Raw genomic sequence first — 576,716 nt, forward strand, 5'->3', positions numbered from 1 at the left:
GTCAGAGCCGATGTTATCACTGATTAAAAATGGGCTTTTCTTTTCCCATAACTAGCTATGGTTTTTTGAAATTTTGAGTAAGGTGCATTTTCAAATGCTTCAACTCTATTTTAGGCCTTAAGGGTTTAGGGTTTTTTGATTTTAAATCACCTGATGTCTGTTTAAAACCCTCTGGTTTATATTATTTTGTTACTTTATCCACTTAAGTAATGGGTCATGGGATTGTAGGAAGTGTCCCCCCTTGTCGTTTGCCTAGGCGGTCATGTTAATTAATCACAAAAAAATTGATGTCTTATGTATATTCCTCCTAAAGTTGTCGGGCCCAGTAAGTAGTGTGCATCTCGCGGATGGATCTACGGCTTTCGCTATTTCGCTAGGTGAAGTTGCACGTAGTTTAAAACCAACAAAGTTGCGAAAATGACATGGCATGCCAACTAGGTGGTCTAGCTCGTCGATGAGGGCGAGTAAAATGGCGGCACATAGTATAAGCTACAATAGTCAGCAAGTCGGTATTAAAGGTTAAAAGGCGGGTCCCAGAGGTGAGTCATGTCGCGGGTTAGGAGATGACATGGCAAATACAGGTGTCAAGAATTAATTGGAGCCCAGTGCTTTCTCTCGGCAAATAAAAAAGTGACATGTCAGCTCTGAAGATGACTGTACCCTAGGTGTTCAAAGTGAGTCAGAGGGCCCACCCCTCCTGAAGCCTATTCAGATGCTTAAAAGCCGTTCAACTAAAAAATGATCTGACGGCCCACGCTATTTCACAAGGGTAAGGTGCTCGTGCTTTATACCCTGCGAAATAGTGAAAGTGAACGAGAACCGTCCATGTGTCGTGATGGATGGCAACGTGTCCAGGGACACGTGGTCTTAGAAGAAAGCTTTGGGCCCGCCAAGGTGGAACCGGCGATATAAGAGAAAGACACGCAGCTAGCATTGAGTCGAATGTGAAAGGCATTTCAAGGCTAGTGGTTGAGTACCACGTGGTAGCACATAGCCAATAGAGAAGAGGGACCCAGCATGGAGCCAAAGCTGTTAGTTAGTATAACGGTTGATCAAGTTTATTTTGATCGGACGGTCGACGCTATTTCATAGGACCAAGCTGCCCGATAGTTATGCTTCGCGAAGTTGTGAAAGAGTGAAAACAAAGACTTGTAGGAACGTTGTGACCTGTTGGAGCGAAAAATACAAATTCTCCTATGAATTCAATTTTGAAGGGACGGCCGAAGCATGCGAAATCAATGTTGTAGTTAAGACCTTGGGTACAATATATGATTTCCCATCAACTAGATGAAGATATCTTTTAAAGAATTTTTGTAGAGGAGTGGATGCAGAGCTATCTTCTTTAGGTACAGAGCAAGTCAGTTCAGTTGTAGAGCAAATTCCTTCAAGTTAAGAATAGATTTTCTCATACTCTTGTGTAGCAATTTCTATGTGGTGTGTTTCAGATAAGATATTGATTCGTCATAGAAGTATTTAGAAGCGTATTCATTTTTTACATTTTTTTAAATGGCTCCTAAAAAAAAAATTTCTGGAAAAGTCAATTATTCAAAATGAAGTGTCTGTGATAATTTCCTTGAACAGTTGACGTTGTAAACTAATCAGGCATCGAAGGCAAAAGAATTAGTGCCTAGAGCTCCCCATTTAAAGATAGGAGAAGGACTGTATGACAAGGGTAACTGGTTGAGAGACCCACATGTTGGATTGTCTGGGTTGGGGTTATTTAAGATCAGATTTGGAATGAGAAATTCTCCAGCCCCGCAAAACAGTATTTGGCAATTAGATGTTGGGAAATTGGTAGTCCCAGGGGTATTTATGGACATAGATTTGTTGACCCAAATTGTACTCAACTATGATCCAGTCACAAGAAGCATTCGGGCTATAAATGGAAAAACCCTTATTGAGATTAATGCTGAAGAATTCAGAAATGCTTTTAGGATTAATGAGTTTACCAATTTTCTAGAGCCCATAAATTTCAAGTCACTAGCTCAAATTTATAGTGCATAGAGGAATCATCTCAGGAATGGACCACTCAAGGAATTTTTTGTAAAGATAGGTGGGTTGGCAATTGTAGGACCCAACACAAAACAACCTTTTTCATTGAGTATGTTCACCCTTAGGGCTAAGGGAATGTATTGGGCACTTTGCCAAGTTTTGGGAGAAGATGCTGAAGCAAATATGCCCAATCACTACCTATTAATGATTGCTCAAATTTTTAATCCTTCTCTTGCAATTACATTTGATTATGCTTCTTTCATTGCTGACGCTATCCATGGAGGGTTAACAGGAATAAAGAATGGAAAGTTGGATAAGCCTTTCGGATGGTACTCACTCCTGACACATCTATCTCTTTTCAAAGGTGGTGATTACTTCGCCAGTGGATTGGACCTTGTCAAGGAGAAAGAAGGAGAAAAGATGCCACTACAACTATGGAGTACTATGTTGTCATGGGATAGGGAGGATGCCGGTTTCTTAAAGTTTGACAAATACTTTGCATCCAAGATCAGGACTCTCCTCTACTCAGAGAACCCAAGAATCCCCAAGGTTCTTTTGGAATTCATAAGACCAAAAGAATTCACAGAGAACATAAAAATTGTTCACAATTGGGGTGACATTTATTTGTATCCAATTTCGATAGTTTTTAGAGTGTTTGGTTTTAGAGGCACCCCATTCTTGCTACCTTACTAGGTCCCTCTCAAAGTAGCAATTGTAGAGATCCTTAGACAAATTGGTGGTGTACAAGAGGTAGAACTTACAGGCAGGGGTAAAGGGACTATTTTCCCAATAGTTACCATAGCCCACCAATTTGTAATAACAAAAGGGGGTTGGAATTTCTTTGAGGATTTTCTCAAGCCTTATCATTTGTCTACTGCAGTATCTAGGTGTGCTGATCCAGAAGACTTCTTCAACGACATTTTTAGAAAGAGAGCAGCATGCAGAAGTAGGCCCCATCAATTTCAATTTCCTAAAGACCTCATCAGAAGTGAGTTTGATCTAGATGAGCAGGAGCTGAGGAAAGAGAAATGGGTGGCTTAAAGAAAGCCTTGGATTTCGTGCATCAATTTGATGCCAGCTATGACCCATTGTCTAGTTTTTTCCCTCTGGAGGAGAAAATAAAGTTTTTAATTGTTTGCTTTGAGGATGTGATGCAAACCCTAAAGGAGAAGAGGGAAGTTGTATTCAAAAGCAACCTTGAAAAGGTGAGAGTTGTCCTAAGTAGGTCAGCTTCCAGCAAAGCAATCCCTCCTAGTGATTATACACTGCACAAGAAATCTAGTTACAGTGTGCTGATGCCTACAACAAGGGAGCCCTCTACCTCTAAAGGAAAGAGGAGGATACAAGATGTCATTGACATCCAAGAGAGCCCAAATAAGAAAAGGGTAGGGAAAGAAGTACAATCAGATGCACCTTTGTATTCCCCATCCCAATCCCCTATCCACATAGGAAATGAGCAAGCAGCAGCTGAGCAACTCCTATAGTTAGGCAGTCTAGGGGAAATTGCCTACACTTATGATGAAGTGGAAGAAGGAATACTAGAAGAACCCCTTGCTACTAAAATGGACATTACCACCACTGAACTCAAAGACGAGGAGTGCGATCCTGAGATAAAGAAGGCAAGTAATGCCTTCTTGGCTGACAAAATTTTTGTCACATCAAAAGCATTTATGCAATTTATATGGAAACAGAACATAGATAAATACAATGCTAGATGTGAGAAGAGAAAAGGTGAGCAGCCTAATAAAGATCCAACCCTGGTAGAAGAGGAAATAAAGCAAGAGATGATGGAATAATTCAAAACCATCACCTCTAAGCAAGGGAGAGATATGGTGGCACAAGCTAGAGTGCTTATTTTACCCAAGTGGGATATAGCAGATGCCCTGGTACTAGACGTAGTGAGGAAGGAGACCAAACCCATGGAGGGAATTACTTTTAGTAAGGATAATGTTACACTCGTCATGTGGTCTCTCAAGGGAAATGAGAGTAAGAAAAGCAAAGACACCCCAGGGTCAAGTTACCTTGGTGGGATGATGGTGAAGAGAGTGGAGAGTACAGGGGTAGTGGAAGCTGCTAGCACTGTGCTAGAGACTACAAAATTTAGTGTTGCAGTAGCAGAAAAAGAAGCCAAAGAAAAAGAGGTCCTCCAAGTCAAGTTGCAAACAATTTTGAATTCCTATAACAGTGCTAAGGAGGAGGTTAGAGGTAAGGATAGCATCATTGCTAAGTTGCAGAGCCAGTTGACTAGACAATACCATCAAGGTGAGTCTTCAACACTAATGATCTCCTCTTCTCCTGCAAGACCTCCACCCACTAGCCCTATCATTGAGTTTCCACCATCTCCAGCACCCTCCAGCTCTCAAATGGTTGAGATTTCTCCTCAAGAATTAGAAAATTTAAAACAAGCTCATGCCTTATATGCAAAGAAGTATGAGGAGAGAGTAAAGGCTACCATTTCCAGTTTTGCAGATACAATGAATGCCTCATTGCTATATAGTAATGTAGGTAAAATTTCACATATATGGAATGAGCTCAGGGGAGATAAGGCCATTTTGACACCTATTTTTGACAAGTGGAGGCCTAGGGAGCAAGATTTAGAGTTTATATGTGCATCTTATGATGAAGCAGGGACCGATCCTATCATTAAATCCACTTGTGACATCACTGAAGATTTAGTACAATTAGCAGTAGAGGTGGATAATGTTGATAGATAAGTTAATTTGTGCAAGAAGGAATATACTGATCAAGTTTTTGAGTTTCTCCCAGGAGTTTTTGCTAGCCCAGATCAACTGAAGGATAAACAAATGTGGCTTAAGGAGATAGAAGCCAAATTATTAGCAAGAACTAAAGATATTATTGATCTAGATGATGCTTCTTTCTTTGTTATAACAATACAGGAGATAGAGAAAATTAAGGCACATTATGGTTTTCTCAATTCAGAAGTCAACAAATTGAGAAACTCCTAGAAAAGGTTGACCAAGGCTAAAGCTAAGGTGATTAAATTCTCATGGCCTACCGATGATGTGTATGATGAGTGGACCACAAAATAGTTGGAGAGCGCCCCTGAAAAGGTAGAAGAAGTTACAACCGAACAACCTGTTGAAGAAACTTTAGAGGTCGAAAAGAGCTTGTAACTGTTTTTGTGAAAAGCTTGTAACCTCTTTGTTTTGAAAGAAATGATTGTAACAAACTCTCCTCGAGAAGTCCGAAGCTTTGTGCATCCATGTTGTTATAAATGGATACCAGGACTAGAGGAAAGAGGATCGCAAAGAATTGTAAGAAAATGCTACTGAAATTCATAGCTGAGCTTTTCTAAGTATAATGGAGAAAATTCTAAAGTTTTGTAATACTTCTTTGAAGAATAATATCAATATGCAGACCATCGGATTTTGAGTAAACTTTGTGTTGTCTTCGAGTATTCCTGTAATTTGTTTATTGTTTTCATTCTGAATAATCTAGGGTTATTTTATTTGAATGGGGTTGCAAGGCAATTTTCAGTAGATGTGTTCGCTAGCTTTTCTCTTTAGGAGGGAAATTAAAGATGCGGGGATCATTCCTACCAATGAATTCTTTGTAGGGAACGTTGAATCTTTATGATCATGGTTTAATTTGATATGCATAAATTATTATAAGTGCTAGGCACATGTAAGGATTATCAGAAGTCGAGCCAATGGGATGTGTGAAGATATTTTGTTTTGGGGAGTATTGTCTGAATTTTAGATGACTCTATGACCTTGGATATGGCACTGGTATTGATTGAAGTTGTCTATTACATGTTTTGTTGGTCACAATATTGAATATGAGTATAATTTGCATTCTTTTGTTTCAGTTGGTTTCAAGGTGATTAAATCCACTGGTTTTCTAGACTGGTTTGATGTGGGTTTATGTTTGAAAGTGTGAATTTAGTTCACAAAGGTATACCCACCGGGACTCTGAGCAAGTCCGAAGTGTAGAAGGTTTATTTAAACCTTGTCATATGTTGTCTTGGGAATTTCCTTATCTTTGATATCTCTTCTGCACCGAGTTCAATCATATTATATTAAGGATGTTAAAGAGAATCAGATTTTGAAGACAACACCTTCAAGGCATTATAGGAACATGCTAGGCTGATAGAAAGGGTGAAGAAATAGTTGACAAGTTGCAAGATCCTGAATCTACCAAGTTTCCAAAGAATATTAGAAAGTTGTGGTCAAAACAGATGGAGTACAAAGAAGAATTATAAGATGATATGAATTAGTTGGATACAGAAGACACTGGAATCCTCACCTCACTATTGAACAATGATGATGGTATGCCAATGCCCTAGGAAAAATAGAAAGAGTAGTTGTCACAAGAGCATCCATGAGCATTGGAGGAAATTAATGGTGAAGATCATATTATTGACAACATGAAGATCATTTTGAATAGGCTCTATGGAAAAGAATGTGCTATGAGACATTTTTTCTCAAATATCACAACTTATAGAGAACAAGAATATGTAGATCACCTAGGGGCTATCAATTTATTTCTCTTAAATCGTTAGAAGGCTTGTTTTGTTAGCTATATTATGTAACTAACCTATGTTTTATTTATGAAAAGACATGATGTTTCACATATGTTTGATCTCTCCTTATAAAAGGAAGATCATTTATTTTATGAAAGACATGATGAAAATATATACATTTATATCTCTACTAATATACAGATTAGTTTTCTTTCAATTCTTATACTGTGTAAGTAGTATTGTGGATGATTTTCAATTAGATCTTGTTATATTGGTGCTAAGAAATCAAAGGCTTCTTAAATATTTCTACAAATGTGGTCATTTCATTATTTTCAGACGGCTACGTTGTTGTGTGGTGTGAAAAAGATAAGATATACTCTTGGATTAATTATTGTATAAGCCTCTTTCTAGGAAAGATTAAAATTGCATGTATGGTAATTGTCATATTGAAATTGAGTCATTAAGTGTGGAAGAATTAATAGTGGATGGTAATTTTACTATCTAACAAGGAGAATATAAGGAAGGAAGTTCACAAGACTCTAGTCCCAGTTGGCAAAGAAGGCACTAGTCTAAACCATATATCTATAATCTCATAATTTTAATTTTCATTTTCAGTTTCATAAAAATAAGAAGTAAGGATAGAGGTAATAGGTCATATAAAATCTTTAATGCCAATTTGAGATTGACCTTAGGACAATTTTGAAAGTATAATATTCTTAAGTGTCATAAGGTGAAGATACTTGGTAATAAGGTTCACCTACCTAGATTTAGTAGAACCTGAAGTGTAGGGAATTGCAATCATATTGACCAATTCTGTCAATTGGCTAGAGGTGAGTGTTAAATTCAATCATAAGGCTTGGCATACATTTAGAATTTAACAACCTGCAATTTTGAGCTCCAACACCTCACAAGCCAGAGATAAAACCTTTTTGACAATGCCAAAGGCTAGTAAACTTGCTATTGGAACCATTAATTTATCAAGAGGCAAAAAAGATATTATTAGCAAAGATTATTTTCCCAATGGTGAGGAGCACGTAGTTGGCCATATGCTTCTTTTTGGCCATCATGAGTTTTTTTCAAGTTTTGTGCTATTTAAAGTTGTAATAAGGTCTTATGGGCCATTTTATGTCATCTCATATCATTTGTAATCATCTCATATCAATTTTTAAGGCCTTGGTGTCATGGGAGTGATATAGTTGTATTGGGTCCTTATAGGGTCAAAGTTGATCAAACTCACTCAAATGTATCCACATTAGTGGAAATGGTGTAATCAATATTATAGGGTCTATTTTGATGGTTTTTGAAAGTATTTTTGAAGTTTTGAGTCCATATGTTGAGTAGATCAAAAAAATTGTCAAAAGATGACAAAGTTGCTTCGCAACTTTTACATCTTTTTAATGAAAAGTTGTTCCCAACGGTTACCCCTTTCAAAAATAAATTGGGGGAAGTTGGTTTGGGTCCCAAAAAGTACAAATAAAATCATTTTAGTTGAGGTTGGTTTGTTGAGATTGTATGTGGTGATTGGAGGAAGTAATCAATAAAATTTGAAGGTTTTCTCAACAATTTTCTTGAAAATTTGCTGCTATTTTAGTCATAACTTCTCTTTCTGGATAGAAAAAAATGTAAGGCTATAATTTTGGGAAATATCTATGAACTAAATTTCATTCAAGGCCTATTTTGTGAGATTTGGTTGAGTTTTGTGCATTTGGTGGGCATTTTTCCGAAAATTGTTCTAAACCCTTGGTTCAAGGGTTGAACAAGGGTTTTGACGAAATATACACATTCCACCATTGAAAAATACTAAAAATTGGTGGAATGGTAGATAGGTAGGTACTCCAGATAGGTTTTTTCTCATTTTTGCAGGGACCAAGGTTGGATGCATCTTTGGAGCAATGAATACCTAACATCTTCATGTGTTAGGCCAAGTAAGCATGAAAGAGAGGGTTGAAGTAGGTAAGAGACAAATTTGAATATTTGGGCACTTAAAATTTGTGGAATTGATGGTTTGGAGATAGAATACAAGTGTTGGATCCATTTGTTTGTTGTTTGCATAAGTTTTTGGGTTACCTCCTTTGTAAAAGTGACCTAATTAGGCCTATTTGGGACTAGGACCAGTCCATTTTTGAGACATACCTTCCAAGAAACCCTACCCCCTTTTTACATATATTTAATAAAGTCCAAATGGTTATCTGAATCAAGTTTTATTTTTGGGATATCAATTCTTATTTAAAGTTATGGCCAAAATACACATGTTTCTGATATAATTTGGTCTTAGGACAAAATTACCAATCAATAATTGAGCCCTATGTTCCAAAACAACCTATAGTTATTTCAAAATAGCTGTGTAACTCTAAAAAGGTTATCTGGAAAGAATTAAATATTGTCTCTATGAACAGTGGTTTGTGAGTTATTACAAAAAAACTCTCTGAGTAGGGCTAGTAGGGTGTATGAGCCAATACAAGGCAACCCTCATAAGGAAGTGTTTTGGGGTCACACCTTTGCATTTGGGACTTTTTCTTGACATATCTAAGCATTCTAGATTCATTCCCCTTGGTTCCATGGTCATTTGGTGAATTTGTGTCAAGTTTGGTGTTAATTGGCTAAAGGTTGAGATGCCTAGTGAGTGGGCAAATGAGTTGAGTCAAGAGACATGTCCTGGTAACTTGCAACATGTTCTTATTTGTTGATTTAGGACATCCTAAATGTATTTTTTCTCTACATCACCTAGTAAGGAAATCCAAGTGGGTCACCAATTATGCGTAGACTTCTGCAACCTTAGTAGAGCTTCCAAGAAGGACAACTACTCAATACTTTCACTTGATGAAGTATTGCAAATTATAAATGTTTCTCAAATGATGTCCTTCCTTGATGGATATTCAAGCTATAGTTAGATGATCGTTGAACCAAAAGATATATTAAAGACAACCTTTTCAACTAAATGGGGCACTTTTGCATATCAAAGAATGCCTTTTGGATTGATAAATTTTGGAGCCACATTTTAGAGAGCCATGGATATTGCATTTTAAGACTTAGTGACAAACTGCATCATTATCTATATGGATGATCTCATCATGTTTTCAAAGAAGAGAGAAGACTATGTGCCATACCTCATAAAGATATTTCAAAGGTGTAGGAAGTATGGGATTTCACTTAACCCAAAAAAATGTATATTTGGGGTTATAGAAGGAAAAATGCTTGGAAATGTAATATCAAAGAAAGGTATATCTATTCATCCCAACAAAATAGAGGTGATAGCCAAGATAAACATGTTTGCTAGAAATAAGGAATTAAAGTCATTTTTCGGGAAGATCAACTTCGTCAGGAAGTTCATAATAGGATTTGCCAAGATAGTGAGGCCATTAAATGAGATGTTAAAGATGTTGGGAAAATGGTATCTCAACCTTGAATTTACATAAGGTCACTATTTATAGTAAGTTTTCAGTTGGGCACAAAATGGTGCATAATTATCCCTAAAGCCTCTGGTTGGCTAGATAAGCATTCTAGTAAAGTTACGTCGCAAGATCACAACTAGCTTTGAAGATATTAAATTTTCTATTTTTGAGGGGTCCAAAGAAAGGTTTAAATTTAAGTTTGAGGACTTTATGTTGGCAATTGACACTCATTGGAATCATATGTTGTCATTGATGGCAACAAGATTCTATTGAAGGCATACACCGATGGATACCAGGATTGAGTATTCAGGGTCATCACTGACACCGAAACTAACATCCAACACTTCAGTGAAGCTGACATCAGTCTGGATCCGAAAGGTTTTATTTATAAAATCATTTTGTAATTATTGTATAAGGGCCGACATTGAATATCTTTTGTATTGTAAGCTGACATAAGGCATATTGTTTGTAAAGGGTATATAAGCTAGTCTGTCAGGTCATTTTGAGAGAGGACAAGAGATATGACAAGGTAGTAGAACTGTGTGATGCAAAGGATATGTATGTAGGTCATTTGTATGCAAATGAAATATCATGCAATGATCAGTAGATGGTTTGTAAATAATTCTTGGAGGAAAGAAGATATCAGTAGAAGGATTCGGGGTTTATGAACCGGTACATAATAGAGCTTTAACCAGAACTCTTTTTGGCATTATAGATGCATTTTGTGAGTTCATCAGTACTATTTTATCTTAGCAAAAGCTTGTATTCAGTGAGACTCTTTTGTGTTGAGCAGTGTGCTCTAGGGAGTGTGCCTTCTTGCATGTGCAGGCCCCCATGCTATGTAATATCTTTCATATGGCCAGTGAATTGATATTGTGGGTCACAAGTCCCACTATGGTTTTTCCTCTTTAAGGTTTTCCACATATAAATTCAGTGTGTTATGGTGTTCATTCATGTGGCTGGCTTGTTTACTTCATGTTATATGTTTCTTCATTTACCAGTTTATATGTGTATGTTATAATACGGTAAAATCTTATATTACCGGCAAAACATTGATTCACCCCACCCCCTCCTCTTAGTGTTCTTGGATTCCAACAATTAGTATCAGAGCTTGGTACCTTGAAGGAAGTTTAACAACTTGAGGAAGATCCTAAAACCAGAATCATTAAACATGGCTATGGAGAAGCAACTTGAGATGGCACTTGAGGATTATGATGCTAAAAGGATGAAGAACTTAAAACTACAAGATGAATTGAATTCTACTAATGAATTCATTCTTTTTCTGCAAGAAAGGTTATCATCAACTCAAGCTAAGAGAAAGGAACTTTTGCAAAACTAGGATGATGAAGAGAAAAATGCACTTAAGGAACAATGTTAGAAGATGAGTCAAGCAAACATGCTCATGAAGAATGAAATGCAAGACCTAACTATAAGGTTATCAAAAGATATTGAGGATAGAAAGAAGAAGGAAGAAAATCTTGCTATATCTCTGAAGAACAAATTTGATGAATGTGGCAGATTGACTCATGAAAATAATCCGTTGAGAACTAATTTGGTACACTCTCAAAATAATGAACAAGAGTTTGAAAGACAAATAACTACTACAAGTGAGTATAAATAAAAATTCAAGATTAGTGTTGCACAGTTGGATGATTTATTGAAAAGACAAAGGCAAAGTGAAGATTCTACAGGACTTAGATTTATACAAGGTGAAAGCTCTGGTACTGCAAATGAAGATCAGACAACTAGTATGCATAACTCATCAGACCAGAAGAAACCGGTAAGGCAATCTAATGCTTACAAATTCAATGGTAGATGTTTTGTTTGTAATAAATTTGGGCATATGGCTAGACAATGTAGAAATAGAGAAAATAAAAAATACAATTCAGTTCCCGGTCAATGTACAAATTGCAAGAAATATGGTCATAGTTAGAAGATTGTAATGAATGTTAAATATCATGCATGTGGAAAGTTTGGTCATTTGGCTAATCAATGTAGGTCAAGGAATGACATCAGATATGTCAAAGCAATTTAGAAGAACAATGTTACATGTTATGCATGCAACAAAATAGGTCATATTGCTAAGTACTACAAAAGCAAGGCTGCACCGGTTAACAATGATAAAGAAAATGAGAAAGGAAAGAAGAAGGTAGATGAAATACAACAAGATCACACCAAGAGATGGGTTAGAAAATTTCTAGAACCAAGTGGAGATGCAACTACACCAGTAACTATTCCTGTAACTCCACCGGTAGAATAGAGCATTCCTGCACTGGTAGGAAATTCTACTAGTAATTGAGGCATATTCCTTAGGGGTTGGAAAATTCATTGCAAATCTTTCATATTCCCCAGAAGAGATCTGGAAGAGATCTGGAGAGTGGTATTAATCATTGATGGAGGTTTATCCGGCATAAAACTATGAAACTGACATTCGGTAGGGTACATCACTAAGCATTTATGACAGTGATGAATTAGGGTTTACTCGATGATAAAAAGAGAAAATGGACTCATATTCACTCACCCAGTACTTGAGCAAACCAAAGAAAAGTAAAGGCGACTCATAAGTGATCAAGAGTGAGCAAAGGCATTCCAAATAATTTACAGCAGTCATCTAAGAAGTAATCAAAACCCTTCAACCGACGATTATTTTCCAAATATTTCTTTGAAATGGCATCTAGATCATCATCTGCTCCTACTTTCATTGTGAATCCTACTATTATTGAGGTCAAGGATACACTTAGGCCTTTTTTCAAGGAAGTTCCCCAAATTGCTATGACAGAAGATTCTACTGGCATATTTTTTAGGGTTCCCGATGGCGTGGTCTATGTAGAAGATGTTAGGGCCTATATTCATTGTAGATTGGAGGATTTGGGCACTAAGGAAATCAATGGGATGTATCAATTTGTGATACTAGGCAGCTCCAGAACAATCAAACTGGAATATCAAATCATTGAGGATCTAGGGTTAATCAAAATCCTATACATACTGGAATTCAAGGATGAAGTGATCAGATATGTTCTGAGAAGGGTCCATAATGAATTCATCTAGCTAGACCGGCCCAACATGATCACCAAAGAAACTATTCAAGTGGTCACCGGCTTACCCAAAGTTAGATAGGAACCAGGAAAGAAGATCTCCAACACTGTGGTTGAGAAGCTCACCGGTGCAACCCATGATGGAAGATCTATGAGGGTCAACACCATCAAAGACACAGATGTGAAATTACCCAACATGATCATCAGCTACAAGGTAACTTAATAAAGTCAATTGAACTCTATTTGTAGTTCTTGTATCCATGTTTCATAGCAGATGATAAAGAATAATGAAAAATATGACTTGTGTGAATGGTTGAGGAGTGAGTTAATGATTAATCTTGGCAAGATTAAAGGGGTTAAGAAAGGAACTTTTAGGTTTGGCGATCTTATTGTCTGTTTGATGTTGCACTTCATGAATGAGCTATCAGGTTTGGGAAAGAAGCGTTGGGCTCATGACATACTGGTAGGTATGTAGATCAAAGAAGCAATCACCAGTCTTGGTAGTAATAGGGATGAGAAGCTTTGAGGCTACTTCAAAACTTTTCAAGAGAACATGAGATAGAAGGAGAGAATTTCCTAACACATTGTGGAGAAATACTCCACTGATATTTTCTATATGGTAAAAACAAATGAGACACTAATGGAAGCAGTGGAGCCTAGAACTTTATGGGTCACTAAATTAGGTTATGAAGTAGATGATAGAATTTTGGAGTTATATGTTAAAATGTTGATTGATGCTCATTTGGATGATAAGACTGAACACTTTGGCACTGCAGAGGGGAAGGCTCTTGAGGTTAATATTGGTTTCCACAAGAAAAGAATAGAAAAGGTGATAGACAAAATGTTTGCATTTGTTCAGGACGTAATTCATAGGATTGATACAAAACTAGGTTCTGGATCTAAATTGGTAGATCAACCGTTAGCAGCAAGTGCTTCTGAGGTGAAGAGGCCTAAAATTTTCATTTCTTCAATCACTTTTGACTATGATCCAAAGGATAATCAACCTCTTTCATTCAAAAGGGTATAGAGGAAGAAAGTTGACAAGCCTCTGGTAGAGGAGAAGAAGGTAGAACCAAGGAGGAAGCTAGTTAGAAAGGTAACAACTGCACCCACACCTTCGATAAGGAAACCTACTCAGAAGAGGCATCCTGCTCCATCCGCTCCTGCAACCCCCAACAAGAAGAAAAAGAGTGATTAAGCAATTGAATCTAGTAAAATGACGTGTGCAAAGTTAATTGATGAGATAAATAAAGATGGAATTTTGAAAAATGTGTCAAATTTTTATGAAGATTTAGATGATAATGAGAAAAATGAAATAGAAGAAGCAATTTTGTTATATTTAGACATATATAAGAAGGATTTGGTAGATATTTTGAAGGAAATTCCATTATCATTGTATAATAAGTTAGATGCAAGGAGATTAAATGCAATCAGGAGGGACAAAGAAATCAAAGAAGTTGAACTTTTGAATATGTGTGGCTCTATAAATAATGAGGAAATGAAAAGATGTATAGATGTTTCTAATAGAATAGTCTTTAGCAGCAAAACTCGGCAAATAGGCCTAATGATGGGTAGAGTCAATGAGATAGTAAATGAGACCAGAGATGGTTGGACTAATTATTCCAAAAGAATCCTAATTTTCTCACTTCTCAAGAAGAATTTGCTAAGGCAACAGCTCCCACCATTTCGGACAAATCTAAAGGGAAAGGAATTTTGGGAAGTTCAATTAAAATTTTGAGTGAACTGATAGATAAACCCAAAAATGATGAGTGTACAGACTAAACCGACAGAGACTACATTTGTACAGTCTGGGCAAGGAAATATAGGTAATGTTGAAGAGAAACTTATACTCATTGAAAATTTCCTAAAACATTGTACTCACATCTACAGGGTATGTTGTAATATAGAGATTCTTACAGCAAATGTAGATCAGAGGTTAAAGGAACTACATGAAAAGATTGCTAATATTGCTCATTCTTTTGATGGACTAACTTCACTCACAACTTCCATTGATGGACAAATTTTGACCTTGGAGAACCAAGTTTTTGCTTTTGAAAAGGAAAGAGACATGATCATTTGGAGAGCTAGAAGTCTTAGAGGTTTGGTGAGTCCAAGATTGGATTCACTTGGTGTACATAAGAGGGAATGTATGGATATGCTTGCAAAGCCCACACCAAAAGAGGTCACTGAGAAAGAAACACTTACACATTTACTAAGTGGACTTGTATCCATATCTGGAACACTCATTCCAGCTGGGATACATATGTAAAATTGTTAGTAAAAGCTTACCCAGAAATTTTGAGATTGGTCAAGCTCCGGTAAAGTAATCTATAATTATTCTTTCAATTCTTTCACTGATCTTTGGAATTGATACCAAAGGGGGAGTATATTATGTGAAAAATATGTATGTAATCCTAAGGGGAGGATATCAAGTAGAGTGTATTGCTGACAGGGTCAATCAACTCAGGGGGAGCATGTTCATGTTTTAATTGAACCAGCAGGGAATCCATTTTTCACATGAGTGTTGCCATCAATGCCAAAGGGGGAGATTGTTAGAAATTGAAACTCATTGTAATCATATATTGTCATTGATGGAAACAAGATTCTATTGAAGGCATATATTGGCATTTGGAGGCATACACTGGTGGATACTGGCATTAAGTATTTAGGGTCATCACCGGCACCAACACTGGCATCCAACACTTCAGTGAAGCCAACATTAGTCTAGATCCGAAAGGTTTTATTTGTAAAATCATTTTGTAATTATTGTATAAGGGTTGACATTGAATATCTTTTGCATTGTAAGCCGACATAAGGCATATTGTTTATAAAGGGTATATAAGTCAGTCTGTTAGGTCATTTTGAGAGAGGACAAGAGATATGACAAGGTAGTAGAACTATGTGATGTGAAGGATATGTATGTAGGTCATCTGTATGTGAATGAAATATCATGCAATGATCAATAGATGGTTTGTAAATCATTCTTGGAGGAAAGGAGATATTTGTAGAAGGATTCAGGGTTTATAAGCTGGTATAGAACAAAGCTTTAACCGGAACTCTTTTTGGCATTATAAATGCATTTTGTGAGTTCATTAGTACTGTTTTATCTTAGCAGAAGCTTATAGACAATGAGAGTCTTTTGTATTGAGTAGTGTGCTCTAGGCAGTGTGCCTTCTTGCATGTGCAGGCCCCCATGCTATGTAATATCTTTCATATGGCTAGTGAATTGATAATGTGGGTCAAAAATCCCACCATGGTTTTTCCTTTTTGAGGTTTTCCATGTATAAATTGAGTGTGTTATGGTGTTCATTCATGTGGTTGGTTTATTTACTTCATGTTATATGTTTCTTCATTTACCAGTTTATATGTGTATGTTATAATAAGGTAAAATCTTATATTACCGGCAAAACACTAATTCACCCCCCTCTCAATGTTCTTGGATTCCAACTCTTTAGAGGCCCCAAAATGCTCTGAAAAGTGGGTGTAAAAAACATAGCAGTTTATGATGAAATAGAGAACTTTGTTAGCTTTTCGATGCTTCAAACAGTTTGTCAATAGCACACAGAGTTCTCAAGTTATGGCCTCCGGAAGTTTGTACTCCTGAAATAGGAAATATAAAATACATCAGACACATAAATAAGCTATAAAATGGAGGGACACACATCATAGGGCATATAGAAGGGAGATAAGGTTGGCTACACCTTATTGGGTGGTTTTAGCCCATGGTTTTGTAATACCATTTGACTATTTCTTATATTGTATCTCCTACATATGAGGTGTGTGTGATAGAGGTTGTGTGTAGGAGCCCTATGGTTATTGAGTTACCTCTTAATCTGTGATTAGTCATACTCTCATGAAGAGCTTTCTCTGCAAGTATATTGTAATTTGTCTTGATTATTGAATAATATATTGGGTAGCTTTTGGAGTGTGGGGTTTTTCTCCCGAAAGGGTTTTCCCCATGTAAATCACCGTGTTATGCTTTGAATGTTATTATATCTATTTCTATTTTTTGTAACCATTGTGTCGATCTATAAAAGTTTTTGCATTACCCTCCTCTCAAGGTTAGTGTAGGAAGTTATTCTACTACTTGACTTCCTTACAAGTGGTATCAGATCTTTATCACCTTTGGTTTCAGTTGTGGGTTGTTGGGTTTTTTGAACTAATCCAGATTTGAGTGGGAGATTGTGTAGAAGACACTTTTTGATCTTGTTGCAGGAATTTTCAGATGGCAAGTTCGTCAGGGAAAATAGAGGTGGAGGAATTTAATGGAACAAATTTTGAGATGTGGAAACTGAAGATGGAAGATCCTCTAATAGATCAAGATCCATGGGATGTTGTTGATGTGAATGTCCAAAGGTCCTCAGATACTATGGCGGTGACTCAATATGATGTTATGGATAAAAAATCCAAGGGTCTAATCAGACTTTGCTTGGCAGACTCTGTTCTGATCAATGTCCATGCAGAAAACACTACAAAGAATCTATGGACTAAGCTTGGTGAAATGTATCAAGCGAAATCTTTATTAAATCATATTTTCTTGAGGAATAAATTGTATTCCTTGAAGATGGAAGAGGGTGGATGATATATAGACCACCTAAAAGTATTCAATATGTTGGTGGCTCAATTAGTATGTGTGAGTGTTAAGATGAACAAAAAGGAGAAATGTCATATCTTGCTTTGTTCTTTACCTAATTCATGGGATTTTCTTGTTATATTGGTAGTACTTCTGTTGTTTTGAAGTCTAAAGATGTGGTGGGTGCCCTACTTGGTGAAGAGATGTGGAGGAAGGTAACCCTCAGTTCAAAGAAAGCCCTAACTATTCATGGAAACCTAAGGAGAAAGGCAAGAAGAATGAGAAGTGTAATAAGTCCAAATCAAGAGGGAGATCGAAATATCCTAGAAAGTCCAAATTCATTTTCTAGAATTACAGTAAACTAAGTCACATCCATAAGGACTACAAAGAAGAAAAGAAGAAGATTGATTCTGATTCTGAGTTCGAGAAGGAAGATGGTGATGCTTCTATTGCAGCTTTGGCAACTCATGCAGGTAATGATGCTTGGTTAATTGACTCAGGTGCATCTTTTCATATGACTTCTAATAGAGATTGGTTTTCTAAATATGAAGAATTTAATGGAGGTAAGGTGTACTTGGGTGACGATTCACATTTAGACATTGATGGTCAAGGTAAAGTTAGAATCAATTTTTTTGATGGCAGAATAAAAGGATTAATGGTGTGTCGCATATCCTTGTTTTAAAATGAAATCTGTTATCTATGAGAAAATTGATAGATGTGGGTGTGCAAGTATTCTTTTCTAAAGAAGAATGTAAAATGATTAAGGGTGCTATGATAATTGCTAGAGGTAGCAGGTTCAAAACTTTTTATAAGCTAGATGCATACACTATTGAGTGTAATAGAACTTTTGTAAAAAGTAAATCTGTGGAAGATTGGAGGGTTTCACCTTCAGTAGATGGAAATGGATTTTGGGTACCTAAGGGTTCTCTTTCTTCTGAAGCAAAGTTACCTACAGAGAAGACTATGTTATGGCACTAGAGGCTTGGCCACTTTGGAGAAAAGGGTCTAAGGACCTTGAAAAATAAAAACCTTGTTGAAGGTTTGAATGATTGTAATCTTGAATTTGATTTTTGTGAGCATTGCATTTATGGAAAACAAAACCATGTTCATTTTTTCTCGAGTTGTCATAAAAATCATGGTGTTTTAGATCTTATTCATTCTGATGTGTTTGGTCCTATAGATTTTCCTTCGATTGGAAAATCCACATATTATATTTTATTTATTGATGATTTTAGTAGAAGGACATGGGTATATTTTCTAAAGGTAAATCTAAAGTTTTTAGTTGATTTAAAGAATTTAAAGCAATGGTTGAGTTGCAGACTGGAGATAAAATTAAATGTCTGAGGACTGATAATGGCAGTGAATTTTGCTCTAATGATTTTGATAGATTTTGTAAAGACTATGGCATTAACAGATAGAAGACAATTTTGTATTATCCATAGAAGAATGGAGTTGCAGAAAGAATGAATGGGACACTGATGGAGAAGGCTAGAAGTATGCTGAGTGGTGCTAGTCTAGAAAAAAAGTTTTAGGCTAAAGCTATTGACACTTCTTGCTACTTGATTAACAGGTCTCCTACATTAGCCCTTGTTGATTAGATGCCTATGGAAGCATGGTCGGGTTACAAGCCCTCATTAATATATCATAGAGTTTTTGGTTGTAAGGAATATGCACATGTGCCAAATGAGAACTAGACAAAGTTGGAGAACAAGGCTATGAAATGTATCTTCATCGAGTATAGTTATGGTGTGAAAGGATACATGCTTTGGGACCCTGTTGCACAAAAGTTAATTCATAGTAGAAGTGTTACTTTTAGAGAAATTAAGTCTCATTCTATTACATTGCAGCCAAAATAGACTAAAAAGGAAGATGTGATTCAATTTCCTTCTACATCTGAAAGAGTTGAATTGAGACCCTTAGATAGGCAAGAATTTGAGGAGAGATCGTCTAGCTCTGAATCTTTAGAAGAGGAGGAAGAACCACCAACTCAGCTTGTTCGAAGGTCTATAAGACATAACAACCACCTGAAAGGTATTCACCTGATGATTGGAGATGTATTTTTGTTTTGAATACTAATGTGGATGAACCAAAATTTCTAGAAGAGGCATTAGGTATGAATGATGCAAAATCCTAGAAGACTGCTATGGAAGAAGAAATGACAGCTTTGAAAAACAATGATACATGGGATCTTGTACCATTGCTTGAAGGACAAAAGCCTATTGGTTACAAATGGGTGTTCAAGAAAAAGATTGGTTCATATGGAAGCATTAAGATGTATAAACCAAGGTTGGTTGCAAAAGGCTACTCTCAGGTTGAGGGTGTTGATTATGGTGAGATATTTTCTCCTGTTGCCAAAATGACATCCATTAGCTTTTTGCTTTCTAATGTTGTTGCTTATAATTTAGAGGTTGAGAAAATGGATGTGAAAACTTCTTTCCTTCATGGTGATTTGGAGGAGGATATTTATATGACATAGCCAGAGCACTATGTGGTGAAAGGTAAAAGTAATTTGGTCTATAAATTAAAGAAATCCCTATATGGCCTCAAACAGAGTCCTAGGATGTGGTACCAAAAATTTGATATATATATGTTGAGTTTGGGATTTGAGAATTCTAAATCAGATCACTATGTTTATTATAAATCTTATGGTGATAATTTCCTATACATTGCATTATATTTTGATGATATGTTATTCATTGGTAAAGGGAAAGGTATGATTTCAAAACTTAAGTCTCAGCCCATTGCTAAATTTGAAATGAAAGATCTTGGTGCAGCGAAATACATTCTTGGGATGGAAATTTAAATAGATAGAGTAAACCAAAAGCTATGGCTAGGCCAGAGTAAGTATGCGAATTTAGTCTTACAGAGGTTCAACATGCAATATTGTAGACCATTGTGTGTTCCTTTTATAGTTGGAACAAAATTATCTATTGCAAATTGTCCTACATCCCCATTGGAGATGGAAGACATGAGTAGAGTGCCTCACCAAAGTGTAGTTGGAAGTTTGATGTATTCTATGCTCTATACAAGACCATACATTTCCCAAGCAGTGGGAGTTCTATCCAAATATATGTCTACTCCTGGTAGAGTTCATTGGGATGCAGTCAAAAGGGTATTTAGATATTTGGAGGGTACCTCAGAGTATTCTTTGTGTTATCATGGTAATTTAGTTGGAGATGTGATTTCCCTTGATATTCATGGTTATGTGGATTCAGACTCATCAGGTGATATTGATAGCAGAAGATCCACTAGTGCTTATGTGTTTACTTTATTTGGTGGTGCAATTAATTGGATGAGTAAGTGATAGGTTGTGGTTGTTTTGTCCACTACTAAAGAAGAGTATATGGAAGCTACTAATTCTTGTAAAGAGGTCATTTGTCTTAAGAGATTGTGTTCAGACATTGGAATAAAACAAGGAGTTGTGATACTCAGAGTGGGATTAGCCTAGCTAAGAACCTGACATTTCATGCCCAGACCAAGTACATTGATGTTTAGTACCATTTTGTCAAAGATGTGGTCGAAGATGATAGGGTGAAGCTGGTTAAGGTAGAAAATTTGATGAATGTTGTAGATTCTTTAACTAAGATTGTGAGCACAAAGAAGTTTAGATGGTTTTCAAAGTCTATGCGCCTCATGGCCCCTAGCAATTGATTTATTGTGTTGATACTCCCTTTTCTCTTGCAAGGTGTTCGACAAGTGGGAGATTTGTTGGGAAAATGGTGTCTCAACCTTGCATTTATATAAGTTTATTATTTATAGTAAGTTTTCATTTGGGCATGAAATGGTGTGAAATTCTCCCTGAAGCTTTTGGTTGGCTAGATAAGCATTCTGGTAAAGTTACGTCGCAAGATCGCAACTCATTTTGAAGATATTATTTTTTTTCATTTTAGAGAGGTCCAATGAAAGGTTTAAATTTTTGTTTGAGGACTTTATATTCCTCTAAATTCCTTGAAAATAAACAACATAGAATTTTACAAGGCAATATAAAACTTTGCGAGCTTTTCGGGGCTTCAAACAGTTCGTCAATAGGACACACGGTTCTCAAGTTATGGCCTTTGAAAGTTTGTACTCCTGAAATAGGAAATATTAAATACATCAGACACATAAATGAGTTGTAAAAGAGAGGGACACACGTCATAGGGCATCTAGAAGTGAGATGAGGTAGGCTACATATTATTGGGTGGTTTTAGCCCATGGTTTTTTAATATCGTTTGATAGTTTCTTGTATTGTATCTCCTATAAATGAGGTGTGTATGATACAGGTTGTGTGTAAGAGTCTTGTGGCTATTGAGTAACATCTAAATATCTGATTAGTGGTACTCCTATGAAGATCTTGCTCTACAAGTATATTGTAATCTTTCTTGATTGCTGAATAATATATTGGGTGGCTTTTGGAGTGTGTGGTTTTTCTCCCAAAAGGGTTTTCCCCATGAAAATAATTGTATTATGGTTTGAATGTTATTAAATCTATTTCTATTTTATGTGACTGTTGTGTCAATTTGTAAAAGTTTTTGCATTACCATCCTTTCAAGGTTAGTGTAGGAAGTTATTTCGCTACTTGACTTCCTTACAAATGAAAGATGTGAAAATGTAATGGACTCCACTAACCAAGAGAGCATTCAAAGAGATTAAATAAGAAATTTCTAACACACCTATCCTTATGATTCCAAACTATAAAATGCCATTTTACCTATACTCAATTACATCATAACACACCTGCATGACCATCCTTACATAGAAGATAGAAGAAAAGGATGAGAACCCAATTGCATTCATGATTTAACCACTCAAAGATGTTGAATTGAGATACCCAAATATGGAGAAACAAGCATATGTGATAGTAAAAGAAATTAGGAAATTCGACCACTACATTCTAAGAAGCAAGGTACATGCCATTATCCTAGACATAGAAGTGAAAACATTATTGATGTAGAACAAGCTTAGTGAAAGAAGAGGAAAGTGGGTTGCCAGTATCCAAGAATACAATATAGAAATACAACCTATGAAGTTAGTGCAATAACAAGCACTCACATAGACAATCACAATAGATGGACTAGGATTGGTACAACAAGTATATCAGCTTCAAGATATCACCCTAGATGAGTGGTACAAAGATATTGTATGTTAATCATTAAATTAGAGGTGTCCCTCACATTTGAACCCAATATAATTAAGGGAATTATGAATGAAGATTCAAAGATATATGTTACAAGGATCAGTGTGTTACAAGAAAAACCACGAAGGAGTTTACTTACAATGTGTTGGAAATAATGAAATGAAAGAGATTATGGAACATTTCCATAACAAATTTGGAACTGCAAACGGAGGTGCCTTAGCCATGGCTCACCACATCCTAAGAGTGGATTACTACTGGCCCATTTTGTTCAAAGATGTGCATCAACATGTGAGAACATTCCATATCTTCCAAGTAGTCTTTGTTTGAGAGAAGAATCCTGCCATGCCACTGTAGCTCATCATCGAAGTAAAACCTTTTGCTCAATGGGGTCTGGATTTTATTGGTATGATCAATCCCCTATCCTCAACACAACACGTACATTCTAACCATGACTAATTATTGCACTCGATGGTCAGAAGTTAAAGCCTTGAAGTCTTGCACTACTAAGGTTGTAATCAACTTTCTTGAAGAACATATTGCTACTAGATCCGGTTGCCCTCATGCATTTGTTTATGATAATGGTCTCGCCTTTGCATCACTTAGATTTTCCAATTGGACATTTGAACATGGAATAACCCTAAAATTATCAACTAATTATTATCCCCAGGGAAATGGCTTAGCAGAGTTAATGAATAAGAATCTCGTAAGTGCAATCAAGAAACTACTAGACAAGAGTCCTAAGGACTGGCACACACAACTCAAATATACCTTTTAGGCTGATAGAATGAGAATCAAGAGTTCTTTGGGAACTGCTCCCTACTACCTTGGGTATGGAAAAGGATCCCCACTTTAGAATTTATGCAAGAGTACCTAGAAGGTGAAGATTGAGTTTAAACAAGGTTAGCACAACTGCTAAAACTTGAAGAAAAGAGAGATGAAGCATTAGACAAATTTGTGAAACAACAAGGAGTAGTGAAATGTTGGTTTGATAGACAAGAAAGAATCAAGGCTTTGAGGATTCTTCACTTGAATCTTTATTGGGACAAAGCCCATGAGAAAAGAGGAGAACATGATAAGTTTGAAAAACTATGGAAAGGTCCATACCAAATTTCCAAAATCATGGGAGATAATTCTTTAAAATTGAAGACATTGATTGGAGAGGAAATTTGGTTGCCCGTCAACGAGCAGTTCCTCAAGCATTGCTTCCAACCCCAGGTTAGCTCTAGTACCTTACATTGTACATATTTAGATTAGGTGTACCTTTCAATTTGGTCTTATAATAGGTGTGTTGGTCTTAGAGTATATTTCCTTCTTTTGCTTTGCTTTAGTTTTCTTTGTTTGAGCTAGGTTTTAATTTGCCTTGAGTCTTTTCACTCATGTCTCCCATGTGGCTCAGGTTGTTAGTTTACTTTCTTTAGTTTAATTTTTCTTTGTTTAAGTTTAGTTTTTCTTTGTTTTAGTTTAGTTTTATTTTTCTTTAATTTAGTTTTGATGGATCTCCATTCATGAGAAGGGTTATTATATCAAGGCACACCCTAATATTCCACTACTATGACTAATTTATTTCTTGAATAATTAACAAAAGAATTCCTTAGAATATGAGGTGATCATTTTCAAGCATTATAATTTATTTAGGATGAATAGTCAACTTGAATAAAATCACTTAATGTATTTTGATGCTGACATATTTTTTATTACTATATCTTTAGACACACTAATGAAGTCCAAGTCATTGTGACTAGTGAAAAATCTAAAGTCTTATTTCAGCACCACTGTAATTCTCAAATCCTAGTGAGCTTAATTGATTACAAGCCAAAGTGTGGAAATGAAAAAGAAATAAGTATCACGAGAAAATAAAATGCAAAAGAAAAGAGAAAACCAAAGAAAAGGAAAATGGATGAGATGAAATATCAAAGCATTTGGCTTTGGGAATATGCGAGTAATGCTATCAAGGCTATAGATACCTAACTATCAATGGAGCAATATTTGTGAGATTACAGTCATAACCTCATCAGGGCTATAGATGCTCGCTATCAGAGAGGTTGCATCCAAGATGCTTTTGGAGTTAAGACAAACCATGTAGCCATTCACAATAGAGCCCAAGAGTTATGATCATCCTGTGAGAAGCAATGAACACAATTACACACACATGGGTAATCAAAGATTAAATGACTCAGTATAATTTGAGACTTTCCTCTTCTTCGTGTACACTTTCTAGCCTTTTGATTCACTAGAGAAATTTGTCTAAAGATTCTAGGTTCAAATTGAGTCTTATTCTTGAAATGTTTAGGAACATTTTCTTGGTGGAGTCACCAGATGTTGTGACCATTTCACACATCACCTCATCACAAATGGGTACCCCCTCTTTTGCTTTTGGTTTTAGGTTTCAGATAGGTTTGGAAGCAATCAAATCCTTTAGATGAGATGAGGTTGAGTTGATTTTCTCATAAATGCCTTGGCTATGAATGATTTGATGATCATTTCATTTAATCATCACCATTAGATATGGAGACAATGAATGCAAGTATGAGGATCAATCATGGGAATCAAGATAATATATGCAAGATGAAGGATTAAACCACATGATAAAGGCTTTGAAAATAATGAGGGACTCTTTTAATTAGCAAGGTGAGTTCTACTATTTATGAAATTAAGAAAGCTTGAGTCATTGTCAGTGACCCCCCAAAACCTTGCCTTGCCTTAGCTCACAATTAGTTTCCCCTCAAAAGTCCCACCTCATTTAGTCAGTGGGGTAGAAAAAGTCCAACCTCTTTCAGTTAGTGAGGGATGAAAATTTTGACCACTTTAAGTTAGTGCCCTCTCAAAACCATAATGTCCTTAGATGGTTGTCAATGCTTGGTAAAATCTCCACCCAAGGATAGAGGAGGGTGTATAATTCAATGATCATGTTAAAGGTGAAGGAAAGATTAATTAAATGTGTCAAGTATGATGTGTTGCCATTTTTTACTCAAAAACCAACAATTTTCTTATTATTAAGTAAATTTTAAGTGATATTTAAAATATTGTATAAATGGCCTTGTATTTCTTAATTCCAAGTTGTAGTCATTAAATAAGGATTTTTGTTTGAAAATCCTCCATGAATTCAAAAAAAAAGAGTCATGTGCTTAATATCCAAGGGACCAAGTTTTAAAAAAATGAGAAAATGTTGTAAAGGGTATTATCCATGTTGGAATAAGTCAAAAGGGGTTCCCTTGATATTTGGGAGGGAAAGTTAAAAGTTATAAGAGTGGCATGAAGATTTTTTAGGAGTCTGTGTCCTTTTCCACATAGAACTCTTTTCATCCTCCACGTAGAACTCAATGAATTTAAGGTTTTTGTTGAAGAAAGATTTGAGTTACTTCATGAAGAAAGCCACATTTTTCCTACAAGTTTCTTCTTGTAGAGAAGATCCAGAAAAGGCAGTCAAAACCTCTTTATACCTCTCAAGAACACCTCATGCAAAGATATTTTTCAGTCATCTTCAGTTTTCTAGGAGTTGGTGAGATATGCTTCAAATCAGAAAAGGGTACATGGAGTAATCTTGTAGAGACTATAGAGAAATCTCAAAGCTCCATCATACAACTAGACAACCCTCAAGAAAGGGTTCATTTATAGTCAAATCCATGAGAGGTAGGTTTTTGAAACCCTTTTTACTAAGAGTTGAGAGATTTATTATCCTCCACTAAGCATTCTTAAATGACAATATTGTTCAAAGTAATGGTCCACTCTCACTAAGGATTCTCCCTTAGGGTTTTCTCTAAGTTAAAGGCTCACATAAAGAGAGTATTGTGTTATAGTTCTATTATGTGTCATTATCATATCAGTGTATTCGTTCCTAGGAAGGTAATTATCTTTGACATAAGAAACAGTGCATTAGTCATGTAAGGCATGCAATAGATAAGGCTTTCACAATTGTATTGATGCATAGAATGCACAAAGACAACCACAAGATATCTTCATGAAAGATAACGCATCCCTTAGGCTCCATAAATTGATCTTTATCAAGTATAGGGTTTTGAACATCAATCTTTTGAACCTTGAAAAGCAATCATGAGAACACTAAAGATCAAAATACAAAGAATCCCTTAGTAGTAAATACAATGACTTGATGGTAGAAATATCTACCAAAAGAGAGGAAAACAATGAACCAATTCAAAAAGGATCAAACCAATACAACCATCCAAGTCACTGTTCTTAGACAAAGATTGCACAACAGTTTTTCTTTTTTATTTGTACATGGCTACATTCTAAATGACATAGGCCTGCAACAAAGGTGAATCTCTAGATAGAGATCACATAAGTAAAGAACAATGAATTAACAGTTATAAGATATGTATGAGACACAATTCTATAGTCATAAGAACAATGTGAGATGATAATACAAGATCCAAACACAGTCACAAGGTAATGAGTAGTCCAATCATGAACACATATCACAGACACAGTCTAGTAAGAGACAACACAAATAGTAGTGATCTTCAAAACCATGACATAGTTCAAAGGGATGACAAAGTATGGGTGTAAAATAAAGGCCTATAAATGGGTATAACTAAGAGATAGGTTCCATATTCATCAAACCCTAGGTTCATGAATGAATATTATGATTTTGTCTCAGCTATAAGACAAGATTTTTTAACAATGAGATGATTGTGGGCTGGGTTCATGATAGTTATATTATTTAATACTGTAGCATAGGAAATCAGAAATCATCACAAGCAAATATAAAAACTAATCATTAGCTCAATCACAAAAGCAAAAATGCAATGATCTATCCTAAACACACTCAATAAAGACATGAAAATGAAACATTCAAAATATAAAGATTATGCAAACCATATGCAGATCTGAATGCTTTCCTCATGCGGCTCCATTGTTCTTCTTTCTTCTCCAAATAGTTTTGTTGTGGATCTCACCTACTAGTGCATGATCATGATTGAAATCAAGTAAATAAGATTATTGCTCAAGAGTACTCGAAGCATGATTGATTAGAAATTTGATAATTTGATTATTCTCATTATTGGGGATTTGATTGAAGAAATTCATCCAATTTATAGACAAATTGGAGAGATGAACAAATTAGCATGATAGTGATTCGAATGGAAATTCAAATCAAGAATAGCAAATTTATGACATGTGTATGACAAATTGCTATGCAAGGATTTATGACAATTTATGACAAGAATTTGAAATAGAAATAGACATTTAGGAATTTAGGAGAATTTAGAAAATTAGGTTAGAAATGATGACTTGGAAATTAGGAAATTGATGAAAAATAGGTAAATTAATGAATAATTTCTCATTCATTAACTAATTTACAAAAATAGGAGGCATTAATTAGCCAATTAAATAAACATTTAATTGTGATGAGAAGACTTAGGATAAATAAATAATTTATTAATCCTAAAGGAGGAAATGACAAACAAGGTTAAATGATTAAATCACAAAACCCTAGAAGATGAATTAGCAATGCGAGAATGACAATTAGGTCTTGATTGAAGATAATTGATTCGATTTGATTCTAATTTAACAAAGGACCAATGTGATAAATGATTTGATAAATGCGCCAATTGACGAGGAACAATGACAAATTGATCCAAATTGACATAATGACGATCATCGATGATAAATTATGACAAATTATGACAAATTGACAAGAGGACAAGGATCGATGACAAAATAGATTGCAAGACGACAAGATTGAAAATGACCACGATCGATGACAAATCGATCGCAAAATGACAAGATCGAACATGACAACGACCGATGACAAATCGATCGCAAAATGACAAGATTGAAAATGATAAGGATTGATGACAAAATGATCGCCAGATGATAAGATTGATAAGAGGACAAAACCCTAATTAGGATTGACGATGTCCAAAATGATGACAAATGAGCACGCACATTGATGCGACTGGATAAAATCGATCAAAATCATGACTGGAGATTGTTGTCGACAAGACCAAATTTGAGAGCGAGACGAATGAAGAATGTAGAAGAATGACTCGATGCTCGCAAATGATAAAGACCAAGTGTGAATCATAGGAGAAATGTTAATGCGACTCAAAAACCCTAAAATAAGGCAATGTGCAAATGTTAAAGTATGACTCTGCAAGCGTTGACCATTTTTAGGTGTCTACATTTTGCCCCTCTTTGAGACAATGCAATTTTAAGCGTTGTTTCAAAGAACAATACTAAAAATGCCCCAGACAATAATAATGACATATGCATGCCCCCTCGAGGAATTGGCCAGAAACATGTAGAAAAGAGGCCAATTGCTTGATAAAAATGATAGGATCGAACGGACTGACAATCGGAGATCGGATGCAAGAAGGATAAGCAATTGATGGTGCAAAAGACCATGACTAGCATGAGATGGAGAGGGTGCACATCCATCTATGCATTGACAAAGATCTATAAATGAGACCAAGAGAGTGAAAATTGCTCATTTGCACTAGCCCAAGAAGAGGATTTGTTGCTCTGGACAAGGACACTTGCAGATAGATGGCAAACATTCCAAGGGTAGATCACCTTGGAGAATGTGTATGCACATTCAGATGACTAGACGATGCAGGAGCATCGGTATGTATCTCAAAAACCCATATTTTCAATTTTATGAATTTTGATTACTTGCGGGACATTGTGGGGCCCACAGGGGATGCAGAAAGGGACTCCTGCACTTGTGTAGGGCGAATCCTGTGCTTGTGTAGGGTCTTCTATGCTTGTGTAGGGAGACACAGGCATAGGTTACATGACACAGGCACAGGTTCCTTGACACAGGCGCAATTGTGCATTTGTGACTCAATTGTGATTCAAAATTGCATGCAAATGATCCGAAAAGGGGGTATAAGGGTAGGATAGGTCAAAATAGATAAAGAACACCCTGATTTGGCCATGAAAATGAGGAAATGCAACCTGTAGGAGCAAACCCTAAAACTGACAAAATATGCCCCAATTGTGATGCAGAGTCGACAGTATCCACTGATCACGTGGGAGAACTGACCTGACTGCTTCATGCTACGACATAGACTCAGGAGCATAGATAGAGACACATTAGTAGGACTTGGGATATACTATGTCACATTCATGCCCGAGATTAGGGCAAACATAGGACTACTTACCGCATTGGCAGAGCGATGGCATTCAGAGACCTCCTCATTCCATCTGGCGACTGGAGAGGCGACTGTGACACTGGAGGATGTATGGCGTATCCTCCGCATTCTGATTCATGGAGAGATGGTAGAGTATGACCTAGTGATAGGGAGAGATGCGTTGTGCAGATTGTTTGAGTGTGACGCAGATGATCTGGATATTGTCGAGAGGGAGATTGGCTGGGAGACCATGGCATCAGACTATGATCGACGATATGTGGTGATAGCAGTGGTGATAGCATGCCTACTAGCAGGAGACAGACAAGGACATGGATTCCCTATTGAATGGGGAAGAGTGCTAGAGCAGATGGCGACAGAGGGGATAGTGTACACATGGGGACCATGTGTACTAGCTATGCTATATTTTCAGTTGCATCAGATAGCATATCAGGGAGTTCAGACTTTGAGCTGTGGAGTCACATTGCTACAGGTATGGGCATTTGAGCACATAGCCATATGTCAACCAATTATAGAGAGATAGGTAGTACCACATCGACCATATGTGTATTGCTATGGGGGAGCACTGAGACAGGGTCCTTTTGGATACATATTGTACTGGTGACATGAGCTAGACAGACTGAGAGAGTTCATATGGAGGCCATATCGTGATTGCCCTGGATGGTCAGATGATAGTGATGAGCTACCATATTGTAGATAGGAGAGTTACTTGATTGGGTGACAAGTTAATTGCCAGAGAGTGATTGAGATGTACCTACCAGAGAGAGTTAGACGACAGTTTGGAGAGAGGCAGGATGTACCTAGGAGGACTGCACACTTTGCCCGATCTCACAGAGAGATGAGTCAGTGGGGGAGTATGATTCAACCAACAACAAATACAGTGGGATTGGAGATCAGATGTGGCAGACGCCAAGATGACAGAGGAGTATGAGAGATGGTTTGCACGACGATGGCCAGTGCCATTGACAGATCCGGATATTCCAGTACCTAGCTGACAGGAGGACTTCCCACTCGTTGGAGAGGAGGAGAGAGATGATGAGGATGAGGAGGATGAGGGTGTTGATGAGGATGATGAGGATGACAAGGATGGAGATGAGGATGGGGATGATGAGGATGAGCCAGATTTAGGTGAGCAGGAGGCATTGCAGGATATACCCATAGAGCCAGAGACAGCTAGCATAGAGGAGATGGAGATATGCAGGGCTACCATAGCGAGTCAACATGATCATATTTTGACATTAGAGAGAGAGAATGAGCAGTTCAGAGTAGAGATAGCCAAGCTTACAGCATCTCGAGATACAACAATAGCTCAGGCACAGCGAGAAGAACAGAGAGTCACTGAGTATATTGGGTCGATTCGAGATGCCAATGCATGGGAGATGGCACAGATGCTGGTAGAGACCGGAGAGGAGATACACCATTGGAGGACACTATATGAGAGTGCAATTCCACTAGAGCAGAGAGAAACATCATATCGGGCACAATCGAGGACAAAGAGCAGAGCACACTCTCAGAGGTCATTGAGCAGCATGGGGGTGAGTGGACCTATGAGACCACCACAGCCAAGACCAGGAGGGACATCATCCGTGAGACATGGCAGGGATGAGGAGGACAGAGGGAGCACCCAGTGACAGAGGCACATGCTCCATATGACGGACAGTGGACATTTATGTAGTTTGACATTTTGTAGTTAGCCTACAGGCCATACTTAGGACAGACAGTCCAATTTTGTACTCTGATATGATATGCATCGATGTGATGGGATGCAATGTGTTATGACTTATGGTTGTTTTCCATGTATGGATGGCTTATGCATTGTTTATGGACCATTGTGGAACATGTATGGATATATTTTTTTATGTGTTTTTGATGCATTTATAATATGAAATGGATAAAATGTTTGATACGATGTTTGATGTAATGCAAATGTACTAACCGAATGGATGCAGGATGCAATATGTATGTTTGAAGATCAGAGCACTAGACCGAATTGACTATCCAAACTGACGGAAGAAATGTTAGTAAGAAGAAATGAGACAGAGGACAATGAGAGACAAAGAAAAACTTGCTTTCAGTAATGCACTTTGTAGGTGAGAACCTTTATTTTATGTAGCAAAACGGATGCATAGCATCATGGCATTGAAGGCCAGAGCTGAAATGCAACCCTTTTTTGCAAAAGACAGACACATCACAGACAAACAACAATCACAACCAAAAAGAAAAGGATCATGATCCATCCTGGTCACTCTAAATCACTCAGTGACATCATCGAGCAACATAGGAACATGATCGAAGCCAAAGATAAATCAGTAAAAAGATAAGATGCACAAATTCCAACAAATCAAACAAACATCTTGATCTTCATTGTCAAAAGTTGAAAGTGTTGATAGGACAATCATGCTGTCTGGTTTCAGGGAATGAGGTACCCCATCTAAGATAGGACACAGTCTGGTTTCGAGTATACCACACCCTGTATAAGACCCATGATAGTAGAGACAAGGACAAATGATTTTAAGGTTGATTGATATGACAATTTTGATCAGGTTGAATGTCTGGTTTGAGTGAAAAAATTCATCTGTTAATGCGTGATTTCATTAAAGCACAGTGTTGGATTGCGAGTTGTTGGATGTATACTCAGGGATCTGTCTATGCACAAATGGGTTATTTATTGCAAAGTGCGTGTTTTTGGATTTTAATGTTTTTGAAAAAAATTTGTTCATTTTTTCAGGACTTTATTTGACTTTTTAGGGATTTTTTCAAGACATTTTTTAAATGTTTTTTATGATTTTTTTCAAGACATTTTTAAATGTTTTTGAGATTTTTTTCAGGACATTTTTTCTATTTTTTTGAATTTTTTTCAGGACATTTTTCAATTTTTATGATCTTTTTTTCAGGACATTTTTAAATTTTTATGATCTTTTTTCTCAGGACATTTTTAAATTTTTATGATCTTTTTTTAGGACATTTTTAAATTTTTATGATGTTTTTTCAGGACATTTTTAAATGCAAAAGTTCCAGTGATCGATCATAACAAGGGGAACACACCCAATGGGCATCTGAAAGACATACATAGACCGGGACCAAAACATATGTACAAGAAACCGGGGTATGCAAGACAATGATGTTGACCAATAACAGGCCTGGAATAGAACATTGGGTCAAGACAAAGATAGACGTGAGAAACCGGCCGAGAGAAAGCATAGCTTAGAGGTCATGACAGATGACGGAGCAATGATCTCATTTTACACATGGCGTCTGTTTGCCAGGTTTTCACCAAGGTACTTGCCCAAAGTGCCTGTTTGCCAGGTTTTCACTAGAGGGCGAATCATTTTTCTTTACTTTTTTTGCTCTTTTTCTCTTTTTTTTTTTTGTATTTTTTCTTTTTTCAATTTTTTTGTATTATTTTTTTTTTTCAATTTTTTTTTGTGTATTTTTTTAGGATCATACTTGAAGAAAATGCTGATAGAAAATTATGCCCAGTACTTGCGAAGATGCATGTTGTTGACAGGATCAGACAAAGGTTCACCTTCTGGAGTGGCAAGCTGATATGCCCCCGAGCCATATGCTGCAGTTACTATGAAAGGCCCAACCCAATTAGGTTCAAACTTGCCTTTAATGATGTCAGTAGACTGTGCATTCTTAGGGTTTGCCTTTAAAACTAGATCTCCCACTTCGAAGTGTCACCCTTTGACCTTCTTATTATAAGAGCGACGGAGACGGTTTTGATATGCTTGCAAATGTGTCAAAGCTGTTTGACACTTTTCATCTAACATCTCAAGCTGATGCAACTGAGAGACTCTGTGTGTCTCATCATCAATTAGATGTTGCAAGGAAACACACAAGGAAGGAATCTCCACCTCCAAAGGTAAAATAGCTTCCACACCATACACCAAGGAATAAGGTGTTGCGCCAGTAGGTGTGTGGATAGAAGTGTGATAGGCCCATAGTGTTGGATTCAACTGTACATGCCAATCTCGACCAGCGTCATTGACAACCTTCTTTAGGATCTTGATAATGGTTTTATTTGATGCTTTGGCTTGACCATTCCCCTGTGGATAGTATGGACTGGAGAAACGGTGTTGGATATGAAACTTTTCACAGAGTTCTTTAACATCTTTATTCTTGAAGGGACGACCATTATCTGTGACTATGGCAAGGGGAACCCCATACCAGCATATGATATAATTCAGCAAGAATTTTGAAATTTGGACACCAGTGATATAGGTCATGGGGATAGCCTCGATCCATTTTGTAAAATACTTTGTGGCTGTAATGATGAACTTGTGTCCATTTGCAGATGTCGGGTGAATCTTGCCAATAAGATCCAATCCCCATTGAGAAAAGGGCCACGAAGATATGATAGAATGAAGCTCTTGAGATGGTGCATGAATATAGTTTCCATGAATTTGGCATTTGTAGCACTTCTTAACAAAATCATGAACATCTTTTTCCAGAGTGGGCTAGTAATACCCAGCACGAATCAACTTTTTGGCTAAGCTTAGATGATTGAAATGGCCCCCACATATACCATCGTGAACCTTGTGTAAAGCCATTTGTGCTTCATCAGAATCCAAACACCTGAGGAGGGTATGGTCAAAGGAACGTCGGTAAAGGGTGTCAGCGATGATGACATATTTGGCTGTCTGTCGGATGAAGGCTTGGTGTTGGTTAGCGGAAAGGTTGGGTGGTACGGTTTGGGATTTCAAAAATTGATATACGTCATTGTACCATGGGGAGTTGAGACCAACAAGAACACACATCACATCCGCTGTCGGAATGTCAAAAGAAGGAACCAGCAATTGTTCGACTAAAAATTCACATTTGTCCATATTGTGGGGCATATTCAACATGGAAGCAATCATAGCCATCGCATCTGCCAACTTGTTTTGCATTCTTGGAACTTGACTGAAATGGATAGCCGTGAATTTGGTCCTAAAGAAATCTACCATATGCTTATAGGGAATAAGCTTTTCATCTTTTGTTTCATAGTCATCATTCACTTGTCGGATGACTAATTGAGAATCTCCATAGACTTGCAAATACGTGATGTTCCAGTGGACTACTACTTAGAGTCCTGTAACCAATGCTTCATACTCTACAATGTTATTGGTACAATGAAAATTTATTCTATAGGACTTTGGAATAGCATCACCTTGAGGGGTGACAAAAAGGATATCGGCTCTGGACCCGAACTTGGTATGGGATCCATCAAAGTATAACTTCCATTCATTAGAGGATGTGAGAGCAAAGACTGATTCATCTGGAAAATCGGTCAACATGGGATGATCATCAGAAATAGGAGCCTCTGCAAGTTGATCTGCTATGACTTGTCCTTTTATCGCCTTTCGCTCCATATACTCAATGTCAAATTCACTGAGAATCATGACCCACTTTGCTATGCGACTCGTCAAAGCTGCTCGGCTAAGCAAGTATTTTAAGGGATCAATTTTTGCAACCAACAATTTCTGGTGGCTTAACATATAATGTCAGAGCTTCTGCGTTGCAAATACCACTGCTAAGCATGCCCTTTCAATAGTTGAATAATTTAGCTCATAACCGACCAGTGTCTGGCTGATATAATAAATAGTTCTCTCTTTGCCACTCTCGTCCTGTTGGGCCAAGAGAACTCCTAATGCCGTTTCAGTTGCAGAAATATATAGTATGAATGGCTTTCCTTCTATTGGAGGCATTAGAATAGGCAGCGACAACAAATAGTCTTTGAGAGCTTGAAAGGTTGATTGACATTGCTCGGTCCATTTGAAAGCAACACCTTTGTGCAGTAGATGTTGGAATGGATGACATTTATTGGCCAACTGAGCTATGAAGCGATGGATTGACTGGAGCTTTCCTTGCAGACTTCTTAATTGTCGGAGGTTTGAAGGTGGAGGCATATCCATTATTACTTTAACCTTGGCAGGGTCAACCTCAATGCCTCAGTGAGAAACAATGTACCCTAGTAATTTGCCAGCTGTGACACCAAAGACAGACTTCTTTGGATTGAGCCTGAGTTTGTAGGTCTCCATTCGGTCAAAGATTGGACCCAAGATGGCTAGATGACTATCTCTTGTGATAGATTTGCATAACAAGTCATCAACATAGTCCTCCATCAAAGTATGCATGAAATCATGAAAAATTGTCGTCATTGCTCTTTGATATGTTGCGCTGGCATTTTTAAGACCGAAGGGCATCACATTCCAACAATAGGTACCCCACACACAGGTGAATATTGTCTTATGTTGATCTTCAGGAGCAATGCGAATTTGGCTATAGCCGGAGAAACCATCCATCAATGAGAGCATCTCATATCCAGCAGTCATGTCCACTATGATGTCTATGTTTGGCAATGGAAAATCATCTTTAGGGCATGCTTTATTGAGATCCCTAAAATCTGTGTAGATTCTGATGCCCCCAGTTACTTTGCTAACTGGTACTAAATTTGAAATCCAGTCTGCATAATCAATGGGTCTGATGAAGCCCACATCTAATAATTTTTTTAGTTCCACTTTGACCAAAAGAGCCACCTGGGGATGCATCTTTCTAAGTTTCTGTTTGACAAGCTTGGCATCTGCTTTTAGTGGAAAATGATGAAGAACTAATTCTGGATCGAGGCCAGGCATATCTGCATAGGACCATGCAAAGCTGATCTTCTTCTCAAGAAAGAAATTGACAAAATCTACCTTTTCCTGTTGTGATAGAGAAGCAGCAAAATGAATGACCTTAGGGTTGTCAGGTGTACCCAAATTTATTTCCTCAATCATTTCCACAAGCAATGTTGATTTGTTCTGACTTGACAGGGGTATGTCCACTCTTCCACCTTTGGGTGCCTCAGAGAGATTTGCACCCGCAGGTACGTCTTTTATTTTTACTTTTGTATGATCAGAGAGTGCCTTACGGTTTTCACTCAAAGATCTATTCTTTTGATTTTTTACTTTTTCTTTTCTTTTTTCATTTTGATGACTGGAAGAGGGAGTTGACTCCCCAAAATATGCTATGGAATCCAGGTCAATAGCAAATCCTGCCTTATGATCACCTTGTGGTATGCCTTCCCGTAGTCCAAGGAATTCTACAATTGCTTCATCATTTTGAAAATAGTCCAATGTGAGTGGTTCTTGTTGGTCGTGTTGGATAAGCTGGGGGTAGATGAGGGGCATGTCATCATCGATTGTAAGGAGAGAGAGGGCTGATATGGTAAAGATGTGAACATCTGTGGTGTCACTATTCAAACTGCTTGTATCGGATTCAAAGCTTGGATCCCAGAATGACTCTATCCAAGCATGGGGACATGTTTTAGGAAGAGGAGTTATTTCATGTTTGTCTTCCATAGGCAAATTATCAGGGTCAATGAAAATATTGTCGAGGGCATAGGAGCTAGAAGAAAAGGAACTCCACTCCCATTCATTGGAATCAGTTTCAGGTCGGGTATCCTCAGGTGTTATTTCAACGTCAGAATCACGCCCTTTTTTACACATGGGCACTTTGGTAGATGTGGATCCAATTCACAATGGTACAAAACCTAACCCTAAAGTTGGAGGTCACCTCTTGGGTATAACAGGTTCTAGCCTTCCATTGTTGTTTAGGCCTAGGCCACTGCAGCCATCATATCCTTTCTTTTGCAGCATAGTAAATCCTTTGCCATACCGTTCCACTAGCAACCTGACAAGTGGGGTCTCAGTTGGATCTTTGTAAAGCCAATCTATGACATCATCGTCTATAGTTTCTTTGTCAAGTTCACCCCATCTTGTAAATGTAGTGGGAGGCTGATATTGAATAATGACCTTAGGTTCCTTTTGCAATAAATGCGGTTTTCCATATGATTTTGGAGATATTGGTAAATTCCCGATGAGGAATGTTTGATCCATTGAATATTCTCCACACCCTTGGTCCTGTATCTTCAATTTTCCTTTAACAGCATCTAACAATTCATTAGGATCCACATAGCCATGTGACTTGGCCTCTCTATTAACTGGGACTTGCTGATGAGGGGTATCCTTTAGAGTAGCACAAAATTGAAATGGATTAGGATCTCCCAGAATTGTTATCTCAGTTCCATTGTAAGGATATTTTAAACATTGATGATAGGTGGATGGAACTGCTTTCATTGCATGGATCCATGGATGGCCAAGGATCATATTATAAGGGAGATCAAGGTCTAGGACCTGCAGGAAAGTGTTTTCTATCACTGGACTGACTTTGATAGGCAATGTAATTATCCCTCTGGATGGGCGCTCAGCATCATCATATGCTTTGATTGTTATTCTTTTGGAAGCATCAATGTCATTTTCTGTATATCCGAGGCCAATGACCACTCTCAAGGTACAAATATTAAGACCTGCTCCGCCATCTATCAAGACTTGTCAGATTTTGCAATTATGGACAAAGACTTCAAGGTGCAAAGGATCATTATGAGGGAGCTTATCAGATGAGATATCATTATCGGAGAATGCGACATTTTGGGAAATAGCTAGATGTCCAATCCAGGCTTGAAACTGGTCAACATCAATATCTGTTGGGACAGTGGACTCAATTAAAGCTTTATCCAGGACTGCATGATGCATGGGAGACATTTTCAACAACTCAAGGATTGATATTTGTGCAGGTGTCTTTCCTAGATGATCCAAAAGATTATACTGACTTGCAGGAGTTGGTTTGGGAGGATCTGTAGGAGCTCCTTTCAAGACTATTTTGGATCGACGAGTGGTGACAGCGCAAGAAGGATCTTGTTCCTTTATTCTCAGGGTGGAAACATACTCATTTGATGCACGAAAATAATTAATGACATTGTTATAACCGGTATTTACATAATTGGCTGTTTGGGCAGAGTTGGAAGAAGACACTTTACCCTTGTAATGATCAAGCAAAGGAGTTTTGAAAATGGTATGATCAGTGTTAGAGGTCGCATGGGGTGGATCTACCTCAATTACTCCTTTCTCTAACAAGTCTTGGATCATATGTTTCAATTGAAAACATGATGCAGTTTTATGTCCTTTGGACCAATGATACTCACAGTACGCATTATCATTCCACCAATGCGGTTTTACCACTGGTTCTGCCTTGATATCTGGTAGCTTAATAAATTTTGCTTGTATCAATTGTCTCATTACTGATTCAATAGGCTCTCCCAATGGCATAAATTGTCGAGGAGGCCCATCCCATGATCGGAAGGGTTGTTGGTTTTGTTGTTGGCCTTGTTGTTGATTATATTGTTGAGTATGCTATTGTTGAGCATGTTGTTGGTATTGCAGCTGTTGAGTAACATTGCTCATTGGTGCTTGATTTTGTTCCATAGTTGACATATTAGGAACACTCAATTTCTTGATTGTGAATGGGGGTTGACTTGCATTCACCGCTCTTGCATCAACAACTCCATCATTAGTGACATTCTTGTTCTTATACCAAAATCTGTTTCTGTCCCCTGAATACTTTGTGTTGTCACTATCTTTATTGATCTTGATAATTCCTTTAGCTACAAGAGCCATTTCAATGCTCATTCCTTTCTTAATGAGTTTCTCAATAGTACTGGGACTTTTCAATTTTAACTCATACATCATTTCTGGGACTAAATTTTGGATAAACAGATTCACTTGTTGTTCTTCAGGTATATCGAGAGAAGAACGACTATACAAGCATCGCCATCGTTGCAAGAAAGTCACTAATGATTCACCTTGCTTTTGCTTGGTGTTGCATAAATCTAACATGGTCACGTCACTGTCGATGTTGAACGCAAAATGAGATAAAAACTTTTGAGCCAATTCTGACCAAGTCTTTATATTTCCTGGCAGATGTGGATACCAATCCATGGCTTATCCCATGAGACTTCGTGCAAATAATCGCATTAAATATGTCTCCTCATAGCTCACTTCCATACATGCCACGAAAAATGCTCGAATATGATCTTTTGGATTGTCATTCCCTTTATATTTCTCAAAATTAGGTGCCTCAAAATGCTTAGGGAATGGAGGCATGTATACACTCTTGTCAAATGGATTAGGACATAAATCTTGATCTGTATACAACTTCTTTGTTCCTTTAGTTTCTAATGCGTCAACTTTTCATTGTAACTTCTCAAGTTGTTGCACAATTGTATCAGATTTTAGAGGTCCATCATTAATCCCAGTGGGTATTCTTTGTTGATACATCGTATTTCCAATCGGTTGTTGATATTCTGAAATGGCCATTTTTGGTGTCTTTGGCATATAAAGTTCTTGGTACATCTCTTGTTGTTGTGGTTGTGCTATGCCTTGATATCGACCTTGTTGTTGTGCTTCTTGTAGCCTGGGTTGATATTGCAATTGAGTATGTGGTTGATATTGCACAGGCGCCAATTGCGGTTGTGAAGTAGGATAGCTTGTTTGCCTTGGCACATATTGAGGCACATGTTGTTGATGCTGACAAATCAGAATTTGTTGACTTTGTGCCAGTTGTTGTCGCGGTGTGTATCCCATCATTTGTAAAAAACTTTGTTTAGGTGGTTTTCGTTGCTTCTCCTTAAGATGGGGTGTGGCACTTGCATTAACTTGTTGTGTTGTTTGTCCAATCCATTGTGATGGTTGCAAGTTTGCATTAACTTGTAATGGTGCCAAAGGCGCTGCAATTTGTTGTCGAATGCGAAATTGTTGTTGTTGCACATTGCTAGTTTGCACATTCGATTGTACCTTTTGTGTATTACTCAATTGTTGCAACAATTATTGTTGGTGCAAACCACTATCCGTAGCTCTTTGTGTCACCATTATCGAAGGATTTGTCGCAATAGTGTTTGGCAAAGATATTGAACTTAATGGGACATAAGAACTTTGTTGCATCATGGAATTATTTTGGACATTGGTGATATTAGGCATTCCAGTTGTGAAGCTTTCCTTCATCTTAGATTTTGATCCAACTTTATGCATGTAAGGAACCACTTCTTGTTGAGGGACAGTTGTGAATACTTGCGTGTTCTTCATTTGATCTTGTGCTACAGGTGTTGTGTTGAATAATGGATTATTTATTGTCTCAAATGGTGACTTTTGAGGAATAGTCACTATCACTGCCTTTGAAGCACATTTTCTCATCAACGTAGGTTGGGTTGCTTGTTGTGCATTCTCTTCATTTGGATGCAGAGAGAAACTTAACAACTCACCACCTTTTTGTTCTTGCACATTGATTTGCTCACTTGAAGAGGTCACATTACTCATCATGTTAAGATACTTTTGTGGAAACATCTTAAAGACCTTGTTCAAGAACTTACCCATCTTTTTTGTTATCTTTGGATCTTGAAGGAACATGTCAACATCATCAGAAGCGTTGGAATCTGATGAAGAATCTGGTTGGACATTTGGGTTCGTTTCTTGTTGAATGCCTTGATCGGAACCAAATCCTTGTGAAAGAGTTTGTTCTTCATATAATGTTTGAGTTTGAATGTCATGTTGGAGGTGTGGTTGATTCCAATTGAAAGGTGCACTTCCTCTTGGAGTTGGTGGAACACTCCCATGTCCTAGTTTCATAGGTACAAACACTGGTTCATATAATGGAGGTGGTCCAAGTTGAACCATTCCATATGGTGGTAGAGATGTGTTTGATGAACCTTCAATTTGCACTGTTTGACTAGTTTGAAACTGCGAATTTGCTATGTTGTCCATGGGTTGATACGTTGGTTCGCCCATCTTTTTAGATTTTGATCTTGTCTCAACAGGCATGTCACTTATGCAAATGCAATATTTTTGGAATTTTTCAAGGACAATATATGATATGCAACTAAATGCAAACTTAAATAAATGAAAATGTAATCTATGTTTTTGGTTGTTTTTGAAGATTTTGACAAACTTATGAATGCAAATCTAAGAGAGGGACCCTTGGGAAATTGGAATGATGTCTAGACCTCAAAGGACAAAAGGACTTAAGTGACAAAGGACAAGATGACAATGTCTCCCCTATATGCTTGGATACTAAGCTAGGTTTGATGAAATGACATGGATGACAAAAGGACAAAGGGTTTGATAAGGTCTAGACCTCCTAACAATGACTTAGGGTTTATCAAAGATTTGGATTACTCAAGTATGGCAAAACCTAGTTTTGACACTATATGCAAAAGGATATTAATATGCAAATGACCCTAATATGATATGATAATGACCTAAGCTTAATGAAGAAACCTAGGGTATGCAAATGTGACCTAATGTTATGAGGACAAGGATGTAAATGCAAATGTATGACAGTGTCAACCTAAGACAAAACCTAAGGTTGAATTATGAAATGGTATTACTCTAATGCAAGAGGACACATGCAAATGGATGACCCTTATTGATATGCAAAGGAGTATGACTTAGGTGAAACCTAACCTTGGTAATTGACAATGAACTTTGCAAAATGCAACCTAGGATGAACCTAAATCTAAGTGACATGAATGTTGAGACAAGATTTTGAAAAATGTTTGACAACCATGTTTGAAGATGCTTTTAACTTTGTTGGATGAAATGCTCTTATGTTTAACCTTGTTTTGAATCAATTTGTCTTGCTTTTAAAATGAGATACAATTCAACTTTTGACAAGTAAAGAAGACAAGATATTGCAACTTAGACTCAAGACAATCATGCTCATTCCCACATTTCTTATGGTAGGAAAGGACATTAGGTACTTGAGAGGTAGACTCATTATGGGATTCAAGGAGAATACATAGATGCTTGACCCCACGGGCTCCCCTCCACGGCAATCACTTCTCAGGGCAGCCAAGCATCAGTCCCCATGGAAATCTCCCCATGGCGAATTTAGTATCTCTTCCAAGTATCCGAACTTGTCCTTCTCAAGCAACTAGAAGGGTTTTTGGCCTCTAAATACAAGGTGTTTAGTAAGGATTTTTGTTAAGCGTTACTCCTTGATGTCATGCAAGCATGATTGAGACATTAAGCCCATCAAGATACCAAACAAATGTAGTCGCGCAAGCACAATTTAGACCATGAGGCCCTACTTAGATGTTGATATGAGAAAGAGTTCAAGGGTCATCACTTCCCAAGTAACTGCAATTCCCACGTAACCCTTCCTTCAAAGCTTTCGCCCATCAGGTATTTATTTATAGTGAGTTAGAATGCCAAGGTATTCTAGCCATACTCACTTTGGGTCATTCCCTTCTCACGATTATCACTTGCTTGCAAAAGCAAATGGTCGGGAAGACAGGCCCTCTAAAGGTGACACACAATCAAAACAACAAGCATGGTATCGAAGATCTGGATTTTTGATCACCCTAAGAAGGATGAGAGCATACTCTCCTACTCCAATGTAGCACCCAACAATCAAAGAAAAAACATATTCATTCCAACCTATTTAGAAATCACTAGGTGCCTAAAACATTAATGACAAACACCAAGTTTAGTTGTTTCTCCAAGGCAACCTACAAAAACCCAAGTTAGAAGTTTGAAGTGTTTATTCTTTGACTAACGATTCTGCATAAAACATGTTAGTAATTTCATTTGTTGTTTTTACCATGCGTATGCCAAGATGCTACATAGATAATTAGTACCAAAAACCAAAAAGCAGAAAACAGAATGCAAAAACAAGACAATTTTCAAGTAAAACACTGCATTTTTACCTCTGTTCTGGACTTTACACAGGTGCAGAACTCAGGAAATGGGTGCAGAATGCATGACATAGGCACAGGTTATCTTCAACATAGGTGCAAGCTACTTGACATAGGCGCAGGTTGTCTCACACAGGCGCAGAAGTCCCCAGAAAACCCTGCAATACCCTGTTTTTGGGTTTTTGACCTGCAAATCAACTCAAAAACACTCAAAAACATAGTTAAGGGGTTAGATGGTTAGTGTTCACATCGGGTTCACCAATTAATGTAGCATAGGAAATCAAAAATCATCACAAGCAAATATAAAAACTAATCATTAGCTCAATCACGAAAGCTCAAATGCAATGATCTATCCTAAACACACTTAATAAAGACATGAAAATGAAACATTCAAAATATAAAGATTATGCAAACCTTATGCAGATCTGAATGCTTCCCTCATGTGACTCCATTCTTCTTCTTTCTTCTACAAATAGTTTTGTTGTGGATCTCACCTACTAGTGCATGATCATGATTGAAAGCAAGTAAATAAGATTATTGCTCAAGAGTACTCGAAGCGTGGTTGATTAGAAATTCGATAATCTAATTATTCTCATTATTAGGGATTTGATTGAAGAAATTCATCCAATTTATAGACAAATTGGAGAGATGAACAAATTAGCATGATAGTGATTCGAATGGAAATTCAAATCAAGAATAGCAAAATTATGACATGTGTATGACAAATTGCTATGCAAGGATTTATGACAATTTATAACAATTTATGACAAATTGCTATGCAAAGATTTATGACAAGAATTTGAAATAGAAATAGACATTTAGGAATTTAGGAGAATTTAGAAAATTAGGTTAGAAATGATGACTTGGAAATTAGGAAATTGATGAAAAATAGGTAAATTAATTAATAATTTCTCATTCATTAATTAATTTACAAAAATAGGAGGAATTAATTAGCCAATTAAATAAACATTTAATTGTGATGAGAAGACTTAGGATAAATAAATAATTTATTAATCCTAAAGGAGGAAATGACAAACAAGGTTAAATGATTAAATCACAAAACCCTAGAAGATGAATTAGCAATGTGAGAATGACAATTAGGTCTTGATTGAAGATAATTGATTCGATTTGATTCTGATTTAACAAAGGACCAATGTGATAAATGATTTGATAAATGCGCCAATTGACGAGGAACAATGACAAATTGATCCAAATTGACATAATGACGACGATCGATGATAAATTATGACAAATTGACAAGAGGACAAGGATCGATGACAAAATAGATTGCAAGATGACAAGATTGAAAATGACCACGATCGATGACAAATTGATCACAAAATGACAAGATCGAACATGACAACGACTGATGACAAATCGATCACAAAATGACAAGATTGAAAATGATAAGGATTGATGACAAAATTATTGCCAGATGATAAGATTGATAAGAGGACAAAACCCTAATTAGGATTGACGATGTCCAAAATGATGACAAATGAGGACGCACATTGATGCGACTAGATAAAATTGATCAAAATCATGACTGGAGATTGTTGTCGACAAGACCAAATTTGAGAGCGAGACGAATGAAGAATGTAGAAGAATGAATCGATGCTCGCAAATGATAAAGACCAAGTGCGAATCATAGGAGAAATGTTAATGCGACGTAAAAACCCTAAAATAAGGCAATGTGCAAATGTTAAAGTATGACTCCGCAAGCGTTGATCATTTTTAGGTGTCTACAAATACAATCAAGAGCCATATCACTATTAGAAAAAAAAATGTATCCAAGGAAAGACAAACATGTCAATACCAAAGGGTAGTGTGGTCAAAGATATTAGAGAAAAGTCATGATAGTCAAAGGGCATGTCACAGTGCAACCACTCATAGTCATGAGCAGTGGTGTAGGGCCAAGGTGCCATGGATATTATGTAGTCTAGAAGACAATTGAGAACAAAATAAATAGTGTATCTAATGAATATGAGGGGCAGTCAACATAGTGAGCATTACTAGTACCAAAGTCACCAAGCAATGAATTTGCAGTCATAGGCATGACAACTATCACATTATGAGCAATCTAAAGAGGTGAAAGACTCAAAACACAATCATAAAGCTTTGAGATTGTGATTCTCAAGAGAATAACACCTCTAGGGGGCCATTAGCATAATAGTAGCAGTTACTATGAATATGAAAAATACAACCATCAAAGAGAAAGGCATTATGAGTAAGGATGTAGCCAAAGAGTAGAGGTGCAAACAAGGTATAGATATTCATGCTCCAATGACACTTCAATGTCATAAAGTCCAAATCACTATCCCAAAAAGGTATGACATTCACTTAGAAGACAAATAGCATGTTTGAAGGTGGTAAAAAAATCAATGAGCAAATAAAGATGACAATGATTTTGGCCAAAAAGATCAGTCTAAGCACAAGATAGAGGTTTGAGACCAATTCATGGTTGTTGTCTAGATCAGAGAAAAAATCTTGTAATATGAAGTCACGCTATGAGGGTTATTTGTTGCAGTCAAAGATAGTAAGGATACAAAGAGATAGATAACCTTCAACATCAAGATCAAAAAAATGGCATCATTTCAAACTAGAGGTTGATAATTCAAGAAGATGGTGAAATGATAGCGATAGTGGTAAAGATGAATGTTATGAAGAGGTAGATAATAGATTTAAGTCAAAAAAGAAGTGAATTTTTACTATGTATATGAAGAATGATTGTGAATAAAGGGAGTTTCCATAACTTCTACTTTCCCCAAATTTGAGACAAGAGAAGAAATCATTCAAGGGGCACACATTGAAGACCTAAAGTCATGTAGTAGCCCAATCATCCTAATATCAAAAGAGCAGGGTACAGTGATACCCATGGGATTTTCAATCAACACATCATTCCAAATAGTTAAATGCATCACAAGGATATTAATCTTGAAAAATGGTAGAATACAGAGCATGATAGGAAAATTATCTTTTGAAAGCTTCCAGTGAACTCAGTTTTTGAAAGTATCAATCTGTATGAGTCATCATTCAAGGACAACTCAAAACAAGTCAAGAGCAATTGAGACCTAAAAGAAGGAATCTTTTTGAGACAAATATTGTAGTTGGACTTAACTTAGAAATCCCACATGGGTCAGGAATTATTCAAGAGGGATTTTGAAGCAGTTGACTACATCATATCTTTAGTTCAAGCCATATTTTTATGGTGTTTTCAAGTCTGATCGCCTAGCAAAGTTTGATCTCAAATTCACAATTAGCTAAGCCTAATTTGTTGGAGAACCTAGAGATTTCACATCAACACACTCTCCAGTTTACTGAGTTAGTCACTTTCATTTAAGGAGAGGTGAATAGACATCAAGTTCAAAGAGAGCCAAAATTTAAAAATTTAAAAACCAGGAGTTTCTTCTCAATAAAAGTCAAACTTCTTCTTCTTTCTTCTCTAGCTCCGAGTCTTCTCTTTGTTGTAGAAACAAGACATATGCTCTATAACTAATTTCTTATGAGAATTTTTAGTTTATTTGTAAACCATTTTGTAGTCTTGTAATGCCAATGACTCCTATTTTTCAATAAAGAAGTTCAGCTCTTTCTCAAATATCTTGTTGTTTTCAATATTGTGTTTGAATAACTTGATAAAGATATTATGATTTTTCTTTAAAATCCTTCATTTTTATCTCATTCCTTCAATGTTGAGTTCAAAAAGTAACATGTTATAGTACAAGTCAATGAATGTGTTGTCATTCTTGATGTATGAAATTGTGAAAGTAGCATTGTTTTCCTTTATACAAACATTAAAAAACTTAAACCTTTCATATGAAACATTTTTGCAAGAATGTGTAGTTGAGTTGTTAGCTAATATAGCTTCATAGTTGAGTATTTTTGTGAGTTCAATAGTAGATCAAGTCTTTTAGCCATTTGTGTATCACCTTCTAGTTCATTGTTTTAGTTTGCAAGCTTCATTCTATCCCTTTTCTAAATCAAAATAATTTTTTTTAGGAGATCTAAAGGGGAGCCAACCCATAATCTATAGGTTCATCTTCACCATGAGCAGCCCATAGGCTCGATGATGTTCCCATGTTTCATGGGATTACTAAGCATCATGCTTAGTACTCAGGTGCAAATCCTTGTGACACCATGATGAAGGATCAAGACAAATTATTGAAGAATTTTGAAGGCATTGTTGATGCCACACCCAAGTTTGATCTTTCTCTTACATTTTCAATGCCTCTCAAGAAGTTTGATCCTTCACAATGAATGCCCCTTAGAAAGTTCAATATTTTTCTTGCATTTTCAATGATCATCAAAAAGCCTGACCACTTTTGGTCGATGCCCATGCAAAAACCCAAAATTCTTGTGCTCGTCAAAATTCATGATGAAGGAGATGTATTTGAGCGCTTATGATTAAGGAAGGGGCTCACCACCTAGGAAATTAAATTTTTGATTCAAATTTGAATTAAGACACAAGTTAACCTTATGCATTGGAAACATGATTTGTAAAGTATTAAATGAAAATGCACAAGTCGGCCTTGGATTGAATAGATGCATCCCTACCAATCTCTATAAAGATAGGTTGATCATTTCATTTGATCAACACATGATTTTCAAAGTGAATTAACTTCTATGAGCAGTGATTTTGATCAAGAGACAATGATCCAATTCAAGGTTAAGAAAACTCACCATTTGTCAAGCAAATTCATCCTTGCAAATAACAATCTTATTACCATTCAAGAATAAGGCAAATTAAAATTTAGGCCTGAAGACTAGACATTTCCAATCCACCATTCAAGAGAGGTGAATTCACCTTCTAGGGTTAGAAAATTCATTGTTGCAAACCAGTGATCCTACATTGTCGAAGGAAGTGATCACCATCAATAATCAGCAAAGCCAAGGTTCAACATAGTATTTACCAGCATTAATCACATAGATAGTACATTAAGACAAGGGAAATTTTGCCAAATTGAAGGCTAACTTGAAGATACCACTCTGTATAAGACATTTGTAGGTCTAAATCATATTATTTTGATCATTTTTGTTGAAATTGGACCTTAGAATAATGATACTACAACTTTAGCTTTATGGTTTTTAAAGAGGTTCCAATCATAGGATTCTCATTGCATCATGTTTTGATCATCTAGCACACTTTAATACAAAATTCACTATAATTAGATGATTATTTTTATATTTTGGACAAGTATAGGGTTTATATTCACACCTAGGGTTTTAGTAATTCGTCCATATTTTAATGATTCTATAAGTTTTTAAGGAGGAATTACAAACATAGATGCATTTTTAGATGTTGAAAATATTAAGGTTATATAAAAACCCTAACTTAGATGCCTCTTTTAGGTAGAACATGGTAGCTCTGAAGATGAGTAATCTAAAGGAAAACCCTTATCAAGGAAGACTCAAGAGGATTCATGCATGAATCAAAGATAACATCATTTTGAAGCAATATACAAGACACCAATCTCGGACAAATTAACATGAAGAAGTTCCAAGGACCCTTATACACAAGTAGGCCATCTGGATTCTCAAAGAAGATGATTGAGAGTGGGATAGTAAATGCAGTAGGTTTCCTTCTAGCCATTGAATACAATGAACTGATAGTTGAATATGCTAAACACTATGATACCTGTATGCGGGAAAAGTGGGCGAATAAAACTTAATATATGAAAATATGTTAGAATACTAGTCCACACACACACACAGGACTTCTTGATGCAAGCTATGGAGTAACGTAGTGTTACTCAGCTTCCCAAGGAGGGTCCCATGGTTCTCTATCTCACAATGTCCCTCAAACCAATGTTTTGCTCTCAGATCACTGAGCAAAATGGTTTAGAGATGGCAAATATGAGAACGAGAGATGCTTTGATAGATTTTAGTATGAAATGGAGATTAAGCTATGTATGATTCTAAAATGCAATAAACTAAATGATAAGATGACAAGATTAGTATGAATACTATCCTAGCATACTATATTTAGTCTATAATTGAACTAAAATGATAAAGAAAGTAATCTAAGCATGCATATTAGTCTAATTTATGATCTAAAAGAGGCTAAATGATGAGCATATATGGAATGAAAGCTTGAATATATTTGAGCATAAGTGTGATGCTTCAAATTTGAAAGATGATTGTTAAGAATGGAGGAATGAGAGCTCTATTTATAGCAAAAACAGGGCAATGGATGGTCAGGATTGAAAGGTTTAATCAAGGGCCAGGTTTGAAAGTTGGGGATCCATGTGCACAATTTGTACCAATGAAATGGTGACAAGTGTCAACATAGTATTGGGTTGAGAGAAGAGGTTGGAGGCATTAAAGGCTTGAGAAGACCTCATGGTTATCTAAAGGCTAAGGGTCAATTCTAAGTTAGTATTACCCACTGGATTAAGAGTTAATCCAAGGATAAACCTTTGTGTAAATGATTAAGAGATAATCATGGTCAAAGCATTAATGGCCTGATGAGACCCTTGGGTTGGATAGAGGTTGAGTCAAAACAAATGTTTTAACCATGTGGGAGGGTTTGAATTAACCATTAATGGTTATTGGAGACTTTGGGGATTAAGTGGTTGAAGGTTGGAAGCCTTCAATGGTTTTCAAAGACTTTAAGGGTTTTGGTGGTTGAAGGTTGAAAACCTTTAATGGTTATCAAAGACTTTAAGGTTTTTGAGAAGTGACTTCCCTTTGCTTAGGGATGTGACAAAGTTTAGGGGAGGGTTAGGTTAATTAGAAGCATTTAGAAGATTCTAGAAGGGATTAGGAAGGGGTTTGGGATTTTGCAAGTGGATGGAGGGATAATAGGATTTAATTGAATTAAATAATTTCATTCAATTTGGTTGAAGTTTGGGAAATTAAATAAATTAGATTTATTCAATTTGGGATAACTATTTAATTAAATTTGAATTTAATTAAAAGTGGATAGGGGGATTTAATTGAATAAAATGATTTATTCATTAAATGGATATAGTGAATTTTATTTAAATAAATTGAGTAATTTATTTAATAAAATAGAAGAATGTGGATAATTTAATTAAATTGGATTTAATTAAATAGAGAAATGAACATAAAATATTCATTTAGGAATATGGTCATTTTTATATGTCTACCCATCTAAGACAACCATTAGTGAATCCTTCCACATTGAGGATCACAAGGGAAATTCCTATAAAAGAAAAGGAGCGCAAGAAATCTATGATGATGATCCTGATAGATACCTAATAATAATTAACAAGTACTGGGTATTGAAGAGCATACCCAACATATTAAAGGTACCTAGTAGGTTGCACAAAATTGATTTTAAGGAAAAATTTGGTGATTTGTTCACTCTACTCAATGAAGTTATAGGAAGTCTTCAAGAATTTCAATTTGATAATTTGATGTTCTATTTCATGGAAACATTATCAACTAGAAGAGAAAAGATCAACTGGGCAAGAATGATAAGCAACAACCTTGACATATGATTGAAAAGGTTTCAAGGCACCAAATTTTTTTGCATGGGTTCATACCTCATGTATTCACTAGCCAGAGCTCATGAATATGCATGATTAATGTATAGAGGTCTAGTTGGAATGGGAGCTAGATAAATGAGAGCATGTGAATCCTAAACCCATCTATATTATCCTAGAAAATCACATTACAGGACGGTGAACGATTCTTTCACCATGCACTTGACAATAAAATTTCAAGGTAGCATCCATCAAAGACTGTCACCATAAGAGAAAGAGTTAGTAAAGAAATTTGGTGCTTGGTATATCCAATTTCCCATGTTAACCTATATAAGAGTTCAAGGATTCTTTTGTCCACCAGACACGCTACCATGCTACTCTACTGACAAAATGGTACTACTTGAGGTAGTGAGACAATTGACCACATATGATAAAGTGAAAAAGAATAGACATATGGTAGGGATTTATTTTCACATCTCAGTTGGGAAGTCAATGGAAGTGTGTATGTCCCTATAGGTAGCTGAGAAATCAGAAGAAGAATAGAGATCCTACTTTATCATCCCATACTTCTCCAGAGAAAATTTTAATCCTTATAGAAACATGAGAAGACACATCAACACATGGGTGAACCCACAATAGTGGGTTACCCTTTTTTGGATGAAAGCATTTGACTCTTTTGTCCAAATCTTATTTTCACCCACATTCTATCGAAAGTCCCTTTTGATTGAATGTCAAAAGTGTTTCATTCGAAATTATTTAAAACAATACTTTCGAACAAAAGTGATATTCAATCGAAAGCAGTTTTTGTTTTTTAAAATTAATATTAAACTGGGTTTGATCGAACCTAGTTTTGATCGAAACCCATTTTTTAGGTTTTTTTAAAATAAAATTTAGTAACTATCTAAAATGATAGTTATCATTTTCGACAATGACCTAGGCCCATGGAGAGAAAGAGGATCATGACAAACCTCCAAACCAGAGCTATCTAAGTTGGTTTTTTATCACATTTTATGTAAATTTTTGTTTCTCTATCACATTTTAATGTAAATTTTAGGTGTATATACATGTATATATATGTATATATGGGTATATATGTATATATACATGTATATATATATGTGTGTGTGTGTGTGTATAGATATATGTATATATACATATACATATACATATATGTATATATACATGTATATATATATATATATATATTGTTAGGATAACTAGTGGACAACTGAGAGAGGGGGGTGAATCAGTTCTCAGTAGATTATATGAATCAAACCACTTTATAACCTTTAACTGGAGCACATAAATATTGAATACCAGAATAGGAGAAACAGATATTGGTAAGCAATAAAACTTAATAATGAAACAGAGAATTAATACAATGCAACCATACCACATAACACCATGATTTGTACATGGAAAACCTAGTAAAGGGAAAATCCACGCTGGGAAGCCTACCCATAGTCAAATGATACTTCTATAGAAATTATGTGATACAATGAGGGACCTGCACATGCAGGAAGGCACACTACCTAGAGCATACTCCTCATTACAAAGGAGTCTCACTGACTATACACAGGTTATAACCACCTCAAGATAATTGGAAAACAATCCAGAAGAATGAATTGTTAGAGATAGCATCTACCATGCTTGATTACAGTCCCAGTTAAGCTCAATACCAAAGGCCTTTGACCTCTTACTTAAACCCAATTTGATCACCTATGATCAACCAAGTCTCCTTCGCAAATGATATTTCATTCCACGACCATGACATATATTTCATTCCCATACCCTTTATCTAAAACGAGATCTTACATCAATTTATACAAACCCTAAGGCCTAACCCAATTAGGTCGGCCACCTAAAGGATATTATAATAAGATCCTTACATACATCCATATTACAATGATATGGCATGTCGTCTTTAGACCAAAACAACATTAACCAATCCATAAATCATCCCGGTAACGTGTAGAGAACATGTTAACATGATACTAGTCCTTAACCTAGATAGGTACTGGACCTAAACTGGGTCCACCATGCCAAAGTGATGTCTCCAAACAGTCGAGCCATGATCAAGGATCACCTTCTGCATCTTGAATTCCATCTAGAAGCCACACTAATACCACTTGTGAATATTGTCGAAGATTCTCAGTAAAAGCTCTATCGGTAAAACCTTAAACCCTTACTGGTAAAACAAGATCTTCTACTAATAACCAAAACCTATTTGCTAGTAACCAACCATAACAACTAGTGTTGAAATCAATGACAAAACATCAATGCAACACATAATCAATTCCTCCATATTGCCAGTAATCTCCCCCTTTGGCATTGATGGCAACACTAGATGTGAAAAAGGAAACATCTAAGTGCCAAGAAATGCCAAACATTTCTCATAGAAGATATAACAATGAAAAACTAAAAAAATCCCAACAATTCCCCCTGAGGAGTGCAGTCCAATCTGAAACTGATCTGAATTTTTCTCCCATAAACATTATTTTTCACATATAACTCTCCCCCTTTGACATCAATGCCAAAGTTATGATATAGATATCAAAATTCTATGAATCTCAAAGTTGACTACTCCCCCTGAGTAGTAGCACCACTGCATCAACCCGAAGCAAATGATAAAGTTGATGATGCATACCAAACTGATGGTCTACTCCATCAATTAAGTTTCTGTCAAATGGGTAGATACCCCTATCCTATCTCTCAAATACTCAAATGATTCCTTAGACAACAGCTTAGTCAATATATCTGCAATCTATTCTTTAGTGTTCTTATAAACCAATTTGACTTCCTTTTCTTCCACCTTGTCCTTCAAAAAGTTATATTTTATTGAAATGTGCTTACTCTTAGAGTGAATTACCAAATTCTTAGACATGTCAATAGCTGTAGAGATATCACAATAGATAAGTACCAGTTCACTACAATTTACCTTGATATCCTTCAACATTTGCTTCATCCATAAGAATTGAGTGCAATTAGTTGCTACTGCACCATATTCAACTTCTGCAATAGATAAATAAATGCATGACTATTTTTTGCTGATCCATGAAACCAATTTCTTTCCAAGAAAGAAAGCTCCATGAGAAGTGCTCTTCTTGTCATTAGTATCTCTTTCCCAATCTGAATTTGTATATGCACATAAAGTGAAGTTATCATCTCTAGAATACCATAAGCCATATTTTGTTCCTTGCAAATATCGAAATATCTTCTTTACTACACATTCATGATTTTCTTTAGGATTACTTTGATATCTTGTAACAATACTTACTGCATTCATAATATCTGGTCTAGTCTAAGTTAGATATAACAAACCACCAATCATAGACTTATACCTTGTCGAATCTACCGGTGCAGATTCTTTGATAGATAATTTTTCACTTGTCACCATAGGAGTACTTACCGGTTTTGACTTATCCATACCAAACTTCTTCAACAATTCCCTTAGATACTTGGTTTGATAGATAAAGATTCCTTTGTCGGTTTGAGTGATTTGCAAACCTAAGAAAAATCTCATCTCACCAATCATGGACATTTCAAATTCATTCTTCATATTATTGTTGGCATATGCACACTCCAATGAGACATTGTATGTGATTGAAGGTTTTGTCATTGATGGCAACCTTGCAATCCTATGGCACCGATAAGACATTATACCAGCAAAGCATTACACCGGCAAGATAGTGCACCGGTATCAGCAGATCACACTCAACACCGGCACTCAGGATATTGGCACCGGCACAAAAGAAAAGAAGTATATCGGCACAGAGGCCGATAGGATTTTTGTTATACAATATTTTGTTTATTATTGTAAGCCGACTTGGAAAATTGTAAAATGACTCTTATATATAAAGGAGATCATTGTAGACATTTGAATAAGTGTAGTAGAAGTATTAAGGAAAATATTAGGCAGACCTAATGTGCGAAATATAGGTCAAAGGGTATATGTAAAGAACAGAGCAGGAACCGGTACTGAATCTAGCATTGAAGATGCTATTGTAAAGCAGTACAAGTTATTGGATTAGTATAATCCTTATTTGTAAGTCAGTGTGACTTCCCATTGAGCAGTGAGCTCTAGACAGTTGGCCTTCCTGCATGTGCAGGCCCCTATTGGAAGTAATATTCTCTTATTGGCTAGTGAGTGAATATTGTGGGTCACAAATCCCATCGAGGTTTTTCCCACAGTGGGTTTCCTCATTAACATCTTGTGTTATGGTGTACTTTTCATGTGGATGTTCTTGATTCTGTTTATTGCATTATTTCTTGCATACCGGTACACTATTATATTATGTTCTACATGTTTTAAGTTAAGAAATTCCAATTACCAGCTAGATACTAATTCACCCCCCCCCCCTCTCAGTATCTGTGGGATCCTTAACAATTGGTATCAGAGCCTGGTCCTCTATTTTCAGAAGCCTAACAGCTTGAGGAAGATCTTGACACTGGTAAAGATGGAAAATCTGATGAAGCAACTTGAAGGAGCTCTTACAGACTATGATGCAGAGAAATTGAAAAATATCAAATTAGAAGATGATTTAAGGGCAACTCAGGATATCATTTAGGCACTTCAAGAAAATTTTACTGTTGCAAGAAATAAGAGAAGAGAACTTTGTGAAAAATTGTAGAATGAGAATGATGAAAAAGAATCACTTAATGATATGATAAGCAAGTTGAAACAAGAGATCATGACAACAAAAAATGAAATGCAAGATATGGCTATGAGATTTTGTAAAGAGATTGAGGATAGGAAGAAGAATGAAGAAGAATTGACCAAAAGACTAAGTGATGTAGCAAATGAGAACACAAGACTTAGCTATGAAAATGACATGTTGAAGACAGATCTGATGCATACTCAGAATGACTCAAATGAACTGATGAGACAAAAAGAAATCTTGGAAAGAGAACTAGAAACTGCAAATCAACACAAAGAAAAATTCAAGAAAAGCTCAAAGGAACTTGGCACCTTGCTGAAGAATCAGAAACCTAAAGGTGACACTTCTGGAATTGGCTTTGAAGTTGGTGAAAGCTCTGGTACTGCAAATACTCAGGATCACAGCAAACCGGTAACACAACCTAATGCTTATAAATTCAATGGAAAATGCTTTAACTATAATAAGTATGGTCATAGAGAAAATGAATGTAGATCTAGAAATTATCATAATATCAACACACCCACCGATCAATGTTCTAAATGCAACAAATTTGGTCACAACTCTGAAAACTACAGAATGAATGTGAGATGTTATGTTTGTGGAAGATTTGGACATTTATCAAATCAATACAAAACACAAACCGGCATAGGTTGTGGGAAAGCTATTCAGAAAAATAATGTAACTTGTTATGTATGTAACAAGATTGGGCATATTGCTAAATTTTGTAGAAGTAAAGGAACACCGGTAGACAACAAAAGTGCTAGCTTGAAAGGTAAAGAAAAAGTTGAAGAGGTTAAGCAAGAATTCTCAAAACAATGGATTAGAAAAGCAGATCTAAATATTGGGAATACTCCTCCACTGGTAGAACAAACCAATGCTTCACCGGCAGGACAAAGTGATGCTTCACCAGAAGGATAGAGCAGTGCTCCACCGGCAGGAAGTTCTTCATCTCATTGAAGAAAATTTCCTTGAGGGTTTGGCAATCTATTGATACATGTGCTAATTATTCCCTCGGTTAGAGATAAGAAGTTGGAAATTACTTATTACCAGCAAACAATGTTAAGTAAATACTTAACCGACATCCAATTAATGTGGTAGATGGCGAAAAGACATTATAAAAGTAAGGTTTTGGCTCCATTTCATTTCACCATGATTTCAAATTTTTAGAGAGCATGAAGATTCTGAGCTAAGGCATTTCAAGCAAGCACACTCCAAGCAATCATCCATCCATGGTAGTAAAAGGTATTTAATCATGGCATCGACCTCTGCAATTGAATACATAGAAAACCCTACTGTTGTTGAAGTAATAAAAAGACCTAGTCCCATATTTCAGTTAGTTCCTAAGATAGAAAAGAAGGATGATACCTTAGGTGCTTTTTCTCAAATTCCTAAGGGAGTTGTATATGCTGAAGACCCCAGAATGTACATCCACTACAACATTGAAGAGTTAGGAGATGAGGAAATTAAAACCATGTATAAACCATCATATGTGATAATACTGACAATGTTAAAGATGAACACAAAATCATTGAAACCCTAGGATTTAAGAGATTCTTAGCATTCCTGAATTTCCAAAGGATGTGATTAGGATAGTTTTAAGCAGGGTACATGAGAATTTTTCTGATTAGATGCAATCCATAAGATCACCAAGTTGTGAAAGTTGTCATAGGGTTATCGACCACCGGTAAGAGACTAGATAAAACCAAGAAGGTTTCCAGTGACCTAGTTATAGACCTAACTGGTGCAACATTTGACAAAAGGTCTCTAAGGGTTAATGATGTAAAAGATATCAATGTGAGATTCATCAGTATGATATTAGGGTATAAAAAAACTCATGCTAATAGACTAAGTTTAGTTTCAAGTTTATGCATTAAGAGTGCTTATGATATGGTAACAGATAATGCAAAATTGACATATGTGAATGGCTAAAGGATGAATTAATTGACAATCTTGGAAAGATCAAGAAGGACAAAAAAGGAACTTTCAAATTTGGAAATTTGTTGGTATGCCTAATGCTACACATAACAAAATAGGTTCCCGGTATAGGTTACAAAGAACTTGGATATGACATACCGGTAGGAAAACAATTGACTGAACTATTCAATAACATGGGTGAGAACAAGGAAAACAATATTCATGACTTTTTCCAAGCATTAAAGACCAAAATGAAGAAAAGAGTAAGGTTATCTTAGAAAATAGTAGACAAAGATACAACTGATAAGTCAGATATGGCTAATGAGCCTCCGGTAGCAAGGGAAACAGAGAAACCGGTAGAAGATAAAGAGAAAAAGGCAGAGACTGAGTCACAGACTAAGGCAATACAACATACAGAGAAACCAACAGAGCTAAAGGCTCCATAACAACATCAATCGGAATAGGTACATAAGGAAACAGTACCACCGGTAACTAGTGAAGTAGGAAAACTAGTGCTTAAAGAAATGCAGACACAAACTAACCTACCAGAGGTTAATACAAGCTTGGTTACTTCCACCGGTACTCAGATTGTTGGATTATCATTAGCATACAAATCAACAAATGTGACTGAGGTATTACTTGATTCTATCAAGAAAATAACTGACTGCAGGTCACAAGCTTACAAAGCAATTGATGATTCCATACCAATTTTGAAGGTAATAGCTCCCAACTATAATATACATAATAAAGATTCTTTAGGACAATTGGATACATTGTGTAAATATATCTCAAAAAACATTGAGAAAATAAAGGAAGAGTCAGTGAAGGATAAGGTAGAAATTGAAAAACAGAAATTCTTTGATGAGGAAATAAAGAAGTGTAATAGAGATTTTGACACACTTCTATCAAAACTATGTAATTTGTTGAAAGAATACAAAAATCTATATAAAGATACCTGTTAAACAAACCTTTTGACTATAGATATTGACAAGAAAATGAGCAAGGCACAGGATGAGATAAACAAACTTGCAGATAGCTTTGTCAACTCACCTAATACACTATCAGTTTTTGAAGAGAAGATAGAAAATTTTGAGGAAGAACTACTCAAATTGGAAAGAGAGAAAGAAAGAATAATAAATAAGGCAAAACATTTGAGATCTAAACTAAGTCCAAGATTGGACTATTTAGCATCTTTGTGGAAGGAAATTTCTGAGGCATTAATACAGGGAAGCAAAACACCAGCAGAGCATTTGTAGCATCTCACCAGTACAATGAAGAGAACTGAGACAGCAATAAAGGATAGTAAGAAGTTTATGGAAAGTATAAACATGATTTTGGGAGATCTTTTTCAGATTATAACTACCCATCAACAAGGTTGAGTTTATGGATAGTTGAAACTACAAACTCTACTAACATCTTGACAACCTTTGTCATTGATGCCAAAGGGGGAGTAGTGGGATGAGAAAATTCAAAACATAGGAATCATATGCTCAGGGGGAGCTCTCACATTTCTAGTAAACATTTTTGGTAACATTTTTTGGCTAAACATTTTTGGATACTTTTTGAAATTTCTCATGAGTGTTGCCATCAATGCCAAAGGGGGAGATTGTTGGCATATGCACACTCCAATGAGACATTGTATGTGATTGAAGGTTTTTTCATTGATGGAAACCTTGCAATCCTAAGGCACCAGCAAGACATTATATTGGCAAAGCATTAAATCAACAAGATAGTGCACCGGCATTAGTAGATCACACTCAACACTGACACTTAGGATACCAGCACCGGCACAGAAGAAAAGAAGTATACTAGCACAGAGGCCAACAGGATTTTTGTTATACAATATTTTGTTTATTATTGTAAGCCGACTTGGCAAATTATAAAATGACTCTTATATATAAAGGAGATCATTGTAGACATTTGAATAAGTGTAGTAGAAGTATTAAGGAAAATATTAGGCAAACCTAATGTGTGAAATATAGGTCAAAGTGTATATGTAAAGAATAGAGCAGGAACCGGTACTAAATCTAGCATTGAAGATGCTATTGTAAAGTAGTACAAGTTATTGGATTAGTATAATCCTTATTTGTAAGTCAGTGTGACTTCCCATTGAGCAGTGAGCTCTAGGTAGTTGGCCTTCCTGCATGTGCAAGCCCCTATTGTAAGTAATATTCTCTTATTGGCCAATGAGTCAATATTGTGGGTCACAAATCCCACCGAGGTTTTTCCCACACTAAGTTTCCTCGTTAACATCTTGTGTTATGGTGTACTTTTCATGTGGATGTTCTTGATTCTATTTATTGCATTATTTCTTGCATATCGGTACACTGTTATATTATGTTCTGCATGTTTTAAGTTAAGAAATTTCAATTACCGATTCACCCCCCCCCCCCTCTTAGTATCTGTGGGACCCCTAACAATTATTAGAGAATTCCATGCATAATTTATCTTCACCTCCAAAAATGATATCATCAACAAATACTTCAATAATCAGAATATCATCATCAATGATCTTATAATATAAATTACTATCAGCACTACCTTAGATAAAACCAAGCTTCAAAAGATATTTATCCAACCTTTCATACCAAGCTCTAGGAGCTTGTTTCAATCCATATAATGCTTTCCTTAACCCACAAACCATAACTTTATCATATGTCAGTGAAAATCCATTAGGCTGCTCAATGTATACCTCTTCCTCAAGTTCACCATTCAAGAATCCACATTTAACATCCATTTGATAGACATTATAGTTCTTGTATGCTGCATAGGCAAGAAATAGTAAAACAACTACAATTCTAGCTGCAGGTGCAAATGTCTCACCATAATCAATTCCTTCCATTTGAGAATATCCTTTACAAACCAATCTAGCCTTGTTTCTTACAACTTGACCATCCTCATTTAGTTTATTTCTAAAAACCCATTTAGTTCCAATAATATTCTTATTTTTTAGGTCGGGGAACTAAAGTCCAAGTCTCATTCTTCTCTATCTAATCTAATTCATCTTCCATAGCCTTTAACCAATGTTTATCTTTACAGGCTCTAATAACAAATGTTGGTTCAATTTGAGAATTAATACATACCTCTTCATTTGCTAGTCTTCTTCATGTCATAACTCCCTTGTTCCTATCTCCAATGATTTTATCTTCAGAATGATTTAACCTTACATACCTTGGTGTCTTTTGAATTTCAGGATCACTATTCTGATCATCAGTCAGAGTTGAATTTTTTGATTGGACCGGTGTAACTGTCTCAGTGTCTTGTACTAGTTGAGGCATTGTCAATTTAGTTATGATCATTTCCACTATCGGTTCCCTGGCATATGATATAGATTGATTTATGTATTGCTCATCTACTTTCACATTAGCGCTCTCCACAAATTTCTGCAATCTTTTGTTATAACATCTATATGTTTTTCTCTAAATTGAGTATCCAATAAATATCCCTTCATCACATCTAGGATCAAACTTCCCAATTGAATCATCCCTTTTGATATAACATTTACTTTCAAAAATTATGAAATATTTAACAATAGGTGTATGTCCAAACCTTAATTCATAAGGGGTCTTACCGGTTTCACCTTTGATGTGAAATCTGTTGAATGTGTAGACTGTTGTACTCACTACTTCTCTCCAGTAGATGTGAGGCAATTTGGCTTCCATCATCATGGTTCTTGTTGCATCCAAAATGGTTCTATTCTTCCTTTCCACTACTCCATTCTATTGAGGAGTCCGGGGTGCAGATAAATGTCTCCTAATTCCATTTGTCTCACAATAATTGTTAAATTCATGAGAAGTGAACTCACCACCTTGATCTAATCTCAAGCATTTAATTTTCAATCCAATTTTTATTTCCACCTTTGCTTTAAAGATCTTGAATTTCTCAAAAGCTTCATTCTTCTCCCTTAGAAAAGTCACCCACATCATTCTAGAATAGTCATCAATTATCAACATGAAATACCTATCACCTTGAAAGCTTCTAGTCCTTGCTGGACCACATAAGTTAGTATGAATCAAATCAAGCACATCATTAGATTTATCATGTATGCTTTTAAAAGAAGTTCTAACTTGCTTTCCCAATTGACATTCCTTACGTACCTTATTATAAGGCTTTATAATCTTAGGTATATCTCTAACTGCCTTTGTTGAACTGATCTTAATAATACAATAAAAATTAACATGACACAACCTCTTATGCCATAACCAACTCTCATCAATACGAGCAAACAAACATGTCTTATTACCAGTGTTCAAGTGAAAGATATTACCTCCAGTCTGAATACCGGTTGCAATCTCCAAACCAGTTTTGTTAATGATTTTGCATTTTCTATCTTTAAACTGAAGTTGGAATCCCTTGTCCACCAATTGACCAACACTTAAAAGATTATTCTTTAAACCTTCTACATAATAGGCATTATTAGTATTATGCTTGTCATCCAGAGAAATAGTACCTCTACCTTTGATCATACATGCTTTTTCATCCCCAAATATAACTTGACTGCCATTGTATTCTTGCAGGGACAAAAAATTTCTTTTATCTCCAGTCATATGATGTGAGAATCCACTATCAATTACCCATTCATTATTGTCTTTAACTTTTTCTACCAAGGCCTTTTCTTCATTCTTGATAGCCGATTCCGGTTCATCTTCCTTTAATGCATAGAACACCCATTCCTTTCCATTTCCTGATCCACTAGCAGAGTCTGTTATCGGTTCATCCTCAGAGCCATCACTTACTCCTTCCTCATCCGCTATGCAGTATTGTTTTCTTTTCTTGAATCTATATCAGTTTTGATTAGGCTTAAATGATTTCTTAGCTCTTTCTTCAAATCTTGCATTCCTTCAAGATATCTAGATGCAAAAATGACCATTCTTATTACATGCAAAACATTTAAAAGGTGTTTTTCCTTCATACTTACTTCATGTCAGTCCTTTAGGTACTCTTCTAGAAAATAAGGCTTCAAGTTGCTCAAATTATTCATCCTCTTTCCTCATATCTTCCAATTCTTTTGCATATAGGGATTTCCAATCACTTTTGTTGGTGGATGATGATGCATGAAAAGAAGGTTCAGACTTTGCAACTCCAAAGGGTCCAAATTCTTCAAGCTCAAAAGAAGATAATTTCTCAATCAGAATGTCTTTGTTAACTGAAGTGTTTGCCATTATTCTCAATTCATTAATTGCAGTAGCCTTCATCTTGTAAGTCGGTGGAAGGGCTCCCAAGACTTTGGAAACTATTTCATCTTCAATTAGACATCCTCCACAACATTGAATTCCCATGACAATCTCATTTACTCTTTCCATAAATGTATCAATTCTTTCATTATCTTCCATCTTCAAGTTCTCATATCTTACCCGGTAACCATCAAATTTAGAAATTTTGATAGTAGGATCACCTTCATTTAGAGTTTGCAATTTGTCCCACATAACCTTTGTAGATGATTTATCAGTCAATCCCATGATTTGTTGATCAGTAAGTGCACACAAGAGGGTTTCTCTAGCTCTACAATCATTTTTAATATTCTTGTCCAAGACTGCAAGAGCAAGATTTCCAAATGCTGGATCATAAGGTGTATATCCTTTCTCAGTGGTCTCCCAAATATCCTTTCCAAGACATCTAAGATGAGTCTCCATTCAGATTTTCCATATCCCATAATTTCTTCCATCAAGCTTAGGGATTTATCTTCTGAAAATAGTTGCCGGTGGATTTGAAGTATTAGTTGCCATAGGATCTACCTCAAACGGTTAAGCTTCTGTGAAAGAGGACCAAATCTCTGATACCAATTATTAGGATAACCGGTGGACAATTGAGAGGGGGGGTAAATCATTTTTCAACTGATTATATGAATCAAACCACTTTATAACCTTTAACCGGAGCACATAAACATTGAATACCAAAATAAAAGAAATAGATACCAGTAAGAAATAAAACTTAAGAATGAAATGAAGAATTAACACAATGCAACCATACCACATAACACCATGATTTGAACATGGAAAACCCAGTAAAGGGAAAAATGGTGGTGGGAAGCCTACCCACAGTCAGATGATACTTCTGTAGAAAGTATGTGATACAATGAGGGGCCTGCACATGCACGAAGGCACTCTACCTAGAGCATACTACTCATTACAAAGGAGTCTCACTGACTATAAAGAGGTTATAACCACCTCAAGATAATTGGACAACAATCCAGAAGAATGAACTGCCATAGATGACATCTATCATGCCTGATTACAGTCTCGGTTAAGCTCAATACCAGAGGCCTTTGACCTCTTACTTAAACCCAATTCGATCACCTATGATCAACCAAGTCTCCTTCACATATGATATTTCATTCCACAACCATGACATATATTTCATTCCCATACTTTTTATCTACAGTGAGATCTTACATCAATTTATACAAACCCTAAGGCCTAAACCAATTAGGTCGGCCACCAAAAAGATATTACAATAAGATCATTACATACATCCATATTACAATGATATGCCATGTCATCTTTAGACCAAAACAACATTAACCTATCCATAAATCATCTCGGTAATGTGTAGAGAACATGTTAACATGATACCGATCCATAACCTAGATAGGTATCGTACCTATACTGGGTCCACCATGCCAAAGTGATGTCTCCAATCAGTCGAGCCATGATCAAGGATCACCTTCTGCATCCTGAATTCCATATAAAAGTCGTACTAACACCACTTGTGCATCATGTCAAAGATTCTCAGTAAAAGCTCTGTTGGTAAAACCTTAAATCCTTACCGGTAGCACAAGATCTTCTACCGATAACCAAAACTTGTCTGTTGGTAACCAACCATAATAGCTAGTGTTGACATCAATGAAAAAACATCAATGCAACACATAATCAATTCCTCCATATTGCCAACATATATACATCTATATATACACACATATATATATATATACATACATATATGTATATATATATGTACATATACATGTAGAATTAGAAAATGTATATATACATATATATGTGTGTATGTGTAAATGCACACATGTATATATATGTTAAAGTTTTATATATAGAGAGAGAGTTAGAAATTGTACACATGTATGTATGTGTTAATGTTTTATGTTTCTTTAGATTTAGTTTAAAGAGATTAAATCAATGTTTTATGTTTAATTAATTTTTTTTTTTAAATTTAGTTATTTTAAAGAGAATAAGTCATATATACCCCACCCCAACTCAGCACCCATTTTGGGAAAGCTGAGGTGATACTAATCCTTGGGATGGGACAAACAACCCACTTGCCAAGTTTATTAGGTAAGTACAAGGCCTCAAAGTCAAACCTAGAACCAATGGGAAGCAAACCCACGGCCCAAGCCAGCTACGCTACGTCATCGAGCTTAGAGTCTCTTAAATTTAAATTTATATTATATATATATATATATATGTAAGAGACATTAACTCTTTAAATTAAGTAAAATCTTCAATCAGTTACAAGTGAATAGTATTTCATAAGGCTAATTTAGAGTTGTTCCACCTCAAATCCTCTAAGAAACTAATAAAAAATAATTACCTTTTAAATCAATAACCAAATTTAAAGTTGTAGATCTCTCTCTCTCTCTCTCTCTCTCTCTCTCTCTATCTCTCTCTCTCTCTCTCTATGATTCAAATTTATGAAATTGATGCATACATAATACTCATGTGTGTTTTTGCATGATTGATGCATGTTTAAGATTGATGTGCATGAACATTTACATACTGATGCATTTATGCTATGTTCTCATGTGCACGGTGTATTCAATTTTTTTAGATCTACTACTAGATATGAATTGATTGCAACGTTTATGATCCTGTGAAAGATAATTTTATATTTTACTTGAGATCTCTAGAAATTTTTAAGAGTACATTTAGAATTTTATTAATTTTAATTTTAGTACATACATTTAAATGGTATCTAATTAATTTGAATGTATCCAGTAATTGTCTTTGAATTTTAAATTTAAATAAAGTGCAATCTAAGGCTTGACATTAAATTATCCTTCAAGTTTACCTATCCATATTATCTAGACATCATGGTAAATGAGGCAATCCCCCCACAAAAACTATTTTCATGAACAAACATTGAGATAGAGAAATTGAGAGCCTCGATAAATAGTAGTAGTAACACAAGTATTTATAAGAACACTTGTTGTAGTATTCATGACAACCTTGTGAAAATTAGGGATGACATCCAGGGTACTAATGCCTATTCTGTAGATGCTATACATGCTATTCTTACCAGGAAGCGCCAAGAGGTTTCTAAGGGTTTATCCCTTTCTAAGGTTCAGAGTTTAGTGTCCAAGGAAACTCTTAAATTGCATTATTTTCCATCATACTTGGGAAGAAATGTGGTGATGGGATATCAGATCACTAAATAAAAGGATGTTGTAATGGTTTCTTTGATATACTCATGCTTCCTTGCTACACATTGTCATTATCCAAATAATGACCAAATTCCACTCTATTTTGCACTATAGTTGTATGTTCAAGTTCATTTGTGAAAGGGCATCAACTTGTTAGCAAGAGACATTGTTCTAGTGATTTTAGATGCATGAATATTACTTAGGGGTTGTCATTGATGGCAACTCAACCTAGTGATCCTATCCGGTATCTATAGAATTGACTTACCGAAAGTCATTTTGTTCATAAGGCATAAGTCTATAAGGTGGAATACATTTATTGGTAGAGCATGAGATCATGGTGCACAACCTAATTTTGGTGAAGTATTTTTAGTTAAGGTGATTAGGGCAGCTAGTTTGAAGATCAAGATAGATTACTTCGTGATCCTAACATTCGGTGTTCAATTATGTGCAAATTTGGGGCTCCGGTATCCAATGATTCTGGAAGAATAGAGTTATTATGTGGACAGTTGGGTAACTTGTGTTGCAAAACTGTAGGGATGTTTTTGGTGATTAGTATTGTGCTTGAGGAGTTTGTGCCATTGTGTATGAAGCTTGTGATCACATGTTTTAGGTCTGGAATATGAATTTGTGGTGGATTGAGCCGACATTAGACTACATGTTTCATGTTTTGTAGTTTTTGGAAGCCGACTTGATAGAGATCTATTTTGGTGGTGCGGATATATAAGATGGACTTGGGTGATCATTTTGGTACGATTGAGCGCAGTTTCACGTGCGCATCTTGAGTTTTGTTGATCTGGTATTTGGCAGCAGAGAAGATCTTCAGATCAGTGGGAGTGATCATTTTGAGCTTAACTGAAACTGATTTATGACATTGGTAGATGCTATATTCTAGTTCAAACTTTGTAAGTGCCTCTATATCTCAATTTTAGGACAGTGATTCCTTCGGGGTTGCAACCCTATTTTGTAATTGAGCAGTGAGCTCTAGGAAGTGTGTCTTAATGCAAGTGCATTCCCCTTTTGTAATATTGTTCTACTACTAGACATAGTTTAATAATATTGTGGGTTCAAATCCCACCGTGGTTTTTCCCTTTCCAAGTTTCCATGTAAAAATTCTAGTGTTATGGTTGTGTGGTTTTTTTCTATGAGCTTTTGTATTACACTTTCTATTCTTTGCATCTGGTGGTTCAAGAATCAATTTAATAATCTAATAAATTAAAGAAAATTAATTCACCCCCCCTTTTAGTGTTCATTGATTCCAACAATTGGTATCAAAGCTTAGTTCCTCCGAACAAGCCTAACAACTTGAGGAAGATCCAGGAGATTGAATCAATGAACTCTGATTTGCAAAAACAACTTACTGTGTCACTTGAAGATCTTGATGCAGCGATGAAGGAAAATAGTAACCTGAAAAGAAATTTGAATGCAACTGAAGACTTCATTGAGAAATTGAAAGATCAATTGAACACTTCTAGAGAAAAGATAAAAGAGATGATGGATAAGTTGCAGGAGAAAGAAGAACAAAGTGTTGACATTCAAGCTCTACAAGACAAGACTGATAAATGTGAAAAGTTGGCTAGCGAGAATGCAGTTTTGAAGAATGAGATACAATCTATTGTAATGAAGCCAACTAAGGAGATTTAAGACCAAAAGAACAATGAGGAAACCCTAACTAAGTCACTAAAGGATAGATCTTATGAGTGTTGCAGATTGACATATGACAATGATTAGTTGAAGCTTGAGTTGCTGAAAACAAAGAATGATGGGAAATAACCTGAAAGGAAGATCATAATTATGAGAGATGAGATGACTACTTCTAATAAGTACAAAGAGAAATTCAAAGCTAGTTCAGCCCGATTGGATGAGATGCTGGAAAGTCAGAGACGTGGGGAAGATACGCGAGGACTTGGATTTGAGAAAGGAGAATCCTTTGGCTTTGGTCAAAGAAATCATAAGAAGGATAAGAAACCTTTGGTAAGACAGCCTAATGCTTATAAATTCAATGGTAAATGTCATGTTTGTGGTAAATTTGGTCATATGGCAAGTTAATGCAGAAGTAAGATGAATAATGGTTGTACCTTTATCGGTCAATGTTTCATATGCAATAATTTTGGTTGTAAGTCAAACATGTAGAGAACTACGATGAATAATTTTCAGAGAAAGAGATGCTATGCTTGTGGGATGTTTGGACATATATCTAACCAATGTAGGATGAGACCAAATCAGATGAACTTCAAGCCTATGCAAAGGAATGTTGTTTGTCATGCATGCAACAAACCTTGTCATATTGCAAGATATTGCAGAAGCAAGAATGCTTTGATGAACAAGAACAAATCAGATGAAAAAGGAAAAGTGAAAGTGGAAGAGATAAGAGATAAACATAAGAAGATGTGGGTGAAAAAGGAAGATTCAAATGTGCAAAATGGCTCCACACCTGAAATCGGTGATGAAACCTCATCTGATAACTAGGGCATTTTTGCCTTGTGAGCAAATTATCATGTGGATCTTTAGAACCCCCTTGCAAAGATTTGTAACCAGTCAAGGATGGTTGTAGGTGATGGAGATTAACTGTGCAATTGTTATCTGGAAGATTTCATGGTAGTTTGGTAATCCGGTGAATGAATTTATGAAAAAAAGTGTATCCAAAAGTCATTAGGGTTGTGCATTTATTTCAACTTGAAATTAGGTTTTCAGTTGATAAAAAGGCATTTCAATAACTCATTTTTCACAATGTGAATGAGAGAGAAGAGTAGAGAAACAGAGTGAAAGAGTTTTAGCAGCAAAATCTGAGCTTGTAGCAGTCAATCAACGATTTCTTTCACCCAGTGGAGAATCAAAAGGTATTTTCTATTTGTGAAGCTATTTTCTCATATCCTTATTTTGAAATGGCATCTACATTTTCATCTAGTATTACAACTCCTTTGGTGGTTGATATTACTCAAAGGGCAAGGCCCATATTCAAAAGGCATCCATTCAAATCCACTAAAAATAATCTGGAAGGTACATTTTCTTCTGTTCCATACGACATACTTCACAATGAAGATATTAAGGCATACATCCATTGCAACATGGAGGATATTGGGAATATAGATATGCTCTCACTTTACACCAAGCACATGATGGATGGTATGGGGAATTTGAAGCTAGAATTCAAGTCACTACACAACAAGGGTTTCATTCCATTCATTCACTTCCCTATGTTTGACGAACCTGAATGGATCTGATACATTCTAATCTAAATCCATGATGAATTCATGTTGTTGGACCAACCTTATAAGATTACTAAGCAAGCTATTGAAGTGGTTACATGTTTACATACAACTAGTGAGGTCCCTATATTGAGGAAATTTTAGAATACAATGGCAAAAAAGGTTACCGGATCTCAGTTTGATAGCTAGCTGATGACAATCAATGACATCATAGAGCACAATATTAGATTTGCCTCGATGGTGATTGGATACAAGATATATCAATCGAGCAGGCAAAATTATGTGTCTGACACGACCATATTTGCAGCCTATGAGATTGTGAAGGAAGGAAAAAGGTATGATCTTTGTTTAGTGCTTCTTAGTGAATTATTAAGCAACCTGAAGAAGATTAAGCAGGAAAAGAAGCATGTATTTAAGTTCAGTTCCTTGATTGTTTGTCTAACTCTATCTTTTCTTAATGAGATCCTTGGTATTGGAAAGATTTAGTGGGGTTATGAAAATCTAGTGGTTGTTCAGATAAAAGAAGGATTGCAGGGTTTAGTTGATACTATTGTATAAAAATCCACTTTGTGGGGATACTTCAAATCCTTTCAAGCATCAATTCATAGTAGGGAAAGGATTCCTAAAGAAATTGTTGAGAAGTATGAGAAAACTATCTATTTTATGGTTGATAAAGATCAATATCACATGGAGGCAGTTGACCCAAGGACTGTCTGGATCATGCCCATGGGGTATGAGGTAGATGCTTCCACACTTGATGTATATGATCAACATCTATTGAGTCAATCGGTAGATAATAAGGAATAAAGGTTTGACACTTGTAAAGAAAAAGACCTTGATTTACACAAGAAGTTTACCGGACCTACTAGGAAAAGGAAAGTAAGGAAAGAGGTAGAGGAATTAGTAGAACAAATGGGCATTACTAAAGAAGCTATGCAGACAACTAGAGAGAAGAATATATTGAAGGAGGAAGACATGGTGAAGCAAAAAGCTAAGCCAATTCCCCCTCCTAATCAAGCTAAGGCTAAGCAAATTAAGTCTGCACCTATCTCCAGTGTGCAGAAGCCCATTCCTGCATCTAAGCCTCAATCATCATCAACCGGTGGAGTTGAAAAGAAGAAGGAGAAGTCGGTGACAAAATATGTTTATGTGTAAGAAGAAATAGAATCCAATGAAGAGGTAAAAGAAGTGAAGAATACTGCAACATATGTTAGGGTAGTCCAAAAGCCCTTATCCGATGAAGTTCCATCTGCAAAGAAAGCTAAAACACAAGGTGAGCCATCCAGCAAAAAAAGAGCAGACAAGACAAAATCAGAAATAGATGAAGCTCTTAAGTTGGGTAAGCTTGAATTTATTTATACTATTGTCCCTCCATTGAAAAAGATAATAGACACAATGGTAAGAGAAGGTAATTTGACAAACCTTTCTGCATATTATGAACATTCTACTAAAAAAATTTAGAGAGCTATTGAGGAAGCAGTTGTACGTTATATGAATTCTTTTAGTAAAGAATTGATTGAGTTGTCATCCTTGATCCCAAAAGAGTTATATAATATCTTCGATGCCCAGAGTCACACAACTAGCTTAGAAGATGAGAGGTTAAAAGAATATACCTTAGTCAAGCTATGTCCTAATATAACAAAAGATGATATTCAAAGAATTTTGGGACTTGCTAAGGAAAACTTCCATAGCAAACACAAAGTAAATAAAATAATTTTTGGAAGAGTTGATGAAGTAGTGAAAGATACAAAGGGTATTCTAAAGAAAATTTTGAAATAAAATAACTATCAGATCAATCTGGAAGAAGATGACTCCTAACCGAAAGAACAATCAAGCAAAGACACTTCTACTTCAATGGTTCAGACAGAAGTTTCTCATGAGAAGCCATCTATACAGATTGATCTGGTAGAAAAGGAAACTACAGAAGAAACCATTGATAATCAAGTAGTTGGGGACTCCAGTGAAGCTATGCAAGATCCTCCAGTTATGGAAGTACACTTAGAAGAACCAGCTAAGGAGATTGCAAATAAGAAGGGAGTATATAAGGAAGTTGGAAAAGAGGTTGATGTAGCAAAGGGTGATACAGATGTTGATGCTAGTGCTGAGAATGATAAACAAGAGGAGAAGGTTGAAGAATCATAAGTGTTTAGGTAAGAGCCACTGTTCCAAACAAAGGGAAGCAAATTGTTGCTGAAAAAGATGACTTTTCTCATGGTCTGATTGATTCAAGCACACTGTCTCCTTGCAAGCACTGAAGTTAGCCACCCTTGCACAAATCAAAGCCAGTGACAACTTACTTAAGTCCACTTCAGAAGTAAAAATATTATATCTCTGGCTACTACATTTTTTTGAGAAAATTTTGCCTAACCTTAAGCGAGATTCCAGTGAAACACCCTCAGGTAAGCTTAATGCTATGTTAAACAAAGTTGAATCAGATTTTGTATCATTGGAGAAATCAGTGGATATAAAAGTTCTGAACAAATTTAATGAGCTAAGACTCCAAATATTTTTGAAAATGATTGAGGCTGATAGGGTAGTTTTGAAATTTGTGGTAAAGAGTGTTGAGGATGATCTAGATGAAGGTGGTAAAATCTTTAAGTCATGTCTCATTTTACCTAAATTTATAGTAGATATTGACAAGAAGATTAAGGAATGTGAAGGGAAGTTGGCCAACATTGCAAATCTTTTGCCCCTCTTTCAGTTTTAGCTAGCCGTTTAGAAGCTCAAATCATGAATCTAACAGACAAACTCAAGAGCTTGATTGTAGAAAAGGCGCGGTTAATAGACGGAGTGGGATAATTAAGGAGTTTAATCACTCCCTGACTGGACACTTTGCTTGGGGCTCAGCAAGATGCAGTAACTAATTTGGGAAAACATGTACCGGAAGATCTTAAGGGTGCAAAAGTTCATGCATACATGTTTAGTGCCTTAATTAATGTTTTGGATTGTTTCTTGAGGGGATAGAATGAGTATCTGAAGTCCTTAAAGGTAACTTATGCAGATATTTTCAAGTGTTTGTAGATCACTGTACATATTCTTTTGTATATATTTTTTGGTGGATTCCTAACTTTTCCATTGATGCCAAAGGGGGAGAGAGAGAGAAGTGAAAAATGGTGCACATTCTTAGGGGGAGTAAGTTGAGTATACATATTTTCAGATTAATTGTATTTTTGGAATTTTGGAAATTTGGAACACTTGTCATTTTTCACAATATTACCATTAATGTCAAAAGGGGAGATTGTTGGAAAGAGAAATTGTTCTGGTGATGTTAGATGCATGAAGATTACTTAGGGGTTGTCATTGATGGAAACTCAGCATAGTGATCCTATCCAGTATCCATAGAATTGATTAATTGGAAGTCATTTGGTTCATAAGGCATAAGTCTAGAAGGTGGAACACAATTACCGCTAGAGCATGAAATAATGGTGCACATCCTGATTTTGGTGAAGTATTTTTAGTTACGGTGATCAAGGTAGCTGGTTTGAGGTTCAAGATTTATTACTTCATGATCCTGACATTTGGTGTTGAATTATGTGCAAGTTTGGGACTCTGGTACCCGGTGATTCCAGAAGAATAGAGTTATTATGTAGACAATTAGGTAACGTGTGTTGCAGAACTATAGGGATGTTTTTGTTGATTGGTGTTGTGTTCGAGGAGTTTGTGTCATTGCGTATGAAGTTTGTGATCACATGTTTTAGGTTCAGAATATGAACTTGTGATGGATTGAGCCAACATGAGACTACATGTTTCATGTTTTGCAGTTTTTGGAATTCGACTTGATAGAGATCTATTTTGGTGGTGTGGATATATAAGATGGAATTGGGTGATCATTTTGGTGCGAATATATGTGTGAAAAATTGTTTTTGGTGCAATTAAGCACAGTTTCACATGCACATCTTGAGTTTTGTTGATCCGGTATTTGGCAGTAGAGCATAACAAAGTAGATCTTCAGATCAGTGGGAGTGGATCATTTTGATCTTAACTGGAACTGATTTATGGCATTGGTAGATGCTATATTCCAATTCAAACTTTATAATTGCCTCTATATCTTAATTGTAGGAAAGTGAGTCCTCTTGGGTTGCAACCCTATTTTATAATTGAGCAGTGAGCTCTAGGTAGTGTGCCAGAATGAAAGTGCATTCCCCTTTTGCCATATTGTTCTAAAACTGGCCATAGTATAATAATATTGTGGGTTCAAATCCCACTATGGTTTTTCCCTTTCTGGATTTCCACATAAAAATTTTGGTGTTATGGTTGTGTGCTTATTTGCTTTGAGTTTTTGCATTATACTTTCTATCCTTTGCATCTAGTGGTTTAAGAATCAATTTAATAATCTAATAAATTGTAGAACACTGATTCACCCCCCCCCCCTTAGTGTTCATTGATTCCAACACAACTACACTGATTCCACCATATCTGGATCAGGGTCATGGTAGGGTTGTTGACAGGGACCCTTATCATTGAGCAGGTCAATAGATTCCATCACATAGGGTCATTGTTGGTTAGAGGGCACCCATTATTGCCCCTTTGTCAGCTCCTAAGGCAAATGAGGTTGTTTGTAGTACCAAACTTCAAGTAGCCATTGATAGAGTTGGTGACATTGTAGTTGCAACCACTTCGATATCCAGTGATTGAGTTAGCCAATATTTTATGAGTCATTGATGTTCTAGACCTTCATGTGCATCACACCTTGGTAGTAGCTCAGATGATCCTTATTGTACAGTAGGAATCCCTTTGCCTACTAACCTGGAGGGTCTTACAGGAGACATGGCACATGTTACTCTGATTAGTTTGGCTAAGGATATTTTGGATACATATGCATTTATTGCATTAGAGCATCATATCCCTATAGTAGAGGTTACAGGTCATGTGGGTTCCATCTTTCATGAGACACATTCAGGGTCTCATCATTCTTATTACCCAAGTGGCCCAAGTAGTAGTGCACATTAGGATCCACCTACAAACCATTCTATTGTTGTAGAGGGAGAGGCACAAGGTACAAATCCCTTGGCGAGTGCAACACATCATACGTTTGATCATGGCCTGGAGGGTGTTGACTTCAAGCATGAAGATGACAAGTTATATGGATTTGTTGACATTTTCAGAGTCATCATCGATGCCATCTTGATTGCACAGTCCCATGCATTCATCATTATTGGGACATGTGTCAGTAGCTCATGATGCAGATGTAGATTTGAGCCTAGATGAAATTGAGCAACATCTTGATATTTAAGTGGACATGATCATGGCTAGAGAGTCTGAGTACTATCATGAACCACCTTCTACACAGGTAAATTTGATTTAACACCATGCTCATGAGCTGCAAATTTCCAATTTATAATTTAAATAAGTTTTAACTAAATTCAAATTCAATCATGTAAATATATATAATTTTTGTAGGTGGAGATGCCTCTTGTTACTCTTGCCGTGAGGTCTAATCGTGTACATCAACGAGACTCAGTTGATGATGCAACCACCAGTGGACATGTGAGTTTTAAATTCATACACATACATACATTCTTTTAAATGATTGGAATTTATATATTTAATGTATAAATTATTTAACATGTGTATGTATATCGCTTTATCTATAGGGATTGGTACATCCTTCAAAACAGGATAGTCAGTTAGAGGATCGCTCCACTAGGAGTCATCATGATGACTAGGGTGCCATACCATCTAGCTAGACACTTGATGATCTATTTTATACATGTTTGACATTTTGTTTGATATCATATATACATACATATGATGATCTAGAATTTATATGATTGACATGTTTTTTGATGTTATATATACATACATTTGATGATCTAATTTATATGTTTGATATGTTGTTTGATGTTAAATACATGCATTGATGATCATGTGTATATTTATACATATATACATGTATGTACATGCATGCATTTACATAGATTATGTTATTATGTTATATGTTATTTTTAAATAGATGAACATATATTAAATTAAATTGCATAATAAAAATGTTATAAAAAATTATTTTTAACAATATCATGCATAAGAATTTAAATCATCCCCTTAAGTCATGTCCTTTACACATCCCCTGAAGACATTTAAAGATCATGTCTATCTAATGACATCCCCAAGTACTTGGTCCATTTAAAAACTATATGAAATTTTCATAAAACTTTAAACAATATCTTGTACATGTGCATAAGAATTTAAATCATCCCCTTAAGCCATGTTCAGATACTTACATCCCCTTAGGGTCCATTTCAAAATAATGTTTTAGTTAAGATATACTTGATTATAATTTTGAAATAGATGAACAACATATTAATTTATTGCATAATGAAAATTTCATAAAACTTCATTTTTAATAATATCATACATAAGAATTTAAATCATCCCCTTAAGACATTTAAAAATCATTTCTAGGTGACAACATCCCCTTACTCAAGGTCCATTTAACAACAATGAAAATTTAATAAACTTTAAACAATATCACATACATGCAACATAAGATTTTAAATCATCCCCTTGATCCATGTCCTAATTACATCCCCTTAAGACATTTATAAATGTCAAATTGTTCAACCTTGACACAAGTTGCAAACATAAACATAATTTCTAGGTCATGCCAAGTGGTTCATCCCTCTTGGATAACATGTAATATTCTCTCATTATCATCAATATCTAGTCTCAACTTTCGAATACCACATCCTACAACTAGATGAAGAGATAGGGTGCTAGTAATTACAAGGTGGATATACTGATAGACCTTGTTGTCAAGTTGATAATCAATAAAGTGAATCCCATGTTTAACTATTTTCATTTGCTTCAAGCATGTTACTTGCACAACAATTGAACCTGCACATAGGAAACAATATTCCAAACCTATTAAATAATTTGTATAATAATTTATTGGCATTGCATGAAGCTTGTATTAATGAAGTATAAGTGTTGCCATTGATGTTAGTTGCAACCGGTAGTGATGTAGTAATGCAACCGGTAGTTGAGCAGTGAAGAAAATTGATATTACTATTGAAGCAGAGAGATTAATTGGTAACCATAACCTATTGACATGCCGAACCCTAACCGATGGAGCTTGGTTAATCAGTTGTGTTGATCTATGATCGAATGGTGATTGAAGATGATTATGCCACGTATGCATGATGCACGTGATAATTTTCAAAGTGGTTTTGGAATGTAGAGATAACTATTTTATCTTGGGAATGAGCAAGTGCATAGCATGAAGTGGAAACTGTGTGATGAGTTACAGGATCCAATGTGCGGTGATCCAGGAGCAGTCAAGGTTGTCTAGAACTATGTGTAGTTGATTTCTATGTAATCAAACAGTCATGTTTGAATCAATTTTTTTGTAATCTCTATGAGATATTAGGTTTTGTGATGTGTTACCGACCTATTGTTTTTCTTATTAGGTTGATGAGTTTTTTGTAATAGTATTGGCAATTTTGGCTAAGTGTGTCAGTATGATTGATTTCCAAACTAGTTTGAGTATCTGCAAAATGTGTGAAGGTAGATAGGAGCATAAAAAGGATATGATCAAGCAGAGTGGTGCTATTACTAGATCAGCAAAGACCTTGTTGTTCTCTAACAATCACAATAGTTAAATCCCTTAACCAAGCAAGCTTTAATAGGCTTGGTGTTTTCTAAATCCTCTAACCAGGTGATCCATTAGCTTGGATTTGAAATCCTCTATCGAGGTTACTCCTAAGAAGGTATTGCCTTTAACAAGGTATTGTAGTCAATCCCTTAACCGGGTGGTCCTTAACCTAATCTCTTCCTAACAGTTGATTTTTGTAAAGCTTCTAACAAGGCTTGCCTCCTAATAGGGAAAAATGTCAGAAGAGTTAAAAATACTTGTGGGTATTCATCCCCACCATGGATTTTCCCATTTGGGTTTCCACGTCAAAAATCATTGTGTCAAGTGGTGAATGATTTTGTGGTTTTGTTTTGATATGGTTAATTTGTTTAATTGGTAAAGCCAATTAGATGTGTTTAGATGACCGTAAGTGATCTAAAATGTGCTATTACTAATGTTAGTGAAGTGGTTTGATGCTTTAGTTAAATAGTATATGAGTTTTAGATGTATTACACTATTATATTGGTATTCTAGTCAACTGGTAAACTTGACAGTGCAGTTGCAGTTTATAGTATAGTGTTTAAATTGGTTAATTCAGTGATTGATTTATGAGTTGGGTTTGAGTTTGGTGAAAGTTTAGTTTGTTTTCTATCTACTAATTCACCCCCCCTCTCAGTAGTTGACCAGATCATTATTGATTCATCATATCATCAATTGGTATCAGAGCATTTCAGGTCCTCTCATATTTAAGCCTAACATCTTGAGGTAAATATCTAGAAGAACATGATGAAGAAAGAAGGTCCAAAGTTCAATAGGGAAAACTAAAAAATCTGGAGTGATAGGATGAAGATCTATATCAAGACCTTAGGATGTCAATATTGGGAACATGTTGTTACTAAATATAGCTTGCCTAGTGGGATTTTGTCAGATAATCAAAAGAAGGAGCAACATGAGAATAACCAAGCATTGGAGGCCATTATCAATTCCTTGTCCAATTCAGAGTATGTTGATGTCCATGGTTTGGAAACTACTTTTGAAGTGTGGAAGAAACTTGAGGATATCTATAGCAGTGATGAGCATGTAAATATTTCCAAAGAGGAGAGTCTGAGAGGTAAATTTGATGACATGTAGATGGCTGAAGGTGAGAATATTCAACAATATGATTAGAGGATCAAGGAGATAGTCGGTGAGATCAAAAGTGTTGGTGGTACAGTTGAGGATACCACAGTGGTTAGCAAGGTGTTGAGAACCCTTCTACCAATCTATGCTATCCAAGTTGTAGCCACTTGGGAACTCAAGTCTATTGATAAAATAAAGGTATCTCTTGACTCCATCATTGGTAAACTAACTACATTTGAATTAAATAGTTATGATGGAACTATTCAAAAATTGGAATCTGTATTTAGAGCTTTAGTTTCTAACCCACCAGTAAGGAAAAGCAGAGAAGCTAGTCATAGTCATGAGTCCAGATCCAACAAAGAAATTGATGATGAAGACAATCTGATTGAGCTTGAAACATTGCTGGCCAAGCGGTTAACTAGAGGTACTGATAAGTACAGAGATAAATTACCTTTGAAGTGTTTTAAATGTAACCAGATTGGACATATTGCAGCTAACTGTCCAAATGGAGACAATGAGGAAAAACGTGAGAAGTATAAGAAGTACAAAGGCAAAGGGAAAAGAGATTGTCTCATTGTAGTTGATGGGGGAATTACAGATGAGGAATCAGAGGAAGATGCAAATGAGGACATTGTCTTTGTTTCCATTAAAGAGGGGACATCAGATCGGAAGGCATTATTATCTCACATAGATAGTTTTGATGATTGGATTATAGAAGTGGTTGTTCACACCACATGACCGGTGACAGGAGTAAGTTTGTTACTTTGAAAGAATTTGATGGAGGTATTGTGAGATTTGGAAATCTCACCCTGCATGGTAAAAGGAAAGGGAACCATCTCTCTTAATGGAAAGAGTAGTGCAGATGATGTCTACTGGGTTGAAGGATTGAAACACAATCTTTTGAGTATTTCTCAACTCAATGATAGAGGTTATCCAATGAAATTCAAGAATGGAATGTGCAAAATCTATGCAAGCAAAGGTGAACTGATTGCAACTAGCAAGCAGACAAAAGGTAACTTGTTTCACCTAAATTCTAAAGTCAACAATTGTTTAATTGCAAATTTAGAAGATAGTTGTCTTTGGCATCGAAGATTTTGTCATGTAAATTTTGATAACATAGTAAAAGAGCAAATATTTCTCAACAAAACATTTGCTAGATTTAGTTCATACATACCTCTGTGGACCAATAAGGACAAGGAGTATTTAAGGTGATCAGTATTTTTTGATCTTCACTAATGATTGCTCAAGAATGATGTGGATCACATTCTTGAAGGACAAAATAGAAGCCTTCAGCAAGTTTAAGGTATTCAAAGCCTTAGCTGAAAAGGAAAGTGGAAAGAAGAAAAAGTGCTTAAGAACTGATCAAGGTGGTGAATTTACTTTAGAGGAACTCACTAGATACTATGAAGACAATGGAATTAAGAGGCATCTTTCTGCACCTAGGACACCATAGTAGAATGGTATTGTAGAGAGGAACAACTGGTCAGTTATTGAAGCTGCAAGAACTATGCTAATACAAGGAGGTGTAGCTAAGACTTTTTGGAGAGAAGCTGTCAGCATAGCTGTCTACACTATGAACCAAATATTGGTTAAAAGAGGTAAGGATAAAACTCCTTATGAATACTAGTATGGTAGATCACCTAATGTTGGTTACTTTAAGATTTTGGTAGTAGATGTTTTATCAAGAGAGGTGACTATGTTGGTAAGTTTGATGCTAAGAGTGATGAAGGCATATTTCTTGGTTACTCCACCAAGAGAAAACCTACAAATGTTACAACAATCGAACAAAGAAGATCATTGAAAGTTTTAATACCCGAGTGGATGAGTGTCCTAAAGATACAAGAGAAACCAGTAAGGAGAAGAAGGAAGATGAACCTTATATTCTAATTTTGGAACCAAAACTGGTGAAGCCAGAATTTGGCAAAATGAATACAACAACACTAGTTCAACCAGAACAGGTAGATTCTACAGAAAATGAAGATAGTGAGGAAGAAGAACCTAAAGATCATAATCATGTTATTCTAAGGTATGTAAGACTCAATCATAATCTTGATCATATTATTGGAGATAAAGATTCTAGTGTGTTAACTAGAAGAAGAATAAGAGAGAATTATTGTATGATCTCCACTATTGATCCTAGAACAGCAAAGGAATATTTTGGAGATGATCACTGGATCAAGGCTATGGAAGAAGAGCTTGACTAGATTGAGAAGAACAATACATGGACCCTAGTACCCAGATTGGTGAACAAAAATGTAATAGGTACTAAATGGGTATTCAGAAATAAACTAAATGAAGATGGAGTAGTGGTCAGAAACAAATCTAGACTGGTATGCAAAGGATATGCACAAGAAGAAGGAGAAGACTATGGTGAGATATTTGCACCAATTGCTAGATTGGAAGGTGTTAGGATTATACTTGTATTTGTAGCATATAGAGGATTCAAAGTATATTAGATGGATGTAAAGTCAACATTTCTAAATGGAATACTGGAAGAGGAAGTCTACATTGAACAACCAGATGGTTATGCTTTGATTGATGCAAAGGATATGGTGTGAAAACTACACAAGGCACTATATGGTTTGAAACAAGCACCTAGGGAATGGTATGAAAGACTACATTCTCACTTAGTGAAGATAGGTTTTCAAAGAACTAATGAAGACAACACAATATATCTCAAGACTGAAGGAGATAAGATAGTGGTTAATGAGGTATTTGTTCATGATATTATTTTTGGAGGAAATGATGATATGTGTGATGACTTTGCAAATGAGATGAAAAGTGAAATTGAGATGTCTCTAGTAGGAGAGATAAAATTCTTTATAGGTTTGCAAATTCAACAGATGAAGTAGGTATCTTTATCACACAATCCAAATATGTGAAAGAAGTATTGAAGACATTTGGAATGGGAGACTATAAACCAACTGGAACACCAATGGTTACAGGCTATAAACATTCTAAGGAGGATGATTCTGCATCAATTGATGAAAAGGAGTACATGCCTATGATAGGGAAACTACATTATGTTGTTCACAATAGACCGGATATTGCTCATGCAGTTGTATTACTTGCCAGATTTCAGAAGAACCCAAAGGAGACACACATGGTAGCAAGTAAAAGGATATTTAGATATTTGAAAGGTACTATTGATTATAGATTATGGTATCCATATGCAGTTAACTTTGATTTGAAAGTCTATACAGATGCAAACTGGGTAGGAAATATTGATGATAGGAAGAGTACAACCGGAGGTGCATTCTTTCTTGGAGGAAGGCTTGTATCTTGGAGTAGCGAGAAGCAAAGCTATATATCATAGTCAACTACTGAAGTTGAATATGTTGCAGTGTATATGAATTGTACCCAGGCAATCTAGATGAGGCACATTCTGGAAGGTTTCAAGTTGAAAATCTCAAAACCGATAAGGATTTTCTGTGATAACACCATTGTAATAAACATTTCAAAGAACCCGATGTTGCATGCTAGAACCAAGCATATAGAGCCAAAATATCATTTCTTGAGAGAGAAAGTTGACAGTAAAGATGTGTTACTAGAGCATGTATCTACTAGGGAACAACTAGCGGATATCTTTACTAAACCTCTGTCTAAGGCTACTTTTGAGTATCTTAGAGGTTAGCTAGGGGTTGTGCCCCTACATGAGGTCAATTAAGAAGATGTGGAAGACATTAGTCCTAGAGATTATTGAAGATCTTGAAGCAGGATTGGTGTAGAGTGGAGCTACTCCATAGGGGGAGCATCTAGTTTTAGATCAGTGAAGCTTGGAGTGGTTTACCAACTGATATTGGTATTCACTTTGGCATTGTTGTCAAAGGGGGAGAAGAACTGTATGATTGATAGGGAGAAGAACTATAGCCAGTTACCAACTAAATACATGATGACTCGGTTGAAGGAGAGTACATGGAAAAATGTAAACTAGGATTCCTATACCTATGTATGTGCATTACTCTCAATCATCACAATCAAAGTGTATAGATATTTGTATTGCCATCAATGCCAAAGGGGGAGATTATATAAAAAAATAGATTTCAAACAATGAACATTAGCTCTCGTGAATGTAAGATACTATATTAAATTAAGTTTCCAAAATAAATTGAAAATAAAGTGCACGGAATCTATGGGAAACAACATTTCATCACTTGTTTCTTGTTTTGTTAACTTCTTCCTCTCCTATGTGAAATGTAATAAATAGTAACTAACACCTTCTACATTTTCAGACTCTGCTATGATTGCAAAAACATGTCCTACAATAAATTTCTTGGTCAATTTACTTTAAAGAGTTTGATATATATATATATATATATATATATAATATAACTATTATATCATGAAATTATACATACCAATTTTGATCAATCCTGAAATATGGTCATAATCCATAGAAATGAATGCAATGTCATTGAAGTTTTCATCCTTATCTCCATCATTTGTATTAGTAACATCTAGTGGCACAAATTTCCATGCATTGACATGTCCATGTTCTTGGTTGTTGCATTCATCAGAGTTTCTGAGAATGCAGTTAAAGAAAAAGCATGAGTAATCCCTGGTGTACAATGACCACATGCGACTATCCATGCTCATGAAAGAATGCAAGGATCTTTTTTTCTTTACCCTCTTGCATCCATGCATTGATTTCTATCCACATATTCAAAACAAAAAATAAATTTAAACATAAATGTTCAATTCAATATTAAATATTTAAATTCTAGAAGAATTTGAAAACTTGAAACAAAATAAAATTTTGAAAGATCGTGCATACCTGATATCTCCCAGAACACTCTGTATGGTATGACTTGATCTGATCCTAATGATGTACTAGCCTCATTTGGTGAAAAGTTTATCTTGCACCATTCAACTACATCGTGTGCATATTTTATACAAAATCCCCAATAATTCATTTGAGACTTTCTTAAAACACATTTGATGCAAGCTCCTGCACCATCATGCTCACCCTTTCCATGTCCACTCTCGAAGAAACTCCAAACATGTGGTATCTTTTAGTTTCAATAATATCTACATAGTGCATAAAATATTCTTGATGATTTGAATTTTTTTTCACATCCATCTGACCAAACAAAATGCTTTTCAATTTTTATGCCCCTATTTTCCAAATATCAAAAAAAATTCTTAAAGAAATGTTCCACAAAATGTGTGTCATGCTCTTTATCATCACTAACATAAAAGTGATATTTTTTCTTATTACCTATTCTTCAAATTTACTTTCAACACCATCCGCATCTAATTGTGTATGTCAATAACACACCTGGACCATAATAGTGATCTTCTCTGAAAAGTAGTATTCTAATTGAATATATTTTTTATGAACAAAAGAGTAATTTTCTGTGAAGTCAAGAACCGATAAAATTGTTCTAGGTGGGAAAGTGTCTCTTAGTATTGGAACTTTTGTCCTTGCAACTTAGCAAAAAAAGCATGACATTTATAGGGTTGAATCAATTTACAAAAATTCTCCATAAAGGTTCCAACAAGTATACCCTCTTCTACATATTCTAACCTTGTGGATTCTTTCCCAAATTTTGTTACAAACTTTATGTACCTGTGTCTCTTACATTTTACCATCCTTGTCATGTCAGTATCTTCATTTATCAAAGGGAATCAAGCCAAATTACCACAAGTTTCATAATTTCCATTTATGCAATCTATTTGACCTGTTGCATTATCATTTGATTTATCACATAAAAATGATGCTATGAACTGACTTGGCCCTTTAGGGGGAGCATTTTGAAAACCATCACTTTATTCTATCATCTTTTAAAATAACTTTATAGTAGATATCAAATTCAATATGATAACGACAACAATAAATTTCAAAATCTTTGTTTATCTTCACATAATATGGCTTTAATCTTTCAAACATTGTTTGTCCAATCTTTATGTTGGGATTTGAATTACAAAATGAAAAAAAAATCATGTTGTGTGGTTTCCAACCAATGTTTTGTATGTAGCACATATTCATTAGGCCCAATCCTATGTTTGATAACATCTCTACTATTTTATGGAAGACGAGTATGAAAATTCCAAAATATAGTGATCAAGTTCCTAACTCTATCTTCAATCCTATCAAAACAAGGAGCTCTGCACGTTATTGTCCAATTGCTTTCCAAAGCACTATCATCCAAATTCATTATCCTTTTTCACATAATGTGATATTGTCTTCCTACTATATCCAATCTCAGATGAAAGAGAGGAGATTTATCTTTTTTGGGACATGTTTTTATTTAAAATAGATGTCAATATCACTCTTCTTGAAATGGCCTTATCCACAGATTTAGACAATTTCCCAATTGAATCCAAACCATCCTTAACATTTTTTGTAGTTTAGAAAATTTCCTCTTTTTAAATGTTGCATCTACACCCAACAATTTTAATGTCTCTTTTAACTCATTATTAAGAAATTGAATTGATAATAGTTGGGCTTTTTCAAGTGTATCAAGATTAACAAACTAGGCAATTATTTTCTATGACTTTTTATTCAATGTCCTCCTATTAGCATGTGTAGGTTGTTCAACATAATATCTCAATTTCTCCACATCCATTTCAATTAAATTATCTAAGTTTATATAATTAATTTTTCTCCTTACACATTGAGTTAGATCCATATTCTCATACATACCGGTAGAAGGAAGCAATATTGACCCTTCTCCAACATCCATCACTTGAACTTGGGTTGCCCCTTCTCCAACATTTGCTTGAGCTTCTTCATGTTGAGCACAAGCTACACACAAAACAAAAATACATTTTAATATAGATAGTATAAATTTAACTACAATGACTAAAGGGGATAGATGGAGAGAGATAGATAGATCTAGAGAGAGAGCTTGAGAAGTAAAGATGCATACTTGCTTGAGCTTGGGCTGACCCTTCTCTAGCTTCTGCAACTTGATCTTCTACTTAAGCTTGTGCTTGTAGAGTGCTATCTACAAACCAAATCAAATTTACAAAAAGAACAATAATCATCACCTAGATTGAAGACTTAGAAAAGGAGAGAGAGAGAGAGAGAGAGAGAGAGCAAACATATTTAATCACTTAAGTAGACTAAAAGGATCTAGTGAGAGAGAGAGGCTAAACATACTTTTAAATCACCTAATAAGACTAAGGGGAGAGAGGGAGAGGTAGAGAGAGAGTCTTAAGGGGATCTATACTAGAAACAAATAAAGAGAGTAGGAGAGTGTGTGTGAGAGAGAGATCCTAAAAATGTTTAATCACATAAGACTTGAATAAAAGGGGAGAGAGAGAGGTCCTAAAATATTTAATAACCTTTAAGAAGACTAAAAGGAGAGAGAGAGAGAGAGAGAGAGAGAGAGAGAGAGAGAGAGATTCTTAAGGGGAGATACTAAAAATACCTATAAAGAGAGTAGGAGAGTAAGAGAGAGAAAGATCCTAAAAATCCTCAATAATCACCTAGATTAAAGACTTAGAAAAGGAGAAAGAGAGAGAGAGAGAGTCTTAATGGGAGAGATTAAAAGTACTCAGGTGATAAAGGGGAGAGAGAGAGAGACTAAACATACTTTTAAATCACCTAATAAGACTAAAGGGAGGGAGAGAGAGAGATAGAGAGAGAGAGATTCTTAAGGGGATATATACTAGAAACAACTAAAAGAGGGTAGGAGAGTAAGAGAGAGAGGGATCCTAAAAATATTTAATCACATGACTTGAATAAAAGGGAGAGAGAGAGAGAGAGAGAGATTCTTAAGGGGGGAGGCTAAAAAGACATATATAGAGCGTAGGAGAGTAAGAGAGAGAAAGATCCTAAAAATCCTTACTAATCGCCTAGATTGAAGACTTAGAAATGGAGAGAGAGAGAGAGAGAGAGAGTCTTAAGCGGAGATATTAAAAGTACTAAGGTGATTAAAGAGAGAGAGAGAGAGAGAGTCTTAAGGGGAGTTATTAAAAGTACTAAGTTGATTAAATAGAGAGAGAGAGAGAGAGAGAGAGAGAGAGAGAGAAAGACTAAACATACTTAATCACCTAAGAAGACTAAAAGTATCTAGAGAGAGAGAGAGAGTAAAAATACTTTTAAATCACCTAAGAAGACTAAAAGTGGGGAGAGAGATAGAGATAGAGAGAGAGAGAGAAAGAGATTCTTAAGGGGATCTATGCTAGAAACAACTATAGAGAGTAGGAGAGTAAGAGAGAGAGAGATCCTAAAAATATTTAATAACCTTTAAGAAGACTAAAAGGGGAGAGAGAGAGTCTTAAGGGGAGAGACTAAAAAGACCTATAAAGAGAGAATGGGAGTAAAAAAAAGAGAAAGATCCTAAAAATCCTTAATAATCACCTAGATTGAAGACTTAGAAAAGGAGAGAGTGAGAGAGACTAAACATATTTAATCACCTAGAAGACTAAAAGGATCTAGAGAGAGATTATTAAGGGGATCTATACTAGAAACAACTTTAAGAAGACTAAAATGAGAGAGAGAGAGAGAGAGATTTAATCACCTAATAAGACTAAAAGGATCTAAAGAGAGAGATGGAGGAGAGAGAGAGTCTTAAGGGGAGTGACTAAAAATAATTGATCACCTTTAATGAGACTAAAAGGAGAGAGAGAGAGAGATTTAATCACCTAAGAAAACTAAAAGGATCTAGAGAGAGAGGGGGGGAGAGAGAGAGAGAGTCTTAAGGGGAGTGACTAAAAATACTTAATCACCTTTAATAAGAGTAAAAGGAGAGAGGGAGATAGAGAGTCCTAAATAGAGTAGGAGAGTAAGAGAGAAAGAGAGAGAGAGAGATACTAAAAATATTTAATAATCACCTAAGAATACTAAAAGAGAGAGACAGAGAGAGAGAGAGAGAGAGGGTATTTTTATTTTTAATCACCTTCTATTTTTATTACATTTTATAATTTCATTAATTTAAGTGGGTTGATGAATTATAAATTGTAAAGATGGATACCTATTTTCTTCCTATGATATCTTACTAATTCTTGTTCACAATGTCTTCATTTTGTTTCAGGTGAATACTTTCATGCGGTCTCATTTACCCTTGTCCTCTTATTTCCCATCTCCTTCCTTTGAAAAAATTCCCTTTGAAAATTCCACACCAACAAGATTCACTTCAAAATGTCTTCTTTGTGAAAAATGTGATTTATCCTTCAAATTTGATATGTAAAAAATTAAAAAAAGCATCAATATTTATATGAAATCGATAGCCAAAAAAAAAAAATTTGGCCGACAGGGATTTCTATCAAACGTCGGTAGTTAAAATAGGCCATATTTGATAGAATATGGTCACTACAACAAAATTTGGGCCAAGGTGTTTCTTCTTTCTACAAATTTCTAACCTTTGAAGCTCAAATTGGGGGCTCAAATGGATCAATATTGACAAACCCAAATGCATGATAGTAGTACTTACAGCGAGCTTTCCAATAATTATTAGTTTAATATATATTGAGTTTATTATGATTTATTTTTAGATTAACTAAACATAAGTTTCACACCAAACATCAACTTGTGTGTTCAATGCTTATGGAAAAATAGTAAACAAGTGAATTGTTTTTCAAAAAATATCTACGTAATAGGTATTGAAGTCCTCTTTCCAACAAAAAAAATCGATACATACACAACAAGTTACGAGCTACCAAATGAACATATGTCAAACTTATAGTTAACTTGACTTCAAAACTTAATTAAATATAAATTACTGAAGACAATGTTATGAAACCAATTTCAAACATTATTTATGGATGTTACAAAACTAAATTCGAAAGAATCAAATTCATATCTATTTTAGAAAAAAAGCCATGCCTTAGCAAATGAGTATCACTCTTTAAAATTGTTGTTTACTGTAAAAACCTAGTTTTTGAGGGAGATAGAAAAATGGATACAAATTGATTCCAAAAAAATTCTGAAAAATATATTTAGAATCTACACACAAAATTCCACAAATCACTAGTTCACATTATCTACAAATTCCTTATGGTTTAGCAGTAATAGGTGTCTAAATGTGAAGTCTTTTCTCAAAATGATTATTTCAATGTCAAAGTTGGCTAAAAAGTGTAACCCACTATTGTGGGATCACCCACATAGAAACAACCGAAACAATACTTGGAAAAGAAATGAAGAGGTAGAAGTGGTTGTTGACAAATTGACAAAAAGTGTAAGGTATGTCTTGTTGGGAAAATGGCATCTCGACCTTGCATTTACATGAGGTTACTATTTATAGTAAGTTTTCATTTGAGTGTGAAATGGTGCATAATTCTCCTCAAAGCTTCGAATTGGCTACATAAGCATGCCGGAAAATTTTCATTGCAAGATCATAACTAGTTTTGAAGATATTAAATTTTCTATTTTTGGACATTATGGTGAAAAGTTTAAATTTAATTTTGAGGATTTTTGACCCTCCAAAATGCCTTGAAAAGTGGGCATAACAAGCATAGTGGGTTACAAAGTGATAGATCACTTCACGATATTTTTGGCACATCAAACGGTTTGTCAATGAACACTTGATTCATAAGTTATGGTCTTTAGGGCATCTAGAATGGAGATAAGGTTGGTTCTACTTTATTGGGTGGTTTTAGCCCATGGTTTTATAATACTGTTTGATGGTTTCTTGTATTGTATCTCCTATATATGAGGTGTGTGAGATAGAGATTGTGTGTAAGAGTCTTATGGCCATTGAGTTACCTCTGAATCTCTGATAAGTGCTACTCTTGTGAAGAGATTGCTCTACAAGTATATTGTAATCTCTTATTGATTGTTGAATAATATATTGAGCGGCTTTTGGAGTGTGGGGTTTTTTCTCCCAAAAAGGTTTTCCGCACGTAAATCACTATGTTGTGGTGTGCATGTTATTATGTCTTTTTTGTGAAGTTTTTGTAAATGTTGTAATGATCTATAATTTTTTTGCATTACCCTCTTCTTAAGGTTAGTGTAGGAAGTTGTTATGCTACTTAACTTCCTTACAAGTGGTATCAGAGCCTAATCACCTTTGGTTTTAGTTGTGGGTTGTTGGGTTTTTTCAAACTAATCTAGATTTGAGTGGGAGCTTGTGTAGAAGATACTTTTGATCTTGTTGCAAGAATTTTTAGATTACAAGTTCATCGGGGAGAATAGAGGTGGAGAAATTATCTGGACATAATTTTGAGATATGGAAGCTGAAGATGGAAGATTTCCTAATAGATTGAGATCTGTGTGATGTTGTTAATGTGAATGTCTCAAGACCCTCAAATCTTATTGCAGCTGCCCAATATGATGTTATGGGCCATAAAACCAAGGGTCTAATCATATTATGCCTAGCAAAATCTGTTCTAATCAATTTCCATGAACATAACACTGCAAAAAAGTTATGGACTAAGCTTGGTGAAATGTATCAAGCAAAATCTTTATTGAATCAGATATTTTTTAGGAAGAAATTGTATTCCTTGAGAATGGAAGAGGGTGGACAGATTACAAACCACTTGGAAGTATTTAATATGTTGGTGGCTCAATTGGTATATGTTGGTGTCAAGATGGATGAGGAGGAGAAATGCTAGATTTTGCTTTGTTCTTTGCCTGATTCGTGGGATTCTCTTGTTATGGCTATCAGTAGCACTTATGTTGTTCTAAAGTCTGAAGATGTGGTGGGTGTCCTATTTGGTGAAGAGATGCAAAGGAAGGTATCCATCAATTCAAAGGAAGCTCTAATTATTCATGGAAGACCTAAAAAAGGCAAGAAGAATGAGAACCACATTAAGTTCAAATCCATAGGGAGATCAAAATCTCCTAGAAAGTCCAAAGTCATTTGCTGAAATTGCGATAATCTAGGTCACATCTATAATGAATGCAAATAAGAAAAGAATAATAAAAAGAAGAAGTTTGAATATGATTTTGAGTCCAAGAAGGAAGATGGTGATGCATTCATTGTAGCTTTGGCTACTCATGCAGGTAATGATGCATGGTTAATTGACTCAGGTGCATCTTCTCATATGACTTCCAATAGAGATTGGTTTTTTGAATATGAATAATTTCATGGAGGTAAGGTGTACTTGGGTGATCATTAACATTTAGATATTGTTGGTCATGGTAAAGTTAAGATTAGGTTTTTTGATGGTAGAATAAAAAGGATTAGCAATGTGTTGCATATCCCTGAAAAAATGAAATATATTATCTATGAGAAAATTAATAGATGTGGGTGTTCAGGTAGTCTTTTTGGATGAAAAATATAAGATGATTAAGAGTGTTATGGTGATTGCTAGAGGTGTCAGGTTTAACACTTTGTATAAGTCATAGGCATACATTGTTGAGTGTAACAGAACTTTTGTAAAAAGTAAATATGTGGATACTTCATCGAAAGATTTGAGGGTTTCACCTTCAACGGATGGACATGGCTTTTGGGTGTTGGCATTATACACTTAGATCAGAATAGTTGACGTTGTCATTGATGGCAACCAATTGGTAACACGGATCACAGGTTACACTGGCAATAGACATCATCTACTGGCATCAATAGGCACAACCAAATTATTCTCACTGGCACCCAGTCTACACCAACAGAAGATCTTACCGACACCCCAGCCAACATGGAAATTATATTGTTTTGTTTTGTAATTATATTGTATAGCCGACATGATGTATTGTAAAGACTCATATATGTATGAGATTTTATAGGTCATTTTGTAATGTGAAAAAGTATGTATGGTATGTAAGTGAAGGAAGGATGTGTAATTAGGTAATGAATATGAGAGCGAATATTTGTATATGCATTTTGATGTAATAATTTTGATGAGCGAATAAGAGCAGAATAGAGCAAAGAAAGGTTTATGGAAGAGGTATTTGATAGAGCTTAAACTGGTACTGAATCCAGCATTGCAGATGCTATTTTGAGAAGTACATTGTCATTGGATTTAATCATCCAATTTTGTAGTCAATGTGACTTCTTTTTGTGATTGAGCAGTGAGCTCTAGGTTGTTAGTCTTCCTGCATGTGCAGGCCCATATTGTATAAGTAATATTTATTCATAATGGCCAGTGAGTAAATATTGTGGGTCACAAATCCCACCGAGGTTTTTCCCCTACCGGGTTTTCTCACCAAAATATTTGTGTTATGGTGTGCATTGATGGTTATACTATTATTTCTCTTAATTTCTTTATTGCTTGTTTACTGGTACATTAATTTGGGTTGTAAATTTGCAAACAAGTTTAAATATTTCATTTACCGGTTAGACATTGACTCACCCCCCCCCCCTCTCAGTGTCTTTGGGACTGATCAAGTATCTAACATTGGGTACCTATGGGTGCTCTTTCTTCTGAAGCAAAGTTACTTGCAGAGAAGGCTATGTTATGGAACCAAAGACTTGGCCACATTAGAGAAAAGGGTCTAAGGGCCTTGAAAAATAAAAACCTTATTGAAGGTTTAAATGATTGTAATCTTGACTTTGATTTCTATGAGCATTGGATTTATAGAAAACAAAACCACGTTCAGTTTTATTCAAGTTCTCATAAATCTTGTGGTGTTTTGGATCTTATTCATTCTAATGTGTTTGGTCTTGTATATGCTTCTTCCATTGGAAGATCCACATATTATGTTTCATTTATTGATGATTTTAGTAGAAGGACATGGGTGTACTTTGTAAAGAGTAAATCTAAAGTTTTTAGTCGTTTTAAATAATTTTAAGCAATGAATTGAGTTGTAGACTGGAAAGAAAATTAAATGTTTGAGGATTGGTAGAGAACTTTTATCTAATGATTTTGATAGATTCTATAAAGACTGTGGCATTAACAGACAAAAGACAACTCTGTATTCTCCATAGCAGAATGGACTTGCAAAAGAATGAACAAGACACTGATGGAGAAGGCTAGGAGTATGTTGAGTGGTGCTAGTCTAGAACAAAATTTTTGTGTTGAAGTTGTTTCCATTGCTTACTACTTGATTAATAGATCTCCTACATCAGCTCTTGTTGATAAAACACATATGGAAGCATGGTCAGTGTTGGCAGCAGGACAACAACAATGCAGGAAAACTGGCAGGGGGGGTGAATCAGTTTTCACCAAACTTAAACAAATTAACCTTAACTTTAGATCTGATCAAGAACAATAAAAACAAAGATAAACACCACATCAACAACACACATAACACATGGGTTTTTGACATGGAAAACCTAGTTAATGAAAAAACCACAGTGGGAACCTACCCACAATATGATGATACTCTGCAGTAGTATGTGTAAATATTACAATGGAGAATGCACATGTATTTAGGCACACTAACTAGAGCTCACTTCTCAAAACAATAAAGGGCTACAATCTTGAGGAAGGCTCACTTCCTTACAAGGATCAGACAACAATCCAAATTACATGAACTAAAATAATAGCATCTCCAAATGCTTGATTACAATTTTGGTTGAGCACACAATCTGCACAACAATACTTCTCTGCTCTTCTTCACTATCGAAGGATAAATTCGCTTGTTCGCATATACAACACTCTCATAGATCATAGATCCAACCATAGACACTTGCAGACACACATCTTACATGATTACAATACTTACTTATACAGATCATCAACCTTAACCTTAAGGTTGGCTCAACACATAAGACCTAATAACAAAATTACATCACACGATACATAAATCCATAACTAGACCAATACAATGTTGGCAAGGACATAGCATGGACCCAAATCAAATCCTCGAACATGCAACACCACCAAATAATTCACCAAGATCATCCACAACATGCTAGACCACCGAATATGTTGCATAACATGAAGAATACCATCAGACCAATAAAATCTTCAATAACATGCACGACAATCAATGCGAACAACCAAAATGCATAGAAGACGATCATAGAATATCAACAAGCAATGTGAATTCCACCGCAATAACCGCAACAACTCAGATAACAAGAATCATCATTATTTCATCACTGGAGTTCAAGAACACCAATTGACAAATTGAAAGATACAATTGGGAAGTTCCAAATCATGAATGTCCAAACACTCTCCTAAATCCACAACTCAAGAAATAATTATTATAGAGCAATATGGATCAAATACCACAACTCTGCAATATAGAACACTAAAAAACCAGCCATCACACCGGATCTCATAACTGACAAATCTCCACATAGCATCATGAAACTCATACTGAATCAACTAGAGATAAGTATCTCAAAACCCATTAATCCACACCAGCACATCTACAACAGATCACCAAAATAATTATTTGCAACAAACCAAATCGTTGCAACACAGGAATATGTTGACATCAATGACAACAACACATTCCAAGAACTCTAATATCCAGTAGGCTAGGTCACAAGTCTTCATTGAGACATCTTAGAGTTCTGGGTTGTGAGGCATATGCACATGTGCTAAAGGAGAAGAGAACAAAGTTGGAGAACAAGGCCATGAAATGTATCTTCATTGGTTACAATTATGATTTAAAAGGATACAAGCTTTGGGACCCTGTTGCACAAAAGGTAATTCATAGTAGAAGTGTTATTTTTAGAGAAATTAAGTCTCCTTCGATTACATTGTAGCTAGAATAGACTAAACATGAAGATGTGATTCAATTTCCTTCTATGCCTGAAAGAGTTGAATCGATACCACTTGATAGGAAAGAAGTTAAGGTGAGTTCATCTACCTTTAAATCTTCAGAAGAGGAGGAAGAACCTCCAACTTATCTTGTTTAAAGGTCCATAAACAAGCATTTGAAAGGTATTCACTTGATGATTGGAAATTTTTTTTTTTCTTTGAATACTAATGTGGATGAGCCTAGATCTGTAGAAGAGGCATTAGGTATGAATGATGCATAATCCTTGAAGATTGCTATGGAAGAAGAAATGGTATCTTTGAAAAAGAATGATACATGGGATATTGTACCATTTCCTAAAGGACGAAAGCATGTTGCTTGTAAATGGGTATTCATAAAAAAGATTGGTTCAGATGGAAGCATTGAGAAGTATAAAGCAAGGTTGGTTGCAAAAGGTTAGTCTCAAGTTGAGGGTGTTGATTATGTTGAGATATTTTCTACGGTTGCAAAAATGAAATCCATTAGATTTTTTCTTTCTATTGTTGCCGCTCATGATTTAGAGGTTGAGAAAATGGATGTGAAAACTACTTTCCTTCATGGTGATTTGGAGGGGGATATTTATATAACACAGCCAACGCACTATGTGGTGAAAGGTAAAAGTAATTTGGTCTGTAAATTGAAGAAATCTTTGTATGGCCTCAAACAGAGTCCTAGGATATGGTACCAGAAATTTGATACATGTGTTGAGTTTGGGATTTGAACCTTCTAAATCATATCACTGTGTTTGTTATAAATCTAATAGTGATAATTTTCTATACATTGCATTATATGTTGATGATATGTTATTCATTGGTAAAGGGAAATGTATGATTTCAGAACTAAAGTCTCAACTTGCTACTAAATTTGAAATGAAAGATCTTGGTGTAGTAAAAAACATTCTTGGGATGGAAATTAGAAGAGATAGAGTGAATGGAAAGCTATAGCTAGGTCAGAGTAAGTATGTAAATTTAGTTTTACAAAGGTTTAGCATGTAGGATTGTAGACCATTGTGTGTTCCCTTTATAGTTGGAATAAAATTATCTATTTCATATTGCCCTACACATCCATCAGAGATGGAAGACATGAAAAAAGTACCTTACCAAAGTGCAGTTGAAAGTTTGATGTATGTTATGCCCTGTACTAAACCAGACATTGCCCAAGTAGTGGGAGTTTTTTTCCAAATATATGTCTAATCCTAGTAGATTTCATTGGGATGTAGTTTAAAGAGTTTTTAGATATTTGAAGGGTACCTCAAAGTATTCTTTGTGTTATCATGGTAATTTGGTTGGAGATGTGATTTCCCTTGATATTCATGGCTATGTGGATTTATATTGGGCAGGTGATATTGATAGCAAAAAATCCACTAGTGCTTATGTGTTTACTTTATTTGGTGTTGCAATTAGTTGGATGAGTAAGTGAAAGGCTATGCTTGTTTTGTCCACTACAGAAGAAGAGTATATGGAAGCTACTCATGTTTGTAAAGAATTCATTCAGCTTAAGAGACTGTGTTCAGATATTGGAATAAAATGTTGGTATTTGATCATTTGAACTATACCAGTAATGTGTGTTTGTTTGATGCAATCGATATATTTCTGTTGTGCATAGAGATTAGATTTATGTATTATGACTATTTTGTATATTTTCATTGATGGAAACTATGTTTCTTTAAGTCATCTAAGTTGTACAGTTTAATCAGCAAGGCTTAACCGGTTAGCAGAGACAGTTTTTATCAAAATTGGTTATTAGGACTTCAACCCATAAAAGACTGACAGTGTTAAATTTTGACAACCGACACATGAAAATCATGAATAATGAGATGATACGGTTTTGCAGCAGCATTGAATACTATCAGATGAAGATATGGTTGTGACTGCATGTGTTGAATTGATTAGGTGAATGATATTTGTTTGACAAAATAGATTAGTTGATGGAGACTTAACCGGTAGTGATGAAAATCACTCAGATCGGTAAAACTACACAGAATTGGATTTGTTATATCGGTGGCCGACATAACTAAAGTGTACAATGCAAGATTCATTGTCTAGATGCATTGAACCTAGGAAAATTTTAACAAGGTTCTAGCTGACCTTATGATGATTTTAAATGTGTGATGAGGTATGAAATGATAGATATATATGAGCTTGATAGTGTGAAAGATGATGAACAAATTTTGTATTTTCTGATAGTGCAATGATCAGAGGAGTTAAGAGATGAAGTCTATGTGATGTTGTAATGTTCTAAAGTGGATCTTGTCAGACACTGAAGGTGTTATACTAAGATCATTTGTACCTATTGTCTCCCTAATAGTTGCAACAAGAAAATCCTCTTACAAGGTCACTCCTAACAGGGTGCAGTCAAATCCTCATAGTTCTGATCATCAAATCCTCTAACAAGGTGACACATTAACTTGTGTTTGTAAATCCTAGTAACTTGGGTAGCTCCTAATAGGGTTGGTCCTCATAGGTCTTTTTGTAAATCTCTTAACCGAGCTTAGACACTTGTAACAGGGTGTGCCCCTAACCGGGTGTTGTAGACCTTAACCTGTCAGATCTCTATACTACACATAGTGGATCTTATGGGTAGTAACTCCCACTGTGGTTTTTCCCATTTGGGTTTTCCATGTATAAACTCTCATGTCATGTGGTTTATGTTTTATGTGGTGATTGCATACTTGGTGTTATTTCTTACATGCCTATTGATTTTTAAGTTGGTGAAATTAATAATCAAATTTTTATTTGTTTTACTATCACTGATTCACCCCCCCTCTCAGTGCCTTATAAGTTCATCATAAAACAAGGTGTAGTGATAGTTTATTGTGATAGTCAAAGGGAGATTTTCCTAGCTAAGAACCTGACATTTCATGCTCGAACCAAGAACATTGATGTTTAGTATCATTCTATCAGAGATATGGTTGAAGATGGCAGGGTGAAGCTAGTTAAGGAGGAGACTTTGATGTATGTTGCAGATTCTTTAACTAAGGTTGTGAGCATAGAGAAGTTTAGATGGTGCTCAAATTTTATGGGCCTCATGGCCCCTAACAATTAATTTATTGTGTTGATACTCCCTTTGCTCTTGCAAGGTGTTTGACAAGTGGGAGAATGTTGGGAAAATGGTGTCTCAACCTTGCGTTTACATAAGGTTACTATTTATAGTAAGTTTTCATTTGAGCACAAAATGGTGTGAAATTATCCACAAAGCTTTGGATTGGCTAGATAAGCATGCCGACAAATTTTCATTGCAAGATCATAACTAGTTTTGAAGATATTAAAGTTTCTATTTTTGGAGGGTGTGATGAAAAGTTTAAATTTAATTTTGATGACTTTAGACCCTTTGAAATTCCCTAAAAAGTGGGTGTAACTAGCGTAGTGGGTTACAAAGTGATAGAGAACTTTGTGATCTTTTTGGTGCATCAAATGGTTTGTCAATTAGACACTCAGATTACAAGTTATGGCCTTTGGAAATTTGGACTCCTGAAATAGAAAATATTAAATGCATCAGACACATAATTGAGCTATAAAAAGGAGGAACACGTGTTGATTATGAGGAACATAATATATTGAGTTGCTTTTGGAGTTTGGTTTTTCCTCCTAAAAGGGTTTTCTCCACATAAATCATTGTGTTGTGGTATGCATGTTATTATGTCTATTTTTGTTAATTTTTTGTAACTATTGTAACGATATGTTAAAGTTTTGCATTACCTTCCTTTCAAGGATAGTGTAGGAAGTTGTTCTGCTACTTAACTTCCTTACATGTCTTCTTTGGATAATTGGATCACTTTCAATGAAGCAGTTAGAGGATATTTAATTATTCATGACAATTGTGAGCAATATCCGAGACTTGAGGCCTGAGTGGGAGAATATTTTGACTTCATCCTTAGTTGAGATAGCCTACATAGAGATTTAATTATAGATCATGCCAAGTGTCCCAATGGATGACCTTGACAACATCATGTCCAGATTAATTGCATTTGCAACAAAAGAAAAGGATAAGGGAAACAAACTTCTACAATAAAATTCGTTATGATCCCATGCGACATCATTTTTCTCATTGGAGGATTTTTCCTTGAAGTTTGTGTCAAATGGATGTCACATTTGTTGGTTAAAAATTTTGTACACCTGGGGGATGTGCAAAATTGTGGTTTCAACCACAGTGTGTGAGTATGATATTCTCCTAATTTAGGGAAGGCTCTTCCTATCTACAAACAAAACTAATCTAATATGGGTGGGACAACAATATTTCTTCTTCTTTCAAGAAAAATTATACTCTTTTCTCTTCACAGAAAAGTAATAACAATTGGAAATAAATAACAACAAATACAAAAATGAGACTTTTTTGTAGGATTTTTGGAACATAAAGGGAAGCGAAGTTTCCATTAAAGCACAAAGACCTTTGTCACTTCCCCGGGATGGGAAAAAAAAATGAAAGAATAGTTTTTAGCACTTCTACTGTCCTATCAACCTTCTTAAAATAATAACAATGTACAACACACAATAGCTCAAAGTCTGTCTATATGATGAACTTCACCTTACATGCACAAGTCTCAAAAATAAAAGCAACACAAAGTCTACAAGTTATCTCCTTACTTGAGATTTCTACACTAGATTCAAACATGATAAACGACTCAAAGTCTGCAAGACCAAGTTTGAAAATCAAACCTATATCTCCAAATGCAATTAGCAACTCAAAGTTTGCAAGATTGAATTTAAATCCCTCTTGAAAAATAGAACAAAAATCACAATCAACTCCAGAAAATTACATCACATAACTTGAATTGGCACAAAGTCTCAACACAACTTTCTTATTTCATTGAAAGCAATTTGATTTACATCTAAGCTCAAAGTCTTTGAGTGCACATACAAACTGGAAGAGTTTTGTTGCATTGCCAAAAGATAAAAATTACAATAGACCCCCTCAAGTATTTATAGGAGAGGAACCTTGAGAAAAAGGTGGGAGTATCCTAACTAACTTGAGAAATTCTCTCAACCACCATGACTTATTCCAACTACAGTCCTATAACTCAACTTGTAGTTGCCTTACATGTAATTACATTTTACAAAAATGCAAGTAAAGTGACACTTGAAACTACAAATTTGATATTACATGTATTTTTTCAAAATGAAATTACAAATGCATAATTAATCTAAGTGTCCAAAGACACGACTCCAACTACATCATCCTTTATTTGTGATGATCTTCATGTGACTTCAAGATGCTAGAACTTGAAGTATTCTAGATTGGTGAAGACATCTTGAAGCGGAATGATAATTTGCATCCTTAATGATCTTTGTGTCCTCGACCAATGAACTTCAACCTTATCTTCTTTCTTGGGGTAGTACTGACTTTTCAAGAGGGAATTTCTTTGCAAGGTTGAAGTAATAAACCTATCTTTGTCTTGAAAGCATTATATGCTCTCAACCATGAATTGTTGTTGTATCTCGTCTTTGTATCATCCTCTAATCTTGGAATCTGCTCGCAAAATAAGGCCCATGCCTTAATTTATTGATTTGGTAGCTCGTGTGTGCAAATAGGACTGACATGGGTAGGGATAAATTGATTAAAAAATGCGCTCACAAGTGAATTTTGGGTTTTAGAAATTGCATTACATGTGTGAAAAAACAAGAGCATTTACTTACAATTGTGGAGAACAAACATGCAGCTTCATATGTGTAACGGGAAAACACAAGTTTGCACTCATAATTGGACCTTTAAGAATCATTTTCAAGCATTTTTAAGTGCATTTTGGACCAATTTCGGGTTATGAAAGGTTGACTGCAAGTGAAGACACAACTACAATCGGGTTTTATAATTTTGATTGCAAGTAGACTTGAAATGGGAAAAATGAATGAAAGTTAAATGAATGGATGAAATGGTGAGAAAGGGATTTTGACATGAAGGAGAAGATGGCAAATTTGGATGACCATGTACATGTACGTGAAGGAATATTTTCAGCTTGACAACTTGGAAAAAGGGAAAAACTTCAACCTGTAATCAGATTTGTAAAACCCAAAATCAAATGAATGAGTCTCATGGCAATTCTTCAACATTTGTAAATTTTGTAAAAAGAAGATTAACTCTTTTTACCAAAGGGGGAAGGCCAACATTACCATAGTTACTTGTAATCAGCTTTTAAAAACCTGACTACAAGTAAATTGGAAAAATGAAAGAGGAGAAAATCTTGCACATTTACAACTTGCATTCAATGAACCTTGCTTGAATAATGACCTAGACCAAAACAAATGAGCTTGAAAGAAAGCGAAATGGTCTTATAAATAGATAAGGAAGCCACCACATTATGATTGCAATCAACAAACAAAATCGGTTTTACCTTTAAAACCTTCCACAAAAAATGGCTATGAAAGAGAAAAAGATTTGACTTCAAACACTTATTAATAGAGGATGTGCAATATGTGTTTTCAATGTGGCAAGAAGGGTGAATCTCATGCTCCAAGACGTGGTAAGAAACAAAAAAAACACCTTCAAAAATGCTTAACGTGTTTCATAAAACCATTTTTGTTGATAAACATGGTAACAAGCAATGATTCTTAACAGCATAGCATGAATGTGGAATGGATTTAGGGGAAGAAAGCCACAAAATATAGATTTGTGGGAGCAAAAATGTAGGTCGGGTTCTTCCTTCCAAACTACAAGCAAATGTGCTCTCCAAAGATGCAATCTAGTTTTTAAAACCCCTTTACAAGTTTTAAATTGCATTACTTTTCCTTCACTTGAGAAATTTTGGGTTTCTAGGGAACAAAAGCACAAAAATAAAGAGCAAAATGACTTGTAATGGGGAAATAAAACCCCCATTATAACTAAAATAAATAAAATCATAAAAACTTGTAATAGGAAATAAAATTCCCATTACAACTAAAGACATAAGATATAAAAGACGTACAAACTTAAAAAGACTTGTAATAGGGAAATAAAATCCCTATTACAACTAAAATCATAAAGTAGGAACTTTAATGAGAACTTACAAGTTCTCATTAAACTTGTATTTTAAATTCGCTTGCAATTTGTCCAAAAAGTTCCTACAAACAACTTAAAAGACAAAAAGGGGAAAGGGGAAATAAAAAGCAAGTTACAAGTTACAAGTCTTTTAAATAGTTCACTTGTAATTTCTAGAAAAAACCCCTACAACACTAAAACATAAAGGAAACTCTAAACTTGCAAAGGAAAGAAAATTTTCCACTTGCAGTATAGAGAATAAAACCCAATTTTGAAGGAAAAACATAGCAAACGAACTCAAAACGTGATGAAATTTGAAACATGGATTGAAGATGAACTAAAGATTAGTCCAATTCAACTAGAAACAAAAAATTTGCCTCATTAAGGGTGCCTTAAGAGTAAAATCTTCAACTTGCAGTGACTGCTCTGAAACCTGAAATTGCACAAAAAGCTAGGAAAAAGAAGACCAAAACTTGGACAATGATGGAAAAGACACCCCCCAATTATTTGAGACTAACAAATGTGAGTTTTGCATCTCATAAAACATGCCTTGGATACAAAAGTGATGCATTTGTAGAAAAAATTTGTAGGGGTTGTCACATTTTTAAAAATCCAAAAATGAGGACAACATTCTCATTGGTTGATATTTAATAATTTGTAATGAGATGGGTTTTTGTTGTAACAAGCCCTAATTAGGGTTAAGGTGGCAATATCTTGGCCCTTTATTCTAATTTAGTCTTGGTCATTCATTGTCTTCAAGAGCACTATATAAGCCCCACTCATTTCATTTGTAAAGGGTTGATTAGAAGAGTTTTGAAGAATTGTTTCTTTGATGCTACCAGAAATAATAAACTCATTGAAGTGTTGGTGAATTATTATGTTTCGGAGCATTCGCTTATTTCTTCATCCTTTAATGAGAGAACTTAATATTCAAAAAAACAAAAAAAATAAGATAGAGTACAATTTTTGCTTAAGTATTTAGATGAATGAAAGACTTGTGTGCATGATTGATAGTGAAGCTCTCATTGTTCATACTACTAATAATTCATCGATGGTGAAGTATCTTGCATAGTCGACTGAACATACTTTAGCCAAATCTTAACTTCAATTACTACATTCGCATTGATATGCTTCATCTTGATGGTATCTATGTTTGTGGTAGTGATTTGAAAATCATTAGATATCCCTAGAAGATCGCATGAGCCTTTTGCAGATGATCATTGCATGTCAAAGAAAAGCTTAGTTGAGCTCACTTGAAGTTGTCCATTGCTCTTGCATTGTTAATGTTAGCAGAGTATTTCTAAACCTTACCTCTTTTTGCATTTTTCTATCAAAAGATAATTAGTAGTAATAGGAAAGAGCTACATTGCAACATCATTCATAAAACAACATTCCTTGTGATTATGAAGTTTCATCTCTTAAACAATTACGTGAGTCCCTTTGAGGAGCAACAAACACATCAAACCATTGAAGCTATGCAACACGTCAAGACCTGACATTGTAAACCTTGGAGTCGTCTCAAGTGATCCTTTTGTGTTTAACATTTGATAAGTCTTTGTTCAATAGATGATACAGTATTCAATACTTTATTTTGTGTTCGATCGTGCATAAAACACACATCAAAAGTCACCAAGAATAGCAACAAGATTAGCTATTATTTGGATTACATTAAACTACAAATTCTCTAACACCAAAAAAGAGGCATCACTTGTTCTAGACAAGTTCAAATATTGTTCCAATTCAATGTATAGTTGTATTTTTCTATTGCATTTTATGTTTGGTAGCCTCGATGGTATTATGAATGGTTGCAATCTATTATAATTGCATATAGTTCGATTATTTTGATAGCTATTTCCTCCCATTTTTCTCTTGGTAGTCTATGAATTGCCCTTCTTTAATGTAATATTTGTTTTATATTTATTCAATACAAAAAAACCTCAAATACTAAAACCCTAAATGCTTTGCAAAATATTTGTGAATCATTATTTAATGACTATAATTTACAATATTTTTTTTAAACCTCACCAACTGTGGAAGACCTTGTCACAACTTAGAATTCCACTTTCAATTTTATTATGAGGAATTAAACTTGGGTTTCCACAATGAAAACCAATTTTTTAACCAATTAAGCTCAACCCCTTGGACACAAAAAAAAATAGTAATAATGAAAAACCAACTATTTAATGAAACAAACAATAGATTATGATGTGTTGTAAACACACACACCCCATTGCAAATGAGGACTTCTTTTTCTTTGCTTAGTTTGAGTTATCTTGGCAGTAGTTTTTGTCTCCTAGCCCTTAGGATGGTTGCAATGTCTTGCTAGTTTGGGAGAAAACATTGATCAAACCCTTGAAATAGGTAGGTCAAATAAAGAGAAAGTATGGTCCAATTAGGAAGTCCAAGTTCAAAATCAATGAAAGATCTTCATGTCTATAAATTTGAATAAGATGATGGAAGAACTAAAAAATGAGGAAATTTTGCTTGACAAGGCATAGGATGTGCACAAAAATTTGTCAAAAATGTTGTCAAGGAAAATATTGAAAATCCAAAACCAACACAAGGAAAATTGCTTGTCAAGGTCGAATTTCCAACCTTGATAGGAAAGGGAAAATAAGGCGAATTTGAATCTCTTACACAAGATAAGGAAAATTCAAAGGTTGAGGTGAGGATTGCAACAAAATTCCAAAAATAAAGAAGGATATTATCTTTGGAATGGAAATGAGATAAGGATTTTATCCCTAGAACAAAGTTGAAATGAAGAATTTATCCTTGAAATAAAGTTGAGAATGAAGAAAATTCCAAAGACGAGTCAAGGATTATTGAGGAAAATCCAAACTTGAAATAAGGATTATAGAAAAATTCCACAATTGGGATATGGAATTATGAAAAAATTCCAAGGCTTGAGAAGGGGAAAATGAAGGAATATTCCAAAGTTTAAGTCACAAAGGCATGGAATTTCATTAAAAAATCCTTGAACACCTCTAAAATTCGCTTGGAATTTGATGAAAAATCCATGGATTAGTAAGATTCTCACCCCATAGTCCTTGTAGTCTCCACCCTTGATTTGACCTATTTTGACTGGAGTTGACTTTTATATTATGCTTGATAGACTTATCTAGACTATATTTGATGATTTGGATGATGTTTACTCATGTGCTTTAGTGACTTATTATTGATGTTTGACACTATTGAACATATGCTATTTTGATTATCTATATGGATGTTGGTACTATCATGATTGATCATGTGATTTGATGATAAATGTATTCAATGGATTTTATATGCTCACTATATGATGGATTATTGATAGATTAGACTTATCATGGTTTTGATGATGATTATGATTACACTAACCCTACTTCATGATTACATATGATGAGATGTTTATGAGATTTTTGTGACTATTGTTTGACTGTCTTCGTGATAGAGACGATTCCACATCACTCATTGTGAGCGGGATGTGTCATCATGATTCTCTATCACTTGCTTGTTCTATATATGTACATGTATATGTGGTATTGTCGTTTTGTGGTTGCAGGATTTTGCAGGTACCAAACATCGACTCCACCTGACTTCACAGGTCTGAGTGTGTCTTTAGTTCCAATGGCTTATGTGGTTCGAAGATGGCATGAGTTCCCCTCACATACTCTAGGTCTAAGTTGTTCACTGTGAGTAGTCAGCGTCTTGGCATAATTCGCCTTGTCAGTTAGTAAGCTTGGTCTTTTGGTATTGTGAGTTCGATTTATGTTGGTTGATTTACCTGATTATGTTAGAGTAATTATGTAGCTCTTGATCTGTAGTTTTATATTTGGCAATATTTATTTTAATGTATTTAATTTATAAGTTTGGAATATTTAATTATTTGATATTTATATTTATTTGATAATTAACATTTATTGATTTTATGATTATTTAATATTTGATAAGCCTTATTGTTGATTAATATTTATTTTATATTTGTGATTTAATCTTTAATGGTATTTGATTATTTAATCATTTATTTGACCTTCTATGGTTTGATATTTATTTGATATCTTATATTTATTTGGTTCTTTAATTTATTTTATTAGCTTTTGGTTTATTCGATTTTAATCCCCATTTGGATTATTTATTTGCAGCTTATGTTTATTTAATAGTTTGACTTTTATTCCTAAGTGGGGTGTATGAACACATTAAATTAAATAAAAATAAAATATTCCCACTTAGCTAGATAAGTATATTTATATTTACTTTACCTACCCTTTACTCTTATTGGTTAATTCAAAATGGATGAATAAATTATATTATATGGTGGGTTGGTAAAATATATTCTAAAATAGAATATTTTGATTGGCCGAGATTGAGGCTAGGGTTTTGGATTATTATTATTCCTTTTTATTTTCATTCCCGTGAGGTTTTTCGGGTTGGGCTATTCTCTAAAAAAATTTCCAGCAAGCATTCTTCCTTGGTTTTGGATTTCTTCACTCTTGGTTTTGGCTGGAGCTTGGTTGGATTTTGGTTTGGCTTTGTGGGAGCTCTTCTTCAGCTTCATTCCATTACTTCAGGTTGCAGGTTGGAGCTTGAGCCTATGTATTTAAATTTTAATGGATTCTCTGTGTATGCATCGTGTCTGCAAGTGTATTGGACTTGGGTTGAAAGAAATATATATTGCATAGTCTATAGTCTTAATATAGTTTTGAAAATAAATATTTGGGGAGAAACTTTATGTTATGTGGGTTTTTGTATAGTTTGTTGGAAATTATATTTTTGGTGTTTCTAAGAATGTGTTCACGGCTCTGTAGATTTTTATTCTCTGTGGATGTTCTTGTGGATTCCATTCAAGTTGTTTAAGGATATTTTTGCAATCCCCTCCTGGAGTGTGATTATTTTGTGAGAGTTTTGTTGGGTTATTTGGAGATTTACCGAGTTTATTTGGATTCTCTTTGTCAGCATTGCCGTGAGAAAAACTTGATATATTTTGATTTATAATTGGTTAGATTTTATTTCATTTATGCCCTTTATTTCCATATTTCTGGGCGACCTTGTTGGTCTTTGTTTCATAAAATTTGGTTAAGTGTAAGATTTTATTTTTCTATCATAAGTTTTCTGAGTATTTCCGTCAAATTTATGCATATGTGTTGTTTTAACATATGCGCGAACCTGTTGAACATATGTGTGAACCTATTGACAAATGTGCTAACCTATTGAACATAAGAGCTAACTTGTTGAACAAAAGAGCTAACCTGTTGAACATAAGAGCTAACTTGTTTAACAAAAGAGCCAACCTGTTGAACAAAAGCGCGAACCTATTGAACATATGCGTGAATCTGTCTGATTTATGTTTTTTTCATAGTTTTGCTTAATTTAATTAATTTTCCTGAATTGATTTTAGCACCAGAGGCTTTATTTGAGGTCTGTTATTATTTTCCAAATTTGGCTTTTATTAGTGTTGATGTATTTTGATGGTTTTATGTATATTTACTTCTCTACGCCATTGTGGATATTTTAGACTCTCTTCCATGTGGATAGGTCATGGATGATTGAGATGATTATTATGTTGTTTTGGACCAGAAAGTGAGTAGGCCTTGTTGTGATGTTGTCTTTTATTTGATGGTAGCATTTGATGGCTTGATATGCCTTTGTTTATTGCTAGCCAAGAGGCTCATTTTGCTATATTGATGTTGTTGTAGCCTTGCATATGTTGTAAGAGAATGCGTGGAATTTTTTGGTTTCTTTAAGTATTATTTTCATGTACTTATGTTGGTAGAGCCTCTTGTGATTTATTGTTGGGCCATGTTAGGAGTGGGCTTCCTTGTGATGACCGGGGTCATGAGAGATAGGCTAGCATGAGGTTCTTTGTAAGGATGCATGAAGTCTAGACCACCAGGGCACATTGGAGATTTCCATGATTTGTAAATAAGTGATAACCTAATAATTGATAGGTTGGGTAGTTGGATTAATTAATAAGATGATAAAATTGATTTGTGCCTCATCACTTAGTCCTAGGGAGGATGTTTTAGGATATGCATGAGAAGGTCGTGAAGATGGTAAGCTAATCTCGCTTAGTCTCTCATAGTTTTAGATGGCTCCACATGTCCATCAGGCTAGTGTATTGTATTATTATGTTTTGAGGATGGCATGTTATGACAATCCACTCCTACATGAGTTTCCCCTTATGATTTATGATTATGCTTATTGGATGCATTTATGTCTTAATGAGTTTTATGCCTCTGGGAGTTCGTTCTTGCTCGAGAGTCCTTGTGTGGTTAGTCTCTTTGGTTAGAGTGTCAGCTTAGGTTTAGAGTGTGTGTTGGGACCTTGTGTCATCTCCTAGCATGAGGGGTGGTTCCTTTGGTTCCACATGGTCGGGTGGCTGGTTCTTTTTAGCCATTGGGATGTTCTCTTGAATTATTCATGTGTGGATGTGGATTCTCCTTCTCGAGGGGATATGGATGTACCTTGTAGCAGAATTATGTAATGAATATGATGGAATGCGTGTATGTAGTACCTGGTATGTGTTGGATGGAATCATGTAAAAGGAAGAGCTATGTTCTTGAAGTATTGTTATGTAAATGTATTCATAAGTAGTTTATGAATGGTAGTTAGGATATTTCATGATTTATAATATGATCTTCTTATAATGGTTGGAAAGGAATTTTATGGTTATTCTTTAGATTGTGATTTAATATGTGAAAGAACCCTGAGAAATGGAATAATCTTAAATGTCAGTATTGAGGATGTTAGATAATATGGATAAGGTTTAGATAATGATGTCTCTATGAGTACACCTTGGAAATTAGGAAAAGTATGCAAAGAATGAAAAAGGATTATGGAACGAAAATATTAGGATTCTTGTGTTATGCATTGGGGTTATTGTCAATGAAATGATCATGTTAGGAAAGTGGTTGTATGTGTAGTTGGATTAAAAAAGGGAACTGTTGCTATTGGATTTGTGCATTTTCTTTTGGTGCTATGTGAAAACTACGATGTTATGAAGGAATTAAAAATGTGAATAGATCATGTTGCTAATAGGTAAATCATAATAGAGGAGACATATATGTCCATGTGGGAATTTTAATGTAAAGGGATTAAAAGGTATTGAGGCTTTAGAATGAAGATAATAGAAAATGGATTGATTTGCATAGTAATGGAATCTATATCATGCCTGATAGATAGTAAATGACTTGTATATGATGTATGCCATGCACTTGTATTGAAAGTAATGGATTTATATTGTTATATGTTTGTAAGTTAAAACAAAGAACTCTATGAATGTAGGAATATGGGGTTGTCTTGCATTTTTAAAGAAGGAATGTAATATGTTAGTAAAATGGTAGAATGGCATGCATATCATGATGGATAGATAATTTGGTAGGTTTCATATCTCATGGTTAGGAAATTGGAAATGATGCATTAATTCCAGATGGAATGTGTTTGTCATGTGAGTAGGATGCCATTATGATAGTTCATTAAGTAATGACGTTGAAGTACCCTAGGGAAAGATTAATGATGTTATGTCATTTCCACTTGTTTTAATTAGTGAAATGCGTAATGATGCATGTTCATAAAGGATAAATGGTAAATGAATGTAGTTAAATAGAGATGTTATGTGTTCCGTTAGTTGTTAAATAAAAAAAAATTATCTCAATTATTGTGTTAGTAGTTTAATTTCTCTAGGGTATTTTGGCGGGCATTATAGTCCTTGTTTAGGTCTCAAATGCACTAGAAAGTCCTTGCTCAATAGGAAATTGTGCCCAGTAGTCCAAGAACACCCTCAAAATGCACCTAGTTGTCCGTGGACAATCCTCAAACCTACTCAAGAATCCAGCACAAGGTATGAAATGCACTCAAGAGTCTTAGAACACATGAAAATCCCACCCAACAATCCACAACTAAGGAAAAATTCTCATGGAATGAATGTAGGTCTAAAAGTAAAATTCGCTGGAAAATGTTGCAAGCAATGTGAAATTTGTTTTGAAAAATGTGGAGTGCTCAACCTAGCTTTAAATGCATTCAAGACAATGTAAAATCCAAGGTGAAGGAGGTCGACTCGAATTTAAAAATATGAAATTTCTTCCCAAAATTCAATTTTAAAAATTGTAAAATCCAAAGCAAGGAAGGTTGACCTGATTGTGGGAGGGTTTGGAGATTGAAAACAAAATAAATTCTGATTTAGGCCGACCTCTTTTGTCAAGAATAAGTAATTGCCTTGAGTTCTTATAAAGCAAGGTTAAAAACAATCACTTTCCACATCAATTCAAAGTTAATTCAAATGCAGAGCAAAACAATTTCTAGTAGAGAGGAAGGTGAATTTAAGCAAAAGTCATGTTTGAAACAAACAAGTGAGTCCAAAGCAGACATAGAAGAAAATAAGGGCAACAAAGATGTGAATTCAAATCAGATCATAAGCAATTTAAGAGAAGAGGATGCAAATTGCAAAAGGATCAATCATAGCAGCAAGGGTGCAAATTTTCCACAAGACGATAAGATTTTCAAAGTAAAACATAAGGATTTCATTTTGAAACAAAGAATCGGGTTGTATAAATTCATATCGGAGTCAAGTTTTCATCAACAAATTGGTCATTTACCCCAAAATTAAATCATTACTTTCAAAATTTTGAAGTTTGAAAGTGACATTTCTAGATCCTTGAAGGTCAAATTAAAAAGTAAAAGGGTGTTGTTTCCAGATTTTACAAGGATGTGAAGGATTTTATTGACTTAGAAACTGAAGATTGCTATGTTTTACAATTTTTTCTTGAGGAATGATTATCATGAAATTCTTTTTAGAGGTTCTTAAAAAAAAAGTTAAAAGTGCAAGTTTTGAATTATCATTTTCTCTTACATTTCACTTAGGGAATTCCAAATTCGATATATGATTTCATTCCTTATTATAATTCAAGGTGTTTTCTATATTTTGCAAGGAAGCATATGGAACAAGAAGGGTATCACAACTTCAACAACACAATTACAATATGAAAGATGCAATAACAACATGAATAGGTCAAGCTCCAAGTAGTGCAAGGAAGGTTTTATTTACATGAAAAATAAAAGACAAGGAAGATAGTCTCAGAAGAGTTAATCAAAGTTAGAAAATCATTAAGTTGAAATATGAAGAATGATAGAGATGATGCAATTTTAAAATATGAACCATCACAATCAATCAAAAGACCAGATAATGTTGAGCATGAAGAGATGTTGCTAAGGAAAATAAAGTTTACAAGATATGCAAATTGATGTGATGCCCACTCATCACCAACCAATCAAATAATGGCAAGTCAACATGTCCCAATCCATTGAACCTAACTCATCAACAAGTGGACATGTGAATGCATTGAATGAAATGTCATCATCTACTTGTAAATTGTGCCATTGAGGTTATGTTAATTTTCATTGGTCATTTTCCTCCAAAAGACGTGTATTTAAGGATTTGTAATTTTCTCATCAGATAGCATTAAATGTATGGAGATGGTATTGAATTAGCTACCTCGCCTTAGGGTTTCATTGAATTATCTTGGCCATTGATTTAGAATCAATCTAGGCCCTTCATTTGTAATTGAGAAGTCTATAAAAGGCTTGGCATTTTCATTTGTAAAGTTAATAGAGAAATAGTTAATGGATTAGTAGGAGAGGAGTAAAATTATTGCCAAGATTGTTGGAATAAATATATAATTTTCATTTGAAGATATGGTGGACCTTTGTGTGTTGTTTCAATATTTTGCATGGTTTCTACTTCTCAATATTTATTTAAAATTTTAGTTGAAGTTCATTGATTGATTTAATGGAGAAATGTGGAAATATTTGATGAATTATTTGGTCCATATATACCATTTGTAGTTTGTTGATTGCAAAGTGCAGTGTATGGAGAGTTTGATTATGGATATTCATTTGGATTGCACCAACATTCGGTATTTGGATGTATGTTTGCAATATGAAAATCTTTCATCACTTTAAGAGATTGCACTCTTTCTATGGCATTGTTTACTCCTAAAACTGATAAATTAAATACAAGAAATAATAATGTACATGACAATGCATACCAGACACAGAAGTAAAATATATCTTTATTTGCACATGCAATTATCATAGAGAAGAAGACCAAAGGTGGTCAACCAAGGATTACAATTGATCCGACTATTTCATACTACCTTCCTTGGCAGTACATAACATATTTACAAGACCCGACAATTGTCGAGAGATACACAACCATCAACCAATCGACACATTAACTACTTGAGAGTGAAAACCTACTTAATGCAATATTTAATACATTGGTAGATAACAACTATTATCAAACATAACAATAGGAATTTTATGTCGACTATATGATCCCCCCCAAAAGAAAGTCATATTCTAGATGACAAGTAAACATCAAGTAATATCTGAGAAGACTAATTATAGATAATGACTTGGATTAGACAACCCCAACTTGTAGTGTACCTATCAAATCAAATGGGAGTCTGGGGGCAATGCCCCTTGTGGGGTTGAGGGACAACTCAAGTGGAATTTCCCTTCATGTGTTTCAATATGTTGAGTGTGCAACTCGTACAAATATGAGTGCAACTTGTATGAACCTATTGCTTCCACATACAACCAAGTCTTCACCACGTATGGATACCCTTGTGCCTCGTACAATTTATCTCCATCCTCGTATAAGTCTCTATGTGCATTGTACGGATCCTTGCGTACTTCCTTCAATTGTCATAGGGCTTTCTCACTTGTGCTTCCTTCATATGGTGTCCACTATCACAACACTACTTTTGTACGACGTACCTAATCTTTGTATGGATCCACTTGTCTGTTGATATAGTGTTTGTAGGACATTGGACCTTTTTCTCTTGAGTCCATACGAGCTCCTCCAACATATAGTCACCTTTCTCACATACAGCCACCCACTCAGCTTGTACAGGTTCCTCCACCCCCTTGTCTCCTCGTATGGCATACATCTCTCATACGGTCTTGACACTTTCTTCTCGTATGATTTCTTAGCCACCCTGTATGACCATTCTCCGTGCAAACACTTTCTCTCTTCAGATAGCTTGTCATGTGCGTACGAACATACCCTCTAGATATCTATGGCATTCAACTTCAACTTGTATGGTTCCTTCAAATTTACTTCCCCCCTTCGTATATTTCTTGTACATAGCTCATGTCCAGTCCTTCTATCAACCTTAAAGGGTTCCCCAATACTATTGTGGCCCACATGAGGGCCCATATATGAATTTTGCACTTCCTTGATTTCGTCGATTTGTAGTATGTTGCACTCGGGGTGGAAGACTTCGTAGTCCTCTATCTGCTAGTGAAATACTCCATTCAGGGAACTCGTCTCATCTTCAAAGCAATATTATACCTCGAGAACCCCTTCATCGTTAGGTTTCAGGCCTTTCCTCCCTTCGTCCACACCTAAATCTCCACCCTCAGACTTTGAGTTGGAGGATGCTAGTTCTTTACTCACCACTTGATTCCTTAGTTCGATGATGTACTTCTCCCATCATGCTCGATCAAGAGTCTATTTTGCTTCCAATTATGATTCGCCTTGGCTGTAATCAGCCATCCTCTCCCAAGGAGTGCATTGTATGCCTTCTACAATGGGATGACTACAAAGTCCAAGAAAAAATGTCATGTCCCAATCATTACTTTTTGTGCCATCAATGTTCCCAATAGCTCAATGTCATGTTGGTCGACACCTACCAAGTGGAAGGTTGATGGCCAAAGTGTCAACTTCCCCACACATTTCCAAGTGTCCTTTGGCAACACATCAACTCCCGAGCCCCCTCCAACAATGGTGTTAACCAACTTTTGGCCCATTATTTCCATCTCAACAACAACCAGCTTCCTCCCGATGCTCACCATTAGCAACATTGGATCACTGGTCTCATTCCCTTTGGGTGGTGGTTTTCTTGTTAGTTCCTCCTCTTATGGCTTACATTGTTTCTAGATGAATATATCATCACTGATTGTGTTGGCAAATTCGATTCTCAATTGCGGCATAGTTTAAAGAGGGTCTACTACCTTGATGGGTATGGTTATCTATAACACTTGTCAAACTATGTTCATATTTGGATTCTTTACATACCTAATTGCTTACTTCTTTGTTTAAGCTCAATATGATGTCATCTATTGCATGAACAACTAATGAAAATGTCTTCAGACCCCACTGTACAGGTTTGAGGTAATTCTTATCACAATCTGAAGAAAATGACAACTAATAACAAACCGTAGTCTCCTCTAATGAAGAGGATAGGTCTAAAAATGGGGTAATGAAACCTTAGATGGATAATTTGTCAAAAAAATGCCAATAATAACCTCCAAACCCTACAAACAACAAACTGATATAAATTTGCAGAAATCTGATACAAAAATCTACCCATAAATGAAATATGTCAATCACAAAAGTCTTCACAAATCAGGTCGGCTTCTCCTCCAAACCCTAGCAAAATGATTATCGATGAAGGATGGGCCTTAATAACCTCCAAATCTAACTAAATATGCCTTCAACTTGCAAATAGCTTCAAACCCTAGCTAACTAGAACATAAATTTATTCCAAAACCTAAAAGTAAGCTCAATGAAAAGCCCTGAAATGGACTCCCTCTCAAGTGGACTTGGGTTTTCATTCAATCCATGAATTTATGAAGGTTTTTGTCCTCATAAATTGATCCAAGAGATAGCTCTCCAAAACAAGTGAAAACAAATAAACTTTAGAATGAATTCCTATTCACTTTTTCCTCCTTTTATAATAGCCTTTTCCCTTTTTGAGAGGAACACTTTATTTTATTTATTTTATTTGTTTTTCTCTTCGAAAGTAACTTTATGTTATAATTTAAAGTTGACATTATAATAAAGTCGCTTTATTATTTTGAACTCCCTTATTGCTCCAAAATTGACCATTTCATTAATATAATGATAATTTGACACACAAGGTCTCTGTTTTATGCACCCAAGATTTAAAACTTTTCATCCCATTTTCAACGAGCTATAACACTGAGGTGCTCATTAAACAATTTTAATTAAAATAGCAACCTTAGTAAATTTAATTAAATTATAGCCAATAGTACACCCAACTTGTGAAAATGGCCGAAAAGCATCGAAATTGAAATCTAATAGCATAGGAGTGATCCTGATGATGAAAGATGATAAACAAGCCTGACTGGGTGGCTTACTAAAAATAGACGCTCTCTCCAAGAATCTTGGAGCCCAAACTGAAAGTAAAAAATAACATGTGAAAGTGTCATTTAACTCCTCTAAACCATCTGAACTCATTGGAAATACCAAAACACCCCTTGCATCATGCTGACACAAACATAAAATGTCAACGACAATTGCACTGCTAGAGAATCCGAAAACAGGGACATTACAGTCCTCTCTGCCCAACATTGTTTGTCTGCAAGCAATGATTCACTATACCTCTAGGATCCCAAATCATTCTCAAGAATACTGCTCTTCCAAAATATTGCACTACTATGATATCAATGCCAATACACCACCAACCGTGAAGCAACACAATAAAATTAATGTGAAACAATGCACCCAATCGATCAATACCTGGATCCAAAATATACAACCTGTTGTATGAGATGAAGTAGTAATCGTTGTTATATCTCAGACCAATAACAAATATGATGGCAACGATGTCATCATACCAAAGCAAAAGTAGAAGACTCATCTCATAAGGGTTACCCATCAAGTAATCATGTTCCCACACACTCCAATGCATACCAAGAGTTGATGTAGATCCAAACAATTCTGAAAAATATAGTGAAAGTCATGTAGGACAACCACTTGTCACTAAAAAACCCATGTCACTTCTCTCAAATGCCAACCATTCAGTAGTTGTACAGTCACAAGAATTAGGTGCCAACATCAAATTTGCAATATAAATGTCATCACCAACACCCAAAGTCAACTCATAAGTGGTTGGTCCACTAATAGTGTCATCCATAGAATCATTATGTCCACCCATAATGTTGTCAACATCAACCAAAATTTCACTAGTTGAAGGTTCTTGCTCAGCATTAACTATGGAGTAGTGTGCATCTCAAATTTGTTGGAGGGGAAACTTAGTTTGTTGGGTTATCAATTTAGCTTTGTTTGCCTTCTCAATCATTACTTGGGACTGGTTTAGTGCTATTGTCTCAAAGTGAACAAATTTAATCCTCTTGGAGGCTACATCAATGTAATAAACCATACCCAACACATGTGTCTTGCAATGCCATGATTTGCAAACTCACCTTTACTATTTTCTTCATGAATAGGGGTTGCAAGTTCATGTTTTTTTCCAGCTGCTGTTATAAAAGTAGATTGTTGGCAAGTAGAAGTTCCCACCATTACCTCATGTTTATCTATCCTCTCATAAATGTCCATCATGCTACATTTCTTGTCACTAGGATCTAGCCTGGATTCAACCTCATCTATTGTCAAAAGATTTTTGTCCCATCTTCTAATCCATACCATCATCTCCATCACTGATAGGTTTACCATTACTAACCAAACCCAAGGCACCATAGTATGCAAAACAAACCAAACATTATCAAAGTACAAGATCTTCTTGGTAAGTGTTGACTCTAAAATTTTCTTTGGGAACAAACAGCCTTATGGGAAATTCAGTGCTGGGGGACCAAATGGGCGAGGAACACTGAATGACCTCCAGGATTGAGAAGCTAGCTCTTCCTTGGGTTTTAAGGAAAGGGAAAGGAAACAAATTTTTTTTAAAGTAACACTAAACTACTGGGGTGATACGCCAGACTATTAAGAGACAATGAACCAACAAAAATTAAGAAACATATAACTTCTAGAAGTCCATTCAACAATCTACAAGTTCGAATCAAGAACATAATCAAAAGCCACAACCAAATTTACTTGAAAAACATATGGAAATATTCATCATGCATTCATCAGATAACAAGTGTAAAAAACATAGTTTAATCAGTGAAGTCTTGGATAGAAATATTCCCAAAGTTATAAGAATTTTCAACAACAATAGCACAGAAAACACCATTAATTGTAGGCCAAAAGAGTCATCATAAAGGCCGCGGGCACAATCTGAATAATCTTCTTCTAGCAAGACCAAAATAGTTTTTTAAGGCTGGAAACAAAAGAAACTTCTACTTAGCAAACTGGATTGTTCTTTTTCCTTTTTTGTTTTGAAACCTGCATTCCTCATTTCTCCTCGCAAGGGAAAAAAAAAACTGCATTTAAAGGGGGCACCGCCTCTAAAAATAGCTTCCCCAAAAATGTCAAAATGGCACAATCCCTTCCGAAAAAAAAACATGGCGTGTCGCTACGGAGGCCGCACCCAACAAAACAAACCCTAAAATTTGACTTTTCACCCGCAACAGTCTGTAGGTTACCATGAACTAAAAAGATTCTGCCAACCGCGAACAGACTACAGAAAAGGGCACACCGCAAGAAACCGCTCGCATAATATGCTAACGAGTGGACCTGCCAAAAAAAAGTCAGCACGCATTGCCATTTGTCACTCCCGCGCTGCTTCAAAAACTAGATGTCAAAGATGAACCGAGGGAGCAACGTCGTGCCACCAAGTGTCCTACGTGCTCTGCCCTACTGGAAAAAAGGCGATAACAACTGGGCCCGTCGAAAACCTAAACCAGGGGAAAATAAAGTGAACATTTCCTAGTGACTAACAGGGGAAATTCTACCTGTGGAATAGAAGAACCCAAAATTACTAGTTTCACAGACCAGACTTCAAGCCACAAGGGGATGGAAAAGATCAAAAGTATGTTGCAAAGGCAGCCACTCATCCTCAGAGAGCGTAAATTGCACTTCTAAATCTTGGAAATATTGATCCAAGCAAATTACTTCATCAAAGGGAAGAGGTACAGGCTCTTTTTGGACCTCGTTGAGGAGAGCGGAGAGCTGGGCTAGAGGATGCAAGAGACATTCCACCTCATTTACCGAAATGGGGCTTCCTAGCCATGATAGGAAAATTCTATCCTGCTGCATGTTTTTGACCTACTACAATACTTGCTCAATCCATAGTACAGAACCATCCATAGGGAAAGGAGAAGGAAGCCTAGAAAAACAAATTTCTTGACACGCCGTTTAATGTCTAATACTGAAAAATTGCAAAGGCACCAGAGCAGCTGACACCTGCATAATTATCCTGTGTCAGTTTATGAAGACATTAGTCTTTTTGATTAATTGTCGGTGATCTGCAATCCCTTTCTCCCTAAGCTCCTCCTCTTGGGCGGAATAAAGCAGCTGAATAAGATTCTAGGCTATTGGGAACTTCAGACCGATGATAAGCACACAATTATTAATAAGGTGCCCAGCCTCGGCACAGAGCGGCTACACGTCACTGAGAAATCTTAGCACTGGCTGCAAGGATGGGCAGTACTATTTTACCTTTAACCAATGGGAAACATATAGCTCTATCAGCATGGTAGAGAAGTCTGGAGAAATCTGTTGTGGGGGTGGGAGACTTAGCAATCGAGATATCTCATTATCTTTTCCAATCGTCCCCTGCTGGAGCTGCTAGTTTTTGCTTTGCTCAATAGCCATTTGATTTTCCAAGGCTAAGATTTTTGCCTCCCCAGTCCTGACGGCCTGTTGCAACTACAATGTATGATTCTGCTCCTGCTGTAGAAGAGCCTCTAATTCTGAAATGGGTTTGCCGGATTGTTTGAGGCTAGTTTCTCTCACCTTCAGTTCGGCCTCAAAATTTGTCTTCTCCTCCAACCGTGATACTTGGGCCTCACTCAGTTGACGGGTGTAACCTTCTTTGAGAAGAATTTCTTCACGCAATTACATCTAAACCTAGGCAATGTCCCTAGAAGCAGCTTCCAATCATTGTATCTCAGAGTCTTTATCTTGCAATTCCTTCAGGGTCATATTTCTTGTCACTTCTTAACCTTTTAGCTGAGAACCTACGCTGTTAAGAGCCGACTGCAACTTTCATTTTTCTGAATTAGCTTGAGTTAGCAGGCTCTGCAGATGATTGATCTTTGATACCTGAGTCTTATCTTCCTTCCTTTGCTGGGAAAGAGAATCACAGAGGCTAACATTTTCTGCTTGGAGTTTTTCTAAATGATGACTCTTCTTGATAAAGTTTGTGGACACTACTTTGGAAGTCTCTTCCATCATTCTGACCTCGTCAGATGTCGTAGCACTTTAGAGACTAATTCCCATTGCCTGTAGTTCATAATCATCAAGCCTCATCTAAGATTTCGGCTTGTCAACCTTGGGGACTAGATTTGCAAAGTAAAGGCAATCCCTTTGCTCGTTGAAATGGGTTTGCAAGCGAGGGTGAGCGCGATGAGCACCTTCCTTCTCTTTCTGCTTATTGGTTTTATTCAAACTGATGGTTCTATCATAAATAACCTACTACTGGAAACTATCCGAATGATCGATGGCTTGACCTGCAAAAGCTGCACGAGGAGGGACAGCGAAAGGGAAATGTGAAAAAGGGGCAGTGAAAGAAGATTGGGCCGGATGAGTCACTACCAGCGAGGAAAATAATAGGACAAAAGGGGAGGCCACTAACGGGAAAGAACTGGCAGATGCCGCGGACATACCCTGGGGGGAAGACTCTTCAAAACCTAGCCTACGCGACACAGGGACTGCTTTTGATGTGGACGACTAAAAAGTTGTAGATATGGGAATCGCGCCTGGGAAAGGAAAAGAAGCCTGCGTGAGCACGTCTTGATGATTAATCGTCATACCCGTTGGGGCCAAAGTAAGAGCAGTAGGGACTGAGGTTTGCATTATGGGTGCGAGGGCAGATGTAAGAACATCCAGAGAATGGGAAGAGGGGAAAAAAGGGCGTACCTAATCAGCAGAAGGACACATCGGTTGAAGATCTATAGATGTTGTCATTGATGTATTAGGTGCAACCCCTTCTGACCCACTGAGATATGGCTTCTTCTTCGGGGGGGGCCTTAGAAGACTGCTTCTCAGATTGCCTCTTACTAGACTGCGAACAAGGTCTACGAGTTGCACTTTCTAAAGAAAGAGGGATCTCAGATTCTGCCTCCTACCCTTTGATATTTATAACCCCAACTTCTTGCTGAGAAGCTATCTCAGGAGATGAGTCTTCGCGTGAGGAACTGTCACCTATCTCATCATCAAATTTATTTACCTTACTCCATTCCTTCTCAAAACGCTCATCCAGGGGTGCATTCCCAAGGCTAGCTCTAAGCTGATTTACTTCTTAACGATAGACCCAAAAATTTTCCCTTTTCTTTCTGGACCAGAATAGGGTTTTCATGGCCTCCAACAACGCCCGAAGAATAGGCTTCGCGGGATTGAACCTTTGTACTAGGGAATAAAATTTTAACCATGGGGGGCGATCCAAAATAGGAAAATTGTCAAGACCCACATATTTGCTTAGGTCATCAACCCGGGGGTTTGTATGTTCTGCCCACGAGTCCCGAGGCTCATGCCTCACAATGTTTTTCCTTTTTCTTAAGCAGTCATCAGGGTCGTAACTCCAAGAGTCATCAATTACCATGAAACCCAGTTGCACCATCTTTGAAGTTAGGGTTTCCTCAGCTACTTTTTTTCTTACTAGGGTAATTGGGCCAATGGCTTTGTTATCCTCTGTAATGGAGGTATCGTGCTTCCCATCGCCTATCACTTGCTTGACTCTTGCCAGCTATCTTGCCATTCCCAAAGCTAGGGTTCGGTCAGTCACGTAAGTGGGTAACCGGAAAGGCTCCTCAGAGAAACCATGCACACGGATGAAAGAGAAATCAGGGCCCACAAACCAATCGTGAGGAGGGCGTTCATTCTGCATCTAGTTCATTTGAATCTGTGAAAAACGGACTAGAGGTTCATTGGGAATCACTCCAAAATCCTTGAGCATGGGAGCCAAGAATGAATCTAAAAACTGGTAGGAATCATAAGAGGCCAGCAACAGAGGTGTCCAACAAGACACCGACATTACATTTCCCGCCTCATCGAAAGTGGCCAAGTGCATGAACTGCACAAAGAAAGCTTCATTTTGATGCAGAAGAAGATGCACCAACGCTGAAGAGAATCTGAAATGTCACAACTATTGAAACTCAAATAACTTCTTAACAATGGCCTTAGCAATAGTCATGGAGAAGTCGAAGTGGAAAGGCTCTCTTTGCTTCCTGCATTTAAAAAGAAATCCCATCATGGAAGCTGTGATATCTCGATCGTTACCATGACCACACATCCATGCCAGGGTAGACGAGATATCTCTAAGGTCATCTTGCTTCAGATCGTTGTAAGCCAAAGGGAACTTTGGAAGCCCCGCTGACAAACTTCAGTTGAGGGCGTTTTGACAGAAAGTTAACGCATCTCTCCTGGTGCTCCAAAATTCTTCCATGGATTTTTCTGAGAAAACCTTAGTATTTTCAAAGATTAGGGAGCATAGAATTTCCCTAATGGCTTCTAGAGATATGATCAATTTTAGGTACGAGTTGTTGATAGAACATGAGGCGGGGTCGAAAACCTCTGCACAAGCGGCCACGAGCTCAGGGCAGTAAGGAACTGCAGGGACCAAAGATTAGGGAGCACCACTCTTCCATAAAAGCACTGCTATAGAATGAGGATCATTTCTGTGATGCAGCATCCTCGAACAAGCGGCCTCTCTAAGGATTTTGGGTTGCTTTCGGACCTCAGGCTCATAGATATTCTCTAAGGAATCCAAAACAACCGACGGTCATTGTTTTCCTTTTGGCCTTCATCTTTGGATACTCCTTCTTTGGTGGAACGGCGTGCGAGGAGTAATATAGTTACTCAAAAACATTAACCCAGAAACCTCTAGGAGCAGCCTTCGTGGACGAAGCCTCATAATCCATCTAGGTAGACAAACTTCCTTTCCTTTTTGCTAGCAAACTAGAGATGAGAGATGGAAACCTACACATCTTCCTCTGGCCTCACTCTTCGGCAACAAAATGAACAGATTGATGACCAAGAGAACCTTTGAACTTTAAATGCATGAGATGCCTTGTTTTTCGTGAAAGCTAAGGGTCAGCTTACATGCGCACCAACTCAAAATGTTGCTACGATCAACCTCCACGAATGAGGGGAGCCGTCATTCCCACTTTCCTAAAAAACTACTTGGTTGATTTGATGTTCCTCGGAAAAAGTTTCTTAGGCAAAAATATTTCTTTGATCGAGAGGATCTGTTAGAAATAATGGCTACATGAGCTGAAACAAGCGAGCAGAGCTTTCATATTTAAAGGCAACATACCTGAAAGTACGTATGGCTCTTTGTTTCCATCCATTCCTCCTTTCGACGTGACTGACGAGACGTCGATATCTTGAAAATAATCCCATTCGCGTGATGGGAATTAATAGGGGTATGACAGAGACATTGGAAATGGGAAATGGGTAAGCTCTAGTTGCTAGTTGGTTAGCTAAAAAGATTTTTGCTATAAATATGTCTTTTCAGACATTCTTTCATCACAATGCGAGCTATAATGGCAAGGCTTTTGAAGAAATGGATACTCCAGTTCAGCTCGTTAGCAGAAAGGTGCAAGTCGCTTTCCTGGGGAACATATCAGACTGGAGGCTACAAAGGATGACGTGAAGGAAAAACCCATTAATAATTGCTGCCATCAAATGGATACTTGGGGAGGATTTCATTGGTAATCCAAACCGATACCAGGTAAATATGGATATTTCCTCGCGCTTCGTGGCTTCTCTGCTAGATTGTGGCTAGTCTGGGTTACTGACAATGCAGCTGACTCAAGCGCTTTTTCCTTTAGACTACCTAGGAGGCCTCGAAGATATAATCGCATATCATGTACCTTTCCTAGGACTCCCTGTGGCGTCCGACTTGGAGCATTTCATCTTACAGAATGAAGAAGTGGAGTGGCATCCACTTATCAATGGCTTGAAAACCATGTCATTGTCTTCCCATAGGTACAGACCGAGCTAGCTACAGAATTTCTCCTACAAGTACATATGATAGTCCCCATTCCGAAAGGCACGGACTGGTATACTGGGTTCCGGGACTACATTTTCCCAAGAGTCATAATGCCAGATCAATGATGGGAATGGGTATGGGATAGACTAGCCTAGTCTATGCTCCTTGATCCTCTCCTTGGATCACTAGGTGTTTCTACCACACCCTAGGGTCTCTAGGACTTCCCTTGCTTGTGGAAACCCTTGACCTTGCCCAATCCACCCACCAACAATCTATGATTTTCCTCCCTAAGTCACATCTACTCTCAAGCATCAAAAACCCTCACATAGGCTAATAAGGGTTTAGCTCCTTCTTCACCTTCTTAGGTCCTAGCAAGGTTAGGACAGGTCTCTTACAAGGTTATCCATCCATTCATGTACCCCCAAGAGGTTTTAAACTTCCAATTCCTTACTGATCTCACTATTTTGTTTTTTTTCCTACAAAATAGGGCTACAAGGAATGTGCCCAATTAGGCCTCCAATCCGAACTTCCAGGGCTCCCTCTTGCAAACGATGCACATACTTGTGAAACTTCCCAAAAGGACTGCTAATCATTTGGAAAGGGCTCAAATATTTTTCTAGTTTTGGGCCTCCAAGTGTCCATACACTGCCCTAGGTGAATTTTGGGGATTTTGAGGGTTTTTACAAGGGTTTTAAGGCCTGCCTGGGTCACAGTGATGGTTTATTGTCTTTACCACCTTATCTGGATTGGTGGAAGTTCCTCCTTCTCACCAATGGTGCTTCACACATCTCTCTACACCTCCTCCAAAGGGTGCCTCCCTCCTTGTCCTACCTTGCTCTCATGGACCTCTACAACTTCAAACCTTCGTAGTCGGGCACAGTCTAGTCTCGCCTAGGAGTGGGTCTTTGAAAGACTTCCCTGCATCTTCAAGGGCCCTGGTTTCTTTGAAGTAATGTACAGGGTTTGTACTCCTATTCCCCATGGTTTCATGGTGATTCCACAATGGGGATAAGAGTTATCATTCCATTTCACAAAACAATCCAAAACTGGACAGTGACAGAGTACTTCAAAAAAATAATTACAAACACACAAAAACCTGCACAAGAACCTACCCTAAGTGCTCAAAATGAAAGTATAAATACAATGTAAGATTCACAACACCATTTAGTTCATAAAACAATCCATTATCAACCTGTTAATGCTTCATTTGTGCCGACTGGCAACAAAAACCCAGTCACAGTCAAGGTCTTTTCTCTTGGTCGTACAATTTGACATCCAACCCATCATTTTAGGGTTTGAAACCATATATAGTATCCTTTCCTCAGTCTGTGTGCCAAAATTAGGGTTTTCCATGCTAAGATAATGTTTTTGACCTATTAAGTGGAAAAATTTGCTTGACAACTTTGAAAAGTTGTCATGCAACTTTTTGCAACTTTTGAGCAACTTTTCCAAAGTTGTTTTTCTTAACTCCTAGGCCTACATTGGGTTATCCTATGGGCACCACCATGCTAAAAGGACCCCAAACTCATCAATGGCACACATAGCCTCTCCTCCACAAGAAATGAGAATCTAGGACCTAAATTAGGACCTAATTAAGACTAATGAGCTCATGGCTCTTATTACATTTACAATGGCTTCTTAAAGAAGCAAAACACCAACAAAAACCATAAGGAGGAAGACCTTAGAAGGGTGCTCCTGAACCATACTCCCCCTCTACACAAAATTTAAGGAACTGAGGGAGAAATGAGAGCCGAGTCAATACCAAGTTTCTTGAACTAGCCCTCTTCAACCCAAGTGGCTTCAGACTCAGGTTGACCTACCCACTTCACCAAGTGTTCCATATAGACCTGGTGTCTAGTAGACTTTTTCACCCTTTACTCCAAGATCTCCTCTACTATGGGCTGCTTCATTTGAGGTAAAGCATTCGCATCTAAATCTTGTAGTATCTTGGCTTGATTTTCAACTTGTCCTGTTATTTCACACTTGTATAGTATTAGGTCAACAACATTGAAGACTAGTGATATAGCCAAATCTGAAGGAAGATCAACCTTATAGGCGTTCTCACCATATTTGGATAGAATTCTACAAGGTCCTACCCTCTTCATTTGCAGTTTAGTAGGCTTGCCACTTTTCATTCTATCTTTGCTCAGATGGACCATCACATAGTCACCCACTTTGAACTGAACCTCTCTCCTTCTTTCATCCACTTTTACTTTCAGCTTTAGAGTAGACTCTAGGATGGCTTTCTTGACCTGTTCTTGGACTTCCTTGATGGTTTGAGTGAAGTCCTCTGCTTGGCCACTCTTCATCTCCATGGAACCAAGTTCCCTAAGTTCACACACTCCCCTTGGATGTCTGCCATAGACAACCTCAAAAGGACTCCTTCCAGTGGTCCTATTTACACTGTCATTATAGGCATACTCTTCTTGTGGAATGACTAGATCCCATGTCTGCCCATACTCCTTGGTTAGACACCTCAACAAGTTGCCTAACACCCTATTAATGACTTCAGTTTGACCATCAGTTTGTGGATGGTAAGCTGAGCTAAATGATAAATTGGTCCCTAATCTTTTCCATAAGGTTTGCCAAAAATGGCACATGAACTTGATGTCCCTATCAGAAACAATACTTAGTGGAAGTCCATGAATCCTTACAATCTCCTTCAAGAAGAGATGTGCAACATAGCTAGCATCATGAGTAGTTTTACATGGAATGAAATGCCTCATCTTAGAAAACCTGTCTACCACCACATAGATGCTATCCATACCTGTCTTTGTCTTGGGGAGTCCTACTACAAAGTCGATTCTCACACACTCCCAAGGCCTATTTGGGACCGGTAATGGTTGATAGAGGCCTGCATTACTTGATCCTCCTTTTGCCCTTTGACACACACCACATTGCTCCACATACTTTCTCACATCTCTTGGCAACTTGGGCCAATAATAGTACCTCTGTACTAGATCCAAAGTTTTGTTGACTCCAAAGTGTCCACTTAGACTACCATTGTGTTTTTCTTAGATGAGGTTTTCTCTCATGGATCCTCTAGGCACACATAACTAATTACCTTTGAACAAGAGACCATTTTGGAGAGTGTAATCTGCATACTCACCATGAAAATGATTCTCAAACTTCTTGCAAACCTTGTAGGTTGATGAGAAGTCTTCAACTACTTCATAGAGGTCCTTGAAACCTTCTATTCCTATGCTCTACAATTGTAACTCTTGAACAGTTAACAACTTCCTGCTTAAAGCATTTGCCACCTTGTTGAGTTGCCCTTTTTTATGCTTGATGGTGAAGGTGAAGGATTGGAGGTATTCCATCCATTTCAAATGTCTATTGCTAAGCTTCTCTTGAGTGTTAATGTAACTCAAAGCTTGGTTATCTGTGAACACCACAAATTCCTTTGGGAGTAGGTAATGCCTCCACTTTTTGAGAGACTGAACTAGTGCATACAACTCTAGGTCATAGGCTGAGTACTTCTTCTTGGCCTCATTAAGCTTCTCACTGAAAAATGCCACAGGCCTTCCTTCTTGACTCAAAACACCGCCTACTGCAATGCCACTTGCATCACATTCCAATGTAAATAGCTTGTCAAAAGTAGGTAAGAGTAGGATGGGTTTTGTGGCTACTTCTTGCTTCAATAATTGGAATGCTTTATCAGCCTATTCAGTCCACTTGAATTTGGTTTTTAGGCCTCCTTTTATGGTGTCAAGTACTGGTGCACATATGCCACTAAAATTCCTCACAAACTTTCTATAGAATTGGGCTAAACCATGGAAACTCCTAACTTCAGTCCCTGTTCTAGGGGCAGGCCAATTCAAGATTGCCTCCACTTTGCTTGGATCCATCTTCAAGGTTCCCTTAGACACCACAAATCCCAAGTAGACCAACTCTTGCTTCAAAAAGTCACACTTCTCTAAGTTGATTGCCAACTTCTCTTCATGCAAGCTCTCTAGGACTAACCTCAAGTGTTCAAGGTGCTCTTCTTTGGTTCTGCTATAGATGAGTATGCCATCTAAGTACACCACCACAAACCTGCCTGTGAAGTCCTTTAACACCTCATTCATCAACCTCATGAAGGTGCTTGGGGCATTAGTAAGTCCAAATGGCATCACAAACCATTCATACAACCCTTTTGTGGTCTTAAAAGCGGTCTTCCACTCATCCCCCTCCTTAATTCTAATCTGATGATAACCACTTTTAAGGTCCAACTTGGTAAAATACATGGCACCTCCTAAACAGTCCATCAGATCCTCTATTCTAGGAATAGGAAATCTATACCTTATGGTGATCCTAATGATTTCCCTTGAATCAGTGCAAAGTCTCCACTTGCCTCCCTTCTTTGATGCTAGCACTATCGGGACTGCACATGGGCTGATGCTCTTCTTGATCGGTCCTTGTTCCAACAACTCTTGCACTTGCCTTGCCACCTCCTTGTTTTGGTCAGGTGTGAGCTTATATGCAGCTTTATTAGGTAGGGATGCACTGGGAACAAAGTCTATTTGATGGCTTATAGACCTTCTTGGTGGAAGTGTTGTAGGTGCTCCATCACTCACTATGTCCTTATACTCTTGTAACATTTGCTTCACCTCCTCGGGTACCTCTGTCTACAACTTGTCTTCCTCCTCCTTTGGCTTCACAAAGATGGCACACCTCATTGTCTCCTCCTCATGTAGCAAGTGTAAGAACTCTTTACCAGTAGTCAATAAGACACTAGGTGTTCTTAAGGTTCCCTCATCATTCTCTGTCAGAGACTGAATCTTAAAGGTTTTGCTATCCTTCTTGAAGGAAATGGAGTTGTCCTCTCCATCATAGATCATCTTCCTATCAAATTGCCAGGGTCTACCTAGCAGTAGGTAACAGGCATCCATGGGTAACACATCACAAAGGATCTTATCCTTCTATCCTCCAATAGAGAACTCTACCCAAGTCTGTTCATTGACAAGCACACTCTTCTCTTGGTTCAACCATGTCACTTTGTAAGGGCTAGTGTGGAGTATCCTTGTGAGTTTCAACTTCTTGGTTGTCTCATCTGATATTATGTTATCAGTTGACCCTGAATAAACTATCACCTTGCAAACTTTACCAAGGATCTTGCATGTCACCCTGAACAATGCTCTCCTATGCTTAGGTTCATCCTTAACCGGCTGTCTTATCAAGACTCTATTGAACATCAGATTTTCTCCAATCTCTGATTCAATATGGTCCACCTCAGGTGTCTTGCTTCTTGATGTGTCTTCATGAGCATAAGCAACCCTCTTTCCACTATTTGATGAGGTAGGCTTGTCAGGACATCTATAGGCCGGGTGTCCCAATTGACCACAGTTGTAGCATTTCATGGTTGCAAAGTAGGAGTTACACCTGTCGGTACCTCTACCCCTACTTGGACCCCCTTGTGCACCTCTTCCTCTAGAATGGCCTCCTCTAAGATTGGTTTCACTGCTATGTTCAGTCAACTTGGATTCTCCTTGGTTCCTTTGCTCATTTGCCCTACTTTGGTAACCACCTTGGTGATTCATTTGATCTTTACCTCTGCCTCTACCCCTATTATTAAAGTCTCCTTTCCTTTTGTTCCTCTCTTCCACCTTAGCAGCAAGCTGATGACATTTTTGGACAGTGGTAGGAGTCCATAGGCTTATTTCCTCTTGAATGTTCCACTTTAGGCCACTTAGATACCTAGCCACCTTGATAGATTCCTCTTCTTGAACTTTTGATCTAAGACAAAGCTTTTGAAACTCCTCTGTGTAGGAGGTCACATCAAGGTCTTTCTGCTTCAATCCCCGTCTCTTCTTATGAAGTTGGACTTCATAATCCTCTGGTAAGTAGGTCTCCTTGATCTTACTCACCATGGCCTTCCAATTTGCAATAGGTAGCTTCCCCATGCTAACTCTCTCTTCTTGCAGATACTTCCACCATGTCAAGGCTGCTCCCCTTAGTCTTGATTTGGCAACCTTAACCTTTTGAGCTTTTGTCACTCCTTCACACTCAAAGTGGTTCTCCATACCCTCAATCCATTCCATGACAGTGTCAATGTCCATCCTTCCACTGAAATGTGGCAATCCTTCAAAAGCTTTGGTATTCAAAGCCTTAATGGCCTTTACAAAAGGTTATTCATTAATCAAGGGGTTTGGTTCAGGTATAATGTCATCTATGTCAATGGTTTTCTTGCCTTTATCCTTGGTGTCCTCACCCCAAGGTCCATGTGTCCTCTGATCCACCACTTCTTGCAGCTTGTCCCTTATCTCACTCATAGCTTCTTCAAGGAGTCTATTCTTCTCCTTTTGCTCTTCTACCCCCCTAGCCAGCTCTGCATTAGTGACCATTATGTTCTCCCCTACTGATTCACCAGAATATAGAAACATGCATGGTTCACCAAATATTTAACTCGCTTTGATACCAATTTGATGGGAATGGGTATGGGATAGACTAGCCTAGTCTATGCTCCTTGATCCTCTCCTCGGATCGCCAGGTGATTCTACCACACCCTAGGGTCTCTAGGACTTCCCTTGCTTGTGGAATCCCTTGACCTTGCCCAATCCACCCACCAACAATCTGTGATTTTCCTCCCTAAGTCACATCTACTCTCAAGCATCAAAAACCCTCACATAGGCTAATAAGGGTTTAGCTCCTTCTTCACCTTCTTAGGTCCTAACAAGGTTAGGACAGGTCTCTGACATAGTTATCCATCTATTCATGTGCCCCCAAGAGGTTTTAAACTTCCAATTCCTTACCAATCTCACTATTTTTTTTTTTCCTACAAAATAGGGCTACAAGGAATGTGCCCAATTAGGCCTCCAATCCGGACTTCTAGGGCTCCCTCTTGCAAACGATGCACATACTTGTGAAACTTCCCAAAAGGAATACTAAACAATTGGCAAGGGCTCAAGTATTTTTTTGGTTTTGGGCCTCCAAGTGTTCGTACACTGCCCTAGGTGAATTTGGGGGTTTTTGAGGGTTTTTACAAGGGTTTTAAGGCCTGCCTGGGTCACAATGATGGTTTATTGTCTTTGCCACCTTATCTAGATTGGTGGAAGCTCCTCCTTCTCACCAATGGTGCTTCACACATCCCTCTACACCTCCTCTAAAGGGTGCCTCCCTCCTTTTCCTACCTTGCTCTCATGGACCTCTGCAACTTCAACCCTTCGTAGTCGGGCACAGTCTAGTCTCGCCTAGGAGTGGGTCTTTGAAAGACTTCCCTGCATCTTCAAGGGCCCTGCTTTCTTTGAAGTAATGTACAGGGTCTGTACTCCTATTCCCCATGGTTTCATGGTGATTCCACAATGGGGATAGGAGTTATCATTCCATTTCACAAAACAGTCCAAAACTGGACAGTGACAGAGTACTTCACAAAAATAATTACAAACACACAAAAACCTGCACAAGAACCTACCCTAAGTGCTCAAAATGAAAGTATAAATACAATGCAAGATTCACAACACCGTTTAGTTCATAAAACAATCCATTATCAACCTGTTAATGCTTCATTTGTGCCGGCTAGCAACAAAAACCCAGTCACAGTCAAGGTCTTTTCTCTTGGTTGTACAATCTGACATCCAACCCATCATTTTAGGGTTTGAAACCATATATAGTATCCTTTCCTTGATCTATGTGCTAAAATTAGGGTTGTCCACGCTAAGATAATGTTTTTGACCTATTAGGTGGAAAAAGTTGCTTGACAACTTTGAAAAGTTGTCATGCAACTTTTTGCAACTTTTGAGCAACTTTTCCAAAGTTGCTTTTCTTAACTCCTAGGCCTACATTGGGTTATCCTATGGGCACCACCATGCTAAAAGGACCCCAAACTCATCAATGGAACACATAACCTCTCCTCCACAAGAAATGAGAACCTAGGACCTAAATTAGGACCTAATTAAGACTAATGAGCTCATGGCTCTTATTAAATTTACAATGGCTTCTTAAAGAAGCAAAACACCAACAAAAACCAAAAGGAGGAAGACCTTAGAAGGGTGCTCCTGCACCAATCAGCCTCCTGACCTGGTCATTATATTCATGCACGAGGAGCCTAAGAGTTCTTCTGATTCGGAATGGCCAGGGGAAGAAGGGGACTCCGACACTGAGGAGGAAGATACTGAAGATAGCCTCTGAAAAGAGTGGCAAAACATGACCTGCGCCTGAAACTGCAAGATGTAAACAAAAGAGAGGCCGAGGGCCCGCACATTTTGTAACAAAATATGAGAAAGACTTAATATAATGATTTTACTTTTCTCTTTATCTGATCTCTCTCTCTCTTGATGCTTGCTGAGCTAGAAATAATTAAAATAAATACACACCACACATATGCACATAGTATACATTATTTACTTGAAAAGGGAAGGGGACCCTTAATAATAAGGCTTGAGATGAAAATTGTTAACTGCGATGGAGAGGGAGTCTCCATTCATATCCTCTAAGTCAAAAGCATTGAAACCCTTAAATCTTATGATGTGGAAAGAACCCTCCCATAGGTAGTCGAACTTGGTGTGCTGACCTGGTTTCACCATCCTCTCGTTGTACTTCAGAACAAGGTCTCTGAGGGCGAAGATCACATCAGAACTCCTTTTACTATCAAACCACCTTTTTACGACTTCTTGTTTTGTCTTGGAGAGCTATGAAGGTGACCTCCCTTGCTTCCTCTAAATCCATAATCTTTGCTAGCCTTACGGCCATTGGACCATTTTTGGCGATATTCATAGACTTTAGCAGTTGCAATGCTAGAATTTCTAGTGACAGAGGAAAAAGTGCATCTTTCCCATATACCAGCTTGTACGGGGAGGTTTTGAGAATCTGTTTGGGTGTTATGCAGTCGGCCCATAATGCGCTCCTTAGGTGATGGTGCCACTCTCTCTTATATTCCGTGCCTATCCTCTTGATAAGTCAAATCAGTTTCTTGTTAGTAGATTCCGCTAGACCATTCCCTTGGGGGTAGTAGTTAGAGGAGGTTTTGAGCTAAATACCTCTGCTAAGAGCGAACTGTGTGATTCGCGAGCCCGTGAAGGCACATGCGTTATCTGATATAACAGTTTTTGGGGGGCCGTGCCGACAAGTTAGTTCTTCTAGGAAAGCCAACACTTCATTTTCAGATGAGTTCCGCAAGGGAATGGCTTCAGACCATCTAGTGAAATAGTCGGTGGCGGTCAGGATCCATTTATGTCTGGCTGAACTTGGAGGATTGATCATCCCGACAAAATCAAGGCCCCATTGAGAAAAGGGCTCTTCCATTGACACAAGCTTGAGTAGCATGGTCGCTTTCTTACCCCTCCCTGTATAATATTGGCATTCTTTACATCCTCTTAATAGAACGTGTACATCTTTGAACATGGATGGCCAAAAGTATCTGGCTTGGGTAATTTGATCACAGTCATGATTGCGGAGAAATGGCCTCCTGAGGGGCCATACTGAAATTCTTGGAGGATTATATCAGCTTGGCTTTGGTCCACACATCGGAGTAGAACTTCATCAAAATTTCTTTTAAAAAGAATTTCATTTATTAGGCGAAAACCGCTATTTTTTGGAGTTGGTAGAATCTCCTCTTAGTCAGGGAAAGATTTTCGGGAAAGGTCCCTGTCCTCATGAAATTTTTTTCTTTTGTCAATCCAATTGTCATTGGGGGTGTCAGGCATAAACATAACCATTTCTTCTGAGATGGCTTCAAAACCACGGGGTTCATTGTCCTGCAATATATACTCACATAGGCCCCTCCTGCGGACCAACTTTGTAGGCTTGATATCAACATCATATTCTAGGATCTTAGTGATCCAATTCGCTCTTTTTCTGTGATGACACCCTCCATGATGTACTCTCTTATTGCGGGATGAGCTACATACACCGTGGTCTTGTTGCAGGCACTGAAATGTCTGAATTTCTTCAATCCTTTTACGACAACTAAGGCTTGCTTTTCCACAAAGTTATAGTGGAGGTCATAATCTTTGAGAGTTTTTGAATGGAAAGCTATAGGGTGCTCTCCTCCCTTTTGGGTGTCCTTTTGAGTTAACACCATGGCAATACTATGTTGACCGGAATAGACATACATATGAAATCCTTTGACATTTCTGGATTAGATAACACTGGAGCGGAATAGATGGCATGCTTTATTTGGTCGAAGGCATTTTTGGCTTCAGCAGTCCATTTAAAATGTATATCTTTCTTAAGCATGAGGGTGATGGATCTTATTATTCCAGAAAAGTCAGAGATGAAATGACTAACAAAATTGACCTTTCCCAGGAATGATTGCACTCCCTTTTTGTTGACCGGAAGGGGGAGCTCTTTAATAGCCTTGACCTGGTCTGGGTCGATAGAGATGCCCTCTTTAGAAACCATATGCCCCAGCAACTTCCCTTGAGGAACCCCAAAGAGATTTTTTGGGGTTCAAGGAGATCCCAAATTCAAGACATTTTTGCAGGACTAACTCAAGATGATCAAAATGATCCTCCCGGTGTTTGGAAAACACGGCCAGGTCATCTAAATATATCAAGATAATCTTATTAATTAGCTCTTTAAAAGCCAAATCCATGGCCCTTTGGAAAGTGGCCCCAACGTTTGACAAGCCGAAAGGCATCTTTTGATATGCAAATGTTCCCCACTTGGTGGTGAAAGTCGTCTTGTGTTGATCCTCTATTTTGACACTTACCTGGTTATATCCTAAGAAACCATCGAGCATAGAGAACATTTCTGACCCAACTACAGTGCTTAATAATTGTTCCATCGACGAAAAGGGATAATGATCCTTAAGCGATGCTTGATTCAGGTCTCGGAAGTCCACACAGAGTCGAATATCTCCATTCTTTTTTCTTACAGGGACCAAATTTGACACCCATGTACTGTGCTTTATAGGGTAAATAATCCTTGATTCGATCAATTTCTTCAACTCCTGAGCCATGAGGGATTTGATCTTGGGATTAACAGGTCTCTTCTTTTGTCGAACTAGCTTAGCTTCATTTGTGAGTTCAATGGTGTGTTGGATTATGCTAGGATCGTAACCTATTAAATCATCATAAGACCAAGCCATGACACCTTCATATTTATCACAGTATCGAGCCAACTTCTCCCCGTCTTCGGAGGAAACACCTTTGCCCACTTTGAGGATCCTTCCGCTTATGACTGACATTTCAGCATAATCTCCTTTGTCTGTTGTGAGCTTCCTCTTATCATTCTTAACATCCTCATGATCAAACAAGTTCTCTAAGGTAATCAAACCATTGGGGAGCTTGTTCGATTTTAACTGAATAATCTGTTTTCCGTAAGCTTCTTTAATCCTAGGTTGCAACTGATCGGCAAACTCTCCCGAGATTTGAATAAACAAAGCAATCTGCTCATCACTTTCAAAAACCTGCCAATATGTATCATTATCAGGAACAACAGGATGGACCACGATACTGACTGTTGGGTGGCCGACTAAGAGGTCTACAGCTGGATCAAAATGAGCTCCCATGGTCGCCATGTGATCTGCTATAGTATTTAATGTCCGAGGAATGCTTGTGATATTGAAAGCATCAAAACTTTCTATTAAATCCTAGACTCTAGAGCGGTAGGATCTCATACGGACATGCTTGGCACTGGATATCCCTCGAACTTGGTGTACTACTAGTTCGAAATCACCAAGGACTTTCAGCTTTTTAATGCCCATTTTTTCTGCCATGTTCAAAACTTGAATTAGCCCTTCGTACTCTGCTTCATTATTCGAACATGCAAACTGCAGTCAAAAAGAGCTTCGGATTTGATCGCCCGCAGGAGTGGTGAGACAAACTCCAGCTCCGGAGCCCATTTTGCATTTGGCGTCGTCGAAGTGTAAAGTCCATAGTGTTGAAGACAACTGATCTTTGGAGAACGGATCCTTGATGACTTTTGGGATTAGCTGATCCTCTTCAAAAATGCAATAAGTTCCTAGGCCGGTGGCATGGTAGTTAGAGAAGGGGTCAGAGTCTATGAACTCATTTAGGAAAGCTTCTTGTTCGAGTGGGATTTCCCTGGTTACTTCTTCATCTTGTAAAATCTCTACCACCTTTCGCTCATCATGGGTTATAGAGGTGTGGGTAGGCTCGAAAATGATCAAGGCTTGGTCAGCTATATGCTCGACGTGAAGGGGTTCTGAAAGGATCTTCATCTTAGCATCGTGTCGGGTACGGAGAATCAAGGACATATATCCTCCTATTTTAGCAGTGAAATCTCGGGACAGACAGAGCCCAAAGACGGGAGGGATATCGATGACCACTACTTCTTGAGATACTGTTATACTTGGACATGCAAATAAAGTCAAAGGGAGGCTTTTGATGAGACCTATCATTTGGACTTTATTCCCATCGAGCTGCATTACCCCTTACTTAAAGGGTCATACTTAATGTTTAATACTTCAACAATTTGCTTGGGCATGACCGTGGTACTAGCATCAGAATCTATCATGGAGTTATGCAAAAGTTTATCCTATAAGGGTAAGGTAAAAAGGATTCGTCTTAAGTTTACCTTCTCCTTGTGTAGTGGAGGGTGAGCCTTCATTCGTCAAAGCAGAAGGGGGACGTGACTTGATAACGGCTGGGTGGCGATCCACTCCATTCGTCTGAAAGAGCAATGGAGCTACCGCGCCTTTATCCTTTTTATCATGGGACAATGCCTCCCTTAGCATGCTTTTCTGTTCTGGGATACTCAGGTCCCAGAGAGAGACATGAGCTGGAGCTTTCTTCAATTGCTCTACTACATCTAGCGTCGGGGGTGTGAAAACCTTCGGCTCTTTCGGTTTGTAAGGGATGAACTCCTTCCTGGGATAGGTGGAACCGATGACTGGTGGTTCCGGGGGCCTATTTACGGGCACTGATCTCATATTGCTGGCGTCTTCCCAGGTCAAATGCCTTTTAGAGCGAAGGTTGTAATCTAAATGCACCATAGGGGCTCCATCTTTTGGATTTCCTCCATCAATAGTTAGTACTGTGTCGTCATCCTCCATCCATGAAAAAAGCGCGTGATCAGGGGCGATTTTCGCTTCTTATTGTAATGACATTCCTTGCATCTGAGCAACAAAAGTCAAATTATCCATGCCCGAGGATGTATACGTGGATTCATCCGGTATTATACCTGAGTTCCTTTGTTCCGCGATCTTTTGCTACAAATTCCACCTTGGGCAATTCCTCGGGGCATGAGCATTGTTGCATGGAAAACACCAAGAATTGGTGTCATCCGCCAAATTATTCTGACCTACAGTCAATTCTCTACCACCGTTTGGGTTGATGGTCTGTAATGGATTAGGGACGGGGACTATTTGGCCATTCGGCGGGAGAGATTTCTCAGCCCAATAATTAGGATGTTGATAGGGAGGTCGGTTTCCTTGGAAGTTTTGCTGAAAAGGAGGCTTGGTAGGAGAGACCTGGGCCCTTTTTAGGTTGACAATTTCATTAGAGAAGGATCTTAAGAGATTTTTCATATCGTTGACCTCAGCAGCCAGAGAGGCGGTTTGGGGAGTAGCTTGAGGAGTGGGGAACGAGTACATAGACTGCGGAGCAGAGGTGCTTGGGGCGGTTTCCTCCGTGACTTGGGTAGATATTTCGGGGAACACTGGCATTGTAGGGCGAGGTGCGAGCTTTCCAGCGTCAATAAGGTTATTTTCAGCCTAAACCGCTAGGTCAAAAGCCTGTTGAAGAGTGTTACCCCCTAAGGATTGAATCATTACTGATATGTTAGAATTGAAAGCTTTTAGATAAAATATGAAATCCATATCTATTGGGGGGCGGGCGGACAACGGTATCCTTTGCCAGGTTCGCTGGAATCTCAAGTTGAAATCAATTAATGCCTATGTAGGAGCCCTTTTGATCGTAATGAGTTGGTGCATTAGGGACGATCTATCAACTTTGTCTGAGAATCTCTGAAAGAAGCGGTCTCCCAACTAATCCCAGTCCCCTTTGAAAGACGCTACGAGCAACCGCAAAGCCACATTCTGCTCGGTGATGCCATGTACAGTATAGACAATAGCCACATCCTACAGATGTTCTCCAGGGGTTTTATGACAATCTCCCGTGAATTTGGGAATGACCTTTATCGCATCTACCGGAATGGCTCCCCAAACTACAGGTGGAACTGGGGGAATAAGGGGGCTACCATTGTCCCATGTCACAAAATTCTAGGGAGGGACTTGCGCCATTACAGCGTGTATGATAGTGGGGAGACCTTGTGGAGGTGAAACTGTGGCGGAATGGATGGTCACCAATGGAGGAAAAAGAAGATGAGGATGTAGGGCCATTTGACTCCTGGTGACGGGCCTATGACTCATAAACTAGCTAGGATGTGGTTTTTTTTTTTTTTTAATATCCGTTCCACCAGGCGTGCCAGAAAAAGAACTATTGACTCTAAATTTTGCTTTGGGAACAAACAGCCTTATGGGAAATTCAGTGTCAGGGGACCAAATTGCGCGGGGAACACTGAATGACCTCCGGGATTGAGAAGCCGACTCTTCCTTGGGTTTTGAGGAAAGGGAAAGGAAACAAATATTTTTTTAAAGTAACACTAAACTACTGGGGCGATACACCGGACTATTAAGAGACAATGAACCAACAAAAATTAAGAAACATATAACTTCTAGAAGTCCATTCAACAATCTACAAGTTCGGATCAAGAACACAATCAAAAGCCACAACCAGATTTACTTGAAAAACATACGGAAATATTCATCACGCATTCATCAGATAACAAGTGTAAAAAACATAGTTTAATTAGTGAAGTCTTGGATAGAAATATTCCCAAAGTTATAAGAATTTTCAACAACAATAGCACAGAAAACACCATTAATAGTAGGCCAAAAGAGTCATCATAAAGGCCACAGGCACAATCTGAATAATCTTCTTCTAGCAAGACCAAAATAGTTTTTTAAGGCTGGAAACAAAAGAAACTCCTACTTAGCAAACTGGATTGTTTTTTTTCCTTTTTTGTTCTGAAACCCGCATTCCTCCTTTCTCCTCGCAAGGGAAAAAAAAAACCGCATTTAAAGGGGGCATCGCCTCTAAAAATAGCTTCCCCAAAAATGCCAAAATGGCACAACCCCTTCCGAACAGAAAACATGGCGTGTCGCCACAGAGGCCGGACCCAACAAAACAAACCCTGAAATTCGACTTTTCACCCGCAACGATTTGTAGGTTACCATGAACTGAAAAGATTCTGCCAACCCCGAACGGACTGCAGAAAAGGGCACGCTACAAGAAACCGCTTGCATACTGCGCTAACGAGTGGGCCCACCAAAAAAAAAGTCAGCATGCATTGCCATTTGTCACCCCCACGCTGCTTCAAAAACTGGATGCCAAAGACGAGCCGAGGGAGCAACGTCGTGCCACCAAGTGTCCTACGCGCTCTGCCCTTCTTGCAAAAAGGCGATAACAATCAGGCCTACCGAAAACCTAAACCGGGGGAAAATAAAGTGAACAGTAAGCAATCTCTTAATCTCCAAAATCAACTATTTAAGACCAAATGCTTCATATGATCTTAAAAATTGTCCCCCCATTGTAGATGATGCATGGCTAGCCAACTTGAAAACAATAACATTTCCTTCCACAAAATTGGATATAACACTTGTGGCTGATCCATCAAATGTGTATCTAATATCCTCATTGTTTTGAGCCTTCAAGGGGCTCTCTAAAAGAGGAAACTCATTAACCTCATGTTGCAAACTAGTTACACATATTGAATTTTTTGAATCATACCTCTTCTCTTGTTCACACACAACAACATGATCTTCTTGTTTGTTTACCTCAAGAAGTTCTTCCTCTGCCTGCTCAACTTGTATGCATTCTTCCCTTGGAAGTAATAAGGATCTAAAGTAGGTTTCCCTCTGGTATCTTGTTTGCTCCATGAGATTGCAAAGATCTTTTACTTCTTGCAAGTGTTTTTTGCTTGGGTAGCAAGTGCCTTAGCCTTCATTGCTCTTTGTCTCCACTCATTGCACATGTCCTATGTCTTTTCCATGTCATCAATGCTAGAATACAAAAAATCAGATCTTATGCAACTTGTATTCACATCAATGGAAGATTTTATGCTGCTATCACCTTTATGTGTTATGGCTGCCATCTCATGATTTAATGAAGGTATACTGTTGTCATAAAAAAAAAATTCAAAAGTAACATCATACTTTCTCATCTTATATTTATGGAGATCATCATGGGCTGTTGTCTCAAGGTAAGTACCATGCTGAAATTCTCTCTCATGAGTCGTAGTAGCTCCAATCACATTGTGGTCTACTATACTAATCACTAGTGTATTGTTACAAATGATGAAATCAATCCTCTCCATTAGGACAACATGGTATCCATCCAAAGAATCCAAAGCATAGGTGGTCTCCTCACTAACCAAAATGATTTGATCCTCCCATGGGATCACTGAGTGAAGTGTCTCAATCATCTTAGGATCAAATGTGTGAAGGATAAGAAACAACATGCTTATGTGTGGAGTCCTCATAGATCTCCATCCTCCCTCCCTTCATGGGTGGAAGGTCATCAACTAAAGGTGTTCCCAATTGAAGAGTATAGGCATCATGGCTACGAATTAACTTCTCTTCCATGGTCCTCAATGCAAATGCGAAAAGGTGATCTCTACCAACACGAAGGTACACATAGTTGTTCTTCCTCTTGATCAAAGCTTCTTGCAACACTTCACGATCCTAGTGCCTACCCTTCCCCCACAAATCTACCACTAACTCATAAATGTGAACAAAATGGGATAAGGCTGCCATGGACATATCCTCCTTCACCTTCAGATGATTCATCCAGGAATGTGAATGATAGGACTTACCTTCCCCATGCAAAATCTCAAAACTAGCATCATGTTAATCCCAAACAACCTTCTCCATGACATCTTCCTCTTTTCAATGCATGCGAGCTAAGTCATAAACATACTCAAACAAAGGATTATCATGATAAGAGTGAAATGACATCATATCAATAGACTTGTGCCTCTCTACAACTGTTGATATAGAATATCAACAAAATGATTTTTTCATCACATACTTATCTTCTCACTCAGTATGACTAGGATCATTATCTCCACAATCTTTATTGGATTCAAACTCACATGAGGACACTATATTGTTGTTCAAACTCGGAAGCTTTCAATGTTGATTATAGCTTTCCAAGGTGCCTTGGTTGTCTTCTCTTGCTTCTTTCTTCATGATGGGGGTCTCCTCAAGAAGTGCTAGTCTAGGAGTAGTGAACTGAATATCATATGTCTCCTTAGCTAGTTTAGGTGATCCAAACTTGCTAGATGCTTCCATCTTTATGGTTTCTCTGTTTTCAGATTCCCACCAACTCCATGGTGTAAGGTTCATGATGAACCACACTGTCAAAGTGGAGTGTCTTCCCATTTGGCAATCTCCTAGTCTCTATGAACAAATCTTCAATGCAATGAATCTCAAACATCCTCATCAAATGCTCTTCTAATGTAAACACGTGTACAAAATTATGGTAGCCAAGATTATTCTAAGTTGTCATACCATGTACAAGGCTGGGAATTATGATCGTACCTTCATGTTTCTTGATGGTTAGGGATCCACAAGTTGTTCCATCAACCAATGGACGTGATGCCAAGGTACATAGAGACTCCTTCTCAAGCGGTTGATCCCTGACAGTGTTGTCTTCATTTTTATACTCAATATGAAAACCATGTGATTCTTTTTCCTTCGAGCTATGGTCTTCACATGATGACTCAATTTTTGTCTTCTTATCCTCACAGGTGGGCTCAAAGACACCTCTTTTCTTTTCTTCCACCATAGGGTTGTCATAGGCTGACTGGTTTTTGTTCTCCTTAGGATGCAAATCAACTAATAATACATCTTCTTGCCTTTCTTCTGCATACCCTGCAAGTGGCTGATCCATTATGGTGTCTTCTTTAACTTCGTGGTCCTTATGAATGTCAATACTTTCATCCATCCTAGGGCTCCCACATAGCTGAATTTTGTCTTTATTGTGAACATGGATAGGTTGAAACAACTCTGCTTTCTTTTCTTGTTCTTGTACGCTTAACTCTTTACCTTTCCCAATGCTTTCTTTACTATCATTTGATATTTTGTCCCTTTTTCATTATTGATATGGACTTGTAAACATCAAGTCATCTTCATCCTCATCCGCTATACCCAAAAACTGTGCGAATGAAAGCATGTCTTGTATCTTTTGAGGAAGAGAGCGATACTTATCATAGTTGGCCATAATTGTTTTATTTGTTGGTGAAGCATGAGGACTCTTACTTGTTCTAGTAGATAGAGATGAACCACTAGCATGCCCATATTTCCTTGACATTGTGTCATTAAATTGCTGCACTTATCAGTTGATCATATGTTGTGTTTGTACAACTTCTTTCCATCCTTGTTTATTTCTAACAAACCATTCCATGATGACCAATTATGTTGTCCACAACCAAAACTCAAACCAAACTGAAATGGAAACAACCAATCTTTACCCAACAGGCTGGCAAGATCATGGCTTTGATACCATTGTAAAGACCCTTACTAATTCTAACCTAAATTTTTAAGTTGTCTGTTTGGCATTTTGTCAAACACTTGGCATGCAAACTTGTTAATGACTGATTTGAGTTATGACTTGCCTTTGTTACTAGATTTTCAATGTCAACACATATAGGAATGCGTAGAAAAGACAAATAATATTTGCGTAAATTAATAACATAGACCAAACAACCAACTTGCATTTTATTTACACTAAACCAAGTCTGGATATAGTTGTTATCAGGTCCGCTTCAAATCATATCAAACCGATATTACATACAAAATATGTCTATAATAAGCACATCAAATTCAAATTTGGATTGTTTACGTACCCGATTGCTTGCTTCCATGTGTAAGCTCAATATGATGCTATATATTGCATGAACAACTAATGAAAATGTTTGCAGAGCCCACTATACAGGTCTAATGTAATTCTGATCACAATCTGAAGAAAATGATAGCCAATAACAAATCCTAGTCTCCTCCAATGAAGATGGCTAGGTCTAGAAATGGGGAAATGAAACCTTAGATGGATAATTTGTCAACAAAATGTCAATAATAACCTCCAAACCCTATAAACAATAGACTGATATAAATTTGCCAAAGTTTGATACAAAAATCTGCCCATAAATGAAAGATGTCAATCACAAAAGTCTACACAAATCAAGCCGGTTTCTCCTCCAAACCCTAGAAAAATGATTATCGATGAAGGATGGGCCTTAATAACCTCCAAATCTGACTAAATATGCCTCCAACCTACAAATAGCTTCTAAACCTAGTTGACTAGAACACAAATTTATTCCAAAACCTGAAAATAAGCTCACTGAAAAACCCTGAAGTGGATTTCCCTCTTAAGTGGACTTGGGTTTTTGTTTTTGTCCAATCCACGAAGTTCTGAAGGTTTTCGTCCTCAAAAATTGATCCAAGTGATGACTCTCAAAATCAAGTGAAAACAAATAAACTCTAGAATGAATTTCAATTCCCTTTTTCCTCCTTTTATAATAGCTTTTTCCTTTTTTGAGAGGAATACTTTATTTTATTTCTTTTATTTCATTTTCCCTTCAAGAGCAACTTTATGTTATAATTTAAAGTTGACATTATAATAAAATCACTTTATTAATTTAAACTCCCCTGTTGCTCCAAATTTGACCTTTTCATTAATATAATGATAATTCGACACACAAGGTCCCTGTGTTATCTACCCAAGAATTAAAACTTTTCATCTCGGTTCCAACGAGCTATAACACTAAGGTGCTTATTAAATAATTTTAATTAAAAAACCCTTAGTAAATTTAATTAAATTATAACCAATAGTACACTCGACTTGCAAAAATGGCTGAAAAGCATCGGAATCAAAATATGACAGCACGAGAGTGATCCTAATGATGAAAGATGATAAACAAGCCCGACTAGGTGACTTACTAAAAATAGACTCTCTCTCCAAGAATCTTGGAGCCAAAATTGGAAGCCGAAAATAACATCTGAAAGTGTCATTTAACTCCTCTAAACCATTCGAGCTCATTGGAAATACCAAAACACCCCTTGGATCATGCTGACACAACCCTAAATGTCAACGACAACTGCACTGCTAAAGAATCCGAAAACGGGGACATTACAATTTTGTTTTGTGTTGGTAAGTAGCACAAAAAACACATCAATAGCTTGCTTCTACTAATCCTAGCTAAAGTTGATGAAAAATTTCAATAGATGGTTTTTGTTCATGAAAAGCTATTAAAATCTACACCAAAACTGCTGAAGATGATTGCAAATGCTGAAAATTGAGTATGAGATGCTAAAACCCTGCTTTTTTCAATCAGATTTGTAACATTGAATGTTATCGAAACTATTGGGTACTTAGAATTTGCTACTATTTTTACCTTTGGACAATTGAAACTAACATAAAAAATACTGCTACAAACCCTTTAATGACTGAAAAATCTGTTGTTAAAGATGCTCCCAAATAAGATTGAATGCTTGAAGAATATAAGAGAATGCTTGGTTCATCCTCTTATGGCATATGTTGATTTTGCAAAGAAAAAATTAGCCCCGTACACCCTTTCTAAGGAAACACACCTCCATTAATGATGAATCTGTTTCTACAAACTGAGAATAACGGAACCAGGTGTGCTTTTCTATTTTCAAGTGATTTTCCTTGTGTTTTAAAACTTTCCTCACCACTTTTAAGGGGTGTGCATTCTTGCAATGGACTGTAGATTTTACAACTTCTCAAACTTTACCCTCGGTATGTTCAAGCACATGCTTCTCCTCTTGATGCACTTTCGTTTTAAACTCAAAACCGATGCCTTTCTATGGATGGTCATGGATTTCTCTATTTTACGTTTAAAAACTTGCAAGTCTTCACAAGGGCACATCCTCCAACATTAAGTGACATTTTTCAATCTTTTATGCACATCTTCACAAAGGTGTGCACCCTATAACTGGGCAACATAGTAGATTTTGGGCTCACAAGAGTAGTTATTCTTTTGTTTTACGTTGTCCTTGATGACAAAAAGGACATAGTCACCATGCATGCATTGTGGACAGGTATATGCAATTAATCTATCCTTGTTTGACATGTTTGCTAGCATTTTTTTATGTGGTTTATATAGTATGTCCCATGAAATATTATTTTATAGAACACATTGTATATAGCACATACAAGTGCTTGTCGGCATAAAAAGTTTTTATTTAATGCGTACATGTTGTGGTGGGGCATAGCGAATAGTGTTTGACGTGGAGTGGCACTTAAGTGACACGTCTTAAACATTGGCGGAATCAAGATTTTTTTTGATGCGGATTTCAAAATGCATTTCAAAATGAGAAGGGTTCGGCATTTTCTTGTAAAGCAAGAGATATTTGTTGTTTTTGTTATGTTGCAAACCCTAACAGGCCGCGGCCATGGGTAAGGAGAAGGCAGTTATAGTGACCTGTTTGAGGTCGTTTCTTGATGTGGGTTTTGCATATGTCAATCTGCAGTCGTAGACAATACAGATGGTGGACTTTGTGGCCGAATATATGGGAATTTCATTCCTATTTTCACAGATTCTTGTCTGCAGAATTAAATGTCATCTTCTCTAAGTATTATCGTTTCATCATTTCAGTTTTTCAATTCAAAACAAAGAAAGTGGTTGTGATAAAGGATTTCCCAAAGGTTCTCTTTCATTTTATTTTTGCATATCTGAAAATCAAAAGCATGGGTTATTCGAATGAACTTCTCTAATAGTTCAAAAGGTATCTTTGATTAATTGTTATCAAGAATAAAATATGTTGCTTTTCAGTTATCAAAATCAGAGGAAATAATTTCATAATCGGTTTTCTTCCTGTTAAAACAGAAAAGAAGTTATTTTCAGGTTTAGTTGATCAAACCCTAGTCAGGGTATGGTAACTCTATTTCGAGGGTTACATATTGAAGTTAACATAACAGACAGATGTGCAATTTTAAATAGAGGAGTATTTTTGTGAGTGTGGAGAACAAGATGTCATCGATCCAAAACAGAACATTGATTTTTGTCAGAGGGTTTTATTAGTTGTAAATTCTTTTGAGATAAGGTGTGTGTTATCTCTATCTGTTGTAAATCAGAGATAGAGTTTACTCTCTCTATGTGATATTGAGATTGAATTGAAGAAGAAATTTGTAATTCTTTGTTTGTTAAAACAGAGATATGAAGGATATGTTGAAATACTCTTTGTAGTTGGAATCGTTATATATGCTGCTTCATTATACTCGTTCCAAGCAGCGTTAATCTTGTGATTGCAATTTTGAAATTACAAGGTTACCATTGACTGTAACTTGAGTAGACACTTGACATTGTAAGAAGCAGAGGGGTTGGTGCTCCTTGAAGTATTAAGACTTCAAAATTAAGTGTAATGAGTTGGTGCTCTATGATTTAATAAAAGGCAATCTTAACGAGAGGGTTTTCCACTCATGAAAATTTGTGTTACATGTTATTCTTTGTCTCATTAGATCGCTCTGATATTCTTTGTCAATCAGCCATATTATTGTTATATTGTTCAAAAAGTTTGTCATGTTGATTGTTGCATTCAAGGTTTAAAGCAGTTCAGATAAGTATTTTTCCATTCTGTTTTCTTTTCAAAAGTGAGTTTCAAAAGTATAAAAGAACTGTTCAATTATGTTCATGTTGAATGGTTAAAATTATATGCTTCTAGTAAAATTAAATCTGGTGTGTAAATTGTTTTTGTATGCTGAGTCAAAATATCCGTTGACTCTGATTCACTCCCTCCCACCCCACTCAGAGTCGGTTCTCTTCCAACAGTAGCATCTAGATGAAAAACTAAGCTGTCCCAAAGGCACCCTACTGCATCAATGCTGGGCGTTTTTTCTCATGATAAGAAACCAATCAACATGATACGGATACCAATCCTAAGAACTAAAATCCCAGAGATGTGGGTTTCTATAATTGAATTCTCTTTCGCTGAATTTGAGTATCTCCCAAAATTGAACCAGTTTTGGGATCTCGATCTTTTTCCATATTAATTTTTCAGAAGACTCATTTTAGATCATAGTTAACTATTTCAACACAGAATGATAGCTTCAACTGTTGGAAGATGACCAAAACAATTGATGAAGGGAAGAATTTTGGCTGTTTTCTTCTTCTCGCTAATATCCATGATCAGTGATTAAAAAATATAAGTTAGCAAGTCATTTAGCAGCAATGAATGCACCCATATAGTCTGCCGTCTGCCAATCTCATCTTTAGCCTTTTTAACTAGATATATTATGATCCTTTTCCAAACAGCAGTTTTGAAAGGTGAAACCAAACTTGCACATCAGTTCTTCAAAACTTAGCAATCTTACAGGAATCATAGGAGAATGAATCTTGAAAAAAAAGAAAATATTAATGCCTTGTCAAGCTTGCATAAGAATGTCGAACTATTGATTGGTTTGCGGATATTATATTTATCAAGCTGCTCCTAAGTTATTAATAATTTTTATTTCAAATTTCTAGCTACTCATTTATGTACATTCTTGGCACCTAACAGCACATGACAGTTTCAAGAAAAGTGGAATTAATTAAGGACTGCATAGTGTAAATTGCTTCAGAAAGAAAGACATTGAACATCTGGAATGAAGGCAATTAGAAAAGATCAGTTCAAGTTGCCATGATATACATTTGTCGACAAAATATACATACATGGTGAATAACGTGGTGAAATATTACTTCTCAGATGGGAACCAGAACTTAAAAGAAATGAACTAAGATCATGCTTTTGTTCTATATATGTTGCATTCATAAGACTTTGTGTTGGAAGCAGTGAAAGGTATCCATCTAAATTTACAGTCCATAAATTGCACTGGAATATTCCTCACATATGCCAATAGAAGAGTTGAAAGAGTTTAAGCTTTAGCTTTTTTATCTCAAAATTGCTAAACCATCTGAAATGAAACAGAGTGAGGCAAGTTTTATCATTCCATTGTCAATTCATTCCACCACTAATAGATTATTTGTCATTGGACCTTCCCCAACACTCTGAAATTCTGGAGAGACTTGCCATTCTCCATCCACTAGAAACTTGATTTCATACCTTTGCATAGAAACATACTTGTTAGTAACTCTAGGAACATAAACAAACTCCAGGTTTCTATTGTGATGATACAAAAAAATTCACTGGCATGTAAAGTATGGATAAACATCAAAGGTTAAAATTGACATACCGGCCAGGACGAAGCTTTAACGTTGTTGAAAATTTTGTAAAGCTTGCACTACTCTCAGGAGACATCTGTTCCCCATATGTCCAGCCATCAAAAGAACCCATAATTTTCACATCCTGACATTTGAGCAACAGAAGATAGTCTACTTAATGCCAGTAACCTTGTTTTAGCACATAACCTCACTCAAACAGTATGGTGAGCAAGGTAAACTATTTCTCGGTTCGCCACATGCCTTGAAAAGATTGAAAAGCACGCTTTTGTTCATTGCATTTGCCAGTCTATTCTCATTGTAAACAGTCCATATAGAAGATGAAAGATTATAAGCAATTAAAAATTAGAACATATATCTAGGGCTAGCATTTGCAGAATGATCAAAGTCTCTAGTAATTAAAATCATCAACTCTACTGGTCAAACATAGAGAAATCAAAGGTATACTGGTGAAGAAATAAATGAGACTTCAATTTAATGAAATTGAAGAAAAAATAATACGAATCTTCCACTAAGATTATTAATTATAGTTGTTGGAAAAAAGACTATCAAGGCATTGAAAAAAAGTCAAGCAATTTCTTGTTTAGGTTCTGTGTACATAGTATAATGCAATGTCCAGAACAAATGTACAAGAGAAAAAAACGATTTCCAGACAGATTACAGCTTCATGCCAAAGGGCAATATCTCAATTCGATCAATTCTATTGAAAACTCCTTTATAAAAGATGTGTAAAAAACAAAATGAAAGCATGGTTGTTCAAGGACATACAAGGAAAGGCCATAACAAATCACAATCACTCTCCAATAGCAGTGTTATCCACAGAATGTAGATTAAGAAAAAGGCGGCCCAAACCATATTGAGCAATTGCTTGTGTAGACACATCAAAATAAGTCAAATATTCACCAAATCTTGGAGCCATAGGAAAAAATACTCTATAGAATCTAGAATGAGCTATGATACATCAAAAAAGTTGTACTCCCATACAAGACAGATATACAATATAACAAGAAATGGTTAATAATTATAGGATTTAGAGAGGCACTTGATGCATGATAAGGTATTAAGAAATACCTATGTCACTTGAAAACAAATCTTAAGGGCAAGGAACATTAAATAACCTACTAAGAATATAAGATTTTCGGAGCTTATGAAATAAGTAAATCATTTGGAAAAATCCATGAAGAAGATTTTGCATCAATGTTTTAGAACACAGTCCGTGATCCATCATCATGATGAGAAAATGATATTTAAGGGTTGTTGATGATAGTTCTGTTATCACAAAAGCTTGCACCCTTCACTAAGCTATTAACTCAACAACCTTGTGACACATGGGATGGTCTCACAGAGTGTGGGCTGCGATGCCTGAGACCAACATCTAAAGAGGGCTGATTCCCTTGGAGCTTCACCTATTCTACTTGATCTGCTGGGAAAAGGGAAAAGGGAAGACGTAAAACCATCCTACTTCTATTGAGGTGATGCCCAAATAAGTTTCAAACTTATAATGTTGTTTTAGACACACAACTAACAAGTGATAAGGCTGCTCTATGCACAACTCAGAAGTTTTTACATGCCATGCATTAGTACTTCATAGGAAGTTCACGATACTCACTATCTCAGAAGGAAAATGTAATATTTATTCACAGCTTTTGACTGTTAATACCATTTACACAGCCTATAACCTGCATAAAACATATATTATCGGCCTAAAGGTGCTGGTAATGAGACAAATTTTAAAGAATTTTCATACAATCACAAGTATGCCAGTCATCTAATAACACACAATAAAACAGCTTCTTTTGAAGGCAAAATAGCCCATCTTTTATCGATTTGAGAAGGTGTACAACAATATACAAGTCCGAAAAATTGAGTTACAATACATAGTAGTCAAGAAAGAACCTATTTCAGGTTACAATGCTCAGCCTAAACAGCAAGAACTAACTAAGAAAAAGTGCTTAAACCTGTGCTTTATAGAGTGCAACAGTCTGTTACATCTTAGTAAAGACAAGTGTCACATTACTTGCTGAGTCAAACTCCTTTGGGCATCCAACTGATTTACTGCTACTTTTGAGGCCCTTCAACTACTCCAAAATGGTGGGAAAACGCATAAAAGTCTCCTACTTGGACCCATATAATTGATGCGACTCCTCAATCAGCTCTTAGATACCTGGTATTGGCTCTAACTTGGTCAAAACTGTCCCTAAATCTGCTCAACAACTTGAAAAGGTCACTCAACTGTCCTATATACTCTCCACATGTTGCATAGCTGGCTTTTACTCCTTCAAAATTGCTGTCCACTTCTTCCCATGGTTATAGAACATGTTCTTTTCATGTCTTTGAAGGTTGAAAAGTCTCTTGGGCAGATGGAAAGTAATCAGGTCAATTAAGGCTTCCAAAACTGCTGCAAACTTTGTCTTCATCGCTTAAAGCTGCCCCTTAGATGCATCCATATCTCTGAGGAATCTTTATACATGTCAAAATGTTAGTTCAAGAGCCATAAACTGCTCTTTTATCATTAAAACTCTTCAACCTCTGTCATTGTTTTGATCTGCCCACAAACTTCTTCATGACTATCTTGCACTTTTAAAATGCCCTTTGCCATTGGGCCATTGTGGTCTTAAAACTTCATACTTCACCTCAAGAAAGCTTGCATGGTATGAATGCATTCAGAACCGTCATAAGCATCTTTGATCTTCTTGCTTCCTGATGACTTCTATCCAGTCGTGGCTTTATGTTTCTAGGTTGCCTGGACTCCTAGTTTCAACCCTATAGAGGATATCCCCTTCAGCTTTCTAGTTCAGGTTCGTTTGCCTGGGCTACCCTTGGAATTTTGGAGTGAAAAGATCCTTATGATTATTGCCAATTCATTTGGGCATTATGGTGCCATAGATAAGAAACTCAATAAATGGCTACTATATGCTAGAATTTGTGTGTTTGTAAAGAAAACCAAGTGCTCCCTACTCAGATTTCCTTATCCTCTAAATAAGGAGTTTGGGTACAACAGATCGATTACGAAGATTCTCCAATCCTCTGCCATTCTTGTGGCAAAGTGGGATGTACTTCTACTACTTGTTGGAGAAGTATGAAAAATCAAAATGTTTGTAAGAAAAAGGAGCCTACCTCCAAGGAGGTTTCTTCTTCTTCTATTGAAAAGGTCCAGAGAGATGAAAATAAAAGAAATATCACTAAAGACTACTCGAAGATGGATGCCTCCCTCAATACTTCAAGGTTTGGGGATGGTTCAGCTAGCGGTCTCAAGCAAAAACGGTTTGAAGATGAAAACAAAAGGAATCCTTATATAGACTGCTCGAAGATGGACATCAAAACTTTAAGGCTTGAAGAAAGAGATGCCAGTTTTATTATGTTCTCCACTTGTCTGAAGAAAAAGGTTTGGAGAAAAGGATCCTAGTATTTTGAGAAATTGCTTTGGAACACTTCTTTAAACCACCCTGACATGGGCTGGTTGTTTGTCTGTGGGTTTTAGTTTATGCTATGTTTTTGCTATCTTGCTGCTGTTTTCTTGGTGTTCCGCTATGCATCATGTTGTATCTTTCTCTTTGTTAAAGGTTCTGGGTCCTTTCAAAACCCTGCTTACCTTAATCAAAAACAAATTAGACCAAAAAAGACTCCAAGAACAATATTTTTGCTACACTTAGCTAAGAAACTCTCCATAGACATGCACAAAACCATTTACTCCCAAAATATACCCCACTCTACCTCCCATGAGCACCTATTTAAAAGAATGATCCCACTTGAGCTCTATGAATTTTGCATGCGGGGTGACTTGACTTTATATAAAGTTCTTTCAACAAACAAGTTTCCACAATAAACATAAACATAGCATGTTTTTGTCAATTTTTAAAAATGATGACAATTAAAAAATCTTGTGACCCAAAGAAAGTATCAATGACAGATGCCAAAGCAGGTTATCTTTCAATATTGTAACACTTACTGCAAATTCAGTTGAAAATAAGCATCACCTTAGAATGGTTTAAGGGACACACAAAAACATAAATTGGTCTTTCAAGAATAAAGAAACTTTAAGGAACCCACAATCCAATAAGAAGCTACATCTACCAAATTTCTCATGTTTATTGCCCAATGGGACAAGGATAGACTATTTATGCCCTAAAGACTAAGGTAGCCATAGGATTCTCCTTGTACCTGGAAAAGTAGGAAAATCTTTGTTGCTAGTGTTATTTATTTTGAGTACATACTGCATCTGACATTAATACAATAGTTGCAATGCACACCTATTGGCACTCAATGATTTTCATTGGTAGCTATGCACATAAGCAGATGGGCATTTCCATGAGAAACAACAAACACATGCTAAGCAATGTCATACTTCCTAGAGAAAAGGGACCAAAATGCAAATCATAGGGCCTCCTATAATGTCCCCTTCTCAGTGATGAGAAGTTTAGTTGGCCATTAGCCTATTCCGGACACCCGTAGGCTAACCGGAAGCAGAAATTACGGTTTCCAACTTTTGTGGAGATCTGCGTGTGCTGTTTGATGTTGGACTAGTTGGAATTCTACAATTTAGACTGTAGATTTCTTTTGGGTTTTCCCAGAACTTCGCAAAGGTGTGACATGCATGATTTTTTTATGTTATAACATATTAACCTTGGAAAAGTTCGACTAGGAGGGGTTGAAGAGGGGACGCCAAGCCTTGAGGGGTCCTGAAATGAAATGCAAATGAAAAAAAGGTAAATTTGGGCGCCATGTGAATTTGAATTTGAGCCTCCAAAATCTATCAATAAGAGTGTTGAGCTCTCATTTGGTTTATGCTTGATGAATGATAATGTTATACTGCCGAAATGGTGCCAGAATTGAGCTTCGAAGTTGAGAGCTTCCTAGCAACCATCAGTTTCGTGCTTGAAAGACAGTACCTAGCTGATTATTTGTGACAATCTTTCATCTAGAGAGATAGATGTAATGTCCCCTTCTCGTTGATGACCTCCCAGTCGTCCATTAGCCTATTCCTGAGACCCGTAGGCTAAGTGGAATGAAGAATGAGGGTCCAGCATTGATGAGGCGAGAACTTACTATTTTTAGTAAGTTAGGGAATGGCTATTTTGGTGATACTGTCCTACTGAGCTCTCCATGCTTTGTCACTGGGCGCGAAGATCATGCTTTTCAGAGCATTAGTTTATGACTTACTATTTTTAGTAAGTGGCAATATGGCATAATTCTATTTCTGGCAATGGACAAGGTCCTGATCCTGCAGCAGTTCAGTAGTCTTCCTGGCTCAGTTTCATCCTGATTTTAACAGTAATCAGTACAAGAGTCATATGTGACACAATTAAATATTATTTCCTTATCCTAAGGTTTAATATTTAATTAATTTAATCAATTACTACTGATTTATTGAATTTGGGATTAATGCCTAATATCTCCTAAGTGCTAGGCGAAATTTATGTCTAAGAAGGTGGCGTCAAAATTATTACGGGAGATATTATTTTATTTTCATCTCTAATGTTTGCCAAGTGAAATATCATGGTCCTTGCTTTTTGGCGTGAGGATTGACTTGTGGGATGGCACCACTCTTGGGGTCCACGTGAGGTGGAATGAAATGCAAATGGAGAAAGTTGAGTTTGAAGCAATTTGCATTTGGATTTGGTGGTGTGAAGTTATAAATAAGAGCCTTGGGCTCCCATTCTGGTTATCTTGAAAATTTGCAATGTTTAGCTACCGGGTTGGCGACAGAACTTTTGAGGCTTCGGAGTGCCTCTCCCTAGTGCTTCCCAGTTTCGTACTTGAAACATAGTACCTAGCTGTGTGCTGTAATCTACTATATTCTCAGAGCATGTCTTAGTCTTTTTTGGTGTTGGAGCGATTTTGGGAACTTGCTGGTTTGCCTGTGGCTGAAGTGCATTTTCGATCACACCTCTCTGCTGAAGCGACTGACCGTTATGGGTATTGGCTCTTTCATCCTTCCCGGTAATGGCGATATACACTATAAGTTTGTGGCATCTATAGTTAAGCTTTGAATTTTCTAGACAAAATCGAAAATCCTAAGCTAGGCGTGGGTTTCTGATTTGCATTGGGATGCGTGCAAAATCAACAAGGGAGTTATGATATCATGTCTTTGGTTGGTTGTCATTGCAATTAGTCTAGTGTGGGTTTGGGACTGATTTTGGGTGATTTGGATGTGTATTGAGAGAGTTGTGAGCTTTTTAGAGTTTTCTTAGGCTACTGGTTTTGCAATTCCAGCCTGCAGATTTGATATTATTAGAAATTCATGTTCTTATTGGGATAATCAGCATTACTCTCTTCTCATATCTTCTATTTTTGTAAGGTTAAGTAGTAGTACTACTAACCAGTTCTATTTTGTAATTCTCATCCCACTGAAAAGTGGAAGAGGCTGACTTGCCGCCTATTATCAAGCAAATTGTAATTTCAGTCCTCCCACTGCATCATAAGTGGTCGAGTGATATCTAAGTGTAATGGTCCTCCCGCTGCATAAGTGGTCGAGTTGAGATTGTTATGTAATTGCACTACTCCCGCTAAAATATTGCGGTTGAGTGATTCATACTTTTGTGTATCTCGCTTGGCTGGTTCATCGCCAAGTTTTCTTGCTTTCCCGCGGAAGGGGTTGGCTTGCCGCCCAAGCATTGCTTTGTTTTCAGTTAATTAAGCTAATGATCCCCTCAACACTATATGCTCTCACCTTCCAACATTGGGCACTTGGTGATCAGATGCACTTGGTGATCAGAAAGTGGAAGGGTTACTTTCCCAGCATGTTTCAGTTTATGGTTTTTAACCTTAACGGGTTATTTTCTTGTTGATGACTATTGTTGGCCTTAAAAGTAAAAAATAAATAACTGGGATATTACAATAGATTTGCTGATCGAAGAGATTGAGAGATTTTCAGTTTTGGTGTGTTGGGTGTGTTTCCAGCTTGCTGTTTTTGGAGTGGCTATAGGTGATTTTCAGTCATATCTTCCTGCTCGAGTGACTATTTGTTCTGGGTAATAGCTCGTTGGAAGCCTCTCTATTGGGGGATTCATCATCTGGAGGCTCGTGTCAAGGGGTTTGGTGTGCATTTTTCTCTTGCTGATCGAACTTCCTTGTGGGCCGTACGTTTCCAGCCAGACCTAGGGCAGCGTGCAATATTTGCAATGGTGATTTGATGAGGTTGTTGAGCTGGGGGTCTGATCGCCTATCCTCTAGCATTCATTTGCCGCCAGTTTGGAGCTGTTTGGTGGAGTTTTGAGTGAGTTGTGTGCATTTCATTGTTGCTGGTTCATTTTTGCTGTTGCTGATAGTTTCATTTCAGTTTTAATTGTGTATTTGGGTTGCAATTTTAGTGTTATCCATTGTAATCTCCAATAGAACTTTTGTTCTATTAGAGTTGATAATTCTCTTGTTCTGACAGTAGTTGCAGACTTGCAGTATTCATTATTGTAAGATTGTTTCAGTAGTACTGATCAATCCCTTTGTTGCAATTTACTTGTATCCCCCACTGCATAAGTGGAAGACGTTGGCCATGCCGCCTATCTTTGTTTGTAATGTTGTCCTCCCGTTGAATAAGCAGTGGAGTTGATAGTAATCTTCATTTCCAGTCCTCCCACTGCATAAGTGGTAGAGTGATTGTTGTTTCAGTTGTTTGGTTTGTTCCTGGCCAGTTTACCACTAGGAATTTTCAGAATTTCCGTCACCTGCTGTATAAGTGGAAGGGGTTGGCTTGCCGCCCAAGTATTGTCATAATTTTCAGTATTTTGCAACTAATGATCCCCTCAACACTATATGCTCTCACTTTTTGCAGTTTTCAAAATTATTGTATTTTTATTGCTAACCCTAACGGGTCCTTGTGTTGTAAACTGCTAAATTTCAAAAAAAATTGTGGGGATATTATAGTGGTATCAAAGTTGGTTGTCCTGCCAGCCTGTGTAGTCAAAGATTCCCATGAGTGACAGAGACATAAGATACTACAACAAAGAGCAGAAAAGACAACAATATCAGATTCCGCCTAGAAGAGACATTTTCAAAGGTTCTGAGAAACAAAGAGATAGCAGTTGATTTAGCTGATTCAGTTGATACCATGGCAGAGAGAACATCAAATTATAAAGGGACCGCAGAGAGAACTGAAAAGAAGTTTGATACCATGTTGGACATGATGTCCCAGTTGTTGGCAAAACTAAATCAGAATGCTGGTGGTATTCCTAATCAAAACACACATGGAAATAATGCCAGCACCTCTAATAACTCTGGAGGAAATGGGAATGGAAGTAACCAGAGTAGTGTTGACGTGTATTTTGTACACTATCAAACACAGAATAAAATACCTAAAGGTACCTTATCCTCTCTTGCGTAAAGCCTCTGATTGCTGAAGATATCGCGAAAAAGGATCAATCAGGATGACTCCAAGGTTCTTCGATGTAGGATCTCTACGTGTGGATAAGCTCTCTGTGGTATGATGTGATTTGCTGGAATCACAAGGGGACTTACACTTGATGCCTGAACTTCTGATTTGCTTTGAATATTGCTGGAACACAGGCTCTCACTAGCTTTGATTTGGGAAAAAAAAAGGGGAAAAAGATGAGGGCAAGGAAAGGATCTAATCCTAACACTAAGAATGTAAGAGCAATGAATGATCTTTGATGGAATTCTAACTAAGTCTTGTTTTGACATCCCAGGACCATCTCCACAAGGTTAGTGCGATCTTCAAAGGAAAGCTTTATGATGTTCAAATCATCATTGCAGGAATAGACACCATCAGGCTGATGCATATCAATGAAGAAGCGATAATTGAAGTTAAGCTTAAGCTGAATGATTCCAGTTGACTACACAAGGCAAGTCTGCAATCAACAAACTGCTAGTAGTATGGATGTACGAATTTCACCATCAATCAAACACATTTCTTCCACTCATCTAATAACATAAAATCAAACATGAGAAGTATAGAGACCATGCAAATTGTTGAATCGACCCATAAATTTCACCATTTCTTCAATGAAGTTTCACAAGTCTTTTACAACAACCTCTTGGCAACAATCTTTGCCTTCTCTCTCTACTCTACTCTAATTGCTATTCTATCAACTGCTAATCACCTTCTAACTACTCTCTATCTATCTTCTAACTGCTTCCAACTATATCTCTTCTCTATCCTTTTACAAAATGAAGAGTCGGGGTTTATATAGTACCCATAATACAATTCGATGGCTGAGATCAATTCGAGATCAATGGCCAAGATTTTACAATGAAAACCCTAATTAGGGTTTGTTACAACCATTACATAACATTTAATGCTCGACCAATGAAATAATTGTATTGCTTGGACACATGTCCTCTATAGAAAAATCGACCAATGGATAGCCAGGGTAGGTACATCGAAGTTTGTGCCACCTTCCATGAGTTAGGTACATTAAATTTGGACATGCTGAGGTGGACCACACTGACTGGAGAAGTGATGACTAGGATGCCACCTCGTCTGACACTTGTAACTTGGTAAATATTCAACTTGATGTTGTTGAGAAGCTAGGTTTAATTAATTCATCTGGAACTATCTGTTTCTTCAACGAACCCTTGTTCTAACTTCTTGTGTCCTTGATGTACAGGATGATTGATGTACCTCGCCCAAGAATGCTGGATTGGAGAAGTCGCCCTTGTTGATGTTTGATCGAAGAAGGTCGTCCTTGTCGATGCTAGGCTGGAGGAGGTCGCCCTTGTCCTTGCTTGATCGTCCTTGATGAGAACCTGCCGACTTGTAGATCCTCCGGGCTTTGGAGTCGCCATCTTGATACCTACACAACATTTCAAAATTAGTAATATATCTTGAAATCTAAAAATTAAACTTTAAAAGGAAGATTCAAGATTTTAATTAGGAAACTTCATGATAAATCTTGAGTTATCATTTCCTAATTAACTATGCAATTTTCAAAACTTGAAGTTCAAAATTCAAAATTTCAACATTGGGACTAGGATGATCTTGCCATACCTCCACTTGAGAATTAATTCTAAAAAAAGATGCAAAAATAAGGTGAATTTGCTAGGCAAAATGTAGATCAAGACTCCCTTTAGCAAAATGCGCCTCCTTTAGTCTTCACAAGCATCAACTCCACCACCTTAAGTCTTCAACACTTAAGGAAAATTTGCTCCAAATAGGCCAGCTTTCGCATTTCTTCTTTGCCCTCCAAATCGCACTTTGAAATAATGAGTGAATGATTTGGATAATGAAAAAACACCCCCCAAATATATAGAGCGCTCACCATTTCATTTCCCATAGGCCGACTTGACAAAATAAGCCAAAAAATAAAATATAAAAAACACTAAGAAGAAGGCCGACTTGATAAATAAAGACAAAATAATGCCTTGTGCGCTCAACTTTTAATTTTTTATTTCACAAAAATTAATTTTAAATGCCTTTATAATAGAAATTCGATTTTTTGAGGCCCAAAATTAATTTATTAAATGCCAATTTAATTAATTTTTTCAAATATTTCGAAGTCGATGATTTTGGCATTTCATGCGATTTGGAGGATATTAACGCCCAAGTAGAAAATAGTGAATGCCAATAACTTTGCTCTGGTCCCTTGGAGAGGGACAGGAGCGCTCTTGCATTTTAAACCTTGTATTCCTTGCTTTTACGTTCAAAACCTCATCCTTGGCATCCAAAATGGCATTGTTATTTGGAACTTTGAGTTTAATTGACTTGATCTTTAGAAGGAGTGTGCCTTAGGACATTTTCGCCCTGGTCCCTTGGTGAGGGACAGGAGCGATTTTCTACTTTTGTCCTTGATCTTTATCTTTTAAATTGCCAATTCATGTTGTGGGGGTAAGCAATGATCCCCATTGTTCATTCTATGCATGCTTAACTCGTTTCCTCAAGGCAAAATAGGCTCTCCCAAGATTTTCGCCCTGGTCCTCCAGTGAAGGATAGGAGCGATTATTGTCTTTTGGGTTGATTCCCTCCTTTGTGGTCCACTCAAGTTATATTCAACGGACAAAACACGCCTCCCTTGACCTCTTCAAATCGTAAAATCACTTTAATCTTGCAAGGATAATGCAAATTTTGAAATTCAAGCTCCGGTCCTTCAGTGAGGGACAGGAGCGAATTTTGTCTTCTAGGCCAAAATGCTTCACTTTTCACCATGAAATGTCTTTGCTAGGGAAGATTTCACCTTACTTCATGCTATGAATAAAAGTTAATGTCCAAAAAAGGTCTAAAATTGTGCATATAAAGAAAAGCGCTCTGGTCCTTCAGTGAGGGATAGGAGCACTTTTGATCTTCTAGGCAAAAACTTCATCATTTCATTGTTTTTAATCAAATCTGGATGTTCTATCACGTTCATTTCGTCCTCCACCATGCCTTTGATGTTCCAATTTGACCAAACAAGGTCAGGAATGACTCAAATAAGCCTTTTCGCCCTGGACCCTTGGTGAGGGACAGGAGCGTTTTGCCTTGGTCCCTTGGAGAGGGACAGGAGCGAAATTCGCTCTAGATCCTCAGTGAAGGACAGGAGCGAAATTTGACTTTTTGAACTCTCTATCAAGATAATTTTTATGGAATATAACATTTAAGTATAAGTGACATTTCCTTCTATCTTTCCTCTTTCTTATACTTAAATGTTATATTCCATAAAAATTATCCTGATAGAGAGTTCAAAAAGTCAAATTTCGCTCCTGTCCTTCACTGAGGATCCAGAGCGAATTTCGCTCCTATCCCTCTCCAAGGGACCAAGGCAAAACGCTCCTGTCCCTCACCAAGGGTCCAGGGCGAAAAGGCTTATTTGAGTCATTCCTGACCTTTCCTTCTATATGGAATATAACTTAAAGTATAAGTGGGAAATGTCACTTATACTTTAAGTTATATTCCATATATACTTTCAGGATGTTTGAGAGTGGTTTCAGACCTCCAGGAGTTATATTGCAAAATCTAGTTTTTTGAGGTTTTTCAGTTTCCAGACTTAGTCAAATTTCAGGATCAGGACATTCCAGATTTAGCCAAATTTTAGGATCAGGACTTTCCTCCAGCAGGACCTGCTATCCTATTGATCTCCCCGACAGCACTCAAAATGCAAAGGCTAACTAACAAAACCCTAAAAGACCAAAAAAACAAACCCTAAAAAGCAAAAAAGCAAGGGTCCCCATTTGCAATGGGGCGATGTGTGAAAACGTCACAACAAGTAGCAACAATGGTGGAACCCTCGTTGGGTCTGTTTCAAGACCTTTGCAACCCATCTTCCTTCCTAAGGAAGCACCGCCACCTGAAGTTGAGGTTCCAATGGCCGATGAGATGAGAGCAATCTACATGGAGTATGCCTCGCTTCCGGCAGAGATTCAGAACATTCTTACCCTTGATCAATACATGAACCAAAAGAAGAGAAGGGATGGGAGATATGACAACCATTATTCTGCTCCGAGAGACTGTCAACAAGCTCTTGGAAAGGTGACTCTAGCTTCATTTTGATGGGAGTAATAAGTGTTTGGCTAGAGCATGGGTTCAGAAGTTGGACAACTATTTGTCCTTGAGGCCAATGCCAGAGGAAGACGCCATCAATTTTGCTACCTTGGACTTGGATGGGGCTGCTCACGAGTGGTGGTATCAAGGTTTGGTTACCCTTGGCCATAGCTCGATTAATACCTATAATGAGTTCACCAACAAGCTCATTGAAGGATTTGATACTCAGGATCCTGAGGTGAAATTTCGAGAGCTTGCACAACTCAAACAACAGGGCTCTTTAGACACTTACATAACAGAGTTTCAAAGCCTTTCAATTATGGTTAGCGGTATTTCTGAGAAGAGGTTAGTGGTCCTATTCATTGAAGGACTTGAAGAACCTTTGAAAGGATGAGTTAAAGCCTTTGATCCGCCCACCTTGGCTAGAGCAATCAGGAAATCTAGGAGCATGGAGTTGGCTGCCCCTAAGTCTAAAGTTTAGTCCAAGCCCTTCCCCTATCGAAAGGACAAGAAGAAATTTTCCACTCAGTCCAAGAAGATTCCTCCTCGGATGGATGATGAGCTCCGCTAAGAGCTCCGAAGGAAGAATTTATGTTACTGATGCAAAGAACCATGGGCCCCGGGTCATAGGTGTCATGGAAAGAGCAATGCACGTCAACTGGAATTCTATTCTGCTGATCGATCAGATTCTGAAATTTCAGAACAGCAGACTGACATGGAGGAGAGTGAGTATGAAGGGGTTCCAGAAGGGCATGAAAGTGATCAAGATAATGGGGGAATAGTTGCCCAACTCTCGAGCTTTCACAAGAATGAGTCATTCAGAGTTCGAGGAGCATTGGGAGAGCATCGACTTGTTGCTCTAATTACATCGGAGCAACTCACAACTTCATTAATGCTAGAATTGTTGCAAAGAGAGGCCTTGTCACTGATGAAGTTGAAGACTTTAAGGTCATGGTGGTTGACGGGTCAACCATTTGTTGCAAACGGATGGTTTCCAATATGTCTATGAGGTTGCATAACTACGAAGTCAAGGATGACTTCTATGTTGTTAACATTGGAGGAACAGATGATGTGGTCCTTGGCATATAGTGGATGCGTTCTCTTGGAGAGATCACTCTAAACTTGCAAACCATGGAGTTAAAATTCATGTCTGAAGGAAAGAGGGTAGTTTTGAGAGGGATTTCAAATGGAGGCCCTCATATTGTGTCACTAAAAAGGATGGAAAAGCTGATTCGCCATGGACAAGTTGAGTGGGCAGCGAAGTGTGTGATTATGCCATCTGACCTTGTTGAAGTGAAGAGACAATATCCTTCAGATATTCAGGAGCTAAGAAAAAAAGAAGCAAAGTTTTTGAGGATTTACCACTTGGGAGACCTCTTGATAGGGGATCTGAACACATCATTGAGTTGGAGGAAGGAGCAAAACCAGTTATTACCACTCCATACCGGTATCCTAAGAAGCAGAAAGATGAGATAGAGAAGGCCGTCAAGGAACTCTTGGACATGGGGTTCATTCGTCCAAGTAAGAGCCCATTTGCTTCAACGATGGTTTTGGTTAGGAAGAAAGATGGGACCATGCGCATGTGTGTAGATTATCGAGCACTAAATCAAAAAACTATCAAGAATCGGTACCCCATTCCTCGGATTGACGAACTCATTGATGAGCTACATGGAGCGGTTTTCTTCTCAAAAATTGATCTTAGATCGGGTTACTATCAGATTTGCATGAGGGAGTCAGATATTGAGAAGACTACATTCAGGTGCCACTTTGGGCATTTTGAATTTCTAGTCATGCCCTTTGGCTTGACTAACACTCCTGCAACACTCTAGTCTTGCATGAATAAGATCTTCTAGAAGCAGCTAAGAAAGTTTGTGCTGATATTTTTTGATGACATCCTCATCTTCAACAAGACTTGGGAAGAGCACTTGCAGCACTCAGATGAAGTGCTCAGTATACTGGAGTTAGAATCCATGTTTGCTAAGGAGTCCAAATGTGAATTTGGAATGAGAGAACTACTTTACCTTGGTCACATCATCAGTGCAGAGGGAGTCAAGGTTGACCCCGAAAAGATCAAGGCTATTGTTGATTGGCCTCCACCTCAAAACTTGACTCATCTGAAGGGGTTCTTGGGTCTATGTGGGTTCTACAGGAGGTTCGTGAAGGGTTACTCACAGCTTGTTGCCCCCCTCACTGACCTCACTAAAAAGGAAGCAATCAGCTGGTCAGAAAAGGCACAAGGAGTGTTTGACAAGTTTAAGGAGATTAAGAGTTCATGCCCTGTTTTGGCTATACCCGAGATCACCAAGCCCTTTGAATTGTAATGTGATGCATCAGGAGTCGGTGCTATTTTGATGCAAGAGAAGCATCCAATAGCGTTTGAGAGCAGGAAGTTACATGGAGCTGAGAAGTCTTACTCTATCTATGACAAGGAAATGCTTGCAATCTGTAATGTCCCCATTTTTGGAGTTGTAATGTCCCTATTTTTTGAGTAAGAATAATTAATTAATTTAATTAGTTGTCCAAATTATTGATATTTCTTATGGATAGCTTAATTAATTATTTTGATTAATAATATTAAGTTAATTATTTTGATTAATAATATTAAGTTAATTATTTATAAAATTATCAAATAAATTAAAATATTAAAAGATGTCTTTATATTTAATTAATTTAATAAAGTGACTTAATATCATAAAGTCACTTAAGTGAAATAATATTATTTCTAGAAGCTTCCGGATGATGGATCGAAAAGTATAAAAGGAGGTTTAGCTCAGCTTCTAATCAACCAGGAATTGATATTTTGTATTGATTGAGTTTTGTAGAGCCAAGGGTTTCTGCATATCTATGTCTTTGGAAACGAAAAACTCCCATTGATAGCATAACTGAGGTGGTGAAAGATCCTCCGAAGGGTTGCATTGTGGTGGAAGATACTCCAGTCTTTCACATAGGGCTTATTGAGCTTTGTTACAGCATCCAAGGAGTTTGGTTTGGTATGGAGCCTTTATTTGTGGGTTGATTGATTTCAGTTTTGGCATCCATTGATTGAGGGTAGAATAGGTGCTCCATTTAGAAAAAATTTGGAGGTGATTTTGTAAAGTTTGGAGGTGGTTCTCAGATTTATACAGGTATGCCATGAAGGTTGATCAGATCACATGAGACTCACATTTATTTTCATTGCATTTGATAGAAGGGACAAATCGTTCTGGGTATTTGACCAATCATTTTCCCCAGACTAGACCATCATTTCCATCATGTTTTTAAGGCTTTCCTAAGTTTGAAGGTGACATGAACAGTGGTTGTGAATAGTGTCGTTGCTACAGTGGTCGTGAGCAATGTTGTCGCTACAGTGGTCATGAACAGTACTGCTACAGTATATGGTAGATTCTGATCAGATTTAAATCTGCTTAGCAATCCCAGGTTCCCTTCATTATATCTTCATGTTATTGCATTGTAATTGTTTTGAGTATAAATCTGAAACACATTTGTATGGGCATTGTAGGCATTGTAATCTGATTTTATATCAGCAAACTACCATTTTTTCAAAAGTCTGAAATATAATTGAATTTTGCATGACAAGTATTTGTAAAAGTACCAGTCTGTTGTAGGTGTTCATTTCTTGCATTGGATTCATGTATATGCATCTGAAAAAACACAAAACTATTGCATGTTCATCCTAGAAGGCTGTCTTAATCGTTTGCAAGCAATTACACCATTGCCCATTGGAGTTAGTAATATTAAAGCACGTCTAAAGTCATATGCTAAGTTAAACTGCATAACACGCAGAATTATACAGCTGTCCAAAACCCCATAACATGCAGGTTATACAGTCTGAAAACTAGAACAGCAGGTTATCAGACAATTGTTTATTAATATTCCCTACACTTTCAGTCATATAACAGAAGGGGATATTACACAATCATGCATCCATTAGCCAAGTTTAGACAATACTTGGTCGAGAGTAAATTTGTTGTTAAAACAAATCATAATCATCTCAAGCATTTCATGCATCAAAAAGATTTGAATGAGAGACAACAGAAGTGGGTGAGTAAGCTGTAGGCTTATGACTTTGGCATCGAGTATGTTAAAGGAAAGAATAACAATGTGGCTGATGCTATTTCTAGAAGACCTCATTTGAGCTCATTGTATGAGCTTATGGCTGATTTGAGGGACTTGTTGCTTGCTGATTATGCTAAAAATCAGTTTGCAACCACCATCATAGAGGGTACTTTTCATGATGAAAAGTACAAATTGGTGGATGGCCTAATATTGTACAAGGGAAGAATTCTTCTAGTCCCTGAATTCAAGTTGAAAGGGAAGATTTTACAAACTTTTCATGACATCCCCCTTGCTGGTCACCAAGGTTTTTTCAAGACATACAAACAAATCCGAGAAAGAGTCTCTTGGAAAGGGTTGAAGAATGATGTCTTGAGGTACATCAAGGTGTGCCGCACCTGTTAGATGAACAAGGATGAGCATACTGCATCCGCTGGTTTGTTGCAACCACTACCTATTCCCAATCACAAATGGGAAAGTATCTCGATGGACTTCGCCACCGAGTTGCCTAGGGCTAATGGCAAGGATTGTATCTATGTGGTGGTGGACAGATTGACTAAATTTGCTTATTTCTTTGCCATTACCAGCTCATTTACAGCAGCTCAGGTTGCTGATGTATTCTTTCATGAGGTGTTTAAACTGCATGGGCTGCCTAAAAACATTGTGACAGGGACAGCAAGTTCTTGAGCACTTTTTGGCAGGATGTCTTCAGGTTGTGCAGCACAGTGCTTACTCCAAGCACGAGTTATCAATCGCAAACTAATGGGCAAACAAAAATTGTGAACAAATGGTTTGAAGGCTATCTCAGAAACTATGCTCACTTTTTGGCAGGATGTCTTCAGGTTGTGCAGCACAGTGCTTACTCCAAGCACGAGTTATCAATCGCAGACTAATGGGCAAACAAAAATTGTGAACAAATGGTTTGAAGGCTATCTCAAAAACTATGTCTCGAAGCAGCAGGAAGCATGGGTGAGATGGCTATATTTGGGAGAATATTGTGACAATTCCTCCTATCATATGTCCATCAGGATGTCCCCTTTCATGTCACTGTATGGTTACGAAGCTCCCAACTTTGCTGATTTGATGTTTGATGATAGCAAAGCCCCTCAAGTGAGGGACATGGTGCAACAGTGTCAGGATATTTTGAAGGCTTTGAAGAACAACCTCTAGATTGCACAGAATCAACAAAAGATGTGCGCTAATCAACGACGTGTAGAGTTCTCATTTGAGGTTGGAGACATGGTCTATCTTAGACTTCAGCCTTTTAGACAGTCCACTCTCAAGAAGAGTGGAGCAGAGAAGCTCAAGCCGCGTTTCTATTGTCCATTCAGAGTCATCAGAAGGGTCAGTGCTATGGCTTATGAGTTGGAGCTACCAGCGAGTAGCAAAGTGCATAATGTCTTCCACGTGTCTCACCTCAAGAAGGCACTTGGGCACAATGTTGTGGCCTCTCAGATTTGCCTCCCTTGGATGAGGAGGGACAGTTGGTGTTAATTCTAGAAGAGATCATTGATTTTAGGGAACGCTCCTTAAGAAGAAGGACAATCAAGGAGTATTTGGTGAAGTGGAAGAACTTACCTGTGGAGGATGCCACTTGGGAGAGTGAGGAGATTCTACAGCATCTTGGCTTGCGATTGCTTGTGGCCAAGCAATCTTGGGAAGACCAGGCTGTAATGTCCCCTTCTTACTGATGAGAAGTTCAGTTGGCCATTAGCCTATTTCGGAGACCCGTAGGCTAACTGGAAGCAAAAATTAGGGTTTCCAACTTTTGTGGAGATGTGTGTGTGTTGTTTGATATTGGACTAGTTGGAATTCTACAATTCAGACTGTAGATTTCTTCTGGGTTTTCTGAGAGCTTCGCAAAGGTGTAACATGCATTCTATTTGGGGAAGTTTTCTGAACTTACTATTTTTAGTAAGTTGATGGCAGTCATCAAGGTTTCTGGGTTTTCTGAGCTCATCTATAGGGTGCGAAGAGCAATTTTTTTGTTGTTTTTAGGACTTACTATTTTTAGTAATTGCTATATCAAGCAGTGCTATTCTTAGCAGTTCAGTGCAGAGCTCCAACCTAGTTCAATTTTGATGGTTTTACTATTAGTACTTCAGTTTCTGGCTCAATTTGGCATTAATCAATTGTTGAATTAAAGGTGATTTATTATATATTATTACCTTAGCCTAAGGTTTTAATATTTAATTTATGTGGAGGAACGACTTAGGAAGGGAAATATATATTTTTTATCCTAAGTCTAATTTTATTTCCCAAGTGAGGTGGCGCCAAGCTGAAAAATATTTCACGCTTTATGATGTTTTTATGTTATAACATATCGACCTTGGAAAAGTTCAACTAGGAGGGGTTGAAGAGGGGATGCCAAGCCTTGAGGGGTCATGAAATGAAATGCAAGTGAAAAAAAGGTCAATTTGGGCACCGTGTGAATTTGAATTTGAGCCTCCAAAATCTATAAATAAGAGTGTTGAGCTCTCATTTGGTTTATGCTTAATGACTGATAATGTTATGCTGCCAGAATGGTGCCAGAATTGAGCTTCAACGTTGAGAGCTTCCTAGCAACTATTAGTTTCATGCTTGAAAGATAGTACCTAGCTGATTATTTGTGACTATCTTTCATCCAAAGAGATAGATTGTGCTGATCGAAGAGATTGAGAGATTTTCAGTTTTGGTGTGTTGGGTGTGTTTCCAGTTTGCTGTTTTTGGAGTGGTTGTAGGTGATTTTCAGTCATATCTTCCTGCTCGAGTGACTGTTTGTTCTGGGTAATAGATTGTTGAAAGCCTCTCTGTTGGTCGATTCATCATCTGGAGGCTCGTGTCAAGTGGTTTGGTGTGCACTTTTCTCTTGCTGATCGAACTTCCCTATTGGCCGTACATTTCCAGCCAACCCTAGGGCAGCGTGCAGCATTTTCAGTGGTGATTTGATGGGGTTGTTGAGCTAGGGGTCTAATCGCCTATCCTCTAGCATTCATTTGCCGCCAGTTTGGAGTTGTTTGGTGGAGTTTTGAGTGAGTTGTGTGAATTTCATTGTTGCTGGTTCGTTTTTGGTGAAGCTGATAGTTTCATTTCATATTTGATTAAGTGTGTATTTGGGTTGCAATTTAGGTGTTATCCATTGTAATCTCGAGTAGAACTTTTCTTCTATTAGAGTTGATAATTCTCTTGTTCTGACAGTAGTTGCAAGATTCATTATTGTAAGATTATTTCAGTAGTACTGATCAATCCCTTTGCTGCAATTTACTTGTATCCCCCACTGCATAAGTGGAAGAGGTTGACCATGCCACCTATCTTTGTTTGTAATATTGTCCTCGTGCTGAATAAGCAGTGAGTTGATAGTAATCTTTATTTCCAGTCCTCTCGCTGCATAAGCGGTAGAGTGATTGTTGTTTCAGTTGTTTGGTTTGTTCTGGTTGGTTTACCGCCAGGAAGTTTCAGAATTTCCATCCCCTGCTGTATAAGCGGAAGGGGCTGGCTTGCTGCCCAAGTATTGTAATAATTTTCCGTATTTTGCAACTAACGATCCCCTCAACATTGTATGCTCTCACCTTCCCAGATTGGGCACTTGGTGATCAGAAAGTGGAAGGGTTGCAATTTTCAGAATTATTGTATTTTTGTTGCTAACCCTAATGGGTCCTTGTGTTGTAAATTGCTAAATTTGAAAAAAAAATTGTGGGGATATTACACCTCCCCCACATTAATTGTTCGGGGATGTAATATCATCCAATAAGTTCTTGAGTTTATTTTGATGTGTAGAGTTAAAAAGGCAAGCTTGTCAATCGAGACATCCCTAAAACACCTTGTTGCCTCCCACCACTACATATAGGTGGGAACTTGTATGAGACACCCCTACAGATGTAGGAGATGTTTCAAGCATATCCCTCTCTGCAAGGGGTGTTAGGGAGATGTCTTGACATTCAAGAGATGGTCGAAGGATACCTAAATGTCCCCTAACTGTCTTGGAGATTTTGGAGAAACTCGATGATGCCCAAAGAAATAAATATATTTTCTAAATTAAAAAAACTAAAGAAATAAGCCTAACCATAAAGTGTAAGCAAAGCCCATCAACACCTTGCACACTTAAAACATATTTTATATGGTATACCCCACCTTCAATTGAAATCACTTGCAAGTTTCAACACTTTGCCATTTGCATTGACCAAGAGCAAGAGGAAAATGATCAGGATGAGGAAAAGGGAGACTTCAACATCTCCAGCAATCAATCATTCATCAAGACTTCCAAGTACAAGGTAAGACTTCACAAGTTCACACTCAAATCATTGTTTGGGAGTAGTTTCACTTTTTTAAATTTACTTTCAGCATTGCAATAAAAATGTCAAATTTTCACTGTTCAATGTTGAAATAAATAGAATCTAAATGTCAAATATTTCATTGGATTGTTGTTTCAATGTTTCTATTTTTTATCAACTTTTAGAGTTTTAAAAGCTTTTATTTTTGTTTTAAGATTCCAAATTTGACATTTATATATGCAAGTTCTTAGTACTAGGATTCATTAGTTATTAAATGCTATTTTATAGCATTTTATTATTTAATTTTGTAACTGTTATTTCTAGGATTTAAAATTATATTTTCTTAAATGTTTATTTGCACAAGGATCAAGTAAACAATAATTGATTTTCAATGTTCATTCAGCTTCTGTGTATCCTTTGCTTCTATACCTTGTGTGATATAAAGTAAGAAAAATAAAATTAAAATGAAATTGAAAATTGAAAATTCTCATCTAGTCAAATTAGAATTGCATCGTGTATCCTCTGCTTTTGCATTTTGTGTGACCTACAGTAAGAAAAACATTAGTGATATCTTTGTTGATGAACTACTTAATTACATTCCAAATTATCATTAATTATTTATTTTTTACTATTGGACTATAATATCTCATTTAATTTTATTAATATCCCAAAGGGAATATTTTATAATATTTGATCAAGTTTAATTTTTCTTCAACAATTTTTTTTCAATTAACTCCACAAACAAACTGAACATTATTAATTGCTATACAATTAAAGAAAGAAAGAAAGAAACCAATTTTAACATCCACGAGGCTAAGGATAGCCTATGGGACAACATGTCCAATCAAAACCGACTTTTGCAAATCAGTTCGTTGCCTTTGTAAGTTGATGATGAGTGCTCCCAGCTTCTCGATATACTCCTCGCTGAATAAATTATACCACGTGCTAGTGGTTAAGATATTGAAAAACTTATCCCTACTATCTTTGAGTGCATCACACTCTAAGATAAAATGTTTTTCAGTTTCCACATTCCTGGAGTTGCAAAAACTGCAAACCCTTTCTTCCCAAGCCTATTTTGGCAATCATGAAATTATGTGTGCAACAATTATGGAAAATATTTCGTTTGAAATTGCTGTCCTCATTTTTGTTTTCAAAAAAGGACCATTACATAAAAAAGTTGTCAAAAAATGAAAATTTTACTCTATGACACGCTTCCCGAGGTAGAATTTCGCCTTACCCTTTGATTGGACTAATCCTCAGTCCATCCACAAACCACGTTTCAAATTTCATCGCATTATGGGTTCGTTTGCTATGTTTTCCCTTCAATTTCAGGTTTTTTCTCCTTGATTGTAGGTGGGAAATTTTCCTTAAGTTGCAAGTTTTATGTTTTCCTTTGTTTTAGTCTTTGTAGGGAAACTTTTAGTTAATTACAAGTGCACTTTATGAAATTAGAACTTGTAACTTACTTTTTAATTCCCCCTTGATGCTTTTTGGCTTTTTAAGTCATAATAGGAACTTTTTGGATAAGTTACAAGTTAATTTTAAATTATAAATTTAAAAGTCACTTGTAATTCTTTTATAAAGTTTTTTTTAAAGTGTTTTTACTTGTAATAGGGATTTTATTTCCCTATTACATATTTTATTTTCTAAGTCACTTGTAAAGGGAATTTTAAATACCCATTACAAGTTCTTTTTTAAAGTTATTTTATTAAAACTTGTTGAGGGGATTTTATTTTCCTCTTACAAGTTATAATAACTTGTATAACTTGTATTTCTCTCTCAAAAACCCGATTTTGCCTTGTGCAATGAAAAGTAACATTTTAAACTTGTAAATGAGTTTTCAAAACCCGATTTGCTCTAGAATGGAGATAAAGTGACATTTTAAACTTGTAATATGAAAAAAGAAACCCGATTTTCACTATTACATGTAAAATGAAACTTGTTGCATCTCTCCAAGAACCCGACCAGCCAAGGAAGGCGAATTTGTTGAGAGCTTCACCTATTTTTGTGGAAATTTTTTAGGAATAAGGCATTTTGAATTCTTATGTTATTTTCATGCATATTGAAACTCTTTCCATGCCATTTGATGGATTCATTTGCTGGTTTGAAGGTGTGTTAACAGCAACACGTGTTTGCCAAAACACCAAGATTTTGTCCTCCAAAATGCCACGAATCTCTTCTCTCCCATATCGTTTTTACTTCTCAACCCTAGGCGTGGAGATTTAGGGGAGATTTGACCAATTCTTGTGCCATTTTGAAAGGTGTTTTTGCTGCTAAAGACATTTTTCAAAAACGTGGCTAGGGTTTTCAAGTTCGATTTGTTGCTTATTTAAAGGTTTTAAGTCTTCATCACAAGGATTATTGCATTTCCTTGGAAGAGCATTTGGATTGAAGCAAGGTATGTTTTCTTTTCTTTTTGTTTTTATTTCTTGTCTTCTTGTTTTATCTTTCTAATTGTAAATATGTGTTTATGTTGGTTTTGCCCTAAAATCGGTTTTGTGAGAAAGATTTTCCCCCTTGGCAAAGCAAAATTTTACATTGCATTGATCTTCCCCATTGTCCCTCTTTACTTGTATTCGAGATTTTAAATCCCGATTACAAGTAGGATGAAAATAATTGATCTTCCCATGTGATTAGAATATTTTAATCATCTTTTGTTGAAATTCCAAGTTTCAAAGATGAAAAATACCCATTCTTTCAAAAATCGGGTTTTTAGAACCGGATTACATGTTGAAAGTTCTTCCCATTTTCTTGAAAATGTTCTTCCCAAAATCCTTCCATTTTTGTTCATACTCATTGCCTTTATCCGTACATACCATTCACACCATTTCCCACATGTCAAAATCTCATTTTTCACTCATTTCTCCATTTTCCGTTTTACAAGTATACTTGCATTCGGGTTTCAAAAATCCGATTGCATGTTTGTTCTTCCCCAGTTGTATACTTGTAAAACTTTCCCCAAGATCCGAAATTGGTCAAAGTCAAGTTTCCAGTATTCCCATTTATTTCCCATCTTTCTCTCACAAAGTTGTGAAATGCAAGGGCTGGAGTTCTTCCCATTTGAAGAAAGAAAAATGTTAGTTGCAGCTGATTATGATGTTGCTTTAACACTTTTAAGTCTTCATCGCAGCATACCAGGTTGTTCTTGAATGTCAGATTTACCATCATCTCCCATTCCAAAGAAGATGAAGTATAAATATGACAAGTACCAAAACAAACTTTCCCCTTAACAAGTTCCCTCTCCTTTGGATCATATCAAGGATACGAAGATAGGGCATGTTGACATGTCAGAATTCATTAAAAGAGTGGAGGATTCGCAAGATAGTAATATGCAGCGGTTGTTGGACAACCACATTCATCATGCATCTTCTTTTCCAAAGGCTGCCCTAAAACTTGAATTTGTTCTCGCTTGCGCTCACCACTTCGACAAGGAGACGAGAACCATTAAAAATGATAATGGTGAGGCAATAATCCGCTTTGATGTGGATAATATTGAGAAAGTCTTCAAAATACCATCAACACCTATGTATATGGAGATTTCAAAGGATAGTGCAGCTAACTACCATGTCAAGAGGGAAAAGGACTGCAACCGCCACATTAGCAAGTGGATTCATGAACCATGAGCCGCTTTCACAGGGTGGGCTAAGTTGTACCGTTGTGACTTCAAGTGGGAAATTGGAGACATCATTACTCTCCTCAGCAGAATGATGGGTCTTGAGTACTCTAATGTTTTTGAGCCCTGGATGTATCAGTTTACCATGTTCATAAGACAGTCTCATCATATATTATGGGGAGAGATTATCAGTGGCGCTTTGTGTGAACAACTTGCAGCAGTCCCTACTACCATGACATTCTACATGAATTCATACTTGGTGTATTTGCATCACTTAGACATTTCCCTGGTCTTTCTACCAAGGGTGATCGCTCGCTTATACCTGTGTGGGAATACTATGATCAACTGCCCTTAAGACCCAGCTAATTACATTTCAGGAGGGTTCAAGATGCATTCTTTGGTTACTTCATGTGCCAGTTTGACAAGACTCCAAAGAACAGAAGAGTGTCAGATGAAGCATGGGAAAGAGTGAATGAGTATGGTTGCCTGTTCCTTCAATTCCCGACTTTCACTTATATAAGAGTCAGATGCTATAGTGGGTAGCCATACAAGCTTCCTAGATACTCGACTGATAAGATTATTCTTATGGAGTTGGGAAGAAAGTTCATGGCTGTACATGCACATCAATCTATCAAACGTAAGGTTGGGATGGGGATTTCTACAACCAACCCATTAAAGATTGGCCGATACTCCCTTATCACATCCACCAAAGCTAAAGCTATGGAGACCGAGCTGCAGAAGATTAAACTCAAAAGGTTTAAGTCGAGGGGCAGATTTCGACTACCGAGGTATGAAAGAAAAGATCAAAAAGTCCTTCATACATGTGCATCGCATTGAGGACATCTGGGTGGATCTCCATACAGAAATGGAGGTTCTCAAGATGGACTACTGCAGGCTCACCCTTGAGCAAGTTATTGATTTGAACCTGGTGGGCATTCCGCAAGGGATGATTGATGATGGGAATGTGCTTGATCCAGAGTATGTCTCACGAAGGGTTGAGGAAGCCCCACTTCCTACAATCCAATGGTCACATAAAGAATGCACTTCCTTTTGAGAGATTCCAGCCTATCCTAGCTAACACCAACACTTGGCTCAAAGGTAATGGTGTTAGACTCATCAAGATTAAGGTTGGAAAAGAAGATGACTCTACGGGGCCTCTTGGACGTAAGTTTGAGATTTAGATTGACAACAAGGAAGGCGCATCATCTTCAGGCACTAGGATCAAATTGCGGGTTAGTCGGGCAATAGTGCTTCCTCCTGAGGAGGCGACAGTTCATGGAAAAGGAAAATCCCAGATTCACATTCATGTGATTGATCCTGATAATTCGGAGGAAGGACAACAATCCAATGATGCTCCTAAGTCACTGGCTTCGGAGTCACCTCATGAGATTCCCTCCTCAGTTTCCATGGAGCTGCCTATATCTCGTCTTGACATAGTAGTGGATGAGTCTCCTCAGAAAGCCGTTCCTATTTCAGCAATTGAGCCACCTCTTGATCATCAACAAGAGAGTTTGCTGGAAATCTTTGAGGATACTCCTGCATGTATTCATTTGTCAGAGATTGATACCTCTACTTCCGCCTTTGAAGAGTTTATGAGACAATCTTCATGCTCTTTGGTTACCGAGCAAACCATGGATGCCATCCAGACAAATACTCCTCCCAGGGTAACCACGGCTGTTCAAACAGAAACTGCTTCTCCTTTGTCTTCGGTAGCTACTACAGGAGAACTAGTCATTTTACCTCCATGGCTTAGTTCTTTCACTCCCAAGAGGAAGAAGCAGGAAATCTCTCCTGATGTTTTTTATTATCAACAACTTAAGCAATCTAGGCCCAAGGTTGCTAAAAAAGCCAAGACAATCTCAAGGGTAACTGTTGACAGCAACAAGATGAAAGTGGCAGAAATTGTTGAGCCTCTTGCAGATAAGCCACGTGAGGAAATACAAACTGCTGATTTCAAGGTTACAAGGATAGAATTGGGTAAACAAACGCATGAAGTGGTCAAGCATGATCCCCAACAGTCTGTAGCTTCACTAGTACAACAGTATGATGAACTTCTGGTGAAGAAAGATAAGCTAGAAGAGGAGAACAGGCAACTTGTTGCAGTTGTTCATAAAATCACAAAACCTGCTGGTGAAGGGAGTAATCCTTCAAGTTCTTCCGGTTCACAAGATTTGATTCGGGGAGTTGAAAGAGTTGCTCAGAAGGTACAAGCGTTGGATTCTTGGGTGGATCAACTTCATGATCTGTGTGCGCAAGTGCTGAAAGACATATTCCAAATGATGACTAAGTTGGAGACTATTGAAGAAAAATTGAATCATACCTCCGAGACTTTCAAATAGAATTTGGAAAGGGTTGAAGGTAGCTTGACAGTTTGACGCAAGATGCCTTGACAACAGTTGAGTGTTCTTTAGGAGCATGCCATTATTCCTTCCAGGATCATGTACCTGGAATTTGAAGAACTTCTAGAGAACAAAGCCCTTATTCTCAAATCCCTCATTGAAGAGATTGATGACGTGATGAGATTGCGAGTTGAAGTATTCCAAGGTGTTGTTTCTCATTGTGAGAAGGCCTCTTACAATATCATGAGTTAGAATGGAGAGTTGATACCAAAAGAAGAAGTGCTCGTAGATCTACAGATGAAGATTCATAATGAGTGGAGTGAACAATTTTCAGCTACCTCAATTCAAGTTTTGATGAAACATCAAATCTTCTTGCACGAAATCCAGTCCACTTTGGAGAAGAACAATTCTATGCTTCTTCAATGCCATGATACCATTGTAAAGACCATGATTGTTGCCAAGAACACCCACGAGCCGAATCCTGTTGAGCTACGAACGATCATCCAGAAGTTCGAAGGATTCATGTCTTCACATGCTGCAACTTAAGTGTTTTTCAACACTTAGTGAATTGTAATCTCTTAGTTGTAGTTTTTCTTTTGACATGTTTACTTGTGAAGACATTTTGTAAATTGCAAGTCAAGTCATTACTTGCACTTTTGTAATTACAAGTAGACGAGTAACAAGTCAATTTAGAATAGGACTTGTAACTTTGAAAAAGTCATAGTTAGCTATTGAATAAGTCTTGGTGGTTGTAATGTCCCCTTCTCCGAAATGATTAGTTATGTTGGCCGTTAGCCTAGTTCGGAGGTCCGTAGGCTAGTCGGGGGCAGAAATAAGGGTTTCCTATTTTCTAGGAGGATTCTTTGGTGTTTTCAAGGGCTATATGTGGGAGTTTGACAGTTTGGATTCTGAATTCCTTCTAGGTTTTCAGAGAGCTTCAGGATGGTTCGACATGCATCTGCATCGGGTGACTTTTACAAGACTTAATATTTTTAGTAAGTGTGACGACTACTCAGAATGTGGTTAAAATCACTTTGGAAACACTTACTATTTTTAGCAGTATGCTATTTTTAGCAGTTCTATTTTTAGCAAGATGTCAACAGGCTTGTTAAGATGGCTATTTCCGGCAGGTCAGTTTGAGCAGTTGGTCTTCCCTCATTTTTTGGTGCTATTCTTGGCAAGGGTTCCTCAGCTTAGTTCAATGACTATTTCTGGCAGGGCAATTCTCTCAGCTTGTTTCCCCATATCCTTGGAGCTTGTTTTGGCAGGTTCAGTTTTTGATGAAAAATGGTGTTTTAAATTAAATTATAACTTAAAGCAAAGGTTGGACGATTTATTTAAAAGGGGTTGCTTAAGTGTAATGTCCCCTTTTAGGATATCTTGGTATATCGGGACAATTACATCAATTCCTCACACTTACACTATCTATTTTTGTGCAATTGAACTATGTAATGAAGGATAAGAACAATATCACCTACTATTTGTGATATATACAATAATATATATGCTGAAAGTGAATTGATTTGATTTGCACTAAGTGTAATGATCTCTTAGGATCTCTAATGTGTCAAGTATGGCAATATGAATATGCAATGAGATGTGATATTGCCTAAAGCAATATGTATTTTGTGTTCTCTAATATGACTCTTCATACATGCAAATATATAACAAGTAATATCGCTTAAAGCAATATAATTGTTGTTTCTGATATGGATATAATCACTTGCAAAAATTATATGATATGTTGTTTCTAATTTTGGCAATGAATACTTGTAACAATGATGGGGTTGCCTCGGATATAAATCTGATTGGTATATGCACCTGATTATGGGCCTTTGGCCTTCCTCACTTCGAGCTCTTCTAAACTGGAATAAGAAATAAGATATAAACGCAATCCATCATGTTCCATTGAAAGAGATCGATAGTCTTCTTATAGCTTGCAAATTGATAGGGTAGGCTAATACTAAGAGATATGTCCCTTCCGTCTTGTGTCGCTTCATAAGGAAAATGCATCCTTTCATTAAACTAATCGATTGTACACTAAAGATTATTTGTTATTTCATAAATCGCAATCTTAGTGATTAGTATAAGTTTCTTTGATTGCTCCTTATTAATCAATTCCTCAAGCTAAGAGGTAGTAAGTTGATGCCATTCTTATCACAATCCTCTATTAAGGCATCCATTCCATTATTCTATATTCACCGAATGGCGACTTCTGGTCGCAATGATCGTAAACATGGATAGTGGCATGCCTTTGTATTTTGATATCGATGTTTAATTTATAACACTTTCTTCAAGTGTTGATATTCCTTTGACAAGGATCGGCCTCCTCAAGGACCACAATTGGCTGTGCACTACAATACTCCTTAATCTGAAATTAGACAAAACAAAAATTATTTATGCCACCTGTATTAATACTCCATGATGCCCATGGAACAAGGAATAGTTTGTTTGATTATATCGCTCTCTTGTTATACCAAATATAATCATTGTTGGTGCTGAAGATGTCAATGACGACAAATATACGTCTTTGAGATCTGCAGATAAATACTTAGCATCAATGACTCGATTGAGACAACAGAGTATCGTTAATAGTCAGAATATCAAGGATATTGGAGATATATATGCCAGGATACATTAACAATAGCTGATATAAAATATTAACATCGAAAGGTTTGAATTATGTTTGTGTCAAGGTAACTTGGTTGGCACGATGTAAAAAAAGATGGGGACATCACAAAGGCACATGTGGCGGTGACTGTTGGAGTCACCATTCCCTGGTCCACCCGTATCTCCTCTCGGGCGCCTTAATCTACACGCACCGTATTTCCTACAATGCGATCGTTGGGTGCAATACACCCTTGTAATATAATCCAGGTTTAGAGTTGATTTATAAGGTATTGATACATTATAAGAAATTCATATTGTATATTAATATTGGTTCTATTCATGGTATCGTATTAATACGATATTATTCCAAATAATAATTATAATGTATTTCGACAATCAATGTTATATTTTATATTTATTAAATAGCACGTTATATGGTAAGTGTAATATATTCGATATATCTATTTTATGTTTTAATGGTAAAATTTCTTTAATAGTTAATATAATATGAATAATTAAAATATGAACGTTACATTAAAATAAAACAATAATAATAAATAATAATCATAACAAATAATAAATATTAATAATCATATATTAAAGGAAAATCGTGAAGTCTCATAAATGAGACGATTTTCCAATATTATTAAATGTTAATTAATAAATGTTTTAATTATCGTCTTTATTTAATCCCATGTCCAAAGAGGGGTTATGACATTAAGTTATATTGATATATAAGTATTTTCTTTAATTATATATTGGGTGATTTATTGTTGAGGAAAAATACTTTATAAAGTGAAATATTAATACGGTAAGATGGATGCCTTATGGAGAAATAAGTTAATTTTATAATATATTTCACTTATCTACCTTGGATGCCACATTATGATTTTATTGTCATTTTTATAAAAAGTATTTGCTCCTATGAAAAGGTCGATTTGGAGAAAGGAGAAATGAAATGTAATTTCAAAATAATGTGAAGTGAATGTGCATTTGGATTTGGCGTTCATTTGGAGGGAATGTGAATTTGAATTTGAGCCCTCAAAATCTATAAATGAGAGTGTTGAGCTTCTCATTTGGTATCTCAGACAATTTACACTGTTATGCTATCGGATTGACTCCAGACAATCTTCGAGGGTGAATAACTCCTAGGGCTCTTGATAGTTTTCGAGTGTGAGACATCACTCCTAGCTGTGATTGGATCTTTTGAATGTGTGGTTCGATTTTAGTGTACATTTTCAGATTTCCAGTGTGGTGTGGATTTCAGTGTTGCTGATTTTTGGTGTGGCTGTAGCACGTTTTAGCTCATAACTCTTAGTTCGTGTGTCAGATCATTTTGGGTAGTGGCTCGTTCTCTTCCTATGCCACAAGCGATCAAGTTTGTAAGTTTGTAGAGCTTAATGTTGAGTACTTATTTTTTTAAATGCAAATCTTAGTTCTTTCCTAGTCGTACTATGCTGGGCTGCCTGGGAATGCGTGCATAAATTCATTTGGGGGTTTTGGGTGCAGTTTGTTGGTTCTAATCTCATCATTTGTCTTGTATCTCTCATTTGCATCCGTTTGGGGGTAATTTTGTTGAGTGTGAATAGAGTTACGAGCATTTTTGTGAGTTTCTAAGCTGCTGGTCTGTGTGTTTCCAGCACATGGGTTGCATATCAAAATTTGAAAAATTGTTAGTTTGGAGTGTTTCCTTGTGTGGAGTTGGTTTTAGAGTGTGTGGGTTCTTTGGAGTGTGTTTAGAGATAAGTTGAGCGTGTGGGGAGTGATTTAGAAGTGTTTGTGAAGATTTTAATGTTGTTGGTCTGTATTTCCAGCCTGTTGTTCATTCATATCAGATTTAGTTTTGGGGGGTTGAAGCTGGTTTTCAGGTGTGTTAGTCTATGGGTGTGGTGTGAAGAGTCTTGGTAATAAGTTGCAGCTGTTAGTTTGGGTTTTGACATTTGAATATCCATGATGAATCATATTGTAATGCTTGTTAGTAGTACTACCAGCAATTTATTTGAACTCTCTTAGTCCCACTGCATAAGTGGAAGAGGTTGGCCTTGCCGCCTAGTTTGGACAATGATTCTAGTAATTTTGTAATCCATGTTTGCATTGTAAAGCTGATTAGTAGTACTAACAGCTATATACTTGGATTGTTGTTATTTGGCCCATTGCATAAGTGGAAGAGGCTGGCTTGCCACCTTCTTATCTATTGTAATTTTGTCCTCCTGCTGAATAAGCAGTTGAGTTGATTGTAATCTCATTTTCAGTCCTCCCGCTAAATAAGCAGTGGAGTTGATTGCTATTTCATTTCTAGTCCTCCCGCTACGTAAGAGGTAGAGTGATTATTCTTCGGTTCTTGCATCATCCTTGGCTGGTTTACCGCCAAGTGATTTTTAATATTCTCCATATCCCGCTAAAAAGTGGAAGGGGTTGGCTTGCCGCCCAAGCATTGTATTATTTCCAGTTATTTGAAGTTAATGATCCCCTCAACACCGTATGCTCTCACCTTCCCATATTGGGCACTTGGTGATCAGAAAGTGGAAGGATTACAATTTCAACATTATTGTATCTTCATTTCCTAACTTTAACAGGTTCTTGTTGTGATTGTAACTGGAAATAAATTGAAAAAAAATTGTGGGGATATTACAGTGGTTGAGAGAATTTCTCAAGTTAGTTAGGATCCTCCCACCTTTTTCTCAAGACTCCTCTCCTATAAATACTTGAGGGGGTCTATTGTAATCTTTATCTTTTGGAAAGTAAGCAAAAAACTCCGCCAAATTTGCAACAAAGAAGTCTTTGAGCTTTTATGTGTAAATTGAAGAATTGAAAGGAATAGAAGAAAATTACTCAAGTGTTGAGACTTTGTGCTATATTCTTGAGTTTATGTTCAACATTATCTTTCTTGCAAGTGTTTCTTAAAGGGCTTAATCAAATTTGATTTGCATACTTTGTGATGTAAGTAGTGGAGATTAATTTAGTTAAAGTAGAAGTTCTATTGAGAAAAGTTGTAAAACTTTGTTCTTACACGTTCTTAAGAGAGATTAGAAGTAGATTTTATAATAAGAAATAGCTGTGAAACTTTGGGCTCACACTAGTTCTTGTTGTCTTGTGTAGAAAGAAATAAGTTATTTCAGACTTTGTGCTGTCATAGTTTGTTCTTGATATCATTAGAATAGAAAAGGATAGATAGGACTTCACATAGTCAAGACTTTGAGCTTGATATTGCTGTCCCATCCTGAAGGAAGTGACATAAGTCTTTGAACTTTCAGGAAACTTCATTTTTTTTCTCTCATTTCATTTTAAAAAGTTGTTATTGTTGTTTTATGTTAAATCGCTATCACTTTTCTGTGAAGAGAAAAGGATATTAGCTTTCTTGAAATAACAAAAAATACTGTTGTTCCATCCTATTTAGCTTTAGTATTAGATAGATAGGGGGAACCTTCCCTTAATTAGGAGAGTTTTACTCACACACTGTGGTTGAAGCCACAATTTTGTATATTTCCCCAAGTGTACAAAATTTTCAACCAACAGAAATAAATAACATGCCAGTATTCAGCCCTGCAAGATGTGACCCGACAGTAAAAGCCTCTTTATTCACAAGAGAGTTTCAACCCCAACAGGTCAGTTTAGGTCCAAATTAGAGTGACCAGATTTAGTAACAAATATAACAAAGAAAACTACAGTACGCCCATTCAAACCAAAGTTGACCCAACTTTCTTCTTCTTTTTGTTTTACACTCACATGTGATCTGTGAGGTGTTACTTACGGCAGATTGTTGACCGTTAAAAGTCTAATCTTTTTCAAATTTCAAATAATATATGGCATTGAATAAATCTTGAAGAATGCACAACTGAGATGGCTTTGGTAGAGAACAACCTGGCACAACCTAAGTAACAAATTAATGATAAATTTCTGTCAGCCCATTCGATACTATGAACAGCACTAAGACAATAGCCTAATTAAATGAATAGCCTTGTCAAGGTTCACCATTATGGTCGGCCACAGGTCCCATGGAAAACAAGGCAACACAATTAAATGTATGTCCTATGATCCCAACTGCCAGCACTATTATTATCAGATATTGACACTGATATTAGCCACACATCAATTTTAGATTGATCAAGAATGAATTCATCCTTTGACAATAAGCCACAAATCACAATATATCACAATTCAGCTTCAAAATGATTTTACCATGAATTTCAATTCCTTGTCAACTTGAAACTCATGCAATCTCAGGATGAAATCACCCTAAGTCTGAATCAAGGATTTTCATCCACTAATCCAATAAAGAAATGGTGAGAGTTTTTGTCCCCACAATTTGCTCCAACTATAAGGGTTTCCATCCTCTTGCTGAATTTGATGAATGTTGAAGAGCTCAACAATTGAGAGAAATTGTTTTTATAATTATTGGATACCTTATTAGGGAAAATTGAGTCTCTTATATAGAGTCTAAAATGTCTTTTGGACTCCCTCCTTGGTGACCCTTAGTATCTCCCCCAAGTGTCCCTTCACTTCCTTGGTGATTGAACTTTCATTTCCCTTATTTTATTAATCACTTTTGGAGAGATAAATATTATTTTCTATTTTCTCCCTTTCCACTTTATTTTAATAATAAGGTTTAATATTAACATAATATCAAGTTGTCATTTTAATAAACTAAGTTTTTTATTAAAGGGTAAAACAAATTTTGAAGGGGCCCGAAACCCTATTACAAAATGCTGCCAAAAGAAAAGACATAGCCAATCGACAAAAATAGACTAAACAGCCCCAACAAAAAAAAAAAAAAGAAGCCCTACTACATCTTCTTCAAGGTTTCTACCGTTTGTAATTCTTTCTTGTAGAGGTTCTTATGTAAATTTGTAAGGCCCAGCAGCTCATTTTCCTCCTCTTCAAATGTTTTCTTGTTGTTGCCTCTAGTCCGAGAACTTAGACCCTTTTGATCACTCCGTATCTCCCGTTTACCCTTATCCTTATTACTCTAATACTCATTCCTTTTCCCAGTGGGGATAAAATCAACAACATGCTCCTCTTTCAGCTCCTTAAGCTTTTTAGTCAAGATCCGAATGCCCTCCACACTGTTTTGAATGGTGCAATGGCTTATTTTCACCACACATTCTAGATTCTGATTAATGTCAAGGAACTTCTCCTCCAAGCCCTTAATCCTTTTTCTCAAAATCATTTTTCATATCCAAAATAGCTTTTGCCATATATTCCATCCTAGAATTAATTTCCCTTTCCTCTAATGTGTGCCTATGGCTATCCTCATTCAAATCTTAAACCATCCACCTTTTCCTGCAAATCACTCAGCTTAACATTGATTTTGTTCATTTCTAGGAAGAATCACTTAGTCAATTTGAATTGACCCATAAGCCCTCCTGTAGACAAGCCCAAAACATCATAAATTTCCTCCATGTTTGCATTGAGATAGGTGAAATCTTTGGACAAACTAGGCATAGAATTGAAACCTTGATCCTCCAAGCCACTGCCGATATTAGGCATAGGGTTCTTACTAGTTTGTTTATCCACAACCTTCTCCATCCCTTTACCTATATATCTTTTTCCATCTCAGTATCAATCTTTACCTTTTGACTCTCCGTACTCGAAGATTTCATTTTATCTCCCTCCTTTTCATCACCGGTCTGAGAGCCCTTGGAACAAAAGATCTACCTTTTGTCTTTCTTCTTGGTGATATTCTTTTGACCAATAATCTTCCGGACAAACTTAAAATATTATTTTTATTATTTCCTCAATTTCTTCAAAAATGGGGGTATGACATGGACCAATCAATTATCAAATAAAACAACTCAAGGTTGAAAGAACACATATGGAAACTCTTGTGCATCTTAGCTTTTGTGCTTCATGCAACCTTAAGTAAGAAAAAAATACGAGAATCCTTGTGTCTTGAGCCCTTGCATTATATATATGCCATAAATTTAAAACATAAATTTCATTTTTTGCAATGTCACTATCAGTTCTCAAAGCATAAGTGACAATAAGGAGGATGGGAATCCAAACATTGCAGAACTAAGAATGCAGATGTGGGGGGAAAGGGAAGAAGGTGGGAAGGAAGTGTAGCTGGAGGGGGAAAAGAAGCAAAGAAGCTAGTTCTACAGCAGTTCTTACCATTTAAGTTACTCTTCCAAGTTGTTGGAAGCTTTTGCCCAAGGGTCCCTTTTAATAATAAGACGCCTTTGCAACAATTTGCTTCCAAGATATAGCCAAACAAATCCAATAGTTTAAGGGCAACTAGGCTTTGGAAATGCAATTTTTGTGGCCTTGAATTCCAAGGCACCATTACTAGATTTAACACACATCTTCACATTCCATGAAAGGGCATTGGGCCATGTAGCAAGTTGTCACTTTAGCAAAAGGTAGAGATATAAAGATTGTTTGGTAGTGAAACATAAAACTACATAGCACAACACAAAGGACTACTAGCTTTTCCCAATAGTGACAAGTTCTTGTCCCAACCTAGTGATAGATATGTTTAATGTATAGATGAGAGATGAGGAAAATGATGCCATTGGCAATGTCTTCTTTGCCAATGGCATTCCATTCCATATTGCCTACTCAAGGTTGTGGCTAAGATTTCAGAGCAAATCCTTTGTATGTGCCAACACGAGAGACAACTAAGGACCAGTATCTTGGATAACAAATATTCCAAGAAAAAAATTCTTATAGGTAAAATAAATGCCACATGGATCACAAGTGGATGGATCACAAGTGGATGCAACCCTTACTTCCTTGAGGTTGTTGATTGTTTGAGGAACAAGGACTCAAGGTTTCAATTTCATGGGCTCAAAGATGGTATTGAGGAGGTTGGCCCTAGGAATGTGGCACAAGTCATGATAGATGTTACTTATGTGTGCACAAAAATGGAGTTGGTTGAAGCAACCTACAAACATATACAGTGGACTCCTTGTGTGCATGCCATGAAGAATGCATTTAATGACATGGAGAAATATAGTGAATCAAATAGGAAGTAATTGATGCAGGAGATGTGTAATATTCCCATTAATTTTTTTTGTATTTTTCAAAGCAATATCACAATTACACCAATCACTCGTTAGGGTTAGAATAAAGAAATCCAAACTACTAGAAAGAACCCTACACTTTTTGATCACCGAGAGCCCAAACTAGGAGGGTGAGAGCATACAATAGCAAGGGATCGTTAGTGATAATCTGTTGAATTACTGAAATACAATAACGAGCAGCAAGCCAGCCCCTTCCACTTTTCAGCGGGATGAAGACCAAGAACTTGGCAGTAAACCAGCCAAGGGAACAAGAGCATAACCATAACCAAATCACTCTACCGTTTATGCAACGAGAGCTTATACAAAAAAACTATCACTCAACCGCATATTTCAGTAGGAGGACAATATCACTCAACCACTTTCTCAGTGGGAGGACAAAACTAAATTAAAAAACAAGAAGGCAGCTAAGCCATCCTCTTCCACTTGTTCAATGGGAAATACCATATAATGCAACTAGAATGATTGATTAGTACTACTGAAACAATCTTACCAAGATAGAGATGCGAGAGAAGATAGAGTTAAGTACATATCTCAAGTATTCAATATCAAGTTCACACAACAAAATCACTACTTGTTCTGAAATCAGAGTCAATAATACGTAGAACCAGCCACACCCAAATCCACTAAAATGCTCATAACTTTCCCAAAACTAAATAAAATCACATCAAACCAAATGCAAATGAATAGCATAACTTAGGCGATCAATTCCATACCTTAAAACAACAACTTAAGAGACACAAGACTGATGCACACAACCCAATGCAAATCTGGAAATGGCGCTATAGCTGAATACTTCAATTTGCAACCATAGATTAGAGAGTTCACCAAATGCGACGCCAATGTAAAAGAATGATTGTCTCTCCAATACGCTTTTAATGAGCCTTCACCCAGAACGATGCACCCAATATGCAAATAGCTACAAACAAAACACACTTCTAGCCAACACAAACCAGCAACTCCAAAAAAACGCAGCAGCACACAACTCTTCAAAAACACACCCAATGCAATCCAAAGGAACACCAAGTAGTTCACAAATTCGAACCACAGCTAGGAGTGATGTCTCACACTCGAAACTGCAAAGAAAGATCTAGGAGGTTTTCACCCTCGAAGAAATCTGGAGTCATTCCGACAGCATAACAATATATTTTCTCTCGATAAATCAAATGAGGAGCCAAACACCTGTATATATAGATTTTCAAGTCTGGAATTCAAATGAAATTGCCTCCAAATTCACCTCTTCCAAATTGCATTTCGTTTCAAGTGGTGGACCCAAGTATGGCGCCCACTTCCTATGTCAAAAATCGCACCTAGGAGAGCACCACGATATTTTGGAATAAAATAAACTTTGATGAATATAAAATAAAGTCTCCTTTCATCTTTTGCGTCCCCCTTCAATCATCAAATAATTCGCCTAGGCAGACTTAGGAAGAAAATCACATTATGCACAATTCCCAATATCATTAATCAGTAATAAAATAATTAAATATTAAACCTTAGGATAAGGAAATAATATTTAATTAATCACTTATGACTCCAATACCGATTATCAACAATATCCAGTATGAGGCTGAGCAATGAGGATCACTGAATTGCGCTGGATCAGGACCATATCCAGGACTGCCAAAAATAGAAACGCCCAAATTGCTACTTACTAAAAATAGTAAGTCATGAAATACTGCTCCGAAAATTGTGATCTTCGCACCCAAAGAAAGAGCTTGGCGATCTTAGTAACGCTGCACCATCCAAACAGCCAAACCCTAACTTACTAAAAATAGTAAGTCCACATTCCACCAAAGAGTCAATTGCATGTTATGCCACACTGGAGTCCATGAAAAACCTAGAAGGGAACCACAAACAGGACTGAAGAATTCCCCTCTGACTACCCCTGACAAGCTCGATCAGAACTCCATAGAAGATGGAAACCCTAATTCTCCTTTCCACATAGCCTACGGGTCTCCGGAATAGGCCAATGGACCACTAAATGCATCATCACAAGGAAGGGGACATTACAAGATGTGTAGATGTTTATCTACAATCACCACACACTGCGTGCATTACTTTGGACATTCTACAAGAAGGAATTGATCAAATCGATTGAGACCAAATATGTATCATATTTCATTCTCTTAGAGAGGAAGCTTGAATTGTAAGAGCCATTACTACCCATGGTCATGACACGAGTGAAATTGTGTTGATTCCAAGTCAAAGCAAAAGAAAAGGGTGAAGGAAGTGTTAAAGAGCAAGTTTCTTGATGTCAAATACATCACCCCCATCATACCTACAATTTTCATAGTGCTCAAATATGGGGACTCTAATGCTTAAAACATTGGGGTGTATGAGCATTGATAGGATGATTGATTGATGATGATCAATTTATAAATGAAAAATCACCCCATGCAGTTCTATGATGATCACATTTAGCTCATCATTAAACAAAGGTGGTAAAAGCTCAACACTTCCTTGAGCATGGTTGCATATGCATTGAAACTGAAGTAGTGAGAGAAAAGGCCACACAAAGTTGTCCATATGGCAAATGTTAAGGTGAAAAGAGGCTTCATGAAGGTAGTTCTAAATATGTACAATGCTAAGGATATCACCTCCACTTGTTCAGGAGTCAACCAAATTTGTCAAGCTTAGGTGTTAACTAAAAACGCGAAAGTTGGATAGGAAGACTATGGCATAAGAGGACCCGATACAATGGTGGACTCTATATGGGCCTCATTCATTGACAATCACACTAGACATTCACCTTTTGTCTCAAGTTCCTAGTTCTTATACTACTAAAAAGAAGAAAAATTGATCTACATACATTTCCATCCACTCTATCAAGAGGGATAGGCTTGCCTCTAGGGAAGCAAAGAATGTTGCAGTTTACATGTAATGAATCGTACGCTTTCTTGTCGTACAACACCACCACCTCCACTGTACGAACAGCTCCACCTCCACCGTACAGGCAATGCTACCTCCACCGTACGGCCAACCCCACCGTACAACCAACACAACCTCTTGTACACCTTCCACCATACGCTCCTTGCCTTCCGTACTGTCAATTGACTCTCCGTGTACGAACTAATAATCACGGCCTCGAAAAGATGGTTCCGTTATATGCAATATGTTGGACAATATAATTAGTTTACACGATTTGGCACAGGAATGAACCCACCAGGCAAGTAGAAATTCAGATTCAATAATGATAACACTTTAGATTACAAAAAATCTCGGACTGAGGGCTGAGCAGAGTAGGGTGAGGAGTTACTCCCACCGAAACTGCGGATGCCAAGTAGGGAGGATCTTCCACCTCCGAAATGGTAGACGACTAAACTCCAACTAGAATTCGCGCATAGAAAAAACATCAAATTCGCATACCTACAACAATGACCAACTCCGCCATATATATGGCTTCGGGGAAACTTCCCGAAGGATTACAAAAAGAGTAGACACGGACAAAATGTTATCGCCAATAGTAAAAAGGGCCCGAGATATAATAAATTTAAGTTTTGGGACCATACACACAATTATTAAATTATTTAATAATATCGAGGACATTACACTCCTCCTTGCAGGAGAATTGCTTGCCCTCAAGCAATTGCAGACTTGGATGCTCCAGAATCTGCTCTCCTTCCCAGGTGGCATCCTTGATCAGCAGATCCTTCCATCATACAAGGAATTCCTTGACCGTGCGCGACCTCAACTTCTTCTCTCTGACGTCGATGATCTCAGCCAGTTCCAGAATTAGCTTCCCTTCTTCGTCAATGGGTGGTAGGTCCTTCGACACTATGACACGCTGCCCGACGGCCTTCTTGAGGCATGACACATGAAAAACATTGTGAATCTGACTCCCCTCAAGAAGTTCCAACTCGTAGGCAACTTCACCCACCCTCTGAACCACTCGGTAGGGTCCATAGAAACGCGGTTTCAACTTCTCCTTACCACATCCTCAGGGAGGATTGTCTATACGGTTGAAGCCGAAGGTATACCAGATCGTCAACCTCAAAACTCCGCTCAACCCGGTGTCGGTCGGCATACATCTTCTGCTGGTTCTGAGCCCTCTACAGGTTATCCTTGAGAGATCTCAGGATGTCCAAACTCTCCTGTAACCAGTCTTTTGGCCCTTGGTGCGCGATTGTCACCCAATTCCAAGTCCATGAAAGACGAAGGTTCATAACCATACAGTGCTTTGAAGGGCGCCATACCTATCGACATGTGGTAGGTGGTGTTGTAACAATGTTCACCCATATGTAACCAACGGACCCATGCCTTCTATTGTGCTGAGACATAGTTACTAAGATTACCCTCCATCCATTTATTCACGATCTTCGTCTGTCCACCCGTCTACGGATGGTAGCTCGTGCTTGATGACAACTCAATTCCTGCCAACCGAAATAACTCCATCCAAAAGGTGCTCAGGAAGCTGCTATCCCTGTCACTCACTATGTTCCGTGGAAGACCATGCAAGCGGAATACCTCCCGAAAGAACAACTCGGCCACTTGAGATGCCTGGTATCCAATGGAGATGGCAAAGAAATGAGCATACTTGGTCAAACGATCTACCACGACATAGATGCAATCCTTTCCTTGCACCTTGGGAAGCCCAGTAATGAAATCCATTGAGATGCTATCCCACTTCTGGTCAGGGATTGGCAACGGCTGAAGCAATCCAGCAGGTAAGGTGTGCTCAGATTTGTTCTGCTGGCAGGTGGAGAATACGTACTGCAGAACGTCACTCTTAAGACCCTTCCAAGAGAACCCTTCCCAGATTTGTCTATAGGTTTTCAGGTATCCTGGGTGTCCGACCAAGGGTGAGTCGTGCATTTCTTTTAGAATTTTTTCCTTCAGCTTGGACTCGAGCACCAAATAAATTTCGTCCTTGTAGTAAATGATGTTGTCAACCACCTTGAATTTGTCATCCTGCACTTGACCATCCATCAGCTCGCACGCGAACGTATTCTTAGAATATTCAACCAACAGATGTTCCTTCCAATCCGTCGAAATTTGCGATAGAGAGCATATGGCAGGCCTTCTTGACAAAGCATCGGCCACCACATTATTCTTGCCCTTCACATACTCAATGTCAAAATCAAATGCCTAGATTTTGCTCACCCACTTTTGTTGTCATTCGTTCAAATCCCTCTGCTCCAAGAAATATCGCAGGCTGTTGTGGTTTGTCCGCGTGACAAACTTTGCCACGACGAGGTACTGCCAAAACTTCGTCAGTGCGTGCATGATGGCGAGCATCTCCTTGTCATAGATGGAGTACAACCACTCTGCTCCCGAGAGCTTCCGGCTCTCGAACGCGATGGGGTGACGATCTTGCATCAACACCACTCCAATGCCTTCACCCGAGGCATCGCACTCCAAGATGAAAGGGCAAGTGAAGTCTAGTAGTGCCAGAACCGGAAATGTACTCATAACTTCTTTCAACTTGTCGAAAGTGCACTGGGCCTGTGCATCCCAGTGGAAGGATCCTCTCTTTGTCAAATTTGTTAGTGGTGCACCAATCTGTGAAAATCCCTTCACGAACCTTCTATAATAACTGCACAATCCAAGAAATCCATGCAACTTCGAGAGAGTCTTGGGAGGCGGCCAGTCCAGAATGGCCTGAATTTTCTCTTGATGTACTTGAACCCCACGGGCATTGATGATGTGTCCCAAGTACAATATCTTCGTCATTCCAAATTCGCATTTGGACCTCTTGGCAAACAATGATTGCGACCCCATCATTCCCAAAACTTCGTCCAAATGCCTTAGATGTTCCTCCCACATTTTGTTGTAGATGAGTATGTCATCAAAGAACACCAACAAGAACTTGCGCAGTTGCTTGTTGAAGATGTGATTCATGCATGACTGGAAAGTGGCCGAAGCATTGGTTAATCCAAACGGCATGACCAAGAACTCATAGTGTCCATAATGGCAACGGAAGGTTGTCTTCTCCACATCTTGCTCCCTCATGCGGATCTGGTGGTAGCCAGAGCGGAGATCAATTTTAGAGAAATAGACTGCGCCATGTAGTTTGCCCAGCAGCTCATCGATCATGGGGATGGGGTATCTATTCTTGATAGTCTTTTCGTTTAATGCACGGTAATCCACACACATCCGGAGGGATCCATCCTTCTTTACTAGCACTACTGACGATGCGAAGGGACTAGAAGTGGGCCCGATCCATCCTTTGTCGAGGAGTTCGTGGATCGTCTTCTCTGTTTCATCCTTAAACTTCTTAGGATGGCGGTAGGGCGTGGTAATGACGGGTTTGGCTCCTTCCTCCAATTCAATGGTGTGCTCAAAGCCACAGAGTGGTGGTATGCCAGGTGGGATGTCAGCGAATACCATGCTATGATTATCCAACACTGATTGAAGCTCCTCATCCCAGTAGTGAGATTGTTGCCCTCTCATAGGTTTTGTCAAGATCAAACAATGTGCTGCCCAAATGACTTCATCATGTCTGAAAAGGGCTTCCATTCGTTTGGTCGAAATCTCCCTCAGGCCGCCATTCGACATTCCTCTAAGAACCACCTTCCTGCCATCCACCTCGAATGAGAACTCCATCTTTTTGAAGCTCTGCATGTACTGGTCGAGGGTCTCCATCCATTGAATGCCCAATATGACATCCGTGTCATCCAGATCTACTACAAAGAAATCGTCTATCACCGTGTAATTTCCCATGGTGATGCTCAGTTGTGGAGCCAAGTGAGTGCATGATAGGAGATTTCCTCCTGCCACCTCGGCATCGAACCCTTCGTGCTCTTTTGCACACAAACCCCTTCGAGTGATGAGTGATAAGTTTATGAAGTTGAGCGAGGCCCCACTGTTGAGCATGACTAGGACTCGTTGCCCTTGAAGCATACCACGTACCCTAAACACACTGCACCTTGGGGTACCAGCCAGTGTGGCAATGACGCCTCCCCTCCGTACTAGTGTGGAAATTCTCTCCGCCTGTCCAGTTTCTTCTATAGACTCTTCCTTTGGTGGCTCACTTTCTTCAGGTTCCTCCTCACCATCGGACATGACCTCAATATAATGACTCTTCCCTTTGCCCAAGCATTGGTGCCCTGGCTCCCACGACTCCTTGCAGGTGAAACAGAGCTTCTTCCTTCTGAGCTCCTATTTTGTGGCCTCATCCAATGACGACTTCTTCGGAAAGGTTTTGATATTCTTCTCCTTCGAGGCGAAGGGTGTTTTGGCATGTGGATTGTTTCTAGAGGAAGAAGATGTCGCCATGTCACACGCCTTCTTAATTGCTTTTGTCAGCGTGTTGGGGTTGAACCCTTTCACCCAACCCTTCAATGGTGCCATCAACCCATCCATGAATAAAACCACCAATCTCCTTTCCGAGATATCTGTCACCAACACGGACAGTCTATGGAATTCTGTAATGTAACTGTCCACTGGTCTTGATTGCTTCAGTTGAGCCAGCTCTTTGAAGTTGAGTTCTGGATCTGTTCCATCAAAATGGTCTATGAGCCTCTTCGTGAATTTGGCATATGAAGTTATCTGATTGTGGCCGAGGGTGATCATTCTGTGATGCCACCATTCGTGAGCGACTCCTTCCAGGTGAAGTGCAGCAAATTTGATAGCTTCATCTTCAGGCATTGGGTTACGTTGGAAATAGGTATCTGCTTTTTGTACCCAAGCTCGTGCCGAAGTTGCTCCAGTCCCATCAAAGGGTGACAAATTAATCTTACCAACCTTTCATTTGATATCATCGTTATAGTAGCCATAGTAGCCACGACTTCTGCCCCTCGAGTATTTCAGCCGCAGCTCGACATAATCCTTGAAGGATATGTCTCGCTCGAGGTTTGCATCCCTCCAATCTTGATTCAACTTTGCTTGCCACTCTTGGAAAGTGGACTCTTGCTCCCCACGTGGTGCTTCAGTTCTCTGGGGGAAAGTTGGCATCAGCGGTCGGAAATTTGAACGTTGTGGGTTTGACCTTCCAATCACTGAATTATTGATCTATCCATTATGATCTCCATTTGTTTTTCCCAAGGCTAATTGACACAACGTATCTTCCATAAGTTTTTGTCTTTGTTCCCCTCTGACCATGGTGTCGTTTAGCTGAGCTTGGCTTCTGGTTAGCTCCCTTAATAGTGCCATGACTTCATTGGCAAGATCCCGTGGTTCCCCCATTCGATCGGCAAAATGGTACCTCCTAGTGTACACCTGCATCCACTACCATACACTTTCTTGTCATACGACAACACCACCTCCACCATACGGACATCTCCACCTCCACCATACGGGCAATGCTACCTCCACCGTACGGCCAATACCCTCCACCATTCGGTCAATACCGTACGACCAACCCCACAATACAGCCAACACAACCTCCCATAAACCCTCCACCGTACAACCACTGTAATGTCCCCGATATTATTAAATAATTTAATAATTGTGTGTATGGCCCCGAAAGTTAAATTTATTATATCTCAGGCCCTTTTTACTTTTGGCGGTAACATTTTGTCTCTGTCGGCTCTTTTTGTAATCCTTTGGGAAGTTTCCCCGAAGCTATATATATGGCCGAGTAAGTCATTGTTGTAGGTATACGAATTTGGTGTTTTCTTTGTGTGTGCGAATTCTAGTTGGAGTTCAGTTGTCTGCCATTTTGGAGGTGGAAGATCCTCCCTACTTGGCATCCACAGTTTCGGTGGGAATAACTCCTCACCCTACTCTGCTCAACCCTCAGTCCGAGAATTTTTGTAATCTAAAGTGTTATCATTATTGAATCTGAATTTCTACTTGCCTGGTGTGTTCATTCCTGTGCCAAATCGTGTTAAACTAATTATATTGTCCAACATATTGCATATAACAGAACCATCTTTCCGAGGCCGTGATTATTGGTCCGTACACAGAGAGTCAATTGACCGTACGGAAGGCAAGGAGCATACGAAGTGTAGGGTCGTACGATGGAGGTGGAGCTGTCCATACGGTGGAGGTGGTGTTGTCGTACGGCAAGAAAGTGTACAGTACATTACATTACACAGTTCCTTTCATCTCATAGTCCCAAACACATTTATGCACAAGGCGAGTAGCAGAACAATGGGATGTAGACTAAGAGGAGCAAATGTGATAAGCACACACAAATAGTGTTGGCTGGCATACATTTTGAGGAGCTTGAACTACATGCATCTAGTAGTTCTAGAGATGAGGAGTTTTCCATGATGGTTGGGGAGAACAATTAGAGTTTTAGACATCTAAGGCATTGGCCAAGTGTACTTCAATGTAATCATCATATCAAAACTTCGAATAAAATAATATAATGCCATTCAACATTTTCAATGCATTGTGTTTAGTAGTTTATGATTTTGTCACGTCTCATCTTTTTGGCTTGATTAATTAATGAAATAAACATGATTTTCATATTACTTAACTATCTCTGAGTAATTGAAAATAGTTAAATATGTTAGATATAGTGGAGTATTTTAAATGAAAATGAAAAGATGAAAATTAAATTATGATATTACTATGTTTATCTTACCATGTACATGCTTCGGCTGTGGTTTTCGAAAGAAGAAACTATTGACATGCAATTGAGTGTGATTGCATGCAGATTAGAGTTGATGGCAACAACATAATTGAGTAGAGGAGTCTATCCATTTGGTAAAGAATAGACAGGATGGATACCTATTGCACACACCACATAGTTTCATGTAGGAATTGCATTTGAACGACATAATTAATACCTGTATGCATTTGTTTTTATATCAGGCACCTATTGACTTTCTTTGGAAATGAGAATCTCTATCCTTGATTTTGTTAAAATGTTTATGCTTCATACTTGCACATGCTTGAAAAATAGATACTTGATATCAATGCATGATGTTTCCATTTTGGATAAGTCAATACACACACACTTATAATATAATGTGTGTGTGTGTGTGTGCGCGCGCGAGAGAGAGAGAGAGAGAGAGAGAGAGAGAGAGAGTGAGAGAGAGAGTATATTGTAACACACATATGAACGTGCATAATGGTATAGGCACATATATATATGTGCCATTATAAGTGCAATGTTAAATATATTTTACCAAGCCTCGACTAAGCTTTGGAGGCTGATTGCTTTGAACAATACTCACTTTATAATTTGAGTAATATGTTTTTATACCAAATGATGTATTCTTCTTTGGCACAGAAATGACATAAGTTTATGAGTGTCATGGAGTGCATATGTTTGTAATGTCCCTACTAGTTAGAGACGACTGTCCTGCAAAACGGATTGTTAGAAATACAACAAATATACATATATAGCTAACCTAATTTGCAATTAAACTTAAATTACTTAATTAATGCTAATCTCAATTCTTATTTAATAAAAAGGTTACAAGTGCAGTACTGGGACATATCCTTAGGCGGCTATGAAACTCGCCTTCTTGGAATCCATCTTGGTTCCAAGCCATCCAGGAAATTGAAGGTTAATTTGATTCTTGTCTTGGATGTAATTTCTTACACCCAAGCCATCCAGGAAATCGAAAGTTAATTCGATTCCTGTCTTGGATGTAATTTCTTACACACAAGCCATACCAAGGAAGACCATCCTATATGATCCATTCCTTGCCTTGGATGATGCATCTCATCATCCAAGTCTACCAGAGGGGACCGGTCAGATCCGTCTCTTCTTGGATGAACTTAGTCAACCAAGCCATATATATGCATATAGATATTCAGTATATACTGCCTACCAGGGATTATCATAATCCCTCCATTACGCTAAGGGAGTTTTCTCCCTATAGCCTCCATCATATAATCACATTTATATTACATTTTATAATTGATTACTACTTTCCATTCACATTTACATATTCCTAACTTAACATGTATTCCATAACGTATATTCAGAAAATGTCCATTATCAAATATTCACATTTATTAACTTATATTCCTAACTATTCATTGATATGTATTCATTAACATATGTCTATACATATTCATTAACATCTGAAAATCATTCATTAACATATGTGTTAAACTATTCATTACTTATATTCATTAACATATGTATTAAAGTATTCATTATTTATATTCATTAACATATGTAATAAAGTATTCATTATTTATATTCATTAACATATGTAATAACATGTTCATTATTTATATTTATTAACATATATAATAAAATATTCATTCATGACTTACCTGTGCGTGACCTACTGTTGTGGCTTTCAGACCTTTCTCTCTAACCATGTAGCAGTCCTCCTTATCCTCTTCGCTAAAACTGAAAGATATTCTAATAAAGATCTCTTTATTCACTCTACACGTACACCACTCTCACACAAAGATCTTCTTTTATTATACACACACTTGGTGTATATCTTTGATCTATCTTCCTTTTCAAACTCTGTACACCGTACACACTTGTAGATAATCTTCTCACAATTTTCAGTCCAATCTGCTGTTCATTTCCATATAAACTCTTCTTGTGGCTGATTTGTATGTGTTCAGTCTGATGCACACCACGAAACAGTATTACCTTCTTTTCTGATTATTCTTCAGCATCTAACATCTCCATCTCACTTCACTCTAATATTTTCTCAATCTGAAATAATTTCCGTATTATTATTCTTCCCTCCCCCTCCACATTCTAGATTTTTCTCACTCTAATATCTTGCATTTAACCTAGAAAGGTATAGCTTTTTACAAATGATATGACTCTTCATTAAACAATTATTTGTTTTAAAGATAAAACATTTCCTTAAGAAATCGCACCACTTCATAATCTAATTGCTCTTAAATTAATTTGTATCTTCTCCTTGACAAATCACTGACTTCGTAATAAGTATAAACATATTGTATAACTTTATCATAATATGTATAAATAGAGTTGCACCTCTTAGTAATACGTATAGAAGATAATTCGCATCTCTTAGTGATACGTATGTGTATATTAGTCATTAGTCACTAATAATATTAAAGTTGACTTGCTGTATAATAGAGGCTTCTTGTATAAACAAAGTCTCTGTATTAGAAATGATTCTCTGTTCTTCAACATAATCAATCTTTTAATAAATCTTTATTTTGACTGCTCCACGCACTTGCTGGTCATGGATTGTCTTGAATACGAATGCTAATAAATGTGTTACAACCTAATTATCAAATGCTACCGCTGATGATCATTGATGTATGAGTTGTTGTAATTACTTTGGCTTTGGACGGTTGTATTACTATTTCTTGACTTCAATATATTGGTCACTTTTCCCTTGTATAATTACTTTTTTTTAATTGCCTATTGTGTCTTTTAGTTATTGTTGTCAATTACAGTGTCATCAAAGACTATGCTCATCATTCCATACTTAATGGTCATTGGCCATCTTTAGACTAGTCTTTAATTGTATTATTATTTATTATTGAATATATAAATTATGTTGATAATATATAATATTCAAGTCATGTTCATAAATAATATTTAATTAATGAATTTTAAATAATCATTCATTGGTAATTATTATATTAATTAATAATAATAATTTCTTCATTTAGGGTCTCTCTCTTTCTCTCCGTATATATATAACGATCCAGGAGGGGACATGACAATGTTATCAGCCCATTATTATATGAAACTACTGTCACATAACAACCAATTATATATAGCATTATTACAGTGAACTAAATGGCTTGAAATATAACCAAAACTTTGGTAAAATTGTAGCATATTTAAGTGATGATAATAATAATGTTCTCCATTCTGGGCAGGGGTCGTAATGCCTTCCTAAAACAGGTGAGTCTGCATTCTATTCTCTGCAAAAACTTATTCTTTTCAAAATAACCAATAGGGAAACAATATCCAACCCATATGTGAGCCATTTGGCATAATAGAATTGCAAATATTCATATCCGGTTATTCTTGGAAGGCATACCTTGCATTTAGAGAAGGGTCTATTCATTTTTCGGAGGCAGTCTGATACTTTCTGAGAAATCAGCATTAAGAAGCTGAATGCAAAAATATTGAATCCGAAAATATTGAATGCAAAAATGCTTAATTTCATGTGGAAGTCGATATCAAGCCTTAAAACAGAACCTTGTATGTTGAGGAAAGCCATTGGTATGGGAGTTAGAGATAGGAATATCATTCCAGAAGCCATAAGGTTTAATACCAGCGTGGAGAAAGATAGCCCAATTCGAGAAAGGCAATATCTGGAGTATTTCAACCTTGTTCCATAATAGCTCTTCACTATCAACTGCCACAATCTTCCAAGTAGGATTTGTATCTTTGTTTATCATTTGAAATGCTAGTTGTGAATTTGTAAGGAACTAGTTTTATGATGATAGTTTCTGAGTTTTTATCTCTGCCTGATAACTACACGTACTATGCAGAAATATATATGCCAACATGCATATGTTTGCATATTTATGCATACATTGTACTGAACAATCTGATTACAAGAATATATATTATCAAAGCAATATCTAGAGAAATTCTAAAACAGTAGATAGACTGAAATGAAGTTCCTTTTTTATTCTTTTAAAACTGAAAGCATAAGGGGTTAGATAGATCAATCTTTAACCAAAACTCCCTTGTAATTCTTGTAAATCTGAAACTATGAATTTTAGGAAAACTGAAACAAAACTCTTTTCTTTCTTTTCCATATAACTGAAATTAGAAAACGCTAGATAGAACAAAACTGAAACCCCTCTTTCATTATCTCTATAAAATTGAAAATTGTGATTTTAAGCTGAATTATTCTCAACTAAAACTTTGCTTTCACCTTCACTGTACCCTGAAAAGGGAAAGAAAACCGTTATTACTGTTTATAAAACTAAAAACCAGAACTGATAGGAACGAAAGATACATAGAAAAAGATAGACAAATTGCAACAAATCTCCTGACTGCAAAATTCAATCTGAATAAACTGTGACTGTAAAACCATGAAATTGCTATTGAAACCACATGTTTTCTAAAGAATGTGTGCACATATATATGTATATATTATATACTACATGTGACATACCTTCTTAAAATAATGCATTATCATTCTTTTTATTAATTGAAAAATCTGCATTGCAAACATTGTCTTGCATATTCCTAACTTGATTTCTATGCATAAATAGCCATGTAGTGAAATATATCATTATCATGCATAATCTTAAACAGTTATGCAGTGGAACATATCATTTTCTTGCATACTCAAACATGATCTCATCCTAGGAAATGATGCATTAGCATGATGAAGGAATGGTTAAATTAGATTCTTTGGCATATGTGTGAGTGTCTGCAAATCATTGTGTTAACTTAAACTATGTTTCTAGGAAAGAGTGCCAAATATGAGTAAACAGAGAATGACGATCCTCTTTCCGGGAAAATCCATTTGTTTTAAAGTGCTTTGCCAAAGCATTGTTCATTGAAATAGATGAATTAGCCTAGCAAACCTTATTAATATGTTTTCTTGCCATATCCTATTATTAGGGCATTGCATCATCATATATTTTAGATATGCATATAGATGTATCAGGTTGCACCAAGGTTTCCATCCTGCCATTGTTTCCAAGTAGCTAGGCTCTTCGTGCAAGGTCAGTGGTTCTTTGTGTCATGAAGAACTCCAAGGAAGCATAATTGCTTTGTGGTTGGGAGGAAAAGCACTTTGGCCATGTTCCCATCCTCAACTTGCAGATGACCGTGGTTGATGGCAACAAGGATGATTGTTTAAACTTATATTTAATTGTAACTTGTAATTCATTTATTGATTTATTGCTACATTACCCAGGGAGGTGTCCCTGGTTTTTTTTTCAGGCGTCCCCGTCTCAGGGACAACCTGAGGACAAGGGACTCCTAGGGGACGTCCCCATAAATTCTGCATATAGTCAGTGATTTTGATAAAGAATTCAATAAGCAATTTGACTTTGACTCTCAATTTAACACAAATTTGCCATAAGAACTCTGTTAGTTCTTATATGTTAAGGTTCTATAATGTATATGTGCATGTTTTATCTACATTTTCATATGAATATTTTATATTTCCCTATATATTTTAAATTTCCCTATTTTTATATAGCCATCCCCAAAATTAGCAAAAAAAATCACCGTCCTAGAAATGCGTACCCCTGTCCCCCGTCGTCCCCGTCCCGGAAACTTGGGGGTAACATAGATTTATTGTACTCATGGCATAAAGGCCATACTTGTAATCATGAACTTCTGATATATATGTGCTTTTATCTAGATTAAGCACTAAAATCATTAATTGTAATATTGCCAATTACTAATTTTTGGAGTTAATGATTTAACTATTGATTTGATGATGTGTCGAATGAGTATTTAATTTAATTTGTGAGTTGTTAAGGATAGGAGAATGTAATATCCCCAACGATTTTTTTTTGAAATTTTAACAATTACAAGCACCACAAGCATCCGTTAGGGTTAGAAAATGAAAACCAAATGCCGTTGAAAGTAACCCTTCCAATTTCTGATCACCGAGAACCCAAACTAGGAGGGTCAGAGCATACAGTGACAGGGGATCATTAGATGCAAATCTGAGATGCTGATTACAATACTGGGCGGCAAGCCAGCCCCTTCCGCTTATACAGCGGGTAATGGAAAATCCTAAAATCACTTGGTCATAAACCAACCAAGGACAATACAAACAACTAAAATGAGCAATCACTCTACCGCTTATGCAGCGGGAGGGCTAAAATGAAGAATACTATCAACTCCACCGCTTATTCAATGGGAGGACATTATTACAAACAAAGATAGGCGGCATGGCCAGCCTCTTCCACTTATGCAGTGGGAAATACAGATAAGTTGCAGCAAGAATGATTGATTAGTACGACTGAAACAATCTTACAAAATAGAGATAAAGGATTAGAGAAGATGTTTAAAGCTGATCCCAAGCAAAATACTTCCAAAATCACACAACATAAAAACACTGTTGCTGTTCTAATTCTGCAAGCTAGAAACACACTGTCCAGCCACTACCAGAAACACCAAAACACTCATAACTTTCTCAATACTATCCGGAATCACACCAAATCAAATGCAAATGACTAATATAACATAGGCTATCAATCCAATACCTCAAACCTGCAACTTGGAAGCCTCAAATGTGATGCACGCATCCCAAGGTAATTCTGAAAATGGCGCTACAGCTGCAGAATTCGATTTGCAACCAAACAACAAAATGACCACCAAAAGCCACGTCAAGATAAAAGAAGGATTGTCTTCCCAATACGCTTCCAAAGAGCTGATACCCAGAACGATGGGCCGCACAGGCAAGGAGATACGATCAAAACTTTGCTTCAGCCACACCAAACCAGCAAAACAGAAAATCCACACCACACTGAGAACTGAAAAACACACTGAAAAACTCACCAACAATCCACCACTCAGCTAGGTACTATGTCTCAAGTATGAAACTGGCTAAACTAGAGAGCCACAACTCCGAAGCTCAAGTTCACTCACCATTCCGGCAGCATAACGATATAATTTCTCCAAGATATCAAAACAAGAGCCCAACACTCTTATTTATAACTTTTTGGAGCCCAAAATTCAAATTCAACTCCCTCCAAATTGCCATGAAATGAAATGAAATGGCATTACACTTGGGCGTCCAAACCAAAATATCTTTAACTTGGTAAAAATCATATTTTTTCCCCTTAGTGGCCGCCCAAATAATCAACCATCAAATGTAATGTAAAGTTGTGATTCTTTTTAATAAAAAATACCTCCATGGGCATCCAAATATTCAACCATAGGCTAAATTCTGCTAAATATTTCCCAAAAGGGACACCAAAATTAAACAATTATTTCAACAATATGTGATGCCAAAAATAAAATATTAACTTAAGTCATTTAAATGATAAATGACTAAGTCCATTAAATTGCACTCTAAACTCAACTCTGCCTACCAAAAATAGAACTGAGTTGCTGAGTCATCCCCAAACCTGCCAAAAATAGCCGATGCTGCCTAGCTCAACTGAAACCCTAAAAAAAACATACTAAAAATAGTAAGTGACTCACAGCTCCATTAGGGCACAAACTGGGACCAACTACTACTTACTAAAAATAGTAAGTCCACTAAAGACTAGTCCAATGAAGTTGCATGTCATACTGTCAAAAAACTCTTGAAAAACCCAAAAAATGTGCTATTCTGATCCTACTTACTAAAAATAGTAAGTATGCAAACCTCAACTGAACGCAATGCATGTATCATCACTACAAAGCTCTCTGAAAAACCCAAAAATACTCCACAATCAGAAGTCCTAAACTCCAACTGCTTCCCACTCAAAATCCTCCTGGAAGATGGAAACCCTAATTCTACCAAAAATAGCCTACAAGCCTCCAGAATAGGGTATTCTCCACCAGGAGTGATCACTGGCTGGAAGGAGACATTACAGAGTCCTTATAGATTTCTATTTCTATTTCTTATACATTTGTTACAACTAGTTTTTTTAATAATATATTACGTTTGCATTGTCGTAACCTTGTCCCTAATTTTGGGTCTATACTCCCCCATCCTAAAAACCTGCCCCCTTGTCCCCTAAGGTCAAAAGAACCTACCTTGATCTTTTCTCACTATTCAAACAAACAAAATAGCAAGAAATTTGGAAAGCATGTGCTATCAAAGAGATTTTGAAAAAGGATGTACGGATGCTTGCACTCTATTGATATTTTAATTTGTTCCTTAAGGACAACATAAAATGGAATAGCGTATAAGGATAACCCTTTATTTAAATTAGAGGGGCAAGCTCCTTTACAAATAAAACTAAAAACCATACAACTCTAACCAATGAAAACAACTTGGTTTTTAGTTCTCGGGTATGATCACAAGGCTTATTAGCACCTACTCGACAAGCATTTTGAGTTTTATCATGAACACTGTTGTCCTCAGTTTTGTTTTTAAAAATGGACCATTACATAAAAAATTTGTCAAAAAATAAAAAATTTACTCTATGGCATGCTTCCCGAGGTAGAATTTCGCCTTATCCCTGGAATGGACTAATCCTCAGTCTATACTCAAACCACGTTTCAAATTTCATCGCATTCTGAATTCGTTTGCTATGTCATTCCTTCAATTTCGGGTTTTTTCTCCCTGACTGTAGGTGGGAAATTTTCCTTAAGTTGCAAGTTTTAATGTTTTCCTTTGTTTTAGTCTTTGTAGGAAAAAATTTCGTTAATTACAAGTGCACTTTATGAAAAATAGAACTTGTAACTTACTTTTTATTTCCCCCTTGATGCTTTTTGACTTTTAAGCCATTGTGGGTACTTTTTAGACATATTACAAGTGAACTTTAAATTATAAAGTTTAAATAAAACTTGTAATTCTTTTTAAAAGTTCCACTTAAATGATTTTAAGTTATGGTAGGGGTTTTTCTCCTCCATTACAAGTTTTATAAAGTCACTTTAAGTTGTAATAGGGATTTTATTTCCCTATTACATGTTTTATTTTTCAATTGTTTTTGTGACTTGTAAAGGGAATTTTATTTTCCCTTTAATAGTCTTTTGTTGAGTTGTTTAAAACTTGTAATGGGAGTTTTATTTCCCTATTACAAGTATTTTAAACTTGTTTGCTCTCACAAACCCGATTTTGCCTTATGCGTGAAAAAGTGACATTTTTAAACTTGCAAATGGGTTTTAGAAATCCGATTTCATGTGTTCTTTGCAATTTTAAACTTGTCATTCTTCCTCAAAAACCCAACCAGCAATATTGGAGGATTTTGTTGAAGATTTCCAACGATTTTTGTGGCGAAATTCAAGGAGGAGGAAGGCGTTTTGATTTCATGCCTATTTTCATGCATTTTGAAACTCCCTCCATGCCACTTGGAAGACATTATCACTGTTTTTATGGCATGTTAACAGCAAAAACGTGTTTGAAAATACCATTATTTGCCTTTGAAATGTGCCACGAATCCTCTTCCTCCTCAGTCGTTTTTGCTTGTTATACCTAGGCGTGGGGTTTGGATGAAGATTTGACCAATTCTCATGCCATTTTGATAGCCGTTTTTTCTGCATATGGCGTTTTCTTAAAAGTGTGGCTAGGGTTTGAATCTTCTTCTTTTGTCTATAAGAGATTCTTTCTCTTCATGATAGTTGTTAGTTTTGTTTTGCTCTTTCCTAAAATCGGTTTTGTGAGAGATTTTTCCCCTTTGTTCCAAGTTTGCAAAGCAATTTGCAAATTGCATTGTCTTTCCCCATTTTCCCTCTTTACTTGCATTCGGGATTTAAAAACCCGATTGCATGTAAGATGAAAATAGTTGATCTTCCCCTTTGGTTGGAAAATCTTAACCATCTTTTGGTGAAACTCCAAGTTTCTAAATTGGAAAATATTCATCCTATCAAAATCAGGTTTTTAGAACCAGATTACATGTTGAAAGTTCTTCCCATTTTCATAAAGATGATCTTTCCAAAATCTTTTCATTTTCACTCATATTCATTTCCATCATCCGTACACACCATTCCCACCATTTCATCCACTCATTTTACACCTTCATTCATTTTTCCCATTTAAAGTCTTCACATGCAATCAGCCATGCAAAACCCGAAATTGGTCCAAAATGCACTCAAAAAACACTTGAAAATGAGTTTTAAAGGTCCAATTACAAGTGCAAACTTGTAGTTACCCATTACACATATGAAGTTGCATGTTTGTTCTCCACAATTACAAATTAATGCTCTTGTTTTCCCCACACATGTAATGCAGCTTCCAGAACCCGAAATTCACCTATGAGCCCATTTTTGCATCAATTTATCCCTTCCCATGTTAGTCTTGTTTGCACAGACGATTTACCAAATCAATGGATTAACGGATGGGCCTTATTTTGCAAGCAGATTTCAAGATTGGAGGATGATACAAAGAAGAGATACAACAACAATTCATGGTTGAGAACATAGAATGCTTTCAAGACAAAGATGGTCATAAGATGAAAAGAGGAAGGCAACCCTTTCCCTCTTGAAAATCCAATACTACCCCAAGCAAGAAGATAAGGTTGAAGTTCGTTGGACAGGGACACAAAGATCATTAAGGATGCAAATTCTCATTCCGGTACAAGGTGTCACTGATCCAGAATACTTCAAGTTTTAGCATCCTGAAGCGACATGAAGATCATCACAGACAAAGGATGGTGTAGTTAGAGTCGTGTCTTTGGACACTTAGATTAGTAATGCATTTGTAATTTTGTTTCGACAAGTTATATGTAAAAAAATAACTTTGTACTTGCAAGTTAACTCATCACTTGCACTTTTATAATTACATGCTAAGTTGCCGGTTCGGATTCTGGTTCAGATTCTGGTTCGAGATTCAGGTTCACAAATTCGTTCATTTTTTGGGGGGGGTGGGTTCGGGTTCACTTTGGGTTCGTCTGTACATAAACATACAAATATATATATATATATATATATATATATATATATGCAATAGCAAATAAATAGCAAAATACACCACCATATATATTAATGTTGTAGACTTTTAGTCCAAATGGCAAATAACATAGCAAAATGCCAAAATACACCACCATATCAATGTTTATGTTCAAAAATAATAATGTCAACATTAACAATCAGCCATCACTGATCAAATATCATCAAAAGTCATCAAACATATCATCATCATCCTCCTATGGCAAATTAGAAGCACAAACAGTGCCACTAGCAGTGGTACTAGCAATCTCAGCCTCGGGAGCAGCCTCATGATCACTAAGTAGCTCATCATCATCATCATCAACTCCAAGTGCATTAAGGCAGGCAATTGAATCATCCAACTCTGCATGCTCTGGTTCAACATCCCAAAGCTTTGCCTCCCCTTGTTTGTAGGTATTGTCTTTGTGTGTTAGGAGCCTCAAGTTTGAATGCACATAGACCAAGTCTTCCGCCTTCTTGGAATGTAGTTTATTGAGTTTTATTGAGTGGATGAAGGAGTATGTGCTCCAATTCCTCTCGGATGATGATGAACTAGCAACCTATCAAGATTTTCAATTTTGAAATCAGAGTTAAGAGTTATCAGTTATGATTCTATGAATTATTGAATACAAATTTTAAGAACGAAGAAATTAGAAATTAGAACCTTAAGAGTTAAGAGAATACTTGTGACAAAGCTTTGATGGCAATGGGTTGTAGCATCTGGTATATTTCTCCATGGTAGTACCACCATTTATGAGCATCAACATTTGCCTTGTCTTCAAGATCCTCAATACCGCAATGATCCGTGCTTGTGAAACTCATGACTTCAGCCCTCACCACAGCCCATAATGAATCTGGAAAGAGTCTACGAAGGGCTGCCTTGTACCCAATAGCAACTTCATGATCTCTATATGGGGCAACTCCAGTGCTACTCTTATTGAGGACCTCCCGACTATAGTATTTGGGGCTCAATGCAAAGGCAAGGAGATGCAAAGGGGTAGTCATTTTGTTCCATCTCTCCACCATGATTTTTTGTATTTCCTTGAAGAATTTTTCTTCAGGATCTTGCTCTTTCTCATTTATGATTGTTTTCATATCCTCAATCATGGAGTCAATGCCATCATATACCTCACCCAAGCAAGGCCTATCCATGTCAGTGTATCGGATCATGCTCAATATGGACTCACTAAATCTCAAGAGGTACTCAGCAAGATCCCACCAAGAGTCATCTAGTATCATTGCCTTAATGGCAGCTCCCCTTGTACCACTAGATTGCCTCCATATGTTCCGATTAGCACTGGTTACCATTCTAGACAATGCCTCTTTAACCTTCACAAGACGTCTCAGAACAATAGTGTTGGAGGCGAAACAGGTCTCGGCAACCTTTTTCAAAATCAAAACCAATAATAAATTATAAATCAAAATTAAAATTAAAAACTTTGAAAGTTTACTAAATAGTAAATACTAAACTAAAGTCTAAAACATATTTAAATTTTAAATAATTTAACTTACCTTCAAGAGCTCCAATCTCGAGAATTGTCTAAATATGGCTTGTGACATATGGTGATTCGTGATGAACATTTGGATCTCTTGGGCATCACCATACATTTTTTTGATCCACTCAATTTTATTGCCAATTTTTTGCAGCATTAGGTTGAGTGAGTGGACAGCACAAGGTGTCCAAAAAATGTGTTTATAACACTCCTCAACCAATAACCCGGCAGCCCTACAATTTTTTGCATTGTTTGTTATCACTTGAACAACATTTTGAGGGCCAACTTGCTCAATGGCTTGGAAAAGAATGTTTGCAATGAATGGACCGTCCTTCACTTGCCCTTCACAATCCACTGCTCTCAAAAACATTGCACCTCTGGTAGACACTACAAGAACATTGACCAAAGGGCGATTTCTTGCATCTTTCCATCCATCTAATACTATGGACACACCTGTTTCAATCCATAAATCCCTAATAGGTTTCAGGGAATTCTCTACATTTTTCACCTCTTTGTCCAATAAAGTGGTGCGCACCTTCTCATAACCTGGGCCCTTGAACCCCCTTGGAGCCTCATTAATTGATCTCACCAATTTTTGCCAATACGATGAGCGAACAACATTAAATGCCAATCCATTTGCATAGATGCATCTACCTATGTCTTCCTTGGCAATGTCTCTAGCCTCATTCTGAAATGACATTTCCAAGGGCCCCTTTGCTCTTTTATTTGTCACCAGTTGTTCACGAAGATTCAAGAATGGATGGCCCTCTACGGATTGTTCATTGGAAGTTGAAGACATAGAGGCCTTTGTTGCTTTTTTACTTCTAGACCTTTCCAAAGTATGAGTAACTGCATTCCCAACTGCTTCATCTGCTTGTCTTTGCTCTTCAATATATTTTAGTACAATAGAGTTTGCAAGCAAGGTTTTAGGTGCAGGCTGGCCTAGAACTTTTGGCTTGCCTGGACAAAACATGATGCCTTTTTGAGGGATAAAGCACAAATGTGCTTTCACTCTACTATAAGAGCTTTTATATTCCTCTTTGCAATGGCTGCAAATACAAAGGAAACCTCCTCCACCTGGTAGTTGTTGAACCATTTCCACATATTTCCATAGTGGAGGGCCTAGCTCTGTTCTGAACCAAGAGTTCCCAGTGCTAGAAGCACTTGCCATTCTATGAATGTTGAATCTATAAACATTAAACAACATACAAAGCCACAAACCAAAATGAAAAAGTAAAATAAAAGTAGAACTAGAGAAATCATTTCATTTTGTAAAACAATGTAAAGAAAAATTTAAAAAACAAACAAAATCAACAAATACCTCCCTCTTTTGGTGAAATCTTCCTCTTCAATGTCTTTGAGAAGTTCTCAACACTTGCAACTACGTAGGAATAACTCACAAACCAGCTCAGAGCATGCAACTAACACCCTTCAACACTCCTTCAGCTATGGCAAGCAAACAAGAAAGTTTAGAAATGGAGCCAACGAGTTTTCTTTTTCATTCACAAATGCACAAATGAGATAGGTTTTACCTATTTGACCTTTTTAGTGGTCTAATTTAGGGTTGGAGGGTCGAATAGACTAAATTAGGCAAACAAAAAAAAAAATTAAAAGTTTTTAAAAATGTCTTTTTCACCCAGATTTTTCCCGGGTTCTACCACTGGCACTGAAATTCATCCAAAATACATCAAAATTTGGCCAGGGTTCCTCTGAGAGAATTTGCTGGGCCAAAATCAAACCCTGACAGAATTTGGGGAGAATTTGTAACAGACCAGTATTTGGTGCAACCCGAACCAGGACCCGTGAGATTTTTTGTAGAATCTGACAACTTAGATTACATGTAAAGCAACTACAAGTTAAGTTCAATTAGGACTGTAGTTGGAATATGTCATAGTTAGTTATTGAATAAGTCTTGGTGGTTGAGAGAATTTCTCAAGTTAGTTAGGATCCTCCCACCTTTTTCTCAAGGCTCCTCTCCTATAAATACTTGAGGGGGTCTATTGTAATTGATATCTTTTGGCAATGCAACAAAATTATGCCAGTTTGTATGTGCACTCTAAGACTTTGAGCTTAGATGTAAATCAGATTGCTTTCAATAGAAGAGGCAAGTTGTGTTGAGACTTTGTGTGAATTCAAGTTGTTATGTGACGACATTTCTAGAGTTGATTGTGAATTTTGTTCTATTGTGAAAGAGGGATTTAAAGCCAATCTTGCAGACTTTGAGCTGCTAATTGTATTTAGAGTTATATGTTTGGTTTTCAGATTTGGTCTTGCAATCTTTGAGTGCTTATCATATCTGAAACTAGTGTGGAAAGCTCAAGTGGGAAGATAGCTTGTAGACTTTGTGTTGCTTCTATTTTTAAGACTTGTGCATGTAAGGTGAAGTGCATCATGTAGTTAGACTTTGAGTTGCTAGATACTGTGCTTGGTTAGCAAAAAATCATCTAAAAAGGTTGATAGAAGAATAGATAGTTGAAGACTTTGAGCTTTCTTTCTATTTTCCCATCTCGGGGAAGTGACGGAGGTCTTTGTGGTTTCATGGAAACTTTGCTTCCCTTTGTGTTCCAAAAATTCTACAAAAAAGTCTCATTTATGTATTTGCTGTTATTTATTTCCAATTGCTATTACTTTTCTGTGAAGAGAAAAGAGTATAGTTTTTCTTTAAAAAAAGAAGAAATATTGTTGTCCCACCCATATTAGATTAACTTAGTTTGTAGATAGGGGGAGCCTTCCCTAAATTAGGAGAGTATCATAGTCACACACTGTGGCTGAAACCACAATTTTGCCCATCCCCCAGGTGTACAAAATTTTCAACCAACAAACACAAAAAATCAATAACTACTAAGTTACTAAGAAATGCTCACACTTTCTAGCTAAATGTAGCAACTAAAAAGGAGTACAACACAAAGCATGAATTTGATTAAACACAAAATTCAGCAAATTGAAGAGGAAATTGTATACAATACTACAACAACTTCAGCAAATCAAATAGAAGAAATTGTATGCAAAGCTACAACAACCACTTCGGGGAAATCTGCAATACAGAGCCTAAAATATTCAATAAAAATGATTTGATTCAACAAATAAATATACATAACATTACACAAAACATATTGAATAATAATTCTAACAGCAGGTGGGTGTAAATTATTATCCATTCCAGTCTTAGCATGTAAAGCACTTACATATAAATGCTTACAATATTCTATGTACTTCAATAATGCAATTCATTCAAGATCAATAAAAAGAAAACTATTTAAGTAACTACACAAAAAATGGTTTTCTTACAACAGAAGTGAGCTCTAAATACAAAACTGTTTTAAATAAATCATCTAAAACAAGGAAAACATCAAATAAGTCTTGGCTAAAAATATCACATCCCAAATAAACCTTCTAGGTCATCTAAGAGTAGCTATCCTCCAATCATAGCATGGTCAAAAACAGCCAATCTGAAAAATCAGTGGATCCTATCAATGACTCTAATGCAACAAAAGTAGTATTGATAGGTCCTCATTAGAAACTTGAAACCATAACAACCACTAGCAACTCACCAAACAATCTTGGTACCTTGAAGTTGACATCTTACTAAAAGTACATAGATAGACTCTCATTGTTTCGGAAATTTGCAAATTCATGTTTTTAAAACATTGGCCTCCTCCAAAGATGACCACTGAAAATCTTTGCCACAAGCACCTAACAAAAACTTAGGTGTCATCAAAATGTAGAATTGGTTTTAAACACTGATTGCCATGAACAAGTCAGCCATTTGATTGTTTTGAAACTCTAGAACTTGAACAACACAAGGTGCCAAAACCCTCACATGGTCCTCTTTGATGAAAATCACAGTCTCAAAACCCTAAATGTTTGGACAAACCAATGCTTAACACCCTCTTAGTGATAAAAATTCTGCATATAAATATGCCGCAGATGTTTGGAAATCTGCTGAAAATGACTGAAATGACTGTCAAATGATGCAAACCTTCTGTTTTACCTGCAGTGATCTCTAAATGGCACCTGAAAGAGGCACAAACTGCTAAAAAAACTCCTTCCTCTGATGCCTTTGCAAACTAAACCTTTTACAATTGACTAAACCCTTTCTCTCATAATGATAACCTTAAATGACAATGTGAGTATGACATAAGATACCATGGTACATTATTGGGTATTCGATGTTATTTTTCATTTGCATTTTGGCATCATTCAAATGAGGTGTGTACTTCCTGCTCTTGAGTTCATTATGTGATTCTAAAACTTTGTTCTTCCTGTTGACACACATGACGGCACTGATTGCCACTTTTATGTTTCAAGCAAAACCAGGGAATTCACTCATGGGCACATGCTTCTACTTGGAGTGACATTTATTTTCATTTTTCAACAAATTTCTTCCCAATATCCCTTATGGTGCACACCTGAGCCTAAAGTGTCCCTTTTTGTGTTTTCACAAAAACTTATGTAAATTGCATTATGGTGCAAATGAACAATTTTGAAAATCCAAAACTTTTGGGCACTTATCCTTATAGTGTGCACTTTGCAGTCTTTTGGCCATTCTCAGCTTTGTTTCAGACTTTTACCATATGCTGTTCTGGCATTCTTCTAACCATTACTTCAACATTTTTCATGTTTTAAACTTTTGCCTTCCTTTCTTCACGCTATTGCACTTCCCTTCTGACTGCTGTGTATCATTCTTCCATTGGATTTGCTGGAAACTGCTAACAATGTTTAGGAATAAAAACCCAAACAAATATTTAACCCTCAAAACAAGAACTTAAGAGTTTGAAAAGCCCACTTAAGGTTTTTTTCCTAACAGACAAGTGACATTATCTTGCTGCCATTTTTTGTCCTATAAATGAGCAACAAATTCTGAAGGTGCTTGAAGATGGAGATGAGCGATGTAAGATGCTGCTGACCCTGTAATGCACACAATGGCACTTACACCTGTTGGAAACCTGCAATAAACCAAATAATGCTCCCAACAATGAACCATGGCTTGCAACCTGCTGAAAGAGAACACTCAGGTCTGAATGGGTATATTGAAAATTCAAAACCCAGCCTAAATTGTCTTATGGCATGCTCCCCAATGTCAAGTGGCATCTTTTATGTTCTTCGATGTTTTTGGGATTAAACCTCTTATGGCATGCTCCATGAGAGCAAATGGACACTTTTTTTGTTTTAAAAATTTTGGCCAAAATGTATTATGGCACATGCTTCTCTACTCTCCTTGGACACTTCTTTGTTATGAAGAAGTTTGAACAAATTGCATAATGGCACATTCCATTGGGTCATTTGGCCATTTTTAATATAAACTCATTATCACCCCTCCTTACCTATGGCACACTGTTTAGCACTAGATGTCCTATTTTTCATGCCTTAGACCATTTTGACTCTTGTTTCATTGTCCAAGCTCAAATCTTTGCATCATCTGATGTGCTGCGAAGCTCCTTTGATCAGCCATGCAAAGACAATGATTAGAACCTGAAAATATGACATTCATGACCGAGATAGGAAAGGATTCGACAATGACTCAACTAGGCAAAAAATGGCTTTCATTTGACTACAAGATTGACACCATATGAAAAATTCCGTATGGGTGCAACACATACATACACACATGTATACAGGCATACATGTGCACATGTTATCTACCTGGCCCAGAAGAAAGAGTCGGTGGATGCAAAAATACAGTGAGTGGAACATTCGCTCTTATCCAAATAAGAAGCATTCATTGATGTACTATTTACAAGTTCCAATTTTCAATATCATCCATCACCTCTACAATCCCACACCAAAGATGAGGAACTTCAAACATTGAATAGCAACCTGATATTTTTTTGCTCAAATAACTTCTCATAAAATTATACAACGAAATTCATTAAGAAATGACCAAATGACTTAAAAATCCATCTCTAGCCTCAGCCATTCCATGCCAAACAATGAATGACCAAATGACTTAAAACACATTGCATCAACATCCTTTACTTGCTTGACTGATTCTCACAAAATTCTACAGCCAAATTTTAACAACAGATCAAGTAAGATTAAACATAATTATCACTCACCTCAGCCATTCCATACCAAACAAGAGGAACTTCACGAAACTGCACAGCATCAACATCCTTTATCTGCTCAAGTAATTTCACCCGCAATTCTACAACCAAATTTAAACAAAAGATAAAGTAACAATGAAAATAACCTGAAGATACATAGAGACTTTAAAGTTATCACTTAGTAAATTTCAAAATATTCCCAATATATCTCAAGTCTACAGGAAAAAATATATTTTTGATTTTACAAATTTATTGATAGAATAGCAAGGCAACCTTCTAGTCTTACTACAAGGTGTGAATGTACATATCGTCCATTAATCTTCCGTGAATCAAATTTGGCACCATTTTTAGCAACTTCTTTGGCAAGGGCCACCAATGCCTAAGAAACAAGGCTTTTATTAAGAATACATTCTCATAATGCTTTAGACAATAATCACATGTATCAAATGAATATGCTTAGCATAATGAAATTGTTAGCAATAACCTTTTAGGAAGATAACTAACTACTCATTATTAAAAATAGTAAGTTTACCAAACTCCACTGATTGCTACACATGTACCATCATTGCAAAGCTTTCCGAAAACCTAGAAGAAATCCAGAATCAGAATTGTAAAACTCCAACATGCAAGCCACCAAAATTGCCAAAACATCCTCCTAGAAAATAGGAAACCCTAATTTTGCCTCTAATTGACCAACGGGTCTCGGGATTGGCCAGCAGTCCCCAAAACAAACTAGAGCGGAAAAGGGGACATTACAAATCCGACCGGTAAATAAAAGTTAGCCGGCCCGTTAGAATTATCGGCACTTAGTATCGATTGAAGAGAAACATCAAATAATATCGATTAAGGGAACTAACCATTCCATTGGTTAGTTATTCACCTAATAATGATTTTAGAAAGCAACTCCGATTAACGAAGCATTAACAATGAATAAGGTTACATTATGATGCAATCAGTAATTATACTCATTATTACAAGCAGTGAATTAGCATGAATGGTGTTAATAACTAGCATTCAAGAAAGGATGCAATTAAGCAATAATCACCAATCACAAAGAGATAAGGTTAAGGAAAGATATGAGCCTTCCTATCCAGAGGATGTGATTCATCCAACAAACTGAACTGATTATGTGCATGAAGAGCCACGATTAAGGGGAAACATATCTCTTAGTCCTTCAAAGGATGCATCCCATCGACCTTGCAAGCAATATAATGGGAATCAATCCCAGTCTCCAATCATATCAGATTTGTATTTATTTCTTCTTTGTATCCATATTGGATAGGCTCTATCAAGCATTTGCCTTTGGCATATCAGGTTGCATACATCAAGATTCATATCAGAAACAGCACCATTATTGTTGCAAGAATAGATATCCAGATCAGAAACAGCAACTCATTGCTATAAGCAATACCCCCTCTTAGTTGCACATTTATATTGCTACATCAGACATAGCAGTATATCCATAATTGCACAATCATATCGACATAACAGACACAGCAAATATTGATATAAGCAATAATTGGAGAGTTATTGCATGAGTTGAAGGATCACTATCAGACATAGCACTATACAGCAACATTGCTATCATCAGGAGCTTCATTGCATAACTCAATTGATATATCAGGAAGAGCAGAGATCTCTATATATCTGCAGATTGGAATCTCTTAATTTTGCATAATTCCTAAAGTCAAATCATATACAACAGTCATTAATATCCAATCCACAGATTATTATTTGCAGATTATACATATTACCAAGATAATCTTAGCATTATCTATATATAGACCTAATCACCTTGCATATATCCAATTGTCATATTAGAGATAGCAGTGATATTGTCATATATATTCTATCAATTATATAACATAAACATTCATAAGTGGTATCATAGATCATCATTTGAGTGTTAAGTGAGGCTTCGAGGAAAGAAGTCTCTTGCAATTGATTTTTGCAAGTTAATTGTCCCAATTTCATAAGTTATCAGAAAAGGGGACATTAAAGGTTAAAAGGCAATAAAGCATGCCTAATTTACAAAAAAATGGAAACTACCAAGAGTACTAAAATGAGCATGACAGCTCAACATAAAGTTTAACTTTCCTATATATCTTGAAGCAAAGAGAACACAAACAGATTTACTAATAAAAATTTTAGGTAGTAGACCATATGCAAAACTCACTAGTTTGAATCACTTTACTCCCCCATAGCCTCCTTATTTCCTTGTATCGTCCTCCAAGCTAAGGGAGAAGCCCATGCACTAGGCTCAAAAAGACTCTTTGGAGAGTGCTAAGTGAGGGTGCTTAGTTCCATTGAATTGTTGGCAATGGCAAGTTTCTAAAAGGTTAGAATGGACTCAATTGCCTCTGTTTATTTTAGGAAATTTCAGTGGCTGAAATTATGACGATCAATACAGTCAACAATCTTTTCATTGCTTTCTTCAGCTGGCAAATACAATTAAAATGTTCATATAACAAGTTGACCATGATATTCGTGAGGCTATCAGAAGCATCTTTATTCTTGGTTTACGAATCTATTAACTTGGTGAGTTGCGGGATTACACCACTAGTGTTGCAAAGCGTAAGATAGAGCTGTTATTTGAAAGGTTCTTTAGGGTTTTGGATATTGCCACTTTGTGGATAGGTTTGATTATTTGCAATAGCAAAAGGAACATTGTTATTTATAGTTAGATGTGGAGAGGAATGATAAATATGGAATATGGAAGTTATGGTACCTTGTGAGCTGATTTCGAATATTGGAAGCAACAAAATGAATTATGGGAAAACTTCTAGATGCGGGGGCTTGGAACAAATCTCTGGGGTTAAGAACTTGCATGGGCTTTGTGCAATCTCCATCATTCCTATAAGCTTGAAAAGCAGAAGAAATACTAGTATGCAGTCCAGAGTAAGCAGTTTTACCTGAAACATGGAATAAAATTGAGTTGTGGTTTCATTGGTGTTGCACCCTTGTCCTTATCAACATTGATGAGCTGATTGTGATTTCAATAGATTTGGGGCTTAGGGAAATCTCTTGGGGCTTGTACTTTTCAGACAAAAGGAGCATTCTTTATTTTATACACAGGAGAATGCAAGCACTTGCATACGATACTAGATATCTCCTTTTATAGCCTTCTAGAGGAGCTTATTGTTGCTTCTCTTCTTTATCTTCTTACGTGTTGTTCCCAAAATAAGGAAATTGAGGTGATAGAACCTCCTCAATTTATTGCTTGGGGCAGACGTTGGGTAAATGTAATGTCCCCTTGCTTGACCCCTCTATATTTTGCCCTAAATTCACAAAACCAAATGAAACAAGCATACAATATAGTTAGGGGTATTCTTTACTTAAAGAGTAAGATGAGCTAAGCCTGTTCTAGAAACCTGCAATCAAGTTAGGTAACATTGCAGACACGGTTCATGAAATGAATCTAATATTAGAACAGGGAAATCATGTATTCATCAATATGTAGCATGTTTGATTTGTATGTGAATCTCAGTCATAGAAGATATGGAATAAGGAGGCATGGTAGGGTGCCTTAAGACAGCCATTCTATCCCTCCATTCTTCCATGGCTGGAGATCTTTGGGTTCAGGAACAGTCCCTCAACGTAATGGTTGGAAGGGAAATTGCAATAAGGTGCCCTTAGCCATTATCTCCCTTTCACAATACAATAGGGTGCCCTAATAGCTGTTCTCCCTACTTGCCACTGTAGCAGGGTACCCTAAGTGTGTTCTCCCTTAACACAGATTCCTTCCTTACACCTTTGTGACAGACTGTTGCAGTGTTGTTGTGTATATTTGAATGCTTATTAATCTATAACAGAGATATACATATAAATTCATGAATAAAACTAAACAATAATCTCTACATTACCACAGTGAGTTGGAATATTACAAATTATAGTTTGATCTGATTATTTGTTAGGTGTTCAGTATTTTGTATTCTCCTCTACTATTCGATGAAGTCTTAATTTCTTATTTAGATTTGTTGTTCGTGGTCAGGGGCATGACAGTATCATATATAAATTGACTAATTCAAGGCTGTTAACCATAAATCAGATTTCTGCTTTTTATATTCTGTTTCCAAATTCCAATTTTAATTTCAGGTGAGATTATTATTTTCTCATTTCATTTGATCCTTCATGGATGATTTTCCAAGTGATATGTCCCCCTCTTTATATCTTCTAGAGAAGGGGGATTACATCTCTTCATGTAAGAGTTGCACCCTTTCAAGGTTAAACCCTGCCCTTAATAAATCTGAGTTGGCCTTATACTAAATTTCCTATGTCGAACCATTGCATTGACTGCCTGTGTGCACCTTGGTTGGCCCCTCCACTCAACGGCTAGCGCTTGGGTTTATTCCTAGTGTCGGCCTCCATATAACCACCATAGCCTGAGTTCAATATTAATAATTTTCTTAATTGGATCGGCCATTGTTAGGAAAGTAACAGGCTAACAGCCAATGTTAGGAAAGTAATAATATTATTTTTTCTTTCACTTGGAATGCCTAGGCTCTGTTTATACATATGGCAGGGGTCCTGACAGTACAGCTTTTGAGTGTAGGATTGTCAGGACAAAACCAGTAAAACTAATTTCACTATCAGCATTATTCTTCAGTGCTAAATTTTCCTTAGTCCTTAATGGCTCAACACACAAATGAAAACACTTATTGACCTTCACCTGAGTCCCTCTCTGCATTGTCACTTGTGTTTGGCCAACGGATGGAACCGTTAAGAGGCTATCCAAAATGAGATAGTACTGGATTTGGGATGTACTCTTGGCATTAAACTCCTCTTAATTTGATCAATGAATGCCTTCACAAGCCATATAGCAATGTGATTGAGGAGGATATGAAGAATATGGAAGCCATTTGGATGCACCAGAAGACCTTTGAACGCCATGTGTAACTTTATATTCTATTCGTCTGATCCATACATGATAGACTTTCTGGGATGACGAGTACGAATTAGGATTTGGAGAAAGACCAAAAAAGGAGCCCCAAAATGGGTGTGGAATGGATGACAATAGGTAGGGAAGTATTAAGTCTATGGTAGAAGACTTATGACGAAAAAGGCAATGGCAATGGTTATAAGGATGGGTAGGATTTTAAAAAGTGAAGTCTTGAGTGGAGATCTATATTTATGTGGAATGAAAGAATGAGAGGGTACAGACTAAGGAGTTGGGGATTCGAGGAAAAGAAAATAAGGGGATGGAGTTAAGTGTAGGGATGGGTAACATTTAAATTACTTTCTTTTTTAAATAAAATTTTATAAAAATATAAAATATTTACAGTCTAGAGTTGCTCAGAGGACAAAATGAGGGAGTTCCAAAGACTTTCAAGGTGTCATGACTAAGGGAACCGCCAACCCCCTCATCTTTGATTATAGAGGTCATTGTCTCCAAGTGTGGACAAAGGGCAGTTTTGCCTTATTGATGAACATACGATGAATATCTAGCAGGAGGCCACACAAATTTGAAATTTTTTATGCTCGTTTAGCGAGGCAGGAGAAAGGCATTATTGTTCAATCAATTTGCAACTAAATGTTAGCAGCAATATTGTAAACAAATAAAACTAGTTAATTAAGTTGTAAGTTGTAATTGTATTGGTTAGTGGTAACCGAGGGGTGGCAGTTGCGATGCGGCGGTTGGCGCTCGCACCCCCTCGGTATCTTTATATACTTCCGAATATAACTTGTCACACACGATTATGAATGGAATAACATCTCTTATATTTGACTTGATATCTATGGCATTATTATTCTGCATTGCGTGCTTTATCTGTGTTCTTTAAGTTATTCACCCGAGAGGGCAAACATTTGGCGTCGTTGCCTAGACATACTCGGGAACGGAAGATGCGAATGGCGCACGGACACAATGGGCCTACCCGTTGGTGAGATAAACCCAGAGGCCGACGACGCGCAAACAGAGCTCTACAACGGAGAAGACACTGCGACCAAGGAATTTTCAATTCTTCTCCAGGTAGCCATCGAGACCTACGTCCGACAAGAGGCCACAGAGGCAGAAATCCCACCAAGTGCCGTGTGGACAGCACTGGAGGTTAGCTCGGCAGTAAATTAGTTGATGAACCACCTTCCTTGGTTGCTTGCACAGGCATCGCTGGCACAACAAGCTCGCCTGGAGGAGATTGCCCAGGAAGAGCGACGCCAACGAATCCTTCAACAGTACGAAGAAAGCAGCCGTCAGGAAGTGGAGCGAGATGGCACGAGGCCAGGAAGGAATTGAACCCTAAATCCCATAGGGACAAAGGAACATTTTATATTTAAATAAAGGTGTCACAAGGTGTCACAATATTGACACGAGTTGTATTGACGAAATGAATTAATAAAGGTGTGTTCTGGTTTATGTGTTGTGAATTATAGAAATGTATGGGAATTAATGCCCAACCTATTAAATAAAGATAGACATAAGAAAGCAGAAACGGACGAGTGGGAGGCCGCGCAGAGGGCCTTGATTCTGGAACAACAAATAGAACGTAGACGGAGGCTGAGGCAACTTGCCGAGGGACGACCAGCCGAAGGGTAGCCTAAAGGGAACCAAGGAGGTGTCACGGAGGGTGCAGAAGCCGAGGGAAATTTCTACGCATCGCCAGAACACCATAGGGTGAGGAGCCACGAAGAGTTTCTGGAGGAGACAAGGTTACGGAGGAATCTAGTCGAAGAGACTCAGGATCAGTTTAGAAACTTATCCCTTACGCCACGAAGTGAGGATCACCAGAGGTAGCTAGGAGTGGGTGCGGGGGAGAACGGAGGGGAGGACAACCATACGGGTGCAGGTGCCACACACAGCAGGCAAAGCACCGTACCTCCAATCACCCACGCAAGACACACCACAGGTGCCGGAGGGAGCGGCGCACAAACGCAGCCACAGCCACCTCAAGGAAGACGACCCCCATCGATGGCGGGCAAACAAGAGTTGTCTAAATTCAATGGAGATGGCAACGATGACCCCGTACGGCACTGTCGTACATGTGAGACAATATGGTCAGCCAACGGGGTAGTTGACAAAGCGGATTGGGTGGTGCAGTTCCCTGCCACCCTGAGAGGAGTAGCCATTGATTGGTACTCTGATGTAGATAAAACAAAGGTGGGAACATGGGATGACCTACAGAAAGCTTTTGAGAAGGAGTTTCGACTCCTTCGAGATGATAATGAGATCGTGGCAGAGATATTAAGCACAAAGCAGGGAAAGCACGAAACAGTGCGAACATACAACCGACAGTTAAAGGAGTAACTGGGGAAGATGGAGAACTAGCCGGCTGACGGACTAAAGAAGAGATGGTTCGTGGAAGGGTTGTGGTCATCCCTGTGGAGGAAGATGAAAATTGTACCACCCACTTCATACGATGACGCATACAACCGCGCGATGGATTTGGAAACTAAAGACAAAACATCGCGGAAGAAAAAGGACAAGTCCTTTGGAGAAGAGGAGTCCTCAGGAGAAAGCAGTAGTGACAAATCATCAAGTAAGAAGGTGCAAGCTCTTCAAAAGGATATGCACCGTATGTTGAAGGAATTTAAGAACATGAAAGGAAGCACGAGCAAAAACAAAGACCTGTGGTGCACTAATTGTAAGGAAGGAGGTCACACAAAGGGCATCTGCCCAAAGAGGGCATTCTGCGAAATTTGCCAGATGTTGGAACACGCCGTCAAAGAATGCCCCTACAACATGAAAACAAAAGGGAACCAGGTATTCTTCGCCCAAGAGCAACCCTCACTGTCAGCAGGCTCCGCCCAACCGCAAGCCAACACCACTGCATCATCCGGTGGTTACAGAGGTAACCGAAGAGGAGGGAGAGGCAACAACAACAACAACAACAATCAGAGCAGAATGCAATATGATGTTAAGGGGCGGCCAATAATCCAATGTCGGGCCTGCAACCAATGGGGGCACTTCGCTCGGGAGTGCCAGAATACTGAAACCCCCCCGAGCCTGTGTAGATGGTGCGGCCCCGGGGATCATGATGACACAAAATGCCCTAAACAGAGGGTCAATCTTCTCAATATTGAGAAGACAGGCGAAGTGTTGGCGATCACTCGCGCGCAGGCGAAGAAGGCAACGTATCCCGACCCCCGCACAGAGAAGGAGAGACTGCGAGAGGCAAAGGCCAACATTGAACGGGAGATGGCGGCAGAGGGACGGAAGAAAACAGAGCCGATGAGTCCCTCAACCCGCCTGAAAGCCGAAAAGAATATTATTGGGCAAGTCTTGCAAATGGAGGTACTGTTGATGTGTATTTTGTACACGACCAAACACAGAATAAAATACCCAGAGGTATCTTATCCTCTCTTGAGTAAAGTCTTCGAATGCTGAAGATATCGCAAAAAAGGATCAATCGGAGTAACTCCAAGGTTCTGTTATGTAGGATCTCTACGTGTGGATAAGCTCTCTGTGGTATGATATGATTTTGTTGGAATCACAAGGGGACTTACACTTGACGACTTAAACGTCTGATTTGCTGGAATCAAAGGTCCTATTAACTAACTGGAAGACAAACAAATGACAAAAGATGGCAGGGTTGAGGAAGTCTACTCTACTACCTAGAATGCGAGAAGATGGATGAACGACTAGGTGGAGTCCTACTGGGCTGGGTCTCACCATCAGGTTGAATAATTCAACACCAACTCAGTGCGATCTTCTAAGGGATGCTTCCAATACGTTCAAATCGTACACCATCTGACAATGATCACCATTCAAGTTAATGCATGAGCAATAGACGTGTAACGACTTGAGATTAAGCTCATTTTATGCCAGTTGACCACGCAGGGCGCACTTACAATCAGTAAGAGGCTAGTGGTATGGATTAGACGGATTCCACCCAGGTGCATTCAACAATTTTCTTCACTCAATCTAATCATCTATCATCAAAAATGAAGATTCAACAAGAGACCATGCACATTGCAAAGAAACAACATATTCCACCATATCTTCAATGAAAAGAAGTCTTTACAATTAAGGCAACAATGTCTTGCCTTCTCTTCTTAATCTACTCTAATTGCTATTCTACTATTCTGGCCTCTATTACTAACTATTAACTATTAGCTTTTACAAAATGAAGAGCCAGGCTTATATAGTGCCCACAATACAATTCAATGGCTTAGATCAATTTGAGATCAATGGCCGAGATTTTACAATGAAAACCCTAATTAGGGTTTGTTACAACAAACTTAATTCTGACCAATGAAATAATTGCATTATTTGGACACATGTCTTCTTTGGAATATTCGACCAATGGAGAACCGGGGTAGGTACATCGAAGTTTGTGTCATCTCCCATGAGTCAGGTACATTGAATCTGGACACGCTGAGGTGGACCAACCCGACTAGAGGAGTGATGACTAGGATGCCACCTTGTCTGACACTTGGTTGATGCTCAATTTGGTGATGCTGAGAAGCTAGCTTTGATTAACTCTTCTGAAACTATTGGCTTCTTCAACAGACCCTTGCTTTAACGTCCTTTGTCTTTGATGTGCAGGATGGATGGTGTACCTTTCCTTCAAATGCTGGTCTGGAAAAGGTCGTCCCTGATGATGCTAGAGAAGGTCGTCCTTGATGATGCTGGACCAGAGAAGGTCATCCTTGTCTTGGCCTGGTCTTCTTTCATCTACCGAAACAAACCAAAAGATGATTATGGACACATGATAAATTCATTTCAACATAGCATTTTCAACTTAAATCATCAACGAAAAGATATCAACATGAAACTTGCCCAAGATTTTCTCCAGGAACAGACCCTATAAGAATTTCGCCCTGGACCCTTTGGAAGGGTCAGGAGCGAAATTCCAACTTTAGCTCAAAATTCACATTTCTAAAGGTCAAACATCTTTCCAAGGCATTCCAAATAGTTTTTCTCACCCTAGTCCAGGCCTGACTTAGCACAAAATTTGGAGAAAAGGATGGTTTTAGTGTTTTTCGCTCTGGACCCTTTGGAAGGGTCAGGAGCGAATTTCTTTGTTTGTAGCTCATTTTTCATCATTCCAACTTCAATCCACCTCACAAGTCTAAGAAATAGTTATCTTCTTTCACCCAATCCAAGTTTGATTTGATTTTGTAAAGCAAAATAAGTAATTGAAGGATTTTCACCCTGGACCCTTTGGAAGGGTCAGGAGCGAATTTCCTCCCTTGGCCTAAAATCATCACTTCTGGAGACAACCATCGACTTAAGGGCAATCACAAGGGCATCTTTTACCTTGGTCTAGGCATAGCTTAGCATAAATTTGAAAGGAATAGGTAGATTTTAGAATTTTCGCTCTGGACCCTTTGGAAGGGTCAGGAGCGAAAATCTTGTTTTAGGGCTAATTTGCCATCCTTTCAACTTCAAATCTCCTCCAAGGCATAGAACATCTTGTCTCACTCCTCTCCAGGGTACAAAAACCAAAATCTTGTCTTGATTTGCAAGGAAAAGGGGGAATCTTAGAAATTTCGCTCTGGACCCTTTGGAAGGGTCAGGAGCGAAATTTTCATTAGGCTTCAAAATTTGCATTCTTGGTGACCAAAATCCACTCCAAAGCAATCCAAATGACCTCTCTCATGCTTGTCCAAGCTTGGCTTTGCTCAAAATTTGGAAGAAAAGATGATTTTAAGGATTTTCGCTCTGGACCCTTTGGAAGGGTCAGGAGCGAAAATCACTTCTAGGCTCAATTCCTTCATCTTTCATGGTTTATAGCAAATCAAAGTCAGTCTTAGGGGCAACTTCATCTTGATTCTACCTTATCCCACACTTGATCTAGCAAAACTTGATAGCCAAAAAATGTTTTGAGAAAATTTGCTTTGGACCCTTTGGAAGGGTCAAGAGCGAAATTTTCATTCTTGACCAAAAATCATTATTTTTTCAGCTTGAAACTTCTTTGCAAGGTAGGATTTCATCTTTCATTGCCCTAGGAACAAGGTTTGATGTCCAAGAAAGGTCAAAAATTGGCTAATAAGGAATTTCGCTCTGGACCCTTTGGAAGGGTCAGGAGCGAAATTTCCTTTCCTGGCTAGAATCCTTCATTTTCATAACTTCCAAACATTCTCAAAGGCTAAATCATGCTCATTCTTCTTCTCATCATGTCTTGGACACCAAAATTTGGCCAAATAAGGCAAGAAATGTCTCTTAGAGAGATTTCGCTCTGGACCCTTTGGAAGGGTCAGGAGCGAAAATCTTGACTTGGGCTACATCCTTCATTTCTCCCTTTTAAAACGACCTCAAGAGGCAAAGACAAGTTATTTTTCGTCCATCCACGTCATAACAAATCAAAAACTTGACCTTTTTCAATGCAAAAATATGAGTTTTTAGGAATTTCGCTCTGGACCCTTTGGAAGGGTCAGGAGCGAAATTTCCCTTTTGGTCCAAAATCCTTCATTTCTCAACGCTTTCAAACACTTCAAAGGCAACAAGAATGTCCATCCTTCCCTCCAAGACACCCTGCAAATCAAAAATTAGTCAAACTTAGGAGGAAATGAGCTTTAAGAAGATTTTTGCTTTGGACCCTTTGGAAGGGTCAGGAGCGAAAATCTCATTCTAGGCTAGATTACTCACTTTTCAAACTTCAAACAACTTCAAGAAGCAAACTTAGATCATTTTCCACCTGAGGAAGAAGGTTTCAAGGTCAAACAAGGTAGCAAATGAAGTTTATGATGAATTTCGCTCTGGACCCTTTGGAAGGGTCAGGAGCGAAATTCTCCTTTAGGCCAAAATCTTATTCTTCAAAATCAATCAAACTCCCTCTCAAGGCAAAAACATACCCATTCATCTCCCATCAAGCCAACGCCTGGCCAAAATAAAGAGGAAAACAAGAGTTATAAAGATTTTCGCTCTGGACCCTTTGGAAGGGTCAGGAGCGAAATTCCTAATCTTGGCCAAGATCCTGACTTCATTTTCACATTTCTTCATTCAAACAAGCGTTTTTTTTCTTCATTCAAGCCTGGGAATGCGTTAGTTCTAGGTTTTGGTCAAAGTAGAATGTCCTATGGAGAATTTCACTCTGGACCCTTCGGAAGGGTTGGGAGTGAAATTCACTTTGGACACTTTGGAAGGGTCAGGAGTGATATTTGACATTTTGGACTCTCCGTCAGGATCATTTTATGGAATATAACATTTAAGTATAGGTGATTCTTATACTTTAAGTTATATTCCATATATACTTTCAGGATGTTTGAGAGTAGTTTCGGACCTCCAGGAGTTATATTGCAAAATCTAGTTTTTGGAGGATTCTTCAATTTTCCAGACTTAGTCAAATTTCAGGATCAGGACATTCCAGACTTAGCCAAATTTCAAGATCAGGACATTCCAAACTTAGCCAAATTTCAGGGCATTTGAAGATCAGGATGACATTTCAGACTTCATCACTCACCAACTCGACCTAGCTCGGACCTTCAAGAATGATATCCACTCACAAAGCAAGACACAATTAGCAACGAGAGAAAAACTAGGCCCTAAGGAAGACTCTCGAAGAAACCCTAATTCTGGGGCCCTGTGGACTCACCCTGGCTCAAGCAAAGCCTGTAATCCAATGATCCCTCGACAGCACTCATCCTGCAAAGGCTAACAGACAAAACCCTAAAAGACCTAGAAAACAAACCCTAGAAAGCAAAAAAAGTAGGGGTCCCCATTTGCAATGGGGCGATGTGTGAATACGTCACAACAGGTACCGATAAAGGTAAAAGACCTTCTAGATTCCATGCCACATTTGAGGACTGCCATCCTCAGCAATGTGCTAAGCACCGCACACGTACCTTCGAGTGCACCACAGGTGGAGGTTCCCGCCAGCCCTTCGACTAACCCGATGTTACTAACCTTGAACAGTGGTAGACACCCAGCTGTGGTAGAAATGGGCATCCTTGGAACCGTTCTAAAGGACACCATTGTGGACGGAGGTACTGGGGTGAATGTACCACCAGAAGAGACATGGAAGAGGCTGGGGAAACCTACCCTATGGCCATCCACATTTAATCTAGTAGGAGCCGACCAAAACGGCATCAAGCCACTCGGCATATTGATGGCCCAGCAAGTGACAATTGACAATTGGTACGCAACCCTTCCTGTTAGATTTTGTAGTTATTCCTTTGAAAAAGAAAGGCTATGACGCCATCTTGGGGAGAGTGTGGTTGATCACCGCGAGGGTAAACCACAACTGGAAGAAAAATACACTTTCCATGGAGAAGGGAGGGCGGAAATATACCACTGACCTACGGACCCAAGATGTCGGCGAAGAGCTCGCCTCTTCCGACTTGGACTCAGGGGACTCTTATAAAGGGGAGGGGGGTCCCGACGAAAGCAAGGGCAAGAACGCGATGGAGCCGAACAGTGAAGGGGTGCTCGAATTGGAGGGATGTTCTGAAGATGAGGTGTGCTCACTCAACGGGCTCTTCCATTGGCAAATGGAGGACTACGAAGTTTTTCACTGCAACATGTTGCAGATAGAGGAGCTCGCCGATCCGGAGGTCTTCCCTCCAGAATACAAAGAATATAAGGAGGGGGAAGCCCGAGTGGACGAGGCACCCGCACATCAGATTGAGAAAGACAAGCCAATTCAATTGAAGAGTCCAAGCTAAAGGCAACAAACCTGGGAAAGGAGGAGGACCCATGGAATATATTAGTCGGGAATGACTAGGATCCCGTGTTGAAGACAGCGGCCTTCAAAATATTCTTGGAGTTTAAAGACGTCTTCGCATGGACGTACAAAGACTTGAAGGGGGTACCTCCCGAACTATGCGTGCACTGCATCTCGTTGGTACCCGGAACCCGCCCTGTACGAAAGAGACCATACAGGATGAACCGCAACTATGCAGCGCGGGTGAACGATGAGATAGAAAAAATGCTGGAGGCCGGTATCATTTTTAAAGTACAGACAAGTGAATGGGTGTCGCCCATAGTCATTTCACTAAAGAAGGAGGCTAACCAAATAAGGATTTGTGTGGACTTTCGGTGTCTCAACGCAGTTACGATTAAAGACCCCTTCCCAATCCCGTTTACGGACAACATACTGGAGGAGGTGGTCGGCCATGAGATGTACTCGTTTTTGGATGGATTCTCCGAATATAACCAGATCTCAATCGCCGAGGAAGATAAACTGAAGACCACCTTTGTGGTCGAAGATGGTGTTTATGCATACAACCGAATGCCATTCGGCCTATGCAATGCACCTGCAACATTCCAGCGAATTATACTACACATATTCGACAAGATGTCGGTAGGGAATTTTAAAGCCTTCCTCGACGACTGGTCCATCTATAGCGGGCAAGATACGCATTTAGTAGCCCTCAGAGAGTGCCTAGAGAGATGTCGAAGGGCAAGGCTGGCCCTTAATCCCAAAAAATGTCGATTTATGGTACCTCAAGGCAAATTGCTTGGGCACATTGTATGCAAAGCAAGTCTGAAGACGGACCCAGACAAAATACGGGTGATCGAGGAGATGGAGCCTCCTACGGATGTCACCGGGGTAAAGTCCTTCTTGGGCCATCTCGGCTATTATAGGAGGTTCATAAAAAACTTTGCACAAATATCCCACCCCTTGGACAAGCTTACTCGCAAGGGTGAGCCGTACACCTGGGGGACCCCGGAGAGTGAAGCATTTGAGGAATTGAAGACGAGGCTGGTAGCTAGTCCCATCCTCGCTTACCCCAACTAGGACAGGGAGTTCCATGTCCATATGGGCACTTCAAACTTTGCGATCGGTGCCACACTGGCCCAAGTGGGAGATCACGAGTTGGATCATCCCGTCTATTTTGCCAGTAGACTGTTATCCAAAGCAGAGAAAAATTACAGCACAACAGAACGGGAGGCACTGGGGATGATCTATGCGGTACAAAAATTCAGACACTATTTGTTGGCGACACCGTTCACATTTTACGTGGACCATCAAGCCCTCATGTACTTGGTCAACAAAACGATAATTCAGGGAAGGATTAGCCGATGGCTGCTCTTGCTGCAAGAGTTTACATTCACCATTATCGTGCGGCCTGGGAAAAGCCATGTCATAGCGGACCAATTATCACGCATAAAGTCAAGAGAACAGCGGAGGGGGTGAACAAAGATTTCCCAGATGCCCACCTATTCCAAATTGCTGCATTACCACCATGGTACATAGCCATCGGGGAGTATCTTTCTACTTCAGTCTTCCCCCCACGCATGCTACCAGGAGAACGAAGGAAACTGGTTCTACGAAGTCGAACATTCCAACTCATCAATGGACTGTTATATAACATGGGACCGGATCAAATGCTCAGGAGATGTGTGATGGAGGAGGAGGTGCCAGGAGTTCTCCGAGAGGCGCACGAAGGGCCGGCAGGGGGCCACATGGGACCGGACACTACTGCACGAAAGATGCTACTCGCGGGCTTGTGGTGGTCCACAGTAATATAATGATGCCCGAGAATGGGTTGTTGGTTGCGACACGTGCCAAAGGGTTAGGAAACCATTGAAGCGGGACTTTATGCCACTCAACCCCTCGCACACGCAGGAATTATTTGAATGATGGGGGTTGGACTTTGTCGGACCACTCAAAGTCAATCGTTCTAGGCGATGCAGATACATCGTGGTAGCCACGGAATATTTGACTAAGTGGGTGGAAGCACGGGCCCTACCCGATAACTCGGCGGTGAGTACAGCCAGATTTATTTATGAGCAAATAATTACTCGTTATGGTATCCCCATGCAGCTAACGAGTGACCGAGGTGGCCATTTTGTCAACCATGTTATTAAGTTGCTCACGACAGAATTTAAGATCTTCCATTCTCTCTTGAGTCCTTACTACCCTCGAGCCAACAGGCAGGCAGAGGCCACGAACAAGATCCTGGTAGGAGTCATTTATAAGTCGTGTGGGGTCAAAGGGGAAGATTGGGAAGAGAAGTTACCCTCCGCGTTGTGGGCTTACCACACGATGTACAAAGTGACCACGGGACAAACGCCCTTCCAACTTATGTATGGGCAGGAGGCTGTGGTGCCAGCGGAATTCATGGTGCCAAGCCTTCGCATTGTAGTAGAGAACAAACTCGGGGATATGGAGAGCCTGAGGGGAGATTGTATGCCTTAAGCAAGTTGGACGAAAAAAGAATGATGGCACACTGGGCCATAGAGGCAGCCCAGCAAAGGCGTAAGGTCTGGCATGACAAGCATCTTCGGTGAATGAGGTTCACTCCGAGGCAGTTAGTGTTGAAATTCAATGGGAGGAACGAAATCAAACCAGGAAAGTTTAAAGTGCGATGGCTAGGGCCCTTCAAGGTACGCGAGGTCAACGCCAACGGGGCGATTAAGTTGTGGACACTCGACGGGAAGGAGATACCTGATGCCGTCAATTGGTCGAAATTAAAACAGTACCACGAAAGATGGGCAACCGACCCCGAACCCTCCAGAAGCAATACCAATAATTTTAAAAAAAAAAAAAAAACACCGTACAGTCAAAAGTTAATAAATTAAAAATTAAAAAAACACCGTACGGTCACACGACAGTGACCATACGGTCAAAAAGTTAAAAATTAAAAAAAAAAATAGTAATTACGATGGCTATGGTGGACCACCGACGAGGGAACCACCGAACGGTGGGACCACTGTGCGGTGGTAACACCGACGGTGGGAGCACCGTGCGGTGGCAACACCGACGGTGGACACCACCGTGTGGTGGAGACCGCCGCGGTATAAAGCCTCGCACAAGCCCGCACCAACATAAGCAACACGCAACCCGACCCAGCCCACACACGCAGCCCGGCCCAACATAGCAGAGAACCACACAAGGGCGTAGAATAGTAACAGGACGACAACGACACAGCATTACCGTACGGCTACAGCACTCTGGGGAAGGAGAAAGAGGCACGTGTTTATTAATTTAACCCTATTCTTTTTTCCAAAAAAGAGGGCACAAACGACAAAGGAAGCATTATTTACTGGATGCTAGTGGGAAAAATTGGCAAAAGCAGTTACGGCAGTTACCTGGTGCAGTGTCGTCAACCTCAAGGAACAAAGGTGTGGTCTGGATTCTGCCTTCGGGTGTAAAGGTAAGAGGCGGCATGGCTGACAGCAGCCAAAAGAAAGGGAAGAAGGTACGCTCCAAAGTGCAGCAGACTCCAGCAAAGAGTGATGTGACCATGGACACAATTACTTTTGAGGTTTGACTGCCACAGATTGCAAGAGATGGTGGAATGAGACCCCGAATGATGACCCTCTGAAGACGCAACTGCGACTTGCACAGGTACAGTGGGCCATCTTGATGCCAATTTTTTGCATTAGGGACTTCGAGGTGGTGTTGCGCACCATGATTGGTACTTACGACTCGCACAGGCAGCAATCAGTGTTTGATTATGACCACCAACAGCTTACAGTATCGTTTGCTTCGACCAAATTTACCAAAGTTTTTGGTATTCCAGGGATGCACGGAAAGAAAGTGGATAAGGCACAGAAAATAGCCCCCGACTTCAAAGATAAACTTCTGAAACTGATGTGTCGCGACGACCTCACACAAGCAGAACTTACTAGCCTTCAGCACGCAAGCAAGAGTCGCGGTCTGAAGAAGTCATTTTTACGAGAAGGAATATGGCGGTGCCTGGTGGATGTCGTGAAGAGCCGGTTGACAAGAGCAAGTCGAGCTTCGGATATTGCCATGGCACAGATGGTGCTCGTGAATGGCACCCATAATGGTATAGTATATGACTGGGCATCTGTATTAGCGGACAGAATGGAGGAATTCATGACTCTCTAGCATAGGACTTTCTACATGCCCTACCACGCTTTTGAGTTCTTTTTGGATGCAGTATGCCTTCGGGGCTCACCGGACCAGGACCAATACTTGGCACCACAAGGTCAGGTACACCCTGGACAGCCCCCCATATTTTATTGGATGCACCTGGACACCATGGCGCCAAGCGGAAATATCCACTCTAGCACGAAACGGAAGAGGAAGGTAGTGATTTCAGCGTCGGCAACAGAGTCTGAGTCTGGCAGTAGTGATCCTAGTGAGGAGGCGGAGGACTCCAGTGATTCTGCCATGGAGACTAGTTTCAGAATGGTAGGTCAGGGTGGGCAACATGAAGAGACTGACATGGGGGCAACATCAACGGCGGCCGCACAGCCTCTGGATGAGCAGACGACTTCCGTAGGTACCATGTTGCCTCCTCCAGGTGCGGTGGTGATGGCAGTACCAATTCCTGGTTTTGGGCAAGGCCAAACACTCGTGATTCTGGCCTCCCCACCTGCGGTCGCGACACTGGTAGAGCCTCTGGTGGTGGAAGAGAGTCATCCCACAACAGTAGTAGAGGTTGGAGGGACAGCAACTGGGGAGATGGTGGTACCATCGGAACTTTCTAGAGGGAGTGATCACCCTTCTCAGCAGGACATGAATGCATGGCTGAGCCGATTCAAGTTGTCACCAATGGCACCTGTTGGAACAGTAGTCCTTTCTCCAAGGCAGGAGCAGAGTCCTCACGAGATTGTGGACCTAGTCGGAGATGGTTTGCCAGAGCCTACGAGGAGTGTACCAAGGGATCACTCACCCATCTGCGAGTTGATGTTGCGCCCTACATAGGAGGAGTTCACCCCGAGTTTCCCTCAGACTTCCCACAAGGCTGTGGAGGAGCAGGATATAGTAGCATCTCCGAGAGGGGATGGCGACAGGGAATTAGAGCAGTTTTTGGCGGATATGGCTGTGGAAGCCAGACGGGTAGTAGCCTCAGTACGGTCTTAGGGTGAGGCCCGGGCAAACGAGGAGTTGGTGCGGCTACTTGAGTTCATGAGAGACAGGTGCAGGACCCACTTTACTCAGTGCTTCGAGTCTGGTGGATGGCCTACCACAGAGACCTTGCAGATGTTGGAGAATTGGGGCCTCTGGGAGTAGGTTGGCGAAACCAATAGAGGGGCATTGTTGAGGCAAATAGATCAGTTGTTCCAAGAAACTTACTACGAGTTGCGGAGGACGCAATATATTGCCGACAGTACAAAGACCCAGCGCAGGGAAGCCGTGTTGGCCCGAGATGAGTTGGTTACTAGACTCCAGCAGACGGAGGAACTCCACCACGAGCAGTTGGCCCAGGCGGCGACCACATGGGATATAGAACGAGCTGCCTTGGAAATAGTGTTAACCGGAGAGAGGACGACTAGGGGTACCTTGGAGGCACGGTTGGAGGAAGTGCAGGAAGACAGGCTATGTTGGAGAACGGACTGAGTAGCGCTTTGGAGCAGGTGGATCAGAAAGATAAGGAAGTTTTGGAGGCCGCATTGATGGTGAAAACAGTGATGGAATGCCAGATGGTGGCGGAGCGGGACCTCAAGTTGCGGATTGACCAGGTCTACGAGTTACGCGCTCGCCTGAGCGCCGCCCCCTCTCCACCAAGGACGCTTCCTCCACCCCCTCCTCAGTCCTGAGTTTTATGTTGTAATCCTTCCATGTTGTTTTGTCGTCCGGAGACGACCATGTTTTTTTGGGGGGGGATGATGTTAGCGGCAATATTGTAAACAAATAAAACTAGTTAATTAAGTTGTAAGTTGTAATTGTCTTGGTTAGTGGTAACCGAGGGGTGGCAGTTGCGGTGCGGCGGTTGGCGCTCGCACCCCCTCGGTATCTTTATATACTTCCGAACGTAACTTGTGACACACGATTATGAATGGAATAACATCTCTTATATTTGACCTAATATCTATGGCATTATTATTCTGCATTACGTGCTTTATCTGTGTACTTTAAGTTATTCACCCGAGAGGGCAAACACTGAATATATAGAGACTTCTGGGGATATGGCTAGCATTGTGATAGTCAAATAGTTTGAGACTTTGCTAATATTTTAAACCACCAACTCCATCTTCCAGTTGTCTTTGTGTCTATGATGGTGTTTCTTTGAGGGGCTTTCACGGAAAGGAATCTCCTTCAATAACCAAATTGCAGAAACCAGAAGTAGTTGTTGTTTGGAGCCCTAACTCAACTGCATAAATTTCTGCTAGATTATGGATAGAGACCCTATATACTTATTGAATGAAAGGAAATGATTTCCATAATTTTCTAGGAAGCTTCCTAATCAAGGATGTCTATGGATGCACCATTAAAATAATACTAAATTGGATGTATTGAGACAGATTAACATAATTAGGTTAGTTGCCAATACTAATCTACCCATGTACTGACTAAGTTGGCTACATAATTGTGCTTATTTTACAAGAGCCCCAAGACTACAAGTGTTGAGAACACGGTTATACTGAGGGGGGGGTTGCTGAATCAGTATAACAAACTTTTATTTTTTCAACTTAATATTATAAGTATATAACTTTATCTCAAAACATATTCATTGCATACTAACTTTCACATGAGATCTAACTATTATGAACACAAATAGAACACAAGATATATATGTGGAAACTCTCAAGGGAGAAAACCACGGCAAAATAGCTTCCTTATATACAAGAAATTCTTTTACAAATTCATAGGTATCAACCCACTAGAGGCAACAACCCCTCATTCTATTTGTGAGACACTTTCCCACTAGAGGCACCAACCCCTCATTCTAATTTCTATCTCAATGTTGCTTCTCCAATGGATGATGGATCCACAATTTAATATACCTTTCTTTCACAAAACTACTATATTATCTTCCACAAATCTGCTATGATCTCTTCTACAAATCTTCTATAGTCTTTTCATAAATCTGCCATAAATTCTTCTTCAAAATCTGCTACGAACTCCTCACACACTCTTCCCATTAAATCTGAAATAATGATCTCTTACTATTCTTCAATAAGTCTGCAATCTATCTTCTTATTAGTGGTTCTTGGTGCATATGTTTTTTTTGTCTATTAAAAATTTAAAACACACTCCTCACTCTCCACTTTACTTCTATTTCCAAACTCTATATATATTTACAAAAAATGTGCATTTCCTTTCTAAAGTCATGCCTTTCCAAAATGAATGTATCCATCCCAGCCGGTCACACTCTTCTAAAACAATTACTTCTTTATAAGTAATCGCACCCCTTTGCTGATCTTCATAACCTTAATTTCTAATTCCAAATCACACCTCTTCATAAGCTCTAATCACTCCAATTTAATTGTTATCTTCCTTAACAAACATTGTACCTTTTGTCCTTAACAATGTAACTCGCACTTGTCTTTGGATTAATTACTGCATCATTCTTTATTGATATTCTATAATGAATCATTGCCTTTTATAGAATATAAAAATCATTTATTTTAATGAGTAGTTGTTATTATTGATCAAATAACTTGTTGTCTAGATGGTTTGCTGACTTTCTTCTATTGCAGTCCCTTTTTGACTTCTTTTTGAACTACAGTGACTTCTTTATTTAGCGACTTCGTTTTTGCTTATTGTTTATACTTAATCGTTGCTTTTAAGATTACTTTGTTGCTTTTTATCATTATCACTTCCTTGTAAATCTCATTGCTCTTTTTGCTCCATAATACACACTAACTTTGGTGTTTATTGTTTCTAACTTAAACACAAAAGTATGGTTGACCAAAGTATAGTCTTGTCTTCTTAAAAATCTTACTCCAATCACTGATCAATTGCTGTCTTGGTAAAGTCGTTGCTGGACTCCATTACTTAATCGCTACTTCAACTTGTTCTTTTTTAATACACGATGTTACCAGCAAATTATGAAGTTCCTGCGAGCATGGTTATGCAACTTGTCGCTCCTTATATTTAAGTCACATTGTTCTTCTATAATTCAAAATCGATGCTCTTTTTTTAATATATTTGTTGCATTCCATAGCATGGGTTTCTGTTATTCCCATCTTTCATATAGACAAATTAATATTCTTTTGGCTGTCATCTTTAAATATTCTTTTAGACTATGAAGTCATTGTCAATGATATCGCCTTATCTACATCGCATTTGTCTTTTATTCTTGCCATCTTGCCAGCATTCGTTGCAGTCCAGATTACATTCGTTGTAAATCTTTTTACATACATTGCAACTCACCATGAAGTCAACTTTGTAGTCGCTATCTTGTGTTAACAGATTTCTTTGATAAATATTAATCGGTGTGTCTTCAAAACATACTTTGTTTTGGTGATCATTATACTCATTGCCTTTGCCAAGTGTTTTGTTTATGATTTCTAAACCATTTGTGCCTTCATACAATCGAATCCTTTGCTAATTCCCACTTTAAAAATCTTTATCGCTTCTTGTATTAATATATTTGTTTGTCTCATCAATGAAGTCAATCACTTCACAAATCAAGTCTGCAATGCTTGTAGTCTTACATAATTTAGTTCCTTTAATAAATTATCACTGAATACATGAGCACAACTTTCTTCAAAGTTGTCCATACATTAAAGACCCCTCTTGACATGGCTTTGACATCAATGACAGTGAATTCTTATCATCTACGTAACCTTGACATCAATGACAACAATTCCAACAACAAGTATATTCCCATTCGAAAATTGAAACCATGATCACATTTTGCATCACCACATAGGACTGATTATAATGTGGGCATTCAACACAATTCAATAACCACCATGGTTCTACTTATTCACACAATTTAAACTTTATATCAACAAACTAACATCACATTCATCCTCCTAATGTGATTCTGTTATCTGTGATTGATAACGCTCTCTCTAATTCTATGATGATGTGATCAATTTTTTAATATTTTACTAAAAATAGATTCAAGAAAGATTTCCAGTACCATTTTTGGCATTGTTGTCGAGTTTAGTGGTTAAACTAAAGATGATGATATCATAGGAAGTCTCTTGAACTCTTATAGAACTCTCAACAATAACAAAGAGTTAGCATGCATGGCCATAAGTAGGTCTACATGGGTTGTTATAAAACAAGAACAGCAGATTTGCATTGTCATGGAAAGAAAAAATTCTGTTGAAGAGGTTGATGGGAATGCTTTAAACCCATTAACTTGTGAGGACTTGGCATTCTCTTCACAACATCAACACATAAGGATAAAATTCAAAGGCATCACAAAAGGTCAGTAATATTCTAAAATAGAGAAATGTAGATGCATACTTAAGTGGATGGCCATGACGGAACTCCTAAACTTAACTCCAATCATCTTTCATGCCTTGTATGCACATTTTGTGGTAACTTTACAATCAAACACATGCATATATAGCTAGCTAAGTGAGGCATCATCTGCATGACTAGATCTCTAGTAAATGGTATGTTCTTGTCCTCATCCTGCCAGCACTCAGCTTTCCTCATGTACTTTAAGTTTAGTTCAACCCTTATGATGATGAGTCTACAAAAATACAATGGTGATGATCCCCTCTCTTTTATTTTCTGCATGTGTGTGCACATATCATTGGTATCTGGTCCTTGCTCTGATTATCGGGCCTTCCACTCTCACCCTGATTCTCAGTGCCATCCTTTTCATTGCTACCATTTTTCTAAACTCTGCAAAAATCAGAAAAAGAAAATTTTACTACCCAGATTTCAGATTTTTTACTTTTGCCGACTCACAGATACCATTTAGATTTTTGGAGATTGAAGGGAACATTTTCCCCACCACAGATTTTCCTAATTGTAAGAATGTTAGGTCTCATCAAATATCAGCATCCTCATTGAACAACGATGCTTTCATTCTGTCCAAAATCCTCTGCCTCTACAAACAGCAGCATTTGGATCAAAGTGATCATTCAACAAATTCAGCAAGAATGAAGCATTTAATGATCACCTTGTTTCAGAGAAACCCCATCAATACACTGACCAACCCTTACCGTGTTCTGCTCCCGCTCAATTACTGGATGTTCCTTGTGACATTTGAGACTTCGGAATGAATATGCTGTTCCACCGATTCCATCAGTTGCAAATCAGAAGATCTAAGTAAAAATTTCAAAAATTTCAGAGTTTTAAATTAGAACATTCTTCAGCATATTCCTTTTTAAATATTTTATCAGCATCCTCATTGAACAATAATGCTTTCATTCTCTCCAAAATCCCTTTGCCTCTACAAAAAGCAACATTTGGATCAAAGTGAGCATTCAACAAATTTGACAAGAATGAAGCATTTAACAATCATCTTGTTTCAGAGAAACCCCATCAATACACTGGCCAACAGTTACTGTCTTATGCTCCTGTTCAATTGATGGATGTACCCTATGACATTTGCAACTTCAGAATGAATTTGTTGTTCCACCAATTCCATCAGTTGAAAATTGGAAGATCTAGGTAAAAATTTAAAAGTTTTAAATTAGAACATTCTTCAGCATATTCTTTTTTAAATATTTTGGGATCACTTTGAATTTAAGAGGAATGCAATTACTTGCAGATGGAAGGAGGACCTTTCTGAAGTGTTACAATATTCAAGACTCTAATTGTTAGTCACTTTCCTTTTATATTTTTAATGTCTTCTCCAAAAACTAAAAAATGTGAAACGTCAGTTTTATAAAAGCAGAAAAATGGATGTCCAAACATCCATAATCTTCATTTTCTATATGCTGGTAACTGATTGGATGTAAAAGGGCTTCCCAACCAATGATATCTGCACACTTATGGTTTTGTTGCTGTCCATAGATCAAAAAGTTTCAGCGCAGGTGTTTTTTCTTAAAATAAGGATGGGCATGTTACAATTTGGTTGCAGATCAATATTATTTAAAGAAGAGCTATCTCCCTGAGGTTTGTCACCTTTACTAGAAGTTACGTTTCCTCGAAATTGAATCTTGATTTTTCCTTTCAAAGGATCAAAACAATATTGTTCCTATCAAAGAGAATCAAGTGAAATTTCCCTGAAATTGAATCTTGATTTTTCCTTTCAAAGTATCAAAAGAATATTGTTCTTAGCAAAGAAAATATAACATTCATTTTTTCTTTCTTTGACTGAAACTATGTTGTGCTTCATTCACCAAATATTACCATACAATTGCATACTATGACAAATATAAAACCATGTATACAGTTTTTAAGACTTTAGACTCTTGGTACTAGAGCAACACCACTCACAAAGAAATCCATCCCAGTTGACCAAAAACCATCACAAGAGTCCTCTCAACTACCTAGGTCAATGACTCCCAAAACACAGGCAAAAGCCTTCCATATCCAAGAGATGAAAAAAAAAAAATGTTTTTAAGACAACTATACTTTACTGGATTCTGAAGTTTTATAAGGTTTTTAAAAAACATATTAAATAATACCTCACAAATATTGAAATTACTTGTTATTCACTTATTTGATTATACATAGCAGCTACAAATTACAAAGTCGAGAAAATCAAAAAGTGTATACTTCTATAGAAATGATGGTCACAAACAAATATTAAAATTTTTATTGAATGCAAATAAAGTATGAATAGAATTATGAAGAGAACCAAATACCTGGAGCTCCAAATCCATAACAGCGAGTTCATTTTTACATTTATTCAAAGCCTTCTCCTTATAATGAATCTACAAACATTGCATGATAAAAAATAAGGAATCAAAACAATTGTTAAAAATACTTTAAATTGCATAGAAGTTTACTCTCAAAAAAATGAACAAATGCTAAAATTTAAATCTACAAAATATCACATCAAAATATATAGGAACAAATGTCACAATACTGTATTATATAAAGGTGTGACAAACCTATTCCTTAAAAGCATAAAATAAATTTCATTTAACGGGGGGATTTGGACAATGAACACCATTAGGATTTCTAGCTTTTATTTTCCTTAATTTTCTTGCTTCTTTCTAGTGGCAGAGTTTGTTTCAATATTCTCCCTTGGAAATCTTTTTCTACTGTTTTCATAATTGAGCAAAGCTAGGGGGGATCCTTCCCTAATGCAAACCACAAATGCGTCAAATAAACAAATGGCTAACACCTGCGCAAAACAAGGTTACCAAGAGATGGGGGTACTTGGGGACTTTGGAGATGGGTACAAGTACTAGTACAACAAATTTTCAAAAAATAGGAGATGGAAGTACTTGGAGACGGCAATTCTTTCTATAAATAATTTCATAATTTTCAAAAAATATCATGACATAGAACTTTGAAAACAACAACAATAGTGAAGTTTAACAAATTCACATTAACTCACACTAAATATTTTAAGATTATATTATTTTCAATTTAAAAAAATATTATAAACTAAATTAAATTCAGTATAATCTTAAACTATAATTAAACTTAATAATACCATCGTAGCTACCGAACTGTTCTATGGTTTTATTTATTATATCTATATACCTCGCAGTCAGACTCCTACTGGTCTTGTAAACTATTCTCCTTGAGAACTTTGACTATGTCGGTTGTTCACCCTATTTCACCTTTGTAAACAATGCCATAGCCTCCTTCTCCTTGTTTTAAATGCTCAAAGAAGTTAGATGTCACGACTTTGACATCGTAAAAGGTGTACTCGCTGAAGTCAAGATCATAAAACGAGAAGAATGAGCTAAGAGTTTCGAGCAGTGGCCTTGTAATGCAAGTGGTCTTGATGAAGTTTAATTTAAGCTTCTTTCTATTGTAGTATGTAGTGATATTGCTCTACCGTCACTATGAGATTTCATTGTGCTGCCCGAAGCTCATGGATGGCTTCATTTCTTTCACATGAGATTTTGTGTAGTTTCTTCGCCACTAAAGATAAACCCTTATGCCCTTACGTCCTGTGTTGAGGGCTCATTTGCAACATCAAAGGGTTGTCAGCAATGTCAAAGGCTCATTTTGCAAGAACTATAATCGCGTTTTTTCTTTTAGCACTGCATTTTTCATGGGCATTTTTTAATCACGTTTAACCCTTTTTTTTTGCTGAAGACGTCATAAATTTCACGGTAGACATTAGAGACTCCAAGAGATGCCAGTCATCTGCATCCTGGACTCACGGACACGTTTAATATCACATTTAAACATCTCTAGAGATGTCTCACATACTGGAAACACGTCCTGGTCTCACGGACACGTCTTGGGATCCGGACACGCTGGTCCAAAGTTATACACAATCTATATTAAATTGAGAAGATTTATACATCATAAGGGCAACTTCAAAATTATATGGAACCCAACCAACCTATGCTACCCAATGAATGGATATTCAGCCTACTTGCAAAGACTCCATGCATTACAATCTATCTACTTTAACATAGGCCCACCTATGCCTACGAACTACTCAGTCCTCACAACTCTACGCTAACTTCAGCAACAGTCTAGTTAAGCCATTAAGACTTCAGCTTTCTTCTTTTGCCCAAACTTCAATAGCCTCTACAAAAGAACTTTTCCACTTATATCCTGAATGGTGATGATTGATCTTCACTAGAGATGTGGGAAATGAATGGTCCTTGTTGCATGAAACATCAGTAACATTTTAACTTCCATCATACAATTCTGCAAGCTCCTTATTGTTTATGCATGCCTCTAAATGCCTCTCAAACACTATTGACCATTCTAGAAAGTATAACATAACCAACAAGGTCTTTGTCGTCATCCATTTGTCAGCTTCTAAATGACTTCTTTACAAATCCACTCTATAAGGCATCAACAAAATCCTACAATACTTCCACAAGATTGCACAATGACACATGGCACTCTAGTGACACATTCTATCCTATACATTTCCACAAAGGTTTGCTCTTTTATTACGAAGGGAAAAGTTTTCTTTAGACTACTTAACCATGCAACACTAACATCTCAACTATGCCTTCATGTTAACAAAATATATTTCTCAAGCTCCCAAACACACACAAACAAAACTACAAACCAAATGAGGCACACACTTCAAAACCTAAAACTAAAGCAAACTCTTTTTAGGTGATGCAAGATTGCTCCACCCCTAGGATATTCCTACATCAAACACCCTAGGCATAGAGTTTGTGAGCAACACTCACAAAAGGGACTCCACAAAAAATTGATTCAACCACCCAAGATGGCTTACTTCCATCAATGATCCATGAATCTTTTTCTCACCCCTACCAATTCCAACAAATGATTCTCTATCCCTCTCCCTTTGATCTTTGTTTGGTAGAAGTAAAGTTAGTTACTAAGTTCCAGCTGTTTAGCAAAAACGGAAGTTCCTTTGTGTTACCAACAATATCATATCATATACACTAAGTCTATCCACAATATAAAGTCGATTGTTCACATTGTAGCCTTGTTTTAATCACATTGTTTAGCATATGAGGTTTCTTTGTTCAAGAGAGGATAGAATACTTAGCATTTTATTCTATGTTCAAGAGTCATAAAAAACACATCAACAAGTATGTCTTTAGTCTTGGTATGGATGCAGTCACATGGACCAGCAAGATGCCGCAAGTGGTAGCTCTTTCCTCGACAAAAGCCGAGTATCGAGGAAATATTAAAGCAACATGTGAGGTAATGTGGCTACGTGGGATTCTTTATCACATGAAAATGTCTCAAGAAAATCCTTCACCCTTGTTCTATGACAATCAAAGGGTGTTGAAACTTGCCACGAATCCAGTCTTCCACAAGCATGTAGAGCTTCATTGTCATTTCATCAGACAGCTTGCTGAAATTGAATCTATAATCTTGCAATATGTTCCAACAGTGGACTAGACTGCAAACATTCTCATCAAGTCTCTGAGCCTAGACAAGTTTGAAAAATTTAGAGGGCAACTTGGTGTAGTTGATTGTAATATTCCCCGTAAAAAAATGATTTTTCCCAATTTACAATTAACACAACACTTGTTAAGGTTAGGAAATGAAAACCAAGTGTTGCTGAAAGTAACCTTTCCAATTTCTGATCACCAAGAGCCCAATCTGGGAGGGTGAGAGCATATAGTGTTGAGGGGATCGTTCGATACCAATAACTGAAAATGATTACAATACTCAGGCGGTAGGCCAGCCCCCTCCGCTTATACAACGGGATATTGAGAACAATGTAATCACTTGGTAGTCAACCAGCCAAGGACAAGCCAAAGAACTGAAGAATGCAATCACTCAACCGCTTATGCAACGGTAGGACTACAAATGGAAATTAATATCAACTCCATCGCTTATTTAGTGAGAGGACAACATTACAATCAACTCAACTGCTTATGCAGCGGGAGGACAGTATTACAATTTTAAGATAGGCGGCTAAGCCAGCCTCTTCCACTTACGCAGTGGGGACAAATAAGTAATCTGAGAAAATAGCTGTTAGTACTACTAACCAGCTTTACAATTCATTACAGAGATTTCAAAATTTAAGAAATATTACTAATCTAAGGTAGGTGGATAAGCCTGCCTCTTCCACTTATACAATGGGACAGCAGAAAGCCAAAATGTTGTTGTTAGTAACTTAGTACTACTAACCAGCATTAAATGAATGTAGAATTTAACAACCAAGTGTTGATTAAGAACTGAAAGCTGCAACAAGACCTCCAAACATCCTCTAACAAACCAATCAACTCACCCTCTCAAAAACACACCCAAAATCCAACTTTCGAAAATCTGATATATAAGACAGCAAGCTGGAAATGCATAACTTGCAATACCAATCCACACCAAAATTCTCCTAACTCACTCAAAACACACTCAAATCACCCCACAACACACCCAAACTAACAATATACATTAAGCAACCAAATACAAACTGGAAGACAGCATCAACATGACCTCAAACCAACAACACGCTTCCCAATGCACCCCCCAAAGAAGTATGTCTAAGCTGGAAAGTACGATTTGCATTATAAAATTGAAGACTCAAAACTAGGGGCTGAAAACTTACAATCTCATCGCCAAAAGCATAGAAACATTTAGAGTCGATGCCCAGAAACAGCAGGAGCCCGCACAGAGACTTAGGAGTGAAAATATGCTTCAGCCATGATGCCATCCAGCAACCAGGAAACACACAAAACAAAAAACCAACTGACGCAAACCATTCTCAGTATGCTCTATCTATTCCTCTAAGTGAGAAATAGTCTCTCCACAGCTAGGTGCTATATCTCCAACACGAAATTGACATAGGCTAGAAAGCTCACAACTTCGAAGAACAAATCTGGCACCATTCAGGCAGCACTTCGTTATACAAATTTTCATGGATCCAAAATGAGAGCCCAAGGCCTGTATTTATAATTTTTTACCAGCCAAATTCAAATTCAAATGCTCTCCAAATGCACCCAAACCAAATGCCATTACATTTCACCTTCATTAGGCGTTGCATTTCATTTTATTTCCTTACACAAGTTCGCCCAACTCACATTCACCATAAATCGCCATTTTTGATAAATATAAGACTCATAAAATAACATTGATGAAATTGTACTTTGGCATCTCAATATTAAGGTGGAATATTTCACCAAATAGACTTAGGATAAAAATTAAATTTTCCCATCTCTAAGTCGTGCAAGATCATAGCAGAGTCACCTTATTAAAATTGCCAATAATGTGTAAAGTGAGCGCTCAACAATGACTTATAAATAATAATATAACTTAGGCAATCTTACTTAGAAAATCGTCCAGCTTGGCTTAAGCTATAATTTAATTAAAAACACCATGGCGACCCCTTGAAGTCAAAACACAAATTACACCTAGGCCATGGAGAATAATAAAGTATTAAAAAATACTTTTGCTTCCAAAAAACTAAATACTGCCAAAATGAGTTGAGGCCAAGGTACTGAACTGCATTGCAGAAAATAGTCATCTGAGTTCGAACACAGGATCCTGCCAAAAATAACACTGCCAAACATAGCCACTGAGCTGAGCTGCAGAACCCCTGCCAAAAATAAGACTGCCAAACATAGCCACCGAGCTAAGCTGCAGAACCCCTGCCAAAAATAGCACTACTAAAAATAGTATTTACTATAAATAGCATACTGCTAAAAATAGTAAGTGCGTCAAAAGTTATTTTCATCACATTTTGAGCAGCAGTCAAGACTTACTAAAAATAAGTCTGGAAATCATCTCCGAAGAATTTGCATGTCAAACCACGTTGGAGCTCTCAAAAAACCCAAAAAAACCCTATAAAGCTAGCAGCCGGCAGCAAGTGGCAATTTACTAAAAATAGTAAATTCAGAAATCTTCTCTGATTGGAATGCATGTTATAGCATCCTGAAGCTCACAAAAAACCCAAAAAGAATCTAGAGAGAAAACTATAGAACCCTTGCAAACACCTCTTCAAAACCTTCCAGAAGATAGAAACCCTAATTTAGTCTCTAGTTAGCCTATGGGTTTCCAAAATAGGCTAAGACTCCATCCATCAGTCTAGAACTGAGATGGGGACATTACAGTCCACCCTCCCCAAAATTGCTTGTTCTCAAGCAATAGCAAGGCTGGATGCTGCAAAATCTACTCATTCTCCCAAGTTGCATCCTCAATTGGTAGGTTTTTCCATTTAATCAAATACTGCTTGAGATTCCTCCTTCTCAATGAGTGTTCCCTGGAATCAATAACGACCTCTGGAATCAACACCAACTACCCCTCCTCATCCAGGGGAGGTAGATCTGATGAAGCTACCGCATTATTTCCAAGTGCCCTCTTGAGGCGTGACACCTGGAAAACATTATGTATCTTGTTGTTTTCAGGTAACTCCAATTGATAAGCCACTTCTCCAACCTTCCTAGTGACTCTGACTGGTCCATAAAAACGGCGCTTGAGCTTCTCTGCTCTACTCTTCTTGAGAGTGGACTACTGGTAAGGATGAAGCCTCAAGTAGACCATATCTCCAACCTCAAAAGAGCACTCTACTTGCTGCCAATCAGCATACATCTGCTGATTCTGTGCATACTGAAGGTTGTCCTTCAAAGATCTCAGAATGTCTTGATTTTGCTGCAACATATCCCTCGTTTGAGGGGCTCTACTATCTCCAAAAGTCAAATCAGCAAAGCTAGGTGCCTCATATCCATACAGGGTTGTGAAAGGCGACATCCTAATCAACATGCGATAGGAAGAGTTGTAACAATACTCTCCCAAATGAAGCCATCTCACCCAAGCCTTCTGCTGCCCTGACACATACTTTCTGAGATAACCTTCTAACCACTTATTCACAACCTTAGTTTGTCCATCAGTCTGAGGGTGATGACTGGTGCTAGGAGTGAGTACTGTGCCACTCAATCCGAAGATCTCCTGCCCAAAGATGCTTAGGAACTTGCTCTTCCTATCACTCACAATGGTCTTTGGCAAACCATGCAATCTAAACACTTCTATGAAGAAGAGATCAACAACCTGAGCCACTGCGAATGAGCTAGTAATGGCAAAGAAGTGTGCAAACTTAGCCAATATGTGCACAACAACATATATGCAATCTTTCTCTTGCATCCTTGGTAGCCCAGTGATGAAAACTATAGAAATGCTTGGCCCTTTCTCATCAGGCATAGGTAAGGGATGCAACAAACCAGCTAGGAAAGTGTGTGCATCTTTGTTCTGTTGGCAGACTGAACACTCTATAATGTTGCGAAGGACCTCATCCTTGAGTCCCTTGCAAGAAAATCTTCCTTGGATCTATCGATATGTCTTGAAATACCCTTGATGACCAGCCAAGTGGATGTCATGAAATGATTGAAGAATCTTCTTCTTGAACTTGGAATCAGGTACTAGGAAGATTCCAATTTCACTTGGAATTAGGTACTAGGAAGATTCTAATTTCTAACTTTATAGTGTATCAAATCATCATCCATCTGATACCTTCCATCATGCAAAGTGCCCTCCACTAGGCTAGTAGCAAACTGATTTTTGGCATACCCTACAATAATCTGTTGTTTCCAATCAGCAGTAATCTCAACCAACGAACTCAAATTCAGCCATCTTGACAAAGCATCAGCCACAATGATGTTCTTCCCCACTCCTTCCACTCTATCATAGAAACTGTCTCTAAGATCAAATCTATTGTCCCAAATGCAAATACAAGCTGAGTGTAAGCAATAACAATAATCTGGTGCCCGGATGTTCAACCAAAACCTAAATTGGTTATCCCAAACGGACATCCAATCTATCTGAAGCCCAAAATTAATCCTTGATTGGACTAAAATTGTTCAAATCTACAACTGAGAAAATCTGATTTTTCTATATATAACCTTTGCATTAAAGAACCACCGCTGCAATACTGAGTAACTTCAGCCAAAATCAATTTTCTTTTCAAACCATGTGCTAGAAGTGACTTCCCAAAAATCACCAACTTGGTGGGAAACCAAGTTTTACTCATAGTCTCTTTCCATTCCATTTGCAAGAACTCAAATGGGCTCATTTGGTCACAGAAATATGAGGTAAAAGCAACATTAAAATCACCTTTCAGATTCACAACACTCCATGGTATACTTCTTCCATCGTCTTTCGTCACCAACAATCCTTGAAAAGGGTTTGGTGCATAGATACCAACCCCAAGAGTGGCTCTGCCATGTTGTTGCTGCACTCCTAACATTCCCATTTGGCCCCCACTGAAAATGCATTCAATGATGCTTGTAGATTCATCACCAATGCAAAACTCCTCGTCAAATTGTAGGCTTCCAAGGTCAACCATCAAATCATGGCAATCCACACCATCATGGTCCTCTGTAGAAAATAAGTCACCAACAAACTTGGATGGCCCAATAGACAACTCAACCTGTTCTACTTCACAATTACATACCACACTTGGATCCCATATCTCAGTCATGTCATCAGGGTTAGGAGCCATCTCATCATCCAAATGAAAGAGTGGATTATCTAAGGTCACATCAACGCTCATCACAAAAAGAGGGTTATCAACAATTTGAAAAGTATTTCCTTTTTCCAACTTAGACAAACTATCCTGCTGTCCTAAATCTGAAAAATTCCAATTTAGGACACTGCTCCAAGTCAAAGACTTTCAGAATTTGTTCAAGCTCATTCTTCAAGCTATGAGTCTCAACACCATTATTCTGAAATGCAATTTATGATTGGTCCTCTAAATCTGCCCTTTGAATGTCATCATCTTGGTATATTTTAAACTCACTTCATAACATGAATCTCCATTCAACCACCTGTTAACCTTTTCCATTTCTAATTTTACCATGTAGGCATCCTTAGATGTATCCATTTCCTCATCATATGAAGTTACATGAACTTCATTGGAGACTTCCCAAAAGCAATATGAATTTCTATCTTTTTCCTCTTGTTTAACATCTTCAATTTTCATCTGCTCTTCCTCTAGAAGCACATGAGTGCATTCAACACTGTCACTAGCTCCATAAGAAACATTAAGAGATTCATCATGCATAGCCTCAATTACTGTTTTTTCATCTTCTTTCGACATTGGTCTCAATGACAAATAATTGTCCACCTTCTGAACCCACGATCTAGCAGAACACTTATCACTCTCATCAAAGTGGGCTAGAGTAACCTTTCCAAGGGCTTGCTAATAATCTCCTGGAGCATAAGGGCGGTTATCATATCTTCCACCTCTCTTCTTCTTTTGGTTCATAAACTGGTCCAAGGTGAGGATATTTCGGATCTCTGCAGGGAGAGAAGCATACTCCATGTAACTATTACTTATTTCTTCCTTTGTTGGTATCTCAATTTCAGCTTCAGGGACTTCCTTGGGTAGGAAGACGGGTTGCAAAGGTCTTGATACTAACCTTCTAGGGTTATCATAACAGCTAGCTTAAGGTCCTTTAGTGGGTTGATTAGGAGTCCCACCATAATTCTGATTAAGTTTGGCCAACAACTATGACATCATATCCATCATCGCATCAAACTCTCTTTCTACCCTGGCATCAGGGGTTTCTTTTTGTTCTACTATTCTCTTTGCCATAGTGTCAACTGCTGATTCTATGTTTTAGTAACGAACTTCTCTATCACCCACGGAGATCTCGGATCAACTAAACACACAGACTGGCAGGAAAACCAGCTTTGATACCATCGTAATATTCCCCTTAAAAAAAATTGATTTTTCCCAAATTACAATTAGCACAACACTTGTTAAGGTTAGGAAAAGAAAACCAAATGCTGCTGAAAGTAATGCTTCCACTTTCTGATCACCGAGAGCCCAATCTGGGAGGGTGACAGCATACATTATTGAGGTGATCATTAGATGCCAATAACTGAAAATGATTACAATACTCGGGCGGCAAGCCAGCCCCTTCCGCTTATACTGTGGGATATTGAGAACAATGCAATCACTTGGCGGTAAACCAGCCAAAGAACTGAAGAATGCAATCACTCAACCACTTGTGCAGCGGGAGGACTAGAAATGGAAATTAATATCAACTCCACCACTTATTCAGTGGGAGGACAACATTACAATCAACTCAACCACTTATGCAGCGGGAGGATAGTATTACAGTTTCAAGATAGGCGGCAAAGCCAGCCTCTTCCACTTACGCAATGGGGACAAGTAAGAAATCTAAGAGGATAGCTGTTAGTACTACTAACCAGCTTTACAATACATTACAGAGATTTCAGAATTTAAGAAATATTGCTAATCTAAGGTAGGCGGCTAAGCCAGCCTCTTCCACTTATGCAGTGGGACAGCAGAAAGCCAAAATGTTGTTGTTAGTACTACTAAACAGCATTACAGTGAATATAGAATTGGACAACCAAGTGATGATTAAGAACTGACAGCTGCAACAAGACCTCCAAACATCCTCCAACAACCCAATCAACTCACCCTCTCAAAAACACACCCAAAATCCAACTTTTGAAAATTTGATATATAAGACAACGGGCTGGAAATGCATAACCAGCAACACCAATCCACACCAAAATGCCCCTAACTCACTCAAAACTCACTCAAATCACCCCACAACACACCCAAACTGACAATATACATTAAGCGACCAAATACAAACTGGAAGACAGCATCAACATGACCTCAAACCAACAACACGCTTCCCAATGCATGCCCCAAAGAAGTACGTCTAAGCTGAAAGGTACGATTTGCATTATAAAATTGAAGCCTCAAAACTAGGGGCTGAAAACTTACAAATCTCATCACCAAAAGCATAGAAACATTTAGAGCCGATACCCAGAAACAACAGGAGCCCGCACAGAGAATTAGGAGTGAAAATATGCTTCAGCCATGATGCCATCCAACAACCAGGAAACACACAAAAACTTACACAAAGCAGAAAACCAACTAATGCAAACCATTCTCAATATGCTCTATCTATTCCTCTAAGTGAGAAATAGTCTCTCCACAGCTAGGTGCTCTATCTTCAGCACGAAACTGACATAGGCTAGGAAGTTCACAATTTCGAAGCACAAATCTGGCACAATATTCCAGCAGCACTTCGTTATACAAATTTTCATGGATCCAAAATGAGAGCCCAAGGCCTGTATTTATAACTTTTTGCTAGCCAAATTCAAATTCAAATGCTCTCCAAATGCGCCCAAACCAAATGCCATTACATTTCACCTTCATTAGGCGTTGCATTTCATTTTATTTCCTTACCAAAGTTCACCCAACTCACATTCACCATAAATTGCCATTTTTAATAAATATAAGACTCGTAAAATAATATAGATGAAATTGTACTTTGGCGTCTCAATATGAAGATAGAATATTTCGCCAAATAGATTTAGGATAAAAATAATATTTCCCTTTTCTAAGTCGTCCAAGATCATAGCAGAGTCACCTTATTAAAATTGCCAATAATGTGTAAAGTGGGCACTCAACAGTGACTTATAAATAATAATATAACTTAGGCAATCTTACTTAGAAAATCGTTCAGCTTGCCTTAAGCTATAATTTAATTAAAAACACCATGGCGACCCCTTGAAGTCACAACACAAATTACGCCTAGGCCATGGAGAATGATAAAGTATTAAAAAATACTTTTCCTTCCAAAAAACTGAATACTGTCAAAATGAGCTGAGGCCAAGGTACTAAGCTGCATTGCAGAAAATAGTCATCTGAGTTCGAACACAGGATCCTGCCAAAAATAACACTGCCAATCATAGCCACTGAGCTAAATTGCAGAACCTCTGCCAAAAATAGCACTGCTAAAAATAGTACTTACTATAAATAGCATACTGCTAAAAATAGTAAGTGTGTCAAAAGTCATTTTCATCACATTCTAATTAGCAGTCATGACTTACTAAAAGTAGTAAGTCCGGAAATCATCTCCGAAGAATTTGCATGTCAAACCACGCTGGAGCTCTCAAAAAACCCAGAAAAACTCTATAAAGCAAATAGCTGTCAACTTGTCGCAATTTACTAAAAATAGTAAATTCAGAAATCTTCTCTAATTAGAATGCATGTTATACCATCCTGAAGCTCGCGAAAAAGCCAGAAAGAATCTAGAGAGCAAACTTTAGAACTCCTACAAACCCCTCTCTAAAAACATTCCTGAAGACAGAAACCCTAATTTAGTCTCTAGTTAGCCTACACGTTTCCAAATAGGCTAAGATTCCATCCATCAGTCTCGAACTGAGAAGGGGGCATTACATTGATAGGATAACCATTAACGGAGGGTATTAAAGTAATTAATGTATTATTTAATGGTCATTTAGTTTTTTATGTTATTTAGTTAGTTTCTAATTCCACTCTTTTGTTCACTAATGTTTCTTTTAGAAACGTCGTTATGTAATTCATTATTTAAGGAGTCTTTCATCTCGTTGTTTAAATCAATTAACAACCATTTCTAGATTGTAAAGCAAATCCCCGCTGAAAAGTGGAAGAGACTGGCTTGCCGCCTATATTTGATCTTTGTAATTCTGTCCTCCTGTTGAATAAGTTGTCGAGTGATATTTTGTTTGTAATGGTCCTCCCGCTGCATAAGCAGTTGAGTTGAGCTTTGTTGTAAGTGTTCAATCCTCCTGCTGAAATATTGCGGTAGATTGATTTGTGCTTAAATGTGTTTTGTTTACTTGGCTGGTTTACCGCCAAGTTTCCTTGTTTTACCCGCTGGAAAGTGGAAGGGGTTGGCTTGCCGTTCATTATTGTAATAAGATTTTCAAAAGTTTGCATCTAATGATCCCCTGCCACCGTATGCTCTCACCCTCCCAGCTTGGGCTCTTGGTGATCAAAAGGTATAGGGTTCCTTTCAGCTGGTTTAGTTTTCTTATTCTAATCCCTAACGGTTGTTGGTGTGATTGTAATCTAGTTAAAAATCAAAAAAAAATTGTTGGGGATATTACAGTGGTATCAGAGCCACTCTTCCTACTAGCCTGTGTGATAAGGGTTCTCCATGAGTGACAGAGATACTAGATACTAAAACAAAGAGCAGAGAAGGCAGCAGTTTCAAATACCGTCAATGCCAATGGAAGAAACCTTTTCAGAGGTTTTGAGAAACAGAGAGAAAGAGGTTGATTTAGCCGATTCAATGGCAGAGAGGACATTAGATCAGAATGTTGCCAATCGGGTTGTGTAGAGAGTTGAGAAAAAGTTCGATACTATGATGGACATGATGTCCTAATTGATGGCCACAATAAATCAGAATGTTGGTGGGGGTCGAAGTCAAAACCATGACACCAATGGACACCATGCGAATACCTCTAACAATTCAGGAGGTAATAGGAATGGCAGCAATCATAATAGCAACAATGGTGGAGTACTGGTTGACTGTCAAGACCCTTGCAACCTGTATTCCTTCCAAAGGAAGCACCGCCACTTGTGGTAGAAGTCCCAATAGCTGATGAGATACAGGCATGTTACATGGAGTATGCTTCACTTTCCACAGAGATCCGAGACATTTTGTCTCTTGATCAATTCATGAATCAAAAGAAGAGAAGGGAAGGGAGGTTTGATAATAGATACTCGTCTCCAAGGGACTATCAACAAGCCCTTGGGAAGGTCACTCTAGCACATTTTGATGGGAGCAATAAGTGCACAGCTAGAGCTTGGGTGCAGAAGTTAGACAATTATCTGTCCTTGAGGCCAATGCCCGAAAAAGAGGCCATCAAGTTCGCCACCTTGCACTTGGATAGTGTTGCTCACGAATGGTGGTACCATAGGTTGGTCACCCTTGGTCATAACTTGATAACCACCTATGCGGAATTCACAAACCGATTGATTGAGAGGTTTGATTCTACGGATCCGGAGGTTAAGTTTAGAGAGCTTGCTCAACTCAAACAGTAAGGCTCCTTGGACAACTACATAACTGAGTTCCAGAACCTGTCAGTTATGGTTAGTAGTATTTCAGAAAAGAGGCTAGTGGTTTTATTCACCGAAGGTCTTGAGGAGCCTTTGAAGGGATGGGTCAAAGCATTTGATCCGCCCACTTTAGTGGAAGCCATCAAGAAGTCTAGGAGTATGGAGTTGGCTGCCCCTAAAAGTAAATTTCAGTCCAAGCCTTTTCCTTTCCGGAAGGATAAGAAGAAGTTTTCAAATCAGACCAAGAAGTTTCCTTCTCAGTTGGATGATGAGCTCCGCCAAGAGCTCCAGAGGAAGAATCTATGCTACTCTTATAGAGAACCTTGGGCCCCTGGGCATAAGTGTCATGGGAAGGGTAACTTACATCAAATGGAGTCCTATTCAGCTGATGGATCTGATTCTAAAATATCCGAACAGCATACTAAAATTGAGGATAGCGAGTATGAAGAGGCTCTTGAAGGGCCTGAAAGTGAACAAGATGATAGAGGTGGGGTTGCTCAACTCTCGAGCCTTCACAAGAATGAGTCCTTTAGAGTTCGGGGAATGCTGGGGGAGCACCATGTCATTGCTCTCATTGACACAAGAGCGACTCATAACTTCATTGATGAGAGGATTGTTGCAAAGAGGGGGCTAGTGGCTGAGGAAGTAGAAAAAATCAAAGTCATGGTAGCTGATGGCTCCACCCTATCATGCAATCGGATGATTTCCAACATGTCTTTGAAGTTGGGAAATCATGAGATTCGAGATGACTTCTTTGTGGTGAGAATAGGAGCGACTGATGATCCAGTCCTTGGAATCCAGTGGCTGAGATCTCTTGGTGAGATCACATTAAATCTGCAAACCATGGAGCTCAAGTTCATGTATGATGGGAAGAAGGTAGTATTGAGAGGGATGTCCAATGGTGATCTTAGAATTGTATCATTGAAGAAGATGGGGAGGCTGATCCGCCATGACCAAGTGGAGTGGACAGCGGAATGTATGATAATGTCATCAAGCCAACTTGAAGAAAAAAGGAGCTACCCTGCAAATATCCAAGCTTTAATCACAAAAAGGAGCAAGGTTTTTGAGAATCCACCTCCTGGTAGGCCTCTTGAGCAAGGTACTGAACATATTATTGAGTTAGAAGGAGCTAAGCCTATCATGACTACTCCTTATCGATACCCCAAGAAGCAGAAGGATGAAATTGAGAAAGCCATTAAGGAGCTTCTTGACATGGGTTACATTTGGCCGAGCAAGAGCCCTTTTCCTTCAGTTGTAGGTTTGGTGAAGAAAAAGGATGGGACCATGCGCATGTGCGTGGATTACCGAGCACTCAATAAGAAACTATCAAAAATAGGTACCCTATTCCCAGGATTGATGAGCTACATGGGGCCATGTTCTTCTCAAAGATAGATCTCAGATCAGGCTACCATCAAATCATAAGAGGGCATCAGATGTAGAAAAGACTGCATTCAGGTGCCACTTTGGGCATTTTGAATTCTTAGTCATGCCCTTTGGTTTGATTAATGCTCCTGCCACATTCCAGTCTTGCATGAATAAGCTCTTCCAGAAGTAGTTAAAGAAGTTTGTGCTCATATTTTTTGATAACATCCTCATCTTCCGCAAGTCTTGGAAGGAGCACTTGGAACACTTGGATGAAGTTCTCAGTATACTGTAGTCTGAATCCCTGTTTGCTAAGGAATGCAAATGTGAATTTGGAATGAAAGAACTACTCTATCTTGGTCACATCATCAGTGTAGAGGGTGTGAAGGTGGATCTGAAAAGATTAGGGCTATTATTGATTGGCCTCCACCTGAGAACATAACACATTTGAAGGGATTCTTGGGTCTATGTGGTTTCTATAGAAGGTTTGTGAAGGGATACTCTCAGTTGGCTGCCCCCCTCATAGATCTCACTAGGAAAGGAGCTTTTGAATGGTCAAAAAAGGCACAAGCAGTGTTTGATCGATTTAAGGAAATTATGAGCTCATGTCCTGTTTTGGCTTTACCAGACTTCACCAAGCCTTTCGAGTTACAATGTGATGCATCAGGAGAAGGTGTTCATGCAGTTCTCATGCAAGACAAGCATCCTATTGTCTTTGAAAGTAGGAAATTAAGAGGAGCTAAAAGGTTATATTCAACTTGTGGCTTATCCACAAAGCTCACTTGATCGTCCTCTTGAACATTGTCCTCATCACTTGTAGGGATAATAAATTCATCTGCTGCCATAGTCTGATTGACGGGTTCATCTTCCTCAGCACTTGATAGCTCCATCCTAACATCATCGGGGAGTGCGACACTGCATTGATTTTGCGTTTGTCTATACCCATCTGCAACAAGGTAGGCACTCCACACCTTGCTGGTGATGGGCTCCTCTGGTTTCTCCGGCAGTCCAAACCGGGCTTTGACTTGACTAACTGCCTCCATGCATAGCGAGCAAGTGAATTCCAAATGTGGGGTGCGGTGAATTCTGCACCACCGAGGTGACAACACGCTCTCCAAGCATAACTCCTCATCGAGACCAAATTGGTTCTCAATCCGGTCCTTAAATCTTGTAAATTCATCAATGCTTGATGGAGGACTGGGGATATCTGACTGTGCTATCTCCTCCGGTTTGGGGATATCCCAGAAAAATATCTGCCCCTGTAATGTGAACTCAACTCTTGACAAAAACGTCAAGCAACTCAACTCATCGTGCTCAGTTGTACCATGAATCCTGCAATGCCCTGCAGATGCGAATTCGGACTGCTGCTTGGGATATAGCTGCAAACTCAACCTTTACTGGATTTGGAAAATGTCGGACTGCGAGCGGTCTTCATGAAGTGGCTGACCCAACATTTTGACTTGGAACTTTTTGGGTATTTTCAAAAATTTTGATTTTTTGGTTTTTCCGGTTTAACAGGGATCTTGCATATCCCAAATATAGCATTGGAAGGGTATGATAAACACAACTTGTTGCAAGGAACCTGGCAGGGGCCCTCCTTCTAGTGCCAATTCTGTTGACATGGCTAAAATCGCGGAACTACGACTCGATCCAGCCAACATAGAATAGAATGTACTCGCTGAGTATCCTATCCTCTCTTGTATAAGTAAGCCCTAATGTTGTTTTAGTTGATCAATAGGGACGACCTCAAGGTTTCGATTGTTAGTTCTTGACTGCGGGATAACTCAGTGATCGATGTGTTTTACTGGGAGCACAAGGAGACTTACATTTTGGTAACAAGCTGTCTGTTGTGATTTTTGGATTGCGAAATAAAAAGCAAAGAGGAAGGGTTTAGGAGACCTAAGGACAAGGATGATAACAGTTGATGCAGCGGGTAGACAGATTTCGATAAACCAGTTCTTGTTTTGCCAGAGACACACTCACAACTAGAACGGTGCAAGCTCCAAGGGATGAAGGATTTTCAGACCGGAGACACTCGTTTTAGGCACCTAATTTTGGCGCAGCCTAAGACGAACACCTGCAGTTGAACTAAGCAAAGTTTGGGTTCAAACTAACCATGCACGGTGACCTACAATCAGTAGACCCCCAATGGTATGAACCAAAAATGCATCAAATACCCCTCTACACTTCACCATTAAAATCCCTGCACTCTAAAAGAAACCATGCAAACAGACTAAAACAAAGACAACAAACACCATATTTCAATGTTCATATATTTGCTTCAACTGCCATTACAACAATTTCTACAGCATCTCTATGCTATGCCTAAAATCTAACCTATTCTAACTCTAAAATCTAACTACAAAATTCTCTAACCCTTTACAAAAGAAAGGCCTCTGCCTTTATAGATTTTACATGTCGAACCAGTGGCTAAGATGGACTGCATCCAAGGGTTGCAACCTGCCTTCCAGAAGCTGGTAGCTTTAACCCATGCCCACTTAATTCTTAGTTATCCACCCAACAACCTGTTGTGACCATTTCACACATCGCCCCATTTAAAATGGGGACCCCCTCTTTTTGCTCGTTTTTGCTCGCCTTTCGCTTTGCTTTTTAGGGTTTTGGTAGTTCGTCAGTTGTCCGGATTTAGGGTCAAGCCTTAGGGTTTCCGTTACTGTCTTTTCAGGCCAGAGTCCAGTCAGTCTTGAGAGCTTTTTAAGCTTCCTTTTGTAGGATGCAATTTTGAATGGAATGAATTCGCCAGAATGGTCTATTTTCAATTGGAATTTTGAGTGCAGAGTCTTAATTTGTCTAAGTGTTGATGATGAAAATGTGAATTTTATTCAATTGAGTAATTTTGACCTAAATTTTGAGTTTTTTGATATTTGATCCTGGGCATGGGGAATGATTTGTTTTTGCCTTGTGAAGTGATTAAACTTGTGAAATCATGATATTTTGGCCTGTAGGAGCAAAATCGCTCCTGTCCCTCAGTGAAGGACCGGAGCTTAAAATCAAACATCACCTCGTCCTTGCAGGATTTTAACAACTTGACGATTTGGAGAGATCCAAGGGAGTGCATTTTACCAGATGAATATAATTTGAAGGCACAAACATGAAGAAAAGTGGACCAGAATGCCAAGATCGCTCTTGTCCCTCAGTCAGGGACCAGGGCGAAATCCATTGTAGCTCCCGTCCCTCTCCCAGGGACCAGAGCGAAATTCTTCATAAGGCATGTTTTAAACAAAGATCAAGCAAGTTTTAAGTTTGATGGCAAGAAAGGAGGTGAATTGAACCCGTTGAAGACAAATTGAAGATTACAAAACATCTACAAGGGACCCAAATGCCTAAGTTCGCTCCTGTCCCTCAGTCAGGGACCAGAGCGATTTTTACCTTAGACAAATTTCTTGCCAAGTAAGAGCAAATTCCAAGGCATGGATGAGTGAAACGGAGCACTACAAGACCATTGAAGATAATTTTTGAAGTTAGCAAAGTGAGATGAAGCCTACAAGAGCAAGATCACTCCTGTCCCTCAGTCAGGGACCAGGGCGATATGATGGTTATATTGCCTTTCCTCCAAGTTCAAGACACTCCAAGACGAAGTACAAGGTGGTGAGGACGTTTTAAGGCATCTCAATGAAGAACGAAGTATCCAAAGTCACCAATGTTGAAGGAATTACACCAAGACACCCAGTTCGCTCCTGTCCCTCAGGCAGGGACCAAAGCGAAATTTTCATAAAGGCCTAGATTTTGAAAGTTTAACAAGTATTAAGCGACCAAGAAGGATCAAAGGACTTCATTTTACACGATGAAAGTAATGGCAAGTTGTTAAAAGCAAGCATGAGCCCAGGACATTGAAGTTCGCTCCTGTCCCTCAGTCAGGGACCAGAGCGATATTTACCATATTGACCAAATCCTTCAAAAGATCACGTTAAGTCAAGGTTATGTGAGATGATAAAAGGTCTAAGGTGTCTTAAGAAGATGATATACAAAGGTTTCACACGTCAAATGACTATCAATTGAGCCAAGGAAGCTATATCGCTCCTGTCCCTCAGTCAGGGACCAGGGCGATTTTCACAGGATCCTTCATTTTCCTTCAAAATCAAGACAAGGCAAGGATAGGCAAGATCAAGGACATCATTTAGGAAGCAATGAACGAAGAACAAAGGTTGAAAGATGGCGAGTTTTGACTAGAACATGGAGATCGCTCCTGTCCCTCACCAAGGGACCAGGGCGATAATCCTCCAAACATCTATATGCCTTGTGGAAGTCAAGTGAAACAAGCGTGGAATGGAGAAACTATGTCATTGCTTGCCATATAAAGAGGATTGGTGATTAAAGAAGCGAGATCAAGGAGAGAAACACCAGGATCGCTCCTGTCCCTCACCAAGGGACCAGGGCAATATTTGCTAAAACACTTGTTATCCTTCGAAGATCATGTCAAAACAAAGTTGCAAAGGGTTTAAAACGTCGTTTGAAAGGTAATGAACAAGGAGTTAAAATCAAGAACGAAGAATTTCAAGTAAGAACGTAGGGTTCGCTCCTGTCCCTCATCAAGGGACCAGGGCGATATCACATCTAAAGGACATTCATTTTCAAAGTCAAGTCACTCAAGTTCGAAATCCCTTGCAAAAACGTCAGTTTCAACGTAAGGATGGAGATTTTAAACGTCCAAAGCACGAGAACCAAGACCAAGTTGATATTTCGCTCCTGTCCCTCAGTCAGGGACCAGGGTGATGAGGTTTGTACTTTTCACCTTCGAATTTTGGCGCTAACAAACATTTTTTAATTTATTTTAAATGCTAAATTCGATAAATTAAAAAATTCAATTAAAATAGCATTTAAAATTTGCGCAAGATATTAATTAATTATTTTTGCCTTGTAAAAAATCGAATTTGTTAAATTAAAAAACAAAGGCATTTAATAATTAATTATTAATTAATTAAAAATCAAATGGAGCGCTTGGATTGAAAGGTCGGCCTTATTATTTATTTTAAAATAGTTTTAATTACATTATTTTTACCAAGTCGGCCTCAAGGTAATTGTGGTGTGAGCGCTTATAAAGGGTGGTGAAGATTTTCATTTTCACATTATCATTTTATCATCCACATTCAAGTGCGATTTGGAGTATCCAAAGGTGGTGCGAAATTATCATTCAAGAGGAGGTGCGAGTGGTGTTCAAGGTGCGAATTTCATCAAAGGAAGGCGTAAACATCATCTAAGGAGTGCGAACGTGAAGTTTGAATTAAGGCGAAAGACATTGAAGATCACGTCAAAGGCATCCCAAAGGTGGCGAGGACGTTCATTTGAAGGAGATCACGTTGAAGCCATCTAATTTCGATTTTTGCCTAGGCGATTTTCTTGTTTTGCATTTTAAGAGTTAAGCTCTCAATTGAGGTATGGCGATATTGATTTATTGTTTTAAATTTTGAACGTTGATCGTCATAGCTTAAATTTTGAATTTTGAAATTTTGAATTTCAATAGCTTAATCGTTATTTAGGAAATGATAACTCAAAGACTTATCATGAAGTTTCCTAAAATTAATCTAATCTATGTTATGCATTGCAATATCTAGTTACTTATTATGAAATGTTGTGTAGGTATGGAGACCCCGAAGACGGGAGCATCCACCAGTCATCCAACTCTCATGAAGGAAGATCAAAAGACCGAAGAAGTGGAGACCAAGATCGTGTCGAAGTGGAGCAACATTGGAGATACCAACTTGGGCAACTTCAGTACAAAGAAGTTTCGAGATGTCCCTTACATTGGCAAGCCATCACCTGTCGCCTGGAGGATAATTGAAAGTGGCATCATTAAGGCGGCCGGCTTCCCTCCAGCAGTACAGTGCCATGAGTTGATGATCGAGTGTGCTCGTCATTATGATCCTCAATCCAGAACGATCGTGTCCAAGGAAGGAAACACTTTGGCGTATCTTTCAGAGGAAGCTATAAGTGAGGCTTTCCATCTTCCAAAGCACAGAGATATGGTCTACAAGAGCATAGAAGGAGCCAGGTCCATGTACGAAGATGATCTAGATGCTTGCCTAAGCATCATTAACAAGAACTGGTTACTCAAGAGTCGTCCTCGCCTGAGCAAGGTACCGAACACACCACACAGGATTGATTTCCAGGAGGAGTACAGAGATTTGATTACAATGCTCAACCGAGTCACAGGAGCCCCTCAAGCTTTTTACTTTGAAAAGTGGATGTTCTACTTCATCCAGGTGATAGTTCAGGGTAAAGGAACAATTCATTGGGCTAGAATGATTAGCCATTGCTTGGACGTACAGTTGAGGAGACTCAAAGCTACCAAGTCCTTCCACATGAGTTCATACATCATCTATGCCTTGATCAGGAGCTTTGAGTACGCAGGACTACCTCACAGAGGAGTGATTGGAAGAGGACCCGGCGAGGTCAGAGTGTGTGATTCCTATGTTCACTTGCATCATCCGCCAGGAAGCAACTACAAGTTAGTTAATGATACCTTTACTATGAACATCACAAGGACGTTGCAAGGCGGGATTCACAACAGATTATCTCAGGATGCACAGGAATTAATAAAGAGGTATGGTGCTTGGTTTATTCAATTTCCGAAGTTTACTTATATCAGAGTACATGGATGTCCTTTACCTCCATACATGTTGCCGAGATATCCGACAGACAGAATTGTGTTACTTGAAGTAACAAGACAGTTGGCAGCCTATGCGAAGGCATTCAGACACAGACATGGGAATGGAGTTCCGGTACCTATCATATTGGGCAATTCAGTTGAGGTATGTCCTAATGCTTTAGCCATGGATGACGCAGAGAAGGAGTTAGCTTTGTATTCTTTTTCATTCTTTGCTTTGAGGGAAAGCTTTGATCCACATGGATATATAGAGGAGACAGTCGGTAGGAAGTTTAAGCATGAGTTTCAGATTGAAGATTTTATGATGAATCTCTTGGATGATCTTGAAGTAAAAAGAAAGATGCATTCTAGATTGCCTTTGGATTTCATCAGGAAATGCAAGATTTACAGAGTGGGCCGACCAAGCTCAGGACAGTGGCAGACATCTCTAGTCATCCTATGATCGAGAAAGCAAATCAATAAGGTTAGATTGGAATGAGCCCGAGGTCGTGGATCTAGATGCTTTGATGGCTCCAGTCTTGTCTTGTACTCGCAGATGGGTTGATGTGCAGCATTAGAAGTTAAGAGAGCAAGGAATAGCTATGACTTTCACTTTGGAAGAGAAGCCAGCCGAAGGTGGAGCTAGTGTAAGCGAAGGTAATCCTAATCCCAGAAATGCAAATGAAGGCAACCTTCGAAGTGCAAGTGAAGGGGATCTCCATCCAAGAGGCTCGAAGAGGAAAGAGAGACCTGGAAAGAGAGAATCTTCCAAGAAGAAACAAGAGGCCAGCCGAGATCGTTCATCCGGTACATCCTCTCGACAAGAGAAAAGGACACTTGAAGTGGAGGAGTCTATGGAGTCGATGGTTCAGAATGATAAAGAAGGACAGGTACCTCAAGGGTCACCAAGTGGATCTCTCCAAGATTATGAGTTACATGAAGACAAGAATAATGAAGAAGTAACATCTCCTCACAGAGAAGAAGAAATATTGCATAAGGAAATACAGGTCAAAGAGACAAGATCAGCTATCCCAGATTGGTTGAAGGAAAGATTAACGAAGGTGATTGTGATTGAGGACGAAGACAATGTGATTGATTTAGAGAGCCTTGTTGGACATTCCCAGGAAGTGACAGAGAAGAGAAAGGCTACCAAGATGTCCAAGATGATTAGAGATGAGACTGGATCCAGAAAATTACAGATAACTACACCGGCAGTAGACAAGTATGAAGGTGAGATCCTAGCAGAGGAATATGATGTAGAGACATTTGAGCTAGGTCCATCCACAGCCGAGCAGACACTAGATGATGCCACAGATTCCTTTGAGGCATTGAAGGACAAGCTTAGAGAAGAAATGGAGAAGAGTAGAAAGCTTGAGAGGGAGGTCGGTGCATGGAGAACGTATTTCAGCCATCTCAATCAGCCTTTAGGACGTCAGGATCCAGCAAGATCACCCATACAGGCACTTCCCCTTCAATCAATTGGTGAGGCAGAGAGATTCAGGAGTATGGTCCAGCGTATGAGTACTTGGATGGATAAATCTCATACAGTTGCCGTAGAATTTGCAACAAGGATGATGAAGACTATTCATAGGGCTATTCAGGTTCTTGAGATCATCCACAATTTGATGATAACGGTAGCCGCTTTTGCTCATACCAAGGATGTTATCATTCCTGTCTTGAAAGTGATTAGACAAACATCGAGGAAGGTCTTAGTGCAGGAAAAGATTATGGATGGAGGACCTCACAGTTTACTTCAGTGGTCCACCTTACTCCAGATGAAAGAGGTTCTCTTTGAGGACATCAGTACTAGGTGCAGTCATGTTGAGGAGGTGATCAACCCGATCCAGGACAGAGTATTTGAGGTACTACGTACCATTCTTGGCAGGAGGATCGAAGTTGAGATAGATGTGGATTTGCAAGAATTGGAAGATAGAATCAAGGTCATCTTTTGCAAGGACGTCAATATCACAGATGAGCAACAGGACCAGATGTTTGCTACCATGCTCCTGATTGAAAAGACTAAGGAACTTGAACTTACATGGGACGCAGCTCTTCTAGATGCATTTGATCAGGTCATCCACTTGGAAGAAAGAATGAAGAATCTTCCCGAGATTCCAATTGCTGAGATCGAGGGAATCGTATCAAGATTCATTGCATATGCTAAAAAGGAGCATTGGAAAGGGAATAAGATTCTAGATGAGAGGTTGTTATAGATGACATGGCACCTTAATTGTCATTGGTCTATGTCTCCTAGGTTTTTGTGCCAAATTTATAATTGGCTATGCATTTAATGTTGTGCAATAAAAGGAGGCTATTTGTAACAAACCCTAATTAGGGTTTAGGTGTCATGATCTTGACCATTGATCTACTTTTGATCTGGACCATTCATTGTAATTGAGGATGCTATTTATACCCTCATTTCATTTCATTTTCGGAAGAAGTTAGATGTGAGAAGAAGATTAGATTATTGATGTATTAGAGAGATTAGAGTTTAGAAGCAATTTACTTTTGTAGCAAGATTGAGTTTTGAAGAAAGAATTGAAGCAATTGTTGTATATGATGACTTTGGAATCAATGAAATATTGAAGTTATGGTGTTTTGTTGCAATTCTCTTAGCTATCTTCAGGGTTGTTCAATTTTCTTGAATCATTTCTCGATCAAAGTAGTGTGTTAATTCGAAGGACAAAGTGTTGGACTTGATCTTTGGTAGGATTCGCTTTCCAAACCACTAGCTTCTTGCTGATTGTAGGAACGCCTTGCGTGGTCGACTGGAGAATACTCGAATCACTTAACCTTCAATCGTTATTGTATCTTGGATATGTACCTTCGTGGTAGTGTCCTTGATCTTTGATGTGTTGAAAAACCATTTGTTACCTTAGAAGATCGCATCAATTTCAATTAAGTTGTTATTTTATGGCAAAATTGAAGTTGGTTGAATCTTGCCAAGTCTTGTCCACATGAAGTCATTCTTAGGGTTAGACTAGATTAGACCTCTTGCAACCCTATCCTTTTGTTATTTTTGGAAAGCTTGTTTAGTTTAGCAAAATCTTCGGCAACGTAAGGCCCCTTGAGGACACAGCAAATCACAACGACCACTGGTGCTTATCCACACGTAGAGACCCTACTTACAAGAACATTGGAGTCATCCTAACTGATCCTTCTTGCGAAATCTTCAGCAGTTAGCGACTTTATTCAAGAGAGGATAAGATGCCTTTGGGTATTTTATTCTGTGTATGATTGTGTACAAAATACACGTCAACACAACCCTCTCAACTGCCTACAACTGTTTGGATTCAATTTGGGTTTATCTGGTAGTTGGGAATGGTTGTCCACAACTGACTTGTTTCCCTTTGTTTCAAAATATCTTAAGTGCGACCCACAAGCAGTTTTACATTTAAACAATTTCCATTTTCCAAACTGAATTTCTGGAATTTCTTCCAGCAGTGTATCTTTTTGAGTTTGTACACTTTGGTAGCATTCTGGATGTTCTTTGGTCTTTGGTCTTTGGTCTCGATGGTGGACTTTAAGTTGTTGTCCGAGTGGCATGCTTCCCAATGCTTCATCGCTTTGATCCTACTCTGCATCTTTGCTCCTGGCTTTGATCGCAATCCTTCTTCGATTTGTGTTTCAGGCTTTCTCCTGGTTCTTCCCGACGATGCCTTCGACCTGCAAACAATCAATTTCACTTTAATAAATCAATTTGAAAAATTAATTAAATTAATTTTACAAACATTAAATTTTTAACGTCTGGCTTCGTCCTGTGGGATTTAGGCTTGAAAAGCTCTTTGTGAGATGTATCTTTTAAATGCCTCTCTTCATACATGAACTCTGATCCTTCGTCCTGATTCGCCCTCCAACTTAGACGAAATTCAGGCCTTCCACATGTTTTAAACGATTTTGGCTTTCCATTTTAACATCATCCTGGTGAAATTTCATGTGATCTAACCTGTAAATCACCTAAGTTTTAGAATTTCGGGTAAACCAGGGTTTTTTAGAGATTTACCTTTTAGGTTATAACCCCCCTTTTGGCAATTTTGGGTTCAATAGGCGAAATGAGAGATGTTTTTTGAGCAAAAGAATCCTTCGTTTCACTTTCACTTGCAAATTCGGCAATATCGGTTGTTTTGCACGATTCATACCTGGCTATAGGTTTCCGGCCTTAGAGGCAATTTGGCAAGTTTGAATGATTTCGGCCGAATAGGTTATATTTTGAGCCCTCAATTTGCATTTTTATGCGCCCTTCCTATGGATTTCGAGTCACCAAGCCGATTTGAAACCTCTAAGCATTTTCCTTTTTGAATTTCGGCCTACTGAAGTGTTTGGCGAACCTGTAACTCTTTTTCGGCCTATTAACCAACTTTGTGAAATTCGCGATTTTTGAAAGTTCTCGGCCTACTAGGTGAATTTGTGAGCTTGCTTGTATTTCGGCCAAATGGGGAGTTTTGAAAATTTAAGTTCTCTCTTTCACTTTTCAGCTTAGAGAGACATTTTGCGAGTTTAAATAGGTTTCCCTCTTTTCGGCCTGCACAGAAAATGCGAGATGCAAATTCGCAGACTTGGGAGATATTGAATTTTTCGGCCATAATGAAGTATTTGCACGATTTTGGTCCATTTCGATTTTTACCTTTGTTTCATGAAACTTCAGCTTAATGGGCGATTTTAAGAAACCACGACCATGTGAAAAATCGCGACTTAAACTCTTATTTCTCATAATTTCGGCTTAGTTGGGTTATTTGCGAGTTTTGGAAAACCTGCAATTTTCGGGCAAATGGGTATTGTCGCGCGATTTTGGTTTTGTGGAAGTTTTCAGCTTCCAAAGAGATTTTGCGAGTTTTAACTTAAGGAATTTTTGACTCCCTAATTTCAGCTCAAAGCCCTTTTTCTTAAGATTTGCCTTAAGTGTTTGCAGCATGATGAAGAGTTTTGCGCGATTTTCAAACTTGGAATTTTTGGCTATGAAGCCGATTTTGCGAACTTGGAACTTGCTCCATTTTCCCTTTTCGGCTTATGGATCATTTTTGCGAGGTTTTCTTTATTGCTTCTTTTACCTTAAAAATGCGATCTTTAACAGACTTCGGGCTATTGAAGAGTTTTGAGAGTTTACTTTCTTCGGCCTGTGGAGCAGATTTGAAAGAAGACTCACGATTTCTTTTTCCTAAGTTTCGGCCCTAGAGAGAAGACGATTTTGTGAGTTCGAAATTCAGCCTACTGGAGGTGAATTGCTTTTGTTTTGCTTTGTTATCTTCAGCCCTTCCATCCTCCTCGCGTGAATGTCTCCTTTAACCCTTATCGGTATGCTAGGATGATTTGCAAGTTGGTTTCTTTACCTTTTCGGGTGTTTGGTGGATTTCGCAATTTTTCCTTCATAGAACATTTCGGCTCAATTCATGATTTCGGGTTAAATGGCAAGTTTGAGATTTTAAGGTTTTCGGCCAAAATGGCCAAGATGTGATTTTACTCTTCCACAATTTGAACGCCTAACTCACAAAAACTCAGGCATTCTAATCTCCTATCGGGTGCACAGACACAAAACAACGGGGGGTCCCCGAAGCAAGGGTGTGTGTGCGAGCACAACAAGTTGGTGAGTTGATTTTATATAAGGGAAGGATCTTCATTGTGCCTGAATCTAAGCTCAAGGAGAAGATTTTGCAGACCTTCCATGACATTCCTCTTGCTGGTCACCAAGGTTACTTCAAGACATACAGGCAGAACCGAGAAAGATTTTCTTGGAAAGGATTGAAAAATGATGTCTTGAGATACATCAAGGAGTGTCATACATGCCAAAAGAACAAGGATGAGAATACTTTACCGGATGGTTTGTTACAACCATTGCCCATTCCCAGTCAGAAATGGGAAAGTTTATCCATGGATTTCATCACTGGGTTGTGTTGACGTGTATTTTGTACACAATCATACACAGAATAAAATACCTAAAGGCATCTTATCCTCTCTTGAGAAAATAGTCTCTAACTGCTGAAGATTCGCGTAAAGGATCAGTTAGGTAGACTCCAAGGTTCTTTTAGTGGGGTCTCCACGTGTGGACAAGCTCCAGTGGTATGATGTGATTTGCTGGAATCACAAGGGGACTTACATTGAACTTCCGATCTGCTTTGCTGGACACAGGCTCTTACTAACTTAGATTAAAAAAATGGAAAAAGGATAAGGGCGAAGAGAGGATCTAATCCTAATACTAAGGATGTAGGAGCAATGATTGATTTTTGATGAAACTCTAACTAGGTCTTGTTTTGACATCAATAGAACATCTACACAAGGCTAGTGCGATCTTCTAAGGAAGCTTTATGATGTTCAAATCATCACCGCAGGCATAGATACCATCCAAGTTGATGCATATCAATGAAGAAGCGACAAATTGAAATTGAGCTTGAGCTGAACGATTCCAGTTGACTACACAAGGCAAGTCTGCAATCAACAAACTGCTAGTAGTATGGATATACGAATTCCACCATCAATCAATCACATTTCCTTCATTCATCTAATCATCTACCATCTAAGATTGAAGACTCAACAAGAAACCATGCAAATTGCAAGAAAAACGACATATTTCACCATTACTTCAATGAAAATGGAGTTTGTTTACAATCAATGGCAACAATTTCTTGCCTTGTCCTCCTATTCTACTCTAATTGCTATTCTATCAACTATATTCTAACTCTTCCAACTATTTACAATTCTCTCTAATCCTTTCTAATTAACCTTTACAAAATGAAATGCCTGGGCTTATATAGTGCCCACAATACAATTTGATGGCTTAGATCAATTCAAGATCAATGGCCAAGATTTTACAATGAAAACCCTAATTAGGGTTTGTTACAACCATTACATAACATTTAATGCTCGACCAATGATAAAATTGTATTGCTTGGACACATGTCCCTTTTAGAAAAATCGACCAATGGATAGCCGGGGTAGGTACATCGGAGTTTGTGCCACCTTCCATGAGTTAAGTACATTGAATCTGGACATGCTGAGATGGACTTCACTGATTGGAGAAATGATGACTAGGACGCCACCTCATCTGACACTTGAAGCTTGCTAGATATTCAATTTGATGTCGTTGAGAGGCTATCTTTAATTAACTCTTGTTCTAACTCCTTTTGTCCTTGATGTGCAGGATGACGATGTACCTCGCCTTGGAACGCTGGATTGAAAGAGGTCGCCCATGTCTTGGCTTGATCGTCCTGGCGAAGACCGTCCTGGCGAAGACCGTCCTTGATCCGGCTTGATTTTCCTTGAAGAGACCTCCATTTGATGCCTACACAACATTTCAAAATTAGTAACATGATTTTGCAATACATAACATAAATTAGAGAGCAAATTTTAGGAAACTTAATGATAAGTCATTTATTAATCATTTCCTAAAAAAGACTGAGCTAAGGCAAAACAAAATTCCAAAATTCAAAATTAAGGAAATGACGATGAACAATTCAAAATCAAGACAATAAAACCAATATCGCCATACCTCAGGAGAGAGCTAACTCTAGAATGCAAAATGAGGAATTTGCCTAGGCAAAAATCAAAATTTAAAGCCTTTGACTTGATCTTGAAGGATAATGAACGTCTTCCTTATTAATTCGCCACCCTTGGAATCTTTGATGTGTTCTTCAATGTCCTTGGCAAGTTCGCCTAACTTGAAACTTCAAGTTCGCCTCTCCTTTGGATAGATGTTTCGCCTTGGATAAAACTAGTGCCTTCTTTTGTTTTGAAATGAAATTCGCTCCTTCAAACACACTCGCACTCCCTTGATGATGTTTGCGCCTTCCTTGACAAGACCCGCACCTTGAAGATAATTTCGCACTTCTCCCTTTGAGATCGCATGAAAAATGATAATGTGAAAATAATGATTCTCACCTCCCTTTATAGCGCTCATCTCACAATTACCACCTTAGGCCGACTTGATAATTAATAAGGCAAATTAAACGATTTTTTAATAAATAACAAGGCCGACTTTTGTAAACCAATAAAATACCAAGCGCTCCTTTTGATTTTCTATTAATTAATAAATAATTAATTAAATGCCTTTGTCATTTAAATTAACAAATTCGATTTTTTACAAGGCAAAATAATTTAATTAATATCAAGCGCAATATTTAAATGCCATTTAATTGAATTTTCAAAACTTATCGAATTTTAGCATTTAAATAAATTCAAAAATGTTTGTTTAGCGCCCAAAAATGAAAAAGTGGGAAGATACGTACCTCATCGCCCTGGTCCCTGACTGAGGGACAGGAGCGATTTTGCTCTTGTGGGCCTCATTTTACTTCATCACCTTCGAAAATTATATTCAACGGATTCGCAATGCCTCCTTTCATTCATTCATGCCTTGAGATCGGTTGAAATTTGGCGAGAAAATCATCTACAACAAAAATCGCTCTGGTCCCTTCCTGAGGGACAGGAGCGAACTTAAGCATTTTGGTCCTTTGTTGACGTTTGATAATCTTCAATTTGTCTTCAACGGGTTCGATTGACCTCCTTTCTTGCCTTCGAACATAAAATTTGCTTGGTCTTTGCCCAGATCGTATCTTATGAAGAATTTCGCTCTGGTCCTTCAGTGAGGGACAGGAGCGAATTTGACCCTCTAGGCAAAAACTTCATCATTTCATCGTTTTTGATCAAGTCTGGATGGTCTATCATGCTCATTTCGTCCTTCACCATGCCTTTGATGTCTCGATTCGTCCAAACAAGGTCAGGAATGGCTCAACTAAGCATTTTCGCTCTGGTCCCTTGGTGAGGGACACGAGCGATTCGCCTTGGTCCCTTGGAGAGGGACAGGAGCGCTTTTCGCTCTGGACCCTTGGAGAAGGACACGAGCGAAATTTGACTTTTCGCACTCTCAATCAGGATAAATTTGATGGAATATAACATTTAAGTATAAGTGACATTTCCTTCTATGTTTCTTCTTTCTTATACTTTAAGTTATATTCCATATATACTTTCAGGATGTTTGAGAGTGGTTTCAGACCTCCAGGAGTTATATTGCAAAATCTAGTTTTTGGAGGTTTTTCAGTTTCCAGACTTAGTCAAATTTCAGGATCAGGACATTCCAGACTTAGCCAAATTTCAGGATCAGGACCTCACTGAAGCCGGACTTGCTACCCTGTTGATCTCCCCGACAGCACTTCAAGTTATATTCATTTGATAAAATGTACCTCTTTGGACCTTCTCACATCGTCAAGACGTTAAAATCTTGCAAGGACAAAGCAAAATTGGATTTGTAGCTCCGGTCCTTCACTGAGGGACAGGAGCGATTTAGGCAATTAGCACTGTTATGGACGTCCCAAAAATCTTCAATTTATATTCAACGCATTTATCTCATGTTTTTCCTTGTTTTTGAACGTAAACTTGCCTTGACCTTTGTCTGGATTTTGCATAATGAAGGAAATCGCTCTGGTCCCTGGGAGAGGGACGAGAGCTACAAGGTACCTCGCCCTGGTCCCTTGGAGAGGGACAGGAGCGATTTGGTCAATATAGGTCATTCTCCTTCGTTTTTGCATCTCAAATTATATTCATTTGGCAAAGCATCTTCCTTTGGACGTCCTCAAATCATTAAGTCATCAAAATCTTGCAAGGACAAGGCGAAATTGAATTTGTAGCTCCGGTCCTTCACTGAGGGACAGGAGCGATCTTTCCCCTGGAGGCATTTCTGTGCTCATGAAAATCTTCAATTTATATTCAATGGAAAGATCTCGCCTTTCTCCATCACTTCCAATTCGTAATTCATCTTGACCCTGCAGGAATAGTAAAATATTTGAAAACGAGCTCCCGTCCTTCACTAAGGGACAGGAGCGATTTTGCTCCTACAGGCCAAAATAACATGATTTTACACATTTTAACACTTCACAAGGCGAAAACAAATCATTTGAGATGCCTAGGATCAAAAATCAAAAATGTCAAAATTTGGTCAAAAATATTCAATTGGACAAAAATTCACATTTCATCTTCAACACTTAGACAAATTTAAGCTCTGCATCAACATTCCAATTGAAAATTAGACCATTCTGGCGAATTCATTTCATTCAAAATTTGCATTCTAGAAAAGGAAATTCAAAAAGCTCCCAAAACTGACTGGATTTTGGTCCGAAAAGACGGTAATTAAAACCCTAAGGCTTGACCCTAAATCCAGACAACTAACAAACTAACAAAACCCGAGAAAAGCAAAGCGAAAACGAGCAAAAAACAAAAAACATGGGTCCCCATTTGCAATGGGGCGATGTGTGAAAACGTCACAACAGGTTGCCACAGGCCATAGGGAAGGATTGTATATATGTTGTGGTGGACAGAGTGACCAAGTTTGCTCACTTTTTTGCCATCACCAGCTCATTTACAGCAGCTCAAGTTGCTGATGTGTTCTTTCGAGAGGTGTTCGGGTTGCATGGATTGCCGAAAAACATTGTAAGTGATAGGGACAGCAAATTCCTAAGTACCTTTTGGTAGGAGATTTTCATATTATGTGGTATTGTGCTCACTCCAAGCACAAGTTATCACCTGCAGACTGATGGGCAGACAGAGATTGTGAATAAGTGGTTGGAAGGCTATCTTAGAAACTATGTCTCGGAGCAGCAGAATGCATGGGTGAGCTGGCTTCACCTAGGAGAGTATTGTTAGAACTTAGAACTCTTCATATCACATGTCCATCAGAATGTCACCATTCATGGCACTATATGGTTATGAAGCTCCTAGCTTCGCTGATTTGATATTCAGTGATAGCAGAACCCCTCAGGCAAACAATATTATGCAGCAGAGTCAGGATATTATGAGGTCTTTGAGGGACAATCTCCAGCATGCATTGAATCAGCAGAAATTGTATGTTGATCAGCAGCGTATTAAGCGCACCTTTGAGGTGGGTGACATGGTTTACTTGAGGCTCCAACCTTACAGACAGTCTACTCTCAAGAAGAGTGGAGTTGAGAAATTGAAGCCACGTTTCTATGGGCCTTTCAGAGTCAGCAGGAGGATTGGGGAAGTGGTGTATGAGTTGGAACTTCCGACGAGAAGCAGAATTGACAATGTCTTTCATGTGTCTCGCCTTAAGAAGGCTCTTGGACATAATGTAGTAGCTTCAGCAGAGTTGCCTCCACTAGATGAGGAGGGAGAGTTGGTTTTGATTCTTGAAGCTATCATTGACATCAGGGAGCGTTCTTTGAGAAAAAGGGTGATCAAGGAGTACTTGATCAAATGGAAGAACTTACCAGTTGAGGATGCCACTTGGGAGAATGAGGAGATCCTGCAGCATCCAGGCTTGCGATTGCTTGAGGGCAAGCAACCTTGGGTAGGGTGGACTCTAATGTCCCCTTCTCAGTAACGAGTAATCAGTGGTCCATTGGCCTATTCCAGAGACCCATAGGCTGATTGGAATGAGGAATTAGGGTTTTCCATTTTCTAGGAGGATTCTTTGCAGTTTTTAGGGATGTTTTGGTTGGAGTTTGGCAGAAAAAACTGAGGATTCCTTTTGGGTTTTTCGAGAGCTTCATGGTGGTTTAACATGCATTATGTTCCGGAGTGATTTCTGAACATACTATTTTTAGTAAGTTGGTGGCAGCTGACTGGATTTTGAGGTTTTTTCTATGTTTTCCGAGCTCTCTCACAAGGTTCGACGAGCATGTCTTTTGGAGATGTTTTCATGACTTACCATTTTTAGTAAGTGTTAGTTCAGGCAGTGCTATTTTTGGCAGTCTTAAGCAGAGTTCCAATCCAGTTCAGATTAGTGTCTTCTGCACTTCCGTTCACATGGTTGATTTGGCAGCAATCAGTGGTTGATTTATAATTGCTAATTAAATATTATTACTTTACCTCTAAAGTTAAATATTTAATTATTTCACTAATTATTATATTTTGGAGGAATGAATTAAGAAGGAAAATATTATGTTATTTATCCTAAGTCCCATTTTATTTCCTAAGTCAAGTGGGCGTCCAAATGAAGTCATTCTACACTCTATATTATTTTCTCAAAGTTTGAACTTGTGCATCTTGGTAAAGTTCGACTACGGAGGCTGGAAAGGGGACGCCATGTCTTGAGGGGGGCATAAAATGAAATGAAGTGAATTTCAAATGAGTTTGAGCGCCATTTGCATTTGAATTTCAAAGGGAGAAATCTATAAATACAAGGGATGGGCTCCTCATTTGGTTATCTTGAAGAGATCATATCGTTATGCTGCCGGAATGGTGAGTGAGCTTGAGCTTCGGAGTTGTGGCTCCCTAGTTTTACCAGTTTTGTACTTGAAATACAGTACCTAGCTGATTTCAGTGTGTTGTAGGAGTTATTTGTGAGTGTGCTTCCAGTTTTCAGTGTGTGTTTCAGTATTCTTTCAAAGTGTGGAGTGTTTTTCAATGTTGCTGGTTTGGTGTGGCTGAAGCAAAGATTTGATCATCTCCCTGCCTGTGCAATCGATCGTTCTAGGTATTAGCTCGTTGGAAGCACATTTGGAGGGCGATTATTCTTCTACTTTGGCGTTTCTTTTGGTGTGCATTCTGTGTTTTGGCCGCAAATCGTACTTCCCAGCTGGGTTGTACCATTTCCTGGCTGCCTTGGGTTGCGTGCTGGCTGTTGGTGGTGTTCGTAGTGTAGGTTTGAGGTTCTGGTTGCATCGCCTTTGTCTTAGCTTTCATTTGCTTCAATAGTTGTGCCATTCCGAGTTGTTTTGGGTGAGTTATGAGCATAATAGTGAATTTGGTAGTGGCCGTTTTTTTGCATGTTATGCGGGCAGCAGATTGTATTTTCAGTTTAGTGATCAGTGGTGTGTTATTTCTTTATGGGTGGGTTTGAGTTTGCTAATTGTGTTAAGCTTGGAGGTATTCATTAGTATTGGATAGTTAAATCTCTCTTTTCTATGCATTCCATCTCTTTATTGTAAGGCTGGATAGTAGTACTAACAGCCATTTCTGGATTGTACAGCAAATCCCCACTGAAAAGTGGAAGAGGCTGGCTTGCCACCTACATTTGATCTTTGTAATTTTGTCCTCCCGCTGAATAAGCAATCGAGTGATATTTTGTTTGTAATGGTCCTCCCGCTGCATAAGCGGTTGAGTTGAGCTTTGTTGTAAGTGTTCAGTCCTCCCGCTGAAATATTGCGGTAGAGTGATTTGTGCTTGAGTGTGTTTAACCGCCAAGTTTCCTTGTTTTACCCGCTGTAAAGTGGAAGGGGTTGGCTTGCCACCCATTATTGTAATAAGCATTTTCAGAAGTTTGCATCTAACAATCCCCTGCCACCGTATGCTCTCACCCTCCCAGCTTGGGCTCTCGGTGATCAAAAGGTGTAGGGTTCCTTTCAGCTGGTTTAGTTTTCTTATTCTAATTCCTAACGGGTGTTGGTGTGATTGTAATCTTGTTAAAAATCAAAAAAAAATTGTTGGGGATATTACAGATAGGCATTCAATGTTGTTTGCTCACCATATTGACAAAAAAAGGTGAAATCAATTAATGGGGCTTATAAAAGGTACAAGGGCCCAATTTTTGAGAAAGTGCATAGAACCTTATGGATAAAGAGTTTAAATTTGTAGAAGACTCCTTGAATCCCATAAAGGATTAGTGGGCTAAAACAAGGGAATCCACCATTTGTAATGGATGGAAAGATGGAAAGATGCAAAAAATTGCCCACTGATCAATGTTATTGTAGCGTCCTCAAAGCAGCAAAGTTTTTTAGAGCAATGGATTGTAAAGGAAAGCTGAAGAATGATGCAGTTAATTCTAACATTCTTTGTCAAGCCATTGAGAAAGTGGGCCCTTGAAATGTTGTGCAAGTTATAATAGACAATGCCAAAAATTGTAGGGTTGTTGGGTTATCAATTGAGGAGCGTTATTCAAACATTTTTTGGACACCTTGTGCTATCCACTCCCTCAACTTAATGCTACAAAAAATTGGCACCAAAATTGATTGGATCAAACAAGTGTATGCTGAGCTGAACAGATCCAAATGTTTGCCGCCAACCACCATATATCACAAGGCATATTTAGAACATTCTCGAACTTGGAGTTGTTGAAGGTAAGCTAAATAATAGATATGTTTCACTTTAGTAAACTTTTTAAATTTAAATATTTTGATTTTGATTTTCAAAAAGATGGTTGAGACCCAATTTTCCTCCAACACAATTGTGTTGAGAGGACTTGTGAACGTTCGTGAGGCACTTTCTAGAATGGTCAACAACCCAAATTGGTCCATATGGAGGCAATTTAGCACTACAAGGGTAGCAAAGGTCAAGCAAATGATCGTAGGTGACATTTGGTGGGATCATGGCGAGTGACTCCTCAATTTCATTGAGCCCATATTGAGCATAATCCATTATATCAACATGCATAGACCTTGTTCGGGTGAGGGATATGATGGCATTGACCCAATGATTGAGAAGATGAAATTCATAAATGCAAAATAGCAAGATCCTAAAGAAAAATTCTTTAAATAACTACACAAAATCATTGAAGAGAGATGGAAAAAAATGACCACTCCACTACATCTTGCCTTTGCAATGAGTCCCAAATATTATAGTTATCAGCTACTTTTGTGACATCAAGAGTTGCCCCATATAAAGATGTTGAATTCGTTCAAGGGTACAAAGAAGCACTTCACAGACTCTTCACTAATCATGACTTAGGTTTCACATGTTCCAATGATTGTGGCCTTGATGCTCTTGGGGACAAGTCTATGGTCAATGCTCATAGTTGTTAGTACTTCCATGGCCAATCATATACACACCTACAACCTCTTGTGATCAAAATTTTATCGCAAGTTTTATTAAAAAAATCCTTATCTTTTTAGTTTTATTTACATTTTAATTTTATAGTTTAAATATTTAAATTTTGTAACTCTTAGCTCTCTAATTTGTCTTAATAGGTTGCTAGTTCATCTACATCTGAGAGGAATTGGAGCACATACTCCTTCATCCACTCAATAAAGCGCAATAGACTACACTGAAAAAGGCCAAAAGACTTGGTGTTTGTGCATACAAACTTGCAGCTCCTTAAACACAAGCAAAGTGGCTACAAAGAAGGGGACACAAGGAAGTGGGATATCAAGTTGAGTGTATTGACTTGGATGCTTCCACTGCCCACTTTGCTGCACTTGATGTTGACAATGACTATGAGCCAGCTAGTGAGCATGAGGATGCTAGTGCTGGTGCTAGTACCATTGCTGGTGGCACTATTTGTAGTTCTTCTAATTTACCACTATATACATCATCTAATATGAATGGTGATGATGATATTTTTGACGGCCCATATTATCTTTGATCAATGATGGTTGATTGTTGACACTTGACATTATTATTTTTAGCTTTAATATATATCATGACATTCAAGTTTGACTAATATTTGACTATTAATATGGTAATGTATTTTGAACTTAATTACTGCTGCAAATGTGTATATATTTCTGATTTTTATATTTTTTTGTATAGAAGATGAACCCAAAACAAACAAACCCTCAGAAAAAAGTTGACTCAACCCACAAACCAAACCCTCAAACACGAACCCAAACAGGTAACTTAGCAAAAAACAAATCTGCTCCAATAACACTTTGGACCAAAAAGAGAGAAATGTCTACGTTACCTAAGTACGTGTCCCCGAGCTAAAATCCCCCGTCTCTGCAATATCCCCAATAATTTTTTATTTTTTTTTGCAATAAGATTTACAGAACAAACACAATAACCCGTTAAGGTTAGAGAAACAATCCAAAGCAACTGAGGGGAACCCTTCCACCTTTTGTTCATCGAGAGCCCAATCTGGGAGGGTGAGAGCATACGGTGTTCCGAGGATCGTCAGCACCAAAAACCAACCGAAAATTACACTGCACGGGCGGCAAGCCAGCCCCTTCTGCTTATTTAGCAGGATAGAAACAATAGCGTCCTAAAATTGCGACACTTGCAATTTCGACTGCATTTCGGTCTTCACGATGGCGACGCAACACCCAACCTGAATGGAGACCCTGAAACTTGCTCACGACACCAAAAACTGCATTTTTCAAGTACCCTGGCCTGAACCTCCTTGCACCCTGTTGTCCCGGGAGGTGGGACCAGAGCGCCCAGCGCCCTGGTCCCAGGGACCAGGGCGCCCAACCTGAATGGAGACCCTGAAACTTGCTCACGACACCAAAAACTGCATTTTTCAAGTACCCTGGCCTGAACCTCCTTGCACCCTGCTGTCCCGGGAGGTGGGACCAGAGCGCCCAGCGCCCTGGTCCCTCAGGACCAGGGCGCCCAGCGCCCTGGTCCCTGGGTCCTATTTTGGGCCCGGTCTCCTAAGGGGTCTCGGGTCTTTTTGTTTGCAAATTGGAAATTACATTTCCTGGTCGGCCTAAGGTCAAGAAAATCAGTCTATCAGCCCTAATTGACAAGTATATAAACTACATTTTTCTCTCTCATTTGGGGATAACACATACATGACGGAAAAGGCGTGGAAACTATACTCAAGCATTCAAACATTCAAGCATTCCTTCTAAGTCTCCATTCAAGGCTAAGTGTTGCATTCAAGACAAGGATTCAACCATTGAAGAGGAGATCACTTACTACATGCTACATACAACATACTACTACAACAAACAACAACATCTAAACCTTCGCACATAAGGATACCAACATCCTTAGAACAAGGTATTAGTACTTGTTTTACAGTCATTTACATTTACAGCACTTGCTCATTTCTTGGTTAATTCCAAAACCGGGGTTTGACCTAAAGGCAAACCCCTAATCCCTAACCCCCCAATCGTCTTCGCTTTTCTGTGTGTAGGTTGAAGGTACGCGGCTGAAATTGAAGATCTGGAATCCTTGTGCAGAGACGAACAGATCCCCCTTCGTTTCGCGGATTTTTCGGAGGACCGTGGCGCCGGGCGCCATCGTCCCGACAACTTTTGCTCAAATTTGCAGGACAACGCCGTATCGACATTTTACTGCTAATTCCAGGTCCGCAGCTTCATCCTATATCCCTATCTCAGTTTATAAGCGAATCTTTATCATTTTCTATGCATTCCTAGCTTAATTCTTCTATGCACATTCTTTACAAAAGAGGGTAGCCTTGCTGTTTTAACCCTTGAAATTCATTTAGCATCCAATCTTGCATTATGTGGGATTGGATCTTATGAGTTTCAACCCCTCTTTTGAATGTAAAGTCTCTCCCCTAAGTGAAAACAATCAACCCTAGTGAATCTCCCTTCTCTCTCCTTGGAGTTGGAAGAGGGGAGAGCAACTAGGGTTCGATCGCGATTTTCCACTTTACATTTTGGTGAACCCGACGTGAACATCCTTTCTGATTATTCATAGTTAGATCTGAAAATTGGATTCCTTGATTACATTTCCATGTTTGATCTTTTGCAAAATTTTAGAGGTGATTGCATAAAAACCCTAAAATTTCTTTTTAGTAATTAAGCTTGTGAAATGTTTAAATGTTAATGCTTGTTTCAGATCTATCCTTCTATTACAAATTATCAATTCATATTTGTGCTTTAATTTTGAAAATTAAGTGGTTAAGTGTCAAAACCCTAATTTTTGAAACCTTCTTGATTCAACCTTTGACTGACAATTTCACTAATCAAAACATCTCCAAATCAACTGTAACTTTGGATTCCGCAATAAAATCACAATATCTTTCATCCCTGAAAATTTGGAAAAAAGTTGCGAGGACCGTGGCGCCGAGCGCCATCGTCCCCGACATTTTTTTCGAAATTTCGGGAGCGAGATCTTACTGTGTTTTTCTGCTAAAATTCAGAATTTTGGCTGATTCTATCAAATCTAACACTTTCAAAATTACAGTCAAAGTTGGTCTTGTGATTGCTTGGATTAAGGCTTCTAAACATTCAAAAATCATCGAAATTGAAATTTTGTGTCAAAATTGTGTTCTTACTGTCCTAAATCTGAAAAGTGTGTTAACATTCATTAAAAATTTCAGTGCTTTATTCAAATTCTTGCATTTCGTGACTTTTGAAATTAAGTGCTTAATTACAACAACTTTAATTTCCGCTTTCAAAATTGAATTTTGCGTGAAATTGAGTCAATTTTCAAATTTCAAAATTTGCATTGCTCTTGACATTCCCTCTAAAATCATAAAATTCAAAATTTCAGTTTCCCTCTCTTTTTCAAAATTCAAATTTTGCATTTTTCGACAATCTTGGTAGGGTTCAATTTCGAGATTGCAACTTTAATTTGGCCTATCTACAGATCGTAAAATCACTCAATTTTTTCAGATTAGCTTTAAAATCATCATACCTTTCATCCCTGCAAATTTCGAAAAAAGTTGCAAGGACCGTGTTGCACTCCGAGTGCCACGGTCCCGGACATTTTTTCCGAAATTTCAGGAGACTGTCGTGATTGCATTTAACAGCTTAAATCTAGAAGATTGGCTGATTTTACTGAAAATTGCTACCTCTAAATTCAAAACTTTCTCTCTCTCTCTAGTGCATGAGTTTTACAACAATAAGCCCTACTTACACTATTCCCGTTAGGCGAAGCCTTAGAATTAAGTCCTTCCAAGGTTTAACTACTGAGGAGATGGAACCTAATTTGAATGGTCTTTTTAACAAGGACATGGGTAATTCCTCTAATCCTCCTAATGATGAAGAAGCTCTCCATGAGGTTTCTGTAGAACAACTTTCGAAATTGGATAACCAATTTGACGATTTTCGACAATGGATGTCTCAAGAATACCCCGATTGTCAAGTTTTTCCTTTAATTGAGGGTCTAAAACGTATGCTTCAAAGTGATAAGAATGGAATTGATATTTTGCGTGGTATTTCACACATTGTGAACTCGAATGTGATGCCTGTAAAGAGTTGTGCCGAATCTTTAGGTTATACACAACCTCCTACACAAGTCAATCATTCTATTCCTTTGATGACTTCTATTGCTAGCATACCTACCTTTACATCAAACATAATGGCTACTTCTACACAAGACATTCCTCCTGTGATCACCAGTCATGGGGGCAACCCTTCTTCTTCAATTAACCCTCTTCCTTCATTTAATCCGACTTCTTCATTCACTCCTTCAATGAGTGTTCCTATTACATCTTCACAAATGAACATGACGCAAGGGGGCAATTCATTCAACCATTCCATTCCTCCTTGTAATATTCCTCCTGTCCAATCATCTCCTGTGACTAATTATCATAGGGTCCCACCACCTTACTCTTTGCCTTCTTTCAATAACATAACACCTCCATCTCAATCTAACACATCTAATATGAATTCTTCGACTGAAGCGACCATTAACAATCTTGCACAAACTGTCTCTTCTTTACAGCAACAAATTGCCTCTATGAATCAATCTAAGTTTAGTGCACCCACATTTGATGTTGCGAACCCACTTTCTCTTGACATTGTCCGAGCTATTCCCCCTAAACATGTTGAAATTCCACATTTGGAGCTTTATAATGGTAAGGGTGATCCTCTAACACATGTTAAGACCTTTCAAACAATATGTACTGATTTTGCTTATGACCAAAGGTTGCTTGCAAAATTGTTTACTAGAACATTAAGAGACAAAGCCCTACAATGGTATTGCTCGTTGCCTTCTTATTCTATTACTTCTTTTGAACAACTTGCAAATGCTTTCATTCAACAATTTCAAAACAATATAAGTCCTAAAGTTACTTTGATTGATTTAATGCATTGTAAACAAGGTGTTAAAGAACAAGTGACTGATTTCATTGGTAGATATAAGCATTTGTATGCCCAAATTTCTTTTCCAGTGCCTGACAATGATATTCAAAGAATCTTTATTTCTAATTTACAAAAAGATATTCGAGACAAACTTCTGTTTTCTGAGTTTACTTCTTTCCAACAGTTGTGTGCAACTCTTCACAATTATCAACTGACTGTGAGTCAAATGGAACAATCACATCCTATGGCTCCGAGTGATAAGGGTGATAGCAGTCAACAACCATTTGGGAAGTTTAAACCGAACAGAGATTCCATCAAATTCAATGAAAACATCATCAACAACAATGTGAATGCAGCATCAGGTGTGCCTCCTATTTCTAAATTTTTCAAGAAAGAAAGAAAGTATACTCCTTTGAATGAATCATTGCATAGTATTATGAATAAGTTATTGGAACAAAATGTGCTTACTCTTCCTCCTATAAGGCAAATTGATCCTGCAAAGATTACTTCACCTTATTTTGATAACAAAGCCTTTTGTCAATTTCATCGTCAGCCTGGGCATGATACTGAAAAATGTTTTTCTTTAAAGGGTAAAATTCAAGATTTGATTGATAATAATACTATTTCTGTTTCTGGAGTGAATGATAAAGGCAATACATCTGTAGCTCCTCCTAACCAAAATCTTCAGATTTTCACTGATCCATTACCTTCTCATACCTCTAATGCAATTGAGGCTAATGATTCCTCTCTTTCATCTGATGGTCTTGTGTCTATGACTCCGAATGTGATTAACTTTGTAGAGCAGCAAGAAATCCCTAAAGAACCTTCCATCACATTTGATTCCAGTGAAACCATTAGGGCACCTGATGGTCCTTTATACATAGTTGCAAAAGTTAAGAATACACCTTGCCGTGGAGTGCTTATTGATCCTTCGTGCATGATTAATGTTATTACTGAAGAATTTCTTTTTACTTTGCAATTGAATCAAGTGATATATGACAAAACAGATGTGATTGTGAAATTATTTGATGCATTTTCTTCTCCTGCAATTGGTTCTATTACATTGCCTATTGAGGTCCATAACAAATCTCTTGATGTGAACTTTGCTATTATTCCATCTTCCGAACAATTTCGTGTGAAGCTTGGCTATCCTTGGCTATCTTCCATGAAAGCTATTGCTTCTCCTATACATAAGTGTTTGAAATTTCCCCATAATGGTGAAGTTGTTACTGTCAATCATAGTCTCTTTAAACCAACTGAAAGAACTTCTAACGTTCCTCTTGATTACTTTTGGCCTAAACAATTCCAATCTCTTCCTCCGCGAAGTGATCATCTTTTTAAATCTTATCAAAAGTGGAAAACAGATATGATCCTATCTCTAAGTGAACCTAGAACACCTAAACTTGATATTCCTATCATTCTTGAGAAGGAAGTTCTTCCTTTGAAAGATAAAACTAATGTCTTTCCTCAAGAAGATTCCCAACCCATCCCTATGGATGTGACTATGTCTATGCCTAATAGACTTCCTAAGAGTGGACCTATACCTCCTCGTCATGATGGACTTGGTCTTCTCCCTAAACCAAAAATTCCTCCTTTATATGGAGCAGTTCCTCCTCCTTTTTATAGAGAGAAGAGACCTTCTTCTTCTCCTATTATCCAGCCTAAGAGACCACAACCTAAACACCCAAGTGATAGGGATGAGAACATTCCTCCTCCTCAATCTTCTCCACTTCCTACTAAGACTAGACGAAATCGTTCTGCACGTGAACGCCGACGAAAGCGTCGTCTTAGAGCTCAGGCAGCTGCTTCTCGAACTTTGCAATCTCCAAAAACACCTTCAACAAGCATTATTCCATTTTCTCCTTAGCCGGACATTGAGCCTAAATCTCCTAAACATAAGATGCATGATGGTCTTGATCCTGTGCGAGTTAAAGATCCTATTTTTATAAATCTTGATGATGATATAGATGAAAATGTTATTCATGATGAAAATGTTACTCCTCTTGCTTCTGATAGTGAATATGAACTTGTTGATATTGATAACCATTTATCTAATGAATTTTCTAAAGCACTTATCCTAGCTCCTAGACAAGAACAATGTGGCTCGGAACATGAACATAGCCCTTGTTTGGATCTTGTGATAGCTCCATCTGCTGTGTTGGATGTTCCTCCTCTAGCGTGTTCCCTGCCTTCCCGAAACATTGATCAGCAAGATCGGGGGGTAGATGACGTGCTAGACTAGTTACATTAGCATAGCAGATTCTCTCCCCCTCTCTTTTGTTACTTCTTCTATACGTTATTCTCATTCTTCTATTTGTTGTCCTTGGTGTTGTCTACTTGAGGACGATGCAAAGCATTGAGATCTCTTGATCTCTCTCATGTTGACTCAAAAGACACATGTGTTCCCTTCTTCTAGGCGACCTTCCTTGATTGGGGAATGAAGAACAATTATGCATACATACATATGATATATATACATGAATTATCATACAGCATACTGACCCCAAGGAAAGCGAAGTCACCTCGTGCTTTGTGTTTTGTGTCTATTATCCTTGGGCTTATCTCACACTTGGGGGCTAAATCCTTGCGATAACGTGCTCCTTTCCTTTCTCATTTCTTATGTGTATCACTACGTTAAAGCAATCACCCCCGGTGAGGCGTGTGCGATCGCTTTAACATAGGGGGGCATACATCCCGTTCATATCTTTTCAAGATACTTGAGAATTTCTTGGCAAATTTAACCTTGCCTTGAGAATTTTTGATATCTTTCTTGCATGACTCATAGTGAGGGAACCTTACTACTGACAGTCATGGTTCTTCCTCGTGATCTTCCCTTTTGCTTTGTCAATCGAAGTAGTAAGATCCTTAGTCCACTGGGGGCTTGGTGTATCTTGCCTCCTTGACGTGGTGAAAGTCTTTCAATATTGTTTCCTTGTACTTTACCGGAAGTATGAGCATACATACTCCCGCTAAAGTGGGGGCTAAATGTAGCGTCCTAAAATTGCGACACTTGCAATTTCGACTACATTTCGGTCTTCACGATGGCGACGCAACACGCAACCTGAATGGAGACCCTGAAACTTGCTCACGACACCAAAAACTGCATTTTTCAAGTACCCTGGCCTGAACCTCCTTGCACCCTGCTGTCCCGGGAGGTGGGACCAGAGCGCCCAGCGCCCTGGTCCCCAGGACCATGGCGCCCAGCGCCTTGGTCCCTGGGTCCTATTTTGGGCCCGGTCTCCTAAGGGGTCTCGAGTCTTTTTGTTTGCAAATTGGAAATTACATTTCCTGGTCGGCCTAAGGTCAGGAAAATCAGTCTATCAGCCCTAATTGACAAGTATATAAACTACATTTTTCTCTCTCATTTGGGGATAACACATACATGACAGAAAAGGCGTGGAAACTATACTCAAGCATTCAAACATTCAGGCATTCCTTCTAAGTCTCCATTCAAGGCTAAGTGTTGCATTCAAGACAAGGATTCAACCATTGAAGAGGAGATCACTTACTACATGCTACATACAACATACTACTACAACAAACAACAACATCTAAACCTTCGCACATAAGGATACCAACATCCTTAGAACAAGGTATTAGTACTTGTTTTACAGTCATTTACATTTACAGCACTTGCTCATTTCTTGGTTAATTCCAAAACCGGGGTTTGACCTAAAGGCAAACCCCTAATCCCTAACCCCCCAATCGTCTTCGCTTTTCTGTGTGTAGGTTGCAGGTACGCGCCTGAAATTGAAGATCTGGAATCCTTGTGCAGAGACGAACAGATCCCCCTTCATTTCGCGGATTTTTCGAAGGACCGTGGCGCCGGGCGCCATCGTCCCGACAACTTTTGCTCAAATTTGCAGGACAACGCCGTATCGACATTTTACTGCTAATTCCAGGTCCGCAGCTTCATCCTATATCCCTATCTCAGTTTATAAGCGAATCTTTATCATTTTCTATGCATTCCTAGCTTAATTCTTCTATGCACATTCTTTACAAAAGAGGGTAGCCTTGCTGTTTTAACCCTTGAAATTCATTTAGCATCCAATCTTGCATTATGTGGGATTGGATCTTATGAGTTTCAACCCCTCTTTTGAATGTAAAGTCTCTCCCCTAAGTGAAAACCATCAACCCTAGTGAATCTCCCTTCTCTCTCCTTGGAGTTGGAAGAGGGGAGAGCAACTAGGGTTCGATCGCGATTTTCCGCTTTACAGAAACTAAACTTCTTGGTGGTAAATCAGCCAAGGTAAACAACAAGAAGCTTAACACAATCACTCTACCATGTATTTCAGCAGGAGGATAATACATAAAACTAATCACTCTACCGCATATTTCAACAGGAGGGCAATATCACTCAACCACTTATTCAGTGGGAGGACAAAAGTACAAACTGAAATTTAAAACACTAAGGCGGCCTTGCCAGCCTCTTCCACTTAGGCAGTGGGGATTACAATGAGCACTTCAAGTTCAAATAAGAGGTTAGTACTACTAACCAATGATACAAAGATGATTACAATGAAGTACCACAAACATACAATCATAGAATATAACTGATTCCAAGCTAAAACATAAAAAGAACAAGTCTGACATAAATACCAGCCTCTCCAGAAATGGACCAGCAACACAGAAATGCACACAACTCCTCCAAATCAGCTCCAAAATGCACACGAACTCGAGCGAACAATAGCTAAGACCAAGGCGAACAAACAAGGAACTCAAATCAGCACTAAGAACACCTCACACGGATGGCATGTGAACCGAGGCAACTCCAGAAAAGGTACGGCCAGCTGGGAGGTTCGATTTATTCTTAAAAATTCCAATCAACACCAAATCAAATGCCCTTCCACAGGAATGATCGCCTCTCCAATACGCTTTTGACGAGCCTCTACCCAAAAGAAACAGACACTCAAGCAAAGAGCTATGAACAGAAATCCGCTTCAGCCACTCCAAACCAACAACACAGAAAATTCACCAAAACCCTAAAAACTGAAAATCCTCACACCAAAATTCATTCTCAACACACCCACCAGCTAGGTACTATATTGCAAGTACGAAATTGTGCTAGCTAGGAAGCCTTAACTCTGAAGCTCAAATTTTCTCTCCATTTCGACAGCATAGCAATGCAAATTCTTCAGATGATCCAAAGGAGAGCCCAAGGCTCTTATTTATAACTTTTTGCCCCACCAAATTCAAATGTAAATGCACACCAAATACGACCAAATTACATGTTGCTTCATTACACTCCAAGGGCGCCCAAACACATTTGAATTTAATTAAATATGTCCCCTCAAAATGGCGTCCCCCTTCACTTAGGCAAGTTCGAACTTTGCCTAGGACAAAACTTGCAAAAAGAAATATAACAATGCTCAAGAAATAAGTTCGACTTCTCTTATGCCACTAACTTAGGGAAAATTAATAAAATCACTTGAATAAAATAAACTTCTATTTCCCAAAGTTGACCAAAACATAATTAAATATTAACCTTGGAATGATGTATTAATATTTAATAAATCATTCTGCACCCCCAAATTGATCAAAACCAAATGGATTGAGGACCAAAGTGTTGAACCACTAGCTAGGCTGAACTAGAACTCTGAACTGCCCTGCTAAAAATAGAACTACTTGAACTGATACTTACTAAAAATAGTAAGTCATGAAAACATCACCAAAAGACATGCTCGTCGAACCCTATGAGAGAGCATGGAAAACCCTAAAAACCCTAAAAAATCTGGTCAGCCAACATCCACTTACTAAAAATATTAAGTTCAGAATATCTCTTAGTACTGAATGCATGTCATATCACTGAGTAGCTCTCTGAAAACCCAGAAGGACTCCACTAACAAAGATCCCAAATTCCAACTGCATCCTACTTAAAAACCACTCGGGAGATGGAAACCCTAATTTTGCCAGCCTACGGGCCTCCTGAATAGGCCATTCCCCACCAGGAATGGTCACTGGCTAGAAGGGAACATTACAGTCTCCATACTTGGGATGTTTCAAGGACTTGGGGATGGCTAGGGAATGTCCCCCTGTCATCCCCAAAATTGCAAAATATGTGAGAAAAGTCCCGAAAACTTGGGGACGGGAGTGATTCTCAAAGGGGACGTCCCCCCGTCCCCAATATGGTTGGGGACGTCTATGACATCCCGTAACTGTCTCGAGGACGGCCAGCTGTCCCCCTTTTCCCAGCACATTTAAAAAAAGAAAAAGACTCAAATGCTCAAAAAAACATTTTTTAATTTTATTATGGGTCTGTAAAACTAAATTTTCACTAATATGACGAGTAAACAAGCCTGAATCACTTCCAAAAGCACTTAGAAATAATGAGCAGCAGCCTGGTAATAAATTTCAAAAACACTTAGAACTCGGTAGCGCGTAAAAAGCGGTTGTAGGTCTGCAATATTGGACTTTTCACTGATAAGAAAGGTAAAGAGGTCTGAATCATAGCCAAAAGCACTCAGAAATATGAATAACAGCTTGGTAATGAATTTCACAAACACCCAAAACTTTATAGTACATAAAGAAGCAGTTGTAGGTCATAATAATAATGGAAGACTATCAAAATATCCTCCAACCAGAAATAAACAATGAACTGCATGCAAACAAATGCTGGCATATTGACAATGAATTTTTAATTATGAATGCATATTGAGTATTGACAAGGAATTCTGAATTATGAATACATATTGAGTATTGACAATGAATTCTGAACACAAATGTGGTATGTTAAGGTTCTATAATGTAAATATACCTGCTTTATCCATGTTTTCATATGAATATAATGTATACATACATGCTTTATCTATTTTTCATATTAACATTTAAAATTTTCCTATATATTTCAAATTTTCCCTATATTTTATTTTGCCGTCTCCTCGCTGTCCCCAAAATTGGCAAAACAAATTGCCGTCCCGGAAACTCGTCCTGCTGTCCCCTGCCGTACCCGTCCCAGAAACTTGGGGTAACATAGAGAAATATTCATATTTATGTATGTGTGTGTATAGTATTGATAGATCAGACATTTACGGAATGCTTTTACAGTGATAAATAAGGCATCCTTAAATTGATGCTAAAGAGCCACAAGTATGATGACTCACACTCTTCCAATATTAGATACGATAGTTAATTAGATGATAAATAGGCCTGTTGTGTTTTCACTTAAGACAACCATACTTACAGACTTCCCATCTTATACCTAGATTTGAAATCACATTACCATAAAGTATTAAAAAATAAATAGCATAATTAAGAAACTGAGCTCTCCTGAACAACCTCATCCAAATATGCATCTTGCTTAACATATTTTTCCTCTACATCAGGCGAGCTATTCAGAACTAAACATTATGATAACACAAAAGTTCACAAAAGTTCTATTGCCTGCAAAATGACACTTGCCTGACGCTGCAGATGTCGATTGTATTGATTAGCTTCACTAAGCTTCCTAATAAGCTTCGCCCTAATAGTATTATCATGCAAGGCTTCCAACTGCAGAAAAATAAAGCATAGGGAAAAAAGTAGCTAAGTTAGCTTATGCAATAATTGCCACATTTAACAACATTTAAACTCCAGTGTCACCAAACAAAATTTTCAGATCCAGCTATTAGCATTTTTGAAACCAATATTTTAGAGCTTCCGTTTCTTAAATAGTTATTGTTTTGAAGGAATCTGCAGACAGGTTCAAGTACTATCAAGAATTGTGTAAATAATTCACCAACAAATGTGTAACGTATGCCAATAATAACAACTGCTTGATTATTGAACTAAGAATTCAAACAGCATTTATCAATGCAAGAAGCAACTCATAGCAGTGTGTCTATTAGAGAAACAAAATTAATGGGCATTACAATTATGATATATCTAACACCTATGTTTAATGACTAAAGCAGAACAAACCCAAGCTTATCTTTAAATTTGAAAAAAAATTATCTCTACTAAGTGCTTCAGTCATCATGTCAGAAATTTGCTCCTCTAGAAGACAATAATAAAAAACAAACATCTTCTTTGGGGATGACCCCACAACACAGCGGTTAGCTGCGAGCCTCCTACATGGGAGATCTTGGGTTCGAGTCTACTCAACTGGTTCTTAGCTCCAGGGAAAAGTTAAAAAATACCGCTTCGGCTGTGACTTATCAAAAAAAATAAAAAACAAACATCTTCATTCAAATACATCAATTTTCCACAATCTATGAATTAATGAAGATTGCTTCTAGATTCAATTGTGTGTTAGTTTTTGCATCAACATTTCGGATCACACTCTATGACCCATCACCAGGTTGAAGTAGTGCTAACATAGTAAAAATGAGTAAACAGCAGACTAGGCCAGCTTAAAAGATCAGGGTTGGGGAGAAGGAGATGACACACGACACGTGGCCCAAGAGAAAAAAACTCAAAAAAAAAACCCAACAATAATAGGTTAGTAACAGAGAAATTTATGTAAATAACTCACAAAAAAGAAAAAAGAAAAGAAAAATAAGTAACGAAAAAATATATATTGTAGAACATAGAAAAATTATTATAATAGATAAATAATTAATATGTAAATATTACAGTTAAAAATATTATATGACGGAAAAGTATTATTATATCTTATTAATCTGAAAGAATGTACATTGTATATAAGGATATATGTAAATCTATATAAATAGAGAGATAGAGAAGACATTAGAAAACTTATAAGAAATAACTCAATACCAAATTATCTTGTATTAATCACAAAGTGGATATATCATTATGAAGGATAAATTATTAATTATTAAAAGAACATAACATTTATATAATAAAATTAATAACAAAATAATAATATGGGTTAGCTCTATCTTTAATTTCTAATCATATCACAAACAAAAAATAATATTAAGGCCTAAGAAAATTGAAAATTGAAAAACGCATCACAAAAGAGAGCACAATGAAGGGAACACGATTAAAGAGAGAATCATATATGTGTGTGCATGTAAAAAGAACTTTAAAAACAAAGGAGGAGTAAGGAAAGACCATGATAAAAATAGGAGAAAGGAAAAAGAAAGATTAAAAAGAGGACCAGCTCAAAAAACAATAAATAAAATGAAATATAAGAAGTAAGAAGCACAAAGAATAACCCTAATAGATCAAGGAAGAGAACCAGATTAAAATAAAATAAAAGGAAGGTGTAATGTCCCCTTTTGGAATTAACCATAATTCAGTCCTGAGACAACAATTCCAACTTTAAGTGAAGAGTGAAATACATTTAAAAATATAATTCTATCAAATGTGGGGACATTTCATTATAATGTTTAATTTAAAATTCTAAGAATAGCTCAAAAGGTATAACTTAACTTGATAGCTTTCTCTGATTTGACAATAGATTTATGCTGATCATAAATCTCCAATAAAACTGATAACTATCTCCTTACAAATCTGCTATAAAACTTCTTACAATCTCCTCATAAGTCTGTCATAAAATCCTTCACTATATCCTCATATGATTTGTGCATACAATCCTTCATAAATCTGTAATAGTCTTCTGTCCACTTCTCTTCATTGGATCTGCAATCTTACTTTCCATCAATGTCCTTGGTGCATATGCTCAATAGCCTTTTTAATATACATACCCTTACTCTATATCTGTATGAACTTGTTTTATATGTAAATCTCATATAACATTATTTCTCACACAGCATCTACTTATTCTTCTCTCTTGCTTGTATTATATACCATATTCTTTGTATACTTCATCCTTTCACTTCTTCTTGAAGTTCTTTTTTTTTCACTCCCATACACCATATTCCACAAATGATTTTCATAATTTATTTACATCTTCCTGATACCCTCTCGTAAGAGGTCTGAGTTCTTTCCAAAGAGTCACCCCTTAGAAAAAATCAAACTTTATTTACTAATCTCAAAACAAATCGCTGCCTCAATTATTCATTGACCTCTATTTAAGGAAATCATGGCTCAAATCACACTCCTTTGTAATAAAAGTTCTTCCTTAACAAATCATCCCTTCACACCTTGCTTAATTGAAATCACACGTTCACACTAATGAGGAATATAAACAAATCTGTTTTCATTGACTAATCTTTCTTCATGTAATCATTGTCTTTATTAAGCTGTTGAATGGTTTTTTTGTAATGAACTTAAGTGCTTTGTAATTCTCTTGATGAAGTGTGACTTCATAATCGCTGATTTTTCCATGATCACTTCATACATGATTACCTTGCATATAATCCTTGCCTTGTATAATGTTTGTTTTTCCCTGTTAGAAATAATTTCTTCTTCCTTTATCAATCGCACTTATTTATTTGTGTCATCTCTGCCATCAAATAATATTCATCGCTACTCTCCCATATGAGATTATAAGTCTTTCATCCCATTCGTGAGATGCTTGAATACGTATGTATCAAGTCTGAATCAGTTTACTGTTCTCCATCTACGTGTGGCCCTTGCTTTTGGACTCTAACAGATCGTTGTTTACGTGGATGGTAATATATCTTTATTGCTCTTGATCATGTTTTACATGAACTTGCCTTGTGTTGAATGATTCCAATAATTCCAAACGGAGGAGCATGCTCAGAAAAGGGCTGAATTAACTCCATTTATGTTTGTCAACTGGATGGCCTTGGCTTCAGTAGACGATACTAAGTTAATAGACGGTGAAGGCTTACAACGTTAAGATCCAATCTTTAATTAAAACTTATTGAATTCATATCAATTCTTGATTCTAAATGGGAAATATTACACTCGCACCCTTTATTAACTTAATACGTATTTGCCTTCTCATATAAATCGCTGCAAATAATTATTGCTTTATTCACATTCTTAGCAATGATTATTCATTGTTTATGAATCTCTTGACTATTTTCCATCCTTTAATGTTGTATATTAACTTTATGAATTGCTGATAGAGTCAAATCAAATATCAAAGTTGGGAGATTATTTTAATGCCAAAGTCCATTCTGTTCCTCATCTGTGAACCTGACAAAATACTCTAAATTTATATACTGATTTCACAAATATTTCCTTCACCACAGTTACACTGGAAGGAATCCACACAACTAATTCACGATATAGCAGAGTGATAGATATAAAATGAAGAAGTCACACCAGAACATCATCATAATCCCACATTAAAGGTATCAAACAGGCTTAGGAAGAAAGAAGCCGCGCACAACAAAAAGTTCTGATATCAGCCAGAGTTGTCAATTGCATAGAAGACCAAGTATATGATATACTCATGATCACATTGTATTAGTGGTCTTCATATCAATGTTCCATCACTGCTTAGACATAATCATTGTTTTTTAGTTGACAACGTACCTCTTCATAGAATATCGATTAGTGGACGGTCATCATCAATTTGTAGTGGCTAACATTCTTTAAGCGATATGCTTAATATTATCAATGCCTTAAGTTATTACCAATGATTAACCTTTGTCTTCTCCTGGCTTTTATAAATCATGATAGTTGCTGTGATTATTATTAATCTTCTTCCCTGATATAGATCCTTCTCAAACATGCTGTATACCGATGTTCATTTGTTCTTTCATGAAGCCGATAGTTTTCATCAGACTTCACCATACTTGAACTGTCTATCCTTTTACAATGTTGTCTTTTTTAGAGACTTCTCAGAATTGAAGGATCATGTGAAACATTAATGGTGTAACATCAAGGATGGGGACATTAAAGAAGGAAATTGAGACAAATTAAAAAAGAATACAACAGAAGAAATTAAAAATGAGGAGAAAACTTTTATAAAATAAGCCTACATAAAGAAACTTTTATAACACCCAGAAGCAATCTTCATTGACCGTCTTCATTATCAGCCAAGTAATAGATCTAATGGTAATAAATTTCAAAATGTTTGGTATTGGGATGATCGACTAGACTCTGCACCATCTTGATGACTCCCTTCTTATCAAAAAAAAGTGAAGTCAATGTAGTGGAATCAAGTTGAAGAACAACCAAGATGCTTCACAACTACATTGCCTCACACCTTGTACTAACTAACGCCTTATATTCTTCTTCTGTGGAAGATAAAGCAAGTATCTTGTAATTTGCTCTGCCATGAAATTACTCCTGAGTCAAGACTAAATAATAAATATATACCATGTTGTAGAACAGTAAGTATCAATTAATCCATCCCTATTGGAGTCATTTTACCTAGATGATATGAAATCGGCATAATGCTCATAAAGAATGCCAAAGACGAGTGTCCCTTTGAAATATTTAAGGAACATGTTGCACAGCTTGCCAATGTTCTTCTTGCAGCTTGCACTTGAATTTGGAAAGGCAGTTGATTGCAAAACACAAGTCCAGTTGAGTGGTAGTAAGATAAATTAAACTACCCACTAATTGACAATACACTAACTCATCGATTAGTGGTGAACCAACGCTAGTTAAGATGTTTATCCCGACTTCCATACATGTAGATGATGGATCACACACAATTTAAACCATTCCAAAACAGCTTTGGTATACCTAGTTTGTGATACAAATGTAGCATCTTTAAGCTGCCAAAATTCCTTAACCTATAAAATAATTCAAGAGTCTCAGATTGATCATTTCGAAAATAGAACAAAGTTTCATTTTTGCCTTTTCAATTGACTTGGCTTTTGTGTCATTGATGGCAAGATAGTTGACATAAACAACCAATATTACAGTTTCATCACCAATGAGTTCTATACAAAGAATTGAATCAAGATAGGTTTTGAATCCTACATCTTAAAGGCGTTAATCATTTTCTATAAATCGGGTGTAATAACCACCCTATAATTTTATTTTCTTTTGCTAGCATAAAACATCAACATGGACTTGCCAACAATGAGATATAGTTGTCATTAATTGCTAATATAAGTTTACAGTGCTGGTACAAACAGTTCTGAGTGAAAACAATGATACATGCACATTCACTATCAACTCCTACTAGCATAAATAGTCATAAGTGAATATAACCACCAAATACCTTGCAATCATGACTTGGAATGATAAGAGAAATTCTGAGATAACACTATATGCTGTTGCATGCAAGGTGCAGAACTAATATGAATTGGAAATGGAGTTGGAGACTTGTTATATGTCAGTTGCGGACCATAACAACGAATAGATATCCCCAATTACTCACCAACTTGGCATGGAATGGACACCCAAGGCTCCAATAAACCACACACCTCCAACTCTCTCTGACTTACTGTTGTGACGTATTCACACATCGCCCCATTGCAAATGGGGACCCCTACTTTTTTTTTGCTTTCTGGAATTTGCTTTCTAGGGGTTTAGGGTTTGTCTGTTAGCCTTTGCATTTTGAGTGTCGCCAGGGGTTCAATAGGATGGTAGGCTTTGCTTGAGCCAGGGAAGTCAGCAGGTGCTCCAGGTTAGGGTTTCTTTGAGAGTCTTCCTTAGGGCCTGGTTTTGCTCTTGTTGCTAATTGTGTCTTGCTTTGTGAGTGGGTATCATTCTTGAAGGTCCGAGCTAGGTCAAGTTGGTGAGTGATGAAGTCTGGAATGTCATCCTGACCTTCAAATGCCCTGAAATTTGGCTAAGTCTGGAATGCCCTGATCCTGAAATTTGGCTAAGTTAGGAATGTCCTGATCCTGAAATTTGACTAAGTCTGGAAAACTGAAGAATCCTCCAAAAACTAGATTTTGCAATATAACTCCTGGAGGTCCGAAACCACTCTCAAACATCCTGAAAGTATATATGGAATATAACTTAAAGTATAAGAAAGATTATACTTAAATGTTATATTCCATAAAATGATCTTGATGGAGAGTCCAAAATGTCAAATTTCGCTCCTGACCCTTCCAAAGGGTCCAGAGCGAAATTCTCCATAAGACATTCTACTTTGACCAAAACCTAGAACTAATGCATTCCTAGGCTTGAATGAAGGCAAAAGCACTTGTTTGAATGAAGTCAGGATCATGGCCTAAGGTGAATTTCGCTCCTGACCATCCCAAAGTCTAAAATCTCCTCTCCAAGGCAAAGTTGCATCAAACCTTCTCAATCGTGCCTCAAAAGTCTACAAACTTGGTCAAGCTAAGGAGAAAAATAGAGGAAATATGAATTTTGCTCCTAACCCTTCCAAAGGGTCCAGAGCGAAATTCATATTTCCTCTATTTTTCTCCTTAGCTTGACCAAGTTTGTAGACTTTTGAGGCACGATTGAGAAGGTTTGATGCAACTTTGCCTTGGAGAGGAGATTTTAGACTTTGGGATGATGGATTCTATCCTAGGAGAGGAATTTCGCTCCTGACCCTTCCAAAGGGTCCATAGCGAAAATCCTTATAACCCTCATTTTCCTTCCTTGTTTTGGATGGGCATTGGTTTATTAGGCATTGTGTGTGGGTCTTGATGTGTTCTTGCCTTGAGAAGTGTTTTGAAAAGTGAGGAACTTGTCCAAAAATAGGAATTTCGCTCCTGACCCTTCCAAAGGGTCCAGAGCGAAATTCTTCATAAGCCTCATTTGCTCCCTTGTTTTGGATACCAACCTTGTTCCATGGGCGAATTTGGGAAGGAAATAACATGTCTCTACCTTTTGAGGTGATGGAACGTAGAAATGTGAAGGGTTTTGGCCAAGATTAGGAATTTCGCTCCTGACCCTTCCAAAGGGTCCAGAGCAAAAATCCTTATGCACCTCAATTTATCACTTGTCAAGACCAATTTCATAGTTCCTTAGGCATGTTTGGGGGATTTTTGACATGTTCTGACCTTAGGAGGTGAGTAAAGGTGGATGAGATGAAGATTTTAGCCAAGAATAGGAATTTCGCTCCTGACCCTTCGAAATTCACTATAATCCTCATTTGCTACCTTGAATGGGCTTAAAACCTGGTTCCTCAAGTGGAAAACAATCTATATTTGCCTCCAGGAGAAGATTGAAGTTTGAAAAATGAGCAATTAAAGCCTAAATCAAGATTTTCACTCTTGACCCTTCCAAAGGGTCCAGAGCGAAAATCAACCTAATACTCATTTCTTGCCTTATTTGACCAAATTTTGATTTGCAAGGCATTTTGAAGGGAAGAGTAGACATGTTTGGACGTTGGAAATGTTTGAAAGCCTTGACAAAATGAAGGATTCTAGCCAAGAAGGTGAATTTCGCTCCTGACCCTTCCAAAGGGTCCAGAGCGAAAATCCTCTTAGACCTCATTTCCTTCCCTATTTGACCAAATTGTGATGTCCAATGCATGTTGAAAGGGGAAATGGACATGATCTTGCCTTTGAGAGTGTTTGGAAGTTGTGAAAATGAAGGATTTTAGCCAGGAAAGGAAATTTCGCTCCTGACCCTTCCAAAGGGTCCAGAGCGAAATTCTTTATAAGCCTACTTTTTAACCTTTCTTGGACATGAAACCTTGTTCCTAGGGCAATGAAGGATGAGATTCTACCTTGCAAATAAGTTTCAAGTTGAAAGAATGATGATTTTGGGTCAAGAATGAGATTTTCGCTCCTGACCCTTCCAAAGGGTCCAGAGCGAATTTTCTCAAAACCTCTCTTTGCTATCAATTTTTTGCTAGATCAATTGTGGGATAAGGTAAATTCAAGGAGAAGTTGCCCCTGAGAGTCACTTTAAGTTGCTAGAAACCATGAAAGATGAAGGACTTGAGCCTAAAAATGATTTTCGCTCCTGACCCTTCCAAAGGGTCCAGAGCGAAAATCCTAAAAACCATCTTTTCTTCCAAAATTTGAGCAAAGTCAAACCTAGACAAGGGTGAGAGAAGTCATTTGGATTGCCTTAGAGTGAATTTTGGTCGCCAAGAATGCAAATTTTGAAGCCAAATGAGAATTTCGCTCATGACCCTTCCAAAGGGTCCAAAGCGAAATTCTTAAGATCACTCTTTTTCCTTGCAAATCAAGTCAAGATTTTGGTTTTTATGACCTGGAGAGGAGTGAGGCAAGGTGTTCTAAGTCTTGGAGGTGATTTGAAGTTGAAAGGATGGTGAAATAGCCCTAAAACAAGATTTTCGCTCCTAACCCTTCCAAAGGGTCCAGAGCGAAAATCCTAAAATCTAACTATTCCTTTCAAATTTATGCTAAGCTATGCCTAGACCAAGGTAAAAGATGCCCTTGTGATTGCCCTTAAGTTGATGGTTGTCTCCAGAAGTGATGATTTTAGGCCAGAAGAGGAAATTCTCTCCTAACCCTTCCAAAGGGTCCAAGGCGAAAATCCTTCAATCACCTATTTTGCCTTGCAAAATCAAGATAAACTTGGGTTGGATAAGAGAAGAAAAGTGTTTCCTTGCCTTGTGAGGTGGATTGAAGTTGAAATGATGAAAAAAAATGAGCTACAAACAAGAAATTCGCTCCTGACCCTTCCAAAGGATCCAGAGCGAAAAACACTAAAACCATCCTTTTCTCCAAATTTTGTGCTAAGTCAGGCTTGGACTAGGGTGAGAAAAGCTATTTGGAATACCTTGGAAAGATGTTTGACCTTCAAAAATGTGAATTTTGAGATAAAGTTGGAATTTCGCTCCTGACCCTTCCAAAGGGTCCAAGGCAAAATTCTTATAGGGTCTGTTCCTGGAGAAAATCTTGGGCAAGTTTCATGTTAATATCTTTTTGTTGATGATTTAAGTTGAAAATGCTATGTTGAAATGAATTTATCATGTGTCCTTAATCATCTTTTGGTTTGTTTTGGCAGATGAAAGAAGACCAAGCCAGGACAAGGACGACTTTCTCCAGTCTGGCATCAACAAGGACGACCTTCTCCAGCCCAGCATCATCAAGGACAGCCTTCTCCGGTCCAGCATCATCAGGGACAACCTCTTCCAATCCAGCATTTGAAGGAAAGGTACACCATCCATCCTGCACATCGAAGACAAAGGAAGTTAAAGCAAGGGTTCGTTGAAGAACCAGACAGTTTCAGAAGAGTTAATTAAAGCTAGCTTCTCAGCAACATCAAATTGAATATCTACCAAGTTACAAGTGTCAGACAAGGTGGCATCCCAGTCATCACTCCTCCAGTCAGATTGGTCCACCTCAGCGTGTCCAGATTCAATGTACCTGACTCATCAAAATGGCACAAACTTCGATGTACCTACCTGTTGTGACATTTTCACACATCGCCCCATTGCAAATGGGGACCCATGTTTTTTGCTCGTTTTGCTCGTTTTCGCTTTGCTTTTTCTAGGGTTTTGGTTTGAGTCCAGTCGGTTTTGGGAGCTTTTTGAATTTCCTTTTCTAGAATGCAAATTTTGAATGAAATGAATTCGCCAGAATGGTCTAATTTTCAATTGGAATGTTGATGTAGAGCTTAAATTTGTCTAAGTGTTGAAGATGAAATGTGAATTTTTGTCCAATTGAATATTTTTGACCAAATTTTGACATTTTTGATTTTTGATCCTAGGCATCTCAAATGATTTGTTTTCGCCTTGTGAAGTGTTAAAATGTGTAAAATCATGTTATTTTGGCCTGTAGGAGCAAAATCGCTCCTGTCCCTTAGTGAAGGACGGGAGCTCGTTTTCAAATATTTTACTATTCCTGCAGGGTCAAGATGAATTACGAATTGGAAGTGATGGAGAAAGGCGAGATCTTTCCATTGAATATAAATTGAAGATTTTCATGAGCACAGAAATGCCTCCAGGGGAAAGATCGCTCCTGTCCCTCAGTGAAGGACCGGAGCTACAAATTCAATTTCGCCTTGTCCTTGCAAGATTTTGATGACTTAATGATTTGAGGACGTCCAAAGGAAGATGCTTTGCCAAATGAATATAATTTGAGATGCAAAAACGAAGGAGAATGACCTATATTGACCAAATCGCTCCTGTCCCTCTCCAAGGGACCAAGGCGAGGTACCTTGTAGCTCTCGTCCCTCTCCCAGGGACCAGAGCGATTTCCTTCATTATGCAAAATCCAGACAAAGGTCAAGGCAAGTTTACGTTCAAAAACAAGGAAAAACATGAGATAAATGCGTTGAATATAAATTGAAGATTTTTGGGACGTCCATAACAGTGCTAATTGCCTAAATCGCTCCTGTCCCTCAGTGAAGGACCGGAGCTACAAATCCAATTTTGCTTTGTCCTTGCAAGATTTTAACGTCTTGACGATGTGAGAAGGTCCAAAGAGGTACATTTTATCAAATGAATATAACTTGAAGTGTTGTCGGGGAGATCAACAGGGTAGCAAGTCTGGCTTGAGTGAGGTCCTGATCCTGAAATTTGGCTAAGTCTGGAATGTCCTGATCCTGAAATTTGACTAAGTCTGGAAACTGAAAAACCTCCAAAAACTAGATTTTGCAATATAACTCCTGGAGGTCTGAAACCACTCTAAGTCTGGAATGTCCTGATCCTGAAAGTATATATGGAATATAACTTAAAGTATAAGAAAGAAGAAACATAGAAGGAAATGTCACTTATACTTAAATGTTATATTCCATTAAAATTGTCCAGATCGAGAGTGCGAAAAGTCAAATTTCGCTCGTGTCCTTCTCCAAGGGTCCAGAGCGAAATGCGCTCCCGTCCCTCTCCAAGGGACCAAGGCGAATCGCTCGTGTCCCTCACCAAGGGACCAGAGCGAAAATGCTTAGTTGAGCCATTCCTGACCTTGTTTGGACGAATCGAGACATCAAAGGCATGGTGAAGGACGAAATGAGCATGATAGAACATCCAGACTTGATCAAAAAACAATGAAATGATGAAGTTTTGCCTAGAGGGTCAAATTCGCTCCTGTCCCTCACTGAAGGACCAGAGCGAAGTTCTTCATAAGGTACGATCTGGGCAAAGATCAAGCAAATTTTATGTTCGAAGGCAAGAAAGGAGGTCAATCGAACCCGTTGAAGACAAATTGAAGATTATCAAACGTCAACAAAGGACCAAAATGCTTAAGTTCGCTCCTGTCCCTCAGGAAGGGACCAGAGCGATTTTTGTTGTAGATGATTTTCTCGCCAAATTTCAACCGATCTCAAGGCATGAATGAATGAAAGGAGGCATTGCGAATCCGTTGAATATAATTTTCGAAGGTGATGAAGTGAAATGAGGCCCACAAGAGCAAAATCGCTCCTGTCCCTCAGTCAGGGACCAGGGCGATGAGGTACGTATCTTCCCACTTTTTCATTTTTGGGCGCTAAACAAACATTTTTTAAATTTATTTAAATGCTAGAAAAAAATCGATATTTAATTAAAAGCATTTAAATAGCGCATGGTATGTATTTATTAATTATTTTTTGCCTTTGTAAAAAATCGAAATTTATTAATTAAAAATAAAGGCATTTAATAATTAATTATTAATTTAATAAAAATCAAAAGGGAGCGCTTGGGTTTATTTTGTCAAGGTCGGCCTTTATTATTTATTTAAAAATCGTTTTAATTGCTATATTTTGCAAAAAGTCGGCCTAAGGTCAATATGAAGGTGAGCGCCTATAAAGGAAGGTGTTTATTTCATTTTCACATCATCATTTATCATCTCTCATATGCAACTTGGAGAAGGCAAAAGAGGAGCGAATTTCATACAAAGGAAGGGCGAAATTATCATTCAAGAAGAGGAGCGAATTCAATCAAAGGTGGTGCGAAACTACTATCCAAAGGAGAGGCGAACTTGAAGTTTCCATTTGAGCGAAGTTGCCTAGGACGTCAAAGACATATCAAAGATGGCGAAATTGCTAACTTGAAGAGGAAATCACGTCCAAGACTTGAAGGGTGGCGAAGTTGATAAGAGGAACGTTCTTTTGAAGATCACATCAAGACTATCGAATTTCAAATTTTGCCTAGGCAAATTCCTCATTTTGCATTCTAGAGTTAGCTCTCTCCTGAGGTATGGCGATATTGGTTTTATTGTCTTGATTTTGAATTGTTCATCGTCATTTCCTTAATTTTGAATTTTGGAATTTTGTTTTGCCTTAGCTCAATCTTTTTTAGGAAATGATTAATAAAGGACTTATCATTAAGTTTCCTAAAAAATTGCTCTCTAATTTATGTTATGTATTGCAAAATCATGGTACTAATTTTGAAATGTTGTGTAGGCATCAAATGGAGGTCTCATCAAGGAAAATCAAGCCGGATCCAAGACGGTCTTCGCCAGGACGATCAAGCCAGGACATGTACGACCTTCTTTGGACTAACATCATCAAGGGCAATCCAGCGTTCCAAGGCGAGGTACATCATCTTCCTGCACATCAAGGACGCAAGGAGTTAGAACAAGGGCTCGTTGAAGAAGCAAAATAGATCCAGAGGAATTAATTAAAGCAGGTTTCTCAACAATATCAAGATGAATATCCACCAAGTTCCAAGTGTCAAATGAGGTGGCGTCCTAGTCATCACTTCTCCAATCAGTGAAGTCCATCTCAGCATGTCCAGATTCAATGTACTTAACTCATGGAAGGTGGCACAAACTCCGATGTACCTACCCTGGCTATCCATTGGTCAATTTTTCTAAAAGGGACATGTGTCCAAGCAATACAATTTTATCATTGGTCAAACATTAAATGTTATGTAATGGTTGTAACAAACCCTAATTAGGGTTTTCATTGTAAAATCTTGGCCATTGATCTTGAATTGATCTAAGCCATCAAATTGTATTGTGGGCACTATATAAGCCCAAACATTTCATTTGTAAAGGATGATTAGAGAGAGTTGTAAATAGTTGGAAGAGTTAGAATATAGTTGATAGAATAGCAATTAGAGTAGAATAGGAGGACAAGGCAAGAAATTGTTGCCATTGATTGTAAACAAACTCCATTTTCATTGAAGTAATGGTGAAATATGTCGTTTTCTTGCAATTTGCATGGTTTCTTGTTGAAGTCTTCAATCTTAGATGGTAGATAATTAGATGAATGGAGGAAGTGTGATTGATTGATGGTGGAATTCGTACATCCATACTACTAGCAGTTTGTTGATTGCAGACTTGCCTTGCGTAGTCAACTGGAATCATTCAGCCTAAGCTCAATTTCAATTTGTTGCCTCTTCATTGATATGCATCAACTTGGATGGTATCTATGCCTGCGGTGATGATTTGAACATCATAAAGCTTCCCATAGAAGATCGCACTAGTCTTGTGTAGATGTTCCATTGATGTCAAAACAAGACCTAGTTAGAGTTTCATCAAAAATCAATCATTGCTCCTACATTCTTAGTATTAGGATTAGATCCTCTCTTCGCCCTTATCCTTTTTCCATTTTTTTTAATCTAAGTTAGTAAGAGCCTGTGTCCAGCAAAGCAGATCGGAAGTTCAATGTAAGTCCCCTTGTGATTCCAGCAAATCACATCATACCACTGGAGCTTGTCCACACGTAGAGACCCTACATCAAAGAACCTTGGAGTCTACCTAACTGATCCTTTATGCGAATCTTCAGCAATTAGAGACTATTTTCTCAAGAGAGGATAAGATGCCCTTAGGTATTTTATTCTGTGTATGATGGTGTACAAAATACACGTCAACACTACCCTGGTTATCCATTGGTCGATTATTCCAGAGAAGACATGTGTCCAAATAATGCAATTATTTCATTGGTCAGAATTGAGTTTGTTGTAACAAACCCTAATTAGGGTTTTCATTGTAAAATCTCGGCCATTGATCTCAAGTTGATCTGAGCCATCGAATTGTATTGAGGGTACTATATAAGCCCTGGCTCCTCATTTGTAAAGGCTAATAGTTAGACGGTAGTTAGAAGGTGAATAGTTAGAAATAGTGAATAGTCAGTTGATAGAATAGCAATTGAAGTAGAATAGAAAGAGAAGGCAAAGATTGTTGCCAAGATGTTGTTGTAAAAGACTTGTAAAACTTCATTGAAGAAATGGTGAAATCTATGGGTCGATTCAACAATTTGCATGGTCTCTATACTTCTCATATTTGATTTCATGTTATTAGATGAGTGGAAGAAATGTGTTTGATTGATGGTGAAATTTGTATATCCATACTACTAGCAGTTTGTTGATTGCAGACTTGCCTTGTGTAGTCAACTGGAATCATTCAGCTTAAGCTTAACTTCAATTGTCGCTTCTTCACTGATATGCATCAACCTGATGGTGTCTATGCTTATAGCGATGATCTGAACATCATAAAGCTTTCCTCCGAAGATCACACTAACCTTGTGGAGATGGTCCTAGGATGTCAAAACAAGATTTAGTTAGAATTTAACCAAAGGTTATTCATTGCTCCTACATTCTTAGTGTCAGAATTAGATCCTTTCCCCGCCCTCATCCTTTTTCCTTTTTTTTCAAAAAATCTAGGCTAGTGAAATCCTGTGTTCCAACAATGTTCGAAGCAAATCAGACGTTTAGTCATCAAGCGTAAGTCCCCTTGTGATTCCAGCAAAATCACATCATACCACAAAGAGCTTATCCACGAGTAGAGAACCTACATAGAAGAACCTTGGAGTTGCCTCGACTGATCCTTCAGCGAGATCTTCAGCAATCGAGAGACTTTACTCAAGAGAGGATAAGATACCTCTGGGTATTTTATTCTGTGTTTGGTCGTGTACAAAATACACATCAACACTTACCCACAAAAGTAAGAAAATGCAACTTACAGGACTGAAATTTACCACGGAAAGCTCTGTATCGGTCAGCCCAGCAATGCTAAGTCACCCAAATAGCCTTCAAATACATTCACCACACCTCCAGAAACTGGTAAGGGCTGATATCAAATGAACGTGTTAAATATCAAATTGCAGACAAGAATTTAGTTGCACTACAGAGGATGATAATGTAGGATGACTCCCTTGTTTTGCTACTAATTTTTCTCACTAGTTTACTGCACTCTTCCCAGTGAACAATATGATGAGCTGGTTGCTTGCATAAGGAAATAAAGTTTTTCAGTTGTAATTTCAGATTTGCTATATTGTTTGGAGTTCACAAGGATATGAAGTACTTGCTAAGTCTACATGCAAAACAAGGAACATAACAATTCGCATTCACAGAACTAGTTACAGAAAAGTAGTAATGCAATATTGAAAATGAATGATAAGAGCAAAACTGTGTTCACAGACCAATATTCACTTCAGATGTCTTCAAACTTCATATAAATTTCTGAATTACAAATTAAGTTAATGCATATGGATCTGACCTTATTTAGTTTCTTAAGTAATAAAGGCTTCATATATCAATGTGCAGTTTTGAAGTGTTCCCTCTTTACAATTCCAACGCACAGCAATGAAGAGCAAAGCATGTAGCAGAAAATATAGGCACAGTCATTTGTTGATTTTATGGTAGTGCTCGTTAACCACAAGCAAACATCAAATCTGTTGCCTTCCCAACCATAGACGATAAGCTCTTATCGTCACCTCCAAGAACACTATATGTCCTTCATGTTATTGAATTCATATCTATTGATGCAATCATGACCTTGCATATATATGAATCAATACCTCCTAATAGACCTCAAGTCGGCCATATCCTTTTGGCGCCAAGGATAGGGTCAGACCTATTTATTACAAGTTACATATGAGTCTCCCTTAGTTGCAAGTTACATTTAACTTAATCACAAGTTACACACAAGTGATTCGCCCAAATAGGGCCTGCCCCAAATTGGACTCATACAACTGAGATATCCAAATGCCACCAGGTCGGCCCTAGAAGGGATCCGACCTAGCTACACAACAACACTCCCTCTTAGCTATGGAGGATTCCTTCTAAATAACCAAGTCACATAGTGACTACCACCATGGCTACTCCCATGAATAATACGTTCACCATAGCTACTCCTAGATGGTGAACAAGCACATCATGGAATTTCTTCCATGATACCCACCATACCTACGCACAGAGGGTGGGCTCATCATGCCTACCCGCAGAGGGTGGAAGAGGGCTTTCACCTCAACCTTCTCCCAGATAAGGGTGCATTACCACCATGCCTACTCGCAGAGGGTGGCTCCACCATGCCTACTTGCAAAGGGTGGAACAAGGGCTCTAACCTCAAACTTCTCCCAGAGAAGAATGCATCTCCACCATGCCTACTCGCAAAGGGTGGATCCACCTTACCTAAGCAGAGGGTGGAACGAGGGATTTCACCTCAAACTTCTCTCGCAGAGAAGAATGCATTAACAAGGGATTGCACCTCGAACTTCTCCCTCACAGAGAAGAACTCATTAACAAGGGATTGCACCTCGAACTTCTCCCTCACAGAGAAGAACTCATTAACAAGGGATTGCACCTCGAACTTCTCCCTCACAGAGAAGAAATCATTAACAAGGGATTGCACCTCGAACTTCTCCCTCACAAAGAAGAACTCATTAACAAAATTTTCATGATGACGTGGCTCCCTCTAAAGCTGGAATGTCAGGCTCTCTCTGAAGCTGAAATGTCAAGCTCCCTCTGAAGTTGAAATGTTAGGCTTCCTCAAGCTCCCTCTGAAGCTGAAATGCCAGGTTTCCTCTGAAGCTAAAGCGACAAGCTCCCTCTGAAGCTGAAATCAATCTTTTGACCTCTTCGTACAAGGTTACTTCTGACGATATGTCAAATTTCCCCTCAATTTTGATTCTTCCTCTACGAAGAAGTGCAAGCAATCTTCCTTCCTTAAATGCAATCTCTGATTCCTCCAACACGGTCGAGGGTGATCTGCTCAGTGCCCAGATACACAAAGTCATTGCAGTGCTCCATACTGGCAATCACTCCATTTCCCTTGAAGTACTTCCTCACGGACTCGCTCAGCCATTAAAATAAGCCTTAGCCAGTTCCACCCGCCCACCAAGGCCCTCGCTCAACAACTCCAAAATATGAATAACGTCGATCTTCACGCCATCGATCCCCGCCCAGGACAAATACAAGTGCAATGCATCATAAAGTTCCGTAGCATGCTCTGGCGGAACGAGGCCCACACCATTGTTAACAATCTTATCAACAGCCAGATCTTCCATGGTAGTTTCCAACCCTAGCGAAAGCCTTGGGGTCAAAATTTCAGAAGGCAATTTTGTACCCCCAGGAAGCACACCGCCCCAGTAACCACAAAAAGCGTGCCAAACATACACATAATCCAAACTATGAAACTCCGTTTTCGGATCCCTCACTAAAGCACAATATCTACCTTCAAGTGGTTAGACTCTATAAAAGGAATCCGGTCTGATACCATGCTGATTTTATGGTAGTGCTTGTTAACCACAGGCAAACATCAGATCTGTTGCCTTCCCAACCGTAGACGATAAGCTCTTATCGTCACCCCCGAGCACACTATATGTCCTTCATGTTATTGAATTCATATCTATTGATGCAATCATGACCTTGCATATATATGAATCAATACCTCCTAATACACCTCAAGTCGGCCATATACTTTTGGCGCCAAGGATAGCGTCAGACCTATATATTACAAGTTACATATGAGTCTCCCTTAGTTGCAAGTTACATTTAACTTAATCACAAGTTACACAAGTGATTTGCCCAAATAGGGCCTGCCCCAAATTGGACTCATACAACTGAGATATCAAAATGTCAAGGCCGACAGGCCACTTGGCATTTTGTGCACTAGTTCGGCCCTAGAAGGGATCCAACCTAGCTACACAACAACATCAATGACCTCAAAGGTTGCCTGTAGTTTGGTGCATTCTCACGCCAAGGGCTTGTGATGCAAGAGCATCCCCGGTCTATAAGCAATCTTGCATCAACCAAAAATATTTCCTTTCAGTTTAGTTCTTGTTCAATTCTTTGTGCAGTTTCTGTGTTCCTACCGGTATGTTCTGGTGGTGGCTTGCTTTTCATTGCAGATCAGATTTTCGGTTTCCAGGCTTGTTTATGTGCTTAATTCCAGATTCTCTGTCCATTTGGATTCTTTTTCGGCAAGATATTGCTTCCGGTTTGACTGTTTCTAGGTTTTGGAGCAGTTTTGGGCTTACCGGTTGGTTTTCTTCTTTTCTGGAGCGGTTTCTTAGCATCTGGATTTATTTTGGGTCTTGCTTAATGTTCCTAAGTCCTTGGTCGACCTTCTTGTTGATCCGCACTTCTCGGTTGTTCTTTTCGGGAGGAATTTCTTTCATTCTTGGGGCCAACCTATTTACACGTTTCATTTTCCTGCAGTGGTAAATGTAATCTTTTGTGGCCAACCCGGATATGTTTCGAAGGGTATATATGTGGTATTATGTAATCATTTGTACAGCAGTAGATCAAAATGAGGATTTAAATTCATGATTAGAGATCCAGATGACTCTTAGAGTTCCGGATGGATTGTATCTGGCATGTCAGCCTGCATGTAACCGGTTGATTACCGGATGTTCTATGATGAATGTATGATGATAACTGGTTGGTTACCGGAGGTTATAAGATGATAATATGATCTGATTCTGTAATCTTTCAATGTTTTATTGTTGCTTTTGTTGTGTTACTCTTGTTGCATGAGTCGGTTAGTTCTCTGAGGATCCACCGGTCATGGTTGCACCAGCTTGGCATTGATTGTTCAATTTATACTTCAATCTTCTAATAGCTTCACACCACAGTCAATATCCAGCACAAGCTCTAATGTGGTAAAAGACTCAGAAATCTCCGCTTTGAAAGAAATGAACAGCTCGTAATGAGTTTTCAAATATGCCACAGATATAAGAGAAATGTCCCTGTTATAACTTCACGCATCCATGAAGAGTATAAATCCTCCTAGCTAACTGTTATGTGCCTCAATGTCAATCATAAAGGTGTTAAAGCCTTCTAAAAGAACTCAGAAAGCTTAACCCCAAGCCTGGACAAGACCTCCAATGGCAGAACTTAAATGATAATAGCCACCTCCAAGCTCTGAAAATTCATTGGTCTGTAACCAATACACATGCCCAGCAATAACTCTATCCTCTAATAAACGCCTTCTTAAACAAGCCACAAACTCACACCTCTTTTAGAATGATATCCCTGAGCTGGGATGAGTTTGCACCACTAAGCATTAAAAAGGCTCAAAAACTGCTAAAGTTTTCAATTGACTAACCTTTTTAAAAATTCATCTCTTTGCCAAAGGGATAGCACAATCTACTCCAATGAAATGCCTCAATCCATGTATTTTAAACATCACCTGTAGATTTACCCATGATATCCTCTTGAATTCAACGATTCCCTTCATTTTGTCTTATGTGAGGAACGCAGCAGATAAATAATCCTCATGCCATACTTCTTTCCTTTTTTCCACACCTTATACAAACACTAGCATCGATTGCGGCTCAAAAAATGCCAAGACACCAATTCCACATCTTCGCCTTCATTCTTGAAGTACCCAGCAATACTCTACAGCCCGATGTCTTTTAAAATTAACTGTCTTGTCTTAAGTGATGGCATTAAAGTCTGATTTTTTGTCTTATTCAAGCTTCTAAATTAATTTCTTAAAGAGTATCAATAGAAAAAAAGATGTGAGCATTGCTTATCCCAAACGACCAACACAAGCACTTCATACACCCAGCAATATAAAGATTCAAAATAGCAACCCATTTCACCAGATAGACTTAGAAGATCTTCAAACTCTCACAAATTTGTCTTGGAACAAGACTCCACAAATTTCATACCTTTAATTCAAATGTGCAAATCTCCTTTCCCTGCAAGCTAAGACTCTAGTTGAATCTAACCGCATTAACCAAGGAGGATTCTCACCACCGTAGCCAATCTTCTTTGAGAGGGTTTTCGTCCTCTAGAAGATTGAGATGAACAAATTTCAATCCCCAAGGGTTTCACTTGAGAGAAATCAATTACCTACATAAAGCTAAATGAGCCCGTGAACTGCCTTTTAGACTTTTTCCCACCAAACTTCCAGAAAGCACAATTTAGAAATCACCTTTTTAATTAAAACTTCATTTTTACTCCAAAAATACCTTTTTATTAAAATAATCATAATTTTCTACACGATGTCCCAGTTTTATGTGTCCATGATTTGAGACTTTTCATCCCAATTCCAACGAGCTATAACACTAAGGTGCTTTTAAAATATTTTAATAAAACTTAAGCATCCTTAGTAAAATAAAGTCATTAATGCACCCATTTTGCGGAAACTGTCGGAAAGCATTGGAATCGAAATCTAGCTGCACTAGAGTGATCATAATGATGAATAATGACAAATGAAGCCAACCAAGTGCAATACCATAAATAGATACTCTCTCCAAGAATCTTGAGAAGACATCAGAAGCCAGAAATTGCTACAAAAAGTAGCATAAGCAATCCTCAAAACTCACTGAGCTCACAGGCAACATCAAATAACCCCTCGAACAAGATACAAAGAAGGTCAAAGCCAACAACACTGCTGAAGAATCCTAAAATGGGGACATTACAGATGAATCCAAAAGTTCCTTTGTAATATCCCCACAATTTTTTTCAATTTATTTCTAGTTACAATCACAACAAGAACCTGTTTAGGTTAGGAAATCAAGATACAATAATGCTATAGATAGGGTAGGTCCATGGGAGGTCCATCCGAAGCTTTTGTTCATGATCAAGATTCTAAAGACTATAATTTTAGAATCTATGATTATTATTTTTAGAATTTGTAATGATTTTTCTTATGATTTTATAAATTTAAATATAATTATTAATCTATTTAATATATTTATAGATTCTGATAATCAGCAGTTAGTATTAAATATTATATGATATATCTATAAATAGTAAAATATAATATATAATACAATAGTTATATAATATGTATTATATATTAACCAAAACCCATATGTTTGCTACTATATCTGATAAAGTAAATACTAGAAATAATAATATACATGACAATGCATACTAGACACAGCAATAAAATATATCTTTATTCACACATGCAGTTATTATAGAGAAGAAGACCAGAGACAGTCGGCCAAGGATTACAATTAATCTGACTATACCGTACTACGTTCCTTGGCAATACACAACATATTTAAAGGACCTGACGGTTGCCAAGAGGAACACAACCGCCAACCAACAGACACATTAACTACCCGAGGGTGACCAATTAATACATTGTTGGATAACCAATTAAGTTAATACAAACAATTAATACATTGTCGGATAACCAATATTATCAAACATAACAATAAGCAATTTATGCCAACTACATCATCCCCCCCAAAAGAAAAAAGTCATCTTCCAAACGACAAGTAAACATTAAGTAATTATGGGAAGACTAATGGCAGATAATGACTTGGACTAAACAACTCCAACTTGTAGTGTATCTGCCAATAGAAATGGGGGTATGGGGGCAATGCCCCGAATGGGGTATGGGGGCAATGCCCCGAATGGGGTCGAGGGGAAGTGCTCCTCGTGGGGTCCCGGGGCAGCGCCCAGGACATGCTCCCTATCGCGATATAGGGTAGGGCTGAGGGGTAGCGCCCCCATCGCCAAACCCAAATTAAGACCATTAGAACCACACGAAACTCCATGGCGCACATCATTTTTCTGAGTTTCAAAGACACCAGAAGCAATACTAATTAAGTTAGAAAATAGAGATTTTGTAGTGTTAGACCACAGCCCAAATGGCATTTCCACTTACGACTAGCAACTTTTACTCACTTGCGGTCTTGACTCATTCCTCACGTATGGTCTTGACTGGTTTTCTACGCATGGTTTAGTGTTTCTGAATGGTGTCTTTGAATTCGAGTACGGCTCCTTTGTATCGTGCGGATTCTCCTCTGTCACGTATGGACTTGGCTTCTCTACTATCGTGTGCGGCTCCATGTATGACCTCAACCCATGCGTCCTCTTCTCTTGTTCGTACAGTATGTGAGCTGGTTCCACGTATGGTCTTTAATGTCCATATGACATATTGTCTCCCCTTTTGTACGGCGTGCAAGTTTTCATTCCGTACAGCCTCCTCCCCACTTACCCATACGGTGTACTCACGTACGGCCTTCTCTTCTTCACGTACAGCTTACCTGGCACCTCATCCTCTCCCACATACGTGTTGTGACCTTTTCACACATCGCCCCATTGCAAACAAGGACCCCCCCTCTTTCCTGCTTTCCACGCTTTGTGAGTTTAGGGTTTTGGCAGTCAGGTGACAATTATGAGCTTCCAAGTGCCCCAACCTCAGTTTTGAAATAATCTTGCCCAAATGTTTCCCATGTCCTAAATAGGGTTTTGAGTTTTGAGTTTTGAAATCAATAGGATCATATGTTTTAAATGCCCAAATATCTTTGTGATCCTAAATTTTGCCTAAGTCTAAGGGTTGCAACAAGTTGTAAATTGAAAGTAAATGTGTTTTAGAGGTTGCAAATCAGGGTTATTTTTGGGTTAGAGCATCTAGAGACCCTATAGGAGTTATTTCTAGCTCCTAGAAGGTAAAATTTGGTCAATTTGCACATAGTCCTGATGGACCCTTATTTTCTCCCACTCAAAATGATGAGTCTTGATGCAGAATGGTAAAATTTGACAAATTTTGGCTTTTTCAGTGTGAAAAACACCATTGTCTCAATGGAAAACGTTTCTCCCCATGAAATTAAGGTCATAAAATCAACTTGCCCCGATGGAGAGTGTTTTTCCACCAAGTTGCAGGAGTTTTGGGGAAAATGCATCCATGTTCCCCCCTCCAGTTGTCCAAATGGACCACGTTTTTCCACCAAGGATAAAAAATGACTAAGTCAAGTACTATATTTTGTCCAAAAGAAGTTTGAATTTCCACCAGGCTAGAAAATGAGTGTGACGGAGTTAAGTGTGGACAAATTTACATTGTCCCAATGAGGTGCATTTTTCCACTGGACATATTTGTGAATCTTGATAAACTCTTATGTCTCCAGATGCAGATCGAATTTCCCTTGGAGGCATTATTAATTAATTTTGACATGTTTTCATGAGATTTTGGAGTCCAGATGAGCCACCATTTTCCCCCAGAGACAGATTTGTGGAAGAAATGAACAAATTAATGGATTTTTGTTGTCCAAATAAACATCGATTTTCCCCAAAGAGATATTTTTGGACAAATTGAATGAAATGATGATGATTCTTGAGTCCAGATGAGTGTTGTTTTGTAATGTCCCCTTCTCAATGATGAGAAGTTCAGTTGGCCATTAGCCTATTCTGGGGACCCGTATGCTAACTGGAAGCAGAAATTAGGGTATCCAACTTTTGTGGAGATCTGTGTGTGCTGATTGATGATGGACTAGTTGGAATTCTACAATTCAGACTGTAGATTTCTTCTGGGTTTTCCAAGAGTTTCTCAAAGGTGTAACATGCATTCTGTTCACGGAAGTTTTCTGAACTTACTATTTTTAGTAAGTTGATGGCAATCGTCAGGGTTTCTAGGTTTTTCTTGGATTTTTGAGCTCATTCATAGGGTTCGAAGAGCAATCTTTTTGGAGATGTTTTCAAGACTTACTATTTTTAGTAAGTGCTATATCAAGCAGTGCTATTCTTACCAGTTCAGTGCAGAGCTCCAACCTAGTTCAGTTTTGATGGTTTCAATACTTCAGTTTCCGACTCAATTTGGCATTAATCAGTTGTTGAATTAAACATGATTTTATTATATATTATTACCTTAGCCTAAGGTTTTAATATTTAATTTATGTGGAGGAACGACTTAGGAAGGGAAATATATATAATTTATCCTAAGTCTCAATTTATTTCCTAAGTCAGGCGGCACCAAGAATGAAAAAATATTTCACGCTTTATGATGTTTTTATGTTATAGCATATCGACCTTGGAAAAGCTCAACTAGGAGGGGTTGAAAAGGAGACGCCAAGCCTTGAGGGGTCATGAAATGAAATGCAAGTGAAAAAAAGGTGAATTTGGGTGCCATGTGAATTTGAATTTGAGCCTCCAAAATCTATAAACAAGAGTGTTGAGCTCTCATTTGGTTTATGCTTGATGAATGATAAACTTATGCTGCTAGAATCGTGCCAAAATTGAGCTTCGAAGTTGAGAGCTTCCTAGCAAACATCAGTATCCTGCTTTAAAGATAGAACCTAGCTGATTATTTGTGACTATCTTTCATCCAGAGAGATAGATTGTGCTAATCAAAGAGATTGAGAGATTTTTAGTTTTGGTGTGTTGGGTGTGTTTCCAGTTTGCTGTTTTTTTAGTGTCTGTAAGTGATTTTCAGTCATATCTTCCTGCTCGAGTGACTGTTTGTTCTGGGTAATAGCTCGTTGGAAGCCTCTCTACTGGGCGATTCATCATCTGCAGGCTCGTGTCAAGTAGTTTGGTGTGCATTTTTCTCTTGCTGATCAAACTTCCCTGCTGTCCGTAAATTTCCAGCCAACCCTAGGGCAGCGTGCAGCGTTTTCAGTGGTGATTTGATGGGGTTGTTGAGCTGGGGGTCTGATCGCCTATCCTCTAGCATTCATTTGCCGCCAGTTTGGAGTTGTTTGGTGGAGTTTTGAGTGAGTTGTGTGCATTTTATTGTTGCTAGTTCGTTTTTGGTGTTGCTAATAGTTTCATTTCAGTTTTGATTAAGCGTGTATTTGGGTTGTGTTGACGTGTTTTTTATGACAGCGTCGAACACAGAATAAAGTTGCCTAACGGTCACTTCACTCTCTCTTGATCAAAGTACGATTGCATGCTAAGATTGCAAGAAGTTCAAACAATCGACTCCAAGGTTCCTTCGATGCGTGGACGTGACTCAGTTGGCTGATGTGATTGTTGGTAATCCAAGGGGCCTTACGTGTGCATCGTTCTTTCACTTCTTTGTTGTGGCTGGAACTCCATCATCGGATATGGCAATTCTGCGATGCTGCTGCTTCGAATGAACTGAAAGTAAAAGGGAAAGGGTTCAGAAGGATCTAAATCTATTCCTAAGGGCAGTGATAACAATGAATAGTGCTCTGGTGGACAAATTCCAAATAAACCAAGCTCTGCTTCACCAAGATAAACTACAACTCCGCAAGAACCGGTGCAATCTTCTGAGGATGTTGGAGGATTTTCATATCGAGACAGTACATTTGAATACCCAACACGGCGCAATCCAAATGACTATCCACAATCGAACTTAGCACGAATTTAGGGGGCTCAGACTAACTTTACACTGCAACTTACAATCAGCAAGATGCAAAAAGTATGAACCATGGAAATTCATCAAACACCATTACATTCTCCATTGAAATCAAAGCACTTTACTATTTCTAATCTAAGCGAGGAAGGTGAAACCATGCAAGCTTTGAAAAAATAATTTAAGTGGACACCATCAGAGAACAATGTTTCACTATTATTTTCTCAAAAAACTTATCGCAACAATTTCATACAAAGCTCCCTCCCTTTACAAATGAGGGGGTCACCCCTTTATATAGGCCTCGGGCCATGATTACATGCAAACCCTAATTAGGGTTTTCCCTAAAAGATTCTCCACACATGATGCAACAAGGTGGGAATCTCCAATTAATAACCCATCATGCCCATATACAATAAATTCAAAAGTACCCAAAATAGCATCCACTGCGCATTAAATGCACCACCTCCTTCAAATTCGCCCAACATGAGTTGAATATTCATCCATGCAAAAATCACCCCATTACGTCATAAATGCTCCATCATTCCCACATGCGGCGGCTGCATGCAAAAGGAATCTGCCATAAATTCAACATGCAATGACCAGGTTGCCATTTGGTCAAATATTCCGGCAATGAATGTGCCACCATACTGCCATGTGTTCAATAGATCCTCGCCATGCAAATGGACTCTGCCGTCGTATATCCGCTCCTGCACATCTGGAATTGTTGGAGGGAAAATTCAATTCAGGAAGAATTTTCTTGAAGTCTCCTCAACTTTCCTTGCTTGAAGAAGGTTTTTTATCAATTCTGCACATTTCCTATTTTTTAGGATAATTTCCAAATTGGGGTTCCACGGTCCAGGAGAGAGAAAATTCTCCTACGAATCCAAATCTGTAAAACTTTTGAAATTTGGATGTGATTTGATGCCCGAGAATGGATTTTTCAATTTTTTCCCTGCAGGGGAAATTTCTTGTTCAATTCATCCCTGATTCCTTCCTTGCCTTAGAAATTTTATGTTCAATTCATCCTTGGGTGTATTTCTTCCTTGCTTGGAATTTTGTCCCGAAGGAAGGAATTTCCAATACTTAGCCAAATTTTCATCTTTCTTGGAATTCTGCCCTGAAGGAAGGAATTTCCAATACTTAGCCAAATTTTCACCTTTTTTTTTGGAACTCTGTCGTGAAGGAAGGAATTTCCAACACTTAGTCAATTTTTTACCTTTCCTGGAATTATGTCCTGAAGGAAGGAATTTCCATCACTTAGCCAAATTTTCACATGTCTCCTTTTCAACATCCCTATTTTTGGGGATCCTCCTAAAATTTAGGAGCCAGGTTCATTGGATGAAGAATTTCACCCCGATTCTCAATCTATAAAAATTTCCATATTTGGCCGGGATTTGATGTCTAAAAATAGCATAACTGAAAATTCGCCCGAGGGGAATTCTTCTTTTTATTCCTCCTTGACTCCTTGGATTCCGTGCCTTAGGCAGAATTTTGAATTCTTTGCTTGGACGAAATTTTTTTTTTACCACGCCAAGGATTCATGAATTTTCTCTCTGTGAATGACTTCTTGGATTCAGCGCTCCAGCCCAGACCTAGGCGCATTTTGGCTCTGTCCATGGAGAGGTGGATTATTGCACTTGTGAATTCTTTCTTGGTTTTAGCGCCCCAACCCATACTTGGGCGCATTTTGGAGATGTCCATGGAGAGGCGGAAAATTGCACTTGTGAATTACTTCTTGGTTTTAGCGCCCCAACCCATACTTGGGCGCATTTTGGAGATGTCCATGGAGAGGCGGAAAATTGCACTTGTGAATTACTTCTTGGTTTTAGCGCCCTAACCCATACTTGGGCGCATTTTGGAGATGTCCATGGAGAGGTGGATTTTTCCACTATTTCAGGCTCTTCGTCAAGATATATATATGAAATATAACATTTAAGTATAAGAAAGGAAAAAGACATATCCTTTCTTATACTTTAAGTTATATTTCATATATACTTTCAGGATGTTTGAGAGTGGTTTTAGGTCCATAGGAATTATAATGCAAATTCTGGATTTTGGAAGATCTTCCAAATTTCCAGACTTAGTCAAATTTCAGGCCATTTTCGGATCAGGATGACATTGGTGGATTGATGTGAATTTCTGGACTTGGATGATCATGCTTGCTTTCCTCTTCTGGAATAGGAGATCCAAACTTAGCCAAATTTTGACCACTGTCTGTGCTGAGATGCCACTTTGGGATTTTGAAGGTGGATTTTCCAGACTCGGAACAATTTTGTGCCTTCCACTTCAGGGATGATTCTCATACTTAGCCATTTTAGACCCCTGCCTGTCTGCTTTCAACTTTCCAGATTTTAGAAGTGATTGTGCATGTTGATTCTTTGCTGTCTGCTAGCTTGATCCTGCCACAAACAGACTTTCCCGAAATAGAAACTTTCCAAAATGTCAGAGTTGGAGCCTAAAACAGGACGCAAGAATGACTTACTATAAATAGAAACTTACTAAAAATAGAAATTACTAAAAATAGTAAGTTTGATTTTTGGCAAAATGGCGACATCCCAGGACTCGGAAAAATCCCTAAAAAATAGGGACTTTCTAAAAATAGAAAGTTGCTCCGTTTTGGCTCAAATTTTACTGGGAGGTCCCTTGAAGGGTCCTGATTCCAGTCGTATGCTTAGTTTTCCCGAAACCCTAACAGGAACCCCTAAAATCTAGGATAGAAGGCAGAAACCCTAAAATTCACAAAACGAGTCCTAGACTTAGCTGAATTCGCTCAAACAAAAAGCAGATTTAATCAATATGACCCCCAAACACTTGCAAAGCAGATAGACTGACGAAACTGCTGCGAAAAGACCACAAAACGAAAGCCAAAAAAAACAGGAGGGCCTAAAAAGAAGGGGGTCCCCATTTGCAATGGGGCAATGTGTGAAAACGTCACAACAGGTTGCAATTTCAATGTTATCCATTGTAATCTCCAATAGAACTTTCCTTCTATTAGAGTTGATAATTCTCTTGTTCTGATAGTAGTTGCAGGATTCATTATTGTAAGATTGTTTGAGTAGTACTGATCAATCCCTTTGCTGCAATTTACTTGTATCCCCCACTACATAAGTGGAAGAGGCTAGCCATGCCGCCTATCTTTGTTTGTAATGTTGTCCTCTCGCTGAATAAGCGGTGGAGTTGATATTAATCTTTATTTCCAGTCCTCCCGCTGCATAAGCGGTAGAGTGATTGTTGTTTTAGTTGTTTGGTGTGTTCCTGGCTGGTTTATCGCCAAGAAGTTTTAGAATTTCCATCACCCAGTGTATAAGCAGAAGGGGCTGGCTTGCCACCCAAGTATTGTAATAATTTTTAGTATTTTGCAACTAACGATCCCCTCAACATTGTATGCTCTCACCTTCCCAGATTGGGCACTTGGTGATCAAAAAGTGGAAGGGTGGCAGTTTTCAAAATTATTGTATTTTCATTGCTAACCCTAAGGGGTCCTTGTTGTGTTGTAAACTGCTAAATTTCAAAAAAAAAAATTGTGGGGATATTACACGTTTTTCCCGCAGGGCCTTATGTGATGAGTTAAGTAAAATCTAAGTAAAATATGTTGTCCAGATAGGGATCGATTTTCCCCAGGTGGATAGAATTAAATGCAAATGAAAGTTTTAAATGACAAGTGTGCCCAAATTAAATTATTTTTGCCTTGTTACAAACATTTAATGACCAGCAACATTCATTTAATGTTAAATGTGTTATCCCAATGTGAATCGATTTTCCGCCAAGTTGATAAGGCAAGTTTTTTATCCCACATTGCTTGTGTGATGAACTCTCAAGGTGAAAACAAGAATAAAGACTCAATCCAGCATTATAATATTATTATTATTGCCTTGAGGTGGCATTTGATGGTACAAATTTAAAGGCCATTGTTGGGCGATTTTGTCTGTGTGGATTGGGCGCTATTTTTTTGGAGAGGAGTTCCAAGCTTATGCAGATTTGGGAGGGCGCCATTGTTAATTTATAACGACTTTGTGCTTGGCGCCACCATTAGAGGGAGAGCTGCGAACTTGTTTGTGACTGGTTGTGCCATTGTGGAGGGCGATTTTGGGCTCATTTATGTGTGACGCCATTGCTAGAGGTGGCACGATTTTGTTTGAATCCGTGTTTGGTGCCATTGTTGGAGAGTTTTGACACCATTGGAGAACGCAATTGCTGGTTCATATGTGTGACATTCAAATTCCAGATCTGAAGTATTGTTTCCAGTCATTATTTGCATAAGGCAACTTTGCTTTGGACATTATTGTTGAAGAATTGAAGGCATTTTGTTGGACACCATTGCTGGTCCAGTCTGAAGCTTTATTTACCAGCATTATTCTCAGTCTGAAACAACAAACCCAGCCACTTATTTGTGCCTAGGCGTGGCCATTTTGGAGTCTCGGAAGGCAAAACAACCAGTGTTCCACGGGCATTGGGGACGGGGGGACGCAGGGAAGCGTTTCCGGGACGGGGGGACAAAGGGCCTAAGTTTGGGGACGGCGGGGGGATGGTGGCAGGGGGGTGGCGGGGTGGTGGTACTGATATAGTTATACATATACATATAGTACTTGAAAAACTAGTTTTGAAAAGATATATGACAATATTACAGTATAAGAATTACATTTCAAATGAGACTCTAGGAAATTTGAAATACTAAATCTAAATACCAAGATTTCTTCAATGCTAATTGTGTTGTTATATGGAGCCTAATCAGACTCGGAGGTTAAATTTTCCCTACTTCTATCAGCGCAGTTTCCCCCTATATTTTTCAACGGGGGTTTGGAGGCAGTGCCCCCAAGTTGGGGTCAAGGGGCAGCGCTACAGGGCGGGGTCGAGGGCAGCGCCCCGCGAGGCCAAAAATACTTTTATTATTTTCTAAAGGCGTCGGGTGTTATTTTTCTATTAGCCCACGTCCAGTTAGGGTTACCCCTTAACCCCCAAAAAAGTCACTTTTTTTAAAATTTTAATTTTAAACATTGCATATACCGTATACGTGGGGGTGACGGGAGACGTCTGGGCGTCTCCCTGTCCCTCGAGAGACATCTGCATGTCTCTCGAAGGACAGGGAGATGCCCAGACGTCTCCCAAGGAGACATCTCCACGTCTCTGGCGACGATTGGGTGGCGGTGGCGGGATGGTGGGGGACGTGGCGTCCCCGTCCCCCTGTCTCGGAGACGTCCCCCTCAAGGAGACATGGCCAAAAAGGGGGGGACGCGTCCCCGTGGAACACTGAAAACAACCTAAGTGTATTGGTAAGCCATGGCTGTGACCACTTCCAACCACTGATGTGAAACATTTATGAGTATATTCAGACTTTTGGAGGGTATTTTCAGACGTTGTCTTCAGAAAACCAGACTTCGTTGCAACTTTCACATTTGAAATTTGCCATTTTCTGAGTGTTTTCAGACTTCCAAGTGACATTTTCAGACCTGGGTATGCTTTTTTGAGCTCAAAATTCACCATTTTCTGAGTATACCAGGGTGTCTTCAGCCTTGTGTTTCATGATCAGACGTTAAATAAGTCTGAAAATCAGGGTTCTAGAAGGGTTTTGTACCCTATTTTGATCAAAAATCATGTTCAAATTTCTGATTTTAGACCTTCAAATTTGACAAAATCATTAAAAATCAGAACTTCGAAAATTCTGAAAACAAATGATTCGAATCATTTTTTCATGATATTGACTATGAGCTTTTTGTATAGGTACTATGTCAAAGGCCGGGATAGCAGCGAGAAAGGAATAGTTAAAGATTTGTTGTCCTCATTTTTGTTTCAAAAATGAAGAACCATTACATAAAAACTTTGTGAAAAAATGAAAAAATTTACTCTATGGCAAGATTCCCAAAGCAGAATTTCGACTAATCCTTGGACTGGCTTAATCCTCAGTCCATCCTCGAACTATGTTTCGAATTTTGTCGCATTCTGGATTTGTTTGCTATGTCTTTCCTTCAATTTCGGGTTTTTTCTCCCTGATTGCAGGTGGAGAATTTTCCTTGAACTACAAGTTTTAATGATTTCCATCGTTTTGGTCTTTGTAGGGAAATTTTTAGCCTATTACATGTGCACTTTATTGAAAAATAAAAACTTGTAATTTGCTTTTTATTTCCCCTTTATTGTATTTATTGTTTTTTGGTTTTTTCGGTTAAGAAAGGGATTTTTTGGTTAAGTTACAAGTTAACTTGTAATTCTTTCCAAAAAACCCTACTTTAATGATTTTTACATGTAATAGGGATTTTAAACCCCTATTACATGTGTGCAAGTGATTTAAAACTACTTGTAGGGATTTTATTTCCCCTTTGCAAGTGATTTTAAACTTGCATATCTCTTCCAAAAACCCGATTTTGCCTTGTAAATGAAAAAGTGACAATTTTAAACTTGCACTTTGTCTCCAAAAACCCGATTTTGCTTATATAGTGCATTTTTGACATTTTAAACTTGTTATATTTTCCAAAAAAACCCGATTTTCATTCTTTCGTGCAAAATAGAACTTGCACTTTGTCTCCAAAACCCTGATTAGCCATTGGAGGCAAATTTGTTGAAAGTTTCAATCGATTTTTGAGTTGAGTTTTTAGGAGGAAGACGTTTTTCAGTTTTAGGTGATTTTTATGGATTTGGAAGCTCTTTTCTACACCACGTGGTAATCATTCTTGCTGGTTTTTAGACGTTGGAACAGCAAAAAACGTTTTCTCAAATGCCACGTTTTACCTCACGTAAGTGCCATAAATCTCCAAGCTTCTAAATCATTTTTAACTCTCCTACCTAGGCGTGGGGATTGGACCTTTATTTGATCCATTCTTCATGCATTTGCTGCCACGTTTTTCAGTTTTGGGCATTTTTGCAAAAACGTGGCTAGGGTTTGGCATTTTTTATTGTCTCTATTTATTGGATTGTCTTCTTCAACACAAAGATTGATCATCTTTTGGAGAGGCATTTTCAGTTTGAATCAAAGTATGTTTTCCTTTCTTTCTTTCTTTCATTTTCTTATTTTCTTGTTTTCTTAGTTTTCCTTTGTAGTTGTAATTTTGTAAATATGTTGTTCTCCCCCCAAAAATCGGTTTTTGTGAGAGAGATTTTCCCCTTGTTATGCAATTTTTGAATTGCATTGTTCTTCCCCATTTTCCCTCTTTACTTGTATTCGGAATTTTAAATCCCAATTACAAGTTAGCTGGAAATCTTTGTTCTTCCCTTACGGTTAAAGAATTCAACCATTTTTGGTTAAAATTCCAAGTTGAAAAGATGTGAAAATACCCTCTCTTTCGAAATCGGGTTTTAAAAACCAGATTACATGTTGAAACGTTCGTCCCATTTTCATGAAAATGACATTCCTGGATTTTCCCATTTCTATCCATTCATGTTTCCCATATCCGTACTTCCCATTTTCGTCATTTTCCGCAAGTCAAATTCTCATTTTCCATCCATTTCTCCATTTGCAAATTTACAACTGTACTTGCATTCGGGTTTTAAAAATCCGATCGCATGTATATTCTTTCCAACTTGTATACTTGCAAAAATTTCCCCAAGATCTGAAATTGGTGAATTTTCATTGAATCATTCACTACGCCTTGCATTTTAGGTTTTAGATTAGAACTTCTAAACCCTTATTCCTTTTGCATTTTTTTTGAAAATCTTAGTTAGATTAGATAAAGAGCTATAATTGCAAAATCATTCGAAGTCATTGGCAACCTATCCTCATTCATGATAAGCTCAACAAATCTGAACAATTGCGTAAGTCCCCAAGTGAAAACAGCAAATCACATTAGTCATTGATTTACCCACATGTCAAGAATTGATCGTAGAAACCTTGGAATCATTTTAGTTGATCAGATATTTAGCATCCGAGGTAATTTTTTTCAAGAGAGGGTAAAATACTTTGGTATATTATTCTGTGTTCGATTGTGCCTAAAACACACATCAACAATACGATGTATTTTTTCCACCTTTTCACCTATATACATACTGTATGCTTTCTGTTTGTCGTATGGATTACTTGTTCTCACGTTTGGTTGGTTGCTTCACCCTACGTACAATCTCTACTTGTACACTATACTCCTTACGTATGATGTTCTTCCCTCATACGGCTCCCTTGCATATGACTTGTCGAGCTTGGATGGTACTTCATCTCCTCAATACAGCTTACTTCTTTCCAACCCCCTTATACGACGTGTGGTCCTTCCTTCTCTATGGCTCTATTGCCTTGCTCACATACGACCTACCAATCTTTTCCTCTTATGGTTTAATGCTCTCATATGGCCAAGTATCCCTCTCTCCGTACAAATTGCCCTCACACGGCCAAGTATCCCTTTCTTCGTACGGACTGGGAAGATTGTTTGTGGCATACGGTCCTATGTCTAAATCCTTGTCGTATGGCATAAGGTTTGGGGGATGCCATCACCAAACTCTTACAATGTTATCTGCCAAATGTTGTCATGCCCCCCATTTAAATTTTTTAATTTTTATTGACTCCATTATATTTTTCTTTTTCTTTTCATTTTCCCTCTTCATACTGTCATATGTATTGTCCATAACTTTACATGCTTTCATCGGTCGCTCTTCACAAAGGGTTGCAGCTTCAAGGAAATTACATGTTGGCAAAAATTCGGCCTTCCAGCCAAAAATTCAGTTAGACAAATTTAGGGGTCCTGGTCCAAAACTGTTCGAAACACAATCATCTTCAAAATAATCAACGCGAAACAAAAATTGAACATTTAAAACACCCTTATTCGCGCAAACCGATAGCATTTGTGGCTTTTTGTTCATCAACAATCAAGAACAATTAATTTCAATGATCCGCTCGATATCAACTACTCGAAATTAAAACCGACTAATCAACGATGTCCAGATTTCGTTTAAAACGCAGAATTAAAATTGTTTCAAAACGCTGAATTAAAATTGTTTCAAAACGCTTTCAAGTCTTTAAGTTATCTATCTGTTTAACAATTTTTATACTAACGTCGTCTTTTGCCACTACTAACCCATATTTTAGCATTAAGGCCTGCCTCGTAATTTGTGTCTAGCTGTGCAGGATAAATGCCTAAATCAGCAACAGAATCTTCAAAGGCACCTGACGCAACTGGAGCATCATGGATTTCCAAAGTTGACATTCCCCGCAAGTTTGAGAAAATGAAGTATCAGTACCAAGGAGGAGTCAAGGAGTCAAAGGTTCAAAGTGTGTGGGACAATATAGGAGATACAAACCTGGGACATATCGATATTCAGGATTTCCAGAACAAGGTGTACTCTCCTAACGCCTATGGCAAGCCTAGACGGATGTTGGAGAGTGGTATTGCTTAGGCTGCTGGTTTCCCACCGGCTATGCAGAATTATGAACTAGTAGTTCAAACCGCTAAGCATTATCAGCCGGAAACCAGATTAGTGGTGTTGAAAGGGATGGTAATGGCCGACTTCACACCTGAAGCCATTGGGGAAGCATTTGATATCCCACTTCCTGATAGTCCCACTGCCGTAACCATGGATGAAGCCCAAATTGCTTATCACAAGAATCCTACTCCGTGCAAGACATTGATAAATGAAGAGTGGTTCAAAGAAAGAAGACCCCCGAGCACTAGGATCGGTAAGAAGACCCACAGAAGCGATTTCCATAATGAGTATGGCGATATGGTTACCTTGCTTAGTCGGGTCATGGGACTTCCGCAATCCAATCTCTTTGAGGAATGGATGTTCTACTTTACCGAACAAGTCTTCGCTAGGAAATCTAAGTTTGACTGGGCTCAAATCATCAGCGATAACATTCATACACAGTTGGTTGAGCTCGATGAGAAAAAGTATTTCGCAATGACCTCCTACCTGGTCTATATGTTTGCTTGACATCAATCGCTACCAGGATTATGAAAGTATACGATTGCTATCCTCACTTGCATTACTATGACATAGCCCTAAGAGAAAAGAACAACATTGCATATGTGATTGGTCAGTATGAGCGTGTGAGTGACGCTTTTACAATGCGCATGGTTAGATTGATGCAAGGAGGTTGCACATAAGGCTGTCAAAGCAAACTACCACCCTGATTCGGAAATACGGTGCATGGTTCATCCAGTTCCCCAAATTCACCTGCATCAAGATAGCAGGCTTTGAGGGAACACCATATCGGCTTCCGCATTACCCATCAGATAGATTAGTCCTCATGGAGGTAGCAAGGCAGGCACACCCAGCAGGCAGCATACTCAGAGACAAAAAGTAGTCAGGATTCACCTTCCCTATGATCTTAGGCAACCTTGATGTGCAATTCGAGAATTCCGTGCAAGCCGAGGAATCATTCGACGAACTGGCGTCTTATTGCTTACAGGAACATTTCCCCAAGAAATGCATTGATCACGCTAGATTGGGAAAGAAGGCCTACGACAAGCATTACAGAGCCAAGGCATCAATAGAGGACTACTGGAGCAAGTGTACGGATGATTTTGAAGTCCGCCGGTGGGAATATTCAAGGTTGAGTGCTCAACAAATGCGACTTTTTGAGTACTGCCAGGTCCCATATTAGGTATCAGACTATGGAAATTGCTTGCAAGTCCAAGAATTTGAGGCAATCAAGGACCTCCCGCCAGTCATCGATTGGACTCAAGACCCTATCACAGATTTTGAAGCTGTCGTGGAGGGTCCAAGAAGATACATAGATAGCTGGCTATCCCAACAGATAGAGAGGCTAACCCATGAGGGAACTCAATTTACATATGATTTGATGGGTAGTCTCGATTCCCAATCTTCAGAAGACGAAGGGACATCAAGCGCGCCAAAGGAGGAGGTTGAGAAACCTAAAAAAAAAGAGAAAGAAGGCAAGAGCCAATAGGGTGACTCAGACGTCAAAAAGGACAACAAGGGAAAAGATGTCGATCAAAAGGCCAGAGGTTACTACCTCATCCAAGGACCCCAGTTCAGAGGATGATGTAGTTGAACTTGACCACCTACCAACTTGTTGACGTGTATTTTATACACAATCATACACAGAATAAAATACCAATAGGCATCTTATCCTCTCTTGAGAAAATAGTCTCTAACTGCTGAAGATCTGCAAAAAGGATCAGTTAGATGGACTCCAAGGTTCTTTTAGTGGGGTCTCCACGTGTGGACAAGCTTTTTTAGTGGTATGATGTGATTTGCTGTTTCCTCCAAGGGGTCTTACGTATTCAAAGCTCGAAGATTTTACTAAACTAAAAGGAACTTTCAAAAAAAAAAAAAAAAAAAAAGGATAGGGTTTTAAGAGGTCTAATCTAGCCTAACCCTATGAATGACTTAGCATGGACGAGATTTGGCAAGACTCAACCAACTTCAATTTTGCCATAAGATAACAACTCAATTGAAATTAGTGCGATCTTCTAAGGTAATATGATGGTATTCAATGCATCAAAGACCAAGGATACTACTACGAAGGTACATATCCAAGACACGGTAATGATTGAAGATTAAGGACTCAAAGTGTTCTCCAGTCGACCACGCAAGGCTTTCCTACAATCAGCAAGAAGCTAGTGGTTTGGATTGCGAATCCTACCAAATATCAAATCTCACACTTAGTCTTTCAAATTAACAATCTACTTCGATTGAGCATGATTCAAGTACGCCAAACAACCATGAAGATAACTCAAGAAATTTGCAACAAAACACCATAACTTCAATATTTTATTGATTTCCAAGTCATCATGTACAACAATTGCTTGAATTTCTCTCTTCAAGGCTCAATCTTGCTACAAAATAAAAATTGCTTCTAACTCTAATCTCTCTTACATCAACTATTGACTCTTGCTCTATTGACTATTATCTGACTATTGCCAAATGAAATGAAAAATGGGGGTATAAATAGCATCCCCAGTTACAATGAAAGGTCCAGATTGAAAACAAATCAATGGACAAGATCATGACACCTAAACCCTAATTAGGGTTTGTTACAAATGACCTCCTTTTTACTGAACAATATTAAATACATAGCCAAATATTAAATTCGGCACAAAAACCTAGGAGGTATCAACCAACGAGAAATAAGATGTCATGTCATCTGTAACAACCTTTCATCTAGAATTTTATTCCCTTTCCAATTCTCTTTCTTAGCATATGCAATAAATTTTGTCACGATTCCTTCGATTTCTGTGATTGGAATCTCGGGAAGATTCTTGATACTCTCTTCTAAGTGGATAACCTGATCGAATGCATCTAGAAGAGCTGCGTCCCAAGTAGGTTCAAGTTCCTTCGTTCTATCAATCAGGAGCATGGTGGCATACATCTGATCATACTGCTCATCTGTAACATCTGCGTCCTTGCGAAAGATGATCTTGATTCTATCCTCAAATTCTTGCATATCCACATCTGTCTCGACCTCGATCCTTCTGCCAAGAATGGTACGAAGTACCTCAAATACTCTGTCCTGGATCGGATTGATCACCTCCTCAACTTGGCCACATCTAACACTGATGTCCTCGAAGAGAACACTCTTTATATAGAGTAAGGTTGACCACTGAAACAAACTGTGAGAATCACCTTCTAAGATCCTCTCCTGCGCTAAAATTCTTCTGGATGTGTGTCTTATAACTTTCAAGACAGGGATGGTAACGTCCTTGGTATGGGCAAATGCAGCTACTGTTACCATCAATCTGTGGATTATCTCAAGAACTTGGATAGCCTGATGAGTGATCTTCGACATCCTTGTAACAAACTCTATGGCCACTGTATGAGATCTATCCATCCAACTACATGTACGCTGGACCAGGTTCCTAAATCTCTCTGCTTCATTGATTGATTGAAGGGGCAATGCTTGCACTGGTGATCTAACTGGATCCTGACGTCCCAAAGGTTCATTGATGTGACTGAAATATGTCCTCCATGCACCGACCTCTCTCTCAAGCTTTCTATTCTTTTCCACTTCTTCTCTAAGCTTGTCTTTCAATGCTTCAAATGTGTCGGTAGCATCATCCATTGTCTGCTCTGCTGTGGACGGTCCTAACTCAATAGTCTGTATATGATAGTCCTCTGCTAGGATCTCACCCTCATATTTATCTGCTGCCGGTGTAGCTATCTGCAGTTTTCTGGATCCAGTCTCATCTCGAATCATCTTGGACATCTTTGTAGCCTTCTTCTTCTCTGTTATCACATGTGAACGTCCAACAAGGCTCTCTAAATCAATTGCACTGTCTTCGTCCTCAACTACGATCACCTTAGTCAATCTTTCTTTCAACCAATCTGGGATATTCGATCTTGTTTCTTGAACTTGAATCTCTTTATGTACTATTTCTTCTTCTCTGGGAGGAGATGTCATTTCATTATCATCATCTAAATCATAGTCTTGGAGAGATCCATCAGGTGAAACATGCTGTGCTTGTCCTTCCTCCTGCCTGTCATTCTGTACCATAGACTCCATGGACTCTTCCACTCGAATTGTTCTATCCTCTGGTCTGGAAGAAATACCTGGTGCTTGATCTTTGTTGGCCCCTTGCTTTTTCTTGGAAGGCTCTTTCTTTTCTGATCTTTCCTTTCTCTTCGAACCTCTCGAATGGAGATTGCCCTCACTGGCACATCGAAGGTTACCTTCACCTGAATTCCTAGGATTAGGATTGCCTTCACTCACACTCGCTCCGCCTTCGGCTGGTTTCTCTTCCAAAGTAAAAGACATAGCTATGCCTTGTTCTCTCAACTTCTGATGCTGAACGTCTACCCATCTGCGAGTACAAGACAAAACTGGTGCCATCATATCATCTAAATCCACGACCTCGGGCTCATTCCAATCCAACCTTTTTGTTTTGCTTTCTCTATCATAGGAAGACTGGATGTGCCTGCCATTGTCCTGAGCTTGGTCGGCCACTCTGTAAATCCTGCATTTCCTGATGAAATCCAAAGGCAATCTAGAATGTATCTTTCGTTTCACTTCAAGATCATCTAGGAGGTTCATCATAAAATCTTCAATTTGGTGCTCATGTCTAAATCTTCTACCGACCGTCTCCTCTAAATGTCGATGTGGATCAAAGCTCTCTCTCCAAGCAAAAGATGAAAAAGAATACAAGGCTAACTCCTTCTCTGCGTCATCCATGGCTAAGACATTAGGACATACCTCAACTGAATTACCCAAAATAATAGGTACCTGGACTCCATTCTGATGTCTGTGTCTGAATGCCTTCACATATGCTGCCAACTACCTTGTTACTTCAAGTAACACAATTCTGTCTGTCGGGTACCTCGGCAACATGTATGGAGGTAAAGGACATCCATGCACTCTAATGTAAGTGAACTTGGGAAACTGAATGAACCAAGCACCGTACCTCTTGATGAACTCCTGGGCATCCTGAGATAATCTGTTGTGAATTCCACCTTGCAACGTCCTTGTGATGTTCATCGTGAAAGTATCATTGACTAACTTGTAGTTCTTCCCTGGCGGATGATGCAAGTAAGTATAGGATTCACAAGCTCTGACCTCGCCGGGTCCTCTTCCAATCACTCCTCTGTGAGGTAGTCCTGCGTACTCAACACTCCTGATCAAAGCATAGATGACGTATGAACTCATGTGGAAGGACTTAGTAGCCCTGAGTCTCCTCAACTGTACGTCTAAGCAATGGCTAATTATCCTAGCCCAATGTATTGTACCCTTTCCTTGAACAATCACCTGGATGAAGTAGAACATCCACTTCTCAAAATAGAAGGCATGAGGTGCTCCTGTAACTCTGTTGAGCATGGTAATCAAATCTCTGTACTCCTCCTGGAAATCAATCCTGTGCGGTGTGTTCGGTACCTTGCTTAGACGGGGACGACTCTTAAGTAGCCAGTTCTTATTGATTATGCTTAGGCAAGCATCTGGATCATCATCGTACACTGATCTGGCTCCTTCAATGCTCTTGTATATCATGTCCCTGTGCTCTGGAAGATGGAAGGCTTCACTTATGGCTTCCTCTGAAAGGTACGCCAAAGTGTTTCCCTCATTGGACACAATTGTCCTAGACTGTGGATTGTAGTGACGGGCACACTCGATCATCAACTCGTGGCACTGAATAGCTGGAGGAAAACCGGCCGCCTTGATGATGCCACTCTCGATTATTCTCCGGGCGACAGGTGATGGCTTGCCGATGTAAGGGACCTCTCGAAACTTCTTTGTGCTAAAGTTCCCCAAGTTGGTATCTCCAATGTTGCTCCACTTTGACACGATCTTGGTCTCCACTTCTTCAGTCTTCTGATCTTCTTTCATGAGAGCTGAGCGACTGGTGGATGCTCCCGCCTTCGGGGTCGCCATACCTACACAACATTTCATTATAAGAACTCGATTTTGCAATGAATAACGTAAATAAGAGAGAGAAGTTTTTTAGGAAACGTCATGATAAGTCTCTAGAGTTATCATTTCCTAAAAAACAACGATTGAACTAGGAAATTCAAAATTCAAAACTTCAAAATTTGAAATATGACGATGAATGAATAAAGCAATAAAATCAAATCGCCATACCTCAATAGAGAGCTAGCTCTAGAATGCAAAAGACAAAAGATCGCTTAGGCAAAATTGATGTATAAATGATCTTCAATATTATCTCCTCAAAAGATCAATTTAGCCACCTTTGGATCTCAACGTGATCTCCAAGTCCTTAGCAAGTTCGCTCAAATGGATCCTCAAGTTCGCACAAACAAATCTTCCAAGTCTCGCGCCTTTGTCGTGGTCTTCAATCCTTGGGAAATTCGCTCCAATGAAGTCTTCAAAATATCGCATCACCCTTTAATAGACTTAGCACCACCTTTGGTTTAAATTCGCACCACACACATGAAACACTTCGCACTATCTTCGCTTTTCCTTAATTCGCATGTAGAGGGCAAAAATGATTATGTGAAAATGATATCTCTCACCCTCCATATATAGCGCTTGTATCCATTTATCCCTTAGGCCGACTTGGAGATAAAACCACTTTTTAAAATGATTTTTAAATTAAAATGACAAGGCCGACCTCCCTTTGTAGCGCTTCAAATTCGATTTTATTAATTAATTAATTAATTATTAATGCCTTACGTTTTTTAATTTGCAAATTTCGATTTTAATAAAGGCAAAAATAATTAATAAAAGATCAACGCCATATTAAATGCTAATTAAATTAGATTTTCAATTTTATCGAACTTAGCATTTAAGGAAATTTGAATTGTTTATTTGGCGCCAAAACTATGAAAACAAAGGGGACGTACCTCATCGCTCTGGTCCCTTGGAGAGGGACAGGAGCGATTCATTATTTTGTCTTGATTTTTGCATTTTCTACGTTCAACTCCTTCATCTCCACGTCCAAAATCGATCATTTTATCAGGTTCTTCAAATTTGATTGCCTTGCATGCGTTCATAAGTGCCCTTGGGTGTTCATCGCCCTGGTCCTTGTCCAAAGGACAGGAGCGATCTTCAAATTTCCACGTTCAATATGCATCTTTGACCTTCGATCTTTCATTGTGATGTTTTCCAAACGCCGTCCCTTGCCTTGCTTATCCTCGCCTTGCCTCGTTTTGAAGGAACATGAATGCTCTTGATAGGATCGCCCTGGTCCTTGTCCAAAGGACAGGAGCGATGTGAGTCTTTTAGCTTGACTTAGCAACGTTTGGACGTTCAAAACTCTTGCATGTTATCTTCAAACGATGCCTTAGACCTTATATAGCCTTATGAAGCCTTGACTTAGCACGAACTTGGGGCAAAATTGAGAATCCAAAGCAAATCGCCCTGGTCCCTTGGAGAGGGACAGGAGCGATATGGTCTCCATGTTCAAAACGATGATCATTTTACGTTCAAAATTTCTGTGTATCATCTTCAAAAGGCACGACGGACCCTCTAAGACCCAGCAAAATCTTGTCCTTACGTAAATCTTGCATGAAATGACCAATATACTTGACATCGCTCTGGTCCCTTCCTGAGGGACAGGAGCGATCTAGGTCTTAGTGTGCAAATCTCCTCATTGTGATAACCTTTAAGCGCTTGTGCTTGATGAAGACGCCTTGAAATGTCCTTCGCCACCTTGTCTTGACTTGGATCGATCTTAAACTTAAGTAAAAGGCAATATAACCATTGCATCGCCCTGGTCCCTTGGAGAGGGACAGGAGCGAACTACCTCTTGTGGCTCTTATTTCACTTTGTCAGGTTCCAAGTTTATATTCAACGGACTCGTCATGCTCTACTCCATTCGTCCATGCCTTGACATTGTCTGCAACTTGGCCAGAAAATCATTTATACCAAAAATCGCTCTGGTCCCTTCCTGAGGGACAGGAGCGAACTGGGTCTTAGCACTCTTGTGGACGTCTAAAAAATCTTCAATTTGTATTCAACGCGTTCATCTCATGTTTTCCCTTGCCTTTGTACGTAAACTTGCCTTGATTTTAGCTCGGATCTTGCCTAATGAAGGAAATCGCTCTGGTCCCTGGGAGAGGGACGAGAGCTACTAGGTACCTCGCCCTGGTCCCTTGGAGAGGGACAGGAGCGATTTGGTCATTCTAGGTCATTCTCCTTCATTTTTGCATCTCAAATTATATTCATTTGGTAAAGCATCTTCCTTTGGACCCTTTCAAATTATCAAGTCATCGAAATCTCGCAAGGACAAGGCAAAATTGAATTTATAGCTCCGGTCCTTCACTGAGGGACAGGAGCGATTTTTCTCCTGGAGGCATTTCTGTGCTCATGAAAATCTTCAATTTATATTCAATGGAAAGATCTCGCCTCTCTCTATCATTTCCAATTCGTAATTCATCTTGACCCTGCAGGAATAGTAAGATATTTGAGAACGAGCTCCCGTCCTTCACTGAGGGACAGGAGCGATTTTGCTCCTACAGGCCAAAATATCATGATTTTACACATTTTATCACTTCACAAGGCGAAAACAAATCATTTGAAATGCCTAGGATCAAAAATCAAAAAGGTCAAAATTTGGTCAAAAATATTCAATCGGACAAAAATTCACATTTCACTTTCAACACTTAGACAAATTAAAGCTCTGCATCAACATTCCAATTGAAAATTAGACCATTCTGGCGAATTTATTTCATTCAAAATTTGCATCCTAGAAAAGGAAGCTCAAAAAAGCTCTCAAAAACGACTGGATTCTGGCCTGAAAAGACAAAATTTAAAACCCTAAGGCTTGACCCTAAATCCAGACGACTAACTGACTAACAAAATCCTAAAAACGAAAGCGAAAACGAACGAAAAACAAGCAAAAAGAGGGGTCCCCATTTGCGATGGGGCGATGTGTGAAATGGTCACAACACAACTCCACCTTCACAGGATGATCCTATTGCATCAGAAGCAAATGATCCGCAAATGCAAAGTCAACAAGAAGTGGAGGCAAGGATCATTGATTTGGATGGACATGAAAATCAGGTCGAGGAAGGAGAGATTGCACCGGATCAAGGAGCTAACAAACAAGAGCTCACGCAAGAGAGCAGGCATGAGTTGCAGCAAGAAGGCGGCAACAAGGATGACACCACGGTTGAGGGAGAAAGGGAAGAAGATAGAACCCAGCAGAACTGAAGAACAGCCACTATTAGAGGATACCCAACAATTGCTCAGTGAGGTGGAAGAGAACTCAACCGTGAGTAAAGGATTAGATACTACACCCATTCCCCCTTCTGTGTCCAATCAGTTGCAGATAGGCAGTAAATCAGCTAGGGCATCCAAAGAATAGAGTGGGGATTTAGTAGTCACATCTGGACAGACCATCCCTCATGACTAGTTAATAGCCCGGGCACAGCAGAAAGCGGTTGTCAAGCCACCAATTAACCTGGAGAATATCTTCTCTCGGATAGGAGAAATAAAAGCTAAAGGAAAAAAAAAGCCAAAGACTTACTCTAGGATTACCAAAGATGAGCGAAGGAATCGTGCAATTTATATTGCTGCCCCACCTGCAGACAAACCAGCAGATCAGGTTGCATTGGCTAACTATAACATCACGTCCATTCCAATATGGCGAGCAACCAAAGAGCAGGAGAGGGAAGAATTCAAAGATTCCGTACAGAATATGCTCAGACAGCTAGATGAAATGACTACTGAGAGAGATGTATCGAGCTCATGTTGAACAAGCTGAGGGTTGCATAGATCCCCTGTTGAGACCATTGCAACATATCGCTGAGTCCCATATTTCCCCCATTGGCGTTAGCACAAAGGACTACAGTTGAATTTGAGGGAGTGTGTGACACTACCAAGGCCGTCAGAAAATGGATCCAAGACATTAAAAGAAAAGGAAAGAAAATCATTATGGATGTGCGAAAAATGGCCCACGACCGAGAGACCATTCGCGTCAAGGTGATTGAAGTAAAGAAAGAATGTTTCAATGTCCATGAGATGGTTGGTATGGTTTTGCCCCTCATAAGGGCTCTTTTCTAGACCCACACTCAGATTCTCACATTGCATACTATCTTAGATCCCTACGACATCAACACTTTCAAGGAGTGGTATTGGATTGCCAACATGAAAAATGATATGAGGCACACCATAAATAAAGAGCAAGATGAGTGCGATGAAGTTTTGTCAAGCATGAAGGATGTTGGTGAAAAGATCCTCAACACGTTAGTTCCTACTTGGAATAGTAACATGAAGGAGAACGATATAAGATCACAGTGGGAAGATAAACTGAGAATAGATAAAACCACGTACTCCATAGAGGACCTGGAATTTGCCAGTGAGCTGCATGTAGACATATTGGGTTTTGAAGTTCATCGGTCGATCTAGAGCGAAGAGCTGAAACATGTGGATCGCCACTGAGAGGGTATGCAGTACAAAATACACAATCCTCCTATGCCTCCTAGCAAAGAATTGTTCCAATTGTGCATAAGATTTCAGGATTACGTTCGAATAGAACATGCAGCAGGTCGAGACATCTGAAAGGACTACTTGCAAGAAGAAGTTGAATTCTTGGAGAAAGAGTCTACCTTGGGGAAAGAAAAAGTGCTTTCTTGAAATATTTGTTTCTCTTAAGTTCTAAATGCACTTTTTCAGGATAAAGTTTCTTTCCAACTACCAAGATCATTATAGATTTTTGAGCTCCGTGCAAGTGCACTTTTTGGAGCAACTTTATGTTTGGTAGTAGGTAGTTATTAGTTAGTTGATGGTTGGTGATGATATTTTGTTATCCATTAATGGGTATGGGCAGCTTTTTTTTTTTAGAGGATGAATTTGGGCCACTTGTAAGATTAAATCTTGGCCATTCATCCATTTTTGAAAGTCTATATAAGGGGGTTTCTCCCTTATTTTGTAAGAAGTATAAGATTGTTGTTGAAACTCTGGCAGAATTTATGCAGATTTAATGGATATTAAAGTTGTCTGGTTTCTTTGTGACTGCATGGTCTCCTTCATCTTTCATTTTTCCTGTTATGTAGTTTAATTTCAGATGGCATTTTTTAGAATTATATCTGATAGAAACCTTAAGTGTTCACACCATTAAGGATTGACTGATTGTCATTTCCTCTTGCATGGTTAATCTGAACCAGTTTTATGCTCTTTTCGGTTATTAAATATTAAATGAATGAATATCTGATCCTAAATTTATGTTTAATAGCATGAAAATCCAACTCCCATTGAAGATTGCACTAGTTTTACAGAGTTGTGCTTCATTAGCTGATGACGTTTAATCTGGTTTTTTCAAGGTTTCTGTCTATTTTTCTAAACACGTTTTCTTAGGTAGATTAATTAGACATTCTCTCTCTTTCCCTTCCCTTTTTCCCCTTTTTTATCAAAAGTTGAAGTCCGAACAGCATCATGTCAAAGATAAATTTGATGAAATCAAAACTATAGAATCTTAGGGTGTTGAGACATGGACCAGCTAGGACACGAACCTAGGACCTTCCATACGCTTCTGGAGTACTCTACCACTGAGCTACTGGCCCCTCTTGGACCAGTCCATCGTCGGTCCGAGTGTGGCTTATTTCCAACACCAACACCCCCCCTTAAGCCACACCTCTCGTGTGCTTGGGGCTCCTAGCCTGGACCTGGCTCTGATACCATGTTGAGACATGGACCAGCTAGGACACGAACCTAGGACCTTCCATACGCTTCTGGAGTACTCTACCACTGAGCTATTGGCCCCTCTTGGACCAGTCCATCATCAGTCCGAGTGTGGCTTATTTCCAACACCAATATAGGGAACCCTTGCGAACAAAACCGATTCTGTCTAACCGTAAGTCCCCTTTGTGTTTCCAGCAAAACACATCAAACGGTTGAGCCATCCTGCAGTCATGACCTGACAATTGAAACCTTGAGGTCATTCCCATTGATCAACTAAAACAGCATTAAGGATTTCCTTATCTCAAGAGAGGATAGGATACTCAACATTCTATTTTGCGTTGGCCGGAGAGAGTTGTAGCGATACGACTTTAGCCACGTCAACACACTGAATTGCTGAAAATAGCATTCCCTGAAATAGAACTTACTAAAAATAGTAAGTCCTGAAAACAACTCCAAAAGGTTTCCTCTTCGAACCCTATGGATGAGCTCAGAAAACCTAGAAAAACTCAAAAACCCTGACAATTGTCACCAACTTACTAAAAATAGTAAATTCAAAATTCTTTTTAGAACTGAATGCATGTCACACCTCTGTGAAGCTTTCAGAAAACTCAGAAGGAATCCACAATTTGAATCGTAAAATTTGAACTAGTCAAGCATCAAACAACTCACACAGACCTCCTCAAAAGTAGGAAACCCTAATTTTTGCTTCCAGTTAGCCTACCAGTGTCCATAATAGGCTAATGGCCCACTGAACTTCTCCTTACTGAGAAGGGGACATTACAGTCCGCCCTCCCCAAGATTGCTTGCCCACAAGCAATCGCAAGTCTGGATGTTGTAGAATCTCCACTCTCCCAAGTGGCATCCTCTACAGGTAAGTTCTTCCACTTCACCAAATACTCCTTGACTGGCCTTCTCAAGGAGCGCTCTATAAAATCAATAATCTCTTCTGGAATCACCACCAACTACTCTTCCTCATCCAAAGGAGGCAAATCTAAAGAGACCACAACATTGTGTCCAAGCGCCTCCTTGAGACGTGACATGTGGAAGACATTGTGTACCTTGCTATTCGCTGGTAGCTCCAACTCATAAGCCACTGCACCAACTCTCTAGATGACCTTGAATGGTCTATAGAAACATGGCTTGAGTTTCTTTGCTCCACTCTTCTTGAGAACAGACTGTCTGAAAGGCTGAAGTCTAAGATATACCATGTCTCCAACCTGTTGGTTGAAAATTTTTTACACTTGGGGAAATATACAAAATTGTGGTTTCAACCACAGCACACGAGTAAAAACTCTCCTAATTAAGGGAAGGCTCCCCCTATCTAACTAAAACTGAAATAAAAACAGGATGGTACAGCAGTCTTCCTTCTTTCTTCAAGAAAGACAATATCCTTTTCTCTTCACAGAAAAGGATAGCGATTGAATATGAACAACAGTAACTACTTTCAAGTGAAATGAGAGAGAGGAAATGAAGTTTCCTGAAAGCGCAAAGACTTCCGTCACTTCCTTCGGGACGGGACAGCAATATCAAGCTCAAAGACTTGACTATTGGAAATCCTATCTACCCTTTGCTATACTAAATTTTACAATGAATATAAGACAACAGCTCAAAGACTGGAATAATCTATTCTTTCAACACAAAGACAAGAACTAATGCAAGCTCAAAGACTTGCTGCTATTTCTTATCGAACAGTAATTTTTCCTCAAGAATAGACGCAAGCTCAAAGACTTGCTGCTCCTTCAAGAGAGTTTCCTATTTTAATTAATCTTCTCTACTTGCAGCTCAAAGACTTCAAATCAGATTGGATTAAGCTCCTTTAGGAACACTTTGCATAGAAGAAATAAAAAGATTCAAACTCAAACATGTAGCTCAAAGACTCAAAACTTGAGTGATCCTTCTTTATTATTCTTCAAAACCTTCAATTCACATACATAAGCTCAAAGACTTCTTGCTGTAAATTTGGCAGAGTTTTTGCTTGCTTTCCCAAAAGATAAATATTACAATAGAGCCCTCAAGTATTTATAGAAGAGGAGCCTTGAGAAAAAGGTGGGAGGATCCTAACTAACTTGAGAGATTCTCTCAACCACCAAGACTCATTCAATAACTAACTGAGACTTCAATAACTAACTAAGAGTTACTCCAACTAACTAAGACTTATTCCAACTGCAGTCCTAATCGGACACAACTTGTAGTTGCCTTACATGTAATTACAAAAGTGCAAGTAATGTGTAACTTGTTTTTTACAAAAAATACTTTTACATGCAACTCGTCAAAACTAAATTACAACTAAAGATTACAAAAAAAAGGGAAAATTCAACTAAGTGTTTTGAAACACTTAAATTGCATTTTGTGAAGACACAAATCCTTCAAATTTCCAACTACTCGCTTGTAGTTCCTCGGGATTTGGTTCATGGGTGTTCTTGGCAACAACCATAGTCTTCACAATAGTGTCGTGACAGTAGAGGAGCGCAGAATTGTTTTTATCCAGGATAGATTGGATTTCATGCAGAAAGGCTTGGTGTTTCATCAATGCTTGAATCGAAGCTGCCGAGAATTGTTCGCTCCTCCATTCATTATGAATCCTCATCTGTAAATCAGCAAGAACTTCTTCTTCTGGAATCAGCTCTCCATCCCGACTTACTATGTTGCAAGAGGCCCTTTCACAATGTGAGACAATATCTCGGTAAACTTCACCCCGGAATCTCCTTGCATCACTGATCTCCTCAATGAGGGATTTAAGAACAAGGGTCTTGTTTTCCAGGGGTTCTTCAAATTCCAAGTACATGACCCTGGAAGAGATGATGGCATGCTCCTGCAAAATACTCAGCTGTTGTTGGCGCATGGTACGCCAGATTGTCAAACTTTCTTCAACACTTTCCAAGTTCTTTGTGAAAGTATTAGAAGTCTGATCTAGTTTCTCCTCAATAGTCTCCAACTTAGACATTACTGAAAAATGTCTTTCATTACTTGTACACATTGATCATGAAGTTGATCAACCCAGGAATCCAGTGCTTGTACTTTCTGAGCAGCCCTTTCCACTCCACGAATCAGTTCTTGGGAACCAGCAGAACCTATGGAGTTACTCCCTTCAGGAGCAAGTTTTGTGATTTTATGAATGGCTGCCATAAGCTGTCGGTTTTCCTCTTCTAGCTTGTCTTTCTTCGCAAGAAGATCATCACACCTTTGCACCAATGAAGCAACAGAAAACTGAGCATCATGTTTAATGACCTCATGCGTTTGCTTGCCCAACTCTATCCTTGTAACCTTATAATCAGCAGCTGACATTTCATCAAGTGCCTTATCTGCAATAGGTTCCACAATTTCAGCCACTTTCATCTTGTTACTGTCAACCGTTAATCTGGAGATAGTCTTGGCCTTCTTAGCAACTTTAGATCTGGACTGTTTCAGTTGCTGATAGTCAAAGGCATCAGGTGAGATCTCTTGCTTCTTCCTTTTCGGTGTGAAAGAACTAAGCCATGGAAGCAAAGTCATCAACTCTCTTCCGGTAGCAGCCGTAGGCAAAGGAGAAGCAGTTTCTGTTTGAATTACCGTGGTCATCCTGGGAGGAATATTTGTTTGGACAGCGACCACGGTTTGCTCAGTTACCAATGGACATGAAGATTGCCTCATGAATTCTTCAAAACTAGAAGTGGAAGTATCAATTTCTGATAACTGAATGCAAGTAGGAATATCTTCCGGAACTTTCAACACACTTTCTTGTTGATGATCAAGAGATGGCTCGTATGCTGAAATGGGAATTGCATTCTGAGGAGACTCATCCACAAGCAAATTAGGAGGAGAAAGAGGCGTCTCAATAGAAACTGGAGGAATGACCTCATGAGGCGAGTCTGAAACTGGAGACTTAGGAGCATCATCAGATTGTTGCCCCTCTTTGGGATTATCCAGATCAATTACCTGTACATGGAATCATGATTTTTCCTTACCACGAACAGTCGTCTCCTCGGGAGGAAGCACTACTGCACAACTGACTCATAACTTGATCCTTGTGCCCGAAGATGAAGCACCCTCCTTGTTGTCAATCTGAATCTCAAATTTCCGTCCAAGAGGCCCCATAGAATCATCTTCTTTACCAACCTTGATTTTGATAAGTCTAACAGCATTACTTTTCAGCCATGCGTTAGTGTTGGCCAAGATAGGCTGAAATTTGTCAAGGATGGAGATGCACTGTTTGTGCGACCATTGGATCAAAGGAAGTGGAGCTTCCTCAACCCTCCGTGAAGTGTATTCAGGATCAAGTATATGCCTATCATCAATCATCCCTTGTGGGATATCCGCCAAGTTCAAATCAACAATTTGCTCAACAGTGAGCCTACAGTAATCCATCTTGAGGACTTCGGCTTCTATGCGAAGATCTACCCAGATGTCTTCAATGCGATGAACATGCACAACGGATTTCTTAATCTTCTCCTTCATACCTCTATAATCAAAATCAGCTCTAGGTTTGAACCTTTTGAGCTTGATTTCCTGCAATTCAGCGTCCATGGTCTTAGCCTTGACAGATGTGACAAGGGAGTATCGACCAATTTTCAATGGGTTTGTGGTAGAGATCCCCATTCCAACCTTGTGTCTAGCAGACTGAAAAGTGTGAACAGCCATGATCTGTCTTCCCAACTCCATAAGAATTATCTTATCGGTTGGGTATCTCAGAAGCATGTATCGCTGACCATCATAGCATCCTATCCTCATATAGGTGAAGGTGGGAAATTGCAGAAACAAACACCCATACTCAGACACCTTGACCCATGCCTCATCTGATACTCTTTTGTTCCTGAGATTTCTGTCAAACTGACACATGAAATATCCGAAGAATGCATCTTGGATCCTTCTAAAATGCAGTCTACTGGGTCTCAATGGCAACTGGTCATAATATTCCCAAACTGGTATAAGCGAGCGATCACCCTTGGTAGAAAGACCTGGAAAGTGTCTAAATGATGCTGCTAAATATACCAAATAAGAATTCATGAAGAAGGTCATGGTGGTAAGAACTACTGCAAGTTGTTCGCATAAGACATCGCTAATGACTTCCCCCCGTGAAATGTGATGTGACTGTCGTATGAACATAATGAACTGATACATCCATGCCTCAAAGACATTGGAATGCTCAAGGCCCATCATCCTACTAAGAAGAGTGATGTTGTTTCCTATCTCCTATTTGAAATCGCAGCAGTACAACTTTGCCCACCTTGAGAAGGAAGGTCGTGGTTCTTGGATCCACCTATTGATGTGTCGCTTGCAATTTTTTTCCCTTTTCACATAATACTTTGCTGCACTTTCCTTGGAGATTTCCATATAAACAGGTGCAAGAGGTACTCTGAAGACCTTCTCAATTGTATCCGCATCAAGACGAATTATAGCTTCACCATCATCATTTTTTATGACTCTTGATTCCTTGTCAAAATGATGGGCGCATGCAAGAACAAACTCAGGTTCTAGGGCTGCCACTAGGAAGGAAGATGCATGATGGATATGGCTGTCCAATAGCCGCTGCAAGTTATTATCCTGTGGATCTTCTACCCTGTTGACGAATTTTGCCATATCAACGTGCCCTATCTCCGTGTCTCTGATGCGATCCAAAGGAGAAGAAACCTGGGAAAGTGCAACCTCATTCTGATATTTGTCATATTTGTATTTCATTTTCTTTGGAGTTGTAGATGTCAGCAAATCTGACATTGATTGTGAACCTGGAATGCTGTGATGAAGACTAAAAAGAGTTAAGGCAACATCATAGTCAGCTGCAAATATCATTCTTCCTTCTTCAAATGGGTAAAACTTTGATCCTTGAATTTCACGATTTTGTGAGAGGATGAGGGGAAATATGTAGAAATGGGAAAATCTTGACTTAGACCAATTTCGGATCTTGGGAGAATTTTTGCAAGTATACAAGTTGGAAAGGACATACATGCAATCAGGGTTTTAAAACCCGAATACAAGTACACTTGTAAATTCGAAAATGGAGAAATGGACGAAAAATGAGATTTTGACTTGCGGAAAATGACGGAAATGGAAAGTACGGATATGGGGAACATGAATGGATAGAAATGGGAAAATCCGGGAAAATCATTTTCATGAAAATGGGAAGAACTCTTCAACATGTAATCCGGTTTTTAAAACCCGAATTTGCAAGGGAGGGGTATTTCACACTTTTTAACTTGGAATTTTAACCAAAAATGGTTAAATTCCTTAACCGTAGGGAAGAACAAGAATTTCCAGCGAACTTGTAATCGCGATTAAAAATCCCGAATACAAGTAAAGAGGGAATTTTGGGAAGAACAATGCAATTCGAAAATTGCATACCAAGGGGAAAAATCCTCTCACAAAAACCAATTTTTGGGGGAAGAACAACACATATTTACAAAAATGCAACAAAGAAAGCAAGAAAATAACAAAATAAAGGAGAGAAAGGAAAGAAGCCATACCTTTTTTGAAAATGCAAATGCTTCTCCAAAAATGCAACAATCCTTGGAATGAAGAAGCAAAATCAATCAATAAACCCAAACCGTAATGCCAAACCTTTAACACGTTTTTGCAAAAAACGTCTTATATGGAAAAACGTGGCAGCAAACAAGAGTAAAATGTCATAGAAAATGCTTGAATACTTCTTAACCCTCAACGCCTTGGTACTCCAAGCCAAAACGATTCATGTCCTTGGAGATTCATGGTATTAAACACTTCCAATATGCAGCCATAATGATTCACGTGGAGGAAAAAACGTGGCAACTATTGCGTATTGGAGGGCATCATTAAATAGCTTGAAACTCCTCCCAAACTCCACGCCTAGGTGAGAGAGGGCAAAACGATTTAGGAGTTTGCAGTTTGTTGAAGATTTAATCCCTCAAAATGTGGCATTAAAGAAAAACGTGGTTGCTGATTTAGGGCAAAAAACCAGTCAATGCATCCTCCAAATGTCACGAAAGGTGTCCAAGAATGCATGAAAATAGGATGCAAACCAAAACGCCTCCTTCCTCCAACAATCTCTCAACAAAATTTGCCTTGAAATGGTCAAAAATCGTTTTTCCTTGCATTTTGGGTTTTTTGGAGCAAAAGACAAGTTCGAATTTGCATAAGGGAATGCAAATCGGGTTTTTGGGAGATAATGACAAGTTTTAATTTCACTTTTTCCACTTACAAGCAAAATCGGGTTTTTTTAGACAAACTACAAGTTTTAATATTGTCAAAAAAGCACTTGCAAGGCAAAATCGGGTTTTTTGGAGAGGAATACAAGTTTTAATTACTTGTATGAGGGAAATAAAATCCCTACAACAAGTTATAAATACTTGCACATATATTACATGCAAAAACCATTAAAGTAGGGGTTTTTTGACCAAACTGCAAGTTTACTTGTAATTGGGCGAAAAAATCCCTATTTTAACTAAACAAGACCAAAAAACAATAAAAAAGACAAAAACAAGAAAGGAAAATTTAAAACAAATTGCAAGTAACATCTTTTAACAAAGATGCACATGTAATAAGCTAAAAATTCCCCTACAACAACCAAAACAATGAATATCATTAAAACTTGCAATTTGAAGAAAATTCTCCACCTGCAGTCGGGGTTTTAAAACCTGAAATTGAAGGAAAGACATAGCAAACGAACCCAGAATTTGACGAAATTCGAAACGTAGTTCAAGGATAGACCGAGGATTAAGCTAGTCCAAGGATTCGTCAAAATTCTGCCTCGGGAAGCATGCCATAGAGTAAAAAATTTCATTTTTTCACAAAAATTTCATGTAGTGGTCCTTCATTTTTGGAAACAAAAATGAGGACAACACAACCTCAAATGAACGCTCTACACACTGATAATCAACGTACAACTTCTGTTGGTTCTGCGCAATCTGAAGGTTGTTCTTCAAGGCTTTCAAAATATCCTAAGACTACTGCACCATGAGGAGCTTTGCTATCACCAAACATCAAATCAACAAAGCTGGGAGCCTCATAACCATACAGTGCCATGAAAAGGGAAATCCTGATGAACATATGATAGGAGGAATTGTACCCCCAAATGTAGCCATCTCACCCATGCTTTCTGTTGCTCCGAGATAGTATCTGAGATAGCCTTCCAACCATTTGTTCACAATTTTCGTTTGCCCATCAATCTGCAGGTGATAACTCGTGCTTGGAGTAAGAATTGTGCCGCACAACCTGAAGACTTCCTGCCAAAAAGTGCTCAGGAACTTGTTGTCCCTGTCACTTACAATGTTTTTAGGCAGCCCATGCAGTCTAAACACCTGATGAAAGAATACATCAGCAACCTGAGCTGTTGTAAATGAGCTGGTAATGGCAAAGAAATGAGCAAATTTAATCAATCTGTCCACCACCACATAGATACAATCCTTGCCATTAGCCCTAGGCAACCCAATGATGAAGTCCATCAAGATACTTCCCATTTCTGATTGGGAATAGGTAGTGGTTGCAACAAACCAGCGGGTGCAGTATGCTCATCCTTGTTCATCTGACAGGTGTGGCACTCCTTGATGTATCTCAAGACATCATTCTTCAACCCTTTCCAAGAAAATCTTTCTCAAATCTGCCTGTATGTCTTGAAAATACCTTGATGACCAGCAAGAGGAATGTCATGAAAAGTCTGTAGAACCTTTTATTTCTGCTTGGATTTGGGCACTAAAAGAATCCTTCCTTTGTACAAAATCAGCCCATCCACCAATTTATACTTTTCATCATGAAAAGTACCCTCTATGATGCTGGTTGCAAACTGATTTTTAGCATAATCAACAAGCAACAAGTCCCTCCTATCAGTTGTAAGCTCACACAATGAGCTCAAAAGAGGTCTTCTGGAAAGAGCATCAGCCACAATGTTATTCTTGCCTTTAACATACTCGATGTCAATGTTGTAAGCCTATAGCTTACTTACCCACTTCTGTTGTCTCTCATTCAAATCTTTCTAATGCATAAAGTGTTTTAGACTGTTATGATCTATTTTGACTACAAATTTGCTCCCCACCAAGTACTTCCTAAACTTGGCCAATGCGTGCATGATTGCAAGCATCTCCTTGTCAACTAGAAAAAGAATTCTCAGCTCCACGTAAATTCTTGCTCTCAAATGCTACTGGATGCTTCCCTTGCACCAAAACATCACCAACTCCTTCTCCCGATGCATCACATTGCAATTCAAAGGGCTTGGAGAAGTTGGGTATAGCCAAAACAAGGCACGAACTCATAATCTCCTTAAACTTGTCAAACACTCCTTGTGCCTTTTCTGACCAGCTAAAAGCTCCCTTATTAGTGAGATCAGTGAGGGGGGCAGAAAGTTGTGTGTAACCCTTCACGAACCTCCTATAGAACCCGCATATACCCAAGAACCCCTTCAAATATGTCAAGTTCTCAAGTGGAGGCCAATCAACAATAGCCTTGATCTTTTCGGGTCAACCTTCACTTCCTCTACACTAATGATGTGACCAAGGTAAAGTAGTTCTCTCATTCCAAATTCACATTTGGACTCCTTAGCAAACAGGGATCCTAACTCCAGTATAGTATATTGAGCGCTTCATCTAAGTGTTGCAAGTGCTCCTCCCAAGTCTTGCTGAAGATGAGGATGTCATCAAAAAATATCAGCAAAAACTTCCTTAGCTGCTTCTGGAAGATCTTATTCATGCAAGACTGGAATGTTGCAGGAGCGTTAGTCAAGCGAAAGGGCATTGTTATTTTAACACTTTCAGATTAACTAAACTCAGAAAATCAAAATTTGTTTACTAATTAGATTAATTAGATTAGAGATTTATAGTTTTAGATTTAAACATTGTGAAGAAAGAGAATGAAATAAAGACAAGACACGGTTACCCTGGGAAAACCTTCTAGGAGGAAAAACCTAGCCAGAAAAGATCCTCGGATCTGATCATGGATTATGGTTATGCAATCACTACAACACTTATCTCAAGAACTTGTAAAAGTAGATGTTGTTGTCACAGAAAGAATGGCAGATTGGTTGGCTGTCATATGTGTGTTGGTTGCTGTTGGCTTGCTGCTCCTTTAACCCAGATTTGCAGACCCTCAAGGAATTCGCACTATCTTCGCTAAGTTCGCTGACTTCTAATGATGGAATTCACACCTCAACCGGCAGATTCAAATTGCTGATATGGCAGATATAATTTCTGTAGGTGCAAATGTAGACTTTCTTCCTGAAGTTCGCATTATCCAGACTTGTATATTTCGCATGAAGTGAGAGTTGAATAAAATGATTTGTGATGAGGGTTGAATGCTCATTTATATGTGGAGCGAACCCCTTTAACATGTCGGCTTTGCAAAGTAATTAAAAACCTTTTAATTATTTAATTCATTAATTTGCTTAATGCGAAATTTAGGATAGGCCCTATCATGAGGCGTGTAGACTTTAGTGTAGCATGGAGGTGAGGCGTGGAGATATAGGGCCCAGCCCTTATGCGTTGGAGAAGGGGCTGGCCCCCTTAGGTGGATTCCAATGTTGCCCAAGGCAATTGGAATCCGCTGCCCTAATTACAAACAACAGGCATGACTAGAAATTCAAAATGCCCAAAGTGGCACCTGTATGCAGTCTTCTCAATATCTGACTCCCTCATGCAAATCTGATAGTAACCCGATCTGAGATCAATTTTTGAGAAGAAAACCATTCCATGTAGCTCATCAATGAGCTCATCAATCCGGGGAATGGGGTACTAATTCTTGATAGTTTTTTGATTTAGAGCTCAGTAATCCACACACATGCGCATGGTCCCATCTTTCTTCCTAACCAAAAGCACCGCTGAAGCAAATGGGCTCTTACTTGGATGGATGAACCCCATGTCCAAGATTTCCTTGACAGCCTTCTCTATCTCATCTTTCTACTTCTTAGGATATAGGTATGGAGTGGTAATAACCGGTTTTGCTCCTTCCTCCAACTCAATGATGTGTTCAAATCCCCTATCAAGAGGTCTCCCAAGTGGTGTTGACGTGGCTAAAGTCGCATCACTACAACTCTATCCGGCCCACGCAGAATAGAATGATCTCGCCGAGTATCCTATCCTCTCTTGTATAAGGAAGCCCTAATGCTGTTTTTAGTTGATCAATGGGGACAACCTCAAGGTTCCAAATGTCAGTTCTTGACTGCGGGATAGCTCAACGGTCGATGTGTTTTGCTGGGAGCACAAGGGGACTTACGTTTTGCAACAAGCTCGTCTGTTGCGATCCTCAGACTAGGAAATAAAAGCAAAAGAGAAGGGTTCAGGAAACCTAAAATTAATAAGGTTGGGTGGTATGCGGGTAGACGGATTCAACATAACCAATCCCTGCTTGGCCAGAATGGCTCAACCTCGCAAGAACGGTGCAATCTTCGAAGGGACTTGGAAGATTTTTAGACTGCAAATGCATGGCTAAGCACCCAATTCTGGCACAGCTCAAACAAACACCTGCAATTGAACTAAACACAATTAAAGGCTCAGACTAACCATACACAAGAACTTACAATCAGTATATCCTCAATGGTATGAGCCTAAATCCATCAAATACCTACACACCCAAAACAGAAAGACGATCTAAAATGCTGAAAGAAACCATGCAAACAGAAGAAAACAAAGACAATAAACACCATTCTTCAATGTTCATATATTTGCTTCAGCTGCCATTACAACAAATTCCGCAGCATCTCTAAGCTACTACTAAAATCTAACCTATTCTAGCTGAAATCTAACAGCCTAACTAGAGTCTAACAAAAATCTCTAACCCTTTACAAAAGAAAGGCTTCAGCCTTTTATAGAATTTACAATTTGAATTGATGGCCAAGATGGACTGCATCCAAGGGTCCTGATTTATCCCACAAAATAAGGCTGCCCATACCCACTTAAATTCTTAGTCATCCCCAACCACTATCTCAACTACCGATCACTGTTTGGATTCAATTTGGGTCTATCCGGTAGTTGGAAATAACTGTCCACAACTGACCCGTTTCCCCTTTGTTTCAAAATATCTTGAGTGGGGCCCATGGGCAGTTTTACATTAAACAATTTTAGTTTTTTAGGAACTGAGCTCCTGGAATTAAATCCAATTGTGTATCCTTTGAGAATGCATACTTGTTGCATTCTGAATGTTCTTCGGTCTTTGGTCTCGGTGGTGGACTTCAACTTGTCGTCCAACAGCACGCTTCCCAATGCTTGGTTCCAATCTCGCACTCCTGCACCTTTTTTCCAGCTTCCAGCGCTTGGCCTTGATCGCGATCCTTCTTCGATTTGTGTTTCAGGCTTTCTCTTGGTTCTTTCCGATGACGTCATGCAAACAATCATAATCAATCAATTTGAAAAATTAATTAAATTAATTTGACAAATATTGGATTTTATTTAACGTCTAGCTTCATCTTGGTGAAGTTTGGGTTTGAGAAGCTCTTTGTCAGATGTATCTTTTAAATGTCCCTCTTCGAACATGAAATTTGATCCTTCGTCTTGATTCGCTCTCCAACTTGGACGAAATTCAGTCCTGAGAGGTAAACTGCAAGATGTTAAGTTTAAATGTTTTCGCCTTCTCTTTCGGATTTCAGGACCTTAAGGCAAATTGAGATATGTTGTGCTTCCTCTGAGCGAATTTCAAATGCCTTCATTAGATTCTTAGTTGAATTTGAAGTTAGGATGTCTGTACTTTCAAGCGATTACATTTAAGTTCAAATGATGAAATTCGACCAAGTGGAAGAAAATACGCGATTCCTTGTTCTGACTTAAAACGCCTAACCTCCAAAGAAGAAATTCGGCCAATTTGGATCATTTGCATATCAACTAATTGATATTTTCTAGCAAATGAGGGATTATTCGCAATTTTCATTTTGTATTTAAACGCCCTTTGTTTTGGATTTCGGGCTACCAAGCCGAAATGAGAGGCGCGATGTTGGAGGGGTTTATATTTTCGGCTTAGAGGCCGATTTGAGGTTCTTCTACCATTTTCGGCTCCTTGGGCGATTTGGTGAACTTGCGTAATTTTCGGCCCAATGAAGAGATTTGCGAGATTTTAAGTCCTTGGATGATTTTGGCTATCTTTGGCATTTTACGCGATTTGACTCAAACTTTGCATTAGCCTTATCGGGTTATAAACCTCTTTTGCGAGATTAATCTTTGAGGCATTTTTGAGTATTTTGACTAGATCGTGAGATCTTAGCTTTGGGCGACTTTTCTCAAAATGAATTAAAATGCCGACTTCCTTTAATTTCGGGTTATTTGGCATGCTTTGCACGATTTCTTCTTTCCTATTTTCGGCTCTAGAGGGTTAAAATCGTGATTTTCTCCTTTCTGCAATCTTCGGCTTATTAGAGGTGAATTTCACGAATTTGGCTTCCTTTCCATTTTCAGCCCACGAAGCCTTTATGGGCGATTTGGAGGTTTTTTAACCTTTTCGACCTTAGGACTTATTTGCACAATTTGGAATGATGCGTGATTATGAAGCTTTTGTAATTTTCGGCTCAATGAGCCATTCTGACGCAATCTAAACCCAACTAGCCAATTTCGGGAGACTGGTTTCCTTTGTGAGTTTTGGAATTTTTGGCCCAAATGCCGATTTCGCGATTTTACACTTATTTTTGGTTATAAAGCCTATTTTGTGCGATTTTGAACACCATTTTTCATTTTCAAGCGATTTAGCTTTGAAATGAATATGTGTTTTTATCATTTTTCGGCCTATTGACCAGAAATGTGTGACTTAGTTTTGGTGTTCAACCTCGTGGATGAAGTTTGGGCCTCTAAAGAGGTTTGCATGATCTCAATGTTTGAATGCCCTTTCTAAATGTCGGGTCTCTAGACCGAAATGTGAGATTTTCCAACTTCGGCATATGAAGGTGAATCGCAATTTTCGAGGGCCTTAGAGATTTTCGGCTTGGAGGTAGACTTCAACAATTTGTGAGATTCACCTTTTCTTTTCTTTGGGCTCACTAGCCGATTTCGCGATTTTACTTGCATTATGGCCATGTAGGCAGACTTCATGACTTTAACGTTTTGGCCTTAGAGGCCGATTCACCAGTGTTGTCTCACGTTTTAACCTTTTAGGCCGAATTTGGATTCTAAGTGGGATTTTAACTTGAAGTGAGCGAATTTCTCTTTCCTAAGCTTCGGCCCCTTGAAGGCGAATTGCGCGACTTAAGAGTTTTCGGCCTGCACGGCAAGCTTGGGAGATTTAGGCGAATTAGACTCCTTGTGGCCTTTGAAGGCTTAATAGCGCAATTTTGAGATTTGACCATGCAGACGAAATTCAGGGATTTCTCCTCTCCTATCGAGCAGATTTGGACCAAAAAATGGGGGTCCCTGTTTGAGGAAAATGGGATGTGTGTGCGAGCACAACAGGTGGTAAGTCCTCAAAGACTTTGCTTCTTTTTGTGATTAATTCCTGAATATCTAAAGGATATTGCCTCTTAACTTCAATAGGATCGGATGGCATAATCATGTACTCCGTTGCCCACTCAACTTGTCCATGTCGAATCAGCTTTTCCATCCTTTTTAGTGACACAATACGAGGGCCTCCATTTGACATCCCTCTCAATACTACCTTCTTTCCTTCAGACATGAATTTTAACTCCATGGTTTGCAAGTTAAGTGTGATCTCTCCAAGAGATCGCAGCCACTGTATGCCAAGGACCACGTCATTAGTTCCTCCAATGTTGACAACATAGAAGTCATCCTTGACTTCATAGTTACCCAGCCTCATTGACATATTGGAAACCATCTGTTTGCAACAAATGGTTGACCCATCAGCCACCATGACCTTAAAGTCTTCAACTTCATCAGTGATAAGGCCTCTCTTTGCAACAATTCTAGAATCAATGAAGTTGTGAGTCGCTCCGGTGTCAATTAGAGCAACAAGTCGATGCTCTCCCAATGCTCCTCAAACTCTGAATGATTCATTCTTGTGAAAGCTCGAGAGTTGGGCAGCTATTCCCCCATTATCTTGATCACTTTCAGGCCCTTCGGGAACCTCTTCATCTCACTCTCCTCCATGTCAGTCTGCTGTTCTGAAATTTCAGAATCTGATCCGTCAACAGAATAGGCTTCCAACTGATGTGGACTGCCCTTTCCATGACACCTATGAACCAGGGCCCATGGTTCTTTGCATGAGTAACACAAATTCTTCCTTCGGAGCTCTTGGCGGAGCTCATCATCCATCTGAGGATGAAACTTCTTGGACTGATTGGAAAATTTCTTGTCCTTTCGATAGGGGAAAGGCTTGGGCTAGAATTTAGACTTAGGGGCAGCCAACTCCATGCTCCAAGATTTCCCGATTGCTTCAGCCAAGGTGGGCAGATCAAAGACTTTAACCCATCCTTTCAAGGGTTCTTCAAGTCCTTCAGTGAATAGGACCACTAACCTCTTCTTAGAAATACTACTAACCATAGTTGGACTACTCACGACTCGGCTCAACTCGCCAAGCCCCTGTGAAAAAAACTCGGCAACGTAAAAACACGCTTAATTTTAATAAAAAATGCATTTTTTTGCAAAATTTAATGAGAAGATGCATCCAATGAGTCAATAAATGATAACACAAAAGAAACAAGTTGATTCTAGATATATTTAAATGCAAAGTGTCTACAAAATCGCATCCTCATGAGGAATGCTTATGGCTGGAAGCAAAATAGTAAATAGTTTTTGTAAAACCAAAAGTAAATACATCATTACAAATTACAATTACAACTTCCTCTTCCCAGCTCTAGCTAAAACTATTTACTATTTCTCTTCCTCTTCCCAGTGGAGATCTTCCCAGTTCTGAGGGTGAGAAAAAGAGGGGTAGAGAGATAGGTCTACATCTTGGTGGAGATCTACAAACGCGCAATATTTGAAATTTCATCATTCATACTGAGAGTTTCAAACTTTCAACTCTAAAATGTATAATACCAAGATTTCTTCAATGCTAATTATGTTGTTATATGGAGCCTAATCAGACTCGGAGGTTAAATTTTCCCCACTTCCATCAGCGCAGTTTCCCCCTATATTTTTCGACGGGGGTTTGGGGGCAGCGCCCCCAAGTTGGGGTCAAGGGGCATCGCCCCTTGCGGGGTCAAGGGGCAGCCGGGTGTTATAAAGTATAAGAAAGGAAAAAGACATATTGAAATGCCACTTATACTTAAATGTTATATTTTATGTGTATATTCTGATGAAAAGAATGAAACTGACCTTAAAAAACAAAAAATGATAATTTTTTGACATGTTTGGGTTTCTTTTTTTAGTATAGCTGAGTTTTTTAAAGAAACTCGCCGAGTTTTTGCAAAAAAATCGGCGATTACTTAGCGAGTTTTTGCTGCGAGTTAAAGTCATTATAACTTGCAGAGCTCAAAAACTCGGCGAGTTTTTGAAACTCGTCGAGTACTCTGCGAGTGTGTCATCTATGCTACTAACCATAACTGAAAGGCTTTGAAACTCAGTTATGTAAGAGTCTAAAGAGCCCTGTTGTTTGAGTTGAGCCAACTCCCTAAATTTCACCTCCAGATCCTTGGTATCAAATCTTTCAATCAGCTTGTTGGTTAATTCAACATAAGTATTAATCGAGCTATGGCCAAGGGTAACCGACCCATGATACCACCACTCGTGAGTAGCTCCATCCAAGTTCAAGGTAGCAAACTTGATGGTGTCTTCTTCTGGCATTGGCCTCAAGGACAAATAGTTGTCCAACTTCTGAACCCATGCTCTAGCCGAACACTTATTGCTCCCATCAAAATGAGCTAGAGACACCTTCCCAAGAGCTTGTTGATAGTCTCTTGGAGCGAAATAAGGGTTATCATATCTCCCATCCCTTGTCTTCTTCTGGTTCATGTATTGATCAAAGGTAAGAATGTTCTGAATCTCCGTTGGAAGAGAGGCATACTCCATGTAGCTAGCTCTTATCTCATCAGCCATTGGAACCTCAACTTCAGGTGGCGGTGCTTCCCTAGGAGGGAAGACATGTTGCAAACCCCTTGAAATAGACCCAATGTTCCACCATCGTTGCTACTATGGTTACTTCCATTCCCATTTCCTCCAGAGTTATTAGAGGTGCTGGCATTATTTCCATTAGTGTTCTAATTAGGAATTCCACCAGCATTCTGATTTAGTTTTGCCAACAACTGGAACATCATGTCCAACATGGTATCAAACTTCTTTTCAGCTCTATCTGCAGCCCCATTAGAATCTGATGTTCTTTCTGCCATGGTACCAACTGAATCAGCTGAATCAACTGCTCAATCTCTATTCCTCAGAACCTCTAAAAATGTCTCTTCTGTCAGAACAAACTGAATCCGATACTGTTGTCTTTTCTACTCTCTGTTGTAGTATCTGATGTCTCTGTCACTCATGGGAATCTCTGGCTACACAGGCTGGCAGGACAACCAGCTCTAATACCACTGCAATATCCCCACAATTTTTTTTTGAAATTTAGCAGTTTACAACACAACAAGGACCCATTAGGGTTAGCAATGAAAATGCAATAATTCAGAAAACTGCAACGCTTCCACTTTCTGATCACCAAGTGCCCAATCTGGGAAGGTGAGAGCATACAGTGTTGAGGGGATCATTAGTTGCAAAATATTGAAAATTATTACAATACTTGGGCGGCAAGCCAGCCCCTTCCGCTTATACAGCGGGTAATGGAAATTCTGAAATTTCTTGGTGGTAAACCAGCCAGGAACAAACCAAACAACTGAAACAACAATCACTCTACCGCTTATGCAGCGAGAGGACTAGTAATGAAATTAACAATCAACTCTACCGCTTATGCAACGGGAGGATAGTATTACAAATTTCAGATGTAGACGGCAAGCCAGCCTCTTCCACTTATTCAGTGGGTCTCTTTTTTTCCTTTTTACAATCCAAAAGTAGTTGTTAGTACTACTAAACAGCTTTACAAATAAGAGCATGAGATTCTTGAGATAAAGAAGAACACTATCCCACTCTGCAAACTAAAACTAAGCACAACCAAAACCCACGGACAATCCACACCACACTACTGGTTTTTTGAATCCAAGTATGTTTCATCTCTAGCAATTCTATAGTTTGCCACCCATGATAATAAAAATTTTAATGAATTTATTATGGTACTCCCCTTCAACAAATTGTTCAATGTGCTAGGCTTCTTATAAAACTAGGAGAATGAGCTTCTCGCCGTGTCAAACTGAATGTGGTTATAGTACCAAAAATTCACATAAGTCATGCTTGCTTCATCATGCTTTTCCTTGTTCCAACATGCACCTTCAATTGAAAGTTGCAGAACTAGCATGTCTATTGAACAAAAAAATCCCTATGACAGCATTAGGCTAGAACTCAATGAAGTACACATGATGCAAATTTGTGGACTATGAGAGGAGCACACAATCTCTATCTTTGTTTCTTCCTTTGATACCCACACTATGTTGGGATTCACACTGCTGCAATGGTTGTACTTGTCCTCATCTTTTCCATTTTTTCACTCTATCAAACCAAGGGCTGCATTCATCTCCCATACAACCTCCAAATAAATGTACGAACACATCTTGACCTCACAGCCAGAATCACATGCAAGGTGGTATTTGCGACAATTGATGCCTCTGTTAAATTTAATGATCAGATTATATAAATAGAAAATTCACACAAAATGCACAGAGTTTACCCTGGGAAAACCTTCCTCTTGAAGGTGAAAAACCCAGCAATAATGTTCCTTATTGTATTTACCAATATAATAGATGTCTTTACAATGAATTAGCTTCACTCTTGAAGCTATATATGAATGGCAACAATCCACAATAGAGAATATACAATCTGCTATGAAACTCAGTCTTCCTTAGTTGATTCACCAACTGCTGAAGATGAATATCAATGGACTGCTGAGTAAGCTGCTGTAGAATGTATGCACTTTGATCTGCGATAGAAGGAACACGATCTGCTGTAGATGGATGAACCACTGCTTGATGAACACGCACTGTTTGCTGTGAGGATGATACGGACTGCTGAAAAACGATTACTTGGAGGATATGAATGATCAAACTATATACCCACACATTTGCTAAACCAACCAACATGTCTCATGCAATGAAGTCGGCTTTACATGGAACAACGCATCTCTTCACAAGGAGCGGACATAATCCAATCAACACGTATATGTTAAGGTGTTAACACGCTAATAATTAACCCGACTTTAACAAGGGTGGCGGGAATTGCACATAACCAATTATCGATAAATAGGGGCAAATCAATATATATGCATCTAAGACGATCCCATGAAATGTCTAAGGACGGAAGGCCAATTAGACATTTGGATTTGCACAGTCGGTTTAGAAGAATACTGACTGATGCTATATCATCAACAGCCTCCACTCATCTTCAATCCATAATAATTGCAAATAACCAATAGCAAGGACAGTCTTGGCATGCCATGCTTCCAAGTGGCATCCCAATTACCAATGATTCAGCTTCCAATTTCACTTCCGAATGCCATTGGATACAAATATTAAAACAATGTTCCCCACAAACACATCCCTGTGTTTTTTACAAGGTTTCAGAGATACGAAACATCCTAGGGACAAGAGGACAGGGACAAAAGGTCCCTTCCCCACCCCAGTTTTTAATTTTCAGGGTACATCCATGAGACATCTTCCTCAAGTGGTAGACATCTCCTAGGACATCCCCATTTTGGGAGTACTTTGTGAGGACAGCCTGACATTCTCAGTGTCCCAATGATGTCCTTGGGACAATAGGATGTCCCCATGCAGCCTCAAATTTTAATTATGCAAAAAACACTGCTAACCTCATTTTCTAATGTTTTTTGTTCCTTTGCTTATCATTTTCTTATTTAAGATGTCTTCTTAAATGTTTTTGCATCTAACAAAGCTTGGAGCTACAAAGGGCTATAATAAGTGGCATGGTTGAGTACATGGTTACTAAAATTTGCAATGGGCTAACAATAGATTGAAAAGTCAAGGTAAGTAGGATTTGGATCAGGGACCATGGAACAAGATTTGGTTATAAATCTGAAGCAAACTAAACTTTAATGGTATGTCTAAAACCGATCTTAGTGTGTACAGTTATAAATCTGAAACATCATACAAAATACGAAGACCTTTCTGCCGATACTTGGATCACCACCAAAATGAGATTTTTCAGGCTGAGAAGTAGCTTGGATAATTTTAGCAGAAATCCCAACTCTGTGTAAGATATTTGAAAAGTGATGACAGAAAGCAGTGTTTCAACATCAAGCTCTACCAATCAATCTAATTCAAAAGAATAACTAGCAAACAGCGTGAAAAAAGAATTCTAAATGTGTTCTACAAGGAATTGTCAATGTGTAAGACTATAATAGGGTCCAAATAATCTAATCCACATTTTTCTTGCTCTAGGTGTCATTAAACATTGCATAGATCAGCAGAACTCTAGGTAGCCATCAACTTTTTAGCAGTTGAAATATGCTATGCTCTTACAATATCCAATAGTTCTCTTCTGCTTGAGAAACCATCATGGATTATTGGACATTTTCTTTTCGTTAGGCTACATTTTTATTTAAATTTTAAATATAAATATTTTTAGTATTATATTATTAGCCAGCCCCCAACTATCTCCAAAATTTAGGGAAAAAATTTCTGTCCCTGAAACCCTTTCCCCCTATCCCAGAAACTTGAAGAAACATTGGAAAAAAAACAAATTCGATTCCTGCAAACCATAGCAATTAAAAATAAATAAAAATGCGGGACCTGGTTTTGAAAAAAATTAAAACAAAACACAAATTCCACTGCTGCAAAACCCTAGCTAGCGTAGATTAATTTGAATGTGTAAAACACAAATGTACATGTGAAAGACAACATTTATAAATGCTTGAGAGAATTTATAAATGCAAAACAAATTTGTAAAAACTTCAAAAAAAAACAGGGAAGAAAACATACCTAAAGATCTTCAAAAATCTCTAAAATCTCACTTACACAATTGCCTAAAATTGCCACAAGATTAACTCAAATAAAAAATGATTGTTGTGTGAGTGAGAAAGCAGAGTGGAAGGGCTTAAAAAGAAAAATCCTGCAGTTTTCCAGTGGGTCCACATGTAGGGGTGCAGGATGACCTTGGCAAGTACTCATGGTTACTCACCACAAATTGTAGGCCCTGACTCAACAGAACTCACCCACAAGTGGAAAAGTTACTCAGCACACAGAAATTTGCAAACACTCATGATTTTGGATAGATTCCAAGAAGCTTTAAGTCTATGATTGTGAGGATATGTCATATGTGACAAATAGTTTGTTCGGTTGGATCCTGAAGTTGGAGGCACTGCATGGAGTGGTTTCTTCCCAAAGAGTATCATATGGTGTTGGCACCTTCAGGGTAATTAATCTATTATTATTTACATTGGATATTAGTGCATCTTAACCTACAAACTTCTTTTGTAATGTGTAATCTTTATTGTATGTATTCAATTGTTGTGACTATTTGGTGTACTTCTTATTGTAGATGACTGAATCTTATTAGCTTGCTATTGCATAGCTCTTGCCTAACCAACACAATCATAAGCATGAACTCTAACAGAATGTAGCAGCCATCTATTGACTCCTACACAGGTCACTTATTTATTACCCATTTAAATAGAGTGCATGGTGGTCTATGCAAAAACAGAAAAAACTGTTGAAACTTTTGAACAGAAAAGACCATCCCAAGGACCTGTGCTCGGTTCTGTCATAGTTGCTCTTAGTTCTTGTACAACAGTCAATAGGCCAAGTAGATAAGATGATCCAACCCATGACTTAACTCCTACGCTAAAGCATATAGTCAATTCCAAATTTCAAGGAATTACTGTGGACATGGAGGTTTTCATTTCAGTCTAGTGCACTGATCAACTGTTATTTCAGTTTGCTGAACACCTTCTAATGCTCCTCTGTGCATTTGAACACATTAGCAAATAGATGGCAATATCTGGGTTTTCAAAACCTGAAACCAGATGATTCTGTACTAAGTTACTTGTTGACGTGTAATCTGCTTGCTACAATAAGTGCAGAGAGATAAAGGAATCAAGAAGAAGAGAGTGCTATGAAAGATATTTGTGCAACAAAAGAGCAGAAAACATCAAGGATAACTTGTCATACATTTGCAGCTGAACATTATTAAGGAAAGTGATAATATTAGCATGTATATATCCATCTACTTTCTTAAAATTTCATATGTGCTTTACAGAGGGGTAACAAATAATGTTGAGGCCTGCTGTTGAACCATAATCAAGGACTGCAATAATGCACATCTATAAGTGTAACTGTACTCCCTTAAACCAAATGCTCATTAATAACAGTGATCATTTCCAAAGTTTGGATGAAGCAGAGATGCAAAAATTGTGAAGAAAATATTTACCTCAGTTCTATCAACGGGTAATCCAAAAAATCCACCAGATGAAGTTCTAACAGGGTCGCCAGAGTAGTCTTCTGTTAACTCAGAAGCTTTCTCTTCTGAACCAACTGTTGTAGCAAAAACTATATGCAGTGAACTACCTGCCACTATAGGACTATCTATACCCAAAAATCTAGGAGTTCGCTCCTCCAGAGATCTTTTAGCAAATACAAGAAGTGGCCAGCTGTAACTCGATTCCCTTGCAAGCGATTTATTAAAGGAATTTCTATATATACTTTTCCATTCCTGTTTCTGATGTTGATGCATTAAATGTGAGCCAGCTTTAGCAGAAATGGATCTGCAAAAAAATATTCCTGTATCTAATTAGACAGAAATGGAGTCATGCCTCCAATTAATTTTTCCATGCAAATTATGATGTGAAACAATAATCCAAATCAAAGGGATACAGGAAATTATAACGAAGGTGTGAGTTCAATAATGTAGCCAAAAGATAAAGGTGAAGTGACCATAAGAACTTCACTGTCAGGAACCATATTTCACAAGCAAAAGAGAGTTTAGAAGCTGGAATTGTAGTAGAAAAGAGCAGAATATGCAAATGTCCAGAAATCTATGAACAAAACTTACATCAGCCCCAGGATCGGTATCTGAAAGTGGCAGCAGGAGCCATGTAAGGACTAATAAGTATGAGGAGCTAGGAAAGTGCATAAGAACTAATAATGTAATCTCATATAAACTCCAATTTTTGATAACTTGTGAAAAACTGCTTCCATTTAATGTTTATAGTTATTTCACTTCAACATTAAGGCTTCATGAAGATAAAATATGCATATACAAATGATCAATGATAAATTTCAGGTACCTTCCATTTCCCAGCATTGTGGACATACAATCCATCCTCATGATACTGTCTGCCTGTTAAGAACATTAAAGAAACATGCATCAAATCAATGCAGAAACACTGCATTACTCTTAAGGATGCCCTGATATACAGAAGCTAAAACAGTGTAAGCACAACATTTGTTGAAAGAATTGAGAATGACTCGAAATCAAATCAAGGACAAAGCTATACCAACAACTGTGACTTGTGCCAAGAGATCCAACTAAAGAAAAGTACTTAATCAACTAACAAACTAAATAATAGGGAGGGAAAAATCGAAAAGCCAAGCACCATTACTAAAAAATTGAAAAAATTCAAAAATTCAAATGGTAGCCAAGCACTTAATTATGTTCATTATATCAGCACAACGTACAATAATGATTTTCTTTATCCTTAATTCTCTACAGTCTAGATTATATTTATTTATAGAACCAGATTCTTGCATTGCTTTCTGGGTATATTGTATAGCTTTCACATACCAAATGCAAGTTTTGCAGGTTACAAAATACTTTTGACCCTTTGGTGAAAGTTTTTGTTTTTTTTTATATTTTTTTTTAACCAACTTCTTGTTCAGAAATGTGAAATGATTGAAGTAACCCAGGTCTCATTCTTTTACAAAGTCACATATGATGCAACAAATATTTTAAGTTCTGATTTGAATCCTTTCAAAAAGAATTTATTTTGATTAATAGTGATGGCACCAAAGTTATATCATCTTCAATGTTGATAAAAGAGAAGAACATCATCAACCAATGATGACCTATGGAAGAAAAACAATACAAATAGGGAAAAGTTCCTACGCTAAGGTTGATCATAAATAGCGAAGAACAGTAGATGAAAGTTGGATGTCACTTAGCACCCATGTGCCAAAGATCGTGAACCTAATGCAATGTAGCAGGAAACAGAAGACAGGTGTCCACACAAGAAATGGTACCTATAAATACCCTTGCTGTAGGGTAATTATAAATACCCCTGTATGAGTCATTTGTCAGTGACCTTTGTAGAGATCTTCAAAGTTCAAAGAGATTTTTCAGAGGCTTTTTCAGATATGGAAGTGAACGTAATCTTACAGGAGACTTGTGTAGGGCATTCAACACAATGAAGATCATAGGCTAGTTATTATTAGGCTAAGGGTGGGGTTAAATCACTAATGAGCATTACACCAGAAGGCTATGCGATGGGAATTGAACTAAGGCATTAAATATTACTGATAACAAATAGTGATATGTGCACAAGTGTTTGGTTAAATATTATACAATTGTGTTGCGTATATGTCCTTGTGATGACTAATATCCACTTAGTCAGACTGAGACCAGGTTCTTAGCAATAGGAAAGAATGGTTAGCAGAGAGACAACAATTTGGTTACGCCATTAGGAGCACTTTGAGTGGATCATGATCAAGTTTGCCAAGGTATAGTCAATGAATATGCAAGGACCTGACTGAATAAAAACATATATTGAAATCTGCATTGAATATTTCTTCAACAGGGTCCCCTATGCAACTATAAGAGTGGTCGGATGCCTCCATAAGAATATGAAGTCACAGGTTTCAGCAATCTGTGGGATAAAATGAATAGAACAATGCCAAACTAGCTTTCATGGAGGAGGTATGAATGAGTGTTGTGGATTCATTCTAGCAAGGAGCATTCAAAAGTTACATATTAGTATATTACAGTTTGTTGTGTCAATGTACTCCAGTCCACAGGAGAGAAAAAGTGAGGATTTTAAGCAGTTTGAAGGGACAGTTTGTTGTGCAGATTCCATTATTGATTGAAGATTAAATGGTAGATCAAGGGACAGAGCAAATTGTGAAGGATGGCTAAGTGTCTTGCATAGTGAGGTGACATGAAAGTAAGGGTTACGGATGTCAAAGATCATGATGAGTCTGTCACCAGACCAAGATTAGAAGAAGGAATACTAAATAAGGGTAAGCGGACAGAGGGAGCAGAAAGATTGAGAATTTTTACCTAAGTAAACTCATTGGCAATGATGGGAGGCACCCCAATTGGGCAAGAAATAGAAGGTGATGACAGGCATCCAAGAAGGCAAGGTGTGCCAAGAAGAATCTTATCAGAATTATGGACAAAGAAAATGTGCAGGGTGTGGCTGAGGAAAGGAAACTCAAAATTGGCAACGATGCACATCTAGTTGGCAATAATGAGCTTGATGGAAACCATATGGAGGAACAGAGACTAAAGATCGATCCCATACAAGCAGCATTACCTCACAAGTATTTGTTTCAGAGAGGAGGTTTTGTGTTTGGTGATGACTAGTGATTTGAAGACATGGTCTATGATAGGAAGCAGAGGTAACTTGACAAAATCAAAGAGATGATGCATTTGTTGGTATTCCAGCAAGAATGGAAAGATAGAATGAGAGCCAAAATAGGCCACGACCACTGCCGTCGCTAATTCAATGTCTCAGTAATAGGGGTGCGGTATTTTCTCTGCCATAGTACAATGGGTATGGAGATGCAGAGACACCCATGACTCTGCCACAGTACAATGGTTATGAAGATGCAGAAGAACACATGACGAAATGTTAAAGTGTTTTGAAAGCAACGGGAGTACTGGACCCTATAAGAAGAGCGACAAAATTCACCACAACATTGTCAGATCATGCTCTCTAATGGTATCACAAGTTTGACTTACAAGGCAACCATATTGAATCTGTGCACTTGCGAACTGCATTCTTAGATGAGTTTCAATATCCAAAGATAAAATAGCAATATATATTAATGTGTTGAAGAAGGATATTAAGCAAGAAGCAATGGTAATGGTACGATAGTATGACTCAAGGTTTTATGACATCTTGGCTACGTAACCATTCAAAATGAACATAGAGTTGCATAAGGTTTGGTTTATTGGTGGATCAATCCTTCTGATCAGGCAACTAATAAGCCACCAAAATTCTGTAACATGGTGAATTAAACTAGAAGGGGCACTAAGAGTTGAAGCAACAATGGAATGTGGGAAGCTTCTAGTCTAGGTGTAGAAGCACAAATTGCAAGGATGACCTAGAGGATCAAGTAGACAATAATTCACATTCCGAATCAACAAGAGCAAAGTGGTACAAATTGCAAGATAGAAGGCCACACAAAGAAAAAATATACTCATCACAAAAAGGCAAGATTAGTTTGTGTGATATGTAAAGATGAAAACCATGCAAAGGCAAAGTGTCCAATGTTGAAAAGAATGAAAAGGAAAGTTGATTGGTGTGCTATTTGCAATGATGATAGCCGTGTCAAAGAATTGCTTGCAATTAGGTGAAGCAAGGGGGCACTTGCTAGACATCTCTATCAAGTGACAATGATAAGAGATAGCGACAAAAGAGGAGGCGATCAAAAAAGAAGATTTGATGGTTGGACCTTTGACAATACGGTGGTTGCTTTAGCTATGGGGCACTATCAGAAATTCTCAATATGAAGCAATTGTGGTGAAGACCATCAAACTAATAGATGCCTAAGATGGTCAAGAATATCACATATCACGAGAGTAAGGCCACAAGCATGATCAAGATGATGAGATAACTATATGAAAAAGACAAGAAACAATATGTGAACATAACAAGAAGACCTTGTAATAACCCTATCATTTAACAAAGAAGCTAAAAGGCCAAAGGCCACTAACTTGTAGAGCAAGTCAACCAAGGACGATACCATCGTCCCAAGGCATGGAAAATCATGGACATTGCACTCGCTAAATAGTTTAGATTAAGGTTATCGCTGTACAAGAAGCAGGAAACAAGTTCAATCAAGGAAACAAGCATATTATATTTCAGTTAAGTAATTCTTTATTAAATGCTAGTGCTCCATTCTCAAAAGGATGCTATTAGAAGAAGGGTGACAATTCATATGCAGCGATTACATAAAGTCAGATTTGTTAATATAGATGGATGATTTCCTATATGACACTAGAATGGATTAATAGCATTGGCGATTAAGGAAATTCCATTTGTCTTATAAATTTCCTCAGAACTTTTGTAGATTGTCGTATACTCAAACTCAATGAGATATGACAAAGAGTCAAAATCAAGGGAAATACTACAAACAAAGAGGATCGATCATTGACTTGAAGGATATTGTTCTGTAACAAAGGGAGAAGACATTGTACTGAACACCATAAATGCCAACGGATTTAGAACAGAAGTTAACGGCATTGAGTATTTTAGAATCCTGACAAAGGTGTGTTCCATTATAATATTAAAGTAACAGCTATTTAAGGTGTAAAATATCTTGCAAAGGCAGAGATTATAAGGAGGTACAGTTATTAACATATTGTAAAGATGCATATTGTATTAAGATGGTGATTTGTCTAGAATATGAATTGTTTATATTAATTATAAACAAACAACAAAGGATGCAATTAAGGAAAGAAGTCATGTCCATTTGGAAGGGCGTCATTCTTCAAAGAAATACATCTCTTCATAGAAGCAAGAAGATATAAAAGAGAGTAAAAAATGTGGATTTAAGTGTTTGGAGATTTTCAGACTTTTACTAATTATTTTCCAGATTTGGATGGCTCTATAAGGGCAGCAATTAGTAAACATGGAAGCACATAACTTAAAGATTTAAATCAGGGAAGGCTTCATTATTAGACCGCATTTCTATAAGGAGATGAAACTGGGAAAGCGACCAGACTAAGGCCTATAATACTTATCAAATATAGGCAGAGATATTCAAATTGATGCATGGTTATAAGAACAGCATTCAGGAGCAGCAATCAATTCATTACAAATATCAGAGATTAAATTCCTTTATACATAATCAGTGGCATATTCAAGCAACTTAAAAAGGAATATGCATAAAAATAATAATATTAAATAAGTTTCTAATATGATAAATGATCTTCAAAAAGACAAATCTGATTCCTTCTTGTCAATAGATCAGACTTCTATCAGACTTTCTATTATAACATAAGGATTATTATAATAGTTTTTCTTATCATTTTTCTAAAGATTGTTTACTTATCAAATATATTGCAAATCTAGTTCATATCCTACAAGTGTTCCTACAAGGGACATTATAGATGTAGATGTCAATATGGAAATATATACTTGGATTACCAAAGAAAGGCTAGGGTAATGTTGTCCTCATCTTTGTTTTCAAAAATGAAGGACCATTACATAAATTTTTTGTGAAAAAATAAAAAATTTACTCTATGACACGCTTCCCAAGGCAGAATTTCAACTAATCCTGGGACTGGCTTAATCCTCAGTCCATCCTCGAATCATGTTTCAAATTTCGTCACATTCTGGATTCGTTTGCTATGTCTTTCCTTCAATTTCGGGTTTTTTCTCCCCGACTACAAGTTGGAAATTTCTCTTGAATTGCAAGTTTTAATGATTTCCATTGTTTTGGTCTTTGTAGGGAAATTTTTGACTAATTACAAGTGCACTTTATTAAAAATAATAACTTGTAATTTGCTTTTTATTTCCCCCTTGATGTGTTTTGGCTTTTTAAGTTAAAATAGGTATTTTTTTGGATAAGTTACAAGTAAACTTATAATTCTTTTCTAAAACTCCTACTTTAATGTCTTTTGCTTGTAATAGGGATTTTAAGCCCCTATTACATTTGTGCGAGTTATTAAAACTTGTTGTAGGGATTTTATTTTCCCTTTACAAGTAATTTGTAACTTGCACATCTCTCTCCAAAACCCGATTTTGCCTAGAAATGAAATAAGTGACATTTAAAACTTGCTATTTTGCCCAAAAACCCTGATTTTCTCTATAAAGTGCAATTTGGAAGATTTTAAACTTGTAATTGCATTTTTAAAACCCAATTTTGCCCTGTTGATGAAAAAGTGCAATTTTAAACTTGTTATATTGCCCACAAAACACGATTTTCACCCATACATGCAAAATCGAACTTGTTCATCTTTCTAAAAAACCCGACGAGCCAAGAAAAACGGATTTGTTGAAGATTTCAAAGCAATTTTTGTGGAGATTTGTTGGAGATGCAAGGCATTTAGGATTCCTTCCTATTCTCATGCAAATGCAAACATCTTTCACGCCATTTGGGGTTCTTATTTGCTGATTTTCTGCTGAAATCTCCTTCCACGTGGTTCCTTGAATCCACATTTTGGGGGGTTTTTACTCCACAAATCTTCAATCTCCTAAATCGTTTTTGCCTCTCTTGCCTAGGCATTGGAGTTAGACGAAGATTTGGCCACTTCTTGTGCCATTTTGCTTGCTTTTGTTACCAAGTTTTTCTGCCCTAGGCGTTTTGGTAAAAACGTGGCAAGGGTTTTGGGAGTTCATTCATTGCTTATTTAAGGGATTGTTTTCTTCACTCAAAGATTAATCATCTTGTTGAAGGAGCATTTTCAGATTGGAGCAAGGTATGATTTCTTTCCTTTTCATGTTTGATTTTATTGTTTTCTTGTTTTCTTATTTTCCTTTCTAGTTGTAAATTTGTAAATATGTTGTTTTTGCCCTAAAATCGGTTTTGTGAGAGAGATTTTCCCCCTTGATAAGCAATTTTTGAATTGCATTGATCTTCCCCATTTTCCCTCTTTACTTGTATTCGGTGAAAAATAAATTGAATGAATGATTCAATAATCGGATAATATATTCAACAATATACAAACGTATATATAGAGATTACAAGATGACGTTCTAAATTAAGAACAAGTCGTTTAAAGTGAACTACTAAAAAGCTAAACGCTAAATAAAGCTTAAAAGCTAATTAACTAAAAAGAAGAAGCTAAATGCTAAATAAAGCTTAAAAGCTAATTAACTAAAAAGCTAAATGACCATTAAACAAGGAACTAAAATATAATTAAATATTCTAATACCCTCCCTTAATGGTCATTCTATCTACTAACTACCCTACAGAAGACATTGCAGGTCTTTTGATCACAAATGAAAAGAACACTCTACTGCGGTGGAGACCCTCCCTGGATTTGAAAAGTGTTAATGACCAAGCTTACCAGAATCCATCCAACCTGACGTTGGGTAACCAAACTGAAACCTGAAACCATGATTTTGAGGAAAATCGGCAAACCCTTTTGCATAAAAGTATCAACTCCAAAACTGACTGCAAGATACCACGGTTCAAGATGCCAACTGAGAATCTGATTGAGCCTGAAGTTTTTTTGTTTGATTTCAAATCTTTGACCAGCGAATTGTTTTATTGGTTTGAGGTGAATTTTTTTTTTTTTAGTTTTTGGGGTTTTGCTTGCTTATGCCAATGAAAATTTGCCAAAAGAAACAATTGACTGCAATAAAATTTTAGAACTCGGGTTTTATTGCAGCAAATTATAAATTCAAGAGAATGAATATTTAAGACAACTAGAGCCAAAACTGGCCTACCAACGCCCTGCCTGGATGAGCTTATTTTGATGTTGGAGGTGGTGCACAAAGCAATACAAGAGCCTCTAGGTGCTGCAAATTGTTCCAATGTGTTTTATTCTCCTTATATATAATTATCAAAAACAATTTAAGGAAGAAATAGCAAATCAGGTGCTTATTCCAAATTCTTGCCAGCAAAAACCTCCAGAATTGACCCTTTTTCCCCACTAAAATGCTAATGTAGCCCAAATGTGTTAAAATTTCCCTAAAAGAACCACTGATCTGTCTTTATTAGCTTCACAGGAGAAGCAAAGAGGGTACGACCAGCCTGGGAATGGTATGGCCAGCATTAAAAGCACAATAACTACTGGAAAATGTTCCCTAGACTGTTCCAATCTGCTCAAATGTGCTGTAGATGATCTATTATTGCTGAAAGTATGAATTTTCCTCCAGATATTGGCCCCAAATGACCTGAAAGAGGATTTCTTCAATGCAAAGGTGAATGGCTTTTCGTCTACACACTAAATAAGGGTGAGAGTTTTCGTTCTCAACCTAAAACTCCAATCAAGCTTGCTGCTGTAGAACTCTCCAGAGAAGAAATTGTCAAATATCCAATGAATAATATATAATATGTTGCCCCCAATGTCTTTTAAACATTCCTCAAACATTCCTCAAACCCTAATTCGAATTTGGGGTTAGGGTGTACTTTTGGCATCAAAACACATGTTAAAATGTTTCTTTTTATTAAAAAATAACTTCCCCCCCAATGTCTTTTAAACATTCCTCAAACCCTAATTCGAATTTGGGGTTAGGGTTGTACTTTTGGCATCAAAAAACATGTTAAAATGTTTCTTTTTATTAAAAAATAACTTCCCCTAAGTGGTTTGACCCATTGAGGGTCTAATTCCCCATTAAAAGTGGCCACATTATTAAGTTATAACTTATAGGGAAATGTGCCAAGGGTCCATTTATAATTCATCATTAACTTTTATTAATCTCCTTTTTAATAAAGTTACTTTATGATTTTTCTAATTATAGAAAAAGTAACTTTATAATGAATTATTATAAAGTCTATGTAACTTAAGCTCACCAAGGTCAAAAAGTGACTAAGTATAGACTCCTCTTGGTAAAGCCAATCATCCCCTAGGTAATTGCTTGCAGAGATGGCTAATAGGCAAAACTATGCAACTAAGTGATCACAAGAAAAATGGGGACATTACAATTTGTTGAAAAGCAAAGAAGCTGGAATGTGAAATGTGCAAGGGTTGCATACTCCAAAGGGCCAGCAAAAACAAGGCATAAAGCTGATTTGTTTAATTCCTAGTTTGCTCTTGAAGCCAAAAGTTACACTTGCATGGAGATAAGGGACATGAGGTTCAAATAAAGCTTCCAAAGACTTGTAAAGATGGCTTTCTTTTTCAGTTTTTGCTCATGTTGCTTGGATCATTTAAGGGGCAATTCAAAGTCTTTGATTCACCATTTTGGGAAATGAATGGACTTGGGAGTTGCCTGGCCACATTGAAGAGGATTCTTGAGTTGAGATTACTTCAATTTGTTCTCAATTTGCTAAGATTTTGAGGATCAAAAGGCTCCTGGTGGGGGGTGCAATCCAAATATCCAGGATTATTTTACTATCTGGACCGTTGAGGTCATATCATAAGTGCAGCTCTATTGCAGGGTCAAAAACAATGATCAAAGGGAGTTAAAAGTTGAAATTTTGTGCATATTCATGTTCCTCTTGAAACTCTATGCAGTTTCAAAACAAACAACAGCTTCACATTTGAGCCCATATGAGGAAGTTATGGATCTCGGAAGGTTGTTGCTGAAGATCACAAGTTGCAGTGGAAGTCACACAGTTTGTTGCCAAAGTTCATGTGACGTGTTTTTAGCCCACTTAAATGATTTTCGGGTTATTTTGGTGGCTAATTAAGGGTGTATAATCATCCTATGGTAAAATAGGTTCGTACATGCTGCCAAAACATAACACTTGTTGTATGAAAGACAAAAAAATCACATTTTAATCAAAAACACCCAAAAGAGTGACTTTTAAGTTTCCAAACCATGTGATATTTCGGTTTTCTCTTCCTTTTGATCTTCTCTTTGGCTGGAGGAAGGTTTTTTAAATTATTCCACAACTAAAAATGGGGATTCTCATTCTATTGGTGGTTTTAGTCCACCATACGACCGTTGCATGTGTATGTAGCATTTTTCCTTCATGTAGAGAGTAGTTGCAGGTACCATGGAAGCTCCAAATGTGAAAGAAGGTTCCATGGAATCCAATAGGGCATCTTATCTACCTTTGTTCAGCCTTAGGTTAGGTTCTCTAATTTGTAACGTAGGATACTGAAGAATAAGCTTGCTCTCCCAAGCACCATCTTCACCTGGCAAATCCTTCCACCTGACAAGATATTCCCTAACTATTCTGCTTCTCAATTTCCTCTCACAGATATCCAATATCTCATCAAGAACCAAAACCAACTTGCCCTCTTCATCAAGGGACGGAATCTCAACTAAAGTTGTCACCTTTTGTCCTAGTACCCTTTTAAGGCATGAAACATGGAACACATTGTGAATCTTGCTACTCTCGGGTAGCTTCAACTCATAGGCAACCTCGCCCACTCTTCTCATCACCTTGTAAAGGCCATAAAACTGCGGCCTCAACTTCTCTGCATCACTCCTCTTCAAGGAGGACAATATGTAAGGCTAAAGGCGGAGGTAGAACAAATCTCCAACCTCGATACTACGCTCAATCCTATGCCTAACAGCATAGACCTTCTGCTGATTCTGAGCATGCTGCAAATTATTTTGGCACTCCTATATCCAATCCTTGGCCTTAGGGACCCTGTTATCACCAAATGCCAAGTCCAAAAATGATGTAGCATCATAGCCATATAATGCCTAGAAAGGACGCATTCCAAATAACATATGATAGGTGGTATTGTAGCAATACTCACCTAGATGCAAACATCGGATTCACAATTTTTGTTGACCTACAACATAGTTGCGCAAGTAACCCTCAACCCATTTGTTCACAATCTCTATCAGCCCATCAATCTGAGGGTGGTAACTGGTACTCAGAGTCAGCTTGATACTTGTTAATCTGAATAGCTCCATCCAAAAAGCACTAAGGAACCTACTATCCCTGTCATTGACAATGTTCTTGGGAAGCCCATGTAATCTGAAAACCACCCTAAAGAACAACTCTACCACCTATTGTGCCCTATACTCTGATGAGATGGCAAAGAAATGAGCATATTTCGTCATATGGTCCACCACTACAAAGATGCAATCTCTTCCCTAAATCTTAGGGAAACCGATAATAAATCCATCGAAATGCTTTCCCATTTTTGCTCCGAAATGGGTAAGGTCTATAATAGACCTGCAAGATGGGTGTGTTCAGACTTTTTCTATTGACAAGTTGGACACTCTCTAATAAAATGTTGGACATCGTCCATGAGGCCCTTCCAAGAGAACCTCTCCCTCACCTGTCTGTATGTCTTGAAGTATCCCAGGTACCCTGCCAATGGTGTATCATTACTATTCTCATTACCTCCTCTCTTAGCTTAGATTTAGGTGCAAGGTAAATCCTAATCTTTCAGTAGATGACATCATCTACTAGCTTATATCAGTTATCTTGGATTAGCCCATCCATCACCTCACAAGCAAAAGTATTCTTGGAATATTCAACCAGAAGATGAGCCTTCCAATCCACTGAGATCTTTGATAAAGAACAAGCCATAGGCCACCTGGATAACACATCACCAACAAAATTCTTCTTCCCTTTGACGTACTCTATATTAAAATTGTAGAACTGTATCTTATTGACCCACTTCTGCTGCCTCTCATTTAGGTCCTTTTACTCTAGTAGTAGTGACAATGAAATGGAAGAAATTGGAGGAAATACAAGTACACATGTTGAGGGTGGTAGTGGACAGCAACCAAATCCATTTAAGTGCCCTTCAAAAACCATGGAAAAATATGCAAAGGGCCCTTTCAACAAGAAAAAACCTCTTCTCCAACTTGTTACAACTATGGATAAAAAGAAAAAAATCAAGGGGAAGTAGGGTGTGGCTTTGTAACATCTACGAGAAAGATTTTAGAGGTAGCTACACAAGGATACAATCTCATTTTTTGGGTGTTACAGGTTGTGGAGTTAAAGTTTATCTAGAACTAAATAAAAATGAGAAGATAGAGTGCCATAGATTGCACATGGAGGCGGAAATGGGAGCTCAAGGTGTGACAATGTGGGTACCTTCTTTTGCAAGTGCATAATCATCTATGCTTATGCCATCCACGGTTGGTAGTAGTGAAGTTGTCACAAGAGAAAAAGAGTAAGATGAGTGGTGGCAAGAAGCCAAGGTTAGTTGAAACTATGTTTAATGTGCAAGCACAAGATGCTACAGGGTCTTCCATTGCCAAATTCTTTTTTTCTCATGCCATTCCATTTCATGTGACTCGTTCCTATTACTTCAAACAAATGGTCAGAGATGTAATCTCTATGGATCCCTCATTCGTTCCCCTTGGAGATCATAAGCTACACACTACCCTCCTAGACAAAGAGTATTCCAAGATTAATTTGGTAATGGAGGATATGAGGCAAACTTGGATGAGGACATGTTGCTCTATTGTGATGGATGAACGGACCGATATTAGACATCGGCCACTCAGCAATATCATAGTCACAAGCCCTGCTAGTTCTTATTTTCTCAGAGTCGTGGATTGTTCAAGGAAGCATAAGGATGCAGACTTCTAGTTTAGCATTTTGAGAGATGCCATAGAGGAGGTTGGGCCCTCAAATGTTGTACAGTTGATCACCAATTCAGCATGTGTGTGCAAATTGGTTGGTTTGATGGTGGAGGGTACTTACAAGCACATCTTTTGGACCTCATGTTGTGTTCATGCATTGAAAGATAGGGAAAATAGATTGGGTGAAGCATGTGGTGGCAAAAGCTAGAGACATTCAAATGTTCATTTGCAACCACCACACCTCACTTGCTCTCTTCAAGACATTTTCAAAGGAGTTTCTCAAACCTATTGAGACAAGGCATGCATGAAGTGCATGAGCCTCTACTATTGATGATGGTGAATTTAGAGTGGACTAGATGGCCTGATTCAAGCTCTACTCAAGGAAAATCCATCAAACAAAAGATCCTTGATGATGATTGGAAGTCCACTGTGAGATAAGACATTGCTGATTTTATTATTAAATTTCTGATTTTATTATAATCTAAATATTAGATTGCAGATTTTCATATTAAATTTCTATATTTAATATTTTAATTTTATTGTCCAATGTTCCAACTTTTGAAGTTTCTAACATGTCAATTAATTCTTTTGAACTTTTTATTTGCATTTTGCATATATGTTTGCTCTTTCATCTCACATATTGTAGATGTCATTAGATATGCTAATACAAACTCTCCTAGTCTTGGAGAGATATATGAAATATTTGACAGTATGCTTGGGAAGATAAAGCAAACAATTTTGACGAAGGTATCTACTTTGAGATTATATGAGCAACATGTAAAGCCTATTGTGATGCGGAGGTGGAACACAATGAACACCCCACTTCATATGGCAGCCTTTGCTCTAAATCCAAAATGGTATGCACCAAGGGATGGAAGGGCGCCTCCATGTGAAGATGAAGAGGTTTTAGATGGTCTAACACGGGACTTTAATGAGATGTATTCAGAGGAGTCTTTAATACTTTGCACACAATTCCTTAACTTTGCAAATATTCATGGTTCAACAATCAGCAGACCACAGGCGAGATTGGATAGAGCTATATTAGCTCAAATTAACCCTATTGGATGGTGGACATGGCACGGGAGGGATACACAACAATTGAAGATTGTTGCCACTCTCCTCCTTGCACAAGTTGGCAGTTCCTCTACTGTAGAGAGGAATTGGTTCACATATGGCTTTATTCACTCCATCAAGAGGAATAGACTTACCTCTAGAGAATTTTGGAGAAGATAGTGGTCGTGCATAGTGCTTTTTGACTTCAGGATCGTCAAACTCCAGAGTTTCGCCAAACTCCAACTTTACAGTGGGATATTGATTCCAAAGTTGGGCCCAAGTTGATGAGGAGACACCAGAGGGATTGGTTGGGATCCATTTGGATGAGGCGGACCATCACGGTCGCAATAACTCAGAGGAGGACTCTGATTTTGATGCAGTGTAGGGAGATGCATATTAGGGGCAATAGTGTACTTTGTTTTTTTGTATTTTCATATCGTTATTAAAAGTGAAACTATATGTCAACAATGTAACCTTTGGGCATTTTATTATAAGTTTATAACTTGTATGTTATTTTTTAATAGCACATGCATATTGAATTTTGAAAGAACTTTGAATTAAGTATTAATGTTTGAAATTTTGAATAAATATCTCAATTGAACACAAATGTTATATGTTAAGGTTCTATAATGTATATATGCATGCTTTATCCATGTATTCATATGAATATAATGTATATATGCATGATTAATCCATGTTTTCATATGAATATTTATAATTTCCCTATACATTTTAAATTTTCCCTACATTTTATATAGCCGTCCCCTAGTCGTCCCCAAAATTTGCTTGAAAAATCAAGGACATGGAAACACATCCACCTTCCCCCTGTCCTAAAAACTTGGGGTAACATAGTACAAAAGCCTTCAAAGGGCATAATAATACTACATGGGGACAAGGGAGGCCAGCCCTCACCATGTGGCATCACATAATACACCATCGCAATCCAAATCAACACCACTAGGCCCGTCACCACTAATAGGTGACATTTGACAATTGCTTTCAGCAAAGAGTCCACGTGATAAATAGTAAGACACGCATAGGGTAGGGAGGCAAAAGACATAGGTGGAGGGCATATGGAGAGCAAGAACTAGTAGGAAGGGCCAACACGTGAATAGGTGCAGCAACCAAACCATGGAGACTAATCAGCCTAATTTGCCATTGGCCACTACGTATAATGGTAGCTATCAAGAGCAGTAGCACAAGGTGATAGGATTTTAAACATGTGTTGTTAATTATCCTTTCAACTGCCTATTCCAAGTCAACTCGAAATCAAAAGAAGTGCATTGGTGTTTAGAGCATAGGCTATTGTGTATGAATTATGGCACCACTTAAAATATTAACTTAGCATAATAAGGGCATATTGCTTGGGGTCTGGGGTTTAGGACCAAAATGCTGGCCATCATGGAAGACTAATGAGGCATGAACCAGGTGCACCAAGCATGAGGGCCAAGTACAGAGAACAACCATAAGACACACAGACACACCTAAAGGCACATTCACGAGACAAGCTGCAAACCCTATAGTGTCTAAGGCCAATCCAATGCTGCTATTAGATTGAACAACATTAAAGCCCATGGCACAACTACATCCATAAAGCATAATGAACAAAGCAAAGACCAAGACCACACAAGTAACTTTAGTGCATAATATCTAAGTGCGTTTATTTGCATAAAGCTACAAGGGCAAAGGAGACAAAATTTGCAAAACTAAAGGGGGTGCCAACACAATAAGTGCATTGTCATTGGAGACTGTTATGAGAATATACCCTATTATTTGAATACAGTGTCAATAACACAAGATTGAAGAAGCGCATTTTTTTATATGCTTAAAAAGACTTTATTGGAAAGAAACTAATAGCAATTATTACAAGACATTCTCAGCTGAGAATTAGAATGCTACGTTGATCATAAGCCAAGGCTTCTGTGACCTAAACCAACCCACAAAGTGAAGGAACAAGATGATCACAGAATAAGGAGAAGAAAGAGGATCAAAAGTTCTAAACATTGCCAATGGTTGGATCAGAATTACTAAATTAAAAAACTAAAAGCGATCTGCCCGTGGTCTTGTATGAGGGGGTCTCATGCACAGAAAAGACTACACATACACCCATATATGTATACACTTAAAAGAGATAAAAACCTAAACGGAATTATAGATCAAGGTGGGCCCGTGCCCCGCACCCAACCCCACACACAGTGGCCCCCCGTCACGTTCCGCCCACTGCCATTAATGCATATACATATCTTGTTCAATAGCCCATGGCATCTCATTTTCCAGTTTGAGATTGAGTTCAAGCAGATTCAATTACACATCTAGCCTATTATGAACCAGCATCGATGAAGAGCTATATATTCAAGAGCAATAGCAGCAGAAACAGAGTTCATCAAGTGCTGTCAAAGATCCAATTGATTTAGTTGTGTGGTCCTTCAGCCCCCCATCCAACCCCACACATGGGTTAGCCGCGTTCCGGGGCTGGGTGGGAGATATAGATCCCTACCCAAGACCCACAATCAAGTCTCACTCGAATTCTAGTTGCAAATGCACCCAAATCAAGCCCCTACTATTCTAAGGGCCGTTCTAATGTTCCTTAATTATTCTGCAGGGTGTCCTACTATTTAACTATAATTCCTCAATTATTCTAGCTTATTCTAGTAGGCTTATTAATTATTTAATTAATTAACAGATTAATGACTTACTCTAGCAGGTTAATTAATCCGGGGAGGACCCCTACAATCCTATGGCAGTGTGCCCACTCGCACTGCTATTACGAATACCAATGTGGTAATTACAGTCCCCGGTTTGACGTTTATCCGGGGCAGAAACAACGAGTTAGAGTAATGGAACTTTAATCCCTCATATTGGTGGCTCACTTTGTGTGACCTAAATGACAGCATTTACCTTTAAGAAGCTCATGCCTGCAGTTTGGCAGGCCGCTGCAAGCCTGCAAGCGGGAGCTGTTGATTAAATGGCACAATCGCCACCAAATGATAAAACTTATCTATTAATTAATCAGAAACAGCACTTTGAACACAGCTCAAGTGGCATTCGGGAAAAGGAAGGGAAGATTGACTGAGACCGATGTGAAGTGATTGTGCTGCATTTGCAGGGCTTCCGCATGAGAGTGTAACCTAAATCTGAGCTTAACTCTTACATGGTAATACACAGTATTACAATTGACATAATCAAATGTGAGGCAACTTACATAATTAAATCCAAGTGCAGGAGAAGAAGAGCGCCGAACACAAGTGCTCACTCAATATCGTCACGAGTTGTATGTGAAGAGAATCTGTGGTGGAGGGTATGAACATTCCTGTACTCTAGTTTTTATAACTCGCTCATTGGAGATACTTGCACTTGCCACGTGTCTCGCAAACTTCCCAAAACTGTTCCTGGTGAAAGTCAGCATAAATTGCTGGCAGATGAAGCTGACCCCAGAGATTTCTATCCACAAAAAAATCTCCCCACCGATTTTATATTTGCCGCAAATCATATACCCTCAAATGGAATCTGCTTCCAGTATATTTAGCACGTTCTCTATTACAAAAACGGGAGGCTCCACACGAATGTTCCATATTTTTATGAGTGGTTTATATTGATTTAATTTATTAGTCCCTCACGAAGGAGGACCACACGAATGTTCCATATTTATATGAGTGGTTTATATTGATTTAGTTTATAGTCCCTCACGAAGGAAGACCATGGCAATCCATTACTTCTAGATGGTTTAAATTTGGCATTAGCAATTAAACTAGTAATTTTATATTTTAAACAAGAGATCTAATGTGTCAAGTTCTTTTTAATAGTGTGGTTAGTTTAGAGTAGACAAAAGTAGAGATCAAGATAGAGGGGGAGAGGAAGAGGAAGAGGGAGAGGAATATATAGATAAAAATAAAGAGAGATAAAAGAGAAAGAAGAAGACTTAGAAGAAGAAATAAAGATAAAGAGAGATAGAGAGCAAGAGATAAAGAGAGAGAAATATATAGGGAGAGGAAGAGATAGATAGATATAGAATGATAGAGAAATAGAGATGTAAGGAGATGGAAAGAGGGAGAGAGGAAGAGGGAGAGAGTTAGGGAAGAGATGCAATGTGTCAAGTTCCCGCTAATAGTGCCAATAGTGTGGTTAGTGTGGAGTAGAAAACATAAAAGCATTTGATATAATATTTTTTTATAGAAAACATGTTTACTTACATGCAAAAAATTGGAATTATTATTAGTAATAAAATAATTTGAAATATATTGTGATATTGTAGATATTTGCATAAAAAGAGTTGAAGATGAACAAATAAATATTAAACAATAATAAAGTAAGATTGCTTTATTATATTAAATTTTATTCTTTTGTAAATTCGTCTAACAATACTAAAATATACTAAAACCAAAGTTCATAATTTTGACCATGATGTTGTTTATGCAACAAAGATTTCAATGGATAAGTAATAACTTCAAATCAACTATGCACCCATTTATAGAGATTCAAATACCTCTAAATGTTGAAGATAATCAAGCTGAGGAAGTGTGGGGGATAGAAAGAGGGAGAGATAGAGGGTGCAGAGAGAGAGAGGGGGGGGGGGGGGGGGGGGGGTGTAAGGAGATAGAGATGGAGAGAGTACCTAATGCGTAGTGATGTTAAGATTATTGATTTATGTGTATTTGAACATACTTATTTTCTATTGACTTTTGGAAGTTGTGAAATAGATATTTGAACATTTGATCTTTCAATTGGAAGATACTTGTTCATTTGAATATTTACAAATTGAAACTAAGTTTGGAGCGGTTTTGGTTAATATTGCCCCACAAACATTAAAAATATAACATAGTAAATATAAATATATAGTTAAAGCATGAAAAAAAGTCAACATTGCCCCATAAACATTAAAAATATAAATAATATTTTTAAAATATATTTAATAATTTATATTATGTTAATTTAAATAATTTTATTATTTAATTGCCTAGTTTTCACCTCACGTGGACATTTAATTTAAATAGCTTTTTATTATTCAATTTATTTGTCTCCTTCCACCATACCAAAATGAATGCATTTCCCTCCCAATTTTTTAGTTTAACTTAAATTATGGTTACATCAACTTACTGATTTTATTAGAAATGCAATTTTAGACATTCATCTTAAACGAATTAAATCTAAACCATTCATTTTCAGTTTGACCCTAAGAAGGTGATCTCATTGAATCTCCACTGAAAATCTCATCCTCGAACCCTCACCATTCATCCTTCCTACCAAAAGTCTATAAATCAATACATCATCCTGTGTAAATTAAACAATTGTCCTCCATAGTTACATGTTGGAGAGATTTCAAACAACCACATCCACTTAGAGTCCACTTATACATTCATTTCATCAATATAATTATAATAACTTTACTTAGTTTATAATTAGCACTTTATTGTTTAAAGCTATTTTTTTGCATTATCTAAAATTTGTAATAATTAGACTAAGAAGCTCACATTTTCTATTTTTAAATTATAAATTGATACATACACTAATTACTAATGAACATTAATATATTAATTTCAATTTCACTTTTACTCAATACTTACACCTTTTCAAACAATTCATTCACCAGAATAAAGTATGCACAAACAATAGTAGTCATTGAGGGCAAGATGAAGGAAGGAGCAGTAAGCGGCAATGGGAGAATTCAAAATTCAAATTCTCTACAAGGTGGGAACTCTGGTTTCAATGATGGGAGTGGCCAGATTGTAGTTGGTCCCATAGGAGAGAAGGATAAGCCCCCAGACTTTCTGGAAGCTGCTACTATTTAGCAGACTGGTGGTACTCTACCAGAGAAGACAGTGGGTTCCTTTGGGCCCTTGGGGGAAGGGACTAGCGGAGGGCCCATCCCACGTGATGGCTCCGGGGAGAGCGGAAAAGAATCAAAAAAATGGTCTTCCCTCTTTGGAACTAGACCAACTAGTAAATCCTCATTCCCTCATGTCAAGAATATATCTAATCCTTCAGGAGGTAAGTTCGCTATCTCTATCCCTGATTTGGTTCTAGATCATAATATAAATAGTATGTCGAACTCCTTGGTAGGCAAATTTATGGGACCGCATCCTAACATTGAAGTTGTTAGGGCCTATGTCAAACGAAAATGGGCCCTTAAGGGCAATGTTGAAATTTCGGCCTTACCCAAAGGCCTTCTGTCCTTTTCTTTCTCTTGCAAAGAAGACAAACTTATGATTCTTTGTGGAAGTCCCTGGTTGGTAGGAAAGACAGCCTTGGTTCTTCGAAAATGGCAACCGAATCTGAATATGAACGACTCTCTCTTGACACAAGTTCCAGTTTGGGTAAAGCTGCCAGGCTTGCCTCTGGAATATTGAGCAGAAAGTATCTTCTTTGGAATTTCAAACTCTTTTGGTGAACTGCTTTCTATAGACCTAGTAACAGCTTCAAAAAGGAGACTCACTCATGCTAGGTTTTGCGTAGGGATAGCCCATGATGCAGATATGCCGGAACAGATAGATTTAGTATCAAAGCTAGGAACATGGAAGCAACATATTGAATATGAGTCTATCCCCTTTGCCTGCTTCCATTGTAAAAAATCAGGGCACTGGACGAAGTCCTATCCCATCAAACCCAAGGCAGAATCCAGGCAGCCTAAGCCCCATTCTGAGAACCAAAGGGCGTCAGAAAAAATGGTATGGCAAGTTAAAAACTCAAAAAGTAAAGAAGAAAACTCAAATCATTTTAATCCCTTGGGGGAGAAGAAGGAAGTGCCCTTAGCCTCTATCTCCAGTCCAACAACCCAGGAAGTTTTGAGAAATGATTCAACCATTGTCAACCTTCTGATTACTTCTCAATCAGGGGAGCAGAAAGATCAGACTGATTACCCAAATGATATAGTTGAAGTGGTGGCTGATAATTGTGAAGGAAATGAACTGCAAGAGAGAAATGATCAACCAGAGGAAGGAGAAATCCCTGTCTCCCAAGAAGAAAAGATTGATTCTTCTCTACTCATGCCTAGTCTTGAAATACAAGAAGCCCAAAAATGTTCAATTTTGGGCCTGAACCTCTCAGACTCAGACTGGAGCTCAAAATCAGCTAACAGTGATTTAAATGATTCAAATGCTTCTAGAACCCCTAATTGGGGAAACTAAGAAGAAATTTCTAAAATCCTAAGCAACTCGGTTGCGGTTCCTGAGATAGACGCTGAGTGGAAAATACCAAAGCAAAGGAATAAGAAAGGAACTACTCCCTCGACTTCTCTTCTAAGGAAATCTAGCAGAATAGCTCAAGTGGATGTCAGGTATACCTCCTCCTCCCCAGGTCGTCCCTCTAATCACACAGTCAGAAACAAGGAGGCCAGCAAGAACATTGCAGATGGAACCCAGAAGACTCTTAAGGAGTTAGGAATTGGTAAGTAACTATGAAGATTATTTCTTGGAATATTAGGGGTCTCAATAACCCCCATAAGCATGACATTATCAGGAACATGATAAGGGATAGTAAACCTGATATATTTCTAATTCAAGAAACCAAAATGAGTAAAGAAAAAGTTGAATCATTGAAGTTTTTCAAAAATGTAAATGCTAGTGGCAGCAGTTCTGAAGGTGCTTCAGGAGGTATAGCTACCATTTGGAATCTTAATTATGTCAAAGAGCATGTTATCATCTAGGACAACAATTTCTCTTGTATCAAATTTGAGCACCTAAAAGATGGTACTTCATGGGTCCTCACCAACATTTATGCTCCCAACACCTTGAAGGCTAGAAATTTCTTCTGGAAAAAACTTATTCAAGCTAGGGATAGCTTCAAGAATCTTAGCTGGCTAGTTATGGGAGACTTCAATACTCCTTTGAGAGAGGAGGAAAAATATGGAGGAAGCCCCCCTCAGCTGGAAAGCAGGTTGGCCCTTATGGATTTCATTAAATCTCAGGCCCTCAATGACTTGGAAATTCAGGGATGTAATTATACTTGGACTAACAGGAGAACTGGTACTGATCTTATCCAAGTTTGTCTTGATAGGGCTCTCATTTCCGATGACTGGTTTAGTCATTATTTCTGTTCTTTGTCGGCCCACATTCGAGTTGGTTCGGATCATTTTCCCATCACCTTTATTGCTGACTCCATCAACAGAAGGAGAAACTTCCCCTTCAGATTTGAAAAAATGTGGACCCTCCACCCAGACATCAAATGTAATATTCAAAAATGGTGGAGCATTCAAGTTGAGGGAACTGCTATGTATAGAGTTGTTAAGAAGCTTAAGAGTGTTAAGGACAACATAAGAATCTGGAATAAATCTAGCTTTGGGAACATTTTTTAGGCCAAAAGCAAAGTCCAGGAAGACCTCAAAGAAATACAAACTTAAATCCAGAAAGATGGTTTCAAAACTGTGTCCATTGCTGATGAAAATGAGACTCTCAAAAAATATCATGATATCATTGCCAAAGAGGAATCCTTTTGGAAGCAGAGATCAAGATGCATCTGGCTTAAGGAAGGAGATAGTAACACAAGATTCTTCCACATGTCGACTATCAAGCATAAAGTAGTTAACAGGGTTACCAAACTCGTGGTGGATAAAGGGGAGATTATCAAGGAGGAGGAAATTAGAAAGGAAGCTAAAAGGTTTTTTTCAGAACTGCTAATGAGGGATAATAGTTTGGATGTTGAAGCTCAATCTTCTTTTCTTCTTAACATCCCTTGTCTCATCGATGATCATAAGAATGCCTCCCTTTCTTCCATTCCTTCTAATCAGGAAATCAAAAATGTTGTCTTCTCATTTGATGGTAACAAAGCGTCGGGCTTGGATGGTTTTCCAATGTTCTTTTTTCAAGATTTCTGGGACATTGTCGGGAAAGATGTTACCAATGGAGTCAAGGAATTTTTCGGGGCTAGGAAACTTTTGAAAGAAATCAATGGCACATTTCTGGCTCTCATTCCCAAGTCTCAAGGTGCAGACTCTATGGACAAATTTAGACCTATCAATCTTTGCAATTCCTTTTATAAGATTATCTCTAAGGTTCTTACTTCCAGATTGCTTTCTGTCCTTCCTGCTCTTATTAATCACCAGCAAAATGGTTTTGTCCCTGGTCGTCAAGTTCTTGACTCTATTATTATTGTCCATGAGAACATCCACTCTCTTGTTAAAGCTAAGAAGTAGGGTCTCATCCTTAAGATTGATCTCTCCAAAGCCTATGATAGGGTTGACTGGTCTTTCCTCTTGAAGGTTCTCAGGTCTTTTGGTTTCTCACCCAGAGTTTTGGATCTCATTACCCAACTTATCACCTCTACTTCTTTTGTTGTTATAATCAATGGTTCACCTTCTCCTTTTTTCCAAGCCTCTAGAGGTCTTAGGCAAGGGGATCCTATTTCCCCCATCCTCTTCATTATTATGGCAGAATGTTTTGGAAGGAGTATGGAAAATTTGGTTTTGCAAGGCTCCTTTAAGGGTCTCCACCCTTCCTCTACGGATCTTGTCTGTTCTCATCAACAATTTGTCGATGATACTATTATCATGGGGGAATCTAGTATTTCTGAAGCTAAAACTCTGAAGAGTACTCTTCGTAAGTTTGCCTCTGCATCAGGTCAGCTTATCAATTGGACCAAAAGTGAATTTTTTTCATCAATACCCCAAAGAGAAGACAATAGAGAATCAATAGAATCCTAGAGTGCAGGATTGTTGATCTTCCTACAAACTACCTTGGTCTCCCTATGGGCGCTACTCCTCCTTACTCCTGCTGGAGTTCTCTAGTGGATAAATTCCAAAAAATGTTAGCTGGATGGAAAGAAGCCCTCCTAAGTTAGGCTGGAAAGCTCCAACTTCTTAAAGCTTCTCTTCTAAGTATTTCGATATATGCTCTTAGCCTTTTCAGAATTCCAATTAAGTATGTTGATGCTATTGAGAAAATCCAAAGAAGATTCTTTGGTCTAGGGTTGAGGACAAGAAAAGAATGTCCTTGGTGGCTTGGGACCAGGTCTGTAAACTGAAGAGCCATGGCAGTCTAGGCCTGAGGAGGATGCGAACACTAAATGAAGCTCTTCTGTCCAAACAAGTCTGGAGAATGTTTCATCTTGATATTGAATGGTGTAAAATTTGGCGAAGTAAGTACTCTCTTCAGTCCTCTTCCCTTTCTTCATTTATCAATTCGGATATTAGTATTAATGGCTCCCACATATGGAATTATGCCTCTAAATGTAAAGAAAGTATAGCTAAAGGAGTGATCTGGAAAGTTGGAAATGGTAGGAAAGTTAAATTTTGGGAGGATCCCTGGCTTTTTGATAAACCTTTGATAGAAATCAATGAATGGGCCCCCTATGCTCCCTCTTGTATAAGATCTTATGGCTCCTTAGTTGTTGAGTATTGGACTGGTAATGAATGGTAGAATATTGAAAGCATCCACCCAAGCCTCTCTAAGCTCAAGATCCATTTGTATGTGGTTTGGTTGAACAAAGAGGTTGACTCCCTGATTTGGAAACATGATCCCAAAGGTACCCTTACTATTTCCTCTATGTATTGTGTTCTGTCCCCTGATCCTTTAGGTAACCCCTTATGGTCTAAAGTCTAGATTAGAGGCCTTACCCCCAAGATCAATTTCTTCTTCTGGACCGTCCTCCATAATAAAATCTTGACCCTTGACAACCTTAAATGCAGAGGCTTTGCTATCCCTAATAGATGTGTTATGTGCCTTCAGGAAGAAGAGTTTGTGGACCGCCTTGCCATTCACTGCCCCTTCTCAGCCTCAATATGGGAAAGATTTCTCAATAGCTTTAGCATTGCCTAGGTGTTTCCCAAAACCATCACAGATCTGTTTTCTTCCTGGAACATAAAATGGGCTAATTCTTTTTTGAGATCTTTGTGGTAGCTCTCGCTTCCTCACATCCTATGGGGACTATGGAAAGAAAGAAACAATCGAATCTTCAAGGATACCTCCCTCAATCAGGATATTGTGTTCCAGAAAATCCAATGGGCGATTCAGGAAAATATAGAGATCATTGAGGGTCCTTATTTTTCGAACAATACACTAGAAGCAAATATTTTAAGGGTTTGGACCATGAAGAGCACCAACAATCTAAACCTCAATCATAACAAAAGGCTTGAAGATAAATGGCAAACCCCCCCTAATGGCTGGTTCAAAGTTAATTTTGACGATGCTGCCAAAGGTAACCCGAGTCCTTCAGGTTGTGGAGTTGTTCTAAGAGATGACAAAGGAATGTGTAAGGAAATGGTTGATGTCCCTATCAGAATTCAAACTAATCATAAAGTCGAAGCTATGGCTGCTCTCTAAGGTATCCTCCTAGCTAAAAAATGGAATTGTCCCCACCTATGGATTGAAGGGGACTCAAACAATATTATTAACTATCTTAAGGGGGTCTCAAAACCCTCATGGTTGATCAACAATATTATCATCTCTGCTAGAGACCTTATTAGTACCTTTTAAAAAAGCTACATATCCCACATTTACCGAGAGGCCAATGGCTCTGCTGACTGGGCTGCCACTGTGGCGGTTAACAAGGAAGCAATTACCACGTGGACGGGAGAACAAGGACTCCCCGAAGATGTCAGGCAAATCATTTGCTATGATCATTATAGAAGTACTCCTAAGATACTTGATGGACAGGATAATTATGAAAAGAACTGACTCGAGTACTTTGAGCTATTATAATAATGAGAGACTCATTTATTATATTACCAATGCCATAAGTTCCCACGCTTTCTGGGTGACTTTGATAGTTCTGAAAATCTCACCGACTAATCTGCTCTGCAAGTTTCAAAATTTGGTGTCGAACAACGATAATATGGGTGGTAACAGGAGGCGATATGAACCAAGTAGCTGTAAAGAATGGAAATAGAAGGAGGAGGTTTGGGGTATTTTTCAAAAGGGTGGCTTCTCGAAATTCATGGAGAGACTCCACAGTTGAGAACATGATCACCATTTTTTTCTGTAAAAATTGGAAGAAGGGCAATGCTGAAAATGGGAGACCAAACTGTAGAAATTGATGAAGATTTAATTACTCAAGCTACGGGCCTCACAAGAGAAGGGTGCAACTTCTATAGAGATAGGAAAGTCAGTAGGGAAGCTATTGAAAGATACCTGGTCACCGAGAAAGAGAAGAAATGACTGTTAAAGTTGAGCAAAACCTACTACCCGCCCAGGGCTTTTGCCAAACCCTGGCGGGAAGTCCTCTTTGTTTTAATGTGATACATCACTCTAGACAGTAGGTTCACTAAAGTTTATGGTTATCACTTTGTTCTACTGAATCACTTTAGGCACAATGATAAGGTTAACTTCCCTTATTTTCTGCTTTGTTCGATGAATGCGTCCCTCAAAGCCTACAAAGAGAACCCACGGGGTTATACGGCCATGCACCAAGGCCTTATGGTACTAATCTATGACCATCTTAAGGCCAACCAAATTGCTCAGATGTACCCCTCTACGGATTCTGAGGATTAGGGGTCTGACCCTGCCTTCTCAGAGGAAGAGGAGTCTAAAAGTGACCCTTCGACTGATACTGAGGACAACATGGATGTCTTGGATTATGAAAGTGGGAAGAAGAGGAAATATATCAAAACCAGACCCTCATCCTCTAAGGGCAAAAAGCCTAAAGGTAGGTCCCTAATTAGCATTTCTTCGGAAGAGGAGACTTCAGATGACTCTGAGGAGGAGTACCCTCAAGGGCGGTTGAAGAAGAAGGTTAAAGCTCACACCCAAGCTAGGAAAATGCACAAGAAAAAAGAGGAGACTGTTAAGGAACTGGAAGCCCATAAGCAGGTAAGGGCCCTGGAAGATGATCAAAATCTGGAAAAGGAGACCATGGAAGAGGCTCTTAGGGCTATTGACACAACCATCCAGCACACCCCTAAAGAGGAAAAGGCTACTCCTGGAAAAGTTGACCCCCCCTCTAACCCTTCCCCCGGGGGTTTGCGAGGTTTCATGGAAACTATGGAGTGGCTCATCAATGGTTACAAAAAAGTTGTGGACAAAAATAGAAAACTTTGTAATAGAATCTTGATCCTGGAAACCATCAAGAGAGGGGAAGGGAAGACCATGGCCAACTTCATAGAGGACCTGAAAAGTACCATCGCCAAAGTTGAAGACATAAGAGATGCTTTCAACCCCAGGTTCAAAAAAATTGAGAAGGATTTGCTAGAAAGAAAGAATCTTGCTAACACTAACGACAACACTCTCATAGAAACTATCAGCAAAATTGTTAAAATTGAGGAGTGCCTGAAGAACATTATTGAACAGAGCCTTAGCATCCTGAAGATTTCAGGCAACAACACCAACACTCTCATCAGTAAATTGGATGATGAAAAGGAGATCTTGGACATTGACTCGGAAATGGAAGGAACAGGGGAAGCTCAAGGCCCCAGAATGCGTACCAGAGGCAAAAAGAAGGACAAAAAACCTAACAAGGATCTGGAAGACCTTAAAGCCATCGGGGCTACTTACGACGAGTTGGTGACAAAAGCGGAGGACTTGTTGAAGAAAATTTATGTGTAGCGCCTTCTTAGTTTCTTTGATGTTGTTTGTTTTGTTGTCCTTTCGGTTCACTGGCTTTTTGCCAGTCTTTTTGTATGTGGTCCTTAAGCACTGATCTTTTTGGTGTCTTATCTTAATATCTTTTGTTAAAGGTTTCGGGTCCTGAAAACCTGCTTTTTTAATTAATCAGAACAATTCATTCACCAGATTATAAAATCCATATACAAAAGAAAATCAATTTCTATTAAAAATATAAACTTCAAATTTTAAAAATATTTATAATTAAATTATTAAAAAAAAAGTTGCATTTATGTCAACCTACAATTTGTGGAGAGAGAATAGGCCAAATTGATATGATTTTTTGGACTTTTCAATGTCCACTTATATATGTTTTATAATTAATAGACAAAATACATTAAGATATATTATCCACATTTTGGGTTATTTATGGCAGTTGAAATTGCATTTATGAAAGTTAGTTGTCAATGTTGACAGTGGGTACCGAAACTGCAGTGAATGACATTAAGTGGCTATGTTGTCTTGGTCTGTAATTTTCACTTTTACCTTATATGCTTTCGTAAATAATTCAATTGAAATTTGCACAAGGTTACAACATGTTGGGGAAAAAAGAATTAATAATTTGATATTTGATTTGATGTAATGAATCAAATCAAATAAAATATGTAATCTAAAAATTCAATTTTACACGATCAAATGATGGCATTCATGCGGGTGCGTGCAGGAGGCCGAGCTAGGGTTTCGCGGCCCCAGCTCACAGGTGGCACTAGTGTGGTCTCACGCAGGGGGGGAAGTGCAGGGTGTCGGGGGGAAGACGGAGGAGGAAGGGGCTGCTAGGGCTCGGGGGTGGCTGTGAGGGTGGTCGCCGGGAGGTGTGAAGGTTGTGCGGGGGTGGGGATCTGTTGTTGCGGCCGAGGCTATCCCAGGTGTTAGGGATTTTTGGCAGGCTGTTCCTTGGTGGTGCGGGTGAGGGGAGGGCCTTGGGTGCTGAGCCCTCATGGGGAGACCTTGGGGTGTGGGCCCTAGGCTATTGTCCCTATTTGTTATTAATTTTTTGTGTGCCCCGATGGTGACTTTAGGTGGGGAAACCTCGCAGGTGGTTCCAACCATGGATTTTCGTGTTGCAGTGGGATCAAAACCCCCATTTCAGAATGTGAAGACGTTTAACAATAACCTATTCTCTTCTGACTCCGGATCTGGGAGTGCTGGTAGCTCACGCATGGTGAAAATTAATGGTTGCCTAGAGAGATCTAGTGAGAGGTCGAAGTTGATTATCCCTCTTGAGATTATAGCTGAAGATATCGAATACTTTTCAAATCACTTGCTATACTGCAAGTTCTTGGGAATGAGGGTTTCATTGCAGTTTTTGGAAAACTGGGCGCAACGGACATGGGCACCGGATGGGGAAATGGAGATTATGCTGCTGGCAAATAACTATTTCATGGTTACGTTCAACTGCATGGAGGATCGCAATAGGGTCTTTGAAGGAGGCCCATATTTTTACAACTAGGTGGGATTATTCATCAAACCTTGGCATGCGGGGTTTAATCCTTCAGAGGAGCTCCCAAATAGAGTTCCAGTGTGGGTTCGGCTACCACATCTTCTAGTGGAATGTTGTCGAGAGGAGGTGCTACAGATGCTAGTTGCTCTGCTTGGGAGGCCAGTGAGATCCTCAACTCAAACTCTGGGGAGAAAGGTAATGACCTTTGCACGTATCTGTGTTTAAATAGATCTTAGTAAACCCTTGCCAGATGCTATAGAGATGTGTGCAGGCTCTTATTCATGGGTTCAACAGCTAGATTACGAGACTTTACCATTTTGCTGTCGTCTATGTCATGAGTATGGTCATTTACAACGTAAGTGCCCTAGATACAAACTAGTAGTGCGACAACCTCAGCAGTTAGAACCGAGCCTTGACAGGGCTGAGAAAGGGAAAGCTGCCATGTTGGGTGTGGTAGAGGGTGTTGATGGTTTTGTCTCAGTTAAGACAAAGAATAGGAATAGAGGACAAAAGAGACCCTTACAGGAGAAACGTGAGGAGGACACCTTTAACAGATTTGAGGCCTTGGATGATCTGAGTCATCAGGAAGTAAACCCGGGGTTAATCCCTCTAGATCAAGGTGCATCAAGAGGGGTGCTAGAAAGTGTAATGGAGGAATTTGCCCAGGCCTTGCTAGTGGTTGGAAGCCAACAGATGGAGATGGACCAGACAGTAGGGGTTCAGTTGGGCCTGGCTCCTGGTATTGAGGGGAATCGGGCTGAGGGGGAGGGTTCTCCGATAGCTTCGAAACTGGAACCGGTTGGGGCTAAAAGTAATAAGTCAGTTGTTCACCTGGGCCTACACCAGTAGGATATTAAGAAAAGTGCTTCAAAGAAGAGCTCAAAGGCTGGCAAAAAGAAGGATCTAGATAAGATCAAATTGATGGGGGAGAATTTGGTTGAGTCAGGGTCAGTGAAGACTTTGGATTCGCACGTTTCCAACCCTCCTAAATGATTGTGCTCTCATGGAATGTAAGGGACTTGAACAACGGCCCTAGACAAAAAGTTGTTCGGGATTTCATTAGGAATCACTCACCTGATGTCCTTTTCTTGCAAGAAACTAAACTTTCAGTGGAGAGTATGATAAGTCTTGTGCCAAAGTTGTGGGGGTGAGGTGAGTGTCAGTGTGTTGGGGCAGCTGGTTCCTTGGGAGGGGTAGCATGTCTTTGGAACCCTTTAAGGTTCCGCCCTGTCTAGTGGGTTGCCTCCAGATCCTCATTATCTAGGGTGATGTCTAGTCTTGAGACTGGGGAATTCATCTTGTTTTCGAATATCTATGCTCCCACTGATTTTCAGGGTAAGCAAAGCTTATGGTCACATGTGTCAGGTATGCGAAGGTTGGCCCCTTTTCATCCATGGATTATGGTAGGAGACTTCAATGCCATCTTGGAGTTGAGTGATAAGAAGGGGGGCATAATGCGGTTGGAACCTTCTTCTTTCCTTTCCCAGGATAGTATCTCCTTGCTGCAGCTAGTTGATGTCAAGCCCAACAATGGTTTGTTCACTTGTAAAAACAAGAGGATGGGAGAGAATTGGATTGCTGAATGATTGGATTGTTTTTTGGTTTCCTATTTTTGGATCGGAGGGGGGTGGTCCACAAGCTCTGAGATTCTTGACTGGAGAGGGTCAGATCACTGGCCCATCAAGTTGGTTTTGTCTTCAGCTCGGGTAGTCCGTTTTCCTTCATTCAAATTCCAACTTATGTGGCTTCGGGACCCTTCTTTGCAGGCTCATGTTGCAGACTGGTGGAGGAAAGGGAGATCAGCCTTTGGCACTGCCATGTACTCTTTTGCTAAGCAGCTGCAATTCGTTAAGTTTCAGCTTAAGCAGTGGAACCGTCAAGGTTTTGGGAACATTTCTCATGAGAAGAAAGTTGCTCAAATTGCGTTGAATGAGATAACCAGTGAAATTAGGGAGCATGGGTTGTCTGAGGAACTGCTTAGAGAGGAAGACAGGGCGATCAAGGTGGTAGAGGAATGGGAGCTTCGGGAAGAAATATATTGGAAGCAAACAGCTCGTATTGACTGGCTAAAGGAGGGGGACAAGAACACTACTTTCTTCTTCAACTCAGTGAAAGCAAGAAGACACAGAAATTCCATTCCTGTTCTGGTTAATGATAGAGGTGAGCAGTGATTATCCCTGCAGGAGATATCTAGGGAGTCTCTCCAGTTTTTCCAGTCCCTCTTTAGGGAGGACTCTCAAGGGGAAACAATGGAGGAGAATCTGGTTCTGGATTGCATCCCTTCTCTTGTCTTGAGGGAGATGAATGAGCAGCTTTTGTGTCCTATTTTGCTGGAAGAACTTGAGAGGATTGTCTTCCACATGAGGAAAGGAAAGGCTCCTAGACCGGATGGGTTCCTGGTTGAGTTCTTTCAAGAGTTCTGGGATATAATTAAGCTGGATTTATTGGAAGTAGTCTAGGAGTCCTAGAGGAATAAACAGATGCTTAGGGCATTGAATGCGACATTCATTGCCTTAATCCCCAAGTGTGTAGGGGCCGACTGGTTAGGCCACTTCTACCCGATCTCCCTCTGTAATGTGACTTATAAGATCATCTCGAAGCTGATAGCAGATAGATTGAAGAAGTGCTTGGGGAATGTTATTTCTGAGGAGCAGAGTGGTTTTGTGGAAGGGCGCCAAATTTTGGATGGGGTGGTCATTTCTACGGAGACCATTCATTCTATGGCAACCTCCAAGGAAAAAGCTATGTTTATAAAGCTGGATATGGCTAAGGCGTACGATAATGTTCAATGGTCCTTCCTTCAGAAGATCCTCAGGGCTTTTGGTTTTGCGGATGAGTGGATCCAATGGGTTATGAGTTGTGTTACCTGCACCTCTTTCTCTATGCTTATCAATGGAGACCACACTGAGCTGTTTGGTGCTTCTAGGGGTCTCCGCCAGGGAGATCCTCTATCTCCTTATTTATTCATTCTTCTTGCTGAGGGTCTAGGGAGGCTGATTAAGCATAATGTGGGCCGGGGTTCTATTCAGGGCTGGAGATGGGGTAATGACTTGCAACCGTAGTCTCACCTGTAGTTTGTGGATGATACAACCCTTATGGGACTTGCTAGGATCAACAAAGCTTTGAATTTGCGCAAGGTCCTGGATGTTTATCTTGCAGCTTCTGGCCAGATGATCAATGAGGATAAATCTTCCATCCTCTTTTTCAACACTCTTGAGTCTATTCAGAGGAGGATTGCTCTTATCTTGAGATTCCAAGTTGGCTCCCTGCCCCTGATGTATTTGGGTATTCCTATTTCTCATGGAAACCTCCCTAGGGAGTCATGGCAGGGGATCTTGGATAAATTCTGCTCCAAGGTTGAGCACTGGACTCATAGATGGTTATCCTTTGCGGGGAGGGTCCTTCTGATTCAGTCGGTGGTTCAGGCTCTTTGATCTATCGATGTATGCTTTAGGTGGCTCCTAAGTGGTTTTTGAAGGGTTTGGACTCTTTGGCGAGAAAATTATTATGGGCTAGTAATCTCACCTCTTCCAAACGGAGTCTGGTCAACTGGGACCTGATATGTAGCCCGAAGCAGTTCGGGGGGCTTAGGTTAAGACAGTCTATTCTTTTTGGTGAAGCACTTGCTGCTAAATTGTACTGGAGGTGGTGTGTTGAGAAGGACCGAGGTTGGGCGAGGATTTTGGCCAACAAGTATATGCAGAGGATTCCGATGGAGGAAATCCCCAGATATCCGCTTGAAGGAAAGGGCTCATCGATCTGGTACACTCTCAAGAGGGGGGCTTCTCTCATTAAGGCAGGGCTTTTTTGGATCTACAGAAGGGGGGAAGAGGTTCTGTTCTGGAATGATTCTTGGGATGGATACCCTCCCATCCTTGATCAGTTTCCTAACCTTGGAAACCTGGGCTAGAGGTTCTTGGAAGCTGGATGGTCAAGGGTGAGTGACTTTAAGGTTGTCTATAGGTGCGGTCGGCTGGACTTGGAGTGGTGGAAGACTCCTAATGAATGGATGGTGGTTGGGATGGAGGATGAGTGTGCAGAGTTGCAAGGCATTTTGGCAAAAAGACACTGTAGCTCCTTAAGGGTAGGGATGGGCTTGCTTGGTCTCCAAATCCTAAGGGCGTTTTTTTGTGGCTAGTGGTTACCAGGAATTGTTGAGTCAAAGACTTGAGGGAGGAGAAGTGAACTGGTGGAAATAGGTGTGGAATAATGCTTCTTGGCTGAAGTGTAATTGTTTTGCCTAGACTTTGGCTTGGAATAGATGTCTAGCTTGGGACAATATCCGCAAGCGGGGATTCTTGGGGCCTTCTATTTGTGTTTTATATGGTAACGGAGAGGAAGACTCCTCACACCTGTTCTTCAGATGCCCCTTCGCTATGCTTATCTGGCACTATTAGTGGGGGGTGTGGAAGCATCCTTGTGTCCATGTGGACTCCCTAGTGGAGTTTTGGAGTAGTTTGGGCAGACCTCCTTTTCCGTCCTTCCTCCAAACGATCTGGTATATTGGGTCCATCTTCATTCTGTGGCAGATCTGGCTCGAAAGGAATAGGAGGATCTTTCGGGAGACCAAACTGTTTATTCAACAAGTTTGGAATAGGATCATCGCTATGATTCAGGGGACATTGGAAGCTAAATGTGAGGTGAAGTTCTCGTTGGGTAGAGATGAGGTAGATATAGTGAGTAGGCTTGGTTTGTAGGAGTTGTCTCCGGACTCTGTTTGTGTCAAGAAAGGTAGATGAGCTATGAAGAAGGTGCAAAGGGTTGGAAGGTGGATTCCCCCTCAGGATGAGTATTTCAAGATCAACACCGATGGCTCATCTAGGGGCAATCCAGGCCTTGCTGGTATAGGGGGTGTTGGCAGGAATAGCAGGGGGAGGTTGTTTTCTTCTTTTCGGTGCATAAAGGGTGTCAATCTAATAATTTTATGGAGGGTCTTGCGATTCTTTATGCACTTGAGCAAGCTTTGGCGAGGGGTTTCAAGAAGGTGATATGTGAGGCAGATTCACAAATTGTTGTTAACGTGTTGTCGGATCAGAAGGTGAGTGGGATTCAGTGGCAGTTGGCAGGGATTGTTTAGCAGATTCTCCAAATTAGCTCTATTATGGAGCAGGTGTCCTTCATCCATATTCCTCGCGAATGGAATGGTGTGGCTGACTGTTTGGCCAAGTGGGCATCGGAACATGATAGTGAGTGGAAAGTGGAAGGTTGGGAGTATCTTTCTATGGATTACTGTCAGGAATTGCAGAAGATTCTCACTGAGGACATGGGTGGCCTAGAAGCTGGCTGATTTATGGTTGGGTTGGTAGTTCTTCTCTGGGGCCTCGGGGCTCTGATTCTTTTTGTAATGATTGATTTTGATTCTCAATAGAGTTTTTACCCTTTTAGTCAAAAAAAAAAATCAATTTTACACTTACACTGCTTGGATTAATAAAAAAAGAGACAAAAAATTTGTATAATTATGTAAAATAAAAATAAATATATACTATAGTATTTTTGTGCAAAAAATTTAATTCTTCACACTAATTGGTTAAACTAATAAAATAATAGAATTGAATGAATGCAATAGTATCATGTCTTGGCGGGAACTAAAAATATATGGATAGGTATCAAATTTTAAAAATAAAATTAAAGTAGAGAAAATAATCAAGTGCACAATAAATTTCATAAAAATAAAACAAAAAATGTCTTCCAAATAATTAGCAAAAAAAATAAAATTTAAAAACAATGCTTTTGTGATGCACTTTTTGCTTTAAGCACTTTCTATAGATGGAGGAAATGGATTTTCTGAATAATAGATTCAAAATGATTCCAACATCATACTATGGAGTACCTACCATAACACACACATGCAAAACAAAATAACTAATAAAACACATATGCATGCAAATGGATTTCTGACTCCATTGCACTCCTATCAACCAAGATCTCGTGTTTAATAAAAGTGCTCTCATAAACAAATGCATAAGAGGCTATGGTTAATAGAGATTCATGATGCAAAGAAATGAAAGATATGAGTGATCTAAAATGAAAAATGATAAAGACTAAAGGCTGCAAGCTATGGATGCAAATAACAGATGCAAGCAATGGATGCCAAAAGATGCGAGAGGGTAGTGCTTAAATAAGTGTCCTCAAAGTGGATCCAGATTGTAGGATGAATGTGGGATAAAAGGTTGGATTGGAGATGTTTGTCCCACATGCATTAGGTGAGTGGAATTGATAGGAGTGGAATAAGATAAATAGAGGGTAAAGTGGATATGAGAGGGATTTAGGAATTTAGATTAATGATAGAATATATTAATGGATAGAATGAATTAATGGAGAATAATTGAATATGAGGATTTAATGAATAATTATGAATGAATATTATAAGATAATTAAGAATAATAATGGATAATAGATTATGATATGAATATTATAATGTAATGAAGAATGGAATAATAAGAAATGAATAATGGATAATAAGAATATTTTATAATAAGGATCCATCTGATTATGAAAAACTTGTGATCGATTGCAAGGACAATTTTAATGAAAATTTTTATGTGTCTACACTTTCAAATCTTCAAAAAAGCAGAATTCATTTGCATCAAACTTGTTGTTTCTTTTTCTTACATTAATAAGAAATCTCATTGCCATTGGAGAGTTACGCCTATCAACATAATAAAGTAATTAAGTATAGATTAATTAAATTAAGTTGTTAGGGTGGAGTTGATAATATCACGTATAGTATATAGAGTATTATCACATGCCAATTAGTGCATTACATAATAAGAAGTAGTGAACTTTAATGATACAAGTAATTTGACATATAAATAATGATAAAGGAAGAAAGATCATTAACTTTATACACTAGCACATTTGGAGCGGTTTTCCAACGAGCTATGGGATTGCTTTTGTTTTGTCGGATTAATTTGTTTTTTTTTTCAAAATTACCTCGTGTTCTTCAGAATTTCGACGAGTTAAAATTTCATGTCGAAATTTGAACGAAAAATCGACGAACATTTCCGACCGGCTATGAGATTTATTTTGCTTTGTCAGATTATTATTATTATTTTTTAAGTATACCCCGTGTTCGTCGGAATTCGAACGTGTTGAAATTTCACGTCGGCATCCTAACGAACACGAATTTTACTTGTTGATCGTCATATGTTGGTCCGATGATTTTCAAGGCCTCTTGATTTCTTCTTACTCATCAGGATAACATAAGTCGATTACCTCTCTTCCTACTGATTGGTGCGAGTTATCTCGCTAGTCTCATCGGGCAACAGGATAGCTTAAAATGTGTTCAGGCGATGGGCATAATTTCCCTGATGTCTTTTCCCTCGGCGTAGCTCCTCCTGATACATTATGTCTCCCTAGCGTAAGCTTTGACCCTTTATCACTGTAACCTTTGCCGATGCATTTTACTTTTACCAGTGTCTAACGGGATAAGTCTTATCGATAGCATCATCGACTATCGGCAATACAAGATTTCTCAATTGCCGCTAGTGTGCATTCTACCGATGGACTTCATCGGTGTATTCTATCTCGATCACATTCTTCTACTTGTGTGTTACCATCGGGTTGACTTTTTCCAATAGTGCAGATTTCATATTTCACATCAGAATTTTGACAAACACGAGGTATTTTTCAAAAAAAAAAGTAATTACGCGCCATCATTATACGCGGGCTCAAGGTGCAAAAATTGGGAGGAAGCGGGCACAATTGTTGCAGATAGATGCTCGACAACAACTGTACAAGAGGTTGGTCCTTTCGTTCTTGTCATCAAGATTTTTTTGCAAGTTTTTTTGCTTTCCTTGCATTCTCTTGTTCACTTTGTTTAATGGTATCAGCTTTGGAAAAATATGGATCCTCAACCTCCTTAACCTCCATTCTGCGGCTGCCAGTTATAAAGACAAGTCGCTGGAAATACCAATCTCCCCAGTTATGATTCACTATCTTTCTGTCATCATAATATTTAGGTCTTACAAATCTTTAATATCATTTGAGATTAATCCATCACAAGGAAATCCATACATCCGATAAATTGGCTTTACTATCCATTCCTCAAATTTGATATAATTTGATCTTTTGTAATGAGAATCCCAAACAAAAGTCCATAATTGAATAGGTTTATCCTCCCCTTGGTTGTTTCTAACGTTAAGCCTCAATTTTGCGGGCCACATACCCCTAAAAAGTCCATAGAATAAGATTAAATGCATCAATAATGAGTAAAACTTAAAAAAATAGGGCAATTATTAGGGCACAATTGCTACAGATAGATGCTCAGCAGAAACTGTACAAGAGGTTGGTCCTTTCATTCTTGTCATCAAGATTGTTTTGCAAGTTCCTTTGCTTTCCTTGCATTCTCTTGTTCACTTTGTTTAATGGTATCCGCTTTGGCAAAATATGGATCCTCAACCTCCTTAACCTCTCCATTCTGCGACTGCCAGTTATAAAGACAAGTCGCTTCATAGCTTCTAGAGGGGTCAACAATTCTCTACGACTATAAACCCTTCTAGCCCTCAAAATAGCCCTTTGTATGGAAGCAACTTTTCTAGTTCCAAGGCCAGCTACAAATTGCAGAGGAGAAAACATCCATTCATATGATATTGTTAGGTTTATGTCAACACCAACTGGGTTGGTTATTGTAACCATTACCTATTCGACAGCTTCATACTTGTCATCTAGACTAAGAAAATGTTCCAATGAATGAAGCTTCAATGATAATATCTCTTTGCCAGGACCACATAATGTTGCAACCATGGCCAATGGATTTAGAAGACATCGACGAAGAGCCACAACACGCCTCACAATCCCATAAATTTTTCCCTACACATTGAATTTATCATCGTAAAACACAAGGTGAAATGAGTCCTAATGGATATTGGTTCTATCGTGCAGAATCGTTTTGAGTTGGAGGCTTGAAATATGAATAATTTATCTCATTTTATTTGTTAGTTGCATATTTTGTTATGGGTTAATATAAATCTGGGTATTGTATAGAAATTTAAAAGAAAGCAGAATCTAATAAAACATTATATTTCATTTGATGTTATCAAGATTTTTGACTAGTTTTCTTCATAATGTGTATCTTGTATAGTTTATCTTAATATTGTCTTTCTTGTATCTTATAGCAGTTTTGGAAGAACTATCATAACTTTCATTTGAACTGTTGGATCTTTCTATAAATTGGAGGATAAGTCTATAACAATAATACCAAGAGAATGACTGGAGAGATTGGCTTCATTACAAGGTAAGGCTAGCCTTTGTCATGTTTGTCTTCCTCAAAGTATGGTTGGTGTCTATTAAGTTGTTGTCTTGTAAGGGTGTTTTGAAGATTGAGAAGAGACTTTTGATGGGTATCAATCCAATTGTTGTCAAGTATGCTTGACTGGAATTGAATGTTTCCAAGGTTTATGTGCATTAGAGGGAAAATAATTCCTGAGATTGTCACTTCAATTAAATAATTACTGAAAACTTTGAATTGCTTGCTTGTAAATGAATGCTTTAAATAAAAGGTTACTTTATTATAAGTATGATTTCTTAATTGAGATTACTCTGAAAACCCCTGATTAAATTATCTTCAAACAATAGTAGACAAGTGCCTTCACCCCTGACATAATGTTGCAGTTGTTGTTTCTTGCCATGATCATGGAGATTCTTTTTGAAATATACACCTGGGTAAAATATATGTATCATGTAATGCTTATGATGCTCAATTGTTGGTGTTGATTATATGTATATATTTTGTTTGATTCTATCATCCTTGGTGGAAACGAGTACTTAACTGCAAACATCATCAACCCTTTTGTTGAGGACCCTACACTTTCTAGATAAATGAAAGGTAAGGAAAAAAAATACAATGATTATGATGTCTTCATATTGTTCATGTTGTCTACTATGTAATTTTTAGCATACGTATCATGTAATTTTTAGCTAACATATAAATGAATTACATATGCAGGAACCTAGAACCTCTTTGACAAGGATCCTGCACAGTGTCATGGAACGCCGGGTATAAGTCAATAGACCCTATAGAAATTATTTATTAATTGCTTGCTTTCTCTTTAATAATAAGTAGGTTTTAGCAACAATATTTTGTCAAAACTTTGATTTTTTTTTCTCATCAAAACCACATGTTATAGCTCATTCCACCTTCTTGGCCCTCCTATATGCAAAAAATCTAATACAGTTATCAACACTTGAGGCCCCAGTTGAGATTAATCAAATTTAATCTCAACATCAACTTTAGGGCCGACTTCTTCATTTGATGGAGTGCAGGTACCACCAAATAGGTATTTGTCAGATTTGTCTTCCTCGAGCGAGGAAAATTCAGGAATAGGAGATGAAAGTGAGACATGTAGTGCGTCTAAAAGAGGGAGATCAACTAGAGGTCAAAAGATTAGGAGAAAATTCAATAAACACATGCAATTTTTTCTTGCTCAAGGGGGGTCATGTTCTTATGATGATGAGAGAATAGGCAACATCGAGGTGCCCTTGAGGTACATACATCTACAGAAACAATGGGTACCCAAGGAACTTCCTCCAATAAACATTGATTATTTTGTTAACGAGAGGATATATCGCATAGAACCATCATCATTACATGGATTGGGCATATTTTCCATGGACAACATAAAGGTCCATTACAAAAAAGTTGTTGAATTGATGGAGTATGTCGCACCTTGTTACAATTATAAAAATTGGATGCAGATTGTTCGATATAAAAAAGGTATGTGTAGGTATGTACTCTCAGCAAATTATATACAACGGAAAGATAATGATCAAAGTAAAAGAGTGGCTATGTACATTGACAGAAGGCCAAAAGCAACAGGGAATATTGTAGGTTTTATAAATAGTACATGACCTGGGTCAACTAATAAGCAACCCAATTGCATATTTGAGGCGCGAGAGGGAAATCGTGTATTTGTATGTGCGATAAAATCAATAAGTGTAGGGGAAGAGCTTCTAATCGATTATAATTTGTATCGCATAGATACAAAAAAAGTTACTATCATGGGGGTGGTACATACTATATACCATTTAGACCAACCTTCAATTAATGACTCCAATATACCATTTTATTATTAATTTTTTTGCTAAGTCTATTGGTTTCATTTCGCTAATGTTTTTTTTTTATATTAAATCTTTGTCATAGAGCGACATTCATTCGACACATAGCACACGCGGGGATGTAGCTCCCAACCCTTCTACCCAGTAAGTAAACCTAATTGTAATTGTACAAATTAGATAGAAGCAAAATGTTATATTATTATGTTCTTTTCTTAAGGGTTTTCAAGTAATTTTGATAATGTTACTAATATTCTTGTCACAGACGGATGTTCGGCAAAAGGCTCCTGCATTACCCGATGACAATACAATGGTGGACTCACTATTATGTGATGATGCCATCACATATTCCATAGACCCTATCACAATGATGAGAAAGATCCAAAAAAAAGTTCATAGAGAAATTATTGCTCCGGCATACCAAGTCCCTCAAATTGATGCAATAAAAGAGAGGTTGCAACAATTGATGCAGAGAGCACAAAACATGCAAGTAAGCAGTACTGAAATCTTTAATTATAACATAAGTTCAAAAATGGTTTATATTTTATACTCTTTTATGTCAGGAACTAAAATACGTACATGTTGTTTTTACAGGAAATATTGCGTCCTCATCAAGCTGGTGGCCATGATCAAGGTACTCCAGGTAGTGAAGGTGATGTCCATGTTCCATACATTAAAACTACTAATTTAAAAAATTGGTCCTAGTTCCTCATCATGCTCTTGGTGCTCATGCACCACTGTGTTATTGCTCATATATTTAATGTTTTGTATATTTAATGTATTATCTTTCAGGTGATGTCCATATTCCCATGCAAATACTACCTCATCAAATCCCATCATCCCCACCTATATTGCCAACTACAATGTCGGCAACACGCAACATGCAAACATCCAATAGTGCACATCATACTGACCCCAGAGTTGGTAGATCCCTCTTTTTCTCTCTCTTTTGTTATGTATTTATTTCCCTTGAAGTGTTCTTTCTTAGGGGCATTTCATAGTGGATTCATTTTCTACAGCAAGACATGTACATGAGGATGCAGAGGCCAGTAGTGGTGATACCATAGTAGCATTTCCTGGATCTTCCCATATTGCTAGTATGGGAATGTTGTCGGTCACATTTTTGGTGACCGAAGATTCGCTTCTTATAAAGATAGAGAAGGTTCTAGGTACTTTAAAATTATTATGCTATATAGAGTAAATTGTAATTTACTTATCGATCACTCGTTTTGGACTAGTCATCCTATGAGTTGTTTGCAGGAAATGATATTTTTTATAAAAATCTTAATGAAATTACATTGGAGATCTTTGGGCCCACCATACATAAATGGTGGAATGAGCAAGAAAAAAAGTGAAAAGATGAGCTCATAAACCATTTGGTTGGGTTGTTTGGAAATGACACATTCGAGAAAAGCAAGGTCCTTGAACAAGCTGGCAAACATCTAAAGTATGTGAGGGACCAGTATAGGACACATTTAGAGAAGAACAAAAAGTATGAGCATCCCCCCATGATTCCAGAGAGGGAGTGGAAGGACTTGATTTTGAATGCAAAGGAGAGAGCTGAAAGGAAAAAAGGAAATACACCACCAGGTAGAAGAAGGTATGTGATACTATTAAGAATGTAATTATGTACTAATTACTCTTTATATTTATATAATCTAACATATTTCAAACTTTTCATAGACTGCTAGACACATCAAAGGCAACTAAGGCAAGACTAGAAAAGCACAGGCAACACAAACTCGGCTCTAGTGGTTATATGAAAGTTGCTACATGAATTGTAAGTATTAAATAAATGAAATATTGCATCGAAATAATAAATTGCAAACAATTTTTTTAATCATTAAATAATACAAGCAAAATTTATCATATTAAGCAAAAAATGCAGGGCTTTGAATTCAATAGAGTGCCCACAGAAGATGACATGAAAATTGCCTTTCGGGAGGGCTATAGAGTCGTGGCTGGATGTCTAAAAGGATTGAGTGGGCAAACAGAAGAATCCAGTGCATCTGTCAATCATGTAAATAAGTGAAATGAAAATTATTTAAAATTGAATACCTAAGCAATAATCTATTTGATGTTAATCTCCCACATAATGTGACTATATTTGTTTTAAATAATCAAGCAATCATAACAATGCACATGACATTGGAATGCATCTTGCACAGGGTGGAACACAACCTGCACATGATGAAGGGCATAGTGTGCATCCCAGTACTGGAGGTATTCATGTGCTGAACAAATTTTTTTTATGTAATGATTATTACAATTAAACATCTTTAATTGAAATTGGTATAGTAATTAATGTAATCTATTTTGCTTTTATTTTAGAGCATGTAGACCGTGGTGAGCAAGTTGAGCATGATCCAGGTAGACAACATCAGGAACGTGATGGGGCCCTGATGGGATGGGGTTTGGGATAGACTAGCCTAGTCTATGCTCTTGGATCCTTCCCTTGGATCACCTAGTGTTCTCTTCACACCCTAGGGTCTCTAGGACTTCCCTTGCTTGAGGAATCCCCTGACCTTGCCCAATCCACCTACCAATGAGTTGCAATGCTGCTCCTAAGGTCTCACCTACTCATGAGACTCATAACCCCTTACTATGGCTAATAAGGGCTTGGGTTGTCCTGCTGCTTCCTAGGTCCTAGCAAGGTTAGGACAGGTCTTAACCATGTTTTAAATCCAGCCATGTGCACCCAAGAAGTTTCAAGCTTTCAACCCCTTATCGATTTCACTGTTTTGTGTTTTTGCCTACAAAATAGGGCTACAAGGATTTGGACCAATTAGGCCTCCTACCCGGTCCTTTAGGGCTCCCTCTCACAAACGTTGCACTTGCTTGTGAAACTTCCTAAAAGACCTGCTATTCATTTGGTAAGGAATCAAGTATTTTCTAGGTTTTAGGCCTCCAAGTGTCCGTACATTGCCCTAAGTGGATTTTAAGGTTTTTAGGGGTTTTTAGGAGGGTTTTTAGGCCTGCCAGGGACACAGTGTAGGTTTGCTGCTCTTTCCACCTTGTTTGGATTGGTGGAAGCTCCTCCTTCACACCAATTGTGCTTCACTCACCCCTCTACAACTCCTCCAAAGGGTGCCTTCTTCTCTGACCTTCCTTTCTCTCCAATACCTCTGCAACTTGACCCTTCCTAGCCGGGCACTATCCAGTCTCGCCTAGGAGTGGGTTCTTATATGGCTTCCTTGCATTTAAAAGGGCCCTGATTGCATTTACCTATAGTACATGGTCTGCACTCTCATTCCTCATGGTTTCATGGTAATTCCACAATGGGGAATGGAGTTATGAGCCCATTTATTCAAACCAGTCCAAAACTGGACAGAGAGAATGCAAATTACAAACTATTTACAAACACACCTCACTTACAAACCAAAACCTAATCTAATTGCTCAAAATTAAAGTTAACACACCATACAAGACACTCCACATAGTTTTGCATGAAAATCAATCCATTAATGATCTTTCTTTAGTCCATTTGTGCCGACTGGCAACAAAAATTGCAGTCACAGTCAGTTAGTTTGCTTGGGCCATACAACATCTAACATCCAACACCTTAATTTAGGGTTTGAAAATACTTATACTACACTCTCCTCAGTCTATGTGCCCATATTAGGGTTGTCCACGCCAAACTAAGAATTTTGGCCACTAGGTGAAAAAGTTGCTTGACAACTTTTAAAAGTTGTCATGCAACTTTTGCAACTTTTGAGCAACTTTCCCAATGTTGCTTTTCTTGACTCCTAGAGCCACATTGGGAAAACCTAAGGACACCAACATGCTAAGAAGGACCCCTAATCACCTCAAAGGCACACATACCCTCTATTTTCAAGAAAATCTCAATCTTCACTTATGACCCTAAGACCTCAACTAGGACCCTACCTAGGACCTATGAGCACATGCTCTTTATTTTATATACAATGGCTTCATAAAGAAGCAAGAACACAAACAAAAAAAATGGTGGGAGCCCTTTGAAGGGTGCTCCTACACCACATTCCCCCTCTACAACAAGCTAAGTAATTAGGGGAGTGAGAAGAGTCGGATCAATGCCAAGCTTCTTGAACTTGCTCTCCTCCACGCAAGTAGCTTCAGATTCAGGTTGGCCTGCCCATTTCACCAAGTGCTCCATGTAGACCTGGTGTCTAGTATAATTCTTACTCTTGACTCCAAAATCTCCTCTGCTATAGGCTGCTTCACTTGTGGTAAGGAATTCACATCCAAGTCTTGTAGTACCTTGGCTTGGTTCTCAGTCTGCCCTTCTATCTCACCCTTATACATGATCAGATCAACAACATTAAAGACTGGTGAAATGGCTAAGTCTAAAGGAAGTTCAACCTTATAAGCATTCTCACCATATTTAGCCAGAATTCTACAAGGTCCTACCCTCTTCATTTATAGTTTGGTAGGCTTACCACTTTGCATCCTAGCTTTGCTCAAATGGACCATCACAAAGTCACCCACCTTGAACTGAACCTCTCTCCTTTTCTCATCCATTTTTGCTTTCAGTTTTTGAGTGGATTCAAGGATGGCTTTCTTGACTTGCTCTTGAACTTCCTTGATGGTTTGAGTGAAGTCCTCTGCTTGCCCACTCTTCATTTCCAAAGTACCAATGTCTCTCAACTCACATACTCCCCTTGGATGTCTGCCATACACAACCTCAAAAGGACTTCTACCAGTGGTCCTATTCACACTATCATTATATGCATACTCTTCTTGAGGAATGATTAGGTCCCATGTCTACCCATATTCTTTAGTTAAACACCTCAACAAGTTGCCTAACACCCTATTGATGACTTCAGTTTGACCATTAGTTTGTGGATGGTAAGTTGGGCTAAATGAGAGGTTAGTTCCAAGTCTCCTCCATAATGTTTACCAAAAATGGCCCATGAACTTGCTGTCCCTATCTAAAACAATTCTTAAAGGGAGTCCATGAATCCTAACAATCTCCTTAAAGAAGAGATGTGCAACATAGCTAGCATCATGTGTAGTCCTACATGGTATGAAATGGCTCATCTTGGAAAATCTATCTACTACCACATAGATGTTGTCCATACCTATATTTGTCTTGGAAAATCCTACTACAAAGTCCATGCTTATAAATTCCCAAGGTCTATTTGGGACTGACAATGGTTGATAGAGACCAGCATTGCTTGATCCTCCTTTTGCTCTTTGGCATACACCACATTGCTCCACATACCTCTTCACATCTCTTGGAAACTTTGGCCAATAGTAGTACCTCTGTACTAAGTCCAAGGTTTTGTTGACTCCAAAGTGTCCACTCAAACTGCCATTGTGTTTCTCTTGGATGAGGTTTTCCCTCATGGATCCTCTTGGCACACACAACTAATTACCTTTGAACAAGAGACCAATTTGGAGAGTGTAATTTGCATACTCACCATGAAAATGGTTCTCAAACTCCTTGCAAACCTTATAAGCTGATGAGAAGTCTTCATCTCCTTCATAGAGGTCCTTGAAACCTTCTATTCCCATGCTCTGCAACTGTAGTTCTTGAACTATCAACAACTTCCTGCTTAATGCATCTGCCACCTTGTTGAGTTGCCCATTCTTATGCTTGATGGTGAAGGTGAAGGATTGGAGGTATTCCATCCATTTCAAATTCTTATTGCTAAGCTTCTCTTGAGTGTTAATGTAACTCAATGCCTGGTTGTCTGTGGACACCACAAATTCCTTTGGAAGTAGGTAATGCCTCCATTTCTTTAGAGACTGCACTATTGCGTACAACTCTAGGTCATAGGCTAAGTACTTCTTCTTTGCTTCATTGAGCTTCTCACTGAAAAATGCCACAGGTCTTCCCTCTTGACTCAATACACCCCCTACTGCAATTCCACTTGCATCACACTCCAAAGTGAATAGCTTATCAAAAGTAGGTAGGAGAAGTATAGGTTTTGTGGCTACTTCTTGCTTTAACAATTGAAATGATTTGTCAGCCTGCTCAGTCCATTTAAACATAGTTTTAAGGCCTCCTTTTATGGTGTCAAGGACTGGTGCACATATGCCACCGAAGTTCCTCACAAACTTCCTATAGAATTGAGCTAAACCATGGAAACTCCTAACTTCAGTTCCTGTTCTAGGTGCAGGCCAATTCAAGATTGCCTCCACTTTGCTTGGATCCATCTTCAAGGTTCCCTTAGACACCACAAATCCTAAGTAGACTAGCTCTTGCTTCAAGAAGTCACACTTCTCTAGGTTGATTGATAACTTCTTCTCATGCAACCTCTCTAAGACTAACCTCAAATGCTCAACGTGCTCCTCTTTGGTTCTGCTATAGATGAGAATGTCATCTAGGTACACCACCACAAATCTACCTGTGAAGTCTTTTAACACTTCATTCATCAACCTCCTGAAGGTGCTTGGGGCATTGGTGAGTCCAAATGGCATCACAAGCCATTCATACAATCCTTCTATGGTCTTGAAAGCAGTCTTCCACTTGTCTCCCTCCTTGATTCTAATCTGGTGATAACCACTTTTAAGGTCCAACTTGGTAAAATACATAGCACCTCCTAAACAGTCCATCAAATCCTCTATTCTAGGAATAGGAAACCTATACCTTATGGTGATCCTATTGGTTGCCCTTGAATTAGTGCAAAGTCTCCACTTGCCTCCCTTCTTTGATGCTAGCACTACCAGGACTATACATGGGCTGATGCTCTTCTTAATCAGTCCTTGTTCCAATAACTCTTGCACTTGCCTTGCTACCTCCTTGTTTTGATCAGGTGTGAGCTTGTATGCAGCTTTGTTAGGTAGGGATGCTCCAGGAACAAAGTCTATTTGATGACTTATAGACCTTCTTGGTGGGAGTGTTGCAGGTGCTCCATCACTCACTATGTCCTTATACTCTTGCAACATTTGCTTCACCTCCTTGGGTACTTCTGCCTACAACTTGTCTTCCTCCTCTTTTGGTTTCACAAAGATGGCACACTTCGCTATCTCCTCCTCATGTAGAAAGTTTAAGAACTCTTTACCAGTAGCCAATAAAATACTAGGTGTTCTTGAAGTTAACTCTTCATTCTCTGTCAAAGACTGAATCTTAAAGGTCTTGTTGTCCTTCTTGAATGAAATGGAGTTCTCCTCTCCATCATAGATCACCTTCCTATCAAATTTATAGGGTCTACCTAGTAATAGGTGATAGGCATCCATAGGTAACACATCACAATGGATCTTATCCTTGTATCCTCCAATAGAAAACTCTACCCAAGTCTGTTCATTGACAAGCACACTCTGCTCATGGTTCAACCATGTCAATTATATGGGTTAGTGTGGGGTATCCTTGTAAGTTTCAACTTCTTGGTTGCTTCCTCTGATATTATGTTATTAGTTGACCCTGAATCAACTATCACCTTGCAAACTTTACCAAGGATCTTGCATCTCACCCTAAACAATGCTCTCCTATGCTTAGGTTCATTCTTGATTGGCTGTCTTATCAAGACCCTATTGAACATCAGATTTTCTCCAGTCTCTGATTCAATGTGGTCCACTTCAGGTGTCTTGCTACTTGATGTGTCTTCATGTGCATAAGCAACCCTTTTTCCACTGTTTGATGATGTAGGCTTGTCAGGGCATCTATATGCCAGGTGTCCCAATTGACCAGAATTGTAACATTTCATAGTTGCAAAGTAGGAATTACCCCTGCCGGTACCTCTACCCCTACTTGGACCACCTTGTGCACCTCTTCCTCTAGAATGGCCTCCGCTAAGATTGGTTTCACTACCATGTTCAGTCAACTTGGCTTCTCCTTGGTTCCTCTGCTCATTTGCCTTGCTTTGGTAACCACCTCGGTGATTCATTTGTTCTCTACCTCTGCCTCTACCCCTATTATTGGAGTCTCCTTTCCTTTTGTTCCTCTCTTCTACCTTGACAACAAGTTGATGACATTTTTGAATGGTAGTAGGAGTCCATAGGCTTATCTCCTCTTGAATGTTCCACTTTAGGCTACTTAGATACCTAGCCACCTTAATAGATTCATCTTCTTGGACTTTGGATCTAAGACAAAGTTTTTGAAATTCTTTAGTGTAGGAGGTCACATCAAGGTATTTTTTCTTCAATCCCTATCTCTTCTTATGAAGTTGGACTTCATAATCCTCTGGCAAGTAGTTCTCTTTGATCTTATCCACCATAGCCTTCCAATTGGCAATAGGTAGCTTTCCCATGTTGATCCTCTCTTCTTGCAGGTACTTCCACCATGTCAAAGCTGCTCCCCTTAATCTTGATTTGGCAAACTTAACCTTTTGAGCCTTTGTCACTCCCTCACACTCAAAGTGGTTTTCCATGCCCTCAATCCATTCCATGACAGTATCAATGTCCATCCTTTCACTAAAATGTGGCAATCCTTCAAAAGCTTTGGTGTTCAAAGCCTTAATAGCCTTTACAGATGGTTCTTCATTGAGCAAGGGATCTGGTTTAGGTATAATGTCATCTATGTCTATGGTTTTCTTACCTTTATCCTTGGTGTCTTCTCCCCAAGGTCCTTGTGTCCTCTAATCCACCACTTCCTGCAGATTATCCCTTATCTCACTCATAGCTTCTTCAAGGAGTCTATTCTTCTCCTTCTGTTCTTCTACCTCCCTAGCCAGCTCTGCATTAGTGACCATTGTACTTTCCCCTACTGATTCACTAGAGTACAGAGACATACACGGTCCACCAAACCTTTTACTTGCTCTGATACCAATCTGATGGGATGGGGTTTGGGATAGACTAGCCTAGTCTATGCTCTTGGATCCTTCCCTTGGATCACCTAGTGTTCTCTTCACACCCTAGGGTCTCTAGGACTTCCCTTGCTTGAGAAATTCCCTGACCTTGACCAATCCACCTACCAATGAGTTGCAATGCTGCTCCTAAGGTCTCACCTACTCATGAGACTCAAAACCCCTTACTATGGCTAATAAGGGCTTGGCTTGTCCTACTGATTCCTAGGTCCTAGCAAGGTTAGGATAGGTCTTAAACCATGTTTTACATCCATCCATGTGCCCCCAAGAAGTTTCAAGCTTTCAACCCCTTACTGATTTCACTGTTTTGTGTTTTTACCTACAAAATAGGGCTACAAGGATTTTGACCAATTAGGCCTCCTACTCGGTCCTTTAGGGCTCCCTCTCACAAATGATGCATTTTATTGTGAAACTTCCTAAAAGACCTACTATTCATTTGGCAAGGACTCAAGGATTTTCCAGGTTTTAGGCCTCCAAGTGTCCGTACACTTCCCTAAGTGGATTTTAAGGTTTTTAAGGGTTTTTAGGAGGGTTTTTAGGCCTGCCAGGGACACAGTGTAGGTTTGCTGCTCTTTCCACCTTGTTTGGATTGGTGGAAGCTCCTCCTTCACACAAATGGTTCTTCACTCACCCCTCTACAACTCCTCCAAAGGGTGCCTTCTTCTCTGACCTTCCTTGCTCTCCAAGACCTCTACAACTTGACCCTTCCTAGCCGGACATTGTCCAGTCTCGCCTATGAGTGGGTCCTTATATGACCTCCTTGCATTTCCAAGGGCCTTTCTTGCATTGAACTATAGTACAGGGTCTGAACTCTCATTCCCCATGGTTTCATGGTGATTCCATAATGGGGAATGGAGTTATGAGCCCATTTATTCAAACCAGTCCAAAACTGGACAAAGAGAATGCAAATTACAAACTATTTACAAACACACCTCACTTACAAACAAAAACATAATCTAATTGCTCAAAATGAGATTTAACACACCATACAAGACACTCCACATAGTTTTGCATGAAAATCAATCCATTAATGATCTTTCTTTACTCCATTTGTGCCGACTGGCAACAAAAATTGCAGTCACAGTCAGTTAGTTTGCCTGGGCCGTACAACATCTGACATCCAACCCCTTAATTTAGGGTTTGAAAATACTTATACTACCCTCTTCTTGGTTTGTGTGCCCATATTAGGGTTGTCCACGCCAAACTAATAATTTTGGCCACTAGGTGAAAAAGTTGCTTGACAACTTTTAAAAGTTGTCATGCAACTTTTGCAACTTTTGAGCAACTTTCCCAATGTTGCTTTTCTTGACTCCTAGACCCACATTGGGAAAACCTAAGGACACCAACATGCTAAGAAGGACCCCTAATCACCTCAAAGGCACACATACCCTCAATTTTCAAGAAAATCTCAATCTTGACTTATGACCCTAAGACCTCAACTAGGACCCTACCTAGGACCTATGAGCACATGGCTCTTTATTTTATATACAATGGCTTCATAAAGAAGAAATAACACAAACAAAACAAATGGTGGGAGCCCTTTGAAGGGTTCTCCTGCACTAGGCCTCGCCAGGTAAAGAGGACCATTGTTATTCCTTTAAACAAATTTAATTGCAATTGGTGTATTGATTAATGTAACCTTTTGTGTTTCAGCTCTAGAGGATTTAGAGGGTGTTCAGGATGTTGAGTATGAGAATGTAATGATTATTACAATTAAACATCCTTAATTGAAATTGGTGTAGTGATTAATGTAACCTTTTTTGTTTTTATTTTAGAGCATGTAGACCCTGGTGAGAAAGTTGAGCATGATCTAGGTAGACAACATCAGGAACGTGATGGGGCCCCAACAAGTAAAGAGGACCATTGTTATTCCTTTAAATGAATTTAATTGCAATTGGTGTATTGATTAATGTAACCCTTCGTGTTTCAAGTCCAAAGGATTTAGAGGGTGTTTAGGATGTTGAGGATGAGGCTAGACAAAATGATCAGGAAGATGATGTGGCCCCATCAGGTAAAGAGCACCCCTGTAATTTTCTTTTAATTAATAAAATATTTGTAACAATAATAATAAAACTCATGAATTTAACCCATTTCTTTTTTATTTCAATAGACCCCCCTTTACACATGCATCCTCATCGTGAGTACAAAACTAGGCATACACTAACTAGATCACAAGCAGAGGGCAGAAGAACTGAAGAGGGGACAACTGATGAAGACAACGATCACCCATTTAGTCTTTACCTCCAAGCTTCAAAAAGAAAGAAAAAAAAATGATTGTAAGCTTATTATATGTTAACAACTAGATTTTATGTGTTAATGAATTTAATTATGTGTTAATGAATGTTAATGAATGATATGTGTTAATGAATGTTGATGAATGTTACTTGTTAATGAATGTTGATGAGTGTTATGTGTTAATGAATGTTAATGAATTTATGTGTTAATGAATATTACGTGATAATGAATGAATGTTTTGTTTCATTAATGGATGAAAGAATATTAGACTTTAGCGGGGAATTTGGAGTGATATTAGGGGGGGGGGAGGGGCCAAATGAGCTTCCACCTTCACGTAGTTGGCCCTGTTAAGTAGAGAATATTAAACTATTCTTGAAACAAAGAGAAGCTCAATAAGGTAACACACTTTTCAATATTTCATTATGCTCCATTGTTAATATTTTGATGCTAAGCATCTTGTTTGTAGGTTACATATTCAGTGTTGCAGGTTGTGAACATGCTTCTACGAGACAGTTCCCCATTACAAGTGAATGCATGCCTCATTGGTTTTGTGAGTTTATTTTGTTCTAGAATAGACACACTTTCTCTGTTCATTCCTCAACATTTGTTCATTTTATTTTAGAATAGACACACTGCCTCATTTTGTTCATTCATTTTTCATTTTGAGTTTATTTTGGGTCAAATTTGAAGAAAGAGCATGCATAAAAAGTGGTGGTACTGCTGGAAACTGACTGTTAAACTAAGCTACTGATTCTTCACTAAAACCCCTGGATCCTGATTCTGATTCTGCTTGGGTCCTGGTCTGAGCCTGATTCCCCTTGGATTCCTCCAAGGTCCTTAGTATGTAGCTGGGTCCTCAATGATTATTCATCATCTGTTGTACCTAGTTTTTTGGCAAATTAATAAATTAGTGTTGGCTGCAAAGTGTAGAATTTAAATTGCTATCTCATATACGCTATAACCTTTTGTAAGGGGTGTGATCTGACCGAAATTGCTATTCAATATTATTTCGATATTGTTTCAATCTTTTGGACTTAGGGCCTGGTGCTTGCATTTTTTGTATCATATCTTGGTTCAGTCTTCGAATCGAGGCTTCCTCTTCTTTCTTAGATTTCTTAGCCCTAGATTCAGAGCTTTTTGTCGCTCTTTTCTTTCATGGGGAACTCGAAACCTCAATTTTTGCAATCACAATTTTTTTCTCTAACTCTTAGGAATTCAATTCTTTGTTCTATCAGTTGCTTTTCTGTGTAAAAATTATGTCAAGCAATCTTGATTATATTCCCATTACATCCGCATACAACTTTGTAATGACGATCGTCTCATAAATCTACCTTGTGTGAACTATAAATCTACTTGAAGAAAGCATTTAATAAAAGCTCACTATTTCAGTTTTAAATTTTGATACAACAATGACTCATAGGCGTATGTCTCTTTGATGAAACTTCATCTTTGCCGCCATCAATAAAATCCGTTTTCCTTTTAGAAACTTTATCTTTCCTATCGGGGTAACATAAGCTGATGACACTCCTTATGCTTTATCGATATATGTCAACCCGATACTATCATTGGGCATCTGGGTAACTTCAAATGTGTCATGGCGACAAGCATAGTTTTTCTGATGACCTTTTCCTTTGGCATAACTTTTCCCGCTACATCATGTTCCATCAACATAATCTTTCTCGATGATATTCAAACCAATCACTTAATGGGGTATCAAGGATACTCTAAATGACACATCTCGACTCCTTTGGCTATGCCGATGATCTTTCTTCATTATAACCTTCACCGATGCACTTTTATCCTTGGTTGTGTTCATTGGGATAAGTCTTACAGATAGCCTCATCGGTTATCAACAAGACAATATTTTTCCTTTGCCGCAAGTGTATGTTTTTCTGATGACCATAATTGGTATATGTTTCCCTGATATACCTGGCTTCCTTGGCTCCTTGGCAATGATTGATACAATGATTATGATGTCTGCATATTATTCATGTTGTCTACTATGTAATTTTTAGCATACATATCATATAATTTTTAGCTAACATAAGATAAATGAATTACATATGCAGGAAAATGAACCCCTTTGACGAGGATCCTGCACAGTGTCATGGAATGATAGGTATAATTCAATACACCCTATAGAAACCATTTATTAATTGCTTGCTTTCTCTTTAATAATAAGCCGGGTTTTAGCAACAATATTTTTTCAAAACTTTGATTTTTTTTTCTAACCGAAACCACATGTTATAGCTTATTCCACCTTCTCAGCCCTTCTATATGCAACAAATCTATTATAGTTATAAACACTTGAAGCCCCAGTTGGGCTTATTCAAATTTTAAACTCAACATCAACTTTAGGGCCAACTTATTCATTTGATGGAGTACAGGTACCACCAAATAGGTATTTGTCAGATCTTTCTTCCTTGAGCGAGTGAAATTCAGGAAGAGGAGATGAAAGTGAGACATGTAGTGCATCTAAAAGAGGGAGATCAACTAGAGCTCAAAAGATTAGGAGAAAATTCAATAAACGCTTCTTGCTCAAGGGGGGTCATGTTCTTATGAAAATGAGAGCTTAGGCGATATCGAGGTGCCCTTGAGGTACAAACATCTACACAAACAATGGGTACCCAAGGAACTTCCTCCAATAAACATTGATTTTTGTGTTAACGAGAGGATATATCGCATAGCACCATCGTCATTACATGGTTTGGGCCTATTTTCTATGGACGACATAAAGGTCCATTACAACAAAGTTGCTGAATTGATGGAGTATGTCGGACCTTTTTACAATTAAAAAAATTGGATGCAGATTGTTCGATATAAAAAAAGTATGTGTAGGTATGCACTCTCAGTGAATTATATACAACGAAAAGATAATGATCAAAGTAAAAGAGTGGCTATGTACAATGACAGAAGGCCAAAAGCAACAAGGAATATTGCATGTTTTATAAATAGTACACGACTTGGGTCAACTAATAAGCGACCTAATTGCATATTTGAGGCACGCGAGGGAAATCGTGTATTTGTATGTGCGATAAAATTAATAAGTGTAGGGGAAGAGCTTCTAATCGATTACAATTTGAATCACATAGATACAAACAAAGAGCTACTATCATGGGGGTGGTACATACTATATACCATTTAAACCAACCTTTAATTAATGACTCCAATATACCATTTTATTAATAAGTTTTTTTGTTAAGTCTATTGGTTTCATTTCGCTAATGTTTTTTTTAATATTTAATCTTTGTCATAGGGCGACATTCATCTGACACATAGCACAGATAGGGATGTATCTCCCAACCCTTCTACCCAGCAGGTAAACCTCATTGTAATTGTACAAATTAGATAGAAACAAAATGTTATATTGTTATGCTCTTTTTTAAAGGGTTTTCGAGTAATTTTTATAATGTTACTAATATTCTTGTCACAAATGGATATTCGGGGAAAGGAACCTGCATTACCTAATGACAATACAATGGTAGACTCACTATTATGCGATGATGACATCACATATTTCATAGACCCTATCGCAATGATGAGAAATATAAAAAAAAAAGTTAATAGATAAATTATCGCTCTGGCATACCAAGTCCCTCAAATTGATGCAATAAAGGAGAGGTTGCAATAATTGATGGAGAGAGCACAAAACTTGCAAGTAAGTAGTAATGAAATCTTTAATTATAACATAAGTTCAAAAATGGTTTATATTTTATATTCTTTTATGTCAGGAACTAAAATATGTACGTGTTGTTTTTACAGGAAATATTGCGCCCTCATCAAGCTGGTGGGCATGATCGGGGTACTCCAGGTAGTTCAGGTGATGACCATGATCCATACATTAAAACTACTTTGATGCTCTGATATATCCTTTATGTGTTCACAGGTTCCTTATTGTTATCAATTATGTGACTTATCTGCATATTTTATAATTGTTGCACAACATCCACACTATAACTCATCAACTAGGGACAACCTTCCACTCAAGGTCATCTAACTCACACACCATTTGACTCTCCTTTTAATGCCTCCATACATGGCACAATACATTCATACATCCTTCAAGGTTTCAAAACACCCGGGTCGCCAAGCCATAATTCATTGACTCAAACATACCAATTAAGACAATCATTATCTAAGACTCCATACCCTCACTTTGGAACTCTCAATCACTCCCAATGGCATTCAAAATTACTCCTAAGGTTTACTCATACCCCCACATACTAGCACATTAGTTGGTTTGCACATTAGAAACAATATTATCACTATTTTCATAAGTTGTCAGTCTATGTAAAGTTTAGGACAACAACAAAGGAATTAGGCAATCACTTGTCATAAACACCCAATCTTGACTCAAAAAACTCAACCCTCCTTCAAAATATAACCACACACTAAGGTTTACATCCAAACTATCTTCCAAGACTATTTTTCATTCAACCCTCACATGTCAAAAGCTTTTTATCACTCTTTTCAAGTTTGCTGTCATGAGGCAATACAAGAGGACAGTCATGTCACATCTTTGGTTCAAGGTTTTTTAAGGCTTCAAAACTCCTTTGAAATCTCTGAGATGACTCCCTGCACACCTTATTCAACCCCCAAAAATATACCAACACTCATTCATATATACTTTTGAACCAAACCCTCACAAATCTACCTTTTCACTGTCCTTCTTGGACTGAGACACCCAAAACAGTCCCAAAAGTCTTCAAATCATGTGCCAAACTTGGAGTGAAAAATTTGCACACTTGATGAAATGAAAGTACACAATATAATACAAATTTATGTGCATTTGTGGGCTTATTTGGAAAAGAAAAGAAAAGATATTACATTTTGAGTGCTTGCTGCCAACCTTAGGGTTTGGACAATTTTCACCAAAATGGCTATAATTTTTCAAAAATAGATCCAAAATTAATGAAACCAAAAGGAAATGAAAGTATATTCATCCCACTTCAATCTCCAACTAGTTTCCAAAGCCAATCAATGCATTTTATGGTGGAAAAAATATGGATAACAGACTGCAATATTCAAAAAACTGAGAAAGAGTGTAGGGAATTCAAAAGTTTTTATTATTCAAAGGCTCTAAAATTGGTTGTTCTGCTCTAATAAATTGGTACTAGTTCCTCATTGTGATCTTGGTGCTCCTGCACCACTGTGTTAATGATCATATTTTTAATGTTTTGTATATTTAATGTATTATTCTTCAGGTGATGTCCATGTTCCTGTGCAAATGCTACCTCATCAGATCCCATTATCCCCACCTATATTGCCAATTGCAATGTCGACAAAATGCAACATGCAGACATCTAGTAGTGCATATCATACTGACCTCAGAGCTGGTAGATCCCTCTTTTTCTCTCTCTTTTGTTATGTGTTTATTTACCATTGAAGTGTTCTTTCTTGGGGGCATTTCATAGTGGATTCATTTTTTGCAGCAAGACATGTACATGAGGATATAGAGGCCACTAGTGGTGATACCATAGCAACATTTCCTGGATCTTCCCATATTGCTAGTACAGGAACATTACTGGTCACATTTGTGGCGACCGAAAATTTGCTTCCCATAAAGATAGAGAAGGTTCCAGGTACTTTAAAATTATTATGCTATATAGAGTTGTAGTGTAGAAATTAGGATTCATCAAAATAAGATATATCAATCAAAAACACAAAACATGATAACATAATCAAAAGAATACTCAATGCAAATGAACCTAATTCCAAAGCACATTCAATAGAGGTATGGAAACAAAGCATTCAAAAGTAAAATTATGCAAACCATATGCTTCTTCCATGCGGCTCCATTGTTGTTCTTTCCTCTTCAATAGTTTTGTGGATCTCACCTACGAGTGCTCACACAATTTGAAAGCAAAAAGGCTCAAGAGTACTAGAAACGAAGGTTCGGTAAAAATTCGAGATTCATGAAGTGATTTGATTGAAGAAAACATCCAATTTATAGAGAAATTGGATAAATGAGCAAATTAGTATGAAAGAGATTTGAATAGAAATTCAAATCAATAATAGCATATCTATGACAAATTGCTATGCAAAGAGGCTTATGACAGATTTTATGACAAATTGCTATGACATTTTATGACAAATTCTATGACACATTTCTATGTCAAGAATTTTATGACAATTTTGGACAAATTCTATGACACATTTCTATGTCAAGACAAAACTCTATGACAAATTGCTATGTCAAGAGTATGACGCATGAAGCACACAAATAGGGAGAACTAGAGACAAGATAATTAGGTGGAATTTGAATTAGAAAATTAGAAAATAGGTGGAAATTAGGAATTAATGAAAATAGGAAATTGGAAATTAGTGAATTAATCAATAATTTTTCATTTATTAATTAATTCACTCACAAAGAGGAATAATTAGCCAATTAAATGAATATTTAATTGTAATGAGAAAACTTAGGATTAATAAATAATTTAGTAATCCTAAAGGAAGAAATGGCAAATTAGGTTAAATGAATAAATCATAAAACCCTAGAAGACGAATTAGAAGTGCGAGGATGAAAATTAGGTCTATAATTGACTTGATCATGATTTGATTTGATAAATGACCAATGCAACAAAATGATTTGATTGATAGATGCGCCAATTGAGGAGGAACAATGACAAATTGATCCAAATTGACATAATTGAGACAGATAACGATCGATGACAAATCGGTTGAAAAATGACAAAATTGACAAAATAGATTGCAAGATGACAATATTAGACATGACCACGATCGATGACAAATCGATCGCAAAATGACAAGATTGAAGGATTGATGATAAATCGACAAGATTGATAAACCGATCGCCAACTGATAAGATTGAAAATAGGACAAAACCCTAATTAGGATTGACGATGTCCAAAATGATAAGATTGATGATAAAATTGATAAGATTGACAGAAGGACAACGATCGCAAGATTGACAGGATTGATAAGAGGACAAAACCCTAATTAGGATTGATGATGTCCAAATTGATGCGAAATTAGCACGCACATTGATGCAATAAGATAAAATCGATCAAAATCATGACTAGATTATGTTGTCGACAAGACCAAATTCGAGGACGAGATGATTGAAGAATATAGAAGAATGACTCGATGTTCGCAAATGATAAAGACCAAGTGCGTAACATAGGAGAAATGTTAATGCGATGCAAAAACCTAAAATGAGGCAATGCGCAATTGTTAAAGTATGACCTCGCAAGCGTTGACCATTTTTGGGTGTCTACAAGAGTAATTATAATTTACTTATTGATCACTCATTTTGGACTAATCATCCCATGATTTGTTTGCAGGAAATGATATTTTTTATAAAAATATTAATAAAATTACATTGGAGATCTTTGGGCCCACCATACCTAAACGGTGGAATGAGCAAGAAAAAAAGTTAAAAGATGAGCTCATAAACCGTTTGGTTGGGTTGTTCATAAATGACACATTCGAGAAAAGCAAGGTCCTTTACCAGGTTGGCAAACATCTAAAGTATGTGAGGGACCAGTATATGACACATTTAGAGAAGAACGAAAAGTATGAGCATCCCCCCATGATTCTAGAGAGGGAGTGGAAGGACCTGATTTTGGATGCAAAGGAGAGAGTTGAAAGGAAAAAAAAGAAATACACCACCAGGCAGAAGAAGGTATGTGATACTATTAAGAATGTAATTATGTACTAACTACTCTTTATATTTATATAATCTACCATATTTCAAACTTTTCATAGACTGCAAGACACATGAAAGGCAACTAAGGCAAGACTAGAAAAACACAAGCAACACAAACTCGACTCTGGTGGTTATATGAAAGTTGTCGCATGAATTGTAAGTATCAATAAATGAAATATCACATCGAAATAATAAATTGCAAACAATTTTTTTAATCATTAAATAATACAAGAAAAATTCATCATATTAAGCAAAAAATGTAGGGTTTTGAATTCAATAGAGTGCCCACAGAAGATGACATGAAATTGCCTTTCGGGAGGGCTATAGAGCCGTGGTTGAATGTCTAAAAGGATTGAGTGGGAAAATAGAAGAATCCGGTGCATCCATCAATCATGTAAATAAGCGAAATGAAAATTATTTAAAATTAAATACTTGAGAAATAATCTATTTGATGTTAATTTCCAACATAATGTGACTATATTTATTTTAAATAATCAAGCAATCATAACAATGCACATGACATTGGAATGCAACCTGCATAGGGTGGAACACAACCTGCACATGATGAAGGTCGTGGTGTGCATCCCAGTACTGGAGGTATTCACGTGCTAAACAATTTTTTTTTATGTAATGATTATTACAATTAAACATCTTTAATTGAAATTGGTGTAGTAATTAATGTAACCTTGTTTGTTTTTATTTTAGAGCATGTAGACCATGGTGAGCAAGTTGAGCATGATCCAGGTAGACAGCATCAGGAATGTGATGGGGCCCCACCAGGTAAAGAGGACTACTGTTATTCCTTTAAACGAATTTAATTGCAATTGGTGTATTGATTAATGTAATTGTTTGTGTTTCAACTCTAGAAGATTTAGAGGGTGTTCAGGATGTTGAGGATGAGGCTAGACAAAATGATCAGGAAGATGATGTGGCCCCATCAGGTAAAGAGGACCACTGTTATTCCTTTAAACGAATTTAATTGCAATTGGTGTATTGATTAATGTAACCTTTCATGTTTCAACTCAAGAGGATTTAGAGGGTTTTTAGGATGTTGAGGATGAGGCTAGACAAAATTATCAGGAAGATGATGTGACCCCATCAGGTAAAGAGCACCGCTGTAATTTTCTTTTAATTAATGAAATACTTGTAACAATAATAATAAAACTCATGAATTTAACCCATTTCTTTGTTATTGCAGCAGACCCCACTTTGCATATGCATCCTCATTGTGAGTATAGGACTAGGCATACATTAACTAGATCACGAGCAGGGGGTAGAAGAACTGAAGAGGGTACAAATGATGAAGAGAATGATCGTCCACTTAGTCTTTACCTCCAAGCTTCAAAAAGAAAGAAAAAAAAATGATTGTAATCTTATTATATGTTAAGAACTAGATTTTATGTGTTAATGAATGTTAATGAATGATATGTGTTAATGAATGTTGATGAACGTGACTTGTTAACGAATGTTGATGAATGTTACGTGTTAATGAATGTTAATGAATATTACGTGATAATGAATGAATGTTATGTTTCATTAATGGATGAAAGAATTTTAGACTTTAGCAGGGAATTTGGAGTGATATTAGGGGGGGGAAGGGCCAAATGAGCTTCCACCTTCGCATAGTTGGCCCTGTTAAGTAGAGAATATTAAACTATTCTTGAAACAAAGAGAAGCTCAATAAGGTAACAAAATTTTCAATATTTTATTATGCTCCACTATTAATATTATTGATGCTAAGCATCTTGAATGCTGGTTACATATTCAGTGTTGCAGGTTGTGAACGTGCTTCTACAAGACAGTTCCCCATTACAAGTGAATGCATGCCTCATTGGTTTTGTGAGTTTATTTTGTTCTAGAATAGACACACTTTCTCTGTTCATTCCTTATAATTTGTTTATTTTGTTTTAGAATAGACACACTACCTCATTTTGTTCATTCATTTTTCATTTTGAGTTTATTTTGGATCGAATTTGAAGAAAGAGCATGCATAAAAGGAGGTGGAACGATTGGAAAATTGACTATTAAACTAAGTTACTGATTCTTCACTAAAACCAATGGATCCTGATTCTGATTCTACCTGGGTCCTGGTTCAAGCCTAATTCCCCTTGGATTCCTCCAAGGTCCTTCTTAGGTGGCTGGGTCTTCACACAATTATCAACTAATTTTGAACTTTAACCCACAAGATTACCAACTTACCCTTCAACACTAAGCCCTCTCAAGAGACCAAAAGTTGACTTCAACCTTCCCAACTTGGTTTGCCACTTCCTAGGGTCTTCTCATACTCCAAAAAACATGATTCAAAAGAATTGAAACTCTGAAATGACTGGTTTATACCCAAACCCTAAACTAGGTACCAATTAGGCTTATTTCCCCAATTAGGTCTCCAAACCCTATTTTTGGACTTAACTTACAAACTTCCCAAAAAACTTGGAAAAAAATATATCACATATTTAGATACCCTTTTCAGAGTTACACAACATATAAAAATTACTCACACTAATCATTTGGACAAAATGTATGGAATGATGACTTTTACCCCAAAACTAGGCCTAATTAGGCCACTTCTACAAAACAAGTACCCACAAAACTTACAAAAAAGACTCAAAACCCAAAAAAAGTCTTTATTTACCTTCCAAAACAAAGGATTTTCATGCCCATTCAAAGATCCATGCTCCACAAACCCTCCTTTCTGGGAACAAAAACTAGGGCCTTCTCAAAATGAACCCCAGAAACACTTCCAAACAAAAAAAAAGGGTTGTATAACCTTGAATTCAACATATCTTAACACATTCCATAAAAAAAAAAAACCCTCATTAAGAAAAATCTTAAGATCAAATACATGGTACCATGCACCCCCTACTCACACAACACACAACTTACTCATTTGGTGATCACCATTCAAACATTCATGCTTCTCCTACACACATATGGTTAGTATCTATTATTTTACAACATATTGGACCCATTCCACAAGACATAGTAGAAACAAAAAGTGGAATGGGTCATTCATCCATAATAAACCCCAAAATCCAATAAAAATTGTCAAATAACAGCCTTCAGGACAGTCAACATTTTGGTGCACAAAATGATTGATTAAACCTTCAAAATGAATTTAAATTATTCTCAGAACATCCACCAAACACTTTCCAATGGGTGAAAATCAATATGAAGAAATAAAACCGCAGTATGCTTCAGATTTCACTCATGGAATGCAAGGAAAACATTGACTTTTTATTGCAACAGTTTGTTTTCACATACATCAACCTTCAAATCAACATAAACAACCTCTCCACACGTGAGAATGAGGTTTTTAAACACTATTATGATTCCTTATGATAAGTATTCTCATGCATTCTTGTAGCTATTTCATCTTTATCTTCCTAATAATGAAGTACCTATTGGGCTTAATCCTTTGTAAGCTCACTGATATTAATGCTGCTGATATTAATCCTTTGTAATCAGAAAAAGTCAACCTGATGGTAACACCGACAAGTAGAAGCATGTGATCAAGATATCATACACTGTTTAGTCCATCAACATAACACACACTAGCGGCAATGGAGAAATATTGTCTTGTCGATAGCCGATGAGGCTATCAATATGACTTATCCCGATGGACACTGGCAAAAAGTAAAATGCATCGGCAAAGGTTACAATGATAAAGGGTCATCAGTGTAGACAAAAGCAGTCAAGATTTTGTTTTCTATTTTTAAAATGTTGGGTAAGGTTAGAATTCTGATGAACACCACAAGACAACCGATGATGTTGCCATACATACAATGACAAAAATTATGACATCCCCTTGAAGATGGTCCATCGATAGAACACACACTAGCGGCAATGGAGAAATCATGTGTTGTCGATAGCCTCATCGGCTATCGGTAAGACTTATCCCGATGGAAATTGGCAAAAGTAAAATGCATCAGCAAAGGTTACGACGTTAAAGGGTCATCGACAAAGGTTACAGCGATAAAGGATGCAACAAGGTCAAAATTTCAACGTCTCCTCGTCAAACAAAAATGCCACCTAGCGGCAATGGAGAAATCCTGTCTTGCCGATAGTCAATGAGGCTATGGGTAAGACTTATCCCAATAGACACTGCCAAAGTAAATTGCATCGACAAAGGTTATGACGATAAATAAAGGGTCATCAAAAAAGGTTACGACAATAAAGGATGCAACGAGGTCAGAATTTTGACATCTCCTCATCAAAAAAACATGTCACAGGTGCATAGAAATTTCTGATGCGGTGTCGTTTGAATTTCGACGTGAATCCCGTCGTCAAAATCATCGACGAAAAAATAGCGACGAACAAATACATCAGAATTCTGATGTTTAGTTGTATGAGTTCTGATGAACGGTCATTGGAAAATTGCTCCAAATGTACTAGTGATAATTGAAGAATATGAGTCATTGATAAAGATGGTGAGATTTATAAACCTCAAAATTTGTAGAGACCTTGGATAGTTTTGCATATTGATTAAGATCAAAATATTTTCATGTACTCTATGCTAAGTCAACTTTGTTGTTTTGTATCTAGTTTACACCTACAAACTCACTCTATACCCATGAACTCAATTCTTAATTATTTTTGGATCATGTTGTGAACTCAAAAAGTAGATTGATAGATAATAATATTTTCTATCATACTCTTAGGCTTTATCTATCAAGCTAGTGATTTGAAACATACCTTGACAAATCACACACTTTAGACATACACATGAATTCTAGAATGGTTACTAGAGATTAACATGTTAGGATGTGTGTGTGACCAGAAGATTGATTTCATGAGATTAATTTAATATTTGAATGATATTCAATTTTTTGCTCCCCTAAAATCAACAAAATGAATGCCTTTTCATATATAAACATGTGACCAAATTATGATTTTTTTTGCAATGTCAATCTAGGACCAAGGTGTAAGATGAAGCTAGTTAGATAAAACTTGATTTTTATTTTCCAATTAAAAAGATCAAAATCATGGCTAGGAGGAGAGCCTTGTACCCATAGACATGACCTATATTGGATAGCTAGGTTGGACCTACATCCAAAAGAATTAGACTATGGATTAGGAAATTGAATAATTTAAAATAGTTGGCATACAATTGCAAGCACATACTACAGATAGGTGCAAGAAATACTAGGCACTAGTCAAATAATGCACAAAATTGCATTAGTTGTAGCTATATAAATGCATTTAAAACATTTCCCAAATCTAGGAACAAAACTAAATGTGAAAATGTATTGAGGATGCATTTTTCACCATTGTATTTTACCACGAGTGCATGTGAATCTCTAAGTATGAATCATGCATATCCAACTATGTAGAATTATCAAACATACATAATTTAAAAGCAAAAGACAAACAAACCTATAATCCATACATGGGAAAATGTGTCAAGGATACATTTCACCATTATATTTTACCCCCACATTCAAGTGAATTTGAATATTTGATTATGAACCATGCATCTCTAAGTATGTAGAATTATCGAGCATGCAAAAAGTAAATGCAAATACAAGCAAACCTATGGTCCATTAAGGACAAGGTTCTTATTTTGTGTTCTTTCCTTTTCCATGTGTACAAACTTTTTAATTGCATGATAATCAAATATAAAGATGAGAATGTTACTAATCATGTAGGCCCCCCTCAATTAATTTCCACCATAGTGTACAATTAATTGGAGGAAGATTGTTAATATAATCAATCATGAGGTATTAATCATAATCATCTAATAAATCAATAACAAATGATAAGCATCATCTAAGTATCAAAATATAAAAATCATAGCTAGAACAATATATTATTAATCATGGAAATAGACTAGGGATAGAATAGAAAATAAGATGTTTGCCCTAGCATGGGTATAATATTAATGATGATGCATCCATCAATGGCCAAGAATGTTACAAATGAAAGTGAATATTATATATGTAAATTTAAATCCAACCGTAAAAATTATCTTAACCAATATATCCAAATAGAGATTGTAGGAAATTAAATCAACAACACAAGAAAAATATAAATAACACAATTTTTAATGTAGAGAAACACTTGGGAAATAATTCCACCAAGAAGAGAGGTCTAAGTTTGTATTATCTTAAAAAATAAAGATTAGTTACAATAATTCCTTTCTCCTCTCCAATCTTCAATCCTTCATGATCTACATAAATAAAAAAATATTACTTGCTAATTACATTGCCTTACTACATTCTTAAGCCCAACTTATATATCATTTTACCCCCTAAACAAAGCATCTTAGGTTTTTAAGTTGGGATCCAAGAACACTGAGAGGGGGGGGGGGGTGTGAATCGGTATTCTATTGGAATGGAGAAATTTAACCTTATTAATACAACAACTCAACAACTGGTAAACATAAAAGCATATAACAATAAGCAATAATGCAACCACAAAGATGAACACCATAGCACCACAAATTTATACGTGGAAAACCTCAAAGAGGAAAAACCACAACGGGATTGGAGACCCACAATATCTATCCATTGATCAGATGAATAAATATTACAATAAGGGGCTTGCACATGCAGGAAGGCCAATAGCCTAGAGCACACTGCTCATCACAAAAGGAGTCTCACTAACTATAGAAAACATCGGACAACAGTTCAAAATGAAGCTTGAACTGCAAGTATAGCATCTCCCATGCCTGAGTATAGTTCCAATTAACCTCAATACCAAAGGCCTTAAACCTCTTCCACAAACCCAATTCGATCACCTATGATCGACCAAATCCTCTGCATGAATGATTACAGCATTGTTCGCATAGAGATAATCCAATAACCCATACCATACATTATCTCCTTTGATCTACAAAGAGATCATACAGATTTATATACAAACCCCAGACCTTAAATAGTTAGGTCAGCCACCCAGATAATAAAATCTACTACATAATTATAAAACATGTCATCCTGAGGCCAAACAAATATCATCCAACCCATAAGTAATCCTGAAAACACATTGAGAAGTCCCAATAACATGTTACATTAAGTCGGTCCATAACCTAGATAGTACTAGACCCAATTTAGGTCCACACACACTAAAGAAATGATCCCAAATAGTCAAGGCTCGAACATGATCAGCATCAGCATCCTGAATCCCTTCTAGAAACCGCACCAACACCACTTATGCATAATATCAAAAGAGCTTCAACAAATCTCTTTCAGTGAAATCTTCACCGGTAACCAAAAGGATTACTAGAATAAGTGATAGCTTTTGGATCATCAAATCCCAAACCAACTGAATGCAATACACATCAAGAACACATGAATAACCAATCCAAACCAATTCCACAGACCAAAGCATACCAGAGCATACCAGATCAACATGATCTTACCAAAAACCAATCATCCTACCGAGACCAACTAGATATCGGTAAATAGTGAAAGCAGCTAATGTTGACATCAATGATAATTATAATTGCAACACATAATCAATTCCCCCAAATTGCCAAAAATCTCTCCCTTTGGCATTAATGGCAATACTAGATTTGAAAAACATCCAAGTGCCAAGAAATACCAAACAAATCTCCCCCAATGGAAGACAACCAACAATATCCTACAACATGATATGACAATGAGGTTGTGAACAAAATATCTTTGTACCAATTAACCATCCATATACTTGAACCAAACTCCCCCAATGGGATACAACCAATCTAAAATTTTGTTCCTCCTCCTTTTGCCAATAATCTCCCCCTTAGACTAATATCTCTGTTAAGCTCTGTATTTCATATAAATATCTCTCCCCCTAATGTATATAACTCCTTAAGTTTTTCACATGAAATCACTTCCCCTTTGACATCAATGCCAAAGATCTGACATAAATATCAAAGACAAATCATAAACCATTGAATCACAAGACTAACTACTCCCCCTGAGTAGTAGCATCACCACATCAATCTGGGATGAATAATAGCTCTGATAATGTATACTAGACTGATGCCAATTGACATCACTTAGGTCTCTATCGGAGGGGCATAAAACCTCAACCTATTTTTGAAGTAATCAAATTATTCCTCAAACCAATCTGACTTCATTTGCTTCCACCTACTCCTTCAAAAAATTATACTTGATAGAAATACTAGATTCTTTGATATGTCAATAGCAACATAGTTATTACAATGAATAACTATCAGTACATTACAATCCAAATTTATATCCTTCAACATATGCTTCATCCATAGAGCTTGTGTACAGTTAGTAGTAGTAGCAACATACTCAACATCAACACTAGATAAGAAGTACATGATTGCTTCTGCTAATCCATGAAATAAGTTTCTTTCTAAGAAAGAAAGCTTCATCGGATGAGCCTATCTGGTTACCTGTATCTCTAGCCCAATCCGCATATGAACATGCTCAAAGTGTAAAGTCATCATAAAACAAAAACCACACCAGAAAATCTTTGAAAATATCTAAAAATCCTAGCTACCGGAGCAAGGATTCAACACAATCAATTTCTTCCTTCTGAGAAATCCATTGAAAACTAATCAAGCCTAGTTCCAATAACATCCAGGTTCATGTGTTGTCCTTTTCTAACTGATCCAATTTCTCTTCCATAGCTTTCATCCAACATTCAACCTTACAAGCTTCAATAACTGATGCCGGTATATTTAAGGAAATTAAGCATACCTCACTAGCTGCCAACCTTCTTCTTGTCCAATTAGCCGATCTTCTGAATGATTCAACCTTACATACCTAGGAATCTTCCGACTTTCTGTTCCTCTTCCCTGATCTTTAGTTACTGTTGAATTTTCTAATACTGCCGAAGTAACTGGTTCAACATTTTGTTCTGGTAAAGGTGTTACCGATTCAGTTAAGACCATTTCCACTACTAGTTATTGCTCATAAATTCTGGTTTGACTTATATTCTGCTCATCCACCTTGTCATTAGTGCTCTCCACAATTCTCTGCAATCTTTTGTTATATCATCTATATGCTTTGCTTTCTTTAGAGTGACCAAGAAATATTCCTTCATTACATCTAGGATCAAACTTCCAATGGAATCATCTCTCTTGATACAACATTTACTACCAAAGATTTTGAAATAATTAACTGTAGATGTATGACCAAACCATAACTCATAAAGTGACTTACTGGTAAACCAAACTAGATTCAATATCCAACAAATCTTTGTCGGTTAACCTTCAAATTGAGTTATCCAAATATCTGAAATAGGCTTTCAGACCACTACTAGGGGCAATGCAAGATCTGTCATCAATTTGCCTCCCCCTAAGGCAAATACCTTAGTTATCAGATGTGTTTCTTGTCGGTGCAGGAACATTATGCTCTGTTGGTTGAGTAACTGGGGTATATCCTTTAGCCAAAGGAACATCTAGGGAAATTGATTCTATTGGTTGAGCCTCAGACTTCATAACCCTCTTCTTCTCATGCTCCTTCTGAGTGTCATCAACCTTCTTCTTTCCCTTCTCCTTAGATTTATCACTTCCTGCTGGTAGGATCTTGCTTCTGCAAAATTTAGCAATATATCCTACTTCGTTGCATGCATAACAAGTGACATTGTTTTTTTGAATTGCCTTGTTGTAACCTTGACCATTCCTTGACCTGCATTGATTAGTCATATGTCCAAACTTTCCACATGCATGACATTTCACTTTCATTCTACACTCTTCTGTCCTATGAACATTATAATTTGAACACTAACCGGGAACTATATTATTATTCTAATTTGCTCTATTTTTACAATGCCTAGCCATATGACCAAATTCATTGTAAACAAAGTATCTACCATTAAATTTATGTGCATTGGGTTGCCTTACCAGTGTCCTCAGATTTTGGTTGACCCGATCTTCATTTGCAGTACCAGAGCTTTCTCCATGCTCAAATCCAAGACCTCTAGTGTCTCCAGTGGCCCTTTGATCCTTCAATAATTCATCAAGCTTAGCAGAACTAACCTTGAGCTTATCTTTGTATTCATTTGCAACAGTCAGATCATCTCTTAGGATTGTTACCATTCTTTCCAATTCTTTCTCATTGTTCTGTGATTGCACCAATTTAGTTCGCAACACATCATTTTCATGAACCAACCAGATGCATTCCTTAGATCTATCCTTTAGAGATATAGCGAGATTTTCTTCATTCTTATTCCGATCTTCAATCTCCTTGGATATCCTCATAGTTAAGGCTTGCATTTTATTCTTCATGATAATATTCTCCTGACTCAGCTTCTGACATTTTTCCTTAAGGGCATCCTTCTCTTCATCATCCTGATTTTGTAAAAGTTCCTTCCTTTTAGCTTGGGTAGATGACAACCTATCTTGCAGAGTAAAAATGATTTCCTTTGTAGATCTCAACTCATCTTGCATATTCATGTTCCTCAATCTTTCAGCATCATAGTCTTCAAGTGCTCCTTGAAGTTCCTTCCTTAAACTTATCTCCATAGATTCCGAATATAGGATCTTCCTCAAGCTGTTAGACTTACTCTAAGGCACCAATCTCTAATACCAATTGTTGGGATCGAAGAACACTGAGAGGGGGGGGGGGTGAATCAGTTTTCTACTAGAATGGAGAAATTTAACCTTATTAATACAACAACTCAACAACCGGTAAACATAAAAGCATATGACAATAAGCAACAATGCAACCACAAAGATGAACACCATAACACCACATATTTATACATGGAAAACCTCAAAGAGGAAAAACCACAATGGGATTAGAGACCCACAATATCTATCCATTGATCAGATAAATAAATATTACAATAAGGGGCCTTCACATGTAGGAAGGCCAACAACCTAGAGTACACTGCCATCACAAAAGGAGTCTCACTGACTACAGAAAACATCAGACAACAATCTGGAATGAATATTGAACTACAAGTATAACATCTCCCATACCCAAGTACAATTGCAATTAATCTCAATAGTGGAGGCTTTAAACCTCTTCCACAAACCCAATTTGATCACCTATGATTGACCAAATCCTCTGCATGAATGATGACAATATTGTTTGCATAGAGATAATCCCATAACCCATACCATACATGATCTCCTTTGATCTACAAAGAGATCATACACATATATATATATACAAACCCCAGACCTTAAACAATTAGGTCGGCCACCAAGACAATAAAACCTATTACATAATTATAAAAAATGTTAGCCTGAGGCCAAACAAATATCATCCAATCCATAAGTCATCCTGAAAACACATTGAGAAGTCCCAACAACATGTTACATTAAGCCAGTCCATAACCTAGATAGCACCGGACCCAATTTAGGTCCACACACGCTAAAGAAATGATCCCAAACAATCAAGGTTCGAACAAGATTACCATCAACATCTTGAATCCCTTCTAGAAGCTGCACCAACACAACTTATGCATAATATCAAAAGATCTTCAACAAAGCTCTGCAGGTGAAACCCTCATCGGTAACTAAAAGGCTTACTAGAACAAGTGATAGCTTCCAGATCATGAAATCCTAAACCAAGCAAATTTGATACACATCAAGAACACATGAATAACCAATCCAAACCAATTCCACAGACCAAAGCATACCAGAGCATACCGGATCAACATAATCTTACCAGAAACCAATCATCCTACTGGGACCAACCGACCGGTAAACAACCAAAGCAACTAGTGTTGACATCAATGACAAACATCGTTGCAACACATAATCAATTCCTCCAAATTCCCAAGATTTTAATCATATCCCAATGCCCCTCCTTCAATAAAACAAATATTAATGGTATAGGATAGTGTAGGTTGCAACCAAATTACTAACCTACCTGACTTGGGCAACTAGTTGTTTTTTATTATAAAGCAGCCAAAACCGGGGGCTGACCTGAAAGAAACAGAAAAAAGCACTACTAGCACACACACCGCAGACAAACGACAGTCATCCAATCCCTACTCTAGTAATCAAAAACAAAAACTACCTGCCGGTATTGGATAAACCGAGATCGAAACCAATCTCGTCCAACAAGCGCCATAACCAACAGTAAACCATCATAATGTCAATACTATAAAAATTGTTAATAGTAGCAATATTACCATGGAACCAGGCGTTCCAACGACAAAAACTATAGCAAAAAGGAAGAGAACCAACCATACAACCTAATTATCAACACCCATGTGCTTAAAGAGCATAAGCCCTCTCCAGTCATTAGCCACGAATTGGAACAGTTCCTTAGTGGTGTCACTTTCCAGCTCGTCTGGATCAGCCTTATCTTGGTGGAGCAAGCACATAGAGGTAGCCAACGAGTGCATCACTTTGACAGTGAATTTCCCCATTTTGTTGACATAGGACTCTAGGTGCTCCAACTTTTTCTTAACACCATTTAAATCTTTAGAGATAACACTACAACCCGAACACTTCACCGCCTCTTCCTTCTCCCCTTCTTTAGCATCAGTCTTCCCGCCATCAAAATGTCTACCATCCCCCTCAGAGGTGTGGGGTAGGGAAGTGTTAGAATGAGGGGAGGTGTTCTTGATATCCTCCTTGATGGTCTTTGAGTCGGGGATGTTAGTGCCCAAATTGGAGGAATCTGAGCCCTCTATAGCCTCCAATTCCTCCTCCCCCTTCTTACTTTCCGCTTTCTCATAATCATCCTCTTATTCATTAGCATAATTATTTCTCACGATGATTTTCTTCATCCAAGGTTTGTTTCTGTGGGATCTACGTGGGGTGATACCCTCCTCCGCATTGGACTCAACAAGGATGATTTTGGGCTCCTTTCTGGGTTTCTTGGGGGTGGGTTTTTTAGCATAAGGGTTTCTTTTGTTAGTTGTTAGTTGTTAGTTCCTAGGTGGTTATTATTTACAACCACAACATGTTTTAGCTTTAATAATAACCACACAAGGTGACAAAAAACCTCATAAAAATTTGGGCACCAAAAACCACCATAATTGGACTAAGATTCTCTTCCAATAAATAGTAACTCGTTATCAATAAAAAATTAATTATCAACCCTTAGTAAAAATTAATTACAAGACCAATAAAATCTTGATGGTGCAAAATAATTATTTTTTATGGTGAATCTCTCATCCCTTGAGAATATTTTACAAACACCATTACGGATAATTAAATATATAAGATTTACAAGGTTTTTGTCATCTTAATAGTAACATTCTCTAGACATCGCATATTGTAGATACATCCATATGAATACATAACTCGACTAAGTATTAGGAACAAGGCACATGACCTCCTTGCAAAATGTAATTTTTTTTTTTGTTCACAAGTTAGAAAATGAATTCACAATATTCTCAAGTTTCAATATTCTTCAAATCAATATATTTGATAACAATCATTTCATGAAAAAAATGGTATTGTATATCCACATGATTTGTACAAATGTGATAAATAGGATTCTTGGGCAAACAAATTGTAATCTAGCTATCACTTCCAATATAAATAGTCTTACAATCAAAAATCATACCTGTACACAATATTTGTAACTAAAATAATTCATTAGAGACATGGATAACAACCAATATACTTAGCTTATATAGTAGATAAAGAAAACATAAGTTGTCTCATACTCATCCAATTCACTGCTCCTCCAAACAAATTAAGTAGATACACATTAGTGGACCTTCAATTGTTTGAGTCACCTATCCAATTTGTATCAACAAAACCTTGTATTCCTAATGTCTTAACCATATTATTATTATCAAAATAAACTAAACAATAATAAGAAGTATCATAAATGAATCTTAACACCCTTTTCACATAATTATAATGTTCTCTATCAAGGTTAGAGATAAAACTACTCAAAATTATCGCTACTTAGGCAATATCTAGCCTAGTGCAAACCATTACATACATTAAACTTCCTACATCACTAACATAGAACACATTAGAGGCCCATTCATGGGCCTCACCAGATGAATCTGGGTTCTAATGAGAAGTCAGTAGTAAAATGGGAAGCACCAGAATTTGGGTGGTACAAGGCCAATTTTGACAAGGCTTCAAAAGGCAACCGAGATATCTCGGGTGCAGGGTTCGTCATACGAGATTGGATGGGGAATATTGTGGCATTGGGAGCCCAAGTATCTAGAATATGTAATTTTCTTGATTAGTGGATTCCAAAATGTATAACCTTATTAATTCTCACTATATCTAATTAAAACATATCTTATAGCTTTTGGATCCAACTTAGATCACCTTTCATCTTAACCATGAAAAAAATAAAATCTTACCTATCCACACTTCATAAGGTCCCAAATCAAGAGTCTTGCAAAGAGATATATTTAACAAGTAGTACTATAACTTTTGCCCAAAATTATTTATCTACTGTGAACCACTTTGATGAGTCTATCTGATGTCCTAGGTTTTATAGTTTGATGTCTCCAGTTTATACTACTTTTAGACTTTAGTTAAGACTTCTTTATACTCTATGCATTTAAAAGACTATAACTGCTATTAATATATATATATATATATATATATATATATATATACACATACTACACGTTTAATGAATGCTTGGCGCTAAATGATTGTGAATAATGGTTTGTGTGTGTGTTATTATTATTTTTTTCTAGTACTAACATGGTGCAAGAGCATGAAGTCAAAGAAATAAGGGAGAGTTATGTTGCACCAATCATCCTTAGTCAAAGGGGAGGAGTTGAATGCAAATGCACATGGGACAATTAGGAGCATGAATAGTCAAAGTAGAAGAAGAGAAGCCTTTATAGACTTCACCTTTGTTTGAATGTAATTGTTGTTGAATTAGTCTTCTATTATGTGCCATCACTTCTAGAGTGATGGGAAGAATTCATTTATGTTCTATTGTAGTTATTTAATAAAGGAGTTTTTTCTATAGCAAACTCCCATAGTTAGTTTTGTTCTTTAGCTAAATAAGTCAACCGTCTCTTCAACACAAGAGACAAGTAATTAGCAGTCAATAAAGGATAGTTAATGATTAACTTCCTCCCCAATGTTTAAATAGAGATGTACTATTCTATGTAAACAATTAGTTCTGATTAATTAAACAAATAGGTTTTCAGGACTCAAAACCTTTACAACATAGATAGAGAAAAAGCACTAAGAAGAACAATGCTTTAAAGTCCGCATACAAAAAGACTGGCCAAAAGACCAGCAGACAGAAAGAACAACTTAACAACAAAAAATAGCAAAGAAATAGAAAAGGCACTACACAGTAATTTTCTTCAACAAATCCTCCGCTTTAATCACCAGCTTGTCGTAGGTGGCCCCAACAACTTTCAGGTCTTCCAAATCCTTGTTCAGTTTCTTTTCCTTCCTCTTGCCTCTAGTACAGGTTTTGGGACCTTGAGCTTCCCCTATTCCTTCAGCTTCCAGGTCTATGTCCTAGATTTCCTTTTCTTCATCCAGTTTGCTGATGAGGGTGTGGGTGTTGTTAGCTGAGATCTTTAGGATACTTAGGCTCTGTTCAACAACATTCTTCAGACACTCCTCAATTTTACCAATTTTGGTAATGGTATCCAAGAGGGTTTTATTGCTAGTGTCAGCAAGGCTCTTCCTTTCCAGCAAATCCTTCTCAATCTTCACAAACCTAGGGTTAAAAGAATCTCTGATGTCTTCAGCTTTGGCAATGGTGTTTTTCAAGTCCTCAATATAGTCAGCCATAATGTTCCCTTCCCCAGTATTAATGGTTTCCAGGATCAAGACTCTGTTGCATAGTTTTTTGTTTTCATCCTCAGATTTCTTGTAGCCATTAATGAGCCACTCGATAGTTTCCATGAAACCATGTAAACCCTTAGGAGGAGGACCAGATGGGGGGGCAGCTTTTTCAGGGGTAACCTGTTCCTCTTTAGGGATGTGGAGGGCGGAAATTGTATTAGCTGCCCTAAGAGTCTCTTCCATGGTCTCCTTTTCCAGACTCTGATTAGCTTCCACGGCCTTAGCTTGCTTGTTGGCTATCGGGTCCTTACCAGTCTCCTCTTTCTTCTTGTGCTTTTTCCTGGTTTGGGTATGGTCTTTTATTTTCTTCTTCAGCAACCCTTTAGGGTTCTCCTTTTCAGAGGCATCCGAGTACTCCTCTTCCAAAGAGATGTTGATCAGGGGTCTTCTTTTTGGCTTTTTGCCCTTAGAGTAAGAGGGTCTTGTTTTACTGTATTTCCTCTTCTTCCCACTTTCATACTTCAAGACATCAGTGCTATCCTCTGTGTTAGTTGAAGAGTCACTGTCAGATTCCTCCTCTTCAGAAAAGGTAGAATCAAACATCTCTTCCTCAGAGTCCACAGAGGGCTACATCTGAGCTATTTGGTTGGCTTTTAAATGGTCATAAATTAGGACCATTAGGCCTTGGTGCATAGCAAAATCACCCAAAGGATTCTCCTTATAGGCCTTGAGGGATGCATTCATCGAGCAAAGCAAGAAATAAGGGAAATTAACCTTGTCATTGTGCCTAAAGTGGTTTAACAGAACAAAGTGATAACCATAAAATTTCGTAAACCTACCATCTAGAGTGATATAACACATTAAAAAAAAGAGGATTTCCCTCTAGGGTTTGGCAAAAGCCCTGGGTGGGTAGTAGGTTTTGCTCAACTTTACCAGTCATTTTTTCTCTTTCTCTATTTCTGGGTACCTTTCAATAGCTTCTCTGCTAACCTTCCTATCTCTGTAGAAGTTGTAGCCTTCCCTTGTGAGGCCCGTAGCTTGAGCAATTAAGTCTTCATCGATTTCAACCATTATTTTTAACATGCCCTTCTTCTAGTTCTTGCAGAAAAGACTGGTAACCATACCATCTCGACCATGGAGCCTCTCCATGAAGTTTGAGAGACCACCCTGCTACAGTATACCCCAAACCTCTTCCTTCTATTTCCATTCTTTACAACTACTTGGTTCATATCTCCTCTGTTTCCACCCATGTTGTCGCTGCCCATGGTCAAATTTTGAAGCTTGCAAAGCAGATAAAATAGAGAGCTTTTTGGAACTATAATAGTTACCTAGAAAGCATGAGAGTTAATGGCATTGATGTTAGAATGAGTGACATTCTCATTATTATAGTAACTCGAAGTACTCACATTAGTACTTTTCATAATTATCCTGTCCATCAAGAATCTTTGGAGTGCATCTATATCTCTCATTACTAATGATTTGTCTGACGTCTTCAGGGAGTCCGCGTTCACCCATCCACATGGTAATTTCCTCACTTTTAACTACCGCATTGGCAGCCCAGTCAGCAGAGCCGTTGGCCTCTTGGTAGATGTGGGATATATGGCAATTTTTAAAGGTGCTAATAAGATCAATAGCAGAGGTGATTATGTTGTGAATCGACCATGAAGGTTTTGAAGTCCCCTTAAGACACTTTATAATATTATTTGAATCCCCTTCAATCCATAGATAGGGGTAATTCCACTTTTTAGCTAGGAGAATGCCTTGAAGAGCTTCCATTGCTTCAGCTTTATGGTTGGTTTGGGTTCCAATAGGTATAGCAACCATTTCCCTGCAAATTCCTCTGTCATCTCTCAGTATAGCTCCACAACCTGAAGGACTAGGGTTACCTTTGGCAGCACCATCAAAATTAACTTTGAACCAACCTTGAGGAGGGGTTTTCCATTTAGCTCAAGCCTTTTATTATGGTTGTTAGGACCATCAGTAATCTTCATATTCCATACGCTCAAGATGTTTGATTCCAGTGAGTTGTTCGAGTAACAAGGACCCTCAATGATCCTTATATTTTCTTGAATCAACCATTGAATTTTCTGGAACACAATATCCTGATTAAGGGAGACATCCCTAAAGATTTGGTTATTTCTTTCTTTCCATAGTCCCCACAAGATGTGAGGAAGAGAGAGTTGCCACAAACATCTCAAAAAAGAGTTAGTCCATTTAATATTCCAGGAGAAGAACAGGTCACTAATGTTATTCGGAAACACCCAGGCCATACTAAAACTCTTGAGAAAACTTTCCCAAACAGAGGCTGGGAAGGAACAGTGGAGAGCAAGGTGGTCCATAGACTCTTCCTCTTGAAGGCACAACACACATCTATTAGGTAGGGCAAAGCCTCTGCCTTTGAGGTTGTCAAGGGTCAGAATCTTATTTTGGAGGCTGGTCCAGAAGAAAAGATTGATTTTGGGGGTGAGACCCTTAATCCAGGCTTTAGACCAGTAAGGGTTGATTGAGAGGGGGGGGAAAGGACACAATACATAGAGGAAATAGATAAATTACCTTTAGGATCATGTTTCCAAATCAGGGAGTCTTCTTCTTTATTCAACCATACCACAAATAGATGGATCTTGATCTTAGAAAGGCAAGGGTGGATGCTTTCAATGTTCTGCCATTCATTACCAACCCAGTACTTAGCAACTAAGGAGCCAAAAGTTCTAATACAAGAGGGTGCATAGGGGGACCATTCATTGATATCATTCAAGGGTTTATCAAAAAGCCAAGGATCCTCCCAGAATTTAACTTTCCTACCATTTCCTAGTTTCCAGATCACTCCTTTGGCTATATCTTCTTTACATTTAGAGGCATGATTCCATATGTGGGATCCATTAATACTAAGGTCTGAATGGATAAAATAGGAGAGAGAGGAGGACAGAAGAGAGTACTTACTTCACCAAATTTTACACCATTCAAAGTCTGAATGAAACATTCTCTAGACTTGTTTGGACATGAGAGCTTCATTTAGGGTACAAATCCTTCTGAGGCCTAGCCCACCTTTGCTTTTTGGCCTACAGACCTGGTCCCAAGCCACCAAAGACATTCTTTGCTTATCCTCAACCCCAGACCATAGGAATCTTCTTTTAATTTTCTCGATTGCATCAACATACTTAACTGGAATTCTGAAAAGACTTAGAGCATAAATCAGAATACTTTGAAGAGTAGCCTTAAGGAGTTGGAGCTTGCCAGCTTGACTTAAGAGGGCTCCTTTCCAACCTGCAAGTTTTTTATGAAATTTGTCCACAAGAGAACTCCAGAAGGGATCAGGAGGTGCAATGCCCATGGGGAGACCAAGGTAGGTAGCAGGAAGATCAACAATCTTACACTCCAAGATTCTGTTGATCCTCTGTTGTCTTCTCTTAGGAGTATTAATGAAAAAAACTTCACTTTTAGCTTAATTGATAAGCTGACCAGAAGTAGAGGCAAATTTACATAGGATGCTCTTCAAGACTTTAGCTTCTGAAATACTTGATTCCCCCATAATAATAGTATCATCAACAAACTGCTGGTGGGAATAGATAAGGTCAGTAGAAGATGGTTGGAGGCCCTTAAAGGAGCCTTGCAACACCACTTTTTCCATAGTCCTTCCAAAGCATTCTGCCATAATGATGAAGAGGATGGGGGAGATAGGATCCCCTTGCCTTAAACCTCTAGAAGCTTGGAAAAAAGTTGAGGGAGAACCATTGACAAGAACAATGAAAGTAGCAGAGGTGGTAAGCTGAGAGAGGAGGTCGAAAACTCTGGAGGAAAAACCAAAAGAAGTGAGGACTTTTTGAAGTAAAGACCAGTCAACCCTATCATAGGCTTTGGAGAGATCAAGCTTTAGGATGAAACCCTATTTCTTTGCTCTAACAAGAGAATGAATGTTCTCATGGACCGTAATAATGGAGTCAAGAATTTGTCTTCCAAGAACAAAACCATTTTGCTGGTGTTTAATTAAGGCAGAAAGGACAGACAAGATTCTAGAGGTAAGAACCTTGGAAATTATCTTGTAAAAAGAATTGCAGAGGCTAATAGGTCTAAATTTGTCCAAAGAATCAGCACCTTGAGTTTTGGGTATGAGAGTAATAAAAGTGCCATTGATTTCTTTCAAGAGTTTTCTAGCCCCCCAAAATTCCTTAACTCCATTGGATACATCTTTTCCAACAATCTCCCACAATTCTTGGAAAAAGAACACTGGGAAGCTGTCTGGGATAGGCGCTTTGTTACCATCAAAGGAGAAAACAACATTTTTGATTTCCAAGTTAGAGGGAATGGAAGAGAGAAAGGCATTCTTTTGATCATCAATGAGACAAGGAATGTTCTAAAGAAAGGAGGATTGGGCTTCAGTATCCAGGCTGTGATCCCTCTTGAGGAGGTCTGAGAAATACCTTTTAGCTTCATTCCTTATTTCATCCTCCTTGAGCAACTCCCCGTTATCCACCACTAGCTTGTTAACCCTATTAACTGCTTTATGCTTAATCGTCAACATATGGAAAAATCTTGTGTTCCTATCTCCTTCCTTAAGCCAAATGCATCTTGATCTCTGCTTCCAGAGCGTTTCCTCTTTGGCAATGATATCATGGTATTTTTTGAGAGTCTCATTTTCATCAGCAATAGACACAGTATTGAAACCATCCTTCTAGATTTGATCCTATATATTTTTAAGGTCTTCTTTAACTTTGCTCTTAGCCTCAAAAATATTCCCAAAGATGGTTTTGTTCCAGAGTCTTATGTTGTCCTTCACACTTTTGAGCTTTTTGACAACTTTAAACATAGCCATTCCCTCAACTTGAATGCTCCACCATTTCTTAATATTTCTTTTGATTTTGGGGTGGAGGGTCCACATTTTTTCAAATCTGAAGGGAAAGCTTCTCCTTCTATTGATTGAGTCAGCAATGAAGGTGATAGGGAAATGATCAGATCCAACCCAAATGTGGGCCATCAAAGAACAAAAGTAATGACTATACCAATCACTAGAGATGAGGGTTCTATCAAGACACACTTGGATAAGATCATTGCCAGTTCTTCTGTTAGTCCAAGTGTAAGTGCATCCCTATATTTCCAAATCATTGAGAGCCTGAGAATTAATAAAATCCATGAGGGCCATCCTACTTTCCAGTTGAGGAGGACTTCCTCCAAATTTTTCCTCCTCTCTCAAAGGAGTATTGAAGTCTCCCATAACCACCCAACTAATATTTTTGAAGATGTCCCTAGCTTGTGTAATTTTTTTTTCCAAAAAGAGTTTCTAGCGTTCAAAGTATTTGGAGCATAAATATTAGTGAGAACCCATGAAGTACCATCTTTTAAATGCTCAAATTTGATACAAGAGAAATTATTGTCTTGAATAATAACATGACCTTTAATAGTATTGAGGTTCCAAATGGTAGCAATACCTCCTGAAGCACCTTTGGAGCTACCACCACTAACATTACCATTTTTAAAGAACTTCAAAGATTCAACTTTTTCTCTACTCATTTTGGTTTCTTGAATTAGAAAAATATCAGGATTACTATCTCTTATCATATTTCTAATGATATCATGTTTATGGGGATTATTGAGTCCCCTAATATTCCAGGAGATAATCTTCATAACTACTTAACGATTCCCAACTTCTTAAGAGTCCCTTTTGGGTTCCATCTGCAATGTTCTTGCTGGCCTCCTTATCTCTGACTTTATGGTTAGAGGGTTGCCCTAGGGAAGAGGAGATGTACCCCACATCAACTTGAGCTATTCTGCTAGATTTCCTTAGAAGGGAAGTCACGGGAGTAGATCCTTTCTTATTCCTGTGTTTTGGTTGCTTCCATTAAGCTTATATCATAGGAGCCTCTTTCGGGTTGCTGAGGATTTTGGAGATTTCTTCTTCATTACCCCAGTTAGGAGTTCTGGAATCAGTTGAAACATTGTTCACTATTTTTGAACTTTGTTCTGAGTCTGATAGGTTCATACCCAAAATTGCACATTTTTGGGCTTCTTGAATTTCAAAACTTGGCGAGGCTAGTGAAGAATCAGTCCTTTATTCTTGGGGGTCAGGGATATCCCCTTCCTCATGTTGGGAATCTTTTGCTTCCAGTTCCTTGCCTTCATAAGTGTCAACAACCACTTCAGCTAACTCATTTAAAGATTCAGTCTGATATTTCATTTCCTCTTTTTGGGTAGTACCCAGGGGGCTAGCTTTGGTTGATTTGTTTCTCACTGCTTCCTGGGTTGAGGGGCTAGAGATAGAATTTGATGTCACTTCCTTCTTTTCCCCCAAAGGATTAAAGTGATTAGATTTATCTTCCTTATTCTCTGGGTTTTTAACTTGCCACACCATTTTCTCTGGTAGCTTTTGGTTTTCAATTTGGGGTTTAGGTTGCTTAGGTTCTACCATCAGCTTGTTTGGGCAGGATTTTGCCCAGTGACCTACTTTTTTACAGTAGAAATAGGCAAAAGGGATAGATTCATATTCAATGTGTTGTTTCAAAGTTCCCAACTTTGAAACTAGGTCTATCTGTTCTAACATATTTTCATCAGGGGCTACTCCTACATAGAACCTAGCATGAGTCAGTCTCCTTTTTGAAGCAGTGACTGGGTCTATAGAGAGAAGCTTGCCAAAGGAGCTTGCAATTCCAAAGAAGATACTTTTTGCCCAATATTCAAGAGGCAAGCCTGGAAGCTTTATCCAGACTGGAACTTGCGCCAAGAGAGAATCATTCATATTTAGGTTCGGATGCCATTTTCAAAGGACCAATGCTGTCTTTCCTACCATCTAGGGGCTTCTGCATAGAATCTTAACCTTATCTTCTTCACATGAAAAAGAAAAAGACAGAAGGCCTTTAGGTAAAGCCGAGACTTCAACATTTCCCTTGAGAACCCATTTTTGTTTGACAAAAGCCCTAACAACTTCAATATTAGGACGCGAACCCATAAATTTCCCTACCAAGGAGTTCAACATACTGTTTATATTATGGTCCAGAACCTGGTCAGGGATAGAGATAGCGAACTTACCACTAGAAGGGTCAGAGATATTCTTGACAGGAGGTAGGGAAGATTTACTAGTTGGTCTAGTTCCAAATAGGGAAGACCATTTCTTTTTTTCCTTTCCGCTATCAACAGAGTCATCACGTGGAATGGGCCCCTCGTTGGACCCTTCCCCCAAAAGCCCAGATGAACCTGCTATCTCCTTTGGCAGAATACCATCAGATTGCAAGTCAACAACAGCCTCTGAGATGTCCGGAGGCTTATCCTTATCGCCTATGGGACTAGCTGCATTGATCTGGCCGCTCCCACCATTGGAACTAGAGTTCCCGCCTTGTAGAGAATTTGAAATTTGAGTTCTCCCATTGCCGCCACCTTCTCTCGCTCCCATTGTTGCAGATATTATGTAAATAATTATTTGATAAGGAAGAAAGAGGGGTTATTCTATCAGTTTTCAGTTCGTTTATACTTAGTTATTGCCAAAAAATGTGATAATTAATAAAATATATTGAACTTGATTTTTTGCAACTATTTTGATGTTACTTTACATACGCGATATAATGAAGAATTGGTGAATGTTTTGTAAATAGTATTGTTATCTCAAAGTGGGACCACATTACTCAACTAGGCCACTTGAGGTAATGTGGAACTCCTTTTCTTTTTTATTTGTTCATTTGCATGTATGGAAGGATTAATTCACATTAATTTGGAGTCATTATTACTTTAGTTTGATAATGAAGATGGTATAGTTAGTTAATTCAGTTGCAACCATCCTTAGTTGAATAGTTGATCAATTTTAGGAGGATTTTGCACTCGTTGTAACTATTGTGTTGCTATAGAAGCACCTGCAACCACTATTGCTTAGTTAGTTTCAATTGCTTGAATCCTATTTATAGGTAATGTACTTTCTTTTTAAAATAATAGGAGCAAGAACCCTTCACTGCACATACAATGCCAATGCCATCTTTGAGATATGTCCAACTGGTTGATAATTTAAATGAGCCTCTATTTAAGTCAGTTGGTTACCCCTTGAGCACTTCAACCAGGTTGAGTAAATGGTAAATTGTTCCAAACCAATTGAACATAGTGAAGACTGGTCATTTTTGGTGTTGTTGCCAAGGATGGTGCTAAGGTTAAGGATTTGCAAGTTTAAGATTGTTTTCTTGAATATTTATTTAGCATTATCTATTAGGTCCTTGAATTTGGAATCAAATTTTTCACTAATAAGTACAATAAATACAAATTTAACCTTGGTATTTCCATTGCATGCACTAGAAAATGGAGGCTAGAGGAAGGTTTCTTCCTTACAACAATCACATAGGAGACCCCTCTACTTCAATAGAGATCGGAGGATTCCATAGTTACAATGAAGATATCAGATGATACATTTAGTGCCCATATGGATTCAACATCTCCTATACCTATCAATAAGAGCTTACTCATCCACAAGAATAAGTACCAACCATGGGTGATTTTGATGTTGTAGTAGAAAATCCTGACACACATATCACTTTTGCATTCCCAATTTCTGACCAAGAGGGGGGTACACAACTAAAGAATATACCTCCCAATGCCCTTCCTAATTTCTATGGCTTGGTCACCAAAGATCCCGATACATTTATGTTTGAGTTTGATGTGCTTTGTAGAAGTTAAGATTAGGTGACAGATGCTCACCGTTTAAAGCTTTTTCCAGCCACCTTGAAATATATCACCACTGAGATGGTTCATGGGGCTAGGAAGTAATGTTCTCACTACTTGGACATGCATGAAGGAGAAATTGTTATATAAGTATCAAGATTACTTCAGTGGTGGAGGCACAAGGAAATAAGACATCTTTAGGATGTCTCAAAGGGAGGATGAGCCCCTAGAAGATTACATAGACAAATTCCAATTCTGTCTCAAGAAGTCCAAATAGAACAAACTCACCCTAGACTCTTTGAAACTAGTATTTCTCAGGGGTGTAAATGTCGAGTGCATTGATGCACTCAACCTTATGGGTGGAGGTGACATCACACAAGCAACTTTTGATGATATGTGTAGGCTAGAGAGGAATTATTCTAGGTCCACTTTAAGGAAGGACATAGGTTATAGGTTACATCCTAAGACAACCACGGGTGTCTCTAGGGTGGAATTAAGTGACCTACTACCCAACATGAAGGAATATATAATAGGTCATCTTGCAACTCAATTGGACACTCTCCATCTTAAAAGGAAGAAAGAAGAAAATAATGTTGCACTTGTAGAATACTACCCTCATTATAGATGAAAACGATCCAACTATAGATGTGAAAATTTTACTACAATATCAGAGAGAAGATGGTCCATCTAGACTTCCATATAGTAGAAGATGATGGTGGACAATTATTCTACATAGCCCAATGCAAGCCATGGTAGCCAAGACAAGGTATTCCTATAGAGCTGTTATTTTTTAATCCTTCATTTTGTGGAGTTCAACAAAATGCTATAAATTGGAACTCTCAACCTTGGAATATAATGCAAAATCAACCATGGAAAGGTAATTCATCAAATTAGATGCCTCAGCAGAATACTTGGTCACCGCAAAACCAAATTCCTACTTTTAATTAGTGGCAAAATTTTCAAACTCCATTGTCTCAACCATGGCATGAGATTCAAGAGTAGAATGGGAATACCAGGATATGAAGGGCATTGATCCACACCTTCACATGCATAGAATTTACATCAATGAAATATGCAAACCATTTAGATAACAACAAAGGTGCATGAATCAAGCACTCTAAGAAATAGTGAATGCTAAATTGCAAAAACTTTTGAATGTGGGAGTCATTTATCCTATTTCAAATAGTGAATAGGTTGTTAGAAATATATGTTTGGTTGTCATTGATGTCAAACTCGATGATCTGGATTGGTCTGGATGTTGTAAGACCATGTGTGGAGTGTTGGCAATGCAGGACAATGGAAGAGAGGTATTTATGTATGTTAGGTAGTCAGCAGTCATTGTATGTATGTTGCAGGTATGTTTTTTGGTAGACTATTGCTCTAAAAATGTGTATTGTCAATCTTTAGATATATTTCTCATGATATCTAGGTTTTTGGTGTTGGTTGTGGCAATTGAATTTGTTCTCCAGATGTATATATAACATAGTCTAGCGATATTTAGTTGACTCGTCTCTGAATTACAATGCTTTGCATTCTTGTCTTGTTGCAGATATGATAACGCATTTTTGGTATGCTAGTAGACATTGCTTAAGATTGTTGTATTCAAGTTTTGGTGCTCTAAAAGTCATGCTTTGGAAATGGTGCTCCAGAAGTATATTCGGTTATGTAGTTTTTGATAGTTCTATTTGCTCTACATTCCTTCGGTTTTTGGTCTCTAATGATGTTCCTTTGATGATCTATTGTTTATGTCTTTAACTTGTTTATGTTAAGTTGGATCATGCTCTTTGTGTTTCAAAAGCGTGTTCTTGTGGAAGTTCAAGGAAATGTTTATTTTGAGTCTGGTTGACCTTGAATGTCTTTATCTTTTTTTTGCTCTGGTGCTTGTAATGTGTGATTTGACCGTTGGACTATTTTTAGGAAAAGTGTCCTTAAGGCCAACTTGGTGTATATACCTATACATACATACATACATACGTACATACATACACATATGTATGTATATGTGTAGCTAGGAAATGTGGAAATCATTACAAGCAAATCAAAATACTAATCTAGCTCAATCACGAAAGCACAAATGCAATGATCAATGCTAATTACATCCAATAGAGACATGAAAGCAAAACATTCAAGATTAAAAACTAAGCAAACCAAATATAGATCTGAATATCTCCTTCATGTGGCTCCATTGTCCTTCTTTCTTCTTCAAATAGCTTTGTTTGTGGATCTCACCTACAAGTGCATACACATGAGATGAAAGCAAGTAGACAAGATAGTAGCACAAGAATACTCGAAGCGTGATTGATTCGACAAAGTAATTAGAAAAAGTGATTAGTTGGGGGGGTCTTTGATTGAAGAAATTCATCCAATTTATAGATAAATTGGAGAAAAGACAAGATTAGCATGAAATTGATATTAGAGGCAATTGATTTCAAAATGGGCAAATTGAGTTGAAGGAAGAAGGTTATGACACCTTCTATGTCATGAATTATGACATATTGCCAATGCAAAGGTTAGAGGACTAGAAGCTTATGACATCTTGCCATGCCAAAAGTATGACGCATGAGAAATTCATGCTTCCACCGAAGCACAAAAATAGGGAGAACTAGAGAGAAATTAATTAGGTGGAAATTAAATTTGACAAATTAGAAAATAGGTGGAAATTAGGAATTGGGAAATTTAGAAAATTAGAAAATTAGAAATGAAGAAATTAGGAATTTACAGAATTAATTAATAATTTCTCATTTATTAATTAATTCACAAAGAGGGAATTTAGAAATTGATGAAAAATTAGGAAATTAGGTAAATCAATTAATAATTTGTCATTTATTAATTAATTCACAAAAATAGGAATAATTAGTTAGCCAATTAAATTAAACATTTAATTGTGACACAAAGACCTAGGATAAATAAATAAATTATTTAACCTAGAGGGAGAAAAATGGAGAGAAAATGACAAACAAGGTTAAATGAATAAATCATAAAACCCTAGAAGATAAATTAGAAATGCAAGGACGACAATTAGGTCTTGATGTAAGATTGACTTGATGTTGATTCGATCATGATTTTGAATTGACAAAGGACCAATGCTGACAAACAATTTTGATTGATAAATGCACCAATTTACGAGGAATAATGACAAATTGATCCAAATTAACACGATTAAGAAGGACGACGATCGATGACAAATTGATCGCAAAATGACAAGATTGAAAATGATAACGCAAAATGACAAGATTGAAAATGATAATGATCGATGACAAATCGATCGCAAAATGACAAAATTGACAAGAGGACAAAACCCTAATTAGGATTGATGATGTCCAAAATGATGACAAATTAGCACGCACATTGATGCGACAGGATAATATTGACCAAAATTATGACTGAAGATTGTTGTCGACAAGACCAATTTCGAAAGTGAGATAAATGAAGAATGCAGAAGAAAGACTCGATGCTTGCAAATGATAAAGACCAAGTGCGTGACATAGGAGAAATGTTAATGCGACGCAAAAACCCTAAAATAAGGCAATGCGTAAATGTTAAAGTATGATTCGACAAGCGTTGACCATTTTTAGGTGTCTACATTTTGCCCCTCTTTGAGACAATGCAATTTTAAGCGTTGTTTCAAAGAACAATAATGAAAATGCCCCAGACACTGACAATGACATATGCATGCCCCCTCGAGGAATTGGCCGGAAACATGCAGAAAAGAGGCCAATTGATCGATAAAAATGATAGGATCGAACGGACTGTCAATCGGAGATCGGATGCATGAAGGACAAACAAAAGAAGACGCAAAAGACCGCGACCAACATAAGATGGATAGGGTGCACGTCCATCGATGCACTGACAAAGATCTATAAATGAAGCAAGATTGACAATTAGCGCAAGAGTACTCAAAGCATGATTGATTCGACAAAGTGATTCGACAAAGTGATTATCCGATCGGGATTGAAGAAATTCATCCAATTTATAGACAAATTGGAGAAATGATCAAATTAGCATGATTCAATTCAAATGGAAATTGTAAATCAAAAAATCTCAATTATGACAAATTATGACAAATTATGCACTTTCTATGCAAAATTTGATTGATTGTCAATTATGACAAAATTATGACAAATTTCTATGTCAAAATTGATTGATTGTCAATTATGACAAATTATGACAAATTGAAATGTCATTCCCATGAATTTAGGAGAGAAATAGGAGAGAATTGAAATTAGGAATTAGAAAATTAGAAAAATTAGAAAAAGAGGAAAATTAGGAATTAAGAAATTGATGAAAATTAGGAAATTAGGAATTAAGAGAAATTAGGTGAATTAATTAATAATTTGTCATTTATTAATTAATTCACAAAAAGAGGAATAATTAGCCAATTAAATGAACATTTAATTGCGATGAGAAGACTTAGGATAAATAAATAATTTATTAATCCTAAAGGGAGAAATGACAAACAAGGTTAAATGATTAAATCACAAAACCCTAGAAGATGAATTAGCAATGCAAGGATGACAATTAGGTCTTGATGAAGGATAATTAACTCAATCATGATTCTGATTAACAAAGGACCAATGTTGATAAATGTTTTGATTGATAAATGCGCCAATTGACGAGGAACAATGACTAATTGATCCAAATTGACATAATTGAGACAGACAACGATCGATGGCAAATTGATCGCAAAATGACAAAATTGACAAGAGGACAAGGATCGATGACAAAATAGATTGCAAGATGACAAGATTGAAAATGACCATGATCGATGACAAATCGATCGCAAAATGACAAGATTGAAAATGATAACGATCGATGACAAATCGATCGCAAAACAACAAGATTGAAAATGATAAGGATTGATGACAAATCGATCGCCAGATAATAAAATTGATAAGAGGACAAAACCCTAATTAGGATTGATGATGTCCAAAATGGTGACAAATGAGCACGCACATTGATGCGACAGGATAAGATCGATCAAAATCATGACTGGAGAGTGTTGTCGACAAGACCAAATTTGAGAGCGAGACGAATGAAGAATGTGGAAGAATGACTCGATGCTCGCAAATGATAAAGACCAACTGCGTGACATAGGAGAAATGTTAATGCGATGCAAAAACCTAAAATGAGGCAATGCGCAAATGTTAAAGTATGATTCCACAAGCGTCGACCATTTTTAGGTGTCTACAATATGTATATACATATACATATACATACATATATACATATATGTATACGTATACATATACATACATATATACATATATGTATACGTATACATATACATATACATATATGTTTATGTACTTGTATACACACACACATATGTACATATACATATACATATACATATACATATATACATATGTATATACATATACATATACATATATACATATGTATATACATGTATATACATATATAGTATACATATGTACATATGTATATACATGTATATATGTATATATACACACATATGTATATACATGTATATACATATATATATATGTGTATGTACACACACACACACACACATATATATATATGTATGTATGCATGCATGTATGTATGTATATATATATATGTGTGTGTGTGTAATATGTATATATATGTATATATATACATATACATATACATATATATACATATACATACATATACATATATATGCATATATATACATATTCATATTTATATATATATACATATACATATGAATATGTATATATATGCATATATATGTATATGTATGTTATATATATACATATACATACATATATATATCATATATATATGTGTGTGTATATATATCATATATATATGTGTGTGTGTATATATATATATATATCATATATATATGTGTGTATGTATATATATATTACACATACACACATATACATATATACATACATACATATGTGTGTGTCTACATGTATATGTATATATGTATATATACATACATATATACATATATATATACATATACCTATATATACATACATATGTAAGTATATACATATACATACCTATACATATACCTATACATACATACATACATACATACATATATACATACATATATGTATGTATATATTGGTATATGTATATGTATGTATATGTATATATGTATATATAGGTATATGTATATGTATATATGTATATATGCATACATATATGTATGTATGTATGTATATATATGTATATATACATACATACATATATGTGTGTGTGTGTATACATATGTATGTATATATATATATGTATGATACATATAAACATATATACACACATACATACATACATACATATGTATACACATACATATGTATACGTATGTATACATCTGTATGTATGTATATATATATATATATACATATGTATGTATACATACATACACATGTATACATATGTATGTATGTATGTATACATATATGTATACATATGTATGTATATATACATATATACACATGTATATGTATATATATACATGTATATGTATATATATACATGTATATGTATATATATACATGTATATGTATATATACATACATATATGTCTACATATGTATACATATATGTATATGTATACATATATAATACATATATACATATGTGTATGTATATATACATAAATATTTCTTTATATACATATGTATATATATGCATATGTATGTATATATACATATGTATATATATGTATTATATATATATGTATACATATATATGTATGTATGTATATACATATGCATATATATATACATGTATGTATGTGTATGTGTATGTGTATGTGTATGTATGTATATGTATATGTATGTGTATATGCATATATATATATATATACACACATACATATATACACATGCATATATATACATATACATATACATATACATATGTATGTATGTATGTATGTATGTATGTTATGCTTTGATAGTAACATGATTGTGCATGGAAAGTGTATGTGAGAGACAAAAGGATGAGTATGAGGATCGAAGATTGAATTGTGAAGACAAAATTTGTGCGATAGCACATTGGTGCAAGTCTTGCAAAGATTCCTAACCGGATCTATTTCAAACAATTACGCTGATAGCCAAGCTTATTAGGAACTAAACTCATGCATATATAGATGCAATTTTCTTAGTTCATACTTGTTTCTCTTGGCAGTGAGCTTTCAGGCAATGCCGTTGTAATCTAGGCAATGAGCCCTCTAGACAGTGAGCCTTGTAATCCCATATAACTAGTTATATTATCTTGAGAGTTTACCCTCTCCGTGGATTTTCCCATTTGGGTTTTCCATGTATAAAAAATTGGTGTCTCTCTTATGGTTATGTATGTTTCACATTTCATTTTTGTTGCTTATATCATTTTTATGCTAAGTTTAATTGATATCAAATTAAGTTTCAAAAGGGAATATTGATTCACCCCCCACTCTTAGTATTTTGGTTTGTTCAACATGGGTTTCACCTCTAGTTATTGTGCCTAAGAAGGGTGGTAAATGGCATGTGTGTGTTGATTATAGGGAATTAATTGTTGCTACATGCAAAGAACATTTTCCACTTCTGTTCATTGATCAAGTTCTTGATTCATTGGCTAGTAAGAGATACTTTTTTTTTGTCTTGATGGTTTCAGTAGATATAAATAGATAAAAATTGCATTGAGGATCAAGATAAGACTACGTTCACATGCCACTAGGCAATGCATGCTTATTTAGTTCTTCCATTTGGCTTATGCAATTCACTAGTCACTTTTCAAAGAGTTGTTCTAAGCATATTCTCTATTTTTGCACATGACACAATGGAGATTTACATGGATGATTTTACAACTTATGACAATACCTATGATGAAACATTGACCAATTTAGAAAAGTATTACAAAGATGTCATGATCATAACCTTTCCGTTAGCCATGAGAAGTGTTTTATGATGATGGAAGGAGTTGTGTTGGGACACTTTATCTCTGCCAATGGGATTCAAGTTGACCCAGCCAAAATCTCTATAATCTCAGAGTTGCAAGTTCCTTAGAATCAGAGGGATGCCAAAATATTTCTTGGCCATGTTGGATACTACAAGCATTTCATCAAAGATTTTATCAAGATAGCTTCACCAATTTATGCTCTGCTTACAAAGGATTTAGAGTTTGACTGGACCCCCAGTTGTCAGATAGAATTTGATGCACTCAAGTATAGCCTCACTCAAGCACTAGTATTAAGAGGACCTAATTGGCCTCTACCTTTCCACATTCACACTGATGCATCCGACTTTGCAATAGGTGTAGTATTGGGATAGAAATAAGGTAATCTCGAATATACAATTTATTATGTTAGTAAAAACCTTCAAGGTGGTAAAGCTAACTACACAATGACAGAGAGAAAAGCTTGTTTCTATCTATGCAAAGTTCAAACATTACATCATAGGATACTCTATTTCATCCATACCGACCATGCAACCATTAGATGCTTAATGAATAAACCAGTGGTCTCTGGTAAACTTGTAAGGTGTCTGCTTTTACTTCAAGAGTTTGATGTCACTCTAATTGATAAACTGAGGAAATCAAAGGTTGTTTTAGATTTTCTTTCAAGGTTGCCTAATACCACAAAGGAGTAGGAAGTGGTTGATGAATCATTCCTTGATGATCTCCTATTTTCCTTATTGGTCTACTCACCCTGGTATGTAGATATTTCCAACCATCTGGTGGTGGGAAGGACACCTCAACATTCCTGTCCTAGGGAGAAAAGACAACTAATACATCACAATTTTTCTACTCTTGGATAGTTAGATACTTATTTTACACTGGACCTAACAATTTAATGAGGAGATTCCTAAGAGAGAATGAAACATATGACATACTTAGGGCCTATCACAATGAGCCCTATGATGGACACTTTGCTACTAAGAGGACTACTATGAAAATACTCAATTTAGGCTATTATTGGCCCACTATACACAAGGATGCAGTTTGATGCAGAGCCCTCATTGTTACTTGCCAAACACCTCAAAATGTATGACACTAACCCCCTAGCACATTAATGGGATCCTATCAAGGCAAGGCTCTGCAACTTTAGTACAATCTTCTCACCATCGCCAAGACTCTTGCCTACTCAATCAGGGGTATCTTGCTACAACACACTCCATGATACCTCCAAGGGTTAAAAATCATTCGCACATTAGTTTTGGGTCATACAAGACTCGCTAAGGTTAGAAAAAGCACTGGTTGCAAGAATACATGCTCATTCCTTAAGGAACTCACCCAATTAGGCCTAGTTGCTTATAGCCCTATTTAGCAGGTAAAGGGACCTTAATTTAAAATTTTACCAAACATCTTGACAAAAAAATTATGTATTAAAACACCATTTTGGAATTTATACAAGTCCCCAAAAGGAAGGGTCAAGGTCTGGAAAATAAAGGTCTTTGCTAGTAGGAAGTTGACTGTCTTAAAACGGCTAATTAGGCCTCTTTTGTGAAGAAACTATGCTCAAATGAATGAAATGGTCAATTAAAATCCCATGGGAATGTTGGGAAATATAAATCAATAGGGATCCCAGGGTTACACACCTGGAAGCATCTCCATTTGCACACAAGGTACTTTTGTTTGTTCAAGGTCTAGGTAGCCACATAGAGATGTCTACCTAGGGTCGCTCCAAACACTTCTCTCCCTTGCTCCTACTACAAAAAACTCTTGGAAATATAAAATAAACTGACCATAATTTCCTTTCACCAAATTCCATGAGCCTCAGATTGATAAAGTGCAAGATATGGCCATGAAGGAGGAAAAACCCAAGGTAAACCTTGGTTTTTCGGGTACCTACAACAGAACTTGAATATCAGGAGAAACACACACAATCAAGAATTAAAATCAAAACCAAAACAGATTTAAATCTCCTCTCCAACCAATTCAAATAATTGGGAATGGACCCCAATATGTACAGAACCGTACCACAAACCAAAACTCCAAAATTGGAGGAAAAACTCAGAATTCTATTAGCTTGTTTGCATAAAAAACTCTTCTCCGTACAACAACCTCTTGGAAATTGGATCCATGAGGTGTAAACACCATTTCTAAAATTATCTCAACCAAAAATCAAGAGGTTAGAGCCATTGGAGGAATTTCAAATTACAAAAATGCAAAAAGTGCATAAAAGTTGCTCATGACAACTTTTGACAACTTTTGCAAAAGTTGTCAAAATGTCATCTTTCGCCTCCTAATGCCTTGGGTCAAGTTAAAACCCTCCTAAAACATCTTAAAATACTTAAAACCAACACATTTTATCCCCTATTGTCCAAAAGTCCTAGTTGGCTCATAGAAATGCCAAAATAGGAGTTTGGCTCACAAGATGGGGTTCATTATTACAAACATATAATGCATGACTGAAAAGCTACATAAAACATCCTAAAGACATTGTTAATGCCTTATCCTACCTTATTAGAGTCTAACTTGTCATCTTGAAGGGTTTGATGAGGTTCTCCTGCACCATACTCCCTAGAAGAAGAAATCTCAAGTCCACTTGAGATGAGAGTCTGCAGGTCTGCACCATGATCTTTGATCTGTTGCTCTGTCATCCAGACTGCTTTAGTATCAGGTTGTCCTTTCCAAGTCACCAAATACTCCATGTAAACTTTACTCCTGGTTTGCTTAGCAACCTTAGTATCTAGAACCTTATGCAACTTTGGTGGTTCATGTTTGGGAATGTCATCATCAACAATGTCCTGAATTGTGTCTTCACCTGCAAAGAGTTAAGTCACAAACATTAAAAATAGGTGACAAACCAAGATCAGATGGTAGTTTAAGTTCATAGGCATTTGAACCACATTTCTTCAAGATTTGGCAGGGTCCAATCTTTCTTTGCACAAACCCATACCAAAAATTAGGGGAAAAGAAAGAAAAAGAAAAATTTGCCATATTACATACCAAAACTATTGGCATTATGTGAACCAGTATGAGGATGTGATGACATTGTATGTTGTCATTTATGTCAATATGCTGAAGAAGAGAGAATCTATATGTTACCAAGAACCAATATATGTGAGAACTGATATAACATTGTGAACCAGTATATGTGCCAAAGTGAAGCGGTGTGTTTGTTTAAGGTGAACCGGCATGAGGTTATGGGAACCGGTACATGGAAGCTTTCTATGACTGCCAGTTGGTAGTCTCAACTTCAGCGTTTCCAGTTGAAATACTTCAAGCCCATGTGACTCAACTAGTGACTTTGTGTGATGAGTTAGTATTGTAACAAAGAACAGATCGTGTTGCCACATCAGCCTTGTGCGCGTGAAGGATCTTGCATGAAGGAGATTGTTCCTATCTACCTCAGGACTGTGCGAAGTCTGTAAATGGTGAAAATGCATGATGGGTTATCAACCGCCATGAAAGCGATGGAAAATGAATGATGGAGAATGTCTTGAGATTGGTTCAAGACTGTTGCATTTAATGTAATGTGCTCAATGGTCAGGATTGAACTGTTTGAATTGCTTAACCTAACAAGTTTAGGGTTTAGGGTTTATGCTACTGACCTATCTATTTCCTATTAGGTCAATGTCATGTTTCTTTTTGAGGTTGTTGGCCAAAGTTGTGTGTGTGTATCCAAGTGAAGAGATACCTGATTCTTGCCAGACCAGAGGAGAGAAGTGATACCTGCAAAGTGTAAGTGTAGAAGGTGAAGAGGAGCTTAAGCGGATCTGCATTGGCATTGAGTGCTGTTACCAAATCATTGTAATACCTGTTGATCTCTAACCACTTCAACAGTTGGAAAATCCCTTAACAGGGCAGCTTTAACCAGCTCACTGTAAATCCTTTAACAGGGTGACTCAAAACCATTGAGTTCTTGAAATCCTCTAACAAGGTAACCTTTAATAGGGTTTAACCCTTAACCAGGTATTTTAGCCATCCCTTAACCGGGTGATCCCTAACAAGATCATTGTTAGGGTTTCAAGAAGATCTGAAGCAAATATGAACTAACAATTATATGCAGATTTAAATACAAAAGATAAAGAAATAAAACAGGACACGAATAACACAAAGATTTAACGTGGTTCACCCATAATGGGTTATGTCCACCATACACAATCGTCCAATCTTTCTTATTATCTAGCCAAAAATAGTACATCAACCTTACAATGCCTTAAGCATCCTAGCCTCTTATAACATGCATTTTTAGGGCAACAAACAAAGTCGGCCTTTTTAGGGTTTTATTACAATGTCTATTTTCATCAACAAAAAATGGTGAGGATATGTGCTGAGTGTATAGTACTTTGCTGATCAGTCACCATATTTCAACAATCTCCCACTTGGAGACTGATCAGGCTCCACACCGAAAAATGTCCCACTTGGAGACTGATACTACACGACACCACTGTACATGCAGCATCCGTTGGATAAAACACTAGGACTCGACTGGTATAAATTACACAATTATCAATCAAGAAGACCAATAGAAACTGATGGAGAAATCAGCTTCTCTTATGGAACTGCCTTCGTGAACATATCAGCAGGATTCTCACTTGTGTGAATCTTCTCAAGCCATAATTGACCCTCCTCCAAAATAGTCCGGATGAAGTGGTACCTGAGCTGAATGTGCTTTGTCCTTGAATGAAAATCAGAGTTCTTCGCAAGATGAATGACATTCTGGCTATCAGTATACAATGGGCTATCCTCTTGTGTCTGACCCAATTCCTCCAAAAAACATTGCAACCAAATCATCTCCTTGTTGGCTTCTATAGCAGCAACATACTCAGCTTCAGTGGTTGAAAGTGCAACAACCTTTTGTAGCCTAGAAATCCAACTGACTGCAGTTCCCCCTGTAGTAAAAACATACCTTGTAGTACTCCTTCATGAATCAATATCACCTGCCAGATCAGAGTCAAAAAATCCACTTAGAGTATCATTAGATCCTTTGAAACATAATGCCTTCGTAGTAGTTCCTTTCAAATACCAAAGAATCCATTTCACAACATTCCAATGTTTCATACCCGGATTACTCATAAACCTGCTCACAACTCCCACTGCATGTGCAATATTTGGCCTTGTGGATACCATTGTATACATCAGACTACCAATAGCTGATGAATACGGGATGTTAGACATTTTATTAACCTCTTCATGTGCCTTTGGGCACATCTCTTTAGTCAATTTGAAATGACTAGCCAAAGGTGTACTAACTGCTTTTGCATCCTGCATGTTAAATCTTTTCAACATCTTCTTTATATACTCACTTTGGGACAAATTCAAGGTTTTATTTTTCCTATCCCGTGTAATCCTCATACCGAGAATTTGCTTAGCTGCACCCAAATCCTTCATAGAAAATGACCTGGCTAGTTTTTGTTTAAGATCATTTATATGTTGCATGTTAGACCCAGCAACAAGCATGTCATCAACATAAAGCAACATGATAATATAACTGCCATTATCAAATCTCTTAAAATATACACAATGATCAGAATGACATCTATGATAACTATGTTCAGCCATTAAACTATCAAATTTTAAATGCCATTGTCGGGGTGCTTGCTTTAGGCCATACAGACTTTTCTTCAACCTGCACACCAAGTTCTCCTTACCTTTGACCTCATATCCCTATGGTTGCAACATGTAAATTTCCTCCTCCAAATCTCCATGGAGAAAAGCTATTTTGACATCTAATTGTTCAAGATGTAAATCATCTATAGCCACAAGACTAAGTACAGTTCTAATTGAAGTCATTTTTACAACTGGATAAAATATTTCATCATAATCTATACCCTTTTTCTGTGCAAAACCTTTTACCACAAGTCTGGCCTGATATCTTTTCTGACCTCCTTCCTCCTCCTTCAACCGATAAACCCATTTGTTAGGCAAGGTTCTTTTTTTTGCAGGTAAAGGGACTAAGTCCCATGTCTTATTTTTCATCAAGGAGTCCATCTCCTCTTTCATGCCTAGCTCCCACTATTGTTTGACATCTACCTGCATTGCTTCTTCATATTCTTCTGGTTCACCAGAATCCGTTAATAAAATAGAATACAAAGAAGGAGAAAATCTTTCAGGGGGTCTACTTGGCCTTGTAGAACGTCTAACACTTGCAGGAGTTTGTGGGACAATCTGTTGTTGCTGAGCATCAGGTACCTATGGCATTTCATTTTTCAGGAATCTCATCCAACACCACATATTCTTGTTTGTCCTGTTCATGCTTCTTTTCCTGCATCCGTTCTTTATACATAACCTTCTCATTGAATATAACATCTCTACTTCTAATTATTTTCTTATTTTCAAAATCCCATAACCGATAGCCATATTCATCTATCCCATATCCAATGAAGGTACATTTATGAGATTTAGCATCAAGCTTGGTTCTGTTTTCTTTATCAACATGGACAAAAGCTTTGCAACCAAAAGTTTTTAAAAAAGAATAATTTATCTTTTTACCAGTCCATGCCTCCTCTGGAATACCACCATCCAAAGGGGTTGAAGGTCCTCTATTTATCAAATAGACAACAATATGTACAACATCTACCCAAAAATGTAAGGGCAATCCAACATGCAATCTCATACTCCTTGCGCGTTCCATGATAGTCCTATTCATTCTCTCTGATACACCATTTTCCTATGGAGTTCTTGGAACTGTCTTCTACTTTTGAATCCCATTTAAGGAGCAGTAATCTTCAAATTCTTTGTTGCAATACTCACCTCCATTATCCGATCTGAGGCACTTCAACTTTTTTCCCATCTTATTCTTAACCAAAGCTTTCCATTTCTTAAAAGTTTCAAAAACATTTGATTTTTGTTTTAGGAAATATACCCATGTTTTTCTAGTTGAGTCATCAATAAAAATAATATAATAACAAGAACCACCAAGAGATGATACCTGAGTCGGTCCCCATACATCTGAATGTACAAGCTCTAACTTCTCACTCTTCTTCTCTTTCCCAACCTTGAGAAATCTGACTTTTTTCTATTTACCATAAACATAGTTTTCACAGAACTCTAAATCAATCTTCTTTAGTCCTGGCAATAGATTTTTGGAGTGAAGGGTTTTCATCCCTTTCTCACTCATGTACCCAAGCCTATGGTGCCACATTATCGAATCTGTTCTTGCAACATTTATTGTTGTTGTCCCTGCAGTAACTTTATCTGTAGCAGCTAGGGTAGAGTAAGTGTTACCTGTACATAGATATAATGTGCCTACCTTCGCACCTTTAGCTATTACTAATGATCCTTTAGTGACCTTCCACATATTGTCTGAGAGGGTAACTATGCAACCTTCACTACCTAGTTGCCCTGCAGAAATTAAATTTCTTCTTAAATTAGGAACATGTCTTACCTCATGCAGAAACTAGTCATTTCCATTCTGCAACTTGATCTTTATCTTTCCTTTTCCAATAATTTGACAGGGCTCATTATCACCCAAATATACCTGTCCAAAATCACCTTGAACATAATCTAGAAAATATTTTCTATGGGGGTGTAGCATGAAATGAAGCCCCAGAATCTATTACCCAGGAATCATTAACATTATCCAAACATAAGATTAAAGCATCTTGTAAAGTATTACTTGCAATATTAGCTTCCTTACTGTCATTTTCATTTTTGTGTCCTTCTTTGTTCTTCTGAGACCAACAGTCTTTCTTTAGATGACCAGGCTTTCCGTAGTGCCAACAATCTTTCTTTCCTCTAGATTGAGAGCGTCCTTTCTTTGACTTCCCTCGTGACTTCTCATTCCTGGGGCCTTTTCCTCTTTCCTTTGATCTTCCTCTGTTATCCACATTCAAAACACTACCCGATGATGTTGGAGTCTCACCTATGCTTTTCCTTTGCATTTCCTTGCTTAGGATAACACAACAATATCATCAAATACCAAAGTATTTTTACTAGAGACAAAGTTACTTACAGCCATAACCAAGCTATTCCAACTTCCTGGCAAAGAACATAAAATCAAGAGAGCCCTAACCTCTTCTGCAAAAGTAATTTTTACCGAAGACAATTGACTGGTAATTGTATTAAATTCATTTAAGTGCTCCGCTACAGATCCTCCCTCACTCATTTTCAAATTAAACAGACACTTCATAAGAAATACCTTATTCAAAGCTGAGGGTTTCTCATACAACTTAGCCAATGTCACCATCAAATCTATAGTCATTTTTGCTTCTGTTATATTGAATGCTACAGACGGTGCAAGGCACAATCGAATGGATCCCAGTGCCTTTCTATCTAAAATGTCCCACTCTTCATCTGACATTGTGGTTGCTTTCTTTGTCTTTCCTTCCAATGGCCACCACAAATCCTTTTGATATAGGTAATCCTCCATCTGCATTTTCCATAATTGATAATTCTGGCCATTAAACTTTTTGACCTTGAATTTGGAATCCTCCATTGCTCCCGTTCAAATTTGAAAGTCCTGCCAATTTATAGAAAACCTCGCTCTGATACCAATTGTTAGGGTTTCAAGCAGATCCGAAGCAAATATGAACTAACAATTATATGCAGATTTAAATACAAAAGATAAAGAAATAAAAAAGGACACGAATAACACAGAGATTTAATGTGGCTCACCTAGAATGGGTTACGTCCACTATACACAGTCGTCTAATCTTTCTTATTGTCCAGCAAAAAATAGTACATCAACCTTACAATGCCTTAAGCATCCCAACCACTTATAACATGCATTTTTAGGGTAACAAACAAAGTCAGCCTTTTTAGGGTTTTATTACAATGTCGGTTTTCATCAATGAAAAATGGCAAAAAAAATTTCTCGGGGGCTTCCGCCCCTGAACCCCTGCTTTTCTCGGGGGCTGCCACCCCCAAACCCCTGTTTGGGGCCCGGCCCGGACCTTGGTGAGGATACGTGCTAAGTGTATAGTACTTTGCTGATCAGTCACCATATTTCAACAATTGGTTCCTAACAGAACCTATTGTATCAGTCTTTAATCGGACAAGGCTCCTAACAGAGCGAACTTCTAAAGAGTTCAAAAACAGCTTGTGGGTATTCATTCCCACCGTGGTTTTTCCTAGTTGGGTTTCCACGTGAAAAATCTGTGTCATGTGTGGTGTTATTCATGTGATAGTCTAAGTGATGTGTGTCTAAAGGTAAATCATGTTGATCTAGCTGTTTATATATCTTTGATGATAGATTACCTGTTCATGCACTAGGGTGAAATGGAAATGAAGTATTAGATTGTATGAAAAGATAAGTGTTAACCGATTTATGCTTGTCTCAGTTATTCTGGGTTTTGCTGGTTGTACTCTGTTTAAGACTGGTGTTATTGTTTGTCTGCTTAAGCATAGTGTCTGCAGACAAACTGGTTTAGGATTGTGTTTTTGTCTGTACTGATTCACCCCCCCCTCTTAGTACCAGTTTGGTACTATCCGTTCATCATTGAGTTATCAAAAAATTCAAACCTGAACCAACAACTTAGGCCTGATTCACTATAAGCTATAATTACTGATACTTATTGAGGGTTCTTCATGAAGGATCACAGAATGTGATCCCAAACGTTGCTGCTAAAAATAAATATGCAGTTAAATCTAGAAGCACTATCTTGTACGTATTGAGGGATACTCTTATGCCTTTTACAAACCTATTGGTTTTATTGTGTTGTAAGCATTAAGGGAGGCAAAAGTGTAAGTTGGACCTAGAATTGTTTCATGAAAATGGGAAGATATAAGGCATAAAAATAAAAAGGGAACAATGAATCCCTTGTAAAGGATGTGGCAAGTTGGACTTGCAGTGTCCATTCTTATTACTCCTTGTCATGAGGTGAAATTCTTGTGTTTACCTTGACATGATGTGGTGGGCACACCCTTGCTACATTTGCCCTCTTTCTTGATCAACTTTCACTCTCCACCCTTTTTTCATGATCAAATGTGCTGTGATAGTCACCAAAAGTTGATGCTTGTGACCACATGGAAGCAATAATCGTGGTATGACTTAAAATTGTTGTAGAATTTGTTTTATTGCCTACAAATGCTCTTTATATCTATGGATTTTTGTTCTAGTAGAATCATGATCTAGGGAAGGTGGTGAGTGAAAAGAAAGAAAATGGACAAGAACTGCATGGTTGTGAGCAAAAATGTAAGTAATTTCTTTGACACCTAATTAAAGAGGATACACACTAAAACTGGGCAGTTGTAGCAGGAGATATGGTTCATTGTGCTTTTGAATAGCACAACTTGAGTAGAAAGTTTGGCAAAACTCTTCTTTTTGTCAGCATGAGCTTTATATCTCTCTGCACATTGTTGAAGATGAGTCTTCACTTGGTCATGGATCTCTTGTATGGCAGTAGCAAAGGTTTCTCCATCTGCACTAATGGCTTCTCCTTGAGGTATCTCTCTCAACTCCAGCACACCCCTTGGGTGGATGCCATATACAATCTGGATAGGTGATTTACCAGTACTCCTATTCACTGTGTCATTATAGGAGAATTCTACCTGAGATAATATACTATCCCACCTTTCTCCATGTTGTCTAGTCAAACACCTTAAGAGATTCCCTAGTGATCTGTTTACAACTTCAGTTTGACCATCTATTTGGGGATGGTAGGCTAAGGAGAAGGATAAATTTGTACCAAGCTTCTTCCAAAGGGTCGTCCAAAAGTGACCAATAAATTTTACATCCCTATCAGAGACTATGGTCAAAGGCAAACCATGTATCCAGACAATCTCCTTAAAGAACAAGTCTGCTACAAAAGAAGCATCACAAGTGGTTTTGCTTGGCAAGAAATGTGCCATCTTACTAAACCTATCCACCAATAAAAAAACACTATCATATCCTTTCCTTGTCCTAGGCAATCCTAAAACAAAATCCATACTTATGCTTTCCCATGGTCTTGAAGGTATGGGTAAAGGCTGGTATAAGCGTGCATTGGTGGACTTTCCTTTTGCCTTTTGGAAGATCACACATGTCTCCACAAATCTCCTGACATCTGCCTGTAGTTTGGGCCAAAAATAGTGTCCTTTTACCAAATCTAATGTCTTGTCAAGACCAAAATGTCCTTCTATTCCTCCACAATGTTTTTCCTTAATGATATTCAGTCTCATAGAGCATTTGGGTATGCATAGTTGTGCACCCTTAAACAACAATCCATTTTGAATCAAAAATTCAGAATACTCAACATGGAACCATTCATCAAATGAATTACATACCTTGTAGGCCTCTCCAAAATCTTCATCATCCTCATACATGGTTTTCAAAGAGTCTATTCCAACACTCTCCAATTGAATTTGATTTGCAGTTAGGACTCTTCTGCTCAAAGCATCTGCCACCTTATTCTTGACTCGTTTCTTGTGCTTAAGAATAAAAGTGAAAGCTTGTAGGGTCTCTACCCATTTCATGTGTCGGTGATTCAACTTTTCTTGACTGTTTATGAAGCTAAGGGCCCGATTGTCTGTGAAAACTATGAATTCTTGTGGTAGCAAGTAGTGTCTCCATTTTTTCAAGGATTGGACTAGAGCATACATCTCTAGGTCATAAGATGAATATCTCCTCTTTGCCTCATTCAAATTATCACTGAAGAAAGCAATAGGTCTTCCTTCTTGATTGAGCACTGCTCCAATGGCCATATGATTGTTTTGCAACTTTTCTTTTCAGTGTTTCAAAAGAGTTATCTGCTTCTTCTGTCCAACTAAACCTACAATTTTGTCCTCTCTTTATTGTATCAAGCATAGGGTCACAAATATGACTAAATCCTCTTATAAACTTCATATAGAAGGTAGCTAAGTCATGGAAACTTCTAACATCATTCATTGTCCTAGGTGTAGGCCAAGACAATATGACACTCACCTTTTCTTGATCCATTTTCAATTCACCATATGAGATCACAAATCCCAAGTAAATGATCTCTTCTTGCATAAAGAAACACTTTTCCAAGTTGATCATTAATTGTTCTTCATACAATCTCCTTAGGACCAGGTCTACATGTTTTAGATGTTCTCCTTTGGTTTGACTGAAAACTAGAATGTCATCTAGGTAGACTATAACACATTTCCCTATGAAATCCCTCAAGACTTCATTCATTAACCTCATAAAGGTACTAGGTGCATTAGATAAGCCAAAGGGCATGACTTTCCACTCATACAACCCCTCATTTGTTTTAAATGCATTCTTCCATTCATCTCTCGACCTAATCCTAATATGATGATAGCCACTCTTTAAATCAACTTTTGTAAAATATCTAGCACCCCCCAAACAATCTAACAAATCCTCAATCCTAGGCATGGGAAACCTATACCTGATAGTAATCTTGTTGATAGCTCTTGAATCAGTGCAAAGCCTCCAAGTGCCTTCCTTTTTGGGTGCAAAGACTACAAGGACTACACATGGGCTCAAAATTTTTCCAATCAATCCGGATTCCAACAATTCTTCAACCTGTTTTTCCATCTCAACATTCTGATCCGGTGTGAGCTTGTATGCTGCTTTATTAGGCAAGGTGGATCCAGGTATAAGGTCTATACAATGGTTTATGTCCCTCATGGGAGGTAGTGACCTTGGCATGCCATCAGAGATGACACCCTTGTATTTGTCTAGAAGCTGCTGCATTGCAGGGTCAATCAACCTCAATCAACCTCAATCTATCCTCTTTCTTATCCTCAGATCTCTCCACCTTTGTTACTATTGGAATAGGGATAAGGGCATAACGGACCATGCCTTCATTTTCCATGTTCTTCATGAATTTATTCCCTCCTAATATCAACACCTTGGCTTTCTTTTGTTTAGTCTCCTCCTCACCCTCCATTAAAGGTAGCAACTCAATCACCTTACCATCCTTGGTAATGGAATATGTATTCCTAGAACCATCATGTTGTGCCTTCAAATCAAACTGCCATGGTCTTCCAAATAGGAGATGGCAAGCATCCATATTTCCAATGTCAAACATCAACCTATCTCTATAGGTTCCAATATGAAATTCCACCCAAGCCTGCTCTTCCATAATAGCTTGTTGTCCTTGTGTGAGCCGTGAGACCTTATAGGGGCAAGGGTGAGGTAATCTCCTCAACTTAAGTTTCTCCACCATCTCTAGAGACACAAAGTTCTCAGTAGAACTAGAATCCATTAGGACCTTGCAGACCTTTCCACCTGCTTTGCAAGTGGTCTTGAATAGAGACTTCCTCTATGGGGGTTCTCTATCAGACATCTTCATAGTGGTTACTTCTCTTTTGATCATCAAGGCTTCACCTCTTTCAGGTAATCCATAACTGTCAGGGGTATTGACACTTTGGTATGTGTTTGCACTTGCTACACTTTGGCAGTTAGCCTCTAAAATCAAGTTACTTCTTCTTTCTCCTATGGAACTAGTAGGTTTCCCCGGGCATCTATTAGCCATGTGTCCTTCTTGATTGTAGTTATAACATCTAATTGGACCTCTACCTTGAGATTTCCCTCTAAATGGTGGTCTTCTTCCTCTAAAGTTACCTCTCTGATTGTATCCTCCATTGTTATTGGAACTGCTCTCTCCTTTGGTGCCTTCTTGTCTGGTTTCACTTTGATTTCCAAAGCCATTTCCTTTGCTTTTGAAATTTTTTTTTCCACCCCTCTACTATCTTCCTCTTCCTTTATTATTCTTCTCTTGTCTCCTTTTGATCTTCTCTTTCACCTTAATAAAAAGTTGATGGCATCTACCAACGGTATCCAGGCTAAGAAGGTTCAATTCTTCTTGAATGTTGTACCTTAATCCATTCAGGTACTAGACAACTTTCTCACTCTCTTCCTCTTTTGTTTTATACTTCATGTATAGCCTTTGGAACTCCTCTGTATATGAGTTCACTTCTATCTCCTTCTACTTGAGATTTTGTCTCCTCTTATGGAGTTGTATTTCATAGTCTTTGGGTACATAGGCCTCTTTGATTAAGGCAACCATCCTCTTCCAAGAAACAATCTTGGGCTTATTGTCCTTCTCTCTTTCCTCTTGGACAAATTTCTACCAAGTTAGGGCTGCTCCCTTCAACTTGGACTTAGCAGTCTTCACACTCAAAGAAACTAGACAGGGAGTCTATCTAATCCATTACAACATCTGGTTCCATCTTCCTAGTGAAAGTTGGCAAATCAATCTTCTACTCCATGGTTCTCCTCTCCATGGATTTGAGGGCATTAAGGAAGTGCCTCTGGTCAGGAGGAATTGCCTCTTCCTCTTGCATAGGGATCTCATCCTCATCCCCTTCATCACAACTACCAGTGCCTCCATCTTCCTTCACATATACTCTACCTCTCAACCTCTCTAGCTCCATCTGCATTTACTTGCAAGAAGTGGCCTATTCTCTCACAATCTTTGCCAATTCCATGTTGGTGATTGGTCCTCTAGGGACCTCTTCTTCTTGTCCCTCTGACATCTCTCAATTTTCTATCTCCTTACCAAAGTCGTTACTAGCTCTGATACCACTTGATGTAGAGCCCTCCTTGTTACCTTCCAAACACCTCAAAATGTATTACACTGACCCCCTAGCACATGAATTGGATCCTATCAAGGCAAGGCTTTACAACTTTAGTACAATCTTCTCACCATCTCCAAGGCTCTTGCCTACTCAATCAGGGGTATCTTGCTACAACACACTCCATGATACCTCCAAGGGTTACAAATCATTAGCACACTGGTTTTGGGTCATACAAGACTATCTAAGGTCAGACAAAACACCAGTTGCAAGAATACATGCTCATTCCTTAAGAAACTCACCCAATTAGGCCTCGTTGCTTGTAGCCTTGTTTAGCGGGTAAAGGGACCTTAAGTTCAAATTTTCCCAAACATATTGAAAAAAAAATTATGGATTCAAACACCCTTTTGGAAGTTATACAAGTCCCCAAAAGGAAGGGTCAAGGTCTAGAAAATAAAGGTCTTTTCCGATAGGAAGTTGACTGTCTTAAAAGGGCTAATTAGGCCTCTTTTGTGAAGCAACTATGCTCAAATGAATGAAATGGTCAATTAAAATCCCATGGGAATTTTGGAAAACATAAATCAATAGGGATCCTAGGGTTACACACCTAGAAGCATCACTATTTGCACACAAGGTACTTTTGTTTGTTCAAGGTCTAGGTAGCCACATAGAGATGTCCACCTAGGGTCACTCCAAACACTTCTATCCCCTGATCCTCTTGAAAAAAACTCTTGGAAATCTAAAATAAAATGACCATACTTTCCTTTCACTGAATCCCATGAGCCTCAGATTGGTAAAGTGCAAGATATGGCCATGAAGGAGGAAAAACCCAAGGTAAACCCTGGTTTTCTGGGTACCTACAACAAAACTTGATTATTAGGAGAAACACACACGATCAAGACTTAAAATCAAAATCAAAATAGAGTAAACTCTCCTCTCAAACCAATTCACATAATTGGGAATGGACCCCAATCCGTATAGAACCGTACCACAAACCAAAACTCCAGAATTGCAGGAAAAACTCAGAATTCTATTAGCTTGTTTGCATAAAAAACTCTTCTTTGTACAATCACCTCTTGGAAATTGGATCCACAAGGTGTAAGAACCATTTCTCAACTGATCTCAACTAAAAATCAAGAGGTTAGAGTGGTTGGAGGAGTTTCAAATTACAAAAATGCAAAAAGTGCATAAAAGTTGCTCATGACAACTTTTGACAACTTTGGCAAAAGTTGTCAAAATGTCATCTTTCGCCTCCTAATGCCTTGGGTCAAGTTCAAACCCTCCTAAAACATATTAAAACACTTAAAACCAACACATTTGATCCCTTATTGTCCAAAATTCCTAGTTGGCTCATAGAAATGCCAAAATAAGAGTTTGGCTCACAAGATGGGGTTCATTATTACAAACATATAATGCATGATTGAAAACCTATATAAAACATCCTAAAGACATTGTTAATGCCTTATCCTCCCTTATCTGAGTCTAAATTTTCATCTTGAAGGGTTTGATGACGTGCTCCTGCACCACAGTTCAGTACATTAGATGATGTGACTATTGTCAAATGATGGGTAGACCTACAAGTAGTGATGAGATGCCCTTGCATCCACATATCTAAATCGCACCATTTGATAAATGGGCCTTGGATTTTATTGGGCCTATTGAGTCAACATCAAATGGTAAGACATACATATTGGTTTGTATTGATCACTTGACTAAATGGGTTGAAGTACTGAAAACTCTTAGGAATGCTAGAAATGTCAAGGTAGCACAATTTTTGTATATTTTGTAGATATGGAGTACTTAGAGAATTGGTTATAGATCAAGGACAAAACCTCTAATCTGATTGCCAAGTTGGTTAAAGAATATGAGATGTATATGTCATAATAAGACCATGCCTTATCAGTCATAGACTAATGGTTAGGTGGATGTTACTAATAGGGAGTTGGAAGAAATTCTAACAAAGAATATGTAGGTACATAGGAGATATTGGGCATCCAGACTCTCACAAGAGGTATGGGCGTATATAATTACATGGAAATAAACTATAGGCTTTACACTCTATGAGTTTGTTTAAGGTACAAAGGCACTAATCCATATTGAGTTTGAATATAAAACCTTAAGAATAGCCATAGAACTTGGGATGCATCTTGATCAAGAACAACAAGATAGATTGTTGAACACAAGATGCCACTGAGAGGGGGGTGAATCAGTGGTTTCCAAATCTTTTCCCTTTTCTATCCTATGTCTATATACCAGTTAGATGGGAGTATAACACAAATACAACCACACATAAAAAGGACATCTCATAACACCAGATGTATGAGGAAAACCCAAGATGGTAAAAACATCAGTGAGAAGTGTTGTTGGAGACTATTGCTCCAATCCAGCCTCACAATGAAAACCTCAGTTACAACATTTAGGGCACCAACCCCTGCACTGAGCTCCAACTCAGTGATCTACAATAAACATATATCAGATACAAAATTAATATCCTTGTTACAAAAGAACTTTGTAACTCTTATGAAAATCTCTCCACCGATTCTCCTCTCTCCAATTCTCTGTTGGTTCTCTGCTCACTTTTTAACTGTTGCAATCTTATATCCTCTACTACAACTCACTCTCTGCTACAACCTTACCAGTTCAGCCTCTTCTTCTTCTCTACCGGTTCTTCTCTCTACAGGTTCTCTTTTCCCTTTGTCACACTATTGCTAGCCACTACCGGTCTTCTTTACTTAGTCATTTCTCTACTATCTGATTACTATCGGTTCTTAGCTTACTGGTTCTCTTCTGATTCTCACTGTTCTCTTCTCTTTTCTGCAATCTTCTTTGGCTCTTCTCTACCAGTCCAATCACCACCAGTGCACTCCTCTGTCACACTTAATAAAAGTCTACTGGTTACCTCACTCTTTCTAGTTCACTTCTTCTAACCGGTCCTCTCTCAATCACACAATCTCCTCTATGCTTGTTGATGGATTATCTGCTATTATTTCACTCTCTATATTTCATCACCTGACCTACAACATCATCAATCTTCTTCAGTCATGAGTCAACATACTTATACTTGAGTTTTCTTGCCATGACCGATATTCAAACTTCTGGCTTGCTAGGGTTTCTTCATCGACCCCTAGGTAGACAAAATCCAATCAGATCTTCATCCAGAGATTGACCACCTGCAACAGATCAATCAAACTCTACCAATCCTACTGCGTTCAGAACATGTTTGCCCTATCTGGCAAACATGACAACTTCTTCAGTCTGCACTTGTCAAAAACCTATGAAGCGATCATGTAGATAGCTTCACCTACCTTGATCAACACCTGGACACTTGGCCTTGATCATGAAGTCATCAAATCAGATCTCTTTCCTTTGATCAGTCTCGAGTCGCACCCTTCTGCTCTCGACTTGTGAAACACACTATCAACATTAATATTGACTAGTCACCACCTACCTCACCGACAACTCTTCATTGACCACTGTATGCATGACACCTATCTCCTACATGTCATCATACTTAGTATCCACCTCTGCTAAGTCTTCTATGTCAGTCTAGATAATATCACTGACCAACTACATAGTTGGGTTCATCTATTAGTTCACAAACCCTGTCGGTTATACCCTAACCAATCTATATTCACCCTTGCACTTTTCTTCTCTTACGGTGGAATACCTAAACCAGTCAGCACACTTGCCAACCTACCTCATGCATATCTTCAACATATGGAAGCCTTTGACTTCTGCACCTTGTCAGTATTACCAGTGGACATACTTACCGATAGCTACCTAGATGACAACATGTCATCAATCTTCAACAACCTCCATCTTCAATCCGGTTGCATTCTCTGTTTGCAACTTTCTCAACCTTGCCTTCTTCATCATTTGTTCGGTTCTCCTATCGACTAGTTTGTCAGAGTGACAAACATATCCTTCCTTCTTGTACCAACAACACAACATGTCTACCCAACTGATCTGGTGCATATCTTTGATCTCATGCACGTAAGGCAACTTAGTGTTTCACTAGTTGATCTAGTGTAAGCCTTCAATCACCTGCCTTTAATTCTTCTGTCTTATCTCAGAGAACTATGATGCATTCCATGCATAATAGGAGATAAACTCCACTTATCGGTGGGAGAGGATCCTTGTCATCTCATTCTACTTCCAATATTTCACTAACATGCCTTAGTTGACATTGATCATATACATCTTCAATCATATTCACATGATCCGATCGAGCACACTCATTTTCAGACTTCTCTTAATCCCTTGGGAGTCTTACAGATTGACATCCAATCAACATACTGGTGGCCTGCACATACTTCCCCTTCAGTGTTGATGTGATTTTTGTAACATTTCATCTCTTTGTCACAATCAACATCTTAGCATCTTTCTCTCTTACAGATGTCATCATTTTGCCTCTTCATCAATTTTGATGCCATGTTTTCATACCAGATTCATACATTACTTGTTTGCATCACTATGCCTTCTTCAACCATCAACATGTCACTTCACCAGTGGTCACTTCATGCATACTAGTTGACATCAATGACTGCATATCAACTATTCTCCCATACCAGTTACTGTCCTATACCGGTTCCAAGCTATACCAATTGACATTAATGACAACACAATACCAACAATCTCCCCCTTTGGCATTGATGTCAACACATGCAGTATCCAACATATTACAGATTCTCTCTCCCCCTTTGTGTGTTCCATGGATTCTGACACATGTAGTATGCGACATACTATAAATTCTCTCTCCCCCTTTGACAACAATGACAAAGGTCATTGAGAGGATTTCTCTCCTTTTTCTCTACTAGATGCTTCTCCTCTTTTGACCATCATACATTTCATCCTCTCAATTCACAACACTTGAGATGAAGGGATCAACCACCAACTGACACTAATTTCTCACCAGCGAAGTGTATATGCAAACCAAAAACACATGCATATACAAGTTTGAAACCCATTGAAGGAACATGTGTCAGTGAATAAAACTTACCTACAGGTTAGACTGCATCATCTCCCCTTTGATATGCATAATTTATTCTGACCTAAATTTTTCGATATCGAGTGTTGAAGCTGACATTGATAATAATTATATCTTCTCCGATACCAATCATATGTTCTCCTGTGTAGACAACTCTCCTTCTTTTCAGGCAACTCTCTAGGTGGTCCAGTTGTGATTTCAATTGGATAGACATAAAAATATCTCACAACCCCAGACACTTCCAAAAAAAAATCATATGGGTACAACCATAGACACTTGCACACCCTCCGTGTCCAATAAATTTGATACTAGTTAGAAAAACATGGCTGTCAATGTTAGGTCCCAGAGACAACTGAGGGGGGGGGGGGGTGAATGAGCTGTCTAATAAATTTACACCAAAAACAATTTAACCAACTTAATGCTTAATACCGGTAAACCAGTTAAGTATGCCAGTAGACAGTTATAACAGTTAATTGCTATACCGGTAAGGATTAGTGCATGCAACATAAACACAAAGTCATCCACAACACATAACACCAATATTTGTACGTGGAAACCCTGTAAGGGGAAAAACCATGGTGGGAAACCTTACCCACAATCAGATGATACTACTGTAGATAGTAAGTGTACATAAATGGGGTCTACACATGTAGAAAGGCCAACAGCCTAGAGCTCACTGCTCAATCACAAAATGGGAGTCACACTGACTACAGTTGGATGGTTAAATCCAATAAGAATGTACTGCACAAAATAACATCTTAATATGCTGGATTCAGTACCAGTGTAATGCATATATGCTTCCACAAAAATGCTCCTTCAATCTTCAGATGATGTCTGTGTGTATAGCTTTGCTTAATCTCGCATATACCTTCACACAATCCTTTTTCGCATTACACATTTGATCTTACAAATAATATCTTACATTTATACCATAACCTAAGACCAATTTTAGTAGGTCGGCTCTACAAGATATTACAATAAAAACATTTTACAAACAATATAATATCCGATGCAATAATTGATTGAACATGTCAGCTTAATGCATTTACAACAATAATTAATCATCTCTGTAGTCACATAAATCTGTCCACTTAATTAAATGAATATTTAGTATTTATTTGATTATTTAACTATCAATTAATAATTAATTAAATTAATATATTTAATTAATTCATCTTAACCCTCTTCTCTTATTAATTAAATAAATTATACAATTTATTTGATTTAATTCACTTAACCAAATTCAGACCATTAATTAAATAAATAAATCATATTTATTTAATTAAATATTCTCTCACATTTAAATAAATTAATATTTATTTAAATCCCCCAAAATCCCACCTCTCACATTTAAATAAATTAACATTTATTTAAATCACCTTTATCCTCTACCCACTTGTATTTTCCTACAAAGGCAAGTTGCACAACTATTTTAAATAAATCATTTATTTAAATCACCTTTATCCTCCACCCACTTGCATTTTCCTACAAATGCAAGTTGCACAACTATTTTAAATAAATTATTTATTTAAAATCCTATTTATCCTCACCCACTTGAAACCTTTAATGGTTTCCCTTAAAGTCTTCAAAACTTGATGGCTTTAAAGTTTTCAAACTTGATGGCTTCCTTCTAAAGTCTTCTTAAGACTTTAATGGTTTTCCTTAAAGTCTTCAAGCCTTTAATGGTTTCCCTCAAAGTCTTCAAGCATTTTAATGCTTTATCTTTCTTTTTCTCATTTAAATAAATTAATATTTATTTGAATATTTATCCAAATGTAAATTACACCATTTAATTGAAATAAATGATTTTATTTTAATTGAAAATACCAAAATTTCTCCCACTTGCATTTTCCTACAAAATCCACTTGCATGCCTAAACCCCTTCTAGAATTTTCTAATCACTTCTAAATAACCTAACCCCTTCTCTAAACTTTGTCACATTCCTAAGCAAAAGGGAAGTCACTTCTCAAACCCTCAAAGTCTTTGATAACCATTGAAGGCTTTCAACCTTCAACCACTAAATGGCTCAAAGTCTTTGATAACCATTGAAGGCTTTCAACCTTCAACCACTTAATCCCCAAAGTCTCCAATAACCATTAATGGTTACTTCAAACCCTCCCACATGGTTAAAACATTTGTTTTGACTCAACCTCTACCCAACCCAAAGGTCTCATCAGGCCATTAATGCTTTGACCATGATTATCTCTTAAACATTTGCACAAAGGTTTATCCTTGGATTAACTCTTAATCTAGTGGGTAATCTTAATTTGGACTTGACCCTTAGCCTCTAGATAACCATGAGGTCTTCTCAGGCCTTTAATGCCTCCAACCTCTTCTCTCAACCCAATCCTATGTTGACACTTGTCACCATTTTATTGGTGCCAATTGTGCACATGGATCCCCAACTTTCAAACTTGGCCCTTGATTAAACCATTCAATCTTAACCCTTCATTTCCACATTTCTTCTATAAATAGAACCCTTCTCCTCAAGAAAAAAAGAGAGGAGCATTAGAGTATTGTTGTTATACTGGCATTAACATAGAGCTTTTTTATAGCATCACTATCTACTCTTGCATAGTATTTTCTTATCATATTCAACCATCTTGAATCTCCATATGGCATCCATGGCTAGTGCTAAAAGCTGAGAGCTACACTCATTTGGGACTTGGAGAGGAGAGGAACAAGGGAGGAGCAACTATGAGCATCTTGATTAGCTATTTTATTCTATGTTTATATGCTTTCTATTTCATGCTTAATATCTCTCTTGATATGCCTGTTTAGGATAATCTTTTGTTGCTAACACTAACGTTTGTTTCTTGTGCTCTTGTGTGTGTTGCCATCAAACAGATTTTCTAATCCTTTTTGTAGAGCATCAATCTCTATAGCGTGCCATGTTGATCTGGAAAAGATAAACCTGCCGGTGTAACCCTAGACCTATTTGCCGGTAACAATAAATATGCAACTATGAATATACCAATGAACAAAACTCTAGGATAAGATGTCCAGACAATGTCTTCGCCATTACCAAGTGTTTTCCATGCCATTCCAAGTGCCCGTGATCATTATATCTTGCCGGTGTACCATATACCAGTAACTGTGCAATAGTTACTTGCTTGCCGGTGAATGTTTGCTGGATCTCCAAAGTGCTAGTGTTTTAGTAGGTGTTGACATCAATGCCAAAACCATACCAAAATACCAATAGTCAACTCCCCCTAAGTCATAGATCCCAGGTCCTCATTGCCTGTTAGGTTCAAAACCAGAGCTCCAATATGCACCATATACCAGTTGAGATATGCATATGTGATCAAATGATGATCTATTAGCTCCATTATATCCACCACATCATATGACATGATCCTACATGTACACAATGCCATACAATATCACTATCATACCATAAATCAAACCAGTTAGGCCAAAAAGATGCATGTATACACGATCAACTACTGGGCCATCATATGCCATTCAGGTCTTTTCCAATACCACCTGAGACGTAACCACCTCAATCCATGTTATAGAAGTTAATGCAATGATCCTGGACCTCATTGTCTTACATAACCTGCAAATATTGGTTAGTAAACATACCAGTAACATACTGCACATACCGGTTTTCTACATTGGTCCATCAGTTCTACCAGAGCACCTTCCTCTAACTCCTGTCTTGTTGTGTCAATTTTCTTCCGATCCTAATTGCAAATTTTCCATCCATTGACACATGCAATAGTGATCCATCTCTCATCTATAGGTGTGTAGCCAAGGCATACACTACACACACTTGTCATCTCATTTTCTTCCTTCTTACTAGTAGCAACCTGTCTTCTCCTTTGTCTTTATAAAGCATGGGGGTGAATGATCTAATCAATATTTATCTCCTCCTTAGTTCTGCATCTCCTTTAAGCCTTAGGATATATCACTTGTACATTGAATGCATAGTGCTGGTCCATGTTTGCATCTTCTTTCTTCCTCCATACCTGCATGAATTTACTTTTCTTCCCATTTTCAATCTTGGGAGAAGATTTTACTTTCTTTTGTTGATGGGTCCTTTCTCTATCGGATTCTGCATTACTACTGAAAGCATTGTTGTAGAAGCAAACTGTATTCATGCCAATCACATGATTGAAGGACCTTTTGTTAAACCGGTTAGACCATCTTCTTCTGGTCATGTTGTTGTAATCAGTTACAAGAACCGGTGGACCTCTTGATCTTGTAGGGACATTTCTCCTTTGGTTCCATGCAGGTCTTTGACTTCCATATGCTCTACATCCATTTCCATGTTGAGCATAGCTACTATATCGACTGTCATATGATTGCAATCCCATCTTTCTGCAATTAGGGCTTCTATGGCCAAAACCATTATATCTTTGACAGATGACATTATTATTTCTAGGAAGAACATTATGTCTATTCCTAGACCTCTTTTTGTATTCTACTACCCTATGGCCATAATCTTTGCATGAGAAGCATTAACTGGTAAATGATGGCATATGACTTACAAATTTATTCTGCCATGCATGAGGAGATCTTACTGGTTTAGTATCTCTATTGATGCTTCTTTGGGGATGGATCTTGGATTATCCACACTTTGTAGCTCTTCCATCTGATCCCTTCTTTTCCCACACTTGCTTTGTCTTGTGGGCGGTAGCATTTCCTTGTCTTCTAGCAATAGGGGGTCTTTTATGCTATCTTCTTATGTTCTTTCTTTTGGTGAAGCTGCCTTCTCCCATCTTTCCTTTGGGATCTGCATTGTTCCTTCTTCTTGTAGCACTGATCTTCATCCTTAGATTCATGTCCTCACCGGTTGTGGTTAGATAAACCTTCTTTCGGGGAGAATTTTGGATAGTGAAGGTCTATCCCTTGTTATCTCCATTTGAGGAGACGAACAAAATGTCATTGTGGGGGACATTCTTGCTAGTGGAGCAGTCATCGACACCACTTCCCAATCCTTCGCTATCCTTGGAATTCTTTTGTTTCTTCAAAAATTTGTCCAAGGCATCACTACTGCCATCAAACTAGACTCTCATCTTGAGCTCATCCTGACATTTCTCAAGGTCATTTAAGAGATTCTCCATTTATCCTTCTAGCTGCTGATACTTTTTATCCTTGGCCTCTAGCGCAGACTCTAGATCATTACACCAAAGCTCATTGGTGTCTTCTTGTTGAGTCTTCAACTCTGAGATACATTTCTTAGATTCTTCAAGGCATCTGATCAATCGGTTTTGTTCCACAGCTATAGCATGCTTGAATAACTTTTATTCACTCCTCACTCTACTAAGTTCTTTGAGTACACTTACAAGTTCTCCTTCAAGATAAAATTTTGCTTCATCTTCTTCTTCACCTTCACTATCACTGCCAAACACATCTCACCGGTAGGATCGATCTGCATGATCATTATCAGATGCATGTCTCTCATCTTCTGATTCTTGAGCCATGAAGAGGTGGGTTCCTTCTTCATCATTGTTGCGGCTGCTAACAGATCTATCTTCATCATCTGCAGACATATGAGTTGCATTTTCCTTCTTGCTTCCACAAACCAGTTTTGCAGTACTAGGCTCATAGCCATAGAGCTTCTTCAATCTGTCCCATAAGCCCTTTGCTGATTTGCATCTATCCACCTATGAGGAGATATCATTTGTGAGCCCACAAAATATAGCCTTCATTGCTGCATCATTGCATTGGTATCTTCTTTCTACTTCTGAATCGGTGGGAGGACCGACTTGACAAGGGAAGCCATTAACAACTGACATCCATACATCAAACCCAAGGGAGGACAGGTAGTCTTCCATCCTACAACTCCAAATAGAATAATTTGAACCATCAAAAACTGGAGTAGTGATTGACACTCAACAAACAATTGTGTTCAAATACCAAAATCTACCCAAGCTGGAGGAAGCTTATCAACCAGGAACTTAGGCTCTGATACCAATTGTTGAACACAAGATGCCACTGAGAGGGGGGGTGAATCAGTGGTTTCCAAATCTCTTCCCTTTTCTATCCTATGTGTATATACTGGTTATATGGGAGTATAACACAAATGCAATCACACATAAAAGGGACATCTCATAACACCAGATGTACGAGGAAAACCCAAGATGGGAAAAACCTCGGTGAGAAGTGCTGTTGGAGACTACTGCTCAAATCCAACCTCACAATAAAAACATCGATTACAACATTTAGGGCACCAACCCAAGGAGTACCACTCCTACTTTAGGGCAGCAACCCCTACACTGAGCTCCAACTCAGTGATCTACAATAAACATATATCAGATACAAAAATAATATCCTTGTTACAAAAGAACTTTGTAACTCTTATGCAAATCTCTCCACCAGTTCTGCTCTCTCCAATTCTATGACGGTTCTCTGCTCACTTTTTCACTGCTGCAATCTTATCCCCTGCTGCAACCTTATAGGTTCACCCTCATCTTCTTCTCTGTCTGTTCTCCTCTTTGTAGGTTCTCTTTTCCCTCTATGATACTGCTACTAGCCACTACCAATATTCTTCACTCAGCCAATTGTCTTCTATCTGATTATCATCAGTTCTTAGCTTACCGATTCTCTTCAGATTCTTATTGTGCTCTTGTATTTTTTGCAATCTTCTTTGGCCCTTCTCTATTGGTCCAATCACCATCTGTGCACTCCTCTGTCAGACTTAATGACATTATACCGGTTACCTCACTCTTTCTGGTTCACTTCTTCTAACTAGTCCTCTCTCAATCAGACAATCTCCTCTATGATTATCAATGGATTCTTTGCTACTCTTTCACTCTCTATCTTTCATCATTCGACCTGCAACATCATCAGTCTTCTTCAATCATGAGTCGACATACTTATACTTGAGTTTTACCACCATGACTAAAATTCAAACTTTTGGATCACTAGGGTTTCTTCATTTACCTTGAGGTAGACCAAATCCAATCATATCTCCTTCCAGAGATTGACCACCTGTAACAGATGAATCAGACTCCACCAATCCTATTGCGTTCAGAACGCGTTTGCCCTATCTGGCAAACATGACACCTTCTTCGGTCTACACTTGTCAAACACCTATGAAGCCATCATGTAGATAGCTTCACCTAGCTTGATTAGCACCTAGACACTCGACCTCGATCATGAAGTCATCAAATCAGATCTCTCTCCTTTGATAAGTCTCAAGCTGCACCCTTCTTCTCTCGACCTATGAAACATGCTATTGACATTAAAGTCAACCAATCACCACCTACCTCACTGACAACTCTTCACCGACCACCATATGCATGACACCTATCTCCTACGTGTCATCATAGTTGGTATCCATCTCTGCTAAGTCTTCTGTGTCGGTCCAGACAATATCACCGACCAACCACACAACCGGGTTCATCTACCGGTTCACAAACTCTGTTGGTTATACCCTAACCGGTCTGTCTTCACCCTTTCACTTTGCTTCTCTTTCAGTGGAACACCTAAACTAGTCAGCACACTTGCCAACCTACCTCATGCACATCTTCAACAAATGGGATCCTTTCACTTCTGTACCTTGTCAGCATTACTAATGAACATACTTACCAGTAGCCACCTTGATGAAACCATGTCATCAATCTTCAACAACCTCCATCTTGAATCTAGTTGCATTCTTTGTTTGCAAATTTCTCAACCTTGCCTTCTTCATCATTTGATCGATTCTCCTATCAACTAGTTTGTCATAGTGACAAACATATCCTTCCTTCTTGTACCAGAAACACATTATGTCTACCCAGCTAATCCGGTGCATATCTCTGATCTCATGCACCTAAGGCAACTTAGTGTTTCACCAATTGATCTGGTGTAAGCCTTCAATCACCTACCTTCAATTCTTTTGTCTTATCTTGGAGGACTATGATGCATTCCATGCATAATAGGAGATAAACTCCACTTACCAGTGGGAGAGGATCCTTGTCATCTCATTCTTCTTTCAGAATTGCACTAACATGCCTTAGCTGACATTGATCATAGACATCTTCAATCAGACACACATGATCTGATTGAGCACACTCACTGTCAAACTTCTCTTAATCTGGTGGGATTCCTATAGATTGACATCCAATCAACATATCGGTGGCCTGCACATTCTTCCCCTCTAGTGTTGATGTGATTTTTGTAACATTCGGTCTCTTCATCACAATCAACATCCCAACATCTTGCTCTCTTAAGGATGTCATCATTTTGCCTCTTCATCAATTTTGATGCCATGTTTTCATACCAGATTTATACATTACCTGTTTGCATCACTATGCCTTCTTCAACCATCAACATGTCACTTCACTGATGGTCACTTCATGCATACTAGTTGACATCAATGACTGCATATCAACTATTGTCCCATACCGATTACTGTCCTATACCAGTTCCAAGATATACCAGTTGACATCAATGACAACACAATGCCAACATAGATTACATCAACTCAATGTATTGGACGAGATGGGGTTAGAAGCCTTGCAACATACTAAATTGGTACAAAAACAAAGGATAAAATGACATGAATAGTACATAAAAAACAAAGGACTTCACCAAGGGTGATTGGGCCTTATTATATGATTCATAATGAAGGGTAAGTTATAGATACAATTGATGGGACCTTTTGAAATTAATAAAGTTTTCAATTGATAACCATTGATCCCATTAGATTTAAATTGACGATCAATGGACATAGACTAAGTTTATACAAGAAGCCTTTAAACAAAGCATAATTCATGTAGGCTCTTCACTAGAAATTTAATGTACCTGATTCACCCACTCAACTGGATTTTCTATCACCCACCGCTCTAGCATTTCCATCTACCCCAACTAATGCATCATTTTCCACACCAACCATTCCATCAATAATAGAACCATTTTCTATTTGCTGATGAACCATCTGATTCACCCATAGCCATTTCTTCAGCATAATAACTTCTTAATCTCACATGCACACACTGCACTCATTTCTTTTAAGTTTCCTTTTCACTTTTTGGTTACAACAAGATGTTACCAAGACTTGATTCTATTTTTCAATGAGACCCGATTCATTTTTTGTAGACCACATATTTTTTGTATGAAGCCGTTCTCGCATGTAGCCATTCCAATTACATCAACCATCTCACTATCATTTCATTCAAAATTTCAAATTTGCCACCTTCTCTCACATCATTCACATGCATCATAATTGCACATTCATTTGCATGTATCTTAAAGATATTACAGGTATGAACCACATAAACCAAACATTTACTTTCTTTAGTGCATTTTAAGCATATTATTTCACACATTTTATATTTATTTCATTATGCCATCATTGCATATTACTTATAATTTTTCCCATGGAGGACACATGCAAATTTAATTTGGGGTGTGTTGGGGTAATATTTGATGTGACTATATGGTTATAAAACATTTGATGTGTTTGTTATGTCATTATTATTCTTGCTATGCCATTATTATGTACACCTTGTCCTATCATTATTCCAAAAAAATTGATTGCTATTATTGTTTGGTATGGCTTGTTATAATGCAACAAGTAACATGACTAGTCACATGAGTTTGATTTTCTTGAAAGAGGGTGTTATCATCCATTAAAATAAAAATAAGTGTTAGTTTCATATACACTTGCTTTTAGTATAATAATTTAGCTATTTTCATAAATCTATTCCCAAAATTTGTAAAGGATTGTGATCATTTTTAGTGTTCGAGAATATCCTTAAGAAGTGGAAGTGGATAGAGTTGTTGGTAATTGGTGCTAGAGGAAAGAATTTTTGGAATTTTCGTGGTAATTATTCATCAAACCAGTGTTTTTAGCTGAAGGAAACAATGTGAGGTGATCATAATAAGAAGAAGCCAATGGACCATACCCTGTTACTTCAAGATAAGGATTCTCTTATGTTCTTTGAGTGAGTAGGCTAAATTTATTACTATTTATGCCTTACCAAATTTGATGAAGAAATGACAAAGGAATTTGCCTCTACACTGATAAATGATGAAGCAATGGTAAGGGGATTAAGAGTTAATGCTTATGAGGTTGCAATTGTAGAAGCTAGCAATTTGCCAAGAACAGGGGAAAATTTTCTAGTTCCCTTTGATCCCAAGTCAATGAGGCTGAATTTGCCTTTCCAAATGAAGTTTTTTAGTCCACTTCACAAGGTATGACATGTTTGTCCCTTCCCAAATTATGGCAAAAAGTTGTACTTCCTATCATATAATATTTCACTTGTGACATAAGACATTCTATGATATATAATAGTCTATTTTAAGTTGTTAAGCCACTTGAAACAAACATATTGGTGAATGTTTTGAATTATTTGCCTCATATGCTTACTGTTATGTCAGTGAAATACAAGGAAAAGAGGAAAATCACCTCTTTATCACATTATTTTTTAGTGGCATTGTTGATAAAAAGGAGTCTATCATCTTAGTTTCCTAATGTGATATGGGAGAAATTCAATGAATATAACAATATTCACAATAGACTTTAAAGAAATGTTCTAGAGCCTGTAAAGGATGAAGAAAAATAGGACTCTAGGGTAGAAACTGAAACCCTAGTTGGAGAACCCTCTAGGGTTACAATTGGAGGTTTGAATGATTCTTCTTCCGATGGCATTAACATTCAACAACAGATAATTTTGGAACAAGAGAATATTGATGAGCCAATAAACCAACCCGCAACAACACAAGAGTGCATGCAACATCACAAGAAACAAAACCCCCACCATTGAAATAGAAAACCTCTATTAAGAAAAGGAATGAACCTCCTTTTTCTCCCACCTTGGCAGGGGAACACTTAAATTCAAGGGGAAAAGTAGTGAGTTAATCTTGAAGGCATCTTCTATGGAGAAGGGAAATGAGGTAGAGGAAGAAATAGAGGACTTGGAAATAAAGAAAATTTCAATAGAAGAATGTAGGCCTTCAAGAATTAAAAGACAATCTTGACCATTGAAAAAGGCTGAAGGTGCCAAGGTTGAACAAATATTTCGAAGGCAATCCACTCGCCTTCAAAAGAAAAACCCCTCAATAGAACAAGAAAATAAAGTGGAGACAATTCAATTAGAGGATACTGAATTTGAAAGAGGTTATATATTTTCGATAAGGGGAAAGGAAAAGAACAAACAAAAGATAGTCACAAAGTGTCTGAGAAAAGAAAAAATTTTCAATTTTTTCATTTGGATATTCTTGATAAGGACACTAAAGAAGAAGACCCCTATATTTCCAAGAAACTCCCTTAGAAGCTAGCCAATCATGTATATCAAGATACCAATTTACTTGCAAAAGGTCACAATGTCAACATTGATAGGAAAGAAGAAGGGCCTAGTATTTCTATTGGTCCCAAACTTGCCATTGAAAGTAAGGAAATGATAGAGTTGAATGTGGCTCTTGAGAAAATCAAATGTATAGAACAATATCCAAATGAGGATAAAGCCAATGAACTCAATTTGAAAGAACAAGTGCTGGAGTTGGAAGAGAAACTGCAGGTAGATGGTGTTGGACTCAAGTATTTGGCTAGCATGGCCATTATTGAATCACAAAGAAGGGAATGTACCACTATTGACTAGTAAAAAGAATACACCTGCACTGGTAAGTACAATAAAACTTGGCTATGAACTTTGGAAACAACAAGAGACATACGCAGAGCATAATGGAAAATGGATTGAAGAGAAGGTAAAACTTAAACATCAGTATGAAGTTGACATAAACAAAAAGGACACTCAAATATGGAATTTGATCAATCAATTGGTACAAATGGCCAAGTTAGCTAATCAATTGAGAAACTATAGGCCTCCTACTAGAGTGTATGATCTTTACTTACATGAAAAATTCCTCTGTTTTCAAATTACATAGCTGTTGAACTCTACCTCTATTTGAATGTATTTTTTTTTGAATCGGTCTTCTATTATGCACCATCACTTCTAGAGTGATTGGAAAGATTCATTTACATTATGTTGTATCTATTTAATAAATGAGTTCCTTCTCTAGCTAACTCCCATAGTTAGTTTTGTTCCTTCTATTGAATAAGTCATCTAAATCTTCAACACAAGTGATAGGTAGTTAGCAGTCAATAAAGGATACTTAATGATTAACTTCCTCCTTAGTGTTTAAATAGAGATCTATTGTTCTGTGTAAATAGTTAGTCAATAAGGAAGAAAGATGGGTTATTCTGTCAGTTTTCAATTTGTTTGTACTCAGTTATTACCAGAATCTATGAGAGTGAATAAAATATATTGAACTAAATTTTTTGCAACTATTTTGATGTTACTTTACATACGTGTTATAATGAAGAATTGGTGAATGTTTCGTAAGTAGTACTATTATCTCAAAGAGGGACCACATTACTCAAGCAAGCCACTTGAGGTAGCGTGGAACTCTCCTTTTCATTTTCATTTTTTTGTTCATATGTATGGAAGGATTAACTCAGGTTGATCTGCAGTCATTATTACTTAGTTTGATAATGAAGCTGGTATAGTTAGTTAATTTGTTTGCAACCATCCTTAGCTACATATTTGCTCAATTTTAGGAATATTTTTGCACCCGCAACCACTATTATGTTGCTACATAAGCACTTGCAGCCATTGTTGGTCAGTTAGTTTCAATTTCTTTAATCTTATTTATAGGTAATGTACTTTTTTTATGCAATGATAGGAGCTAGAACTCTTCACTGCACATATAGTGCTAGTTTCATCTTTGAGATAAATCCCTGGTCAATACTTTAAATAAGCCTCTATGTAAGTAGGTTGGTTTCCCCTTAAGAACTTCAAATGGGTCGAGTACATGGTAAATTATTCCAAACCAATTGAACATAGTGGAGACTGGTCACACTTAACATATTTTTGGCTCTTTCCATGATTTTTCAGTTCAACCTTTATGTCACCTCATTTTTTTGAGGATTGTATAGAGTAGTCTTCTACCAAACAAAACCTACATGCTTAAAAAACTCATCAAATTCCTTAGAACAATATCTCCCTGCATTTTTTAATCTTAAAACCTTTATCTTACATTATAATTTCTTTTCAAATAAGACTTTAAATTCCTTAAACTTAGTGAAAACTTTAAATTTGTCACATAAAATAAATCCAAGTAAATATTGAAATATCATTAATGAAGTGCACAAAACATCTAGATTGTTCAACAGATTCAATAGCTATATGACCAAAATCATCTAAATGAATAATCTCTAATTAAATCTTAGCTTTATACTACATAAAGGAAAAGATGCTTTCTTTTCATTATCAAATACATGATGCTCACAAAAATCAAAATTCTCATTAGAATAAGAAATATCATCAAAGAACTTCTTATTTAAGATAGTTGTTACACTACTATCACTTATGTGGTCTAATCTATGGTGTCAAAATATGAATGTTTTCCTATTTTATTATTTACATTGGTATAGTTAAAAATAGTGGTGACATCTAGCCTAGCTACAGTTCCTAACCTTATCTCTCTTGCTATCATCAAAATTCCTCTCACAAATCTACAACCATGCTTAAAAATGTTGCATGTGGTCCTATATCATTCAATTTAGAAATGAAAATTAAATTTCTAGCTAATCCAAGGATATGTAACACCAAGGAATTTTTTTAACCTTCCATTACTTAAACACAACTATACATTTCCTTTTCCAACAAGAGGATATAAACTAGTCTCTCCAAGGTGTAGTTCCCCATCATATTTTCCATAGGTGAAAAACCACTCCTTATGAGGAGTCATATGATAGGAGTATCCTAGATGAATTAACTAATGTTTGTTAGATATATCATTATAAAAAGAAAGAAAAAATTCATCACCTAAATTAAATGATTTTTCTTTGTAAGATCTCTATTATTTCTTTTTGTTGCTACATTCCTTATTACATGACTTCTTTCACCATAATTCTAACAATTTATGATGAAATTCAATTTCCTAAGCCTTTGCAAGCTGAATAAAATTGTAACTAATGAACTCTAACTTCAATTTATAAATTTACACACAACAAATCTACAAACTTGAATAATTTTAAATTGTATCTATTAAAAATTTGCCAAGAATTTAATAAAAATCAACAACATTCAACACTCCCTTATTCAGACTACAATCCTTTGTCATTTTGTACTCATCAAGCTTTATGTCCTTGCATTGGAATTTGTTTTTGTAGTTGTATCTCTATTTTCTATAATTTTTCCCTTCCTTATATTCTACATAACAACTTCGCTTACTCCTTTTCTCTTTGCACACACCTTTGGTTGTATCTTTCACTCCCATCTCTAGCGCAGAAAATCGACTTCTCTATGTTTTTTATTTTTCTAAAAAAAACCTCCTTCCTCCTTCGAGCAACCTTTCTTGGAAACCAATAACACTGAGAGGGGGGGTGAATCAGTGTTATACCGAAATAGTAGACTTTAGCTTTAACAAAACATTCATGCACCAACCGGTATACCGATATAAATAGAATTGAAAGAAGTAAAGCAACCAATAAGCCAAACACATAAATGAGAACCATAACACACAAATTTATACATGGAAAATGTCAATGAGGAAAAACCACGATGGGATTTGTGATCCACAATATCAATCCACTGGCCATATGAAGAGATATTACAATATATGATGGGCCTTCACTTGCAAGAAGGCTTACAGCCTAGAGCACACTGCTCAATCACAATAGGAGCCTCACTGACTACATAACATTCCAAACAACAATCTGGAGAAGTGTGAACTACTAAGATAACATCTTCTATGCCAGAATATAGTTCCGGTTTAAGCTATGTCTGTTTTGGTTGAAATAACCCTTACAATAAATTCCTCACATACATAATCTCTCTAAATAATTACATTCACATATCCATCACCATATTCCTATCCTTCATATTCTAAATGATCTAATCAATATGCCCTATATACCCTATACAAATTTATGCCTTATGTCGGCTTACAAAGGTATATACAATATCAGATTACATGTCGGCCATATAACATAAATGAATGAACATTAAAACAAGTTGTCGATGTTGGATCCAAGATAAGTTGGCCTCCAATACCAATAACCTTTACTATACCATGTCGGCTTGCATTGCCAGTGACCAATGAAATCTTTCTGACCTATCAGTGTCGATGTAGAATCTATGAAGTGCCTGCTGGTACACCATATGAAGCCGGAACCCAAAATCATGTTTCCATCAATGACAATATAGTGAAACCAACCAATAGAGTGTCAATTGCCAACAACCTCTAATTTCCTTCTACACCCTACAAATTTTCTCCCTATTCTTTTTCACTTTCCTAGGTGGGCCTTTATATCTCTTTTTTTTTTCCCCCTTGGTGTGATGATTGTGATGCAGGATGATCCATGGTCAAAGAGCTATCCTCATCAACCAAAAATATGTTGCATTAAATTTTTTTAAGGTTTTTGTTGAATAATGTTGTAGGATAAATAAATTCTAATAAAAGGTCAATATTTTATTAAATATTTGTGGCCATAGTTTAAGAGGAAAATTTGATAGGAGATTCAAATTCGAATGTGGCATATTCTTGTTCAAACTTAGAATATTCCTTTTTGGGCATGATCTTTTGTGAGTTACCATTTTTACCACTCATAATTTCTAACCTAGATGATAATAAATCAAAATGGATGCCAAGAATGAGTTATGAGTCTGTTACAATTTTAAGGTCCCGTTGAGTGGAGCAGTTGGCCTAGTTGATTGATTATATTGGGAGGTTCGGAGGTGGAGTTGGAAAAACTTCTATTTAAATTTTTAAAAAATTCTAATTGGAAAATAAGCTCCCCTTTTTCTTTTGGTGTTATCTTTATTGTGGGGTTGCCAAAACTACAATTTGAGCTAACTTGTGTGGAGTTTAGTAACTTACACCCCCATTCTTTCAATCTAAACTTTAGAATTTTGAGGGCTGGAAGATGGACAGATAGGGAAGGAAAGAGAAACCATATTTTAAAGGGCATTTCATATTTAGTTTTTTATTTTAGGTTGTGAAGACATTGTAATCAAATTTGTATGTGTTGAATGTGAAGCCAATAGGGTCAAATTTATAATCAATCTCATAGTTTGTTTTCAATCTCAAAGTCTATGTATTATTTTTTGTGTTAGGTCAGATTTATATCAGTTATAAAATGGTTTTCAACAACCCATATGGTTGATAAATAATGTAATCTCATATATGCTTTGTTATTATGTAATTTCAAGATGCTTTGAGTGAGAAATTAGAGACATTTCTTGCAACTTTTTTGTGTTATTTTAATTATTTTTTGAGTTGAATTGTATGTTGTGAGTTTGTGACAGAGAGTTTTCATACCCTTTGCATCATATTGTCTCTTCTTAAGTGCACTACAATTTGAAATAAGACTCTTACGCTTTTTGATTTTGTACGCATCTCATCAGCTAGTATTTTGTTTGTTTTTGTTCTTATGTATCTAGTTGTGTGCCTTTGGATTTTATTTGTAAATTTATAACCTTAAATATTTCACAATTTCACATATGTTCAACCTAAATTTTAATTTTTAAAATGAACTGCACAATATTTAATCATATCCTCGCTAAGAAAGAAAATAATAATGAAACCAAAACAAGGAGAAAGCAAAATATATTTTTGGTCGATGCAGATCACACATTCACTAGAATGCCCTGGCATCAAACACTATTCATACAAAAATGTTCCATGGATGTGCAACTCATGAACATTTCAACAATTTTGGAACTTGTAATAGGTGAGAAATAGGGTTTCACAAGTTGGGCTATAAATCCACTTATTTCCACCAATTACATTAAAAGGGAGAGAAAACCCAATATATCCAATCCCAATGAGGAAAAGGGTTGAATACTAATTGAATTCTACTCTTCTTTTTGGTTTAGTTGATAGTGCTTAAGATATTTGAAGTTGAATGCTAGATCTAGGGTAAATTACAATAATTTGACATAAAATTGCATAAATAACAAGATACATGTACAATATGCAAACACAAATCTAGATCTAGGCAGAAGGAACAAAGAGGAACCGGTGATTGAAAATTCGTCTTGAAAGTGTAGGACTAGCATGAGAAAATTGACTTTATTTCCCAGATATTAGGTGTGGACAAATAGGAAACTTTCAAAATTAGAATGTCATTTAGAACTTGTTCCTTGAAGCTTGTAAGAGATTCAAAGAACTAGGACGAAAAAATCAACCTAGTCTTCTAGTTTTCACTCCTACAAAAGGCAGATCTGATCGTCATCAAATTATCTATTGAAATATTCATCCATAGCTCATAAATCTATCACCTACATATAAAAATAAGGAAAGTGGTGTTGTTGATAGGGGTTGGCCTTGGGTCAAACCTTGGGATTTGAATTAACCCTTGAATTGAATTGAAATTCAACTTGTTATACTAAAGTAAATGCTGAATGAAATACCTTAGATCTGCTATAATGGATAATGGATGATGATGCAATTCTCTTTGAATGTAATCAAAAGTGTTGATGCAATACTATGACATGACATAAACATGAACATGAATGAACTAATCAAACACACATACTTGCATGAGATTAATTTAAATTTGTTTCTCCATGATGCTTGAAGGATATGGTGGGATGAAATGCTACCTTGAATGCTTGATGTTGCTTGATGTTGATGCATGAATGATGGGTGGATATGATAGATGTGTTAGATAAAAATGAATCCAAATTATGCTCTTATATAGGGTCCCCAAGGTAATTTACCGATTAGGCCAATTTCCAACGATCAAATTGATACACTAAGAACTAAAATCACTGTGGAGGCAAAGTGCATTGGCCCATTTAAATTAGGTCTTGTTTAAGGGGGACAAGGATGCCCCAAGTGCCATGATCTTGGACTGGGATGTCCTAGGGACCATGGTTCACCAAAAATAGGGTAGACAAATTAGAAATAGAGTGCACAGCCAAAGACATAGGTTGAGTTCTTTTTGCAAACAAATGACATTAGGTTTGAGGTAAAAAAGTCTAGAAATGGACTTGGGGGAGAACAAAAATGGGACACTAAATTATGAGCACAAAACATGGTGTAAATTATGTGGGTTTACAATTTATGATGCTACATCTAGCTTCTACTTTAGTGGGAGTATGAGCCTACGCACTTACTTGAACTCAAGTAACAAAAATAGAGATAGAGAGAGATATGAGCAAGGGAGAAAGATCACAAAGAGGTAATACATCACTAAATTTGAGGGAATTGTAGCATCATAAATTATCACTGGGCCAATTTTCACCTCTTTCTTGTGCCCCTACTTTAGTGCATCTTGCCCTCACCTTTTATCTGGGTTGGTTTAGTGCCTTAACTCCAAGTTTTATGCCTCAAACACCTACCAAATGACTCTTTGGAAGTGTGTCCTCCTCCCTAGGCCTTGATTTTGGTCTTTGATTGAGGAGGACTAGGCTGCCACCAGTACCTTGGTCTTGGACCAGAGCGCCCCATGCCCTGGTCCCCCTCTTTGGGGCCTAATTTTTAAGGAGGGGCGAGACCCATCTCTCTGATAGGAAATGAAGCTAGTGACTCAATATGACCATTGGAGGTCGGCCTAATCAATAAATTGACCTAAGATCTCATATATAAAGACATTAATCAATTGATTTCAATCCTAAGACTCCAAACATTCAACCTAAAGTATTCAAGCATTGAAGTGTTCGTCATCAAGAATTTTCAAAGATCTTCAAGGTTGCATAATCTTCATTCAATCATTGTGGAGAAAGTTACAACATTCATATGCAATCTCATGTGTCTGCTTAGGGTTTTGTCATTTTATGCCATTTCATACAACATATGTGATTACATTCAAGAAAAAAAGCATCATTATTAGTCATTGTAGATCTGAGGTATATCCTTTCATTATTTATTTTAGTATTTGCAAAATTTCATTCAAATTTAATTCCTAAACCGGGGTTTGATTTAGGAAAACCCCTATTTCCAACCTATTTCCCATATTTGTATGTGTAGGAAGCAGGTATGGAGCTATGATCTTCAAGATAAGCTTTATTTACAAAGATAAATCATTCCCTCATTGGAGTGTAGAAAGTTTGAAGTACCAGATCGATCATCACACTGGTCTTGACAAATCAGGAGCTCCTTCTAGGAATAGGTCTAAATCCTCTTACAATCCTCAGATCCAAGTTCGTGGCTCGATTTCAACTGTAGCTTACTGTTTGCACATAATTACATCAATTTCAGCTCATTTATCCTAATTTCAACATCTTCAACAAATCAATTCAACTCAAGGGAAAGAAGAGGGCACATTCAACATCCCTATAATTAGATCAACATTTAGACCTCCTAGGTTTAGATCTATCTAGTTCCTATCTTTCTCTAATGTAATGGTCTCTAAGTAAAAATTAGTGGTTTTCATACATCTAATGGTAGAAACCCTAATATTTTCACCATTACAGGAACAAGCCCCCAATCTTATGATCTTTACTCACATGATCAAATTCAAGGAAACACAAGACAAGGCATAAGAAAAACAAAGTGAAAGAATAAGACACACAAAAGTCACGAAAAAAGACACAAAAAAGGTTAGTACTGAAAATAAAGGCTCTAAGTCAACTAGTTGAAGAAACCTCGATAAAAAATGTCTCAACTGTTGATATCATTCTCAGAATGCTATTACAAGAGAACAAATGGTCACATGGAAACAATAAGAGAAAGCATTAATTGGTGAACCATTATCCAACAACTCACAAAGTATATTATGCTATGATTTAATGGGGAAGAGAAAGAAAAAGCATGGATTCCATGGGATAGAAAGTTGTGTTATGCTAGGCGATCCATTGGACAAAGCAATTTAGGGAACATGGAGTCTATGTGCTAGGAAGCTATGTTATGCTAGGTGATCCATGGAAGCATGGATTCTCATGGGACAAAAATTTGTGTGATCTATTTGGGAAGGGGGAGTCAAAGTAGCAAGCTGTGTTATTTGAGTTCTATTGATCCTAAAAACTAAGAAAGAGGAGTTCAAAAGTATAGCAAGTTGTGTTATTATAGTCAACTCACCCTAAGGAATTGAAAAAAGGAAGGGTTGAAAGGTCTAGAAAGTTTTGTTATGCTAGTCAACTCATCCAAAAATGGAAAAGGATGAGTCAAATGGTATAGGAAGTTGTGTTATTCTAGTCAACTCATCCAAAATGGAAAAGGATAAGTGAAAAGGCATAGCAAGTTGTGTTATGCTAGTCAACTCATCCTACAAAGTGGTGCAAAGGATAACCAAACAAAGCATTGTCTGCAAGGAAATACACAACATAAATTTGAAAAGGATAACCAAGAAAAACATTATATGTAAGGTGTTAGTGAATAGATTTATCCTTTCAAAAAGATTAATAATTTGACTCACTTTGGCCCAAGTACGAAGACAATCCGCAACTAATAATTGGAGAAATTTCTATTGAATTAGAAAATTTCCTCTAAATTTTAGAGGTGTAACTCTCTCTTATTATGCAATTAGGGTTTTTTGAGGTATGGTTTAACTAGATTGCAGGAAAGAAAACTAACATCTGGGCATAACTATGCTATAGATGAGATTGAAAATTGAGAAACAAAGGGAAACAAAGATAAATGACACAAAGTCCATCTGCTCAACTCCCATAATAGATGATTAAGAAAATTAGCAGCAGTTCCTTGTAGATGATATGATTATTTCTAGACTCAAAGTTCATATATTAATCAACTTATAATTTGATATAAAAGATGAAAAATATCTAGGAATGATTGCAAATCACAAAGTAAATGGCAATCAAAAGAAAATTCCATGGAATACAAAGATTGAAAAAATTCCTTTTATTTCCTTGACAAAATCAAATAGTTCAAAGACTATATTTATGTACAAAAAGATTATGCTTCCAAGAGAAAACACTGCTATTTCTTCCTTATAGAAAATTGAAATATAGATCTCCTTCCAGATATGGCTCTGATCGAGCCTCACTCTTGGCACCAAGTACCAGGGGATCTGAAATTTTGACCCTTTGTAGTATCTTCTAGTTTCATATTTAAAGATTTCTCTTCTGCCTTTTTGGTTTTCATTTTATAACTAATTCTTTAAATATTGGTAGTTTTATTTAATGCTTTACAAAATAATAAATTCTCTCGTTCATAGATAAAGAAAAAGGCTTTATACATAGGAATGAAAAAAGCATGTATTTTAAATATTAAAAATAATTACTATTCTTAGAAGGAGAATTCAACTGAGAGGAGAGGATATATATCCACTACCAATTTTAGTTGGTTGTTGAGACTCAAATTTGTCCTTTTCTTGCATATTATTTAGTCATGCTCATTATTTGGGCATTGTTTTGAGGTAGTATTGGGGATTTTATCTTTTTGAATTCCAAATGACTGCAACGAGATTTTTAAGATGATTTCTTGCTATCCATTAAATTTTTCTTTGCTTTCTTTTCTTTCTGGCTCTTGAAATCCTGTAACCTTAGAAGGGTTCTCCTTTAGTATGATTTTCATCTCAAAATTTGTTAATGGAGTTCTTCTCATCTGCATCTTCAAAGAATTTGTGACCCTTACCTACAAAGGTCTCATTATTTCATGACCCCTTTCATCCTTTCTCACAAATTCTTTTTGTGCTTGAAGCTCCATAGACTCTCACATGATTCTAATTAAGAAGGACACAACATTAGACATGGCACCAAGCCCCCTTAGAAGCTCTGACCCCAACTATGAACTTGTCTCTGCATTCTCTGAAATGACATCTATTGAAGAGTTGTTTGCATTGTAACTCCCAAATGAATGTCATTGCCTATTTGGATGATAGTCCCCTGTATCATACTCTTTGAAAATGAAGGCATTGGTCTTATTTAAAGTGGTATAGTATTTTACTCTGTCACTAATAATTCTGAAACAAGCTTCTACATATTGTCATCTATGCCTTTTATTTTCTCTTTGTTCCATTTTCACTCTTGATTATGTGGATGTAACTCAATGGATAATTCCCTTTGCCAACTTGGATAATCTCACGTTATATCTTTTCATTGGGATGCTTGTCAAGAATTTTATTTTGCCTTGTTTGAGCTTTCATATTTACTTGAAAGTTTCTAAAGCACTTCTAATAAATACATTCTTCATTATTCTATGATCATTTCATTCCATACCTTGGCACCACTACAATGCATTCCATCAAACATACCACCTTTTGATTTTCTCAAAACTTCCAAAGCCGATTGAAAAATTTCCCATTGTGCATATCATCATTCTTGTGTGAGTGATGTCAGAGAAGTGAAAGGGTTTGGAACTTCCTATCGAGCCCGACATTTAGTTCACAAACCACCATATAATACCAACTTGCTCTATGGAACCGTGTTAAGGATACTTGGTGGTTATTGAACCATTATAATTATTGACTCCAAAGACCACTTCTAAAGATTTTTCAATCAATCTATTTTGTGAATAATTTGTTGTCACAACATATCATGGGACAAAAACAACTTAGATGCATTCTCTATGGTTCCACATCTTGGACATGCATTTTCTCTATTAACACCAAGTAAGCACATCTACATATCATTATGTCAAATAATTAACATGAAATGCTGCTAGTTCTACATTCCATAAATATTTATAGGAGCATTTCATACTTATAACATTTGACAAGAATCTCTCTTCTGCACATTTCAGTGGATGCAAATATCCTATTATGAGTTTCTCACTTCAACATAGTCGAAGATTTCATAGAGGAATTTTAGATTTAAATGTGCCAATCAAATTTATTGAAGTATTGATAACCCTTTTAATAATTTTGTTTTATGCATTCTTTGCTCGGTGTCCCTTTGACAGTGGATATTACCACCTTATTAACAACTACATGTTTGTTACTATTTTGATCTTGTTTCCACTCCTCCATGTTACTATGCATGACAAAACCCTTTGTTGTGCTATTGGATACCACTTTTTTAGCCTTGAAACCAAACTACTTCTCCTTGAATAGAACAATGATTTGTTAGAAAATAGATCATTGTCTTGATGGTTCCTTGACTACCATTATTTTTTCTACTAATCAAGACATCTACATAGAGAAATAGGGTCACCTTCATGGCACTTTATAAACCATGCATTTTATGTAAAATTTAAGATTATATTTTGCCTCTGGAAATCACTATTGGAAAATGAGAAGATTATGATCAGATTCTTTCCAACAAATCATTGAAAGATATTAATAGTAAAAATGCAAGGATTAATTAGATCACAGGGATTACCATCATTGAGACAATGACAAGACCTAAAAATTTAAATTTGGCCAAGTTTCAAATAGGGGCCAACACAAGGAACTTTGCAACTTAAATTTGAAAAAGATAACCAAGAAAAGCATTGTGTTAGGACTCCCAAAATTTTCCAGTTATTGTGGTTAGAAAGTTCCCTTAAGTCCCCTTGTGCATGCTTTAGGGTTTTTCAAAATTTTCCTAAGTATTAAGAGACACATATTTTACCCTAATCATGTCTTTCTTTTCATCTAATTTTATTTTGGTTGGTTGTCTCAGCTCGACTACTGGTGTTTATGTTCTTGTTATGAGCCTTTTAGATCATTTGTTGACTTGCCCCATGTGTTAGAAGTAATATTTTCTAATGGTTGTATATTCCTTCAAATACCTAAAGACCCGACTTAAGCCTAAATTTCCTAGAAACTAAGTCTTTATGGTTCCCCTGACCCTTAAGTCTTTCTAAAGTGTCTGTGTGCCTATTTCCTCACTTAAGTTTTACTCTTCCCCTCGCCCTTACATGGTCTTTTTCCAGACCCTAAATACACCATGGGGTGGAGGGGAAACATTTGGTGGTTTCACTTCTCAGTTGTCTCTCTGCCCCATGAAGGTGTCATGGTGGTAGAAGTTATGCTACAAGATGGTGGGGTAAACAACTTGTGGTTTAAGTTCTTAGTATCCTGCAGCTCTAATAGGATGCCATTGTAGTTGAGGTAGCGACTTAGTGGCGAAGACATTTTGTGTTGCGAAGACTACTTCCCATTATCTCTTGCGGTTGAAGTAAAAGCTAAGAAATCACCATGGGATGGAGGGGAAAGTGTTGATATGTAGCGAATGATCATGCAAAGTACTGTACACTCATAATGTATCCTCGACCTCGAGGAAAAGAAAAATTGTCATTTTTTTGTTGAAAAAAACTGACATTGAAAAAACTCTAAAAAATAGCCGACTTTGTATGTTTCCCTAAAAATTGCATGTTATAAGTGGGTGGAATGTTAAAAAGAATTGTAATGATGTTGTACTGATTTACTAGATAATAAGAAAATATTGGTCGATTGTTTTCTATGGATGTAGCCCATCTTGGGTTACCACGTTAAATATTTGTGTTATCTGTGTTATGTATTTTTCTTCATATTTTGTGTTTGTATCTGCATATAATTGTTAATTTGTATTTTCTCTTGATCTACCTAAACCCTAATAGAAAGAATAAAATGATGAAGGAATTTATCCCTCTACCCCATGGGGGAAAAGTCAAAGACATATAGTAGTGAGGGATATAGGGAAAACTAAGGTAGAAGAAGACTTTTCCCCTCCACCCCACATGATCAAAATCAAAGAACAACAGGTGACACAAGATAGTGGGTGATGCAAACAAAGGGAAATTATTCTCGCTTCCATGCAAAAGGAATAAATAAAGAAAGTAAACCCCATGGCTAGTGAGGAGAGATGATAAGGAAACAAATGTTTACCTCTACCCCGTGGCGATGAAATAAGGTAGAAAAAGGTGGTGAGGGGTGGAGAGATATAGAATGAAATAAGGAAAGAAAGCTGACAAAGATAAAAGGTTGCCACATCAGTGAGTTGGAGTTGGTCAAGGATTCATCTCAACCATCCATCTCAGAATCAAGGGTGGAGTTCAAATATTGAGGCCACCAACTCGCAACACTTGTATGACACAAGTTAATGGTAACTAGACAATGCCAACTGTGGAGATTAAAATCAAAATTTTCACAATTCATTTTCTCTCTTTGAAATCAAGAGATCAAGAGAGAAAGGTTACATGCAAGGAGAAAAAATTTATAGTAATCAAATCACTTGGTAGAGGTTTTAAAAAAAATAGTAAGTAATGCAATCACCACTATTGTCTCCTAAGTTTGGTTTGTAGAACTCAACAAATTAATCAGTAGGGTTATTGAGTTTATCAAATAGTGAGAGTCCAAACCCTAGCAAAAATAACGGATCCTAAGAGGAAGGATACAACTAATCCAACCACACAAAAAAACTCCTTAACAGGGTGAGAGTTTGAAACCCGAGAGGAAGAAGCAACCAACCCAAAACCCAAAAAAACAACCCTGCAACCTATGAAAACCAACCAGTAGTAGCTATAAATGTAGAAAATCTAGAGCAACAAGTCTTAGAGAAGTTGGCCTATATTGAGAGCAAGAAGAAAGAGGTTAGAGGTTTACACTATGACTTGCTCAAAATTTTCAAGGGTTCCACTATGCAAAATTCACTGAAAAGGGTCTTCAATGACAAGTATATCAAATGTGGGGATGCTCAAACTAAACAGAGAGGATGGAAAATTTTCTAGTTCTTTTATGGAAACAGAGACAAGGATATACCAACATTAAATTCTTGGAATCTAGACCTAGGCAAATTGGTAGTGCCTGTAATGGTAAAAATTAGGGTTTCACCAATTAAGGTAACAAAACCACTAAGTTTATTTGAGAGACCACCACACTGAAAGAGGGACAAACCTAATATATCTAGGCTTGATACCAATAGGAAAAAATCTGAAATCTTGATTAGGTTCACCTAGTTTGTTTGCCCCTCTTTCTATAATTAAGGATGTATTTTTGAAATGCTAAAATTAGGGTAAAATAGGTGATTATTGAAGTGATAATAAATGCCTCATAGATGCACAAGTAATTTAGGTAATGTGTGGATATAATCTCTTTATATAGGGGGTTTTAGGTAAATTACCAATTAGGATGACCTCCAATGGTCATGAAAAGCCATTAGGATCAAATCTTACCAATGAGATACCCCATTTCAAATTGGGGCTTGATTGAGCAAGACCATGGCATTTTGGGGATCTATGATCAAAATCAGGGCATTCCATGCCCTCGTGCCACCACAATCAGGACCAAAACAAAGATAAAATAGGGAAGGTATCCCATGGTAGGACCCACAAAAGGTTTTCCATGGCATCAAAGCTGGAGAATAGGCACAAACGAACCTAGAAAGGTAATGGGGATAGGACACACTAAAGAAGGGGCACAAACATGAGGTATAAATTATTGCAGTGAGAATTTATGACGCTACATTTAGACCCCACTTTAACATGAGCATGAGCCTATGCAAATACTCACAATAAAGTAGATGAAACATGAAAGAAACTAGGAGCTCAATCATAAGGAGATAAGACATCACTAGTTTTGAGGAACCAAGCCCCCAATCTTAGGATATTAAATCATGCAATCGTAAGCAAGGGCACACAGAACCACGACAAAGACAAAAATGGCAGACAAAGACAAGCAATGAAAAAAGGCAAAAAAGATACAACACACATAAGATAAAAACAAAAAATGAGACCTTAAGTCAATTAGAAAAAGAGACCTCGATTATCAAAATGTTTAACCAATAAAATTATTCTTGAAATGCCATCACAAGGACATAAGAGATTACATAAAAAGAGAAACAACACTCATCAACCATGAACTATAAATAGAAAATCTATGAGATCATGAGGAGATGAAAAGAGAGAATACATGGATACACATTCTAGTTGTTTTTTTCTAGGTGATCCATGTTGGTGAGGAGAGTAGGAATAGTCTAGTTGTGTTTTGCTAGTTCCACTCATCCTGCTATGTGTCCAACTGTCTGGTTTCAAGTATTAAGCATCCTATATAAGAATTCATTTTCTTTAGTTTCAAGCATGCAACAAACTATGGAAGACATGAAATGAAAATGCAAATGTATGTGTGGTATCAGGAACATCTCATGTAAAAGTTTGCTTGCTATGGTTTCAAGAATGCATAACCACGTGTAAGACAAATATATGTCTGGTTTCAAGGACATCATGTAAGAGTTTGTTTTCTTGATTTTTGAGAATGTACACCCTATATAAGACATATATAAATACCGCACTTGGTTTCAGGCATGAAGCATCTGATGTGAGAGTTTTTTTTCTCTGGTTTTGAGAATGAACACCCCATTTAAGACATTGCAAAAATATAGAACAATATAGTACAAAGAGGGTGATATGCTCCACCCCCCTGAATATATCAACATAGCCTTATGTTGATGTCTTATGGAAGCTAGAAACAAGGATACCCACCTTCAACACCAAGGAGATATCCTTTTAGGCAACAATGTTCATAATGTTGGACATTGATGGTGTTTGGATATGTTGTTGTCATTGATGTCAACATATTCCTGTGATTTATTGCTCTGGTGGTTGTAGATTGGTTTATTAGGATCATGGTTTAGTTTATGGAGTATTTTTTAGAACATAATGCTATTAGGGATCACATCCTTATAAAATTTATATACAATGTTCTAATATAAGGTTATAAATCCCTATATATTATATGCCTTATAAGCATATCCCATTTGAAATAATTATAATCTTATAACTATTAGATTATTAATTATTTATGAGTGGGGGTTATTGAAAAGGTGTGACCAGTGAAGCCACCCTTCCTCCTATATTTAAGGAAGTTTTCTCTCATTTGAGAGGTGTGTGATTTTGGAGCTTTATGGTGAGTTGTATCACTATGCACATGAGGTATTATTGGCCATGTGGAAGTATTGGAGGAGTATCCCCAAGTTCATGTCTATTTTATGCTAGACAATATTTGGAAGTGTTTTAAATAAATGATGCTTTATGGGTTTTTTACCCGAAAGGGTTTTCCCCATGTATATCTTGTGTAATATGTACATTTATGCATGTATGTTTCTCATTTCATTTACTTTATGATATTGTTTATAATGATTAGTATCCTAAGATCCTAATTTTTAACATGGTATGAGAGCCTATTAGGCTATACTAATCATTTTTATAGGTTATACTAGAGGATGTATATAATTTGATGAGAAATTTCTCTATGGTAAATCAACACATATGTAAGGCTTTTTTTTTGAAATGTATCTAGTATTCCATCTCTATTATTTTTAAAATCAATTCATCAAGGCTAAGTTATAAAATTCTAATCATTTTTTTTAAGGTGATACCTAATATTTTTTTTCATATTAACATCTATTTGATTGCTAAGTGAAGAATGTTGTTTATTATTATGAAAATAAAGAAAACAAAATGAATTTTTATATAGATATCATAAATTTCCTTTTATTTTGAAATAATTCACACATTAATTTTTATTTACATTTCTTTTTGGAGTAGAGAAGTTTGAGATATATTTTCCATCAAAATAAATGAAATTATAGCCTATTTTTTTATTTATTCATCATTACCAATTCTCAAGTGAACTTCATAATTCTTTTTATCTTATAATTATGACCTTGATCTTTAAATAAAAATAGAAAACAAAATATCAATAAACACCACATCATCTTATAAGAATACTAATAATAAAATATAACTAAATAGTTCCTCCTCATGAAAAAAATATGATCAATTATCTCTAATTTTTTTAACACCACTCAACAATCATTCAAAATAATTTTGATCTTCCCAATTCAGATTAGAATTAAGTGAATGCTTAATAAGATACAAAACATTCACATTTGAAATGTTGAATCTAATATAAAAGGACTTATAAATGAATCCTTCTCTTTCATTGCCATATGTTTCTAAATTCATCATCCTTATTCAATGTTACAAGACACATTTTTTAAGTTTGAGTGTGGTAACACTTATAAATGTCATGACATTCTATGAAATTATGATCTTCTTTGAAAAATCACAACCTTTAGTACAAAGAAGCATGACCCTGTCTCAAAGATAAACATGTATCTTTTTTTAATTTTTTTTCAATGAGAAAGTTGATTCCTCTCCCTCTCTTTGGCTCAATGATAGACAGTGCAAAGGACACCTGCATTACCTTAGTTTTTGTTGAGGACTTCTTCTTTCAATCCCTCACAAAGTCGTCTTCACCTATTCTCATTTTACAAAAGGATTCAGTCTTTCCTCTCTCTGTTCTTTAATAACCTTTTCAAAGGCATACTGTTATCTTCCATTAATGATGGCCGACCACAAAGAGATATCATATCTAAATAAATTTACAACACTTTATAGAGAGGAGCAGATTCAATCAGAAAGATCTTTTTTGTAGTTGTTTACATGGACTGCCTACCTATCACCCTGAATTGATTTTAGAAATGGCATAGTTATCCCCACGAATTATATCATAATTGAAGGAACGTTCCTCTTCATGAATATATATCTTTTAAAAGTAAAACTATTGGAGTCTACTATAAACACTAGACTTACTCATATGAATACCTCATTGCAATGATTATAATTCCTTTTTCCACTGACTACAATACATTCTGCAAATTTTTTTGGCTCAACTTATTATTATTTTCCTATTAGCATTATCTTTTAGCATGAATAAACATATGTTCTAGTGTGGAAACCTGACCTTGGTGCTCAGACTTGGTAGTTTCCAGTTTTAGCATCATATGTGGTGAAAATTATCTTTTATCTTGGCATCATTTCCACAATCTTTAGTTCATGACCAAACTTTTAAAAATCTTTTGGTATCCATTTAGAGCCATCTTCTACTCATATTTGGTATCATATTTTCCAATTTGTCATGACTCTTTCCAAATAAGGCATTTTGGGTGACCTCTATTCCTTCGATAGCACTGTAAATTTTTAAAATTTTGATCTACATTTGATACTAGATTTTACCCAACACATGAATGTAATGTAATTGTTTCAAGTTACTATTCTGAACATCATTGTCAATGATCCTTCCCATGTGCAGGTCGAATCATTGAATTTGTGCTTAGTTTTTTGTGGACTTCAATGCAACCTTCTTTTATCATCTTCATAGAAACTTATCTCACAAACTAATTTGTCTTATTATTGTCATCCTTTCTAGAGAATTCTTATAATAGTTTTGAAATCTCCAAGGGTATGGCTCTATATTTATGGTGTTCTACATATAATATTGATAATTATGACATTGTACATTATTTGATAAGGTATGGCTTCCTTTGACCATTGCATGACAAGCATTGAAGAAGCCATCGTGCTATGTTCCTAGACTCTTTATGCCAATATTAACGCACTATTGAGTTTTTCAACTCTCTTTTCTTTTGGAGGTGTCAACTCGATGCTTGAATGGTTCAATAAAATGCCTTGAATAAATGACATAGTTGTAGCGTATGCATAGGAATAGGTTTATTAAATATCTTTAGAAGTTTTTTGAGCAAGTACAATTCGTAGGTATAAAGCCAAGTTCCTTGATCATTGGCGGCATCCTCTTGTGCCATATATGGGAGCACTAGTCTCACCAATCTAGTTGAACTTAGTTAATAAATTGCTCAAAATAATTTATTTTTTGAAATCTCCTTTCCTATCTTGTTACATCTTTGAAAACAAGAAAATTATAGAAGCTTAAATTGTGAACTTAATTTCCCATCGCCTAGTTCGTATCAACTTTCGTCATTTTTATGGAAGGATGTTATTTGAAAGTTGTATATTGTAAAGTGTTATACCTAGAATGGTTTCCCTTGCAAGTATTGAAATTTTCTCCTTTCAGTGGTCATAGAATTTCAATGTTAAAATGGAAATTATTTTTGTGTGGGAGATTCTAGAAGGCAACAACATTGGAGCCCATTCCAATTTAGTTGGTAGAAGTGATAAGCTTAATATGATGTTAAAGAAGGGTCATCAATGTGGTTGAGGCTACTACTATTTAACTTCATTTTATATGAGATTAGTTTTCAAACAACAAAGGCTCACATATATCTGAATTGAGTAGTGGAAGAATAATAGACTTGCATGTGGAATAGAATACCAATTTCTTAATATTATATCTAATTGAGAAAGAGAAGGCTTAATATGAAAAGAAAATGGTTTTAAATTTCCTTGTTTCTATTATGATAATGTCTTCTAAAATCAACCATATTGAGGTGAAAAATATTTGAATATATCCCAACTTTAACGTGTATCTCTTTGCAAAGAGATTTATTATTTTATGTTGCATATAATCTATCTATCCATAAATAGAGGATAAAATATTTATTTATGAAATGTATAGGCTGGAAAATATGCATAAGTAAATTCAAAATTGATAAATCACTCACTAGCATATTTTTTGGAGATCAAAGATATTTGTTGTTCTATTTTGTATTCGATCCATATTTTAATTTTAATTTTTTTTTTAATCATACTATTTATAATGGGTGGCTATCACCCTTATAAACTGTCTGGGGAGCAAACTTGGAAAGGATAGCTCACCCTTTGCTTAATTTTTTTTATGGACTATTACTATATACAATAGTATGTATACATCTATAATTATTCATGCTTATGATTATGAAAATATATGTGGATCTCCTTTCTACTAATCATTGGATTATATTCTAAATTTATGAGGAATATTATATGATCATTGGGAATGAAAAAATCATAATACTATGTTTTTTATTTGGACCATGAAGCAAGTTTAATTGATTACTATGTTACTAACTATATTATTTCTTGTGTGGCAAGATTATGCCTTCAAAACATATGGTGCAAATGCTATTACATGGATGGTGCAATACTTTAATAAGAAGAATATCTTCTATGTGTCTTTGAATCAAATGGATGAAATATGAATGTAGCTCCTGAAGAATCAATATATGGCCTTGAAGATTTATGGAAGAGTTCCATTTGGATACATGTAAATGTACCATCTTACTTGAAGTTACTTTACTCTTTCTAGAGAATATTATTTCTAAAGATCAAAATGAACCTTGAAGATCATGGGCACCTCATTCAAGTGAAAGTATTCTACAATAAAGACACCTTGAAGATCATGGGCACCTCACTCAAGTGAAAGCACTCTATAATAAAGACACCTTGAAGATCATGGGCACCTCACTCAAGTGAAATCATTATATACTAAAGATACTTTGAAGATCATGGGCACATCGTATATATTGGAATTTTAGCCATCACTTTGAAATCCTCTATGCAGTGATTGGTTTTAGGTGATGCCATTAAGGGGGAGTGTACATGATACCACATAGTGGCTAAATCCTTGATGTAAGGCCTAATAGGCATAAGACCTTTAGGCACTATATGCTCCAAATTCAAATAATGCTTGGCCTTAGGTGATGCCATTGAGGGGGAGTGTGCATGTCAATGACACCACCTTGTGGCTAAATCCTAATTTTAAATCCTACGGGTAGGCATATGTCCTAATAGGTATGAAATAAGACCTATATAGGCATTAGTAAGTCCTTTACACCTGCAGATAGGCATATTTAAGTCCTTTTTTGTTTTAAATACTGCAGGTAGGCATTAGTAAGTCCCATAGCACATTTGTGCTTAAGTCCTACAGGCATATTGTAAATTCTTCTCCTTGTAAATCTTCCACTTCCAAAAGCATTGTAATAATTCCTACAGGCACTATGTAATGAATCTGGGGAGAGGCTAATTTGAGGAGACCGTGGCTCCAATATATTTTTTTTAAGACCTTGTAGTATCATTTTTAAAATACCAGGATTATAAATTATGACAAGATGACTATCATGTAGTTCGAAATGCATGATCTTCATATTGGCATATATTTGTGTCCCTGTTTATCACTGTCAAAGAAGACCTACGTTACTGGGGTACTTTATTTTTTCTTTTATGGAAATTGACCTATGATCCCCTATTAACATTAAGGGGGAGTGTTAGAAGATAATGTTATTAGGGATCACATCCTTATAACATTTATATATAATGTTATAATATAAGGTTATAAATCCTTATATGTTATATGCCTTATAAGCATATCCCATTTGAAATAATTATAATCTTATAACTATTAGATTATTAATTATTTATGAATGGGGGTTATTGAAAAGATGTGACTAGTGAAGCCACCCTTCCTCCTATATTTAATGAGGTTTTCTCTCATTTGAGAGGTGTGTGAATTTGGAGCTTTATGGCAAGTTGTATCACTATGAACATGAGGTATTATTGGCCATGTGGAAGTATTGGAGGCGTATCCCCAGGTTCATGTCTATTTTATGATAGATAATATTTGGAAGTGTTTTAAATAAATGATGCTTTATAGGGTTTTTTACCTGAAAGGGTTTTCCCCATGTATATCTTGTGTAACGTGTACATTTATGCATGTATATTTCTCATTTCATTTACTTTATGATATTGTTAATAATGATTAGTATCCTAAGATCCTAATTTATAATAGTATTTCTAGTATCATTACATCTTTTTGTATTGGTTTTAGTGATCTGAAAGCTTAATTGATCATATCATATGATCTAGTTTGCAGTTTGGTTTTTTTGATTAGTGCTTTGTAGAGTTCGGTATTTCCTTTGGTATATTCCGATGTGATCAGATCTTGAGTTGAGTCTTTGGGAGATTGTTTGAGATATTCTTGTGTATCCTCATTTCAGATGGTTCATGATTTGGTGCTCTACAAGTTATCTTTCCTTGTGACACTTGCTATTGTTTGAGTATTCTTGAGTTTTAGATGTTGATTGATGAAGATTTGATAAGTGGTGCTGGTACAACTGTTACAAATGATTCTAATGTTCTTGTTTGCATTTCCTAATTATGTCATATTTGTTTTGATGTTCTGCATTGATCCTTATGCTTTTTCTTGGTGATTTTGTTTATCCAATGATATTCTTCATGTTATGCGGTATTCTTGGTGGTGCAACATGTTGCGGTTGATCTTGGCAAGATTTTCGGTGGTGTTGCATGTTTGGAGATTTGGTTTAGGTCCATGCTATATTATGTATATCATTATATTGGTCCAGTGGTCAATCTTTGTATCATGTGATGTAATTTTGCAATTGTGAGTTAAGGGATTAGCTGACCTTGTTGCCAAGGTTGATGATCGGTATAAATAGGTTTGATATTTATGTAATTTGGGTATTGTTGTAGTGTTTGCATTAGCAGAGATTGGTAAAGGTAGGAACAAGTGAATACATCCATTGGCATTGTGACTGAGTAGAGATTAGAGAGTTGCAGAGCAGACACATGTGCTTAATCAAAACTGTCATCAAGCATTTGGAGATGCTATTCCTTTAGTTCATTTAATCCGGATTGTAGTCTAAATATTATTGTAAGTCAATGAGACTTCCCTGAGGGTTGTAGCATTCTATGTTATTATATCTTGAGCAGTGAGGTCTAGGCAGTGTGCCCGAATGCATGTACATTCCCCAATTTAATATTTACACATACCACTTCAGAGTATCATCTTATTGTGGGTAGGTTCCCACCATAGTTTTTCCCTTAACCGGGTTTTCCATGTCAAAATCTTGGTGTTGTAATGTGCTACCAATTTGCTTATCTTTGTTGTTACTGTACTTTATCATTTTTGCATTTTAGTTTAAGTTTGATAATTTGGTGAAAACTAATTCACCCCCTCTCTCAGTTTTCCTTCATTGTTGTTGCCAACAATTGGTATCAGAGCTAGTTCGTCCGAAAAAAGCTTGACCGCTTGAGGAGATCTGGGATGGCAACTGGAGGTGTTATTTTCAAGGAGAGTATGTGATTTGATGGAGGTAACTATGCTATATGGAAGAACCAAATGGAGGTGCACTTGACATGTCTTGGTGAGGATTACCTGAAGATTACAAAGGATGCCTATTTTGTTCCTCAGAATGGACTGGTTACTACTACTGAGATCAAGGATGCTAAAAATAACATTAGAGCTAAGGAAGCATTGATGAGCACTCTGACTAATTTTGAGATGACTAATGTGATGGGACTTTAGACTGCACATGAGATCTAGGAGAAGCTTGAGACCTTGTATGAAGGAGATAAACAAGTCAAAGTCGCTAAGTTGCAGAGTTTGAAAGGGAAGTATGAGATGATGAAGATTGGAGAAGATGAGAACATAAACTTCTTTATGGATAATGTGAATGAACTTGTCCTAGGTATCAGATGTGCTAGTGGAGCCCCTTGAAGAAGACGACATTGTTGCCAAGGTGCTGAGATTATTGCCTCCTACTTATAAACATAAGGTAACTGCTATTGATGAGATCCAAAGTGTGATTACTGTGACGAGAGATATGTTCGTTGGAAATATTGCTGCATTTGAACTGAGCGAGTTTGGTGAATCACATGGAAAGTTTGAGACAACATTTAGAGTATCTGTATCTAGAAAGAAGAAGTATGATCTTGACGAATACAAAATATCCAGACATGAAAGAGAGAGAAGAGAAATGGAAGAGAAAGAAAGAGAATTGGATGAGCTTGAAGCATTGATTTCCCAAATATTGCCAAAGGGAGCTGGTAAGTATGATGGAGAATCGCCTTTGAAATATTTCTCTTGCAATAAAATAGGAGATTTTGCTTCTAGATGCCCGGAGAGAATGTATAAATATGATAGGCATGATAAATATGATAAGCATGATAGGAATGATAGATATGAGAAGCATGAGAAGTATGATAAGCCTTACAAGTCTAACTATAAGTTTAAGCAGGAGAAAAATTGTTATTATGCTACTGATGAAGGTGTTACAGATGAATAATCAGAAGGAGATGAAATTGTGTTTATTGCTATCAAAGAAGATGGACCGGTACCTATTGATTCCATAAGCTGCACTATTGAGGAGAAAGCTTAGCTGCTAAAGTTGAAGAGAAAGATGAATGGGTGATTGACAACTATTGTTCACATCATATGACCGGTGATAAAAGCAAATTTGTGAGTATGGAAAAGTATGATGGTGGAATAGTAAGATTCAGAGATGACAAAGCCTGTGTGATCCGTGGTAGAGGTTATATTTTGTTTAATGGTAACCATAACACTGATGATGTCTTGTATGTTGAAGGTTTGAAGCATAATCTTTTAAGTGTTGGATAGATGGTTGATAAAGGTTATGATTTGCAATTCAAGAATGGAAAATACAAGATCCTAAATGCCTTTGGTATAGAGATTGCATCAGAAACTAAGACAAAAGGTAATATATTTCATTTGAATGCTATTGAGAAAAGTTGCTTGATTGCTCAGATTGATGAAAGGTTGTTGTGGTATAGGAAAATGTGTCATGTTAATTTTGATTCAATGATTAAGATTATTTCTACTCAAACTATTAGAGATTTGCCTAAAATTGTTAAACCTGCTAATCCTGTATGTAATGAATGTCAAATGGGAAAACAAACAAGGATTTCTTTCAAGAGTAAGTAGTATTCATCTGATGAATTGCTAGATCTTGTGCATACTGACCTATGTGGACCTACTACAATAAGAAGTGTACAAGGTGACAAATATTTCATGTTACTGATTGATGATTATTCTAGGATTATGTGGGTTGCCTTTTTGAGACATAAATAAAAAGCATTGGACAAATTCAAGATATTCAAGGCAAAGGTTGAGACTGAGATAGGATTAAGGTTGAAATGTTTGAAATCTGATGGAGGGGGAGAATTCTGCTCCGGTGAGTTTGATTCATTCTGTGAGAAGCATGGAATTAGAAAACAATTATTTGCTCCTAGAACCCCACAACATAATGGAGTTGTTAAAAGGAAGAACAAGACTATCTTGGATGCTGCAAGGACTATGTTGATGAAGGGAATGTTCCAAAGATCTACTGGAGAGAAGCTGTTAGTACTGTTGTTTACACATTCAACCAAGTACATATAAAAGGTGATATTGATAAGACTCCTTATGAGCTATGGTTTGGTCATGTTCCTACTGTGAGATATTTCACATTTTTTGGAAGCAAGTGTTATATCAAGAGAGATGAGGATTTAGGAAAGTTTGATGCAAGAAGTGATGAAGGAATTTTCTTGGGGTATTCAACTAAGAGTAAAGTCTACCGGTGCTACAATAAGCGACTGAGAAAGATAGTGGAAAGTGCAAATATGAAGGTTGATGAGAACTATGGAAAAGAGATCAGAGCATACGGTTATGATGATGATTAGGATGTTGTTTTGACACTAAATCAGACTGAAGAATTGAAGTAGAATGATCTGATAGAAGCTGTTAACCCAGATATTGTTGCTGCTGGTAGAGAGGTGCAGGAACCTAAAAATTAGAATAATCAGAAGACTCCAAGGTATGTAAGATTGAATCATTCTAAAAATTAGATAATTGGTGAAAAAAATAAAGGTGTGTGAGTAGAAAAAAACTAGCTGTTGAAGAGGTATGTTTGATTTCTAAAATTGAACGTAAAGATGTTGTTGAGGCTTTACGCTTGCAAAGATGAAAATTAGATGAAGGCTATGGAATAAGAATTGAATCAGATTGAAAAGAATAACTCATGGAAACTTGTGCTTAGAACTAAAGACAAGAATATGATTGGTGCTAAATGGGTATTCAAAAACAAATTGAATGAAGCCCATAAGTTGTTAGAAATAAAGAAAGATTGGTATGCAAAGGTTATTCACAAAAGGAAGGAATTGATTATGAGGAGACTTTTGCTCTAGTAGCTAGACTTGAAGCTATTAGATTATTGCTTGCATATGCTGCTTATAAATATTTCAAGGTATATTAGATGGATGTCAATTCAACCTTTTTGAATGGTGATCTTAAGGAAGAAGTCTACATTGAGCAACCTGATGGATTTTCATTATCAGATGATGGAGACATGGTATGCAAACTATGAGGCCCTACCCCGACCCATCCTAGCATTTCAGTGATTTTCATGTTGGAAGTATTATGGATGCTTTTTTTTTTTATGTATTATGGATATAGAACTTTATATGATCCCAGGGATTTGATAACATTGATATATTGATGCTTCATTTCTATGCATTGTGGATATAGAATTTTATATGATTCTAGAATAGGATAATGTTGAGATGGTGTAGGTCATTATTTGATTTGCAGGACTTTATTATGATGTTAGAAATATGATGCATATCTTATGAATGGATTAAGTTTATTAGGATGATGATAATTGCTTATGTGGATTTGCTTTGATATATGGTAAATTGATTTGTATGATGTCAATTGTATGCAGAGTGATTGATTTATATTCTTATTTATGTGTTTAATATTATATGAGACTATTGGAAAGTACTAATGTGTAATTGAGATGCACTGGAAAATTATCCATGTGACCATGGAAACATTATGGAGAATCAAGCCTAGGCCTATGTACGTTCGTAAAACCAGGGGTTGTCTATTTGGAGAGACAACACCCCGTATGTATTGTATTTTATTGGTAAACGTAAATGTTTGCATGTGTGTAAATTGTATTTATTAAATTGTTTAAATCATTCAAGGGACAATTGCCATGTGTGTATTTGTGATGTGGAATTATTTTGTAGTGTCACTTGACACATATGTTGTATGTTGTGTTGGCAATTGTCATGTCACCTTTTTGAGAGATTTACTTTTTGTTTAATTGATATATTTCTAAATTATCTTTGAAGGTTCCAAGAAATCTAGGATAGTGAGCCATAAGGAGGGTCAACTCAGAGTTGACCCGTAGGTTAACTTTAGGTGGACTTTCAAAGGGTTAAATCAACTCCTAGAGTAAGTTTTGGAGCATTTTTGTTGGGCCTCATGGGGTACCTATGGGTGAAGGCCAAATTTGGCCATGTGTCCTTCCCCTAGGACTTGTTTTACCTCCCAAAAAAGTGGGTTTTCCTAGATGGCCAAATTTCATCTTTAGGAGTACCATCCTTGGGTAGATAACCTTCTTGGTATGTGTCATTCCTCTTCCCCATTATATTCCTCTTCTTGAGGTGCCTTAGTTAGGGAGTGTGTAAGACCTAGGGAAGACCAACCAATGGGAGCCTCTCACTCTATCCAAGAGGTTGGAAAGAGTGGGAGAAGCCTTCTTAGGCAAGAGATTGAGACTTAGTGAGTTAATCACCCACTCTCCATCTTTGGAGATCTTGCAATTTGAAAAAAACCAGTTTTAGAATAGAAATTTTGGCTAAGTGTTGTAGAAAAGATTTGTGGAATTGGGCTGCTCTTCTCCAAGCTATCCCTAGAATACCCTTGGCAAATTCAAGGTTGGTTCTTTTTCTTACTTTTATGTTTGAAATCTGTTTGTAGGAATGCTTGAATGTAAATGTTGCTTTTCCTTGTCTTTCCTTTGTGAAAATATTATGTGATCTTCCTCTTATTTCTGTTTATGCATTTCTTGTGTTTTTGGAGTATCCAAGGCCTTCTTACCCTTGGGAGGGTAAGATGGTCTTGGGGGTGGAAGGAGTTTGACAGCCTTAGAGTGAGAGGCTCTCATTATGAGAGTGATCTCAAGGGTTTGTTTATGTGACCCTTGCTGCATAGTTTTGTTTATGCATTTGGGGGTCATAAGGGGAGAAAATATGGCATGTATGCCTTGGGGGTCTTAAGGATGTGGGGTTAAGATGATTTTTGTTGTGTTCTTGGTTGCCATGAGTTGGCTGTGATCTACTATCTTACAGTTCTCCTCAAAGATACTTGGTCCACTTCCATCCTTGTAAACATCACATTATGTGATGAAGTTTCAGCTTTGGGATGGGAATGTGTTTCCTTGAGTTTATCCCTTGCTTGTTTGTGTTGCTTGAGTGTAACCTATCTAGGACTTGGTTCTCCAAGCTCGGGGGTGGCTTCTAGTAAGTCTAGGATGGGAGGTGAGCACCCCATGGTCACAACTTTAAGTTTTGAATGCAGGTTGCTTGGAAAAGAAAGCTAGGAGATGCTGATTTTACTTTAGTTGCAAAAAGAAAAAGAATGTAATATTGTATTTTTTTGAAAAGGAAAAAGAAGGGAAATGAAGGAGTTTTTCTATTGTAATGATATTGTAAATGATTTAGAAATGTGTATTATTGACTGAGCCTTAAGATGTATTTTATTGATGTATGGATCATTTAAAATGAATAAAAAATAGTGCATTTGGTTAACTTTGTTCTGTATAAATTGCAAGGGAAAGGAAATGTATTATGCTGCTGTCTTTTATTTAAATTTGTCTTATATTGAAATCTGTCATCTATTTATCTCTATAATTATATAAAGAAAAAAAAGAGAAATGCAGAAAGAGAAATGAGAATGTTTTAAGTGTTTTTCTGGAATATTTAAATGATGCTGTAGTTGTATTTATTACTGTCATTTTCCTTTATTTAAAAAAAAAACTGAAACTTAAAATAGACAAATCTAAATGTATCTCTTCCTACAGTTAACTATTAGAAGTTAGAATGAAAAGAAATGCAGTAGATAGATCTGTTAGTTTTAAAAAGGACTGTTTGTATGTGATTAAAAAAAAAAAGATAGCTACTGAGTTTATGTCCTACTACCTTCTGTCAGCCATTGATTATTTAATTGCTGTATAAAAACAAAAGGGAGAAAGAAATGCTTATCTATTTACTTTGTTGTCTATATTTTATTCATTAGACCCCTTTCACTTTTAGCTGAATTTTAAATTGGGGAATTAATTTTATATAGCTCTAATATCGCAATTATTGACGTAATTTTATCAAGGAGTATTAATAAGGATATTTCATAGATAATTTTTGTATTTAATGAAATGTGGACGTCAAGTTAAATTTAATTTGGGGAAAATTATTAATTATTTTATACGAATTTTTAACCTATGAGGCCAATTTTGGCCAGATTATTTAATAGTTGAAATTTGAAGGTTTAGGAGAGATTAATATTGACTATAGTATAAATTACATTTATTGGGCAAATGACATTATTGAATTTGTAACCTTATTGGTTAAATTTAAATAATGAATTTGCATGCACCCAATTAATTAATTTTAAATTTAAGATATCATTATCATTATTTTTGGTCTGGAATGTTTTAAATGAAATTGAGATATTTAAATATCCCTTGACTTTAATTAGCGGCGAATTAAGTAGGTTGATTTAATTAATTAAATTGCAATGATCCTCTTAGGAAATAAATTAGTCTTCACTAACTATTGTCACCCTATTGACTGATTTAATTATTCTAATTCTAGTAAACAATACTATCTACATCTTAGTTAAGATAAAACGTAATTGACTTCGTTATAAATGAAGATTATTCTATGAGATTTGATGTTCAAAAAAAAAAATTGTTGTTCCGTTTTTGCCCAAAAGTTTGGGCACGACACAAACTGAAGAAATCTCTTTACAGATTGAAACAAGCTCTTAGAGATTGGTATGGTAGATTGGATAAGCATTTACTAAAATTGGGATTTAATAAAGGTACTGCTGATAGTAATCTATATCTCAAGATTGAGAATGATAACATATTGATTGTTGAAGTTTTTGTTGATGACATTATCTTTGGAGGAGATGATGACTTGAGCATGAAGTTTGTCGGTGATATGTAGAAAGAATTTGAGATCTCTATGATAGGAGAAATGAATTTTTTCTTAGGATTGCAGATTTCACATAACGAAAAAGGTATTTTTATATCTCAATCTAAATATATAAAGAATGCTGAAAAAGTTTGGGTTATAAAATTCTAAACTAGTTGGAACTCCTATATTGACAGGCTGCAAATTGTCTAAGAATGATGAATCTTCGAAAGCTAATAAGACCTTATGCAGATCTATGGTTGGTGGACTGCTATACCTAAATCAGACTAGACCTGACATTAAGCATGCTATGTGCATGACTACTAGATATCAATATGATCTGAAAGAGAGTCATGTCGCTGTTGTAAAGAGGATATTCAAATACTTGAAAGGAACTATGGAATATAGTTTATGGTATACGAGGAACGATGATTTCATATTATGTGCTTACACTGATGCTAAATGGGCTGGTGATGTTGATGATTGGAAGAGTACCTCTGGTGGTGCATTTTTTTTGAGTAAGAAATTGGTTTCATAGGCTAGTAAGAAACAAGATTCAGTTTCCCTATCTACTACTGAAGCTAAGTACATTGTTGCTGCTAATAACTTCACTCAGGTAGTTTAGATGAAACAAATGTTAAAGGATATTAGAGTTATCTATGATGAGCCTACTGTCATATATTGTGAAAATTCCAGTGCTATTAATATGTCAATGAATCTGGTGCAACATTCAAAGACTAAACATGTATCAATCAAGTATCATTTCTTGAGAGAAAAATTTAGTGAAGAGGAAATGAAGCTAGAGTATGTGTCTATAAAGGAACAAATTTTTGACATTTTCACTAAGCCTTTGCCTGAAGATACATTTGTCTATTTGAGAGACAAGATAGGGGTATCTACCCCTCTTGATGGGAACTAGATGCATTGAGTTGCATCAATTGGTGGACTCCACAGTCTTATCCTTTTATCTGGATTTATGAGTTTATGTTGCTCCTCTAGTGGAGTAGTCTGTTTGTGGTTCAATTGAGCTGATTTTTTTATCTAAGGGGGAGTGTTTGGTTTTATGTTTTGAGAACCTTTGTCATTGTTATCAAAAGGGGAGAGAAGCATGTTAAAATTTTTTTTATCTGCTTGATCTTAGGGGGAGTTTGTTCAAGATGTTTTCTTTCTTTGCATTAACTATTTTTCACATCCATATGTTGCCATCAATGCCAAAGGGGGAGATTGTTGGACATTGTTGCTGCTTGGATATGTTACTATCATTGATGTCAACATATTCCTATGATTTATTGCTCTGGTGGTTGCAAATTAGTTTATTGGGATCATGGTTCGGTTTATGGAGTATTTATAGTATCATTTAATATTTTTATATTGGTTTTAGTGATTTGGAATCTTAATTGATCATATCATATGATCCAATTTCCAGTTTGGTTTTTCTGATCAGTACTTTGTAGAGTTTGGTATTTTCTCTGGTATATTATGGTGTGATTAGATCTTGAGTTGATTCTTTGGGAAATTATTTGGGATGTTCTTGTGTATCCTCATTTCAGATGGTTCATGATTGGGTGTTCCACAAGTTATCTTTCCTTGTGACAATTTCTATTGTTTGAGTATTCTTGAGTTTCAGATGTTGATTGATGAAGATTTGATAAGTGGTGTTGGTACACTTGTTATAGATGATTCTAATGTGATTTTTGGTATTTCCTAATTATGTCCTATTTGTTTTGATGGTCTAGATTGATACTTGTGCACGTTCTTGGTGATTTTGCTAATCTGGTGATATTCTTCGTGTTATGCGATATTCTTGGTGGTGTAGCGTGTTGCAGTTGATCTTGGCGAGATTTTTAGTGGTGTTGTGTGTTTGGAGATTTGTTTTAGGTCCATGTTATGTCATGTATATCATTATATTGGCCTGGTGGTTGACCTTTGTATCGTGTGATGTAATTTTATAATTGTGAGTTAAGGGATTAGCCGACCTTGTTGCTAAGGTTGATGATCAGTATAAATAGGTTTGCTATTCACTTAATTTAGGTATTGGTGTAGTGTTTGCATTATCAGAGATTGGTAAAGGTGAGAACAAGTGAATACATCTTTTGGAATTGTGACTGAGCATAGATTGGAGAGTAGACAAATGTGCTTAACTGAAACTGTCATCAAGAATTTGGAGATGCTATTCCTTCAATTCATGTAATCCAGATTATAGTCCAAATATTATTGTAACTCAATGAGACTTCTTGAGGGTTGTAGCCTTTTGAGTTATTATATCTTGAACAATGAGCTCTAGATAGTGTGTTTGAATGCATGCGCATTCCCCATTGTAATATTTACACATACTACTACAAAGAATCATCTTATTGTGGGTAGGTTCCCAACGTGGGTTTTCCCTTAACCGGGTTTTCCATGTCAAAATATTTGTGTTGTGTGTTGTGCTATCAATTTTCTTATATTTGTTATTATTGCAGTTTATCAGATTTGCATTTGAGGTTAAGTTTGATAATCTGGTGAAAACTGATTCACCCCCCTCTCATTTTTCCTTCATTGTTGTTGCCAACACATAAATCCAAGCTAAAGAGGTAACACTTTTACAAGAAAGAATAAGATAATTGAAAAAGAGATATCTTGAACCAAGTGTAAAGGGAATCCTTGGAGGAGAAGAGACCTTTGCTCAAAAGACATCTATCTCCAAGAGGAGTTCTTGAACAAACATAATATCTTCTACCAAAAGAAGAGAAGGAGAAAAAGAATTCCTACCTTCCTCCTATTTCTAGGTTAAAGGGATTATTGATGAAGGATGACACACTTTTGACCCAAAGTGAAGGGTTTGTTTATAATAGATATTCATTTCCAAGTGTAAAAGAGGTTGTAGTCAAGGATACACACCTCTTGTATAAGAGAGAATCCTTGAAAAAAAAACTTCACACAAGGAATGACATCAAATCATAAGAAAACACCACTCAACATTGGAAAAGTGGATCCTTAGATAGGTTAGGAGAGATCAATGTCCCCAAAGTGTAGGGACAATGAGAAAAATTACACAACCTCTAAGGAGAGATTATACACAAAAATATGCACTATTCTAAGTAAATAAAGGTCCTAAACAAGGAACGCACATGTACTCGCATGAAGGAATATTCAATGGAAGAATGACATCGAGATATGAAAAATGCAACTCTAAAAAAGAGGCAATCTTCAAAGAAGGAAAAATTAAGATAAAGGATCACAACCACCCCTAAGAAGATATTATTCATAAGAGATCTATTGTTCCATGCAACTAAAGACATCAAAGTATAAAAAATGCAACCCTTAAAGGAAACAATGAAACCTTAGATAGAGAGAAGAGATAAGAGAATATTCTCTCCTCCCAAGCATAGAGGCAAGAATGACTTATGTTTCTACCCCAAGATGATTGATATTGAAAAAGCATCACCAATTATGACAAAGAGTCTCAAATTAAGCTAATTACTAGTGTCATAGGGTGAGGAGCATCATGAAGGGTGAATGGAGTGCTAAGACACTACCTCTTCACCAAGAAAGATTGAAAAATTAGTTATAAGAGCTATGTGATCTCTATCATATTGGTCTTGAACAAATGTTTTAAATGCTTTAAATTTTCCAAGAGAATGAGAAAAACTACGATGAAAATACAATGTTCATCACCTTCCTTATGATTACAATTGTAATTTAGTATAATGAAAATAAACACACCATTCTTATCATACTTAAATATCCAAAAGATTCTAGTAGCTAATTTCTTGTGGTCTTCAATAGGAGTAGGTATTGTCTCTTGAGATGTAGGATAAGGATTTATAGAAGAAGATGGATTGTTTTCTACGATTTTGACTATTCCATTATCAATGCGTCCTTGCATTCTTTTTTGAAAATATGGACAAACATTTTGTATCATTGCCATTAGTTTGATGATACGAGAAAAAAGAGTGTTTGAGGAAGAGGCACCCTTAGGTGGAGGATATTTTCTTTGTCTTGCAAGATACTCAAGGTTTTGAATCCTAAGAAGATCATCCATAGGTGAATGATGAGGATGTCCAAGACCTTTGATACCAGCATGTGTGGGAGGGTTTATAGGGAATTTGATTCCTTGTTCAAATTTTCCAAGTCCTTGTCCTATATAACCTTATTTTGATATTACGTTATAGATACTCCTATAAGAGCTTTAATCTTGAGACTAAGGAGTACTATAATAAATTTCTTTAAAATTTGTAGTGTAAGTAAATCTAGAGGGAACAAAGAGGGAAGTAGATGAAGAAGGAATATCCTTTGTAAGGAGATTTTCCTTTCTATCATCATGCATATCCTCTTTGATAAGTTGGGAAGGAAGATCCTTATCATATAAGGCCTCATATTTACTAATGTTTTGATTAAGTAAAAGAAAGTTTTTGAAAGGAATCCAAACCTTTTACAAAGCAGGAGATATCAAAAGAACTAGAAAAATCTATGCCTGATCACTTCAAAAACTAAGACAGATCCCAACTGAACAAAAAGGGATCTCAACCCACATTACAAAACATTACATAAAAAGCCAGAAAAGGACAACAATTGGAAAGGAAAATGACAACAAAAAGATAGAAAATGAAACCACTACCAAGATAGAGACAAAGATAGCTATATAGTTTTCATGATATCCTCAACATGGACAACCATTTGCTTCATGTTGTCCACCGAAGTCTTTAACTCCTCCAGCTCATGACCTTTGATGTCACCCTTGATCCTTGTATTGGCTCTGGTCCTCTTCTCATGACCTTTTTTGTCTAGCTGTTCCTTTTCAACATCCTTCTCTGTGTTGTTCTCAAATCTATTGATCAAGATGTTCATGTTATCCACCAAATCTTTGAGGATCTAGAAGTTTTGTTTTGCAATCCTCTTTATAGTGAGTTCCATCTTATCAATTCTACTACCCAGGTTGTTCATAATAGTTTCCATCCCTTTCACCTCCTTATTTTCTTCCATCTCTTGAACCTTTTTTTTAGTGGCAATAATTTTATCCACCATGCTTTCAATGGCTTCCGCATTGTTAATTGCAACTGCCAATTCTTTAAAATTTTCCATCAGGGGTTTCTTACCAACTATTTCTCTTTTGACAGTCATCATATCTTTCTTCAAGCTGTCTATTTCCTTCACCATTGAACCAATGGTCTCACAAAAGCCCTTTATAGTCGCATTTTCACCACCACAATCACCAAGCTTACCACTTTTGTCCTCTTGATCCTCTTTCTGCATACCTGAGGTGTTCAAACCCTCAATGTTGCCCATGACCGGATTCTCCTCCCCCTCCTTATCCTGTCCCTCATCTTTTTTATTCTCCTCTGCCTCCTCTTCAGAATCAATCAGAATTTGGCTAATATCTTTATTGCTTTCCTTGCTGGTCTTCTTCCTCTGCATTTGCTTTCCAGTAGCTTTCCCTTTCTTTTTTTTAATAAATTTCCCTTCGAAGGATTCGGCCTCAGAATCCAAAATATCTGAATCTACCACAATCCTTTTCCTTTTAGCCTTGTTCCTACCTTTTTTGCTAGTCTCCTCCGAGTTGCCCTCAGTCTCTGAATCAAAGTTAAAGCCACTGGCTTCACTCTCCGTGTCTTCATCTCTTGCATATTTACCTTTAATGGGTTTTTCAATGCACCTCCCTTTAAGCACTTTATAGACAAGAGCCATAAGACCCTGGTGAAGGGCATGGTCACCTTTGGGATCTTTCTGAATCTCCTTGATAGTATGGTCCATGGAGCAGGCTAGATAATATGATAGGCTCACCTTTTCCCCATGGCGAAAATGGTTGAGCAAAACAAAATGATGACCATAGGCTCTAGTAAACCTACCATCCAAAGTAATATAGGTGATAGTAGCGAATCAAACAAACCTCCATGGCCTGCATATCTGTTTTGGGGAATGATAGGAATTGTCGACTTTCACCATCTTCTTCCTCTCATCATCCGTGATAGGGAATTTGTCTGTTGCTTTATCAGAGATGCTGTGGTCCCTATAAAATTTCATGCCCTCAATCATCATCCTCATAGCTTCTGCAATAATCTCCTCATCTACAGTCATTATCTAGGACCCGACCAGGATTTTTCCATTCTTTCAGTTCTTAATAAAATGTTTGGTAACTATAGGATCTTTCCCACTAAGCCTCTCCATAAACACACTCAGACTGCCCTCCTGAAGGATATCCCACACTTCCCTATTCTTCCTCCATTCCAAGAAAGAGGTAGGTTCAAACCTTTTTTTATTTCCTCCCATTTTTCCTTCGCTATCCCTGAATTTCCTTCTCTCAGCTCCAAATCTTATTCTCTGGTTTTTGTGGATGCCCTGAAAAAAAGCCCAGAATCCATGCCAAACAATAATGAAAAGACACTTGAATAAATACTCATTACCTCCATAATAACAATGCTTCAAAATAAGAGGATAATGCATTTAGAAATTATTGTTGATAGTGCCACGTTGCCTTGTCTGGATACGGTCCAGATTGAATAGAGATTTCACATCACATGCAAGCTCACTCTCACTGTAAGTAGTAATAATATCTTCTGTTTGGCATGCCAGGTTGGCTGCCCAGTCTACGCATAAGTTTGCTTCCCTATACACGTGTGAAAACACACATTTCAAATTCCTCACTAATTTTCTTAACTGATTTGATAGCATTTCTTATTGACCAAGAAGGAGGGAACTTCTTATTCAAACAATTGATTATATTCAATGAATCTCCTTCGCACCAGACTCTAGTGCAGTTGGCTTCCTTAGCTAGGACCATCCCATGGTATGCAGCCATAGCCTCAGCTACATGATTTGTTTGATTTCCTATGGGTATTTTCCCCATTCATCCCTAAGGACCACCCCACATCCTGCTATACTAGGATTGCCCTTTAATATACCATCAAAGTTTATTTTCATCCATCCATTAGGTGGGCTTACCCATATCACACCCTCTCTAGGAATGTTCTGAAAGTGTTCTCGACCTTTTAATCTCCACTCTTGAAGATTGTTTGATCATCCTTGTCTTGAGGATTATCAATACCACCTATTATATTCATATTTTCCACTATATTCCTTTTTATTTTCTCAAACACAGTTTGAGCCTTAGACACCTTCTCTCTGAAGACTCTTTTATTTATCTCTTTCCATATACCCCAACACATATGGGGTAAAGCTAATTTCCACAATAGAGTAGTAAATTTTTTCCTTGAAGGATGATGCCAAGAATTAAAAACCTCTTGAATTGACTCTGGGAAACTCCAACTGATTTTAAAATGATCCAGACATCTTCCCCAGACATCAGCCAAAAAAGGGTAGTGAAAGAGAAGATGGTTGATGAGCTCCTCACTCTGCATGCAAAGAAAACAAACACTAGGCATACACATACCTCTTTTTCTGAGGTTCTAAATAGTTAGAATTTTATCTTGAAGGGCTATCTAGAAAAAAATATTAATCTTAGGGATAAGGCCTTTCATCCAGGCCTTAGCCCAACATGAACTCTCCATTTTAGAATACTATTGATAATAAAGAGAAGCCACGGTGAATTTACCATTTGCTGTGAGTTTCCAAATTAATTAATCTTCATCTTCCACCACAACCATTGAGTTCATAATTTTGTTCAGACTTCCCAAGGATTGATCCACCTAAGATAAATCCTTCCACTGTTCATCTTGCTAGTAATCACCCACCCTTGATCCATATCTTTCCTTGCACTGGTTTTGGAATCTGCTCCACTCTGGACTTTCAATCAAAGGGGAATCAGTCAGCCAGGAGTCTTCCCAGAATTTGATAAGGTTCCCTTTTCCCATCTTCCATTTTGCAACTTTGACAATTAAATCTCTTGTTCTAGAGACATTTTTCTAGATATTGGAACCAATTGGGATATCTTCCGCTTTGAGGAAGCTTTAAAGTGTGGGACATTGCCTTTTATACTTGTTGTCCCATATCAGTTTCTATTCTCCCTAGTTTTTATACCCTCTCTAGATTTGCTTGGCCATAAGGTATTCATTCATGTCTCTTATTCTTCTAAGACCTATACCTCCATTTCTTATAGGCTTACAGACCTTGTCCCATGCAACCAGATTCATTCTCTTCTTCTCCTCAACCCCTGTCCATAAAAAAGTTCTTTGGATCTTTTCAATAGCCTCTGCATACTTGGCAGGAATCTTGAATAGGCTAATGGCATAAAGAGGGATACTTTGAATAGTTGACTTCAACAATTGAACCTTACCATCTTGGCTAAGAAGAGAGCCCTTCTAGCCAGCTAGCTTCTTGTGGAATTTATCCACCAAAGTTCCCCAGTAAGTGTCAGGAGGATCATGGCATAAGGGAAACCCCAAGTAGGATGCTGGAAGACTCCCCAATTGACATCCCAAGATATTACTTATTTTAATCTTTCTTCTCTTTGGAGTATTGATAAAGTACGGAATTTTTTTAGTCCAATTAATAAGCTACCCAATAGCTGATCCATAACTATCCAAAGCTTTCTTTAAACTTCTAGAGTCCTGCACTATAGCCTTCCCCATAATTATAGAGTCATCTACAAACTCCTGGTGGGAATAGACTTGATCTGCTGAAGATGGTTTCAAACCACAAAACTCCCCGTTCTCGACCAACTTCCCTATACCTCTTCCTAGACATTCCACCATGATAATAAAAATAACTGGAGAAAGGAGACCTCCCTGCCCGAGTCCCCTTGAGGACTTAAAGAAAGGGGATTGAGATCCATTAATTAAAACAAAAAAAGAATCTGAAGAAACTAATTGCCTTATAAGACTAATACTTCTAGAACAAAAACCAAAAGTTGAGAGAATTCCATCATTAAATCCCAATCCACTCTATTGTATGCTTTATATAAGTCTATATTCAGAAGAAAACCTTCCTTTTTAGAATTAGACAAACAATGAATGTTTTCATGGACTAAGATAATCGAATCCAAGAATTATCTACCAGGGACAAAACCACTTTGCTGAGGAGAAATGATAGAAGGAAGCAACTCCAGGATTCACAAGGTTAGGACCTTGGAGATAATCTACTAAAGAGAGTTGCAAAGACTTATTAGTCTGAAAAGATCCATGGAATCAACTCTCATCTTTTTGGGAGTAAGAGCAATAAAAGTGCCATTTATCTCTTTCAAAATTCTTCTAGCACCAAAAAACTCTTTCACAGCTCTAGACATATCATCTCCAATAATATGCCAATACATTTGAAAAAAGAACATGGGAAAGCCATCCAAGCCTGGCCCCTTATTGCCTTAAAAGGAATTGATAGCTTTCAGAATCTCATCGTTGGAAGGGATAGCAATTAGGTGAGAATTCTGATCAGCCTCTAGGATAGTAGGGATACAATCTAGAAGGTTCTTTTGGGCCTACTTATCCAAATTCTGATCCTTAGCAAGTAGATTGGAGAAGAACTCCACTGCAGCCCTACTCATAGATTCTTCCTCTTCAACTCTTCTACCATTCACTTTAATTTGTGATATTCTATTGATGGCCTTATGTTTTAGGGTGGACATATAGAAGTATTTAGTGTTTCTGTCTCCTTCCTTCAACCATTCATTTCTTGACCTTTGTTTCCAGAAAGTTTCTTCTTTTGCTATTATGTCATGATATTTCATAAGGATTACATCTTCAACATCTCTTGAAGTATTAGCATATCCATTATTCTGAATCTCATCCTGAATATCTTTTAGCTCTGAGAGAATTGTAGCTTTCAAGGCAAAGATATTCCCAAAGCATTCCTTATTCCACCTCTTGACATTTTCTAACAAACTTCAACTTTTTGACCACTTTATACATGGCATTCCCTTCTATATTGGCCTGCCACCATTCCTTGATCTTGCTTTCCATATCCGGATGTTTAGTCCACATTCTCTCAAATCTATAAGGGAAATTTCTTCTTCTATTCTTATCCTCTTTCGTAAAGGATATAGGATAGCGATCTGATCCTGCCCTTATATGAGCAGATAAAGAACATAAGTAAAGATTAAACCAATCTAGGGAGATAAGAGTTCTATCAAGTCTAACCTAAATTAAATCCTCACCGCTCCTTCTATTAGTCTAGGTAAATTTAACTCCTTGCAACTCCAGGTTATGGAGAGCATTATTATTGATAAAGTCCATTAAGTGCAATCTATTATCCAGATTAGTTTGGCTCCCTCCCTTTTTCTCATTTTCCTTCAAAGGGGTATTGAAGTCCCCCAAAATCACCCAACTATGTTCAACAAACCTACTTCTTAATAAAGTAAGTTTATTCCAAATATCACTTCTACTAGTCTTAGTGTTAGGAGCATACAAATTAGTTAAGACCCATGAAGTGCTTCTTTTAGATGCTTAAATCTGATACAGGCCAGATTGTTGTCTTGAATCAACACTTCTCCTTCAACATTATTTTTGTTCCAGAAAGTAACAATACCTCCCAAGGCACCTTCTGAACTACCACCACTAACTCCTCCATTATTGAACATCTTCAGACCCTCTACCTTATCTTTAGAAATCTTGGTTTCTTGAATCAAAAAGATATCCAGGTTTTTATCTCTAATCATACTTTTTATTAAATCATGTTTGTGAGGATTATTCAATCCTCAAATATTCCAAGAGATGATCTTCATGGTTTTTTGGAAATACCTACCTCAAAGATGGTTCTTTGAGTCCCATCTGCAATGTTCTTTCTTGTTTCCATTGTCCTCTTCTTTGCATTTGAATATCTTCCTGGAGAGGTATGTTGCGCCCCTACATCCCTAAGCCTGCTTCTGATATTTCTAGTTGATGTGCTATTATTGATATTGCTATCATTCTTTTTTTTTGCTTGATCTTTCTTTTATCCTCACTGTTTCTTCTTCCTCTTGTTTAGACTCACTCTTTCCCAGTGCTTTTTTGATGTCTTCCTCATCTCCCCATTTTGGCTCTTTATCCTTCGAAAAAGTCAGCTTCAACTTAGCTACAGAGGCTAATGAGATCTTCGACATCCCTTGATCCAAAATGTTATCAGGTTGAGAATCTTGGATCCAGTCTATTTCTTTCTCTAATTTAGGAGAAGTAGAAACTAAGTTGAAATTGTCCCCTTCCTCTTTATTGTCTTTAGATTGATTATCTCCATTATTCTCATCATTATCTGAGTTTTGCTCTATCTTCTCCTCTTCTATTTCCTCATTTTGGTTAGTAACTTGTGCTTTTCTTTCTCCATAATTGAATCCTTGCCATTCTGCTCCTTCTCTTGATGAGCTATTTTTTCATTGTCTTCTTTCTTCAATTCATTTCCTAGCTCTTTGATAGTTTCTTCCTCTGTCCTACCAACCTGGGATTGTTTTACCCGATCTTGATTATTAGATTCCGAAGCTTTCATAGAGCCGTCTACTTTTTTCCACACTTTAGGTTGGAATTGCGGTTTGACCACTTTACTAGGACATTTTTTAGCCCAATGCCCAACTTTCTTACAATGAAAGCAAGCAAAAGGGATTGTTTCATAAACAATATTTTTCTTCCATTTCCCAAGTTTAGATTCAATCTCTATCTCTTCTGGCATACCGTTTCAGGCTCAACTCCTACACATATCCTGGCATAAATAAGCCTTCTTCTGGATGCCATGACTGGATCAATAGCAATCAGCTCCCCAAAGACATTGGCTATTCTTGCAAGAACATCTTCCTCCCAATATTCCATTGGGAGCCCAGGTAGCTTTATCTAGATAGGAACTTGGGCCAATTTTTTTTTCTCTCTGCCCACATTAGGGTACCACTTCTGGATGTACATTATATATTTTCCTATTGCCCAAGATCCAGTGTAGAGGATGTTTCTGCGGTCCTCCTCACAAAAGAAAGAGAAGGACAAGCATCCTTTGTTCATAGCGACCACATCTACCTGGCCTTTCAAGCTCCACTTGCTCTTAACAAACCCACAAAAACTACCTAGATATTTGGTCTCGTCCCATAAAATTTACCAATCAAAGCATTTTCCATTCTAGCAATATTATGGTCTATGATTTGGTCTGGAATAGAAATGGTGAACTTACCCTGAGACGCAATCGAGGTATTTTTGACTAGGGGCAAGGACGACTTACCTTTAGGTTTGACCCCAAACAGAGAGGACCACTTGCCAATATGTCCATTCGATCTGGGTCCCCCCTTAAGACCCTCTAAGCTCAGTGGGTTCTCAATATCCTTCCTAGAAGAATCTATTCCTTTCATAGTATCCTCCGAACCACTAGCTGTTTTCTATCCTAGAGCCACTTCTGGTTTGCCGCCTCCCAAATTTGAAATTTGAACCTGACCGTTCCCACTGCCTCCTGCAATCTACTCCTCACGAGGTCTTGGAACTCCCCTTGGGTCCCCTAAATTTAAAGGAACATTGGGATCTTTTCCACCTAAGCTCCCTCCTTCCATAGGACTCTCTGAATCTCCTACAACATACTGTCCCAATGCTAAACCAGAACTCCTGCCCAAAAAATTTGAATTTTGGGCCTGACCGCTCCCCTTCTCCTCCCCGCTCATTGCAAGTTTTTTAGCACTAATGTTATGTGGAGAAATAGATCATGAATAAAATGCATAACATCATCTTCTCTATAAATTATTTAATGGTTAAGGTAAGCTCTAGGAGAATAAGGGGGATCTAGAGAGATTAAAACACCAATATTTTGATCTTGCCCCCCTTGTTCTAGAGTATGTGTATGAGAAGAATATGGTGCCATGTTTATCTTAAATGATTTATTTCCATTAGAGAGATCATAGATAGGAGTATTGGCTCTTTCTTCATTCACATGAGATATCCTAGGAGAGGTATAAGTGTTAGGTTTTTCATTAGCATCTCTAGGATTATCATGATCTACAAAAGCTTTTATGTGATCTACATGTGTAATGAATTTTCTTAAAAATATCACCATAAAACAACATGCATCATGGATAAAAGCTTTGAGTTTAATTGATTAGCAAGAAATATGTTTAAAATTCTAAAATTGCAATATACCAAAGTGCTATGAATGAAAAGAAGCAATGTGAAGTGAAATAAACCATTATGCAACACATGATTTTGATAAATATAAGTAAAAAGAAATGTAATCATATGTAAAATAGAAAATAAATCAGATCTATTAAGTGCCATTATGAATGTCTAAGATTAGATCTGAAAATAAAAGTTACAAATTATGCAACCCACAAATTAAATTAACCAGAATAAATTAGGGTTTTTATGAATTTAACCTCTAAATTTATGCAATTTGATTAAAAATATAATCTATGAGTGCAAACATGAAAATTAAAATACCTACAAATCAAATCTGAGAACAAAAATAAAAAATAGTGTTGTAAGATGTTAGGTTCATCAAAATGTAATGGTGAAAATTAGGGTTTCACCAATTAAGGTAACAAAACCATTAATTTTACTTGAGAGGCCACCACATTGAAAGAGGGATGGACCTAATAGATCTAGGCTTGATCCCAATAGGGAAAAGTTTGAAATTTTGATTAGGTTCACCTAGTTTGTTTACCCCTCTTTCTATACTGAAGGATATATTTGTGAAATGCTCAAATTAGGGGAAAATAGGTGATTATTGAAGTGATCGAGCAAAAACAACGAGCTATAGTCATCGTACAAAGACTCCAACCTGGATATGGGTAAAATAAGATGTTATAGATATATTACTAGAAGTTGGACTTGATTTTTAAGGATCGAGAAGTATCAATTCACTATGGTCCTTCGTATTTCTCGGTGTCAAAAGGTGAATTGTTCATCTTTGTGAATTATATCAATCCTCCCGAACACTACTTCATACCTACTTCCTGCACATAGAAAGAAGTGGGAAATTGTTGGGAATAGGGGTTTGCCTAAGTTGAACCCTGATTTAGGAATTAACCTTGAATGAAATAGTATAAATAATGAAATAAATATTTGATAGATATACCTCAGATTTGCAATTGCTGATGATGATAATTTACTTTTTGAATGTAATCACAAGTGTTGTATGAAATGGCATGACAAACTCAAAACCCTAATCACACACACATGCTTGCATAAGATTAAATTAATTTTTCTCTGCAATGGTTGAAGGATGAATATGCAGCCTTGAAGATCTCTCAAAATGCTTTATAATGAATGCTTCATGGATGCATGAGTACTTTAGGTAACATGTGGATATTAAAATAAATTGATATAATGTCTTTATATAGGGGATTCTAGGTAAATTACCGATTAGGATGACCTCCAACGGTCATGCAGAGCCATGAGGATCAAATATTACAAATGAGATATAGCCACGGCCCCATTTCAAATTGGGGTTTGATTGAGTGGGACCATGCCATTCTAAGACACCATGGTCCAGAACAAGGTGGTCCATACCCTGTTCCACCATAATTAGGACCAAAATAGAGCTAAAATACAGTGGGTATCCCATGGTAGGACCCACAATAGGTTGTCTGTGGCCTCAAAGCTAGAGAATAGGCACAAATGGACCCAGAAAGGCAATGAGGATAGGACATGCTAAAGTAGGGGCACAAATATGAGATGTAAATTGTCTCGATGATAATTAATGATGCTACAATGCCTAATTTTTTTGGGGAGTCCGAATTGATTAGGTTCATAGTTAGAAGATATCACCTTGAGTCTATGGTAGTTAGAAATATAGAAGGAAACATCATGTTGGATATAAGAAAAGAGGCTATAGTATCTTGTTTTTATTTGAATAGAGAAGCTCCGTGAGAGATCAACCTGGCCAAATTTGAAGATGAATACAACAAGAAGAAGTTGATTCTGAGGAGAGATGAAGTGCCAAGGTACAAAAAGAAGATATACCAAGTAGAAAATAATTATTTGTTACAATCAAAACAAGAGCAATTTGGTTTGGTTACCTTTGAGCACTATTTTGTTAGGACATATTATGCACTTTGTCATATTTTAGGAATTGATGAACAAAAGACAAAAACAAATGCAAGTCTAATACTGATGGTAATAAGATTCCATCATTCTCATTCAAATGAGTATATGATTTTTTCACTTATGTTCAAGATCAATTGCATGAGGGAATGATGAGGGTAAATGACAACCAAATAGTGGTGGTTTTCAAGCATTTTCCCCTCTTGTGTCACCTCATTCTCCTTCCAAATCAAACAACATGGAGCCCAAGCCTTAGGCTCATCATGGGAGATTCTAAAGGAGAGCAATGACCAATTCAGAGGTGGACTTAGATTTGGGATAAAGGATCCTCGACATCTGATTATGTTGCATTCCTTGACCATTTTGTTATGAAAGTTGTAATGGGTGGAAAATTAGAGTTTCCACCATGAGAGAGATGAAAACCGCTAATTTGCCATTATATTCAAAAGAGGGGTGAATCCAATAGAGTTAGTCACAAATCGGTAATGATAAAGACTGAATATTGTGAGATTCTGCGAGAGGTGAGAATCAAGCCAAGATCTGATGTCGGTCGTAGATCACACGCAACTCCTCACACAATGGATGATTGAAGATCAAAATAGCTGAATGAAGATAATTTCAATATGAGAGAGAAATAGAGACAAAGAGGAGAATTTGGAGAAGACTCTCACCGAGCTATCACTTCATTTACTTGACTAGTGAAGGTGAGAGTATAGTGCTTATTATATAGAAAAATATAAGCATATACATCCAAGGGGTGCATTAACTCCTATTCCCCATAAAAAGTGGGAGGTTTTACCTTCTTGGTAAATGCCAAAACATGTGGCATAACCTCCTTACATGAAGACAAAAAAGGAGTTGAGAAAGTTGGCACATAAGGCCAAAAGAGGGCGTGAAACCCAACTACCCCATAACCCACTTAGGAAATGACAAAATAGTGGTCATGAGAGGTGGCACAACAAGCTAAAAGAGGGTGTGTAACTCAACTACCCATGTGAGGTGGAGAGTTACACATGTAGCTAAAGTATTTCACCACGCGTCCTCATATAAACCACTCCTATTAACCTAAGCAAGCTTAAATAATATATGTGTAGGAAAAAATAAATACCCCCTAACATAAGGAAAATAAAAAACCTACACTAACACCCCCCCTTAAACGTAGCTTAGGTGGGTGAAAATATGGGTCCCAACAAATGCAACCATGTTAGGTACCCATGTACATAGATAGCCCCCCCAAAAGAAGAAGCCCCCCATAAGAGGAATAGCCCCCCCCTAAATAAGGAGAGAAAGAAAGGAGGACTAAGAAGTCCCTCCTGAAGTAGACACCTGTCGTATCCCAAGCAGAGATTGCAAATGAAGGAACTTGCTTTCAGTGAAGGGTTTGGTGAAGATGTCCACAGTTTGCTCCATTGTAGAACAATACTTCAGATCAATGATGCCTTCCTGAATGAGCTCCTAAATATAGTGCATATGTATCTCAATTTGTTTCATCCTCTGGTGATGAACTGGATTTCTTGAGATCTGTATAGCACTTTGATTATCACAAAAGATGATAGTAGGCTTCCTAACCAGAATACCAAACTCAGTGAGAATATTCTGAAGCCAAATAGCCTCAGTGGTGGCATTAACTGCCCCTTGATACTCAGCCTCTGTTGATGAAAGAGCAATTGTAGACTATTTCTTACTCGACCAACAAACTAAACCAGAACCAAGTGAGAAGTAATACCTTGAAGTGGATTTACAATCCTGAGAATCACCCGCCCAATCTGAATCCATATATCCCACCAAGTCAATATCCATGCCTGCTGCATACTGAATTCCATAATTGTGAGTACCCTGAATGTAGTGGAGAATCCGCTTAGCTACTTTCCAATGCAACTCATGTGGCTCCTGCATGAATCTAGAGAACATGCCCACCGCATATGAAATATCAAGTCTCATATGAGTCAAGTAGATGAGGCTCCCAACAATTTGTCGATATAAAGTGCTATCAACCAAGGGTGAAGAGAACTTAGCCTCAAGTTTGACCCTAGGAAAAAAAGGAGTAGGTGCAAGCTTACAATCAGCCATGCAAAATCTAGAGAGCATATCGAGTGCATACTTGGGTTGTCCAAGGAAGATGCCCGAAGAAGATTGAGTAATCTCAATTCCCAAGAAGTAATGTAGAAGACCCAAGTTTGACATAAAAAATCTATCATGTAGAGCAGTTTTCACTACCTTGATGGTAGATGAGTGACTCCCTGTGATCAACAAGTCATCAACATAGAGAATTAGAAATGTGAGAGTATCATCCTGGTTCAGAATGTAGACGTTCAGATCAGAATGGCATCGAGTAAAACTAACTGTTAGAAGGAAGGAGTCCATCTTGGCATACCAAGCTCAAGGAGCTTGTTTGAGGCCATAGAGAGAATTTCAAAGTCGATACACAAGTGAAGGATCTTGAAAAAACCCTTGTGGCTGCTCCATGGACAAGCCGAGGAATCTAACAAAAACCTACTGACTATCTTGCACAAAACAATGAACAAATCTAGGAAAGATTGGCATCTGCAGCTCAATCCGGCACTATGGGCTTACAGAACAAGTATTAGAACACCTACTGGGGCTACACCTTTCTCTTTGGTGTATGGGTCCGACGTAGTATTACCTATTGAAGTAGAAATACCATCTCTAAGAGTTTCATTGCAAGGTCTTGTTACTGAACCTGTAGCTGCCAGCACAACACTTCAATTAAGTCATTATATGCATGGTTAGTAATCAATAAGCAATAAGAAATAAACCATAGCAAAGCAACTAATTGCCTTCTAAAAGATGCGAGTATAAGATTGCTCTCAGATTTTTATAAGCAATACCAGTGACTAGACTACACCAAGATGAAGGATTTAATCTATATGATATTAAGCTATATGGATGCAAGATGGATGAGTAATTCAAACAAATTCAAGCAACAATGCATGCAAGCAATAATGAGTGTAAAATGGATGCAAGTAATCTAAAGAAGCACAATGATTTCAATGACTCTAGAGTGAATTAGCGTGATAATAATTTCCAAGCGTGTTCTCAAAAATATTTGGGGTGAATTGGAATGAGAGCTGAAGACTGTATTTATAGAAAATTACAAAAAGCTCAATTTAGGATTAATTGAAAAATAATTGAGAAATCAGGTTGAGTTAACCTTGAGATAGATTCCAATTATAAGTTTAATTGAAATGCATTCAAATTAGAAGTCCAAGTTGCATTGAAAAATAATAATAAATTAATTCTATGCACATCTGATAAAAATAGATAATTCTTCAATTTAATCAAGAAAAGAGTTTTCTTAATGCAACTGAACTTCTTTTTCTGAAAAGCTTTGATTTCCAATTTTAGAGAATAATTCAACAATTCAATTAAATCGCTTTTCTGATTTCAAGTTCTAAATTTAGAAAAAAAAATAATATCTCAAGTTTGATTTCTCTCTCTCTTCAATTCTTTTTTTTTTTTGACTTTTGTTTTGTTTCAATTCAACTCTTTGTAATAAATTAATCCTTTCGCATGATTGAATGGCAAATTTATTAATTAATTAAATATGCAAAGATATTTAATAAATTAAAATGGGATAATTGATCAAAATGATTATTCTTGAAATAATTCAATTAATTAAATAAATATTTAATTAATATTGAGTGGTTGATTTGCCATGTGATTTTTGATAATTAAGGAATTAATAATGTGCTCAAGATTGATTTAATTGCCTTTGGTTAGGACCTTGGTGATGTTGTCGAGATTAGGGGCCCATGATTTAGATGACCAATTTTAGGGTATTACATTTGCCCCTCTTTGAATTAATGTGCGAGCAATGCTTTGATTCAAAGAATGTGTGATGTCTAGGAGATGCCAGTTCTGAACTTGATTAATCACGAACTAGATAAAAAGCGAGGTGTTATCTTAATTCAAAGTGACAAAGCTAAATGAGGTCTGATTAAAGTGATACCGATCCTGAACTTGATTGAACTAAGGAACGATAGAAATCAAAGATACCGAACTTGAACTTGATTGATCAAGAAGCGGATCTTACTGATCTAGAACTTGATTGATCTTAGATACACTGAATAATGATAAAAAATGATCTTGAACTTGATTGATCAAGACACGATGAGTGAAGAATAAACCATCCAGCTTGATCAAGAAACAATTACTGAACACCTGCTTAGATTTAGAGTGACCAAAGAAACTCTTTAAACTTTTGATTGAGTTTAAACGAATAATCAGTTTGATTTGAAGTGATGAAACTTATTAATGTTAAGAGATTAATTCAGATGAAAGACAAATATCAGCTTGATTTGAAGTGATGAAACTGATATGTGCCTAGCGATTGATTGATTCAGATGATCAAGAGATTCAACTTGATGTGAAGAGATGAAGTTGAGATGCCCCTTAGTGATAAGGATTTTAATTAGAAAGATTTTGCTTGACTTTTGATGAAGATTTGAAAAAAATTATCGACTTGTGAGATGTGAAGTCATAAGGTCATGAGTATGCCCCCTCGGGAGCGAAATCGAAAGATAGCGAGGGTAGTTGATTATAGGCAATTGTTTGGCGAAAATAAGTGATTTAAGGACAAATTGATTTTGAGGATTTTTCTGAAGATTTGGCAATGATTGATGAGAAATTGAGCATAGAGTTGATAGGTAGAATTGAAATGTGGATGTGTAGAATTGAAATTGAATTAAGATTCAGCATTGAAATTGAGCGCAATTTGAAGAAAGAATGAACATTAATGAAAAAAAGCGCTAAGTGGTAAAAATTGTGAAATGGACTAGCAAGACGATCTCAAAGTTCAATTTCGATCCTGAAAATGGAATTAGAGCAGACACATTAGCCAAGGGTACAATTTTCGTGTCCATCGGAGCAAGTTGAAAAATTAGGTTTTAGGCTATATATAGGACAAAAGTGTCATTTTCAATTCATTTTAACCCTCCAAGTTTGAAAATTCAAAAAACCTTCTGCGAAGAAAAATGGTGGTCCCTACTCATCAACATCGATTCAAGCGGCAGAGATGACATAATCGACCCCGAAACTACGAGCCAGTGGTAAGTGATCAATCTTTAGCCTCTGTATGTTTCCAAATTTGAATTTTTTTGTGTATTTTTCACGTTTTTGACGAGTTTGAAGTCGGGTTTCTCGGTTTATCATGCGAGATAGGATCCTATCTCGTACAAGAAATTGGCAAATTGTGTTTTATCGTTTCAACCCATTAGAATTGTTGTACAAGAGCAACCCTTGTGTCATACGATAGGCCGGTTAAAAGACCATTTTGTCATGCTGTGTATAAAACTTTGTCATTTGAGGCTGTTTTCTCGTACTATAGCCATTTCTGACTTGTACAAAATTCTGTTTAACTGTGTTTTATCGTTCGGAAAATAGTGACAATTTTTGAAAGTGTAAACATGAAATTTTGGTTTTGTATTTAACTTATTTGGATTTGCGTGATGTTTAACTTCTCTTGCAGGCTAATTTGGAATGTTTTCTGATGTTCCTTGTTGGGTTTTGCAGGTTTCTTTACCTGCTGTGCTCTTCAGATGTGTATATCCACCCACGATGGCTTTAGTTCAGGATTTGTCTGAGGTTGAGTAGGCTCATGTTGATTTATGCGGCTTGGCTCATTTGATGAGGTTACCTGATATCCGTGTGAACCACAGGATGCTCACAGCGTTAGTAGAATGATTTCATTCGGAGCATAATACCTTTCATTTGCTGGTTGGGGAGTTGACCATCACTCCTAAGGATATGTATAGGATTCTTTGTATCCCTTTTGCTGGGGATAAGGTGAACTATGATACCGCATTGTTACCTGGATTGCATGCACTCAGGAATGTATTCAGGGATCCAGATATCTTGACTCGTTCTATGAGTTGGGATATACTGATGAGCAGGTATAGTGAGGAGTATCCGCTGACATGTGTCTTAGTAGGGTTTATTGGGTTCTTTTTGATGCCAGACCGAGGGCAACAAGGTTTCCAGAGCGGATGGGGCCAGATGCTTGAGCGATTGATAGAGTCCCCTCAGAGACTTGGCTGGGGTTCTTGCTTACTGGACCACATGTATCGAGAGATGCATAAGATTGTTTATAGAGAGGGGTGGAGCATGGCTGCTGGGGTGTACATTTTGCAAGTGTGGGCTTGGGAGCACCTTCTTGTGTGTTGGCCGATAGTGACAGATAGCAGGGAGCCAGGACAATCGATCATTTATAGATATGCTGGATATATCACGCAGCCCCATCTAGGCCAGACAAACTACTGGAGATGGTAGCTCGATGACTTGATAGCTGTTGTATGGTGACCATATAGAGGGTTAGAGCCATGGGATGACTGGCAGGCAGTGCGTAGAGATCTATTTGTCACACGCCCACTGATTGGGATATCCTAGACTGTTGTGGAGCGATTCGTCATTTCACGAGTGATGAGGTAGTATGGCCGGCCTCAGGGGATCTCATAGGAGTTTACAACATATGATAGGTATGCGGACAAGGAGAGGTAGGGTTGGGGACCTAGGCTATCTTATGCCTTGGCTATGCAGGAGCTGACAGGTTTACCCCACCTGAGGTAGGATTACCTGGAGGATATAGCAGATGCAGGGGTATTGCCCCAGTATAGGGATTATTTGCAGCAACATCCATTCCCTTGGTTTACGGATCCTAGAGAGCATGCTCCTCATATCGAGGATGTGGAGGATGATGCCCCCGCACCGGCACAGGGACAGGCATAGAGATAGGGTCATAGGTAGGGACAGGGCCAGAGACCAGATGCTCCACGACAAACTGGTGGTGATCCTAGTGCCAGCAGTAGCGGAGTACGAGCTAACATTGGACAATAGAGGGGTGAGGGTGGATTCCTTGGGAGAGTAGGCATGAGGTTGGGTGGGGGAGAGGAGGAGCGAGTAGCTCTGAGGTAGGTCCGTCAGCAGCGAGAGGAGCAGGGCAGAGCCACAGGTGGAGAGGGTGGTGGAGATGGTGGTGGAGAGCCTGCGAGAGAGCAGGGGGCTGACACGGGTCGGTCGATGAGAGCACGTCTTGTAGAGCTACAGTCACAGATGTTAGTGGTGCAGACTCAGCTGGCGGAGTGAGACCGACAGTTGGCCGAGGTGAGGACTGAGCGTGATTGCTAGATTGCGGCTTTGAGAGTAGAGTCAAGAGCAGAGATAGAGTCTCTACGATAGGAGGTCCTTCTCCAGAGTAGTAGGGCATCTTATTATGTAGCCGCTTATAGTGCCGTAGTTCCTGTTGCACAGTAGGTGCAACCTTATTCACAGTATATGGCCAGATCAGAGGGAGCGCGAACACCTCGATAGGATCCCAGGCATCAGGCTCCTCCTCCTCCACCAGGCAATGAGGGAGAGGGTGCCAGCTAGATGATTCTTTTTGTAGCTCGGATATATTTTTGTAGACACACCATTTGTGTTTTTGTAGCCTATACAATTCTTGCTCCAATGGGAGTTTGTACATGTCATTGGACATCATTTTGTACTCTTAGACTTGAGATGATATATATATATGAGATCCGATTTGACTTCATTGTACTTGTGTCAATTCGATTATGAGATGTTTCTATATGCTTTATTCTATATGTATGCATTTCTTTTTCAGCATTAATGTATGTTTTACAAATGATAATGGATGTCTATGTTTTTGTTTCTTTTCATATGCAAATAAATGAATAAAAATGAGCAGTGCAAATTTTTTTTGTTGTTTTGTTTTCCATGTAATAAGATGAATACAAATGATTAATAATAAAATAAATGAATCTATATGAAATGTTATGTATGCAGCTAAACGTCTCAAAACACAAGTACTCGATCAAAGAAATAATGATAAATAGACCACTTAGCGTAATAAATGATGATGTTCTCAGCTCGCATTCTGAAGATAAAGAGATTATTATTATCACACCAAAATCACCCTAGATTCACTAAAATGTAGAATGAAATGCAAAATGATATGCAAAATGCAACCTAAACCTAGTCACTGGATTTAAAATACTTAAGATTCATCACTGAGCATAACGAACACAATAGTCAAGGTAGAGTTCCTCTCTTTTTCAATGTGCAATATTAATTATCTTGTCTGCAATGACCCTTTTTTTTTTTTTGTTCATATCTTTGGACAGATTTCGCAGGGACCCGAATTGCATCATAAAGAAATTCCCTCAAAACAGACAAAGAAATGACATGGACCTCCCTGTCACATACAATTAAGCGGAGTCGAGGTATGTGAGGCAATTTCATCTTAATGTGAAGGCTCTTATCACAGACACCCAACTAATTTATATGTTTCTAGATCATCAGGATCATTCCTACAAGTAGAAAACAAAAAAAATATTATGCCCCCAATCCTTGCACCTCTTAGTCAATACAGACTTCCTCGAGTTACTCAGGGGGATAATAATTGAAAACCAATATAAAAGATAACATATAGAGAAAATTTTCCATTCATAGCTCAAATTGTTTAATAAATGTTCTTTGTTATGTTGTTTTGCCTGTGAACTCAGTGATAAAAACTATGTAGTAGTCAGGAGACAGGTGACTGACTCGGAGTGGCTGACCAGGTTTCATTGACGGAATAATGACTTGGTTGACACTGCTTAGGATATGTAATGTGCTCTGTCGAGTAACCTAAGACTAGGATATTGATCTATTTCAAGTCATGAGGGTTCCAATAAACCAGGATGTCACAAAAGTGACTGAAAATATGTACAAGCGAAAGCAAAAGATACTTGAAAGCGGGAAATGCCAACGTTGTGTTGATAGATGGAGTGCTTGAGTACAAGAGGCACCTGTTTACCAGGTTTTCACTTGCTTGGCAGAGATTCATTTTTTTTTTTTTACCAAGGTGCCTGTTTACCAGGTTTTCACCAGGGCATTTTCTCTCTTTTTTCCTTTTTTCCTTTTTTTTTTTTTTTTTTTTTTTTCAGGACTTTTTCTGATTTTTATGATTTCTTCAGGACATTTTCTGATTTTTAGGATTTCTTCAAGACATTTTCTGATTTTTATGATTTCTTCAGGACATTTTCTGATTTTTAGGATTTCTTCAGGACATTTTTTGATTTTTATGATTTCTTCAAGACATTTTCTGATTTTTATGATTTCTTCAAGACATTTTCCACTGTACAGTTTGTTGGAGTAGAGAATGCTAAGTAAAGAATCTTTTTAGGTGGATGGTGTTAATTGGTTCTCGAATTTGTTCTCCTTTCAATGGTGAGAGTTGATAGGCACTAGAGCTAAAGACTGCGGTAATGATATAGGGACCCAACCAGTTGGGTTCAAACTTCCCTTTGTTGTCTCGAAACTTTTGATTCTTTGGATTTTCTCTCAGAACTAGGTCACCAACTTGAAATTCTCTTTGTCACACTTTCTTGTTATACCCTCTGGACATTCTCTTTTGATACACTCTGAGATGATTAAATACCACTTGTCGACGCTCATCCAACAATTTGAGTTCTTGCAATCTAGATATTCTACGATCTTCATCAGTAACAAGACCTTGCAACGAAACTCTTAGAGATGGTATTTCTACTTCAATAGGTAATACTGCTTCAGACCCATACACCAAAGAGAAAGGTGTAGCCCCAGTAGGTGTTCTAATACTTGTTCTATAAGCCCATAGTGCCGGATTGAGTTGCAGATGCCAATCTTTCTCGGATTTGTTCATTGTTCTGTGCAAGATAGTCAGTAGGTTTTTGTTAGATGCCTCGACTTGTCCATTACCTTGAGGGTAATATACTGATGACCAGTGTTTCTTTATTTTGAATTTCTCACAAAGTTCATCCATGTCTTTATTCTTGAACTGTCCTCCATTATCAGTCACGATGGACGAAGGTATCCCATACTTGCAAATTATATAGTTTAGGATGAATAAGGCGACTTGTTTACCAGTTGCTTTGATGAGCGGAATTGCCTCTACCCACTTGGTGAAATACTCAGTGGCCGTTATGATTAATTTATGTCCGTTGGATGAAGCAGGATATATCTGACCAATGAGATCAAAGGCTCATTGCTGAAAAGGCCAATGTGTAATGAATGGTATGAGATCCCTCACTGGGGCATGTATGAGATTTCCATGAAGCTGACATTTCTCACAAGTCTTAGCAAATTTTATGGCATCTTTTTCCATATCTGGCCAGTAGTAGCTAGCCTGTAATAGTTTCTGAGCTAAAGTAAAACCATTCGAATGAGATCCACAAATACCTTCATGGACTTCCGATAATGCACGTTTTGATTCTTCAGTTTCTAGACATCTAGGCAAAGTACCATCCAAACCTTGTCTAAATAAATCGTTAGCTATGATAACATATCACGAAGCATTTCGAGTTAGGTTTTTTTTCTCATTACGAGTAAGGTTTTCAGGGATAATTTGGTCACAAAGATAGGAATAGATGTGGCTGTACTGGGATGAATCATGTCCAATAATAGAACAGACTATTTGGGTCTCAGGAGAATCATAAGCAAGGTAATATAACTCTTCCACCAAGAAATCAAAGCAAAAATTGGACTCCTGTAGCTCAGGTATAGATGCCAAGGTAGCCATAGCATCGGCTGCTCTATTTGCTGATCTAGGAATTTGTTGGAATGATACAAAAGAAAAATACTTCTTGAAATCATCTACTATCCTCTTGTAAGACATCAATTTCTCATCCCAAGTCTGATATGTATGATTGATTTGATTGATGACCAGCTGAGAATCTCCATAAATATGTAATTCAGCAACCTTCCATTCGATGGCTAATTTTATTCCATTTACCAATGCTTCATATTCTACAATGTTGTTTGTGCAAGGGAATAGAATCTTATAAGATTTTGGAATGGAGTACTTCTGAGGAGTAATGAATAGTATGCCAGCACCTGAACCATTTTGAGTAAAGGACCCATCAAAGAACATCTTCCAGGGTTGTTGAGTAAGATGCATTATTGATTCATCTGGGAACTCAATGTGTAGTGGTTGAGTATCCTCAAGTGGAGCTTCAACAAGTTGATCAGCAATTACCTGTCCTTTTATGGCTTTGCATTCCACATATTCAATGTCAAACTTTGTAAGGATCATTAACCACTTTGCCAATCATCCGGTGAGTGTTGCTTTATTAAGAAGATACTTGAGTGGATCAATTTTGGCCACCAGCTTGACTGAATGTGCGAGCATATAGTGCCTTAGTTTCTGTGATGTGAAGACTAATTCCAAGCATGCTTTTTCTATTATACTGTAGCTCATTTCGTAAGACACCAATGTCCTGCTGATGTAATAAATAGCTCTTTCCTTTTTGTTGTCATCCTGTTGCGCCAGAAGTGCCCCCAATGATGAATTAGTTGCTGATATGTATAAAATTAATGGTTTACCTTGAATAGGTGGCATCAATATTGGTGGATTTGATAGATACTCTTTGATTTACTGAAGATGTTGTTCACATTCTTGATCCCAATTGTATAATACACCTTTCCTTGAGAAATAAATCTTCTAATGGATTGGAGACGTCCCTGTAGACTTCTCATTTGACTGATGTTCTTTGGAGGCGGCATTTCCATTATAGCCTAGACCTTCTCAGGATCAACCTTGATGCCCTTCTTTGAAATGATGTAGCCAAGTAGTTTACCAGATGTCACTCTGAATGCACACTTCTTTAGATTTAATCGGAGCTTGAACTTTTTCATTCTGTCAAGTATATGATCTAACTCTTGAATATGCATTGATCTTTTCATAGTCTTCACTAAAGTGTCATCAACATAATCTTCCATATTCTTATGCATCATGTCATGAAAGATAGTTGTAACTACTTTTTGGTAGGTCGCTCCTACGTTCTTTAACCCAAATGGCATAACGTTCCAGCAAAAGGTTCCCCATGCATAGGTGAAAGCTATCTTTTCTTGATCTCCAGGAGCAATTTTAATCTGATTGTAGCTGGAGAATTCATCCATTAGTGAGTACATCTCATACCTAGCTGTCATGTCAACTATCATATCAATATTTGGCAATGGAAAGTCATCTTTTGGACATGCTTTATTGAGATCTCTAAAATCTGTACAAACTCTGATAGATTTATCTGCCTTTGACACAGGTACTATGTTGGAAATCCATTAAGCATAATCTATCGCTCTGATAAATCCAGCTTTGAGTAGTTTTTCTAGTTCAAATTTGACCAATAGTGCAACATGCGGGTGCATCTTATGAAGTTTTTGTTTAACTGGTTTTACTTCTGGTGTGATTGAGAGATGGTGCATAATGAGATCAGGATCTAAGCCTGACATATCAGAGTTTGTCCATGCAAAATTTATTTTCTTCTTTAGGAATAGCTGAGTGAAATCCTTCAATTCCTCTGCTGATAGTGATTGAGCTATGTGAATAATTTGTGGTGTGTCTTGATTCCCAATATTCACTGGCTAAGTTGGCTCGATCAATATGGAAGACCGCTCCTAAAAATGACTAGGCAATATACCAAGTATCTCACCTTCGGGTGCCTCAGAGAGGTTTTCACCTTTGGGCACGTCCTTTATTTTCTCTTTTTTAGATTCTGACATCGCCACAATGTGGTTTTTGCCATCAGATCTTTTATTTTTATCTTTCTTGTTTTTGCGACTAAGATACTTGATATCCTCTTCAGTCATATTTTCACTCCATTCACTGGTGGAAGAGTTAATAGGTTCGACTGCATTGAGATAATAGGATAATGTATAGTCATTGGAAAAAATAGGTATATCCATGGGTTGATTCTGTAAAGTACAGTCAATCAATTTAGGATGTATAGGGAAAAATTTTGGATAGGTTCAAGAGCATTCATGGTATTGTTATCACAGTTGCGAATCAAAAAGTCAAGTTCCAGAATGATACCTTGCGTAAGTGTCTCAAGACCAGGAAGAGTAAGATCATGATTATTAAAGTTCAGGTTAATATTTAATCAATCTAATCCAATAGGCATACCTATAACATCATTGACTAAGTCAGACTCGATGTCATGTCGTGGTTTAATAGCAAGAAGACTAGTGGGCAATTTTTCATTGTTTGTATCAGATGATTTAGAATTTGAGGATGAGTGGGTATCATCATGAACAGGACTATCATTAGAGTCATCAGAATCATCAGAGTTATCTGATGAAGTTTCCAAGTCTCTTTCAGGTGATTTAGTAAGCATATGTATGGCATCAATACTAACATCTTTAATGCTACAAATTCCTTCACATTTTAGTTCATTTGTCATTTGTATCTGACACACCTGTTGACATGGTCTCATTGTTTCTGTAGCTTTCTGTCGTCTACTCCATTCAGCTTCTTCTGGACTGACAACTGGTTCTTGTCCTATAGCTTCTAACTCTTCCTGTGTAGTGCTATAACTGATTTGTTCTATTTTGGGATAAGGACACATAGATGAGAAGCTTTCTGGTAATGTTCCTTCTTTCAATGCTTGTTCATAATTTGCTTGCCTCTTTTGTCTAATTTCTTGTATTTCCTTCTCTAGTTTTAGGTGCATCAACTCTTGAGTATCATCCATGATATCACTAGATTCTCTTGGAGTTTTTGTAGCGGATGTGTCTAAAAGATAGTTAGGACCCCATTCATACTCATTTGAATCAGTCTCTGAATCATCTACCTGTTGCCTGCTAGTATATGTGACTGGAATTTTTAATGGTGCAAACAATTCTCTGATTCTTACAAGTTCATCTGTTATATCTTCAGGAACCTCAACTTCTTGTATTATCGTAGCTGATACCGTTGAAGCTTGAGCATTGACTATTTCTTCTTTCTTGACTGTTGATTCCTCTCTCTCTTTTCTACGCTCTTCTTTCGTCTATTTAGCATTTGCTTCATGTAATATTAAAGGCGATATCTTTTTCAAGCCCTTAGACTTAGAAACATGTTTTTTTTCTGATGTCTTTTTAGGATTGTATAACAGTCCAACTTTATCATGTGTGGATTTGGTTTGTAGCTGAATTGGTTCAGTAATACCTTCTTTTTGTTTACCCAAAGGACCAGTACCTGAGTACCCCATGCTGAATCATTTTGTAACCACTACCATACTGGTTTGAAGAAATCTCACAATGTCATACCTCCTCATTTGGACTATCTTCCTTATAGAGCCAGTTAAGCACAACATCCTCTCCTATTTCATCTGCCAAGGAGGTAGAAGACCGTATAAAGAGACCATCATATATAATATTCAAAGCTAGAGTTTGGGTTCTCATAGCCTCTGATGGCTTGCCTAACTATTTTGGTGATGGAGGGAGAAAAAATAATGATAATACTGGTTCTATCTTGTAGCTATCCATGCCGGTATCTGTAATCTTCAATCTCTTTTCTAAGTCTTTGATCAATGTTTCTGGATCTTCATTGAGGCTACCCTATTATGAGGCACAAGAGTATCTGCACCTTTTGTCAATGCACTACAGATGACATTTGTATCAGCTGGAATATTGACTTCAACTCCATTATAAGGAAACTTTAAGCATTGGTGATATGTTGAGGGTACTGCCTTCATTTCATGAATCCATGGCCTACCCAACAATATATTTTATGACAATGGAATATCGAGAACCTGGAAAAGGACATCTCTCTCTACCAGTCCCACTCTGATTGGTAATGATACCAAACCTTTGGAGGTCCTCTCTTCTTCATCATAGTCTTTAATTGTTATTTTCTTGCTTGAGTCAATGACATTTTCAGAGAATCCTAGTTGTGTAAGCAGATGATAAGTACAGATATTCAACCCCGCGCCTCCATCTATCAAAACACGTTTAACTCTGTGTTTGTGGATCATGGCTTCAATATGCAATGGCTGGTTATGTGGATGATTTAATGAGTTGTCATCTTCCTTAGAGAAGGTCACATAGTGAGGTGAAGTCAGATGAACCACCATAGACTGAAACCGATCAATGTCTAAATCTTTTGGAACATTGGTAGTGAACAATGCTTGGTGTAAAATTTCCTTGTGAGCAGATGAGAGTTGTAGCAATTCAAAAATTGAAATCTGAGCATTTGTCTTTTTCAACTGTTCAACCACGCTGTATCCAGAGGATGATGATGAGGAGGTTAATCTTTTAAATTTGTCCAAGGTTGATTCCTTTTGTTTATTTGGCACAGCTGTCGGATTTGATGTTTCTTGAGCCGGTTTGGAAGAGCTAGCTCCTTGAAGGGTGACTTTCTTTTGAGATCTGGTCAGAGCTTTTGCATATTGTGATTCATTTGGTTTATCTTGAACTATAATAACATTTCAATATTCTGAGTGTGAAGGTTCAATCATGTTGATAATGTTGTCCTGGCTGGCATAAGCATAATTTACCTTGGCACCTCCTTTGGTCTTTGAGGAATCACCTTGTTCATAAGCAGGCAAAGGGTCTTTAAATTCTTTATGATCAGCATTGGTTGGGTGATTCCCAACAATAACTTTACCAGCGTCTATGAGATCCTGAATCTCATGTTTTAGCTTCATGCAATTGTTTATGTTATGACCCTTATTCCGATGGAAGTCACAGTATTCATTTTCTCTCCACCATCTTGGTTTGACATCTGGATCATATGGTCTGGAGTTATCTAGTAGTGTTATCAAGTTGTTTTCCAATAGAGTTTTGAAAGCCGACTCATATGATTCTTCAAGAGGAGTAAAATCACGCTTAGGTCTGGAAAGCCAAGGCTTTTCTTTGAACCATTCCTTTGTTTTCTTTGGCTGATTTTCTGCTGTAATTTCAGCGGCTTTAAACGCTTGTGTAGCACTAGCCAGATTGAATATTGTTGATTTTGAGTTGGATTTGATAGTGTCTACTACTCCATCATTAACAACATTCTTGTTGTTGTCTTTGGCAAATTTCCAATACTTGTTCTTCTCTTTAGAAATGGCTCCTGTTTGTGTTTCTTTCCAAGGTGTGATATCTCCCTTTTTTATGAGCACATCTTCCATTTGAATGGCATTATCTACCATTTTGTTAAATGATTGGTGTACTTGCATTTGTATGCTATATTTCATTTTGGGGACCAAGTTATTGAAAAATATATCCATTTTCTCAGAGTCTAGGATAGGTCGTGGGTACCTAGAGAACATCCTTCTCCAACGTTGGAGAAAAGTAAGAAGAGGTTCCCCTGTTTTCTGTTGAGTATTACAAAGATCGATCATAGTCACAGGATGTCGAATGTTGTATGAGTATTGTTGTAAGAATAGTTGGATTAGTTCTTCAAATGTTTTTATTCCTTTGGGTAGACTTGAGAACCATTCCATTGCTTGACCCCCTAAACTCCTTGGGAAGAGATGCATAAGGTACGTTTGATCGTGCATGAATTCCATACAAGTAGCACTAAATTCCCTGACGTGATCTTGAGGATCTGAGGTACCATCATATTTATCAAATTTTGGGATTTCCATTCGTGAAGGGAATAGAAGCATGTGTAAATTCTTGTCAAATGGGAAGGGACATATTGCTTCCAGAGAATATTGGTTTGGGGAATTGTCCTTATTCTTCAGGTCTGTGAGCTCTGTTCACAAAGCTATTAACTGTTTGTGTACCATGAGTATAGGTGAGTCTTTCCTCTTAGTAACAAGTGTCTGAACATCATATCCAACAGGAAGTTTAGCACCTTGATTTGCTAGTTCTAAGAAATAGTCTTCCTTTTCTCGGAGCATGATAGCTTTCATCATTTTTCTAAAGTCTTTGTCTTTCTGACAGTCAAGGATATCTTTTTCTGGAGGTTCAGTAGCTTCGTCAGTCTCACTTGGTGATGAGGAGTCATTATGATTTTCAGGGATATTATGGTCGTTTTTGTTTCCATAATTGTATTCTGTCTCATGTATAGTGGGAGATTTCGGTTCATCAAAAAGTGGTCCACCTGATGATGATGGTATGTTAGTGAGGGGATCCTTCACGTAGAATGGATTATCTTGATAAGTGAAGGTTTTCTCTTTGGCCTTTGTCTTACGAGAACTCCTAGTTTGAATAGGCATTTTTATGGACTAGTGTGACCTAGAGTTGTTTTGTGATGTAGAGGTCAAGATCAATTTCAGAGCTAGCTTGTTCTGTTTAGCATATTGTTTTGGGAGAAACAACTGAGATTTTGTCTGATTTCAGGAATGATCTATCCTGTCTAAGATGTTTTCCTGGGTTGATTCTAAAATTGTAACTAAGATTCAGTCTGATTCAGGAATGATATATCCTATGTAAGATGTTATCTAAGTGACTTGAGTTTGATAGGTAGTTTTGATTGAACTAGCTGAAGGGTGATCAACCAAATCGTGCAACAAAAAATGGTAGAGGTACACTATCTTGATCTGTTTTATGCTTAGGAAAATGATAACCAGTATTATGTTCATTGTAGACTGTGTTTTTGGCAATTTTGAATGTTCTGTCTGACAAAACCAGAGACTCGTATGACTGGGTTTTTTGAACCGGATGACAATTTATAGTTATAGGACGACAAAATTTCTGTTTTGTACGAGTTGCTGTCTTATACCGATGATTAATGGGCATGTGCAGGACGACAACAGACTAAGGTCAATTCTGTCTCGTACGAGATAGAATACAATGCAGGATGATGAATGATTTAGACTCGTATGACAGAGAATCTGATATAGAACAGCAATTAAGTAGATTCGTACGACACAAGACTGGTGCAACACGATAAATTATCAGACTCGTACGACTGTTCATAGGGCAGAGACTAAAAATTCTGAGTTTTCTGACTACTGAGCATGACCAACTAAGTATGACAAATTCTGAGATGCACTGATTTTTGATTGGGATTGACTATTTTTTGACACGGACAGAGTTTTGACTCAGGATGGACTAGTTTTTGACACGGACAGAGTTTTGACTCACTGAGTTATTTCTGGTCTTCACTGATTTTTGGTGTCTCAGTTTTTTTGCTTCAGGGATGAAAAACACAGAAAACAAGTAGTATTTATAGTGACTCCAATCACAACATGCAAACCCTAAGGAATCTGGTGAGGAAAGAAAACCTTTGCTTGTAGACTCAGGTACACACCCAATAGCTAATCAGAATACGGCCGCTGAGTCTCACGCAATGGATTCTCAATGCCGTATTATCTGACTCCAAACGCTAATGGGGGTACGAAATGACAAGTATCTTGGGAGAGTTACTATCTCTCTTGCACAAAGATTATCCTCCTTTCGGAGATGAACCGGGTAGCTTCTAATTTTAAATTGGATTTAGTCAGAGATCTGTTCGGCACGTTGAGGTATAAACTCAATTAAGAGGTCTCCCAGCCTTGAAAACCAAGGTTTAATATACCCGAAGGTACAAAGGAGAGCTATTCCCGAGCACTGCGGTTGACTTGATTTTCATCAAATCATGTTTATTTTATAGTGGGTTGGATTACTTGGTGTCTAGCCATTCCCACTTAGGTCATTCCCCTCACACCAGCCGTAATGGCTTTAAGAGTTTTTCAAGCCCTCGGGAGGGCAGGCCTGCTAAAGATGTACAAATCTCAAACAAAGAAAAAGCTTCAAGGGTCTGGATTTCTGATTGTCTAGAAAAAGACAAGAGCATACTCTCCTACCTCTCAGAATTTTCAAAAAAGCACAAAAGACATATTTGTTCTTTAACCAGATAGCAAGTTAGGTTCCTAAAAAAAATGAATTTAAAGAATACACGATGTTTAGTTGATTCTCCTTAGGCAACCTACAAAGACAATGAATCAGTAGTCATATTGTCTTTGTGCGACAAGCTATATTCTTCGACAAGCGTTCTGCAAAAAACTAGTTAGGCTGTGAAAAACTTTGAGACAGACAGATAAACAGTCAAGATCAGTCGTTAGAAATGAAAAATATGAAATTTTGCCTCTTTTACTAGAAAATATAGAATCGTACGACAGTTTTGACTCGTACGAGGTAGGAAATAGTATAGTACGAGACCAGATTGCTGATGATGTTGGATTATACGCAAGATGATTACTACTCATACGATAGAGTGTATGCTTGTATGACTGGCGTGTATACTCATATGATAATATGTTTGTAATTCATGTGACACCTGCAATTTGTCATTTCAGCCTGTAATAATTGTTGTACGAGATGTATGGACGAAAAACCAAAAAATCTGAAACCTAGAAAATAAGAAAAAATAAAGCAGTCAATCTTGGAGGCCAAAAAAAATGTAGTCTTCAGGCCCCACGGTGGGCGCCACCAATGTGTGTGTGAAAAAGTGAACCTGTAGCTGCAAGCACAACACTTCAATTAAGTCATTAATGCATGGTTAGTAATCAATAAGCAATAAGAAATAAACCATAGCAAAGCGACTAATTGCCTTCTAAAAGATGCGAGTATAAGATTGCTCTTAGATTTTTATAAGCAATACCAGTGACTAGACTACACCAAGATGAATGATTTAATCTATATGATATTAAGCTATATGGATGCAAGATGGATGAGTAATTCAAGCAAATTCAAGCAACAATGCATGCAAGCAATAATGAATGTAAAATGGATGCAAGTAATCTAAAAAAGCACAATTATTTCAATGACTCCAGAGCGAAATTAGCGTGATAATAATTTCCAAGCGTGTTCTCAAAAATCTTTGGGGTGAATTGGAATGAGAGTTGAAGACTGAATTTATAGAAAATTACAAAAAGCTCAATTTAGGATTAATTGAAAAATAATTGAGAAATCAAGTTGAGTTAACCTTGAGATAGATTCCAATTATAAGTTTAATTGAAATGCATTCAAATTAGAAGTCCAAGTTGCATTGAAAAATAATAATAAATTAATTCCATGCACATTTGATAAAAATAGATAATTCTTCAATTTAATCAAGAAAAGAGTTTTCTTAATGCAACTGAACTTCTTTTTCTGAAAAGATTTGAGTTCCAATTTTAGAGAATAATTCAACAATTCAATTAAATCGCTTTTTTGATTTCAAGTTCTAAATTTAGAAAAAGAAATAATATCTCAAGTTTGATTTCTCTCTCTCTTCAATTTTTTTTTTTTTGACTTTTGTTTTGTTTCAATTCAACTCTTTGTAATAAATTAATCCTTTCGCATGATTGAATGGCAAATTTATTAATTAATTAAATATGCAAAGATATTTAATAAATTAAAATGGGATAATTGATCAAAATGATTATTCTTGAAATAATTCAATTAATTAAATAAATATTTAATTAATATTGAGTGGTTGATTTGCCATGTGATTTTTGATAATTAAGGAATTAATAATGTGCTCAAGATTGATTTAATTGCCTTTGGTTAGGACCTTGGTGATGTTGTCAAGATTAGGGGCCCATGGTTTAGATGACCAATTTTAGGGTATTACAGCCTATGCCAAATACTGAGGTGCCAAAGACTTAGAGTGAATCATACAATTTGCCATCTCCTTCAAGGACCTATTCTTCTGTTCTGCGACACCATTTTTTTGAGGGCTGTATGGAACTGTGTGTTGCATGTTGATACCTTTTGAAGCACAAAATTCTTCAAACTGATTATTAACATATTCACCCCCATTATCTGTACGCAGAATCTTGATGAACTTCCTAGATTGTTTCTCTGAAAAAGCTTTGAAATCTAGAAAATTCTCAAATACCTTAGACTTTTGTTTGAGAAAGTAAACCCATGTAAATCTGGAAAAGTCATCAATAAATGTTAAGACATATCTAGCCCTGCTGAAAGATGGTTGTGGAAATGGTACTGCCAAGTCACTATGTACCAACTCCAATAGCTGTGGAGCTCTCCATGCTTTGCCTTTATCATACTTCTCCTCAGGATGCTTACCAAGAATACATCTCTGGCAAACTCCATCAGAAAATCGAATAGAAGGCAACCCTGAAACCATGTCCTGTTTACTAAGTTGTTGCAAGTAACGATAGTTCAAGTGGCCAAATCGTTGATGCCACAAACAACTAATCTCATCTGCATGAGTGAGTAAAACTATCGAAGGAGAGTTAGGAACAAAGTGAGAAAACTGATATAATCTGGATTGATGATCTGCTTTTCCCACATCAATAGTAGACCCATTATGCATTTCACTGATTACCACTGTATCTGGTGTGAACTCAACTCACTTGCTAGAACCAATGTGAGTGATCTGATAAATAGATAGGAGATTAGTTGATAAAGATGGAACACAAAGGACATCCTTAAATGTTCCTTCGCCCACATCAACATACCCTCTCCCATGCACTTCAACAGGAGTGTTATCACCCATTAGTATGGAAGGCATATAACATGGCTCTAAAGAGGTGAAATCATCTTTTGAAGAAGCCATGTGGTGAGAAGCACCCGAGTCAATTATCCAAGAATTGGGTTGTGAAGCAATAGCAACTAGGGCCTTACCCTTTCCTTTCCCTTTACTCTTATCTGTATCCTTAGAAGATCCTTCTGATGAACTCTGTTTGACTGAATCAGGCACCTTGATATTATTCTTTTCAAGAAGATTTGAAAGGTGATCAATTTGTTTCTTTAAACACTTATGTTCATCATGACCAGGCCTCTTACAATAAGAATACTTGACCTTCTCCTTTTTAGGTTGTTCACCTCTTGATGAAGAGGTCTGATTATCTGCTTTTGAAGTAGTAGATTTATGATATTTTTTCTTCTCTCCTTGGTTCTTTTGTTTCTTATCTTGCTTACTAGACCCTTTTTGTTCTTTTGTGCCTTGATTTACAACTAAGGCATTTGACTTAGAGGTTTTTATTGTACCCATTTGAACCAATTTGTCTTGCTCCCTAGTGAGTTCTGCAGCAAATTCATCCAAAGAAGGCATTTTGAATGTGGTACCTAGGGCACATTTTGTAGCATAGAATGTAGAAACAAACACTGAATAGTTAGGACCAAGCTTAGAAAGAATACTCAAGATCAGTTGCTTATCATCTTTCTTAGTTCCACACCGTTCCAACTGCAATCTTACAGACTTAAGTTTAATGAAGAAGTCTTGTATAGTATCAAAATTGGTTGGATTCAACCCTATGAGTTCATTCTCTAACTAATGACCTCTTAGCTCATCCTGCTTACCAAAGAGGTTTTCCAAAGTGGTCCACATTGCATTTGGTGTAGTGGCAGATTCAATCTGAAAAAGAAGGTCTGGAGAGACTGACATACATAGAGTACCAAAAGCTTCATCACATTTATTAAACCATTTAATCTTTTCTGCATTATCTTGAGGTTCAATTTCAAGTCCCATAGTAACACGATGATATCCATGTCTTTTTAGATATATTATCATATTAGATTTCCATTCAAAATAATTATATGGTGTTAAAAGTGGAACTATAGATGCATCCATGATAGTAGAAAAGAAGATTGCAAAGAATCAAGAAAAGTGCAAGAAAGAAGACACAAGAGACACTCCCCCTTTTCACTAGTCTCAGAAATCACCCCCCCCAAATATTACAAGGTTGGCACTTTATAATTAGTGCATTTACAAAGCTTTTTATTAGATTACAATTATTTTAAGAAACCAATAGAGATTTTAAATACAAATAATTTGAGACAAGATCTGAAACAAATTAGCCTTATAACTACTTAATTTATCTCAATACCTTTCCAACAACTATTAGTTTATGAAAAACAGAGTTGTGAGGAGAAAGATATGACTAGTTGAAGAGAAAAAAGAAGCAGCTGATACAACCTTTAATATTTGATAGAAAAAGGCAAAAAATTTCAATTAGACCTATAATAATGGAGAGTGCTCATTTCCAGCTTTTCGTCAAGTATTTGTTTGCAAAAATCTGATACCCGAGGCAAAAGTTGTGCAACTTTTAAGAAATGTTGTTGAATTTCCCTGATAGAAAAATGGCTTAGGTCCTATTCAAGCTCGATTTATGCAAAATTTATTAATTTTATGGAAATACCATCCGAAACCTAGAAGTTTTTTGATGCTGGGAAAAAAACTCAGAAATCATTTTTTGTGAAAGTGAACAAAAGTTGGAATACTAAAGCCGAAATGAAAATAGCTCTAGTAAAAAAAATTTACTTTGATTTTTTACTGTGTCCTCCAAACTTTGATTTTGGTGAAGTTAAAGTCACTTTTGACTTTTTCAAGCCTTATGGACACTCTGGAAATTCCTATTAAGCTTCCAATATTACCACAAATATTGCAATCACCCAGATCTTACAAGAACACATACATGTAAACCAGATTTAACTAGGAGCTATTTTCCTTTAAACTGTTCTGATTCTCCAGATCATGCGAGAATGCAGGAGAAGAGCATACTTAGTTTTTAAGGAAAATATTAGCTATATAAAAGTCTCAAATCCTTCAAATAAAAAAAAAAGAAGAAATGAGCTATACCAGACAATAAGCTCTGATACCATGTGAGATTTTGCGAGAGGCGAGAATCGAGCCAAGATCTGATGTCAGTCGTAGATCACATGATACTCCTCACACAATGGATGATTGAAGATCAAAATAGCTGAATGAAGATAATTTCAATATGAGAGAGAAATAGAGACAAAGAGGAGAATTTGGAGAAGACTCTCACTAAGATATCACTTCACTTACTTGACTAGTGAAGGTGAGAGTATAGTGCTTATTATATAGAAAAATATAAGCATATACATCCAAGGGGTGCATTAACTCCTATTCCCCATAAAAAGTGGGAGGTTTTACCTTCTTGGTAAATGCCAAAACATGTGGCATAACCTCCTTACATGAAGACAAAAAAGGAGTTGAGAAAGTTGGCACATAACGCCAAAAGAGGGTGTGAAACCCAACTACCCCATAACCCACTTAGGAAATGACAAAATAGTGGTTATGAGAGGTGGCACAACAAGCTAAAAGAGGGTTTGTAACTCAACTACCCATGTGAGGTGGAGAGTTACACATGTAGCTGAAGTATTTCACCATGTGTCCTCATATAAACCACTCCTATTAACCTAAGCAAGCTTAAATAATATATTTGTAGGAAAAAATAAATACCCCCTAACATAAGGAAAATAAAAAACCTACACTAACAAATACTAATCAGATTCAAGGGGGTGTGAATTGATTTTTTCTCTTTTGTGAGTTGAAATGCTGAAATTAGGGAAAAGTGTTGAAAATGAAGGTAAAAATGTAGAAACAATGAGGTAAAATCATCAAATTGAGGCACACACCTAGATTTTAGCAATATATGTAGATTCAAACTTGATCCCTAAAAATGCTCCAAAAATGTTGGGATCGGAGCACCCACCACTCTGGTCCTCCTAACTTTTCGCACACCAAAAAGGGTTGATTCATCTCTGTAAATAGTGCCTATTCTGAGATCAAGCTCTGTACCTATTTCCTATACATAGAAAGAAAGAGAAATACACTGGGAATAGGAATTTGCCTAAGTCTAACCTCAGTTTTGGATTTAGCCATGAAATAGAGATAAAGATAATTGAATTTTTGTAAATGAAGATTCTCCTTTTGAGGGAGATGCTAAATAATGATTGAAAACCAAATGATTTACCTCTATGTGATTTTTTTTTGTTTCCATAGGCGATTAGGATTTCATGAAGTCTTTGATAAAATATGATGTAAAATCTCCACTTCAATGCTTGAATCTTGACTTTGTTGCCGCTCGTAACTTTGAAGGAAGAATGATTGCTTTCTCATTTTCTCTTGAATGCTTGACCACTTGATGTAAAATTGAATTTCATGTGTGTTGTCAAATGAGAGGGGAAAGCATCCTTTTATACTTGCCCATCAAAAAACTTGCTAATTTCCTGACATGAGCCGACATAAAGTTGGAAATCAAGCTCAAATTTGAAATAGGGAAAAGGGTTTTAAAGAAGTCAAAAATAGGGAGGACTAGAGTGTGGCACTTTGGTCCTACCCCATTTTGGGGCAAAAACAAGGTGCCTATCTTATGCAAAAGGTAAAAAATGATGTCATTCTTAAGAAATATAGGCAGAATCAGGTCCCAATCAGGCCTAGGGGTGCAAATGCTAAGGTAGGGACCCAATGCGGTCAAAATTGTACAAGGGTACAAATTTAGGATGTTACATTTAGAACCCACTTTAGTGGGAGTATGAATTCAATCATACTCTTGATAAAGTACAAAAGTTCACATTGAAAAACTTTTGCCAAGTCGCCAAGAAGGCAAGATATACCAAGCCCCTAGTGGACTTTAGGATCTTACAACTTTGATGACAAGATAAAAGGGAGGTCATGAAAAAGATAAAGCGAGGACCATGACTACCAACTAGTAAGGTTCTCCTTCTACGAGTCATAAAAAGAAAAATACCAAATTTACGAAGCAAAATACTAAGTTTGCTAAGTAACTTAAGTATCAAGATATGCAAAAGAGAGAGAAATTGAGTGGAGTGTATGCCCCCATGTTAAAGTGATTGCACATGCCTTATCGGGAGAAATTTCTTTAAGGTAGGATACACCCAAAAAGACAAGCATGTTATCACAATAGTATGCCCCCAAGAAAGGGAAAATCAAAGGATAATGATTACAAGACATAAAAAACAAGGTGGTTTTGCTTAACTCTGGGGTCAGTATGCTTTTTATGATAAATAATGTATATCATGTATATATATGCATATAATTGTCCTCATCCCCCAAATAATGAAAAATTATCATGGAAGAAGGGCACATGTGTCTTTTGATTCAACATGGGAGAGACCAAAAGAGATCTCAATTCTTTACATCGTCCTCAAGTAGACAACACTAGGGATGAGAAGTAGAAGAAGATCACAAACAAGCAAGAGACAAGTGAGAAAGAGAATCTATAGCACAAATGAAGCTAATAACACAAACCATCTGCCTTCCTATCTTTCTCATCACTACTTAGGGAAGATGGACAACATACAAGAGGAGAAAAATCAAGCATAGTAGATGGAGCTATCACAAGTTCCAAACAATTACCATGCTCTAATGATGAGTCACTTTGTTTGTTACTTTGAGATAGGATTAGTGCTTTGAAAATTGTTGAGATAAATCATTTCCAACATCAATATATTAATTTTCATCATCTGAATTATTAGGATTAACATTTTCATCATGAACAACATCCTTACTTATTTCATCATCAAGATTAACAAAAATAGGAGCTCTTATAGGAATAAAACTTGAACCATCATTTGTCTTAATCTTTTTACACCTTGGAGATTTAGGTTGAACCTCTTCATTAGGAGAAGGTTGAGAAAATGGTATTATATCAAGACTGGGTGTCTTTGGGGAAGAAGTATTTTGAGAAGCTAGTTGATGAGCTCTAGCACGATGTCTCCGTTGACGTTCTCTTACACAAAAAAATCATTTAGTTTTAGCTAAAGGTTGTGAAGGTTTAGGTTCATCAAGTATAGGATTATTTTCTTCTTTTAAGGAAGGATGCATAGGAGAAAGTCTTTTAGGTTGAATAATAGGAGATGCCATACACTTTCCTTTGTAAGACGCAGGAGGCAGAACCACACCATATAAATGAGGTATAGAAGGTGTGGGAAGTAGACTGAGTCCATCATGAGGAGGAGGAATAGGTCTATCCTTAGGAGGAATAATATGTTTATCCTTAGAAGGAGGAATAGATTGAACCTTAAAAGGAAGAGCTTTTCTATCCTTGGGAGGAAGAATAGACATATTGTTAAGAGAAGGACTAGATTCTTCCTTAGGAGAAAAAATATATCTATCCTTAGGAGGAAGAATAGACTTATCCTTAATATGAGGCATATGATCATTAGTTGGAGGAAGAATAAGTGTTGAATTTCTAGGTTTACTCAAGGATAAAATCATGTCATTTTTTCATTTTTGATAATATTGAAAAAGAGGATCACTTCTAGGTTTAAGAGGTTGGAATTGTTCGGACCAAAAATAATAAAGACAAAAATATCTTTGCCTAATCATGGGTTGGTACATTCTATGATTAAAAATTATGATCTTGATATCAAGAGGGAATTTCAAGCATTTATGAACAATATAAGGGATCTCTTTCATGGAAGAGAGCTAAGGATGTCCCAACTTCACACAAAAATTGTTTCAATATAGGGATTATAGATAAGTTAACATCTAAAGCTCTAGTACCAACATCAATGGGAAGAGAAATAGAACCAATGGCGGGACAAGAGAACCCATCAAAGATTTTAATCAACACATTATATTTCTCATATGTCACTTGATGCAATTGTAAGGTATAAATAAATTCTTCACTTATCACATTAATCATACAAGCTAGATCAATGAGCACCGCTCGAGAGGGTATACCTTTCATTCTCACAATGATATATATTGGGCCATCAGGCGCTTCAATAGTCTCACTAGGATCAAATGTGATGTATAAGTCCTTAGGAGGTTCATTTTTATCAATAAGGCTCACCACATTATTAGACTCAAGGCCAAGATCATTGGTAGAGAAAGAAAGACAATCAATCTCAATCACATTAGTGGAATGAGAAGGTAAATGATTAGTGAAAATTTGAAGATTTTGATTAGGAGCTATAGACTTATTTCCTTTATCATTCACACCAGCCACATATATGGTATTGTTATAAATTGAGTCTTGAATCTTACTCCATAAGGAATAACACTTTTTAGTGTCATAACCAGGTTGGCGATGATATTGGCAAAAATATTTGGAATCAAAGGCATGTGACAAAGGCTTAGTTGTGTCAATTGGTTTAGTAGGGGGAAGTTTCAAAACATTCCTTTGTAACAATTGAGTCATAATACTATGCAACTATTCATTAGAGTAAATTTTTTTAAAAGTATTTGGACAAAGGAGGCACACTTATTGTTGAGGCTACTACTTGAATGTTGTTGTCATTGAACTTGATGAATCCCTTATTCAGTTTGAAATTTGCAAAAGGTTGTTGAGCCCTTTCACTTTTATCATTCAGAGCTATTGAAGAGGATTGTTCCAATTGACTCACGGTAAGGTGATAATTGTGAAGTATTGCGCACAACTATGTAAAGGAAGTAAAATCAGAAAAGAGAAGTTTATCCCTAATATATTTTTGCAAATTAGAAATGAAATTATTTGAATAACTTGATCAGGCACATGAAAAGAAATTTGAGAATACAAATGTTTATATCTACCAATAAAATTAGTCACTTTTTCTTTAAGACCTTTCTTACAATGCATTAAATCAGTCAAAGTACTCCTAGGACCAATGTTATTGTGAAATTGTTCAATAAAAGCATTAGCCAATTGTTGAAAAGAAGTAATAGAATAAGGAGGCAAAGAACAATACCATTGAAAATCTTTATCCCTTAGTGTTCTAGTAAACAACTTATCCAACAATCTTTGGTCATGAAAAAAGTCACTACACAAAGTTTGAAATGTTTTAACATGAGTCAAATGATCACCTTTTCCATTATAAAGCTCCAATTGAGGGAATTTCAAATGTTTAGGAGGGACAAATCGAACAATGTCATTGGATAATGGGTTTGATACATCAAATGTGGGTACATTATTCTTAGATTGATTCATGGAAGCTATTTGTTGTTGTAAGGAAGACACTGTTTGAGCCAGATTATTGATGGTAGCTTCGGTGGATGGATTGAAATTGGACATGTTGGATTGAGAAGGAGGAGTAACATTTTTTAATGAAGAAGGAGATTGAGAATAAGGAGGTGGGACACTATTATAGGTAGGTATGGGAGATGATTGGGTAATAAATGGAAGACTTATAGGAGGAGGGATGAAGGAATTATGATTAGAGGAGTTTCACCCTTGGCTAACATTTGTAGGTATGAAATTTTGTGTAGAGGAAGCCATGATGCTAGATGTAAAAGTGGGAACACTAGCCATATGAGTAGTCAAAGAAATGAAAAAAATTAACTTGACTAGGAGGTTGTGTATAACCAAGGACTTCAACACAACTCTTCATAGGCATAATAGTAGTATCAACAATATGAGCAATACCACGCAACACATCAACACCAAGTTTATCACTTTGAACCATTCTTTTTATTCCTTCAATCAATGGTAGAGCTTCACTTTCCAGGTATTGTTGACTCATCCATTATTGAATATTTTTAAATTGATTGTCAATCTTTTCCAATTGCTCAACAAAAACCCTAGTTATTGATTTGTGCACATTGTGAGTATTAAGAAAAGAATGAGGATATACGGGGTCATTTGTAGGATTGGAAGAACCACCAACATCCTCATGGAATAAGTTATCCAAATTAGGCTCCATCTCCTTAGTAATTAAACCTTAGGAAGCCATAATTCTACAACTTCTTCTCATGGGGATATTATAGGTTTGACCAATAGTAGTAAAAACCCATGCACTAAGCGAGGGAAATTGGAAATTTGAAGTTTGAAATTTGAGATTTGGAGTTTGAATGTTGAAAATAATTGAACAATGCAAAATTTGGGTAAAAATGATTGTTCAATTAATTAAGCCAATTGATTTGTGATTTTGAAAAGATAATCCGAGCATAAAGAGCATGCAACCCAATAGTAAATTTAAAGATAAAAAATTAGGGTTTTCCAAAAATAACCTCTTAATTTTTAAAATTTAATTTGAAATTGGACCTAAGATTGTAATTTTGAATTTGAATTTGAATAAGATCTGAAACAATTAATCCAAAATTTAGACAACCCACAAGCTCAATTTTAAATTTAAAAAATTAGGGTTTTTGAAATTAACCTCTAACTTAATAAAATTTAATCAGAAATTAAACTTGCAAGTGAAAATTTGAATTGTGAATTGTAAATACTTAGATCTGAAATAAATAATCTAAATTAAGCAATTCACAAGCTCAATTTTTAATTTAAAAATTAGGGTTTTGTTATTAACCTCTAAATTTTTGAAATTTCATTGGAAATTAAACTTGCAAGTGAAAATTTGAATTTTAAATTGCATAAAAACTTAGATCTGAGAACATAAATTAGTATTAAAGGTGTAAAGAGTTGGGTTCACCAAAATGTAATGGCTAGAAAATTAGGGTTTCCACCATGAGAGGGATGAAAACTGCTAATTTGTGATTATATTCAAAATAGGGGTGAATCTAATAGATTTAGTCACAAATTAGTAATGATAAGGACTAAATACTGATTGGATTCAAGGGGGTGCGAAGGGATTTACCCTCTTTTGTGAGTTGAAATTAGGGAAAAGTGCTAAAAACCAAGGTAAAAATGTTGAAATAGTGAGCTATAGTCATCAAATTGAGGCACACACTTGGATCTAAGTAGTATTTGTAGATTCATACTTGATCCCTAAAAAAGCTAAAAAAATGTTAGGACTAGAGCACCCATTTCTTTGGTCCTCCTAACTTTTCACACACCAAAAAGGCCTGATTCATCTTTGCAAATAATGCCTATTCCTAAGATTGTAGCTATGTACCTGTTTCTTGCACATAGAAAGAAAGGGAAATAGGTTGGGAATATGGGTTTAAAGTCAAACCCCAGTTTTGGAATTAACCATGAAATAGAGATAAAAGATAATTGAATTATTGTAAATAAAGATTCTCCTTTTGATGCAGATGCTGAATAATGATTGAAAAACAAATGATATACCTCTATGTGAAGTTTTGTTTGTCTCCACATGGGATTAGGGTTTCATGAAGTCTTTGATAAAATATGATGTAAATCTCCACTTCAATGTTTGAATCTTGACTTTGTTACTACTCCTAAGCTTGAAGGAAGACTGATTGCTTGCTCAATTTCTCTTGAATGCTTGATTACTTGATGTAAAATTGAATTTCATGTGTGTGTGTTGTTAAATGAGAGGGGAAAGTCTCCTTTTATACTTCCCCATCGAAAAAATCGCTAATTTCCTGTCATGAGCTGACATGGTGTTGGAAATCCCGCTCAAATTTGAAATAGGGCAAAGGGTTTTAAAGAGGCCAAAAATAGGGAGAAGTAGAGCATGGCGCTCTGGTCCTACCCTATTTTGGGGTAGGACAAGGTGCCTAGCTTATGCAAAAGGTAAAAAAGGATGCCATTCTTAAGAAATATGAGTAGAATAGTTAAGGTAGGGACCCAATGCGGTCAAAATTGTACAAGGGTGCAATTTTAGGATGCTACAAAAGTTTTGAGATGGTGTGGCCTAGAATGCCAAAGGATACCCAAAACAATTGTGAGGGCCCTAAGGGCCAAGGATAAGAGGCCAACAAAAGGGAAATTACCAGAGAATGCATTCTCTCACAATTTTGGTGATTTATTCCTTTTTGTTGAATATATAATGATGAGAGTATATGGGTGCCCTCAAACACCACATTGACTACCAATTGTTGTTCCCCCAAGATTGGCATTTGTGAAATATTTGTGGTAATTGATGTGGATGGAGAAGAAATAGGTGGAACTAGAGGGAAAGGGAACTCATCTCCCTGGGTATATCTAATATAATGATTTTATTGTATGTTGTGAATCTTTGGAGAAAGTAAGATTTCATAAGGGAGATTTATTGCTTGCAGAGTAGAAGGATCAAAAGTTATGACCTGAAGGGATATATGACCCACTTGAGGGAAAACACAATGAGATGAAAAGTTGTTCCCCATTAACTTTTTGAATTTGAAGACTTGGTAATAAATTGCACCCCTAAACAAGCCTTAAATAATATAAGAAAGTGGAATATTTTACAAAAACTTGAAAGGGATAAAGGTAGAGAGATTTGGAGTTCATTGGTTTTTGTTCAAATGTAAAAAATGAGACATTGAGAATGCAACTAAAGTTGCAATTTTTTTGAATAGTTGTACACTCAAGCCCAAGGAGAGCCATCATGATCGATAGAGGGAAGTCCTATATATTAACCACCCAAGTCCATGGTGGTTGAAGGCAAAGGAAAGCAAATAATTGGCCAAAAGCAACATGAAATTTAGCCTGGTCCCCAAATCGTCAACCCCAAGGAAGGGTTGGGGAAGAACAAATTAATATTATAGATGTTTAGGATGATGAATAAGAGATAGACCAACCTTCTCTTTCTCCTCCACATGAAATGTTCCATGATGAAGAATATACAAAAGAGCCTATGGATGCTGATAGGGATATTATGCCAAATATCATTCCAGTGAAGGAGGTAGAGGATGAAAGAATGCTTGCTTCTCTACAATTTATTTCTCATGATGATTTTGTCAAAAATATCGAATTCAATTTTTTTTTGGCTACAAGTAAAATTGAAATAATTTTTAGAAGAGGAGGTAGCCAATTTTGACCAAGAAAACATTGATACCTCTCTTGATGAGGCTAGAATAATGGTCAGGGAGAGTGGGATGTTATTAGTCCCAGATTGGGATCTGAAAGAAATTTTTATGCTTGATCAAGTAATAAAGAAGAAAGATTTTACCTTTGTAAAAAAATTCACTATTGATAAGGGCATTAGAGGGACAGGGTATAACCCTAGCCTTAAGGTGTTGGCCCAATGGTACAATTCCCCTAGAACTAATAAGCCCAGGTTGTTGGTAGGTGTAGAAGAGCAGGTAGAGGGTGCAATGATAAGGACATTAAAAGAAACCAAGCTACTCTAGAGGCAACTATAGTTGCAGCTCACTCAACTCTTTTTGCACAAGCTGTCACTGAAGAAGAAGAGAAGAGACATGAGGCATTGAAAAGAAGTCATGTTTCCTTAAATGTAGCTTATAATAACTTATATATCGAAAACATTAGATTAAAGAAAGCGCTGGCAAAAAATGAATTAGGGGCCTTTTCTTCCACAATGGTAATTAAGCACCAACCCCCTCCTCCCCAAATTCAAAGTGAACAAACTTAATTCATTGAGAAATATCATCTCCCCATATGAAATTGAGAAAGTCAGAGATGAAGATAAATTTATGGGGCAAATGATAAAGAGAAGGGAGAACATGTTGCTTGAAGCAAAAATTAAAACAAAAGAAAAATCTTTGCTAGAAATGGCATGGACCATAGAGAACCTATTGCAAGGAATTTTGGATAAATTAAATGATGTATATAATTCATATCAGACCCTTGCAAACACTATACAACAGTGCCAAAGCTTTAAGGCAATTTTGAAGCCCTTTTATGAGAGGTGGCAACCATAGACCACAACTATAAATGATTTAGAGATGGCCACACAAAATCTTCCAAATGCTTCTCCTTCCATCCTTCAAACATGTAATATGGTAACAATGGTGGTGAAAGAACTTGCATTTCTTGAGGCAAAGGAGAAGGGAATAAAAGATAAAATAGATTCATTTAATGAGTCCAAACACTAGACTACTCCTGACATATTGCTAGGAGATGGGAGGATGAAGAGTCTCCAACAATGGATAAATGAATTCAAAGACATGGTTCCCATTGCCTTGTAAAACATTGATTACAGTCAGAAGATCCAACTACCAATATATTACATAGTGCTTGATAAAATCATTGCTGCAAACATGAGATTTAGTAGATTCATAACAAAGGCTAAGAATGTTATTGACAACAAATGCATCGAGATCCCAAATTAAGTGCAACAAATTCAGAGCTTTAAGTGGCCAACCAACTTTGCAATTGCAAAGTGGCACCAAGATTATTGCACTATGGAGGAAGAATGAATGGAAAAACACCAGGGTAGGAGGGAAAGACTGTGTTTCAAGCATAGTTAAACTACATAATGGGAGCCTTTAGATCATGGGAATCCCACAAATATTCAAAGAAGTTGATTATGATAGAAATATAGATATTTCGGTCACACAATTCGGTGCCTTGGTCATCTTACAGGGCTAGTTCTCAATTATTGTTTATTTATTTCTATTCAATTTATGTAGTTTTAACTTCATCATCAAAAGAAATGTCAATAACAATTTTTGCCTCCAGGCGAAGTGGTCATCCAATAGTACACACGTTATCATGCGACATGAAAAAAATTTCGAGTGACAATTTTGTAAATAGTAGTTATATTTGTATTTCCTTTCTTTTGGAGTGCAAACAATTTTTGTCTTATATGATTTAATAAAAGATACTTAGAATATTCCCATATAAGAAAATTAGGTTTTGACATGTTAGCGATTGGCTCGAAGCTTGTTTTGATCCCTTCTTTTCTATAAAAGTGAATTCAAGGCCAATTGCAAGGGGTTTCGAGATTCCAAATTTTGTAATTAGGTAGATAGAATAGCAAGTTGTAAGTCTAAAGTAATAGAATGTCATTTTGAAGTAAAATCTGATCTTCTCATGAATGTACTGGGTATTTTGAAACAATGAATGAATAAAGATTGCTTCAAATTGTCTCCTACTTGTGTTTTCTTATTTTGCATGAATTATTTATATCAAATATTGGGATGTTTGTCTCTGCAAATTACATTGTAGATGTGAAATATGTTGATATATTCTTTCCAAGGGAAAAAGTAATTTTTGTGAATATGTCTCAGAAAAATAGAGACTACATTTATTGATCATTAAGAAGAATTTAAAATAATTTTCTGATCTGCATTCGTGTCAAACATCATCGTACATGATTTATGTGACTGGGTAATTGATAATTCATGAGAATGCTTAAGATTCATGAAATCATGACTCTTGCCCAGATTAGGCACCGATATTTGAAATTTCAAGTGAATTTTATATACCATTGCATCATTGTTGATATATTTCCCTTTTCTATTCATAGGAGTAGATGTAGGTTAGAATTCACTACTAATTGTGCATGACAATATTAAATAACTATGAATTGAGCCAATCTAAAGTCAAGTATATGAATTATAGTATATCTACGTTGGAAATAATCTGCATTATTTGAATATCGGTTCACCTTATAGAAAATTCTTTAAATATTACAAAGGGTCATCCCCTTAGGTTCTGCAAATCCTAAAGTGCAGGAGATCACTCAATCTCTGATTGAGGTCTCGTCCGTTGGCCACCAATCTAAATTCATATTGATAGAACTTGGCTCATTCTTAGGTGAATTTAGGAAATCAGTTGGAAACACTAACACATTGTAAGCAAGGAAATCCACAACTCGAATTTGAAAAGGATAACCAAGCAAAGCATTGAATGCAAGTAAATCCACAATTAGAATTGAACATATGCTACAAGGAGGCCACATGTATGCCTCCCCACTCTAAGATGTTAACATAGCCCTATGTTTATTTATTAAGGTAGAAGGAGAGACAAGGATAAACACCTTCAACAACAAGGAGATATCCTTTAAGCAACAATGCACACAAATCCAAGTTAAAGATGCATAACACTTATGAGCAAGGGAAAGACATTTGTAAAATGATATCTTGCACAAGTGTAAAGGGATCCTTTTGAGGGATGCACAAAGGAAGATATCTTTACCCAGAGATAACTATCTCCAAAATTAGAGGATAATATATTTGAAAGGGGAAGGAGATCAAGAATGCATGCCATCTCATTGCTAGTAAAAAGTGGATTCTTAGTGAAGGACTGCAGACATTCACTAAGAAGAGATTATTCATAAGAAGACGTATCATTTCAAACAAATAATAGGTATAGAAAAGGGACATATATGTAGTCACATGGAGGATAACTCTATGTAAGAAAGGAAATCAAGCTATGGAAGATGCAACTCAACAAAAGAAAAGGAAATCCTTGAAAGAGAGAAAATTGAAATATAATTCTTTCCCCCCACGCAAGGAGACAAGGAAAAGGGTATTATGTTGCTTTCCAAGTATTATTACACATAAGTTTGTACCACCATGAATAAAAAAGAGCCCCCACTAAGGTAAGATACTAGTACCACATAGTAAGGATCAACCTAATAGGGCAAACAGAGTGCCAAGGCACTATTGTATGCATGGAAAGAAATATTTGTATAATAGGTGTTATAACATCAAGTGTTTGAACATATATTTGAAATTAAATACAAACATCAATAGTATGAACATGCATGTGATGAAAAGGAAAATATTTGGTTATATCACTTGAATTAAGTGTTTGCTTATTTTGATTAGGAGGAAAATAAATTTGGCCATTATTTAAAAGTTTCTAAGATTTTTTATGTTGTGGAAGGAATTGTTTTCTCCTTTTTAATAGGAAGATCTTAAGAATTATTTCTTGTGGTAAAAGGATATGCAAGGAAGGGGAAGGAAATCCTACACCTTCTCTAGTGCATTGTGAAAGGGGTTCTATAGGGACCTTAATTCCTCATTCCATTTTTCCAAGTCCTTGTCATCTATAGCCTTGTTTTCAAATAATATTATAACCAATCTCATAATATTTTTTTAATTGTGAAGGAAAAGTACTATCATTATGGATTTTTTTGAATTTTATATTAGGGGATAGGTAATTAATAAAATTCACAATATCATGTTGCCTCAAAATATGTTGATAATTAAGATAAACTCTAGGAGAATAAGAATGATCTAGAGTGATTGATGTACCAACATGCTTACCTTGCCTCCCTTTCTCTAAATCATATTTATAAGAAGAAAATGTTGCTTCCCCCTTGGAGAGATCATTGGTAGGAGTATTGGTTCTATCCTTACTAAAAAAGGATACCCTAGGAGAGGTACAATAATTCATCAAAGCTTCATCTCTAGAGGGAAGGTCATTGAAATGAAAGGTAGGTATGGTTTAATTAGGAAAGTTAGTTACACTATCATCTTCTTAGATCGTAAGTTATTTATAAGTGGGACCAACTATGGGAGAAGGTAAATCATGCTTATGAATGAAAGAACAACATGACCTTTCATCATGTGCACAAAAGGGAACATTATGGAGATCTTGGATTAGATTTGAAATTGAAGTAGCAAAGAAATATAACCACCCCATTTATCAAATCTATTCAATTACCAAAGCAATGTTTGCTTAATGTATACAATGAAATTATGATAAATTAAACATGAAAACAACAAATTAAAAATATGCAAAATGTAAGAACCATTGATTTCACTAAAATGTAGGAGGTGAGAAATAGTTTTTCACAAGTTAGGCTACGAATCCACTTATTTTCACCAAATACATTGAAAGGGATAGAAAAGCCAATAGATCTAACCCCAGTGAGGAAAAGGGTTGAATACTACTTGAGTTATGCTCTCCTTTTTGCTTTAGTTGAGGGTTCTTATGAGATTTGAAATTATATGCTAGATCTTAGAGTAAATGATAGTAATTTAACATAAAATTCCATAAACAACAAGCTATAGGTACAATATAAAGATGCAGAGCTAGATTTGGGCAAAACAAACAAAGAGGAACCTATGCCTAAAAATTTAGCTTGAAAGTGCAAGAATAGGATGGAAAAATTGACATGGTCCTCAGATATTAGGTGAAAACAAATAGGAAACTTGCAGAATCAAAATGTCTCTTAGAACTTGTTCTCTAAAGCTCATTAGAAATTCACATGACCGAGATGCAAAAATAAACTTGGTCCTTCGATTTTTGCTCCCACAAAAGTCAGATCTAATTTTTTTGTCAAATTCTCTATTGAAATATCCATTCATAGCTCTCGAATCTATCAATAGCACACAAAAAGAAAGAAAATGGTATTGTTGATAGGGATTTGCCTTAGGTCCAATTATAAGTTTACAATTATCCTTTAAATTGAATTGAAATTGAACTTGTAATACTGAAGTAAATGTTGAATGAAATGACTCAAATATGTTACAATTGATAATGGATGATGATGTAATGCTCTTTTAATGTAATCATAAGTGTTGATTCAATAACATGACATGACATAATATGAACATGAACATCAATGACCCAATCAAACATACATTCTTGCATGAAGATTGATGTAAATTTATAGCTCCATGATGATTGAAGGATATGGTGGGATGAAATGTTACCTTGAATGCTTGATGTTGCTTGTTGTTGACACAATAATGATGGGTAGATGTGTTAGATGAAAATGAATCAAAAGGATTCTTTTTCATAAGGTTCCTAGGGTAATTTACCAATTAGGTTGACCTCCAATGGTCAAACTAAGACACCAAGAACCAAAATCACTGGGGAGGAGAAGTGTACCAGCCCATTTAAATTAGGTCCACCAATAATAGGGAAGACAAATGGTAAACCAAACTACATAGCTTAACACAGGTTCAGTTCTTCATGCAAGTAGATGACATCAAGTTTTAGGTAAAAAAAGGCTAAAAATGAACTAAGGGGAGAGATAAGATGGGAAACACTAACGTAGGAGCACAAAAGGTGTTATGAATTGTGTAGGGTTACAATTTACAATGCTATAGAACCAAAATCATGAACTTTACCAAATCTAAAGCATTGACCCAAGAAGTCTCATCTATTGCAGGGTTCTTCCAACAAACCAGATATTACCAATATTCTTTCCTTATCATCCTTTTTACTATGTGCAAATTAATGATTTGATCAATTTTTTCAATTCTCTTTTCTGATAATTGATTAATTTATTCTTGTGCATCATACAAATCTAAAAGTGTACCCTGTTGTCCACTTGATTCACCTTCATGAGATTGATATAAATCTACAACATTAAATATTGAAGAGATATCAATGTTGATTGGAAACACACTCTCATATGTATTCAATGAGAAATTTTACAAAACCTTGTACAGGATTATCTTTTTCCACTTTATCTTGTTGTAGTTTTCTTGTGGAAACCTTTCCTTCTACAAAGATGCCATCACCAAATCACCAACCTGAAATTTTTGAACTCTTATGGACATCAACATGTTCTTTTTATTCAAAGGAACTCTTTTCTAAATTTTCCTTCACTTATTTCTACAAATAATGGATGTACTAAGAAAAATATTTTTCTACAACACTATTTCTAACCATATCTATGCTATCTGTGAACTCATCAATACCACTGAGGTTATACCCATAATTTTTTTGGAATGGACTCTTTCCTACACTTCGATTTATAGAGTTATTATATGCAAACTCTACTTGGGCCAATGTCAAATTCCATTGATTCAATTTATCCCCAACCAAACATCTCAACAAATTACCTAAAGCTTCTGTTCAGAACTTAAGTTTGACCATCAAATTGAGGATGGTAGACTCAGCTAGATCTCATCCCCAGATTCTTCCACAAAGTATGCTAAAAATCACCAACAAATCTAATGTCTGTAGCATCCTAAAATTGCACCCCTTGCAATTTTGACCACATTTGGGGCCCTCACCTTAGTGTTTTCATCTTCATGCTTGATCGAGACCTATTTATGCCTCCCCCATGTAATAAACATCAAATTTTAACACTTTACCTTTCTGGCCCCCCTTGTCCTTGCCCTAAATTGGGGTAGGACTAGGGCGTGGTACCCTGGTCCTCACTAGGACCATGGCTCTATGTCATTGTCCTCCTCAATTCGTCCCTATTTTGGCCCTTAGGCCCTATCTCAAATTTGAGCGGGAAACTTTGCTCTATGTCGGTCTATATTATAAAATTAATATGTTTGATGACAGGAGAGTATATAAGGAGGTCTTCCCCTCTCATTTGGGCATAAGGAAATCATAAGGCAATAAGGTGGAGATGATCATAAGGAAATGATACTAAATTCAAGCATTCTTCAAGGCTGCATCTTCTTCATCTATCCATTGGAGCAACAATACATCATTCATTTGCAAGCAAGTGTGTGTGATTAGGGTTTTCTCACATTCATGCCATTTCATACAACATATGTGATTACATTAGGAAGAAAAGCTTAATCATCATCATCATTTATTGCAGATTTGAAGGTAGACCTTTCCATCATTTATTTCAAGCATTTGCAATATTTCATTCAAGGTTGATTCCAAACTGGGGTTTGACTTAGGCAAACCCCTATTCCCAACCCTTTTCTTCTTCTTTCTGTGTGCAGGAAGAAGGTGCACAGTTGTTCTTCTAGAGTTAAGCTTCATTTTCAAAGACAAAAAAACCCTTTCATCATGTGGAAAGTTCAAAAGACTGATAGGAGGGTGACCTAGTCTGGACACACGGTCCCTACAACTTTTGGTAGATTTCACAGAGCAGCTCCGAATCATCTCAAAATTCTCTGATCTAGGTGCACGACAAAATCCCAAATCTGTAGCTCACTGTTTTTGCATATTTTGTCTTCAATTCCAGCATTCTACCTATTTCAGTAATTCAACTTACAAAAGTGGAAAAACCAAATCAATCCAATCCACTCAGTATTTAGTTCTTGTCTCATTTAGGATTGGATCTAGTGGATTCATCTCCTCTTTTGAGTGTAAATATTTCAAGCAAAAATTAACTTAGTAATTCCTCCCCTCCACTTTACAATGTCCTAGAAAAAAAATTATTTTTAGCAAGCCATACAATCAGACAATCTTTTTCAAAAATAAAGTAGCTATATGGAAAGCATCACTACATTTGTGATATAGTATAAGGTGAGACATTTTAAAAATCTATCCACTAGAACAAAAATATAATCATTACCTCTTCGTATTCATTGAAAATCCAAAACAAATTCCATAATAATGCATTCTTGTGGCCTTTCCGATATTGGTAATAGTTGGTATAATCTATTTTGTCTCATTCCCTTGACATGCTAGCATATCCAACAACCTTATACCATTATTTTTATATCTACACTCATCCTTGCCCAATAGTAGATCTCATTCAATTGTGTTAATATTTTGTCCACTTAATCCCCAACTATGTTTTTCTTTCATCAAGTTCTTCCTCATTGAACCTTGAGGTATATGCAACCCGTTCCCTTTGAATAAAAAAATATCTTGAATACAATAATTCAATCATGGAGTTCTATAAGTCCCAATTGGACTCTTACACACTACCAAAACTTCATTAAAATCCACGTCTTCTTCATTAAACTCTCTCATGCGATAAAAACCAACAACACTTACCCTCAACTCATTCAACAAAAAATGTCTCCTACTTAATACTTCAACAACTCTATTTTATTTACCACTCCTATGTTTCAAAACAAAGGAATAACTCTGAAAAAACTCAAACCATTTTACATGTTTTTTACTCAATTTACCTTAGATATTAATGAACTATAATTCATGATGATCATTGTATGACACGAACTCCTTTGGTAGCAAGTAGTATCTCCACTTCTTGAGTGCCTACACATTATCATAGAACCCTTGACCATACATGAAGTATTTTATTTTTTCCTCTTTTAGCTTCTCACTGAAGTAAGCAATTGGTTTTCTCTGTTGCCTTAGAACTCCCCCCATAGTTGTCCCACTTGCATCACAATCAAGTTGGAACACTTTTTCAAAATTAGGAAGTACTAACACAAGCTATTCCGTCATTTTACCTTCAATATATTGAAACTCCTCCATGTTGCAGCTATCCAAATAAATTATTTTCTATTACCTTTCACTGTCTTTGTAATCGGTGCATAAATCTCACTAATTGTTTTCATAAACTTTATATAGAAACATGCTAATCCATATAAGCTTCTTTCTTCAAACAAACTCCTTGGTGAAGGCCAATGAATAATTGTTTTTACTTTCTTTGGGTCCATTTTTAGACCATTGATGGAAACCACAAACCCCAAATACACTAGTTCTTCCTTCATGAAACTACACTTTTTAAAATTTACCATAAAATTATCCTCTTTTAGCCATTACAAATTTCTCTAACATGTTGCAAGTGCTCTTGTTTTGTTTGCGATATATCAAAATATCATCTAGAGACACAATCACTAACTTACCAACACACGACTTTAAAAATTCATTCATCAATCCAAATGACATCACCAACCACTCATATAATGCATCTTTGGTCTTGAATATAATTTTATACTCATCTCCCTCTTTTAATCTTATTTGATGGTAGCCACTCTTCAAATCGATTTTATTGAAGTATATTTCTCCACTCAAGAAATACATCATATCATCCATTTACGACATTAAAAATTGGTATTTGATGGTTATCTCATGCATAAGACCCCTTGTGATTATCAACAATATAACATTTATCCACTAATTTATCCGAAGCATTGTCAAGAATTGACAACCAAAACCTTGAGGTGATAATATTTGAGTAATCAAATAAGATTTTCTTTCAGGAGAGAATAAGATACTTTTTGTCTTTTATTTTGTGTTGGTGAGGTGTAAATCACCCATCAACAGATACTATTAATGAGTTTCAAGCATTATAGGTTGAGATGAATTGAATACTATCATAGTAATTCCTTTTTTTATAAAGGAATTTCTTGTAAAATTAAACTCTCTCATGTTACTATAAAGGGTTACATGTAATGATAAAATTGAGAAAATATGACTTTTTAATCATGCCTAAGATTGGAGGGTCATTTTAGGTTTTCTCTTGTACTTTTTTATTCTACAATAGATGCATTGGGTGAGAGATTTACCATACCTTCATTTGAGGCTTTTGTGTTATTGTTTGACATGAGAATAATATTAGTTGGCACATTTAGATTCACATTCTAATTCCATAAACCATCTCTTCGTCACATAGTCATCCAAAGGGAAAGGAAATAAGAGACCAATTCCTAAGATAGAATATCTATTAAGAAGTGAGAGTTCTTCTAAGACAAAATAGAAGTCAAAATATAAACGATAATGCACTCTTAAAAATTATATATCTTCTAAGTCTAGGAAGTTTTTCTCCAAGGAAAATAAATTTGGAGAACCTTACAATTTTATGGAAAAGAGTAACATTACATTAGCAAATGTTGGAAGAGACTAAAGGCCCTATAGGAATCCATGCAATACAACACCAATTTTGTTAGTATAGGTGACATTAGCCTTCCATTCCTATGTCATTCATGTATCTTCACATTCCTTGGAAAGTGTTTTGGGGGATATGATAGAAAAACATTTAATATTTGTTTCCAATGATAAATTGTAGTTGAATTTCAAAGAGTTGAACATGTATTGGTGGGAGTTATTATGTTAATTACATAAGTGGAGTGAAGTGTATTATTTTACAAGCCTTGGTTTAAGATTAATAATGTACTTGCCTTCTTTCTCATGTGGACTTTTTTCTTGAAAGTGTTTCTCCACGTAAATATGGCGTCTCATTTGTTTTTTTATTTTTTATTTTAGTGTTAAATGTGTAATCTCAATTAATATCAACTGGTAATTAAATTTTCATATTTTCAAATAGATTCATAAATTACAATTGCATCTTTTTTTCACCTTCTTTTTAACAATTTCATCCTCTAAGTCTTTTTCCATGAGTATAGGAAAAGGTTAGGCTCTTTCTACACACCCTCTATTTTTATAAAATAGTTGGATCATTGGTTCTAGATCCTCAAATAACATGAATAATTCATTTGGTCTTCTCAAGACTCTTTTCAATAATGGTACTTCTACGACTATAGTGGCTTTACTTATCACAAATTCTAGTTTTTTGGTCAAGGATTTTACAAGTGACAAATATTTACATTGATGATGTTATCTTTATTCTTTATATTTCTTCCAATCTTCTCTTTGTCTTTAAAACTAAACATATTCGGGATAGGAAGGTAGTTTTTTTAGCCATGTGATATTGTTATCCAAGAACCATATCATTTTTATAAAATTGTTACAATAGGTAGAGTTGAACATGGGTTCAAATTATATAGGTTTCATGATTTTGAGTTGTCTTGTTGTTCATCACACATTTCCAATTCAATTTTTTTCAAGGAAACTTGGAATTATACATTTTGGTCATTTCAACTATAGGTATATATAGCAGTTGAGTACACAAGAGATGGTACTTAGTATTTCTAAGTTTTAAAACACACTAGACTTTAACAAGATTGCATTCTTAGAATACATAATTAAGAACCCTTTCCTAAGTGTCATTTCCATCATTCTTCTACCTTACTTGATTTGGTAAGCAGTGACCTTATGTCCTTTCCAAATCCTTCCTTTTCAAGAACCAACTATGTGTTCACCTTCATTGATTATTACACTTGTCACACATGGTTGTACATTCTAAAGTATAATAATAGTCTTCACAACATTCAAAAAATTTAGGGTGTTCATGAAGAAGAAATAAAGTTCTTCTACTTAGTAGCTACACATAGATAATTGGGAGAAAATGGGAACTAGTCCTCTTAGGACAATTATATCGAGCATAGTATTCTTCATCAATATTATTCTTTCACACTCCTCAATATAATAATGTCATTGAAAGAAGTAATAGATACTAAGGGAAATGATAAATTCTATGTTTCAATATGGGTGTTGTTGATATTTTTGTCATTTTCACATAAACAGTTTTTTATGAGAGTAATTTAGAAAATCATTGTAAAATCAATCTTGGGGCATAATTATGTAACGTTTTAGGAATTAATTGTGAAGGAGATAAATTTTTCTACGTTCAATTCTAATGAGACAAAAAGAAAAGTTAGTATTGTTCCCCAAAGAATCTCGCCCACGTTGTTGAAGATAAACATGAAGGGATGTAGGGTTTTTAGTTTTGAAAGCCATGTTAAAAAAAGGGAGAGAAATAATAGGGCACTTTGAACCCAAAAAGAGGCTTTGTTGCCAAGAAATGGACCATGTTATAGGTAATGGAGAGAGCACTCATGCTGAGTGTAGAAATTAGTGCTGTTGTTTATATTTAAAGGCCATGTTTTAGAGGAAAAAGGGAAAGCAAATCCACATTACAGGATACTTGAGGAATCTTTCATCACATTGCAGAAATGAAGAGTTTTTTGTCCCTATCTAAGGCATATTGCAAAGATGAAGAGAGGATTTGTGGCATATTTCCAAGTATCTTTTTTTGTTGTTGCACATATTGAGTTTTGTTTTCTCTAGAAATTTGTATGTCATATGTGACAATGACATTAATGATTTTAGAAAGAGGCAATTCCTATTTGAAAAACTTGAATGTCAAAGATATTCAACAAGATGAATAAAATGGGAAAATGCTCAATGGACAATATGGTAGTCATGACGATCTTGATAATGGAGCAAGAGAAGGGAGAAGCGCTGCATTTGAATTCAAGGCAGGGGAGGAAACCCTACAATGGACACACAAACCAGGGAGAGAATGGAAATGATGATGCCCAGGACTCCTTGGATTCCTTTGAGCCAAGTGGAAAGGACCCGGTAGATGGGGACCCACAAGCAAGCAACAAGCCAATCAATCTTGATGGAGAAAATGGAGAATCACATGCTAGAGACATTCCTAGGCATGAACCTGTTCAAAGGGACAATGGTCAGTCTTGGACTTCTCTATTTAGCGTCAAACCAAGTGGAAAGTCCTCGCTCCCTTCAGTTCATAATATCTCAGACCTAGAAAAAGGGAGATTTGCTATTGAAATTCCAAACCCTGTTATTGAACACAATATTAATCTTATGGCAATGACACTGGTTGGAAAATTTTTGGGCCCGAGGCCATATATTGATATTGTCAAGGCATTTGCTAAACACAAATGGGCACTTAAAGGTCAAGTAGAGATCATTGCTATGTCCAAAGGGGCACTATCATTGGCTTTCTCTTTCAAGAAGACATGTCAAGAGTGCTCTGTGATGGCCCTTGGCTGATCGGTAAATCAATGTTAGCTTTGGAAAAATGGTCGCCTAAGATGGACCTAAATGAATCCTTCTTTGTTTAGGCTCCAGCCTGGGTTAGACTTTTGGGCCTTCCCTTAGAGTTCTAGGTGGAAGATGTGTTTAAAGGAATTTCTAGCTCTTTTGGTGAACTCCTTTCTATGGACCCTATCAAAGCGACTAGAAGAAGACTTACTTTTTCCAGGTTCTGTGTGGGAGCTATGCAAGGCACAAATATACCCCTATCCATTGAGATCAATTCTAGATTGGGAAAATGGAACCAACCTTTGGAATATGAAAGTGTCCCTTTCGCTTGTTTTTATTGCAAAAAAGTGGGACATACAACAAAGAAATGCCCTCTTTAGGTTGTCAAAGAGAAAGAAAAGAAAGAAAAGGCAATGCAATGGAAAATAAAAACCCTGTTAAGCAACTCGAGGGCTCTGAAAAAGAGAAAAGAATTAAAGAGGCCCAGAGTGTCATCATCCCTAACACGGTAGAACAACAAGTGGATGTTAGTGTGGAAAACCTAGAAATACCTTTGCTTGAAGAAGCTAAAAAAGATCAAACAGGCAAAGACAATAGAGAACAACAAGATACAAATCAGGAGGATCAAAGAAGTGATAACTTGGAAGAAGGAGAAATATAGGCGGTGTTATAGGACAATGAGGAAGTAGATTCAAATCACATTACAGATAACACCAACAGAGATGGCCTTAATAGTGACTATGAAGAAGCCCAAAAGTGTTTGATCCTTGGATGAATCTCATTGTTGGGATCACAAAAATCTATGGAGATGGTGAAATCCACCTTCTAGTAATCACCAACGACCTCACTGCTTAATGCTAAGTGGGCCGAGGTCAAAGATGTTGACCAGAAGATAACTGCCCAGAATATTCAAGAGGAATATTTCCATACAAATGAAGTAGTAGAGCAAAAGTGAGGGGGTAAAAAAGGGCCTAAATCTACCCCTCAGGCTAATTCAATCAAGACAAGAAACTAGACCAAAGCTGACACAGGCTTTAAACCATCTCCTCCTGGAAGGAAAAAAGCAAGCCATATTAGAGATCAAGAGGCAAGAAAGAATATAATGGATGGTACTCAATTGACCATCCATGAGGTATGTTCCCTACTTAGAAAATGAAAATAATTTCATGGAATATACGTGGACTAAATAGTCCACATAAACAAGATGTTCTTAGAAATTTAATCAGAGAACATAAACCAGACATTGTTATTATCCAAGAAACTAAAATGACTAAAGAGAAAGTAGAAAAGATTAAGCTTTTTAAGGATGGGGAATTTTTTGGTGGAAGCTCAGATGGTGCTTCTAGGGACATTTCCATTTTCTGGAACCCAAGGCGTGTTTCTGGAGAGCCATTCAAGAAGGATAGCAATCTGGCTTTTATCAGGTTTCATCACATTGAGGATGACACCTATTTACTACTTACCAATATTTATGCCCCTAATAATAGACTTGGTAGAAGCAAATTTTGGAAAAAGCTGGAAGCTATTTGGGTTCTTTATAAGGAGGGTATGTGGATTTTTATGGGGGATTTCAACACTCCTCTCCGAGACAACGAGAAATTTGGAGGTGTCCCTTCATAGCTAGAAAGTAGAATGGATCTTTTAAACTTTATCAACAACCAGGGTTTGCATGATATTGAGCTCCAAGGAGCCAATTTTACCTTTATGAATAGGAGGATGGGGGAAGATCTCATTCAAGTCAGACTTGACAAGGCCCTTATTTCTAACGAGTGGTTTAACCATTATCAGTGCTCCCTCTCTTCTATCTCTAGGATAGGTTTTGACCATTACCCTGCAATTTTTTTTGCGGATAATAACATTGTTAAAAAAAATTTCCCATTCAGATTTGAATGGATGTGGCTGGACCACCCTAACCTTGTGAAGGTCATTGAGAAGTGGTGGTCTATTGATGTTAAAGGTACTACTATGTATAGAATGGTGAAAAAAATAAGGAATTTGAAGGACAATTTAAAAAAATGGAACAAGGAGGTTTTCAGAGATCTGTTTGCTGCCAAGACCAAAACCCAGCTGAAACTCAAGGAAATGTAGGATAAAATCCAAATGAGTGGATACAATGAAGTATCAATCAAGGAGGAAAATGAAGTGCTAGTGAAGTGCCACAAGATTATCAAAAGAGAAGAAGAATTCTAGAAACAAAGGTCTAGATCTCTATGGCTTAAAGCTGGGGACAAAAATATGAGATTCTTCCATATGACTGCAATGAAACACAAGGCTGCTAATAGAATCTCTAAGCTGAGAATTGGGGGAACTAAAATGAGGAAGGATGATGAGATCAGGAAGGAAGCCAAGAAATTTTTTACCTCACTTATTTCGGTGGACTCTGGTCTGGATGGTCACTCCCATAGTGCCATCCTTGAGAACATTCATTCAACTATTAATGAGGATCAGAACACAGCCTTGGTGGCAAATCCCTTCTAAGGAGGAAGTTAAAAAAGTAGTTTTTTCTTTTGATGGGAACAAAGCCCCGGGCCCATATGGATTTCTGTTGTTCTTCTTTCAAACTTTTGGGACATCCTCAAAGATGATGTGGTTAAAGGTGTGAAGGAGTTTTTTGGGGCTAGAATGATCTTAAAGGAACTCAATGCTATTGGCATTTTTGATGATTATGTTGTGATTTTCATTGACGGACACACACTTGCATTGAGACCATTTTTGTATGTATGAGTTATGCTCAACCAGCAATTGTTCCAATCGGTATGATGCATTATAGTCCTTAGACTATTGGTGTTTTGCAGAAAGTAATTACCGATCTAAAGCGATATGTTGACCCCAAGCGGTTCGAGGATCTCAAGCAGCACGAAGGATCAAAGCGGCATAACACATATTTCCTAGTCTTCATTTTGTCAAACCGGCAACCAGCATTTTGCTTGAACCAGTATTTTGTATGAACCAGTAATACTCTGTGATTAGTTACCAACCAACATTTTGTGATGAGTTACCATCCACCGATTGTTTACGGTGCCGACACTTTAATGGTGCTTTTTGTGTTGTGTCACCAGATATGTCTAGATGCATTGAACCTAGAAAATTGTATTGTAATCCTATTGGACCGACATGAAATTATATTCCTTTATAAGGACATCATGTCTAGGGTTTTAGGTTGTTGTTGATGTTGTTGTTGTTGTGGTTGATGTTGTTGCTAGGGTTTAAGGTGGTTGAGGAGTTAGAGAGAGTATGGATGTATAGAAGATTGAAGTAATGCTGAAATACATTAGGAACGAGCTATCAAGGATCTAACCAAGCAATTTGTGCTATTTTCTAGATCACTCACTTGTTGATTACTCACATATTCGACAAGTCTGTAGCCCTTAATTGGGCAGGCCCAAAAGCCTTTTGTAAATCCTCTAACAAGGTGGTTCACATCTGTGGATCTAAAATCCTCTAGAAAGGTAGTCTTTAATCAGACTTATCTCCTAACAGAGATTGAGATTCCTAATAGGATCTATTCTAGTAAAGAACATTGCAAGACCTTAATCGGTCTGACCTTAACCGGTCTAGTTCCTATTCTGCAGATAGTTACTTGTGAGTTCCATCTCACTATGGTTTTTCCCATTTGGGTTTCCATGTCAAATATCTTATGTTATAGTGGTATTTCTTCTGTGGGTGAATGTCTTATTTACATTTTGGTTTGCATGTGTGCTAACTAGTTTGTCTGTTAAACTATTTTACCAGTTTATCAGTAGATTGTTTAAGTGTTTGAGTATAGTGTTTTTTGGTATACTAATTCACCCCCCCTCTTAGTATTCATGAATTGGTATCAGAGCCTACCTTTCTATAAGTTTAACCACTTGGAAAGAGACATGGGGGAATACACATTGAGGGAACTTACTCATCGGCTCACTCAGTCTGAGCAAGCCTATGATGATCTTATGGTCAAATACAAGGCATCTCAAGCAAAAAGGAGAGAAGATGCAAAAAAGTTGATGAAGCTATCTGAAAATAGTTCTTTTGATGAAGCAAACATAGACAAGAAGTAGAAATGCTAAATGAATCCAATTCCAACATGAGAAAAGAATTGGAAGGACTAACTATTAGAATGTGTGAAGAGCTTGAGATCTGGAGGAAAGATGAAGATCTGGTCAAAGACAAAGATCATGAAAACTCCAAGCCAAAGCAAGAAATCAGTGCCCTAACTGCTCAACTCCATGTGAGCAAAGTGGAAAAGGAAGACATGCAAGGAGAACTGAATATTGCCATCTCTAAGAATGAAAACCTGATGGAAACAAATGCTGCTATTTCCAAAGAACTCTCTGAGTCAAAGGAAATACTTGCTAAGTTCAACAAGAGTACTATCAAGCTAGAGCCAAAGCTTGAATCTGCCAAACCTGTCAAGAATACTAATGGACTTGGTTATTCCGGTCATGAGGAAGGTGAGACCTCTGGTACAAATGCTGGAACAACAAAGAATCAACCAACATCAAAGGATAAAGGTAAGCAAAAGTTTAAACTTGTTTGCTTTAACTGTCTCAAAGAAGGATATACTGCCAATGTGTGTAGGAGTAAGGCTTACAATAATTTTCCCTATTTTCTAAATGATAAGCCTAGATCCTATAAATTCAATGGTAACTGTTATGCATGCAACAAGTTTGGGCATAGAGCATCTGAATGTAAATCTATTATGAATAACACTGGAAGATATCCTCAGAGGACCCAAGGAGTTGGTCCTGAACCTTTTGTGAACTGAAATCACAACCAGTTTAATGCCTTCAATCATTAGCCAAGAAGCGGTGGCTATCAAGTGGCAACCAGATGGAGAGAAAACTGTTGGATTTGTCATGGTCATGGTCGCACTGCTACAACATGTAGAAGGAAGAATGGAAACATGAACAATGGACCTTGGAGAGCACTTGGATTGGTTTTCTATCACTACAACAAACCGGGTCACAATTCCAGATTTTGTAGATCAAGAAAGAACATATCGAATGATATATCGGTAACTCCGGAAGGAAATATTGATGTTGACACTATTCAAGCAGATATGAACAAGATCTGGAAGAAGAAACCAACAATGTTACAAGAGGAACCAGTTTCTGCACCTAGTGTGGAAATCAAAGAACTGGCAAACTAAGCTTCAAAAAAGCTTAGGGGGAGCATACAATGAAATGTTTTGAACCCTCGGTTTACACCGGTAAAAGAACTTAACCGGTATGCAATACTTATCATTTTGCGGAAGATCAAAAATGGTAAAAGGAAAATTAGGGTTTACGCCCTAATGGTGGAGCATTAATTATGGTAGGTGAGGAGTATGTTTAAAAGAATTTTTCAAATCATTTCTCACTATTAGTTTTTGAGTGAAGAAGGTTTTCAAGTGCAGAGCGAAGAAAAGTGATTTGTGCTACGATTCTGAGAAATTTAAGGAACCTTGAAGGAGATTCAAATTCAAATTGCAAACGGTCAAGTGAAGAACGCAAAGCGGTGATTCTGCAACCGATGGAATGTGAGGTGGAGAAGAATCTGAAAGCCCTAAATTCATGATTTTAGAAAGGTATTTTTTGAGTTTTTAGTTTCTATCATGGCTTCTGCATCCCATACCAGCTCTAGTACATCTATAGATTCAACAATCTTTATTCAATGCAAGTCGAGATATAATGCCCTATCACAAGTTCTAGCTAGTGTGATAGTAGAAGAGGGAATCTCAGATTACATAGATTGTAAAATCAAAGACCTAGGGTCTCTAGCAATTCACTCACAACTAGGTTTATTTTGTGGACAAGATAAAAAGATCAAACCAGAGTATAGTATTTTGGAGAAGAAGAAGCTCCACAATGCTGTTTATTTCCTAGAGGATTTCACAGATGATCACATTAGGATCATGCAGAGAAGAGTTCATGGTGACAAGATGTAACTGGAAAGAACACATGATATTACACCACAAGAAATTCATGCCGTCATCAGTTTCTGCAATACAGGGGAAGTGCCAGCCCTAAGGACGGTAAGCAAGATTGAAATGTCCAAGCTCACCAGTTCAGTGAGCAGCTCATGAGGTGTGACCATCAATTCAATCAAGGATGATCTGGTCAAGTATGCCTACATGGTGATAGGCTATCAGACGTTCTCTACCAGCAGACTTAACTCTGTATCTGCTGCAGTGGTAAATGTCTCTTACTGGATGATCAAGGAGGATGCATCATTTGACCTGTGCACTGGTATTCAAAGGCAACTCCTGTTGAATCTTAAATCAATCAAACAAGATAATGCATTGAGGTTCAAGTTTGGACAACTACTGGTTGGGTTATTCTTTTACTTCCAAGGCTACTTTCCAGGAGTAAGTGATGTCCAGTGGTCTGTTGACCAACCGATAACCAAGAAAATCAAGGAAAGTCTTCAAGCAGTTGGAACTAGTTACCCTAAAGTTTTGAACAAGTACTTTGATGAGTTCAGACACAAAATGAGTCAAAGGATGAGAATATCAGGTGATATTGTCAAGAAATATGAAGATGATATTTGTTTCACCATTAAAGTGGATCAATGCATAATGGAGGCTGTCGAGCCCAGACAAGAGGAAGTGGAGCCTATCTGCTATGAGGTAATGAATGATATGTTGGAAGGATATGCCTCTACCCTTATTGCCTCATTGCTTGATCCAAAGGCAAGGAGAACCGACACCTACCTAGAAAGGATAACACTAGTTGAGGAACCCTAAGCAAAGAAAGGAAAAGAACCTTCAGTGAAGAAGGCAAAAGCAGTGCCATTAGCATTGGCACCAACTACTACAACCAGTCCTACAGTGACCAAGCGGTCACCAGCAAAAAGAAAGCGGAAGCGGAACCTACTAAAGTGTTCGAGAGAAAGAGGAAGACAAGGAATGCTTCACCAGACTTAGAAGAAACTGTGTTTGAGGAAAAACCTAAGAAGACATGACAAGCAAAGAAAAAGAAAAAGAATGAACTGGCAACATCGACACCGGTAAATATTGACATCTCCTCTTACAAACCTTTGACACATTGTCAAAGAACTATAAAAAACATTAGGAGAAAAGTGTTGAATGATTTGATTGATTATTTTGATGACTTTAATGATGATGAAAAGGAAGCAATTGAAAAAGAAATCATTCAGTATTTATGTGTTAATGACCGGTCACCTTCAGAAATTAGATTTGAGACACCGGATTCTTTGTATAAGTCCTAAGACAATAAATGGCACATTGCCATAGAGCAGGAACAAGAAATGAGACAGAAATTTTTTGCTGAACATTTTCCTAATGTATCAAATTCAGAAGTGTTTGAAGTAATAAATAAATACAAAGGCCTCTTCTTCATGAGAAGAAGAAGACTCCTATTACTTGAAGGGAAGGGTCAAGAAGTGCTCAAGAATACACACACCCTTTCTCTAGAAGCTTTGAAGATGCATAGAGTGGTTGAAGCCAACAGGAAGGCTGAGCAAGAACTGACAATAGCTAAATCAGATGAAGTGTTTGATGATGAAGGAAATCCAGTTGTTGAACCTATCGACACTATTGATGTCGATGCTCTAGATGGAGAGGATGTTGCTCAGGGTACACCATCAGAAGCAATAGGACAAGAGAAGCAGGTAGAATAGGAAGTAAAGCAAAAGGAAATAGAGGACAAAAAGGAGGAAGCAAATAAGCAATTGGAGAAGAAGAAGGATGAAGAGGAGAAGAAGAAGAAGGATGAAGCAAAGAAGAAGAAAAAGGAAGAGGACATGAAGAAGAAAGAAAAATATGAGGAGAGATGGAAACATGAAGAAAAGAGAAAAGAGGAAGAGAAGAAAAGAAAAGAAGGTGAAGAAGAGAAAAAGAAACAAGAAGATGCAAGGAAGAAGAAAGAGGAAGAGGATGAGAAGAAGAGAAAGGAAGAGGAGAAGTGAAAGGAAGTGGAAAAGAAGAAGGAAGAGGAAGATAAGGTAGAGGAGAAGAGGAAGGAAGTAGAAAAGAAGAAGGCAGAGGAGAACAAGGAAGCTAAAGTGGCAAAGAGCACGCAGATGGAGACACCTAAGGCAACTGGTAGTCAAGCCAAACCGGCTGACCTCACTAGTCCCATTGACCTCCAGTCTGCAAGTGAAATGGAGCTACTGTAGAGCATCAAGGTTTCCCAAGAATGCCTTGAGGTGTTAAGGAGGAAGAAGGAGGAAGATGTGATCCAAGCTACGGTGGACACTCTTACCGGTTTGTTACTTGGTACAAACCTCCCCAGTACAAAATCATCATTGGCACAACTGAAGCTTCCATGCATAGTAGTAGATGATCAAGTACAGAGCTTAGAGGAGGTAGTAGAGGCAAATGCCAAGAAAGAGCATCAAAAGGCTCTCAACTTTGCCCTAGTGAAGAAGCTTAATTAGCTCCGGTCTGCGCTGCAAAAAGCATAGAAGGATATAAGGAATGCTCTGGATGAGGTGAATCTTCTACTCAACAAGGTTTGCAAACCCCATCTATTCTGTGATGATGTGCTTGCACAGAAGAAAAAGCTTCAATCTGATTTGCAGTTATATATGAGCACCTTCAAGCTACCGTATGACTCTTTTACAACTTATAGGCAAACCGTTCACCGGTTTCACATCCAGTCTGCCAAATTAGAGTTGTAAATAAGCACTCGGTCATGAGAATTGCAGGAGCTACAATTTGTTCTACTCCCACATCTGCAAATACTTCAGAAGTGCTATCTTAATCTGGATGCCTTAACGACGACACAGGAGATGAGCACACTAGATGCCATGGAAGAACAGGTCTCCCAAATGCAGACAAAGAAAGAAGTGGCAACCTCCCTACTTGAGTCCTGGTCTTTATCGATGAATTTTTTTTTTGTAGGACTTCAAATCTATTTTTGACAAGTTTTATTCCTTATTATCATAAACTCTTATTCTTTTAATCCTAATGACATAGGTGTTAATCTGTAATATTTTGTTGTCATTGTTGGCAAAGGGGGAGAAGTATAAATTTTGAATGTTTTGATGTGTACTTTCATGTTATTTTTGTTAAGAAGTAGTATACATTGTATTTTCTACAAAAGGGATAGTGTATATGCTTAGGGGGAGTAATTTTGATTCTGGCATATTTTTGTTGTAAAACACTTAGATGTCAAAATTTCCTAAGTGTTGCCATGAATGCCAAAGGGGGAGATTGTTGGCATTTTTGATGATTATGTTGTGATTGTCATTGATAGACACACACTTGTATTGAGACCATTTTTGTATGTATGAGTTATACTCAACCGACAATTGTTCCAACCGGTATGGTGCATTACAGTCCTTAGACTATTGGTGTTTTGCAGAAAGTAATTACCGATCTGAAGTGGTATATTGACCCCAGGCAGTTTGAGGATCTCAAGCAGCATGAAGGATCAAAGTGGTAGAACACATATTTCCTAGTCTTCATTTTGTCAAACCGACAACCGGCATTTTGCTTGAACCGGTATTTTGTATGAACCAGTAATACTCTGTGATGAGTTACCAACCAACATTTTGTGATGAGTTACCATCCACCGATTGTTTGACGATGCCGACACTTTAATGGTGCTTTTTGTGTCATGTTTCCAGATATGTCTAGATGCATTGAACCTAGAAAATTGTATTGTAATCCTATTGGACCGACATGAAATCAGATTCCTTTATAAGGACATCATGTCTAGGGTTTTAGGTTATTGTTGTTGTTGTTGCTATTGTTGTTGTTGCGGTTGATGATGTTGCTACGGTTTAAGGTGGTTGAGGAGTCAGAGAGAGTATGAATGTATAGAAGACTGAAGTAATGCTGAAATGCATTAGGAACGAGCTATCAAGGATCTAACCAAGTAATCTGTGCTATTTTCTAGATCACTCACTTGTTGATTACTCACATCTTCGACAAGTTTGTAGCCCTTAATCAGGTAGGCCCAAAAGCCTTTTGTAAATCCTCTAACAAGGTGGTTCACATCTATGGATCTAAAATCCTCTAGCAAGGTAGTCTTTAATTGGACTTATCTCCTAACAGATATTGAGACTCCTAACATGATCTGTTCTGGTAAAGAACATTGTAAGACCTTAACCGGTCTGACCTTAACCGGTCTAGTTCCTATTCTGCAGATAGTTACTTGTGAGTTCCATCTCATCGTGGTTTTTCCCATTTGGGTTTCCATGTCAAATATCTTGTGTTATGGTGGTATTGCTTCTATGGGTGAATGTCTTATTTGCATTTTGGTTTGCATGTGTGTTAACCGGCTTGTCTGTTAAACTACTTTACTAGTTTATCACTAGACTGTTTAAGTGTTTGAATACAGGGTTTTTTGGTATACTAATTCACCCCCCCTCTTAGTATTCATCAAATGCAACTTTCTTGGTTCTGATACCCAAATGCCCAGGGGTTGACTCTATGAATAAGTTCCGACTGATAAGCTTATGCAACTCATTCTATAAAATTATCTCTAAGGTGGTGACAAGCAGGTTGCTAAGGATTATTCCTCTGATCATCTCGCCCCAATAGAGTGGATTTGTTCCCGATAGACAAATCCTTGACTCTATCATTTCTATCCACGAAAACATTCACTCGCTAGTGGATTCAAAAATGAAAGGATTTTTTATGAATCTAGATTTTTTTAAATCCTATGACTGAGTGGTCTTGAGTTTCTTGGGTAAGGTGCTTGGATGTTTTGGTTTTGGAGTTTGGTTTATTCAGATGATTTATCAATTCATCTCAACCCCTTCTTTTTTTTTTATTGTCAATGGGGTGCCTTCCCCCTTCTTCAAAAATTCTAGGGGTGTCAGGTAGGGGGATCCCATATCCCCTATTCTCTTTATCATTTTGGCTGAATGTCTAGGTAGATTTATCAACAAATCTGTTTCTTTGGGGCTTCTTTGTGGTATATCACCCTCTTCTAGTTTTAGAGCCTGTACTCATCAAAAATTTGTTGATGATACCTTTTTAATGGGATCATCCACTATCATAGAAGTGTCCAATTTGAAGAACCTTCTCAACACTTATAGCTTGGCCTCGGGTCAAACTATCAATTGGGAGAAAAGATTTGTTTTATTCTTCAATACCTTAGAGGACAGACAAATGAGGTTGGCCCAAATCCTTAGATGCCAAATTGGTAAGCCTCCTACTATCTACCTTGGCCTCCCTTTGGGATTGAAACCCTTAGAGATGTTTTGGAATAGTCTTGTGGATAGATTCAGTAGAAAGCTAGCTGGTTGGAAAGGTACCCTTCTTAGTCAAGCTGGAAAACTCCAACTTTTAAAATCTTCTCTCTAGAGTCTTTTGGTGTATGCTTTAAGCCTTCTTAAAATCCCTGGCAAATTTGCTGATGCCATTGAGAAAATCCAGAAAGCCTTCCTACGGTCTGGAGTTGAGGAGAAGAAGAGGATGGCTCTCATAGCCTGAGATAATGTGTGTAAACTCTAAAAGAAGGGGGGTCTGGGCTTAATGAATATCAAAACTTTGAACAAATGTGTAGAACTTATTAGGGAAAAGGAGAATGGAATGATATCTCGAAGGATAAGTACTTACGAAAAGTTCCCACCATAGAGGAATTCCTAGTCTCTGATCAGATACCAAGCAACTCTTTCATTTGGAATAGTGTAATTCAGGCTAAAGGTATTGCTAGTCTCGACAATGTCTGGGCTATAGGTGATGGCAGGAAAGTGGACTCCTGGGATGATTCTTGGATTGGTGGAGCCCCTCTTAATAAGAAGGCCTCTCAGATGCTCATCCAGAATCGTAAGGAGAAGATTAGTGCCAAAGTGGTTGACTATTGAAATGATCAAAAGTGGGTGGACCTCAGTTCTATTGATCCCAAACTCAAGCAGGTAAATTTAATGATCAACCATGTTGTCTTAAATACTAGAAGGGAAGACCACATGGTGTGGAGTGGGACTTCCTCAGGGACTTATTCCATCTCTTCTGCTGTCCTTTTACTGGCTCAATCCCAAGACCCTACTCCTTGCTGGGATAAGGCTTGGTATCCAGGTTTGATCCCTAAAATCAACATGTATTTGTGGATCTTTTTGCAAAATAATATTCTGACTACTGATAATTTGAGAAAGAGGTGCTTTTATTTCCCAAATATATGCTATGTTTGTCTGAAGAATGAGGAATCTATGAACCACATCTTTATACACTGCCCTTTTACTACTCCTATTTGGGGTTTTTTTTTCAATTGTGGGGGTTGAATTGGGTTTTCCCTGAGGAGATTCAAGATTGTTTCAGAAGCTGACATTATTCTACCAATAACATCACCATAAGAAATTTGTGGAAGTTCTCTTTTGCCCATATCCTCTGGGAGATATGTAAAGAGAGAAATAATAGAATATTCAAGAATGATATTAATACCTCTAAAGTGGTGTGGGTCAAGATAAAAAATAATTGTGTTGAGAATGTGATGACCAGGGGGGTGCATTATTGTAGCAATAAGGAGGATTTTGATGTTCTCAAAAGCTGGAATATCCTAGTCTTTTTGGGCTCCAACATTAACCAAATCAATAGAAGAATGAGTTGCTGGTCTTTTCCCCCCAATGATTGGTTTAAGGGCAAATTTTATGGTGTAGAGAAAGGGAACTCGATACCTACTGGTTGTGGTGGTGTTATCCGAAATGGGGCTGGCTTTTGCACTAGGGCGGTTGCCTATCCCTTAGAAATTCAAACCAATCATCCAGTGGAAGCTATGGGCACCCTTCAATCAATTAAATTAGCCTATATTTGGGGGTCAATATGCTATGGTTGGAAGATGACTCTAAAAACATTATTAATTGCCTTCTAGGTAAACATCAACCTTTGTGAACAATTAAAAACATCTTTGATTCCGCAAGGGAGTTGCTTTAGGGGTTTAAAAAATGCCACATTTCCCATGTTTACAGAGAAGCCGATAGGAGTGCTAATTGGGCTACCAATGAGGCAGTATGATGTTGTAGCATCCTAAAATTGCGACACTTGCAATTTCGACTGCATTTCGGTCTTCACGATGGCGACGCAACACACAACCTGAATGGAGACCCTGAAACTTGCTCACGACATTGAAAACTGCATTTTTCAAGCACCCTGGCCTGAACCTCCTTGCACTCTGCTGTCCCGGGAGGTGGGACCAGAGTGCCCAGCACCCTGGTCCCCAGGACCATGGCGCCCAGCGCCCTGGTCCCTGGGTCCTATTTTGGGCCCGGTCTCCTAAGGGGTCTCGGGTCTTTTTGTTTGCAATTTGGAAATTACATTTCCTGGTCGGCCTAAGGTCGGGAAAATCAGTCTATCAGCCCTAAATGACAAGTATATAAACTACATTTTTCTCTCTCATTTGGGATGAAGAGGATATATGTGTAAAAAGTTTGGAAACTATACTCAAGCATTCAAGCATTCCTTCAAGCAATTGATCATTTCAAGTCTCCATTCAAGGCTAAGTGTTGCATTCAAGACAAGGATTCAACCATTAAAGAGGAGATCACATATCACATACTACATACAACATACAACATACAACATCTAAACCTTCGCACATAAGGATACAAACATCCTTAGAACAAGGTATTAGTACTTGTTTTACAGTCATTTACATTTACAGCACTTGCTCATTTCTTGGTTAATTCCAAAACCGGGGTTTGACCTAAAGGCAAACCCCTAATCCCTAACCCCCCAATCGTCTTTTCTTTTCTGTGTGTAGGTTGCAGGTACGCGGCTGAAATTGAAGATCTGGAATCCTTGTGCAGAGATGAACAGATCCCCCTTCGTTTCATGGATTTTTCGGAGGACCGTGGCGCCGGGCGCCATCGTCCCGACAACTTTTGCTCAAATTTGCAGGATAGCGCCGTATCGACATTTTACTGCTAATTCCAGGTCCGCAGCTTCATCCTATAATCCGAACTCAGTTTATAAGCAAATCTTTGTCACTTTCTATGCATGCTTAGCTTAATT

General features: G+C 37.5%; 1 protein-coding gene across 3 annotated transcripts; it reads right to left on the reverse strand.

Annotated features, from left to right (window-relative positions):
- Positions 1-144,401: 144,401 nt before the first annotated feature.
- LOC131060460 (protein PTST, chloroplastic) lies at positions 144,402-368,914 on the reverse strand. 3 transcript variants are annotated; one of them, XM_057993704.2, is made up of 10 exons: positions 368,607-368,893; positions 352,298-352,350; positions 352,063-352,082; positions 351,442-351,775; positions 282,881-282,970; positions 234,348-234,416; positions 209,369-209,474; positions 209,108-209,196; positions 144,972-145,084; positions 144,402-144,841 (listed from the first exon to the last, which is right to left on the reverse strand). In XM_057993704.2, exons 4-10 carry the CDS (start codon positions 351,742-351,744, stop codon positions 144,739-144,741), a joined length of 873 nt encoding a protein of 290 aa, XP_057849687.2. In that variant the 5' UTR covers positions 351,745-351,775; positions 352,063-352,082; positions 352,298-352,350; positions 368,607-368,893; the 3' UTR covers positions 144,402-144,738. The 3 variants fall into 3 exon arrangements, 2 of the variants coding, with proteins under 2 accessions (XP_057849687.2, XP_057849678.2); XM_057993695.2 differs by lacking the exon at positions 352,063-352,082 and having other exon boundaries at positions 368,607-368,914; XR_009110367.2 differs by lacking the exons at positions 144,402-144,841; positions 352,063-352,082 and adding an exon at positions 154,532-154,703 and having other exon boundaries at positions 145,011-145,084; positions 368,607-368,905.
- Between the last annotated feature and the right edge of the window lie 207,802 nt (positions 368,915-576,716).

Source organism: Cryptomeria japonica, chromosome 5 (genome assembly GCF_030272615.1).
Source record: "Cryptomeria japonica chromosome 5, Sugi_1.0, whole genome shotgun sequence".
NCBI classification, from domain to species: Eukaryota; Viridiplantae; Streptophyta; class Pinopsida; order Cupressales; family Cupressaceae; genus Cryptomeria; species Cryptomeria japonica.

What these genes read in the sequence shown, in the direction of transcription:
- LOC131060460 (XM_057993695.2), bottom strand. Translation starts at nt 352,338, where the DNA reads ATGAGGATGGATTGTATGTCCACAATGCTGGGAAATGGAAG. An exon ending in ACAATGCTGGGAAATGGAAG is followed by an intron (nt 351,776 to 352,297) that starts GTACCTGAAATT and finishes ATTTTTTTGCAG; the next exon opens with ATCCATTTCTGCTAAAGCTG. An exon ending in ATCGACATCTGCAGCGTCAG is followed by an intron (nt 234,417 to 282,880) that starts GCAAGTGTCATT and finishes CAATGTTTGTAG; the next exon opens with ATTCATTATAAGGAGAAGGC.